This window comes from Pogoniulus pusillus, chromosome 24 (genome assembly GCF_015220805.1).
Source record: "Pogoniulus pusillus isolate bPogPus1 chromosome 24, bPogPus1.pri, whole genome shotgun sequence".
Taxonomy (NCBI): Eukaryota; Metazoa; Chordata; class Aves; order Piciformes; family Lybiidae; genus Pogoniulus; species Pogoniulus pusillus.
In genome coordinates this window covers 14,511,832-15,088,547 of record NC_087287.1, presented here as the reverse complement: position 1 = coordinate 15,088,547, position 576,716 = coordinate 14,511,832, and the positions used below count along the sequence as shown (strand labels likewise).

General features: G+C 39.0%; 8 protein-coding genes, 4 long non-coding RNA genes and 1 other non-coding gene across 35 annotated transcripts; 8 read left to right on the top strand and 5 right to left on the bottom strand.

Annotated features, from left to right (window-relative positions):
- The first annotated feature begins 22,090 nt into the window (after nt 1-22,090).
- On the top strand, nt 22,091-47,634 carry DKK3 (dickkopf WNT signaling pathway inhibitor 3). Its single transcript, XM_064163759.1, has 7 exons — nt 22,091-22,385; nt 24,334-24,471; nt 24,926-25,009; nt 39,403-39,495; nt 41,766-41,910; nt 43,307-43,463; nt 44,484-47,634. Exons 1-7 carry the CDS (start codon nt 22,197-22,199, stop codon nt 44,719-44,721), a joined length of 1,044 nt encoding a protein of 347 aa, XP_064019829.1. The 5' UTR covers nt 22,091-22,196; the 3' UTR covers nt 44,722-47,634.
- Nucleotides 47,624-95,247, bottom strand: USP47 (ubiquitin specific peptidase 47). Of its 7 annotated transcripts, none has more exons than XM_064163753.1 (30): nt 94,876-95,247; nt 82,072-82,131; nt 78,442-78,645; nt 76,474-76,590; nt 75,474-75,612; nt 75,004-75,114; nt 73,878-73,974; nt 73,241-73,386; nt 72,393-72,472; nt 71,412-71,561; nt 66,861-66,956; nt 66,618-66,770; nt 65,617-65,781; nt 63,646-63,777; nt 62,868-62,944; nt 62,488-62,543; nt 61,624-61,736; nt 60,931-61,035; nt 59,962-60,169; nt 59,438-59,553; nt 58,744-58,863; nt 56,782-57,559; nt 54,799-54,974; nt 54,540-54,620; nt 53,343-53,458; nt 51,968-52,086; nt 51,282-51,412; nt 50,161-50,208; nt 49,943-50,073; nt 47,624-49,015 (listed from the first exon to the last, which is right to left on the bottom strand). In XM_064163753.1, the coding sequence occupies exons 1-30, from the start codon at nt 94,912-94,914 to the stop codon at nt 48,841-48,843; spliced, it is 4,239 nt and encodes a 1,412-aa protein (XP_064019823.1). In that variant the 5' UTR covers nt 94,915-95,247; the 3' UTR covers nt 47,624-48,840. The 7 variants fall into 7 exon arrangements, with proteins under 7 accessions (XP_064019823.1, XP_064019821.1, XP_064019822.1 ...); XM_064163751.1 differs by having other exon boundaries at nt 65,617-65,784; nt 94,876-95,246; XM_064163752.1 differs by having other exon boundaries at nt 65,617-65,784; nt 76,474-76,587; nt 94,876-95,246.
- Nucleotides 95,248-164,186: 68,939 nt separating this feature from the next.
- On the top strand, nt 164,187-345,219 carry GALNT18 (polypeptide N-acetylgalactosaminyltransferase 18). 7 transcript variants are annotated; one of them, XM_064163745.1, is made up of 13 exons: nt 164,191-164,469; nt 164,623-164,888; nt 249,370-249,562; nt 259,257-259,423; nt 287,001-287,184; nt 288,089-288,286; nt 289,137-289,251; nt 305,739-305,924; nt 310,175-310,312; nt 315,223-315,318; nt 337,261-337,425; nt 341,544-341,589; nt 344,741-344,823. In XM_064163745.1, exons 2-12 carry the CDS (start codon nt 164,654-164,656, stop codon nt 341,550-341,552), a joined length of 1,686 nt encoding a protein of 561 aa, XP_064019815.1. In that variant the 5' UTR covers nt 164,191-164,469; nt 164,623-164,653; the 3' UTR covers nt 341,553-341,589; nt 344,741-344,823. The 7 variants fall into 7 exon arrangements, with proteins under 7 accessions (XP_064019817.1, XP_064019819.1, XP_064019818.1 ...); XM_064163747.1 differs by lacking the exons at nt 341,544-341,589; nt 344,741-344,823 and adding an exon at nt 315,903-315,992 and having other exon boundaries at nt 164,187-164,469; nt 337,261-337,344; XM_064163743.1 differs by lacking the exon at nt 341,544-341,589 and having other exon boundaries at nt 164,196-164,469; nt 344,741-345,219.
- Nucleotides 345,220-361,810: 16,591 nt separating this feature from the next.
- LOC135186208 (uncharacterized) lies at nt 361,811-368,820 on the bottom strand. Its single transcript, XR_010306766.1, has 3 exons — nt 368,731-368,820; nt 366,604-366,669; nt 361,811-362,856 (listed from the first exon to the last, which is right to left on the bottom strand). It is a non-coding gene; the product is annotated as an uncharacterized LOC135186208 (long non-coding RNA).
- A 36-nt stretch (nt 368,821-368,856) lies between these two features.
- LOC135186206 (uncharacterized) lies at nt 368,857-380,553 on the top strand. Of its 3 annotated transcripts, none has more exons than XR_010306760.1 (7): nt 368,857-368,912; nt 369,225-369,285; nt 369,536-369,640; nt 369,770-369,834; nt 370,228-370,675; nt 379,228-379,320; nt 379,911-380,553. It is a non-coding gene; the product is annotated as an uncharacterized LOC135186206 (long non-coding RNA). The 3 variants fall into 3 exon arrangements; XR_010306761.1 differs by lacking the exons at nt 379,228-379,320; nt 379,911-380,553 and adding exons at nt 373,730-373,778; nt 374,242-376,240; XR_010306762.1 differs by lacking the exons at nt 379,228-379,320; nt 379,911-380,553 and adding an exon at nt 374,242-376,240.
- On the bottom strand, nt 373,273-384,170 carry LOC135186207 (uncharacterized). Of its 3 annotated transcripts, XR_010306765.1 has the most exons (6): nt 384,050-384,170; nt 380,376-380,519; nt 377,775-377,847; nt 376,470-376,561; nt 375,346-375,412; nt 373,273-374,262 (listed from the first exon to the last, which is right to left on the bottom strand). It is a non-coding gene; the product is annotated as an uncharacterized LOC135186207 (long non-coding RNA). The 3 variants fall into 3 exon arrangements; XR_010306764.1 differs by lacking the exon at nt 377,775-377,847 and having other exon boundaries at nt 376,467-376,561; XR_010306763.1 differs by lacking the exon at nt 377,775-377,847.
- A 698-nt stretch (nt 384,171-384,868) lies between these two features.
- LOC135186203 (uncharacterized) lies at nt 384,869-421,946 on the bottom strand. Its single transcript, XR_010306758.1, has 6 exons — nt 421,813-421,946; nt 402,119-402,257; nt 400,117-400,338; nt 399,213-399,357; nt 396,307-396,409; nt 384,869-385,411 (listed from the first exon to the last, which is right to left on the bottom strand). It is a non-coding gene; the product is annotated as an uncharacterized LOC135186203 (long non-coding RNA).
- Nucleotides 421,947-441,591: 19,645 nt separating this feature from the next.
- Nucleotides 441,592-455,129, top strand: EIF4G2 (eukaryotic translation initiation factor 4 gamma 2). The gene is made up of 23 exons (XM_064163926.1): nt 441,592-441,861; nt 442,210-442,302; nt 443,718-443,782; nt 443,940-444,005; nt 444,406-444,531; nt 444,883-444,985; nt 445,651-445,782; nt 445,872-445,938; nt 446,022-446,173; nt 446,516-446,626; nt 447,199-447,282; nt 447,362-447,460; nt 447,700-447,841; nt 447,931-448,091; nt 448,515-448,628; nt 449,374-449,499; nt 449,616-449,720; nt 449,803-450,018; nt 450,325-450,583; nt 450,781-450,985; nt 451,412-451,623; nt 451,768-451,889; nt 452,127-455,129. The coding sequence occupies exons 1-23, from the start codon at nt 441,592-441,594 to the stop codon at nt 452,190-452,192; spliced, it is 3,096 nt and encodes a 1,031-aa protein (XP_064019996.1). The 3' UTR covers nt 452,193-455,129.
- On the top strand, nt 448,670-448,817 carry LOC135186390 (small nucleolar RNA SNORD97). The gene has a single exon (XR_010306835.1). It is a non-coding gene; the product is annotated as a small nucleolar RNA SNORD97 (small nucleolar RNA).
- Nucleotides 455,130-461,936: 6,807 nt separating the features above from the next.
- Nucleotides 461,937-480,331, bottom strand: CTR9 (CTR9 homolog, Paf1/RNA polymerase II complex component). The gene is made up of 25 exons (XM_064163741.1): nt 480,209-480,331; nt 478,423-478,521; nt 477,587-477,826; nt 477,066-477,183; nt 476,398-476,487; nt 475,526-475,674; nt 474,762-474,869; nt 474,181-474,288; nt 473,824-474,060; nt 472,977-473,066; nt 472,743-472,871; nt 472,465-472,648; nt 471,424-471,512; nt 471,004-471,189; nt 470,739-470,826; nt 470,346-470,494; nt 468,261-468,377; nt 467,962-468,107; nt 466,402-466,473; nt 465,279-465,414; nt 464,616-464,759; nt 464,044-464,201; nt 463,687-463,783; nt 463,272-463,384; nt 461,937-463,015 (listed from the first exon to the last, which is right to left on the bottom strand). The coding sequence occupies exons 1-25, from the start codon at nt 480,251-480,253 to the stop codon at nt 462,607-462,609; spliced, it is 3,501 nt and encodes a 1,166-aa protein (XP_064019811.1). The 5' UTR covers nt 480,254-480,331; the 3' UTR covers nt 461,937-462,606.
- Nucleotides 480,332-496,934: 16,603 nt separating this feature from the next.
- Nucleotides 496,935-553,913, top strand: IRAG1 (inositol 1,4,5-triphosphate receptor associated 1). Of its 5 annotated transcripts, none has more exons than XM_064163728.1 (24): nt 496,935-497,093; nt 525,041-525,138; nt 525,542-525,598; nt 528,312-528,365; nt 529,061-529,249; nt 532,710-532,810; nt 533,611-533,681; nt 534,333-534,506; nt 535,122-535,199; nt 535,514-535,563; nt 535,994-536,035; nt 537,147-537,740; nt 538,780-538,858; nt 541,780-541,900; nt 543,150-543,180; nt 544,183-544,323; nt 545,895-546,026; nt 546,773-546,914; nt 547,471-547,520; nt 548,747-548,854; nt 549,346-549,413; nt 549,564-549,683; nt 549,850-549,981; nt 550,588-553,913. In XM_064163728.1, the coding sequence occupies exons 5-24, from the start codon at nt 529,181-529,183 to the stop codon at nt 550,826-550,828; spliced, it is 2,544 nt and encodes an 847-aa protein (XP_064019798.1). In that variant the 5' UTR covers nt 496,935-497,093; nt 525,041-525,138; nt 525,542-525,598; nt 528,312-528,365; nt 529,061-529,180; the 3' UTR covers nt 550,829-553,913. The 5 variants fall into 5 exon arrangements, with proteins under 5 accessions (XP_064019798.1, XP_064019799.1, XP_064019800.1 ...); XM_064163729.1 differs by lacking the exon at nt 496,935-497,093 and adding an exon at nt 502,901-503,336 and having other exon boundaries at nt 535,125-535,199; XM_064163730.1 differs by lacking the exon at nt 496,935-497,093 and adding an exon at nt 502,901-503,336 and having other exon boundaries at nt 550,591-553,913.
- Nucleotides 553,914-554,003: 90 nt separating this feature from the next.
- LYVE1 (lymphatic vessel endothelial hyaluronan receptor 1) lies at nt 554,004-562,986 on the top strand. 2 transcript variants are annotated; one of them, XM_064163737.1, is made up of 7 exons: nt 554,004-554,264; nt 556,144-556,274; nt 558,616-558,775; nt 558,882-559,021; nt 560,463-560,762; nt 561,519-561,597; nt 562,014-562,986. In XM_064163737.1, the coding sequence occupies exons 2-7, from the start codon at nt 556,193-556,195 to the stop codon at nt 562,198-562,200; spliced, it is 948 nt and encodes a 315-aa protein (XP_064019807.1). In that variant the 5' UTR covers nt 554,004-554,264; nt 556,144-556,192; the 3' UTR covers nt 562,201-562,986. The 2 variants fall into 2 exon arrangements, with proteins under 2 accessions (XP_064019807.1, XP_064019808.1); XM_064163738.1 differs by lacking the exons at nt 554,004-554,264; nt 556,144-556,274 and adding an exon at nt 557,545-557,977.
- Nucleotides 562,987-565,353: 2,367 nt separating this feature from the next.
- On the top strand, nt 565,354-576,315 carry RNF141 (ring finger protein 141). 2 transcript variants are annotated; one of them, XM_064163740.1, is made up of 6 exons: nt 565,354-565,702; nt 567,391-567,590; nt 568,886-568,994; nt 569,877-570,058; nt 571,379-571,486; nt 573,554-576,315. In XM_064163740.1, exons 2-6 carry the CDS (start codon nt 567,406-567,408, stop codon nt 573,702-573,704), a joined length of 735 nt encoding a protein of 244 aa, XP_064019810.1. In that variant the 5' UTR covers nt 565,354-565,702; nt 567,391-567,405; the 3' UTR covers nt 573,705-576,315. The 2 variants fall into 2 exon arrangements, with proteins under 2 accessions (XP_064019810.1, XP_064019809.1); XM_064163739.1 differs by having other exon boundaries at nt 565,355-565,702; nt 567,388-567,590.
- Nucleotides 576,316-576,716: the final 401 nt, after the last annotated feature.

The window sequence follows — 576,716 nt, the reverse complement described above, 5'->3', positions numbered from 1 at the left end:
CCCATTCACCCTAGAACAAACAAACACAACCCTAAAACAAAATAAGGGCAAAACTGGAACACAAAGCATGACAAATAATATTTGATTTTGAAAAGACACAGCAATATTTCATCTTCCTGTAACTTCATTTAATATTCCAAAAGCTTTTTCTGATTTATGTTCCTGTCCCATAGAAAGATTTTCTTTCTATACTTTCTCTACACAGAGTGATGGAGTGGATTAGAAGTCACTACAGTTATTCACGTGGGAGAAGAATATTTATCTGGGTAAGCATTCATCTTGTCCCTTACACTGATGAGCAATATGCCAGAATTGGTAATAGGTATTGAACAAAATCCAGCTTGTAAAGGAAGCCATTAGTAAAGCAAGCAAACAAAACAGCTGCCATTACATGCATGACATGACAGAACTTTTTCTTATGCAAAGCAACAAACAGACCTGTGCCAGCTGGAGATCCTAAAATTAAACCAAGCAGCATCAGGTTTCAGATCTGCACCAAAACCACCTATATCTCAATATTTATTGGGACTTTAGGATCTGTAGATGTATTTGAAAGAAAGAAAGATGCTTATGGAAAGCAGATGTGCTGAGTTTTAATCCTAGTTCCTGTCTGGGTAAACTTGGCTCCTTCTCTCATCTTCAACAGGATGTGAAAGTATTTAGAGCTGTTTCTTCTGTGTGAGGAAGACCTTACTCATGTGATTACTGGGTTAAGAGGTACAGATTAATAATTGTAAAGTGCTTTGAAATCCTGAGATGAAAGGCATTATGCAAGAATAATGATTTTATATCATTTAATATCAGTTTGTTCATGATGATGTCACATAATGAGAAAAGTATTCTGAAGTTAGACACTCAGATCTGGCAAAGGAACTCATATTCTGGCTACAGCAAATTTTTCATGTTCATGTGGTGTAACTAACTCACAGGCCTTCAGCTACTTCACCACAAAATAGATTCTTTTTTGCCCTAGCATTCTTAAGCAAAACTAGAGTGCGTTTGTGATGGATGCAAAGCTACTTGGATGGAATAGCCATAAAATATATGATAACATGACCATCATCACATAGAGCAAGACGACATAATTTCTGTAGCCCTGAGATACATTGCAAACCATGTGGGGAACATTTTCAGTTTTCAATTTTTAATTTTTTTTTACATGAAGGCATTCAGTCTAGTGTGATGTCTTCTTTCATGGCCTTTCTGGTTCATTAGAAGATTTTTTCACTAAGAAAAAAGACCACCTTTTTTTTTTTTTTTTTTTTTTTTGTGTTGGTTGGTTCAGTTTTCAGTCACCTGGTTCACACTTCTGCAATATTTCACAGGCACTCATTGACTATCCCTTTGCCATTTTAGGCCATCCTGTATCTCCTGCCAGCTGGTAAAAGAAAAAAAAAAAAGGTGCCCTATCCCTCCCTTATAATTTCCCCACTCCTGCTCGCACTCCTGTGAAAAAAGGGAAGTTTCTCCTGATACATGGAAGGCAGAGAAGTAAAATGAAATTATACAAATGGATGGAGGAAAAGAGAAGACCTCAAAATATTTTGGTACCAGCTATGGGAAAAGGATTTTCTAACATCTTCCTTTTTTTTTTACAAAAAAGCTAACATATACAATCTGCTGAAGTGCTATAAAGTGTAATTTTACTTCTGCAATGCTGCAAAGCCTTAGTCTCCTGGAGAGCACGGGGCATGGCAGTCACTGGGACAGGGCCATGGCAGCTGGCTTAATGCCTGCATGTCACTGCAGCAGGTAACTCACTCCTCTCACACAGGAACCAGCAAAAGCTTTACATTTCTCCATGACATAGCCCCACACATTACATGTGTAAATACATTTCTCTGTGTATAGCCCCACAGAGGAAATATTTACAGTGCTAAGCATTTGGATTATGAAAGCATAAATAAAGTGAAGGCTACTGGAGCCACTGTAAACCATTGGAGTTATGCTAGCCTAAGTATAGTGAGATACATGATGTAATGTGCACCCTTCTATCACATGCTCTGCTCTGTCAATGCTGGAATACTGACTTGTGCTTTTAGGAAAACTCTATCTTCAGTTAGCACTGGCAGTACCTTAATCCCTTTACTATGGCTCTGATACACTGATCACCAAAATCTAGGGCAGGCCTCTGAAGTAGTTGGATCAGACTCTAATACTGCTTTAGATCATAATCCTGCGAAGATTTAACATTTACAAATACCTTTATCATGTGAGTAGTTAAATGGGATGTCAGAGGATCAAGGTCATAATGGGAACATTCAACAAATTCCATCTTTGGTTATATCTATCAAAGATTCAACAGAAACAAGAGGGGGGAAAAAAAAGATAAGGTGGCTTCTGATAGAACCTGAATCTTAGCAATATGCAGCATTTGACAACTCACATATCAGTTTAACTTCACCCACAACTATTCAGCCCCATCAGCTTCAAAGGATTTTAATCAACATGCAAAGCTAAGTACATCTACAAAAGATAGAAGCCTGGGCTGTAGCAGTCTTTCTTCTGACACAGATGTTCTCCTGCTGTGACACAATTCCTATTTTAGTGTTTCTCCTATCTGTTTCTAAGCCTCCTTTTTAAAAAGATTTTTAACCTTCATCCTCCAAACTATCAAATAAGATACCTATCTGGATACCTCAGAGTGCAATTGCTGGGAGGCTTCTACCTGTAACAACAACCAAGATAAGGTTAGAAATAGGAGAGCTGAAAGAGAGAAGCTATTCTTTAATTTAAAAGCTCAGCAATGAGTGTTTATAGCCCTCAGTTAGTCTTAACCAGCCTGGCCTTGCTACATCAAAAATTCTGGCTCTGAATTTGGCCTCTTACATTCTGTGTTAAGCACTGGAATTTTAATCTGAGGGGAAATAGTTGCATTTCTTGAACAAGTTTTGTATGATTTTGAAGGGGAGGGGAAGAAACTGATCAGAAAAAGAGGTGTCCACACAAAATATATTCTAAAGTATCAGGCAGCCTATAGATTTGTGAGGTGAGAAATATTTGCTCAGACATTCTAGATTTGTTATTGGAAAATTAAAAAATATTATCTAATTCTCCACAAATATTTCTACCTGGGGTTTTGCTACAGTTCTGGGTTTTGTTTGGTGTTTGTTACTAGAAAGCCTCTGCTATATTACTTACACATCTCTCACAGAGATAAAATAATATAATATTTCAGGAATAAACAATCTCAGAAAAAACACAAAGTATTCTGGAAATAAAAGAGGATGGAAACAACTACTTGGACCTAGAATCTGGTTTACCCAACTTATACATGAAGAATAAATGTCAATTATTGCATATATTTTTTAAAAAATCTTCATTATGAAGAAAATAAGACCAGGGGGGAAAAAGCTAACAGGGATTAGTAATGGTTTTACAGAATAGTTTAAAATTAATATTCATATACTGTTGGAAGAAGAAAACCTGGGCAAGACCATAGTACAAATAGCAAATTCAGGACCTATCTGAAGATTACATATAAGTGATCAAAAAATGAAACAATGCAAGTATTGTGTGTATAAAGGAACAACCTTTAGCATGCTACCAAGAATCTAATTTTGTGGGGGATCTATCCTTTATTTATAAAAATAAATCTACCTATTTTATAAATCACCTGTAAAAATATTTTTTCTGGCAATAGGAATATTTGGAATGAATGCTTCTTTAGAAGCTCTCACTTCCTATCATCCTATACAGTTCATTTTTGACAGTTACATAAGGAGTCAGATCAATTTTTTACAGGCTGCAGTGATACGATGCCTGTAAAACTGAGGTTATGAAATGCAAACTATTTTACTACAGCATGTCTCTGCTATCACAGAGTAGCTTTCACAGCAGATTCACAGCTAAATATGTCTTCTGTGCTGGTGTATTGATTTCACCCTTGATAAACAAATGTAAGTCTCTCTGAATCATTACAGGATATCTACTGCAAAATTCAAGGGTTTGAATGAGCCTTGACTTGAAAGTAATTTAATAAAAACATTAATCTTAAGGTCATGAAGACCTACACATATTAGATATACAGTAGCAGTGGCTAAAAGCATAAAATGTCATAAAATAACAAAAGGTTTGTCACTTCCAAACAACATTGTTAGATTTCACATGTGCTTATGTCCTTACAGAATTAAGGCCTAGAGTAGTATTTTTCCAATATTTAAAACATGTTTCTAAAATTTAGTTTAGACCCCCAAAACTCAAGGTACTAATTAAAGTATCTTTCTGAATGAAGTCGCAAAGGAGATGCTACCATTATTTACAACAGAAAGCACTGTGCTGATTAGATTAAGACAAGAAATTTGAATGTTAATTTATTGGTTGAAAATAGAAGTGACAGGGTACTAAAACAGGTTGCTGCTTCAAAGCCACACAACAGCCTGGCAAAAAGAACAAGCATCCAAACAAGGCCCTGAAAGGTAGAGTATCTATTCTGTATCTAACAACAAATTTTACCATAGAAAAGTTTTACAAATCCTACTTTTTTCTAGTCATCCCTTAAAATAAAATGTTCAGTGTAGAAGTTTACCAATAATTAAAGGTCACACTCCTTAAGTAGCTCAGATATTCCTGGTTTAGAAAAACTCATAAGGAGGAGCCCATCTGACCAGCTCATAAAAATAGATTTTATTTTTATAGTAATTGGCTAAATTATTGGTCACATTTACAGATGTGTTGAAAACTACCACGTGCCCAGTGTGACTAAATAGTCATTAAGTTCCTAATCCAAAATTCTCCAGTACAGAAATCCTGTCCTGCTGCTTATCTGCTAACAAACAATGAACAGCTCTATACTAAATACCACCAAGCCCAAGCGTTCTAAAATCATGGGCCCAGACTTCCCAGTCAGAGTTTTTTCACAATAAATGCGGGTTTAATTTGCTTTTTGCATAGAACTGAGCAGGTTACTAAGTGCTTTTCTGCAACCACAAGAGCTTGATGTGCAAGCTATTTATGGAAAAAGAATCCAAAAGGTGGAACTCAACAAAACTCACCAAAATTCAAGACACTCTTGATATTGTGAAATCTAGTGATGAGACGTAAGGAAAAATGACATTTAAAAAGCTGATTATTTAGGTTTGTCATGGCATGTCAAACAGACCTATCCAAGACTGTTAACATGCATGTTAAAAGGGTTCTTTTATCGAAAGGAATTAAGGTAAGACAGTTGGCTAAAACCCAGACTCCTGAGAGATCAAAAGGGGAAAAAAAAACCTATTTGCTTGCCTGCAGGAAAGGAGAAACCTCGTTTAACTGAACACTCAGGAGAAAAGGCAGCATGTAAGTAGCTTGAGAAACCCCATCACTGGTACAATTTACCTCCTTTTCATCAAATGGTAAATGACTCTACATACACACATGGACAATCAGCTAGTCTGTTCTTGGCTCTAGTCATGCAACCTGGACATGAGCAATTAGACATTAACCAGTGATTTTTTTTTATCTCTCTGCATTCAAACATGTTCTCTGTTTCCATAGAGGTAAAGGATGGCAGTATTTGTCTCCTTTTCTTCCATTGCTCCCTCTCAAGGCATTCTCCTAAGAGAGACACAAGGTACTGTGGAGGCAAGAACAACTAACACTGTGGAAGTTTTAAACGGGCTCCCACTTCCCTGAAGAGATGCTGTAACTGTAAACTGTAGCTGCTCAGTCAGTATGAACAGGCTGCAGTCCAGCATCCCTTCACTACAGCAAGATTTCACAAGAGTAACTGGGGGCAGAGTGCAGCCGTTGTCTTTCAAAACATTTGCAGAATGTTTGGATATAATTCTTTGAGGAGGATTTAATTTTCTTAATGTTTGAGTAAATCATTGGCCTCCACAGTTGTACAAGGAATACTTCAGGAGAGTTTTTGAGGTATATTTTAGCAGAGCAAAACAACACAGTCATACTTGATAGACACATGATCTCAGTACAGAGTGAGCTGTTACTCTAATATTTCTACTGCACAGTGTGGTTTTGAAATACTGAACAAACTAATCACACTGAGTGATTTTTACTGTACCAGAAACTATATTTTGTTTTGTTTTACTGACAATATGAGTAATATTTCTTCATATATCATAATTTTACCATAAACATGTATATTGGAGTGTCTTCATCCCTGAAACCAAAGTAAGGAATTAATTTGGTAAGTGGAAATGTGAAAAAGTGGAAATCTTCAGTAAATGTCTTTGGAGCCAGGTCCTTCTCAGCATTCATTAGGCATATAATATTTACCTGCTTTCTTTCAGTGACCAAAGATCTGAATTTTATGCTCTGGAAAAAGACTGACATGGTGTCTGGATGAATTGCGCTGGCCACAAGTCCACCAGCTCCGGAGTTCAAGCCAAAGAAGCATGATGTAGTTGTGCCTTTCTCCACGTGTCTCTCTGCCTGACTCACCTTCCTGACACTTTCCCCGCCCCAGCTGGTCGTACTTGCAGCCTGCCTTCTGTTCAGCCTATCTCAGCAACAGCCACGTCTTGCGCAAGGAGCAGTCTGTTGCAATCTCTCAGTGGGAAGCAAGGGGCTGATGGGAACAGTGGGCACCCTCCAGAACAGAGCAAAACACTTCCTCAAATAACCGTAACTATGACCCTCTTGTAGAAACTGGCTTCCTTCGGGTTTATTCCTCATTGCCTCCCACCTGCCAGCAAAGAACCTGACCCTGTGAAATCAGCACGTGGCAGGGAGCCATAGGAAAGCTAGCACTTCAGGTTAGCACTCCCTTTCCTCTTTATAATCAAATACCAAGAAGAACGAAAACAAACTATGTCTGCAGTCATTGGTGTGTTACACTTTGTGTTCTCACCAGCACATTTAATAGGTCATGGCCCCTGTCCCCTCCCTGTCGCTCACCTCCCGACCTTTAAAAAATTGAAAACAGGTATCTTCTTCCAAACTAAATACTTTTAACTACCGAACTTCACAGAAAAAGAAAGTCACAAGCTGACTCATCCACAGCCACAATAAATGTGCTACAGATCCTGAACGGACCGTCAGATCAGAGAAGTTATATAAATGCCAAGTACAGAGATACTCACCACCCCAGAAAACAGGTGTATGTGTTCTTAAGGCTTACTATGATTTATAAAATAGTAAACATACTCCTACAGGTCAAAGTGTTCCAGGCCTGATCTTCCAGCATTTATCGTCCATGTACATCTATACACAACTTCTACGCCCTGTGCACAGAGTGAGCCTTCAAATAAAGCAGAGCAGAAGAAGGCTGTATCTCTTTGTGTGAGGCAAACACAACAGCTGACCTTTAGAAGCTGACCTGCTAAGTCCAGTGAGAGAGAAGAGGCCAGTTGCTAAAAATAGTCCAAGCAAGAGCAAGCATTCAAAATACAGAAAAACCTGTCCTTTACAGTTACTATTTGGCACCACCAGCTGGATGCTCTAAGGAACTAAGACTGATTTCCGTTGCTTAAGACTGGAAATACCAGCAGCGTGACCTTGTGTCTTACCGACCTGCACACTGCCGTGCTATATGGGTGAAGTGTCAGTTGTAAATATCTGGTACCTTCTGCACAAGAGAGTGTCTCTCCTGAATTTTACTCCTTTTGCTGAGCGGCAGTCGAGTGAAATCTTGGAAATACTGAAGGATGCCCATCTGTACATTCTGTGCCTTTGGTGACATCTCATACAATATATAGCAGGGTCCTACATGGAAAGGGGTTGTCCATCTCACCTGCTTCCTAACTCCTAGGGATACCAGTGCTAGCGCAGAAGAAGCTCAGTCTCATTGCTCCCAGCCGTACCAGCAGTGTATTCTGGGCAATCAGATGAACACTGTGTGTCAGGGCAGATGCCCTAGCGTTGAGAACATTTCACTTGCACAGGCTGTGGTAGCACATTATTGTTTCCTGCAGGACTGTTTTTTGGTCTAAGGTACAAGAGGGTGCTAATAATGACAGTGAGAAAGTAAGGAAAAGGTTTCTAGAAATCTAGATATCATCTTACAAGACTTTTTGGCAAAGCCCATCCTAGTCCAGTTGGAGTCTATGACAAACTTGAGCTTTGTTACTGTCATAATTACTCATATATTGCTCTTTAGGAGGAGTACACAGTGTGAGCAAAACATATCCTTCTATTTTGCAAGCTGGTGGAAAAATCCAGAAAGGATAAAGCTGTGGGTAACATAATATACTAGAAGTGTGTAACCTAAGTGATTCAAAAACATTACTTCTTAATACAGAGCAGCACAAACATTATCAGTTGCTCAGCAGGGTTCTGCTGTCTTCATCGCTTTACAAGTGGTGATGAATAGTACAAAAGGAAATAAAAATGACCTCCTGCAGATTCTGAATAGGTGTGGTGGTGACAGGAGATTGTATCTCTACTCCCAGTCATGGAGGCAGAACTCCTGCATACAGACGTTCAATTTGTCTGAAACTGGATACTCCACTTTACTTAAAAGACAAAGTCAGTCTGTTGCAAGCACAGGAAGGGAAGGGTAAGTAACTGCCTGAGATCTGAAATTTTATGTCCAGTAAGTTCAAGGGCATCATCTCTTCCCCCAGCAACTTTTATTCTGAATAGAGCTGGTCCCTAAAGCTTTACAAGGATCATTTCCTTTTCCCAGACTGGAATCATGCACAGTGCCTGGTGGAGGTACATAGTCCAGCCCTGAGGAAGCAGGTCAAGTTCCACAGTGACAATCATTCAGGATGAAAAAGAGAGCAGATTAGAGAGGCTGAGTCAGTTCTAGCAAGCAATGATTAACTTTGGAGTTCTTTGCTTTTGGCATTCAGATTATGTATAATCATGGTATTACTTCAGTGCCAGTCAGCTCCATGTCTGAGTCTTTCCTTTCAGAACAGGCACCATGGACAAGACAGGTCATACCAGCAGAATAAAAAGCAAAAGTTGAAAATTAATAGAAGGTATTCACAATAACTTCTGCTTCAGTGAAAACATTGCTATGCCTATAAACAAATAAACTAGAAAGTTTGGCACAATAGGGCCCAGGACTGGAATAGCAGGAATGTTGCAGATCAAGATTAATGTGCACTGGCAGAGCTGCATGGAGAAACATGCATGGCACCTGTCTCCGCCGTGCCTGTCTTGAGCTAATGATGTTAGTCTCCTGGTTTCACAACCTCAGTAGTCAAGCCCACATTTTAACACAGTACCTTGTAGACTGTAACGTGAGCTATTTTGAGAATACTTCTGAGAATTAAAAAACATGCATAAATGTGAAGGGCTAGCTGAATAAGAAGGTAAAAGTATTCACAGAGAAAGGATATTAACTGTTCTTAAGAATATGTATACTTGTGTGTTTGTATGTAAAACTATGTGTTCATAATAGGAGAAGCATTAAAAAGAGTCTCAAAAGAGATTTTTAGAATGCCAGTCACCCGAGGTACTGACTATTTCCTCTCAGAAATCCATCCTATCTTCTACCTAAAAACCCAGAATGCGCTGTGGCCTGGATTTAAGACAGAAATTCCCAGCCTGGATGGGATGCTGGAGAATCTGAAGCCCTGCTTACAAATATCATCAATGGGCATCTGATTAAGTTAGATGCCATTTCATTATTCAACCATCCCTAAATAACTATTACACTATTTCAGACACTAATCCTTTCTGAGAAAGACAAGTAAGAAAGCATTAATTGGATGACCATTAGATGAGCACTGTACTTTCTTTAGGACTGAATGTACTGCAGGTTTTGCTACTCTGTATTCCTTCCTGAAATATTCCTCACTAAGCCCTAACTCTACCACTCTCAAAACTCCTACTAATTTTAGTGAGTCTAGGATCAAACTTGGTTTTTTTTTTCCTACCTAAGAACAACTCCCTCAAAAAGACAGAGGACAGAGTAGGATTTTCTAGTCATGTCTCACATCAGGATACTCCTGTATTTTCACATTGCTCTCTCATGTTGCTCTCTCATTGAACTCCTTATACAAACTACTCTGAGGAGTACCTTTAACTGTGGGAAGAATTATGTCATGCCTGAAAACCTTTCAGTATTTTTAATTTCTTTTAAAACTCACTCATTTCTGGACAAACCATCAGAGATTGTTTAGTTTATTTAGGCATAATGTACTCAAAATATCCTGTAGTGAGATAAGCAGAACAGTCTGTCCTTGAAAGACCATATTAATTATTTTAAATTGTTTTCGAATACCTATGTGAAATCTGAAATGACATTACAGCTAGTATGAGCTCCCTAGTTGTGCTGTTTAGCCTCAAGAAAGTAACAGATGGACGTCAGCTACGAAAACATCGGACAAGCAGCGTCCTGGCACACTAAAGGAGTGTCCTCAGCCCAGTAACACCCACTAGGTGGAGATATTTCTATAGGACTCTCCTGGATGGTGCTGGCCTCCCTCAGCAGTACCAACATCAACTCGTACACACAGATCAGATGCTCAAGTTTGGTGTAAGAGCAGAGTTAATTTGTTATAAATACTAATTCAGAGCAGCAATCTGCAGTTTAGGAGATTTCTTTTTTAAAGTGCAGCAGATCCAATCTGCAGTTTAGGAGATTTCCTTTTTAAAGTGCAGCAGATCCAAATATTTATTTATTTACATTAGATAGAGACATGATCATGTGCCTGTGTGAACAGACTCACACATACATTCTTACATGCACAGATGTAATTCAAGACCCTAAATGGATCATAGATCTACTGCTTCTTAGCTGGAGTAAGGGCTTCTACATTTAGGCAACTCAAGCAAGGCTGTGGGCATAGACTAATTTTTCAGTGGCCCTGGTGCATTTGGAATTAAATTCAGTTACAATCATAAAAAAATACTCCAGGTTTGCTTGAAAATCAGAGACTTTGATTTCATTTATATGTGCACTTATGTGTCTGTGGTGCACAAAAGGCTGCACGATGAGTGAGACACCTGGTGTATTAAACAGTCATCAGCTACAGTGAAAAAGGCACCAGAATGCATTAATGCTGTTTGCTTTTGGTAATTTCAATTGCTCTGATTTTCCAGGACTTATTAGTACAAGCTGCAGAAATCAGCTAACCTGGTGATTAACCAGCCACAGGAAACATGGCTTTTCCTATCTGGTACTTCTAGTTCTTTGAAAAGCAATGTTCATTTCCAGATTAAATATTCCATGGTCCACTTTTTCCTGTATGTGTTCAGCCAAGGCTGACTGACTATGTGCAACATCCTTTTCTGCAGTCCAGTACTTTTTCACTGTAAAAATCTGGACAGTAATGGAGTCCATGAAGAACAAGAAGCTGCAGAAATTCTGACCTTTGTGAAGTCTGGAAATATCCCTTATTTTCACCCTGTCTTGCACAGGTTTGAGGAGTGTTCATGATCTGCTAGATCCACCTACTTTATATTTGCAAGAATCATTTGTGTTGGAAAAGACCTTTAAGATCATCACGTCCAATTGTAAACCTAATGCTGCCAAGGCGCCTGTTAAACCATGTCCCTAAGTGCGACATCTACACACACCTTTTGAGTACCTCCAGGGATGGGGACTCAACCACTTCCCTGGGCAGCCAGTTCCAATGCTTGACGACTTTTTGGTGAAGAATTTTTTCCTAGTATCCAGTTCTAAACCTCCCCTGGAACAACCTGAGGCCACTTTCTCTCAGCCTATGACCAACAGAGCAGAAAGAGACCAACCCTCACCTTATTACAACCTCCTTTTCGGTAACCGTAGAGAGCAATAAGATCTCCCCGCAGGCCCTTTTTCACCATGTAGTTGTGATTTTGAAAGCTCTGTGTTCCAAATTTGTCATACTCTAAATAATTGAAGAATTAGTTCCTTGGTAATTTTTTAAAATCACTTACAATTAAAATGGTCTTTCCAGGAACCTCAGGGAAACCATATTGTATGTGAACTTCACAGGTCCTGTATAAACTTTATATATTCCACAGCACAAAAAAATATTCCAGGGACCTAGGAAATCACACATACCACTGAGCTGAATCACTATACAAATGTTATCTATGTTATTCTCTTACCAATATCAAACTGGATAGGAGCACAGGAACCCACACCTCACTATCAACAAGGCCACACTGCTCTTTTTTTTTTTTTTTTTATCTCACCCTTTTCCATTGCACTGATAACTGTGGATCTTTGCCAGCCACAAGTAGTTCTTGGCTGGCATTTGAGAAACAACTCGGCTGGTGGCTGGGAGAAGTATGTAGAGATGATCCTCCAGAACAAATTAACTCCTGGCCTCTGCTGTAGCCTTCCTTTAAGTACTAGTCTCTATTCAAATTCTCTGAAGTGCCTTATTTTGTCCCACTCCTAACTTGTTCATTCAGTTGACCTTGTTTATTCATGTATTAAACTAGAGTGTATAATACATGGAAAAAACAACTTAAGGCCCTATCTCATTACTTCTATACACCATGAATAAGAAAATTGACAATTTATCCACAGCCTGCAGTACTCCTGAAATAAACCACCAGTCAGTAGCCAATGCAATTTTAATTCTGGATTACTTTTCATCATCAGTGATATAATCCAGTGGAATTGCCAGAAAAAGCTGTCCAGGACAAGCTAAACTTAATTCTTATTATAAGGTAAGGTGCTCTTCCTAATTTTTTTTTCCAGAGAAGTATTTGCCCAATCATTCTCTTTATCAGCAAACGGACACTTCTTTACACTGTAACATCCCATTAACTAGTGTGTTCAAACTGTTGTTTGAACAATAAGATGTTCAAACGTCTTATAACTCATTTTGAATACACATTTTTGCAAGAAAACAATTGAAAATCCCAACTAAAACGTTGTTCTTGATACTTAGTGCCACATATGTTTTAAAATATGTCTTAGTCAACTTTATGCATGTGCAATGTTGAGGCCCTTTCTCAGATCTTTAAACTGAAGAACTTCCAAAGACTGAACTACCATTGGTAAAAGCTTGCTATGAAGTAGGTAGACTATTAGATATAAACTACAAGATGGGAGTTTTAAATCACAGTCTAGTAGCTGTGACCAAAAGAAAATCGATTAGTACTTTGGGAAAGGCAGGATGGTGGTACCAGGGACGCAGTTCAGCGGTCTTTACATTAAAGCAATGATGAGTTTGTGCATGCTGCAGACTCCTAGGTGCCATTCAGGCATCAGACACCCTCAGGCATTAAGGAGTTCAGCCTTGCAGTTCGACAGAGGTCACAGATGCCCTTAGATGAAACACTTTTATTTTCCAGTCCTATAGAGCTGACAAGAGTGATGCACAGGCAGTTGAGAATCTAGCCCAAACCAGTATATTAAATTATTAAGAGACAACAGTAAAGACAGTAATTTCTAATGATTAATTTTTTAATCCTCACTGCCACTTACCACAAAATCTTAGTCACTAGAAAATGCTTTTCTTACAGCTTTGTGGTTTTCCACACTGCAAGTGTGACTTTCTCTTATCTTTTATATGAAAGTGCCAGCAGTATCCTGGTTTGTTTTGCTCAACAGCAATTTTCATTTTCACAGTTCCTTATCACACAAACACATCTTCATGCTTCCACATCATTCCCAGCACAGGGTGGGAAATAGTTTTAATCAAACAAGGACAGAGCCTACAACAACTGTTTTGACTGTCATTTAAAAGCCAACCCAAATCAGCAGAATAGCAGTAGAGATACCGATCAGATCAGCCAGACCTAGTTTTGACCCAGGCTTAACTCCAGGAATGAGCTCAATGTGCACCACTGCTCAGTCTTCAGCCCACCCCTCCAACCCTAATTTCAGTGATGTCTGTCCATGCCAGCCAAAGCCTTGCAAAGGAGTTTTAAAAGAAAAAAGAGGGAGGTCATAACTGAAATCAGCAACAAGAGTTTGCACATTTCTTAGTTTTCATGCCAACTTCTTTTGCACTAAATGAGGGCAATGCTCAGCCTTCTGGGAAATAAGACAAAAGATGTGGCTGTATCTGTATCACGCACGTATCATAGAAGGGATGAAGAATACAGCACGATCAGAAACTGTGCTTTGCATTTGCAAAATTTGACAGCTCAATAACACTGTGAAAGTATTTACCTGTCTGGAGGCTTGGGAGCAGTCCATTGGAAATATAAGGAAGGATGTAGTCCTGTGAACAGCGGAAATGGAAGTATAAATTTTTTTATTCCAGCTAAGTAACAGTGACATATTCCTAGTCAGCTCCTGGCAACAGGGCTGCCTGCCTTAGGCTATGAGAGTCGAGAAAAAAAAAACCCAGAAAACTCAACTCACAAACCACAAGGCAGTTGCCTTGAACTATGTAAGGGTATAAACATTGCTGTAAACTGGAGCAAGATTCTTTGCATGCTCAGTGGACTCCTTGTTCTGAAAAGAAGAAAACCAAAACCTTTTCTGGGGCATTTGCTTTTTTACTTGTTTTGTTTCACTGAGTACCTACAGCAAGATGTGTTTTCATGACACAAATTAAACAGATTTATCAGGTCATACAGTCCACTTTATAGGTTACAAAAACCCAAACAAACCAAAGATCCTCAGCAAATCGTATTCTCCATAAAGGACAATGATCGAGCCTGTAGCCTATTTGCAGAAAGACATTCAAAGGTGCTAAAATGAAAAGTATGTTCCTGGAAGACTAACACACCTCCAAAAGCCAGAGAAGTCACATTATGAAATACTGAAGGGCTTCATAGGTGAAAAAAACGTGATTTGAGTCACTAACCCAGTAAACGTTTTGCTCACCCTGGGCAAACCCACAATGCAGATGAGTTCTTCACTGCACTGTCTCTGCATCTGCTCTGCACTCATTATCTCATCAGAGCATGATCTAGAAGGCTACTGTGACTTATTTTGCTGCAGGCTGACAGTTATGTGGATTAATTATTTTATTTCAAAGTATGACTGTTATTTGTATGTCTGTTCAAAACAGTCATCAATTGCCTGGCTCTGTTGGACACATCATTGGTGTTCCTTCAGTTCCTCCAGATTCTGTCTTTGTTACTTTGCATAAATAGTAATTTCTTTTATCCTGTCTCTCATAAGACTATATTGAAGTGGCCACTGTTAAAGCTTTTGAGGAGTTCTTGATGAATTTTAGTTGAAAACTGTACATTCTTTTCTTTCAACAATTGTTGTCTTTCCACAGTTAGTACTTTTATTTCCAGTTGTTCCCTATGGCTAGTGAACATATTGCTTTTCTGCAAACAGTGTGATTTTATTGTTTTTTCTTTGTTTAAATCTGAGTCACATCATTCTTTCTGACAGCCTGTTTCAAAATTATAAACATGGTGACATGATGCAAACTTCTTCCAACTATTCTTTCTTCTCCTACCCTTGCACAGTAGATCACCAACAGGATGATATCTTCAGGGCTTGCAGCTTCTTGATAAGTCATAATTTCATAACTTTCAAACTAAGTGCAAAAGCTAAATGCTTGTCAGTAATGCTTTTTAACAGTCTGTGATCACAAACTCAAAGAAAGCAAGATGGGGGGAGGACCTATTTTCATCTTTGCTCTGAAGCATTCCATGTTTTTTTTCTTGTGTGTTTTAATAAGGACCATATGCAAGATAAATATCAATGTATCAACAACTTTGTGCTTGTACTAGCAACTCTGAACAGAGTCAGCTGAGAACAGAGGCTAGTCCTAGTTTGAGCAAATGGATTAGAGCATCTTTAATTCATTAATTATGAAAGTCAGATATCTCCAGAGGAAGGATTCATGTGGTTTTCTGTAGCCTTAGAGAAGCAGCCAGATTTGAATGGCTAACCTTTATCGTGGGATTTTTGTTCTCTGCTACTTAACACACCAACTTACTCACCATAACAACCATTAAAAACTGTATGGCATGAAACAGTAAAAAAACCCCAAAACAACAAAGGATGCAATAACCATCCTTGAAGGAATATTAATTCAAGTAAATTTCAGTTCCATCATGGAAAGATGTATAAAATACCATAATTCAGAATGGCAGGCAACTTAAAACTGGAAATATTTGAGCTGTTCTTCTTATGTGGATATAAATAATGGTAACACTGCTAAAATCTGTGAAAGTAAAGCACAGAGCCCATTTTTAGCTTGAATTGTGTTCTGTCTTCTGTGAAGTAAATAAACCACAATGCCTGATGATGCTAGATACACAGGCACAGGGGAAATAGGTTAACAAGATATGTTTAGAATAGGAAGTGGAAAATCAGAACATAGGAATGACTGGATTTCTTGAAAAGTTTTATCACATTGTTTGCATTTTCCATTATTTTGAGATGACAATTACATCAAACTAAGTTTCAACTGTATCCTGACCCAGAAAAACTGAGTATTGATGCTCACTTGTGTTATTTAGATAGAATGGAAATCTGATAGAGAAAGGCTATACGCATTACAGAAGACAATTTAACTTGTTATATCTTGATCAATTATACCTGATTTAAAAAAAAAAGTTTCAGTATATGGCTCCTGGCTTAATAAATGTTGATATCCAACCCTATTTGGAGACAGAACAAGAGGGAATGACCTCAAGCTGCAGTCACAGTAGGTTTAGACTGGACATCAGAAAAAAAAAAATTCAGGGAAAGAGTGGTCAGAGATTGGAATGGGCTGCCCAGGGATGTGGTTGAGTCACCAACCCTAGATGTGCTTAAAAGACATCTGGATGCGGTGCTTGAGGATATGGCTTAGTGTGAACCTTTTAGAGTAGGGATATTGGTTGGACTTGGTGATCTTGAGGGTCTTTTCCAACTTGAATGTTTCTTTGACTCTTGCTTTTTGGAAATAGTATCAAGAAAGCTATCAGCTATCTATTTACAATCAACTGAGTGGAAACTGATTAATTTCATATGAATCACTAAAAAATTTAAGCCATTACGTACTGATCTGAAATACACTGTAGAAAACATCAGAAGATGAGGAGATAGAGGTTCTCTATTTCACTCCTGGTTTTCTTAACCACCATGTCTGAAAAATATGAAATACTTTTGACAGTCCTCATGAGAGTGTGTGTAGTTATGAACTATGAACTCCCTTCTCCAGCAAAAACATGTACACACTTGACATCTTAATTTACCAGATAACAGTGCACTTCCTGGATAGCTAAACCAATCTGGCATGCAGAAGTTTTAAGGGTAATTTGATTGCACAGAATCACAGAACCATTTGGGTTTGAAAAGACCTTTAAGATCATTGAGTCCAACACTAAACCACGTCCCTTAAGTGCCACATCTACACATCTGAATGCACACAGACACTACATTTAAGCAGCAAAAAGATTTGCATCCACTGCCATGGGCTTACACATTACAAATATAAATAATTACTTTCTTATAAATTTATAAATTTCAGAACTTTACTGCCACAGCTCATTATTTTTAAATGGAAGCAATGGCTTGGAGTGCCATTTAAGGTGTCTAGGACATGTACAAGAATGCATCCATTTACATAATTTGCACTTGTGATTGTAGACTAGTCCTTACCAGGCTTTGCAGTTTGCCTGTTAGTCAAAGTAAATCCAACATATCGTGTTTCTGTGGTTTGGAAAGCAGATATATTTTAGAGGCTTCATCTGGTTTCTTGTTGTCAACAGCTCTAATAAAGTCTGGTAGGTGACTCACTGCTCCATCCGCTCTGGTCATGAGTAACTGAGTCAATACAAGGCATACTGAAAAAGTAAGCATTGTCAATTAGCTAGGTCTTCAGTTAAAACCTGGAGCACTTTAAAAGAAAAATACAGTCCCCAAAGAGAAAAAAAAAAAAAGATAGAGATCAAAGCATGTTGATATTTCAGATGTATAGCTGCTATACATCTGCTACATACTATGTCATTAAAATGGATCAGTATTTGTATTTGCGTAATTCTGAAATCCTTGGCATATCATAACCTAACTTCTAGAAAACTTTATGATCATCCATGAGAAGGCCAAAAGCCTCTCTGCTAGAGCAGGATCACCTAGAGCATATCACACTAGAACACATTTAGATGGTTCTTGAATATCTCCAGAGAGGGAGACTCCTCAACCTCCCTGGGCAGCTGGTTCCAGTGCTCTGTCACCTTCACAGTGAAAAAATTCTTCCTCAGGTTCACATGGAACCTCCTATGCCTCAACTTCCATCCATTGCCCCTTGTCCTGTCACTGGGCATCATTGAGAAGAAGCTGGCTCCATCCTCCTGGCACTCTCTCCTTACCTATTTATAAACATTAATGAAGTCACCCCTTAGTCTCCTCCTCTCCAAGCTAAAAAGCCTCATCTCCCTCAGTCTTTCCTCATAAGGAAGATGTTCATAAAGAACATCTTACTGCTCTAATTGCCTTGAAGTCTCTATTTCTTTCCTAAACCTGTCCTAAAGCTCCTACATGTCAGATTGATCTTAAAACTCATAGATATGTTTCACCCATAAAAATGTTCATAAATACTGAGCTGACCCAGCAAAATAACTTATACTTAGAATTTCTCAGTCCTAACATTTATAAGTTTCCATACTATAAAACTTCATGTAAGTTAGAGAAATATTTTTACTACAACTCAAAGCTTCATAAGACCAAGAAATCTGATAAAATAAATATCCAGTAAAAAGAGTAAACAATCGATATTGTTATCAGATCTAAATCTGTCTGCATAGTGTCTGTCCCATGGGGACCCTCCAACTGATATTGTACTAATAAAGCAATCAGTTTCACAAGGGAATTAAACTAACTGCTGACAGGCTAAACAATATTTTTCAAGACTGTAGCACTGAAATAAAAATTCACTGTAGACCATAAGGTATGCACTTTGTCACTTGTTATTCTACTTTGTCAGACAGCTGCACTGGCTGCTGTCATACCTGGCCTTTCATGCTGCTGTTAGTGGGGACTCACTGGCACAACACAATCTCTCACAGGACATCAGCTATGGTATTCCACTGATCATATCCCCAAATCACTAAACACTACAAGTGTGGGCTAAACACTACAAGTGGATACTTTGGTGTAGGTGTCCTGCATACCCAGAGAAGCAGGGAAAAGAGAACTTCAAGGACTAAAGAGAGTAAAGGGAAAATTGCTCTGCAGGTGATAATGCCAGCCTGGCAGCAGGGTGAACTCTGGCCTCACCCCAGCATCTGCAGGGAAATTCACATGAATGGCCAAGACATATACAGCTTTAAAATGCTAGAAAGTGCAGCTCCACTAGTGTTAATTCCCTCTTTTAACTCTGTTCTTCCTCTCTCATGCTTGCCTTTCCCCTTCAACAGAGATTTAGAGTTTCAGTTTCGAGAATTTTTGCCTGCTGGTGATAGATTTTGTCTTTGTTGTACAGATGTTTGATGTTTCTACTTGCATACGTCAGAAGGCTGCTTTTTCTTTTCATATTAGAGATTCTACATTAGCCAGACATTTTGCTACTCTTTTTTTTTCCTGTAGCTAATTGATTGATTATTCACAGTACAATTGTTGGAAAGGGAAAAGAACTCTACTATAATTAGTTAGTAAATGAACATGCAAAATAACAGATGTTTGAAACACAGAAAACAGAACATAATATACTGCCTTTAAATGAATAAACAATGTGTGGGAAAAAAATAAATCAAACATGCACAAATCCCTACCCTGCTGCTTTCAGGAACACAGTCTTTTGTCTCAAAATGCATCCAACCAGAAGGTGGTTTCTATTCTCTAGAATCACTGATTCAGATGATGTCTGCCTTCCACAAGACTGCATTCACCATGACAGGGGGCCATTTTTGCCTCAAACCACCTTAAGGATCTTGTATTGAGGCTGAACTCTTACAAATCCATGCTATGTAATATCTCCAGGATATGTTTTGCCTGTGCTGCTAGCTAAAATTATTTCAGCTTATTATGTCCTAAAATAATAATTTAAAGTATAAGAATAAATTATATCTTGGCAAAAAGATCAGATTTGGGTCTGTGAAGTGTATTTTTTTTGTGTTATATATGTGTTCAAGAAAGGATGCTCTTTAGCTGCACAAGCTCTCTGGGCTGTACCTTAGCTGTGAAAATTTGTTAGAGTACAAAACATATTTTCTGACATCTTTTACCTACCATAATTTAAAACAAGACTTTACACCAGCCAAACACAAGAACATACTATTCATAGTTAATCCTAGGTCCTCAGAAGCAAGCTTTTAAACAGAAAAAAGCCCAGTATTTTCAATACAGATGTAGCTGTTTCCCTGCTGAAAGGATGCATTAGAGATAACCAGATTACAGGGTTCTGTTACATTAAATGCAGGATTTTTGTCTGTTTTTAAATGTTTTTTGGTGGTTGCCACTGTTGCTTTAATCATACAAGATAAAAATGACCAAAAGAGTGATCAAAACTACAAGCTCTTTCTGAACCTTGGTACTTCTCCCAGGCAACCAGCAATAGAACAAGGGGACACAGTCTCAAGTTGTGCCGGGGAAAGTATAGGCTGGATGTTAGGAGGAAGTTCTTCACAGAGAGAGTGATTGGCATTGGAATGGGCTGCCCAGGGAGGTGGTGGAGGCACCGTCCCTGGAGGTCTTCAAGAAAAGACTGGATGAGGCACTTAGTGCCATGGTCTAGTTGACTGGATAGGGCTGGGGGATAGGTTGGACTGGATGATCTTGGAGGTCTCTTCCAACCTGGTTGCTTCTGTGATTCTATGGTTCTATGATTCTGTTTAAAGACAAGAGTGTAAATCTCACTGATATGGGCATATTTCCACAGAACTTGGTGGGAAATAATCTAGGTTTAACATTTTCAGTACAATCAATGAAAACACTTCAGGTTGTACAACAGTATAGTTATGCAAATGTGGCTGTTTTCAAATGCTGTTGAAAGAAAAATCAATCAGTAACTGCTCTCATGTTTGCTGGGTGCTTTGCTATAACTTAACTGTAAACCAAAACGTACAGGGGTAGCAGAAGTACAGACTTAGGGGATTATAGCAGTACAACCATGTTGGAATAAATGTACACCCACCTAAAATTTTCCATGTTAACTAAACCTTTTGCACAGGCACTCAGAACTGAGACAAAATTAATCATTACAAATCCTAAGTTTTTAGATGCACTATCATCTACAACAATGTTTCCCTCTTCATCTATAACTTTTCTAGCACAACAAGTGATACTGAGGCAATGGGTGAACTGGATACCTAAGCATAAGACAAGAGGTGGAAATAAGGAGCATGTTGACTAAATATTTCTCTGCAAGTACAGGATTGCTTCATGTGCTGTACTTCCTGCAACATGATGGAACACAGTAAAACTACAAATTCATTCCAGATCATTCCTAATATTCTCTGTTACTTAAACTGTACAGTCCAAGTGGATTACTTTAAAAAAAAACAAACCAAACCAACCAACCAAAAAAAAACCCTATTGTATCAATAAACTAAGATTTACATTGTGTCCACAATAAAACCTTTCGTGGCACTGAACAGAAGTATTATTGCTGTGGCTGGGAGACTGAGGGAATGGTTTCTCTCTGGGGTCATAGGGGCCCTCTCATCTCCATGGCTGTCTACTGCATCTCTGCTGGAATTCAGAGCTGACTGAAGGCGCCACAGGCTGTCACTTACACTGCATTTGATATTGGTGATTATTGTAATTGTGCACTTCCAGGAATTTGTCAAGATTTAAATACTTTCTGCAGAAATATTTTACTCACTATTATTCTCACCCAGGCTCCGAAATTAAATGAGACTTACTTGTCAGTACTCTCAGCACAACAGTGTTGCCCTGCAGCTGAATGAGGCAAAAGCGTCCATGAAATTCTTGGGGTGCAGCATGTGGAAGTTGGGGAGAGCAGACACAGAACAATGCTGGTGTCTGACATTTTTAATGAAAATGTTGGAAGGCTACAATCAGGGAGAGCAGGCAGTGCTGGCCGGCCAGATGCAGGATATGTCACCTCTGATCCTCCAAGTTCAAAATATCTTTTGAAAATTGCCGCTCAAGGCTGGAAAGCAAAATACGTAAGGGAGATGTCAAGCAGTTCCCACCACCCTCTTTGTTCCCCAAGCCACCAGAAGAAAGGTGTCAGGTCTGAGCGGGAAACTTGCTGCTCCACTCCCTCAGCATCGCTCCCCTAAACTCCTCGGCCCCTCTCTCCTCGGTCGTTCCCGCTCCCCCCGGGCCTGGCTTTCCGGCCGGCCTTATGCCCCCTCCCTCACACCCCAGGCTGCCGACTGCAGCGGAGGCTGGGCCAGGCCAAGGTGGGCCGGCGCTGCGGAGCCGGTAGGAGCCTGCGAGGCCGGGCCGGCGCTGCGGAGCCGCCCGCTCCCGCCCTCCTGCTCCACCTCCAGGCTGCCAGCCCGCACCGCTGAGGGGCAGCGGCGGGAGCGGCACCACCAGGATGCGGCGGGAAGCGGTAGCAGGTCCGGGTCGGCGATGGCTGCTGCTGGCGGCCCTGCTGTGGGCTCTTGGCTGCTCAGCGGCGGGAAGCGGCGGCCGGCGGCGGGCGGCCAGCCTGGGCGAGATGCTGCGGGAGGTGGAGGCGCTTATGGAGGACACGCAGCACAAGCTGCGCAATGCGGTGCAAGAGGTGAGGGGACGGCGGGGGTTCGCCCGGGGGAACCCTACGGGATGGAGAGGTCCTTCTTTCCTCCCTCCCTCGCTCCCGCCCCGGGCCGGACAGCAGCGCACCTGCGGGCAGCGCCGGCTCTCAGCAGCCTTAGTCGATCCTGTCAGAGGCCGCCTCTCCGCCTCCACTGAGGCGTGCGGCAGGGAGCGCCGGCGACTGGCCCTGTCCGCGCCCCTCAGCGAGGAGCCGCTACCCCAGAGCGGAGAGCGGAAAGACCCTTCAGGTCGAGGTCCGCCGCTCTGAGTCGCCGGCGCGGCCGCCCTCAGGTGGGAAGGCAGCTGGCGGGAGTCAGGGCAGGGAAGGTCCCTCCGCCGCCCCCGGCGATGCTTCTGCTCACGGGAGGCTTTCCCGCCCTGCTGCTTGCGCGGGCTCCGCCACCCGGGTCCTGGGGCCGCCGGCGTCCCTGCGCGCGGGGTGCCCCTGTGTGTGTGCGGTGGAGGCTGCGCGGGAAAGCCGCCCTGGAAAGCCGCCCTGGAAGCCGCCCTAGCAGCAGGGCAGGCAGAAACGCGAGCGAACTGTCCTCTGGATCCTGAAGTGAGCAAATAACGGTACGTGGCGAGGGGAGGAGTGCAGCGCTGTTGCATTGTCTTCGTGCAGCAGGAAGGACAGGTTATTCCAAACAAGAATTCACAGGTGTAAGACAGTCCTGAAAACGTGTGTGCATAATCCGCTTACTTTTGATGTAATTCCTTATCATGATCTCAGATTGCATGCCCAGAATCACACAGGACCTGTTTCAAAGCCAGGAACTGTCTAGACGCCGAGCCATCGTCTCCTGCCGCTCTCAAAAGACCTTGTTCCTGCATTGCCCTTCTGCGCTGTTGCCTTCATGTTAACAATCTTCCTTCCAAGTTCTCTCATTAAAAATAAATTAATCTTTTACTGACAGCCCATTGGGGAAACACCTTTGTTTACTGTAGAGGATTTCTAAACTCTTACTGACAGCTGGGCAGTTGCTGAAGCCTGCTTTTGTCATCCATTTAAATTAAACTGCAAACACATTGAGACAAAGCATCTTTTTAAGGCATTCTTTACAATGCTGGAAATATGCTGACGTGTAAATGAGGATGTAGTGGAGATTTCTGCCTTTTCTAAGAGCAAGGTCTAGATTGAGGAATGGTCTGCATACAGCCCAAAATCTGGACTGCCCAAGCTGCATCATAGCAGATGAATGCTTTACACTTGAAAAGGTTTGCAGCTGTTGCTTAAAATAAACAGACACACCAGAAAGAGAAATTTTGTCTTGGGAAAAATTCTGTTGTTCAGCTTGGCTGAACCTGGGGCCTCCTTGCTCCGTTACAGCAGTTGCACATAACAAAGGGACACAATTTACTCCAAGATTATGTGGTTTCCAGGACTCATGCCCTTTTTGCTGGGCTTACTCTGTTTTGCATTTCCAGGAGTTCACCTTTTCTCTCTTGAGTCTTCATCTGGCAAACAAAGACAGTAGGAACTGAAACAGAGAATGAAAACCTGGATGTATGCGCTCTGATGGGCCTGCTTCAAGAGGCACTGGCTATGCAGCTCTGTCCTGCCAGAATATTTTCTCTGTCGTGGGGTGAAGTCTGTCTGAAGTGCTTGGTGTTTTTTGAGAGAAGGTGAAGGCTGCGCTCTTAACTGGCATCAACCTGTGCAGATACCACATTGTCACTAGTCTTTGCACACTTTTTCCTCACAGGGACTTAAACACTCCAGAGCTCAACGGTTTAGCTTTTCACTGCTTTTCCAGTCCATTAAAGGATCTGCTGTGGTCTGAAACAGCTGAGTAAGCATTGCCGTACAGGAGGATCTGTGCTAACAGGCACCACATAATGAAACAGGGTGCTGCTGAGGGCTGCACAAGAAGTGTTGCTTTTTCTCTTTTGTGTAATTGGTGCTAATTTTCAGTTTGTTTATTTAAATTTGACAGATGGAAGCTGAAGAAGAAGGGGCAAAAAAACTCTCAGAAGTAAATTTTGAAAACTTGCCTCCCAACTACCATAATGAGTCCAACATGGAAACCAGAATTGGTAACAAAACTGTTCAGACTCATCAAGAAATTGATAAGGTATGAGAAAGCATATAGCAAGCTGCTGGTTCTTACTTAACCTTTTCTTCAAAAACAAACCAAATTTGCATGTTTAGAGTTTGGGGTTTTATTGTGTCCTATTTGCTTGCCTAATCACTTTGTAGGGGCATATATCATAGAAGATTAATGTGAAATAATAATTATTTTGAAGAAAGTGCCTGATGAAAATAGAACTCATACACAGCTATTACGCAGGTCATGAAAGAATGAGCATCTCCTGCTCAATTAGCTCCATTATAGTGACATTTTAAATAGATAAGAAGGTAGCCTTGTCATCTACTTTGTTTCCCTAAATTAGGATTTGGTAAGAGACAGCAAAATGGGAAAAAAAGGAGTGGGGGTAGGTTAATTACTGCAGAATGTAGGAGTGAGAGTTAACCGAGGACTAATTAAAAATGTAGATTGATGTTTTGTTCTTCTTTTATCATATCAGGTTACAGATAACAAAACTGGATCAACAGTTTTTTCTGAGACAGTTATTACATCTATAAAAGATGGAGAAAACAAAAGAAATCATGTAAGTGGACACATTTTTTCCTTCTGAAAACGAAACAAATCCTTTGGGTTTGTCCTTCAGAAGAAGGTGATACAGTTCACCAATTGAAATTTCTGAATGCTTTAACATACAAAATGAAACCATTAGAGATCAGCATTCAAAATTAGTTTTGCTTTTTAATTAACTTGATAATATTGTATTATGAATTTGAAGGAGAGTTTTAGTGTTGTGGTTAACTGATGTGCTTCATCTGTATATTCAGTTTGTCAAGTGTGAATGTTGCACTTGAATAGTAAAGATAGTTGCACAGCCCTTTCCAGTGAGTGTGAGGTGTTTCCTGTAGGTCTTCTCAGTACTCTTGGGTTTCCTTGGAAAATTGCTTCATAGACTTTTAATGCTAGAAAATAAACCCCCAAATTGTGTGAGGAGTCTGGAACAGTTTGTGGCACTATTTGCTTTTCAACCTAACCTAGCGATGGACAACTGGTTGTGAAATATCACTTTGTGGAGGAGAGAGGTGGGACAATAAATCCCCTCTCTAGAAATCCACTTGGTTAAGGGTTCTCAAAACATTGTAAAAGATCAAGAATATTCTTTACCTGAATCTTGCAAACATATATACCTGTGCTAAACATCAGCAGTCTGTGAGAATTTTGGCACAAACCCTTGCTTAGAACAACTCTTAGGTTTTCTCCTACCGAAATAGACTTTCTTCATGCACTTATTGAGACAGGACTTGCCAGTGTTTCCTCTGGTAGCTGGATGATAAGCAATCCAGATGTTTTCTTACAAGCAAATATGGTCATCATCTTCCAACCTAGTATGCAAAGGCAAACTTTTCAACCTTTTTAGCACTGGGACACAACATGGGTGTTGTTTCATAATGTATTTGGCTTGCTTGTGATGTCTAATTGTTCTTCACATCTGTACAAAATATTTCTAAGTAAGGTTTCTCCAGTGAGCAAAGTTCCTCATAAGCTTCATTTATCAAGCAACATTATCTGTATTTTCCTTACAGGAAGGTTGCCTCACTTGTATTTGTACAATTCTTGTCAGCTTCATGGTGGCAGTCTTTATTCAGTTACAAAGCAAGAATAATCAGAACCAAGCACATTAACTCCTAATTGTTTAAATCCTGGGACACTTTATTCATCAATATCTTTACTACAGCAGCTGCTGAAACAAAACTGCATTTGTTAATGTTTATTTCCCCTCTTTCACTTTCTACTTTCAGTATGCCCATGGTACAAACACCTTATTCAGAGGTTGCCAAGATAGAGAAAAAGCTACATGTGAAAAGCAGCTAACAGGCTATTTGGTTGTTATCTAAGGAGAGTGGGCAAACATGCATAGATTATTTTGACTAAGAGTTGCCTAACAGAAGACTTGAAAACTTTTAACATTAAAGAAGAATATGAATTACTTAGAGTACTACATAGCAGAAGAACTGTTGTTGGGGTAACAGTGTGAGATTGAGAACTGGTAAATTTGAGTTACATGCTGCCAAGAAGAGGTCTATCAAATGGAATTAACATTTTGTCCAAATTGAAAAGCAGTGTTGCTTACATCTGTAAACTTAAGACAAAAGTATTGGGAAAATGAGTGGTGGAGAACTTTGCACCAGCCCCTTAGGTTAGTTGTAGATAGATATATTTTCATACTTGGTGTTATGTGACCATGTGGGATGTCCCAGTCACTTTTCAGGCTCCAGAGCACTGGATGGTGGAAGGGTATTCCTGCTTCTCTGCTGTTTATTATAAATGTTAGCAACAAAGTAATCCATGTATAGGTTTTGTATTCTCCAGGCAGTTAAAAATAGAAGCCTTTTGAAATCTGTTTAGAGATTATCTCGGTGGATCTCTAAATACAGCTGGTATGTGCTGTTCTCTAACATACATTCCTAATACCCATCAGTGATTCATCCTGATGTACAGTACAGTGCAACAAGAGATTTTAGCTTTATCTTTTGACAGTCAGTTGAGACAAGTGATACTGACATCTTGTTCTGGGGATGGAGGATTTGGTAGCTGAGGTTGTAGGGAGCTGGTCACTTAGAACAGGACCTCTGTTCTAATGCTACTGTTGTGGCCTTCATACTGGTGCCTCTTTAGAACAGCACTTCTGTTTTGATTTTCAGTCTGCCAAGTAAAACAAATACGCTCATGCTATCGCACAAGCTCAACATTTATGCCTGTTGGGAAACTTAATGCTGAAAACTAAACTGGTTTCATAGATTTAGTTTATAGGCTTAGCTTATAAAAGTTAAAGATTCCCACAGCTCCTGCACTTTAGGTGCAAATTTGGGTGGTAAATAGAAGAATTCATCAGACACCTCAGTTAAACACCTGCTCTGAAATGTAAACTCTATATAATTTATTACTGCAGTAACTGGTAGTAGCTGAAACCTTACAGCCCTCAGTTCACATTTATTCTCTGAGCCCATTTGAAAGCCACTGAATTCAGGTGGAAGTTTTTCCAGTGATGTTTCTGGGCTTTGAGATATGGCATTAAAGTCCCACAAAAAGGCAAAGATGTGTCTTGCAATAGGTCTGTGTTGTAATAATAAATCCATGTACTGGTTGGAATGAACTTCAGCCCTGGAGAAGCAGCTTCATGGAAAATGGGTTGTGTCTGGTTTTTGCATCACAGTGCTGTGCCACTGCTATGTCCTCCTGCACGCAGGTACAAATACACACACACACATATATATATATAGTACATCAAAATACACACAAGAGTATGCACATGCTTACAGTGCATATGTGCTACTACAGAAACATAAGGCATAATCTTCCTCACACACATGCTTTTCCCTTTCAGTATTTTTTCTTGGCTTTGCATCACAGAAGTGTTCATTTTAGACTGTGTTCTTTATTGCTGAATGGCTCACTTGAAAGTATTTTGATGGCCAGGAGACTATTAGTGTTTTAAGTTTCCAGAAGAAGAATTGGGCTGGTTGCCATTTCTGGCAATGCAATCCAGGTTCTTCAGAGGTGCTGCATTATTTGGAGGCGCCATTTACATTCCCAGACTAACTCCCATTGCTTTCTCAGATGTCAGTGAGGGCTGACAGTCACCAGCATAGATGTCAGGCTTTGATCCAACATTTTTGTTTCTTTAAGCAGGCCAAATAAAGGCAAGAGGCAGCTGGAAGTGGCTTCACGTCTGTGTAGGGTTTTATATCCACTTGCTACTGGGTTTAAGGCTCAAATATTCTAGAATTTACTTCTCTGGGGAATATCAGTTAGCTTGCAAGTTAAGAGTGCTTCCAGTAGTAAGCTCAAGTATAGAACACAGATAAAGTAACAGCACTCTTTATCACCATGTAAAAATCAAAATGTTTTCTGGCTTGTTGACTAGTCTTATTTAAATACTGATGCATGAGTCTAACCAGTGAAAAATAAAAGGAAAGCAGTGCAAATGAAAGGAAACAAAATTGGTACTGGCAGGATTTGCTGCACAAAGATTAGTTGCATTTTCTTCCTGGTTGCATTCAGAGTGGTATTTTCCGTAAGTTCTCTCTGCTAATGCAAAACCTAAGATTTGTATTTTTCTGTATTAATTGGATAAATAAAAATAGTAACAGCTTCTTTTTAGCAAGCAGGGGCATTGTTTTCCCCTCAGATTTTAATGGAAGTATATCAAACTGTTCAATTCTCCTTCTTAAAAGAGATTTTTAAAGAAGTTAGCATTTAGGGAGGGCATACCAGGGAACTGGATGAGTGTCATGAATTTCTGGTTTGGCTTTGGCACTATTAAAAACATTCCTTTCTTTTGCCTGACTGTGATGGTAGAGGTTTGTGGTGAGTAGGTGGCTTCAGTGTGACTCCGTGCAAGGTGCTTGCTCTTTCTTTGCAGAAGCAGTTGTGTGCCTGTATGCACACAGGTATTAGGCACCACCTTCTGCAAATACAGCATCCGGTTAGTCTGCAGTACAGACTGGGGAGAGAGGCCGCATGATGCCAGGCCTTTATTTCCGTGGTTAGAGGCTGCTGTTTAAATGCCTCAGGCTCTTTGCAGGGAAGAATATATCACTATAGAAGTGATTTTGCTGACTTGTCAGGTTCTGGAAGTGACAGTCAAGTCACACCAATTCATAGATTCATAGAATGCTTTGGGTTGGAAGGAACCTTAAAGATCATCTAGTTCTAACCCCTCTGCCATAATCAGGGACATCTCCTACTAGACCAGGTGGCTCAAGGCTTCATCCAGCCTGGCCTTCAACACCTCCATGGTGGGGGCATCCACAACCTCTTTGGGCAATGTATGCCAATCTCTCACTACCCTCATTGTAAAGAATTTCTTTCCAGTTTAAGTCTACCCTCCTCAACCTTCAGTCCATTCTCTCTCATGCTATCACTACAAGCCCCTTTGAACCACGCAAATCCAACCAGTGGCTCATTTTAGGGAGGCAGGGCTCTTCAGCCAGGCAGGGTTCAGACATTCTGAACATTTTACCAAATTCCTTTTTTTTCCCCCTTTTGTTTTCAGTTTCAGTCCTAGCAATGTAGCATATGAAGTCGAGGGGAAGGTATAAATAGCTTAGGAGGACAAGTGGCTTGAGTTTAGTGTTAGAGTAGAAAACAGTGTGAAGAAGGGTACAAAGGAAATAGGATTCAGCCTAGGAAATAGGAATGGAAAAACTTTGCAATTAGTATTTAGAATTGCTCTTACTCGTATTTAGACTATGAATGTTGTTGAGCAAGGGAAATATCCTTCTTATGTGAAAGGTGTGATGGCATGGAGTGTGTACACACCCCTGTTTATTCATAACTAACTCCATATGCAACAAATGCTTCTTAGTGATGCAGAAGCTACTAAGGCATTTCACTTAGCTCATGGATGATAGGATGCTCTTATTTCTTTAAGATCAAAAATTTTTACTGGTCATTTGATGTTCCCTGGACTATAGCCTCAACAAACAGAAAGACCTGACTTAAGGAGTTTGAAAAACATGTGTCATCTCTGATCCCTCACGAAGAAGCTTCTCCAAGGCAAATGGGAGTGCTCTAATTGCTAGCTGAGGTGTGTCTCATACAGCTCAGTGTCTACATCTTTATTTCCTCAACTTAGTCCACTCTGAGTTGGCTTGTTTTCTCAGGGAGAATGCTGTGCAGAAAGTTGTGGATCCACACAGAGAATCAGCAGTGGAGAGTGTGTACAAACATAGGGTGGTTTTGTAATACCGTGGTGCTGCAATGGCCATGAGGTAGAGAAAAGTGAGACTGCAGTTGCCATGGACTCAGCTATCATGCTTGGTGACCCTGAACAAACAAGCAGGTGTAAACAGCTGCTACATCTAATCATAGTGAAGAGAAGCAAGGTGCCTTTTGCTGAGATGTGGGGTAAACTAGGCAGGTGTTTTGGCTAGAAACACATCAACCAGAGGTCGGAGAACACAGATTATTATCATATTTTTTTAGTCCTAAACACTAGCTTGGATTTACAGACAAAGAACTGATGCAACAGTAAAGGGCTTACACCTAACTGAAGGTGCCACAACCTGCTTTCATTTGTGTCATGTGGAGTGTGAAGTAATTTGGAAAACTTTAGTAAATTTACTTTGCTAGTAACACACAAAAAAATCATATTTCCATTCATATTTCCTATTGGTCTAGCTTGGTGTAAACTTTTTTTCTGTCGAGTTAGGCAAACAAAACTGTCTAGTACTAATTGATACTCTGAAGTAACATTATTCATTAGTAAGTCAGGTCTGTGCCTGTGGTTAGAATTAATGTAAAGTTTGCCAGATCCTCATGTGCTATGTTGGATTTTTATTCCAGTTAAACTGAAAAAAAAAAGGTATTATTTTTATGCAAAATCAATTTGACTGAAGTATTGTCTCACCATGTTTATCTGTCTGGACAGTTAGCCTTTGTGTAGCTAGACATTAAAGGGAGAAAGATCTCTCCTTACCAAAAACAAGCTAGATCTGTAATAGAGTCACAGTGTCTAGAGTTGATTCAGTGTTCTAGGTGACTGAGTTAGTAAAACACAAGAGTGAAGCAGTTTAACTCCAGAAGGCTACAAACCAGACTTTCTCTCATACTCAGTGCCCACCCATTGCTTCATTAATGTCCATCTAAGAGCCATGCACCACTTCTAAAGCTTTCAGTATTCTCATTAGTTGTGGAAACAAATTCTAAAGATTTTCACGTGTGGGGAGGTATGGATGACATTCAGTAACCTGCTGCTTTTTTGTTTACACATTGGCTAGTACAACCCCTCTGCAAAGAAGCTCTGGAAAAGAGTAGTGTAAATCACAGAGCAGTTGTTTACCTTTTCCCTGTGTTTAGTCCAGTCTTCTCACACATAACATGCTGAATTTAGGCAACCAGGGCTGTCCAGATGTCCTTTGCATATCTAAGTTGTAGGGAGAGAAAAATCATCGTGAATGCTTTTACTTTCTACCTCACCTATTTATCCTAAGAGAAATTAAGCATTTGGAGTTTTTTTTAATCATCTCTGTAAGGTAAAAGATACAGTCAGCAGAATGAATCTTGTGTGTGGGTTGGTGACAATTCTGTGATCTCCTGACAGCTCTTAAGACAGCACAGTATGGACTGTCTTTAAACAGTGGTGAGAGTGCATCAGTAATGTCTACTCCAGTCAGACCCATGTAGCAAAATCAGTCAGGACAGGAAAAGCTTTAAGGCAGAAGAGACATTTTTTTGATGACATGGCTTAATCCATTTGCTCTGGCAGATACTTACTTGAGATTGTAGCTGAAACCATGTTATTTAGTTAAGCAGTAAACTTCAGCTGGTAGGGTAACAACATGCAGCAGAAGCTTTAGGAAATACAGACCGCAGTACTGGATGCAAAGCATGAATGTTTCATCTTTTTAACAACACCAGCAGCATTTTTAAAAGCAGGCAAGACTTGGCAAATGTGAGAAAAGAAGCACTGTAGAACGCTAGCTTTAAACCTAACAACTCCACTTCTCCCTTCCAATTAGTAGTATATCATAGTACAGCATAATTGGTAAAAAGCTACACAGGGTGGAATGGAAACTGTAAACTACCAAAGAAAGGTATGAAATAAGAATAAAGCACATAAGATTAAGGGTTTGAAACAAGTTCTTTGCAGGACTGGGCACAGGTTGATGTCTTACTCTGAGTGTATTACTGTTAGTTTGATGATTAAGATTAGCAAGCAGCTATTAACTACAAAAATCTTCTTGTGCACTGTTTTCCTTTTTGCACAGCTGTTTCACATCCTTGCTGTGTACAACTTCTCTGAATAGCTTTGCTTTTATAAATTTTCAAAATTTACATACTTTGGTAGTGAATCATGGAACCTTTGTAGCTCTGTAACTTCCTAGGAACAAGAGATGCCTGCAGTAAAATTGAGGACTGAGCATAGAGGATAACACCAACTTTCCACAAAGCCGAAGGGAAGATTTTGCTGACAGAATTTCTACCACCCTGTTCTACTTGTGGTACACCCGAGAAACAGGAGAGAGCAGAAATTTGTATTATAGTCTGTCCTGCCTGCAAATGTGTGGGACAAGGAGAGACTTCTGCTATTACAGCCACTGCAGTATGTAGCCTCATGTATATATGGAGATAGATATATATATATGCATATACAGATCTTTGTTCATTTCTTAGTTGAGTAACTTTTAAGTTTCCAGACTAACCTTCCAGATTATCATTTGTGGGGGTTCTTTCCCAAATTTTCACAGTTCTCCTAGTGTGTCTCCTCTGATCCATTGCAACATAGATTGAAGTAAGTACTTGCACTGTTTCCTACTCAGGAGCATGACCAGAAGCTGTAGTCTTGCCAGGAACAGATTATTACTTTGCTTCCTGCAAAAAAGGAGGTGGAGGGGAGGGAAGTGACTCCTTCTGCAGAGTGACCTGTCATGAAATTATTACATGACATACAGGGATTTTGAGCATGCGTGAATAGAACATCATCTGATAGAGCATCTAGGCATCATTTTTCTCATTATCCTAAGGCATTTATCAAGATTATGTAACTTGGTTTTGCTTTTGTGTGTACTTTCTCAGTGTCTTGAAGCTGTAGATAATATGACATTTTATTTCCTTTCCTTTCTGACCTGGACCATTAACTGTGTGGGAACCTAATCAGTGACAGGATTGCTGCATTTATGGTGAACATAAGCAGATGCTGTAGAAAGGGGTGGTGGACTTCTTATGCTAGCATCGGTGGTGGGCAGTTTACTGTGTGTCTACAACTGCCTCAATTCCCTAGGCTTTCTGACAGCATGTTAAGGCTAACATAGAGATGTTGTTTTTGTACCTGAAGCCAAGCTCAGGTGCCTTTGGGCCACGTTTAGTTATGCTGTGGAGACACATTTTGCATTCATTCATCTTGCAGCATGTGGAGAGCCGGAGATGAAGTTTTCCAATTAAAATGGTTCTGTTTTCTTGACAGGAGAAAAGGAAATGGATGAGATTGGTTCTATGGAGTAGCTCAAGATTAAACTGAAGTGAATCACTTGTATTTTCTTCTTTGTTATTTTTGAGCTCAGAAGTCACATTCCTGTTGAATAGCCACACAAATAGCTGACTTTTTGACATAGCTCTGGGATGTGACTAATACCATATTTAGCAAGTTACATGTCTGCTCTTGTTAGTACATATTTTCTTAACAGTAGTTGTTTTTATGAGTGTTGTGCACTTAGAAGAATAGCAATAAGAGGTTTGCTCTGCTGGAAAGTTTTATAGAGGTTTTGAGGTATTTCAAGGCAAATTAATTCCTATCTCATTAAAGACAAATGCATGATGTGCCCTATCTAGACGACTGAGAGATTAGGAACTGGAAGGCTATTGCAATTCAAACTGTGGTAGTAGTTTCCATCAAACAATATTCTGTGTAATTCTGCCATTTTTCTAATACATGTAGGACATGCAGGATATAAAATACTTTTAATGCTTTTTTTTTTCTCCTTACTACTCAGCAGTTTTTGCCATCTGCTGCAGTAACAGAGATCAGCCCTACATGAAATAAAAACAAAACCTAGAAAGGTTCACAGAAGCAAGTATTAACTCTTCGAAGTGCTAATTACTAAGAAATGTCAGTTTCAGTGTGAACAAGTGGTTTCACTACAGCACTTCAGCTGTGGCTGAAATTATCAATGTCTCACAGATGCAGCTAAGTGAGCTACCATTTTTGAAAGGGCAGTTTCTGCACATCAGGAGCTTTTAGGAAAAGGGGCTTTTGTTCAGAGAAGCTGTTGAAGCATAGTTGACTCAGCAGACTGCAAGAGATGCCCCCAAGCATTTCCAAGGTTGTTATTAAAAATAATTCTCTAATTGTTGCACTATTTTCAGAGAGGTAAGGAAGTTTTGCCAGCAGCAGTTCTTGCCTCTGAAATTGGTAATTATTGTCTCTACACTATAGCTTGTCAACTTGAAAGCCACGGAGGGTTAGGAACAAATATTTTGGAATGGCAGTTTTAGTTTACTGTGCAATACAGGCAGTGCAAAGACAAAGTGCAACTGGATCAGAATAAGCTAGCAAACTGGGATATATGGATTACACAAGGAGTGGTTCTCTCATTTGAATCCTGCTTAGTGTTCTCATGTCAGAGCAGTCAGTGACTTTGGCAAGTAACTGCTATGGAAATTCTCCACTACAGCTGTCCCTTACCCATTTTCTTCTCCATATAGCCACTAAACCCTGCCTTAGTGTTCAGTGTCTGGCTTTGCTAAAGCTAATTTTTAAGCTGAAGTGTAAAGAGCCCAACAGGAAAGGAAAGCTCATTCCCTGAGAAATACTGGTTCAGGATATGAATAGCAAAGAGAGGGTATTGTTTAAAATGATCTCTGAAAGAGTTTTTTTAAGAATGTGAAAGGCAGGCTGAGTGTGAGTGGGGAGAGAGAATAAGTAAATGTCAATTTTTAATTTAAAAAATCAGTTATTCAGTTTTGAAAGTCAGACAGCATCAGGACAGAATGAGAATATTTTCTAGCCTACAGTTAGGGTGTTTAAGGAAAAGAAAAAAAAGAGTAAAGCAAACCAAGCATGATTTCAGTACGTAATACAGCACCAGCAAAGCAGAGCATTTGAAATCTTGCCATGGTGAGGTATAGAACTCAGATAAACACTCCTAATGAATGTGAGTTTCTATGTGAAAGTTGATTAATTCAGGCCCTGTGGTTCTGCTTTCATAATGAATCAAGAAATTCTTTACCTCTCTATATCCTTAGTGTGTGACACAGGCAGAGGATAATGTAGTCTACAGCACAGTTGGCTACACTCCACCAGTCAGGTAGAGTCTGCCAAAAAAGCCCATAGCACCTTCTAGGGCAACAAAAGTTGACCACAGCTCTGTGCTGTTGGGTAGAGTGTGAAGATTGTTTCATCACATCAAAAGAAAGCTTCTTTACTTTCTGTGCCTCTCCATGTCTCTGTAAACATTCAGCCAGAAGGAAAGCACTCTTGTCAAGACCTGTTACACCAGTTCTGACCTGTACACTCTTGCCCCATGTTGTGCACATTTCCCTGTAGTGGTTGTACTGCTGGACTTCACTGGCACTCACTTCAGTCAGTCACTTGGTAATTTTTTTGTTCTCAAATGCAGAGAGTAGGCATTCTTCAGGAGAGCAAATGATGGCTTGGTAGAGTCTGCCAGAAGCAAGAAAATGGAAGTGTCTTTCAGCAGCAGTTGTTCTAGGGTCTTGAAATACAGGGAAACTTTTTCATTAGTTTCAGCATTTTGTTGGGTTTTTTTCCCCTGTTGATTTTGGAATAGATCCTAACCCCCAAATTGCTTTCAGGTGTTGCAGCATATTCACTGTGGAGTACAATATTATAATAAGAGCCCACAGAATGCTGAGTGTGTACTTACAGGTACCTAGCATGATTTTCTCCATCCTGGCTTCTATTGTTTATGGGTCCTGGTATACTCATTAATAAACAGACAATCCTACTTTCACACTGCATTATTCTTTGCCCTTCTCGAACAGCATATTGCTATGCAGCTACATTACATCACTTGCTATAACGTGATGATGGAGTTCAGAGATGTACAACCATTGCAAGCATAGCTCTAAGCTGTCTGCTCAACTTGTATGCTCTGCTGCATGTCGGAAGGCAACACTTCTCACACTTCTCCTCAGTTTACACACTGTTGCTCTTGAAAAGACGAAATATTCTGAGAAATAACTTAGTTGCAGAATTCCAGAAGAAAATGAGTCGTTCAGAATGCATTGCAGCTCATGAAGATGTTTAGGTTTGTTCCTTGTCCAACAACACTTGTGTCTCAAGGCAGCCTCATTAGAAAAGGTTTGTAGCCTGATAAAGGAAAAAAAAGGTAAAGAGTTACACATCTGCATGTATAAGCATTATTAAGTTCTGAACTGACTGGATTATACACCTGGGTGAAAGAATTTGGTTTGGAGTGTGGCACAAAATTTCACAGAAAGGATATGAAATCAAATTTTTCTATGTCAGGAAAAAAAAACATGAAATGATTTTTTTTTCCCCAACTGAAAACCCTCATAAAACTGGAAGTCTGAACTGGTGGGATGTAATTCAGTAAGAGGGAAAAGAAAGTTTTTTGGCAGGGGACTTAAGAGAAGGCAGTGACCAAGTATTGCAGCTTTAGTGTTAGGTGGGTTTGGAGCTAGTGAGTTACTCCATGAACTTAAAAACAATTATGGCAAGATTTCTCTTCTGTGGAAAAGGACAACTGGAAAAACTGACTACACTGAAACCTGGCTGTTTGCCTGAAAGTGAATGGAACAGAAATGAAATAGTGTAATTTTTTTCTGAGTATGGTTTATACAGAGGGATTAATGAGAAGAAGCTGACAAAGCCACAGACAGAAAATTGTCCAGAAAAGAGCATGGCTGCTGAAGAGAAGTGGCTACCTGCTAACTTGGAACCACAAACCCTCAAACATACTACAGAACATTTGGACTTTGACTCATCTGATTGTGCAGCAAACATGCAGAACACACACTGTTCTGGGGTAAAGGAGCTGCAAAGACACTGTGATAGTTTGTAACTGCCTAAACCAGACAGTACTAATGTCTGCATTTCTTAATTCTAAACATAGAACCAGAATATCAAGTCACTGACATGAAAAGAATCAGCCCTAGACTGTGTTAAGCTTCTGTTCTATGTTTTGGGTAACTCAGCTATTTGAAAATACCTCAGATGGCCAAAGTAAGTAACTTAGGTGAGGCACTGCTCTTCATGCAGAGCAGCCTTGTCTCACTAAGGGCAAGAAGCTTCCATAAGATGTAAACTAGAGAAGATTTGAAGACAGTTTAGCTGTTTCACTGTAATCTTTTCCTCTTTCAGTAATTACAGCAATTTAAGAGCTTCATTTAAACGTCTTGCTGAGTTTTATTTCCAGCCCGTGTGAAACACAAACCCCAGCTTGAAGGAGTGGAAGAAGTCAGTAGCTTGTGGAGAAATGATCTAAAAAGGCAGGAATAGAAAATTCATGGAATCATAAAATAGTTTGGGTTGGAAGGGACCTTAAAACCCTAGTGGAAAATTTCAATAAATGCTACTCAGATGACAGTTGATCTGCTCCAGCAAATGAGATTAGTGTCTGCCAAGGAGCAGTCAACTACGTTCTCCCAAAAAACTGGAGGGGTTTCTTGTGAGGGTTGTTGTTTTGTTCCCCTTTTGAATTTTTTTTTCTGGCTAGCAGAAAAAGATAGCAGCAACCTTAGGATGGTACAAACCAGTGATGGAGTTAGCTGGTGCAGAATGATGTTATGACTTATTCTTTTGTTGGTTTCATTGTTTGCAGCCTGCAGAAAACACATTGTAGAGAGTTAAGCACTGGATTTTTCAGAGGTAACCATTAGCTGGGAAGAGACAACATCCTTCCTTGTGAACCAGACACTTGAGGGGTACACACAGACGCTTTACATTGTATTAAGACTTTCTTTCTCACTGCCACACCTGTGCTGGTTATTCTGGGGAGGATTTCTGACCAGTTTATATGTTCACCACTGTGCAGCATGAACAAAAGCTGAGCCATCTCTACCAGGTAGAGTGCTTGTGCAGCCTCTGGATGAAGGAACTGGCTGAGTTTGTGATTCAGGTGAAAACTCCAGTGTCCCTTTCACATGAACATTTTTATTATGGCTGTGAAATGATTCCAGGCTTGGAAAGCTAAAGGTACTCAAGCCTGAGGCCTACTCTAGCTGGGTGACATGAGGAACTTAACAAGACTTTTCTTTTTCACTCTAGGATGTGTGCAGCTCTTCAGTTCTTATCAAACTTAACAGCATTCAAACGCGTCTGCTGAACACTCGTGCAGCAAACAAGAGGAGAGGAAACATTGTTAAGCATATTTCAAAAGCATCCAGTGTGGAAATCATGTTCTTCAACAGGCTAGAATATTAGTAAATGCAAATTAACTCCAGGGACAGCAGGGAGATGCCAAAAGGAATGTTGTCAGCTAAGAATCTGCTTCTGCATATTTTGCAATATTCAAATTACAGATTGAAAATTTATATATCTAGGTACTTAGATGTTTGCAGCTATGAGATTAAGGTGGTGGTGATAGGGACACGAGAGGCAGGACATCAACCAGGAAAAGGAAATTGAATGGTGTAGGACATCTACTGCTTCCAAGCAGTACTGGCTGTAAGGTTGGTGTTACCATAAAGTCCCAAAACATGTACTGTTACCAGTCCTGTGGAAAGAAGCATTTTACAGTGTAGAAGCTGCTGCCAATAAAAATGTTCAGGAACTGCAAAGATGCTTACATTTGCCTTAGAAAAATTTGTCTGCCCCTTGCAAAGAGAAGCAAAGGAGAAGTTAAAAAGAAAAGGAAACACATTTCCTTTTCTCCTTCTCCCTCAGGGCTGTTCTTGCTGGTTTAGGGAAGCTGACTGTGCTGTAGAGTTTCTGTGATCAGCACTAATGCTGCTGGGGAAGAGGAGGGAGGACAGTATAAAGCTACCTGGCCTGGCATCAAGAAAGCTGTTGCAGAATGGTCTGCCACAAAACAAAGATATTCTTGGCCACTCTAGCTGCTGTAGCATAGTCTTTCTCCTTTAGTCTTGACCCTCATCTGTAAAACAGACAAGTAGTAATGAATCACACTTGTACTCTAATACAAGTAGAACAGATTTAATACAAACATCTTCAGGTCTCCTCCACTCCCTAAAAACACCTCACCACAACAGAAAAAACAAACCCTAACCTGCAGAACAAGAACACTTATTTTCTTAATGTTGCTGATATTAATACTTATCCAAGAAGTGGAGCCATGTAACACTCTGAGGCCACAGTATTTATCATGCCAGGGAGATAGCACTGTTCTGTTACAGAACCAGGGTTGTATGAAGAAAGGAAGCAAACTTTGTTCACAAATAAGCGATACAATCAATCACAACTGTCTGCTGTTTCATGAGAGATATGGATTTCTGTCACAGAGGGGCTAGTTACACTTTAAACCTTTTCTTCAGGAGTGCATTATTGATGAAGACTGTGAAACAGGGAAATATTGCCAGTTTTCCACCTTTGAATACACATGCCAGCTCTGTAAGACCCAGCGTATGGTAAGTCCTGAACCAGAAACAATTTTCTGCGCTCTTTAGAAACTCAGTGTATAAATTATTGTTGGTAATGTCTGCAAGTTAAAACTGACAGAAAAGAAGATGCAGAGTTTTCTGTGTGAGGTTCAAAACTATACATTTAGAGTGCCTCAAAGGCTTGTTGGGTTTTCCGGCCTGTTAACACACCTGAGTTTCAAGCTTTCTGTTCACATATGCTTTGAAACCTGCCCTCTGCTGACAAGGTGTTCATTTTCAGCTCTTGACTCAGAACTGCTGTGGCCTGAAGCCCAAGTTCCTGCCTTTGCTGATAGCTTGGACAGTGCTGTAGCAACATTGTTACTGTGGGTGATCCTCCCCTTATGTGAAGCTCTTTCATTATTTGATTCTGTGGATCTCAGGAAGCAGTAAATTCCTGTCCTTTGAGCTAAAAGATGTTCTTGCCAGTATCCATGGTTAGATTACCTTCTGTAGGTGACAGGTACCCAAGAAGTTCAGTTTTTTTCTGTAGTGGAAGACTAGTTTATGAGCAGTCTGTCAAAAAAGGCCTTTTATCTGACTGTCCATTTTCACCTACATTTTGCTTATGGCCTCTTGTGAAACAAATACATTCCTCAAAGCTTTTGCAGACATTAAAGTCTACAAGCAAGCAAACCTTGCTGAAAGTCTTGTAACCAATAGGACTATTATCACAAACTGTTCCTGAAATTACTTAAATACTCCTGATAACTACAAGGAGCTCCATTGACTTCAGTGGATGGAATGCTTGCTTAAAGACAAGTCCTGAATATATGCTTAAGTGTCATTAAGAAAGCTTATTCTTCTATTTTACAAAATGTCCAACTGAGCATTTTTCATGTTCACGTGGAATAATTAAAAAATCAGGATTATAATGACCTAACATCCCCCTGGCCCCCTTCTTTGTAGTCCTCAGCAGAGCATTTGTAGGATAAAGTAAAAATTTGGTCCTAGCTAAACTCCTCTTGCAAAGTGAGCTCAGACTGAAGATGGGAGGATCAGTTCCCTGACTTAGAACCCCAATTACAAACCATTTTTCTTTTAATTAGTAGGTCTTAATAGTGCTGGCATGGTCCCACTTCTGACCCTGTGTTAAGCACTTCCTTTGGGATCCACTGGAAAAGAAATTCTGATTTTGCATGAGTGCCCAGAGAGGACTTTACAGGGACAGAAAAAACCTGTTACAATACTGACCTAGTAGCAGTCTTCTGAGTAGTTTATCAGACTACCTTAAAATCCCAACAAAGTGACACAGCACATTTGTTAGGTTGATTTATTAGGTGTATAGTTGAAAAACTGGGACAGTGGTCATACAAAGCTGCCTTCAGCTGGAGATTTGCATTTTTGATTTGCAAAGAGCACATTCTTCCCCAAAGAGTTTTTTTCCCTGAAAGATTCTTAGTTACAGATGAGGTCTGGTTCTGATTACAACTGGAAATTGGATTTTACTGAGAATATTTTTGCTCTGCTCTTTGAAAGCAATCTTTGTGAACAAACTGTAAATTCCTGAATGAATTTAACAGTAGGAAACAATCAGGAATGTTTTCCACTGATAATGTTCTAATTTCCCCCCCCCCGCCCTTAATTGCTAAAGGCTGCCCTGAAAACCATATTACACTGGAAGATGTCTGCCTGCTGTTAAGTTTTATGTAAGGGCCAACATAAGAGTTCAGGTTTGGTAAGACTGCCAGTGTGATGGCATAGAATAAAACAGAATAGAATCATAGAATGGTTTAGGTTGGAAGGGACCTCGAAGATCATCCAGTTCCAACCCCCCACCATAGGCAGGGACACCTCCCACTAGAACAGGTCACTCAAGGCTTCATCTAACCTAGCTTTGAACACTTCCAAGGAAGGAGCATCCACAACCTCCCTGTGCAGCCTGTTTCAGTGTTTCACCACCCTCACTGTAAAAAGCTTCTTCCTAACGTTGAGTTTACATCTCCCATCTACCATTTTAAACCCATTACTACTCATGCTGTCATTACAAGACTTTGTAAATAGTCCCTCCCCATCCCTCCTGTAGGCCCCCTTCAGATACTGGAAGGCATAGGAGTGCTGTTACTGACAAGCAGTTTATGTGTGCTTGAAGCTGAGGAGCTAAGCAGGTCTGTCCAGACAGCGGCAATATGACAGGCATGTATTTAAAGTGCACATGTGCAGCTGTCTTCAGCACTAGGGTCTGATTCTATGTTTGGCTGTCTGTTGACATGCAGTTAGTGTTTGAGTGACAGTTCTGTGCTTTTTCCATGTGCAAGCCCTGCTCACGAGATGTTGAATGCTGTGGAGACCAACTTTGCGTCTGGGGCGAGTGCAGGAAGTCCACTTCAAAAGGAGAGAACGGCACCATTTGTGAGAGCCAGCACGACTGCAACCCTGGAATGTGCTGTGCTTTTCAGAAAGGTACAGACGTCTTGCTTTTTATCCTATGCATTTTATAGCACAGGAGTGTTAAGATTTAGCTCTTTTGCCCAGGTGAATTGGTTAAATCTCTGCAGAATCAACAGGTCCTCCTCCCTTGACCTGGGGAGTGCACTGTGTTAACATCATAAAATTTTAGTAGAACTAGGAGTGAGGAGCAGCCTAATAGATGTGCACAATGGTGAAAGAAAAACTTATTGCTTACTAGATGAGACCAGCATGAGTAGCATGAAAATCTACTGTGTCTAAAGGACAGCCTCTGGCATTGAAAAGCCACAGAGCTCTGTGTCAGATTTTCACCAAATAGAGCAAAACCAAGAGATTTTTAAAAGTATAAAACGAATCAGTGAGATCCTGAAGGTGGCTTTCCCTTCGTATCAGCAAGCAGACGTCAGAATCAGATTACAAATGCATTTCATGCTCTGAGTTTTATATAAGCCTTCCAAGCACCATGCTATGCAATACTGACTAGACGCAGAGGAATGATGTTCCAGATTATGTTGTCAGTCCACACTGTTGTGTGAAAATTGATTTAGAGAAGGGAGGAGAAGGTATCAGGCCTGAAATCAATTGTAAATGCTGCCTGGTCAGAGTCCAGCTTCTACTGTTTCCTACCCCCTGGTTCCTCACTGCTTTGATCATAGTTCACCAAAACACCCCCACCCCACCCCCCCAAAAAAAAACCCAACAAACAAAACACCCAGAAAGCAAGAGGTGGGTAAAGAGAAGATGAGGAAGGTTCGTTTGACAGGAACATCTGGAAGAGCTGAATCAAGACTTACACTAACTTACCAGATGACATCTCCTTCTAAATAATTTCTTAGGAAGGTTGAAGTTCACCCCTGTCCAGGAGCAAGGGGGTCAAGCCCCAAAAGTCATCAGACAGCTTTGCCTAGTGTAGAATTCCTGTAAGAAATTAAATGGCTGAATAGTTCTTGTAACCTCATTATTTAGCCTCTGAACAATTCAGCTGTATTTACAACTTCTGCAAAAAAAACAGGAGAAACAGGAAAAATGACAAAGAGTTCTAAAACAAACATTTACTCCTCTATTCATATTTTAAACCATTATTGTTGTGCATTGCAAAGGATTCACTGTAGTGTTAGTTTCCTGGGGTTTAGAACTGCCTTACAAAGCTCCAAGGGAAGGAGTAGTGCAATACTATTGTACAGGCAGTAGCTGCTTTGTGAGCAAGCCTGAACATCAGATGTCTTACTCCCACCTAGTGGAAATAACATTAAGTTATGTATCCCTAATGCATAAGGGGTCTTAAAAATAGGTCCAGTCTGTCTTTTTATATCTTTGTAGACTTACAAGATTAGGTTACCTCAGTCCTAGTTAATGATTTCTTGTAACATTCATTTACTCTGGCATGCAGAATTACTGTTTCCTGTGTGCACTCCATTACCTGAAGAAGGTGAACCCTGCCATGATCCTTCAAACAGACTTCTCAACCTGATCACCTGGGAACTAGAACCTGATGGAGTACTTGAACGATGTCCTTGTGCAAGTGGCTTGACCTGCCAGGCTCAAAGGTAAAGATCAAACCTTCAGCTGTGTAGGGTTATCAGTAATACAGTGCATACCCCCTGCCATGCTGTCACACAGACAGTAAGATAAAGCCATTCCATGAACTTGTGTGGTGAATTTGAAGACTCAAGTAACCTCTTTTACTAAAGATCTATTGGATCAATGTATTACAAGTGAGTGAGAAATACTGAAATGATCAGATTAAATCCTACAGAATAATGGGAATATTCTGCCCATGAATGGAAGCCTTAGAACTTCTAGAAATCAAAACATACAATTTGAAATGTCCACAAAAGCTTCAGGAACAACATTAGTTCATTTACCCTTTGTTTCCAATGAAAGAGGATGTGACTTTAAGCAGGGCACAGCACAGGTGATGGTCACCTTGCAGTCACAGGGACCAGTAGCCTTTTCTGTCCCATGCAGTGCAGAGAGAGAGCAAATGCACTCTACTCAAGTTCTGTTCCCGTGCCATCTGTCAGCAAATATAAATCATCCTTGTTCCCTTTGAAAGTTCCTACCACACCTTGGATGCTTGTCTGCAAGCAGCTGAAGCTACTTTTCAAAACAGACAGCAGCAAATACAGCTGATGACATGTTCCTGTTTAGAATCAAATATATAGTGCTCAGTTTTCTCAGCTTTACAGCTTGATGACAACATTTTCTGCAGTCCTTTCACACTGAAACATTATATGCTTCTTAACTTGCTGCTAGGACCTGAACAGAAGGGACTAGGTCATTACCATTTCTGGGAGTTAGACGGCCCAGACTGAGCTGAGATCCACTGCCATCTTGTGTCCAGTACAAAACCTTTTTTGTATTAGTTTGTTCTAGCCCTGTATGTGGAAAGCTCATCTTTCACTCCTCAGCCGTCAAGCATGTAAAAATTATGAAGTCAGCTCTGGTAGATGTGGCAGCATTGTGCACTGAACATGCTTTCATGTGAGAAGGGAATAAATAAAAGTTTTACTAGCAAAAGGACCATGGAAAGTTCTGCTGTGTGACCAGATGTCTTTTCCCAACAGCCACAGCACTACGTCTGTGTGTGAACTGTCTGCCAGTGACACTGGGAATAGTGAAAAAGAAGATCCCTTAATCATGGAAGAAATGCCATTTCTCAGCCTGATGCCCAGAGATACTCTTTCCGATTATGAAGAAAGCAGCATCATCCAGGAAGTGCGCAAAGAGTTAGAGAGCCTGGAGCACCAAGCAGGCTTGAAGCCTGAGCCAGCTCATGAGCTGGTTTTGGGAGATGAAATTTAAAGTCCAACCACCAGACAATTGAGTTATTTCTAGAAATTGTGTCTTGCTTATAAAAGCCCAAAACACATACTGCTGGATAGAAGTGCAATAAACAGTCTGCAATGCGCATCCTTTACTGTGCAGCAAACCTGCATGTTCTGATTATTGAATTAATTTAATCCTTGGACCAAACCTGTCAAACACAAGTGAGAAATATATCAGTGTTTCTTCTGGATTAGTATTTTCCCCTTGTACTTTAGAAATAAACTTACTGGTACGCATTAAAGAATGCACATAAGCATAAGTAATCTTAAGTTATTAGTGACTGTAGGAGTGAGTTTTGAGCTTCTTAGTTTAACTAGGATAAGAATGGTCTGCTTTGGGCTGGTTTAGTCATTGATTTTAAGCAACTAAGGTTTTTTTGTTTAGAAAATATAATCAGTGAAGCCAATTCTGGATGTCCTGTGCCCCCACACACATGCTATGGCAGGGTAGAAAAGTTAAAGCATGCTTTTAGTTGAATATACCCCAAGCTTCTTTTCAGCTGTGCACAATGGATGCTATTTGTACTGCCACAGCATGCAGTGCAACTTCAGAACGGGATGGCCTTATCGAGGCGATCCCTTGAGTGTTACACTTTGACATACAGTGGTTATTTGCCTCCCATAAGGGGCATACTAAAAATGCCATCTACAATCTTTTCCATGCCATTAACAAATATCATGTACATTCTTACATCCATGTAACATACTGGGTTTGCAATGGGAACTTTTGACTTGACTGTTCAGGGCTCTCTCTCAATGGCAAAAAAAAAACCCTTTAAAATTGCAGAAGAGACAGGTAACTAAGCTGGATGCAGAGAATACAGATTCTCCAGTGTGTATTGATACTTCACACTTTTAGTGTACAATAGTACAGCTGCAGTTACAAGGTTGTGCCTGAGCTAGAGCTAAACACACAAGTATGGCAGCATTCTGCACTGCAGGGACACACCTGCCTGGGTAATGGCAGTTAAAGGGACTGCTGACTACTCCATTATCACCTATCCATTCTGAGAGGGGCAGTCAACATAAATCTCTCACTTCAGTTCAGCAGTAACAACCTAAAGAGCTTCTTGCATTTAGAGACTCGTGCATCCCCAACTTGATTCTATTACGTTCAAAGAAAATTCTTCTGAGAAATGGTTTGTGCTTTTAATATCCTTCACAGGCATAAATCTCTGCATGCTACCAAATGTGGTTACTGTTACATCTTCAGAGGTTGGCAATAGCAAGCTGAGAGAAAAATCCAATCTAGTGGATTTTTCCCAGCTCCCAGCTGTCTCAACAGTTTGCTACAATGGCTCTTTTATTACTAATGTTCGAGTTTTTTTGGAGGGGTGTAGATTGTGCCATCTGGTACCGCACATGGTATGAGATTACAAGAGGTTCCTGCAAAGTAACTGTAGAGCTTCTTCCCAAATAATCCCTATTATGTCTAATTTGGAACAATAGAGCACTAGAGTAACTTAACAAGAACAGCTAACAAGACACTGCTACTAACCTGCAAATTTTCTACCACTAAGAGTCTATGAAAGTTTCTCAACAAATTCCTTGGGCACTGGACTTACTAGCAACAATTATCATCATGAACAGGAAGGGCTTTTCTTCAGAAGTATCTTTTGGTTTTGTTTCTATGACCAATTCTCAAACCAGCACATACACATACTGAGAGTTCCTGAATCTACCTTTCTATCCCTAACAAAATTACTGTGCTTTAGAGACAGCTCATCCACGCAAGGAGAGTTAAATGCAACTGCAATTGTTCTGTAAAAAAATTCTTGAGCAAAAACTTCATAAATTACCCCTACTTCAGGATAGCATTATTCTCTCTTCAAGTTTACTGATGCTTCAATCAATCCCTGAGACATAAGTATTAATCAGCAGTTCAGTAAGATTTCTGCTGAACTAAGCAAATTAGAAATTCAAGGCTTTTTGCTTGTTTAAAATGCCCATGATCAAACTCAAATATGTTTGAAATTACCAGAATATAAAGCAGATGCTGAAAAAATATCTCCCAGAACACCACAGCGTGTATTCCAGTGTAATTCTGTAGAGAAAATGCATCTCTAGACAGGAAATCATTAAAAAGATGCCACTCAGACCTCTCCAGATTTCTGCCAAGACTCACAGGTTTAAAAGAAACCTCCCTCAAAGAAGTGTTCCAAAAAACAAGTGTCCCAAATACAGCCAAATAAAGCAAGTCAGTTTGGGAATTATTTTCTTACATTTTATTCCTTCTCTACAGTTCTGCCTCTGCAAATGTCTGAGTTTGAAGAAAATTCATTACTCATTTGATAGGTTTTCTCTTTCAAAGCCTGTAAGGATCCTCCAGACAACTATATACATACATAGTTATTTGTTGAAATACTCTACCTACTGGATGGTACTCCATCTTTGCTCCTGCTCCCACCTCCTCTGTGTTGGAAAGAGGTGGCTCAAGTGAAGCAGAAGAGGAAGAAGGAAGGATTCCTCTGTGCAGTACCTGGGTTCTCAAGCTGCCAGATTCCATGGGATTTTTAGGTTGCAGTGGGTCAGCATGCAAGGAAGAACTGAATGCTGTTATTGAAAAGCCTTCTTCCTCTCTGGGGCAGAACTTAGCTGCCAGTCCTGTTTAGTGCTTAAAAGTTTCACAGCTGAGGAATTAAATTCTGGAAAAGGAAACTTGAAGATTTGGTATGAACATAAGCAGAAGAGCAACAGACAGGCTATAAACCACTTCCTGTAATACTGTGTAGAGACAGGGGTGTGGGTATATCCACACATACATACTCACAGCTTTATAGTCCTCACACTGCCTTGGGGAGGTCTGTATTGCCATGAAACAGTTCTGTCATTTTTAAAATAAAAAAACCACAGCATTTAACAATAAAAGTAACACAACAGAATGAACAAATGTTTTATTGGCGTGTTCATTGTTGTAAACAGCATCTGGCATGAAAAAGTTTACCAAAAATCTTTTTGATTGTTATAAATTAGGTCTTTTTTTTTTCAAAAACTGCAGAGAATTGTTCTCTATTGATCTTTATGGACCAAAGCTAAAAACTGCTGTTCCTAGGCTTTGCAATGAAATCATGTTGACTGCATCAGTCTCTGCACCACAACCTGAACTACCAAGTTTGTAAGTTGAGGTGTTAGAGGTTGCCCCAGTACTTGACTACATATAGCTACAGAATCAACTCTGGGAAAAATAAAATGACTTTCAGTGGGTGGAGAAGACACAAACTTCTAAGAGCCTCAAAGACAAAATGTACAAAAAGTAACTGAACAAAAACCAAAAAGTTCATTAACAAGGAGAAATACAACCCTAAAGTACCCAGCATCATCAAACAAAATGAATACAAATTTAAATAGGCAACTCTACTTCCAAATGTACACAATGAATGTTGATATGTGAAAAGAAATACCACGGTAAATAGCTGAACTGCAGTTCTGTTAAATGGATAGGGCAAATTGTATTTACACATCGAGCTTCTGTAACCTACTAAAAACCAGTTTACCTTACAACGGGACTTCTGCAAAACGAACCAAACCCTGCTGGCAGCTTTCTGCAGACACCTCTCAGACTACCTGTTTCATGGAAGAATATTGTAAAACCTCACTCTTGCAGCACTTCCATTTTATGCTCACCCTTTACTGCTGCTTTTCTAGAACCCACGTGTTAACAATTACTTCAGACTCTCTGATGAGGTAATGCGTGTATCAGTGAAACAAACAGAAAAAAGGATTCTTTCATGGCCTTTGCACAGCTTTTATTATTAAGCTATGAGTATCCTGTTTGAGGCTAGTTTCACTAGCTACTATGTGCACACTGTCCTCAAAAATTTCCACTCATTTCCCTCCCCGCCCACTTTTTAGTTCTAATCTTTTATTTGCACATCCCTTTTAGCTTTACAGTACATTTGACTATAGTGCACAACATGATTCCAAGTCAAACAGTGACCCAGCGGGGCACTGCGCTTCTGATTGGTAACGGCCCAACCAGTGCTGGTGTCAGCGCTTTACACCTAATGAGTGTCCTGCCGTAACGGCACTACACAGTAGTAGTGAACCTTTTTATTCGAAACAAAAAAATTCCCCAGGGAAAATGCTATAGTAAGAATCAGTCTTGAGTCAAATCTTTATTTGGTGCTCCATCCAGATAAATTTTTAGTGCTTTTTCTTTACGAGGAGAGTAGGTTACCCGGTGTCCAGTTTTCTGGAGCCTGCTGCTTTCTTTTTTCATCAGTTCATTTCTCTGCTCATCTGTTAATTCCATTAATTCTTCAGTTTTATCCCTACAATCAAGATGTATGCCAAAATTCAGATTAATACAGTCACCACAACTGGTTTTATGTAATTTTTTTTCATTTGGAGCAACTTAGTGGAAAAAACCACAGCTAAGCACAATACTCCTTACAGATTGTTTTCTTCCCCAGAATGTAAAACTCTGTCTAAACCGTCTTTTTTTAACAGACAGTGCCTTTTTAACTAACAGCAGAAAGCAGCAAGAAACAAGTCTGCCCTCTTCCACCTACCTGTAACTCCACCATGAAGAGCAGCGTGATAGCTATTTGGTCAGGGCCACAGCTGGAAGCAGAATGTTAGCCCCTAATTAGAAGCCACCAGCTCTTCACCTAAATAATTTTCTGCAAGGCCAGCACATTATCACCATCTGTTTCCCCCAAATCCCCATGTAACTATAAAAAGTACTGCAAGAGCAACATGTTCCTGAGGGTGGCCCACGCATTGAATCCAGCAGAAATTACAATAGTCAAGGTCTTAGTCCTCAAATTCTGCCTCTGGGCTACAGCTGCCAGCTGATGAATATTTTTCATATTGAGGATTTTTATCACAACATCCTTCTTTTCCTGAAGCAGCCATGCTAATTTCTTGAACAAATAAACACAGAAACTAACATCCTTGCTCTCTAAAGCTTATGGCAACACTTCTGGAGCCACCACACACAGTAGTTTTGCATTTGGGATTATTTTCAATAGTTTGGGAAGAAGGACTGAGTAAAAGAGTGCAGTTTGCTTTCTTAAACAATAAACTTCATTAATATCCAATTTTTTAGGAAGCTGAAGAGCACAAACTTTTCAATTTACTGTATTAAACCCTTTAAAAGACAGGAGTATTTCTATGTTTCTACTGATTACTTCATACTGCAAATCTTATACACAGATTTTTTTGCATAGTTTATTATAATGCAGTAACATACATACCTATAAAATATTACTGCACCATCATCACAAATATATAGAGGCCAGACATTCAATGTAGACACTTTAGGATTCCAGTCCAAGTCCTGGTGAATCTCTAGTATGGAAATGTCGCATGGAAATGTTCCTCTGCCCTGAGAAGAAGTCATTACTTAGCAAATAAACTCATAAACAGGCATCCATGCCATTAAAATGTAAAAAAAGACAAAAATCTTACTTACCTTTGCAAATTCTATGTTTTCTACAGGTATTCCACTTACTTCACTCAGCTGTAAAGTGAAGAAAAATGGCAGATTTAGTATTATTCCATAACCTCACACAGTATCTATATAAAGTGACTAGACCTGCCAAATGTAGAAGTCAGTTAAAAGTCCTCCAACAATCCAAAGTATTAGTACAAAAGGACGGTGACAAGATACAAAGTTTTGACTTTTCTGAAGTTATTAATGTGTCAAAAGTGATATTAAAACCCATCTCTACAACACCGCACTTCCCACTGTAACAACCCCAACATTTCCTGCCAGGCACCACCGCCTGCTCTTCCCCCTTGCAACTGCCTCCTCTGCACCTGTCAGAGGATCTCCAGCAACATGGAGCTATTTCCTTTGCTGAGTAGTCTCAGGGTGCACACAGGCTCATCATTGCATTGCTCTTAACTCAAGCACAGGCTGCAGTCTTGTCTCCATGGCAATACAGACACTAACTTCAGTTTGTGTTTATCTCTATCTGCTTATTTTCCCTAAATCTGAAGAGGTTTCCTCTTTAGAAGGGCTTGCTGAACACATCTGGTACTACAGATGTGTCATATTCAAATGTATTACTGGTAGAGGTACAAAGATTAAGGTCTCTCAAAGAGAATGCTGATGAACTTGGTCCTTGCACATCCATATTTAAGAAAAGAAAACAAGAGGCAACTTTTTCTCCAAATACAAGCAAACAGGAAATCTTGAAGACTGCATTCAAGAACCTGTAGCCAAATTCAAGCAGGAAGAGGCTGAAAACTTTGGTATTTTGGAGCATCAAAATAGTGGCTGGAGAAGAACCAAAGCCAAAATAGTTCAGCTTTTCCTTTTTTTTTAAAGGGTAGGAGACAATTTTACACTTCTATAAACTTTAAGATAACACTTTTTTTGGGGTATGTATTCACATGAACGTTTTGATACCACACCACTACATGAAACTGAGAAGCAAATCTGTAATCCATATGGCTTTGATAATGACATGGAACAAGTTCTCAGTTTCTGGTGATAAAAAGTCACCATGCAGCTATTACAGCTCTGTGCTTCCCACAGAGGATATCAATAAAGCTCTGAGATACCACAGGAAACTTGCATTATTTTACCTTTTCTTTTAATTCTTCAACGCTGCTGCTTTCTAGTACTACTTCCTGGAAAGAATCTAGTTTCATCTCTGATGGCCTCCATCGCCTTGATAAAACAGCAAGCTGTGACATTGATTTCATCTTTTCTGCTCCTAGGAAAGAAAAGAAAAATGTATTACATTGTCTCTCTGATGTTAATCTGCTCTCTAACATTTTATTCCAATTTTTTTTGATCAATAAAGTTTCTTACAAAATTTAGCACTTCATGACAAAAAAAGGAGGGTTTTTTCCACTCCTGTCTGAAACCTACTAAATGGCTGAACAGCTGCACTGGTTGTAAAACCAAGTTATCTATGTAGTATTTGTATACACACAGATTTCAGCTAACTACCAACACCAGCAATACTAGTCCAAAAGTTAAATACAAAGAAAAGCCTAACATACAGGTATTCCTGCAGTTTTTTATGTACAATGAAAACAAACATGCCAAAAAATCCCCTACCTATGGTACTACCGTATGTCCTAAAGCTCCCAATAAACCTACAAAACAATCTCCCCCCCAGCTTCATGAAGAGGTTTTATTAACTTGTTTTGCTTCTATTTTTAATACAATGTCATTAAAATGTTAGAAATGCTAAGGAAAAAAAATGAAGAGAAAATCCATTTTCTGACACTATCTTTACTTTGCCTTGCACTACTATCATTACCATCAAGTATTTCTAAGAAGACCTCCCAGTTGCTGGAAATATTGATATCTTCTTCATAGATATGATAATCCAGAAACACAGTGCCTGGGTTCTTCCAAGTTTTCTTTCGCAGGCGAAACCTGTAAATACACCATGAAGAGATTAACCTGGAGTATTTTCTGACAAAATTGAGATACCACTCAAAATTGAGATACCTTTATGCAAAAGTGGATTGGATTTAATGTGAACAACTAACATTTTGACATAATCCTGACAGCAAGGTATGACTCTGGCTCTTAGTGCCAAGTCATTTATGGGTGCAAGGAAACCAAGCCAGTGTTGTGCTTGTTCAGTACAAGAAATATGTAGGGATTGAAGAAGAAAAAAGTTTCCTATTTAGCAAAAGAAAACAGGTAGTCCCAAACACTGCTGACAATTTTGCTGATTTGGATTTTTTTGATGGAAGTGAGGAAGAAGGGAGCAATAGAACTGGTGTCCAATATAAATACTTGGTTCTGATGATCAATCCAGTCACTGTAACAGCATGAGCTTTAGTTTAGGTATGGAGGTATATTAAGGTATAAACAACTGAGATTAAACACAAGTACAAAACTAGTTGTAAGGCTTTCTCCACGCAAAAGCAGGTGTAAATTCTGTGATATGGCTGATAATTATAGGGCACTAGGGAACAAGCACAGCAGCCAAAAAAGTCTTTTGATCTAGTCATTGTAAGGAAGAGAGAGAAACCTGGTCCAGATTGAAGTTTCTACTACTTTTCTCAGGGCTAGCACTTGATTTTCAGTGTTTTGCTCCAGCACAGGTTTAAGCATATGTGAAAAGCATCCTGAGTCTGCTTACCACGCAACTCCAGCAAGCAGAGTGTCAGCTATAAGCACACATCTCATGTAACCAACCATGGACAGAACATGCATTCAAGGCGCCAAAGCAACTTCAGCCTTGATAAGTGATAGTGGGTAAAGGGAAGCCGGAATGGGATCATTGCTGTATGCACACCCTAGGACAATGCACCAGGCAGTTTGCTGCTGTGATATACACTGGGTCTGGACCTAGAGAGAAGGTAGCTCTTTTGTGAGCCGATTTACTTAATGCTCTGTCTTCTGAAGAAAATTACCCCTGGAGAGACCAAATCTGCTCAGACCTGAACTGGCAAACATTTTGCACTCTGGCAATTCTATGAAAATATTATTCCCTATGTCATTTTATGCAAGACAAAAGCCAAGAATTACTAAATCACTGTTTGCATTAGCAATGTGGTCCAAAACCCACAATAACTTATTTCTGCTCCTTTCATAACTTGCTTTCTCCACAAGAGAAAATCCACCATATTCTCAAGTAGTATTTACTCAGGTAACTTCAATGGATTCAGTCTTTCTACCTGTCAATTGTCAAGTCCAGGCCGCACTGCTCTCGAAGCTGAGGAAGCAGTTCCTCTTTGGACTGCCGGACAGTCATTCCTTTAGCAAAAACCGCGTCTAGAAGAAACTTGCATGGCTGTGAACAGAAGTACAAGCTGATTAAGAGAAGGTTTTGAATAGTCTCGCTGTCATGTTCTGTGACCAGTCCCATCCACACAGCCAAATGACCATCAGAACTCTTTTCATAAGCAAGGCAAGCAACAAAGTAATTAAAATTAGGTTTAACTAATTTCTGTAGCAGTAACCCTTTGACCAGCCAAACATTCTGAATTTATGTCACTACAAAAATACTCTTGTGTCTGTGTTATTAGTTGCCCCTAATATTTTAATGCTCAAAACAATTGAAAGGAGAGTTTCAATTAAAATAAATCAGATGATAATAAAAATGCCACTTTTTTTGCTTAAGTGTTATCTTAAAGTTTACGACATTTAAAATTGTCTCCTACCCTTTAAAAAAAAAATGGAAAAGAAAAAGAGCAGGACTTAATGACTGGAAGTTATTGTTAAATTTATCTTACTCCCAGCTCTAGAAGTTCAGTTTCAGTCTCTTATGCTTATCTGTTATTAATATGTATTCTGCAGTTTGGTCTGGAAAAAATAAAATCAGAAATTAAGGTGTGTACAAAGCCAATTTCTAAAGACTACACTCTATGTAGTGAAATCACTTTCATATATTTTGTGTCATACAAGGTACAACAAGCACGTCAGATACAAGGAAGACAATTTTGTTTTCATCTTCTCTTATGCTGAGAGGACTATCACCCAGCTAGCCATTCTAATAAGCACTGTCAGCAGAGCATGAATGTGATAAATGGTATCAGTATGGTACTACTGAAACTGCAAACATGAGCAAACCTGGCTTCTTGTTCAGGAAGAATTCTACATGACTTACCTATGTTTAAGGAAAACAAAACAATTTTCATTTGTCTTCCATTTAAATTGCAAAAAGAGAGACATAAAAGATACTGTAGATGACATTACGATTGCATACTTGGAACAGAATAACCAGAAATAATCTCAAGTTCCCTTTCTAAATCCTGGAAAGCTTGCAGGAAAATGCAGAGACAAGAGGGACCTTCCCCACCACCACCCCAGATCTCAAAGAAAAAACAAGGCACATAAACATATTTTCAGTCTTGAAGTGCTGAACATCTTACCTCTGGCTCATTTACCAGAAGCTGATAAACTTTGACTCTGTATTCACCCTTTTTAAGGGCTCTTCCAAGTCTAATAGTTATCTAGAAAGCAAAAGCAGTATCTATCAGAACTGAAAAGCAGAATTACATTTTGTAACATTATCAAGACCAATGTCGACAATTTCACCTGGCAAGTTAACAAAAGGTTGTAAATTAAGTTCTTAAGTTTGTGTATATTGTAGTAATATATTTTAACGATTTAAAACAACTTCTGAATAACCTTATTGTCATCAGAAAATGATGAAAGTGTCTCATTCAGCCGGACACTCTCAAACTCTTGATTGCTGGCATAGACTCTAAAGACTTTGAAGTGAGAAGATGGAACTCCGACAAAAGGCTCCAATTGTTGCTTGAAGGCAGACAGTGTAATTCTTTTATCAACATGCACCATGAGCCCTAAACAAAAGCAGAGATTAAAAGTGGCATGAAATACCATGCTTTCAAAAAATAAGAAAAAAGAAGTCACTCTAGTATATTACCTCCATACACTGGCAAGTTATAATTTGCAGCAATCTGACAGTACTGCAAAGTCAGAGTTCTAGTTAATGATCACACTGACATTTGAGCTGAGGGTGTTACTGCAACCTTTAAGAACTTTGCTGAATTGTCTTCATGGGTAGATATTGCAAGAAGACAAAGCAGCTGCAAACAGTTTGATTTTGCATTCAGTGAAGTAGTGATGCAGTCAAGCAAAATATCTTCTCCACTCAGTAAGACAACATTTAGGAGAGAATCAGAAGGAATGTTTGCAGACAATCCATGTTTCCTCTGCCTCAAGCAAGAGAGAGAAGTGCTTCTGAGTTATGGTGGCCAGGCACATGCCACCCAAACTTTTTTTTCATCGTGGCTATCAGGATTAAAAAAATTTAGTTAACTCTGTGTTCTTGAAGGCCACAGAACATCACAAAGCAAACTCAAGTCAAATTAAAAGGACTTTTCCAGGAAATAAATTATTAGTTGAGGAAAAGCCTCTGGAAAGTGAATAGTTTCTTTACAAGTCATGTTTCTTAATAAACATAATTTGAACTACACAACAAGCTATGATGATATTGTTTTCTGACTCATTAGAATAAAAAAAACCCTTGCTACTTACAATTTAACTGAGCAAATTGAGTAATTTTAATTATAAACAACCTCATGTTGTCATAATAAAATCCATAAAAGCCTTCCCCTCAGGATAACCATTTATACAGCATACTATGAAAGCCTCAGAAGTACTGTAAACAAATAATTCTTGCATGCAACTAGTCCTACCAAAAAAAAAAAAAAAAATCAAAAAACAAACCCAACAAAGAAAGTGAAAAAGAAAATTAGTTCAATACTAGCTCCAAAGAAAGATTCTTTCAGGCTAAAGTATTTTTTAAAAAAACTCTAGCAGCTGCAATTACATTTCTGTGGTTTTTAACTGAAAATATTTGTTCAAAAAAGAGTCAGAAAAACAGACTTTTACTCTCTATCAATTATTACTATACCAGAATTTCTGGACTGGACTATTTATTTTATGTTCTGTTATTGTTTAATTACTCCTCTGTTAGTCACAAAACACATGCAGGTACTGAGCATTGTTTAAATGATTTCTGATAATATACCACTTACACTGAACTTGTTTGGACATTTTCACATCAGCCACACTCTTGATTGTACTCACTGTAGTTCAGCCAATGAAAAGCAACAGTCTACTGAATTAAATGCTCACTATCAAGTACAGTCCAAATATCTGTATCAAGTACAGTGAAATGACCAGGAGTTTCCTGGTTTGTTAATGCAAATGATAACAGCTACTGCTGTGAACCACAGTAAATAACTGCATTCTGAAACAGGTGAACCGTCCTCATGATCAGATGCAACTCTTTCCCTTTCACTAGAAGACAATTCAGCTTGCTCTTCAGAAAATACTTTCAGTACTAGGAAATAAAAGTATCACAGACATAGTAGTTTCTCATTGAAAGAAACAAAAACCCCACAAAACCCCCAAGCAAAACAAACTAAAGAGCAAGACACTGTTCAGATATACAGTCATACATTACAAGAGCAAAATTAGGCTAGATCCTTGCTGACTGCGACACCACATGCCATCTTTGTACTTTCACTGGGTTTGACAGGCCACCAAGTTTTTGATCCTGGCCTTAGCCTCCTTAAGACAGTGTAGGAATTAAATAGTAACAAAGTGTGCATTATTTTAAGGCACTTAAAGCATACATACATTTTTGCCCTTCTCCTGAACCTTCATCTGCCGCATAGGGTTCTGCCTTAAAATACATATATTGTGCTTCTCCTCTACTCTTTCCACTTTCGTCATATTCACTGTCTGTTCCAGAATCTTCTTCTGCTGTGTCCCACGTTTCTTTTTTCCCTTGATTTGCTTTTGAGCGCCTACTACTTGTGATACTGTGAGAATCAAGTCCATTGGCCAAAGGAAGTGGGGCATTGTCCACATTGCATAAAGTATCACTGCTATGACTGGAGCTGAGGATATCGCTGTCTACTGAACTTGTACTCCTGTCGTTATTTACATCTGAATCTGACCGTTCCTCAGACTGGAGATTTTCTGGATCAGAAATCTGAATTTGGTTTTCAAGTTCTCTGTTTTCTGCTGATGCTGAAGAGTCTATTTCATTTAAAGGCGATTCAATATTTTCAAAATCACTGGCTTCGGTGCTTTTGCTGCTGTCTCCGTTATCCCCCTCTTGCTGCTGCTGAAGGGACAAGCTTTTAAGCTTTTCAGTGCTTTCTTCCAGAATTGCCTCTACAGATTTCATATTACCTACAGGTCCTTTTATTCTTTCACAGGCTTCATCCAAGTTGCCTGTATCTCCACTAGACTTCTGATAAACTGTTCGTCTGAATTGAGGTCCAGGTGACTGCTCTGGTAATGAAACATACAGTCTGATTGTATTTGCATGGCGATCCAAAAGCTTCCATAAATGAGAATCTGTGTATGCCACATGACGATCTAAAGACTCTGAGCTTTCAATAAACACCTGAACAGAAAAGAACAATGGTTATTTTAGATAAAAGTAAAAGCAACAGGAGCAAACAGAGAGGACTGAGCACATATCAAAAATTATGTCACTATGAAGTATCTTTTATATAACAAAAAATTAAATACATGATTAGCAAAAGACAGACTAAAGAGTGTGTATTTCAGTAATTACATCATTTTCCCTTCATTTTATAAAGAAGTTAAGATTGGAGCAAACTGTAACCAGACTGACCAACTGCAGTAAACACTGAACTACATCACTTCATGTGCACCTTTCCCCTGTACACCAGCAGAGGGAGTACTGAGCCTCTTAGCTACAGCTTGTAAACTTTCCCATATAGCATCATAAATAAGAAATCTATAAATGCATATATGAATAAGCAATAGTACAAATTGGAACATAATTTCTCCTTTTCCTCTTCTCAAAGGCCACCGTGTTGTAGTGATGAAGTGAATGCAAAAGAACTCCAAGTGACCAAATAACAAAGCAATGCCATTGTTTTGCTTAGCTGTAAGCCAAAGCTTTCACTAATCTTTCTTCATCAAGCACAGGGTGTTCTTGAGGTTAAATTTCAGAGACGAGAATGTGCAAGATGTCCTAAATGATGAATAATGTATAAAGGGCAATGCTACAGATGTTATTTAATTACTCAGCTACTCTTTTTTTGTATTTTCCCTACACAACTATTATTTGAGACACTTATTAGAAGTCTTTTGGGAAAAAAATAATATTCATTTGGTTGAGGGCAATGTGGAAAGTAAAAATTACCGAGTTTAAGAAAAACCCACCAAAAGTTACTTTTAGTTTTGAGATACATTAATGCTGAGAGCAAGCACAGCTGTTCAGAAGCTTTAGAAAACAATTTAGTCAGGTTTCATACTAATAAGCCAACCTCTGTTCCCTAGAAAAGGTTGAATTTTAAAGATCTCTATCATGACATTGTTAACTTCACCATCGTTTGAACAACTGAGTATCACTCAGATGTCTAATTCTGAATCTGCTCTACCACATTATATACCCTTTGCTTCATATAGAGTTTACAGTATCAGCATCACAGTATTTGCTAGTTAAAAAACCACAAAGTGTGACTGTGATATGTTATGAACACTATATAGCTATCCATGCCTTTTACAACACAGTGCACAAATACATGAAATTAGCACATAAACACAAGCATGTACCTTGTTGCTTCTAAAAAAGCCTTCAGCTTTCAGCGTTTTGCTGGAGACGTTGAGAAGACGCAAGTCATTGTAGCAACGTTCTAATACTACTCGCATAGTTTCAGCAGGAAGGTTTGTAGCCTAAAATAAGACATTGGCAGGAACTAACATGCACATCACAGCTCATTTCAAACACTGGAATTGCATTTTTGAAGAGAGCAAAATGATTTATAAATTGCATAAGACATCACGGGAGAAAACCTCTTTTAACTTTTCAGTCCCAGTTCCTTTCTTCCATCCTTTATTATGTACCAATGTTAGGTCAGCAGACTAAAATGGTTTGGGTTTGCAGAGAACTGGTAAATGGTTAATGACTGGTAATAATAAAGAATTGGTTTGGCACTGATTGGCTATTCAGTGGGGAGGGTTCAGGTTACTAACTGAAAAGAACATGAACCTGACTTTTCAGCTTTCCAAAAGAAATGATCATTTCCTAAGTCAGCAAGCAATACGAACACAATGGCTAAAAGATTGTGCAGATCACTGCTTTTACCAGCAGTGAGCAGACAGACAGTCTAAGAGCTAACTCAGCCTTACTGGACATGACACAGTACAGATTTCAAAAGGTGCAGGCTCTCATTTTAAATTGTTACATATTTTCACAGTTTGAATAAATTAGAATTCCAATCCAAAATCCTTTATGACTGTAAATTACCTTTGAAATTAGATGTTTAAATTCTAAAACTGTTTGATTCAAGTAAGCTCGTACACTTATTGGAGGAGCAACAGACTCGGTCTTCAGATCAACTACATGAACTTTTACCATGACTTCTGCAGGGAAAAGAAAACAAAATTACATCTAGATAACAGAGAATTCAACAGGGAAAGAAAATACAAGATATGCTTGTCTGATGTACTGAACAAAGGACTGAAATACACACAAACAGTACTGAATTTAAAAAAGCAGACCAATTTCAGCATCTCATTTTCATATCAATTTTAATGCCAAAAAGGCAAAACCATTCCAAATTTTAGTGTATCTTAGAAGTGTTTCAATTAAAAACAAGATGGCAACACAGCACAGCACGTAGTTCTTAATACTGGGTTTGCAAAATTCACTACAAAGTTTTACTTTCAAAGATCATAATAAAGTTCAGTATTTTACAAGTTTTGTTTTCAAGCCATCACACAAAGTATTTTTTTAATCTGTCCTTTTCCATATGTAAATACATGTCTTACCACCAGGTTTATAGCACTGGAAAATTTGGTCAGGTCTCCTTGTTTCCAACAGCAAGTCAAACATGTAGGTTGATTTGACACCTCCAAGTAATAAACCCATTGGTGTATCCTCTTCTCCTTCATAAGATCGCTCCAAGTAGTCATGAAACTCATCGTATTTGACAAGACGACAACAGTCCAAAGGAACGGCCTCTTCTAAATCCATTAGCTAAATCATACACACAACATTCCCCCCCCAAAAAACACCCCAAAATTTAATAATGGCTTATTTCTGAATTTAGTTTTTCACTTGTTAAACTAGCAATCTCTCAGTATGTGCATCCAGCAATCCTTAGAATTAACAAATTTCAAAACCACATCCATGTACCATAGATATTATATACACATGCAGGCATCAAGCATTATGTCTTCAAAATCAAAAGAGAAGCTTATACCAAAACACAGAGAAAAGCAAAGTGTGAGAAGTATGTAGCACACAAAGACAGGTCCTGGAAATATGCTCAGAGGAATACATTGCCTATCAACTACACCAAATAGCACCTTAGAGGCCTAAGGAAGTCCACTAATTATCTCCTGTGCATCTTACTTTTTACTACAATTCAGATACAAGCATCCAGAACTCTTCCAATTTACTAACTCTATGAGTAGTCTAACAGCAGCTCTCACTGTTTGAATTTAAAATAAGGGTATTTAAAATCATGCCACCTTTTAAAAAGGCAGGCTATATCATTCCAGAAGTCATCCTACAGTTACCAACAGAAAATGCAGTCTGTAACACCCAACTCTAATATCTCTTAAGAAAAGCCACGTAACTGCTAAACAAACCTCTAAAAACCAACAACAAATAAACTCCAAATAGCTGCCAATCCCCCACAAACACTCCCACAGCATTAGAAATTTAAAAACTGAAGACTGACAACAGCAAAGATGACACCTAACAATTAAACAATTCTGTTATAAATAGCATACCTTGTAAGCTATTTCCACAGCTTCCTTCAGTGTCCTGTCTTTATGAACTTCTAATTTGTTCTCCATCATTATTTGTTTTGTAGGATGCATGCAGAACAATTTAATCTGCAAAATAGCAAAGGAAGAAAGATGATTCTGAAAGTATTTACAAACACAATGCTATAATGAAACAACTTAATACAGAATGCATGTTTAGCACTACTCTAGCTATACGACAGGTTCTTTTCAGCTGGTGAGGATGGAAAACCAAGGCACAACAGACAGGACTGGCATGCATACACCTGTAGCTGTATCTTTTTTTCAAGTGAGGGTACAACATCTACAACTAGAACATCTTTAAATAGTAGAAAGCGTGAAAATCCTCCAACCCAAAATGCTCACAGGAACAATGAACGTGGATGTCTTTTTCCACACAAAGAGCTAGGTATTTTGCAACTACAGAGAACCTTCTGGTTTTAATATCAAGTTCCCATAGAAGACATGAACTCAGCAAAAATCTCTGGTGAGTACATCCAACCAACGCCTCTGCTGCATACAGGCTTCCAATAGTTGTACAACTAATTTAAAAAAAGGTATTAATACAAATACATTTATCACAAAAGAGTCCTTGTACTGGAATAAAAAATTACTATTTATTGTAGAAACACTTCTCACTGGAAATGCATCATTACTTTATTCAGAAGAAATTCTAACCTTACAAGTGTTGCGTTCAATTTCACGTTGCCTTTTCTCTTGTTCTTCCAATTCTCTCTCTTTCTGTACCAATTGTTTGATATGCTCTGGATACTCATTTGCTTCAAGGAATTCTGCCAGCAAAAACAAAGGTATAGTTTAAAATAATTGATTTTTCCACTGAAAAAATATTGACACAATATTGGTTTTTATTGCTCTTAAGACTCATTATGTACTGTTAAAACAGCCTTTTATCCACAAATGGATAAAGTATCTACTTTGGATTCTTTTAGTTTAAAAACAAAGAATGTATTTTTGTAACTGTACTGTCCCCTGTAGCATTAATTCTAAGAAACAAAAAGAAGCTGACTTTGTGAGATAGGGAGGGGGAAAATGTAAGTGTTTCCTCAAAGAAAATGCCATTGTTCAACTAGTTTCTTTATGAAGAAAACCGCAGAGAAGTAGAGCAACAGAAAAGAGCATGTCTGAAAGTACTCTCTGTATAATGAAATATCTTGCTGCTAAAAAAATGAGGGAATGAAGTTCTTTTCACTTGCTTTTGAAAGCTTATTTGGCTTCTCACCTGCTCAAGCTATTAAAGAAACCGTGTACTTTAGTTCATTGCAAGTTCTGACAACTGAATACACATCCTCAACTCTATCTTAGAACAATCTATACTCTCTAACTTCAACCAGGCTACAAACTGTTTATTATTCAAATTAGTAAGAGAGAAAACTTTTGTGAGGACTTTCTAATGAACAATAGTTGCTTTAGCTTACCCTAAAAACACCAATACCACCATCCTGACAAAAATTTTGTATTCCTATCTAAACCATTCCACTTTGCAATAGAATCTGGCTAGTTAGAACTGCAAAACATACTTACTTGCATTTCTTGTTGGATCCTTCAGTCTATAAATCAGCATGTATGCATTCGTGGAGCTGGTGAAGAAAAGAACAGTTACCTGAATTTGTCAGACAGAATAACAACACCGACTTCAAAAGCTGGTTTTGTTTATTTTTGTTGATGTTTTGGTGGGGTTTGTGTTTGTTTGCTTTGTGTTTTGTTGCTGTTTGCTTTTCAGTAGAGACCTATGTCATATATCTTAGCAATACACTAACCAGGAAGGATGTAAAAAAAAAACCCTGCATTTTTTTAATGGCTAATAATTTTAAACCAACACTTTAACACATGCATCTTGGCTATTTATTTGATTGCACTAAACACCACAAGAAAGAAAAAAATAGTATTACAGTACTACTAACCTAGCAAAAGCACTGGAGTAATAGCCTCTGCTTCCAGAAGATCCACCATATGTTTTCTTAATATCTTCCTGAGTTATCTAACAGAAAATCAATTTAAGGATTATTTGAGAAACTTGTACTGATTAAGATACATTTATTCTCATCAGAAAAAATGGCTTCACACAATTAACACACAATATTAGTAATTCAAATTTTATTATGAATCTATGTGATGACTGCAAAAATCCCCATCTGTTTCGAAGTGATCTGCTTCTTGATTTTAGTGAAAGTAAGCAGAATTTGTTGGGTTTTTTTTTGTTTGTTTGCTTTTTAAGTAGGAACTTCTTAGAAAAACAAAATGAGGGTTTTTGATTGCAGTAATACTTATGGCTACACGTAACACCTGAAATGGGTCAGGACACGTTTAACAGCACAATATGAATTGCACTTCTCTAAGCAAGTATAGAAAGCAAAATACTAAATCCAAACTGGTCAGCACATGAATGAAGAATTCTTCATGAACCATCCCCATTCACCACTGAGAAGAAACACTTCTCCCCCTTGAGGCACAAAATCTCATACAAAAATAAATACACACCCCTCCCAGAAATCAGTTAAACTAATGACCAACAGATATGTGTATCGCAGGACATTAGGATGAAGAGATGAAATTAAACAAAAGCTTGAAATGCCTGTGCTTTACCATTGCAGGTATAAGTGCACCAGTGCAGCTTTATATGAATTAGAACTTACTGATTCATCTATGAGGACACAAGATAACTAAAAATACTATTTTTACCTTGCTAACATGTTGGTCGTTAAAGCTGTACCACTGGTCATCACTAAAAGATTTTATACAGGCATAATAATGGCCACCAGCAGCACTTCCAGAATGAACCATAACAGAAAAGAGCTCATACAATAAAGAACTCTGAAGAGAGAGAGAAAAAAAAAAAAAGCATGGCATATGTTAAGAAAAGGTAAAATGTACAAAGTTTTAAAACAGTGACCTAAACCATTCTATGATTCTAATTACACAAACCCAAATGCATGAAATTAGTATGTTTGAAAACAGATATGTATAACAGAAATGCAATAACTGCGATAACCAAAAAAATCAGAGCTCTGATATGCTACGTATGAAGTGAAGAGAAATTTCATCTTCCACTGCTGGGAAGAAAGAAAGAGAAGACCAAACAATTTTAAAAAAAGTTTCTGGGATTTCTTTCAGCTGGCTTAATTCATCACTGTTGCCTCTTGTATAATCTCTCAACTGGTGCAAACTCAGTCTGAATAGTGGGGCCAGCAGGAGAAGGCAAGCGATCCTGTCCCTGTACTTGGCACCTTGAGGCTGCACCTTGAATACTTTCTGCCTCTCAGGATGACTGCTGTCCCAGATCAACTTGCTGCTTGATTCCTTTGTATTAACTGAAGATAACTGAATGCATATTTAATGCTCAGGCCTATGGCCTTACCTATTATTTTATAAAGACAAGAAATTGATCGATTAGACCATTCCAATCTTCCACTAAGCTTCAAGATATTTTTGTAGCTGAAGCTGGTGGGCCTTTGACAGCTGGCCTCATTGCAAAACCACTGCTCACAACAGAAAACTGTCTTCAATTTGAGGGTCTAATGTCACAAAGTTATCTGGGAATTCCCAGTTTGACAAGCTAGGAAGAGCTTTATTCTCAGGTGATCCCTAAATCAAGTTGCATGCTTCTCTTTGCTAGAGTATCAACTTTTGGAATTTGAAAAAAATAAACAAATAACATCACAAACCAACTTGCCTCCCCCACCAAAAAAAGCCCCAGCCACCACAGATATAGCCCTATTCCAGCTTCTTGCACACTGTCCTGGAGTCCTGTACCCCTAAATTCCTCTCCTGCCGTGACTTCGGGGGAGAGGGAAAGCCGCCTGGTTCCCCCCCACCTCGCCTGCCCTACGGGCGTGAAAGGGGTGAGCAAAAGGGTCCTGCCCGCAGGAGGAGTGCCCCGTGCAGTGCCCGCGCTGGGTTCAGACTGGGGTTGGCTGTGCGCTTTCGCGCCTAAGGTGTGGGAATTCTGCCCTTTGTCTAGCGAGGGCATAAACTGGGGGGCTTCCCGCCTTTGGGGGTCCCCGCCTTGGATTTCGTCCTTGCCTGGACGTTCGTGTCTGCCTGAGACTTCTCCCCCCACTCGCCTGGTGCTCTGCTTCAAAGGATTGCCTCACCCATAGAGACCTTTTGTAAGAGCTGAATACCTCTTAATGATCCACCTGCGACTGCTGAAAAAGGGAACGACAGAGGCGGACCGCAGGAGGAAGCCTGACCGTGAGTTATTTTGGCTCAGCTTTATTAGTAAGAAAAACGCTATAATTTAATAGCTAAAGCCTTTTCCAACTTCTGACTTCCACAATAGTCAGATTATTGATGGTATCCCTGTAGATAATTCTCAAGCAACTCAATCTGCTAATTAAACTAAATTAATCTTTGTATATATAGTTTTGGGGGCAGGTTTTTGGGAAAATAAAATAACTATTTTTGTATAAAAATTCCCGACTTGGCCACACATTAATTCCTGCCTCCACAACACACACCCGGGCCCTACTCACTACAGGGACAGAATAAGCAGAAAGCCTTGCTGTTGTGCGATAGTGTTCAGCAAGACTGAACACACTGGTGTGAGCTGTAAACACTATTTTCAATCACAAAACCAAAACAGGCACCATACATTCATGAAGAAAGTCCATCCCAACTAGACCCAGTGTAACTTTTTTTTCCTAAACATACCTTTTCACTGCCAGCTTTAGAAAGCCTTTCTGCTGCACTATTGCTTTCAAGGCAGATTCCTTCATCAACGCCATCATCATTAGAAAAATCATTGCTCATTTGATCACTGTGACAACTGCCTTCATTTTCAGCTCCGCTATCAGTGCAACTCTCAGTCTGAGGAGACTTCTTAAAAACAAGACATACATACTAATATTATACAGTACTTACAAGTTACACAGCACAAGAAGTAACAATGTTTGTGAAATAAAAATTCTCATCTACAAAACAAGGAAGTTCCTCAAGAACATAGAGACCTCTGCAACTCACCATCAAGTCTAGACTTGTTTCTGTTAGAAACTCTTCAGTCCATCTGTTATATCAGTATTTTCTGGTCTAGTATGCAACTGAATGGCAATTACGTGGTTTCATACTTGACAAGGTTATATCTGTTACTAGCTTATTGCATTTACTAGTCAACTTGAAGTCCAATTTCCGGTAACATCTTCTACTGTAACATTGTCTTGTTATTCAGAGCTGATTTGACTTGAAATACTTTAATCCCCTGTCAAACATTTTTTCCATTTCCTTTCAACTCTGGATAGAGGCCAGACAGTAAGACTGGGGAGTGCTCTATTAGCTTAAAAACACGATGTCAACAGCAGGAACGTGATTCATTTAGCAAAAAGTCAGTATATCCACCACTTACCTGATACTCTTTCCTGTGGATCATTCTTTTGATTTTCTGATAGCTTAACTTTGTCTCATGTTCTCTCAGATCAATCTTCACTCTCCTTTTGCCCCACCCCAGTAACACTTTGAGAAATAGCAAACATGCTTCCTCATCAATGTCATAAAAACTCACACAGACAGAATTCAAAACTTCCATCTAAAACACTGCCATGGCTAAAGAACTTTTTATGCAGATGAAAAATGTTAAAAATGGGTTTCTTTGACCAATAAACTTTCCTAGTAAGAAACTTCTGGAAAGTTAGAGTTTTCTCTGAAACCAAACACTTTACCTCATCTTCAACATCAATGAAGACACTCATGTCTAACTCCTCAGGAAAGGTCATACGATCATTGAGTTTAATTCTGTGCATAGTGGTATAATCGAAGTCAAATCTCTTCAGCTGTAATGTCAGCAGATATGGAAAATGCAGGAACCGCAGACCCTAAAGGAAGTAAAGACAAGATTACAGCACAGTTGTCAGAATTGGTGTTGCACAAAAGTAATTTTCATAAATCATTTGGACAGTCTTTACCTTCCTTGCATCACATTTCTTCTTACATCGTTCACAAAAGTACTGATTGGGGCCATCAAGTATCTCAGGCTGAATAAAAGCATGCAGTGCTTCTTCCTAATAATAAAAAGATGTTACCTGATTTTTAAAGAATGTTCACTATGGGGACATAAGTCAGAACAATATGCTTACAAGGAGACTAAACACACAGAAGTTACTTCAATTAGTTGTACAACCAGAAGTTGACGGATCTAAACTTTAATAGTCACAGACTCAGGAAAATGTGAAGAGGAACCAGCCTTTCTACCCAGCCCACAGTAAATATAGTCAATCCACAATTACCACTACCTAAATTTCATTCAGTATTTGATGGATCCAAATTATCTTTGTTTTGATAACCATAGAATATAAAGTTATGAGAATATAAAATTCCTGTTGTCTTGCACTTCACATGTAGTCATGCGTATTCAGTCAGCTGTTGCAAAAATGCCAGCTAAGACAATAAAACACTATTTCAGGGGCAAGAAAAAAGTTGCAATTCATGCATAAAGGGGAACATGAATAAGTAGGAATATGCAAATGACATGACATAAGTGATTACATAATGCTTATGTAAACTCATGTGATGTGCAATTTAACAAGAAAATATAGCATAAATTTTAAATGTGGAAAAGAGGTGATCCTTTAGACTCCCCAGAACTGAATTAAGTATTATTACATTAGTCTTGTGGTTTCACTGCTTACCACAAATATCAAGCTTTGCTTTGAAAAACCCAACTAAAACTCCCGAGAACTCTGTTATTTTTGAGCTACATGAATACCCATGTACTTTTCAATAGGGAATATTACTGCTTCTCCAGCTTACTCATTTCTGTATCCTCTGTTTTTCCTCCACATAATCATTATATTAAAGTTCTGCTGATTACAGTGTTTCTTAATACAATTCCTACTCTAATGCAGTTCATAATTTTCTTCTCTGCCAGTTTACCTGGCACAGTGATGGTTTCTACACTGCACAACCTATCACATGACGTCTCCCATTTTTGTGCAACTCTAGTACTTCTGAAGTTGTCTTCTAAAAAGGTAACTGTTATGCAGCCTCAGAGCTACTAAGCATTTCCAACATTACCAACATACAAAAGCTTCAAAACATACCATAAATGATGAAGCAATAGATTAGTATGACAGACTGTTTAAGCTTGGGTTTTATGTTTGGTTTTTTTTTGGGGGGGTGTTGTTTGTCTGGGTTTTGTGGCTTGTTTTTGTGTGGGGTTTTTTGTTTGTTTGTTTTCAATAGCTCACAGAATTGAAAAGATAAATAGAGGCTGAAAAGTAGTTCTAGAGATCATCTGATCCTAAATTCCTGTTCAAAGCAAGTCCAAATTAAAGCACACTGCTCAGAGGCTTGTCCTATCAAGTTCTGAGTATAATCAGTCTTTAAAAATATGATTGTAAGTTTTATAACACAGCACATCAAATGCCATGACAAACACTGCAAACTAATTATTATGTGGCAAAAGATAGGCACTTCAGACACAAACTTCTCCAAAAAAAAAAAAAGGGGCAAAAAACCACTATGATATTGTCAGTATCTTTGACAGGTATCTTACTGCCAGTATTCGTACATGTGTAAATTTATAAAACCTCTGAACAGGAGCAGCAAAACCTTTATGAAAAGTTACACCATAAACAACAATTAAGCAAAACTGTTCTTGGAAGGAACTAGAAGCTTGTTGTTACCTATCCAGCTTAAGTAAATAGCACACCATCCATACTCTTAACTGCCTTCAACAGTGTTAGTGAGAACTAGCACTTAAGGGACCAGAACTGGACTTGCTACATCTCTGGCATACTAGCAGTATTGCTAGTCTGCTGGTATTATAAAGTGATTTCCTCTGTTTTCTAGTAACAGTTTCAGTATGCCAGCTAGTTCCCTATGGCATGCACTCTTCTCTCAGATGTTCTTCATCTTGCAAATTTTTTATGTTTTGCAATTAAAAAAAGGGTATTTTCAGCTTATGTCTAATTCAGGCATTTATACAAAAGATACCAGTACCTACAAAAATCAAGATGTGAACCAGTGTTCCTATTTGCCTCTTTGAAAGAAGCTATCTATTTTTATGCCTACACTTGCAGAAATTCTTATGAAAATTCTCATTCAAGTGTATTTAAACCACACCCATCAACAATGCAGATAGCTTAAGTACTTTTTCAGAAACTACATTGGGGTAGGTACTGACAAGACCTCAGAGATGGCCTAACATGTTCGTAGCTATGTAGCGTTATTACATGACCTTGGGGGATGCAGTGGGGAATCAGGGAAACATTTCAAAATACAAACCTTAAACAAACTGAAGAATTTCAGAATTATATTAGGCAATACAGAAAATACAATATTACCCTTCCCAGTTCCTCCACATTTCCATGTATATAGAAGTAATACATATGTATTTACAGATAAATGCAACACATCAGGTATCTACACTTTTTTGGTAGTACACAATGTCGAACAGTGGGATAATACATTTTGTGGCAGTCTATGAATTAACCTTACTTAAAGCTCATACATCCATTCTCTCTTATCAGAAAGTAATGGAAAATCACTTACCTCTAACTAGAGTTCTTTGAAGGTAGTATCCTCCTTAGATCCCCTATCTTGGGTTGTGTCGCCTGCTGCAAGTTCCCTCAGAGGCTGACTAGCAAGGTCTAAAAAGTTTTATATTCCCTTCTATAAGCCCTATTAGCGCATGTGTGTGAAATTTTTGATCTTTCTTATACCCTTTTACCTACACCTACCAAATCACCATCATCTATGGATCAATGGAGGATACTACCTTCAGAGAATTCCATTTAGAAACAGGCGATTTTTCCCTTCTCCAAAAGCAAGTATCCTCCATATCTCCCCACTGCTGAAGACTATAAAACTAAAAATTACATCTGCTATAGATAATACAAATGCAGGGAGGAGAATCAACTGAATATAATCAGAATATGAATTAAAAAAGTTCAAAAATTGAAGCATCAATAACAAATTGCAACCATGTAACAAAAAAAATCCTAAAACCCTCTTTTCCTTAGTGTAAATGCAGTAAATGCTGAGAAATATCAAATACCAATAAAAGTAATTCAATGTTTAAGTTCTTAATTGTTCAAGCTTTCTGTGGTTTTGTAAATATACAGTCTTTTTTTTTTTCCCAGCATTCCAGTATAGACTTCTCTACTAAAGTAAAAACTTTCAATTCGACACAAGTGTACGATGCATTGTTAAATGCAGAACGCAACTTCTTGAACTGAACAGTTTTTGTTACTTGAAAGCAACTGACTGGACAACATTGATCAGAAAAATCTCATTATTGAACTAAAAAAAAAGCAACAAATATTTTTAGTTTAGAAAAAAAATCTAGAAATTATTTTTTAAAGATTAAAAGAGAAGCCAACTATATGAAATATCTGTATCTGTACAGCCTGAATTAGTTGTAGAGTTAAAAAATTATCACAATCTTAAACAAATCCAAGGATTTTACTAAGTTGAATCTCTTTTATGGGATCAATGCCCTTCATCCTTACCACTACTCAATACTGATATTCAAAGTATTAAGTACTCTGAACTTAGGGCACAGTTTAACCTAATTTCAGAACCTTTTTTCTTAACAAAATTACTGTTAAGAATGATGGACTATTTTATTAGTGCTTAAAAAAACACTGCCAGCATACTAAATATAAAAGAGAAAAGACTCTCTATATAATAAACCATTCTGGTAAGCCAATTACACAAGTGTTTGTTTAAAACAATCTTTACTGAAAGATTTGTCTGATTTATTCTTTCTTCCAACTTCATCCAAAGTACAGGTATTTTAAACCACAACAGTGGAACCTCACAGCTGTAATCACTTCTCTAAGGGAAGGAGGGGGTTGAAAAAAAAATCCAAACCAAACCAAAAAAACTTCCACAGATTCACTAAGCAATATATAAGCTTGCCAACATCAGTAATGCTGGAGTAAAAGTGACCAAGAACACTGAAAAATTATAGATTTCTGTAATTATCATTAAATTGCTTGTTAAAAGCATATATTTGATAAATTAACTTCATAAAGCACAGCAACAGCATGGCAATTAAACTAAAAAAATTTAAATCAACGTTCTGTTCTTTCACTAGGATTTTCAACAATGCTATGAAAATTTAGCAGATGTGCCAATAAAGAGAATAATTCAAATAAAACTTAGTGATCTTATAGAAATATCTTAATTAAAGGTTGAAGATTTTATCAGAAAGAAAACAACTGATTACTGCAGCCCTAATGCAATAAAGTTCTAATTCCCCTCCCCTTATACATGCACCAGTAGGACTCATTGAAGGGCAAAAGAAAAAAAAAACCAAAACCAAACGAAAAAATAAACCAAAAAGCCAAAAAAAATCCTCTAGAACTTGCTAGCTGGTTGACTGCACAAAGACGAACACCCCAAGATGGAGTATCTAGGATGATACTTACCATGTAACCAATTATACCACTGTCGCATTATGTATTCTATGTGTGTATGGATGCACTATCAGTCAGCATAATAGTACACACCACGCTAGCAAACGCCTGGCTGGAGCCATACGGCCGGATGACCAAAGGGATATCCAGGTAGGTGTCGATTCTCCAGCCTTCGTAGCCACATTCTAGACATCTCACATAGTCCTTCAGCTTGCCTTGATACAGCTGATTTATAAGATCGGCCTGAAAAACAGATATTCAACAGATCTTCAAACAAATGAAACTGGAGGCCCTTCCCTTGAGTTGTACAAGGAAATGCAGTTTTAAAATCAAGCCTTAACTGCACAGCTATACATCTACAATACCATTCTACAGCAGGATATCTATTTCTTGATTTCTTGTTTTCCCCTGCTCCATTACAGTATGAGATACCTATCAAACGAGCTTCTAGAACCAGAGTATGTAAGCTTCACAGTGTACTTAAGTCTTGCCTTAAGACTGACCACAAAACTAGCAAAACTTAACTTTTAAAAACAAGTCCAACCTTGCAGACATTGTTAATAGATTCACAATGCAGGTCTTCCCTGTGCCTGCAGAGGTAGGTGCAGAATGATAAAGGAACTGTTTGCCAATCTACACTCTGAGAACTGTCCTACAAGAAGTTGGCCTTTTCTCAGAATGTAACATGCCTTACGAATATACACCTAATTGTCTTCTACATCAGAAGAGTGGCTTAGAAATTAGCTTTGCACCTCTCAGAATTTGTTAGGCTACATTGTGCGCTCTATGACAGCAGTTACATAGCCACTTCCATGCCTCAAATAAAGATTAAGTATCCAGAGTTCAAAATATTCCACTTTCAAGCAGCAACACACTTGTCATGTATTACGGTAGTATTTGCATCAAGCAAGAAAAACTGGCAACTACTGCAGGCTTTCAATAACCTGGTATTTAAAATTCAGTTGGTATTTTTCACAATCATTCTGACACTAAAAACACAACAACCAAAACACACAACATAACACCACAATACCACATTATTGAACTAACAGTAGAAAGTTTCCGAAAGTTTACCTGTTCCGTTTGCTTCCACTTCTGTTCCAAAGCATCAAACATGACTCTACAAAGCTCCTGTACATCATGCTGCTGCCATGCTGTTACAAACAAAAATTAATGTTAATTAAAACAAGAGATGCTATTAGCCCCAATACTAAATACAGCCCAAGCATACTTCCTAAGAAGCTACCTAATTAAGTCTGTATGTGTTATTTCCTACATTATTCTGGGCCAGTGTTCATGAGCAGCTACCTCTGAAATTAGAAAAATCAGCAGCAAGCTTATTTATGCATAAACAAGAAGCATATATGTAAGAATATATAAAACCATACAGAAAAGCTAATCTGCACTAAAGTAAACTAGGTCTGACTGATTTCCCACTTCATGCTTATTCACTAAAACCCAATTTTCAATACCTTATCACACAATTACTACATGGGAAAATCAGCAGGTTATGGAACACAGTAACACTACACAAACATGAAAAAGACAAATACAGTGTTTGATTTTATGGGATTATCCGCATTATTTTCTACTTAAGAGGAATGTGTGTTACAATCTGTCATTTGTAGTTCAAGATAGATGCAAGTTTTCATGAAGTTACTTTGCAAGCAATTAACAATTGCAATGATAGCTTAATTACAAAAATAAAATGCTTTTTACTGTGACAGCCTAAAATCCATGGACAACTTTTTTTTAAAGAATATAATCCAAACACACCCTCCTCTCCAAGTAACCATTTAGAATATTTTGTGTCCACTGAATAAAGTAGATTCTACTATATATTTTTTTTTATTATTCTGGTGGTTTTCCACAGCAGCTTAGGCTTCCAGGCAAATCACACAAGCTTAATAGCTGCTTATTACCCTCGCTACTATCCCATCCAAAACTGCGTGTAACGTCTGTTGTTTCAATTGCTCTTTTTCTGCTGGTCTGCAGTAAAACAAACAGTCTTTGAAGTTGGTAGGGAATACTCGTCACAGGATCCTCTTCAGATTCTTCAAATTCCCATCTATTCACAATATCAGATGTGTGACAATTAAAAATTGCTTTGAAAACATTACTTAAAAAGGCATTTAAATGAACATTTCAAGCAGCCTGCCAGATTAAAGAAGTTAACTAAAGCTGTTTCTTAGGAAAAGTGAAATGAAATTGTTTTCCGTTCTGCAGTAAATGACAACACTGTTCTTAAAATATACAAATCTAATGCAAACAAAACACTTTTCAAGCCATACACTGTACAAAAACATGAACTGCACTTAGATCAAACTTAATTTCAAGTTTGATGTTTTCAAGATGGGACAAATTCTTTAAAAGGCTTGTCCATGACAAAACCATTAACATCTCAGTATTTTATTAAAAATCTGAAACTTGAAAGCAGATGTAATTTATAATGGTGTCTCCAGCTTGACCTCAAGTATGCTTTTCAGTATTTAAACAGAGAAATTTTGACAGGAGGTCTTCAAACAGCTCTACTACCAAGTTTCAATTATATATACTCACTTATACAATGCATTTCTAAACTCAGGAGTCATGAAGAGCGTTTGTAGAAGACTGTTCAAGTAGCAAGTCATTGCTTGATTTACTAGCCCCACATAACCTAAAAATACAAGAAAAACAAGATGAAAACAATGCAAAAAGCTGGGAAATCACTTTAAGAGTTAAAAATGTTGTCAAGAAAAAAAAATTGGTGATGACATCTAAGAAATTCATCTACCTCTTGTCATTTATTATTTACACTATAAAAATTGAGAAAATATTACTACTGCTAATTTCTGAGATCAACACAGCGTAATAGGTCACACAACAGAAAGTAACTTCCCTGAATGACACAAAGCTATTTTAGTGAACAATTCTTGGTTATCATTGTGAAACATATTTAATATTGAATACTGCCCCAATGAGGACACAGGCAATGATAAATATTTTAATAGTAGATTTCAATACTTTACAGGAGGAAAAAAAAAATTACAAAACAATTGTGTAATAGCTTACTTAGTACCTGATGTGAACTGTAAGTACTGTAGTTATAATGTAAATACAATTTTCATCTGCAGTGGTTTGCACTATTGTTTCAGATGTACAAATAATAAAACATACATCTCTTAAATGCCCAAAACCTAAAACCTTCTCCTATAATAATAAAAAGAGCCCTAAAAATCAATGCCATTTTTACTAGGTAAAAAGACAATTATTTTCATCTTACTGTAATTAAAAAATTTACTGTAAAATATACAGTAATCCAAAACAGTTGATAAGTAAAGCAGCATACACTGAAGCATGAAGAAATTCAATATGCCTTGCAAACACTAAAAAAAAAAAAATCAATTCTGTTCTAGTAATGAAAAGCCTGCTCCACACAAAATCTGAGAAGAGACAGAATGCGTACTTTATGTATTACTCTACACAGATCATCTTTTCAGTTCTACTAACTGAAAAAAGCTACATGGTAGATAAACTTTCTTAACTCTCGAAACCATCTTGAACACACACACACAAACACACACATGTAATATGAATGTCATCTTCCTGTCTACTCAACAAGTTTAGTACCAGGAGTTTGCACCCTCCTGCTCCCTGCACAGCATAGGTGCCCAGCCAGTTTCCTGGGATCTGCCCTGGCACTTGCCTGCGAGGCAGAGCTGCGCTTCCCTTCCACAGGAGTCTCCACTTGCTGGTGGGGAGCCAGGTAGGGGAGGATGAACCTCTTGGGCACAGGCAGAGAAACTGCAACCAGGGGCTACAGTAGGAAGACTTCAGTTAACGGAAGGAGTGCAGAGATTTGAACAGCCCCTCTACAACTGAGTATCAAATACTCATTAAAATGTGAGCAAACACACAGCTTGAGGTGACTGCTCTTTGGTAATACAATCCTGACTACTCAGATAGGGACACAACAGCAGATTAATACTGAAAACAATGGGACACAGCTCTTCTGTTCCCAAAGTAACATGAGAACATTGGAGAAAACATGATGGAAAAATGCAGTAGCAACATGGGCTTTAACAAAAATTAATTGCAAAAATCTTTAAATGCTATTTGAAAACATGACAAAATAATTACAAACTAGCATTGCCCGTAAGAGAGAGAGCACTATACCTGTCTCTGACTTGCTCAGGACTGAAGAATAGGAATAGCTTTGATTGACATAATCATTGCCACAGCCAACAGAGCCTTCTCTTGGAAGAGGGCCTATAAATCTGTCTTGTGCATTGTCATCTGTTGCACTCGACTCCTCCTGAAAACAGAAATAGACCAATTTCATGCAAAAAATTAGACAAATTTCTACTGAAGCACTGGTAAGTTTTGTGTCTTTCTCTTGTGGTTGCAAAATCAACTTTACTGAGAGGATCATACGAAGTTTACAAAATTGCAAATATACAGTTGTTTGCATAACATTAATTCTGCCCTCCAAATTTTCAACTCCTTGAGAATCATTCTTCATGCTGATACCTTTAGACTACAGTATAATCAAAAAAAGGACTACAACACAAAGACCAAGCCTGCAGGTTAGCATCTTCTATGTCCTGCATTGAAACAGAATGATTTTTTTTTCCAGTTATAAAAATTGCAGTTTGCAGAATCACCCTCAAATTCTCATCTAATGAGCAATTACTTAAACAGTTTTTTCACCTTTACAGATAATTAAGTCCACAGCAAAGGCTAAGTAGGGCAGCATTACACTGACAAGAGAGCAGAGTAATAAATCTTAATATACCACTAGACTACCTCAACTTAAATAACTGCAGCTGTGTTTATCTTTCTCCACATAGATTTAACAGAAGTAAATTTCAAAGATTTTGCTTTAGTAAACAGGTACTTCCAGCAACACTGACAACCCTTCTTTAAAATACATAATTTTTCAATTTTGTTCTTTCTCTTAGAGGCACACTTGGAAGCAAGTAACTGCTGTTGTTAAAAACTGTCACTTGCGAGAACGTTGTTCGACTGGCCTAATACTGCTTTCAGAGACCCAGAGGAAAAGGGTTAAACCTGCATTATTAAGAATTATCTCTAAGTGTGTTGAAGCAACATTCAGAATGTGCATTGCTCTACCCCCAAAACACTATAGCTTATGCTTTGTGAGTATTTTACTTACCGGCACTAGATGAGGCTGTTCACCATCTCTGTCTGTCAAATGCAGAAAGTTCTTCTTCCCTGGCTCAAAACCAGCATCCAGAATAGTTTTGTCACTGTTTTGATCTATGGGAGTCTGCTAAAAAATACACCAACCAAACACAACAACAATAACAAACCACACTTTAAGAAACACCAACCAAACAACACAGATCTATATGCAATTAATAGTTTCTGTCCAAGTACAGAGCTTGAACTTGCTTCTGACACACTAAGATGAAATGAAAATAAATTATGATCGAATATAAACATCACTAATAGAACTTGGAAACAGTTGAAGAATCAGTGTAAATTATTACAGTACAGTCTAATCCTTAGAAGTTACAGAATGTTAGGTGCTGGAAGGGACCTTGAAAGATCATCCAGTCCAGCTCCCCTGCACAGCAGGATCACCTATATCAGATCACAGGAACACATCCAGGCAGCTCTTGAACATCTCCACAGAGGAAGATTGCACAACTCCCCAGGCAGCCTGTTCCAGTGTTCTGTCACCTTCACACATATTTTAACTTGTGTTTACATGAACTTCCAGGAAGAAAGGGACCTGGGGGTACCGGCAGATCGTAGGCTGAACATGAGGCAGCAGTGTGCTCAGGTGGCCAAGAGAGCCAATGGCATCCTGGCCTGCATCAGGAACAGTGTGGCCAGCAGGACAAGGGAGGTTATTCTGCCCCTGTACTCAGCACTGCTCAGGCCACACCTTGAGTACTGTGTCCAGCTCTGGTCTCCTCAATTCAAGACACATGTTGAGATACTGGAACATGTCCAGAAAAGGGCAACAAAGCTGGTGAAAGGCCTGGAACACAGCCCTATGAGGAGAGGTTGAGGGAGTTGGGTTTGTTTAGCCTAGAAAAGAGCAAACTCAGGCGTGATCTCATTGCTGTCTACAACTACTTGAAGGGAGGTTGTAGACAGGTTGGGTTTATCTCTTCTGCCAGGCAACCAGCAACAGAAGAAGGGGACACAGTCTCAAGTTGTGCCAGGGGAGGTATAAGCTAGATACTGGGAGGTATAAGCTGGATATTGGGAAGAAGTTCTTCACCGAAAGACTGTTTTGCCATTGGAACGCGCTGCCCAGGGAGGTGGTGGAGTCACCATCCCTTGAGGTGTTGAAGAAGAGCCTGGATGAGGCACTTAGTGCCATGGTCAAGTTAATTGGACAGAGCTGGGTGATAGGTTGGACTGGATGATCTTGGAGGTCTCTTCCAACTTGGTTGATTCTATGATTCTTATGTCTCAACTTCCACCCATTGCCCCTTGTCCTGTCATTGGACATCACTGAGCAGAGACTGACTCCACTCTCTTGGCTCTCACCCTTTACATATTTATTATGAGATCACTTCTCAGTCCCCTTTCCTCCAAGCTAAAGAGACACAGTTTCCTAAGTCTCTCCTCACAAGGAAGATGTTCCTTATGGCTGGTGAGTCTATTCAGGAGTCAAGATACTGGTCTACAGATTCTTGCAGTATATCAAACCATCACATCCTGTATCACTTGCCTACGCTTTTATTAGAAGGAAAAAAAAATCCATTTTTTTAACAAGCATAAGTAATTTCTTAAGGAATCTTACTAAGTTTTGTGGATGTATCTATGGAAATCATGTCAACTAAACCCACCAAGTTCAAGTCATGCAGCAGTACCAATAATTTTTTCAAATATATGTAATACATTCAAATAAGTTTAAGATGCATGGAAAGTCAGCCATAATGTGCTTCTGCTGGGAGCAAAACACTTCTCCAACAAGACCACAGGAAACAAGGAAGATTAATTATTGTGGGTGTTATTAAAAATACATACTGTATTACAGCTGAATTATAGCAATTTCTATTGTTTAAGTGATTAAAAACATGAAATCTATGAATAACAGCACTCTTATGTGAAGACATCAATGTCTGCTATTGAAAGGATATAAAAAGCACTTTTGCCATACCGTATCAATTACATTATCTCCATTCCCCCACATTAAATCAAAAGTTCCATTCACGTAGCCCACTTTCGAAGCCACATCTTCAAACAGTCTTTTAAGTGGTGTGGAAGCTGGCAGGTTTAAGGTAACACGCTCATTCACTGTCTTGGAATTTGTAGTATCCTGTATGATACACAACACCCTGGGTTCCTCAGCAGCACTTTCTACCTGGAATGAGAGCAGGCAAAAATTCATGAGTAAAGTTAAGAGCATTCTGGAGTTAAATAGAAAAACGCAAGACTTCACCAGCAAAATGCAGTGCACTTTTACAACCAAAGGATCCTAAACTTGGTCTTTGTTTTTGAAGGCAGGCAGAATAATATAATTATCTTCCTGTTTTGGAAAGCATGTGTGAAAACAAGCTCCATTTTTATAGAGTAAGATGGAATTAGTAGAGGTGACCACTATAGAGATAAACAGCTCAAGCCCTGCAAGATTTTCAGTCGAATCAGGAACAGATTTTCAAATCATTACTTCAAGCTCGTATTTTTATCTGACATGATTACAAATCCTGCTGAGGTAGTCTACTTTTTGTGAGTTTTAGAAATGCAACCCAGATGATCTGCAAGTTCCCAAACAAACTTAGAAGATGACCATGAAACAAGAAGTTTCATAAGCAAGCCACTACATTTCTTTTCCTAAATCCACTGCTGCATGAGTGACATAAAAATTCATAGAATCATAGAATCAACCAGGTTGGAAGAGACCTCCAAGATCATCCAGTCCAACCTATCACCCAGCCCCAGCCAATCAACTAGACCGTGGCACTGAGTGCCTCATCCAGTCTTTTCTTGAACACCTCCAGGGACAGTGACTCCACCACCTCCCCGGGCAGCCCATTCCAATGGGAAATCACTCTCTCTGTGAAGAACTTCCTCCTAACATCCAGCCTATACTTTCCCCGGCACAACTTGAGACTGTGTCCCCTTGTTCTGTTGCTGGTTTCTTCTGTTTAAACAGAACTGACAAATGGCTGCTAGACCAAGTGATTTTAAACAACAACTTCAATGTATCTCAGTCTTCAAAAGAAGTGTGAGTAGCAGAACAAAGGAGGCAATTCTGCCCATCTTCTCTCATGAGACCCTGCCTGCAGTACTGCATCCCCCTGCATAAGACAAACTTGGAGCTGCCAGAGCAGGTCCAGAGGAGAGCCATGAAGATGAGCAGAGGGCTGATGTATCTCTACAAAGGCAAGCAGTGAGAGTTGTGGCTGTTCCACCTGAGAAATGAAGGCTCTGGTAAGACCTTAGAGCAGCATCTGAAAGGGGCCTGCAAGAAAGCTGGGAAAGGACTTTTTACAAAGGCTTGTAATGATAGGAAAAGAGGAAGCAGCTTTAAGTTTGAGGAGGGTAGATTTTTCACTAGATAGATTTGGAAGAAATTCTTTCCAGTGAGGGTAGTAAGACACTGGAACAGGTTGCCTAGCAAGGCTGTGGGTGCCCCCTCCCTGGGAGTGTTCAAGGCCAGGTTGGATGAGGCCTTCAGCAACCTGATCTAGTGGAAGGTGTTCCTGCCTATGGCATAGGGGTCAGACTAGATGATCTTCAAGATCCCTTCCAACCTAAACCTTTCTATGAATCTATGAAAAGTAACAACCTTAACTGAAGGTGGGAATGGAAAAGTAATAAAATGTTACAGACCCACGTAAGCCAAGAAAATGGCATTTTCCCAAAATTTTGCAATAATGCAAACCCAGCAAACTTTAGTGCGATCAATTAATTCTCTAAATTATTGGGAGCTGTAGAACAGTAGGGAATAATCAACATCTAAACACAGGTCACGCAAGAAAGCATCAGGTCAGTAAAAGGAATAATTAGTCCCTAAGGACTCAACCTTTTCAACTTGTAACACACAGAAATCATTAATAAGGCATGTCAGAGCATCCCAATCTCAGTTCATGGCCAAAGGGTACAGCTAAAACGGCCGACACATGCAGTGCTATTATGATTTTCAATGGCTAAAAGTGTTATGTTGTTGTTATTGTGGTTATATTAAAAAGTGTCAGCCATGTCTAAACAACTTCAGCATGCCTTTTATTTCTACACATCCAGCCTCATAACACAGAATACCACCATCATGGTGGTATAGTCCCTTAGGAGAGCTTCTTATATCACCAATCCCCTTACTAAGGATTAGAAACATTTTAACTGATATCACATCCCTTCGCTTCACAAAATTTCAGTATCAGCTGTCTTCAAACAACCACAAACTAAATTCTTGACTGCAGCACCTACTCATTTCATCATCAGAAAAAAAGAATTATTGAAGGAGAACAAATAAAAACACGTGCTCCCCACTCTGTACCATGTTAGACAAGTTGAACTTCTCCTAGTTTAGCAGATACAATGTATAGACTCATTAGCTGCATGCTCCACAAGATTCAAGGCACCATTTCCAGCAAACTTGCACCAATTAATCTATTTAATCTTTACTGAAGAATTCTAGGTTTATGAACTACTTTCCATGAAGAGAAACAAAATTATTCCTGAAATACTAACCATACATTAAAAAGAAAATACAATTCTGAAGTCCAACTAAGTTTGACATTCTGTATCCACACTGTCATCCATAGCACTCTGACACATAGGAGAGTACCTGAGTAGGCTAAAATTAATTTTCAACCAGTGATTTACTTCTCCTGGGTTCTCTCCTTTAAATTTCCCATCACAGCTTAATTCTTCAGGTTTTTGAAGAGTTTTATTGCTACAGAATAAGCATACAGTTTTTCACTTTGTGGTTCTCCATTGGATACTCAATTCCTTATTACCCTACCGCTTTTACATAACCAATCCCTTAATTCACCCTCCTGTCTGCAGAAGATACCTATGAATTTTAACTCCTACTCACAGGTCTCTAGTACCTTTCATAGTGAATCAGTTGTGACTTCAATTGGAGCTGCTACTGAAAATAATTAGACACAGTGTATCTGATGGATGGAAATAACATCAAGTGAACAAATTACAGAAGATTACAGAAGATTTGCTGGATGTTTCATGTCAGATCCTGTCTTCCTTGATCATAAATGTAACTGACAGACTGAACAAGTTTACTTGGAGCTAGTAAACAAAGGGTATTAAGCCATCGCTGACGCTGCTACTGCTTCTTCAATAGTAAATAAAGCAAAAACAACCTCAGTCCAACTCTATTAGTGGTGGTAAGCATTCACATATACTAGCTGAACTATCAGACAACAATGTACACATCATGTTTATGCCTACTTCACTATTTAAATAGTGTAAAAGGCAGGGACAGACTGAACTATTTTGACAGGCTGTTATCAGAGTTCATAAAGTAAATACAAAACTTAATTGCAATAATTACATAATCTGATGTATTATGACAGCTATACAATTCAATTTTTAAAAGAAAAGCTACAGAGGGCTAAACCCCCATAAACCGGTGAAAAAGCACACAAGCATACACTCAGTTTGAAGCTTCTGCTGTTAAGACTCTTTAATACATAACCTTTCTATTCAAGAACATGCACCAAAAAATCAATAGCACATGCTCATGTTAAGAAATATACAAGAACTACAGCATCATGCTTTTACAAATTTCGGTTATCATTTTACAAAGTCGATTTTGTCTGTCTACCTGTGAAAATTTCTTCTTCATTTCAGCAAAGATACTTTGTCTGCAACTCCAAAACATATCCTATAGTATATAAAAACAAAATTAACAAGTCACAATCTTATCAAACAGTAAATTGACTTTTTTATTGCATAGTCAGTTTTGCAGTAAAACCAAATTGTTCAACATTCAAAGAATAAAAAGAATACCCTCCTAACACTGTAACAAGTAACATAAATTTCAATGCACACTAGTTTAACTTTTAAATGATAAATAATTAAAAATAAAAATTCATAGTAACAAGTTCCTTCATTAAAAAAAGCCTTTCAGACACAATAGTTTACCTCAAAGGCTCAAGTGTCAGCAAAAGCCTGTAATTCAGTTTATTACTGCATTTATAAATTATGTGGCTACCCCGTTTCATATGAAACTCTTCCTTAATGCCTTAAGTACTTCCTGTAGGAATTTTTTATTCCTATGAACTCATTTTGAAGTAAACATCTGAAGGCAATAAAGAGATGAAGTTACTGATTTTCTTACTCTTAACATACTACAGCAGACTTCCTCCAAGAATCTTTTATACCATCAAAAATGCAACAAATATTACCTGTAAAAAACTGTTCTCTGATTAAGGACAAACACCAAATCCACTACTTTCTATTATCTGAAGCACTGCACTTTGTATTTTTCCAGAACGAAGAAACAGGAAGTGAGACTGAAAGATGCTAACTACATAGTTGCTCTTTTCCAAGTTTATTTAACTGCACTCTCAGGCAAGACCATCAAAACACAAAACACTGACATCATCTTTAGTGAGGCACTCTATCTGCCCCACCAAACAACCTATAAAACCAAGCCAAATTAGACCACTGCATGTAACAGCAGGATGACATAGAAAGATAGATTTCTTTCTTCACATGCAAAAACTGGAGTTCCAGTTTTGAAGTTTTAATAATCCAAGATTAGTAACTGTATCTACCAACTGTTTTGTAATTTCAGACACCACAGAAGATTTAAATACTAAAGTCAATCCCCAAAAACCACCAACAAACAAGCTTGGAAAATACACACCACCATAATTTAAATGTCTTTTTTTCAATTACTAGTTTTATCTGGTCTCACAATTGGAAGTGACACGCATTTGCTGAAGTGACTTAAATGTTACTATTGTCCCAGAAGCATAATTTTGAAGGTGTTGATTTATAACATTAGGATAGTCATCAAGGATATTGCCCAGTGCTGAAAAGCAAACTCTTCATTTTTCCTCCTAATTCATGTCCCTCTAAAGAGCCCTTACTTTAGCCTGAACCCCTTCCTTCCAGAGACGGGCAAGTCCAATATACACAGGGATGTGTAATTTCCTAGTATGCTACTTCACTTGCAGTAGAGAGTAGAAGGGGAAGACAGGCCCCAGGCATCACCTGAACTGGACAGAAATATCTATGGTTTGCTTCTTTTGTAAAAAGGCCCTTATGCTGGGTTCTCAGCTCTTGAATGCTCAGTAAAGGACTACTAGAAGATTTTCCAGTTATTTCACTCTATAAATTCTAACTGACAAAAGTTGGTTTTCAACATGCCACATACAAAATTTACAAATTACACTGTTCCTGTTTAGGAATTTCAGAACTAATTAAGAGCCTTAAGCTGCTCTAAGACAAATCACATCACACAGATGTGCCAGTCTTTCAAAAGCAGCATTTCCCATTTTTCAGTTAAAGCATTCACAAGTATTCACAAGTACATACAGAAATATCCTACTGCCTTTTCCTCAGAAGAAAAAACATCTATTCAGGTAGCAAGCACATCTACTCCATACTTGTTATAAGTCCTCAAAGCTACATGTTGCTACTTTGCCATACCGCAACACTGTCATTAACTTAGTAAAATATGTTGCAGACCCTCAACACAATAAACATCTACGAAGGCACCTGCAGACTGCTACGTAAAACTGCAATTTAAGAGATAATCCTGTTATTTTGCCACAACAGTCTTCTCATGCTAATATTTTGTTCAGTTACCATTACAAATTAAATTTTCTAATGTTAACCGTTTAAGTTTATTGAAACATGGACTCTTTCATCCCATCACTCCATCTTTTACACTTTCCCATTTTTAGAAAGGCGGCAGCATTTTCAAACCTATGTGTACATTTCTGACCCTGTATTACATCAGATTTGAGGAAGATTTAATAATACAAACATGCAATCAGCACACAGGCCTGACACAGGTGGACATTCTAGAGCTCCAGCCTACAGAGGCATTCATCACATGTACCTTTCTAAAAAATATTTCATCCCTTTTACATGAAATATCTGCACGTGTAAGTTGCAGAGCATAAAGCATATTGTAGCAGTAAAGTAATTCAAGCTGTGATTCTGCATATACTGACAAAGAAAGCACTGTTACTAGTGCCATCTGCAAGATTAAGACATTAGCTTTGACCACATAAGTTCTGCATTCAATGCAAATAGAGGCACCAAAAAAAAAGTGTTACTAGATCAGTCAAAACAATACTCATAAGCAAAACTGCAAGACTTTAATTTTATAAAAACTGAACTAGGAGTTATTTTCAGAGACCAAAGGTCAGATCTAAAGCTAAGCTTAAACTTCACATAGATTCTAGCCAACATTTCCCAATTCAGTATTTCCAACATGCAAAAACACTGACAGCATGAATTAGTAAGTAAAATCACAAGTTTAAGGTCAAGAGTTTAAACAACAGATGTGTGAAGTTCGACTGCCAAGGAAAGCTAATGGCCTGTTGAGACTTAAAATGACCACCAATAGAAAAAGCCCTATGTGTCCACACCCTATAAATTCTTCTCACAAATCACTGCAACAGAGAGTAAAGACAAAGAGATCAGTAGCAAGTAGAAAGGGCAGACATGATGCTTACACTCACAATGACTTGGATAACTAAGCATAAGACAGCAATTCTCAAACTTCCTGCAGTTTCAGCAACTTAGGACTATCATACAAAACACACACAAGTGACTATCACATTACTGCTGGTCAAACTTTGGGATGTACATTATGAAGTTTTTGTAACTGATGGGGTGCACATTTTTAGAAATTACAAGTATGAAGAGAAACCTGGTAAGTACAATCACAAAAATGTAGTCTGCACTTGGTACTTTTTAATTCTGAATTATCACTGCATTGAAATGTTCAGCCTGAAATTTCTTTCAACTGTCCCTCTCAATGACGACAAATTGTTACAAATTCAGCTGCTTCAGAAATCATAACCATATTTCAGGAATTCCTTCACCTGTTTGAAGAGGTCTAACCTATTAAACATCACAGCAGATACATGCTGACAGCACTACACTCTGCACAAAACATGAAGGCCAAAGACCTTTCGAACATACAGCAAGGAGTGGGGGGACACTTTCAACCTCTCCTTTCTACCATCTCACTCAAATGGGATATCAAGGACTTACAAGACTTGCGGAAGCCTATCAGTCTTACTGACAAGAAACAATATTGAAAAATAGAAAGGAAAACTACCAGAAAGGTATGCACTGAACCAGGCTGAGGTAGAGGTAATTTTCTTCTTGGAAGCCCCTAAGGTGTTTTACATTTGTGTCTGAAAAAATGCTGGTAACACTTTATCAGCATTTAGCTGACAGGTTTAGCTCTCACTGAACAGTGTGCACCACATCAAGGCCATTCCTGATTCTGAATCTGCCCTCTCAACTGATCAGAATGAGGTATATGGAGGAGGCTGGGAAAGCACATGATCAGATGAGCCAAACTAACTAAAGAGTTTTTCCATCCCATGTAACACCGTGTTCAGTAAAAAAAGGGATAAGAGAAGGTTTAGTTTGGTTGAGTATTTGGGCATTGGTTTGCCCACACGACACGATGACTGCCTGCTTTTGCATTGTTTGGGTTCGGTTGGGGTTCCCCCCCTGCCTTCTTCCACTTGTCCTTTGCTTGCTAAGTAATTTTGTCTTCACTCACTTACTTTCTTGCTTTTACTCTGCCTTTCTTTTACGTCTGTCCCACCAGGGCTGTGGAGTGAGCAAAAGGCTGCATGTTGCTTAGATGTCTACTAGGACTAACACCCGACAGGGTGATTAAAAAAAAAACCCACATCTCCAAAGCATTATGAGTTATTTCAAATTAAAACAATATGTGGCTTTTATTTTGGTGGGCTTTATTTTATTGCTTATTAATACCCATTCACCTCTGCTGGATCACAAAGATTTCAAGTAACTTCCCCATTCCAGCAGAGTTAGAGAGACTTCAGACTGTGCAAGGAAAGGAGTAAATAAAAATTTACAACATATTTTTCAAATTTGTCAATAAATATCTGAGAGACTTAAAGGAACACATACAAGCTAGCCCAATTATATTTCCCATTACAAAGCCTGAACTCCAATTTCAATCTTGTGAATCCTCATCTATTTCTTTAACACATTTGTAGCAGTATGTCCTTGGTTATACCGCTTCAATCTATAGCATTTAGCTATGCTTTCCTCTCAGGATTTGATACATTTTAAAAGAACAAAACTCACACCTCGATGAGATACCTCATGAAGACTAATGCAGCTGAAAAATACTTATATTATTGCATAAGGCTATGAACATATCCATCTACTTTGGAAACTCAACATGTAAAACTTTGATGAATTTACAGTGCACTAACAATACTCCACATATACAAAACACCCTAAAAACTTTTTAAACAGCAGTGTTTCCATTATACAAGCAGCTATGACCTGAATAGCTGCCAGAAGCAGCAGTTTTGCTCCCACCTACTTAATTCCGCCCCCACACTGTCCCCTTTCTTGTGCTAGTACAAATGGTCACGCAGCTATATGCTGAACAGTCTCAGATAGCTAATCCTTCTTAAATTTAATCATTTATGTTGTTTTGTTTTTTTTTCAGTGGGTTAGCTTTATCTTGAGTCATCCATTTAGCTTCTCAACAGAATCCTTAATTCTCTTGGAAAAGGTCTGAGTGATACAATGGCACCAGCACAGGAAAAGGAGCAATATTACTTTAAATGCATGTATTATACATGGAAGCACTTAAATTACTAGATACCAATGCTATCTGAACATAACTGCAACTTTCAGTTATCCTGAAAGAATGAAATTACACCCTCCATCCTTGGGTACAAGCCCCTGTAAATGCCAATGCTGCTCACAGCACAAGAGGAGCAACTCTCTATCTTGGATGGTCTAGAAGATCAGAAAGTGTCACTGTGGCAATCCTATTGCTTATGCCCTCACATCACACTCGGTGTTTCCCAGTGTGCTGTAGACACAGGATAACCACAGAAGGCAGCTGAGGTCATACTAACAGTCCTGCTGAAGGGAAACATAAGAATGCATTCCTGTGGTGGATGATTGGATGCAAAAGGGGGGAGTACAAAATGAAATTCTGTAGCCAGGCCTCTGTGACCTTGCTCCTTTAGGAAAGAGGGGTACATGTTTTACTCTCCTCTCTGCCTCACAAAGATCATGGATTTGTGATTTTCAAAAAACACCTCCTCAAGAAATGTCTCCAGCCACAAAACTTCAATTAACAAAAATTGACAGAAGTGTTTGTCACCTCACTGAAATAGAGTTGCATGACAACTGTTTAAGTGTCACACCTGCAGAATAACAGATAACATTGTTTTTGTAATACATACACATTTCAAAATCTAATGCTTTCTACACGTCCCAAAACAACACTATCATAGAATGAACCAGGTTGGAAGATACCTCCAATCTCATCCAGTCCAACCTAACACCCAGCCCTAGCCAATCAACTAGACCATGGCATTAGGTGCCTCATCCAGGCTTTTCTTGAACACCTCCAGGGACAGCAACTCCATCACCTCCCCGGGCAGCCCATTCCAATGGCAAATCACACTCTCTGTGAAGAACTTCCTCCTAATATCCAGCCTATACCTCCCCTGGCACAGCTTGAGACTGTCCTCCCTTCTTCTGTTGCTGGTTGCCTGGCAGAAGAGACTGACCCCCATCTGGCTACAACCTCCTCTTGCAGGTGGTTGTAGACAGCAATGAGGTCTCCCCTGAGCCTACTCTTCTCCAGGCTAGACAACCCCAGCTCCCTCAGCTTCTCCTCACAGGGCTTATACTCCAGGCCCCCTCACCAGCTTCATCACCCTTCTCTGGACATATTCCAGTACCTCACCACCTCTCTTGAGCTGAGGGCTCCAGAACTGGACACAGTACTCAAGGTGTGGCCTGACCAGTGCTGAGTACAGGGGAAGAATAACCTCCTTTGTCCTACTGGCCACACTGTTCCTGATACAGATCAGGAAATCAAGAGTATGTCATAAGGCTAGCATTTACATTTGAGATTTCATTCCTGTTGCCGTGGATTACTGAGTCATTTGGAAAAAAGCATTTCTAAAATAACAGAAATGACAGCCAGAAAGTTGGTATGGGACCAGAGATAGCTAAACATATCCAGGAGGTTTAGAAACCTATTCAAAGAAGATACGGCAAACAAGTGTGTGTCTGGGGACAGTTAAACTAGAGATCAAGACTCCTACTTTCCAGTTTTACATAAGTTATTTTCCATCCAAGTTCTGTATTTTAAGAAACTTCAGATATATCCTACTTAACATCTTGAAGAATCAGTCCTCTTATGCTTATCTCCCAATATTCTGTTAAGGTGACTCAAAATTACTTTCATTAAAAATCAAATGTAGCAACTGTCAAGAATGTAAGAGTACAGATTATTTCCAAATCATATCTACAGGTCACAGAAGAACTCTAACAAAGTTTCCTGTTATTAAGGAGTATCAATGAATACAGCAGTAACCAGTCCAAAACAGTTATGAGAATTGTAAATTAAGTTGTCTATATTTGCAAACTATCTGTCAGTCTCCGTAGTAATTTTTTTTACAGTAATTCAGACATAAAATAACATTGTCTTTATATGGCTTACTTAGTTTAGATCTTCTTTCCACCTTCTTAATTGGTGAGCTCCTTGTTTGTTGTTTTCTTCTTCATATTGGAAAACAAAGGGATGTAAGAACATCACAGAGTACTTACTACACTTATCTGTTAACCTATAATAACATCATTTGTTTCCTGAGTACAGTCACAGAAGCAGGGGATGTGCTTTTGCACTTGCCCTCCATTCCTTCAAGTATGGAAACCCTATGAGCTTCATGAAGTATTTTCCTATGCTGCTAATATCCTAAAGGATTTTCTGCTGGATTGAGTTACAAAGGCCATGTTGGCAAAAAAAAAAAAAGTCCAAGCAAAAAAAAACAAGAGTCTTTTTTTGGACAACTCTGAAATGAAGGATTACTTCACTACAAAATCACCAACATGCATGCTAAGAAACTGAATTATCATTTAGAAATGCCGAGAAAGTAAAAACATTAATACAGGTATATTTAATAACTCTCTAATTTAACTGTCCAGCTGCTGCCAGGGAAAGATAAAAGCTGAAGCAAGGTGAGTCAGCAGGGATTTCTCTGTGTTGTTCTCTAGTGATACTGTACAGGAGGAAGGTTAAGAGTTTATATTCTTAACTTTATGCTCAGACGTCATGGGTGCTTATCTGATATCACTGCCACAAAGGCCTCTAGGGAGAGCATGGCATTTAGAAGCACAGTGTCTCCACAGAAGGCATAGATACAACAATGTCTATGAGAAAGGACCTAGATGATTTTTCTATATAGTAACTGAAGAACACATTTAGAAAAAAGCAGGTAGTACTTCGTTATATCTGCTGGTTTTGATACTCCTTCAGTCACTTTTAGCAATCTCAGTGCAACACCTACACAAATTGGTAAGCATAACTGCCTTCCATTCCTTCAGCTCCAGCAGCATGCTGCCAGGCTTCTTTAAAAAATGCTATTTACATCTTGTCAGACATTACTTACACTGAAAACTTCTCTAGTATATCAAGTATCTTTCTCACAGTTACAAAATTAGAGCATTCACCAGTTCTACGGAACTCAGGCATGCTTTCTGATGTTACTTACAAGGCTTTCCTCACGTGAATATTGAGAGGTCATACCTGAATTGCAGCACCATAACCTCTTCTATGTTATTCACAGGGCTGCCTATATAAAATAATTTGTTATCATTTTTCAGAAGCACCTAAAGTAGCCTTGTATGCACAATCTTCTAGATCAAATTGAATAAAGTTATTTTTACCAGTTTTACCCCTTAAATAACTTCTAAAAAAGTTAATCTGCCAACGGTGCACAAGACCATTTGCTGAGTGCAAGCCAATTACATGCCAAACACTGCAAAATACAAAGAAAATCGTACACACTTCACAGTGGCTGAAAGCTGATCAAGTTGATTATGATATCAAAAGTTTACAAAGACTTGTAAAGATTTAATAGCATTTTCAATTATCAGTTCTTTAGTAACTAATTGTAATGGTTTGGGAACACTTAATTCAAGAAAAATAACAAAATGCTAATAGGCAGCCCACCTGAAGGTATGGTATATAAATTCTTAAAGGGATAAAGTGTAAAATATAATCTTTAAATGCTCACAAAACGAATAAAAAAACCTAACTAAACTGTGACTGAGAACTACAGTGGCTGAACTAAGGAGGAAAAGCTCTTTCATTCTACTCCCATGCCTTATTCACCAAACTAAATTACCACCAGAGTATGACTCAGAAAGCATTTGTTTGCAAGGAGCAAACCTGGAATTCTGTGTGGATTTTGTGTTTGTTTCTTGAATCTGATTTCCAGAATACCTGCTCAGTCAATGAAGTAGTTAGTCCATTTGTCACAATCATCTTTATGCTTTACAAGGAAGCAGAGAAGGTAAAGCAGGAAAAACTGATGAATTACACAAGCTGTAACCAATTGTAGAACCTCTTAATACATGAGTGAAAGAACAAGGATGTCATCAGCATTGAAAAGAACAGCATCCCTTTACTAAACAGAACTGCAAGACACCTTAATCAGATCCTTGCTGTTCTAAAGAAGTTAGAGCCATATCCACCACGAAACATTGTATTTGTTCACTGTAGATGATAAAATGGACTCATTACTATGGGGATGAAAAGACTCACATTAGTTAGATAAAAGAGAACTCACACTACCTTCCTTGCTTTGCTGGCAGCAAGTACAAAGCATATATATATTTATTTTTTCTGACAGGTGTACTTTGGATAGTTCGTGTTGGAACACGTTGAGAAAGTATCTGCACATTTAATTAGTAGCATGGACACTTCAAAAACCTCAGAGCAGAACATACTTTTTATATTCTGACCACATGTGGACAATATTCACTAAGTTCTAATATATATCTTGATTTTCAGGAAGTCTTGGTAAAGTTCACTTACACTACCAGTAAACAAACATACACATCCAACTTCCTTATCAACTGTATTGATTAGAATATTTTATTATTTTCTATTTAAGGTAGATTTACTCCCCCCATACAAAAAATTAAGTTTACTTTTTCTCTAAGAATGACTGAAAGCCATAGGAGTATTTCCCTTTCCAACAGCACCATTTTCTTCCTATTTCCATTATCCTTGTGACACTAGACCCTCACCAGGGTTACTCAAGTAATAAGGGGAAAACTGGTGCCTAATATAAAAGTAATTTTTTAAAGAACATGCTCAGCATTTACAGCCAGGGTGTAGCAATGTCCTGTATGTTACTCAGTACCTTCTGTTTTACTGGACACTAAAGAAGGCTAAGACGAATTACCTATCTTTCAGATGAAGAGGGAAAAGGAACTGACGACTCAAAGTAAAAGAAACACAGACCAGTTTGCATTTAACTCCAGATCTAGTGAGCAGCGATTTTCATTGCCCCCACCAATAGGAATTATTTGTTACACAATTACAAGAACAGTTGGGAAAATGCTACGCAGTGGTAAGGATGCAAGAACAAATTTACCAAATGCCTGCATAACTTGGGAAAAAATATTAATATAAAAAAAAATCTCAACACTGGGTTATTAGAAACTGTTTTAACGCATGTCTCAAATGGAAGAGAACTTGATACCAAAGTTATGAACAACAGAAAATAACACGGCACCAATTACCTGCAGAGACGCATCTGAACTTAAGCATTGTTGAAAAGAATTTTTTTAAAACAGACAAAAAAAACCTGACTGCTGCAGTGAAACTGCTAGCATTTTGTCTCCATAAAAGCATGCCATTACTTCTTACAAAAGCTAATGAAAAACTCCATGCAATATACTTTAAAGCTAGCAATATGAGCTCCTTGGTAGCATACAGAGGTATACACACATACAAAGGCATCACACAAGATGATGCTTTGTAGACAAGAACCTACACACTTCTCCTCCATCCGCTCCTTTATATTAGCCATTCCCTAGATTAGCCTAAAGCAAACATTACACTTCTTGCTCTTTTATACTGCAATGCAAATTATAAATATGGCTGCATACTCATCTTTAACAGACACTATCTCACATCTCAGTTTAAACTTTGAAACAGCACAAGGCAGTGAGCTACAGAAGAATCATCTCTTAGCAACTTGGGTAGGGAAAAAACATCAACTGCAACCTTTTGTCCTAAAGGGCAGAACTGAAACTCCAAAGTATCTGCTTTGCCTCCAGCTGCTGATAATGGCATAATAGGAATATTTAGGAGAAGGCTGTTGAGAACTCAGAGACTGGGAGAATTCTGTTTATTTGTAACTCACAGTGTTCCCTGCAATGAGGTTATTAACGAACCTCAGAACAACTTAATATGAATGCTGCAGCATAACACTGATTAAACTCATCACTGTAATAAAAATGAGGATATACTGAAAAACACTGGAAAAAATGTCCATTTCAAAGTGTCTATATATATAAACCAAATAAGATTAGTGGTAACAGCTAATCTGTTTTCCTCAATTAATTTTTCTTATATTCTGTTCAGTTCTGTCTACTGATAAAATGCAGGAGACATGCTAAGGAACTCAAGAAAACTTGCTGAAAAAACACAATTCACACTAGCATTATTCATACACAGGGTTTATAGATTTCATACTGTGTGCTTAAGATATCTACATCTATAATAACATGAATTCATCTTCCTTTATCCATACTTCCTCTTCTTACAGATAAAAGTGCATTCAAAATTCTAGTCCAATGAGTCAGTTAAAAATACACATCTGAATCATACCTATACTCTGAATACAACTTTAAAGCCAACAGGGATACTATTAATACATAAAGAAACAGCCTCAGCTAGCTGCTTTTATTAATCACTTTGTCTGTTCCAGTTAACTACAACTAATGCCACAAGGTTTCTCCTGCCAGTCTCTTTTATCTCTTATGTTTGTTTCTTTTTAAAATTAAATGTTTAAGCATATTAGCTACTACCTTCTATCCTTAGTCTTACATTTTTAGAAATTACTTATAAAGCAAATATTTAAGCATACTAGCTACTGTACTCCATACCCTGTCTGAAGTTTCTGGACACTTCACATTCCTGTAAGGACTTAACACAGCCCTTTAAACCTTAGGATTTTTAAGAAAGTAAACAATTGGTAAAGCCACCTTTGTCTTACATACATCCTGTATTTAACCAGTAGGAAAATTTGTTTCTAAAATACTGTATTGGTATTTGTTTCACAGCTCTTCTCAAGCATTTCATTAAAACATCAGCAAATCATGTTGCCAAACTCTACAAAACTGAAGTTCTTGCCACACAGAGCTTTCCGAAATGGAACAGGTAGATGTAACAACCCACTGACATGTGAACACAAAAAAAAAAAAACAACACAAAAAAACAAGGGTTTAAGTCATTTATCAGAACAGTAAAAGCATCGGAAGAGCTGATGAATATTTCAGACGTACCTGTTCAAGAAACAAAGTTTCTACTAACACACCTTTACGAATAGCTGTTTCCAAACACTTCCCGTCAGTGCTCGAAGACTTCTTCCCCCGAGTAGTATCCCTCTTACTTGACACGTGTCATTTGCCTATCGCTGCAGGACAGAGGCTTAGCCTTCCTCTTTCACCCAGGCTCTTATCTCTAGCCTATAGCCAAAAACAAGACTTTTGCCTTCCTCTTGCCGCAGAAAAAAGATAAGAGGCCCACAGAAAAGAAAATTCAATCCACTGCTGAGCCGGGCCATATTTTCTCCGACACCCACCGCAGTCACTATCGGCTGTTCTCTGTAGCGCTTCATAGCTGCGTTCGGGGAGACGCGGAGTCGCCCCATAAAGCCAGCAGCGGTCCTCCGTGCTGCCATTTCGTACACTGGGCCTTTTTTCTCAACCAAAGACGCCCTCAGGCACCCAGAGAACCGTCTTGCCGCCGGGGCCTGCACCCTCCTCTGCCCGTTCAGCTCAGGGCCCTCACCCGGAGCCTTCACTCCTCTCCCCCAGCCCAGAGACGAGCTTCCCTCCCGCAGAGCAGCGCACAAGACCTCTGACACGGAGAGCGGCCCAGCCTGTGGCCGAGCGCTGGCATTGCCGTCCCGGCCCCAGCCCCGCTGCCTCGCAGGCCGGCCTCTCCGCATGCCCTAACACAGACAGGTGCAGCTCCTCGACCGCGTCCGGGGACTTGCGCAGCCTGGGCTCGGCCCCGGCCTCCTCCTCCCCACACCAGCTCACACGGGAAAGTGTCCCCTTTCCTCCCCGCGCATCACTATTCACCCCCTGCCAGGTCCCCCCGGAAGGCAAGGGCTGCTTGGCCACCACACAAAGACAGGCCCTCCCTCCAGCCGCGCCTCACAGGGAGACAGCGAAGCCAAGCCGAGCCAGGCCGGGCCAGGCCTCCTCCGACCTCTATCCTCGGTCGGTTCCCGAACCCCAGGCCTCCCTCACGCCGCAGGGGCCGCCGCCAACGCCCGATGCGGTGCCTGACATAATAGCCCACCGCCCCAAGCCCGTTCCGCTTCACCTCTTTGGGGACAAGCTGGTTCTCCTCGCTGGGCACCATGGCCGGTGGCGCGGCGGTGAGCCCGCAGCAGGCTAAGCTGAACTGAGCTGTGCGTCGTCGTCAGCAGCGGGAGGCGGGGGCACAGCAGCGGCTCATCCTCCGCCACCGCCCAGCCGCCCAGGGCAGGGTCACAGTCCCGCCCCGCCGCCAATCAACCGCAGAAATGGCGGCCGGCGCTGCTCTCGCGAGAGTCGGCCTGACCCCGCTCTGCCGGGCGCTGCGCCCGTCTGCGCTCCGGCTGCTGCTGCTGTCAGTGCGCTCAGCTGGTGCCAGAGCTGCCCGGCGGAGGTGGGCAGATATCAGCCGGGTGCGAGCAGTACAGAAGGTGTGGCACGTTCGCCCGTCAGGCGGCCAGGGCAGAGCCACGCTGCGCCATCCCGTTCCCCTCCAGTAGCCGTAAAGGGTGCTCAGCTGTCGCCACCCCCTTCACGCCGCCCTGTCCTCGGGAGAGCAGCGGCGGGAAGTGGCATCCGCCCGGAAGCCGGCGGGGGCTTGGAACGGAGGCGTGGGCTCTCCGCTGCTCTGTGTCTCCTCGACATGTCCGCTCCCGAGCTGACCGCGGGCGTGAGGCAAAGTAGCAAACGACTAAATCTGAGGTGCAGTAGGTGAGCAATAGGGGGTAGCGTGTCCAAAGGCCGTGACCAGCAAGTGAAGGAGAGCTTTTAAGGGCTTTTCCGTGGACATGGGGGCTTCAGCCGCTTCGCAGAGCGAGACTTGCAGTTAGGCCGCCACTGTGCTCCATGCTGGGCCTCTCTCTGAGGGAATGGAAAGCGCAGGAGCTGGCCAGCCCGCCACACCATAAAGGCCTCTCCTTCACACGGCTTCCCTGCCCCGCCAGCTGTTAGATGTCCTTGCCAGAACCAAGGGTGCCGAGCACACGAGATGCAGTGTCAGTATGTGTCGTTTGCTTTTCCTCACACCTGGATGTGACAGCCGTGGTTGGCTGAGGGAGACTAGCAGGAGAGGATGAGTAATCAGAGTCCGGTCCCACTAATGCGTGCCCTGATATTGTCCAGAAGTTGTTACTTGAAGACATAACTGTGGCGTTAGGCATGTGCTCGCTTCTCTGTAAATGTAGGGTTAATAATTAATTTTCAAATTAAATGCAAGGCTGTTTCTGTGGCATGACTTAATTGTTGTGTTATGTCTACACGCTTAAATAGTTCTGGTTTTCAGGCTACCTGAGGCACACTAAAAGCCATCACTGCAGTGACTCAGATGCATATTAATGGAGAAGTAAATCTCCATTAACAGTAATTCTGCATTATTTTTTTCCTGCGAAATAAGGTGAAAAATGCTCTACTTAGCTAATGAGGAAGAATGGTACGTGGTAGCTGTGCATCTTCCTACGACTATTTTTTCTCATTATTTTAGTGTCCTCTGGTGGAAAAATGCAGAATTGGTGATAACTTTTTGGTTTTGTGTCCAAGGAACTTGGTGTTTTGAAACCTGATGAGTTTTGCTGGAAATCTTGTGCATATTTAGTAGAATTATCTCTGAAGTTCACAGCCTTCGGCAAGTTTCTGGTGAATTACCAAAATTACATAACCAGTCTGTATTTGCCAGCGGTAGGAGTGTAGCCACTGCTGATGTGTCCTTTTAGAGCTCTTTTGCATTGTCAGCACTTCAAGGAAAACCAGCTGAAGGTCTCTCCCCTTTTCAATCTTTGGCAAGTCGACAGCTACTGACAGAGGAAGAGATGTGTGAAAGTTCAGGATCTCACAATCCAGCAGTTCATTGCCCTACTGGTTACTTTGCTTTTGAGCCCCAAGTGACTGTTCCAGAATTACACAAGAAGTTTTGAAGCATTTCTCTGAACACCTGCAGCCTACTGTCTACACCATCCAGTACTTTCAAAAGGCAAAATAAGTCGCTGAATTTGGCCCTTGTATGGATAGAGTGAAGGTAGGGTGAGGGGAAAATTATTAGGGAGAACATGTAGAATTACTGCAACATCAAGAGGAGAAAATTACAGATTTCTGCTTCTTTAAAGGATGCAGATTTCCACTTATTCATCTTAGCTCCCTAAAAATGAAGCAGGCTAGTAAAAGGTTTAAAAGTAAATTAAGATCATCAAAAAGGGAACACTCATTCTTTTTAATTCTCCTGTAACTGTTGTTAGAAGTGGGCTTTTATATTTTAGTGTTTTGGACTTTTGAATGTGTTAAGCATTGGGATCAAGTGATACACCTAAAATAAGGAATCATTAAATCATTTTCTATGATCTCTGTCTTTAAAAAATAGATATTATAATTATCTATAACTAAAAAAATGTATGCAGAGTTTTAGGAAATTAAAAAATCAGTTTATTAACAGTTCAGAATGCTATGGGAAAGTAAAGCTTTAAAAGCCCTCTGAGGTTAAACCTTATGAGATTAGGTAAAGCCCCTCTGATTTAAATTCAGTGGTAAACATTGTGTTCTGCTGTTGTTAAGTAGTGTTTTTTCCCCACAATCTTTATGAGCGTTCAAGTAGGTTTTTTTTTCCTGTCCTCTGACATAGTAATTCATGCCAAGACCTTTTTAATCAAAACCAGTAGATTCTTGTAATTAATTATACATTAGCAACTATGATTCATTTGCCTTTTGTTAAAGATTATACTTTTATTGTGGTTCCAGGACACAAAATGTTCAGAAATTACCTGAGAAAGTTAGTTTTCATTTTCATCATGGCATTAATCTAATGTGTGAATTCCCAAAGGAGTTTGAGGCTGAAATTACAGTTGTAAAGACAAATTGAAACCTGGCAGAGAGTTGTGGGACCATGGATTATTAACACTGAGTTCTTTCAGCAGCTTGACTCATGAATTTCAACACTGTATACTACAGAGAAGTTGCTAGCATGAAACACAGTTCTGAGGCTATTTGGTCTCTCGATGCACTTGAAACCTTCCCATTGTCACTTAGAGTAAAGCACATGCACTAGCAAGCCAACTTCCACTTTGTATGGTGAGAGTTTGGTATCACGTAGAGTTTGTGAGCTCCAAACAAATCTTACACAGAATTTTGCTGTCTTAGGCTCATGGCCAGATTAACTAGTCTTATCTAAAACATGTGCTGGGAAATCTGCTGTCCTTTTAAATGTGCAGACTGGTAGAGTACTGCATGCATCCTTTCTGGAATGTGGGCTAGTATGTTATTTGACTCTCTCCTCTAAGGCTGGGGGTTGGCAGGAGGAAAGACATTGTTATGCACAGCAATACAGCAAAGGCTTACCTATAGGAAAGTAAAAAGAGAATATGGTGATAAAAATATCAGTCACAAAAATTATTCCATTATTTCAGAGGTTCAAAAAAAGCTCACCATGATGTGGCCAGTATATTTAAAAACACTGAATTAACACCTGTCACACACGAGGAATTGCTGCTGGGGAGTCACCATAAGTGCAAAGGCAGCACTAAATAAGACTCTGTAATGTGCAAAAAATAACAGAGTAGCTTAGCTTCACATGAAGCTCTACTCAGTATTGACACTGGAACATATTTATAGCTGCCCTTAGGTCCAGGGTACTTAAATAGTTCAGGTATGCATTAGGGGTTTCCACTGACCCTTCAGATTAAATATAATGACATTTAATATTATGAGCAAACACCGGTTACACTGCAGTTCATTGGGCAAGCAGGAAGTAGTTTCCTATCCTCAGAAAGCCTTAGTGCATAGGGAACATTCCTTCATCCCAAATTTAAGTTCCTAGGTGGCCTAGCCCTGGATAAAATATGCTTTCTTCACTTTTTCTTTGTAAAGTGTAATGATTATCAGCGTAAAATGGTAGCTCACAGGTGCCTGAACTTCACCCCATCCTCTCACAATGGGGATGGAAGGAAGTTGGCAGCAGTGGGCATCTTTTGAACGTGGTGTCTCATGGCTTTGAGTTCAAGGGCAGTACCTGCAGCAGGATCCGTGCCCTTACCTGATCGTGGTGTGGTCTGGCTTTGGCCTCTGTGCACTGACAGCCTTCTCTACTGGGCCAGGGATGGAAAGCTGGAGGGGGCTGTTACTTCTCTTCCAATTTCTTCAGAGTGCTGCTTACTGGCAGAGATTTACACTACTCTTTCTGCTTTGCTCTGTGCCCGTACTAATAATTTTCTTCCACTGGTGACAGGGGAAACTTTGTTATTTGAGGAGCATTGAGGTGGGCTGGGTTATTGTGTAACTGCTTTAGGCTTCTGGGGTGGAAGGGAGTAACACAATCTGTGGTCATTCCTTGTGCCAGGGCCCACTCCTGTCCATCACAGGAGACTCGTGTCTGCAGCCCTGTAACTTACTGCTTGTGCAAACAACGTATCCCCACAATGGTAGGAGCTCAGAGTCTCCTGCAGTGAGATACTGGTAAAGAGGCTTTTAGGTAGTGTTGGGAGGTGTGGTCTAAAACCAGCCACTGGCTCTGTGGTTCTCTGTGCTCAACTTTGTCCTTGTTTTGCAATAGCCTGTCCCCTGAACATCTGCAGTGCTCTTGTGCTTTAAGGACTGGTCTGCTGTGGGGGTTGCAATGTTCTTTCTTGCAAGAATTAATGTGGCTTTACCTTTGGCAGCAGCAATGGGAGCTGCCAGAGGTCTTGCATTGCGTTCAAAATGTCAGCTGCTGGTCCAGAGCAACTGCCAGCACTGGAGTTCTGGCAGGGGGAGTGCTGTCACTGGGCAAATGCAGGGAATGTCAGTGTGGACACAGCATGAGTCAGGCTGGGCAGGGACTTGTGTACAGAGTATCCTGATGTTGGTAAAATGCCCTTTGAAATCTCCCGACAAGTTTTCTCCTGTGTTGCTTAGGTCATGTATAAGGAAATGCTACTGGCTCTTGACTGCTGTGTTGTGTATTCAGACCTGATTGTAAGTAGGCTGTCAGAGTGTGGGGTCTTGTAATGGTTTGGGAGTTACCCGCCCCTCCTAGTGAAATCACCCAGACTAGACTCAGCTGTCTGGAAGTTAAGGAATGAAGCCTTATATTCACAGCTTAGCACAAGATACAAGCAGATATTTACAGTATATTACAAATATTTCCAGCTATATACAGAAATATACAAGTTAAAGGCAATACAGAAACCAGAAACCAGAGTCCCCAGGAGGGGCTCCCAACCACATTTCCACCTTATTTCCACCCCTCTACCTCATCCCAGAGTTTGCCTTATGTGCAAGAAGAGTTGGGAGGATCAGCAAGGGGGGTTAGAAGCAGAATGATTAGTTGGGTTGCACAGATCCAAGCAGAATGGCAGAAGCCCAGGGATAAAAACACAGACACTGACAGACTGACAGACAGAACTGTCTTACCTGTGTTTATGTCCTTGCTTTTATACACATCAGCAAGCCTATGAGTAAAGTAGACATCACCATTGTTTTACTTTTCACAGCCTATAATCTAACTTCTCTCATTAAAATATTCCAATTAGCCTCAAATCAGCACAGGTCAACATTGATAATGTATCACAGTATCAACAAGGTTGGAAGAGACCTCATAGATCATCAAGTCCAAAGTAGTTCTGTGGAGCAGGTAGTCTCCTCTGGGTGAAAGATTAAGGCAATCCAGCACGTTGTGAGAGTCTTAAGAAAGAATGTAGTTTCTGAAAACAATAATGTTGTTCACATGTATCTCAACTTTAATTTTTTTTGTGTTTGACTTTTTCTTCTAAATGTTTGAGATTCATCTGTTGGTTGTACTGAATAGACATGGGGAAAATAATAATTAAAAAACCCAGAGTCATGTCCTTGCTTGTTATCATTGGCTTTGTGAGAAGATGCCTCTAGAGAGCAGGTGTGTTTTCTCAGCATTTTGATGAGAAGGCTTGGCTGCAGAATTTTGAAATCCATGCACATTTAAGCTAATTTGAATCTCCCATTTGCTGTGAGTGCTGGAATTAAGTTCTGTTTATATTGTTACTCCATTGCAATGAATTGTGCCAGCCATTGTAACTTAGATGCATACCCATTTGCCCATCACCTGTGATGTACTCCAGACCTATTAATTGGGCCTGTTAGATGTAAGTATGTCTACAAGAGAGGTAGAGACAAATTCCAGGTCATTTGAATTGGATCCAGATTCATTCATGAGACTTGACTCTTCAGCAGAGGGTTCTTTTATAAGGTCATGTTAAAAAGAGAAGAGTCATTGGAGTTTTCTCTTTGACTTGTTAGTAATGTAGGGTTCATTGATGGAATGCAGGGGTGATTGAATTACTCAGGTCTCAATACAGGCTCATGGATATAATAATGGGGTGGGTATTGCAGTATTTACCGCAATGGTTTATGTATGGAATTAATCTATGGCCTTCTTGTGCTGGAAATGTGCACCTTTCATGCTCTGTACATTTGCATATGTGCTGTTTTGTGTTCCTTATGGTAACAAAAGGTTGCCATTAAGAAGCCCAAACCAAATCTAAATACTAACAGGGAGACAGAACTTTGCTTTTGATACTATTGGTACTGGAAAGACTTAATGGAACTCAAATTCCAGGCATGCTGGTGGGAATGCCATCTACCAGAATGAGTGAGCCAAAAGCTTCCATGAAGTTATTGATATTCTGGGTTTACTCATATGTACAGTAAACTTGTGTATATGATAAAACCCCCATCCTGTTCTGCATCCAAGGATCTTGGTTGTGTTGCATATTGTTTTAAGTCTATGAGGGTTTCTGAAATGGGGAAAATGCAAGCCTTAGATCATCAGAGGGTTAGCATCAAAACAGGCTATGAAGTTACAAAGAAAGATAACAAAGTCAGTCATGTCTTTTAGTATTTTTGTCCTTTCTGTCCACTGAATTCTAGGAAAACCAAAATCCTGGCTATAACACACTTTCGTAACTGCAAAATTTATGCTAACATCCTGACCATCCTTCAGTCTGATCTTCCCCATTCTAGTGTTACACCTTCAGTCTCTTCCTGTTCTTGCTGGTTCCAGATGTTTTAAAAGGCAAGCTGAACCTATAGTGGCCTGTCTTTTGTTAATCTGCTTTTTGTCTTCTTAGGTTATTGTCCTGGGTTAACACAGTCTGCTCTCACAAGCTCCCCTCTCACCCCACACAGACAGGAGGCAAAGTAACACAAAAACCCGCTTTGGGCTGAGATAAAGAGTTGAGATAAAGAGTTTTACTGGAAATGATCCAATGCACAATTACCTCAGTCTATCTGCAGAAAAGCACAGCAAAGTGCAGACGCAGCAGCAGGAGCCAGTAACTCCACCCCTGCAACACTCTGCCCTGCAGCCAGCCCAGCGGAAAGCACCAGCATCTCAAAAACCCAGCACCCGGAACAGGAAGCCTCTCGTGTTGCAGTCTGAACTTCAAGCTCCATGATTCTTTGCTCCAGCCAGCGCCTCTGGGTTTTGAGCTGGCTGACAGCAGCATGGTGTTGAATATCAGCAGCAGATTCAAGTCAGCCCGTGTCAGTTACTTAATTTCATATCTTTGACTTTATTGGGTTGGCACTGAAGTAGTGTATGTGTTTCAGGCATCTTTACCTCATGAAAACACTCATGTTCTTGGCAACCTTGGGGTGGTAGTTGCTGCCTGCAGTCACATACAAGGGCTGTTATCCTTTTGGATTGACACATTTCTATAATAGATTTAACAGAATCTTTAGGGTCCTTTTATGCAGTAATAGCAATCTTACCAGTGCCTCTTTCGAAAATGAAAAAGGCAACTTTTAATAAACAATCAATTCAAGAATTCCTATGTTAAAAGGAATAAAACAATGGCCATGAAAGGGTATTTTGAAGATGTTTTGGTGATTTCATTGTTGGTAATGAGGAATTCATGGCATAAACAGTTCTCAGAGCTTCACTGCTGGGTGTGGTTTTTTTTTTTAGTTCCTTCGCTGCTTAAACCATGGTTTTACCTTTAGAATGAAGTAATTAGTTAACTGTTTCTATTTTTTAAGGAAGGGGGGAAAGTGAAAGCAGTAGGAGATAAAGTGGACAGGCTATTAAAAAAAAAAAAATTCAAGGGAAGTGAACATTGCTCTGGAGAGCAGATGACATCAACAAATGCCCCCACAATCTCTTCTTTCACTTAGCTTTTATATCTGAGCTGACATGGAATACCCCTTTGGTCAATTTGGGTTAGCTGGCCTGTATGTGCCCTCTCCCAAAATTCTGCCCATCTGCATATTATCTACATCCAGCTACCACTACAAAGCACAGCACTATGAAAGATGCTCTGGGGACAATTGACTCCATCTCAGCCAAATCAAATACAGGCCTTTATAGGGAAGGAAGCAAAAGCAAAAAAACTATTCCCTGGTACTACTGTATTATAAAAATGCTAAAACATTAAGTTGAGCAAAGCCATCTCTGCCACCTTTCTTTGTCACTGAACCTAATCTGCCGAATCTCAGAGGTAGCTCTTGGTGTCACGCAGACACCTTTCAAACAGGAGGTTTGTGATGCTGCTGAGAGCTGTTTAGGTGATGGAATCTGAGAATGACGTTTGTGAACAGGAAATTGCATAAGGATGTCTCTGATGGTTGTTTACTAGTAGCCAGTGCTGCTGGAATAAACAGCTGTAGAGGCAGTACAATGTCTCTTTTGTCGTCTAGTCTAGCAGCAGTGGAGATGAGAGGTTACAGCTCGTGCCTTGAATTCAGGGAAGGAAGCTTGAAGGAGAAGGGAGCTTATCATATGACTGAAAACTGAAGCAATATGCAATAATTTTGATTGTTAGACAAGAGCTGAAGTTGTCTTTGCTCTGTAAACAAAACTTCAATAGGCAAACAGAAGCTGAAACCTGTGCCACATCCTACCTCCTCCCAAAACCCACCACTCTTCCTTTATGCTTTACACTTTCTCTAGGGGTGTTGGACGAAGAAACCTGTGATGAAAGATTAAATTTCTCGTTGTAGTATGACAGCAAGACGGGGAAGAAATTCCTCAAGAGTGTGTGCAGTGGAGAGACCTTAGTTCTACAGATTTAGCCAACTCTTCATTAAGCAGGGAAATATCTGCAGACTGAGTCAGTGGCTAGAACTCAATTGTAGAATTAGAACAAGTGATGATACCACAGGAGAGTTTTCCACATTAGGAGCTATTGATGGTGGCTTCACATCTTTTTCTAAGCTTATGTAAACATTTGGATCCACTAAACATCCTCCCACAGGTGTGGTGTTTTCAGAGGAGAGGGTCAATCATGATTTCAACAAGTCACAGCTATTTAATGAAATAAACTTTGTACAGATACTGCTTAATTAATCTGGTTTCTTTACAGTGAAAGGTGATTCAGATGCTGAGTTTTCTAGAACACTGCATGAGTCCAGTGCCAGGAAAACAGGGGGGAAAAAACCACAGCAGGAATTTAATACGACTAAAACATCCTTGTTGTTCAACTGCTGCGTAAACTGAAAGGAATGTATTTACATGGGTTCACTGGAGGTTGTTAAGGCTGACATATTATTTCAGTATAGTACAATGCAGTAAAGAAATATGCTCTTGTATTGAAATTGTAAAGAAATATGCTCTTATATTGAAATTACTACATTTCTGTCAGAGATAAAGAATACTTGATTAATCTTACTGAGGTGTGTATTCTCCTGAAGCCTTCTGCACAGTAATGTCCAGAGACCCTCTGTGCTCTATTCTACATCATCAGCAAGTTAAGATGTGTTATAAGAATATACATTTGTGTAATTTTTGAGATGGGGAGATGCAGCAATGGCAGAAACTCATAGTCTTCTGTCTGCTAGCCAGTAGCTTCCACTGGAAAGTTACAGTTTCATTTCAGTAAAACATGTAAGGAATTGTTTCAGTACCTCATAATATCATACAACAAATTTACATATTGGGAGAGTGCAGAGGTTACAGTCTGTAGCTGCAGCTGCCAGTCCAATTAGTATGAAGCTGTTTGTGATGTGAGGGGCTTGCAGGAAGACGTGGGTCTCATAACCAGGGAGAGCAGGTGATAGTTTTCTAGCAACACAGAAAATCTTTAAGCATGCTAATAAAATTCATTTGAGGATGTTTTCAATATTTCCAGGTGGAAGTTGAAGATGCCTGCAGACTCTATGGCATGTAGTAATTGTAAGAGTAGAAATTTTCTTCTTTCACTTTGATGAAATGAAACATTAAAAAAAAATTCTTTATTTTCTGCATCACATATTTAAAAAATGAAAACAGAAGATCAAAATAGTCCCTTTACAAAGGTGGAGTCAGAATATTTTGACCTTATTAGAGCTACTTTGTTTTCAAAACAGATTCTTGCTGAGAGTGCGTAACACTTGTTGAAGTGACACTTTTATCTGTATACAATGATCTGCTATTTGGTCAGTGACTGAGAATAAGACTTTGGTCCTTTGAACTGTGCTCTGTCCTTCATCCCTAGTGTCAAGGATGGATGGATGTAACTTTGAGAATAGAGTTAAATATCTGACCTTGCAAAATCAATTTAAAAAAATTTGGTTTGAAGTTGGTTTGAGACCAACTGCACAGTTAAAACTAAAAGAAAGGAAGTGGAATTCTCTAGCTTATAGCACACATTGGTTGTTCTTTTGCACTCATTTTCACTTGAAATACAAGTTCTCTTAGTTCTGAATTTGCCCCTGCAACATTAAATGTCCTGCTTGCTGCTGAAGACAGCGCTTATTCTAAGCAATTCTTAGTTCTCGGACAGCATTGCTTCTCGTCTCTATTGTGCTTCCAGACAGACCTGGGTATGCCTTGGTAATCAACGCCCCTGTTGATTCCTTACCTCTGTGCCTCGAGCCTCTATTCACTTAGGGTAATCCAGCAGCCCAAACCGTTGGTTTCAGCATTTCCCCCACAAGATGGCAGCATTGCTTCAGGGAACCAACTTGCGGCACCGTTCAGCGCGGCGCCGAGTTAGCATTTGCGGCTTGTCAGAGAAAGCCTGGCAGGTGCCTTCCTTTGTGTCCTCTGAGTGTACAGAGCAACTTCACCCACACGACTGAGAGAGTTCCAGTCGCGACACCAAGCTGGGAGCAGGTGTCGATCCGTTGGAGGGTAGGAGAGCCCTGCAGAGGGACCTTGCCAGGCTCCATGGGTGGCCTGAGGCCAATGGGATGAGATTTAACAAGGCCAAGGGCAGGATTCTGCACTTTGGCCACAACAACCCCAGGCAGCGCTACAGGGTGGGGACAAAGTGGCTGAGAGCAGCCAGGCAGATATGGACCTGAAGGTACTGGTAGAGAGTAGCTGAAGATGATCCAGCAGTGTGCCCAGGTGGCCAAGAGAGCCAATGGCATCCTGGCCTGCATCAGGGACAGTGTGGCCAGTAGGACAAGGGAGGTTATTCTGCCCCTGTACTCAGCACTGCTCAGGCCACACCTTGAGTACTGTGTCCAGCTCTGGGCCCCTCAATTCAAGAGAGATGTTGAGGTGCTGGAAGGTGTCCAGAGAATGGCAATGAAGCTGGTGAGGGGCCTGGAACACAAATCCTATGAGGAGAGTCTGAGGGAGCTGGGGGTGTGCAACCTGGAGAAGAAGAGGTTCAGGGGAGACCTCATTGCTGTCTACAACTACCTGAAGGGAGGCTGTAGCCAGGTGGGGTTGGTCTCTTCTGCCAGGCAAACAGCAGCAGAACAAGGGGACACAGTCTCAAGTTGTGCCAGGGGAGGTATAAGCTGGAAACTGGGAGGAAGTTCTTCACAGAAAGAGTGATTTGCTATTGGAATGGGCTGCCCAGGGAGGTGGTGGAGTCACCATCCCTGGAGGTATCACAGTATCACAGTATCACAGTATCATCAGGGTTGGAAGAGACCTCACAGATCATCAAGTCCAACCCTTTACCACAGAGCTCAAGGCTAGACCATGGCACCAAGTGCCATGTCCAATCCTGCCTTGAACAGCCCCAGGGATGGCGACTCCACCACCTCCCTGGGCAGCCCATTCCAGTGTCCAATGACTCTCTCAGTGAAGAACTTTCTCCTCACCTCGAGCCTAAATTTCCCCTGATGAAGCCTGAGGCTGTGTCCTCTCGTTCTGGTGCTGGCCACCTGAGAGAAGAGAGCAACCTCCCCCTGTCCACAACCACCCCTCAGGTAGTTGTAGACAGCAATAAGGTCACCCCTGAGCCTCCTCTTCTCCAGGCTAACCAATCCCAGCTCCCTCAGCCTCTCCTCTTAGGGCTGTGCTCCAGGCCTCTCACCAGCCTCGTTGCCCTTCTCCGGACATGCTCAAGCATCTCAATGTCCTTCCTAAACTGGGGGGCCCAGAACTGAACACATTCTTTCACTTGTCTGACCTGCTCTTACTAGTCATGTTTTCTGATTGGGACTTTCTTGTAAAAAGGCAAATTTAATTCACAGGAATCAACTGTTGTGAATATGACACCAGACAAAGAATGTGAAAAAGATGTCCTAGCTTATTATGGGTCCATGCAATACTTGCCCTCTGTTTAGATTGCCAGTTTTATAGGGGCAAGAATTGCCTCTGCTTTCATGACCATGGTACAACTCAAGCATTATTTCAACATAGACAACGATAGTGACATCACACAAGTAATGATAATGATGATGATGCCAAAATACAGGTGTTTGAGGTTTTAAATTAAGATCTGGGTGCAATATTAAGGAGTTCGGAGTTGAAATACTGATCCTATTTTGTTAATTTACCTGATGCCACAAACTTTCCAACTGACAACTCCAACTGGTTTAAAAAAATCATGCCTTGAGTCCCTCTGAGCAGAATGCAAGTCAAAAACAAATGAAAAATTAAGAGGAAGATAACCTTCCAAATACCGCAGCATAAAGTACAGCAGAGCATCTGTCTCTGTCAACTAGCCACAAATTATTTAACTAGTAACTCCAAGTTTATCTGATTCTTCTATGTAGAGCCAGGCACAGCCTGCCTGAATTAGTTCTGCTATTACACCTTTCTCCTTTTTGGAATGGGAATTGTAAAGAAGATCCTTACCACCCCATAGGCAATGGTATCTGAATACATTCTCATTTCTGGATACACGCTGACAAGATACCACCTAAAGGTCTTGCACTGGAGCTTTTTCCTCAAGGCCTTCCTCTCAGATATATCACCAATATCAATTCCGGAGTCCTGCACATATAACAAAGGAGAGAAAAGGTGTTGAAGAAAAGCCTGAATGGGTCACTTAGTGCCATGATCTGGTTGATTGGCTAGGGCTGGGTGTTAGGTTGGACTGCATGATCTTGGAGGTCTCTTCCAGCTTGGTTCATTCTATGATTCTATGATTCATTTGCAGGTTTATTAACAAAAATAAGTTACCAGGACTGTAATTAGTTCTGTTGAAGTTGTACAACTGTTTCGATTCTTTGTCATTATTATAGTGACTGGGTAATACTGTAGTTGCATTTCTGAGACTGCAGCTGCAAACCTGGAATGCAATTGTTTCAGTTCCATTAAGCAGAAATATCTGACAGGAATTTTCATTTCAGACTCATATATATTTCTCTTCCTGTCCATTGAGTGCTTGTGTTCTTTCAGGGCTTGATCCTACTCTTTGTTAGGACAATGGCTGGGTAGAAATGTTAGGGTACCTTCTGTTGTGAGATAGGAACAACAAATAAGAAATATTAATAAAGTAGTGGCTTGGGTTTTTTTTTACTTTGTGGCCTATGTTAATAATTGGGAATGATGAAAGAGCTGCTTTTTGAACCATTGGAAGCACCAACCTTCAGTTACCTCCAGGCAATGCCTTTGTTTGATTTTAGGGCAGAACTAGTTAACTTCTGCAGGAGTTAGATGAGGTTTATTTCTGAATCTAAAACTAAGTCTACCAATTTGGCCTTACCCATAAGGAATAAAAAGTCCAGACATACAGGAATTCTCACTGTGCTGTCTTTGATGCCACTGAGCTTCCTCTAGATGGACAGGTTGAGTATTTTAAAATTATAGTTTTGCCTGGGAATGTGATTTTACAGCATGAGCAGTGAGCTGTAGGATAATATTTTCTAATCCATACAGCCATTTCATTACTCTGTTCAGATATTCCACTTGGCAAAAATGCTAATAAGACCATTTTCATTCTTAAAGCAGGAAAGCATTTTCCATTATTGCCTGGAGAAATGTCTCTTTCATACTTAAGGTACTGAAAGAAAGGTACTTTGCTATCCTGAGCAGCAGTGGTTATTATTTCAAGGAAGTATTGGCTAGTATGCTGTAACACTGATATAAAGTCTTGTATTCTCCTTTTTCAGGGGATTTTATGCTGAGCATGAAAAAAAAAAAACCAACCAAACCAACCAACCAAACAAACAAAAAACCGCAATTACAGAACCCCCCAGAGACCTTACCTTCTAATTAGTTTGCACTTCTAGGACTAAGGTTGGTTTAGTCTACAAGTATAGCATTCTGCTAACAGCTGAAATCAGTTTGGCTTCATGTTTATCTAGGAAAACAGAATGGTAAGGGGTTGAAAGGGACCTTTGAAGATCATCTAGTCCAACCACCCTGTTAGAGCAGGATCACCTGGACTAAATCATCCAGGAGCACAACCAGGTGGGTTTTGAATACTTCCAAAGGTGACTCCCTAGCCTCTCTGAGCAGCCTGGTCCAATGTTCCATCACCCTCAAAGTAAAGAATTTTTTCCTTAAATTTACACAGAGATTCCTGTGTTCCATTTTGCGTCCATTGCCTCTCATCCTGTCACCGGACACCGCTGAGAAGTGTCTGGCTCCATCATCCTGACAGTCATGCTTTAGAGAGGTTAACATTCCTGTAATAGGCCAGGTTGGTTGAGGCCTTGAGTGACCTGTTCTAGTGGGAGGTATCCCTGCCTATGGCGGGAGGTTGGAACTGGATGATCTTTGAGGTCCCTTCCAACCTAAACCATTCTATGATTCTGTGATTTTTATTGGTGCGGTTCTGATTGTCTTCAGCAATTGATGTTACAGCCTCCCAAACACTGGCTTACCATTAGCATCATTTGCATTTGTAAAAATGCTGAAGGAAGAAAGCCATGGATACAAGTGATGCTGTGAGAAGGAAGTCAAGCCCCTCCTAGTGTGCTAGAGAATGTATTCTGCTCTTTCCTTCCTATACCAGCATAGAGCCTAAATAAATAGAAGAAATGTATTTGATGGTATCTTCATTTGTAGAGGCTGGTGTCTCCACATTAGCAGATCTTCTGGGAGGTTTTAAAAACACAATGTGTGAGAGCTTCAGAAAAGCAGGTTCAAACACTGGAAGTTGTTTTGGCTCCTGCAGGTCAGCACACCTCCGTCATTCTGACTCTCTTTGCTTAAAAAAAGAGAGGGAACATGAATCTAACCTCCTGGTCACAGAAATCCTGTGATTTCTCTCTGAGTTTTCTGCTGCTTGCTTCCTCACTCATCCTGGCAGTAGAAAAAGCCTGGCCTTATTTGCTTTCAAAGGAAATTGAAAGACATTCAGCTTTACTTCAAGGGCTAGCCTGTAGCTGAAAATTGAGACACTGTTTAAGAAAACTAAGTAATTGAGGTTATCGATGATGAAATGCAGTATTGATCACATTCAAATCTAACTCACATCATTAGAAGTTAGAAGCTGGGGTTTTCTTTAGTAGATTGTATGAAATTAATCTCTCCTCTTCCTTGTTATAATTGAGTCTCACTGGTTTAATCAGCAGTAACCATGTGTGTGATTCTTTATTCTAGAATTATTTTTGTATGTGTATAAGTCAGGGTTTTCTACAAGGTATTTTGCTTTGTGTTTTTCAGGGCTATGTGGAAGTAGTCTTGAAAGATACTGGCGAATGAGCTACTCAACCTTTATAGTGGCCTTGCAAGACAAACTGTAAGCTTTTATGATACAGTTTTTATCACGTGTGTTAATTTCACAAGCATTTGTGTCTACCTGACTCACAAACAAACAGATTTCATTTTTAAGGACTCGAAAATTAGCACTTACCACACGTGCTTAATACAAAAGCACAAAAAGAGCAAAGACAATGTTATTCCTTCCAAGTATTCAGAGAACATAATAGGAAACATGTAATAAAGGCATTATACATCTCAAATGGTTTGATGAAATGCTTATTCTCATTTTTAGTATGGTCTGTTGAATTGCAGCCCTAGAATATTATTAACTCAAGTTTATAGTATGAACTGTATGTGTTTGCCACTCTTGAAAGCCATTTTTGATTGTCTAAAAGTTAGCAGAAGTAACCTAGAGGAAGTAGGAGCACCTCCTTTTTTAATACCTCTCTCAGTCTTGAAAGAATTTGCAAAGAGAGTATGACTGCATTAGATGGATTTGCTTCTCAGAGAGAGACACTGAAATGTTCTGCTTCAAATTCTCATCCTATTTTACTTCTCCACATTTTAAGAATTTATGTTGGCATTACAAAGGTAGGCAAAGAGCATTTATGTTTCAGTTGGTTTGTATCAGGATATGAAAGGTGGACCATTAGCAAATAGATTCTCAAGAAGCACATGTTACACTTTACTGTTTCTAAAAACATCTCTTACTGGTAGGATTATAAGAGTTTAGGTTTCTTACTGTGGAGGCAGTAGCTTAACAAAGATCCTGTGAATACTTCTGTTTTGATTCAGACCAGCTGCAGATGGGACACCATCATATATATTGTTTAAATAGGCTATAAAAACAGAGCTTTGCTAAATCTGAGCATTGTGATGATTCCATTGAGCTCACTGAAACAAGTTATTTTTGGCAGGAGGGGAGATAGGACTTGAATCTGCAATGAGAACCTAATTTTCTGTTTATTTAGGGAACAGGAAATGAGAAGCAACATGACAACACAGGCTAAAACTAGCATAAAAAGATGAAGACGGAAACTTAGATAAAACTGGCCTCTTTTCAGGGAAAGAAATCAAACTGATGGATGTGTCTGGTTGGCTTGGCAGAGAAGAGATGATAGTACAGTGTTTTTTATTTTGGGTTGGATTGTTGTCTGAGAAAGACAGTGAGTCCTTGAGGGGAAGTTTTGTTTAGCTCTCTTACCCAAATTCTCTGTCTTGAGCTTTAGGAGGTCCCTTTCTAAAGAATTGTTCTAGTAGCATGGAAGCTACATGTGAAATTCTGATAGAATTTAAATGCTTCTTGCTAATTTAAAATACAATGATAATTAAGCTTATAGATTTCCAATATTCTGTGATATTGACTGTTCTTAAACTAATTCATTAGTAAGGATGAAAGAACTGTGATTCTGTGATCTATGCAAGCACCAGGACTGCATTTGTAACCAGGAGAAACTGAAGTTATGAAATGATATTTGAAGTAGAGCAAAAAGCTAAGGAACATAGAATTTGAAAATTAGTCTTGATGAACTCAGGGAAGGAGTTATATGACTGGCTAGGGTGCTCCTGAATATTTTTAATGGGTGAGGAAGAGTTGTTCAACTGAGTATCTTGTTTCTAATCAATTATCTATTAGCTGAGGATTTCCACTAATTATTTGAAGGGTTGAAGAATGATTCTTTCCCTTGTCTCGTGCATTGTTGGGGTTTTCTTTCAAAATTACATTGGTTGTTTGTTTTGTCTTTGCTGGGAACTGAGATGCGAGTCTGAACATGCTCTGCTGTCATTCTTATGGGAATCTTTTTCAGGATCCTGTTTATCTTTTCTACCCATGGTTGTCAATGCCATCTACTCTGCAGTTGCAAGATTTGAGAGGAGTAAGGAATTCCTTACTCCCCAGTGCTATTCATGTTTACACTGGCAGAGGCTGTTTGGGTTGGGTTAAGTTTTTTTTCTGTGCTCTTATGTTTTATGAATCACAGAATATATCTGGTTGGAAGAGACCTCAATGATCTCCCAGTCCAACCCTCATTAAAGTTCACTTCCTGGGCTTAGTTCAACTGTTCCACTGTAACTCCCTGACAGTGCAAGACCCATGGTGCTGCTAAATACACTTGCACTTCTTTGTGATGTTTGCAATGTGTTTTTTTAATCATCTGTACTGATGCCACACATTATAGGTGAGTGTTGTTCAAGTGCTGTGTATGTATATATGAGCAGAATGAGTGCTGATGTTAAGTTTTCATTTGACATCCACCTATGTTGAGGACTGCAGCAAAAATCAGCTTGATGGTCAAGGTGGTCCCTCATATCATCAACACCCCTTTTCTGCTAGGGCATGTCTTTGCTGCAGTCATACAAGCAGCCAAATCAACATTGCACTATAATCTTGCATGTATTTAAATCTTTGCTTTGAAAAGTCAAAAGTATTTATAAGAAAACTCTGAAAGATAAGTATGGACTAAGCGCAAGAAGACTGACTCTGCAGAGAAAATGTGTAGCAGATGTTTAATGCACACTGTAATGTGACAGACATTTTCCTTCCTATTTCAAAATACATTAGTAAAATAACATATGCCAAATCAGGTAAAAATCTGCTAGTGCTATGCAGCTGTCCTTGCTAAAGGATAGCCTTTGTCTCACATAATTACATTTACAGTTGTATTACAATAGAGCTGTATACTAATGGGGTGATTTGCTCATAAATCCAAAAGCCATATTGAGGCTATTCTAATGTTGAGGGTGTCCTGCGTAAGTCTCCCTTCTACACTTTCTAGTCACCATCTGGAAGGAAGCCAACTAGATGGAAATCAGCTTTTATGGGAATGAGAGCCTAATTTGTGTAGGGGTCACACTCCAATGTAAAATGTGTGTGGATTTGTCAATGGGAGTCATTACCAACGTACCTTACTGCTGCTTTTTGCCTCATTGTGTATACTAGCTCAAGTGGAAAATCAAATAGCAGATTAATGCTATGCATTTTTCAAAACCCCTTTGAGAGGAGCAGACACTGTCACCCTTGAATTTAAACCTTTGAAGACAAAAGTGATGAATGGATGGAGGTGAAACAATTATTGTGGTTATCAACATACTACTGCACTCTACGGGGTTTGATTCTCTTCCCTCTTGAAGTCAATTGCAAGTTTTTTGTTACCATGAATGGAAGCAAGCTTGCCTTCTTGCTGACCTAAAGAAGGGCAGCTCAGAGCTCAGTGTTACAGTTTACAGAAAGAGAAATTAAACAAACAAACAAACAAAAATACTACAGACAACCTACATGTTATTCCCAAAGTGCAGTACTGAAATCTTTTATAGTTCTTAAAAGGGACTGGGAAGAGAGTTGTTGATAATAAATAGAACTTTATTCATGCAATATAAATCGTCTAGTGGAGAGGGGAGAGTTTAGAGCTGGCTTTGGTGTACTGTTACCATGGTGAGTTGCAAACAATTCCTGTCTAGATTCTGATGCTTTTGTGTGCCTGCTGAAGTCAATACTGTTACTGAGTGAAATATTTTGTTCTGATAACTAAATATAACTGTAACTTGGTTGCAGAATTCTGACACTAATGTTTCAGTCTCTGAATGGTTGGCTCTTGATAAAGCAGTTTGAGGTAGTATTCTATCCTTAAGTAAGCATCCTTTGGAAGGTGTGAAATGTACCAACTACAGGAAAAGGAAAAAAGCCTCTGGCATTCTCTGAGATTTTTGAGTGTTCCTGAATGAGTATTTGCCAAAAGCCATTCAAAAATTCCTTCTTTAATGGTTTGTGGGCAGTGACCCATGTAAGGAAAACTTAAGAAACCATCACATTTGGTTTTAAATTTAACTTCTTCACTTTCGTTATTTATCTTTAAGATTTTTGTGAAAGGGACCTGTCACAAACAGATTATTAAGCACATTATAAATTCCTATTTGCTGCCTTCTGCTATCAGTTTTCTGTTTTGAGTGGGACAGACCAACCTGATAAGGTTCTGTTTTTGGAGAGAAGAACCAGGTTATGAGCTGAAGGGCATCAATCCAAAATGTCTGGTCACATCTCAGATCCTGGGTTAATGTAAAGACATTGATCACTACAAAATCTAGAATTCAGCCCTAAAGCCAGCTATGCAGGCTGTCTGAATGGCCAACCTGTATACACAGTGGAGTTGCAAGTAGTAATGAACTTCATGGAACTGTTCAATTTTGGTTTATTGTTAGTGGATTTTTCTACTTTCCTTACAGATAAAAGAACAGTAAATATGTCATCCTATTTGTTATGCAGGATGTTATGTGTCACTTAGACTTGGAAAAGTGCTGGATTTGAGATCCTTGAAAGGATGTACTTTGTTTCACTCTGCTCCATCTGGTATCACCTGCTCCCATGGCAGTGTGGTAAAAACGAGTTCTGATTCTGGTGTTTATGTAGCTCAGGCTGGAAATGGACAGACTGCAGTAACTGGCTGTTGAGCACTTCCCACTCAAAAGCAGGAAGAAAACAAAACCTCGGTTTGTCACCAAGGTCCATGGCTACAAAAGCTCTTGATATGATGAGGAAGCAGATATTTAAGTGGAATAGTATATCCTGGTTGTATAGAGCATTGTCTGGATAGATGGCTCTTTAATTTTGTGTCCTGCATTACTCTAAGAAGGAATCCTGAAGTCAGATTTTTGTGTCTTTAGATAATACAGAATGCTGTAGGGTTTTTTCTTACTTTTTTGTAGTCAAAAGTGCACATTGTTCCCCCAGAGTAAAATATTTAGAGTATTATAAATAACTGCTCAACAACGCATTAAAATGGAACTATGTGAGTCATGAATGTTGACTTGGAACTGCAGCCAGTATGGTAGTGAAATAAAGTCCCATTAGATGTAAGTTATTTGCAGATTGAGGTTGTTATCGCTTAAATAATGATTTCTCTGAGGGAGGGGTCATGTCAGTCAGTCAGATAGGAAGAAGGACCTATAAACAAATGTGAACTGAACAGAAATGTTAAATAATGGATTCATTCCATACATACATGCAAGCTCATTAACTCTGTGAAAATGAGTGGGTTTGGAGTACTTGTTTAAATCAGTATCTGAACAGCAAAGCAGAGGGGCTAGTATGTCATGTGTCACTTCAGTTTAAAGCATACTGAATATGGCATAAATTGAGGTTATAGCTGAACTCTGGAGAATTGAGGAAAATTTCATTTACACTTCAAATACTTTTTTTTTCTCCACATGTGAACATATCTATTCTTTAAATATTAACTAGCTGTTCCATATTGTAATAGTCAAGGATGACTGTTGCTAATCATTCATCTTTTGCTTCCTTTCACAATAGGATAAAACATTACTAAAACTACATTTTAAATTATTAATTTGAGACTAGATGGCTGAACATTTTTTCCTCTCTTGTTTCTGAACTTCATACCCTGAGAGAAAGACAGGTGACCTAAAGCTACTGTGATGAAGGAAGCATAATGGGGGCGAGGGGTCAGTTACAGTAAAATTAGATAGACAAATAACCACAGGTTGTAGGATATGCTTAAATGAGCAGCACTATCTGTTGGCAGTTATTTTAGGATGCATAAAACACTGACTTCACAATGTCCTAATTTTGCAAGGATAGGCTGTATAGACCATAAATCCTCTGCATGCTATTGAAAGGGGTCAGAATCTAATTCACAGGTCTGATTCAAAGCTTGCTAAGGTCAGTGAAAATCTCTCTCAAGTTTACTAGGGTTTGGATCATACATTAAAAAAAAAAAAAAAGTGCTGAGAGAGTGCTAAGCTTAAAATTCTGTTAAGATACACCCACTTTTTATATATCTGTCACTGTAACAGGAAAAAGCTTTGTAAGACTGACAGACTATATCTTGATGTTCCAACTTTAGTTTATTTCAAACTAAAGAGAACCTAATGAGTGAAGATGTGAGATTATTAATTACCTGCCACTGTACAATGAATTGGAGCTGCAGGTTTGCCCCAGGGATCTGCATGAATAGTAGATTTGGGAAGATGTCACCTCCAAGAGCGTGCCTTGCAGTACAGAATGAACCAAAAGCACTGATGGAATTATTTAGCCCATTGGATATAAAATTCTGTAGCTATCCTCTGGCTAAAAACAAGGGATTACATTTTCTGCTGAGGGAAAGTTATGCTACTCCACTGACACTAGTGAGCCATATCATCATAGTCTGCAAAGAACTTGATCTGGTTTTATTTGCTGCTGTTGTTTAGTTGTAAAGGTCGCACTTGGGACTTGGGCTTATTCGTCACACTTGCTGAAGACAACAAACAATAAGATGAGGGCAATGAAAGGCACTGTACCAAACAGTTGATGATGCTAGTCTGCATCAATTTGTTTTACAAAGGAAAAGTGGTCCTTAAATCAAGCCCCAGATACTGAGATCCTTTTAAAGAATGGAAAAATAGTAAATTTTGAGTTTGCTCTTTTGCAGCAAAACAGAAATGTTAATGCTTCTGTAATCTCAGGCCAAGATAGACTTTGTTAATTATAATGGGACATAAGTGCATGTAGTTCTGCTGTTAGAGTAAATTGTATAACTGTCAAGTTGTGGCACGTCTATGAAGTGCTGAGTAAAACCATTGCTGGGAGCAATGAAATTAGTGTGGCAAAGGAGAAGGAAGAATGAAGATCCATCAAGTGAACCTGTTAAAATTTTGAAGCAAGTTTAAAACAGTACAGATGCTTTGACCATCTGCTGAGGGGTATGTGCATACGTAACTGCACAGAACAACTGTCATTTCAGTTTTAAAGAGCACCCTAATTTTACAGGAAGTATGCAGCTGAAGGAAACAGCTTCTCCCTCCACAGCCCATGTCCTCGAAGTATCTGTAGGTACTTCGTTTAACACTCGCTTCCAAATGATCTGATTTATTCTTGGTTCTTCTGTGGCGCGTAAGGATTTATGTCTAGCCTGTCCTTTAGAAGAAGCAGGAGCCTTTTGCAATTTAGAATGCCTGAACTGTACATCAGAGCATCACAAAAGTACTGAGCTGCTCTTAACTGTAATGATGCTCCCAGGGCTTTGTTCTTGTGGTTTATATCACTCTGAACCTTTGGCAGAATTATTTCTGCATTATGTGGCTGCTTGTCCATTACTTTTATTACAGAAGGAGTGTGAGCTTAGATCATGGGAGTATTGCTATACTTTGCATGTCAGAGCTGTAGAAGCCACAGAGACATATTTGTAAATAAGATTTAACAGAACCAAATGAAGGCAGTGGACATTTTCTTACACTCAAGGATACCTGAATGAACAGTTTAAAGTATTTAAATGCACAAGTGGCCACAGTAAATTTCCACCACCATTTTAAAGTGGAGGTTTTTATTTCACTCCAGCTTCCTAGCACAGACACAGTTTAGGTAGAAGCTTAGTTTGATGTGATAGGAATTAAAACTAGATATCCTGTGACTGGCCTCTGTCAAGTGAATAAAAGCTTCTGAGCACAGAGCATTTGTTGTGAATTCCCAGGTGCTGGGTTTGTCATGGTGCCTTTGTGTGTTTGTGATTTGTGTAATGAAAAAAAATGGAGAGGTATGAGTAAGTAAGAAAAATAGTTTTGCTTACCTCACACAGACAGTTTTGCATCTACATTTTCCATTACTTGGATGATGACTTTTGGTTTCATCTTTTTCTTTCTTGCTTTTGGAATACAACATGTATTTGCAGAGACTGGTGTTTTCCACAAGTATGCTATTATCTCATAATACTGGTGACACAGGTCTTTGTAACATGAGGCTAGTTCCAATATTTGAACTTTCTGTTCAGAGATTCTTTTAATGACAGTGCCCTTCTAGGAAGGAAAGGAATAATGTTTGCTTCCTTTGCATCTTATTTGTGGCTGTACTGCCAATGTAAGCTAGCAATGACTCTTGGTGGGAACTGAACCATGTGGGAGTTTGTTTCTGACTCCCAGACTGCATCTTGGTTTTGAAATAGTTAGGCTGTCACTTCATATTTTATAGCTGCCTTATTTTTTTTCCCATTTACTTTCTTCCTGGAAACCTTTTCCAATGCCAAAATGAGCTCACTTATGCTTTCAGTCCTCATTCTTTAGATATTCCTAGAACACCACTTTTATTAAAAAGCAAAAAAATATATAATGCTCTGATTCTTAGCAGTAGAGATCTCCTACACAGACTGGATGTCATCTGCTCCATAAGGGCTTTTTGCACCATCTCCAGAAGATTACTTGCTGGTCACCATTGGAGAAACTGCACCAACTGGATTATAATTCAAATATCATGCATTGTGTTTCTGGTTCTGAGATACATCTCGTTAATTCTTCCACTCCCAATATAGAAGCTGGGAGGAAGCCATTGAGTCTGATCCAACATCATCCAAAAAAACCCAAATCTTTCATTAGTCACTATGTAGTGGTTTCAGTTTTCTTTGTATTTCTGATGGTGACCAAAATCTGTGCAAAGACTTGCCTCTTATTTCCTCTTCTGGATAAGATTGTAAAGACCACATTTAATATGTCAGTGTGTTCTGTATTTATAGCTGTTAGCTATGGCATCATTCCAAGTCCTATTTTAGGACAATTTTTGTTCAGTTTCTATGCGGGACTTTATTTCCCCACCTTCCCCTCCGCCTCAGTGCAATGGGGGTGTATCTTCCTGTGCTGTTATTGCAAGTCTTATTTTAAGCTTTCTGTAAAAGCTCTGAAGGTGTATCTTTGTCATTATGGTGATCATCTGCCATTGTTGAATAACTGCATCTTTTAATGTTTAGAAGCTAAAGCTGCTCATCAGGCTTTTTGGTTTAAACCTTCCTCTCCCTCTCTCTTTTGAGAGCTGATACCTTGCTTCTCCAATTGTTTCTAGTAATTGGTGTTTCACTGGGATGTTTGTGTTTTAATTTTAATCTTAGATTTCCCAGGAGGTAAAGATGGCATTTTTATCTAAAATATACACTCGGAACTTGCTGATGAGGTTGCAGTGTTTGTGTTTGTGCCTTCCCACAGGGATTATTTTTGAGCTAGAGGTTTCCAAATCAAGTTACAGAATAGGCTCCAGATGGTCTGGAATACTTCTTTAACAATCTATATCTAATTAAATATTCAGCAAAAACTACTGTTTTTACAACTGAGCATGGTCTTTCAGAAAAGCAGCATATTGATTTTTAGCTTTACTTTCCATAATTTATATATTTTGTTTCATTAGTTAGTGTTTTTCATTGCTAGTCTTTGCCACTGTTTTAGTAGTCTCTTTTCTCCCGTGGTGCAGGGGCTGCTACCCACCTTTCTCCTTACTCTTCAGTCAATTAAATTAATGATATCTTCATGGGCTATAGCTTTTTGTTTTTCTAAGTTACTGTAAAGGAGAAAAGAGTAAGATTGAACTGTGGCCAGCACTTGCAGCAATCTCAACTTGTTTGTATTTGTACTATGTTTATGTGCAACTGAAGAGACCTCAGTATTAGCTATGCAATGTGCAGTGCTAATGCATCCTACAAGAAAAAAGTTATACATTTACATCATGTTGGTTAACATGATTTTGAAGGTGGAAAGGTCTCAGGAATTACTGGTAAAAACTGCAGGCAGGGATGTTTGTCAGTGAGGCTTCCCTTCCTGTGGGTGTTGAAATATTGCTCTATGGGCTGGGGTATTCCAGTAAATCTTAGTGAGTCTGAAAGTCAGAAGCTTTCTGTTGTGCAATGCACTTGCAATGAATCCTGTCATCTGTAAATCCAAGTGCTTTTTTTTAAAGGTCAAAACTGCCAGGAAGCATCGGTGCACCTGGTATTAACTTTCATTATTTCCATTGGCAGTGAAAGAGGAGGTACAAATCATCAAGTGTTTCCAAAATTAGACACAGTCCTACGATTTCTCCTGGGTCCTTCAGACTCTCCTGTGAGTCGTTTCTTTTTGTATGCATTTCTGTTCATGTTAGTACAAGTAAGGCCTGTACTTGTATCCCTCTCCCGAGGAGATGTAGAAATTGAATTAAGCAGAAGTCTGGCCACCTTCCTCATTTTTGCCCTCTTGTTAGGGGATTGGTGGTTTTGCTGACCTCCCTCTAACAGATCATCAGAGAAATGCATGTCACCCATAGCAGGGCTGTGCAATTTTAACTTAAATGTAACTTTGTCCTGGTGATTACAATTATGTCCTCCTCACTGAGCACAGAAGGACTTAATAATAGAATGGTTTAAAATGTTGAATCAGGTTGGAAGAGACCTCCAAGATCATGCAGTCCAACCTAACACCCAGCCCTAGCCAATCAACTAGACCATGGCACTAAGTGCCTCATCCAGGCTTGTCTAGAACCTCTCCAGGGACAGCGACTCCACCACCTCCCTGGGCAGCCCATTCCAATGCCAATCACTCTCTCTGTGAAGAACTTCCTCCTAACATCCAGCCTGTACCTCCCCAGCACAACTTGAGACTGTGTTGCTGGTTGCCTGGGGGAAGAAATCAACCCCCACCTGGTTACAGCCTCCCTTCAGATAGTTGTAGACAGCAATGAGGTCTGCCCTGAGCCTCCAGGCTGCACACCCCCAGCTCCCTCAGCCTCTCCTCACAGAGCTGTGCTCCAAGCCCCTCACCAGCTTTGTTGCCCTTCTCTGGACATGTTCCAATATCCCTCTTGAATTGAGGGGCCCAGAACTGGACACAGTACTCAAGGTGTGGGCTGACCAGTGCTGAGTACAGGGGCAGAATAACCTCCCTTGTCCTGCTGGCCACACTGTTCCTGATGCAGGCCAGGATGCCATTGGCTCTCCTGACCACCTAGATCAGGCCCAGCCAGCATGGGTTTAGGAAGGGCAGGTCCTGCCTGACCAACCTGATCTCCTTTTATGATCAGGTTACCTGTCTGGTGAATGCAGGGAAGGCTGTGGATGTAGTCTACCTGAACTTCCCCAAAGCCTTTGACACTGTCTGCCACAACAAGCTCCTGGCAAAGCTGGCAGCTTGTGGCTTGGACAAATTCACTCTGAAATGGGTCAAGAACTGGCTGGAGGGCTGGGCCCAGAGAGTGGTGGTGAATGGTGCCACATCCAGTTGGCTGCTGTCACTAGTGGTGTGCCCCAGGGATCAGTGCTGGGCCTGGTCCAAGAACAATGGGAATGATAAATAAAATGAATGAGGACTATTTACTACTCCTTTCTTTTTGGTTAACCTTCTCTAGTCATGTTGAGGAAGACTCTGCCCAGTGTCCTCCTGCACTACAGTGTAATGAGACAGTCTCACAAACACCTGTGAAACTGGTGTGATCAGTGTTTGTGCTGAGGAGGCTGAAGCCAGCACTCTAAGTGTGCTTAGCCTTGTCTCTGAGCCTACCTCTTGGTACTCGGCATACCTCTTTAAACTAGATTCTTGGGCTTGGTCTACTAACCCTGTGTATGTGTTTGTATACTTAAATAACCTCTAAAATTTGCATTGGCTGACACAACCCAAACAACTTTATCTGGCTGTTCACTGGGCCTTGAATAGCTCCAAACTGTCAGTATGGAGAGGTGCACTGAAGGACCACTCTGGCACGGGTGTCCCAGAATGTAACAGGAGTACATGGATTATATTACATCCTTTGTATTGTCTGAAGTGCACTTTAAGCTACAGCTCTTTTAAAAATGTTTTCTAATAAATTATCTTTAAAAAACTAAAACTTTGACCATGTAAAACCCATAGTGACAGCATTGGTGGGGGGTTGTTGTTTTTAAATCTGGATTACCTTTCTGTTCTCTGCAATTTAAAGTGTAAATCAAGCCCTGCTATTGTTAATAATCCTACAGTGAAAGGATAATTTGTATGACACCTGTAATCTTAAATAGCTAATCAAGGTGAACAAAAAAAGTTGTCATGAAAACAAAAATGACTCTTTACCTGAGATCTTTTTATACTGAGCTTTAGCCTGGAGCAGATTTTTCAAGGTGAGTTACAAACCTGTAAAACAATGAGTCTTGTAAAACACAGCTAATAACCTACAATAGATGAAAGCAGATCTTATGGTCTAAGCAAAGCTAGAATGGGTTTGAAATAGTTTATGCATATTGTAAGCACACACATTCTAGACCTATGTAAGGGTTTTCTGGTTTTCTCTTTGATTTTTCTGGGGGACATCGTTTGGGTGACTGACATTTATTTAAGTCAGCAAAAATTACTGCAGCTCATAAGTACATTTCTGATGAGTGACTCTGGAATCATCTTGAAAAGGCATTATTCTTTAAAACATAAAGAGACTCCCATTTTAAAATACATGCTAGTCACAAGTCATCATCTTGATATCACATCACAGAATTTTTGGGCAGATCATATTCTTCCTTCTTCAGCAGTTTTCTGTACTATTAGTGCTTCGCTAATATGCCTGTATATTTTAATTTGAAAGCTTCTGATACTTTCATCCCTGTTAGTTAAAAGTTAGCTTCAAATAAACAGGACATGTAAACCAAATGCTATTCAACTTTAGTTTAGACATCATTCTTCACTTGGGCAGAACTTCCACCAAAATTAGCTCAGCTCAAAACCAGGTTAGCTTGAGTAGTGAGTGCAAAATCACGTCCTGCCCTAGGAAACTGCTATTCTGATTTATACTAATGACATTGACTGGCAAAGATTAGGGAAACAAAATCCCCTTCTGCATTTTAGCCTGGAAAAAAAAAAAAAAAAGAAAGAAAAGAAAAAAGAAGTAGGAACAGGAAACCTTTCCTCTTACTTGTTTTCCCGAAACAGGAATATCAATTTTCCACCGAATGTCTTAGCCTTTATTCAGTTTTGTGACCCAAGCCAACAAAGAAGGAAGGAGATAGGTCAGCCCCACACCAAAATCTATGTGGACAATTGCCAGGGAGCCCAGGCTGCATGCTGCCAGCCAATCCTGTGGCTACTCTGCTCCCACTGCATAAGAGGAACAATCCCTGCCTGGAGCTGGACAGATGCAAGCCTGTGCTTAACCCCTGTGCTGTAGACCCTCCCTGGAGCTTATTCAAACAAGGGATGAACACTCCTTAAATAATACATTTTGGCTTAATATTGTTTTTCTTATGAATGGTCAGGTGAGCCAGGAGGAGGAGAGGTTAGGGCAGCATTTTTTTCCCCTCAGAAAATGCTATCCCAAGTAAGATTATTTCAGTATATCCATAACAGAGAGGGATTCAGGCTACGGCAGTGACGTGGAAGGGAATGATATTGTCGGTTACTTTTAATAAAACTTTTCTTCAGTGATAGATTAGAGGTATGGAACCATAAACGAGACTGTCGACTGACAAGGCTTTGCCTGCAAATGCAGCATTATGAAGGCAAGCTCTCAGTAGCACTCCCTACCTCAGGCTGCCAGCAGATTAAGAAAGCAATTTCTATTGCTGTTGACACTGCTGCATTATTGTTTCTTTCTCATATCTTTTATATGCCTTGTCAGTAAAAGAATATGATAATTCCCTTTGCAGTCACAAGAGATGGTTCTACAAGGCACAGAGAATGGTGAGTCACTTTGCTTGCTTGCAGCAGTGGGCACTTGTGGCTAAATGAGCCTGTGCCCAGGATATTGCTGATGTTCTGCACTGTTGGTGTGCAAGGCTTGTGCAGTCTTCTGCTTGGGATGTACTTAGCAAGATATAGAGGATGGCAGACAAAAATCGATTTTCCCATCCATATTCCTTACATTCAATATATTAAATAGACATAAGCTTGTGAATTTTGTTTTTAAAATGCTCTTTTTTTTATCCCTTCCTGATATATGAAGGGAAGCTTAGGTTGGAAGGGATTTTAAGCTGTTAGGGTTTTAGCAAATACTAGTGTGAAAATGGGATTTTGACATAATCAATGCCAAGAAACATTCTCTAGAAATTAAGTAGAAAGGACTTGTGTGCAAAGTTCTCAGCTCTGGTGATATAAAAGAGAATTTAGAGAGAGGAAATAGCTTAATAAATATCCTTGCCTTGGCTTTTTTTCAAACTGAAGAGGGGAATTTGTGTGATGGCTCACACACCAGCTACTGCTAGCCCTGACATGAGGAACATATGGCAGAGTAAGAAAAATAATGGCCCGAGGGTGAGATGTGGATGTAGCTGAGGTATGTTGTGCTACAACTGTTTCCCAGCGCCTGGAAAACAGGGTTTGGAGCCGGGAGGGGGAGGAGGATGAATGTATATGCTAGGTCTAACTAAGCCTGTAGCCAGGTCTAGGAGCAAACACAGTCTCACTCACAGCCTGAGGAACACAAAGGGGTTTCAGAATAGCTTTTCTCTTGCTCCATTTCTGTCCTGCACACTTCATTTAGAACAGAAACAATTTCACTGCAACACCGGTTGCTTGGAGGCTGTGAAGGACTCAAAAGCTTTAATTGACAAATGAAAACCAACTTTGCACATTTCTATGGGAAATGCAGTAGCACAAAAGGTTTTGAAGATGGACAATATGTATGGAGAATACCTTATTTTTCTAAGTGTAAGGATTTCTAGCTTTCTCCATGTCCCAATCTGCTGCAGTCGCTTTGGACAAAACTTGGGAAATTGAACCTATCATAACATGCCATGACAGGCTCAAGACATCTGTGTTTGAACACCATTCTCCAGCAGAGAGAAACAGTGTGGTAAAGAAGCCTTGTTCATGTGGTACACCAATCACTGCCTGACAGCCTCCCTTTTAATTCATAAAGAGACTATTAGGGATGGTGATGAACCATGCTAGTCCATTTACTAGCATAACAGCAATTATTAGCTCTAATAAATGTATTATTATGTAACCATTATGTATCAGTTACAAAACTGCTTAATGTCTGCATGACTACTTGTGAATGGATTTGGAAAGGAGCTAAATTGGTTATTTATTGACCATGCTGAACAGCATTATTTATTGGCTTGGCTCAGTACGTTTGATTTTTCAAGCCAAAATGGAATGTTAAGTTTGTAATGGTCAAGGCAGTGTGTAAGTTCATTTAGGAAAATGACAGTTTTCTGAAAAACTGATAAACTTGTATTAAATAGGATTCTAGAATGAATTTGGTTTCTCTTTCCCTTCCAGTTCATTAACTAATTACTTTGAAATGTGCTTAAGACAAATAAAGATCTGAGAATATAGAGAATTTTGTAGTAGCTACATTGAGATACTGATTCCAGGTGGCATGTGGTCCTATGAGTCAGCAGCAAAGGCTATCAGGTGTACACAGACTGTCTTGCTGTAGAGCTGGAGCAAACATTGTTTTTGTCTGGGCTCTCTGCTTGGTAGATCATTTGCTGCATTAATACTTCAAAATTTGCTGCTACAATACTTTAAAAAGACTGAAGCAAGTAAACAAATTTAGTTTCATGAGAAGGAGTCTTCTCATTGAAGTTGAACATATTTATCTCCACTATATAGAAACTAATTGTAGTCTATTATTTTCTAGACAAGAAAGGCCAAGGATACAGCCTATTGATTTAATTCTAACAAAGAAGTGCACGGCAAGAACAAAACCAGAGATTAATTCATCAAGTGCTAGAGCTCAGTGTTTGCTTCTTCGGTAATATTTAATGCATGTTAAACATTTAGTGCATTTAATCCACTAGACAGACATTGCACAAGCAAGTGCTCTTGGACTGTCAGAAGAAGCAAGCATTTTAGAACTCTTCAAATATGTTGAATTGCTTTTAAATGCAGAAGACAGCTGACCTCCATGGAGACTTTGGAAGCTCTAGTATTTTGTGAAGTTGAAGTCTTATTCAGTAGTCAAAACAGACTCTTTTTGTGAAGCAGATCAGTATTGTTTGACTTCTTTTTCTGGCAAGTACATAGCTCAGATGTCTAATTAAATATTGTGTCCAAAATTTCTACAAATGGTGTCTAGAGTTAGGTATTACTTAGGAACTCATTGCTGCATTATAAAGATATGACTAATCATGAGAAGAGAATTTGAAAGCCCTTCCTATCTTTCAGATGTTTACAGGTTCAAGCCTGGGTGCAGCTGGCACCTGCCCTTTCCCAATGCAGCATGCTTTTTCTATTTCACATTATTGGAGAGTTTAATTATCAAACATCCCGTTAAATTTGGAAGGATGAAAAGAAGAAAGGAGAAACTCCAGACAGAAATGTCATGATATGCCAGGAACAGAGTATTTTGCAAAGAATAAAGGAAATGTAGCATGACAATGGTGTGTATAGATGGAAGGAGAAAAGTGTTTTAGGAATCTTTTGGGAGCTATAGAGGAATTAGACATCACCAGCACTTCCTATCTTGTACAAACAATTATAAACACTGGTAGCTTTCTGAATTCTGTATAGATAGAAGCACCAGGTGATAGCAAAGAATTTGGATTTTGCTATGTGGCTGGAATTTCTTTCCTTTGTTTAGTGTGCTGTAGCACTGTTCATAGCTCCCCTGTTCATAGCTCCCTTGTACTGCCTTTTTTCTATTTTAAATTGGACAAAATGTGATAAAACCCACGTGGGTGCTCCCTACAGATGAAAGCAAGGGCACCCAGCATTAATGTTATAAGGCTTTGTCGCCAGAATTCAAGGACTGTGTCATGTAGCTAGAAGTCATAGCGGTCAGATTTTCTGTGGGCTGCTGACAGGAAAATGTAACATATGCTGTATTTCACCAGCACTTACATTTTCAATTCTGCATCAGAGCTTGTGTCTATTACTTGCTTGTAGTTCACTGTTGAGACTTGAGAAGCATTTTTCTCGATTTACAGCTCTATTAAACTGATAAATTAATTACTCGTGTGAGGAGAGGCAGTTTGCTGGCATTTGGTTTGCCAGCACACTGCCACCCACAACAGTATTCACAGGTTCTCAAGGATACTGTAAGAGGGAGGAAGCTTTCCTGTAACTTAATTTTTAAATCATAAAACATCTCTGATGATCTGAACAACTTAAACGAGTCTATTTTTGAAGAGCTGTCATCTGCTAATCTAATACTTACTGTGCTTTGTTTTTACATGGCTAATAAAATAGCTGTACTATAATTTTAGAAGCAAATGATTTTTTTTAAAGGTCCATGTTAGGCTTTTTAAATTCTAATTCCCAAAAGGAGAGGAATCAAAGCAAATATCCTTGAGAGTTGAGAGTTACACAGAATATTTTTGCCATTAAGTTGTCTTGCCACTGAACTCTGGGATTTGACTGTCTTTCCTAGAATGTATGCTTTCTTCTGGAATAAAAGTGGCATTGTGATTCATTTCAGAAGTGTCTTGAGACTTTTGTCTGTGGGCTTAAGTTGCTCTACTGTATGACCATTGGTTTTAGTACAGGTAGATATTTTTTTCTTGAGCCACACAGGAGTGAGATTACCTGAATCAAGTAGGTAGAGTTCATCATAATGTGCAGGAGACTTCCAAGCTCTACTTGTGAGCTGAAGAACAACCATGCTGGAATCTGAAGTAGGTTAGGGAGATGTCTGTGGAAAGCAAAGTTCTTGTTGGACCTTTTATTCTAACAGTGGACAGTATAGGTAGAGCAAAGGAAAAGGCCATTCTTGTTAGCTTCAGCTGAACAAACACAGACAGATTCTTTCTGATATCACAAGTAGTTTTGCATAGACAAGTAGAAAGGATCATATATATTGTGCTATTTGTTCCCAAACTAGTATTTTTCTTAGACAGTATAGATAACTTTGGGTTTAAATTTTATTATGTTGATCTACTAGTTTTGTCAAAATCAGCTTACTGTTACATATTGCCTCTTAGTTGGAATGATGAATTTCTATAAGCTTTATTAAAGCTATTCTTCTTTTGCAGGGGTGTAATTGATGAGACCCAGGCTGACTGTCTTGGAAGGAAGGAGTGTAAGAACATAAAATGAAGAAGCATGTACTCTGTCAGCAGAGTTTCTCATATAAGTAAGTTTATGTTAATGTTGTTTCATCATCTATCATAATGTCAGGATGAATCCTTTCATGCCTACAAAGAATTTAAATAAAATTAGTGAGAAGTTTTGTATAACTTCTGCAGTAGCACTGAAGGGAACAAATGAACCTAATGTGCATAATTTTTTTCCCGTGATTGCAGTGAGAGGCTTAGTTGTTGGTTTGGTTCTTTATTTGCATTTGACACATAATTCACTTCTCTGGTAATTTTCCCATGGCATTCCCTCAATATTCTGCATTACACAAATTTGCATCTTCAGGTAACTGCTGTTTTCAGCACTGCAATTAAGCTATTGCAGAGAGCAAGCAGGAATGTCTCCCTTGGTCTCCAGATAGGTTGCATTGTCTAAGTACTGTAGGTGATAAAGCACATGAGGCTGCTTGGAGTAATAGGCTTAGCAACTGCCATTCCCTTATCTAGGCAGCTGTTCAAACACTGGGACTGAGTCTGTTATTTGTATTATGAGGGTAGATTTTCACAAAAATTTAGGTTATTCAAAATGTGTTCTGCCTGTACAGCAATGAATGAGGCAGGATGGAAGAAAAACATCTCAGAAAGGAAAACACAAGTCCAGGTGCAATAAGGACTGCTACGCTTGTTAACAAGCTTTGTATGACTTCCATATTCAATTCAGTTTTGTAGTCTTCATGCAGAGAAAAACTTCCAGACAGAGTAGTGAGATTTTCAGCACTTTGAAAATGAGAATAAATAAAAGTTTGTCTAACTTTCAGTAGTCACTATGAACAATCTGTGCTCTCTGATAACATTCTGAAGTATTTAAACTTTGTGAAGAGCTACTCATGTCATCTATATGGACTTCTCTAAGGCCTTTGACAGAGTTCACCCCAATATCATTCTCTCTAAATGGGAGAGATTAATTTGATGGTTAGGCTGTTTGATGGATGAGGAATTGGTTTGCATGGTTGCATTCAGAGAGCAGTGATCCAAATGAGCATCAGTGAAAAGTGGCATACCTCAGGAGTTCATACTGGGACCAGTACTGTTTAATGCTTTCATCAATGACTTGGCCTAGTTGAAGATGTCTTTTCTTAATGGAGAGGGTGGGGGGATGGGGTGGGATAGACTAAGTGACCTTTAAAGGTCTCTTCCAACTCAAACTATTCTGTAATTCAATGAATACCGAATGTGTCTCGTATCACTACATCAAAATGCACCTTCAGAGAGAGCTGGTTTTAAACATTTTTCTGTTCTGTCTCTTCACTCAGATGTTCTGTTATTGTCTGTCCTAAACTGACTCGGTACACTGTGCAATGAGTTATATATAATCATTGCTTTTCACTGAAGATCAAACACAAGAACCCCTTTTCTACTGATTGTTAAAGACCTGCCAGGTTCTGGTATGCCCCTTTGCAACCACTGAAATTGTCAGAAGACAATGGTGTGTGAAGAACTGCATGAGCTGCATCTTTTGCCATTTGTTCTGCTACTAAAACAATTTTTTGCTTTCCTAACATTACTGTAGATACAATTTCCACAGGTGGGAACTCAAACTGAGGTTTTGCTATTGGGCAATATGTTACTTGCTCTGATGAAATATTTAGGCAGTGACCCATCCCTTTAACATAATTGCTTTGGGCTTTTGCTTGAAAGGAGAATTTGGCCTTGTCTTAATTCTGCTGTTTTCTTTGTGCTGGTGTGAGTTTATGTGCTATTTATAACAGCTGTGCAGAGAAATCCACAATCTAAAAAATAAGATGAGAAAGTGAGATATTTAATTGGCTTGAGCTCACCTCCCAGCTGTGCGAATACTGAATCTTACACAGACAGTGTAAGACTAAGCAGCTATACTCAAGGTAAAGGGCAGGTGATAGGATCTTCCTTCTGGAAGTTGCATCATTTTGAGAGGTAAAATACAGTGTTCAGCTGGGAAAAGAAAGGCCTTGGGAGGAAATACATGAAAATGGCCTTTGTTTCTTTATGTCACTAACAGCCTTAGGCCAGACAGCATGCCAAACCACACTTGGATTTTGAGGGATGTGCAAGAACTCTGAATCTGGATAGAAAGACTTGATTTTGAAAGAGTAAGAGTTGGTTATTGAGGATAAAATGGATATTGCAGAGGGACTGTAAACTTCACTGAAACTTTTTCAGCTTACTAAGCTCTGAGACATTAGTTTCATTCTTTGAACTAATATCTATATATCCAAGAAAATCCTTCCTTTATGATGTGTGAGTATGATGCTGAAGTCAAAATACACATGCTGTCTGCAGGTTGTACAGAGGTGAGAGATAACAGGCTCACCAAGCTACTTTTTAAATTAAATATATGGTCCATGAAGAAAGGGGGCACAGATTACTGTTATTATTATTTTAATTTTATAGATCAGTATGTTTTCCTGTCACACAACAACTACTTCAAATCTGATCAGTCTTCCTGCACTGTAGGACTGAGATTGGCCATTGCTTAAAGCACATGGTACTGCTGACAGTTACCACCCTGCAAAATGTCACTTTTCAAACACATTGTCAAATTGCAGGTGATACATGAATCAAAACACATGGAACTCCTTAAAGAGCTGAGGTATTTTCTTGCAAAACTTCTTGAAATTATCCTTGGCCCATCAATGCAAACTGTGGCATTAAGACACAGACTTATTTTCAAAGTTATAAATTTCTTAGTTCTTATTCATGTCAAGGAATCTGTGACATACTCCTTCCAAAAGTAATGTAGGTGTCACTCCAGACAGTACAATCAATGGTTTCTTTTTTACCCTTTCCCTTTCTGATCCCTAGTTTATAGCAATGCCTCTATTTGATGGAGGCTTTATGACATTTCTGACATGAAGATGGGGCCATTAACTCTCACCTGTCTTTCAGAATGCTTTCTGCAGCTCTGGCTTGCCTTACCTATTTTCACTGATCTGATCTGACTGCTGTGGAAATTCTTTTGTTATTGTAACAGCTACTACAAACCACAAACTGTACAGATCTGGAACATTAATTTGTTAATTCCTAGGTTTCATCTAGCCCATGACAGTTACCATATCACTGAGCAGCTCTGGGAAATGGTTTGACATTTTCAAATGGTGTATTTTCTGTTGAATAAGATGAGTGTTACCATATACTTTTCACACTGTAAATCAAATATGCCATTGTGTATGTTATGATGAAACTCCACAAGTCAAACTAAAGTGACAAATTGAAGAATGGCAAAATAACTTAGCTATTCTAGTCATAGGAGCGGTAAATTCTTTCAAGAAGTGCAGAGGTAGGATTTTGTTCTGAAGCTAAATTGCAGTTGGCTATAAGTCATTATTGTTTGCAGTGTGTCTTTTTAGAGATGCTACACCTTTAACAGTCCTCTCTCTGCTGAAAGGGCCTGTGATAACAAGCTAAAGTCCCAGTGAGACTACAGATGTGCAGCGGGTTAAAATGTTTCTGCTCTGCTCCCATTTCTGTCATGGGATGCTTCCTCCAACCCCATTATTAACCAACTATCTGAACTTCCCATTCTACAAACATGGTAGAGTGTAGATGTTCCCCTGTAAGGTGAAGCTGAAGGACCAGTGGATATGATTCTTTTTCCTGGTATTTAGCTCAACTTTGCAGATAGGTGCTGGCTGTTTACTACCCAGCTTCTGCATGTTGCCCCATGTCTGTTTCTCCCTCTCTAAATCATCATCTGTAGCAACTTGGTGTGAACGAGGCTTCATGGATTCATTACAATCCATTTTCCCTATTGGAATTCCTCTTGGGCATGATGGAGATAAATTGATCGAGTAGTATGGGAAAAGCAACACCACAGTGTTGATACTGCTACTGTCTGGATAAATTGGATACATGACCTGCCTGCTCATATATTATCTGGCAACTACTTGTTAGTAACTTTTCATAAAATTCCAACATGTTAGAAATTCTGTGCTCTGGTAGCAGTCTGAACTATAACAGATTGAGAATTTTAAGATTGTGATGGATGATCAGTTGTTGCTCACGAGCAGACATAATATTCAGTTAGAAATTATTTAGTTTAGCTATTAGGATAAGGGATTTACATACATTCAGAACTGGGGTACATCTTAGAAGAGCAGGAACAGGAACTTCGGTTAGAAATGAGCCAGGCTTATGGCCGTAAAAATCTAGAGAAGTGCTAAAAACTGGAAGGAATACAGAAGAGCACAGATGTCAGATGGTTGTGATCCCCCAAAATGGCTGTGGTTAATGTCCAGTGTGTATCTGAAAATGCTGGGAAGAAAGCAGCACAACAGCAACAAGTAAAGAAATCAAATCAGAATCCTTCCTATGTCAGTTGACAACATGTCCAGCAAAAGACCAAGGGCAAAACTTGCCAGTGCCAAAGACCTTGAAAATTAAATAGGAGAGCAAGGGTGCTTGGTTTCATATCATGAGCTGATAGAGAGGCAACTCAGAGATCATGCAGAAAGAGGGTAATCAGTGGATGTGGTGTTCCCAGGGTATCAACTTTACACAAATTGACTAAGTAAGATGTGCATGTGGAGGGGTTGCAGTGAAATCATTGTTGCAAAAGAGAAGCTCTATTAAATTCTTGTGGTAGGAAGTATCATACTGTAATAAATGAAATGTATCATTGCTCCCACCCTCAATCAGGATATAGACTGGAATGTTTCAGCTACCAATAAAATTAATGCCTCATCATTTATGGCAGGTCATGGAAATAATTTTTTTTTGAGGTAGTAAATAGTTGCTTTCCAGAACAACTGATTTTCAGTCCCAGAAAAGATCTATTCTTTCTTTGGTCCTGAACAGTGCACAGGACCAGGTCAGGAAGTATCTGAGAGAACTGATCTGTAACAGCAATTACAATACAATTAAGATTAACACGGCAGCAGGAGAAACTAACCAAAATAAATCAAGAACACAAGTGTTCAATTTTGAAAAAGGGAACTGCATACTAATAAGGGAAATGGTCAAAAGGAAGAGAAAGCATTAAGGGATGAGAAAGCCAAAACTCAAGAGACTTAGAGGCAGCTTAGACACTTTTTTAAAATGCTGTATTAGAATTCAAGACAAACTGTGCTGAAATCTGAAAAGAGAGTGATCTAGTACAATCTCTACATGGCTCAGTAGAAAATTAAGGTGCTTAACATATAGAGAAGAATGGAATTTATAAAGGAAAATTTGTCCTTTAGAATAGAGCATGAAAATCCATAGGTCGTGGCAGACCCAAAGATACCAGGGAATTAAGAAAGCTAAGAAATAATTTGAGAAGCACCAATTGCAGAAGTCTGTTTTGGCCACAAAAATGAAAGAATCATGGACCATGAGTCTCACTTTCATCTTGTAAAAGATGGTAAATTTTGATAATAAAGATTAAGATTACTGAGGTTGTAGATAAACTGTTGAGGGAAAAAAAAAATCTCTCTCAGAACTGGCTAAACATGAGAAGTAAGAGAAATCCGAGTATCCCAGCCACTCCCTCAGTTACCTGAATTGGCTTAAGGTGACTGTGGTTGCTATAGCCAGTACTTGCACCTAGTATATAGTCTCATCCACAATGATTTTTGTCTCTCTTGATTTCATTAGTCTAAGCAGGACAAATATCTGCATTTTCATGTATCACAAAGGAAACATTATTTATGTTGCTTTGGGAAGAAGATCAAACAAGAAAGGAGTGAACAGCAGGGAATCTGTAATGACATAATGTGTGTGTGGTGGTGGTGAGGAAAGACTGGTGGTATCTAAACTAGATGACAAATAAATTTTGGACAATATGTCCCATAAGTAGGAGGCGGCAAAGAAGGTGGAAGGATGGAAAGAGAGAAAATCATGTGTGTATGAAATGTCTGTAGCATATGCAGGATTAAGGGTGTATGTTTAATGTATGAAGGAGAACAATGCCTTAGATGGGGATTTTCTTGTGTGGGGCTGTCATGGCTGGCCTACCTATGTGCAGTTCACCACCTGGCCTCCTAGGCTTTTATGCGTAGACCCCCATCTCTGCTTCTTTCCCAAGTGGCCCAACTCTAGATCTCTGCCTGTCCTTTTGCATGCATACAAGAGGCATTGATGAGAGGCACAAGACATGGTGAACATAAAACAAAGATTGAAGGTGTCTTCAAATGTATGGACAGTAAGGATTCTCTGTTCTTGAATCTTGGGGTTTGTCTGCTTTGGACTCATTAATAACATTTGACAACACTGAGCAACTCCTTAAGAGAGAACATTTTTACATTTGTAACTGCAGAGACTGCTGTGATAACTAAATCTACAATGAAGTCATAAGGTCTAAACAGAGCTCAGGAGCACAGCAAAGTTGATAAATTTAAGGGAAGCATATTTGTGAGATGTTTGGACAAATAATCAAAATACTACACTGCAGTTATTATGAAATCATCAACGGTAGCAGCTCTGGTATTCTAAAAGGTGCTCTTCAGATAGCACATTTATTACTCAGGGGAGGGTAAAACAGTGAATTCATTTGCTCCTAATACTGCAGACCCATCAAGGAAGCATAAATGTTTTTCACTTGTCTGAATTATCATTCTTATCTAAACAGATCTATTGATCATTAATGATTAGAAACCCTTAGGGCATGACAGGCAAGTGAGAAAAACCCAATAAGCTCTCCACCACTGCAGAATACCAAGAAGGGGAAATGCTCCTATTGTGTCCTTATAGCATGCCTGTCGAACACTGAATGAATTAGTAAGCAGGCTCTTCTGGATGCTACAGGCTGACCTTCAGTTCTCTCACCATATACAGACATCTACTGAGTGCAGTCTTTCCTTCAAATGGTACCTACTTGCAAACAATGTATTATACATTAAAATTATGTTTATGAAGCTAATGGAGTGTGTAACACATACAAACATAGTAACTGTTATCGAGGGCCTTAGGAATATCTTATACATGAGCAGAAATTCCTGGCACTACTTTTTTGTTTCATTGTTTAAAGTGAACCCAGGTATTTTTAACAAATGGCTTTGTTCACATAAGCCAAATTGCCGATGAGAAATGATTGAATGTCATGGTTATCTTCCATGCCTTATGGAATTAAAAATCCCACTATGTGACAGTGAATGGGGTTTCAGACACTTCAACATGTTTATCTGTTTATTAAGAAGCAGGAAGTTCCTCTTTTAAGGAATTGCATTAATAAGGGGACATCTTAGATTTACAGTTAAAAACCCTACTATTAGACCCTAGGTTGCAATACCAAGATGGATTGCTAACTGAGAGTGTCTGAGGGCTAGCCATTCAAGGTCTGATTCAGACACTTTGTCTTATCTATTGCCATGTATCTATCCTGTGATTTTCAAATGTGGTTTAGACCAATAAATGAGTCTTTCTTATTCTAGAGTTCTACTGCCAAGACCTCACTACTTCCACCAGAAAGGCCATTTGCATTAAATAATTTGAATTAAAGCATACTAATTTTATACTTCTTTAACACCTTTTTCCTTAAACATTTTGCTGTGTATGAACATCAACAGTATGAAAGTTGATGTGTGGTCATAGAGTTTAAGGGATAAAACTTTATGTAGATTTCATCCTCCCTATAATAACCAGGCTTGAGGCCAAGGGCCCGTCAGCTCTCTTCATATCAGCACAGTACAGAAGACATTTCTCAGCCACAGTTGGCACTGCAAGCAGGACAGCTTGTCAGCTCGGATTAGCTGTACTAGGAGTCAAGTGTTTTAGTATGGGCTTGGTGCTGTGTTAACCTGCCTTTGGTAACCCAGTTAATTTATCCTCTGATCTAGGCAGTGAGAGCTGTGTTTGTGGTGGAGTTACTGGAATAGTTGAATTAACTCTGCATTATGCTCCATTGCATGGTACAGACATGCCCTCTCTCTGCTGTGAAATCATTTGTGTGTAAGAGGAGAGGGAGGAACATTCATGCTCACAGGAGTCCAATACTGCTCCTTCAAAGCACTAATGGAATGGTGTGTGTGCTGAATACAGTACCAGCTTTTACCCAGTGAAGAAATAAGAACAAAATCAAATAGTGAATAGCAGTTCAATAAGACAGCAATCAAGCTGGTTTAACTCTGAAAAACGTATGGATTATATAGAAGAAACAGTAGGTGTGTGTGTAGTAAAGATATATGTCATAATGAATATGCCCCATCTTAATACTGGTGTTTGCTAATTCATTAATTATTGGCTACACTTTTCATATCCTCCTATTTTTTTCTAACAAATAACATATAAATGTATTAAAGACAGCTCAGCTTAATAGTATTGTATTCTTCATAAGAGTACAATTATTTCCCCCCGATTTTGAATGGTGAGCTGCATATTTTTTCTTGTACTCAAGTGCACATGTGTGCTTACAGTATACACAACAGCAAATGAAATAAAGCTTCTGATGTACATTTTGCATGTAGCTTTGTCTGTCTTGGGTCACTTACTTTTAGTCTCTAACAAAAAGAGATATGCTCTTCAGAATGATATGCCCCAAATAAAATTACCAGAAACTTTTTAGACAATAGGCTAGAAATAAGACCTAACCCTGTGAATACAAATCAACCATGTTTTATTGAGTTAGCCTAATATTAAATGTAGTGTAGAATAAAGCTGTTTAAAAATCTTCCAGGAGTGAAACAAAAAGAACAGAAAAAAAAAAAACAAGAAGCAAGAAATAAGTCTTGATGCCAAAATAGATAAAGGAGTTGTTGACTCAAGAGGAAAGGGGAACTTTGAAGCAGTGTACTTTTGATAATTGTCACAGAGTAAACAACTTGATACCTTACTCATTTAAGGGGGTCCAGGTAAGCCAAGTAAGTGATTCACCCTGCTTATGAGAACTTTGCATACCTCCAAGAACCAGCTGGTGACTGGACCAGAAACATTCCCTCCATTTGTAGGTATTCCTTTCTTCAGCTGGCCAACTTGGTGGGTGGTTGTGCTAATTACTTGGCACGTACCACAAGTCTAAAGAGGCCTCTTGTTTAATTTGGGATAATAGGAAAGCGTTTTCTTTAATTAATGTAGATGACTAATTAATTAATTCATACCCAGTGTTGTATTTTAATACAAGCGTGTGACACAAAGATTCTGCCTTCTTGAAAAAACAAGGCTTTTCTTCATTATTTCCTGATAAATTAGTAATGGGTATTTTGCTACCTCTTTGCTATTGCTCAAATCAGATTCTATGTATGACTTTTGCTTGGACCACTCTACTTCATGTCAGTTCATCTTGTTTTATCTGAATCTGGTATAACTCAAATGTTTTCCTTTTCAGTTCTCTGGTAAATTGCTGTGGTCTCAGGCCATCATCTTTTTCTTGCTTGCATGCAAGCATTGGGACAGACATTCTGCATTTGAATAAATGTACACCTTTTTATTAAGCATGGCTTACTACAGCGTTATAATGCATTATTAACTCTGTATTTAGCAGATTAAGATAAATCACACACCGGATATTATAAAGAATCTTTGGGATTTAAGGATGTAAGGTGAGGTTGGCACTTCCTTAAGAAGAGTTATAAGGCTGGAGAGATTTTGCTACTAGAGATTTTCAAGGCATTTTCTTGCAGCCAAACATGAGATGCTTTCATTAATGACCTTTGTGCAGTAATGAAGAGTTTGCTAATGAAACCTGCTGTTGGCATGCAGCTGGGAAACACTGTTACTGTGCGAGAGAATTACAGTATGATAAAGAGGAACTGAATAACCTTGAGGACAGGCAAAAGATAAAAGAGAAAAATTTTAGTAGCTGGGAGAGCAGGTTCATGCACTCAGAGATCATTCAAAAGAGCTTGCTTCTATGGGACAGTAGCTGTCACCTAACGCAGTCAAGGTCAGGATCCACTAAGTCACTATGCATGTGAGAAACTCTGTATAGCTTGAACATCATAGCACTTCTACCAAATCAAAGCTGATGCCAGTTTTACAAGGTGTATGTTTTCCTGTCTTTCCTACTTGCCCAGCCCTCCTGGAGGGAGGTGGCAACATCCAGTAGACACTGAACAGCACAAGCATGTTTCCCCTGCTTAGTGCAAGAGGAAAAGAGAGGCTTCATTTCACTTGCCCATCCAATTTAGAGAAAGAAGAATCTGCATCTCTCAGTAGAGTATGTTAGCAAATATGATCAAGAATATTCTGTTGCAACTTTTCTATATTCTCCAGTTGAAATATAACTTCATATGAACTGCAACAGGAACTGCATTTGGTTTACAAACAAATCACCCAGTTACAAAGTTGTAGAGTCATTTTCACTTTCTGGCCTGAAGACTTACCAAAGTGTTTGGCTGGTGGATTCTGCCATTTAGCTGCCTTTCTCAGTGTTAAGCTGGCTGGCAAATCCATTCTTCACCAGGTAAGTTTATTGAAGAACCGCTTAAGTGTTTGAAATTGCTAGTTTTGTCCCCAGCTGCATTAGCTTATCTAATAAACTGTATTATGTGCTTTGACAAATGTTGCTTCCTATCTTCTAGGCATGTGAAAGTGCAGTTTCACAACTGGCTTCTGTGCTACTGTTAAAAGCTGGTGCATGGTTCCCACTTGACTCCTGTGTGCTGATTCTGTAATTTATATTATATTGTTCTGAAACTTGAACAAAATAGCAACCAAAAAAAAAGTTACTGCTAAATCAGTTGACAAATCTTGATACAACCAGAGAAGGGTTGGGCCAGCACAGGCTTTGTGGGTGTGATAAAATTGTGCCCAAAGGATCCTTGTTTATTGTTAATGTATTGGAAATGCAGAGCGCTGTGCTGCTTATGTTCCTGCTGAATTCAGACCACAATCTGCACACCGGTTTTAATTTAGGAGGGAAGATCGATGAAAATGCATTTGAGATGTCCATTGTAACAGCAACAGCAGTAACGCATAATCTTTGCCAACAGTAAGTACTGTATTGATCCACAAGGATGGGACCCTGGGAACAAAATGCTGCCCAAATGCTGGGTACTTGCCTTTTCTGATTCTCTCTTAAATATCTTCAGGCAGTGGTCCTGCAGTGGCATATATCTTACTTTTTTTCCTACAATTGAAAGACTTTCTCCTCTTCTCAAGAGATCTTTTGTGCTATACAATAGGTCTCAGGTTTACTGCTGTTTCAAGTTCCCTTGTGGATTTTTTCCCTTTTCAAAGAGTCTCAAAGTAATTCTTCTTTACTGATTTTTCACAATCACTACAACATTGGAAGAGCATAGACTGTGACAGAAAACAAAGTAAAGGCAGTTCCCAGATGAAGGTGATATGGCACTGTATGTCCATCACATAGATCTAGGCATCAGAGAGAAAATTAAGCAGCTTGTTAAGGTCATGGCATTGTGCCTGGTGTTGGAAGGTCTTACAACACTTCTCATCATTAAGTGAGGATTTAATGTTTGAGATGCTCAAATGACTCTCGTTTTTCTAAGACAAACCTTCATTAGCATGTTTGTTTAAACTGTACAAAGGGTCATGTGCTGGCTGCACAGCTGGTGGCTGTGAGGGTTTGGTTGCAGCTGCCAGTCCATTATGATAGGTGCTCAGATGTCATCAGTACATGTCTGCTCTGCTTTGCACTGAGAAAATACGATTTTTAAAGGGTCACATTATTGACTTGTGAAAAGTGGAAATAGCTTCATAGAACCTGAGGTACTAGGTGCAAAACTGTGCCTCTGATTTAGTTCTTCAATTGCTTTCTGCAGTTTTATTTCTGTTTGCAGGATGCTTTTATTCAATTGTAGTAAGATTCTGGAAACCAGTGTTTGTAATAGAAATTGTGACCTGACTTTAATGTTAGTCTTGCTGACTATCTGCTGAAAAAGCTGTACCTTAAGCAATTCTATGACAAGTGTCTCTCCACAGTGACACAAAACAAAACCAAAACCAAACAAAAAGGCAATCACGTGTCTAAAGAATTATTTTATAAGTCTGATATGGGATCAGAACAGCAACAAACTCAAAGAGGAAAGCCTTGAAACTCTCCTTTGCCAGCCCCTGGCTAATACTGCCTTTGAGGTCAGGACATCTCTGTAAGGCAAAGGGCAAGGGGACCTGAATGAGGGCATTGCTGATGACACTAAGCTGGGTGGAGTGGCTGACACTCTGGAGAGTTGTGCTGCCATTCAGAGAGACTTAGATGGGTTGGAGAGTTGGGCAGGGAGAAATGTAATGAAGTTCAACAGGAGGAAGTATAGAGTTGTGCACCTGAGAGAGAACAATCCCATGGATCATTATAGGCTGGGGACTCACCTGCTGGAGAGCAGTGAAGGGGAGAGGGACTTGGGAGTCTTGGTGGATGGAAGGATAGCCATCAGCCAGCAGTGTGCTCTTGTGGCCAGTTGGACCAGTGCCATTCTGGGGTGTATTAGATGGGGTGAGGTTAGCAGATCGAAGGAGGTTCTCCTTCCCCTCTGCTCTGCCCTGGTGAGGCTTCCTCTGGAGTATTGTGTCTAGTTCTGGGCCCCTCAGCTCAAGAAGCACAGAGAGCTGCTTAAGAAGGTCTAGCACAGAGCCACAAAAATAATTAAGGAAGTTAAACATCTTTCTTACGAGGAGAGCCTGAGGGAGCTGAGGCTTTTTAGCTTGGAGACGAGGAGACTGTTTATAAATAGGTAAGGAGTGAGTGCCAGGAGGCTGGAGCCAGCCTCTTCTCAGTGATGCCAGTGACAGGACAAGGGGCAGTGGGTGGAAGTTGAGGCACAGGAGGTTACATGTGAACCTGAGGAAGAATTTTTTTCCCTGTGAGGGTAACAGAGCACTGGAACCAGCTGTCCAGGGAGATTGTGGAGTCTCCTTCTCTGGAGATATCCAAGAACCATCTGGATGCGTTCCAGTGTGATCTGCTCCAGGCGATCTTGCTCTGGCAGGGGAGTTGGACCAGATGAGCTTTCAAGGTCCCTTCCAGCCCTTCACATTCTGTGGTTGTGTGACAGGCTTTCCCCTGTGCAGTGGAGCAGGCAGCTCCAGCCCTGGTGCTGCGCTGCTGGGGAGTGAGGTGGTGTGCGTGAGGCGTTAGAGGGAGGTGGGCGCAGGCAGCCACCCTGACTGTTGCCACCTCCCCATGCGCCGTGCCTGCTCGGCCTGCTGTCGGAGGGGGCCGGCAGCCTCCTGAGGCGCCAGGGCACACCCAGGCGTCCGTTTGTGGGAAGGCTGCCGCTAGGTAACGGCCCGTCCTACCGGAGCCTGTAATCCCGGGTGAGAGCCATTAGATGGCGCTGGCGGGCGGCCGCCCCATCGCCTCAATAACCGCCCCGCCGGCTTGGCTGGGGGCGGGAAAGCGCCTAGCGCCTGCGGTAGCTCGGGTCTGCGCTCGGCGGGAGAGGCCAGCGCCGCCTTCAGAGCTTCGAAAGCCTCCGAGCCCTTGGAACTGCCTTGCACCGTGTATGAGCACGGCCCGCTTTAAACGCCAAGTGCTGCTTATCGTTTCCAATCTGGGATTCTGGAGTCAGCTTCCCTTTTACAGCAGTTTCTTCTGAAGAGACTGACAATGTAAGTGCCTCAGATTCTAGGAGTAAGGAGAAGTGCAGTTCTGAAGTAAGACTTCTCTGACTTGTTTGTCCTTACACGAACACATGGTCATATCAGTGTGCCCTGGGAGGTTTTTAGGAGTGTCTTGAAATTTGTCTAGTGCTAGTATATGGGCACAAAATTTTCCTGTGGGGAAAAGTGCTTCTCTCCTGTTCACTTTTAACAGGCTGGGGTGTTAATGGTTTGGGAGATACCTGCCCCCATACTCTTATGAAATCTCCCAGACTAGACTCAGCTGGCAGGAATTTAAGCTGGCATGGTGCTGCACTTTGGCCACAACAACCCCATGCAGAGATACAGGCTGGGGTCGGAGTGGCTGGAGAGCAGCCAGACAGAGAGGGATCTGGGGGTGCTGATTGATACCCGCCTGAACATGAACCAGCAGTGTGCCCAGGTGGCCAAGAGAGCCAGTGGCATCCTGGCCTGCATCAGGAATGGTGTGGCCAGCAGGAGCAGGGAGGTCATTCTGCCCCTGTACTCTGCACTGGTTAGACCACACCTTGAGTGCTGTGTTCAGTTCTGGGCCCCCCAGTTTAGGAGGGACATTGAGATGCTTGAGCGTGTCCAGAGAAGGGCGACGAGGCTGGGGAGAGGCCTTGAGCACAGCCCTATGAGGAGAGGCTGAGGGAGCTGGGATTGGTTAGCCTGGAGAAGAGGAGGCTCAGGAGTGACCTTATTGCTGTCTACAACTACCTGAGGGGTGGTTGTGGCCAGGAGGAGGTTGCTCTCTTCTCTCAGGTGGCCAGCACCAGAACAAGAGGACACAGCCTCAGGCTGCGCCAGGGGAGATTTAGGCTGGAGGTGAGGAGAAAGTTCTTCACTGAGAGAGTCATTGGACACTGGAATGGGCTGCCCGGGGAGGTGGTGGAGTCGCTGTCCCTGGAGCTGTTCAAGGCAGGATTGGACGTGGCACTTGGTGCCATGGTCTAGCCTTGAGCTCTGTGATAAAGGGTTGGACTTGATGATCTGTGAGGTCTCTTCCAACCCTGATGATACTGTGATACTGTGAATGAAGCTTTATATTCACACCTAAAGTTGACCATCGAGCAGATATTTACAATATATTACAAATATTTACTGTCATTTACGGAAATATACAGAAACACAATACCCCTCTGAGAAATCAGAGTCCCCAGGAGGGGCTCCCAACCCTGTTTCCACCTTATTTCCACCCCTCTACCTCATCCCAGAGTTTGTCTTATGTGCAAGAAGAGCTGGGAGGATCAGCAAGGGAGGTTAGAAGCAGAATGATTAGTTGGGTTACACAGATCCAAGCAGAATGGCAGAAGCCCAGGGATAAAAACACAGACACCGACAGACTCCGGCAGACAGAACTGTCTTACCTGTGTTTGTGTCCTTGCTTTTATACATCTCAGCAAACCTATGAATGAAGTAGACATCACTGTTGTTTTATTTTCATAGCCTGTAATCTAATTCCTCTCATTAAAATATGCCAATTAGCACAGTAGAGAAAGCTAGGTATGGAAGGTTAAGTTCTTCGCTCTGCTCTCCCCCCCCCCCCCCCAAAAATCTCTGTCTTTAGGCTCTTTGTTAATGTATGTGGCCTAGTCTCAGTCTTTATGAGGGATCTTGCTACCAAATGTAGGTGCTCACAGCAGAGTGGCAATGAGTTTATGAAATAATTACATATGAAGTAAAGCCACTTTCAGAGCTAGATGATAGGATTGTGGAGGGTGATGTGATGAATCTCCATTCCTCGAGATGTTTAAAAACCAAAACCAAACCAAAAAAGCCATGTGGTGCTAAAGGACGTGGTTTAACACCAGACTTGGTATTAGACAATGGTTGGACTTGGTGATCTCAAAGGTCTTTTCCAACCAAAACAATCATCTGATGTGAGGTATCTCTTCTAACTCTAAAACCTTATTTTAAGAATTAACATTTGAAACAAGCCATTGGAATTTCAGTGGTGCTAAAGTTGACCATCTGTTGCTTTTCTAATTCTAGCTTATGTTCAAATCTGGCTCATTTTCACAAAAAGTAAAAGATTTACATGTTCTGTCACTGTGTGATTCTCTTTATTTTATCCATAGATTACGTGGCTGCCTGGGGATGGGGTCTTGGAACTGAAAAAGTTTCAGAGTTCTGTTCTTACCCAATTAACCTCCAACCAAATCACCTTTCTCTTTTTCAAAATTAAAGAAGTCATTCTAAGTAACTGAATTTTCTATTCTGAAAGGGAACTGTGAGGAGGATCAGTCATGGTAATCTCTGCTTGATTCTCTGCAGCTTTGGTTGATTTGACTAACAGAAAAAGTACTCTTCTGTCATAAATGGACTGCTCTAAGTAGAAGGATATTCTCAGGATTTTCTCTCTCCTTTTAAGACGTGGTTGCTGTTATGCAAGTATGAACTGCATTCTAAAATGTAATGCTTAGGAAGGTTAACATTCCAGAGGAATAACAATATGCATGAATTGCCAAGGTTTGAGTCTTCTCTACATTCCAGGCTACTGTAATAATTTTCTGCATTTCTGGGAGATTTGCATATATCATCTTTTAAGTGGTTTTCCTGTTGCTGTATCAAACTAGACAAGAGTTTGTGTTCTAGTAGTCCCAGTGACAAAAGATATGGATGTTTGCATCTGATTGCATCCCTGGAGTGTTATGCCCCATCCTTTGGATTCTAGGTTCAGGTGACTTCTGTCCCTGTCTTTTGAAACACCTCTCTTAGTGTAACTGAAGTCTGTCATAATATTACTTACACTTTACCAGAGGGATAGCTTCCTGAAATGCTGTAGGAAGGACATGCTTTTACTCTTTTCTGGGCAGAACGCCTAATCCTGTTTCCAGTCACACATTTAATGTACTTTGGTCTGCCTGAAAACAGAATTGGAGCCGTAAGAGAGCCAGAGAAGCATCTATGTTAAATGCTGCACTGTTAAACACTAGGTGCATTATGTGTTAACACTATTAATAGTTAAAAAGCAATTTAATAGTAAACTTTGATGTACAATGAAGCAAAATAAATGTATTTTCTTCCTACACAGAACCAAGGCTGGCTGGCTGGAGGCTTATAAAATGAGTTGGTATTAGGGAGCTTCTTGAAGAAAAATTAAATGTGGGGTAACTAATGGAGTTTATTTAAACTTGGGAAATCATATTTCCAGTATCCAGGCACACTGAGCTGCAGTACTTATGCCATAAAAGAGCACTGAAATCAGGGCTCTGAAATCCCTTGGCTGTTGCAGACCTATATGATACATGTACATCATGAGGGCGTTTCTTCTTTTGCTGTAAACCTGTAGCAAATGCAAGAAGCCCAAATACTTGTAACCAGCAGAAGGTTTACAATGTCAGGCTACCAGTCAGAGGGGCAAACAATTCAGTACCATTTATATTCCTTTTCATTTGTGAATTTTCAGGTGCTTTGCATCCTTTAAGTCCAAGTATTGCCAGATGTCGAGCATTTTGAACTACTAATGAAGTCATTAGAATGTGAGGTCAATTAGGACATGATGAGATGTTGGACTCATAAGGTCAGCCCTATTTTGACTCTTAGGAAATTTTACTGAAATGCAGTTGTTGCTTTAGTCCTCATCTTCTGTATTTGTTAATAAAGGCTACTTACCTAAGCAGACAGAATCTGTACTGGTGAGTATTAGGTAAAGGAGAATAGTTATTAAAGAGCAGTTTTTGTTAGCATTGTCTTGGACACATGTAGGCTGGATTAGCATAGTCATGTTGTGATTAATGGCCTTATCAAAACTCAGAAAAATTACACAACTTGCTCAAAGGAATGCAATATCTGCTGCCACCTCAGAACTTAATAACAAGGCAAAGCATGAAACTGTGTTTGATGTCGTTAATAAAAATCTATCATGGGATGGAGAACAGTATTTGCAACTGCATCAGTCCTTGAGGAAAAAGCAGATAAGACAACTGTGGTGATAGAAAAGATAATACATAAAAGAAAAATTAGCATATCTTTGGTGATCTTTTTAGTGAGACATGAAGTGAAGCTTTTCATCATGAGGGGAAACTGAAGTTAAGAGCTTGGAGAACATCATGGTTAGAAAACTTCACTCTTAAAACTAGAATTCTTAAAATAGGCTCTTTTACACATGTCTGTGTGTTTTCCATAACCAGTGCTAACTATTCAAATAGCAGTTTCTTCTGCAGTTGTTTTGCTTTTGTCAGCTAATGACAGTTTATATAGAATTATCTCTCAGATAATAATATCCTATAGTAATGAAAATATGGTGAATATTCAGGTCCTTAGTTCTTGGTTCTAGCTAAACCATCCCATAAAACTTAATAAAATTTCAAAATGGAGTCTTACTCTTGCCTAGTTGTCTCATTTTGGTTTTCCTTGGACACTAAAATCTCCAAGTTTTGTGGCCTTTTTGTTCTGTGTTGGCTTCATCCCCTTTAAAGATGGGTATGCTTTTATGATTACATGATGGCACATACCTGTGAAATAGATGACAAGAGGCATACTGATAAAGCAAGTCATGAAGCGTGAATGTTGAACATTGTCTCTAAGAGTAGCCCGACATTATCTCTGTAAGGAGGCTGGTTTGGGGATCCTGCTGCTACTCTTACCAGATGAAAGAAAGAAGTCCATGTTGCCACTAGCATCAAATGAATATATATGCCATTGAGCTAGAAGCACACCTTTCAGTCACTTGAAATCTAGTACAAAATAGAGAGGCAGTGATTGTAGGAAGGGTACAGTGGTTGTCTTGCAAAGGTAGATAGAGTAAATTTGAGAGAAGCAGGAAAGTCTGCAGTGTGCTGGATGTCTACTTTTTTTAAAATTATTTTTTAACCCTCTAATGCTAGTACAAATACTGAGCATGAAAAAAATCCAGGATTCCCTGGGAGAGGTTCCTGCTGTGGACCAAGTTCTTAGTAATCTGGCCACCATGTGTGAGGACTTCTGGTGGTCACTGCACATATAGTGCGCTTGCCTCGAAGAAAGGAATCCACTCACTTCAGTTTGGCTAATAGTACAGGTAAGACGAGTCCTCAGCTTGTTCAGGAATTGAATACTTTTGAGCCTGTATATTCTTGCAAGACTGCAGTCTGCTTAGTCTCACAGCTCTGGGTATCGATGTGATCATCTTGATTGTGTTCAGAGGAGGGGTTATTTCTTCTGTCAGCAAATTGGTGATGTTCTGTCCTTCCTAATACTGCAAACTGGCACTTAAGCATCTAGCTCTTATCTTATTAATGAGGAAATATTTTTTTCATTCCTATAACTGGATGACTGAAATAATTGAGAGCTCATTGGGCACATGGTCAAAGCTCTGAGATAGAAAAATCAAGTATTTTATGGATTTTTCTCTTTATTCAGTCTACTTGAACCATCTACTGATCCAAAGCCTGCAGGTCACAGGATGTCATAAAGCTGAATGTGAGATTATTTGAAATGAATCTCATCAAGCTGACTTAGATTTGTATAAATCTATGGTATATTCCTTACCTCAGCTAAGCTCATATCTCTGCAGGGCTTTCTAAGCTTGTGGGTTTCTTTTTTTCAGTCCGAACCATCCAATTGCAGAGGCCTTGCAGAAGGACTGCACACTGAGTTATATTTTAAACAAGAAGCCTCATGATTAATTGGCATGTCAAACATGCTCGGTATATTGGTTGGTTGTTTCTTGACATTTCTTCGTCTGGGATCTGTTCACTGACATCTGAGAGGTTTGACAGAAGAAAAACCACCAAATGCTTCTAAGATCCTGAGAATGCATGTTAGCTGCTTGTGATAGGATCCATTTCACTGTGTGTAGGAACATCTGCCTGATAGTTACCATGCTTCTCTGAGGCAGTGAAGACATGCACTTCCATTACTCTGGCTTAAAGAAATCTCTGCAACCAGAATTTAGGTTCTAGCTGGAATAGTGAATGATGCAAAGGTTGCTTCAACTCTTAGACTATTACCATCATCACAAGAAGGAGCAGAGTCTGGGACCTGTGAAAATGAAATGCATACATGTTCTCACTTGATTTGCTTACTCTGCCGTAAGTGTGGGTTTAATGCTTTTATTTTAGTATGGCACTGTTCTTGGGCACTGCTAAATGTAATTTATATGCCCATCAGCATAATTCTAGTTTGTTCTCTTCCAATTCTCTCGATTATTTTTCAGGAGGCTATTAAAAAAAAAAAACTGAAAGGAAAACACACCTGCTAGGTAAAGACATATTCAAATGTCAGGAGAAAATCTTCTCCATATGTACTGTAATAAAAGCTTAGAGTCTTAAAATAGACTCCTGTGACTTGCATAATAATTGAAATACAGTTTACTAGGGAGGAAGTGTCAATGAAACTGAGGAACCTTCCTTGTCTCATGGCCCTGGATGAAGAAATAATATATCAAAGTGCTTCAGTTACTTCTTGAAGAGTGTTAGCTGTGTCAGTGGGATCAAGAACACATTATGTACTCTCTTTCTCACCATCTGCCCAACAATCAGTTGAACTTAACCTGCAAGTCTTCAGTAACCGCATCACATTTTTCACATTTAAAATGTATTGAAGAAAGCATCTGTTAATAAAGGGATGCTGAGTCTAGCACTAAAGTAATAATGGAGAAGTTCTTTGTGTTTCTGTCTCCCTTTTTGTAAAAAACATCAATGAAATGCTATCATCTTGCTTGTTAATGTGTAATTGTCTTTTAATTATTGTCTGCTAAGTAGTAATTTTTTCCACATTTAATTGTTTCAAAGGCAGAATCTTTCCATCTTTTCATAGGTTTTCTTGGCCTGGAGGAAGTGGAACAATTTCCTTTAAACTACCACAGAGTGTAAAACTGTAGATGTACCTTAGGTGCATTGTGTTTACAGTGAATTTGTTATGTGTTGCCTGATGATGAATGAAGGTACTTGATATGGCAATGACTGAAGTCTGCATGATGCATAATACCTAGGCATAATGTGTAATACCTGGGTATTCCATGAGGTATAATAGCTAAGTATTCCAGGTGATTAATTTGGAGTGAGAGGGAAGGATAAGGGAAGAGCCAATGTTGATTTTATGATTGTCAGCTCTAGATATCTCACCTGAAACTTTGTGAAGCAAAAGCACAACACTGCAGGGATGATTCTTGGAGGTAAAAATCTTTTGGGAGCAGAGGCATATTCTGCCTCTTGCCTTTCTAAAGACTGGTGACGTAATATCTTCTTTATGAGGAAAGACAGGCATGCACAATGATCTGGCCTCTGAAGGGAATAACTAAAAGCACTGGCATGAGAGATATGTTGACAGGGCAATGCTTAAAGATTCGATTCATCAAGCATTGGAAGTGGGATGAGGCATCTGTTCTGCTCCCAAGATGCTGGCCTCCTCGCACAAAAATCCAAATGTGCTGCCACGGTTCTGTGATTGAGCAGATGTATAACACAGGTCTGCACTCAGCAGAGCATAATGTCGTAATGGCAAGCAGATGGGAACTGATGGTAAGTGTAGTCATCAGCCTAAGTGGTGAGCACACACTTCTGCTTTACAAGCGTCCTATGCTACCTGTAGTTTATTTATATGGCTAATGTCATCCTCAGCTTAACAATTTTGTTTACTTTAGTGTCACAAAAGAAATATAGTGTGTAAAAGGGTAAGAGAGTCATGGTTTCCATATGTGACACTGTAGATTTGATCTGAAAGGGCAGTCCATTAAAATACATTCTTAGTGTTTCTGTGCAATCTCAGATTCAACAATTTTGCAGTTCTCAAACAGTTAGACACTCTTATGAGTCTGAAACAAAATTACTTTCTCTTTCCAGCTGCAACTAGGAGAAAAAAAGCAGCAATGTTTACAACCAGTGCACATGGATTTCATGTTTACATGTGGGTAGTGGAAATTGCCCTCTGGGAAAGAGATAGTGCTATAATATGAAGACTTCTTGTAACCAGTAAGGGACAAATATGTAACCTAAGATTCCTGAACAGCATTTTTTTCAGCTTAGTGATTACAGAGTCCCTTTCTTCATACTTGAACAGTCAGCTAAATGTTTGGAATTTTTTTCTTTAATAGATGCATTTACATTTACTGTCCATTAAGCTTCTTTATGAGTGAATTCTGCTTCACTCAGAAAACTGTATAAATATACACCCTCTAATTTACAATCTTGCCAAATGTTTCATGTTCCAACCCAACCAGCTTCAAACAGTTAATTAAATTATGGGTCTCTGATGCAGATTCCTTGTGTTAGCCTACTGGAAAGGAAGCAGTCTTGTGAAATGCTCAGCAAAGTCCAACGGCACTGATGCATGAATTAGTGGTGTTAAGCCTCCTTTAGCCTCAGTCTGTATTTTCCTTCAGCTTTGCTAGCTATCTACCTAGCAGAAGGAGGAAAAAATGCATCTTTTGGCAGTGGCATCTGGCAAAACTTCAGTAGAGGTTCTAGCTTTCTACTGCACTGACACAAGTTAGAAGGGAGTATTTCATAGCAGCTTCAATGTTTCATATATTTGATGACAGAAAGTAGATAATTAGAGTTGCAGAGTTTGAGAGGTTTTCTTTTTGTCTTCTGCCTCTCCTTTAATTTGTCTTCACTTGGCATGGTAATTGCTATTAGAGTTACCATGGTGGTAATTAAAAAAAATTAAAATCTATTTATTCTTTAGCTAAAATTTCTTTACCCATTAAAAGAAATTCTTTATGTGGAAAATCTTGAAGAGAAAAAAAACCCCTCAACCTATTTTTAGGCAAAGGCTTTAAAATCAGATTTGAGACTAATGGTTTTCCTCTTTTGTTGAAATTGTCCTACAGAAGAAATAAGTATTTCTTAATGACCTATTAAATGTATTTGTGCTGCCTGTTGCCTAAAGTTAATGGATTTAAAGAAATAAGGTAGTTCTTTAAGCTAGGCTTTGGTCTCATCCTCTTAAAACCAGAATTATTTACACTAGATATGAATTAGTTTGAAATATTTTCTGTTCCCTGTTGTCCAAAGTAGTAATGTTCTCTAGCTGTTGATCACCAAAGTGATATTTTTTCTGCCTGTGGCAGTACTAATGATAAAATGTTGATCCATTAGGCAAAACGTAAGCTATGTCACTGCATATACTTGCATATCAGATGAGAAAGATGATTCTTTCTTGATGATGGATTGATGTTTGTTGCCTCATTTAAACAAAACAAAAATTATGAAGCAGTGTTGGCATTGTAGAGATATTTCTGTGCTTTTTGACCAGACACAGAGAACGGGAAAACAATCTTGTAATGAAGGCACCTTGTGACAACTTCACTTTTACTTCTCCTTTTTATATTTGTTGAAGCTATTAAGTTGTTTTCCTTTAAGGAAATGTGCTAGTTTGAAGCTAACTAGAATGTTTTGGTGAGAAAGATTAGATCACAGGAAAATAACTAAAAATAACAAGGAAAGGAGGGAAAAAAAATAAAGGTGAGTCCTGGGTGACTGGCTCACTGGTTTTCAGTTTTCTGTGGGGCTTTGCATTTATGTTGTCCTTGAAGATTTAAACACATTTAAATTCTAAATGTTCAAACCCTGTAAACAGCACCTTGCAATTGAACTTTCAAGATGGTAGAGGCTTGATTTTTCTGGGCAAATGATAGAAATCTAAGTTGATATCACCATAGGTTAAGTCTTGCATGTCTCGTGAGTTCTTTTCTTTGCCACAAACTGGCAACAGATTACTAGCAGATACCATATTACCAAACACCAGTCACCTTGTTGCTGTATGCTGAGTCTTTAAAATGCCATTTGGTTATCAGAATTGATCAAAATGCACTTAAATATGTGAAAGCAGATCTACTGAGAGAATTGGATAATGATGAAATTGTGTAACAAACAGAAGGTCCCGCTGAACAAAAATCCCAAGGCTAACTCCCCAGTTATGCCTACCTGTTTATCCTATCATCAGAAATGACAATTAGAATTATTACTGCTCTTAGAGCTAGCAGTGTATTCTACAGCCTGGCATTGCCAAGTTCTGTAGATATTTTGCAGAAATATGATTTGACTGATGAGTCATCCTCAGAACACAGCATTTTAATGAAATAATGCTTGGCATGCAATAGATAAATCTAAGCTAAGACTGGTGGAAAATGCCTGAGCTGGGGGAAAAATTACATTGAAACATGGTTGGGTTGTTTTTTTTTTCCAACCTTTTTGCAGCAGGAGGCAAATGAATGTCACTAGAAAACAAACACCAAGCTAGGTGCTTCTATTTAGCTCTTCCAGTGGGGCTTCCTTGAGAGAAAAAAACAAGTATAGAGTTGTACCTTGGGTCACTGGTGAACAATTAATACTAGATGTAACATTTTTATTTCATCTTGGTTGTTCCCTTTGCTTATAGGTTGAGTTGGTTTCTTATCTTTTCTCCACCTCCTGTCTACCATTTGGTCTTCACTTTCCACTGCAAGAGCTTAAAATGTTCTTTGTATAGTTTGTTCACCAAGCAGGTCAGTACATGAATCTTGATTCTGTATCATCTTCTTTCTAAGGTACTTCAGTTGAGAAGTCCAGATGCAGGAAGAGGAAGGGCTGTTGTCACTTAGAAAGTTACTAGCAGTGCCACTTTAAACAACTTCTTTGTTTGTACTAGTAACATTAATTCTCAAAGTCAAAAACTTTATTTCTGAAGAATTCACAGTGGAAACTTTCTAACATCCTAGTGGAAGAAAAAGTTTGAGGCAGGACTTGTTGGGGAATATGAGCCTTAAGCAGAATGTCTGTGGCTAAAATACCAGGATTGTTTATAAGCTACAGAGAAGCTGTGTCTGCTGCAGTTTCCACATTTTACAAATCAGGATCTAGGATCCATAGTGCACTTCTTTATCAACACCTAGCTAGAAACATCATCCAAATTGTCTATTGCATTGTCCTTATCAGGTTTGCTAGTCTGTTTAGCAGTTACTACTAAATAAAAGGTTGATGGCAGGATTCAATTTTGTCTTGTTTTCTTTAGTAGCAGACAGAACATTCTTGGCTTTAAACTGGGAATTGTTTTCTACATTTCTCATACAACTGACTTTGGAGTACCTTACAGCTACCATGTCAGTTGGAAACACAGCCAGCTGGGGCACCTTTTGCATTCCCTAGAGACTTGCCTAAATTGTAAAGCAATAAATTGCACTCTATAACACCAAATTAGATCTTTTAATGAACAGGACATTAAATACAAGATCTCAGACAGCTGATAGAGACTCACATTCTCTTATGGTTTCAACGAGATCTATGCTGATTTATCTCAGCTGAAGTATTTTGCACTTCTCCCACTATGTTGAAAAAGGCTGTTGTGGTTAGCACTATTTTATGTTTGAGGTTACCCTGAGTCCCTGATGTGAATATGGCATTAAATGAACAGTTCTGACCTATGTTCATTGTTGGTATAGTCATATCTAAGTCTCAACATGATGTGATGTTTAAGATCAGTGAAATTTGTGTTTTAGCACAGTGCTTTATGTTGATGTCACAGTGCAGTTGCCTGAAGAAATGTCAGCTACATTGTTCTAGTTGATGGCTGAAGATTTCAGCACTTCTAGTCTTAATGTTTTTGGTGAGAAGCCAATAGAATGTTTTCCTATACAGGAAATTGTCTAACAAAACCAACATCATAAAACGGGGTAGTTGAAAATGGACAACTAAGACGTGTGAAGGAGGAAGAGATGTGCTATAAATTCAAAACATTGCACCTTACTCTTAAGCCCATATATCTTTGTAGCCTTATAAAACTATATAGGTTGGCAAACACAAGCAATATCATCCTTCAAAATGTCTGGATGCCATCTCAGTGGCTGAGAAGTAATTGCTTAGATACCCTCCAAGATTTCATAATAAGTGGTCAGGCTGCTGGATTTCCAAAATTGCCATTTCATTTCATAAAGCCATGGCAACCTAAAGAACTGAATCAGTGTCTCCTGTGTGGACTATTTTGAGGTAACAAAAAAAACCAAACCCAAATAAAACCAACCTCTAAACCTCTGAAATGGGTTAAGAACTGGCTGGAAGGCTGGGCCCAGGGAGTGGTGGTGAATGGTGCCACATCCAATTGGTGGCCAGTCACTAGTGGTGTCCCCCGGGGATCAGTGTTCAATATCTTTATTGATGACCTGGACAAGCATCAGTAAATTTGCAGATGACACTAAGTTAGGAGCAGGTGTGGATATGTTGGAGGATAGGAAGGCCCTGCAGAGAGACCTTGACAGACTCCATGGGTGGGCAGAGGCCAACAGGATAAGATTTAACAAGGCCAAGTGCAGGGTTCTACATTTTGGCCACAACAACCCCAAGCAGCACTACAGGCTGGGGACAGAGTGGCTGGAGAGCAGACAGGCAGAGAGGGACCTTGGGGTACTGGTAGATAGTAGCTGAACATGAGCCAGGAGGGTGCCCAAGTGGCCAGGAGAGCCAATGGCATCCTGGCCTGCATCAGGAACAGTGTGGCCAGCAGGACAAGGGAGGTTATTCTTCCCCTGTACTCAGCACTGGTCAGCCCAAACCTTGAGTACTGTGTCCAGTTCTGGAACATATCCAGCAAAGGGCAGCAAAGCTGGTGAGGGGCCTGGAGCACAGTCCTGTGAGGAGAGGCTGAGGGAGCTAGGGTTGTCTAGCCTGGAGAAGAGGAGGCTCAGTGTGACCTCATTGTTGTCTACAACTATCTGAAGGGAGGCTGTAGCCAGGTAGGGGTCAGTCTCTTCTCCCAGGCAACCAGCAACAGAACAAGGGGACACAGTCTCAAGATGTGCCGGGGAGGAGGTATAGGCTGGATGTTAGGAGGAAGTTCTTCCTAGAGAGAGTTATTTGCCATTGGAGTGGGCTGCCCGGGGAGGTGGTGGAGTTGCTGTCCCTGGAGGTGTTCAAGAAAAGCCTGGATGAGGCACTTAGTGCCATGGTCTAGTTGATTGGACAGGGCTGGGTGCTAGGTTGGGCTGGATGAGCTTGGAGGTCTCTTCCAACCTGGTTAATTCTATGATTCTTGTTATGGACTGAAGCTTTCCAATCCTGTCTCCTGATTAGTGCTGCCAATCTAGTGCATACATTTATACATAGAAATATCTTTTTCTCATGACATTTCCATAGTAAAATCATTCTGCAGTTGACTTTACACATGTGATGTTTGCTATTTCAATAACACAAAGGATTCCAATAGTCCTTTGAGCTCTCACTTTCTCATCTAGACGTCAGGAGCCAGTAAGGTTTTCATTGAAGTTCTCTGTAGAGCAGAAGGAAATTTAGAAGAGTTTTTTCCCAGCATATGCAAAGCAAATAATGTAATGATCAGGAAGGTAATTTGAAATACCTACACAAGGAAATCCATCACTTGTTTCTTTTGGTCTTGTGGTATTACTAATTGGTGAGGACTTGTGGCTGGATAGACATATTGTGAGCTAGCATTAGCAGCGACAAATAGAAATTCATGCCTTTTCTTCTCTTGAGCTCTGTAAAAGTAAGTGATTTTAGAAAACAAAATTATTTTTCCTAGTGTGCAGACTCTGTAGGACCAACAGAGGAATAAATAGTTTGATTTTTTTTTTTAACATCTGGTATGAATTTGGCAATGAACAAAGAGGTAGCCATAATCACAATGTGAGTCCTGTTTAGTTCAGACAATGCAAGGAAGGGTGAAACCACTTGAGCACATTAGAAAAGAAAGTTCTCACTTGCAGTCCTTCAGTCAAAAAAACCCTGAGCATTTCTGTAATCCTCTCATGTGACCATCACAGTAAAAGCTGTGGCTTAGTGAACTGCTGGGTGCCTGCTACAAAATATATTTTATAGCTTTTCTTTGGCCTAAAGAAGCTGTGGATTCTCTGTGTGTGTTGTGCTGATAAAAATTCAAGCTGTAAATTAAGCATTAAATAATGTTAGAACTGGGGCCTAGAATTATATCTGAAGTTAGATTTCTAGACTGGAAATCTTCCAGATTATGTGTTTTATTCCTACCTATTGTACCATTAACTCACAGAAGTACAATGAAACAACATTCTTCCTGCTTCAGACAACTCACAATCACCTCAAGTTGTCATCCACATTTTTTGCACAGTTATGGCATTATTTCCAGCTGCATGTTTCCCTCTAACATCCTAATGTTAGTTTTCACTCCAGCTTTTGATGGTAACACATTTAGTGGCCCAGTGCTTTTCATCTAAGCAGAATCTCAGTGAAACTGATATTCCATGTCCTCATTATTACAAGTACCAAAGTATTTTCCTTGGCTTTTTCTTTTTGACCATTTTTTAAATTCTTTAGGCTCAAAGTGATACAGTAAGTCTATAAAAGTTAACATTACTTTATGCTCTAAACTTGCTTTGATTTGTTAAATCCCTTTGCTAGTGCCCAACTGGATTTGCTTGTATCAGTAAGTGAGAATTAATTTGTATGAACCATTCAGAGTCAATTCTAGGTCCCTCAGGCCTTTCCTCATTTATACAAATAACTCTCACTTATGCTGTGTTTGTGTTGATAGCAATGTCTGATAGGGTAATGGTTGTTTTTTTTTATGTAAGAGCTCCAAATTTCATTGGAGATGAAACTCCAGGAAGCTTTTCCATAGGTGTTTACTTTCTCTTTAGCCAGTGTTCAAAACCTACTGATCCTTTGGTGTACTGTGGCTCTCTGCTGCCTACTGTGCTAGGTATGGTGTCGAAGGGAAAAGCTGTTTTTTCATGAAGACAAAGACACTTAGTATCTAGATGTAAGTGCCAAGATTTTGGTGGTCTAGGTCTCATGCAAATGACAAGTTGGATCTGTTGAATCTGAATAGTTCACATTCATGAACTATTCAAGTTTCACACTTGAAACTTGAACTTGTTTTGCTTCATCTCAACATGTTGAAAGATGTTTGTGAACTGCGTTGAACATCTTAATGCTTGCCTGTGTCAAACACTGAGATTTTTGATTTGTGTCTTTGATTTTGATTGATTTGTGGCTTAATGAAAGTGTGTCAAGAGACATATTTGTTGTCTGTTCCCAGAGAAATGCACGTTTTAATTAACAATATTTTTAATTTGCTTTTTAGAGCCATAGATTCTGAGAATGTAAACTAGGAACTTTTCTCTTTAGCTGATGAAAGCACATTAAAGCAAATGTGCATATGGAAGGCTACCATGCTTATAATCTAATCATAAATCCTTTTCTGATCTTCTTCTGGAAGATGCAAAGGGTAGAAGACTACCCCCTGGTTGATGGGTTGAGATAAGGGCCTGCATTTTAAATTAACTTTACTGCCACATTGTAACTCTGTACTTCTGCACTTTTGACCAGTTTTAAGATGGAAAGTGTTGAACTTGATTTGTTGTGCTGTCAACTTTAAAGTATATGTATTCCACTGAACAAAATGCAAGGAATGTGGCTGCTACACATCAAAAGAGTATGCACGTGTGACTCAAATGCATACCATCTGGAATTTGGGTGGAACTGCATGTGAGAGTATTAATTTTTTTTATGACTACCAACTTGCATTAGGAAAAAAATAAAAAGTCTTAAGTGTGATCTTTGAAATACTAGTTATATCAGTTCTAAGACCAGGAGTGCTCCATGAAGGACCAAAGACTTATATATACATTTCTGAATCTCATACTGGCTGAGCTGTACTGGCTGTTGTAACAACTCTTGTCTCTAATCCAATACTTCTGCATCTGTGGGCTTTCTTTTGCATTACTTAGATAACTTTTCTAAGTGTCTCTCTTTTTGTAAACTAAAAGAAAAGTCTTTAGGAAGTATTAATAATGTTGCTTACTATTGTTAGACATTCTTGCAACACAGATCAGTGTGATATTCCAGGCCCAACTAAATAAAACCAAACAAACAAAAACCACACTCAAACCTAAAGACTTTTTCAGCTACCTAAAAACAAAAGAATTAATTACTAATGTAATCCTGGTGTTTTAATGTAAGTAAGTTGTTGCCTTGCCTAAGCTGTGGCTGCAGTGCCTGGTTAAAGAAGGTATTTTCTGGAAAATTGCTTCAGTGGTTTGAATTTGTAGAATCCATGTTTCAGATTAATGACATGTTTGCATGTTAATCTGGCAGAAGAATATCCAGAGTTTTGTGTGTTTACTCTACCAACTGGCTGCAGGACAGCTGGCCAAGTCTCATCTTTAAAAAGACTGGGATAATGTTGATTGGGAAATGGAATAATTACAGAAAGTGATATGACCAGTGTTTTCCTTCAAGAATGTCTGTCTTACTTAGCATTAAATCAGAAATGCAGAATCCTCTAGATTCTTTAGAATTTCTGGTTGAACAATAAACTGAGCCTACAGAAGTCATCCATTTTTTTTCCTAACCATCAACTCAGATTGAAAAGGACAATTACTTTAATGTCTCATTCTCTCTGATTTGTCTTGAGTTTACAGTCACTTCTGAGGTTCTATTCCTTAGCTCAATAGTGGTTTTTATTGCTTGTTTTTACTCTGACATAATGCTCTTGGATGCCACACTGTCCATTCCTCTGAAAGAAAATGAAGTCTCAACCCTCCAAAAAGAATATTCCTTTTCAGAAGCCTAAAAATCTGCAATATTTTTTCTCCTATTTCTACAAGACAGAGGGGGATTATTCTTTCTGAATTCTATCTAGGTGACTAGTTCTCTAATGAGCTGTTGGAGGAAGTCACTTTCCACCTATTTACTAACTTTTTCTGAGACATCAGAGAATGGACAGGTAACACAGGTGATACAATTGAAGCTGGATTTAATTGGCACTTGGGCTGCAAAGTCAGTCTATCAATTTGCTCTCCAAAGGCTCTTGAGAAGCTCCATTCAGGTAACTGATTAAGACAGAAAGGACAAAGAATAGGAAATCATTAGTTTCCAAAAAGAAGACAGTCATGAGTAGAGGAGGCTGTGATCTGCGTTGCTCAGCATGTGTAGACATGATCAGACAAGCATATAAATAGTGAAGATACCATATTCACTACAGTAATTTCTAAAGCTAACTGCAAAAGGTTGGAGAAGCTGTGAACTGAGCATGACAAGTTAATGAAACAACAAAACATGAGGTAGCCTACACCTAGAAGAACCTACAAAACTACACCTACTTTACATTTATCTAGCTGGGGGAATATTTGTGACTTTTTCCTGAGGTTAACTTGAGTCTTGGTGACAATTGAGAAAGTTAATAGCACTAGGACTTACAAAGGAAGGATCTGAGAACAAGATAGCATATAAAACATTGCATCAGCCATCCCATCTCAAAAAAGAAAGAAAGAAAAAAAAAAAAAGAAGTAGCAAAGGACAAGAAGTAATTGAAGTACAGAGTTCCTGTCATGTGAGGAGAGGCTGCGTGTCTGAGACTTAGGCTGGGTATGATAGGCCTAAACAATCACAGATGAAAAGGTGGCTGCAAAATGATTGTTCACACTTCTTTGGAATATGAAGAACAGGCTCAAAGAGGGATTAATTTATGAATTTGTAAGTGCTTACAAAGCTAGTGTAAGCAATCACTTCGTTGCAACCTCCCATGCAGAAAGTCTGTGTCATTAAATGTGTTGAAACTTTGCCAGGTAAAGCCTGGGGGGCAAAAAAAATAAAACTATTCTTGTCCCTAAATATTCAGAGCTAGACAATATTGTAAATAGGATATAGAGAGTATTCTTATACATCAGTTTTTGGTTGATGTAGTGCAATGATTTGTACTGTTAAAAACAGGAACAATGGCACTGAGAAATGGGTTGAGAAACCCAAGATTTTTAGGTATCGCAAATTATTTCAGATTTACTGTTTTTTTTTTTCCTTTGACTATAAAAAGATTCAGAGACTGAGTGGGCTGCAGTCTCTGGAAATCTGTTTCAAATGTATCTGATGTTTAACACCCAGAGATGAAGATACTTGAAGTTGCTTAGGGACAGGGTTGTCACTGAGTGGTGGACGCATGACAGCTTTGAAAAGAGCAGAACAAAACGCTTGCCTCAGAGTAACTGCAGACATGCCACTTGCAAATATATTGCATCTTATACTGGTGAATTGCTGGTCACATGTGATTCACCTGAGAGAGATAAACAGAAATTTTTGCAGCAAATAAATAGTGCAGTGGAATGCTGCCGGAACGAAATAAATCAAGCCAGTGCATCAAAGTAACTAATAAAGCAGCGTAGCAGAGATCAATTAAAATATAAGTGATTTTTGATGTTTTGAATAGAAAAACATTTTGGAGGGACAACTAGACAAAATAAGCCTGGCAAACACTGGAAAATGCCATCTGGAAACAAAAAATACGAACATAAATTTTGTAGTAGTTCTGTAAGGGGAAAGGCAAATGTCTTACAATGCATGAATCTGGTGATGAAGAAGACAACATGCGCCATTTGCTCCTGCTTCTTGCATATTGCTTTTGTACATCACTTTCCATTACATATTTTAATATTCCTGCTAGCTCAGTTCTGCTGCCTTTGCATGAAGTGTTTTCTCATTGCTTTATGCACAGTAAGATCTCCATCCAGAAGACAAGATCCAGTTCTGTTTTCGGCTTGAAATAGTACACACGCTGTCTCATTTCTGTATCTCCTGTACTGTCTCATTTCTTCCTTTCAGTGCTAGATGAAACATTCTGAAAAAAATGTTTCACAGGTGTTAGTTCTCCCAGTGCCATGGAGTGTCTGTGAATTGGGCACCACAGTACCCCTCATCTGGAGACTGCAGTATGGCGATATGGGCTGAATTTCACTGTAGCTGATGCTTTGAGCAGTCTCTGCCAAGCAGTGAAAAATGAGGCCTCCTACGTAACCTAAATGAACTGATGATTCATAAAAATATCACATAGGGTGATGTGTAACAGAACTAGTGTAAACTTAACAGTGGTTATTTTTAACTGAGGGATGGGAAAGATGACAGAGAATAAAAGGAGAGCAGATATGGACCCAAAGAAGGCAAGGAACAGAGGAAGAATAGCAGAGAAGAGAGAAAATGCCAGAATAAGGATTCTGTTAATGTAACCCATCATAACAATGAAAAAGCAGTTTTTAGTTTTCTGTTGTCTTCCTCCACCCCATTTTTCATTCATTCAGTCTTGTTTCCTATTGTCCTCTCCTCCCATCTTTTTTTTCCTCCCATTCTACATCATCCATATAAGACATCCCTTACTTCAAAACCCAGGTCCAGAATATGCGAAGGCATCTCTACAATACTACTGTATGTCTCTTTATGAGTTATTAACAAGTTTTATGATTGGTTTGAATTTAGTGAGAGGGATGATTAGAGACAGATACTGAAGATCCATGACCTTTATCTTTAAAATACAGAAAGCTACTTCTTTAATGCCTTTGGAATTTTCTATCATATCTCCAAGCAAAAGATGTGTGTGTGCTAATATAAAATGGGATGTAAATACTGTTGATGATTAGCTACTGCTTTCTTCAAGTATACTCTCACAACTAAAAAATATTTTAGCCCATATCAAAATTCACCAATAAAAATGTTCTTAAATGCACCTTTCTTTCTACCACTTTCCTTCCCTGAACTGTAATGATAGGTGAGAAATACTAATTGAATTACTTCCTCACAGAACACTTTAATGCAAGATAAGTGGCACCCATATGTACTAGGTTGTGAGGTTAATATTTCCTTAGCACTGCTTGAAATGGTGTCTTATTACAAGAGTAGTTTAGGGCAATCCTTATGGAATCCTGTGATATATTGAAATTTTTATTAAGAAATTGTTGTTTCCATTATCTGCAGTGATACAGGAGTGGAATAATTTGCATAGCATGACATAGCAGATCAGCATCAAGACAAGGACAAAATCAGACACCTAGTTTAATGACCTGTGCAGTAGATTGTGCTGCCTCAAGCTTAAACACCTGAAGTAGAACTTCCAAAAACACCACTGTGATTTAAGAGAACAAATTTCATAGACCTTATTCTCCCCTATCATTTAAATGTTAAAAAAAGAGAAACATTTAGAATTTTTATCACCTAAGTTTCTCCCTGGCTATAATATGAAATTGGCAGCATTTCTTTTCTTCTATCGCTCCTTTTCTTGTTTTTGTTACAATTAAATTATAAAAGTGGACTGCTTATGTATTTGAATGATACACTGCACAAAGGGGCTTGTCTGGATCGTAATAATATGCAATAAATCAAAATGACAAAACCCACCAAGCCCTAAAGGGCATACACTTGGTACCTCCAACTTCACATAAACTCATAAAAGAAGATCTCTAAAACGACCATTCCAGAATATTATTGCCAGAGCCAGGAAAGCAAGTGTGTTTTTAATGTACAAAACCATCTAGACGTTTTGCTGTGAAGTCAGAATTTCAGCATTACCTTCAGTAAAATCAAGGCTCAGATGAGAGCACAGAGAGTTACTGTTCTGCTATTGAAGAACAGCTTTGGTAGTGGGAGAATGTAGTTCTAAATGAAATTATATTTTAAACATGATTGCTGGGGGGAAATGGGCTAATGAATTGCTAATAGTTACTGTAATAAAAGGTTAATCAATTATGTGCTGTTATAGCCAACCCATTAGGCCTGTGAGACACATTAGCTATCTTTTTTCAAACCTTTATGTCACTTACGGGTGTGCTGACAGTTGTGAGTAACACGTTCTGTTGATGTTTGTTTAGAAAAGCAGTTGTTTATCAGTATTATATAAGCTTATTAATCGTTGTTACTTGTCCCTTATCTGGATTCATTTCAGATATGTTTTGCTGTAACCTGAGAAGTCTTGGATTCTGCCTAAGCTTGGAGGGCTGAAGAATTTGTACTTTGTGGCTGCAGGCAGAGTTTATGAAGATGAAGGTAAGTCTAGATAACACTATTATTAAAGTATTCAGCAGTATGCACTTACTGCTGGCAGTTGCTACCAGGTGTGAGGCTGTAACAATGAAGTACGAACATAGGAAATTGGGAAATAAATGGTGCTGTAGACAAATGTTCATTGCAGACCAAGTGGGATGATTGACAAATGTGAGGGAGCTGCACCAGTATATTCTGTTGATATTTTGTGTTCTATAAAGCTTGAGATTATTCATTGACAGGTTTGTTTAGCAAACATTCCTGTATTATTAACAATACTTTTGTTTCCTTAAAATGTAAATGTCTGCTCCCTTTCCCATTCAAATGCCTTGTGTTTTGTTTTCTAATTTCCAAACAGGATCTGCTGGGCCACCCTCTTTCAGTACCATCACTGGGATAATATTGGCCACAATGTCAGCTAGTTTTTAGAGAGGCTCAGTAGACTGAAGCAGCATTTTTTTGAGCTTCAATGGCAGGGTCTACTGCAGCTTCTGCTGAAGATGAGTTCATATGTGTTTGAGCGTCCATAGTTTCTCCTGTTTCTATGGGACTACCAACTGATAGGAAGAAGTCATTCTTCTTTTTGGTAGGACAGTTGCCTTTCTCTTGAGTAGTAGATCTTGCTTATAATTGCTTTAAAAATAGCAACACCAAGCCCTAAGACAAATGACTTTTACTTCTGTTAGGATATTGAAATGTACATTCAAGGTATTGCAGGTTTGAACACTCACATGTGTGTGCTTCAGAGTAGTAAGCCCTGCTATCTGCTGTATTTTCTGACACAAGATAACTCTAGTGTGATCGCCAGTCGTGGAGGGTGGCTGCGTGCTGCAGTATGATCCACAGCGTTTGTTACTTCTTGCTTTCACTGGATAGTGAGTACTTAAAATCATTGTAGTGTGATAATTAACAGATGTCCTGTTGTGCCTACTACTGGTCATGCTAATATCACATTTCTGCTTTGAGACTGTCGAAAGAAAATGATCTCGTTTAGTATGAAAGTCCCTAGCTAATAGGAGTGGAAGAGATTCGTTGGTTGTGTGCCTTCTCTCGGATCAGTGTTATTTCATATAGAGAGGAATTTGTCTTTTTGGTGTTTCCAGAAGTGTATGTGAAAGATGAGGCAAGAAGAGGAAAGCGGCATGGATGCCCTGAACTGAATTCTGCTCCTGATACTAATTCTAGACAGGGTTTGCTCTGATAGAGGATATTCCTGTGGAAGTGGGGGACGCGGTGAATGAGTACTGGGGCTTGCTGGCAACTGGCTGTTGCTGGCAATAATGAGCGGTTAATAATATAACCTTCTCGGGGAGGAGGCATGAAAACAGGCTAAAAGTCAAACATACTGTATCAGTGGGTGGTCGCTGGCTATCTGGAGCATTGGAGCCGACCGCTCCGAGGAGTCAAAGGCACGTCTCTGGTTTCACCCCTTCAGGCAAACGGCTGTGTGTGAGCGTGTGCCCTAATGATACCGGCTGCGCGCCACGGCCGAGCAGCAGAGCGCGCACCTAGCAGCAAACGTCAACCGGCTGATGTTTCTTCCTAGCTGGGCTGCGAATCCTAAGCAGCAAGCTTCAGGAAGAGCAGGGGGGCCGCCGTCCCCGCCTCCCGCCGGCGGGAGCACGGAGGGGCCCAGTGCCGTGTGTGTGTGCGAGGAGCAGGTGGGCCTCGCGGTAACCCCGCCCCGCGCGGGTCCCCCTCGGCCATACGGTGATGGCAGCAACCTCCGCGCCGGAGCAAGCTCTTCATTGGAGCAGACGGCTGTCAATCCGCGGTCGAGCGAGTCCCACTCTCCGGCGAGCTGCTCCCAAGGTCTGACTCGGGAGCTGTGGCCGGTAGCGATGGGAAGCGGCGGCGGAGGGAACAAAGTTTGCCACTCGTGGGCACTTGGCTGCTCGCGTCCTTGATACCCCTGGCGGGAGCCGGTGCCTGAGAGCGGCGAGCTGGCAGGCGGCACGTTGCTGGCGGCTCTGCTACAGCAAAGTTTCAGCAATTTTAATGTACTACAATCCAGGATTCTAATTATCAGCCCTCCCCACCCCCACCTCTCGGTCTAGGTAGGCGACAATTATATTTTTAAGAATTATTCTGTGGATTAGAGAACTTTTTGCATGGAAATTTACTGATTTATGAGTGGTGTCTCCGGTTCGGGGAAAGGGGGGAAAGGATTAATTTTCATCGCAAGTTTATTTTTGTTTTCTGGATCACAGGATTTTTGAAGCTATATGGAGGGATCTCAGGATGGTGTGCACGAGGAAAACCAAAACTTTAGTGTCCACTTGCGTGATTTTGAGTGGAATGACTAACATCGTCTGTCTGCTGTACGTGGGCTGGGTCACCAACTACATTGCCAGTGTTTATGTGAAAGTGCAGGAGCCGATCTCAGAAAAAAAGTTAGAGGAAGACAAAGGGGACACTTTAAGGATTATAGAAAGACTGGACCATTTGGAAAATGTCATCAAGCAGCACATCCAAGGTACCACCCTAACTCCCCGCTTGCTTTCCCTCCCCTCCCCACCCCGCTTGCCGTGTGCAGCCTCCATCCCCTCCTGCCGCGTTTGTTTTGCTGTGCGTGTGACATTCTTGTCGGGATCGGGGAGAGCCGTTGCTCGGCGTCAAAGAGCTGGGGGGTTGCGCGGAGGCTGCGGTGCGTGTGGGAGTCCCCGGCGGTCCCCGCCCGGTGCCTGGCGAGAGGAGCGGCGGAGGCGGGCGACGCGAGGGGAGACCTGCCCCGCTCCCCACCCTCCTCCCGGGGCCGCCGGCGGCGGGAAGTCGCCTCTAGCCCGCGGAGGGAGTGCTGTGGGCGGCGGTGCGTGGCAGCGCGGCGGGGACTCGGTGCCTGGGCGAGCCGGGCGGCGGGTAGCTCTGAAGAGGCTCGTCTCGGGCGCTGGGCAGCGGCGGAAGCTCCGGCGGGTTGGGCTCGGCCTGGTGCTATAATAAACCTGAGCTCCGCTCCGTGCCTGCCCGTGCGTTGCTGAAGTGGGGGTTCCGCGAGGAGGGCTGTGTGCGGAGGGCACGGGGGTCTCTTCCTATCTTGCTGGTGTCGTCATTGTGTTGTGTTTGTTATTTTTATTGTCCGAAATGGGTTGCTGCGAGGGGGGATGTTTGTTCGCTCCCTATAAACCAGACCCTTCTAATCCATGCCGAATCTGTGCGTGCCTGGGTGTTCTTAAGCCTTTCCCTTAGTGCTGCTGTAGTGTTGGGAGCCTCTTGGGGTTATAACTGGGGCAGTTTCTCATTTGTGTAATGTCTTTCTAATTTGATCTCCTTTTAATGCGAGCTCTGGGAGAAGCGTTGAATTGGGCAAGCAGTGGGGAAATATGATTATTTCCTGGGAGTTTTAGATTTTGCACCACTTGACTTTGCTGGTTCATCTTTTGTGTCTTCCTTTATATTTGCATCTTCTGCATGGCATCATGCAATCTTTCCCTTAGTCTGTTTAAGGGTTGCATGGTGAGGAGGCTGAAGGTAGGAGTAGGTGGAGAGCTCTTACAAAATCGAGAGGGACCATTTTTCTCTGCCTCTGCATAGCCTCTGCTGAATTTTCATATCTCAATTCTCATCTATCCTAAATCTGAAAAGGAAGAGCAAACCATCTGGTAAAGCTTACCTATCACTAGTGTAAAGAATCTTTCTCACTTCCAGGCAGGTTTGGCCAACTGATCTGGGAATATGAAGAAAGGTGGAACAAGCAGGGTGGCCCATCCTGTATGAATTGGGCTTCCCCTGCTTATCAATACTTTTCAGTTTGCAGCACTACTAAAGCTCAGCCTCTTTGCTGTGATTGTTTTCAAATGTGACACATCACCATTCAATGTGTACGTGCCTTCATTTCTCAGATAGTCTTGTCATCTTGGGTAAATTAACGAAATACTACTTTTTGGAGGAGCAGGATGAGCTCAAGCAGCTCCTGCAAGTGTTAAATTTTCTCAAGCAGTCCTTAAGTTTTTCTTGATCTCTGAAATAGACTTTTAAAAGCAAATATATTCTTGTCTGTGTGCCAGTGGAATGCACTGTGGAAGCTTGTATGAAGCTTTCAAAAGCTGCTGTTAAGAGTAAGATACATAAAATTAGTTGACTTTCCATATGAGGTTGGAGCATAACTCCTTCAGCTTTGGTGGTTTGAAGCTCAAATACTCATTTCTTCTAAAGGAAAATAATACTGTCCTTATCAGCCTGTTCCTTTGATTGGCAGCTCTCCACAGATTAATAGAGAAGGGTAGACCTAAATCAGGGGATAGTATGGTGTGGATTAGAACGTAGACTTTTTTGTGACTATGCATAAATGAAATGAAAATACTTTTTTCTTAACATTTGTATGAAAGTTGAAGACAGTCTAAAAATAATTAAGTGAACAGCTTGGTAATAAGTACTAAAATGGGTTTAGGGGGGGAAACTCCAAAGTTTACGAAGTTCTCGTACCTTATTGAAACCACTTACTCTTTAAAATAAATAAAAATCATTATCCCTAAGTAAACTTTCTCTGCTTTTTCTTGCCAAGTCATAGTAGCTGAGGTTCGCAAGGAATTCCTGTGGCAGAGACTGCAGAATAATATGTTATTTTAATTAGATTTTGCATAGCACTGTGAGATGCTGTGAATCCTGGGTCATGGCACAAAACTCAGTGAAATCATTGGAAAGAATATTCCAACTTTGACAGAGTTTGGGATGAGCTGATAAGTTAGCTTCAAGAACTTTTGCAATTCATTGCCATAAATTGGGTAAAACCGCTTCCATAATGGTTCTGGATGAGGTTAAAAGGGTTATTTCTGGTTCAATATTGAACTTTTCCTTGAACAACTTATGTTCTTTTACATTGGAGAGAGGTGTCAATAGCTCAGATGTTCTGCCATGCTGAACAGGCATGAAAATAGCCTGGGTAATAGAGTTGCATTCCATAGGATGCCCTGCAAATCCCGGAGAGCTTTAACTGCTGCATTTTACACATGGGACTAGGCTAATATTTCATTTTATTTTTTTTTCTGATGGAATTGTTTAATTAGATGCCATCTGGGAATTCCTTTAGCATGTAAATTACAGTATATTTTATCGAGTGTCCTGGAAATGAGAAGGAATAAGAGGTGCCTTCATGTAAAATGCTTTTTTAGAGTATATATATTTTTAAAAGACATTTCAATGGCAAAAAAAAGTATCAGACTGAAAAGAGCTTTCCAGATAAGAGAAGTTCAGAGATGATGAAAGCATGAGTGCTTCATGTTCAGAAAGAATGGTATGAAAAGGGGAATATTGATGCTGCTATTAGCCAAGCATGGAAATGTTTGAATGCAGGAGTATACACCTGCCGTATCGCACACCTTACACCGCTGTGTATTCACACTTGTGCAAATATTGAAGTATAATAATTTCTTTGCACACTTTTTAAGGGTACTGGAAATGGAATACGAGCATGTGTGTCTGCTCTACCTGTATGGTACTTTTCTGTTTCCTTCTTTTCTCGCTGTGTTCATTTATGTCATGTACCCTATGCAAGAGTTGTGTATCTGTATGCTAACTTCTCTGGTGGGCAGCGTGGGGCAGGACTGGCAGCATTCCATGCTGGTTGGACAGTAGGGACCACAGAGAAGTATTTTGTGGAGTGGAAGTATGACATTGAACCTCGAGTTTGAGCATGGGAATCATGAATTCTTGCCTAGTTTACAAGATGAGTTTGGTCAAATCACATGGCCTTTTTACAATGACGATGATCTGTGTGCTTCTCTATGGCAGTATGCCACTGTGACTGTTAATGGCACCTGAATGCTGCCTGGCTAGTACTAAAGTACTGTTTTTTTGTGTGTAAAAGAAACTGAGGAGAAAGACCGTATGGCTAGTTTTATGCAAAATGCAGTCCTTTTTCATGTCTAGCAAGGATGTACATGTATAATCTAGTACTATTGAGCTTTGCTGCCAGAAGTTAGTGAATGGGGCATTAAATTAAGTATCTGTGGTTCCAACCTAGGATTTGAAATCAGTGTTTCTCATTTTTATTTGAAAACAGTGTGTTCTCTTGAGTTCACAAGGAACATACTGGTTCAAAAGAACTCAAACCCAAACCCTCTGGTGTTATTCAATACAAGACTGCTTCAAACAAATCACTACACATTGTTCAGCTTAATAATGCATCTTGGCATTTGCACTGTCACTAAATAGCTGTCCAAAGTTGCTTGTGCAGTTGGAAGATCACGTCAGCAAGCAGACTGCTTTCATCAGATACTTAATTTGTAACAATGATAAGAGGAAACACTAGCAAGAAGAGAACGGTTTATTGCTTTCTTCAGATGGCTTTAGACTGCCATTGGTGGTGAGTTGAACCTTTTTTTTGAAAAGCTATGCTGTGGTAATCTGATAAATTTAAAGCACCTCGTATGCTGTCCTGCATGTCTCATTATGCAATATCATTTTAATATTTTTTTCAATTGTCCCGGTTCTAATCAGATGATATTCATGTTCCAGCATTATTTACAAAAAAAAAAAAAGGCTGTGAAGTCTTGTGAAAGGATCTCACTTCCTAACCCTCCCTGCCTACTGGGAAATTTTGTAAGAGAGATGTATGTGTTATCTTTCAACCTGCTGCTTAGAGTATTTCTCTCTGTGTATTTATTTCAGCTATGTTTCCTAACCCATAAATGGATATCTAATCACTCTTTGAGATCACTTGAGGGAGGGAGACATCTCCGCTGTATGATTCATTCCCTGTGTTTTGGGCAGGTTCTAGGGTGGAGTAATTTGCTTTCAGAAATTAGATAGTTTGAGTTTGGGAACCAAGTCATCCCAGATTCTTCATTTTAGCCATCCAAAAGTTTGGATAGGTAAGTTCCATATTGAATATCTACCTTTTAGGTATTTCTTTCTCTCAAACATGAGGAGGAATGCAGTATATAAATCTCTAGTTTGTGACAGATATCCTTTTCAGCCTGGCTAGCTAGCTGGGTTCCACAAAATCAGACTCACTAGGATTCACATGGCCATTCTACCATGTCTGTTACTCTCATGGTGCTTTGCCTTGGGGAATAATTAATTGTTGAATCTCTCCAGGCTTATTTCCTTCCCTCAACTTCAAAAGCAATTAGACATGTTTATCACTCACTGCAGTGTATTTATTCTATTGAGAAGCAAATTGGCAGTAGACAATAGCCTTGGGAATGCAACTCTTGCTCCACTGCAGAGGGCCCTATATTCACAGTCTGTAAAAGCAGAGATACTTGATGTCCCAATGTAACTAACTTCTAGACAAGGAACTACTTGGATGTGTAAGACATGCAGGATTAATCCCATTATTTTTTCTCTTTAGGCTCTGACTTCTCAAGTAATTCTAGATTCCTGCATGTCAGTGCAGATAATTTAACTTTCATGTCCTTCCATGCTTAGGAATGGTGCACTAATGAAAACCTTAATAGAGTGGTTTCAGAGAGAAGACTTAAATTGCTGTAATTTCAAGCATTGCTGTAGATGCAGGTATTTCAAGGACCATCTACCAAAGGCTTAATGATGTTGGTTGACTACATCTTCTATAGTTTTGAAAACACAAAATAGTTAACTTTAATTAATAATAATAGTTCTCTTCTAATTTTATTCTTCCTTAGTAATTCTTCCACTGAGGATTTATTTCACTATGGTTAGGATGCAGTGACCAAAACTGAGGAGTGGTTGTTCTAGGAAGGGAGTTGACCTGAATTTTATTTCCTTCCATCTAAACAATTTCTGTAGTTCACGTGACAGTCTTCAACAAAAGGTTAAAGTGTGATTCAGGAGCAGAGGCTGAAAAACGTGAACTTTTGTGCCCTCTACAAGTTCTCTTATTGCTAAGCCAAACTAGCACACCTTTTTTGTCTGAAGAAGTTCATTTTTGTTGGCATTTGTTATCTCTGCGTAATGACATAGCTTCAGTGGAAAATGAGGATTGTGTACTATAATCTTTGAGCAGATAGATGATTTATGGGCTGTGTAGATATGAAGAAAGCTGTTCTGCTTCAGGTTCTGGACTCAGCTCAGTGCTTTATTCATCCTGGCTAGGTGTCACTTTGGAAAATGTTGCTCAGGTTGACACAAGCACCCTGCAGCTGGTGTTCAAACTTCTGTCTTTAAACTTTCTGCAAGGCTGTTTAGTACTAATGCATGACTTCAGCTACATGTCCAAAGTACAGATAAATGCATGTGAAAAGAAACATAAAGTAAGATCTCTGCATAGCTGCTGGGAATTTGGTATCATCTGAGATCATCTTGGGCCCAGTGTCACATTCTCTCATGGCAGTATGTGCCTTAGCAGTTCAAAATATCTCTCTTGCATGAACTGAGTGTTTATGAAAGCCCAGTAATGTGTATTGAGTAGTATAGGATCTGGGCCTACGTGTCTGCAAAATATGGGACCTTCCATTACATTATAAAAGAACCTACAAACACCTGTTTGTCAGTGTGCCTAGCATGGGCCATGTGGTTTTTCCATTGTCTCTAGGGATAAAAGGTTGAAATAGTTGCCTGCCTCTACTTAATGTTGTGCCTGCACATGTGATGAGCCACAGAAACAGTTTAATTCTGCATGCAGCAGAAAGGTCTCATCATGAACATTTTACTGTGAAAACACAGAAGCTGCAGTATGCTGGGATAAGCTAGCGTTATCCATCTGAATATTAGAGAAGTGATAGGTGAAGAAAATCTGTGGTGATTTGAAAACCTGTCTGATTCAGACCTTAAGATGGCATTAGCAGTTGTGAAGATGTCTTAGCTGTCTTCCTGAGGATGTTGGGGAATCTTTGATTGCTGTTAGAGCAGCCAGGAAACTTCATCTTCAGCTGTTTATGTATGGAGTATGGCAAGGGACATAACGGGACCTGAATCATCTTTTGCTGGTTAGTAGCTGTCCCCATTTATTGCAGCCATAAGATTATGCTGTTAGCTATGCTTGGCCTACAGATTGAAGACTGGCCTTAGGAGAGTGTGCTGTGGTGTCTTGCGATTGTCCCTGAGCGCACAGCAGACTGTGTGGTGTGACTGCTGATAATAAGTAATTCACTGGTCCACAACTAGCAAAACTTATTCTTTAATTACATAAAACTTCTGTCAAATGCAAAAGTAAAAGCTAACTTCATATCTTGTCATGTCTCCTCTGAGATTTCGTTTCATGTCTGCTGTATTATTTTCTCTTTGTAAAAAAAATGCATATAAGAATGTCTTCTAATCTCCTTTGCTTTGTTCACTGAGCAGTATTATGATCACAGTCCAGTAGCACTTTCATCATCTGTGCTGCCCTTGGCTTTCAAATGCTATCTCTGTAACCTCTTTAGAAACTCATGGGCTCCCTTATTTTAGGAACTTGAGAAATAGCTTGGTAACAGGCTGTTTGATGGGACAGTGTGGACAGATACACTGAAATTGCCAAGTACTTGAAAGTTAGTGCACCATCTTTGTGCTGCTGTTACCATTAAGTCTACTCTGACCACAGTTGTGCAGTGTAATTGAGTTCTCTGTGTGACAACCTTATTTCTGTTTTCTTCATCAATTTTCTCTGCAAAACTAGTGTTTTGTAACCAAGGTGCTATTTTTAATAGGATATTCTGAGTTTCCTAAGGCAAAGGCAGACATCTTCAGGAGCCAAAACCGTGCCTGTAATTACTGCAGCTCTCCAGCAGTTCCTCTATTTGTCTTTGAAAATTAACAAATGACAGTATTCTGATTTATTTTTTGTAATATGGAAACAGAAGATCCAACTTTCCAAACTGACATTCTCTGCCTTTAAAATGCCAGAATCTGTCTTATCTACTTAAATTATGTAGTCTGTAATTATTTTTTTTCTATGGCAATAACAATTTTGGCAGCTATCTGAAATCCCAGCGTGTTTGTAGTCAGTGCTGTAGTAATGTGCAGCAGAACCCTTGCCTCAAAGGTCTTTGTCCCCATGGATAAGATCTGCAGGAGCTGGGCAGAGGAAAGGGATATAGAGAATTGATACAGGCTAAATTTCTGTAGACTGTTGGTGGCAAGTTTGACTCACTGCCAGCATTGCTTAGATGAATCACATGGAAGGTCTTATCCTCTTCCACTAGGAGCAGCCCAGAGCAGGTGTGAGAATCCTCCAGCAGGCCAATGTCATGGTGTTGTGTAGAGCTTGGCCTTTTTGCAGTAGCCATGTCTGTTCTCCCACTGTAGATCTCAGTCTTGCTAATACAAATTCGTGGCTGACATGGGCTCTGAAGTATGAGATCAGAAATCTCTCCCAACATCTGTATTATAATTAGCACACCTTAAAGACCACATAATTGTCTAATTCTTTGCTTGTACCTTGAAAATTTGTGATCTCAGTGATCTTGTATCAGTAATGTTGGTGGGGATGTGGAAATCCTATTGTAGTTTTGTTTGAATGTTAGTCTTCTATTAGAGCTGTCACAGGTAATCTCTGAGAAAAGAGGATTTCTATAAGCAGCTTTCTGAATAATCTAAGAAAAAGAGATATTATTTCTGGATTTTTTTTTGGGTTGGTTTTTTTTTACTTCATAGATAAATAGTCATTTTAGTCTTCATTTTAGGGAGAAAATACAGACTTTTGAACTGTGTTAGATGCCCATGCCGATTCTAGAGATCTAAATAGTATTTAATGAGTCATAATACTAATGCAGTGTATTACCTGTCCCTGCTTTCGTGGTGGATTCAAATTCCTTTGAAGCCTTTCTTTCTGCAACGAGTCATGACTTGTCAAAGGCTCAGCATGAAGGTTTGGCATGCTGTAGCTGGAAAGAAAAATTGTCAGATAAAGTTTTCCAGCACAGCAGACTCAGTGAGGCTGTACCCATCCGTTACGGGATTATCATTGCAGTGAAGTTACAGCTGGAGAAAACACCTTTTGGGATTTCTCTCTGCACAGACTAGGGCTTGCAGAAGAGAGCACAGAATCGTTTTAAAAATAACTTTGTTCTCTTTGTTTGTTTTTTTTTCTCTGAGGTGTTTGTAATTTTACCAGCTCTGTATTGCATGATCGCATGATGACAGCATTTCCCTCTTCTACTTGTGCTAACAGGAATGTTTTAAGTTGTTCAAGTGAAGAGTAGGGGAGTGGTACGTTGTAAGTTCTTTGGTGTTTCTGATTAGAAGACAAGTTTATTTCATGGATAATAATTTGGAGGATGAGGAGGGTCAGGGGAGAGAGAAGTACAGAAAAAGCTAAGGACTGCATAAGAGTACACAAATGTTTTGTCCCTTTTTATATAATATAAACCTAAAGTTACGGACTGGAAACTATTGAGTTTCTGCTAGTGTTAACACTGGTGAAACTAGTGCTGTTGAGTTTCCATGGAGCAGAAAGAAGTGACACACCATTTCCCGTTCTATTCTGAAAGCCTTCTGCTGAAAACCAGTCTCACAAGTAGTAGATTATTATAAGTATCTGCTTGTTAATTAAACCCAAATCTAGGATTCAAAAATGCAAGACTCAGATTTATTTGATTCCATTCATGTAGACTTTTTAAGACATAGTAGTATGTTCGGTGGTGTAAGAAGTGTTTGGCATGCATATATAGTCAGATAAGATGCATTAAAAAAATCCTGATCCTGGAAACAGAGTTGTATCCCTGTAGTCTCCAATATTACAATCACATATTGTTGTTTTGGTCCTGATTTTTCAAGAGGTGGTAGAGTGAGTACTCTGTGACTCTATGAGGTGATGTCAGCCCTAAAGGATATGACATTATTAAACTTAGATGTAATTAGATGAGATATTTTAAGCTTGTGTTTAGCTAATATTTTGACATGATTGTAAAGCTGTATGTATTTGAAATTAATTTTAAACTGTTATATATAAACCAAGCAAAACAACTATAAAGAAACATTACATGTTCCAAAGGGATATATAAAGCCATATATAACGCAAGGAAGACCAGTGAATTTATGCACTAAAAGCATCAAGGCCAGAAATAACAGTAGCAAAAGGGTGACAGAAGAGCTGTGTTTAGATAGATCATTCCCACTTTCATTTCTCTAAACACAGCCATTGTAACAGGTATAGAAACATCTTAATTTCATTGATTTATTGTCATTCTTCATATAAGTCCAATTCTATCAACATACATGAGGTTTTCAGACTAGTTGTCTCTCTTACATGAAAATGGTTTAAAAGCACTTTGATAGTGGCAATTCTACTATGTTTTCATGTCAGTGCTTAGAGACATTTTACATACAAATGGTTATGGAAATATGCATACAAACATTTATTTTTATATATATAAGATAGTCTCTCTATAATAATACAACCTCTCTCTACAAATGTATGTGTTTTCAGTGGTTACACTAAGCATCTGTATGTCTTGTCTGGAAGACAGGAAAAGTCTTCACCTTTGTTGGATGCAGGCTGACATGGAGTTTGTAAATAGTAATACAAGCAAGGAAGCAAGAACTTGAGAGCAAATGGGAACATGGTTGCGTGATATTTCATTATGGTGACAACAGGAACAGACTTCTGATGTGTGGAGATGCAGACAGAAGTATTGTCCAAAGTATATTAGAATCAGGTTTTCAGACAGTGCTCTCTGCAGTAGTTGGGTAATAGCTGATGGCTGGAGTGAAGCCTGCACATTTAATCACTTATTAGTGGAGGCAACTTCAGGTTGACTTCTGTAGAATCAGGTGGAATACTGGGTCATAGAGTGAAAGAGGAGCCACACTATTGATTTCTCATTTGGAGAAGCAAGCAAAGGTAATTTTTTTTGTGTTGTAACCTCTGGCTCTTGAGGATATATTTTTAATTGTTCAGCAATGCTTCCTTGTTGTGTATTTGGTTTTTTTTCCTCCCATAATTAAGAAATAAGCTACTCTTGAAGAACTTTTATGGAAGATTAGAAGGAAATTTAATGTCATAATGTGTGAAACATTCCTTGGCTCTTTGCAGTAACAGCATGTCAGTATGTTTTTGTCTGGGTGACAGTATGTAGGAAATGCCTTTGAATTTTATAAAACTGCACGTAGCTTCTCAACATTTCTTTAGATTCTATCAATTAAAGCTTTTCTGCCTTGCCTAGAGACATTAAATAGCAAGCCATCTGCTAAAAATGGAGTGGCAACATTCCTGAAAATAAACATTTAAAAAAAAGAAAAAAGTTCAGCCTGAGTGTATTTCAAAGAATATTCCTATTTGTTTTCTGAGCAAGAGAGAAACAAAAGCTGCTGGAGCGGTCTGGCAAAAGGTTGCAGTATTGGGTCGAATACTGGGGTTGTCTTCTTACTGTGTTAACTATGGCAAGTTGTGCCAGGGTAGGTATAGGCTGGATATTAGGAAGAAGTTCTTCACAGAGGGAGTGATTTCCCATTGGAATGGGCTGCCCAGGGAGGTGGTGGAGGCACCGTCCCTGGAGGTGTTCAAGAAAAGCCTGGATGAGGCACTTAGTGCCGTGGTCTAGTTGATTGGATAGGGCAGGGTGCTAGGTTGGACTGGATGATCTTGGAGGTCTCTTCCAACCTGGTTGATTCTATGATTCTATGAAAGCACACAGGTACCAGATGAAGTGATGTAAAACTGTCATTTTAAACACTGTCACATGTATGTTTACCACCTGTATGGGTTACAGAGGAATTTATGGGTAATCAGCCACTCATCTCAAATTGCTGTTTATGTGGCTACCAGCAGTGAAAGATGCTGATTACCTCTGCTACCTCTGTGGACATAGGTGTAGGTTATAGAGTGATCCCCATTCCCTTGAGTTTTGTTAGTATAATGTGGTGGTAAATGTAAAACCGCCATGATGGAGGAAGTGATTTATCTTATTTTTAATTATGCTTTGTTATACTCACCAATGCTTTTCTGATTACGCTTTGTTAGTATCTTTGTGTGAACATCTTTTAGGCTGTGAGTGGCTATGCTGAAGGTGAGAAGATGCTTATATGACTAAGAGAACTTTCAGTATGTTTGCAGTGTTGGCACAACAATAAGGAATAAATTTCTTGGCAGGTTAAGGCAAAAAGATTGTGCATTTGACCTAGCTTTCATGGCTGGTTTTGCCAAGTAAGAACACCATCCAACTTCCTTAAAAAGTCAATTAGCTGCTGTAGGGAAAGAAGGTACAGGGAGGAAGGATTTCTCAGTATGGTGTGTGTCAGCACAGATTCAGTGGAAAAGAGTTCTGGATATTTGCTTGTCTAGCAATTAGATTATCATTTTAGCTATCCAGTTAAGACAAACTTTAAATAGTAAAGCCATTTATACAGGTACTGTGTGTTTGCAGCCTTTCTTCTTTAATCTTGAAAGACAGAAAATCTTTATGTGAAAGAACAAAGAAGTCCTAGCAGGAGGGGCTATGCTGCCTTGAGATTTTTTCCTTTACATTTGAAATTTTAAGACATTCATAGATTTTTTTTTTTTTTAATTACATGTTTTCCACGTAAGAGGGAGTCCCTGGGTTGAGTTCTCAGTCAGTGTGAATGTACTCAAAGTTCTTGTTCTAAATTCTTTCCTGTGTTGGACTTGCATAAGTTGCTGCCATTGACATGCTACAGAAATTCATACATGAGAGACTGTGGGGCTTGGAAGTGAGAGGAATGATCTGTGCAGAACAGTATAAAAAGTAGTAGCTCATTTCCTTTGTCCCCTTTGTAGTCTCAGAATTCTGTGCTGGATATTCACAGGCAAGGTTGGGATGAAGAAGGGTGGCTCTTAGATGCTTCACATATATGGAGTTACTTTCTTCATATCACGGTGTAAGCCACTGAGTTTGAAGCATAGAGAGGGTAATGAGAAAAAGAACCAAAGTATCTGCAAGTATAAAAGATAACATAATTATTGAAAAGGTTGTAACACCATAGGGTGTATCTACCCAGCTCTGCTACATTGAGCTATTCAAGAGAAGCTTATTTTTAGTTTGAAGAAAAATTGTGTTTCTTGCTTACTTGCTATTTAATGTTTGTGATACAAATTTATTAAGAGTGACTTTAAATTTGTCTTTCTGCTATTTGATGAGAACAGCTGTTACTTTCTCCCAGCTTCTTGACACCTGAGATGGGCAAAATTCCCCAAGCTCATTCGATTATCATCCAACAAGCACGGTTTATTTAAGCAATTTACCTACAAGGACCAATTCAGCACAGGTGGGAAAAAAAACTTTAGTCTTTTCACATAATTTAGAACAAAGTCCTGCTCATTTAATCTGAATTGAATAGCTGTATCTTTTAGATTAAAACAAAAGCAAGCAAAACATTATGAAGTCACACTCATGCCCTTATTAAGTACATGAATTGTCTGAAGCTCAATAATTTTCTCAGCACTCACATTTTAACATGATAAACCATAACCTGAAATACCTGAAGGGGGCCTAGAAGAAAGCTGGGAAGGGACTTTTCACAAGAATGTTACAGGGTGAGAGGGAATGGATTGAATTCTTCTCACTGAGCTGCACACCTGTATGACTACAGTACTTGAGTCTTTCCCAGTTTATACCAGAGAACAGAACCTGGAGACCCCTCAAATGGTGTGAGTGGAAGGCCCTGGCTGAAGAAATGTACACATTTGAATGTCACACCCTTCAGTTGAAACTTAATAGGGGAAGTCATATATTCATCTTAAGTAGACAAATGGAAGTATCAGTCGTGAGAGCTACCTTCAGGAAAACTGAGACCTAAGCATGGTCTTTTGGCCACTTCTCCCAGCACTGTGCAAGATACCTGTTTGTAGACATTGTATGTCCAACACTGTTTATGTTACAACTTGCTTTAGCAGCTCCAAACCCAAAATATAACCTGATAACTGATGATACAAACACAGTTGCAGACAAGCAATTAGACTTGGGATAAAAATTTATGTAGTTTAAAACACTGCACCAGTGCCACATGGCAGGATGTGTTTATGGCCCAGTGAAAATCAGGGAGACCTTTTGTTGTTGTTGTTGTTGTTGTTTTTGTTTTTGTTTCCAGACTCTGATAGTGTCTTTCCTTGGTATTAAACCTACTCTTTAAAAACGCTGTAGACCTATATTTTAATGAGCCAATTTTCAGCTCCTGGACTTTAGAAACCTATGGATAAAACTGCTTAGGAAAAGGTCAGTGAGTCATGGGACTGTGTCTTACAGATATGTAGAAGTTCCCATGGCCAGGCTATACCTTGAGTACTGTGTCCAGTTCTGGGCTCTTCAATTCAAGAGAGATGTTGAGGTACTGGAACGTGTCCAGAGAAGGGTGACAAAACTGATGAAAGGCCTGGAACACAGCCCTATGAAGAAAGCTGGAGTTGTTTAGCCTGGAGGGGTGACCATTGCTGTCTACAACTATCTGAAACAGGAGATTGTAGCCAGGTGGGGGTCAGTCTATTCTTCCAGGCAACCAGCAACAGAACAAGGGGACACAGTCTCAAGCTGTGCCAGGGGAGGAAGTTCTTCCCGGAGAGAGTTATTTGCCTTTGGAATGGGCTGCTCAGGGAGGTGGTGGAGTTGCCGTGCCTGCAGGTGTTCAAGAAAAGCCTGGCTGAGGCACTTAGTACCATGGTCTAGTTGATTCGACAGGGCTGGGTGCTCGGTTGGACTGGATGATCTTGGAGGTCTCTTCCAACCCAGACCATTCTATGCTTCTATGATGAAGGCTTCTGCTGAGGAATCTCATCAGAGGGAAAATGGTCTTGCTGTAGTGTTGGCTTCTAATAGAATGTATTTCTGTGAAAATTCGACTTCTGCAACATAATTTCTTTCTTTAGGAGTATCTTCAAATTCATTAAGTGTGCCAGTTCCTTGCACTTGCACCTCTGCCCTGCATACCTTTGCAGAGGAAGAACTCACACCTGTGTCAGCGCGACACTTTATTGCCATTCTGTCGTGTGTGTGTATGGCTCTTCCAAGTGGTGCAAATGAATCTCATAATTTACATTGTTCTTGGTTTTAATTAAAAGTGTGAACACCCATTTCACGTGTGCCTGAAGATAAGGTTAGTTTCCTTACATTCTTATAACTCATTTTCCAGAAGTCTGGAAGCCGTTTGTTTTGTCCAGCATGCTTCCTTCCTGCTTCCTGAAGAATGCCATTCTTTGAATGCCTCAGTCTTGAAGCTCAATATAAGCTTCTTGTGACAAATATTCCAAGCACTGAATGTGAAAGGTTTTCCTGATTGTTCAGTGTATACAACTTCTTGAGTGATTTTCTTTGTTTATAGTTATATTTTAAATTGTCTCTCGATTGCCTTGACCTGTTTTAGTGCTGCCTTTTACACAAAAACGTGCAGTTAAATCAGTAGATAGGGTGAGTAAAATCCTTAGAAATGCTGGCAAAAGGCATAGCTGTCAGAGACATAGACTTTCAATACAGTGTTTTTTAAAAACTTGTAAATCCCATTTCTATAATTTTCTTAGATATGTTTTGGATTTTTTTCCATAAGTGACTTTGAAACCTCAGCAACTTAACCTCCTTCAATGCATATTGCATTTCCAAGGGAAAAAAACCGCGAATCTCCTACTTCACAATTTTCCTACATGTGTTACTGATGTTACAATTCAGATGAGAGAGACCCCGGTGGTAACACCATTTGCAGTGCTTTCCTTCCAGCATTAGCGTAGCACTCCCTGCCTTCTCATGTTCTTCATTAATCACATGTAAAATGAAGCCACACTCCTTCCATCAACTCTTTTCTGAGAGACCATTATCTGCTTAAAAATGTATGTGGGGCTATTAAATTCTGCAGTGATAAAAGAGTTAGAGTGCAGAAGAGAAGTCAACTACAAAACTCTTTGGGGAAAAGTTCACATATTTCAATTACTAACAAAATAAGCTGAATACACAAAGAAATGTTGTGTATCTTCTAAAACAAATGAAGCCTTTAAATCAGATACAGCCTTTTCTGTTCCTTCTTTATTCTTCTATATCATAGGAGCATTTAGGTTGGAAAAGACATAGAAGAGTTCAGCTGTAAACCTATCACTGTCAAGTCCACCACTATACCATGTCTCTCACAGTAAAAAGAGATGTAAAACCAGTCAGAGCAGTGATATTGCATCTGGGATATTGAGAAGAAGTGAAAAACAGGAAATGAAGGATTGGGTGGTACAGTAACAAGCAAGAGACAATACTGAGCAGATACATACAGAATTTCTCAGAAAAGATGTTTTAAAATACCAAAAAAATCCTTAGGTTCCTCCATGACACAGACATTGAAATACAGACAACTAAATGTTAATGGCAATATAATTTGGTAGCAAAAAATAATAAGGAAAGAGGCTGAATGGCATGGGACTGAAGACCCACTAGGCTAATATGAAATGTCTCATTTTGTAGTAGGAAACCTAAGAACAGGGTCATGAACAAGAAGCTGCACAAGAACAGCATTGTTTTGTTACTCTGCTTATGTAGCCAAATGCGATGCTTTGGGAGAGCAGAGTAGCTCATCCAGCTGTTTGAACGTGCCTATATGCTGGTTAATATCCTTTTGTTTTACTGTTTTCTCCTCTGCATGTTTGATGATTCTGGTCTGTCAGGGCTCAAAAGCAGTGTCTGGTACATAGCTATTTTAAAACATAATGTTTTAGAAGGCTGAGTTGACTTCATTAATAGCTGTTTGCATTCACTTACAAAAGCATACATGCAGTGCCAACTCCTAATTAAACAAACTAATGTTACTGTGCTATCAGTAGATATTTTTTATGGCTCAGTTACAGCAGTCAAAAGTCTGCCCATGTAAGGATGTAACAATAACAACAAAACACCTATGTAGCAGAAACATTCTGAGCTTTTAAAAGGTTGCTATGGAAATATTTTTCTGTAATATCAAAGAAGCTTCACACACCCAAGCAGAAGATTGGTTGCTCAGTCATTAATCTGATTCACTTTCAGAAGCTTTCTCTGTTTACAGAATGGTAACAACCTAAGACTCTCATTAAGCAACAAACAAAATCTCTGTTACTATAAATAAATTGTAAAAAATCTGAGCTGACACTGGGGAAGATAAAGTGGGTGAAGATATAGATTACACCCCAGAAGAATGGGCTTTCATCAGTCAGAGGAGTTCTGCAGAGAATAAGAAGAGGAAGTAATACTTTTGAAAAGTCATGCATTTCTTTTTCAAAGTGCTGTGGACAGGTACAAAATTTAAATAGGCATTTCAGTTCTTGCCAGATGCAATGTATTGATGATTGCCTATTATTTAACACTCTTCAAAACACTAGGAATATATAGACACCTGATGTTCTAATTACAGAGAGCACTAACCACTGAAACCTAAGCACCTTGGTAAATGAAAATACAAGTGCATGCAGAGGGACAGAAGGGAGATCACATAGCATCTTGGGTTTAATGTGCTCACATAGTGTCTCACAATCCCCTAATAGAGCTTATCTTTGGAAGTCCCAGAACTCAGATCTGCTCCATATTTTACCTTCTTGTGAGCATTTAGTTCAGGTAACTGCTTGCGAAACTCTGAATGCAACTATCAGAGGCATTGTACTTGAGTTTGAACAGCAGTGCAGCAGCCAAACAACTCCAAAAGCCAGAACCTCAGTTTGCCTTAAAATAATCCACACCAATCTGAAAGATCTGCTCCACCACAGGAATAAATGCAGATGGTTTTATAGATTGGATTGATAAACTGAAACAAAAGAGTATTTAAAAAAATATAATTTTCTACCAAAGTACTTGAACATTTTCTTGCTAATAATTAGCAAAGCCAGAGGTCATGGCAGTCTAAGATCTGGCTCAACACTCACTGAACTACACAGGAGTTGTTGTATTCTTTCAGTACACTTTGAATTGTATGATGGATGTGAGATGAGACAACTGCTAGAACCGAACTCGCTACTAGTAATACAAGAAACATTGGTTTTTCTAGATAGGCATTCCATGGAAGAAAAGAAAGAAAAAAAAAAAGACATCCATAATCACATTACAAGTCTTGTGCCAGACTCCTAAACCAACACTTTCATAAGGGCCTGGATCACATCTAACTGCCTATCCAGCCATCCCGTGTTAACTAAACCAAAGGGAATAACCTCTCTACTTTTTCATGCACAGCAAAGCAGTGGATACAGTTTAAGTGATTTTTCTCACTAGAGATAGGCAAATTGCAAGAGAAGTCCAAATGACTGTAGCTAATAATCCTACCTCTGTCCACACTGACAGCAGAAACGTGCAGAGCGCGCTGTATGTTTCATAGTCATCTGCTAAGCCTCTCGTATTCATCAAACTGTGCTTGCATACATTTCATTGAGTCACTTCTGTGCAAACTACTGATCAACTATTTCAAAGCAAGAGTGTTTTAATATACTCTTGTAGCCAGGTGGGGATTGATCTCTTCTCCCAGGCAACCAACAACAGAACAAGGGGACACAGTCTCAAGTTGTGGCAGGGCAGGTCTAGGCTCGATGTTAGGAGGAAGTTGTTGCCAGAGAGAGTGATTGGCATTGGAATGGGCTGCCCAGGGAGGTAGTGGTGTTGCCATCCCTGCAGGTGTTCAAGAAAAGCCTGGCTGGGGCACTTAGTGCCATGGTCTAGTTGATTGGACAGGGCTGGGTGCTAGGTTGGCCTGCATGATCTTGGAGGTCTCCTCCAAACTGATTTATGCTATGATTCTATGATAATATTGCTATTTCTATCTTCAGCTTGCTTAAGTGGAGTTTTTCTTTGCCATCAGCTGCTTAAGTTCTGCACAAATGGTGTAACTACTGTTTTGTCAAATGTTCATCCTCTAGATTCCATCATTTCTACATAGCATTTAGTGCTTAGTTTCAAGTGTATGTATTTGTGGGTTTAATACAGAAGATCTTCAGTTCCTCAAAACCGCCCCTTAGGAAATAAACAGTTTTACTGGTCTTGAAAAAAAAAATCTTAATGATTGAAATTCAATGCTAGTGGGAAAATTTTAAAGGAAATTTGAACAGACTACAGAGATCATGCAGCAGAAAAAAAAATTGTATATAGATAGTATTCAGCAGTTCTGAACGGCAGTACCCTTTTTAAAGCCCAAATGTCTTCATTTCCAAGGAGCAGAAATCTCAATGATTTAACAGGTACTATTTTAAGTCACATTGCCCTGCAATGTACATCTCTACCAGAGCTGGTTCTGCAAATGAAGAGCCTGAAATGAATTCTAATTACATAAAACGAACCGCACAGTCTTCTCAACCTCATTTGTCATTTGCCTTCAAGATGTGTGTTTAATATCTCAGTAAATTCAAAGACAGGTCAGAAAAAATGGTATAATGTACGTTTTGGGTGAATAACACTGAGTTAACACTTTCTTTAGCCATCTGAATATGTGAAATTGATTGCTGGCTGAATACAAACTGAATAAGTCTTCCTAGTAATGGCAAACTCTAAATACAAACCCTCTTATATTGAATACCAGACAAGGGTATCACCTTTCATCTGAGCCCCCATTGTTTTAAAATCTTCTTCCAGGCCTGTGTGTTTACTGCCTACAAAAGATTTTTTTCATTAAACCATTCTGTATTTGTTGCAGGCAGTCTCCACCGTTTGTTAGCATGATGCCTGCTCTATGTTCAAGCATCTTTTGCTGAAATTCAGAGCTTACTTTTGGTAAAGTAAGATTTGAAGCTAGACTACAGCTGAGAAAAATCTCCCATTGAGAGCTGAATTACTCTTGAAGGTTTCTATCATGACAATCCACAGCCCTAAGCAGGAAACACAGCCTTCATGCTCTCTACTCAAGGGCTGCATCAAAGAGAGGCTGTTACATCACAGACTCATTTTCCTCCCAGCCTGCGCCTCTTCCAGAAGGGTCCCACTTGATGCCAAAAAAGAGCTGTGTTGAAGAAGCCACTCCCCACTCCTTGTCCTATGCTCCTACTCAGCAATGTCAGTCAAGCTGAAGTTCATACACTCGTCACTCTGGGTGTTGTAATATCTTTCCAATAATACAATTATGCACATACACAGTACCCTTTGAGTAACGAGCTTCGGCACCAGACATTGACATTACAACAGTTCCATGGGCTAATGTTGTACAACAGACAAGTTTGTGTTTTCATTTTCCCCTTTAGTGTACTCTGTGGTTCCCAGTTGAAACAAAATTATTTCCTAAGCATTTAATAGAATGTCATTGTACTGGCTTTAGAGTAGGGTTGGGTGGAAATACTGATTTTATGTGGTGATGACCAGAAGTAAGAGGATTTTTTAGGAGCCTGAGATTAAGCTGAATGTACAGTGATGAATTCAGAAGTAGAGATTTAAATTTAGGGAACGCCAAACATAAGCTCCATTGTACAGTTCTCTCTTTTCTCCCCCATTAATTATTCAGACATGCCAGATAGGATAATATAATGTCAGCATTAATTTACATGTGAGTGAATACGAACTTATGCTCCTGAATTCAATGTATGTGTGTCAGAGGAAGGGATTCTCAACTCAAAATGATACAAATGAACAGACATCACTTAAACCCTGATCTGTCAATGGAGCACTGAAATAACTCTGTTGACCAGTTTTGGAATACCACCCCGTCCCCCCTTCACAGCTGTTAAACACAATGCAAACTTCTCTACACTTGTGCACAGAAAATAGGCACAAAAAGGTCAAGTACTTGCTTTTCAGAGTAAAAATGTTGCAACTGTGCAGATGACTGCATAGCCAGTTTAGGCAATGGAAGACCAAATAGATCAAATACTTACTATAAAACATGAACAGAGTGAGCCAGGGTCATGACAGCAAAGGAGCTCTTCCACAGAAGAAAACATTCCAGAACTCAACTCCAGACAGTCATAAACTGAGCTTGGTTGACTTTGCTGATATCTGAGACTCACACAAGATAATTTGGTCTCATAGAACATGCAACAGGTGTAGACATGTAGCTATGTATTCAAGACTGAACCTCTAACACATCTAAATATGGCATACCAAGCTCAGACAGTGTCTTTTTAATATTCAAACAACCTCTACCTGCATTAGAAATCATTTCTTCTGGATTGCCATCAGATATTTACCCGCTTTTGCACATTCATGAGTAGAATGCTTTTTGTAGAGTTAAATTCACACAAACTCACCTAATTCCTGAGCTGCCCTTGTTATTAGTCACTTTGAACTTCTTCACAAAACTGAATTCTGGAAGTGTTCAAATTGATATGTCTCACTCCTGAGATAAAACAAAAATTGCATGTTTTAATAAAAATTTGGTTCCCTTTCAAATTTCCTGTTTATTCTTTAGCATTCCATTTCCAGACAAAGCAGATCCTTTAAAAACAGCCATAAACTAAGTTGCAAAAGCTCTGTCTCAAGCAGATCAGTATTAAAAGACTCTATTTAACCATAAGATCATTTTACACCAAACAAAGGTTACATTAGTAAACCAGTTTTCTTATGCAGGAATATTAATAGAACATAATTGTAGTTAAATATTTACATGACAATAATGTATGTCTTAAATACTTGCAGAAGAAAGAGTATTACTAGGTTATTTGTTCTGACAAAGCCATTTCATTATGCATTCAGCAAAAGATGTTACTGTTAATTCTGTTTCTATCCATAATGTTGTGGGAGGCCCATACAAAGAGCTTAAGAAATCTAGCATAACAATAAGAAAATTTCTAAAGGGAAATTCTGACTGACAGGATAGATGCTAACAAAAATATTCTCCCTGGTTTTAGTTTGGCTTATAATCAATTTTCCAGTCAATTCTTACTGGCACTGTCTTGTAAGACAACTGTTCTGTCATTAATGGCTAGTGTGCAAGAAGAGTTTCCTTGATCGTCTCAGGAAGAATTGCTGAAAGTTTCTTGACATCATAATAAGAGGTCACCAATAATCTCACACTACCTTCAATTTCTTCTGTTTTACAATTAAAACGACTTCACCTACAAATCTTAATCTGGAATTCCACTTTTTAAAATTGACTTTTCAATTCAAGAGGAAGCTTTTGCTTCAATTCAGTTGATTAGTAGCCCAGCTATCCAGAAAGATCTTCATATGTATATGCAATTTTCTTTTACTTTGTAGAAGGAGATTCAGATTGCTTTAAAACCACAAAGATCAGCCTGTGATTTGCTCTGTGTACAGCTTTTATTGTGGTTGACAGTGATGCTTTAATTTCAAGAACAGGGAAATGCAGGGTTTGAAACACCATCTTTGCTATGTCCTCAACATTATTAAACTAAGAGCCTGAGATTTTAGGTACTAAGTTAAATGCTTCAGGATGTAGAGATTTAACTGATTTGCACTCCAGAAGTACCAAAAACTGGCAGGCACCAACTGGGAACATTTTGTTTTATTAGAAGCATGATTAGAAGCCAGGGTTTATTTCTGCATGGACAGTGCCAATTCTCTTAATAAGAATTATGACCACATTTTGCAAACAGCCTCAGCTTCCTTTAAAAAACAAATATGTAGCCACACTTTCCCCCCTGCCCTTGACTTTATTGATAATCAATACAATAAAAATACAAACATATCTCAGGCTTTGAATTATTTCCTTAGAGAGCCTACTTCCTTTCCAAGCCCACTCTGCAATGAGAAGGATTTGTTTTTTCAGTTTGCCAAAACTGTAGCATCAAAATAAAATGAATTGGCTTTGAGCATTCATACATTCTTGCAAGAGAATGCAGGTTGCTTGTCTAATTACTTTAGGGGTCTGGAAATGGCAGGTACTTCAAGTTAGCACTGCCCAATTAGCCAAACTAAGACTGCAGCAGTGAAGTATCAGCACACAGCGGTCAGAAGGAAAGCAAACAAAACGAAACTACATCAAACAGGGTTGTTTTTTTTTTGCTTTGTCAACAGGGGGATTCATTATATTTTACACCAATTGGAAACTCGGGATTTATACTTCTGTTTTGGGTGTTGCTGGGGTAAAAATCTCAAGGCCTTATCATCCATGAATATCTCTATGCAGTGACAGTTATCTAGCAGGACTTGCAGGAGGAGAGGAGGACAAAAGGAGAAAAAGTGGAGAAGACATTAATCCACAGAAAATCCCATGAGGCAAGGTCAGCACATCGGTCATTGTCTGTCTGAGGTGAAAAATTCAATAAAGTCAGAGGACAGCAAATCTCCTGATGAATCTTTGTAACATCTTTCATTTCAGTAACAACTTTTATGTCTGGCACAAGGTAAAACACTTTGTGATAAGCAGCTCTTGGAAATTCTCAGACAACTGCAGTTGCCAGCCTCAAAATAACCAGAGATAGCTTGCTGCCTTAAAACAGCTACCAAAAGTTGGTAATAAATTCTGGTGGCCTGATAATACAAATGCACAGTTAGTGCACAGACATCCTTTTCTTCCTCTCCTGTTTCAGAATGATGGGGAAGGAAGCCTCAATCAGTTAACAAGTAAAAGGGACAGAATTTAATAATCTGACCTAATGAACAAAGCTTTTGAAAGTAAGTGAAGTCATGAGGTCATTTCTACCCCAGGAAAAACACTGTTTTCTGAGGGACTAATAACCAATTTCTTGGATGGCCTTAGTTTCACAATGGCAAAAATAATCACATATATTTTCCATGGATGCATTTAATGCTGTTAAGAATTTTGATACCATGAACAGAACTAATTCTGTACTGAAGAAGTCCTGAATAAGGAAACCAAAATGTCAAAGGCTGTATGCTCACAGACCTTTTAGAAGTTTGACAGCAACCTCCAGACAATCACCTATGCTCTGGCCACATATAAAAAGCTCATGGATAAGTCTTCAAATTAATTTGAATTAATTCATTTTGCGATGGCCATAAATTAAATATTAAATTAATCATCTGACCAGAAAAAAACCTGCTTTTGAGTTAACATACCATATTTTGTTTCCCTCATAGTTTAAGCAGTGACTGTTTAATTGTTTGTGTTCAACCACAGTTAGGTGGATGTAACCAATTAGCTTTAATTTGCCCAATACCTCGAATTATGTGTCCATTTAACTTGAAAGTGTACAGTGATCTTGTTTGCTTTTTTTCTCCCATCGAATCCTCCCATTTTCTACAGAACCATTCTAGAACTGAATAAACATTCTGAATAAAATTAATCTACATAGGAAAATATTATAATGAATCTTCAGGTAAAAAAAATAATATATGTGGAAGGTGAACATTTAATTAAAAAGCATTGAGGTGAGACTGGCATGACCTTTAGATTCTCAACTGTCATAAACAGATCAACATCTGTAATCTAACATTGCCCAGGAAGGTAATAAGTTGTGACAATCAGTTGGCAACTTTTTAGTTTTCAAAGGATGATCTTGTCCCTGAAGTTCACGTTTATATATAAATCTCATGCCAAATAGCACGAAAACAGCTTTGGGATTCAAAGGAAGAAAATAAACAGAACAAAAAAACCACACATGACAGATCAACTCTGGGATATTGTGCTGCAATCTGCAAAAAAATAAATGAACCCAATTTAATATTCCCAGTATGCATTGGAAGCAGCAGCCTAAAGGAAAAGCTGGAATTGAAGCATTACTACAAATTGGTTTTTAGCATTCATAACAGCTTGTCGCTCAAAATTCCCAAATGTCACCAGAAATCATTTCCTGTAGTTCTTATATGATATAAATTAATATCTGCAATCTGCACAGAAATGTTTTGTTTGCTTACTAGCCTCCTGTCGTCTATTATTTTCTGGTCCAGATTCTGCAGCATTATTATAACTGTGCATAACATATCACAAGTCTTAATATTTAAGAGAGTTCTATTTAATGAGCCTTAGTATCCCCAGTAAAAGGCTCAAAACAAAGATGACAGTTAACTGGCAGTGGAACAGGGCATTGTTATAGATGCAGTTCGAACACAAAGTCCTTATGGCGATGCATTTATATATACTTTCACATCTACAAGAGTAAACAATATTCATGCTAAAATACTGACATAAACATCTTGAGAATGTATTTATTTCAACAATACAGCTTATATATGGCTGATAAAGCCAGCCTAAGAAGGCTGGAGCACCTAATAGGAAAGGCTAATGTCTGACATAATATTAGTTAGGTTGTACAGAGAAATAAAATGTAAGCTTGTTTTTCCTGCTATAAGACATAGATTAAAACTGGCCAACCTCACTGGATGTAGTTAGCTGTCTGGGTTTCAAGAGATTTGCTGGCGTTGCACCTGGGATAAAACGACCCTTGAGTCACCAATATGGTTAAATGATTGTTCTCCCCTTTATTTCCATGTTACAGTGATTTACATGCTTACTTGGAAGAGGTGTGCACAACTAACTTAGTTTAAGATTGGTACATGTGGAAACTACAGGTTGGTCCAGGGTTACATGCATGGTACAGATAGGCTTATCTTATGTCAACAATCCTGGCAGAATCAGGCCCCTGTGGCTGGCTGACCCTGCCCTCTTGCAGCTGGCACTCTACCTCCTGCAGCTGCATGTGGGGGGGTGCCACCCACCGCCTGGTATCTTAAGTCCAAGATGGACTCAAGGACACTTCCCAGCACGGGTGCTCATGTTTATCAATTCATGTCCTGTTAGCAAAAATCTCTCCACAGGGTTTTCACTTAGGATGTGATCAAACTTTGAAACCTTGTGGACAATTCTCAAAGATAGCATAGTAAAACTGTTAATTGATTCAGTAGACATAGTAGGAAAAAAAGCAAGCTCCTAGCATACATTTCTGTCCATTCTGTAGTACAGATACATTTGAGTGGGAGTATTTTTCTTCCCTTTTTCCTCTCAGCTGCACAAGTAAATAAAGATGTAGAAATGCTGTGCTAGAATTCTCTCTCAAGACGGTTATTTCATAAAAAATGTTTTTCACAGTTTACCTTGGACTTTTTTGCAAGAGAATAAATGCATTTTTCCCAAGGTGAATGACTAACATTTGCCCTCTCCATCACAACTGGCACAGAGGGATAAGCTGAACTTAAAATCTGTTTCAACAGTGGAATTGATAACTATGTTCTGCACACACATTAATTTTCTTATTCTGAAATGACTGAGAGAGGAAGGAAAATACTACATGTTTGTGAGTATCTGGAGTATAGAGAGTACAACACCCCTTTTTTTCTGTATAAACTCAACAGTGACTGCTCCAGCTGTAGCTTTCAAAAAAATTGCTCAAGGAACAGGCTACTGATTGGTCTGGAAAAACAGGGTCAGAGTAGAATTAATCTCTATTAAAATGCAAAGTGAAGGAGATTATACTAGTCTCACTCATGCTGACTACTACTTTATTGAGCAAGTCATTAGGATTGCAGGAGTCATTAGAACTAAAGAGCAGAGTACTATGCAATTCAGGAAATAAAATATTTTATCTGGAATACTTCCAGGTTCAATACAAGGCAAATAAAGGGAAATAAGTAACTTTCAGTAGGGAACTGTGGATGACCGGGGGTTAATCTAGTGCAGCATGCATTCTCTAGATCAGGAAAATCAAACGTGTATCTTGGATGCTTAGATTCTGGAGAGTCATGGGAAACTACATATGGAAGAAGAAATGGATATACAGAATGAGTATTTCTATTCATTAAATTCTCTTCTCAGTGAAGTTCATTTATGAAACTCAATGAGCAGCTAAAATTCAGTGAGACTTCACCTTTGACTTGGAATACTTTGAACTGTGCAGAAGAATTTTTGGAGTAAATCTGCAGACAAAGAACTGACACACCCCTAACTTTGTAGCTTAAGGCATACAACAAAGTCAGCTGAAGAATCAATAGCTTCAATCATTCCATTAGAAGGAAAGTGTTCAAGGAAATGAGGCCATCAGCACAAGCTTAATGGAATTAAGATATTAACAGACTAAATGGCAAGCCATCTCTTCTGTAAGTTGTACTGCAGTTCTCAGTAAACACCATCTTAGATGAAAGCATAAGGCTCAGTATTTCAGGGATTTCAGAGGAAGCTGCAGAAAGGAAACAGTTTTTGGACTTAAGCACACATTAGTAATTGGTGGTTTCTGGAAAGATATTGTATTAATAATTAAAGAGGGCTTCTGGGTTGAAAAAACAGTCATATAAATTAGGATTAGACATTCCTTGAAACATTGGCAAATGTGAGTTTGAGAGGTTATGTATGCACAGATAAGAATTTCTATTTATATCCCTCATATCAATAATTAGCATATCAAATTAGTGCTAACCTCAAGACTTTTTGAACTCCTTAGTGCTGTGCTTAAAGCTGGCAGTGTCATTTAGAAAATACTCCTAGTTACCTACCAGGATTTTCTTTATTGTTCCTCTAGTTAAAAATTTAAGGGTTTCTTTTGGTTTGGGGTTTGGGATTTATATTTTCAATTCATTTTTTTTTTTGTCTACATGTAAAGAATTTAATGAAAGTGACATTTTGAAACAATTGCCTTTTGCTAGTAAGTAGCAAAGCAGTTCTTACTAAGGCATGAATTAAATACCCTAAAGAACAGGAATTCTTATGCACGTATAGTACTACTACAATTTTTAATAGCTTTGTTGCCTTCAGGAGTTTTTAGGATGTTGTTTGAGGAAGTTCTTCTAACAAGATATAAAACCTTTGCTAGAGGACTAAGTTAAATTACAGGAACTCATCAAAGAAATATACTTCACAAAGCAACCATGCTGTTGTCAGCAATAGAAGATTCATTGTCAAGACAATTCATAACTTTACAAAAACTTGCTAACTGAAATTTTGCCAATGCAATACAAAGTAGCAGAATTGACAGTGGTAGAAACTAAGGGACTATCAGAGTTTCCCTTGCTCTGCCAGACTTCACAATTTTATTTCTGTTTTCTGAGCAGGACATGGTAGCACTACCCTGCAAATCTGCCTGCTTAGCCAACCTGAAATAGCACAGTTTCAAAAAGGTGGAGTAAAGTTACCTCTGGACCATAAAAAGCTGCTCTCAAAAAGAAACAGCACCTCTCTTGCAAATCTGTATTTCATATTCACCAGTCTAAAAACAGAAGATGGTATTCCTTGTACAATGCAACGTAACGTATAAGATTTATCCAGCCCAGTGAGAGAAAAGAGCAGAAGGGCCTCAGTCTCTGCAGTCATTCTCAGTGCCTATATACAACCTGTCACAAGGACAACTGACATGTCATGGAAGTAGTGAGCATATAATTTGACTCTAAGCAGGAGAAGATATGTTCTCTGACAAGAATTCCTATCAAAAATTGGGTAAACATTTCTCTTATAGAACAACGACAACCAAAAAGTACTTGTTAAAAATGTATCTTTCTGCTGCTAACATTCTTTTAGTGATCCTATTCATTGCAGAGTGCACCAAAGAGTGTCAAGTTTCTGTGCTTTGTTTCATAAAAATATTCATGCACGGTGGTGATGATGTATCCCAAACAAAATTTGCCACAGAAATGTAATGACTGATTGGATTTGACAAGCCTCCTTCTAGAAGAGTAAACACTGAAGCTCTTGTTTAGGGATATTAATCAGCTCAGTATGCCAAATGTGTCACCTGTGCCAGAATGAAAGAAAAATAACCCCCACCTGCTGGTAGAACAACCACAGATAACATCGAAAGGAGGCAAGGCCATTAATTGAAAGAATGAATCCAGATCCCAGCTATTCAGAGTGGCAGGATTTCACCAGACAATTGTCTTTCCTGTAACTGATCACTCTATTAGCAATAATGATCCTGCTCTAATGGCTGTGGGAATCCAAGCTGAAATCTGGAATAGCTTTCTGCAAATGAAGAACTGCAAATCCAGACAGATGGAGTCTCCCTCCAGGCTGGTCCAGGAGCCTGCATTTACACCTTAAGACAGAGTGAAGACAGTGTTGACTACACTGAAAATATCTTCATGTCCAATAAAGCTGTTCTTAATTTAAGAATAACTGGGAAACATAGATGTTATGGAGTAGTACATCAAGCTTTTTAACTGTAGCTAGGCCATCAGCAAGTCTTATTGACATTATTACCTTCCTGTGCCTGATACCAAAAAGCATCACTGAAGATCTGTTCTCAAGGTCAGGTTCCTGTAGAACAGCAAATGATCATGGAAAAATCAACTGGCTAATATAAGTGGTGAAGTAGTGCTCTGAAGTGTACCAGAAATGTCATCCTCAGCTGTAAAATGTTGATTTATTATGGGAGGATGTCATACATCCTAAGCAAGCAGAGAAAATATTCAGATGGTGAAGGAAATCACTCTCCATGAATTCAGAAGTTGAAACTTTCATCTATCATACTCACCTAGTCTCACAATGTGAGGCTTTGCAAGCCACAAAGTAATGAATTTTGATATTAGCTCTTCTACCTTCTCGAGTGATTCACTTACATGTTCCTGCAACAAAGCAAATCCCTTATAAAGTATTCTGCAGATTACTGAACAACATATCTGAAGGCTTTTTTCCAAACTATGTCTTCTGACAGATTTTATTGTGTGAATTCCTCGTCAGAATTCATATTAGTTGATCTTTTACCTCTAGTTCTCTTAACAGTAATAGCTGCAGAGCGTGGCAATACACTACATTTACATCTTCCAAATCTGAGATAGAGAGATTCTATCTGAAGTCAGCAAATAAGGAAATGCTGAATGTGAACTGGCCATGGGCAGACACACCTCCACTGACACGATGGGATTGTAACATACTGCTGACACAAACTCTCAGTTTGTCTGGAAAGCAACGGTATTTAGTACAACTGTCAGCCTTTGTGCTCTGCAGAAGCACGACCATGTAGATCTAATTACTACTGAGTCACGGTTCAGGCAGCTGCTGAGGCAGAAGGAGGACACAGTCCTGCTGTGTGCTAGCTGGACTACTGATAGCCACTAACTTCACAGGCAGAAATTCCACCTTATGTGACAGGGAAATCATTCCTCTCCTACTGGAGTGATACCTGAAGGATAACAAAAAGTTCATGGTTGTGTTGATAGTAGGACAGCAGTGGAATCTAATATTCCATATTCCACTTCTCAAGGGAAGCATCAACATCCTTACAACAATCTTGACATTTGCTGTTTGGGTTTTTTTTTTATGTATTATGGACTGCACACAGATATATTTATAGACAGCACTTGCAGGGCTTTAGTTGATGTCACTGCCTAATTAAAAATGCTCAGGGAAAGATGAGAACAGTTGAGTTCACCGAGTGGGAGTGACGATTTTGCATCAAGCTATTCTGTGGAACTAGAAGGAATTGTTAATTCTGGTTTTCTCTCTGTAGATTGATGGGCTGCTGTATTTTGAGATTTGAGATGCTTGTCACTGCTCAGCTTGGCCAGCATGTCACACCTCTGGTACCAACCAAATGACACCATGTTACATTTGTGTCTGTTTAGCTTAGGAAAGTCATGGTGGTTGATGAGGTTGCTTCTGTATTACTGTTATGTATATGCTTGACTGATGTTTGTATGCTGACATGACTGACCAGTCAAGATGAATGCCTTAATTAAATTAAGACATAATTTGCAGATTCTTACCGAGTAATTAGCTTGTATGAAAAGTCACTTGCAAACTGCAGGAATTGATGATTTTTTATTTAGCTTTCTGAATGTTGTTGACAGTGAAACTTAAGGCTGAGAGGTAGCTGTCTGTATGCATTGGGCTCTTCATGTGGCTCATTTGTGAACCTCCAACTCAACTCAGCTGCTGGGATTGGTGTGCAGAGACATCTTGGAAGAGCTGTCAGTTCAGCTGGCAGCTGTTTATACTGCAGTGGCATTATCTCTGTGCTGTGCTGATCCCTATTTTAAACTAGTTGGACCACCAGTGAGCAATCAGGCTAAGAGTTCTGAGAGTAAATTCAAAGAGCTTGGTCTTAGAGGCTGTAGTATACTAAGGGAAAACTTGGCTCCTGGAGATCAACTGCTATCTTAATACATAGATAAGATGTTCCAGATAGATGTCTCCTGGAACTGACACTCCACCCATTGTTCAGTGATCATCTCATGCTTATTTATAGAACTTCTTCCATGGGGATCCTGGTACTCTAATACATCCATTCATATTCTGGGGTTCTGAGAAACATATTTTTCTTGTTTCTGAAAGAAGAATTTACTCTCTTCTCTTTTTTAAGCTGATTGTTTTCTTTTTCCTACCAAATCTTCTCTAATGGTTATTTGCTATTATTGATTTCTTTTATTTTCCTTTTTAGCATTGCAGTAGTATTCTACTAATTTACTTGCATCTTATAGCTGGAATACATCTATATGGCTGAAACAACAGAGTATAGGAAGCTAGACTACAGGGATATAACTGGATTTGTGAGAACAAATATAAGCACATTTAAACTAAAACTGCAGTCACAGCTTTGTTCTTCTTGGGAGGTAGTTTTACTCATAGTGTTCTGACTACATGAGTTTTTCCAAATTGATACTCTCCTTTCTGCTAGCTTTCAAGGTGGTGAAAGTGTGTTAAAATGAAGTGGATAATGGTTTTGGCAGAGCATACATAATGCAAAAAAAAAAACAAAACCAAAAAACCCACATTGCTTTGTGGGTTAAGCAACTGAACTTCATCCCATGGTGAAATACATGTTTAGTGTGATGTGGTGTGAATAGAAACCAAGTTTCATGACTTTGTAGTTCACTTAGCATGTCATTTCATACAGTGATTAGGAACCCTCAGCTTGCTTTCCTTTTAAGTTAAATCTGGAGTGTTCCAGGGCTCAAATAAATGTGTACATTTTCTTCATGTACCTTTACTCTCAGGATCTGTTAATGCTCCCATAGTTGCCTTACATGACCTCCTTTTTTTTCCAGAAGTATCCTGGCAATTCCACTTTTTCTTTCTTTCCTCTGAAAATTGTAAAGATCCCAAGCCAGAAACCCTGAGGTTGGTTCAAGTGGTGACAGAAAGTCTGTGTTCGCATTTGCATTGGGTCTGTGTTCTGCCATAGGTTTTTAAGGTCCTTGATCTCTATTTCTCTGCATCCCAGATGTAAATTTTCTGCTTGTTTCTATGAGAGAGTGCTAACTACTTATGTCATAATGGGTCTCACTGGTGTGCCTTTACTGTGGATAGGTACTCTTCTCTCAGTTCTGTTTGTACTTTGTCATCCAGACCCCTCAAGACCTCTGACTAGTCAGAGGTCGGTTAAGTGCAATTCTAATTGGGAAAGAATAGTCATGATATAGGAACATAATGACTTAACAGGAGACAGGTTTTGCTGCATGCCACTGGTGAATCTCTTTGTGGTCACCAAGAGCTGTGCTATGACCATTACTGGATAGCAAGAACGTTAATCAGTTTATAATTATAAAAACATCACATGTGGAAATTGAAAAGTGCTTTTTGCATTCTAGGAAAAAAATAATTGGGAGACCATGATGAATGTGCTAAACTATTTTATAAATGTAACTGTGTTCCTGCAGCACATTATGGCCCCCAAATATGAGGTATGCCAGGCACTTTTGCATGTGTGACAATTGCTTGAATGTAGCAGATGTGAAACTTCAAGGCAAACTGCTGGGAAGTAATTTCTCTGTTCTGACTAGTGTGCCATGTCAGTTAATGATACCTGTGTTTTCCATATGTCTGTAAAGCTGTAGACCAGAAGTGGCACTTGGAAGTAGCACTAGAAATAGCAATGTTATCTGTTCCAAATATGTCAAAGTTTGGAGACAGATGAACTCAGCCCCATGATTTTTCAGGTATAATTTTATTTTTGTTGTGCACCAGAAGTGTCTTACTCAAGCAGAGCTTGCATGTATGGATCAATTCTATGTGTCCATAAAACAGTTCAACTGCTCTGCTCCTGGTCAAAATAACTTTTCAGCAATATATGTGAGAGTGAATGGCATTATGGATTTCAATATTAACATATATTCAGTACCAGTTCTTTGGCTTGATATTACATCTTACCTAATTCTGAGAGTTTTAACCAAAGCTCTTCCCTGTTATCTTGTCAGCAAAATGAAAAGCAACTTTAACTATAAACTTTGCAGTTGTATTTCTTAACTCCTGCATTTCAGTCAACACAGTAAATGCTGAGAGCTCTTGAGAGAAAAAAAGTGTTTGTTTTTTCTCCTTTTTTTCCCCTAAATTTATCTGGGTTAACTGCCTCATTGTCATGATGTGTCAGCATGAACCCAAACTCCTCTGCATCTCTGCATCTTCTTTGGAAACTTCACCTACACATTGTACATCGTTTCTGCCTGTCCCAATTTCCTTCTGACTCTCAATGCAACAGTAACATTTGCAAAGGATAAATCTTTTCAGAGTATTGACAAAGCTTCTTCTGTAATTGTGTTAGCTAAACCAGACAATGAGGATGAAATCCTTTTTGAATTAGGGTTTATATAACTCTAACCTAATTCCTGGCTAAGCATTGCAGACTGATCCAGAACAGTGAACACTAACTACTCGTTTGTTTTGCTGCAGTCTGAATGTGTGGCCTGATGGACTAAGTCTGGGATTGTTCAGCCAGCTTATGCCAGCTAGGTTTTGTCCTGCTTTACAGTCGTGTCCCTGTGGCAACGTTACCTGGCAGAGAAGGAGAAAAAGACTGAATTGTATCTGCCTGTGTAGTCATTTCCCTGTATAACAGCTCAGGATGCAGAAAGGGGGCTAGAGAAGCTTGACTGAGTCCTAGAGCAGGTTGGTTCTTGCTCTGCTTTCAAAAACTCTATGTGGGTAGAGCTAAGCTGACATGGGAGAGTAGTCATCCTTCTTCCTTGCTGAAAAGCTGACTTGCTCAAATTCTAAGTTCCTAAAAGAGGTGCTGTAAGCATATTTCCCAAAGATTTGCAGTGGTGTTAGGTAAAACACAGCCAGTCTTTGACAGTGCTGAGGAAAACAAGTCAGTCCTTGTTTTCAGTGTCACTGGACACTGACAGCAGCATGTCTGAATTAATATACAGAACTGCAGCTGTATTCTATAAGCCTGAGAGTCTCTCCTTATTGTTTCGACTGAGAATATTGATTGCTGCATTCAACCTTCTCTCTATTTGCAGTTGTTCACACTACTAATCTAATATGATGGTGTGAAAAACCGCACTGTGGATTTTCTTTAAGATTCCTTGAGTGGCTTAATGTCTTCCACTTGCTGGACTTCTGCCTGGAAAATGACTGCTTGTTGCAGTGCAATTTGTGTTGCTGTTGTTTGTTAAACTCAGACTTAATACATATTTAATATATATGATTTAACATAGAGAATGTATATAAAAATAGATACATATATAGCTATCATATGTATAATATATTGCATGTGTATTATAACATGCCCATAGTAATGTAATATTCATATTGACATTTTTCTATCTAATGTTAGATTTTATAATGTATTTGCTCAAGTTTCTTTTAATCTCTGACTACATATACAACATTTTTAAGAGTAATGGTATTTTTTATGTTTCTTTGCACTGAGTTGTTCTGTAGGGTATTACCCTCTATATGGTGTATTTTCCTGTAGTAATTGTATTGAGTAACCTGCTGGGACTTTATTATGCAAATGCTGAATTTGCTAGCTCAACCTTTTATTTTTCTGAAATAATGTTTTGATCATTTCTTTCCAAAAAGAGTTCTGTCAGGGTCAGTATTCACTTCTTTCCTCACCTATTATCCCTCTCCTTCCATCATGAAAAGTGAAAGCAAAATGCCATTCCTTGGTAGGATAAATATGTCTTAATTACTGCATTGCATCATCTTGGTTGTGGTACTGAATGCCCACTGAGTGCAGATAAAATAAAAAACTTGCTCTGGGGATGCAAAAGACCCCTGCAGGGGTAGCCCTGTATTTGAAAATATCTTTCAGGTTCTCATTATTACTCATCATATTTCATTCCTTAGCAGCAGTCAGACGGAGACAAAAACCACTAGTAGCTGAGATACACTTAGGTCCATATCCAAAATGGAATACTTTGGCCATATCCCTTTTTTTACTTTGGAGAAGTATCTGGACTAATAGGAGTTGGTGACAATGAAATGGGAGACTAAGGAAAGTTACTATCTTCTAGTATTTTGGAATTACAAAATCTGTTGAATAACATTGCTTAAGAATATGCTTTAGGCTTCAAACATGCCTTGAAATGTCCCCGTTTTATAATAAATATTTTCCTTTGTGAGTTTTGTAGTAGTTCACAGAATCTCAGAACTTTAGAGGCTGAAAGGGACCTCCAGAGATCATCGAGTCCAACCTCCCTGCCAAGGCAGAATCCCCTAGGGTAGTTCTCACAGGAATGCATCCAGATAGGTTTTGAAAGACTCTGGAGATGGAGACTCCGCAACCTCTCTGGGCAGCCTATTCCAGTGCTCCATCACCCTCACTGTACAGAATTTTCTCCTCATGTTGAGGTGAAACCTTCTATATTCCAATTTGTAGCTGTTGCTCATTGTCTTATTGCTGCTGACCAGTGAAAAGAGATTGGCCCTATCCACTTGATCCCCACCCCTCAGATATTTGTATACATAGATCAGATCCCTTCTCAGTCTTCTCCAGACTAAACAGCCCGAGGTTTCTCAGTCTCTCTTTGTAGGGGAGATGCTCAAGTTCACCTGTCATCCTTGTGGCTCTCTGCTGGACTCTTTCCAGCAGGTCCCTGTCACTCTTGAACTGGGGAGCCCAAAACTGGACACAGTATTCCAGATGTGGTCTCACCAGGGCAGAGTAGAGGGAGAGAAGAACCTCCCGAGACCTGCTGGCCACGCTTCCTGATGCATCCTAGGATGCCATTGGCTCTCTTGGCCACAAGGGCACATTGCTGGCCCTTGCAGAACTTGCTGCTCTTTTTTTTCAACTTGTAATTTTAAGCTGAGGAGCTTGAGAGCAGCTGTAACAAGTAAATGCAGTTAGTGTGCTCTTTGCATTGTCTAGAACATGGCTATATTAGACTCCAAATTAATTTTTGACTTCTGTGTTATCATAAGGACTATGTGAAATACACTCATTTCTCAGTGTATCCACCCATAGGACAGATGGATTCTGTTTGTTAATCTGCCATAAAATGGGTACAATTGCTGTATATGTGTGCTTTGTGTTACTTAAATGATCTATATATACATGTTTTTAAAAAATCATTTATTTCTCCTTATATACTTTTGTCAAGAGTATGGATTGCAATCAGCTCATTGTATTGTGACAGGTGACAGACCATCTGTAGAGCATTGGACAGGCAGACCATCAAAGTTATTAGACTTTGCATTATATATCCTTAGTGCAAAGCCTACTGTGTGGTGTTAGGACAGCAGAAATCACTGATTTGGAATAGAAGCTCTCTCTCAGTTCAGGCCCATAGTAAATATCTACATGAGGTGAACTGTAATACTATGCTAATCAGTATGGATTCAGTTCTTCGCTACAGTAATTTTCTGGTGCTCTCACTGGATCTTTCATCTCAGATGCTTGCACTTCTGAATGAGACAGGACAGATGGTACCTATTGTTCCCACCTCCTCTGTCAGACAAGGCAAGCTGTATTGTCAGTTAAGCTTCCCCAGCCTGGTGGTGAAATAGAGGTGCAAATTTCATGGCTGTTCACTGGTCTGGCAGTCTGTGCTCACTTAGGGCATCCATCCCAGGTTTCTGCCACCATAAGGAAACAAATCCATGTGAGTGTTTTGCCTGAGGCTTCAGAAATCAATTTCAGCTACCACTTTAGCAAGCTTGGCAAAGAAGTCAGAGCTCTGCATTTATAAAAAGGATGGGTGAGAGAGGAAGAATGAAAGCTTAGTGCAGACTTTGGTTTATTTATTTACTACTCTTGGCCATAAGTGTCACTAAATTGAGTGAAATTATGTGTTTTATTTTGGAAATATTGGTAGCATTCAAGTTGTCTTTTGTTTTTAAGTTCCTCCTTGCTGTCATTTTCTCTCTGATGGCATGACATATTCTAGAGCTTGAGTAAGAGAGCTTTGAAAGCTTTGTCATTCTGTTCACATGGAAACCAAGTCACCTCATTTTATTAGCCAGTTAGTTCATAAACTAGGGTTGCTTAGTTTAACTGTGCGGCTGCTGCTTCTTGCTATCTGCTTTCCAATGGGCAAACAATATCTCCATTTAGTTTTCAAATAGAAGCATTTACTTCTTTAAAGTGTTACCAAAAAGTCAGTAGAGCAGAGAGTAAAGACCTGAGACCTGAGGAGGGTCACATTTTTCACTTTTGTGGTTACTTGCACTTGTTTCAGAGAGGGTATACAGATGATCTTCAAAGTACAAACAGACAAAAATGACTAGAAACTAACATAGAATCATAGAATCAACCAGGTTGGAAGATACCTCCAAGATCATCCAGTCCAACCTAGCACCCATGACATAGTATTCCCCGTTCTGCTCATCATCTAAAAGCAGGCAAAAAATGTGTGTATGACACATCTATGCCACTGGAAAGAAAAAGCTTTGTATGGAGCTAGAGTAGGAGTGATGAAAAATAACAGTACATTGTGTTTGGGAGCCAAATCGGACAAGTTCTCTTTAGCCATGTTGTTTTCAGACCAGAGGACCTGTGAATGGTTTTCCAAGGGATCCTCTCCAAAACATTACTTGTACACAAATCTCAGAGTTTAGAAATCTGGAGGAAGATGATTTGGTCTTTGCTGAACTGAGATTGAGAGCTTAATTCCCTTCTGCTGGGCAACTGTTACTTGATTTTACCTAAAGAATACAATCAGTAACACCAACATTTTGGGCAACTGCATTAATTTAAAGTTGTTGGAATCTATTTATATTTGATAGCATGCAAAGGGGTATTGCACAGATGGGATTTGAAGAATAATAAGGACCAGAAACTTAATGAAATTTTGAAAATGTTCATAAGAGAAACCATTCAGAAATCTGAGAGTTATGTGAGAGCAGTGTTCAGTTGTAAGCCAGATTTAGAGCTAATATGAATTGGCGTAACTTCACAAAGATAGATGAAATTACACGAGTCCTTAATTTCTGCACTGGTATATGAGAATTTAAACAAATTACTGTCATCTCTGACTGTCAGAGACTATCTGTAGAACAAGAAGAGGTGTTGCACCAACAGTATTGTCAAGACAGCTAAGTTAAGGAGTGTGCTGTTTTGACTGTTTAGTATGTTATGATGGAAAGCAAGATGTGCATCAAGAAGATTATTTTCTTTCCTTAAATGCTGGAAATTCAACTTTCCTGCCATGTGCTTTAGAGAGTGATCATAGTGTTTCATCTCTAAGTTGTCTTTGAATGTTCTGATCAGAGACAACACAGCATTCCCTGGCTAATTTTTGTACTTGCTCCTTGAGATGTAAGAATGCTAAACCAAAGTGAGATCTGGGAAAACAACAAACCTGGACTCTTTTATGAGTGGTAAATAAAACTGGGATATTGAAGTAAGAAATGCTATGAACACAGTGGCAGAGTAATACTCTTGTAATACTCTGATGCCCTATTACTGTTCAGAGTTACAGCCTTCTGTGCATTAACCTGAATTAAAGTGAATTTATCCTGGGTCAGATCTTACATTTACCTTAAAGGTGCAAATAGAAGAGTTTTTCTGGTGGATTTACTGTATTTGGTTAGGCTGAAGACAAAAAGGAGCAACACGAGATATGGGAAAGAGAAGTGATAAGGAGAGAGATTGGGATATTGCTGGAGATGATGAGCACTCATTTAAAATTAAAAACTAAACTTAGTCTTATGCAGCTGTTTTTGGTAATATAGAATAAATGAAGCTGTGGAGCACGAACAAATTACCTTTCAGAAAAAGTGAGTTTTAAGAAAGGGCTAAAATGTGAGTCATGCAGCCATCTGTCAGAGGCAAAATGCCTTCTGCGTTATTAGTCTTTCTTCTGCTCATTTTAAGTGTAATACTGCTTTCAGAGAATTCAGAATACCAACATCCAATCATTCTGAATTATACCAATGTGCTACCACTCCTGTTTCCATAGAGGCCAGAGGCTTCCACTGAATGCTGCCTACTGTGTGAAGCCCTCTAAACATCAATGACAGTTCCTGCCTTTACAGTACAACAAACAAATCATAGTATGCAAATGAAACAAGCAACTGGATGGGTAAGAGAACAGAATGCAGACCAGATTACAGGGTACTTTATTATTGACCTCACCTTGTGCACAGTTCCTTGCAACAATTGTTCTTCCACAGAAGGCTACCTTTTCTGTCTCTTCAGATGGCAATAGGCTGAAGCTAGTTAAGTTTCTCAGATTGCTACCAGCTTTTGTTAGATTCAAAAGCAGTTTCAAATCAGATGTTGTTTGGTGATGGATTCTGGGAAATTTTAGAGGCTTCCGTCTGTGCTGTGTCTTTTGTAGGCAGTGGTCTGGAGCTCTTTCCTTTATACATGACTATTACTACCTAAAAACATAAGAAACACTGCTACTGTGTCAGATAAAATATGCCGTGTCTTGAGCAGCATCTATGAAGAAGGAAGAAGGAAGAACAAGAGCAGAACAAGTATGCACAATAATGTCTTCCATTTCCCTCTGAGACTTCAGCTCATGACTTTAACTCATGGATTTACCGAGATAAGTATGGTTTCAGTGTTTAATCACTGCCTGTGATTTCCATGTCCTGAACTTGTCTAGCCTCTGCTTCAGTCTGTGTAAACTCCTGCTCCTTACCACACTGGACAATCCACCTCCAAAGCCAAGCTACAGCATAACAGTGATATTCTGTACAAATCTAATAGTCTGGCTAACAGACAGTAAAAGAATGCTTCACTGATCTGGTTCACATTACCTTCTGAAAATAACATAGTCATAATTTTGTTTGAGGGTTTTTTTTGGTCACATCCCTGTGTGCTCTGTCCTATTCCTATTCACGTATTGCTCAAAGAAACTCTAATTTAAATGATTTTTTTTAATGTGGCATCTTTCTTTTTATAGCTAATGGTAACATTGACAGCTAAGGATGGCATGCAAAAGAGAGTGACATAAAAGTGGTATTACTGTCTCAGTGACTTTTGAATATACATCACTAGTTATGCTGAGTTTTTCTCAGTCAAAAATGTGTGTCTCAGCTCTAAAGTTTTGGAATGAGGAGTAAATTAAGTTAAGCTGCACTCTCTCCTAGATGTTGTTACACTTTTATTTCAAATGTCTTTTTTATGGCTTTGATATCTAGTATTCTTTGTTTCTCAAAATTGCATTTCTTCACATACTCTTTTCATATACCTGCTCTCTGACACAAAGAATGAAAGTATATTTGCTAAAAAGATCACCCAAAAAACTAAAAAAGTGCTTTGCTTTTTGTCAGTGAGATTTCACTAAAGATGAGAAGATAGGTCTGTATATACCTAAAAGGTTTCCTGTAGAGAAGATGAATGCTTGCAAACAGCCTGCTTGAGATTTTTCTGTGTAATGCCCTCCTCGTACATATTTCATCTAAATGCATACCAGTGATGTCTGCAGGAGAATGCTGATGATATCATTCCATTTGCCTTAGGTTGTTACTAATAATGCGCTGCCTTTCATTCTTGGGAGAAATGTAGAAGTCTTAATGCAGTGCATGTGTAATTCTGGGGCTGATAGGCTGCAGTGCAGGCTCTGCATTCAGAGGCACGGTCTCACTGCTGTTGTTGCAATGCCATTTTTTTCTCACATCCTACTTATTTGCGATCCATTCAGGTTTAAACTGGCAGAGGGGAGATTTAAACTAGATGTTAGGAGGAAGTTCTTTACAATGAGAGTGGTGAAGCACTGGCACAGGTTGCCCAGGGGGGTTGTGGATGCTCCCTCCCCGGAGGTGTTCAAGGCCGGGTTTGTTGAGGCCTTAAGTGACCTGTTCTAATGGGAGATGTCCCTGCCTATGGCAGGGGGTTCAAACTGGATGATCTTTGAGGTCTCTTCCAACCTAAACCATTCTGTGATTCTGTGATTTAGTGGCACAGAACCTACAAAATGTTAAAATGTTTCTGTAAACAGAACTCTAACTCTTCTCCCTGGATGATCTAAGTAACAGTAGCAACAGTGCAGAAAGTAACTTATGATGGAAGTAAAGGTGTTTGTATAATTATTTGTTGATGTATGCCTGCCTTGATCTAGTAAAATGTTTAATGATGAGTGTTTTGAGATAGCTGATTGCTTTTGCTGACTTTAAGTGTATGAATAGCTATGAAGATAGTCTGCTTTTGAAAGGATTTTTGGGTTATGACCTAGAATACAACAGGAGGTTGTAGCCAGGTGGGGGTTGGTCTCTTCTGCCAGGCAACCAGCAACAGAAGAAGGGGACACAGTCTCAAGTTGTGCTGGGGGAGGTATAGGCTAGATGTTAGGAGGAAATTCTTCACGGACATTGGATTTGACATTGGAATGGGCTGCCCAGGGAGGTGGTGGAGTCACCGTCCCTGGAGGTGTTCAAGAAAAGCCTGGATGAGACACTCAGTGCCATGGTCTAGATGACTGGATAGGGCTGGGTGATAGGTTGGACTGGATGATCTTGGAGGCCTCTTCCAACCTGATTGATTCTGATTCTATGAAATAAAGAATATACAGCTGGGTAACTGCAGCTATTTGGTATTGCTAATGTACCCTTTCACAATATCTAGTTGTCTTTGTGCCTTTCTCCCACATTTTAAAGAGATGCAGCATTATGAACAAGTGTCCTGAGTGGTGCATCAGTGATGTGTTAATTTAAAACTAGCTTGTTTTAGTAATGCAGAATTATTAGAACAATTCTGCTTGTTGAAGTCTGTCTTGAATCTTTGAAACCAAAAGAAATAAAATAAGGTCCAACGTGATTCGAAGATACATCTTTCTTCTTTCCTTTTGTAGCTTGAATGTACATGTTTTCTTCTTGTAAGGTATGTTAAGGCCAAGTTAAATTGGGAACAGTATGCTAGGCAGACTGAAACCAGACCAGTAGAAGCTGCCAGCACCCTAAGATGGATTGATAGGAAAATAGTGCTAGGGAGATGGAGGGAAGAAGGATGATTTCTGTGTAAGTGATAAGTACCTGCTCTGAATATAGAAGACATCATGAAAAGAGGCAAAAGAAGATATTTATGGAAGTACTAAAGAATGGATTTGGAGGTGTTTAAAAGCATTTGTTAATCAGGTTTTCTACTCACATCCAACATCTCCTACAAGTATAGAAAATTCAGTCACTGCTAAGAATGCACCTTGGTTACCTCAGGTGACCAACCACTAATAATTTGAAAGCTTTTAAGTAGATAACATTTGATAGAAAACGTTGATTGCAGCTATCTGTGTTCTTCTCAGCATCTCCAATCTCAGTGAGGTGGCTCCAATAAGTTGAAGGAGATGTGGGCAGTGGGTGATGTGGTATCAGCAGTACACAGTGCTGCTGCCTCAGGCTGGGCCCCAAGCCTGGCTGTGTCTCTTACCCTCCTTGGTAAGTTTCAAACCGTTTGGTGGCACCAGGCCTGGGGAGACCAGCTGGGCTGCTGAACAGAGCGTGGGGCTGCTGGAGAGCCAGTGGGTTCTCCCAGCACACACCATTCCATGTCCTTGACACTCCTTAGGGAGCTGTCCCAGCTTAGGGCCATGAGCAGCCCAGGGCCAGAGGACAGAAACGATATCTGCTCCTTTGGGGAGTAAAAATGAAATGCTGCACACTGCTGGAAGCTTAAAGGGAGAGTCTCTTTACAAGTACTCATGTACAGAAGGCATTCAGGCAGAATGAATACATTCCCGAACTAGGCCCAGTCTATGGGGCTAAAACCTTCTAGAACCCTCCGCCCCATCCAACCTCAGCAGGCCTGAGCGTAGGCCGAAACTGCCCTCCCCGGCTCAGGCCTGCAAGGCCTCAGCAGGCCTCATGACGCAGCTCAAATTGGCTGCCGGCTGGAAGCTGCTGCCCCACACAGAGCAGGAGCTGAGCAGAGACGCTGCTCTTGCTGAGCAGAGAGTGAAGGGAGGAGAAGAGAGACACCAGCTAGGTACTGCTTTATCGACTGTGCTACTGGGCAGTGGATTAAAATAACAGTGTTAGAGTATCCTGGGATGTCGAGGTCCATCCCTTGGGACTCTATAATCTCTTATTTTTGAAGGACTGTCTGTGGTCTTCTTAAAGGCACCTGGGCCATACCACCACAATGGCGTTTGTCCTTCTTGGAAGAATGTGAGCATAATGCAGCATTAGTGCTGTTGCAATACTTCGGTTGTTCATTTAGAAAGATCAGAAGGTGTTTCCCGTCCCTTCTGTGTACAGAATGGATGGCTGACTTGGAGCACAACAGCATGAGAAATACCAGAAAGCATATTGTGAGATGCTTCTTAAAGTCTATGATTGGTGCAGCTGAACATGTTGCCTGTCTTCAGTTACAGAAACTTGATGTCTTTGTCTTCTGCATTTGCTTTTATTTGCTTTTTCTTTGGAGAAAGCTAATGTGTTCTGCATTTCTGCCTGCAAATCGTCATTTCTTTAGAGTCTGTTTTCTGTTCCTTTGACAGAATATAGCCTGAGGGATGCTAAGATGTGTGGGCTACATCCTTTCAGACAGGAAGGCTAAGTGTTCAAGAGTTTGCAGTGTTTTTGCAGTGTCTGCTGTGTTTGCAGTTGACAGTTTAAGGTTTCCAACAGTTGTTTTTGCAATGCTCAATGCATGTGTTGCCAGTAGCGAGAAGCCTGGAAACGAGAGTCAGCAACACACGGATGACTTGTTACTAGCAACACTTAAGATGTCTGAACATGAATTTGAGCTCCCTGCACAATGGCTCATTATTTTCTTCAGGTTTAACTGTAAATGACAGGCTTGTGGGCTTTTTTTTTTCTCTTCAAGTTTGACTTGTTCTCACCTTTATCTTAACACCTTTTCATCCCTTTTTTAACCGGTTCTATGCATTAGGGAAATGGCAAATGTTATTGGTCTAGCTGGTAAGGGATGTGGGAGAGAAGACAAGACATTTACTTAACCTTCAGCTCTTCTTCACTTCTTCAAATTCAGTTACCAAGTATATTAAGGTTTTCCATTTCAGTAGCATCTATTTAATATGTAAGCAGAGGACGGAGATTCATACTTCAGAGCAGAGGAGGTGCAGACAATCTTTCACAGAGTTGGTCTGTAAGGATGATATTCTGTAATTGCAAAACCCATGATATAATGGGAATGAGGAACTTCACAAAAAAAAAAAAAAAAAAGCTGGAGAGTTTTCTATTTTTCACCATTATGGAAAAGTAGATAAAGTGCACTAAGGTTGCCTGTGGATATAAGACCATGCGTTTGTATACAGGAGCATTTGAACCTGGCATTTTGGCCTAAAGTTTACAAAGAGTGGATCTCCATGGTGTGATATTACTACTTTTTGGAAAACAATTGTTCGGGTAGAATGTGGCCTCCTGATGTTGCGCTGTTGCAGAAGGTATTGAAGTGTGGGTGTGCAGTGAAAGCAGGAGTCTGAGCACCCATCAGCTCTATCAGAGCCTTAACTGACCGGCAGATTTAACAATGCCTTGTATCTCTACTGCTCTTGTACAGACTGTCAGCTTTAGATTTAAGATAGTATCAAATGGCCTTTAAAAAGTCAATATAGACTACCCTCACTGGCGGGTGTATAACTCTCTTGTTCCTCTGGTTATTTGTACCTTGTCTTCAGCAAATCGTTTTGCTTCTTTTTATACTTTATAGAGAGGAAGAAATAGACTTTCTGATTTTATGACATTGTTTTATGTTCTTGATAGACTTATTGTCAGCTTAGTGGTATGTGGTTCAGTTTGGTATGTGGGGTTACAAGTGTAGTCTCACCAGTGCTACCTGACTGAGGACTCTTAACTGAAAACTTTTTGTTACAATACAGCCAGGCATGTGCAGGGGAAGGTGCATCATAATCATTATGTCAGTGATATGCTATTGATCTTTAAAGTTACAGTCACAATGCTAGAGGGTTTTTTAAAACTTTTATCCTTTTCATTTTGCTTTCCAAAAGATGTGCTGCTAATGAGTGCTCCTTTCAGCAGCTTAGACATGTGCTCCTCTTTGAGGTTTCTGATGTCAGTGGGGTTACCCACATGATGAGCATTCTGCACATATTCTCCAGTGAGCTACAGTCTGGAAAGATATCTGTCTAGATTGGAATGAGGAAAAAAAAACATTATTCCCATTAAAGCATGCTATCAAAATAGTTCTTTGAAATTAGCTTCCTTTGAAGGCTGAAAATGAAAAAGATTGAGATGAAAATGAGAAAGATTGAGATTCCTGTGCACTGAATCAAGTTGTGGTGTTTTTGTTCCCATGTGATACTGTTGAAGGAAATAATGACTGCACAGATAAAACTTAAAACCAAAATTTCCTTCCAGTTTTTGGTCCAGAACTGAGGAAAATAAGTTGACCAAAAAAGAGTTTACACACAGTCTGAATCTGGTTTGTAGTGCTTATTGTATTTCCTATAACAGAACAGTTCTGAAAACAAATTCATTTACAGCAGCAACTAATGAGCGGACTGGAATTCTTAAGGTTTGCTGATGAGAGCCCCTAGGACTGTTGTTTATTCTGCCACCTCCATGCTCAGTAAGTACAATAGTAAGATGAAGGCAGTGGGTGAGCTGGGCAGCCTTTCAAAATGCAGATGCATCAGATTTTAAATACTGATAACTGTGGCTCCTTTTAAAGGAGTGACTACCTACCACATCTCATACTGCCAAACGATCTTGGGCATGTGAAGGGGTGGCTACAGAAAACAATGACTGAATTGTTTTTCTGCTTTGAAGGCATCCATGATAGTTAAAATAAAGGAGTTTGTGCAGTATTTCATGAAGTATAGTTATTGGTTCACAGACAACATCTTCCTCCTTCCAAGAGAAACATGTGCACATAGATATAGAATGGACCTGATCTACAACCTGGGTCATTTCTGACTATTTGTCATGTGTAACCACCATGGATTTGTGCATAGTTTACTGTACTTTTCTCATTTGTACTTATGCATGCTGCCTGTAGAGAAGATAGACATAAAAAAATGTGGGTATTTCTATTTTTAAAGAATATTTGGCAGCAAATCTGAAACAAAGATCTCTAAGCTGTTCCCACTGAGAACAATTAGTAAAGCTTCCACCACGGGGGTTTTATGTTGGTTGTTGGTGAGAGCTAAATGGGAGCAGGGGCATTGCTGGATCACTTTTAAATTCATGCCTTCAGTAGGTCAATAGAGTACAAGCCTGGGTTGCTGTCCACAGACATCCTGCAGAGGAAACATAATGTCCTTCTATGTTCTTAGGATTGTTTGCGTTTTAAATATGGGAAAGAAATGTCACTTCTCAATTAGTCTGAGTGCTGTCTCACCTTGTATGCCTCTGCTACAATGAAATTCTCTTTGCTTTTAAGATGCACAAACTGGTAAAAGGTTATGGCTCTTAATATGACTAATTTTATAGAGGTTCCTGAGACACTTTTTATAGGAAAAAAATGCTGCAGAAAGGAAAGTATTTATGGAGGAGTTTCATGGGGCTCATTAATTTCCAGAACAGGGATGAATGTCAGGTAAAACAAACATTTAAAGGGCAGCATTGCATTTTAAGAGACAGGTGACAAGAGTAATTTGTATCTACAGTTACATTTATAAACATGGCATTTAAGAAACATCAGAATCTGTAGAAAAATTTGTTGTCACTGGTTGCTTAGTAAACAGGAAGAAAAGTTGCTAGTAAGGAGATTATGTGAAAACAAGAGATGCAACGTCAAGCCTAAGGAACAGAAACAGGTATTTTGTTTCCAAGGTTGCATTAAAAACAAAATAACAGCAGATCAATATTTTTACTTCATTCTGACTTTAATTTTCTCATAATGGAATGAGCAAAGTGAAAGATTTCTGTGTTACCTTTACATTGAAAATACTCATATTTATGTAGAGTGAAGATCAAGCTAATGATATTGGAGGTGTGTGTTTATTTTTGCTCCAAATGTTTCTGCATCATTACATTTGTGTCTTGAAAACAAGTATTACATTGATACCTTTGCACATGTTGTAAATTGCTTCATGTAGGAAGTAAAGGCATCAGATGTTCATACTGATGTTCTAAGCTAAAATTAGCAAGTGGCTATTGGAAAAGGCCAACAATCTGATTTGCCAAGTGAGGTGGTTCTTTATTTTTCTGGCTTGTGTGTGTGTGTCCCAGCAGTGTAAACGCTCAGTGATCAAAATATAGTTGACTATTGACTTCAACAGTCAACATTGTTGAAGAAATATTGCTCAGTAGAGACTGCATTTTGTTTTTAGTTTCCAACACTGGCATTGGCTTTGGAATGCTAGCAGGGAAAAATAAATCAAAGTCAGCCTTTGATCAATTCTTGTTTTCTCTTAATATGCACTGTCAGGCTTGTGGCATAAGAATAGCCAGGTCTTTGCTATGCAAGGTATTGTTTGTGAAGGTTTTTTCTTCAAATGCAGCTCTGAAGGGTGAAGCTATGATATCAAAGACGAGTTTTATCAGATGGGTTTTTTGGCTGTGTTGGTGTTAGATTGTCAAAGGCCTGGGCACCATGACTAGCAATGCCTCTTAAAGTCAGACTTGGAAGTCAAGCCTATTTTTTAACTGAAAACACAGACTGTTGTTCTTTACCAGAGTGTTTAAATGAGTGAGGGGTACTTGTTTGCTCATTGGATTAGAAGTATAGTAATATGTTAAGGTTTGAACTTTAGACTAATTAAATTCAGATTAGAGGCTAATTTTTAATGACCAAAGTAAATGACAGTAATAATTTTACATTTAATTATTTTTGTCATTAAGTGAAGACTGCCATAAATGAAACATTGACTTCAATGCAGAATTCACAGGGTAAAACCTGATCTGTTTTAAATTTTTGAAAGATTTTTCAAGATACTCTGCAAGTTTCTGGTGTCAGTGCAAACCCTGGTGATCTGAAGAGCTGTTGTGTGGAAGGTGGAACCTAATGAACAGTGAGGCTTCCTGGCCTTAGCCTGTAAACATAAGGAACTCTTATAAAATTCCTTTGTCCATGAAATTGAAGTATAATGTTTTGCAGGTATAGGGGTTCTTGGGTCAGTGTAAGGACATCAATTACATTGTTCCAAATGACTTAAGTGTTAAGACAATGTCATGAATTAAAGGCACTGCTTTTATTGTCCTTGCCATGAAGAAGTCAAATGAGTTGTTACTTGCGATGAATTTAATGCCCACCTAACTATCAGAATGGCACTGGGGCTGTTACTTTTGTATATTATGATAGCCTGGGAAAGTAAAGAGTTCATGCAAACAAAAACCTTGACGAAAATTACAGGTTTAATGGCTTTTTGAAATGCATGCCTTTGCATCCAGCTGTGCTTATTCTTAATTTAATTTTTTTTTTTACTTAATCCAACAAAATTAAACTGGTCTGTTGTTATTTCTGCAATGTCTTTTCTATTTTCTACTCGTAATCCAACAAAGTAAAAATGAGTGTTTGTCCAGCCAGAGCAGCAGCATCTTTTGCTAACAAATCCAGAGCACTGTTTTGTTACCTAAAACCAGATGAATTAATGTCTTTGGTGGTGTATAGATGAAAGAAAAATTCTAAAATATAAAAGAAAGCTGATGACATAGAGACAAACTTTTCTGACTCCTAGGGTAGAGAAATAGGATTCAGACATATTTTGTTTTCCTGCATCATCATCATGTACAAGCCACTGCCCATTTCTGTCCTACCCCCTTCCCTAGTTTCTCTTAATTTGTAAAGTGCAGGAAAACCTCAGTATTACACAAAGGTAAGAGAGGTTTCTGATAATAAAACACACAAGTGCTGGCTGTGTAAAAAGTTCTCTCATATCATAGAGAGTAGAAGTTCAGACCCTCACCCCACAGAACATTGCTGTAAATATTGAAGGGGGCAATGTTTCTTGTGTTACTGTTGCCCAGCATAGGGAAGGAGAGTTTCCTCGAAGATTTTTTTTCCCTTCTGCTCCTCGTTGTTTCTGAACAACAAAAACCCAAAGCAATCAAAAAAGAAACAACCAACCAAAACCACCCCAAGCCAAACTAAACAAACAAAAAAGGTAGGAGGGGAGGATAAATAAGAGCCATTCTCTACTACAAGTTGAATTTGAATTATAATTAAAGTTCATAATGAAATGAAGATCTGTGGCTAAATAAGACAGTGACCTGCTGTATTAGCTGAAGGGCCCCATACTTGTCGTTCTTGAGAGCATCAGACTTGTTGCTGGCTTTTATCCCCACAACAGGACAGTGACATGAGGCAAAGGCAGCACATATTATTTTGTAAAATGGGATGCAGTGAGCTATAGTTGCAAAAGATATTCATCATGCCAGTGCCCGAGGTCTTCTCCAAATTCTTTTTCTCCTGGGTGCCCCCTTTTTCCTTTTTGCAATATGATTTATGTTTCATTGCTCTTAACTGCCTTTTTGTGTTTTCCCTTTCTTGTTCTATGCCACTTTTTCTTTTCCCTGTATGCTCGAGGTTCTCTCTGCTTTCTTATCCACTGCATCTCACTTGTTGAAGTAGAATAATTTTCTTCCTCTCCTATTTGGAAGAAGATTACCCAGTAGACTGACATGTTAAGTGCTTTTGGAAGATGGAATGCCCAGAACATTCACCAGCTACCGTATTCAAAAGTTATCCTGTCATCTTAGCTGACAAAGAAAATGCTGTTTGATCATGGGTCCTAAATTCTGTTGGATAACAGCATAAGTGAGCAGGATCTGCCTGGGTACTGCTTCTACACTTACCTGTCAATCTTAAATGACTCTGATGATGTCCAGAGTCCCAGATATCCTTCGTTTTTTTCACAGAGCTACTGTTTTAATGTAAGAAGTTGGAGAGACAGAGGGGATGAATAAATAAGCTATCTCTAAGCAAACAGATATGTTGATCTTAGAGGAGTTTCAGGGTATGATTTTTAGGGATTGATTGTTCCTTGCTGCCATGTAAGATATTCCAGAGGAATCAGATGGTGGAGATAGCAATTTATAATACACTGTACCCTCAAAAATGACTGATTGTGGAACATAAAACCAAAAAGAGGTTGTACATTATGAGTTTTTCCAGCTTTTGCTTTCTTGTGACCTGCATCTTACTTTACTCTTTGTTCTATTAGCACGTGCTTTGTATTCTTTATAGAAGCAAATCCAGAGTATGCTATAGGAAAATATGGATATTATAAGAACAGACTGTAGATAGTACTTAGTGGGGAGAATTTGCCTCACTCCACACATCACCCAACCATCAATGTGTTTACTGTTGTAATATTTATATGAATGTGCTTTATGAATGTATATGAAAATTTATAAGTATCTTCCTAAGCCATATTTAAGTGTACATGGGACAGAGGGCTTAACGTTTGGAGATGAAATCCAAGGAAAGACTTAGTGTATTAGTTTCATGCACATATGTGAATTGTAGTGTAAGGATTGTTGAGTATGTATCTGATCATCTTAAACTTTTGTTTTTTATACATTTCCATTCTCTGTAAATGCTTTTTTCCTGTATAAAATCTGATCACTTGGGGAATTGTAGAAAGATGTATGCAATTCTGTTGCTGAAGTAACATTTACACAGCAGCTATAGGAGTGCCTTATGAGACACCAGCTTCCTGGGAGATGCACAAGAAGAAATTAACAGTCCCCAAGCTGTAATATGTGTAGTAAAGTTCTTCAGCTGTTCTCTGTTTCTTGGCCTCTTCTGTTTTTCAGGATACTAATAGACTTTAAGTAGGTTTTCTTGCTCAGGCCACTGGTGTTGGCAAACAAACTGAAAACAGTTCTCTCTAGCATCTTGATATGGTTATTTTCATTATTGTGTATATTAATGTTGTGATTCCCATATATATCATGGGCAAACCTGAATTTTGCTATGCTAACTTTTCTGCAGGTTTACCTCAGGTTTGTGTAGCAGGAAAAACGTGGGACTAAATGCAGGAAGCTTGCGTACCACCTTTCCTTCTGATCTGCAGTTAGTACCTTCTGAATAGTGAGTGTGGTGCATCTAGCAGTGCTAGGCTAAGGGCATTTCCTGATCTGATAGTATCTGAGATGAATGCAAGACTTCTAAATTACTGCAGATAGTTCTTTGATCTGTTCTTCCTCTTGTTTGAACATTAAGTACTTAATGAGTTTAATGGCTTTTGATGTAAAGGAAAGCTACATAAAAACATAGTGTACATCCGGAAGTGGGGGGAAAAAAGAGATGACTGAACTAGGATGTCCAGGTCATAGGCTCAGAAAGTGACTAAACATCCTGCCTCCTCCTGCTGCTACTGTGAGAGTCTCCTTAGTTTGGGGACACTTATCATTTGGCAGATTTACCAGGGATGTGCAGTGGACAAGATAAGGTCCCTGCCCCTGCTGTCCAATTGCTTTTCCACTTCTTTTGGTTCTGTTGTTTTCACTTCCAAGACAGAGTGACTCCCATTAGCAGAGGCAGGAATTCATTTAGTGTAGGACTTACTTACAGTACAGCTGTGCTGCTTTGATGATGCCATCTGCCATCCATGGGTAAAAGCCAGCTTCCCGCAGCCAGCACACTGCAAGGGAAACTTTTCTTAAGACACCCAAGCATTTGTGCACAGAGCATGCATACCTCATAAAACATAAGATCTGTATCTTCAAACTGTGGTGTTAGGATCTGGAATAATTACATCTAATTGAGGTGGAATCATCAGAAACAGCCCTGCTGGCCAATTTTAATTTCCTCTCTTTTAGATTAACTACCTAATTCAGCTTTGTAAGGTAAAGCCAGCCACGTCTGTCTGGACATAGCTAGAAGAATGAAATTACAACCTGCTGTCTAAATATGTCATTCTCTTAATTGCAGCAGGCTGTAATTTATATTTGATGGGTGTACTTTTGTGTTATTGCTTAATCAAAAAGCTACTGGAACAAAATATTTTTGTGAATATATCTGTGTCCCAGATCTCTCACCGAGTTTGCTATATTGGCTGTGTCAAATAAGGGTTCCCAATTTGGTTAAATGGATGCATTGCTGCCAGGGCCAGTATTTGTGAAACTGGCTTTGTGCAGCACAGGCAAAGCAGTGGTGTTATTTGCCATTTCCTGGGCCAGGGGATGCTGATGAAGGGGAAGCACCTGCAGATTAGTTCAGCTACTCAGGTTGTGCTGCCCTGTGCACTGCGTGGTGAAAATCTCATTAGGACCAAAGGGCAATGCCAGTCAGAAGCATACATTACATTAGTCACAGGGTAAAGCTGTCAATTTCTACATGCTTATTTCACAGTACTGTAGAAGATTGTATTCCAGGCAGTAGACCTCGAAGACTTCTTGAGCTATACAAGTTGAGAGAGGAGATTAAACATAATCCAATGCATGCAAGAAGTACTTAAAACTTGATTAATCTAAAATAATGGGTAAATAAGTTTTAACCAAATCTGTGTTTCAGAAAAAAAACTAGTGAATACTTCTAATCAGGCTATAATGTCTTGCTTCAATTTTATTTATAAAAAAATTAGAAAGCTGTTCTGCAGTTAATGAGTACTGATTCTTTGCCTCTTAATTTGACAATACTTACTGTCTTTTCATGTCAGCCACTGCTTGCAGAGCTGGACTGAAATAGATCTGAAAGTTTTGTCTGAGAAGAGCTGATCAATGAGCTTTGCTCTAAGTGCTGTTTATGTGAATGTACTTTAGCTTCTTAGCCACTTTCCTCTTGTTTGGAATTAGTCTGCGCCATCCACAGTGTGCAGAAAGACCACAGTCACTGGACTGAGGAAAGACTCTTATGTTCCTGAACTATAGTCTTCTTCTAAAATACTGCCATTATGGAGGGTTTCTGGTGGAATCAGTCTATCTGTAGAGAAAAGTCATCACAGGGAGTAATGGATGAGAGTTCAACTGGAGACTGATTAGATACATTGCAGACAAAAGTGGATTTTCTTCTGAAGTGTAACATTCTTTGCTGTTGCTGTAGAAACATGCTGGAGCTGACTGATCAAAAATCTTATCTGATATGGAAACTCCTTTGGATTTTGTTTATAGTATCAAATAATAGTCTCTACACTTAGGTGACAGCAGTGTCAGTTTACAGTGATGATTTATGTCATTAACAAATGACAGGTATTTCCCATCTGCCCATTTACAGCTTAGATCTGGTTGAGGGGACTAACTTTCTCTCAATTTTTTTTGCTTTAACAACCAACTGTTTGTCCTATTTCAGCTTCAGGCTTTTTTCTCCAAATATGGTTCTCGTCATTTTCATGAGGAAAAATGGAGGAAAAAACCCCACAAAAAAGGTAGATAGCAAGCACGTGAACTGTGTCGATGACTGCTATGGATTGTTCAGCTTCCAAAGCAAGCATCGCCTGTATTTCTCCAAGGGGGTGAAGACAGGGGCAAGTGAAGCTCCTATTCCTAGCAGCCAGGCAGTTGCAGAGCCTTTCTGTCTCATTTGTCAACAAGATTTGAGTTTCTACAACATTTCTGTAGGATGGGGACTATTGAGGTCACTTGCCAACTGAGTGATTCCAGGATGGCAATTCAGCTGTTACAGAACAGCTGTTGTGAATCTGAAAACAGCTTAAGGGTGTCAGACCATTAATTTCCATAGTCCTGAGTTCCTTAGTTTCCATTTCCTGAGTTCCTTAGCTCAGTGAGCTTGACAATACTCAGAAAATACCTATTTCAGATGAACTCTGTCTTGGTCATTACAAGCTAACTGACTCTTCCTGGACCTCTGTACCATTTCCAGAACTAATTAGGCACTGCATCTCAGTAATGCGATTACACTGGCTCAGGATTAAGGGAAGGAGCATAGCTGAATCCCTTTCAGAAAGTCAGCCATTGACAGACAACACCTTGAAATAACTGGGAGGTGTTCTCAGCTGGCTTTGAAGTTGAGGCTCAAATGCCTTACCCTCTGTGATCATTTCAAAGAAAACTGATCTCTGATGGTCACCCAGTAACACTCTTCAAATATGAACAGCAGTCCAGCTTACTTGAACTATATTTTGATGGCACTCTGGAAGTACTGAGTACTTAAAGACTGGTTTTATTTCAGCAAGCACAAATGCATGCAAGAAGCACTTAGAGAAATAATTTGGAGCTATATTTAACTAGAGCAGAGATAATTAAGGTGTGGCTGTATTTATTCATATAGAGTTTTTGAAAATCAAGTTTTTAAAAGCAATTCAATCTACAAGGCATTCAGCCTTCATTGCTTGTGTTAGCTGTTATTCCACAGCCCAGAGCCTGGCATTGCTAAGTCTGGCAATCTCTATTTGAGTAGCATCGACTGAAATAGAATTGCTGTGCTGGGTAACTTTTATAATAGATTTGTGTGAGAAGTAGGAAGGAACAGAAACTCTGTTTAACAAAAAAACTTGCTTAATTGCATAAACACAAGGGACAAAGTACTGTTTTTCACGCAAAAAAAACTGTGGTATGTCAGCATGTTGGCACTGATAGTGAATAAGTTATTTAAAGTATATATCTCAGAAACAGAAGATAAGCTACGATGTGGTATTTAAGACTGGGAACCTATCTTAGATGGTTAAAAAGGGCACAGAATGATACCATGTAGTTAAAATGCGGGACTTTAATGAGAAGTAAATAAAAAGTGATTGTGGACTCTTTCTGTAGGCAGCTGTTAGGCAAGTGAGTTTTTAAACACAAAAGGTTTTGACAAGCAGCACAGCACACTGTAGTAGCAAGAGTTGCAGTGTTGACTTTATGCATGAATAAATGTATAAATATGCTTTAATGGTGTTTCCAAGGGTGATGTTTCACTAATGGTCTTCATTAGCAGTCTTTCGAAGCTAAGTGAAGACATTATTACAGAGATTATATCATTCTCTAAACAGTTCAAGTATAAGAAGAGATATTCAGTATAAGGAGTTTTATATTGGTGATGCATTTGAAAGGCTGCTTTGTCAAGTGAGCACCACACTGTGTGAGTTCTTGGATATGGTCATGAAATCTCTGTAGAGTTAAAAGTCCATTTCTTCTGTGTCTGCCAACTCTTTCAGCAAGCATAAATATGTTTTCGTAATGAACTTTGCTGGAAGCAGAAGGGTTAAAGTTATTACTGGAAATAATTCTGTAAGATTTGTATAGTGTATTATTACTCCTGAGAAAGAAAATAATAACTGGAGAAAGTGGCCCAAAGCTGTCTCCTGTGAAAACTTCATTTTCCAAAATAAATGCTGAGAGCAGCTTTTGATTCCTCTGAGGTTTTATTCTTTGCTTTGGTTTTTAAAAAATCCCTTATGTAAAGTGAGTGACCTCCACATCCTCCACTGCCTTTGGCTGAAGTATAGCCCCAGCAATTGATGTGGCTGGCCTTTGGCCTGCCCTTAGTCTGTTGAAACACAAAGTATTTTAAGTGGAATTAACTTATGACATGTCCGGTAAACCATCCATGCAGTTCTGCAGTGGGGAAATGTTGCCTGCTCACCTTGAAGAGCAGCTGCAGTGTATAACTGGGCTGGGACAAGGCAGAGAGGGCCCAAAGCTGATCATTGCTCATGATGCCCCCACAAATCTGTAACTCCTAATGCCTGTCTCTCTCTAACACTAAATGTACACAGAGATTCTGAAACGGGAAATATGCTGTTGATGCTATGCTAGCTGACATTGCCACTAATAGCATCAATCTACTAGAGAGATGACTGTTTTTCCTTGGATCTTAGCTATTGTATTTAGCTGTGATTTAGGAGACAGATCAGGATAGGATCTGACATCCTGTAAGTGCACATGAATTTAGTCAGGGAACATGCTTCTTGGGGAATAGAATTAATTGTCCTATGGATAACAACATCTCTGAGTTTGCGAAGCAATTTAGCACTCCTCTTTGACTGTGATTTATCAATGAGACTTAACCCACACGTTAGACATTGCTGTCTTTTTAAAAACATACTCTTCAGGCAGTGTTTGAGAGAGAGAGAGGAGTGAGAAATAGGGAGGTCTGCAAGTATGGTAATGTAGGCTATTATTAAGCTGTTCTAAAGTTTATATTGAAATGAATAGAAGTGAGGTCATTGATTCAAGAACATGCTCCATTTGGATGAGTACAGGTACTCTGTTATTTATTTTTTTCAGATGGTGTAGAAATGTATTGGTGTTTAATAGTAAATGCTAAGCTGCTGAAACATTTATGCTACAACTCAAATCCCCTGCGTTTCCAATGAATGAAACCTGGGCAAATTTCCTGAACAATTTCAAGAGGGACATTAAGCCTTGTTGAAGGAAATTATGTTTGTAAATGTTGAAATTGTGAAATGCCCTAGGAGTGGATGTCTGCAATTTGTTTGTTTTCTTTCAAGTAAAAAATTGCTATTGAAGTGCAATAATTGCACATTTTAAATTCTTGAATTAGTCTTGTATTTTAGCTAATACTGCAAATACTTTCTAATTGGCTTAGTGCATATAATTCAGTCTCCTTGGGCAGAGTTAAATGACAACAAATGGCGCTGAGGACTTACAGCAAGGTATAAAAATTCCTGGGATGTATCTTCAGTGTTTGTGCATCCAAAGCATTTAAAGCTGATCATGAATGTTATACCCGTGATAGTGTATCTAGATACTGTTAATGACAATGTAAGACTGAGCCCTTAATCTGTCAGTGTAGTGACTGTCGTACCACGAGAGCTTTATTTTGATGTGAGTTTTCAGGACATATTAATTATTTTGAAGCTTTTAATTCCATTAATTTTGAGTCTTTAAAATGAGGTCTAGGAAAAGCTACTGGAAGAGTGGCCTTTCAATGTTGTAGACTATCTTGCTGTGTTACCTCCCATTCCACAGTGCCTTTGGTGGTTTAGAGAAGTTTAGTTACCACTTGCCTGCATCTCCAAGAGGTCACAAACTACTACAGTAATAAGAAAGTGTGTGGTTTTATAAATATCTGTGGTCAGAGTAGTCCTAGTTTTAACACTGTCTCTGAAGTGTGGATTCCCTCTGGTTCTTCAGTATTTGTGCCAGAACCAGGAAATGTCGTGAGATGCTGCAATATGAATTGAATTGCCAGTCCTGCTCTTATTGGAGTTTTCTTGGTTTGGTTTGCTTTCCTTTTCTGAAACAAAGGTACCTCCAGCTTTATTTTTTGTGCTGGTTCTCATTTCCACCATCAAACAAACATGTGATTGTGAAAACATTCTACATGTCTCATGCGTCCAAGAATAAACGAAAATATATTTGTCTCTATACTCTACCCCTACGCCATCCCTACCGCACCCAGTAGTTGAGTTTTCATCCTAAAGGTAATCAGTAAACTCAAGAATAGCTGGAATGGAAATTAATGTTGAGAGAAAGACATAAGTGAAGTTTACAGAGTAACAGATTCAGAGATGTAGTGGTTTTACAAATACTGCTATGAAGTGAGTATGAGCAAATACCATGAGGATTTTTTTCCTGTGTTATAGTGACACACATTCTCAGTAAACACCAGGAAGGAGAGCACTGCCAGATGAAATTACTATGCTGAACTTCACAATAGGCATTTACTTAGGTTATGTTTAATTATGGAGAGACCTTCAGATGTATTGTAATTTAATCCTAGCCAGAAACTAATCCCCCCACAGCCACTTGCTTACAGGATGGGGAAGAGAACTGAAGAATGAGAAAACTCGTGGGTTGAGATAAAGACAGTTTAATAGGTAAAGTTACACATGCAAGCAAAGCGAAACAATGAATTCATTCACTACTTCCATCACCAAGCAGGTGCTCAGACATCTCTAGGGGAGCCTAGCTCTGTCACATATTAATGGTGACTTGGGAAGACAAACATCATCATGTCAGTGTCCTCTCCTTCCTTCTTTCCCCAGGTTTATATGTCATGTCATACATTATGGAATATCCCTTTGGTTAGTTGGAGTCAACGATCCCAAGTGTGTCCCCTCCCAGCTTCTTGTGCACACTGCAGCCTGCTTAATGCAGTCATGGGGTCATGTGAGAAGCAGAAAAGACCTTGGCTGTATGAGGACTGTTCAGCCATTATCAAAACAATCCTGAATTACCAACACTGTTTTTAGCACAAATCCAAAACATAGCCTGATACTAGATGCTATGAAAAAAAAAAAATTCTACTCCAGCCAAAACCAGTACAACTTGTAAAGTTGCTTTTCAATTCTTATTGGGCACATTTTATATAGATGGAATTATCCTGTCTACTTCAGGTAGGATTATTAAAAAGACTACTGTGTTCATAATGCAAATTTATCATGGTTTTAAACTGAAGAATCTTGAAGTGCAATGTTTCTAATTAAAAGAAGATCAAGTTCCATGTAGAGCTCTTAGTTTGCAAAGAATTCCACATCAGAATGTAGTCTTGCTCTTGAGTGCAGTTATCTGAGATTGAAGTGTGTGAAAATTATGCAATACAAATACAACACATTTTGATGGGTAAGTCAGACATTTTAAGAAAACTGAAAATCTTTTAATGATTTTTTTTTTTACAAAGCCATTCATTAAAATTTGTATGTGCTTAACTAAACAAAACTTTAATTGAAAGTGTCAGAAGTCATCCATGACTGCATTACAGTCTTCTTGTTCATGCATCGTTTCCTTTATCATTTAGATAAGTAACAAACACTACTTATTCGACCTACTGGGCTTGAACATAAAATGCTCACCCTGGTTTCTCTGTGCTTCTCAAAGAGCATAAAGCATAAGCTTTTCTCAAGAGAAACGTTGGACATACTGTTGATAAGTGTGCTGCTCACTTTTTGAATTTATGACAATCAGTTATAAAGCTCACCTTGAATAAATAGGTCTAAACCCCTTATGCCGTACTACGCCCTTAGTTATTTGCTACCTGTTTAGACAGAGTGGGTTCTCATCAGATTCCCTAGGTAGTTTAACCAGATTAGGTGGAATGATTCTGCTTTATGCAAGCTAAGAATCTGGACACATAGCAGTGTAGCAGCTGTACAGTTCAAAGAAGGGTTTTCTCCTGAGGAATCCGGGAGGGCACTAATGGAAACTGACCTTCGTCTTGCACTATGCTTGTGAAGAAGCAGTGTCTTGAAATATAAGGAGACGTTAAATAATCCGGTTTGCTGAATACTTCCTGGGCCTTTTCAGCCCTTGATATATTCCTTTGAATTATATCTTATAAATGCCTTACAGCCTTTGTGGCAGCACCAGGACAAACTGCTTTTAGCAATTTTGAATGGAGTGAAAGTATTTGTGTCAAGCAAGTTTGCCTATGCTCACCTTGAGCTATTAAGTTCTGTAATGGTTAAAACTGGGGCTGAAAAGTTTTTCTTTGAAAACAAGAAGCAAAATTGGGGCAAGAGAACCCCTCACAACCCAGGAGAGGAAATTTCTCTGGTTTATGCTTGTCTTGCTCTCCTTATCAAAATGTTTTCAAAGACTCATTCAGACACAAGATTATTTTAAAAGGAAAATCGCTTGAGTCTTGGCCCCAGTAGCCTTCCTAAGGGCAATACAGGATTCATCTTTCTTTTGAGGTTGGCAGTTCTATCAATTTGCATCTTCTATTTTATTCTTGCTTTATATATTAAAGGACAAAATTCATGATCATCTTTCATGCAAACCCCCCTCAACTTTCTGGTTGCCTGTGCAGTGAGAGGAAAAAAAAAAAGAGTTCTGAAAAATTATAATCATGGGATTATAGCAGGAAATTTCCAAAAAATGACACTGTTGGAAAGTGTGGAAACTGAAGAGCTGAACCCAATGAGTTAACCTTTTAACTGTAGTGGTTCTTCAAGTGTCTCTTTTCACTAATTAATATAGTTTTTTCAGTATGTAGTTTCTTAAAAATATTGAAGTTTAATATACTGAAGAAACTCGTGGGCTTGGGTGTATGGCTGACAAATGGCATGGCATACCTTTCCTTCTGAAGCAATCCTACCTTGTCCACAGAAACGGTCCTGTACCGAGCATATGCCTTAAGCTTTACTGCAACGTGCATGCAGCACTACAGGTCTTTTTGCATGATGTGACTCTTAGAACAAATGTCATCTGGTCTAAAAATAATTCCCAGCTGGAACGTGGAATCAAAGGAACTTTTGGAATCTATTAAAAAATGAATATGAAAAAAATATATAGTTGGATCTGTTTCAGATGGAGGTTTGTGTGTACATAAAAAAACCCCTTGGATCAGTAATATCACATTCTGGCATGAAGATGCATGTAATAAAGTCCCCAGGTTATAAAGTGTTTGGTGTGTGGAGTTCCATGAAAAAAAAAAAAGTTATCTTTCAACCTAAGAGCAAAATATCTTTTATGTGTAAACCATTCTTAAACTGGGAATTGAATCACATTGTGGCAATATAAACTTTTTTTCAGGAGTGTTTTTAATGGCACTTAGCACAAAGCTCTTTATACAAACCAAATAGCATGCTTCTGTGTGCAGCTGCCCTCCTTGCCACTTTTGGCTCTTAGTGTTTCTTTAAAGGTTCATGGAGGCAAGGAAAGGTTTATGGACATACTACCTCTGAAAAGTGCTTGCTGGTCATTGTCATTCAACAATGGTCTTGGAATTTCCACAATGAAATTTATGCATGAGAGTCCTTTGGTGGGCTTCTGTTCAAGGAGGTGAGTTCCCTTTGAAAACAAGAGGTGGTTTACATTTGCATCCTTGAGAGGCTCTTACTAAACTTGTCTTTAGAACCAGGAATGTGGTAGTCAAAAAGGCATAAAAGCAAGTCACAGTTAGCTTGTGTTTGAATGCAAGCATACCCGAGTGACATATAAATTCAGTAAGATGTACTTTGCTTGGAAATCTATCTTATTTATGCTGTCACTTCCACTTCTTATGGGGTGATGACTTGTGCTGAGTGCCTCTCCCTCGCCTCCTGTGAAAGCATTAATCTGCAGGAACTTGGAGATGTCTTCTCAAGACTCCTAGTGCTATTTTCTGTGTCACATGATTTGAGTCATTGCAGACAGCTCATACAGATTAATGTAATCTGTGTTGATCTGAAACACCACAGTGCATACTGCAGATTAGTTCCTCACTCACTGATTACAGCTGACCTCTTTTTCTAATGTGCTTTATGTTTTACCTTAAAAAGAATGTAAGCTACAACCAAGCATTGTATTAATTACCTTCTTTAATACCTGTCACGCTTTGACCTTTTGGCACAGCCTCACTAAGAAGGTGCAGTACAGAGATTCAAAAGGATGTGTTGTCCAAAACCGGAAAGAGATCTTTGGGTACTCTACTTATTTTACTTTGTTACTAGGGCTTTAATCGAGGAATATCTCTCTATTGTGAACAGTTACTGCCTTCTCTCTCACTAAAACGCAGAGTGACAGAAATACAACTAAATTATAACTCACTACTGTAGCAAAACATAGTAATGGCTCTCCTATTTAAGATAAAGTGAAAGCATATGCATTTTTATTTTAGTTTCTTTTAGACTAGTACACAAGAGCAGAATGTTATTTTTGTGAATTAAGTTTCTGTAAATGCCTACAACTGATGTGTTACATGCATTGAGTTTGTGCAACACCAGTGCTGCATGAAAAAGAAATCTTGCTTTTCTCTGACCTGACAAAAACACAGTTTGGGGACTTCAGCTACACGTTTTGCATGCCTGACTTTTGGTGTCAAAAAAAAGTGGAATTTATTCTATTATTGTTTCTCTTTTATATGTGAGAAAGTGCCGAATGACCTTTTTTTTGTTGGTTGTTTGGTTGTTGGTTGTTTGGTTGTTGGTTGTTTGGTTTCGTGGTTTTGTTTGTTTTGTTTTGTTTTGGGGGGTTTGTTTATTTGTTTTGAAGGCTCTGGTCTAGAAATTTTGGGAGAAGAAGAGAGAAAAAAGGTGTAATATGAGAAAAGGAGAAACACTAGGGGAAAAAAGCGGCTTTACAGAGAAACAAACGCTATAGTAAAAAAAAAAAGGAAAATACCTGTCTCTCTGGAGATAGCTACTTTATCACAGTGCTCTGAAAATCTCTTACTCTCCTCTTGTTTTATACATACTTTCATCTCAATCCATATGTATGTATCTGTATTGTTCCTATTCTGATTTCCTGAGGTTACAGATCCCTTTGAAACAGTCAAATATCAGAACTGAATGCAGACTTAATTTAACTTGGATATTCACTGCAAGTTTCTTTCTTCCTCCCATCTTGCTAGCCAGGATTTAAGATTCACCTAGCTCCTGAGATATGGCACAATCTCTATAAGTCTCTGGCTCAAGACTGAAATTCCATTCGTTCTTTCCCAACTGCTGTTCTCTAGAAGATTGATTTTGGCTCTGCCTGGAGATATTCGAGCAGTCTACAGAGTATAAGTTTGGTTTATAACCCTGTGCTTTGGTAAATCAGTGTATCATGGTTGTGGCTGCAGGATTGAAATGTTGCCCTACCGTTCAGAAGGCTGTAGTCATTGTGGCTCTGAATAATGGCAGTGTAGTTCGTTGATGGTGCAACTGTGAAGCTGCTGGAAGAAAAAGAGTGTGTACGTTCAAGGAACAGAGGAAGAGCTCTTGTAGTAAGCCAGGCAGTGAAGGCAGCAGTAGGGCAGCCTGAATGGTAATGTTTCTCTAGGCAGAAATAAAACTGGCATTGAATGCAATCTTGTATTTCAGTGTGCTAGTTTTCAGTTGGTGTGGTGAATAGTCCTAAAGGGCATAAAATGGGCTTGAGCATGTCCTGTCTTATTTACCTGCCTGTCCGCATTGCAGCCAGAGGCGGGAAAACAGGACAAAGGAACCCAGGCAGCCCAGTCCGGTTCAATCCGGTTGCCTGAGGGGGGTTTCATGAGGCCCACGCCCCTGTCGCGCACAAGGCGAATGCGCCCCCATTTTTGGAAGGCAACACCTGTGAGTTCTGCCATTTTTGGGTCTCCTTGGGTGATTGCCAGAGGTGGTTGGGTGATTGTGTGGCCAATGAGACCATCAGCCTCGGCCATTACCCTGTAACTGGGGTGAACAGGTGCGTAAGGAGCTTGCCTGCTCGTTCGCTCCTCGCTCACCTGCCGCTCGCCCGCCCCTCGCCTCAGCCGCCTCAAACCGCCTCCAGCCGCCTCAGCCAGCAGCTGATCGCACTTTGCAGCCCAGGGGGAACTCGCCACAGGACGTCTGTTGAATATTTTCCTGCCTGTGTTTTGGGCCACAGCCGTTAGGACCGGTGAGTATTTTTAACTCTTTATTCAAATTGCTAAAGGATTTTAATCAACCTCACAAGCGGTGAATTTAAGCCCCCAGAGTCTCTATCAAAGACATCTCTAAAACCTTTCAGAATTCCATTGTACAGAGACATTCTGTAACATAGTTCTGCTAGCCGCATCCAAGAACTTGTGTGGAGAGTCGTAAATAAGTTTGGGGGAATCATCTTTGTATATTAATGAATTATTTAATAACTTTTTAATCGGCCTCATTGCGTTTTACCCCAAACTCAGATTTCAACTAGTCCCCTTCATAACAGTTGGATTGCAAGCTGCAACTCCAGATTTTCCTGAGAAGCTTAGCTTTCAAGGGCATGACCTTGATAATAAGTTCAGTTCCTTCTTCCTTGAAGTCAGAAAGATGTTAGCTGGTAATTCAGAGCGTCCAGAGGTGCTGCATAGCTTTGGTCACTGTGCCACATGGTGGGGTTCTGTTTTCAGACCGCTTAAGGGTTCACATCGTTCATTGCTCTCAGTACTCGAATGAGGGACTTTCTGATGTCTGCAGCTTTTACTAAGAGAGTACATATCCAACACACAAATTTTGAACAAACTCCTCCATGGGAACACATTATTGTCAGAGTTGTATTACAGAGAAAGAGTAAACCTGTGGTAGTATGGCTGGATAAATGTTTGCATACCATTCAAGGAGGAGTATGCATTTCGAGTTATATAATTAATACATTCTATATTGCGTTTGATACTAACACTAATTGGCAGGTACTGGTCTGCCACCCAGTAGTAAGCTGCAAATTTGCAAATTGCTTTTCCATTACTGTTCTTGTGTGAGAGTTCATGACTTAACGTGGCATCAGTGTTATCTCAGTAACTGGGAAATATGACATCCACGTCTCAGGAATCATATCCTGTTTTGCATATCTTGTTCTGCTTATTTCTTTAGCAGTTGACTGCATTTATAAAAAGCAGGTATGTCTGGTTAATATAAGGATAATTTTCTTTGAGCTTCATAAAATAAATCTGTAAGACAAGTAAGCTAGGTCTTGAAAATAACATACAAAGAAGTACAGAGCATTGCAGCTTCTTGGATAACAGAAAAGATGCTGTTAACACCCTTCCTAAATGAATTGGTGCCACTCATGCATACCTTGTAGCAGTGTTTTCAATGCTATGGAAACATAATTAAGCCATTCTGTTTCATCTGATCTGGTGGGATCACAATTTGTCTGTTGTCCTAAAACTGACACAGATTCTGCTTTATGTCCTCAGAAATATTGAGATACGAAGCACACTCTGAATGAGAATTTTGTGAAACTGCTGTGATTTGCCTTTTGTAGCTATCTCATAAAGTTAGATAGTTCCCTCTCCTCAAGCAATTATAACTTAATTTCTTTATATTAATTTTGATTCTGATTTGGAGAGTTTTATCTCTTCATTATGTACTCTAGCTGTAATCTGGCTCTTAAGGTGGTGGAGGCACCGTCCCTGGGGGTCTTCAAGAAAAGACTGGATGAGGCACTCAGTGACATGGTCTAGTTGACTGGCTAGGGCTGGGTGATAGGTTGGACTCGATGATCTTGGAGGTCTCTTCCAACCTGGTTGATTCTATGATTCTATGATTCTAAGGCATTGTTGATTAAGAGGAGATATGTAAAGAGTACTGGGTGCTTGCTGTGGAAGAGGGTAAGCTCAGGTAGCAGGCTTCATATCAAGCAAGTAATCAGATCTTTTGAACACCGTCTGACAATGATTGCTACATAGGCTAGGTTATGAGCCCTTTCCCAGGGAACATTTCAAAATCTCTGCAGCTGTGTATGAAGAAGAGCTTATCCCACTGCTCCATAAATGACAACCAGAAAGAAAAGCAGTGTGTTCTTGTCAAATGTTTTGTGAACTGCAGAGGTATATACTGAGGAAACCTCGATGAGTACTGGTGGAGAGAATAAAAAGAATGCAATAGTCTTGGTCTCCAGCATTTGTCCTGAAGTAAAAGATGTTGCATAAGCAATGAGACTGGTGAGGGGGCTGGAGGGGGAAGTCTTAGGAGAAGAGGCTGAGTGAGCTAGGGTTGTTCAGCCTAGAGAAGAGACTTAGAGGGCACCTTATCAATCTCTACAACTATCTAAAAGGAAGTTGTAGTGGGGTGGGGGTTAGGCTCTTCTCCCAAGCAATTAGTGACAAGACAAGAGGGCATGGTCTGAAGCTGCGCCAGGGAAGGTTTAGGTTAGAGATAGCACTTCATATTATGAAGCAATTTCTCATGGAAAGGGTGATTAGACACTGGAATGAACTGCTCAGGGAGATGGTGAAATCGCCATGCCTGAAGGTCTTTAAGAAAAGACTGGATGTGACACTTGGTGGCATGGGTTAGCTGATGTCGTAGTGTTAGGTTATAGGCTGGACTCTGATCTCAGAGGTCCTTTCCAGCCACAAAAATTCCATGATTCTGTTAAAGATTCTGGGTGAGAGCAGAAACAAGAAGATACTGATGCAGTGGAGCATGTTCCATCATTGTTCTCTAAACGAATAAGAATCTTTCTGCTTTGTGGTCTGTGAGGTACGCTAGACAGCTTCCACCACCACTGTCTGATGACCTGTTGTATACCTGTCTTAATAGAGGGCATCTGTTGAGATGAGATAGTTTAGCAGCTCTCTGAACAAGCTAGATCCTCTGTTTAAAGCACCTTATGCTCTTTGGCTTCTTCTAAAATCCACTGTAGATCAAATCAACTGGCTGTAACTAACTTTTGGCATGTAAGAGAATATGAAGAAAACATTAAAGGAAATTGCCTTTGTGGCTTAATTCAGTTGACAGCTATCAGTAACTTAATTAGGTGTTGCTCAATTTGAGATAACTAAATTCTCCTCTTTTTGATATCTCAGTAAATTCAAAGTGCTTAGCACTGAGTCCTTCTACAAACCCCTGTGTAGTGCTCTTCTTGTGGGAGTTTTGCTGCAAGTTGAAAATCATCTTAACATTTTCCCTGGGGTAAAAGAATTTTGAGTTGAAGTGTAGACGTCTCTCTCAAACCTTTTGATCCATTATGCGTTGGTATTCTGCCTTCAGGCAGTTGTTTCTGTGGAGGAATTCTTTTCTGAAAAGTTCCTATATCACCCATTTTGAGAGGTGGCTGCCAATCAGCATCACCCTTGACCCTTCCCCATCAAGGGGATGAACTTGAACGAGAATATCTAGTTGGAAGAACTTCCAGTCTTCATTCAGGTTTGCAATGCGTTTTGTTGGGGAGATGAGAAACAGTGCTGCATGGAATGGGACACAGTTTGATGTTGTGTGCTCACAGTACATCTGGGAAAGTTTGTGAAAGATGCTTAGGACAATTTTTTTTCCTCTCCACTCTTTCTTCTTGATTTTTCTCATTAGGGGGAGGGAGTGTTTACAAGTGGCTTCCATGAGAGCTACATTCCAGTTATGAAAAAAAATCCTGGTACCTGAAAACCTCAAGTATCAAAGGGAAAATCTGAGTTTAACTATAAGGCAGAACTCCACAGAAGGGCTGCAGGATGCAATAGAGATAAGTAATCATCAGTAACTGATGAGCACTTTTCTCAAGAAAAAGCTTTTTCAGTAAGTCATCAACCTCTCTGGAATTTGTAATTGTTATTAAAAAACCCAAAAAGAACCAAAAGACAGGTCAGGGAGAAAATGGAAGCACCTTCTGAGCTGCTCAGCATTCAGAGGCATTTCTTCAAGCTTAGTTCTGTTTGTTACTATGGTCTCTTGATCTGGTTGGTAGCTACTGGCCTGGGAAGGGATGTATCTTAAATCTGTCGTGTTTCACAGATGTTTCTTTTCTTGATCAAAGAGGCGTAAGTAAAGCACAGCTGGAGCATAATACAAGGCTATCTGTATTGTGTGGTCTTTATTAGGCAAAACTGCCTAGTGCCATGATGTAGTCTAAAAAGAGCACAGCAGAATATTGTGCACTCCTGCAGATGGGAAGCTTTGCTATTTTCAAAGATTGTGCTTTAGATACTGAAAAGGGTTTTTTAAAAAATGTATACAGTAAGTAGAAAGATATGTTAAGAAATGAGAATGGGGAGTGCTCTGAGTAGGATTGAAATCCCACTCCAGTCTGTCAAACACCACTGGTACTGTGAAACTGACCAAGTGTAGATTTCCGGTGATCTAGGACCTAGGTCAGAGGTAGAGGAATTTGGGACAGGATGAATCTGGCAGATGCTGTGTCTGGGTCATTGTCAATATTAGAGGAATCCTTTTTGTAGAAAGACTTGCTGGGATGAGGCTGTCCACTACCATCTGTGGCTGTCAAGAAGCAGAGCCAGAGTTTCTGTTCCTGGCAGGCAAGGAATCTAATTGAATTTATTCTTCGGTGTGTGAAATCAAAACAGTGCTGTATAATTTATACCCTACTCTACTCAAATCTCACTTGCCATTTTGTAAACTCCCTGGGTTGATAGTAATCTTTCCTGAGTTTTTCTCTTATTCCATTTGATCTTCTGAAAACTGCAGATGACAATGCTTTAAACAAACTTAGGACTTACAGAAAAATGGATAAATATGCATATTGGCTCAACTAAAAATTTGCTTTGCAAGTAGGGAGGGAATTCTTGGATTTTTCATAAAAGATGTTACATTTTGGTTTGACAGCCTTGCAGAGTCCAACAGATTGAGAAGAGAGCTGTTAGGTAGGTACAGCTGCATTATGCTTGAGGCTCTTTTCTCTCTTTTACTCTTTCAACATTTGTTCTCTGTTTAAAAAAAATGCCATTTCCAGACCATATTAAATACATGATTTATTAAATGAGTTGAAATGTATTGCCTTATCAACAGCAGTACCATGTGTTAATTATTAGTCAGTTCATCAGCAACTACAGGCTTCATTATTGGAAGGCTTTGTTTAGTGCTTGAGGCTGAAGATATTTCTTGGTTTTGATCACTTGCAGTATATGAATCACATGTCAAATGTACCTATAGCATTAGAAAATAGATCTTGAACAGAAGAATTCTTTTTTTTATATGAGCACCTGATACATGGTATTTTACCACTACAGAACAACAAGCTAAGTATTAAAGAACTACAGAACTTTCTATTAAATAGGAAAAGGAAAGCAGCATTTAATGTTATGGAATGATGAGGTTAATAGCTGTGAAGATGGAAGCGTTTTGCTGAAGATGAAACTGGGCAGGAAACTGAGGCAACCTGCTGCTATTGCTTGAACTGGAAAATCAATGTGTTTGTCTGTTTTGCTGCAGGGAATATTGGATGAGGCTGTGCTTTTCTAGCTCCCGGTGGGTGTCATTAGGAACACAATACAGCTGAGCTGTGTAGAAGTAGCTAGCATGTGTCTTTGATGAGGAGAAACTAAGAATATCTGTTCGGAAGCTTGAGACTATAAGAGAGCATTGGAATACATTGTTCCTTAGAGCATTTGCCAAAATATATTTCTAATGGAGTCACTGAACAGTGAAGTTTTAATAATGCTACAGTTAGTGCGTGCAGTCAGCTTTGTGTGTGGAGCTGGAAATGTTTTGGTATAGCACTTGTATTTATTATTACGGATGGATTATGAATTGGAGGGACCAAAATCAAATCAAACACAGGAAATCTGACTTGCAGAAGTCATACTCTTGTCACAAATTGCTGTTCTCTGAAGCCAAGGTTGTGTGTTAAATACTTGTGTCAAGACCTGATGCTACTGTGGTTACTGCTGTTACTCCCTGTAGGAGAGTTACCTAGCTATCAAAACACTTTAAAATCACCGTGGCTATTTGGTTGACCTTCAAGATGCTATGGAAGAGTTAATAAGTTGTCTGCCTGCACCAGCTGCTTCTTCCACCCCCCCTGCCAAATGGGTGTGTATTTATGGCACAGCCAGGTGTATCTTCTGAAAGATAACTTCAGTCAGCTGTCACTTTTTCTCAGGTGGTCAGGCATTTTTAGTTGGCCCGTATGTGATGGAAAGCTATTTGTTATATGGGCTTTTAAAATTTTTACTAAGAGTGATGGTTATGCAAAAATTTAAACAGATAATAAAACATTAATAAATTCTCATCTTCTTAACAGGCAGAAGCAATAAATTAAACTTTTTACAAGTAAGCACAATTGATAGCTAGTCCTATGAAGAGCATCCTAGTGCTCTTAACACTGTTTTTTGTTCCTGTCTGGGTCTTGTTCGGCACATCTTGTGGAATTTGGCAGAGTATTTTAACAAGCTGAGTTTTCAGAATGCTACCCTGAAAGTTCTGTCCCGTGCATGAAGACAAGGTGTTCTGGCAAGTTGTACAGAATTGTTATCCTGGTATCACATTGTACTTGTCCTGGTCCATGTGGTACAGTGGAATTCAAGGCATGTTGTTCATGGAGGGAGGAATGGCAGATGGCCAGAATCTGCACAAAAGCTGAAAAAAAAAACAGAGCTGTTTTCTCTGGTGGTCACTCCAGGGCATACAACATTTGCAGAAGACAGAATCTGAAGTGAAAGAGAATCCAATGTGTGTGTTTCCCTTAATTTACATGCTGTCTGGATTTCTCTCTAACCTAAAGTGATTTCTTTAAGCTAGAAGCAAGGATTTATCACCTTCCTGTATTGTTATTGTGCCACTAGAAACCTCCTCCAGCCCTTTTCACATATATTATAGTGACCGTGTTTTCGAATTGTATACAAAGCAAGTACAGGTACCATACTAAGTTCTTGATGTCTTCAGGGGACAACAGTCATCATTTCAAAGAAGACTAGAAACTTGACAAGCTAATCAAATGAAACAACCCTGAGAAAGCCAACAGTGATGTGTGAGCCGACAGAGACTATTGCAAAGAGCAGTATTTGTGAAGAAGTGAGCTTCAAATGGAGAAGTTCAAGTGGCAGGATAAGAAAGTTTATAAACAAATACTGTGAATTTAAAATATATTTGTAAACTGAAGAACAGCTGGGAGAACAGTGGGATGATGTTTCTGTAGTGCATGTAGAAAAGTAGGCATACTAGTAAGGTATTCAGAATGAGGTAGTATCACAGTATCACCAAGGTTGGAAGAGACCTCACAGATCATCAAGTCCAACCCTTTGACAATGTAGGGACAGTGTTTCACTGAAATGTCTGAAGGACAAAAAAAGCAATTTTTTTCTTTTTAGGAGGGACATTTCAAATTCTACAGGAAAGTACCGACTTACTCCGTTGTTTAGTGGCGCTTTGCTTACCTATTTCATACCGCTTTAAAGGTTTGACATTGTAATGCTTCCCCAACAGGTATCAATTTTCCAAATTTAATGTTCATCAAGTAAAATTTTCAAGTCAGAGTTGGGCTTCAGTGTAACAGTAACACTCTTTGGAAAGGCTTGTCAATTGTCCATTGTACAAAGACATTTAAAAAGAGGCAAAACATAATTGCAGCAGCAGAGTATGTGCTAATTAGTAAGCTGACGCGTCAGCATCATCACCAAGTTGCTCAGTGTGGGGGACCATAGTTTCACAAGTTGCTTTATGGGCTCTTAAAAAGAGGTATAAATAGCATCATCAAACTCACAGAAAATGCTTTGAATACTTTTTTTTTATAGAGATAATTTTAATTTTTGCAAGGTACAGAATAGATAATTGCTAGATAACTACTAAAATCAAGTAATTTTCTCTGTTGTGTTCTGGGGAGTACTCGGTACATCTGATAGTCCAACCTTGCAGATAAAATCTGGCTTTTGCATGTTTTGCATCTCTTTTAACCATTGACATAAAAATCATCATCAGTAGTGTGTCACTAGAGAGCATTCTTGACTTAAAAGCTATTTTGTCTGAGCTGCCAGTTGGTTTTACTGGCTAGATTGCCCTCGTTAAGTAATGCGCTTGATAGTGCTGGTGGCTGTTAGGAATGCAAATGGATTTCCTAACTTGAAGATAGAATTCTCAAACCTAATCTAAATTCTCATTCAATAGTTTCTCATTGGCTTTTCATGAAGGCTTATATTTATTAAGCAAACCATCTGATACTTAATTTCACAGAGAGAGTAATGATCTTTCTAAAAGTTTTTGAATTCTCATCCAAATAATTAATCCCATCTATCCATAAGCTAAGCTCTTTCATTAATATATTTGCTTCAGTGCATTTTAAATTATTAGAATTTTTTTTTGTTTGTAGAACTGTTCTGGAGGTTTTACCCTTTACTATTTCAAATTTTTTTTTTCAAATGGAGGTAACAGAAGGTTCTTATATCATAATGGATTATGATATACCTGTTCAGCCATCTTTCAGTTAATATATATTTAAATTAGTATACATTAGGCCTCCAATATATGTAGCTTTAGAAATGGAGAATGTTTTTAGCTGCAAAAGTCAGTATTTTCTTGTGGCACTCATCCAGATTTTTCTGCCCTGCATTTCAGCGTTGATAGAAACATACATCACCAAGACTATATTCAGCAAAGTTGTAGGTTGTGGCAGCCTATAAGGTGCAGTAAAGACAACCTGATAGTTGCATTTCTCTACATATTACAAATATGTAAAGGATTCAAAACAATATTTTTGCAAAGTCACTTTCTGTAAGGCAAGTATAGATATGGTCAGTCATTGGAACAGGCTCCCCAGAGAACTGATCAATGCACCAAGCCTGTGAGTAGTCTGGGTGACTCTCTTAGTTTTATGGTTTAGTTTTAGGTAGTTCTGTGAGGAGAACAGATGATGATGATGATGCATATATGGGTTCCTTCCAACTTCATTTCTGCTGGTAAGATAAGGACTGGGGGCTCAGATTGGTATTTGTCATAATAGGAATTGCAGACAGTTGTGGGGGGATTATCAGCTACAGGGTGGTTACCTTACTTAATGTGAGGGAATTAATTCCTATATATGACTTTAATGTCTATTTACACAATCTTTAGTAATCATGCAGATTGGCTTCCCTAAATTTGGAAGGAATCCTGAGTTTGCTTGGATTTATCATGGGGAATCATCAGCAATTGCAATGAAATTGCAGACATCCTTGTAGGGCCTTCAGTCCTCTGGAGCTAGCTTTTCACAAATCAGTACAGGAGAAGAGGAGAAAAAATGAGATGGAAGACAGAAAATCTGGCTTTGTTGCCTGGTTGGAGAATCCATACATGTTTTCATGCTCAATTAACTGACTTGACTTTGGATAAAGATTGGTTTTGTTTAATAGATAGAGTACAATTTGGACAGCATCTGAGATAAAAGAAATACTAATGATTTCGGATGTAAATATGAAGCTAATTCTCTTACAGGGAGAGACACTCTTTCAAATATTTGTAAAGCTGAAAAGAAATAAGCCCAAACAATTTAACCTAGATGGCTGGGGCTTAGTAATGCACGTAGAGTATAATACAAAGTATTACTGAAAGCTGCATGGAAACCTAAATAGGGTGATTGGAAATACCCACCTGAACATTTGGGATGTTGATGATATAGCACAAGTTTTCTGCCCTGCCTTTTTAATACTGTTTAATACTTTCCCCTTCCACTGACCAGCTGGTAGTGAATCAGAAGGTGAGAAGAACCAGACTGTAGCATGTGGATGCTAACAGGTTCAGAATATGATTGTTACCAGCTATTTGAGATTCGGTGGCTGTAACATGATAATGAGCTATTAAATTATGCAGAGAAATCATTGAAAGAGGAATGGCATCAAACAGAATTATATGACAAATGCAACAAAACCTCATTCCTTATTCTGTTATTTTCTAATGGGGAAATATTAAATAAGACATTTCAGTTCTGTGTTTATAAATGGAAATTCTGTGAGGAAGCTAATGTAGATCTAACCTACTTAATTTTATTTGTCAAGTATGGCTAGAAGACAAACAGCTGATCATATTAAAAGATAGACCTTGGAAATGCAATTAAGCATCAGTAAGGCATGATCACACATCAGGCAGTCACAAGTGAAACAAAGTTGTGGGTTATACTCTAGTTTTGAGCACTGTTTTCTCCTGTCAATATTTCTTGCTGCCTTTTGGATAGATATATTCAGAGTAAAAGGCTTACAGTGAGATATACTATATATAAAAGCTGCTCATTTAGCTGATATTCATTAAAGGATAATTCCTTTTCCTCAAGTGTAAAATAGTGTAAAAATTACTGTTTCAATATCCCTTTATGTTTTATCTTTTCCATTATCTGTTAACCTCAAAATTAGTGCTTACTTAAATTAAAAATCAGCAAGAGTGAGCTGAACTGGTTCCAGCAGAAAGACCTGAGCAGTCATTGCCCAAAACTCAGAAAGGAACAACGCTATGGCACTCCAAAAGAAGACAGATTTACATTGACTTTCTTTTCCCTGCATAATTCACTGCTTTCCATTCAGTAGCTCTGCTTTGCTCGTTAGGATATTGGAGGGAATGTAGTGCAAGTGCTTTCTCTTCTCACTCTCACCTGTCCTCGGCTTCTATCATTCCCTACACTAGCAGAGAGATATATTAAAAGACATCCAAATAGTTCAGGTGAAGCCAAGATTAAGGTTATTAATAGGAAATGCAAGTTCAGAAGAAGTCATTATGTTTTATAGAACATGGCTTTTCTTGATCATTGGAAGCTGTATTAATGTGTGCGTGCTGACAGAAGAATATGCCTTTAATAAGATGCTTCTCTGAGTCTGTTGAGTATATTTAAATTAGATTCCACAAAATCCCCTTTCCCAAAACATGGAAAAAAAGCCTTTTTGATGAGACAAGTTTTAGCTTTGGCCAAAAGTATTTCTTTGCTCAAGCTGCAGTATTTGTACTTTGTTGTAAGGCTGTTAGCCTTCATTACACCAGTAGTATTCAAAGTAAGATCATGCCAGTGCTTATCCTGTAGTGAGAATATAATCTTGTTTACTGAAGAAATATTCTGGCTGATGGTATGACAGTTTAACATTTTACTTCAGGTATATAATTTGTACATTTACTAATTTAATGTTAAAAGTAGCATGAAGTTTTTTTCAGAACATCTCTAAACTAGATTCCTAAAATATAATTTTAGAGAAGCCACTTTCAGAGGCTGTATAAACGTGCTTTGGTTTTTGTAGGTCAAGGATGTATTTTTTTGACTCTGGAATCTTCAGAGATGGAGAATGTAAATCTGTGGAGTTTCTTAATTGTCCCAAACACTTAAATCTTGTAAAACTCCTGATAAAAATAAGCATATGTTTCTATATGATACCAGTGTCACGAGAGTAAAATTTTAGTATCTTTTCAATAATAGCTCAGAAAATTTTAAGTAGTCTAGCATTGTAAGAACAAATTGAAATGCTTTTTCTTAGCCTTTCTGAGATGAAGTTTATTTTTCACTTTGTTAATAAAGAATAACAGTTTAAAAAAAAATAACAGTGATTAGCAAAGTGCAGAATGGATGGAGAATATGTGTGCTGGGCACTATGTTGAGAGTAAGTGTCAATATTTCTATTTAAAATAGATTTTATTGAAGTCAGTGGAAAAAAATGTTTGTGGGTCAGATGTCCCACTGGACATTGTTTCTCAAAGAAATGAGAGATGTGGAACTCAGTTACTGGCATTTCAATTCAATGCTGTGTTCTAAGTATTATAAAATTGAAACTTGTGCAGGTGTGTTTGACCCAAGCAGAAGTATGGCAGCTGTGGAGTTTAAGATATTGTCATGTATTGTCTATGTAGAAGGACAAGGAAAAAGGCAATCAAAGATACCTTGTGATGTGCAAGCCTGCACTCTTGTAAGCAGCTGGTACTGTTTGGCCTTCCAGCTTTGGTATGTGACTTTCAGGGAAACAGATTTGCAGATAGTTATTAGACCATGTTAGTGGCACAAATGGTTTGCATACCTCTGAGCAAGAAAAAACACAAAAGGAGGAATGAGAAAAGAGAGTGTTAAAGCAGTAGGCTGTATAACTGAGCAAAGAAGTGCACACTTTGTTGGGGCTAAAAGGTGTAATTTAAAGGTAAGATTTTGCCTGAACAGAATTATTTGTTTAATATATTCTAACTTGAACATTAGCCCTTTTTCTTACTTACACGCTGTGTGATTAGGTCCATTGGGATTGGATACTCTCATGGTAACAATTTATCATTTGTTGTTCATAGAGCCAAATTTTAATGAGGCTGTAAGACAATGAATACCTGAGAACACGTGGCTGTTGACAAGGAAGATAGTTCTACTGAAATATTAAATATTCCTTGCAATCCAAACTCCACAGAGGTTTGAGAATCTAGTTAATCTCCTTATGCACAAAACAAATCCAGTTACTGGTTAAGGAAAGGGAATTGTAGTAAGCATCTGCTCCTTGTTAATAGCATATTAGGTGCAGGTGGCTTAGAAACAGTGAAACCAGAATCTTCAGTATTAACTTCCTGTGGGACAGGGACAAGTAATTGAGGACCACTGGTGGTGCAAGCTGTCTGCTGATGCAGAGGAATTTTTGTGAAAAACGGCTGCTCTTAACATCTTTGCTAATGAGAGGAAAGAGGGGGTTTATTGTTTTTATAGACATTTCAGTGATGACTGGTACTGAGACGCTCAGAAGTGTAGCTTTATTTTAATGCTCCTGCAAGGCAAGGGAAGCAGTGCTATTCCTGTTTCACAATGACAAGATGAGATCCATGGGGAGAACATTCAAGCTTTTCTGCAAGAGCTCAGTTATGCAGAGATAATTAAGGAATTATTTTATGCAGAAAATTAAATCCTCTTTTTCCTTTAGCACTGTTGAAGAGTACTATGAGTAGCAACAGAAGAAAATTATGTGTAGTTTAAGTTCCCAGTACAACCATCATCCTCCACAGGAGGCCAAAGGATGCTCTCGTGGTTGTGAACGGTTTGGCACTTCAGATTCAACATTTTCTCCATTTATTTGTGGTCTGAGGCAACAGGCTACCTTGGGAATAGCTTTTGCATTGAAGGCTAGGCACTTTTCTCAAGGCAGAGATGTCTTGGTATCTAAGTAGCTTACCTAGTGTTACACAGCTTTGCACACTCCATCTCTTCATAGGTTATTATTCTTCACAGCAGTTCTCTGCCAGAGAAACAACAGATCAGATAAAACAAAGTGCTGGATTAAAATACCCCAGATGCCATTTTCCAGGTAAGAAATTTATTTCTCTGGCATTGCCTCAAGCTAGGATTTCTTTACAAAATTCTTGGAGCCTTTTCTAATATTGTCAATCTATGCCAACTATGTTTAAGCCTCAGAGTATTAATGGGCAGCTTTTCCCCAGGACTGATGATTAATTGGAACAAAATTTTAAATTCAGAAAATCTTTAGTTTCATTGATTCCTTAGTAGCATTAGCTCAAATCTTCTCTTCAGAGCTGGCCACTTCCAGAATGTCTTCCTTCACTACTACTCTGCATCTAATATCCTAACTCTTCTAGTAAAATGATTCCTTTCTTTTTCAAATGGACTTTAATTAGCCTATCCCACCCTAGTGGGTGCAAGCCCTGCACAATTCAAACACCTGCTGGGCAGGTGGAGCAAAGAAGAAATCACTGTGTTTCCTTTTGGAGGTAAATCCAGGATTAATGAAATCTGTTATCATGCATAACAATTCCTAAAAGCATTATGTAAATTCAAAACGTAATGTCTCATAGTTTTCTGATGATTTATCAGATTATATTCTATTATCTAGCCTAATAGTCTCTTCTAAATATAACAAAAAGAAACAATAATATAGTGAAATCTCTGGTCTTTTGTTGCTACAGCTACTCCACAAAATTGGTGAAAGTTTGTTTTCAGTACAGAATTCTTTAGGCATTTTACTGGTGAGTGCTAACACTCCCGGATAGTTCTGTTTCTATTTAAAACAGCTAGGATTAGTGACCATGTGTCTGGGATTACATCTATATGAAATATCTGCTAAATGCACTCCTTTCTTTACTGCGCAGTCTGTAGGGTCCAGGTGAAATTCTGCTCTCTTTTGCAGTGGAACAGAAGAAAGTATTTCTGTGGAATTACATGAAATGTGACCATGGTATTCTTCAGCAACTTTGTGAATTTAAGCAAATTCTACTCCTGTCCATTTTAATATAGCTGAGAAAAGAATCTGTCCTGTAATAGACTGTTTAATATGTTCTTCTAGATCTTTTTCTGCTATCAGTAGCAGCACTTGTGCTGCCATTCATTTAAGCAGCTTTATCACGGGTTCAGTACACTCTTGATGTACATTCAGATTTCTTCATACAGGAGAGAGAAATAAATGTGAATGGATTGTGTTCTGCACAGATGCTCTTACCACATTGTGTTGTGTGACGTGTAAGACCTTTTTCAAAATTGTTTAAGGAGGAATGTCAGGCCTAGGGGACCGTTTTAAAAAGAACACATGGATATGTACATCCAGGAGAATTTTTTGAGCTGTGAGTCACAAATGAAAAGAAGATGCTTGCAGCAGAAAGTATGTGAGTCATTGTAGAAGGTAGAATTTAGGGCAAAGCTCTCTGCCCTTTATTTTTTTCCTTGCCTTCCTGAGTGGCTTTGTAATAGGCATGCTGGTATCTGAGTGGGTCTCACCTGGAGGGTATGAGTGTGGTAAGATCATTAAGTGCCTAGAAGTTAAGCTGTCTCACAGTCATTACTAGAAATGCCTTTCCAGGCTATTTTCTGTTGTATGGGCTGTTTTTTTTGTGGGTTGTTTGGTTGGTTTTTTTTCTGGAAAACAGTAGTGCATATAAAACATAATGATGGTTGTTAAAGCACTCAAGAGGCTTTCCAGAGGAACAACAATGTGAGGGTAAAAGTACATTTGCTGTTGGATGCAGTCATCTCTTTAGTGTATACTGCAAACATGATTAATTTAAGTTGCAGTAATAAAAAAAATGCATTTCTTCAAAAACATGTCCAGCTGTGATTTTTATCAGTGTTTCTACAGTAAGTAGGTTTTAAGAGTTTTAAACTGTGTTTCTAGGTATGGGTTTGACTCATTCTCTAATGTAGCTGTAATTTAAGAAGTTCAGGTTTTTGTTAGAATTCATACCCCAACCCAACCAACCACTTCTATGTGTCTTGAGTTTCTAATGTAATTTATGTTGTCTGTCACTTTATAGCAATCAGTGCCTGTTTAAGAAGCTCCCCCTATATTCTGGGCTCTTAGATCTCTTTCAAGAAAAATGATTATGTCACCACACATTTTTTACGCCTGTAATGATCATCCGTGGCTTTATAACTCTGTTGTTCACGTCTTCTGAGAAGTCAACATGATATGTTGTAAAGACCAGTACTAAATAATGCAGGTTTGCTGTTCTGTAAGTTTTATTAGGTTTAGTGTCTTGTTTTCTAGAGAGAGACTCCACTGTGGGTACAAAAATAGGGCTTTTAAAAATTATTTATTTCATCTGAAGATCATACTCTTTGATGTGGAGTGTCACTCAATGTCCAGTTGTTGCTCCATATAATTGTCATCAAAGTGCATGAGAAATTGTGTTCTTTGGTGAGACCTGAGTGCATCTTTTGTTCATCTTGAAGAATACCTGCTTATGAATCCTCCCACTCTTGTTCTTTCTTCATTACAGCCCAGTCTGTAGAGGAGTCTTGTGACCTTGACAGTGGAGAACACTGGGGAGATAACCTCTTCCACAGTGGGGTTTTTGATGTTCTGATCAAATTTTGGAAATACTTGTGTAAACCCAGCAAAAAAATAGGATCTTCCTAATGGAGCAGAACTCCACAGATGTTTCCATTCTTCATAGAATTGAAACAGAGGAAGAGCAGCGCTAATGGAGCTTTAAATGAAAAAAAAATTAAGTTATTCTGGTTTTGAAGTTGCAGAGGAAATGCAGAATCATTTTATCTGCCGTTCTTAAAATAACAGAAACCTTAGGTAGCAGTTATTTCGCAAAGTTCTTGGTTATAGGACGGACAGTGCATATATCAGCAAACAGTAAACAAATCAAAGTGTTTGCTGGGTACAACCTAGAAAATTTTCTTGGTCTGCTGTTTATGCAGGCTGGTGGTTGTCATCTTTTAGCCCGTTTTTGACTTGTTACCCTGTTTCCAAAATGAAGTTAAAGATTAAATGTAGTCCTTTCTTACTATTTAAAGAAGCATTTATGAGATCTTGACAGTCTCAGTTTGTTATTGCTATTAACATTCGCACAAATCATCTACTTGGTATGAAAGGTGGGAAAGTGCTTTTAATTTGTCATTCATACTTTTCTGCAAAGAGGAGAAGCTCTAATATCCCTAGTTTTCTTTTATTGCAGTGTAGTTTGCAAATCTTTAAGTGCTACTGCACTTGTGCACATGCAGTACTTCAGACAGGCAAAGAGCATTTGCAAATGGAGATGGAAGATGCCTTTACAAACATGCATGTGGGTTCTTCTTCCAGGCTGCTCTCCTTCAGATTTCTTCAGGTTTCATTTAAAATTGAATCTCATCTCCCTCTCTCAGGGTAGTTTAGAAAAAAATCCTGAAAGTGTGAACTAGCTCCAAGCATGTACAATTACAATGTTTGAAAAGGACTTTCGAAATAAATGCCCTGTCAAGCTTATCAAAATGGCTGTTTACTGAGATACCATGATATACTCTGGTGAAAGTGATGAAACAACTTACAACATTAATCATAATTTTGAAAGTATTTATGAAAGTGAAAAGGTTGTCTTGAGTGGGGGAGCTGCTGCTCTCTTCTGAATGTTTATGTGTATGAAGAAGGGGGTCAAGACAAAATTCCTCAGAGGACAGAATGAAAATGAATGAAGGAGAATGAATCTGAGGAAGCTCAAAACAGCCCAGTAAGCAGAGAAAAATCTCATTTTATGTGATTACTACAAGAGGAGGTGCTTTGAATTGAGTGAATGTAGATTAGAGCTGGTTTCTGCTTCCTCATTTAGACTTCATTTTGGTGTGACTACTCAGTTTGTATAAAAGTAAAAGCTGTACAAATTACTAAGTAGCGTCATGCCTGACAGCTCTTGACAAAATAAAGTTGTCAAAATAGTTAAGTGCTTTCCTGTTTACTTCAGGTGACATAGATTTGAGTTTATGATATAAAATACACTGAGCCTGTAAATCCTCTCAGCTGCAGAGATGCAAACTCCACTAATCCCAAAGAAAAACGTGGCTTGCAATTCATTAAATGCAGATGAGATTCCTTTTTTAGTAAGCAAATAAGCAGATGCCTAAATTTAGGAACATGTGCAGTTACAATCAGTGGAATATTCTGAACCTTTTTATCTCCCTGCCTGATCTGGAATTCACTGTCTTTGAGAGGCTTCAGACCTTAAGCCTTACTGTGGAACTTGGTTTAATCTACTGCCTTTTCAGTGTGCTCTTTATGTGTAGATTTTATTGACTGTACTTCTGTACCCTTCAAGCTCACTTTGCAACGTTTCCATACTTGTTAAGAACTGAGGACCGCTCATGCCTTGTATTTTCAAGTATTTATTCAGTGATGATAAGAGGATATAATGAACAGATATTTGCACTACTACTTTAACTGTATTTTTAGGAATTGGTTGGGTGCTAGTTAGGGAGAGGTGACTGGAGGAGGCTGGAAGTGAAACTAGAATGGCCACTTCTTTCCCTTGTTCCTATGGTCTAGCCAGAGGGCCTATGGGCTTGCTATTGCTTTTCTCCTTTTCAGAATCCACTGTTCTTTTTTCTCTCGGAGATCCTCTGGTCATCCTTTTGACTTGCTGGGAAGAGGAATGGAAAAGAAAGAAAGGGCCAAGGTCCCCTCAGAGTAGGAGTAGTTATTGTGGTAGCCTATCATCACAGAAGATGACAGGAGAAAGTCATCCTCTTTGTTTTGAATAGGTGAAGTAGGTGATCTGCTTTCTAGGCAATTATCCACACTATGATTTAAGATGTCCTTAAATAATCATAATTAAACAAACAACAAAAGAACCAAACCCAGAAGTTATCATAGAATCAACCAAGTGGAACAGATCTCCAAGATCCAACCTATCACCCATCCCTGTCCAGTCAACTAGACCACGCAGTCTTTCTCGTGAGCACTCATGCAGTCTTTTCTTGAGCACCTCGAGGGACATCAACTCCACCACCTCCCTGGGCAGCCCATTCCAATGCCAATCACTCTCTCTGTCAAGAACTTCCTCCTAACATCCAGCCTATACCTACCCTGGCACAACTTGAGACTGCATCCCCTTGTTCTCTTGCTGGTTGCCTGGTAGAAGAGACCAACTCCCACTTGGCTAAAACCTCCCTTCAGGTAGTTGTAGACAGCAATGGCGTCACCCCTGAGCTTCCTCCAGGCTGCACACCCCCATCTCCCTCAGCCTCTCCTCACAGGGCTATGCTCCAGGCACCTCACCAGCTTCATCACCCTTCTCTGGACATGTTCCAGTACCTCAACATCTCTCTTGAATTGAGGAGCCCAAAGCTGGACACAGTACTCAAGGTGTGGCCTGACCAGTGCTGAGTACAGGGGAAGAATAACCTCTCTTGTCCTGCTGGCCACACTGTTCCTGATGCAGGCCAGGATGCCACTGACTGCTGGGCACACTGCTGGCTCATATTTAGCCTGCTATCTATCAGCTGAGGTTGCGCAAGAGAATCAGTTCCTTCAGTTTCTTCAGACTATGGAACTTTTTCATGAAAGCATTTACTAGAGTGTCTTGACTTCCCGAGAATCTAGCTGCTGAACATCAAAGAGAGCCAAAGTTTATTTTGTCTTTAATGATAGTCTATTTGGATTCATGTTGTGAGTCCACTTTGTAAGGTAAGCATGGTTACTGCATTCCCTCTCTATTCATTCCATGATCCTACCTTTCTAGGCTGGTGAATCAAAGTGTCAAGCACTGGAGAGCTCCAAAGAGCGCAAGGTCAAGCCTTTGTGCCTATTATTACTAGGAGAGAATTGGTTTAACGTCATGTGCAACCTGTATTCAGTGGTGCCTACTACATTGGTATCTCAGACTTTTTCTATATAATAAGCAATAGAAAGAGGAGAGAATTTCTGCATTGTAGTCTGGTCATTGAGAGCAGATAAAGGAACAGATTTTATATTAAGATTAATTGCATAATTAGTAAACTTGACCCCAAAAGTATGAACTAAAGATACACAGATGCTTTTTGAAAAGAAGCTGTTAGTTTTTGTGACTCTCATAAGCAGTGTGTGACCAACCCCAGGCTGACTGCAGAACAGTCAAGCTTTTGGAAGGAGAGTTCCTCATCTCAGGTGCATGGCTGGCTGACATTTGTGTGATTTATCTCTGGTACCAGTTGATTGAATGGCAAAGTGGCAGTCTGCCAGTAGTTAATACCAGGCTTGTATGTGTACAGTCCTGCTCTTCACTTAATCTGGAAAGTTAATGTAGAGAAGATGCCATGTTAACATTTGCAGTAATGTGGTGTGCATGGTGAGCTTTCTTCCCACAGAAAAAAAGGAACTAATTTTGCCTTTATAGTAATAACTGAGCGAGTAAGTGTACCTACCTTTGTATTGCTTCAGGCAGTACTACTTGACTACTTCACCTTTGAGCCTTAGCTTCCTATGATCATGTTGCAATTGCAGAATCAAGTGGTAAGAAGAAGAATTCACTGTGATACTTCGGGCTGAGACCATTTACAGACACTGAGACGTCAAATCACATGGTGACTAGTCAAAAGGCAGCTGATGGTCTTGTAATAATTGTTTTTATTTCTTGTGAGAGACTGTCTGAATAAATTTGCTTCCCCCAGGGGTTTTCAGCCAAATAAAGGGAAGAAAGACTTTGTCATCAGAGATGCATGATTAATTTTATTGATTGGAATTGTAATTGGAAGTTCTTGCTAATGCTTTTCTCCTGTAGAGTAATGTCTTGAAAGAACACGTTTGTTTAGTATACAAAAACTATCTACATTTGGCAAGCGGTTTATTAGAGCTTGTAAATGAAATTCACATATACTTATTTCTGCAAAATCTTCATCTTCCAGATACAGCCTGAATTGCTGAGCACTTTTTTGGTCAGAAAAGAGCAATAGATTCATAGATCATTTCAGGAAGTACTCTTGCCCACAAAACAATGAATAAAATGGTATAGATGCCTGTGTGATAAAAAGACAGTTTGTTATATTCTTTGTGTAAATTCAAGTTGGTTTTGTGGAGTTAACATAGCTGTCAAACAACAGATACCTGTGATGTTCCCCATTGCTGTGCTTTTTGGACTGGTATTTAAGAACTATTTTGCTTTTCTCAAGTTAGGACCTTCTAAAGTGATCTGAATTTACCACTCCTAATTTCCATTGCAGAGTTGTATGTGAGCTCACAAGCTCCACTCTATCACATTTACCTGTGTAGTAGCAGGACCTGTTGGAATAGTTTACTCACTTAACTAAGAGTTTAGGATATCTTTCATCTTGGAAGAACAGGAGGTGATTACAGGATTCAGGCTGAGAGGTAGTACTTTGACAAGTAAAGAGACATCACATACTTTCAGGGGTTGGAATGTAATGCAGGGAAGCAAGTGTCATTAGTTTCCTGTCAGTACTGTCAGAGGAAATATGAAAACATCTCAAACAAATCAAACAACTTAATCATCTCAATTTATGTTTATACATGTTGGGTTCTTCTTAGTAAAAAAAATGTGATTCCCAGCATTTTTGGTAGCTAGGATTTTGATGGTATATACTATGAGTACATAAACTGTGGTCTTTAGGTGCTAGCTTCAGCCATCTGTCAGGTGTATAGTTGATGTGTGGTTGCTAAAGAAGGCTTTGGACACAGTTGAAGTTTTTGCCTATTAGACACATTTGAAGACTTTCCAAAGATTTGCTTTTATTTTACTAAGTCTCTCTATGGCCAAACAGCTACAGGTTTTGAGTAAAGTTCTTAAGAAATGGGAGTTACTTAACTGGTTAGTTATTAATAGAACTTGCAGAAAATTAAGACATATTTTCTTTGTGAGCTTTAGTTTATGATGACAAACCTTGGTCAAGTAATGCATTTGACATTTCTTTATTAGTGTACTCTATATCATAAAATCTTCAGAGAGACAAGGAGCTTTCTGGGTTAAATTGTGTGATCGACTGTGTAAAAACCAAAGGGCTGGCTGGAGGGTGAGACAATGCTGTTATAGAGAGCCTTACAAGTCACCTTGAACAGTCTTTTTGAGCAACTAAATACTGAGAATAAATTCTGTCATTTCATTGTACTGGAGCTCTTAACTTACATTCTGGGCATGTCAGTTCCCATCTTCTCTGTTTGTTATGTGGCCTTGTGGAACAAAAAACGTTTTACAATGACACTAATATTACAAGATGACAATCCTGGGAGCATCACTGCACACACCTAAATACGGACTCAAAATCCGAATAGGACTGAGTAGGATTGGTAAACTGGACCATAACATTGTGTGACTGAAACTGGTTTGCTGCTTACAAGTGATTGCCAAGTCCTGTGAATTTTTGCTGTCTCTTGAATCTGTAGTTTCAAAGAACTTACTTCGTGCACAGACTTTGGCAGCCATGCTGTGTGTTCTGTTGGGTAGTGATAGGACTGGGGGGAATGGATCCAAGCTAGAGAAGGGTAGATTTAGAGTAGATGTTAGGAAAAAGCTCTTCACCATGAGGGCAGTGAGACACTGAAACAGGTTGTCCAGAGAGATGATGGAAGCCCCATCCCTGGACGTCATAGAATCAGAATCAGTCGGTGTTGGAAGGGACCATAAGGATCATATAGTTCCAACCCCCCTGCCATGGGCAGGGTCACCCTCCCCGATCAGGCTGGCCAGAGCCCCATCCAGCTTGGCCTTAAAACACTTCCAGGGATAGGGCCTCAACCACCTCCCTGGGCAACCCATTCGAGGCTCTCACCACTCTCATGCTGAAGAACTTCCTCCTCGCATCCTGCCTGAATCTACCCATCTCCAGCTCCACTCCATTCCTCCTCGTCCTTTCACTCCCTGATATGCTGAAAAGTCTTGTTTTTAAGGCCAGGCTGGGTGGGGGTCTGAGCAGCCTGGTCTAGTGGAAGGTGCCCACGCTCATAGCTGGGGGGTTGGAACTAGATGATCCTTGACGTCCCTTCCAACCTTGACAATTCTGTTGATTCTGTACCGTCTCTTTTTTGTCGTTTTTGTTTTCCCACTTCTTAAGTCTTTTTCTAGCAATATAGTTCAGGCTGAAATGAAATAGTCATCTTGTGTATAAAAACAAAATACCCTCCCTGTTGTTTGAAAAGAATCTTTTGAATTTAAGTTAATTTAGATTTGTCAGTCATGACCTTTAGTCTGATTGTGATGATAAAAGAATTGTTTGTAACCGTATTTTGAATATTAAATTCAGAGGCTGAAGTGCTAACAAATGCACTGCCACAAGAGGTATGTGAGGACATGCGTGAAGAGTTACAGGCTGCTGTAAGCTGGCAGCATGTGCTGTTGTGTCGTGTTCTCCCTGAAGTTAGGCTTTTGAAAGTAGAGTACTCTGTTGGAATCCAAGTCTTTAAAATAGTTTCTTTTTCTCTTTGTCTTTTATAGAAGCTCCACCAAAGCCGGAAGAAAATCCTGCTGAAGCATTCACTGACTCCTCTCTCTTTGCTCACTGGGGCCAAGATCTTAGTCCTGAGAACAGACGAGTCGCGCTGAAGCAATTCCAGTATTACGGCTACAACGCTTACCTGAGTGATCGCCTGCCACTGGACAGGCCCCTGCCTGACCTCAGGCCTAACGGGTGAGTGTTGTGCTTAGTCATAGAGTCTGCTAGCTGTTTTCCTCTTGGAAGTGTTACACTGTGTGATCATGTGGAAGGCGGATTACGTACAGTGGCTGGAATGAATAGTTCCTATCAAATACCTGAAGGGTGTTGGTTTCAAATGTCTCCTGTAACACCGGAGTGCCCACATTAACTCCTGTTAAAATCCTACTAACTATCCATTAAAAGTTCCCCGAGATCACTTGGAAATTGCCTACAATTTATATTAGATAGCAAGTGTTTTATTTCTAGAAGGTTAAACATTTGATGTTGAATTTCAGTTTTATCCCAAGATCGGACTAAGATAGGAAGAAAATAAGAACTTGAAAGCCTAGAGCTGTCTGATAACAATCAAGAAGCAGATAAAGCTGTTCAGCTCTTGTGGTGAAATACGCTTTCAAGTCAGGTACCCTATACCAGCTGAAGGTCCATGGATTCTCCTGTAAACTGGGATGTTTTCTGCTGGGAAGCATGAGTGTCAGGCAGGGGAAATGCAACTACTGTTATTTCAGTGTCCTGGTGAGACGGATGGGACCAGGGGACTGAAAAACTATCAGTGCATTTGAGGCCTGTTCTGGTGGGAACATTCACAAAGACAGCTGATAACTTTCTTTCAGCCTTGGTGATACATCCAGTCCTTTGAAAAAAGAGCAGCCCTGGGGATGAGGAAATGGGTGGAGGGAGAACAGCTTTTCTTCAGTTAATTAAAAAAAACAACAATAACAAAAAACCAACCAACCAAACAAAAAAACCCAACAAACAACATGATGGGTCCTTACTGAATTTAACATACGATCTTATTCACCTGTTTTCACCAAATGTTTCCATAACTAAAGCAGTAAACTGTGCATTTTGTTATATATTAAGTGGTTTGGTATTAATGAAAACATATGAATGCCATCCCAGGAAGCAACTTTAAATATATCTATGCTGTATATTATTGTATAGTACATTTAAAAAATATTTAAGTTGTTGCTTTTGCTGAAATAACAACTTTAAGGAAATCAAAATCAATGTAATTTTATTTGTATTTTGGTTAAATAATTTTAACACTGCTGGTAGCAACAATCTCTTTTTTTTAATCAAAAACTAATTTAGAGGGAAAATACATTTTCTTTAACTAATAAGACATCAATGACAGAATGTTTCTGTTCTTGTATTTCTTTTGAAATGACTCCTGAATGATTTCAATCTAATTTTTTTATAACTATAGGTTTTAAAAATCAAAAAGACAGAGAAAGTGAATGTTATGGTAGCTGAAAGAAATATATCAATACTGGGATTCTGAAAGAAACTCCAGTTGGAAATTAATCATAATAATAATAATTTCTATCTCATTATTGATCCTTAATTAACTTCCCTGTCAGAAGCATGTTAGACATTACAATATGGAAGTGTGAATATAAAAGCATGGCTTAGTAATGGTAGCTCCTAAACAGTAGTAAGAGGGGAAGGGGGGAAGTCTTCCTGAGAATCATAGAAGCATAGTATTTGAGTATTCAGGAGCAAGCAGGTAATCTGACACCAAAATGCAGTAAATTCTGATACTGAGAGAAATGAAGTGTGTTGTCAGGTAGTATGTCAACTGTTTGCTGTATCTGTGGCACCCTGTGGAGAAGTGCTGCAGGATATTCTGAAAGTCACATTGCTGAATACAGAATTCCTCCTCCTGATATACAAATTCTCATTTGTGTGAGAGCAAACATGTGGATATCGTGGGAAAATAACCTACTCTGTGAAAGTGTGCTTTCCATTATAATAATCAATTTTATGATTTCTAGCACCTATTTTTAAAGCTCATTGCATTAGTCCTTTCCAGAGTCTGCATAAATGTATTTAAATTATCTGTAGGCAGATACTGGGCTCAAGCAGCATAACATGAGAGCCAAGGACAGCTTGGTCTGAGAAGAGCACACAGCAAGTGGCATGGAGACTGAGTTAATCAAATTTGCTGGTCCTCAGTTGTGGTATTCCTGTTCTGACTAGAAAAGCATGAAAGTGTATGTATGTCAGAGGTATGACAATAGGTCTGGACAGAGTTAGCCTAACCAAGCTCATTTACCTGGATTTGGCAGTGGTTCTGACAGAGTCATTGTGACACTGGAATCCCAGCAAAGGCTTGTGGGCAGGTAGTTAAAGGAATGAAATTGATATAGATGTGTCTAGGCTTGGTTATGGTCTATCATCTGCATTCATAACCTGTCCTATGGAGTATAGGAAGTAAGGAAAGACAACAGATAGACATAAAACTGAAATCTAATGTAACTCACATATGAATTCATATATGATTTGAGACTGAGAGAATTAAGTGATCTGCCAAAAATGTATGGTGTTAGTCCCTTTTAAGTCATACTGGTATGACTCAGCTTTGGCCTTCTTTCTGACTGCAGTGCTCCAAGAATTCATATCAAAATAACTTAGCAGAGAAGCTAAGCATTTCTTTGCAAGGTTCTGCAGTGAGAAGGATCACTCCATATATGTAGTAACCCTGTGTTACAGCCCCTGAACTCCAGCTTCTCTGGAAGAAAAAGACTATCAGTCAGATGGAAACATCTAGTAGATTGCAGCTGGACTTAGGCTGTGGCATTCGTCACATTTTGTAGTGGCACCGTCTGTCACGTTTTTGGCACCGCAGTATGGTTTCTGACTCTCTATACAGACATGAGCCTCATGTTGTGTGCTAAAATATTTGGAATTTGATTCTCTTTCACTGTGAATATTTGGACTGCATAGTGAATTCCCCAGAACAGTCCAAAATCATCTGTTACAATCCAGAGTGTAGTAAGTACCTCCCCTCGATATCCCAGCATGCTGAAGTAATTGTCACATCCTGATGTAGGCTCTGGTTCTGCAGTGTCTCTTAGACTGTACAAGCACTATTGTGGAGTATTACTCTATTTATTTCCTACTCCTGAAATCAGGTGCTCTGCTGTTTACTGGCCTTATCTATATCTGTTAGCTTGTAACATATCTGCATCACAAAGTAACAAATAGCCAGTTGTTTTAATGATCTTAGAAGCAGGAATGGTATAATACTTCCAGGTTTGCTGTAATTCTCCTGTGCTCATATAGGCAGATAGCTATGTAGAATTCTTGTCATGTTCACCCAAAAATGAATTTTATTGAGATCATCAACTCCCAACTTATTCTTCTTACTGCTGTACTCAGAGAAAGATCTTGGGGTTAAGTGTCAAGAAAAAAATGTACTTTTATCGTTTAATTTTATGCACCTGAATAGCTATTATTGAAAGGAATGCAGAATCAATCTGTTACAATTAAATCTATGCTGTAAGATGCTTAGCAGACCAAAAACTGCTCACTCTTGTGCTACAGTCTTGGAATCTATCTATTTATCAAGTTCCCTTAGTACAATTTTTTTCTTGCTTTTTAAAAGTCAGTGCTGGGAGAAAAAAGTTAGCCATGTTTGCTTATAGGTGCATGATATACCTCTGCATTCAGATTCCTCACACAACTATACACCTGCCTTTGTTTCCTTGAATTAGATGACCACAAAGAAAGATTTTTAGATTTGCTGCAGAAGTAATATCTTACCAACTGTTGTTCTGTAAAATAGATTGTAATCCTCAGAGATTAGGCAAAAAAAACACTTTTAATATGTTACTCAGTGCTAGACCATTAGTGTAATTCAGTTAACACTTAAAATACTGACAATAGTAAAGGAAAAAAGTGGTCACAAAGTGAAATTATAAGTGTAAATAATTGAGTAGCACTCTATTCCTTTGCCAGAGTTTCAGTGCTCTTTATTTCAGTTATGTGAGAATGGGGTTGGGTTTTCTCCTCCCATACATCTTAAACTTCCATGTGCCATTTTCTCTGATGAAATGTCAACAGATCTTGAAGAAAGTACAGTTCTATTTCTGCTTCTGCTTCTGAGAAATTTTTAGTCTGCTGGAGCTAAAACTCCCTCCCACATATGTTCTTAAAACAATAATTTTACCTCAAATATTTTAGTAATATGCTTTCTTGCATCCTGTGTCTAAAAAACCCCCATGGAACAGATGACATAATTTAGAGATTAAAACAGAATACATGTTCTCTTCCCATTTTTGGCTGCAGTATTCATGTAACTCTTGATGAAAGGCTCTCAAAAATTGCAGATTTTTTTTTTCATTATTCCATAAAAGAATTTTTGTTATTTTAAACTTAAAATAATTTCCATTATTTTTGCATATTTGTGGAAGGTGTCAGAGATAAGTCATTAGTATAGGAAATCATTCTTGTGCTCTTCTTAAGACATAGTTTTGCTGGACTAATTTTAATGTGACTAAATTGTCTTCTTGCAATGCATGTATTCTAGAGGAATATAGTTTTCTCGTGGGCAAATATTTGAAAGAAGATTCATAATGTATGCTGTCCTCCATTTACCAGAGTTGTGCCTGAAATAGAACACTGGGAGTTTCTCTAAATTTCTTGTAACCATGACAACTGTTACTTTAGTGTTATTAGCTCAGTGTAATTTAGTGGAGTAGTTTGCTAGAGGTAATTTTTTTATCTAGATGGGACTGATACTTGTTATTGTAATTCTAAATATTATTTAGAATTTATATTTTAAAATCACTTAGTCGCAAGGCAGAAATATGCTCTATACTTTGTGGGTTTGATTTTTAGGGAGAGCCTTACTTTGCAGAGGGCAGGTTAGGGGTCTTATCTGAGGCAGAGCTGTCATCCGAAGTTGTACACTGCTGGTTGCCATGCAACTGTTAAATTCGTAGGGTTTAGTGGATCTAAGATTTTGATCCATACAATTCCCTTCCTTTTCCCCCCATCAGCATGTTTAAACATATATACATGCGCTTTTTCTCTCTAGTTATTTCTTGTTCATCCTTGGAACTATGGAATTTTATTTCTTATAAAACTTGGCATAAAGAAGATGATGGATATACTTGTGAAACTCCACAAGTGCTTTGTATTCTGTGCAGAATCTGAGGTGTGTGGGTTTAAGTCTGATTCGTTTAAATAGAAGAAGTAGGTAGTTTTTACTGTCATCATCTGATATGAAATACAATGTAAGGAAGGTTAAAATAAAAATAAAAAAAAAAACCACAAAAATAAGTGAAAGTAAAGGTGTTAAATGAGTCTGGATTTAAGAAAGTAAACAGAAACTCAATTTAGGAATGTGCCCTCCCTGAAAATGAAACCATTTGAAAAGATTAAAGAAACTAGACACAACAGAAACTTTAATTCAGGAACTTTAATCAATTCTCTTGTATCCTATGTAGTTATCTTTGAGTGTATGGTGAAGCAAAGAGGGAGTCAAATGACGTTCTGTGGTAAAGGGTTGGACTTGATGATCTGTGAGGTCTCTTCCAACCCTGATGATACTGTGATTAAACACATTACTCATCTGCACAAGGTGCTAGACAATGGAAAAATCTTGTCCAGTGTGCTCTAATTTGAAAAGATGTAAATGAATGCAGGTAGGAAAAACAATGCAAACTACTTCCTTTTTATGGATGGAAGACATGTCAGAAGAAGAAATTCCACTTGGCTGTTTTCACTCTATGTGTGGATTTATGGTAGGGCTGCAATGCTTTAGGGGCTGATTTTATAATCTGGAAAGTTTTTTTATTGTAGTTTGTCACTATAATTTGCAATTGCTTACAAAAGTGTATTTTACATATATCTCAATCTTCGTTTAATTGACAGAGGAGGAAAAAACCAGTTTTTAAGGAAGCAACTTTGAACTATTTTCAGTGCATTTTTGCTGCCATCTAAAATAGTTCCCCAAATCATTGTGTTGCTACGTGACATACCTTATGTTTTTGCTAGAGTTTCATTTTTGTCTCATTTGTACCTTGGTATGGCTGAAGATAACAAATAATACTGTGCCTAAGCTAGACAGCTGAAAGATTGGCTGCAGCTTTGTTTACTGGACCATTTTATTTCTCTATGCATTTTGACTGCAAGTGAAACAGTAAAATAACAGTCTTTGTAGATTCTTTACAGGCTCATACTAAAAACTGATTCACAGTTCATTTGAAGCCCAATTTTCAAAACTTGGATAAGATTTCAATTATTCCATCAAAGAGAAATGTGCTGTCTTTATAAAGGTGTACAGGAGACTAGCGTTTTGTTAGTAATTTCTCATTGTGCCTGTACAGATGTGTACATCTAATTAGCATACAAGAGATTACATCCACAAAATGATAGTATCCAGACTGCATATGAAACTTGATTTTTTTTTTTTTAACCATTGCAGAGTGACATGCACATGCACACACCACATGCAGTAAACAGGTCTGTTCTGCAAGAAGCATGCTCTGTAATGGTCTTACCATCTGTTGGAAAACTGTGCGGGTTAGTATTTTAAAACTAGTGTGATCATAAGTACAGGAGCCTTCCAGACACTTTGAGCCTGAAATATACCTATTGAAAATCCACTTAACCCTGGGAGAACCTAAATCCACATTTACCAAAGAATCACCTCAAGTTTGACACTGTTGAGCTCAAGTCAGTTTGTGCCTGCTTCACCTGCTCAGTCATCTAGGCAGTGTTTTTAAGCAGTGCTCTTAGAGATTGTTCACCACAGAAGATGACCTTTCTTTAATCACAGAAAGTTAAGAGTTGGAAGGGATCTCTAGAAATCACTGTCTAACTCCCCTGCCAGAGCAGGGTCACCTTAGGGCAGGCCACACAGGAATGCATCCGGGCGGAGACTGCACAACTCCAGTGCTCCAGTGCTCGGTCACCCTCACAATGAAGTGTCTCCTTGCGTTGAGGTGGAACCTCCTGTGTTCCAGCTTGTACCCACTGTTCCTTGTCCTATCACTAAAAAGGGACTGATACCTTCATCTTGACAGCTACCCCTCAGGTATTTATAGGTGCTGATAAGATCCTCTCTCAGCCTTTTCAAGACTAAACATCCTCAGATCAGTCTTTCTTCACAGGAGGAATGTGTAAGTTCTGCAATCATCCTTCTAGCTGTCCATTGGACTCTCCAGAAGATGAATGATTTCAGAGGTTAAAATGCTTACTCTAAGGTACAGGAGGCACGTGTGGAGAATTCTCTTTTCTCCTTAATATTCAAAGCTTTATGTGTGTCTATAGAGTTGCAACTGTTTACCCTAGAGAAGAAAAAGCTCTAGGAGTATGTGATCAATGTATATAAATATCTGAAAGAAGGATGCGAAAAGGATGGAGCCAGGCATTTTCACTAGTGTTTAGTGACAGTACCAGAGGCAATGGGGACAAGCTGAAATGCAGAAGACTCTATCAGAATATCTGCAAACACTTTTTTAAGCACAAGTTGCATAAAGAGGTTGTAGAGTCTCAGTCCGTGGAGACACCCAAAAACTGTCTGGCTAGGATCCTGGGCAGCTGTTTCTAGCTGACTGTGCTTGAACAGGGGTTTGGACAGGATGACTTCCAGACATCAATTCCAGCCTCAGTCGTTCAGTGATTATGTATTGCTTCCCAGTAAGGTGCCCTGATTTGCAGGCTTTGTGAAGGTGCCCTTTTTCCTTCAGGCAAAGCAGCACTTCTTAAATGAGAACAATAAATAGTAGTTTGCAAAAGAAAGAGGAAAGTGATCACAAGAGTTACTGTGGCAGTATAGCTCTGGTAAGACTAAAACTGTTAGCATTTCTTTTTCTGCTTTACATGTCTGTATAATTCCTTCACATGGTGACAGAGAAGAGTACTTGAAGTATTTAATAACGTGTATAGTGTGATTTCCCTCAGTTTTAAACAAAGGAATGAAATGGGAACATTGATTGAGCAGCTGAATTTTGGTCATTATATGTGTCTCAGTGGTTTTGAAAGTCCTGTGTCCTGCACACTAACTCTTCAGAAGCTTTAAAAACATACATGGAAATTCATCATCTGAATTGAATTTAAACTGTGTGCAACATCCAGCATATAGAGAGGAATGCTCTTGCAGTGCTTCTCTGTATTTACTGACTACCTTATAAGCATTAAATAGTAGGGGTTGGAAGGGACTACAGAGGTTAAAATACACAATAACTAAACAAACAACAACAATAAACCTGTTTTTCTCTAAACTGCAGAACAAACTTAGTAAAGGAGTGTAGCTGTTTAGGACTGAGGACCAGAAGACAGAAAAGATATTTACTCCTTTTGGGGAGTAAAAATGAAAATACTGCACACTGGTGGGAAGTCTAAAGGGAGAATCTGTTTACAAGTACACATATACGGAAGGCATTCAGGCTGAATGAATACGTTCCCGAACTAGGCCCAGTCTATGGGGCTAAAACCTTCTAGAACCCTCCACCCTATCCAACCTCAGCAGGCCTGAGCGTAGGCCGAAACTGCCCTCCCCGGCTCAGGCCTGCAAGGCCTCGGCAGGCCTCATGACGCAGCTCAAATTGGCTGCCGGCTGGAAGCTGCTGCCCCACACAGAGCAGGAGCTGAGCAGAGACGCTGCTCTTGCTGAGCAGAGAGTGAAGGGAGGAGAAGAGAGACACCAGCTAGGTACTGCTTTATCGACTGTGCTACTGGGCAGTGGATTAAAATAACAGTGTTAGAGTATCCTGGGATGTCGAGGTCCCTCCCTTGGGACTCTATAATCTCTTATTTTTGAAGGACTGTCTGTGGTCTTCTTAAAGGCACCTGGGCCATACCACCACAGGTAGTAATATTCGAGACTCATTTAAAAATTCTGAATCCATCCATACCTTTTTATGCTGAATATTGGCTGTAAGTAATACTTTCCACAGCTTTCAGGAGTTCCTGGGTGTAGTAAATCAAGGCATCTTGAGAGAGGATAGCCACTGCAGTGTTCTCAGGATGCAGAGAAGTTAACATCAAGCATTTCCATATACAGACCTTATCTAGAAATGATGCCTGGGTCAACCTGTAGCTTTGAATTTAGTCTAGTAAATAGTTTCATATCTGAGGAAAAAATAGTTAATTGTTCAGAAAGGTTGCATTAAAATATTAAAAGTTTCAGAGAAAAGTAGTTAATTACTTTTACTTAATTAACTTGTGGCCTTATTAAAAAGACAAGCATTTTGCTTACAGTTTAAAACAGATAAATCGATAAACAGGCTTTCTACTCCTCATAACATTGCTAAATTTGAATACATTTTGAAATGAAGGAGGGGAAAATACAGTAAAACACTAAGGAACTTTGAAGTTGTGGGCAATACTTCTACACTGCTTTTTGCATAAGCAAATTGCAATGTGTTTCGGTTTTTATTTTCAATAAAAGCAAAGGAAAATCCATCAGGTTATTCCTCACTTTGACTGAACCTCTTGACCGAGCCCATTTTTCTGGCTGTACTTTCTGTTTTAACTTTTATAGCACGGTGTTTTTGAAGCCGGCTCTTTCATTGTGTCATTGTTCATCAGAGAGGGTAGCCTCTAATTTTGTATGAGACAGATGATAGGTTCTGTAGTAAAAATAATTCATGTGAATATTAAGAATATGCTTTTTAAAGGAAGAAGCTGACTTGTTTGCACAGACAGATTCAGGAGACTGTTTTGAATAATCCATTTTTTTTTAGATAGCAATTCATCAGGCTCTTGCCTGTATGTGCTCTGAGCAGCTATGAGGACTTTCTGTCCTGTGTCTGCACATGTTCTCTTATGATTCTTAAATCCAGAAATAGATTTCTCTTAAACAGCTTGTGCTGGCATTGTGACTCCTAAGAATTAAAATTCTTATTTATATGTTTAACCCTATTTTTTTCAGGTGCAGAAACCTCACATTTCCTGACAGCCTTCCTGAGGTCAGCATTGTATTCATATTTGTTAATGAAGCGCTCTCAGTGATTCTGCGCTCCGTTCATTCAGCCATTGACCGGACTCCTGCTCACCTTCTCAAAGAGATTATTTTAGTTGACGATAACAGTAATAATGGTAAGAGGGTTTGGTTATTTTTTTTTCTCTTTTTCTTCCTCCTACTTCTGAGGTGGGATCATACATGAGAACCCTTGAACTCAGGCTCTCACTCATCCCACTGGCGTTTCTGATGTTGTCAGTGTACTTTCTCCCTTCATCTCGCAGTCTGGCTGGGCTGTCTTCAAATACGCACAAGCAGGGCATGTTAAAAAGATGTACAAAGATAGGATGCTGCTTGTATATGTTTAAAGTGTCTTGTAAGGCAAATTTCAAGAGTAATGATAGATTAGAGGTTGAAGAGGTTTTACTCCTGGTACTTCAGAGTGCTTTCAAGATTATATGCTTTCTGAGCTCTTCCTGTTTCAGTTGTGTGATTGCATGTGCATGCTTACTTTCTATTTTGTGTAATACAGCTTTCTGTGTTTCTTAGACATCTGCTTTATATTTCCAGTCCTCCTCCCTTCATTGACACATTTACCTTGCTGTTTTTTTGCTGGATGTACTCAAATTTTGCTGTCCATGGCTCAGAAGACTTGAGGATTTTAATAAGCACAGAATGCTGAACTTGAAAAAAGATTGTGCTCTACTGAGGGGTAAATTCTGAACTCCTAAAATACAAGGAGAATATGAGTTTATCCCATTGAAGGAGAATGCTGAACAAAGAGTTTCTCTTCTCCTTGCCATCATTACAGCTGTTTGTGATCCTTGTAGCTAGACTTGTGACTTGCTGCTAATCGTAAATATATCTCAAATCTATAGAGAAAAATGAGTAAATTCCACATCCCAGGCAGTGCGCTTCCATCATCTCCTCTTGTGCTGACTATCAATGAAGGAAAAGTAAAATCCTGAGTCTTTGTGTGGAAAACAGAACAATTTGATGTAGGCTTACGTCAAGTCTAATTCCATTCCCAATGAATAATACTATGTTTAGAGTTACCTGAGGCTGACCAAGCTTTTTTTTTTTAATAATGTGGGTAAATTGGTATGTAGTACTTACCAGTTGCAGTTCTTAGTTGCTGGCACAATTTGCATTGTAGCAATACAATGAAGTAAATGAACAATCACACAAAATAGTAAACAATTAACACACATGATTCAGAAACATCTTGTGGTCTGAGGTAGGCTTTTGGTTTGCTTCAGTGTGTACTTCAGTCATTTCACATGTCGTTTTACTTATGTACTCTGAGTGGCCTTAATATTTGCCCATTCTCATGCAATATGTGGCAGTTGGATAGGAAAAAAAAATTGAAATACAGCTTTGACTCAGCAGTCAAAGAGCCCAAAGACTTGGGCTCTGAAATGTCTTTGTAGAAATTAGCATCTGCATCCTTCAAACAGGCACAGTTAATGTGATACTGGAAGCTCAATGAATCTGAATGGCTGTTGGTACTGCAAGGCCTGAGGCCTCTGGACACAGATGAAATGGTCACAAAACAGCCACAGAAGAATAAAAATCATGTGGCTGAAAGAAGTGGTTTCTAGAGTTTGAGTCTGATTTCCTGTAATTTACAGGCAATTATTCCAGTGGGCACATTGCAGAGGAATGTCAGAAGCATCAGCACTTCTGAGAGCCTGTCATCACTGTGACGAGCTCACTAACAAATACGCTTTGCACTGTGCTCTGTGGGCTTGTCAAAAGCATTCTTTTTCATTACTACTTAACTGGAATAGATAAGAAATCACAGGAACCACTTAATCTTTCAGGAAGATGTGTTCAGCCACATTTTTTCTAAGTACCAATATTGGTACTGTACAGTATCATTTTTTTATGGCTGTCCATGCCTGTTATTCAGGCTTGCCTTTCTCCCTCCAATGCCTTCCTGGCCCTAAACAGAGGACACAAATTGAGAGGAAGGTAACCTTTGGTTTGGCTATCTTGGCTTGATGTTACCTGTCACTCTATACAAAATCACACTGTTCAGTGTAATACTTACTCTCTTAGAAAAATTCAACTCTCTCTATGATTTTCTCCTCCTCCTCTAAGCTATTCTCTGGCATCTCTTCCCTGCAGTTGTAAACCAGATTCCTACAGACCTCTTTATGACATAATGTATGCCGAAGATGTGGTAACAGGCATTCATTTGAAGAGGATGGATGTTTGGTAGGAAAGGGAGCGACTGTAAAAATGATTTATGAGCTTTTCTATTATTAGTTTAAGTCCTGAAATATTTACTTTACAATTTACTTTTGCTTTTACAATATTCTATTTTCATTTTTCCCTCCCTTCTAGCACTGCTGAAACAAATCCTTTATATTTAGTGTCATTCTGTGTTTTTCCTTAGCAGCTCTTTAGCTTGCAAGTGTTGCTGCTTGTAAGATAAGTGGGTTACTCTGGGTTTCCCTGTAATGTTACCTAGGGGGACAAAAGCTTGCTTTGTGATCCCATCAGGCTTCAGACTCCGCTTTTTGCAGGACCTGTCAGAATCCTAATTATAGGCAGTGTGTTTACTCTCAGGCTTTTACCAGAGATGGCAACTTTTTAAACTCAGTGTAAGACTTTTTTTTTCTGCCATGGATTTCACAGGCAAGAAACAGCTCCATGGGAAGTGACTAGAAAGAAAATGTGCAAAAAGAGATCAGGCAGAGTGCAAATGAGCACAGTTTTTATTTGGAGTCTCTGGCACTATATGACCAGATTCATTTAGTATAACGTTTCAAAATAAAAGCAGATGCAATGTTTGTCATTAAAGCAGGGCATCAAAATTTCTTTATTCTGAGGAGAAATAAAATGCTAACAGTTACTGCAGTGGGCTAAACTCTGAAGCTGGATTCATCCCTAATTTCATTAGGTGTTTCAGAAAGGAGTAGTGGAAGAATTACTTGCTTTTTTAAATTCCAGGAGGCTGCTTTCAGAAACTATCTATTCAATTATATGGAGGAAGTTTGTACATTTGTCTGGAACAATACAAGCTATAGTATTTTATTTCATGCACTTCAGGGTATGTCAAGCAAATTATTTATGACTTTCTTTAAACATCAGTGCAGTTTTTCAAGTTCCCAGTTACATTTCAGGAGACTTCAATTAATCTTTGTGAAGTTTTCCTGTTTTAAATAAGCGTTTCAAGTTAGGAAACTGTGAAAATGCCAGTGTGTGCCATTTAAAAACAGAAAATAGATTTAACAGGTCTCAGAATTTTGAGCCTTTATTTAAATAAAAGCATTTGCATGTCTTGATGTGTGTGTTTCACTATACTGTCTTCTTCAGGGGAATTCTCATAAGCATGACATTGAAATGGTTCATATATGTTGTTAGGTATGTTAGTATTACCATTTAATTTAACTACAGATTTTTTAAAAGGCCATTTCAGTGATGGCCTGCATACCGTATAATGAGAACAAAAGATGTATTAGAAAAAACAACTATCAGTGTTAGTCATTTGAGTCTCAGTCACATTGGTGTGAATTAGAGCAACTGCTCTCATTTCAGCTGTTCTGCAGTTCTAACTGCTGTCGAATCAGAATCTTGCTTTTTCTCTTCAGGAGTTCTCTGTGCTTTTTGGAGATAATATACTCATTAGTTTATAACTTGGCAATAAAATAATTTATCCAGAGTTTATTCAGAATTTTCAGCACTGCCTGAGCTGCAGGCTACTGGAGTAGAGTTTTACTCACAATCTGGCTTGTTGCATCCTGCCCTCTGGGACAGGGTAGTGACCTTCAGTGCCACTGGAGTACTGTCTTGGCTTTTGAGTCTCCCTGCTGACATTGAGCCCTGCTGTATTACAGAGCCCCTTTTAAAGATACTTTGAGATAATTTGAAGTCTGTCTAGAAAACCTCATGGTAAGCCATGATGTGTTCAACTTCACAAGAAGGTAGTGTGTGTTAATTTGTCCAGAGTATACCTTACATAATTTTATATTACAGCAATTATTATAATACTCTATGATTTTTTAAAAGTTATTAACAAGTGTTGCAATAGAGGCTCAGATTTCAGAAAGTTTTTTTTTTTATTTAAATCATTACTTATTAATGAAGTGCTCTAACATGTTCATCTTAACAACTCTCACTTTGTCCTGAGGTTTCCATGAACACAGCTGTTGAATTGCAGTATTAATGCTGGATATCACAGGATGCTAATTTTATCACTTGCAGAGTTGAAGGGAATTAATACAGTTTTAGAAAATGAGTCACATGCAACTGTATCTCCTTTGAGAGATTTGCAACATTGTCCTCAAAACACTGAATAAAAAGCCTACTTTTGAAAAGCATCCAGAACTTTTCATTAGAAAGGTATAGTTCTTCTTTGGCTATTTTTAAGAGATATGCAGGAATAAAAAAAGAGTTTGTGTTTTGTTTTTTTGTTTCTTTACAAAAGCAATGACGAATATACCTCAAAAGTATTGTTCACACGTATGCTAGGTTTCATATTACAGTGTAATTTGAAGATGACTTACACATAGACCAGTGTGCTAGTTTGAAGCAAGCCGCAGAGTTTAGCAGGAGCCTCAGGAGCACAGGCAGGTACCTGGTTGGTGCATTGCTCTGGTCTGGTTTTGTTTTCTTGGCATTTAGTTGGTTAAAAGGTCAAATTGTTGCTTATTTTATTGATGTAGTTTTTAAGAAGGCTAAAGTTAAGCTTTCAAACATGTTCTGGTTACTGAACCTCTACTATTTACCATCCAGGTAGCTTGTGCTAAATGTTTGTCCCAGTTTTTCAGAGTTCCACCCCCCATGGCTTTTAGGGTGGTTTTCAACAAACCATTGTAGCGTTCAATCTTCCCTGAAGCTGGTGCATAGTAGGGTATGTGATAGATCCATTCAATACCATGCTCTTTGGCCCAGTTTTTCACAAGATTGTTCTTGAAATGAGTACCATTGTCTGACTCAATTCTCTCTGGAGTTCCATGTCTCCACAAGATCTGTCCCTCCAAACCAACAATAGTGTTACGTGCAGTAGCATGTGGAACTGGATAGGTTTCCAACCATCCAGTGCTGGCTTCTACCATCGTTAGCACATACTGCTTGCCAGATCGAGATCTAGGTAAAGTGATGTAGTCAATCTGCCAGGCTTCACCATACTTGTACTTTGACCATCTCTCACCATACCATAAGGGTTTGATTCGCTTAGCCTGCTTAATAGCAGCACAAATGTCACAGTCATAGATGACTTGGGTGATAGCGTCCATGGACAAGTCAATTGACCTATCGCGAGCCCATCGGTATGTTCCATCTCTGCCTTGATGTCCAGATGAGTCATGGGCCCACCGAGCTAAGAACAGCTCACCTCGGTGTTTCCAATCAAGGTCAATGTCAAGTTCAGAGTTGGTATCAACTTGAGCAATCTTAGCAGCTTGGTCTGCCTTCTGGTTATGTTGATGTTCCTCAGTTGCTCTGCTCTTAGGCATGTGTGCATCTACGTGCCGCACCTTCACAGGAGTTCTCTCCAGCCGTGCATCAATGTCCTGCCATAGATCAGCACACCAAATAGGCTTTCCTTTCCTCTGCCAACCATTCTTCTTCCAGTCCTTCAGCCAACCCCATAGAGCATTGGCTACCATCCACGAGTCGGTGTAGACCAGACAGCTCCAAATGTTGATTTTGATTAAGTTTCCTAGGAAAAACAATAGGCCTTTCTGTCCTTCTGTTTGACTTCTTGTTCTTCTTTGAATGTCAGCAAAATTCAAAGACAACTATGAACATTTGAAATCAAGGGGAAAAAATATTTTATTTAAACCTGCATTCACCTCTGGGCCATGGTTTCTGCATTGTGAAGACCTTGTTTTATCTGCCTAGGTTCCTTAACCTCAGAAGAGGAGGCTGAGGGGAGACCTTGTTGTCCAGTACCTGAAAGGAGGCTGTAGCTTAGTGGACATTGGTCTTTTCTCCATAAGAACAAGTGTTAAGATGAGAGAAAATGGCCTGAAGTTGCACCATGGAAGGTTTAGATTGGATTTTAGAAGAAAAAAATTCACTGAAAGGGTTCTCAAACACTGGAACAGGCTCCCCAGGGAGGTTAGGACTAGACTTGGTAGAGTTAGGTAATGTTTTTTTCCAATCACAGTGATTCTATGTTTAGTTGAATGCTGAAATCATTATTGCATAGTATTTACACAAGCAAGCTGTCAGCAGTGTTGGCAGGAATTGACATGAAAGAAGTGTGTAATGGTCTTGAGGAATCAGACGCTGAAAACGTGTATGCATAGACTGGGAAATCTGTATAGTATAGATCTAAAACAATATTAACTGCTCTTGCAAACTGTGTGTTTTACTTCCATGGTAACATTTAGCACTGAAACTTGGATAAATGAAAACAGTCTTTGAGTATATGTTTTTACTGTTACATGTTCTGTGCTGACACTGGGACTGCGATGAGGTGTATCTTGGCTTGTGCGTCAGCTACTGTGGATGCATCTGAAAATATGTAAGGAGAAAATAACCAGAAGTGAAACATAGTCCACTGGCCATCTGTTTCAGCAGTCAGCAGAACTTAGCAGAATGAGGAATATTGTGCTTATTGTGTGCGTGAGAGTAGAGCATATGAATGCTTTGGTTCATGTCCCAGCAGTGCCTGGCCATGCAGCTTGAACCTCTTGTGGAAAGAATTAATAATCACTAATGTGAAAGGGCTATGAGATTTTTTTGTAAGACAGCAGATCCCTAAGATGATGTCCTAGAAAGAACATAGACTGTTCTCTCCTCTTGCTAGCATTTAAAAATAATTGTATTCCTTGAAATCAGTGTTTCTAACTCACCCAAATCTCAGCTTCATGCTTTGACAGACTCAAATGTTGACTTGCCTTCAGTCAGACATGGGGCAGGGATAGCATCCCTTGCTGGAGGCAAGACTGAATCTTGTAGCATTGTAATTATAGTTGTGTGAAAGCTGTTTGATAACCATTGTGCAGTTTGCCTTGTTTTGCAATGGGAACTGTCACATTGTTTTTTATAATTGATATGGAAGGTCCTTAGTCAGAGTTTTCTGAAAGGTTAAGAAAGCTGCAGTGCTGTGAGAGTGAGGTGGAGCTGTGCAGCTGAGCATAGCTCTTCCAGTGAATCCCAGAGAACTTGCACTTCTGTTGGACCTTTGTGGAAGTGTTTGCTCAGCAAGTGTTAGTACTGATAGAGGTTCCTTGCAAAAAGGACAGTTATTTTCATCGTCTGCACTGTGTTGTAGTTCAGTCTGCATGTATAGTTGGAAAAGCAAAATTTCAGTGTGTATGCAAGCTGATAGCATAACTTCTGTCCACGTCAAGGGTCAGCAATGGGAAGCAGAGCTTTTATTGCAGTCTCCTGACATCAGAGTTTTTGATTCAAACGTTCATCTGCTATGAACTGAATCTTCCTTAGCCAGCAGCTGTTGAACGTTAATGTATATGGTCATCTTTCATTCCATCCACAAGGTAGTTTAACTCTTTCAGTCCTAATATGCTCACAGTGTTGCAGTCTGATGAATATCTTATGTCATATTCAGTACAGCAAGTCCAAGAGGACAGAGCTGCCACTTCTAAAACCAGTATTTGCTGTACTGGCAGTTCAATGTAAGCAGCAGGATATAGAAAGATTTTTTATATGCAACTCCAAACCTTATCACTAGATAATTCCTCCCCCCCCCCAATACAACAAGCACATTGCCATTAAACTAAGCTTTAGAATTGGAATAATGATGTGTCTGATTTCAGTGTGGGAGGAACTAATTTAAGTGTCATCTCAGTGGCGACTACATGCCATATTTAATCCTAATGGAAAGTAGAAAAGTGGAATATCTTAACTACAATATAGGAAATGCTGGAAACTGGAGGAGCTAGGGAATAAAATCTAGAGATAATTTTAGCTGCAGTTTTATAGCATTTTTGCTTTTTTTTTTCTTATAACAAATAAAACCAAAAGCAATAAAGAATTCACCCATGTTCATGTGAATGCTGGTGGCATCCTGAGAATGTCAGCATATTTATGTACATTCTGTATTCATCCACTTAGTACCATCACTGTGATTTTAGACGTAAAAAATTATTGAAAAAAAATCTTCTCCCCCCCCAATGTTTTTCCCTCTCCTACACTTGTGGGGTTATTTTGCCTTCAAGAATGCTTGAACTGTTTCAGTGGATAATGTTCTCTAACACCTCTCACTACATTTAAGTAGCAGCTGTATGTGTAAATCTGGTGCAGTGACAAAAAGTCGTGTAGAACTTGTGAAAGAAGTGCCAATATCTGTTGTGAGTAAAGTGACTCTGGTTTGGTCAGATTATTTCCTTTTGATGTCTTTTCCTGTGAAGTATCCAGAGATCTTTTGCATCCAGTAGAATATGTTTGAGATAGTCTAGTAATGTAAGCTGTTAAGAGCCTGAATGATTTTTTAAAGGCTTTACTTCTCCATCCTTATCAAGGGAGTGGTACTTAAAACTGCAAAAGTTTGACAGGGAGTGAAGAAAATACTTTGTAGTATTAGGCAAAGGACTTAAAAGATTGTGTCCTACATAAACTAAGAAATAACGAATTGGCTTTTAAATGACCTTTATTAAAATTTACCTTTTTTTCCCTCACCCAAGCATACTTTTCTTTAAAAGATTAATTAATAAAAAGGTGATTTTCATAATAAATGTGTTTTGCTTAAACTGGTGGTAAAACTTACTTCAAGGTGGATCATTTCAAATAATTCTGCTTCTTTGTGATAGAACCTGGAAATTTTTAAGATGCTGAAAGATCCAAGACATAAGAGATTTGACTAAGGCAGCATTTAACAATGCCTGAATGCATCACCAAATGACAGAAATCAGGCCTGTGCATAGGCATTCCTGGATGTTTAAAGATATTTGTGGAACACACTCTAAAGTTCAAGTACAGAACCTTTTATCAGAGGATATTCTCATTGTGAAAAAGTAAATAATTACTGCTGACCTTTCTTTGGAATGCTTTCTCTGTAGATCTGCTTGGCATTTAATTTTTGAAATTGTTCTCCCAGTGTATGGGATGACCAAATTCGAAGTTACTTGACTTAACTTTCTCACTGTTTGTTATTCGTGAGGACCTTATTCAAATGGTGTTCTTTCTTTTTGCACTGGAAAAGTAATGTATTGGAAGTATTATGCTTCAGTGAGGCTTTGGGGAAGATTTATTTAAAACTTTATGGAAAGTATTCTTAAAATAGACATAAGAGCTGAAATTTCTGTTTGTGATGATGGAATTAACATGGGAAAAGTGAAGACTTAGAGGTTAAGGCTGTGAGCAAGTGAACATTGCTGCTTGCTTTTCTTACACAGTTAATTTGGAGAAGTTGTTCTGTTTTTCTTGGGTCTCCATAACCATAACCAGAGTTTTTGTTAGCACCACTTACTGGAAGTCTGGTTTGAGAGTCCAAGTAGAGAGAAATATAGATGCATATAGAAAGAAACAGACTTTATATACTTAAAACTCACCCTTCATGTTCTGTATGGTTTTCACAAATGTCTAGATGGCTGCTGTTTTTTTCAGTAAGTTCTGCAATCTTGCTCATCTGGCAGGTAAAGACCTCTGACTGGGGAACCTGCATGGATCTGTATTCTCCATTAGCCTCCTGTCACATCTCTGTGGCATTTTGCTGTGGAATTTGCAAATCAATGAATGTTGTTGTTTGGGTTTTTTTTAATATCTACTATTATTTTCCACTCAAGTGTAATCTGAGAGGAATGGTAGATGCTCCAGAGCTTTCTCAGATATTTTTGATGCAAACTCAAAGGACATTTTGCCTTTCATTAAATTTAACAGAGTCTGTCTCCACTGCAGTGTAAACTTTCCAATAGATGATTTAGAGTCATGATGAATGCTAAATAATAAGGCAGCATGAGTCATTGTTTTTGTTTGGCGGCATATAAAGTCTTGATGGAATTGCTAAGTGTTCAGCTCTCTCAAGATAGTTGGCTGTCTGCATTGTTCCATTGCTTCTGACACACTCCTTTTGCCCAGTGCCCAGCTAATCATTGTTAATGTTTCAAAAGCTGCCATCTCCTGTTTGACGAAGTCTTTTCAAGCAGTACACATACCAGCAGCTTTTTATACAGTAGAAATTATTGGGAAAAAATAAAGTTAAAAATAAAAGACATTTATATGGCTAAATACATTCTCTATCAGTTTTAGATGCTATGGAATGATTGTTCCTCCTGACCTTAGAGATGTTAGGTCAGTATTGAAGTTCATTATTAAAGGAAACAGTTTTTCCAAAATGGATGTAACTGGAACCTCTGTGATCCTCAGAAGTTTCAACTCCTTGGAGCACCCATCTGAGGGTCTGGCTTACAGAGACTACCAGAGAATGAATAGAAAACTAAGTCTTAGTCACTTGCAGAGCTATATAATTCTAACTACATGCTCAGCGTAGATTAGCCATGTACAATATTTGTTCTTCTTAGCACTCTTGTAATAAGGCTCAAAAATTAGGAAGTCAGAGGTCTTTTAAAATACCTGAAAAGAAAAACCTTAGGGGATGTGAGTTAATAAAGTGGCCTATTAAACTAACCTTCATTTTATGGCCCTGAACTAGGAACACTGAAAGAAATGACTTAGTTACAGCAAAATGGGAAAAAAAGGGTCTAATCAGTTTTCTTTATAAAGGAAAGTGCCCTGGAAAAATATGCCTGTTGTGTCAGAATATATCAGACTGAGTTTAATCAACCATGGATTACTGTGCAATAGCTCAATCAACTTTAGGTCAGGCCGAAAGGAAGTAGAGGAATTATTTAGTAGGACTGTAAGAGAAAGATATATGTTCAGAAGTTCATTTGGCTTCCTGAGACTGGATTATCAAAGTTTTTGAAGTAACATGAGAAACAGCAGTGTGTGATTTATCTTTCTCACACAGGATCTTATGCAGGGACTTATCCCTGATATATGGCAAAACATATTCCACAAATAGCATTAATTTGTGTGGTCCTGCACTTTACAGTTCATAGAGGGTATTTTCTTGACAAATGCAAAGCTTTTTCAAATGGACTAACTTTGCTACACTGCTGACTTCCCTTGGTGCAGTAGTGGGATGATTCATCTGGTGCAGAACAATGGTCACTTAGTTTATACCAGATACAGCCTGAGTGAGCAAATTTGTATGCCGGAGATGGATTTTGTTTCAAATAGGTTTCAGTCTACAGACTGAAGCTTCAAGCACAGCAGGTTGCTTTGGCTATCGGAGCCAAGTTTTCTGCTGGCTTAACTTGCCCTAGCTACCTATTTCCAGTTGAACTAAATGGATTTCTGATTCTGGATTTTTTTTAAGGTTCCTATCAGTGTAAAAACTGTGTTTCTGTCTGTGCTATGTGTACCCATTACAGTAGAAATTCTTGTGATTTATATAACTGGCTGTGATAGAGGAAAGGTGTTTTCTCTGGTTTTATATTATGTATTTGAACTTTGATACTGCTTTCAGTGTCATGTAGTTACCTGTGTAATCAGTTGTCTGTTCAGTAATTCCCTGACTAAAAAAAGCCCATAAAAACATCAGTAAGTATAAAATAAATATGTTCCTGTTTTTTAAGTGATTTCCTTCAGAAATGGAAGGACGTTTTTTGTGAGTTTTGGATGATTAGCTTCAAGATATAGTTGAAACTGAAGAACACCATTATCCTGTTAACCACATCATCCTATTAACAGCAGAACTTCTGTTGACATAAGCTTCAGCTCAAGGGCTCAGTAGCATCCCAAAAGGGGCTTGACTAGTGCCAGCTGTGAAATACACAAATTATATCAAATAAATAGCCATTTTTGAAGGAGAGTACTGAGCAGATTTATGGTCTGGCACTTCATTTCTAAAAATTGCAGTATAGGTACTGTATTTTAATCCTAAGATTACTTGCATAGCTGCCTAATGGCTCGTCTCCCCCAAGAAACAAAAATTTGTGTTGTTTCTATGGTGAATTGCCTGCAGAGTGAATTAAGTGCAGAGAGGTGTGCAAGACTTGCCTCCAGAGCAAGAGAAAAAGGAATGCTATACTGTGCACACTACTTGTAAGAGGTAAGCCTTCCCAGGGCAGGGAGGAGTGAGGACAGGTAGTTGTTGTGGTCACACAGGATATTTCTTCCTTTCTTCCTAGAAAATTACCTCTCCAATATGTGCCAGAAAGTTTGAGGAATTTATAGTGCTTGCTCAGGTCTGTCCCTGGAGTTGAGTTCCAGGCCCCTCAATGTGTTTATTTGACATTTCTGCCAATAAACTCATTTGCTATTGCTCTGTTCCTGGCATGATGCAAAACAGGGAGCAAGTCTGCTCAAGAAAATCTCACTTGAAGTTTATTCCTCTTTATCTAGCCCTTTTAACTGTCCTGTTTTGTTCATTAGGGACTGAACACTATCCCTAATCATACAGCTTAAATGCTCAGAGCTAATTGTGTATATTTGTAATAGATTGTAAGCCTGATTTATTTGCAAGAATTGCATTGTTCTGTGAGATATTACATGAAAACAGTAAGGTACTCCTTAGCTAAGGTACTATTTAGCAGTATGTTTCACATCCTCCTTAATGCCATTACATTAGATGAAAATATGTACCATAAATTAACAGGGACATCAGTGTCTTGGCTGCAATAAAAACAGTGTTAGTTTACCAGCAGGTTTGGTATGAACTTGGAAAAAACTAATTAAAAAAAAATCCAAGGGACTGTAAGTGCTGTGACAACTGTCTGGAGTATTCGTTAGACAAATTACAGATTCTTGTCACTTTTAACATAATTGAAATAGCTAATTTTTTTTTTATCTGAAAGGGAAATCAATACAAGTCACAAAACAGCTGTAGACTTCTTGTCTGAGACAAATCTGTTTAGTTCTTAGTCAGCTGGTTTTAGTAGATTTTGGAGTTTTTATGGGCTGTGAAATACTTCTGCCTGAATCAGCTTGATTTGATGTTTCGATGTATTTGATTTTTTTTTTTCTCTAACTATTAAATCTTAAATTATTATGTTTTCCTTTTATTAAAATTTGTATCTGAACACCTGCCCTGTGTTTGTCCTGCAGTATTCTGTTTGAAGTGTTTTTTCTCAAACTAGTTCTCTGCTTATTTTGATTGTGTTCCAGTGATTTGGCAGTGAGCAAATCTGGACAGTTTTTCTGTGTTCTGTTTGAAAGCTGTTTTTTTAAATGCTGCCTATGACTATGTGGTGTTCAGAGCCAGCTATCCCTCTTGCCAAATTGTTAAAGCTATCGTCCCCCCACAGGCTGCTGGTGTGACTATTTAGTATTACTTGAGGGAGAATGCTGCATTTTCCTGTGAACTTCTGTTCAAAAATAGATCTACCAGTTTGATGATGTGAGATAATGCTCTCTGTCATTCCATTTCCCCCACCAAGGGGTGATCCTTAAATACCAACTCTAAATGCAAAGTTGCTACAATGAATTTTCCATCTGAAATATGTTATTATTTATGAACAGTCAAAAAGGGCTTGTTACACAAGAGTTCCTCTCAATCTTCAAATGTATGAGGAAAAATACTCCTGTCAGTAGAAATGTTGTGAGTTTTAGATGGTTTATTGCAGTTCTTTTGTTTTATGGCTCCTGATTCTATAAGTAGTATAAGCAAGTTACCTGTATGGTTTTAACTGGAAATACCTAGTTTTGATTACCCTAGGTTTGGGATGTTGTGACTTTTACTTGAATCAGGCAACAAACTTCTATTAATATGTTTTCTCTTCACTGCATGGCTCATTTGATCCATTCATCTGTAAAGGGTGTGGAACAATATTTGCTGATAAATCTAAAAAGAGACAAGACAGGCTTCTGTGGGAACTGAAACAATTCTCTTAGTGCTGGGGCAAGAAGAGGGACCAGACAATGTTGCAGTATTTGGTTCTCTGTCAAACTACTTTTGGACTTTAAACAGAAGAGCTCTAAGGCTCAGGTTATAAACAGTGATTAATCAGTGTGTGGATTTTTAGGGCAGGGATTTCATATTCTAAGAAACCTCATAGTTTCTGATCACCATAAAAATATCTTGGGAGCTATTCTTCATGTCAAAGAGGAGGTAGAAAAGCTGCAACTAGTAGTAGAATGTTCTGTCTGTATTTGGCAGATTTATTTTTATTCTACTATAAATAATTTCTGACCTCAGCATTTTGTGAGTCTTAGACAAATATGGAAAAATTAAATCCTCTGAAAGCCCTTAACAGTGCTGTGAATGTTCCTGTACCAACAGGCAGAACTAGAGTTATCTTTAGTTAATCTCTCATGTGGTAATATTCAAAGTAATTGGTAAACATGTCTATGTCTATGCTATTTTTCTGAGGCATGCTTTTAAACAGAGATCACTTTATGTGAAAGGAAGGTAATCAGTCAAGCTCTGTAATCCATTTGAATTGGATATGAAGAACATATGTAAAAAGGTTCATGGCTTGTTCTTTGCATACAGCCTGTGGTGCATAGTATCTCCAAGTTCCTTTGCATTAATGTTTCCTCATTTACCATCTACAAACAAGTAATTGCAAAGCTCAATTTGTTTAGCAGACTGCTAGTGTTGAAAGACTGATGCACATAGTTTCAAGGTCAGAGTTTTATAATTTTACTTAGTCACTGACACTCTGAGTTTCATAAAGAGTGAAATAGATTTGCTCCCATTATCTTTCTACTGGTGAACCTGTTCAGTCATCTGAATACTGTAGTGTTTAGTCTCTGTACAGACCTATATCAGTAAGCTTCTATTCAATCACCTAAACATAGGCTTTAGGAGCCAAGCTTCAGATAGCCATTTCTAAAACCTTGATACTACAGTTTTAGAAAGGTACACCTTTTTTTTTTTTTTGCTTTGTCTATGATGTTGAAAAAAATATAGTTATTAAAGTCAGAGTTGGTGACACTATAAGTGGACACTGCAAGCTCACAGAAGTGTTCCTGATTCGTATGCATCCAAATTCCTGTATTCTACTCAGTGCTGTCATTTGTTCTGTGGCTGCTTGTTTATTTAATCAGAATGCATCAAAAGAAATTAGACCATTCTTTCCAAAACAGACATTAACTTTGTCAGTTACAGGATGGCTGAGATTGGAATCAACTTCTGAAGATCATCGAGTTCCACTCCTCTGTTCAGCTAGAGAAAGTTGTCCAAGACCATGTCCAGTTAGATTTTCAGCATCTTCAAGATCAGTAATACGTTTGTAACACTAGTGAAAAATATATTAAGTGACTGAAAGTTTTAGGCAGAAATACAAAGTTAAAAAAGAAGTCTGACTGCATTTTTCATGTGGACATAACCTCTTTTGATCTGTGAGTCCAGCTGAGGCTCACTGACTGTATTTGCTTAATTTAGACACTGGGTAGTTCTCATCAAAGCTGCTCTTGTCATCTTAATTCACTGAAGTATTTCTGATGGCCAGATGCTAGGGAGTTGTAAAAGTGCCTTCTCTTCAGCAATTAAAAGGGTAGAGATTCAGACCAATGCCTCATGACTAAAATGTTGTTAGTAAAAATACAGATTCAAAGAGAATGGTTAGTAGCATTTTAAGAATAGCATATTGGCCTGAAAAAAAAATACTGATTATATTGCACCCATCAAAGAAATGGACCTGAGATAGCTGTGCATGAACCTAGCTCAGGTAGTTTTGTACCATACTTCAGGGTCTGGGTGAGTAAAGTCAGCTAGTAATGTGTACCCAGCCACAGGTATGAATGCAGATAGTCATTTCTTGTCTGGACAGCTGAAGTGTCAGATACGTAGAAGTAGTGTCTAAGGGAATCACTAATCCAGAAACACTATAATGTGTTTTGTCAGCCACAGAGCTCTTATGCTGTACATAGCAGCCCCTTCCATGCTCTGCCTGAGCTTCTTTTAATGATCTGAAGTGGAGCTGAGGTCTCAGCCTTTGATTGTCTGTAATGTGTGCTGCATGCTGAAGACCATAGCTGACAGGTTCTTTCCTCTGGCATTACAGAGCTGTCTGCCAGAGCTCTTAACATGTCTGGCTGGAGTACAGTCTTCCAAGGGAAATGCAGTCAGAACCTGTAGAGTGGACTTCCCTATGAACTATTGCTATTACAAATGTTGCTGTACTCTCATGCTGGAAAGACCATTTCCTTGTCATTGCCACCTTAAACATCTACAAACTTCCCTCCCAATCCTATATTGTAGGCTGTCTAGGCAGTAAATCAAACAATCTGCTCCCAGGCCTGGAGGCAATACATCTGCACAGCGCTCCATATGCAGTCAGAGCAGTTCATTAGTACTAGCTCAGGTAGCTGTGTGCACTGGAACACACAGCACAGCCGTGTCCTTGGGTGCCGTGGTGCCCCGTCCTCACAGGACAATCTCTACTTGCTGGGTGGTAGTGCCCAATCAGGAATACTTGATAATACTGTCTTTTAGGTTTTCAGACAGGTTTTAGTGGTGACTGGTGATGCAGTAATGAAATGCAGAGTTTTTGTGAAAAGAAAGAAATTACTGGATTTAGTGGAGAGAATAGTGAAGAACTTTGAAGAGTTATGCCCTGGTACTGCTGCTGATTTTATTCAGTACAGTGTAAATTAAACCAAAGGGATCCATAAGTTCCAAAACCCAAGTAGCTGAAATGTGAAGAAAAATAAGTAATTTGATAACTATGTTATGAATGGATGCAAAGAAAAGGAGATAGAGACATTCTGATAAGTTTTACAAGCTAATTTCAGAGGGATCTGTGAGTGCAGGTATTTGTCAGTTATCAGATCTCTTTCACAGCATTAGGGAAGGATAGGACTAGGAAGACTAAGGTCATTAGGAAATGGTCACATGAAAGGAGTGGTGGCATGAGTTAGTATTGGAAGGATACATAAAAGAGTTTTGTTTTGAGATGAAGAGCAGAAGTTTATGTCAGTGGAGTGTTTCAGCCATGCCAGTTATGTTCAAGGTAACAACAACGTGTTTCCAAACTGCAGCCAGCCTTCTTGTGGAGTTTCTTACATGCAGTGCTAACTTTCCAAAAGTGATGTTGCATCACTGTCTTCTCCAGGAATATGCTTTCCCAGAGTGTATCATGGCATCACTTTGGTGATAAATTGTATGTATCTGGGGATAACCTGTACCAAGTTCCCTAATTAATGGCTTTAGATTTATTTGTAAAGGAAATCCTTTGGTTAGAAGAGAATTGCCATTCCCTTTCTTTGTTAAGATACAACTACTATGTTCTTTGTTTATCTGCCTGAAGGGGTTAAACAAAGCATGTACAAGGCAAATCTTTATTAGAATTTGATACAAAAATATTTTTTGAAGTGCAATTGCAATGCAGCAATTTTAATTGTTTTTTACAAATGCTTCTAATTAACACCTACAGTGTTTACCATTTAGTTACAGAGGAGATTCACTTGTACAACAAATCTAAAAAAAAGAGCTCTGACATCAGTTTTCATGTGCAGCTTAGCAAAAAAAGTCTGAGAGTAACTTCTCATGAGTTGATAGTCATTTTGAGGTTGCATATGTTTGGATTTTCTGTTTGGTGCTTTATAGATTGAAGTAGCAGCTGGCCAGCACTAGTAGGGCGGAGAACATTAGGTCTTTGGGTTTGATCAAATGAAAAGTAACTTGTTGTATCATGTCTTGAATGAAGTGACAGTCTTGGGATCAAGGTGGAATCTAAAATGCCCATGTTATTTTGATCTATCTTGAATTCTCCTGCTGTGTCATGGTGGCTATAATTGTAATTTCCAGTGTTGGTGACAGGGAGTGAGACCATCTGGCTGGCTGGCTCGCTGTGTGATGTTCATATACATCAGTCAAACTCTTTCAGAAAACATCACAGGAGTTTTGTGTTAACTTGCAGTTTGTTCAGGTTGCTTAACGCTTTCCAACATAGCCTTCTTTGTCATATAGAGTACCACTGACACACTTGTAACTTCTATCACAGCAGATTTTGAAAGGAGGGTGTTGTGAGATCATTGAAGATGAAAGAGTCAAATACCTTGGGGAGCTTTTTGCCATTCTGCTTTCTGAGACACCCATGTCAAGATTTTTGAGCTTAGGAAACATCATTGACATTTCTGTGTAATAAATGCTGCTCAGGATTTTAAATATTTGGGTTTGCTCCTCCTCCTGCTACATAATAGTAAGACTGTGACTGTGTAATAGCCCTCTAAGGTTAACTAAGGTGAATGCCTTATAGGAAAGTGAGATCATTACCTAGTCTGAATTTGTCGTGTGGTCTTTAATACAAAATACTGTAATATGCAGACCAGGTAGAAATTTAATGCTCATAGTTGGAGAGAATATAATCATGGAATTCACTACAAAATTTAGCTGTGAAAGAAGCGTTCTTTTGAGGGTGCTAAAAGGTTTAGATCTGAGAAGCCAGTAAGTATTCTTTTTAAAAAATGATATATTGCAAATTAAATTGCAAAGCATGGCAAATCAAAATCCAGCCCAAGGAAATTAGCCTGTATCTGTGCAAACTCATTATTCACAATGAAAGGTCAAATGGTATTCTGGAGGAATTGAATAGGAGGTGATAGTTTCATGCCTTTAAATCTCTATGATAGATGGAGTCAGGTTTACAGTGCTGAAGCCTACCTCACAGCTAGCTATGTGAGATACAGACAGTACTTAAAGCTAACAGTTCTTCATTAAAAGATTTCCTGGAAAAAGAATCCCAAGCAATATTTCATATAAGTGTAAGGATTCAGAAGTATAACATGGATAAGAAATTATAATATCAGTGAAAACTATTCTGAAAGGTCTTCATGAAGTCATTTAAATATGCTGCATTTATTGAGAAAATAAAACTACCTGAAAAATATGCAGGAGGAGAGCCTGGTCTCACACATGTCTCTGTGCATGGTTTTCTATATGAATGATAGGTTTGATGGATCAAGTTTGTACCTATTTGGCTCAAAAAGGTCTCAAAAGTCTCTCTGCTTTGACCACAGGTTTTTAAGCATTGGAAGGTTAATTTTGAAGTAAAGAGATAAAATTAAATGACAAAAAATAATGAGGGAGGAAGCAAACTAAAATTAATAATTTGTTTGCCAGAAGACAAATGTTGAAGAAACTTGTAATATATCTAGATATTAATATGAGATACTGTAATTCAAGAGCATTCTTCTGGACTATTATTTGCTTAATAATTAAAAAAACATGCCAGTTAGAAGCTCTTTAAATATTTTTGTTTAATTTAGGCATTGTCTTTTTCACACATGGATCCAAGTCATTCAATGCCCAGTTTATGCTTTTGATTTCAGTCCATTTTGTGTGGCAACTGCCAGCAACCTCGTGAGTTGCTGTGTTGGCAGTGTTGAGTGTTGATGTGTGACCTACTCAGAGAGAGGACTGCTGCCTGCTGAATCCCAGGCGTCAGGTCCAGAAGTTCTGTGCAGTTCTTTGTGAGCTTCTCAGCTAGCACCAGCTAGCTCTGCTTTTGCTGACAAGAACTTGAACTGATAGCCCAGCCTGCTGCTTGTAGTCTGGAGCAGGTACTGTCTTTCCCTGCTACTCTCAGCCATCTGCAGTGCAAAGCAGAAACCTGGATCAGCCAAGTCACCTTAGTCACATAGCTGCTCGCTCACTCAGGTGTAATTCCAGGAAGGAGTTATGAAGTTGGTGGAATTCTGTCCTATCTCAGCACAGCAGATATAACTTTTACTGCTTATAATGTCAAAGAATATTGACACTACTGCTGGTTGTTTCTGGGGAGTAGCAAAGGCAAGGCTGGTGTGTGTGCTTCTTTGTGCATGTTTTATGCAAGCAAGGCTTCCATCCTGTTGGGAGGCATACTAATAGTCAGATTAACATGCTTTGGTTTGCTCCCAATTAAGCAGGACTTAACCAAATCTTTCCCAGACTGCAGCAGTGTCTTCAGCAATGCTACTCCTGTTCTGTGAGCTGAAAAGGTATGAATTTTAGTTTCAAGTTAATGCCTGGGTTATTTTTAATGCCTCATCTTTTTTTTCAGAGGGCATAAAGGTTGCTGTTACTGTCCATCACACAAACAACAGTTGTAATATAGAAGTTAACTCACAAGCATTTCTTTAAAGCTAATGGTTGGATTGTGATTAGGTGCCCACAGATAATTTTTCTGTAAATGCTTATGAAAGACTTGGAGTAATTTTCTGCATGCTGATAGAGTTCATCTAAAGATACAAATTGTATGCTGTTGTGTTCTGTTAAAACTTGGATTTGGGGATTTTTAAGGAGCAGTGGATGACGCATTGTTGTAATAATCATGCATGCTGGATTTAGAGGTATTCCGCAGCTACCAAATGGCACAGTCCCAGCACTGTCTTACTCCTAAGGAGTAATCAAATACACCAGGAAAGAAGCAGGCCAGAATTTGTTGCTTTAATTTGAAAATGTACATAGTTGGTTCTCCCAGAAAACCAGTTTCTATTTTTAGATAGAAACAAATCCTGCAAATTGTTTCTGATACTTTATAGGAGTATGAACCATTTGGAAGTTGTCCCTAGCTTTAGGAAGTTTCAAATAGAAGAAGCTGTGACTTCCAACTTACTCAAATTATGTGAATTAAAACCTATGCCTTAAATAGCACAGTAGACACCACGTTGTCCCAGATTAACCCAGCAGTGGTGATAACTCCTCCTAAGATAGTAGTGGATGTGCACACTGAAAGCTCCTTTCTTTTTCTTCTTCTTTTATAGTCATGTTCTGAGGTTCCTCGCTGTTAAGAAGAGGTTTGATCCAGAGGAATATAACTAGCTTTATTCCATGCATTTCTAACTGTATCTTTGCATGTTACATTTTTAATATATCTTATGTGATTGCTTTTCACTGAATCCACTCTAGAAATAAAGTAGTTGCCCTTGAACTATTGTGTTTTAATTGGCAGTTTCTTTTTCCTTGTGAAGCTGTTATCATAACATGAAGTGCCATGCTGATTTTTGGAGTCACGATTATTTATCAAGTGTGCAATGCAGCAAGTAGCTTGCTGTGTCTCATGTTTATGGAAAGGCAGAGTATTTCTAAAATGCTCTGATACTGTGATACTTTTCTAGATTTATACAGTCTGTGCTGACTCTGTTCAGACATTTAGTTTCTTCTTCTGAATAGTGATTTTTCTGTTCCATACATGTCCCAGAAACAGGTTAGAATTAAATACTGTATATTGAAAAAAATAAGCCACTTGGATTACTGGAAACAGCCACTATCCTGCTGGGACTAGAATGCATTTCTCAGGCACTTCTCTTTAACATTTAAAGGTCATTTTACAAATGAGTTCAGGAACATAAGAAGTGAAATTATGAACTCAGGACTGGCAGTGGCCATTTCAACGATGTATTTATTTACTGTGTCAGGTCTAATGTGTGGTCTTGCTGCTTGTGTACTTCTCACTTTGTGTCCCCTTTCTAAAACTGTTGCATTCAAATAAACATCATAAGTCATTCTTGCATCAGATGTGATATAAGTGTCTGGTTTCAGTGATAGTGCTTGTTCCTGACCAGGTTTAACCATTGTGATCATGTGATTGTATCCATAACAAATTCAGAAATAGTCCTTAAATGGGAGTAGTCCTAGTTGACCCATTACTGTTTTGAAGTTGAATTGTTTGCTGGAACATGATTTTTGAACATGATTCCCAAGATCTTACAGACAGCAAGAGGATTCAGTGGAGTGTGCACCTCCAAGTTTTTTTCACGCGTAGACATGCTGTTTGTGAGAGGATCTGAGAATGGATAAAGGCAGTCCCCACCACACCCTCTGAAAGCAATGTATGCTTTTCCACCCCTCTGTGCTAGATTCTCTAGGGCAGTTGAAAGAGCATGTGGTTGTGTGCAGGGGATGAGAGGGCAACTGTGGGGTTTTTTTTCTACTGTTATTATGGGAGAGTTGTGCTGTTCATGTGCCAGATGAAAGAAATCCTTGGCTTGTACTCTGAAGTGTGAGCTGCAGTGAATTGTTGTAGGCCTCATTTATCTTAATAGACTTGGGGGGGGTTGACAGCAGCTGAAACATTGGATTGCTGAATGCAGAGACTGTGGCTGTGGAAGTTCATTACGCTATCAGGCTCTATATGTGGATACCTTGAACTTCTCAGATTAGATTATGCATCTCTGTCAACAATACACGTTAAGTATAGTAATGGAGGAAAATTACTATACTGCTTTTTTGGTTTTGAGGTCTGTCCAGATCAATTCCCTGCATCATGTTGGTAATTTCCCTTGGGTGGTTTATCTATTAGCAGATAACATGAGGTTATTAAATACGTGAGCACAGCAGGCCCTAGTTATCTGGTTGTACATTGTTGCCCTCTGTTGCAGACATTCTAAATACACATGTGCATTACAAATGACATACCTCTATCTGGTTATAAATATTTTTCATTTGAAATTATCAGCTTCTGCTATAGAGATGAGAGGTGATCACTTGAGTATGAAAGATAAGGGACCAGAGGAGAGGAAAATAAAAATAATGAAGCACTGAGCTGCATACAAATAAGTGGCATAATCCAGTATACAAGCCTGTTAGAGTACAGCAAGCAGTTTTTCTTACATGCCTAAGTGCTGCTGTGAATTGAAGTTGTTACGTGAAGTTACATTGTATGCCTGTCGAGTGACTGAGAGGGAAGGGAGGGTTTTTTTCTGCAGCAAACTTGGTAAAACAGGCTTTCTTTCTTTGCCAGAAAGAAAGTTAACAGTGTTAATGCATTCTGTTTTTCAGAAGGCTGTAAAATTGTTATTGGAAGAGTGGAAAAGCAGCTCTTCCTCTTCTCAAGGTCTTGGACCACAAATAAGCAGATAAAGAAGCTGGGGAAATGTTGGACTAGAATTAATTGTTTTGTGTGAATTCTCTCTTTTTACCAATCTTCTTGCCTTTTATGCAGAAGCAAAGATGTACCTGAGGAGATGCTCCTTGTGTGGCAGCAGCTCTCATGGTGTACTAGCTTCTTGTGATCTGCCAGTTTTGCCTTGATGCAAGGCAGTGCATCCCAGTCTGTCCTGCTGCACAACATGTTCAGGAAGGCCCTGGGATCCTTGCCCGGAGCAAACCAAGCTGTGGTCTATTGGCTCCAATACAGGTAGTAACTCTGCTGTATTCCTGCAGCTGCTCTAATGATTTGCCTTTAAAAGCGTCCTTTATGATCCAAGAAAATATCCCACACGGTTCTTTACCTAGGGACTGGAGCATGCCTTCCAGGCAGCTGAATGAACACACAAAGCTAGAGCATAAAAATAATGAATCAGGAGGATTTCACCCCTTTCATATTAGGTATCTATCCACAATTTCTGGCACAGGGAGGGCAATTATTATGTTAAACCCCATTCTGTACTGAAGAACTTCTTTCCCCTCATGGTAAAAACAAGCCATGTTTGTGCCAAGTGCTGAGGTTAAAGAGGGACATGGTAATTCGTGGGCCTTTGATATGGAGATAAATTTTTCCCTAAAAGTCAAAGCACAAGGCTTGCCAAAATGGCTGTGACTTCCAATGTGCATTCTGCTGCACTGAAGTCAGCAGGGACTTGTAGGATGTAGTAAATTGTTCTGAGATGTATGAAGACTCATTTAAGCACTCAGAATGGAGCACATTAAAGCATGAAAGTTCTTGTAAGTGAGGTTTAATTGCCTGTTCTTTAAGCTGCTTCTCTATGAGTGCAAGGCCATAATTTATTATTTTTCCAACACTGTTTGTATCAATAACTTCAAAATTTGAAGTCTGGGGCAGATTCAGAGCTGTTGTAGGGCACTGAAGTGAGGAGCTAAGGCACCTTATATCATTCAGCATCTAGCTTATTAACTTCCCGATTTAGAGAGGGTAGAGACATACAAACCATAGGCCACTTGTTGTGACTGGAAAAAGGACATGATATGTAGATGGTTTTACTTCTGAGATACTCCCTGGGGCACACATGAGAAATCTTTCCCATACTGTATGGTCTGCCACACCCCCCCAACATTCAAAGAGGAAGTAGGACTGTGGTCCAGATGGTCCCTCTGAGTTAGGAGTGGCCGCTCACACAAGCCAAGAAGTTGCAGTATTGCAAGGAGAATACCAGCACTGCCAGGGCCTCTGTCAAGCCATCTTTCTCTCAGGCCATATCCTGAAAGGAAGATGGCTTGTGGAGAGATTTTTGTGAACTACATGATCCCTTCACATACAGCCTCCACAGCTGTGGGATGGCTGATGTCTTCTGAATCCTCATGCAACCTGCCTTCATCCTACCCTGCTTCCACCCTTTCCTGAGAAGGAAAAGTTGCATAAATTCGTCCATGCTATTTGACACAGCTGAATAGGGAAACTTGACAAAGTCTTCCAGAACCTATTACAAACAAAACCCCCAAACTCTTAGAAGTGTCAGCAATTAATTCTCTTAATATTAAGCATAATTATGGCAGATGGATTATATTCTCTATATTTGAGGAGATCTGTGTTATGCCCTCCAGACATTTGTATCATATAGAGAAAGGTGGTAGAGTGCCCCATTGCCAAGTGCCAGGCCAGCACCATTTCCCTGTTCTATATATGGCTGCTCTTTCTCCCCAGCTGCAGATACTCATTCAGCTTACTCAAAACGAGTCTTTATTTGAGAGATTCTGCGCTAAGGCAAACTCATCTATCTTTTGTATCTGTTTGTTTCCATAATTAGAAATTGAATCAACAGTGTACTGAAGATGACACATTTGCTCATTCCCTTTCTTCTCCCTATGGTGGCACAAAGCAGTGATGCACAATAATTAATGAAAAAGAATGTTTATTATTCAAGTGACAAATCTGAAGTGGAAAGAAACAGAGCATGCATAAGAAATATATTGCTGAAGACCATCAGTGCCATCACAAAGTGTATGATCAATTCTACAGGGAGAGTCCCATCATTCAGTCCAGTTGGGCAGGGTTCTCTAAAACTGTCAAAGACAGGTGAACTCAGATTTCTCATGCAGAACTCAGGAAAATGTGGAATCAATGGCAAAAATCTGACCTAAGTATCCTGCTAGGGCATCTTTAATGTTCTTCCCCAAATATTGCCTTTTTAAACTTCATTTACATGTCTGCTGTGTCCAGAGGCTGAGTGAAAATGCTACATTTTTTTAGTAGACTTTTCTTCTGGAAGAGTCTGCCCAATAAGTTTTGTAAGACAAAGTGCACATAATGCTCTGCTCAGCACTCTGCCTTTGCAAAGCAAGGCTAATGTGTTTTAAATAACGAAGGCCAGAAAATGCCTCGACTGCAAAATATTGTATTGTCTCCTGTGGGCTTGCTACAAATTCAGTGAGCCAGCGTTAAAGAGTTGGTAAAATGCAGCACTGTCCTCTGCCTCTTGAGATTGATAGTGAAGTCCAGGGAAGGATTCCACTATACTGACGACCATGGATAAGCCTCCAGGGTTCCCCTGAGTCTTGGTTCATTTGCAAAAAAGCTGCAGCGTAACCAGAAAATGGGAAGTGTGTACTGCCTATTAAATGTCACTGCTATAACGTGCAGCCGAAGTCACGCTGATAGCAAGCCAAGGTGTGGGTTCTGTTCTGTTTCCACCTATTTCTGTACTACACCTAACTATGAAAAAGATTCTGTTTACTCAAGCTTGTAAAGTCAGCCCACATTAGGAAAAGTATTTGACCGAGGTAAGAATGGCTCACTTGCTAAAAATGAAGGTGATTGAGAGAACAGTGGCTCTATCAGGAGTACTGATTTTCAAGTCCTTGATTAGCGCCTGCTTTCCTTTTGTGTGTTTTATACTCAGTGGTGATGCTGCATTGTTGTAGCAAACAAAGCTTCCTGGTATTGCTAAGCTGTGAACAGCCACTTATATTGAGAAGAAAGCTTTGATCTTCATGTTTTGATATTCACCTTCCACAATGTTAGATTTTGGGAATAGAAGACTGTTTTGCACTGGTTTTAAGCAGGCACAATTTCAGTAATGTAAATGTCTTCTTTTGAATTTAAAGTGCGTTTAGCTAGTGGGTGGTGTGATATAGTATTGTGCTTTATAAATCTCTGTGTTAGCAGATGAACAAAAGAGCATGTGACTTTACACATGTATGATAGAAAACCTGAATATCTTTTTTTTCTCTCTCTAAAGGACAATATATTGCTTAATATGCAGCAAATCTAATACAAGCAGAATAGTGCTGTAAGTGACGTGTGCAGGTGCCTTGTATTCAAGGTGATGCAGTCACAGATAAATAATTAGAATGGATACTGGCGATAAAATATGGAAAATTCTAGGCATATAGTTGCGGTTTAAGCACTGTGGTGGACATGGTCATCAGATTATTTCTTTTTAATTACTGTCCTTTGTGAGGAACTGTAACCATCAGCACGTTTCTTCAGTATTCTCTCACTCCATGCAGAGAGTTCATTTACACAAAGGTGTGTGGCATGCACAGTCTTGCAGTGCCAGTGGAACCAGATGCAAGAGTATCACACCTGGTGACAGAATTTTTCAAAGAAGGATGAATTGAAGGAGCCTTTGTAGTTGATCATTTTGTCCTTTTCTTCATAGCCTCGGAGTGGTTTTAACAGTCTTTAACCTAGAGGACACCTTGTGAAACACCTCTGTTCCTCTTTGTCAGCCTAAGAGAGGACACGTCCACCTCCTTTCCAAGAACAAACTTTTAATGGAGCTAATTAACATGTGTTTGCTTTTAATTTTCTATTGCATTCATGACTCCAGTGTGCGTATTGTCCAGATCTGTTTGCTAAGCCAACCACCGTGGGAACTGGTCACCTTTTTGTTTGTTGCCACAGCAACATAATATGCATTTATGTAGCTATTTTGTGGCATGTTAAAGTGTCAGGGTCCTGATGTCAGTTTCATAAGCTAAAGAGTTACACCTGGATTTTTTCTTACTATATACTTTTCTTTACTATATACTATATACTTTGGGTGCTGCACTTTGGCCACAACAACCCCATGCAGAAATACAAGCTGGGGTCGGAGTGGCTGAGAGCAGCCAAACAGAGAGGGATCTGGGGGTGCTGATTGATACCCGCCTGAACATGAGCCAGCAGTGTGCCCAGGTGGCCAAGAGAGCCAATGGCATCCTGGCCTGCGTCAGGAATGGTGTGGTCAGCAGGAGTAGGGAGGTCATTCTGCCCCTGTACTCTGCACTGGTTAGACCACACCTTGAGTACTGTGTTCAGTTCTGGGCCCCCCAGTTTAGGAAGGACACTGAGATGCTTGAGCGTGTCCAGAGAAGGGCGACGAGGCTGGGGAGAGGCCTTGAGCACAGCCCGACGAGAAGAGGCTGAGGGAGCTGCGATTGTTTAGCCTGGAGAAGAGGAGGCTCAGAGGTGACCTTATTGCTGTCTACAACTACCTGAAGGGTGGTTGTGGCCAGGAGGAGGTTGCTCTCTTCTCTCAGGTGGCCAGCACCAGAACGAGAGGACACAGCCTCAGGCTGCGCCAGGGGAGATTTAGGCTGGAGGTAAGGAGAAAGTTCTTCACTGAGAGAGTCATTGGACACTGGAATGGGCTGCCCGGGGAGGTGGTGGAGTCGTCGTCCCTGGGGCTGTTCAAGGCAGGATTGGACGTGGCACTTGGTACCATGGTCTGGCCTTGAGCTGTGTGGTAAAGGGTTGGACTTGATGATCTGTGAGGTCTCTTCCAACCCTGATGATACTGTGATACTGTGATATAAATGATAATCCTACTTTTTATTTCTCTCCTTTCAGACTTGACTGTTTGAGAATTCTTCCTAGCAGTTAAAACAAAAGGGAGTATTTCCATGTGTGAAGACTCCTGTTTTGCTGGAAGAACAGACTTTTACATCTGATGTAACATCTAATTCTTTTTTTCTCACAGAAGAGCTCAAGGAGAAATTAAATAAGTACGTTGATGAAGTGAATGCCCGTAAGCCTGGTTTCATCAAGGTCGTTCGACACAGCAAACAAGAGGGACTGATTCGATCTCGAGTTAGTGGGTGGAGGGTAGCCACAGCACCAGTAGTCGCTCTCTTTGATGCCCATGTGGAATTCAACGTGGGATGGTATGTGTCTCCTTGAATTTCTCTGACCAAAGGAACTTTTCCAAGCAGTGTTTCTAAAGTACTGAATTCATTTATCTTGTATATAGAGGGTGAGTTAGGACTCTGCTGTTTTTAATGAAGAGTCAGACATGGACACAGGCATGAAAAACATATATGTGCTGTGTAACGTAATCCAGATCCATTTTTATAATGTGAATTATCCACTGGTCTAATTGCAGTGTGTTTAAGCTCTACTGGAAAAACTGCATGTTAAAAACCTCCTCTAATAATGTAGCCCTTTGCCTGTAGGGACAAATTTATATTCTTTTAATTAAAAATATTATGTTTCTTTTGTGTTCTATAGTGTAAACAAAGAAGTATCATTTTGGCACTGATGTTGCTGCTCTGTGCAAAAGCAGCACATAACTAAAACTATGTATTTTAATTTGTTCAGCCTGGATTTAGTATCTCCTTCCGTTCTTGAGAAAGAAAGATAGTAAAAAGGCAGGCATCTCTGTCCCTAGGATAGTTCTATTAATACCTTTGATCCTGATGTCCTTGATACTGAGACCCTGAAGTTCTTGGTATTTGGTAGCAAGGGTATGATATGCAGATATTTATTTCTCTATTCACCAGCTAACATCAAGGTTAATAATAGGGCATCCTAGATAAAATACTGCAGTGTGTTATTTTGGGGCAGAGCCTGCTCTGTCAAAAATCCATCTCAAAGCAAAGAGGGCTCTGAATTTGGTAACAGCTGTAGAATTTCCCCTCTGAAAGCATAAGCTGTTATTTATGTGGGGGTTTGGACTAGATGACCTTAAGAGGTCCCTTTGGACCCAGACTATTCTATGATTTCATGATTTCTTTCAGGTGCTATGCTTCTATTGACATAAGCTTAATACTTTTTTCTTTTTTTTTTTAGGGCTGAACCAGTGCTCACCAGGATAAAAGAAAACAGGAAAAGAGTCATTTCTCCTTCATTTGATAACATTAAATATGATAACTTTGAAATAGAGGAGTATCCTCTCTCAGCACAGGGGTTTGACTGGGAGCTGTGGTGCCGATACCTGAACCCTCCTAAGTCATGGTGGAAATTGGAGAACACGACTGCTCCAATAAGGTAACATGCAACTGTGATCTAGATTAGTATGTCGCTGACAGTGCTCATCTAGACAGAACAGATGCTCAGTGGTCTCAGATGTGTAATACTATTTTACTGCCTGTAATCTTAAGTTAGTTAAATGTCCTTGAGCTGTTCTCTTCAGCTTTTGTCTTACAGTCGTCAAGAAAACTGTTGTTTTCAGATCTTTGAAAATAGGTGTCCTTGTTATTAGCATATAGCTGAACTGACAACGGCAGACTTGAATGCTCAGCAGCACTGCTTTCTCCAAATATCTTGTCTGCTGCTTTAGTGGTAACAGACCAGAAACAGACTTTTCTTTACAAATGTGGTACACAAACAGAACTGATCTGACAGTTGTATTCTTTCTAATACTGTCACACAGCTTTACTGCTGTGTTACACCCCAAGTGTTAATGATGGTCCACTGATAGTGTGTGAGCAAATAGTGTATTAGATCCATGCTTTGGTACAATCTGGCTCTGTACTTTCTTACCATCTTTAGAATATTGTTAGGCTGGTACAGAACTATACCCTTATCTCAGAGAAGGGAGTAGGTGCCTCCAGATCTCCTCAGCAACTTGCTGCATCTGGTTTTGTTATCACTGAAATCCTGCCTCTTTTGGTGAATATGTATGTCCAACAATTTTGAGTCTATTTTCCTTCAGTGGTGCTTATTTCACCATAGAATCAAGAAAATTAGAAGGAAAAATGAATAAATGTGTTTCAGAAACACCTCCCTAGGAATCCATCTTGCTGCATCAACAATTGTATATATAATCTGATTTTGAATAATCAAATTGTTCATATTCTGTCTGCTAATTTTGGTTGCTACTGGTTTATTCTTTCAGAAGTCCTGCATTGATTGGATGCTTCATAGTAGACAGAGAGTATTTCCAAGAGATTGGCTTATTGGATGAAGGCATGGAAGTATACGGAGGAGAGAATGTGGAGCTTGGAATCAGGGTAAGGATCATAACCAGCCAGTATTGATGGCTTACATTTAAAATGCAGCTTGTTTCTTATTGCGAGGGAGAATACGAGTCAAAAATGTATGGGTGATGGCATGCCAAGGGAGATCCACATCTGCAGGAGTATAAGTTATTGTATTTGATGAGAGAGGGAGGGAAAAGAGCCCAAGTCCCTATATGTTTTTAAGAACTTATCTGAGGCAAGAACAGAATTACAGGGTTTGTTCAAGTAGCAATGAAAAAGTTCTGCAGAGATGATACCTAAAACTCTGCTTATCTGTGATCCCATACTTGACAAGAAGGATAGTTTCTCACAGGTGTAATGGGAGAAGCCTTTCTAAATTACTTGGTTTATTTAAATTAGGAAAAATCACTATGGAATGCACAGGAATATAAAAGCATTTATGCTGCTTTTCCTCTGGAGCCGAATTAAGATAGTCATAAAGTGCATAAGTGCACATATTTTCTTCCATCATACACTATTCATCCATTTACTGTATGCAGTATTGTCTGTGATTTGTGTACTCTACATCTCTTCAGCTAAATTCCATTTTGAAAGTACAGTGCTGTTCTGTTTGGGGATCTTTCAGGTTTTTGATACAAGAGAAATTCTTAGAGAATTGACAATGAAAAATAGTGTGATGTATGTTACGAAACTGCATTCTGAACTCTGATATGAAATGTTAGTGGAAGGTTATATCTTGTGCTTTTTAGTTGACAGAATAAAAGCATACTGTTATACAGTAGGAGAAAAAAAGGAATTTATTTTAAAAATACAGAATTCTCTGCTGAGACTGAGATACACCAAAAGTTGCTCACTTCTGGGTTCCTGCATTTTTTTCCTTGAACTTGTCAATGTTAAAGTGCTATTGCAGCAAGACTGAAACACAGATCTCCCCTCGGCTACAGTAGAACACAGTTTTAAGGAAAGGGAGAGAGAAATGCAAGACTGCTTCTTTTTAATAACACCATTCTCCTCCCTGCGAGGGCCAGAGCCACTTTCTGTTCCCAAAACCTGATTTTGCAGCTCAGTATTGCAGTGAGTTGAATATTTGTGTCACTCTGATTTTTGTTTTCTTTTTTCAGCTGACAAAACTATTGTCTCCTTGTGAACATAAGAAGCTTTATGTAGGTTTGCATCATCAGATATGTTCTGTCCAGTCTACTATGCTTAGACTTAAAAAGTTGATGAGAAGTGTACTTTGATCAGCAAGACCAGAGAGATGCAAATCTCTGCATAATTGAAACTTTGGAGTAGACTGGATCATTGGAATAAGTCCCAACACTGCTCTGATTTCCTTATGGCTTTTGTCTGTCTCCAGGGGAGTAGTGCCTGACCTACATAAAATACTTTCATCTGTAACAGATTGTAGTGTGCAAGGTATTATAATGTATGCTGCCTCATCTAACTTCACCCTGACTTGGCTGCATCAAAACAAATTACTGAGCTGTAATGAACAGATTTTTCAGCAGTTTATTACCAGTGCTTCTCACAATGCTCAGCATATCCCAGATAATACTAGGATGAATATAAATGTACAGTGCAATATTACAGTTTCTGGGAAGCACAGTGTTATTTTCACAGATGTTCCACCTGAAAAACAAGCTCCTTCCCTCTGCCACCTGCTGCTGGTGCACATCTGGGGCCATACTCTGCATCCTGACAAAATACAGGTAGCTGCTTCAGAAGTGCTCTCATGTTGTGGAGGGCAGTCCTGCCATTCAGGTGCAACTCAAGCACTTGTCCCTAGAAGTGCAGTTCCCAGGGGCTGCCTTTCTTTTCCTTTAGATGGGGCTGTGTGGAATACTGCAATCAGCAGATGATTTCAGGTCAGATGGTCTGTCTTTGCTGCTGAAGGTCATCTCTGCAGCACCAGTCATCTCTTGGTTACTTGTGTTGCATTCAGCTGCGAGGTCTATGATTAATCATTCACTAAAGACAATAATTGTTCTACAAAAACTACATTATAATTACAGTATTAATGCAGTATATAATCTTTCCATTTTAAAATAGTGCTCTGCAATCCACGACTGCAGGTTGCTCAGTGTGCTTCACCTTTCATTGCCTTTCCCCTTTTGTTAGCAGTATCTAGCTCCACCTAGTATTCTGCTTTATGATACGTATTTTCATGTAGGGGTAAAGAGGCAGACACCATGTGCCCTAACTGGCCTGGGATCCACCCAAGCCAACACAAAGATGTTGAGTGTTGCATTCTCTGATGTGATAGTGTTGATACCTAGTGAAATTCCCTTTTTTTTTTGTGGCTTGATTTTCTAAGGAAATTTTGCAGAGTCTGTTCTCATTCTTTACAGTATTTAGGCATTAAAAGTCAGTTCTTTCATTGGGAAATTTTCTGCATAGGCGTGTAAGAGCAAACATCTACAGGAAGAGGAGAGGTTTCTCTCAACTACAGAAATAGCAGCAAGGGTTAGATTATTTGAGCTACCTGTTTTCCTTAAAACATGGTCCCATATTACTCATTTTGTTACAGAGAATGTAAAACTGCTGTGAGCTGGACTTATATTCATACAGCTGCAGCATCATGTCATGGTGGGACTGAGTAAATCACTGTCTCTGCCTAGGCCCAGAGTCAAAGCCTTATTCTCCATTTGCTTTGTTAGCAGCTCCATCTTCAGTGGTGTAAGATAAGATTTAATCTCCCAGCTGAGATGCTACTGGGAAGCACAGTCTACCTATTTAGGATTTCCCTTTGTCATAAAGGGTAAACTATTACTCTGTCTTGGTTTGTTTTCAGCCGAAGTAATGTGTTTTTTACTGTGCAGGTACAGGAATTAGACCCTGAGGAAAGGGAAACTTATTCCAGTATCCTCACCCAGGAGACACTTCTGTCACCTCATCATCTGCACAAATACTTAGTTATTTGTGTTACGTGAGTGTAGGAGGAACTCCAACTATTGGAAACTGTATCTGAAGCAGCTGTTGTTAGTAAATGGCAACAAACCACAAAAACTAGGTCTTTGATTGGATAATTGTTCACTTGACTGATAAATTAGTTTCTCTGCCCAGCTCTATTCATGTCTAATTTGGTGTATTATTTTAACTTCTAATATTTTCACCCTGGCCTGTAGCTCTGTAATAACATTTGTAAAATATTAAATATCAATTATTAAATATTAATGGAGGTCTGTTGCCTTGAGCTAGAAGCTGAGACATGAGTTCAAAATATGAATGCATCTTGAATCTTAGAAGCAATGCTATATTTTTTTCTCAAGCAAGTTTTCTTACAAGGCTGTTTATTTGCCCCATAAGAAAGCAAAGGCAAACTGGATGGTGAAAGATTTGGCAGCACCCTTTTTGAGCAGCTCGGTCACTTTATCTGGCATTTTTTAAATACTCATCTCTTGTGCTACAGGATAATATTCTTAAAATCATATTAGAATGAGTAATGCTTCTTTTTGGTTTATGTTCAGTTGTTCCCAACTGAATGGACTTAAATGTGCTTTTAAGGGACCAGATGGCATTTGGAGTGCAAACTGGAATCACATTGCTATGCAGGAGACTAGAAAGGAAGCGTGTAGGTAACTGCCTTACAGCAGAAACAAAGTGTGAGTATGTGACTGGTGTTTCTCAATGTTATTTGGGCTCAGCTTGCACAGCTCCTGTGGTTATGGAAGCCCCTGCAAATGCATTGTTAGTAGTTAGCAGTTAGATCTTACCTTATATGGTTCAAGTCTAGTAGGCTTCTTAAAGGCCGATTCCAATTCCTGATCTTCTATCAAGAGCAAGTCTATAGAAATAATTTTGTCTTTTAAAGCATCCAGCATTCTTGGTAAAGCTTCTAAATATCTGTTACTACAAAGTTCTTTGCACCACTTTTAGAGATGCCTGATCAAATTTTCACTGATTTGCCTCAGGTCACAAACTAAATAATCATCAGAATCAAGGGAATATTAAACCCAGTCTCTGACTTAGAGTAATTATGTATGTCACAAAGACTTTGTGCTTGCAGATGAATTTATATTCACAGGAATCTAAATGTTAATGGGTAAGAGGAAATTTTGTTAGAAGGTAATAGCTCTTTAAGGGAGAAGGCACAAATGACTATAAGATGCATCAGGACTTCACATCAGCTGACCCAGGAAGAAAACTTATAGTTCAGAGTATGTCTGAGTATGACTCATGACTTTCATACAGTATGTCGCCACAAGGAAATTAGTTCTATTTGCAACCAAATAACATTATAATAAATATATCTGCTTCAGTTCTTGTTAGCCTGGCAGTTTGCCTGTAGAACTTAGGTAAAGCTGATGTTTTTATTCTCTGAGTGGAGAACTAGAGGAATGCAGCTTATGAACAGAGATGCCAAAATGAGTTATTTGACCAGGAAAGAGTCTCAGTGCTCTTTGAAGGTATTGCCCATATGATAGTGTTCCTCTGTTGCAGAGCAAGCTGATGTAAAAGTCTGTCATGCCTTTCCCTGATTGTTTTTTTTCCCCTCTAATTCTAGAAGTGATTTCCTTTTTTGTTTTCTTTTGGAGTGGTTGGGAGGATTTGATTTTTTTGGAACATGCTTTTAATTTTCTATATTTCTCTCCTTCTCACTATCTACCTATCTGGTCATCTTTTAACCACCCCTCACTCCAGCTTCTGGGATCATGATTCTTCATTGCTGACTAGTCAACCCAGTCTCCTTCATACACTGCCTGGAAGCCTATTGCTGGCTTACATGCCCAGTCATTTCAATCCAAATTGTTGGTATACCTTAATTGTTTCTCATCTGAGATCTCTTTCTTCTAATATGGCCTTGCAAGAGCGCTCATTTTGATAAACACAAGTGAGTAGAGATACTTGCGTTTGCCCTCAAATCTCTTTATTTATCTGAAAACATTTTGAACCTCTTCCAGCAATTTTATCTGTCAGTGTTTTTAATACAGACCATGAATTATGTGAACTCACTAATATGTTACATGTAAATAGATGTCTGTTTCTATTAAGGAAAGCTTTTGCACGTTGTACAGGTCAGGCAGGGTGTAGTGCAGTTTCATAGCACTTGTTTATGTTTTCTCTCCCTTCTCCTTGCTGCCCTCTTGTTTTCATTATTGCAGCACACCAGTGCTTTGGCTCTGCCAGCATCGTTGTCTGAATGGCCATCCCCCACTCACTGTCTCTGAACACCTCCACTTCAGAAGTAAAGCTCTACAGTGTTAACTCTTTTTAAACTTCAGAGTGAATGTTAATGTTAATCAGTTTGTGATTTACCAGGGTGCTTCACAAACTGCTGTGTTAGGAAAAATGAGAGGCTACTGTGCCAAGAGGTAGAAATGGGAGAGGACTGGGAAAGGACAGAGAGCAAGGATTTTTTTGCTCAGCTGCTGTACTGTGGAACTGTTCACAAGGCAAGTAAACAGTAGGATGTGTCATGTGTCCGTAGCATCCCTTTTTTGTCTTTGCTGCTGGGTCCTCTTTCATAGCATTCTACTGAGCAGTGTAGATCTTCTCTAAATTCCCTTCAGGAAAATTGATCTAGATGTTCCCCATTGTTGCACTTAACCAGTGCCATCAGTTGCTGTGGTCTTGGAGCCATGTTTTCAACTCGGTGTAGTAAGTAGGCTATAGCCTTTCCCAGTGGGGAATAATTTGCTGTACAGAAAAAAAACTCCTTAGGGTATGATCACAGGTGCTGTTGAGCAGCATTAGGTTGATGATGAGCAAAGGGTAAAGGCTGAGAAATATGGGAATAGGAATAGTCTTTCAAAGTACTTTCAAGGTAGTGATTCCTTTTTAGCTTTACATTAAGCCTTAAATCAAAAGATATATCTTTTATTTTAATCCATTTTGTGAATTAAGAGCTCATTTTTAGATTGAGGTCTGCAAGAAAAGTTTGTGAAGACTGACCAAATGCTGTTTCCTACAAGATGTAGCCAATACATGTCAAAGCCCACACTTTCCCCAAGATAGAAACATTTCCTAGGCATTGTGAGCATGGTGTAAGTACTTGACCAGCATCCTGTGTAAACAGTGGCTTCTCAGTGTGACCAGAAATACCACTAAGGTTAATTTTCTTTCGGCGAGTGTTAACAACCTGGATCCCAAGGTGACACAGACTAAAACTCTCTACTTACAGGGCTGTAATTGCAACAGGAGAAAAACACCATTGTCATGCTTCCAAGCGGGTCTCAGTTGTGACATCATCAGAAACCAGCTTTCTCTGGCTCGTTCTGGTTTTCTGTTAAACCTACAGTGGAGATACTGATTTTTTTCCCCTTGCATTATTGCCCACAAGTGCCTCAGCAGGTAACCTACACCTACAGCATGTGTAATTATACATACAGACCACATTACCACTGAATCATTTTAGTGGATTTGCTCTTTCTGGGGAGAGGACATTTGATAAGCTGCTCCCACAGGAAAGCAATTAGTGATCCAGCACCAGCACGTGGTATCACTATACCCTTGCAAGGAAGGAGAACAAGACACTTGAAAGTTTTTCACTGGTTGTGCCTGTGTGGTTGCACACTCCCAGGTGGGTAGTAATACAGATATCTTGATGTGTTATGAAATCAGAAAGAAATGGAGAAAATTTAAGTTAATATACACTTACAAATCAGTGGCTTCTGGTGAGATGTGAATTAATTACTGTACTTTTATAAGATAGCCTCATATTTAATATCTTTTTGCACTTTAAGTCACAGCTTGGTGCCAATGTCATTGTAGCTTCTGGTATTACAGTTCTTTATGGCCTAGTCTGTGGAGATTCCATATTTTTTTAACACGATGAGATGAGATTTCTCTAGAATTTAATGTTATGGAGAGTTTTAAATACTGCAGACCTAATTTGGCAATCTAACAAAGATTAGAGGAAGACCAGTGTGGGAGAGCACTGGATTGTTGTGGTGTAAGAGAGATGAGTAGAAGACTGAAATGGATTCACCAGGATGGATCCAGCAAGTTTGGGTCAAAGCTGCAAAATCCAGATACCTTAACTTGTGTCATAAGTCAAGCAAGCAGGGCAGAAGACCAGGTTGGTTGAAAAGGGAACTTCTCATGTTGCTTCAGAGGATACAGAAGTTGTGTGTTTCTGGAAGAAAGGTCAGGCTTCACAGGAAGAGTATAGAACTATGGCTCATATATGCAGGGAGAAGACATGACAGGCCAGAGCTCAGTTAGAGTTGGAAGTGGCTGATGTGTTAGATATTAAAAGTTTTTTAAGATCTACAGAGAATGCTGAGCTGATACTTGCTGGAGATGGTAATGTGACTAACTGGGATGAAGAGAAAGCGTAGGTTTTCTGTGTTTTCTTTGATAGATTTTGAGCTGCCTAGTCTCCTCAGTCACAAGACCACATTTCTGGCTGTGGGATGAGCAGGTTGATGGAGTGCTGGATGAAGAACTGACAGAAGGGTAAAGCTCAAAGGGTTTTAGTGAATGGGGCTACATCTGGCTGGTGACCAGTCCACAGCAACGTTCCTCAGGACTATTGCAGTTTTCTTCATTATCAGTGATCTGGATCCAGGAGCTGAATGCACTGTTAGCATGTTTGCTGATGATACCAAACTAGGAAGTGCTGTTGGCACTCTCTGCCTTAAAGAGGGGTGTAGATAGACGGAGCATTTAGCTTTGATTGATGGAATTAAATGTAACAGATCCAAATGTTGTATCCTGCAGCTGGGACAGAGTGACATGGGGAACTGGGAGAGAAGTGGCTGGAAAGCAGCCCTGCAGAAAGGAATCTGGAGCTGCTGTTTGAGAGCAGCTCAAAAGAAGCCAGCGGTCTGCCCTGGCAGCCAACTTCTGGTCAGCCCTGAACTGGTCAGGCAGTTGGACTATATATTTATCATAGGTCACTTCTGGTATTGCTGAAGTCTTTTGAGTTAACGCAAGTTTAACCAGATTGATGAGGCTAAGTACAGCTGTGGTAGGAAGAGAAAGGAAACCTATAAAAGATGAGCAGGGCAGCAAGGTGCTTCGTGAACACAATTCAGTAGTTATATGGTTATTCAGTTTGCTGGGGTTTTGCCTTTTCAAAGAAAAAATACTTAGTTTACTTCCTATTCATGACTTAAACTTGGCAATGTAGTGATTTATGTGTCAGTTATTTGCTGTGCCTAGCAATGAGGTAGACACATTTGAAAGGGAACAGAATGAAGCCATATGCCCTCAGGGACCTCTGAAGCATATTCCCTCCTAGTAACACATGGCACAGAGCAGTTCTGCAATTGTAAACCAGCAACATAACATACGTAGCTTAACAATGCGTTGTAAAAGTTTCGCAGCTCATGAAGATACGCGCAGAATTAATCCCTGCAGAGCAAAACACTTTAAAAAGTACATAATAAAGCAATTAGCTAAGAGAGATGAAACTACTAACCATTTAATATGGGAGCAATCTTTACATGTATTACTTTTTCAATGAGAGTGTTTTATAAAGGCACAATTAATGTAAAATGAGACCTATGAGGCAATTAGTGATGACTTCAGAAGTAAGATTCAAGGGATAATTTACATTTTAAACATTGAGAGCCATTCTATTTGTGTTAAAGCCTTTTATTTCCTTTTGAAAAGTCTTCTAGATTGTGGGAGTGTGGTTTTGTAGATTGCTTACAGTTTCATATTAAGATTACTAGCTTGGTTATGGAAACAAACTATTGCATACAAATAGATAAGTTCACCTGAAGGTATGACAGGCTTGTGTGATGATGACAGTCTACAAAAACTTCACCAGGGCTTCACTAAAATAGATGAGGTAATTTAAAAACACCCTCTCTCCACTGTCTGATTTCTCTTTGTGCATACTGTTCTGAGCTGGGACTAGGCAGTCACCTCTTGAAATTTACACCCTAATTTCCCACTCCGCAGGGGTACATGCCAAAGACATGACTCTCTTTTCTAGCCCATTTAGCATCGGGGAGCAAGGAGTAAACCAGAACCACAGCTATCTTAAGCAGGGTCACCTATATTCTTATTTTTCTAATGCTGAGTTTCTGTGTCTCAGACCAGGACTCGGTGTTTAATTGCACCATGTGGGCAGTCCGCTTCAATGAGAGGAAGCCACTTGAGTCCAGTGGAATAATTGTGCATGGTTGATTGTACTTATTGTGACCACTGCAGTTATCTGGTTAAGGTTATCTGACTTCAGTGGAGATGTGACATAAATAAAGGTTTACCAGTGACTATGGCCTCTAAGTTAGCAGAGACAGATGCCCAAATGTCCATGACAATCCAAAAATCTACAGGATGTGATCCAAACCCCACTGATTGCTACTGGAAACAGAAACATCGATTTCAGTTATCTTTGTATCTCACCTTTCTCTCTGTCCTTTCTGCAGTTACTTGTCAAGATACTAAAATAAAAATGCAGACCCAAAATGCTGGCAGACTTAGCTGATGCTATTGAATAACAATAGCTCATTCATACTTGCCTATAACCCATCAGGCCCATTACTGGTTATCAGGAAATGATTAATGGTAATGACAAAAGTTAACAGGATTCACAAACAGTTTTTGCATGAAATTATATTTTATAGATATTGTCGACTGTTTGTTTGTATCCACAGTAGTCATTAATTCACATTTTTTTTTTATCTTCAGGATATCTTTAATGAGTTCTTCTAATTTTGTCATTTGCAGACTTCACAGAAGCTAGAAATTGCCTCAACTTTTTAAGAAATCACTTAATCATTAAAAAGTGTAAAAAGTTTTGTTGGCAGTCCAAAAGAAATGGTGGTTTCAAACAAGGTCACAGCAGTTCCTGGGGAAACTGCGTGATCTGTGTAAATTTAATGAATACAGTACATGCTAATAAACTGCTCAGCTTCACATAGTTTGGGTTTTTTTATTAGATTAAGCTTCTTCAACATGAAAAGAACACTCAGTGATTAAAGAGATAAAAAGAAACACTTTTAATGAAGAAGTGTTATATAATTTTATAATGAAGTATAAATTAAATATTCAAGAGAGGGATCAGCTTCAGAGCTGTAATTGTTTTGATTAGATATGCAAAGTCAAATATGTTTAAATGCATTTGAAAGTGATTTACTAAAAGATGTGGATTTAAATGTAAAACTAAATATAAATGGAAACCCTTTTTTAGTGAATCAGATTGTCCAGATGTGAATGGAATTTCCTCTAAAAAAAATCACAACTGCAATGATTTAGCCATTTCTAATAATGTGACTCACCCATCTCTTCTGCACATTGTAGGCTGTGCAAATGCTATCATTACTGCACTTGGTTTGGTGGGAATGGGTGAGAGACGATAGCATGGTAGTATTACACTTTGCAGAATGCTGCAGGAAGCCATTTGCTGTGGTACTGCTTCTGCAGCAGCCTCACTTGTGTCATCTTACTGAACTGCCCAGTACTTGGGTCTTGTAATAGGGTGGAAGTTACAGCTGAGCTGTTGTGCCGCCACCAGTGTTGTCTCTGCAGCTTTACGTGTCCTCTGCTTTCCTGCTCCTTCCAATACTAAAAACATGTTTTCTGTTTGCTCTGTGGGGCCACTTTAACTTTGAGCAGAAATTCACACAGGGCCACAATTATAGTTTACATGTAAATGTACCTTCAGTAAATTACAGGACAAAGTGCTTGCAGCTTGGGCAAATTCTGCACATAACTCATAGCAACTGAAGATTTTAAAGGGAGATTCCCTCCCTCTTTTCTTTCCAAATCAGTTATTTGTAGTCATTTAGTGTTCCTAGCATCTCCCAGTTGCTTTACTTAGTTTAGGTTATAGGCTTTGCTGAATTTAGTCTTTCAGCTTTGTAAATATTAGCCTTGGCATTGCTGCTGTCCCTTTACACCTCAGATGTTTTATGGAATTTTACTACCTTTTGCTAAAGATGAAGGAACCTATTCAGGAAGATGAAACCCTCTAAGCCCTTCTTGAGGCTCTACCAGATCTATGAACCTCCTCAGAAAATTCAAGAATAAAGAGCCTTTTCTAAGGCCTTCTTAGAAAGGAGCATTGAACACACTGAAGTGGATTTTGACAGGTCTTTGGAAGAGAAACACCAGTTGGTGTTCTTTTTCTGAAAGACTATTTTTGCAAAGTGAACCAACAGGACTCAAACCTCAGGAATCTCATCCAAAGAAAAGCAAATCTTCTACATTGATGAGGCTCCAGCAATCATGCTAAGTACTCCCAAAGATACTTGGAAACTCTCTAAGGTCTTTACCTTAAGGCAAAACCTAAGACTCATTGCTACAGTTTTGCAGTTGATGCTTTTACAGAATGAAATGTGAATTGCTATTTACTGTATCACAGCAATAGACTCATGGTATTTTTGACAAGGTGTTTAGTGATTTGACAGGAAATGGATCACTGGATCACAGAATGTTAGGGGTTGGAAGTGATCCAAAAAGATCTTTGAGTCCAACCCCCCTGCCAGAGTCTAGCTCAGGTCGCAGAAGAACGCATCCAGACAGGCCTTGAAAGTCTGCAGAGAAGGAGACCCTGCAGCCTCTCCGGGGAGCCTGTGCCAGTGTACTGTTACCCTTACAGTAAAAAAGTTCCCCCTTGTGTTACGGTGGAACCTCTTGTGCTGCAACTTATATCCATTGTTCCTTGTCCTATCACAGGGAGCAAGTAAGCAGAGCCTGCCCCCCTGTTCCAGACCCCCAGCCTTCAGATATTTATAAACATTCTGTGGTAAAGGGTTGGACTTCTGTGGTAAAGGGTTGGACTTGATGATCTGTGAGGTCTCTTCCAACCCTGATGATACTACTATGATACTAAATCTCCTTTCACTCTTCCTCTTCTCCAGACTAAAAAGCCCCAGGTCCCTCAGCCTCTCCTCATCAGGCAGTGCTCCAGTCCCCTAATCATCCTTGTAGCCCTCTGCTGGACCCTTTCCAGCAGATCTCTGTCCCTCTTAAACTGGGGAGCCCAAAACTGAATGCAGTATTCAAGATGGGGTTTCACCAGGGCAGAGTAGAGAGGGAGGAGAACTTCCCTTGATCTGCTGGACACACTCTTCTTAATACACCCCAGGATCTCATTGACCTTCTTGGCCACAAGGGCACATGGATAACTTGTTATCCATGAGGACTCTCAGGTCCCTCTCCACAGGGCTGCTTTCCAGCAGATCACCTCCCAACCTCTACTGGTGCAGTTTATTATTCCTCCCCAGATGCAGGACTCCACACATGTCCTTGTTGAACTTCATTTGGTTCCTTTTTGCCCATCTCTCCAGTCTGTCCAAGTCTCAATGGAGACAATGGCTAACAAGTTCCACCTCTTGCTACCACAGATAAAACATTCTTGAGCCACAGGAAAAGGTACTGTCTTTTCTTTTAACCATAGTTTGGGAAATTCATCAGGTTTCTTCCTTGCAATTTGTACAGGTTTGTCATCAAGTATTACCAATTGCAGTGACAGTATGCTCAGAGATAATAACATTTTACTTCAAACCATTCTATGTGGTTAAAAAAAAGTCTTTGAAATTCTTTTATCATTAGACTTCCTGCCAAAGTCATGGATCATAATTTAGAAAGCTTCCCTGATTTTAAACTTTTGTATTTATTTATAGCCATCACATAAAATAACAGTGCTGGAGAACTAGCAAGCTGCTTTTCAGTACTACTAATGAGGGCACAAAAACACCTGTGGGATCCACAGGGGAAGTGTGTGAAGCTGAGGAGCTAACCTTTCAATCGCTATTGTTATTTCTTAGTGACAAAGGTCTACAGGAATTTTATTAGATTAAGAACAAGCCTCTCTAAAAGGTAGTATTAAAATATTACTTTTTTTAAAAATGTAAAAATTGTCTTTGACAAAAAAATACATGTTTGCTCAGAGTAATTAATGAGTCTCTTCTCTGCACTTTTGGTGTGAAATTTGTACCCTTTCAGGATGTCTTTAAAAAACATCAACAGTGGCTCCAATACAAAAACTGGAGCACCATGGACTTGTTTACATGAGTAAAGGAGATAGGGGGGAATAGGAGTGGTCAGATTCAAGGGGACAGTTAGTCTAAGAAAGAAAGAGAGAATGGATAGACATTCTTGACCTAGCTGAAAGAAATTTCCTTATTTCAAATAGAATCAGGAAAGAATGAAAAAAACATTTTCTGTAGCTGTCAGTTAATTAGATCATATTGTTTAGTATTCAATTATCATGTTCAGTGCAGTATTTAATATTTAGTGTAGGACTATCAAAGTCTCTTCATTCTTTGGCTGGAGGTTTTTCCACATTTGGAAGAGTTTGGAATCCAGAATTGCTGGAGGTTCCAGGAGAGTTTCATGCTGTTTGAGAGTCCCACTTTAATGCCTACCTCTATTTTTTTTTCTTTGCAATTGACCTTTCCCTAAATGCAGTTAAATATTTGGAGAAAGCTTTCTCATTGTATCGTAAACCCACTGGCAAAGAATCTTAGAATAATAGAATTAGTCAGTGTTGGAAAGGACCACAAGGATCATCTAGTTCCAACCCCCCCTACCATGGGCAAGGACACCCTACCCTAGATCAGGCTGGCCAGAGCCTCATCCAGCCTGGCCTTAAACACCTCCAGGGATAGGGCCTCAACCACCTCCCCGGAAACACATTCCAAGGTCTCACCATTCTCATGGTGAAGAACTTTCTCCTCACATCCAGCCTGAACCTACCCATGTCCAGCTTTGCTCCATTCACCCTAGTCCTGTCACTCCCTGATATCTTGAGAGGTGCCTCCCCAGCGTTTTTGTAGGCCCTCTTCAGATACTTGAAGGCCACAATAAGGTCACCTCAGAGCCTCCTCCATGGTTGGGAGAATGGTTGTGGCAGAGAAAGGTTCTATGGCTTGGCCTAGATGTGAACGACTTGAATAAGTCAAGATTGTAAAGTACTGTATTTGCATTCACCCTGAGTGCTCTGCAAGGCTTTGGAGCCTACACCTAAGGTAGCACTACTTGTTTGGTGCTGTAGCTGCAAGATCTGCATAGACTGTAAATTATGATTCACATATCTTCAGATCACCTGTTTCTTACATCTTCCTCTTTAAAAAGTAATTAATTAAAGAACTTCTTATCTTGATAAATGGAAACAATTACCATCTATCTCTAGCCCAGTTTCAGTGCATGCTCATCACATTTTCATGGATTGCATGAAATAAGAGGACAGGCTCTGAAGCTGCTTAGTACAACCTGCCTATTCTGTATTGACAGCTCCCTCTTAGCATTAAGATTTCAAGTGAAACTATGAATCTTGCAGAGTAATTAATTAACCTCTGGCAGCAGAAGAAAGCCTGGCAGTGTCTGAGGGAAAGAAGTGGTCACCAGATTTGATTAACTGGTGTTTATTCAGGTAGAGAGTAATTGTTATGTACAAACTACATTAAAGACTTTGCCATCTCAGGATGTTTTTTGAAAACATAGGACCTCATTATGAAGTCAAATGAGATTTTACTGATTACTGAATCACTACTAAAATTATAGACAAGCCCACTTCCCAGATTTTCAGATCCTGGAATTTTACTTGGAAATCCAGCTTATTACAGGCCATGTATTATTGGCTCGGCTTGTTATCAAGATGGCATTCAGACCTAACTCTAAAAATCCCACAAAGGATTTGGTGTTCACATGCTGGACTTGGATCAAGGCCATCCCAAGCTAAACTGAGCAAAGGCTAGGCAGAGCAGGCTGTGCGTGCGGCATGGAAATTGTCTTGTCCTAGGCTAAGTTATGATCCTCTCTACCTCTTCCTTGTCTTTTATGATACTAATTTAAACATGTACAGTGAGTAAGTCTGAAAAAATTTATAGCTGAATGTTAGCACCATATTGAGAAATGGCTGGGACTGAAAGCAGGTTTTGTTTGAGCAAAGCCTGATGATACTTCACATTTCATCTTTATTGGGAAACATAGCTGAAACGTTTAGAATTAATGTTTGACAAACTATTATTTTTGTTAGATCATTAAACTGGATTGCCCTTTTAGATGATGTTTAGGAAGACAAGACACAAGTGTTGTTTCCAGATTATTTATTCTTGTCCCAGACAAATTGCCCATTTATTTTTAAATATTTATGATCCCCTGAATTTTGCCCTGATGTTGGTAACAATTATGTTTATTTAGTCTTAAGATTTCCTAGGTTCTGGACATGGAGACCTGCTAATGTTTTTCAGCCCCCTTCTTGACTGTACAGTGCTTTCATGGGATAGCTCATGTTCCAGAGGGCTCCGAAAACCAAGGCTCTATCTCTTCTCCCAGCATATGCTGAATGCAATTAGGCACCAGTTCAGAAAAGGCTTTGTAAACATTCTGAATCCATGCCACATTTTCTGGTCTCAGGAGCTGCCAAATGCCTCAATGCTGTATTCAAGCCAGATGTCTAAATATATAAAATGAATGGCTGAACAAAATGCCTCCTTAGTAAAGCATATGCATATAGGATGGACAGACCTAAGGAGTCTGAGGTCAGCTCCAGAACATTATGTTCTGCCAATGCACATTCCTGGCCTCTAGGAGCGAGACTAGAATGTTCTCTCTCTTGGGTGAGCTGTACAAGGAAGGAGAACCTTAAACCTCATTGTTTGCCCTTTTGGTATGGGATACCAAGCCTCAGGAATCTCTGCTAGTAGTATCATAAAGCAAACTCTGTCACTTAGAGAGTACACCTGCCTCAGGGACACTGAGGACTTGTTCAGCAGCATCAAACAGTTTGAGTACATCTGCTTTTTCACCTGAGCAGCATCCACTCAACCATTATGAATGGCTGCCTTGATCTTGTTAGGAAGTTTACATAATGCAAGATACAAAGGAAAAAACCGTCTGTGTAAAGGAATTGAAGTACTTCACGGACTATTAAGGCTGCCAAAGTGGTTATTTCTGATAGAAAATCAGAAATAAATGCAGTCTGTATAATTAGCATTATGGACATGATTAGCTTTCAGCTGCAGTAGTTGTCAAAAGGAAAACACACTTGAGCAGACATAGTGGCCTATGTTATAAATAGATTATAATTTCTAGGAGTATTGCGTGTCAAAGTCTTTCACAGAACATTTTCACTGGGCAGTCTTAGTCTTTGTCACTGCTTCTCAAAAGAAATAAAACTTGATCCTTTCTGAGCTATGTTTAAAGCAAAACATAAGATGCATTTATGTGCCCAGTCTTTCTAGAATCTGAAACTTCAGTGATCTTAAGAATATGATTGAATTAATTTCCCTTGGACATAAGATTGTGTAATTCCAAATTCTAAATAGTTCTTGTGTGCACAACCTTTGAGGAACTTGAACCTTGATGCAGGTGTGTTTTGGGTGCCCTGTAAAAAGGCTTAATTGGTTCAGGAACACTCTGAGAGATACTACTGTTAATGTATTAATATGGTAGTAAAGTTAATTAGTAGTAATGATTCATGGTAAGGCAAGGTAATAACTTTCTTCTATCATTTCTTTCTAGAAAAACCCTCTGTATATTCAAGTATTGAGTGATTGTTCTCATTTGTAACAATAACAAATATAGAAATAAAACAATTGCTATGTGTTTACTGAAGGACAGTGTTGGTGTAGGGAAGCTCTTACTAGCAGAATGTCTTTTTTCCCTCCTAGGTATGGCAGTGTGGAGGCAGTGTTGAGGTTCTGCCTTGCTCCAGGATCGCCCACATCGAAAGAGCACATAAACCCTACACAGAAGATCTCACTGCTCATGTCCGAAGAAATGCACTAAGGGTGGCTGAAGTCTGGATGGATGAATTTAAAAGCCATGTCTATATGGCGTGGAACATACCCCAGGAGGTGGGTCACAAATACCAGTGTTTACAAGCTCTGGCATTAGATACTTTTGGAGGTGACTTCTACTCTGAATTCGTGTTTTTCTGCTAGGATTTTGTTGTTTACATCCACGTAGGTGTGTGTTTATGGCATACACACACATATAAAAATATGCATGTATTTGTGTCGTATCCTAGAAAATTATCTTCGTGTTTCTTAAAAATCACTTTTAAGTTTCTCATCCTCACTGATGACTTTTCATGGAGATTTTCATCTAGTAGCTGTATAAAAATGGGAAAAAACTCTTTATTGCACATCTTATTTTGAACTTGATTCTGTTATTTACCATCACAGAGCTGTAATTTCACCAAGTTTGTGAGGGGAGTTCTGCCAAGGAGCATAGGAGTGTTAACATCTATTGATTCAATTATGGGTGTCTTATGGTTGAGTAATTTCACATCAGAGTAAGGGTGACTGGTGGATGTCATGACATATTGCAGAATAGAGCTGAACCCTTGGGCTTCTCATCTAGGTTTTTTACATAGGTGAGCAAGAGTGGGTCTGTTGCATTGAAAAGATAGTATTGAGTTCTTGAACTGAGAGTTCAGTTTGACATCAGAATTTAGGTGCTCCTCATTTCTCTACTCAGTGGTATTTAATCGATGAACTGTTAAGTGCTAAAGAACTCTGAGAAAGGTGACTGTACCTATTCTGGAAAATATCCAGGGTCCATGTAGAATAGACTGTTTCTTCCTGAAGGCTGGAAACCATGACTGTAGTTGAATTTGAGGTTTACCTTAAGAGCCTGATTTTCTTGTTATAGCAAAAGCAAAAGACTTTCAAAAAGGACTTGGGCAATTTGGTTTTTCTTTAATAAAATCTCTGTAAAATATCTCTGAGTGATTTTGCCAACTGTTCAGAGAAAGTGGTTTTGCTAAGATTTCTGTTTCAAGAAATAAAGTGCTGGACTTCTTTAACAAGGCAAAAGGTTAGAAATCAAAAAACCGCTAGTTATATGAATGCTGATGTCGATTCAGCAGCTTGAAATAGCCAAAACTAGATCATTTAAGCAAAGTGAGGAAGACTCTGCCCTATTTTCCAGGTGCAGAATGAGCCACATAATGTACCATGAAAGCACCAGAAAAAAAATCCTCCATGATCTGCTCTAGAGAAAGGATCTTTCTGGAAGTTAGTCCCATGTTCAGAGAATCCAAGCTACTCTTTAAGTGGCCCTGTTTTGAGTACTGACACAGCAGTGTATACAGGACCAAAGGCTAGGGTAACTCATTTTACATGAAAACAATTAACAATTCCTTTTATTTGTGATTAACCTGATAGATTTAAATTTCAGTTTCTATTTTTGGATTTTAGAGATTTTCCTGAAGATTGGTTGATCTGCACTGATCAAGTTTCAATTCTTTGACTTGCAAACATAACATTAATGTAAGACTTAGAAGCTCTTTTTGCTAACCAGGGTATGCAGTATTATACATGTGTTTGCACAATGTTCATCCAGATATGGTGATGGTGTTGCTTGATCTTGTGCAAAGTTGAGATCTGAATGCAGTTGGGAAATCAAATTCATAAAGACTTCAAAGATAAGTTGTTGTTACTATTACTTGCAAAGCGGAAATTTAACAAGGAGTAATAACACAGTCTTGACTGTGACAGTAGGTCAGAAAAATATACACCTGTTATAATAAATGTTAAAGCTCCTCTATTAAACAAAGGAACCAAATATACATTATGAAACAAAGGAGAAATACACAGTGTGTAGATTTTACTGTGATTTCTGCAGGTCACAAAGTCCATCAAGATCTTTGCATGGTAGTTCTTGCACTGCCAAAGCAGATTTTGTCCATTTTGAAAAGGAGTGAGGTGCTTTCTTGCTACTTCAGTCTCCAGTCATTTGCCACCACACATATACAAATCATTGCACTGAGATGCTTGAATAATTGTAATGCAGATTCTTTTCATCTTCACGAAGGCTACTGCTGTCAAACCATAGTACAGACTTAAAGGCTGGAAATGCGAGCACTACAGCAGCGCTTAATGGTGCTGGCTTCTACTGCAGTGTAATGAGATGCCTCTGTTGTAGCAAGTGATTCACTACTGTCTATATGTATGAAACAAAGAACCTTCATTTGTATTTCTCACTGCTGCAGAAACCCGAGTAAACATACACATGCTCACATACTTAATTCAAACGTACTGGGAAAGAGCTTCATCTTCACAGCCATAGCAGGCCTATAAAGCCTGAGTCTATTCACTACCTAGTAATTGCCACAGGATGTTCAGGAACAGGCTATCTTTCTGACCACCAGAAGGCTTTTCTGTCAGATGGGATCTTTAACTTGGAACTGGGTACATTCAAATGTTGTTCACTCAACTGCCTTCTTTTGCCATGTGGAAAGTAGAGAAGGACTTAAAAGAGCAATTGAGATTCTGCTTTGTTCTGACAGCCTGAGCCATGTGCTCAAGTATCCCCAAACAGTTGTGCATTCTGAAGTTGTTCTGAGCATTTTTATGTTCGTTGTGCAAGGTCTGCCAAGAATCAGGGAAGAGCTCTGAAGACCTGGAATTTCTTTTTACTTTCCCATGTTAAACTTTGTGAGTACTGGACTGGTTCTGGAGCAGCAGGAAACTGCTGCCTTTTAAGGGAAAGAGGAAAACACAGAACAAAATTACACTCCCAATTACTGTAATTGAATCAGTTAGTATAAAGAAAGCCTACATCATTACTGGGAGTCCTTTTCTATGCATTAGAAGCTTATGTGGAATGCAGTATAGAAACATCAGTAGAAAGAGGAAGCATTAAAAGCAAAGAAGCAAAATAGTGGTAACAGCTTGTGGGACACTTGTGATAGACTTCCAGGCAGGGTGCAAAGAACTAGCAGATGAGAAAGGCTGAGGATAGATTAGTTCAATTTTAGATAGCAGGCTGGATGGCAACATTGTTGTTTCATCTTTGCTTACTTCAAGATTACTTTAAAGGTGAAATACCAGAGGGACAGTTTTCAAATCTAACCTGGCTTCAGCTTAGGCAAAACGATGCTGGGATGTCATTGTGAGACACACCAGAGAGGACAGACAGATAACATGGCCAGAAACTGTTAGACTAGTGGTTAACTACAGGAGTCATTCTCTCACTGGAAGCTGATGAAATGGTATCCTGGTAATGGATCATATAAATAATAGAAATGTGTTCAGTTATAACAGTTGGGACTTTCCATGAAATATGTTACTCCAAAATGTTAACCACAGGACCTGAGATTTTTTTCTGTGGAAGAATTCCCAGGTCTCTGAGAAGCCCTAGCTCAGAGACCTAGATACTAAAAAAGATACCTTTTTGATGTGTAACTAGGAAAATTTAGTACTTACTAGTGTTATTTTTAAATCATATCTGCTGGCTGGTAAAATCTTTAGGGTGTTTATGGCCAATAAAGGACACTGTTTAATAAGATTCCTTATGAAAATTTATTTATCCTGTGTTTTGTTCTGAGGCAAAAGTGGTAGAGCACAGAGTGGAGCAAAATTTCTCATTTGACTTTCTGTCAAATAGCAGCTATGGATTTACACTTAGATCCCTCTCTAAAAATTTCCACTGCATGATTTTAATGTGATAAATTATTGATTTTTCTATACAGGGACTTTATGAAACTCACACTTTATGATCTGCTCTTATGATAAGTAGAAATTAGGTTAGCTAGAAATGTAAAAGAGAATAAAAATTAGAGAATATTCTGAAATTGCTTTAAACAAAAATAGCAACTTGTCTTTTTACACTACAAGAGATATTTAATAAGTGATATTTCAGAAAGATGAGCAGAGCTTCTGCTCTTTGCAGTGAAGCAGTAAACCCAGGCTTCAGAACTGGCCAGAAAGTGTCATGTACTAATGATTAGGCCACAGTAGGACTCCAGCAATGAGGTTGTTTCTAGGGCAACTTGCTACTTCCTGCCAATTACTTTTGGATTTGGAAAGTGCCAGGAAATTGGAGAACAACAGTGATATTCATTGGAAGCTATATCTAAACCCCACTTAAGTCAGTAGGGGTGGTTCCATTGACCAAAGGAGACTCTGAAAGAGACTGTGCCGTAGTGACCTGTATCACATTGAATTGAAGCACTCATGGAGTGTGGGTGGGTAACAGACACACTTTGCAACCAGAAACTGACAGGTAAATGTCTTCAGTCATACTCATCTTTGCAGTGAGGAAGATGGTGAGTTCACTGATGTCTTTCCTGCTTTTCTCTCCTTTGTTATATGTGCAGGACTCCGGAATTGATATTGGTGATATATCTGAGAGGAAGGCCTTGAGGAAAAAGCTCCAGTGCAAGACCTTTAGGTGGTATCTTGTCAGCGTGTATCCAGAAATGAGAATGTATTCAGATACCATTGCCTATGGGGTGGTAAGGATCTTCTTTACAATTCCCATTCCAAAAAGGAGAAAGGTGTAATAGCAGAACTAATTCAGGCAGGCTGTGCCTGGCTCTACATAGAAGAATCAGATAAACTTGGAGTTACTAGTTAAATAATTTGTGGCTAGTTGACAGAGACAGATGCTCTGCTGTACTTTATGCTGCGGTATTTGGAAGGTTATCTTCCTCTTAATTTTTCATTTGTTTTTGACTTGCATTCTGCTCAGAGGGACTCAAGGCATGATTTTTTTAAACCAGTTGGAGTTGTCAGTTGGAAAGTTTGTGGCATCAGGTAAATTAACAAAATAGGATCAGTATTTCAACTCCGAACTCCTTAATATTGCACCCAGATCTTAATTTAAAACCTCAAACACCTGTATTTTGGCATCATCATCATTATCATTACTTGTGTGATGTCACTATCGTTGTCTATGTTGAAATAATGCTTGAGTTGTACCATGGTCATGAAAGCAGAGGCAATTCTTGCCCCTATAAAACTGGCAATCTAAACAGAGGGCAAGTATTGCATGGACCCATAATAAGCTAGGACATCTTTTTCACATTCTTTGTCTGGTGTCATATTCACAACAGTTGATTCCTGTGAATTAAATTTGCCTTTTTACAAGAAAGTCCCAATCAGAAAACATGACTAGTAAGAGCAGGTCAGACAAGTGAAAGAATGTGTTCAGTTCTGGGCCCCCCAGTTTAGGAAGGACATTGAGATGCTTGAGCATGTCCGGAGAAGGGCAACGAGGCTGGTGAGAGGCCTGGAGCACAGCCCTAAGAGGAGAGGCTGAGGGAGCTGGGATTGGTTAGCCTGGAGAAGAGGAGGCTCAGGGGTGACCTTATTGCTGTCTACAACTACCTGAGGGGTGGTTGTGGACAGGGGGAGGTTGCTCTCTTCTCTCAGGTGGCCAGCACCAGAACGAGAGGACACAGCCTCAGGCTTCATCAGGGGAAATTTAGGCTCGAGGTGAGGAGAAAGTTCTTCACTGAGAGAGTCATTGGACACTGGAATGGGCTGCCCAGGGAGGTGGTGGAGTCGCCATCCCTGGGGCTGTTCAAGGCAGGATTGGACATGGCACTTGGTGCCATGGTCTAGCCTTGAGCTCTGTGGTAAAGGGTTGGACTTGATGATCTGTGAGGTCTCTTCCAACCCTGATGATACTGTGATACTGTGATTGTTTGAGACACTCCTCAAAAAGAAGTCTCAGTTGTGCAGTTTGCCATTATGGCTCTAAGAAGACCCTTGAGGGTGCCATAGAGCAGCTGTTCTGTGTTGGCAAGTGAAGTGGCTATGTGCCCCACTAAGTTCCATGAGTGCTTTGACAATCAATTAAAATTATCATGCTGGTTCTTCATGTAATTAAAAAGAGAAGAAAAACACTTCCAGCAAAGGTTTAGGTCATTGTTAAATACATGAGATGAAGGTTGCCTTCCAAAATAGTTTGGAACAATGCCCAAATCACACCTGTGTGCAAGGAGTCTCCTCCATGGGCTGTGTGGAATTGCTCTCAGAGATGCCACAATCTAATAGGGTGTGGAGTTTCCTGAGGAGACTGCATAGTAGAAAAAACTGCACGGTGTTCTGCACAGTACTTCTGGCTAAAAAAATATTTGACTGCAGATGAAGAAGTGATATTAGATTGAAAAAGGAAGACCAGTGGAGTAGCTAAGGTTATTTGTGTAGTCTCAGAGTGAACTCTGTATCATGTAAGCCAAAGTGAAAATCAGTGACCAGACACGTTATGATTTTATATTCTGCTGAGACGTTTTCATCAGCCTTGGGAGATTTCTTGCTGACAATATACAAACAAACAAGAACCAGAAGAGTTTGTTATAGCAGTACTGACCTCACTAGCCAGAACACACATAATAATGCACATGATGCAGTCTTTTGTCTGCAGAGAATAGCCTCATCAGCTATGAATGATCAGGCCTTATGCCATTATTTTGCTATGACAGGAGGAGCAGTGGGCAGCTCTGGCAGTGTGCCTGTACAGGTGAAGGGGGAGTCGATTATGAAATCCAAAGCTCAGTGTTTTATCAAATGCTCTTACATGAAACATAAAGTGCCTAGTCTTTTTAGTAAAAGAATTGTTTAGATCCATAATCTTCATCCATGTCTGCTTTCCTGTTTGCTTGATTGTCTTACACCAGAGGAAGAAGTGATATTTCAAAGGACATCAGCCTCTTGCTGATTCTCTTAAGTGCTTCCATTCATCATCTTCATTTTTTGTAGAGCATACTGATACTACAGCATTATCATTAATTCTAAAAAATACTGAGTAATAACAAAAGTTACCTGAACAGGGACGAGGGTTAGGATATAGGCATCTACAGTGTCACCACTCATATTTATTCCCTGAATCCTTAATTTCCTCCTGCACTGTGAGAGTTAGGAAAATAGCTGTATCATTTATGTCGACTTCATGCCGTGGCATATAGCTAGAGTTAGGGTTGGTGACAGAGTAAGAGTTCAGGTACCAAATTTCTTTCTGAATTTGGAGTTAGGAGAAAGCGTATTTGGCTCTGTGATTTCAGCTTGAGGTTTGAGATAATTTTGCAAGTTCCCAATTTCAGTAGTCTAGTTTAACTCTGTATTCTGTAAGGCTTCAGATTTGAAAGGCAGCAAATGGCAGTATTATCTCACTGTATCTGGTTTTCAGCATGGGCATTGGCAGCCTGGCTGGCCTCTGGATTATAATTAAGATTATATCCTCTGCATTATAATTATATATAAGTCTTGGTAGTCCTAAACTGCATTATCCAGGTTAATTGTTGCTACCAAGCCACTAGATGTTGGAAAGGGATAATTCCAAAGAGTCTGGGCCTCAGATTTGGGAACAGTGTTATTAGTTAACAGGCCAGTGGCTTGGGTTTTTCTGTTTCCTGTAGGGATCAGTTCTCTACAAATACTCAAAGTTAATTGTAGAGTTGTGATTGGGATAAGAGGTTGATTAATTAAATCTGGAGAGGTAGTTTTATTTTTCAGTTCTCGAGGCTTACAAGAGGAGGATTGGTGTCAAAAGGAATTGTAGTGTTTTGTCTTTTTCTCTGTAGGCCCTCATCACCAAACAGGTGCTGTTAGGTGTCATGCATCTTTTTATAGCTTGGGACTCTGAAGTCTCTAGGTCCATTTTACTGGTGGGTCAGACCTCCCAGCTGAGTTACAGGCGGATGCTGCCCAAGGCAGATGTTTTAGCATCTTTTATCATGTGGATTGTTGTAGAAAGGTTATATAACAGCAGAGCTAGGACAGACATTAGAATTTGGGTTTGTGGAAGAAGTGCTGGATCCAGGCACTTTGGTTTAGATAGAGAGTGGGGCCTGACATCTGATTATGAGTACAGTCATGGCTGTGGTTACTGTTGTGGGTCAGACAAAGCTTTGAGAGAGGAAACTTCATTTGGTTCTTGAGGGCTGCAGCTAAGAACAAGGCCAGCATTAATACCTACTGTGTGTTCTCTCTTTCAGAGACAGATCATGTCTGGTACTGAATTTAGAGTTTGATTTGGAGTTGGAAATCTTGTAGAAAGGAATTAATGATTATTCTCCTGTCAGCTGGAATAGGGTTTATTTTCACAAGGGTCTGGGAGGGGATGCAGCCAGGACAGGTGACCCAAACTAGGCAAGAGGATACAATGTGGCATTATGGTCATGTTCGGTGTGTAACTTGGAAGTCGAGGCTACAGAATGAGCTGAGCATGAAGTTCTGGGCAGTGATCATTTCATTCTGCATCACTTGTTTTATGTCCTCTTCTATCAGTGTTGTTGTTTCTTCTTTCCTGTGATGTCCTATTAAACTGTCCTTATCTCAAACCACTCAGTTTTACCTTTTCTCTCTTCTGGTTCTCCTCCCCATCCTACTGGGAACAGGTAGAAATGAACAAGAAGCCCTGTGATGCTTGGTTGCCAGCTAGGCAACAACCACGACACAGTTTGGATTTTATTCACTGCCTGGCTTCAGCCTGAGCCTTGTCCACACTTCTTAATGGACTAGTGCACTTACAGGCTTCCTCTCTAAGCATAACAATTTGTTTACCTCAAAGGAGGCCCCTGTACACAGCTGACAGGACAGCTCAGTAAGTCACAGGGGTTTGCAAACCACATCACCTCTTCACTCCCTCAATCAGAGAAGTCTCTCATGTTCTCTGAACTGATCTTATACCACTGAACACCTTTATACTTGCCCATGGTTATGCAGTCCACATCCTTGGCCTCACACTACAAAGACCTTCCAGCTATCTGTGCTCATTAATTTCACACTTTGCTTTCAGAGGATTCTGTGTCAGCGCTGCATAGGTAATGCTGAGGGTTTGTGAGAACAGGGCCGGGAACTTTGCAGTCTGTTCATAGCTAGATTTCTGTGTGTGGGTTAGCTTGGAATGGGGCAAGGAAGAGCTAATGCATACCAATTGGCCAGAAGTCTCCAAGTGTCAGCAGAAAGAACTTTTTTGAATTATTTCCAGGAATTGCAAGACTCACTTGAGTGATTCCGAAAAGCTGTTTAATTACAGGGCTTTCTTCTCTCTTTAAAACTCCATCCATACTGCTCAGCTAGCTGCACTGGGAAAACAGTTGTCTTTTGCATAGTGTGTACCAGGGACTGATTAGACAATATTTGTTAAACCTACATCACAAATTGTTACTATCTCTGAAGGCTTTTTGAAATATGCTTCCCTGAAACCTCACACAACATTACTGGAATCGGTAGTGCTAGATTACAGACAAGGAGGAATTTAGCCTAGGCGCCTTCTCTTCAGTAGCTTCATTGCAACAAGCATTTGAAGTTTCCTTGCTTGCCAACACATGGGATTTTTGCAAAGAAAAGAAAGTAGTCGTGCTATTTATTTTTTTATAAGACTTGCTTAATTTCATTTTCTTTCTGTTTATATTAGCTGCAGAATTCCCTGAAAAGTGATTTGTGCCTTGATCAAGGGCCAGACACGGAGAATATCCCAATCATGTATATCTGCCATGGAATGACACCACAGGTCAGTTTGTCTAATGGTCTCTGATATTGCTGCTGCTCTTAGTAAAGTGTGTAGGAGGAACCATCCAGTACCTGTCACTGTTTTCCTGCAACAATGCCTCCATAAGCTGTTTAGTATCTCTTTTATATAAAGCTAGAACATTCTTTCTGCCATTAACTGCAAATGAGTGCTATATTTCTGCTCTGACAGTGAGTTTGTGCATTTTGAAAGACTTTAAGGAATACAAGAGTCAGCACTGGCCCAGTTTTGTGGATAAAAGCTTTCAGTCCTGATCTTTAACTGTGCATGTCGTACGAGTGAAAGGATGCGTTTACAGACATACATATGTATACTCACCATTTATTTATATAGTATCAGAAGCAACCTCTTTTTTACTTGATATTTATGGTCTCATTTTCATAAAAATCTGAAATGTACACCAATACAGCTTCACACCAATACAGCTCTGTCAAATTCCAAACCCTCTTCTTGTGAAAGCCTTTCTTCTAAAGCTCCATTTTTTTCTTTCTCTGCTGTTGTCCTCTTACTTTAGTATATGCCAAAGACTCTGATTACTAAAACCTTTCACTTTTCTTTCATGGCAGCTGGATTTATTAACCTGGCAAACAGGAAGGTTAAGATATTGCATTTCCCCAAGTGATCAAGTATAAGCAGATAAGTGAAAGTGTTTTAAGGTAAATCTTGACAGTAAATAGATTACATGGTCTAGGATGTCAAAGACATGGCAGATTATATCTACCTGAAAAGTAACAGAAGTAAGAATGATGTAGAGGAAAAGGGTGTATATGTGGGAGTGACTGGAGAAACTGAACAATCTCTCCAAGTTTGAGTTTTTTTTTTCTCTGACAATCCTTCATATTTGCTTTCTCTAACGACCCCCTGTGCACCCCTTAGATTACAGAATGTGGGTTTTCCCATGGAATTGTCAGTTATGAGATTTGGTTACACAGGAAATTAATCTGTGATATCTCAGAAACAAACACAGAGCACCAAGGTCTTCTACCCTATACCTGGGTCTCATAGAGAGCTGGAAATACGAGTTTGGTGAAATGCAGATACAGCTTTGTGCTTCCTTGTTAAGTTACACATGCTGCAACTGTGTCCTGTGCTGACCTCCTTTGCCAAGAGCCTTTAATAGTGATCACTAGTGGTGTCATGCTTGAGTAAATTATGAATGATGAAGACAAAAATGTCTGAAAATCCCATCCATCAGACTTGCTCACTGCATGGGCTGTGGCTTATTTGTCACATAATTAGTGGTAACTGCTGTTCGCCTCCAGGAGGTTTTTGAGCTAGTCCTCAATGTTTGCTCAGGAACTGTGTCATTCACCTGAGAGACAGAGACATTACTCTTCATCTTCTGGGAGGACAGCATAGCTGTCTTCTGGCACATCATCTATGATAATAACACACTACAGGCATGGTTGGAAATTCCAATTAGAAATTTTAATTATAGCTAAGAGAAAAACAACAACAGCAACAACAACAAAACTTCAGTTAGCACAGTTTAGTATTCACCAGATCAAAAACTACTCTTGAATGCTAGCTGAAGTTCTGTTTAAACGAGATAGCAGGAAATAAATGACAGAGGGAAAAGTGGCAAGGGAAACTTCTCTTGACAAGACTCTGCTCTTTTCATAATTACAATGTTGTGTCCCCTTCCCATTACCTGTGTATTTAATTTTGTAACTAATAATGTTAAAAACGGCCACCCAAAAAGCCTGTGTATGGGCAAGATCCCAGTAATGAGCAAAAATCTCTTTGAAAACAGGAGCAGACTTCCTGTACGTTGGAGATTATGACGGTAACAGGGAAAGCAGCAACAGACATTATTTGGCTTGCTCCCACAAGATTTCCATTGCACATATTATATCTCTTGCTTAAGCAGAGCTGCAGTCATTTACATTTCCTGTACCACATAGGAAACTTGGGAATAAATATTCCTTCTCATCTTAGCGAACTCTCCAGTAAGCACAAAAGATAATGGTGAGATGCTAATTTTATGCTAGCAGTGGTGAAATGAGGGTAACTTAGTAATGGGGTTATTTTGCCCACCTGGCAGTCTTTATCAAAATAGACAAAAAGATTAGTCCCCTGATGGTTCGCTTGTATATCTGAGGGGTTTGATGGTGCCATTCTTAGCTCTGGTGCAGAATGTTACTGTTGCAGCCTTACCATTTACAGTTTTAGAGCTGGCACTGTGTAAGGCTTTGCACAATTGCATCTAGATGTGCATTAATATATCTGGTTGCCAGGAACCATTCCCTTATATGCAGTTTAAGTTGCTGTTCTTAGTTACTGCTGTAGCTTCTTTTCTGAATGAGGTAACTTCCTTCCCCCCCAGCCCCACCCGCTTTCATACATGTTGGGATTTTCATCTTTTTGCATGGAAAATGGCTTAGATGAGGTGTTTGCCATCAAGTCATAGTTTCAGAATTATATGTACAGCTACTATTTCCTTTTAGCACATTCTGTAGAAGAAGGAAATCACTAAAGTCAACAGAAAGAGGACTGTGTAGCTGACATCAAAAATTCACACTTTGTTCTTTTGCAGACAATATTAACAATATTGTGTAGCTTCGTAATTAGAAGCAGTAGAGAGTGGCAAGGAGATGTCTTCAAATATTGCCATGAAAAGATTAGAAATAATTTTCCCTGTGAAGCTCCAGTTTAATTTTGACCAGCCATCAGGATCTGTGACTCCTCAACCTCTCGGCAATCCATTCCATACATCTGCTAGAACTAGCATTAGCATGTCCATAGTTCATTCCTGCACATATCTTAGAACACTTTGTAGCTGTGTTCATTTTGTAGTACTGGTCTGCAAATAAAGAAACTGATACAAATCTTACCTGTAATTAAATAGTAGGATGAAATGGAAAATCCCAATGTAGTCCTCTTAATACTGCTGAGAAGCAATTTCTCACAGCAGGGTATTTGACTTGGCAAGAAAAGACAGAGGCACTTGAAATCTGGAGTCCATCATTAGGTATGTTTTGTACCCTTCTTCTGTCTTCAGAGAGTGCATCCCAGGGTAGCTGTGTTTTGTTCTTGTCCCTAGGAGCCTGGACATTTAAGGAATTACAATACCATCCACTGAGTAGAGAATTTGCATCTTGAAGCAGTGGAAAATACAGTGGTAGTGGTCCTGCAATGTGTTCTCATTCATTTAAGGGCAGAATTGCTATTACTTTATGAAGATATTATTTCAGTACAAAATATTGCCAAGTAATTATATATTCTGTTAAGTACTTCTTTGACTTTCTAAGTGGCAGCATAAGTGGCTTATCTTCCTCCAATTCTCTGCTCGAGTATACTGCTTTCTAAGTATCACATCCTTCCATTTCTGCCTTTGGTCACTATCTGTCCAAAATCAACACTGCTGTTACCACTCCCATCTGTACAGAAACAGGCAGTGTGTTTGCCTAATGCCCCAGACTCATCAAGGACATCACTGTCACACCTGAACATCTGCTGCTATTTGTAGTAGTCACCATGGGTACTGGACAGCTATTAGATGTGCATCATACGTGGCCATAAGATACTTTTGATACCTTTGGTGTGCTGTTTGGAAGGGGCTTTCCACATGTCTTATCCTGTCATAACAAACCTCATCTGCTGTGCAGCACTGCTGCTTCTTAGAGCAGCTGAACAAACTGACTTCTGCAACTATTAAAATAGCTAAATAGCTAACAAAGCAAACACAAGATGGTAAAACAGTTAACAGCAGTAGTTACAATAGGTTCCTGCTATGCTGTTCAGTGGTGGTAGAAATCATGTTGCTTTTACTGCATAAGAACAGCTCAGCGGCAAGGCACAGCAGCCCGCAGTTGGTTTGGGCCAAAGAAAAATAGAGGCAACAGCTGGAGATGGTGGGGGAAGCCATCCCCCTTCAGTATGATGGCACAGGGAAATAGGAAAATTGGCAGATGAAGTGGACTGGCAGTAACCGAGAAAGTGAAAGGAAATAAATGTAAAGGAAAGAAGGGAAGAAAGAGTAATAGTAGTGGCAAAGCTGTACAAAATACAAAGTACATGTGAAGTTCTGAGGGTTTGCTGTGGTTTTTTGTGTGTGTGGTTCATGCAGAAAAGGATAAAGGTACCATTTTAATTCTTGAACTTGCTGAAGCAAAGCTACAATTCAGTCATAAATTTAGGCCTTAAAAGAACTACTTCCAGCACTGCCTCCATTTGCATGGAAAAGATGGTTGCTTGTAGCTGCAGTGAGTACATGCCTGAGGCCTGACTGCATTCTCTTCCTAATTCTGGGAACTTGAGCCTAGGTGTTTGTTGTTGTTGAAGGCTGCTGTTTCACTAGATGTTTGTTGTTGTTGAAGGCTGCTGTAATCTTGAAGGCAGACTGATGACAGTCTGCATTAAAACTACTCCCGAGTGATAATTTGGAAGGTTCTTTGCTGAGAATGAAGCATCACACTATTAGAGACTTTATAACTATTTCAGTAAACAAGTGCCATTAGTCACTGAAGTGATATTTTAAGTGCAGATCTACCTTGAAAATGCTTGTGATTGAGGGGATAATGGGCACTTCTGTGTTTCCTTGTTCAGTAGCTTCTAGCTCATATATTCCTCAGTTTATAAACAGTTAAACCATGAAGCTCATCCAGAATGTGAAAGTCAATACAAACCAGTTAGATTTTGAGAAATTCAGGTTGAGAGCAGGGTCAGAAAACTAGATGAGGAGAACTGCTACAAAAGAAATGCAGGTGAGAAGGGACATCCATTCATATCCTTTCATATTGTCGCAAGAGACTGCAGAACTGACCCTCAGAAACGGATGACTGCAGCCCAACCTAGTATGAATTATTGCATCTCTGCAGAAGGCAATGAAAGGAAGTCATGCCAACAAGTAGGGCTGTGCCAGTGCATGCTGTGAGACTGACCCGAACGCTTAATGTTGTATTCGAAGCACAGTGTGTGAAGTACTGCAAACTGCAGCTACCAAAAATCCTATGAACTTCTAAACACTCTTTGTAGGATTCATGAGTGCTCCTTTTAAAATATTATTCATCTCTATTTTTGTAAAAAACTGTTATTCTTCAGTGAAACTTCTTAGCACAGTGGCTGTTCCTACACAGGTATTTGCTGATTTATAACCAATATATATGATCTAAAATGGCTGTCACTGAAGGCATTCTATTCTAGCAACAAAGCAGAGAGTTGATCACAAACACTGTTATTAGTCCAGTCTGTAAAACCCAGGAGGGGGAAGAATTCAGGATGTTCAGCAAACAATTATAAAAAATAAATAATTGCTTTGGAAATGCTTTGGGGAGAGGGGGAAATGTCAGTTTATTTTAAATTAATAATGTAGACATCTCTAGAGTAAAGTTAGTGTGATCTTCAGGTTAGCGAGGCATGGCAAATATAAACATCTCAAAATTGATCCTTAAATTTAATAGGCCCATTACAGTGTTAAAATTTTCTTTAGACTTCTGTGCCTCATGAAATTCATATTGTACTGGAAAATCGTCAATACCAGGAAAGCCAGCAGAAGAACATGTGCTTTGTCAGAATGAATGCAAAGGGACTTTGCATGCAGAAACTCCTAGGAGTGGCTTTCTGTGTATGCAAAGTATGCATACTCTTCTGTAAGGAGAAACTGACAGACAAAAAGTGATTGTATCATTTACTACTGGTCAGGCTTTTCGTGACATCTCTCCATTTGCTCTAAAAGAAAGAACTGTGGAAGTACTGAATACTGCCACTGCTTTTCCTAATGCTGCTGCCAAATGAGCTCCACTGTACTGCTGTCCTGAAAAGTTGTAGCTAAAGGAGTGCCTGAAGTTTCAGGACAGTGTATAGCTGTGATGACTCAGATCCTGAGCTGGTGGTGTTCTTTTTCTCCTACTGCCAAAAATTAAACTTGAGTGAAATTGCAATTATTGTAGGCCAACAATGCAGCAGTAAGGAAGTACAATGAAATATGAACGTTTCAGAAAACCAGAGATTAACAGAAGGATCGTGTTCTTGGAGGAGGGATGTAAAAGACATAAGCATCACAAATTGAGACTGTGCAGGAAAATAGTTAAACAGAAGAGTCCACATCTAATAGATGCTGATACAAGCACGTTTCAGTGACTGTTAGGCAATAAGGAAGAACAGAACAAAATCTGCTGACATGTATTGATGACTGACCCTTCAAACTTGAAAAATCACTGCCCTGAAGATGAGGTGTCTACAATAAGCACTTTCAGAGAGTCTTTCTTAAGCAATAGAAAGCCACACAGCAGCTGTTTTAACAGCTGTCAGTCACACACAAGCTCAGGGACTGTGCTCATGTTTGTCTTCAAGGTAAATGTTAGACACATGCAATGTCTGTGCACAAGGCTGGTCTGACATCTGCTCTGCACAGTGCCATTCCTGTCTAAGGTTCTGCTAAAGCACTGGTCTGAAGTTAGTAGTTACCTGGTTTATGGTGACTATTTTCTGTGTGCAGACACACGCAGAGTGCCAAAGAGAAACTGAACATCCAATCACACCTTGGTGCAGATAGTTTGCAGTGAGATGTCACACCATGATGCAGAGAGAGCAGTCACTCTTCTCTTTGTACAGCCAAAGTGAGTATGGCGCTATTCATGCAAAATGGAGCAGCTGCATCAAGAGAGTGGCAGCTCAGCTGGTCAGCCTGATTCCTAGTGTCCCTGCCTTGGGCTCTGTGCGTCACTGGATGTTCTTCCAGTGGCTACATCTGACCAAGCACAGCCCAGGCATTGTTTTCCACTGACTTTTTCACTAGGTCTTGTGGAATAATCTAAGCACAGGGCCTAACACCAGCTTTATGTATGCTTTCTTTTTTCTTTCTTTTTTTTTTTAATCAGGGTTACTCAGTTGAGTAAAGGTCCAAGTAATAGATAAAGTTACAGACTTAGTGAAACTGCCTAGAAAGGTTGGTTATAAGCATTAATGAACTCTAATTTTTAACATGTGCAGTAAAGGGCCTACTTGCTATGGCAATTAATGTGTTACATAAAACATTCCTGTTGAGTAGTTCATTGAGGCTATTTATATTTCTGTTCATTCCTTTCAGTGGATAAATCCTGGGGTTTGATCATAGTAAAGTTAATAGAAACTGTGACCTTGTTTACAATGGAAGTAAGTCTGGTGTTAATTTTTTGCAATCCCTTTCAAAGTGGAGAGTTTTTCTGATGTATGCCTGAGAAACTACACCTAGTAAACACATTTTCAAAGCTGCAGCCTCTTCAGAGTCTGTGCATCAGAGATGCATTTATAGTAGGCGCACCAAGAAGCTACAGGGGTGTTTCAAAGGTTTCCAAAACCAACTAGTCCTTCCTTGGCCTAGCTTCTTACTGGAGATGTGCTGTGGAGGAAGGCTGTAATGCATCATTTCACACTGTATATTTTCCTTTTTTCAATCTTTTCTCTTAACTTTGATTCTGAGTAAATTATCTTTTTTTTACTTCCAAAGAAAGAATCCATTAATCTGATTTCTAGTTTTGGAGTAAATTTTGTACTGAACCATTTTCCATGAGTAAATTATTTCTGTACTTGCTGTGGTTTGATTCAAGAGGCTTTCTGTTGATAGAGGTAATACCACCGTTACCCAGTCTTCTGTATTGCTTAGCTCATCCAAAATCAGTACCTATTGCCTGGTAGGAGAGATTCTCTGAAATCAAAGAGTTGTTCATTCACAAGTGAAAATTGGAGGTGTTGTTTTATGTACAAGTATGTGTCTGATCATTCTGAATTCAAGAGTGAGCACAAGAGGTCCATCTTCAGGCTTCAGACCTAGGATAGGGCTTTTGTGCACCACACTGCACTGATTAAAAATAAAAGCAAAGAAAACAAGCTGGAGAACTGCATTTTTCTGGATGAGAGGAAATATCTTTCACATCCCTCATTTTGCAAATAATAGAATGGCCATTGATGCTTATTTTTGTGCTTGAAACTATGGAGTGCAAAAACATTGTGTATGCCCGTGAGAACTGAGAGAACTGAAACTCCAACCATAGTGAAATTAAACAGTTTAAAAGCAGTTATTTTTTTTCCTAAGACCAACACTGATTTTTCTTGTTTGGGAGCATAGAGTATTTAGGTACTTCTGGAGAAATGGTTTTCTTTTGGAGGAATTTATTCTATGTTTTGATAGGTTGACCTAGAATTAAAAGACTTAGAAATGTCTTACATGCTTTTGAAATCTATCTTCTTGTGGAGTGTGCAGGATTACTGCTGAATGTGAATATGAATAATGACAAAGAAAAATACTACTATAAGCTGTGAAAGCAGAGAGCTGGCTAAAGTATAATCTTGACATTCAGGTTCCAAGACCTGAGCTTAAGTTGAAAAGCAAGAATTCCAGAAGTAGTTCAGTTCTTTTGAGTGCCATGAATATTTAGGACCAGAAGAAAGAACATCAAGAACTTAAAGGCAAGAAGGCACTAAGAAAAAAAACATCTTTTTCAATTAATATTAGCTAATAAATAAGCATATTTCTCACTGAGAAATGATGGCTTGTTTTATGCAGGTAGCTGCAGCAAAAGAGTCAGAGGTAACTTGGCCAGTGCCACAGGTGATGTGTGTTTGAAAAAGCACTTGAAAACCCAAGCCTCAACATATAAGAGGAATAAAGGGAGTTGCCTATTCTGTGCCATGTCTGTTCCATCATCCACTCTCCTAAATAAAGGGGCAATGCCCATCTTGGAATGGATAAGAGTTCTTTTAAGATAGCTGTGTCATTGAATATTCCACAGCAGCACTTTTACGTCCATGAAAAGTTGTGCTGGAAAGATTAGAGAGGCATAAGATGACCTTTAATGGGAGGGAAGATTGCAAATGCTGATCAGAAGTAATGTCAGAAGCATACTCAGGAAGTGCTATCAAAGATGTTCAGTTAGAAAGCCTACTAAAGCCTAATAAAGCAGGCCTTCTACAGAGACACTAGATACTTCAACTGGCAAAAATTCTGATGTAATTTACCTAGATTTGATAAACTTAGCTTTCATCACATTACGGCAGAAGAGAGTAATGGATCACATCAGCAAAAAACAGCAGTAAGCAAACTTGTAGAGTGCACAAAGTACACAGAGGACCACAGAGAACACTTGTGCACAAAAAAAGTAGGACTAAACTACCACCTCTGTTCTCTCCTGTGCCATACAGCTCACAGACCTGGGGCTTTTTCAGTTGGGTGGTTTTTACAGCAGGCTCTTCCTAGATTATTTTTTTCAATAATAATTTATAAAGTGTTTCCACTTCATACTTCGTGTATCATGTTACCAGTATCTCACATGTTTTCTGCATTGCTGTGATTGTTGTACTTTGCTCTGAGTTGCGGTGGCCGGTGTCATCTTGCTTCTTGATATGACTAAATCCTGCTTTAGCATCATTTTCCTCTTTGGTTATCTTGTCCACTGTTATTATGCTTGTTACTGATACAGAAGGAGAGCAGCAAATATCTACTGTCTCTGTAGTGGGACTAGAAACTGTTCATTCAGCATTTTGTTAAATAGGTGAGGCCGATGCAGGAAAAGAGGGTAAGTGGAATATCAAAGGAGTTGGTTTTCAGGCTATGTAAAGTTGTCATCCTTTGATTTCTTGCATTTTCTAAGACTCAGATTGTGGTTTCTAAGCTTGTGATGGTCACTGTAAGAACTACCCTCCTTAGTTCACTTTTTTAAGGCAATTTTCCCAGAATATCTGTAATGAAAAAAAAGACAAAAGGCATTGAAAATGTAATTGAAACAAACTGTTGTGAGCAAGTGCAATGCCTAAGAATTTTAAATTATCAGAGCATTTCAAGTTCTCATGTAGTGTTTTAATTTAGAAGAGGTTAGAGTTGTTATCCGGAATATTATGCAATAATTCAAAACTATTCTCATCTGGGAAATAAAAATGCACATATATTTTCAGGAGTTTGGGCTTTTTCTTGTGTCAAAGTATGTAATTTTTTGTATGGGTAGTTTTGCTGAGTTTCTGGATCATAGGATCATAGGATGTTAGGGGTTGAAATTTTGGATTCAAGCTCTGTGCTTTTTGTGTTGAACACTAAGCCGTCTAAAGATGGCTTAACAGAACAAGGGGACACAGTCTCAAGTTGTGCTGGTGGAGGTATAGGCTGGATGTTTGGAGGAAGTTCTTCACAGATAGAGTGATTTGCCATTGGAATGGGCTGCCCAGGGAGGTGGTGGAGTTGCCATCCCTGGAGGTGTTAAAAAAAAGGCTGGATAAGGCACTTAGTGCCATGGTCTAGTTGATTGGACAGGGCTAGGTGATAGGTTGGCCTGGATGAGCTTGGAGGTCTCTTCCAACCTGGTTGATTCTATGATTAAATGTGACACTGCCTTTTATACGTGGTTCAGGCTTACAGCTAGTCTGTTACACACATGCAGTGAGCTGGCACCAAGAGGCTTTGGAGTTAACGCCCCCAAAACCACACTGGCTGCTGTGGTTTTGAGGCTGCTGCTGACTTCTGCAGTGGATGGTTAACACACTGCTCTAGGAGCATGAAGTTGGATCACTCAGAGATCTCACTCAGGTCCTTTGCAAATGAGTACTTCTAGTATGGAATGCTGAGTGGTATTCCTTACTGTGGGTACTAGACCTGCTGAAAGTCATAAAGACTGCTGCAGAGGAACCAAGTATCTTCAGAAAGGAGTATGGCTTGTAGCTCAGCATCAGTGAAGTTGTATTCACTGGCTTGTGACCAATAGCACAGCAGCTGAGAACTTGCTAGAAGCTATAATTTCTGTCCACAACCTGGCAATAACAATGGAATTAGCTTCCCATTTTCAATGAACAGTCTTTCTCTGAAAGGTGGAACAGGTGTGAAAATGTCCATACTTACCTGATTTTTATCTCAGAAATCTATAGCACAATCAAAAAAGGACAGGGCTTTCTTTTGCTACCTTGAAAATATTTTTAATGAATGCCTTTGCAGAAATAAAGCAGCTGTGTTGGGTACCTGCAAGTGTCTCATAATCTAGTACTATTTCATATTTTATGAGCACATTAATTTGAAATAGATGAAAATTGCACATTATGTAGCAATCATTAGTTATCTATATTTTAAGGATGTCTTTTCTCATTGCAAATTGTCATTTCAATCAACAGTTTTTAAAACCAATTGTCACTTAAAATATAAATTCAGCATAAGCCCAAGATAGTTACTGGAACACATGTATGGCACTTGGAGATTGATGTTGTAGTAATTGTTGGACGGTTGTCAATTGAAACATTCTTTTGATTGATGTGACACTGTCTCATCTGTTACTTCATCAGAGCTGAAGTTCTGAAGGTCAGGGTTTTGTTTCTCAGGTTCCTGACCGAATGTGAATAACTGTTAGAGAAGGTAGTTATTACCATAGATGGAAGATTCACTTCGTAATTTTTTATGTTTTATTGATAATTTTATTATGTCATTCCAGTAATTGAAGTCATCCATTGGCTCATTTAGAATTCATGGACCAAATTCAGTCCCCATGAAAGCATATTTAACTCCCTCTGCAATTACACGAGCCATATTACTTCCACAGCATTCATTCAAATTCCGATCAGTTCAGCTTAGTTTCTCTCTGTCATTGTTCACCATTTGCAGAGTAGGGCTTTGCAGAAATGTTTATGGAATGATTGTATCTGCAGTGTGTTTCTGCGAACATTGTGTTGATTTTTTTCTTCTCCTGCTCATTAGCCATCATTTTTCCAATCAGGAAGCACAGAGAATATCAGAAATTATTTGTTCGCATAAAATCATCATTGAATATTTATGAGTAGCTGAAAAAAGTCTGCATTGATTTGTAGGCCAAGAAGAGAGCCATGTTTGTCTTATTGTTTACTTGAACTCCTCACTCTAACTAGCTTTTAGCAAGAGTTGTATTTCCAGATTGAAAAGTTCTCCCCAAAAAGAAAACATGGGATACTAGAGACTTTAATTTAGCTTTTTTCCCCAAGAACCAGTGACTAGAAACTGAATGCAACTGGATACAGATAAGGAGTAAGGTGCACGTTCACGTTAGAGCAGATGACTAGATATTACAAGGAGAAGTGACAATAACTGCTGAAGTCATCCAAGCCAACACGATTCTGGAAACTATAATTAAATAGGATACAAGTAAGAGGCAAGCAGATGGAAGTATATAGTCCATAGCATATGGAAGCCCAAAAAAAAACAAATGGCCCTCTTTGGCTCTTAAAGCTATTAACTTGTCAGCTGAGTGGCAATCACAGCCAGCACTCTTTGAATTTTGATTCAATTCAGAATGCACAGAAGTAACACTGATTGTTACAGTAGAAGAAGAGTGGTGTGCCTTTAAAGAAATCAGGGATTTATCACACTTTTATAGGGTGAAGGACCTCACAGCTTTAAAAATAGCTGCGGGTTTGGGGTTTTTTTCATACTTGTCTTTTGAATTGTGATTAACCAAATGATACGGCGCTAGCTCTGCTATGCCAGACTGGGTCTCCATAAAGGCTTAGAGCAATCAAGTGGAAAAGCTGATGGATGCATTTTTCAGATGTTACTAGAGTATTAACTTTGTGTTTGTTTAGCAGGGAACTGCACTGATGGTGAACACCGGAGCTTTGCTGTTCTTGCTGCATTAAAGATGCAGTGATGTATTCAGCATGCATCTTCCATTCTCTGTTTACTTTTAGTACTTTCAGACTCTGAAATTAGCCTTAAAATTGTGAGGTCTGCACTGACTGACTCACTAATGAGTTTGCAGCAGTTTGGGAGGATAAAAATAGCAGTACAGCATATGAAATCACAGGGTTTGTTGAAACAACAGGAAGTTTAAATCAAACAGCTGGAGAACACTGAGATGGTTACCACAATAAACCCAGAATTTTTATGGATCATTCTGATTTGCATCAAGTGTGGAGGTCTGTGACCAAAGGGCAAGCACAGAAAGAACATGGTATGTAAGAAGGAGATGATGACAATGATGGTGAATCAGAGCTGTGAATTTCAGATTGAGTGTTGGTCTCATCTATTTTATGCTAACACTCAACATATTTCCATTGTTGCAGCAAAAATCATCTAATACCATTGCATTGGTGTAGCAGCACAAGGTGATAGAAGTTGTCCATGCTGTAGTGTGCCTGCAGTGTTTTCAGCATATCAGAACACAGCAGGTGACTTCAGAAGTATGTGTGATGTCAGTGTTACGTAAGCACCAGGGAATCAGTGCTGCAGAAATATGGCAGTGGCTGCCTCAGCATGGTTGTATGTATCTATTTATGTCTAACCATGATACTAGGTCTGATGTAAACATCATATTTAACCTGTTCCTTGTTAGTAGCTATGACTTTGGTGCCTTTAGACCATCTGGAGCAATCAAGTTGGTTTTTTTATCACAGATTATATTTTTTTTAATTTCAATATGATGGGTCACAGGAATAACTGTGTTTGCAAATAGGGACTGTGAGAATTGGGACCTTCTTCAGTGCTTAAGGCAAATTTAAATATTAACTGTCAAGTAAGCTATTCTGCCAGATCTGTGACATACTTGATTAGTACTCTGCAGGATACCTAATTTCCTTAATTTTTGTTGGTTTAGATGAAAACAACATTGTAAAATGAACTTACTTGAAAGAACTGTATTATTTATATTGCAAATACTCAGTGACTCTTAGTAACGAGTGACTGATGTGCTTAGTTTTAGTATTAATTCTAAACAGAGGGCTCTTTTCTTTAGGTCTGTGTCCTACAGATACCATTATAGGCTAAATCTACTGCAGATAATAAAATAAAGGCTCTTAAGAGATGCAGAAAATGCAGGAGAAAATCAGTGAAATAATCTGCCTTTCATGATGAAGGCAGCTTAGCCTCACAGCCTAGTGATAGCTCAGCAGCCTGAAGCTTAGCATAGCTTTAGCTACTCCCTGTTGTACTCGAAGGTCATTTAGACAGCCTAGGTTCAGAACTGTTTGTTTTACTTTGCTGCCTCATCTACCTCATAAGCTGTTACTCATAAACATTGAGCCTCTCCCGCTTGGCCTGTGGGTACCTGTAAGGCCTCTGTTTCTATGAAGCCTTCACAGGATGAGCAAAGGCCCCAGAAATCAAGTACTAGTGAATGAAAATACGAGGGAGGTATTGTGCTATTTGCACGATTAACCAGTGTACCTTTGCATATTACAGCACTGACTCTTTCTTTTGTTTGCCAAGGTTTACAACCTGATTTGTGCAAGGGGCATGGTATGAAGTTATCAGTGTTTTTCATCACAGGAGAAATGAAGCTCACTTGGCCAAGCATAGTAAGACTTCCTACACAGCTAGCACAGTTGAATTGGCTGAGTGTCCTACTTGATATGAAAGCAATTTTCTGCTTTTTAAAGAGCTTTATTTATTTATTCATTCCTAGTCTAGAAAGTCTTTTTGAAAGCTAAGTACTTGCGGTAAGAAGTCTTGATGTGTCTTTACTTCTAGTGTACTTCCTCATTTCCATCTTCCCTTTAAAACGTATCATTAGCACTAGAGATTCAGTCATGAAAATGTATCAGGGGATGCTTTTCTTTGCCCTTTTCTTGGGGACCAGAAAAGCAGAAGAGAGCAGGAATCTCTGGGATGTGAGCACAGTGTTACAGCCTGAGACATTTCAATTTTATTTGCACAGCTTTGTGAACTTTGCAACTTATTCATGAACACAGGCAGGATCGAAGCTACAGTCTTTCCATGAGGCCACAGCATACAGGATCTTCTTTTAAGTGCTAGATGCTGGCTTCTTTCTCTGTGTCACTTGCTGTCACCCTGCAAACAGTGAAGCCACCACTTCAAGGCATTTAGGGGGCAGGAAAAGTGCCATTTCTATTACAGCACATATATTTCCCATTTACCTTGGAAGGCTTAAAAATGTTTCAGGAAAGAAATTCTCTTTTTGGATACAGTTGAGTTGGATACTTCTTCTGTTGGTCTCCCCAGAGAAACCAACAATAAAGACTGAAACAAATAGTTGAAATAGACTTTGTTGCTTGAAATGCATCCTCTACAACTAAGGAATAATGGTTTTGGGGTTTGTAGACAACTGTAATTAAGGGTTTGCCTTGATTTTGATGCTGTCCATTTAATATATCAGAAATTATTTTCTTCAGCTTAATGGACTTAAGTTTATGTGAGAGGTGAAATACTACTGAATGTGCCAGGGTGGGAACACTGAATAACTTTGCTTTGCTCTCCATGGGATTGAGAGCTGCAGCAGCCTGCCACTCTCACTCCTATCCATTGAATAACCATACCACAGGCCCTCTTTCGTTAAAGCAATTAGCACAAACTTAAAACTGCAATGTAAAGGACCCTTCAACCTTTTACAAAAAGAGAAAAGTTTAACTGATGATGACAGAAAATACAGCAAAGAATGGTACAGGTGTTCTTTCTTTTCCTGGTTATCAGTCATGTAGGCATCATCAGTATTCAAACTCATCCTAAATGAATAAACTGTTGTGAGTTGACTCTGCAGTCAAAGTAAGGGAAACCACTGCATAGACATCAGATGTTTGAGATTCTATTCATATCATGACAAAGTGCCACTGGTGCTTTGAAATACTAAATGTGTGGCAACTAAACCTGGCAGAGATTTCATTTGTTATAGGTTATTAAAAATAATGCTACTGAGCATGAAAGTGAGCCATAGGTAGTATTTGCCTGTTGTGTAGTTATAAACTGTGGATGACGTGGAAACTTGAGGGAACATCTCTGCAAACTTCCAACAGTGTCAGGGATTTATTCTGACAAATAACTATTTCTAACATGGGAAAGGCCTACAGAAGTGTCCAGTGAGCAGCTCAAGTGGCAGAGCTTGGTAAGAAAACTGCAGTTTCAGTGGTAAAGACATTGCAGTCACACAATACACCCACAAACATAAATCTTTAAGTAGGAGTTCCCAGATGGTGATAGGTCACAGCCATACAATTCCTAAAGCCATGCAAGAGTCTAAAAACTGAAGAATGTTGTCTGTGCAAGTGCTTCTCTCATGCTTCTGCCTTTAAACAACTATAATTCTTTTCCTTGTTTTGGTGTTTGAGATTCTCTGCTGCACTGCAGAGGTTTTTGTAAGTAGTCATTGACAGACTAGAACATTACTAGTGCTCCACACAGCTAGTGCTGCGCATCTCACGGGTTGCCATATTGCATTCCAGACTAATTTATGAGTTAATAACACTTATAAGACTTTTAGAGTATAATTATTTAACACATGGCACTGAGAGGTTAGGAATTCAAGCGGGAGGTTAAAACTGCTGCTGAAGGCAACTGAGTAGGTGAAACTCTCCCTGTGCAGAGATAAGAGCAAAACTAAGAGAAGCTTTATGAAGTGAAGCAAGTAAAATTTAAACGTATCCAAGCCTTGTTAATTCTGTAGTTACCAGCATTAGGTGAAATATGAATGTAAGTACTGAAACGATATATAAAACAACAACTGGCCATTCTATTTCATTTAAAAAGTGGAGCTTAAGGAAGAGTACTTTTCTTTGCTTGTCTTAAAGAAAACCAAAGCAGAATACCAAAGTAGGCAACACCAGAATTAAGTATTCTGCTGCAATGTAAGTTCATGAATCTAAATGAAAAAGTCTGGCATGGAGTTCTTGTTGTTTTTCTGTTAAAATTTTGGGATTTCTCAGCACATTGGCTTTGTTGCTATCAAATACTGTTGCTCTGAATTTGAAAGTTCATTAGTGCATGGGCATGAAGAAGAGCAATAGGTCAATAACTGGTATGCTGGTAAGTTAATTCAGGAGATGAATCTGAAGACCAAAGGGAAGGAGTGAAAAGTGAGTAGTTTCCTTCTTGCACACTTTACCATTTAGGTCTAAATTATGATGTTGCTGCACTTAGTACAGCTGTTTGTCAGCTCGTCACTAAGACAAGGTTCATATTTCATAGCTCATCAACGTGGACAAAATGTTATCACAATTGTTTTAAAGTTGTATCATCAGGCTGAGAACCTACCTCAGAAAATCACATGACTCTTCTGGGAGTTGACCTACAGTTCTGAGGTAACTTTCTGTAATTCTCAGTCCGTGTTCTTGTGCTTTACTTAGCAGTAATTCTTTTTAGGGTAGCACAAAATGCAGCGAGACTGATGATTGTGGCTACAGGATAGCACAACCTTTATCTCCTGTCACTTCTTACATGAATAGTAAATGGGAAAACACTCGATTTTTATCTTAGTGTTGTATTTTTTGTGTTATTCACAATGAACTTGGATTCTCTCAAGAGGTTTCTTATCAGAGCTGGAAAGTTCTTTCATTCACATGTGTTTACTGCAACAAAGAATGCTGGAATAGAAGTCAGGAGCATGCACTGATGAGGGGTAATGGTTTTAAACTAGAGTAGGGTAGATTAAGGTTGGATGTTAGGAGTAAGCTCTTCACAGTGAGGGGTAGTGAAATATTGGAAAAGGTTGCTCATAGAAGTGGTTGAGACATTCCAGGCCAAACTTGATGGGGCCCTGAGCAGTCTGATCTAGTTTAAAATATCTCAGCTCACTTTAGGGGAGTTGGACAAGATAACTTTCATGGGTCCCTTCCAACCCAATGCATTCTGTGATTCTCTGAACATAAACTGTCAAGTAACAGTAATGTTAGTTAAGTTTGGATTTACTGCAATCCACCAGACTGCTCTTTAGCTGGAGCTGTAGTCAAGTATGAGTCAGTTGTGAGACTTTGGACCTAATATGGTAATATATTACCTCTGACAATAAATGGCTTCATGGATTCATTTGAAGGAAAACATGGGTCACAGATGGAACAAAGCAGTGGCTGAATCTGATCCCTTGTAGCTCTTACGCTGAAAGGAGGGCAGCAAATAAATACTGCTGGTGGTGAGCATTAGGCTTGCTCATTATAAATGCAGAGTCATGTCCCAGTCTCCAGCGTGATTTCATCTGGGAACATTGCCATCAGGATTACAAATGGCTTTTAGGCTGAAAATTGGTGTGTATTGCTTTAAACTTCCAGTGGGGAGCTGGCAATTCATCCTTCAGATAATAATCTTGTGTTAAGTTGAACATCTTACCGCAACTTTTTGCTACATGATAAACTGGCTCCTATGAATAATTCACTGCAAATGGTAACCCACTTCAGCTCTAAGTCTTTATCAACTCTGGTGGCTTTTCAAACTTTAATAATAGACTTGCAGCCAAAAATCTCATTACAGTTAAAGTCAGTGGAATTTCCACGTTAATTGCAATAGGGATTGACCTCTCAGGGCAATCTTCTTGTGACCAGAACCTCTTCATCACATGGCTGTGAGGACAAAGCTGTGTATTTGTGTTCTAGGAAACAGAGCCCGTTTACCTTTCCTGCTGCTCTACAGCATCGTGGGCTTTTCTGCAGATTTTATTCCTGTAGGTGTAAGAAATATTTTCACTGGGAAAAAGTTTGGCGGAATTTTCTGGGCCTTCACTGCTCTCCTGGTAGAGGTAGGATGTATTCTGGATTGCACCATTGCAACACAGCACATAAGATCTGAGTATCCCACCAAAATTATTGTTCCAGCCCTACAGGAGACAGCAATCAAGCTGGTAATTTTCTAGGAAACACAGCAATACCCTTCAGTTTGCCAGGCCCTGACTGCCTGGCTGATCTTTTCTCCTCGGGCTGGGCTAAGGGAGTCAGGGACTGTCCACAGGTTTTAAGAAAACTCTTCTGGGCAATTTAACAGGATGCTCAAGTAGGGTCTGCAGGTCCTATGTGCTTTTGCTGCCATCTCTCCATTACAGCAGTCAAATTACCAAGTTGTGCAAAGCTTTCCATCCTGAACACCATTCGGTGTTATGAGATATGACACTAACGCATGTGTCATTAATATACAGGATAAGTGACATCGACACTGCTGGGTAAGCAAAGCAGCTTCCTGAAAGGACCTGGTTAGAGAGACTTAACAGCCACCATACCGCAGTCTGGTTTTTACATGCCATTTCAGAGCTGAAAGGTGCCTTTCCCAGCACTAGGTGAGAAGACAGGTTTTTCACACCTCTTCTAATTTCAACAACAGAAGTCACATTAGCAGGTAGGGTGAATTGTCTAAAGATAAGCAACAACCTGCTAATTATCCCTATTAAGCATAATTGCATTTGATTGTTCTATTTCTGTACAGTTTTGCCAACAGGCAGAATTGTGTTAATTCTCCCCTACGGAGTCATCACTCTCCTTCTGCCCAGAAAGGTGCTCAGACTGAACCTTTGCTGATCGGATATCAAAAAAACAAGCTGGTGGAGTTGCACTATGAATTGAGCATAGGAAGATGAAGTGCTTACCTTCAGCCCACTCTGACAAAGGCTGAGAAGACTAAGCTAATAAAAGCAGCTCAGCCCTAAGGGTTTACAGGTGCATCACTTTTTTCGCACAAGGAAACCTGAGCTATAGTGTGGACTTGTCAGAATCACAGTGAAGCCTGATCATTTGTTGTCAGTGACTGATGACTACCTTGCATTCCTTCTACCTTGTTTACTTTGCTGACAGTGTGCTAAAAAATGGGATTAACAATCACTTCCCGTTAGTACAGAACACAAATAGCTGACTCTCCCACTGTGCTCAGCACTGAGGAGGCTGTGCCTTGAGCACTGTGTTCAGTTTTGGGTGCCGCAGTGTAAGAGGCATTCAGGTGCTGGAGTGGGACCAGTGGAAGAAGTGGCTGAGTGAGCTCGAATTGTTTAGTCTGAAGAAAAGGAAGTTGAGGGGAGACCTTAATGCTCTATAACTACCTGAAGGGTAGGTGACTTCTCACAAGTCACAACTGATAGGACAAGAGGAAATGGCATTGAATTATGCTGAGGGAGATGTAGGTTAGGCATGAGGAAAAAAATCAATACTGAAAGGGTTATCAAAGACTGGAATAGGCTGCCCAGGAAAGTGGTTGAAGTGCCATCCCTGGAGGTGTTTAAAAGCCATCTAGATATGGTACTCAAGGATATGTGTAGTAGTGGCCCTTGTAGTTAGATAATGGTTGGACTTGATCTTAAAGGTCTTTTCAAACCATAGTTGATTCTGTGTGATTCTGTGACAATTTCCCTCTTGTTTTTCTAGCAGTAATTTTAGGTAAGAGGCAAAAGAGCTGCAAAAGATCATCTTGATCCCACTGCCCTGCTGTGTCACTACTTCAGTCTCTTTCCATGAAAAAGCATCTGGATAGATCTTAAATACACCTAAAATAGTTTCTGTTGGTTTGTCTAGAACATGCATTCTCTTTTTTAAAGCTCTCACTTCATTTGCAGGAATGTTAATTATCTAATCTATGAATGGACTCTCGGGCTGTGGTCTTGGTTTGTCCTTCCATAGTTCTTAGAATTTAAGTTTTCCAGTCAGCAATAATCAGCCATTTTGGAAACATGCTCTAATAGGTCCCTTTCCCCACCCTTCTCTCCTCCTGTAAGCCATGACTCAACTATTCAACATTTCTCTCTATGCAGATTCTGAGAACCTAGACTTCACCTAACTCAGATTTCTCTTATTTCTGTGAGCTGAAGAGAGGTCAAACCTTTGATTAGTATAAATCATTAATAGCAACTTCATTAACTTCTATGCAAATATGTCAGTTTACATTTGCTGCAGAAGTCTTCCAGAGGGGTAAACAGATGACAATGTCTTGCATAGAACCCTTTGTTCTGATCTGTGATTAATCCCTGCATTGACTGATTTCAGCACTCGAAACTGAGTTTTTACATTTAACTCCTCAGTCTATCATCAGCCCTCACTTGTTCTGTTTCTCTGCTTTCTCTTCTGCTTGCACTTAATATTTTACCAGAGCTTTCACAAATAAGAGTGCACACATATAAAACCAGCTACATCAACAATGAACAGAGAAGATTCCCACATACACACAGCAGCATTTCCATCTCCCTTTTGTTACAGACACACAGAATGGATACAGTATAATGATGGATACATAAATCCAATTCTTCTGTCCAGCTCTTGGCTGTTGTAACTCTGATGCTACTACAGTTGTCAAAGCCTTATACCTACTTTCAGTGGGTCAGGCTTCTAAAGCATCATGTTGTCATTTCATCTTTCTCTTGGTCCCCTCAAGAAAAGAATCTAATTGTGGCAAAATAAATTCTCTTTGTGATTAGCAAACACAATTCCAGTGTGAAATCTTTCTGAGCTTACATGTAACCTGTTATCTTCAAGGGAATACATTTTCAACTCTGTCTGGCAAGTTCATTTTCCTTCCCCTACTTTTCTTCTAGAGAAACCTCCCACATACCTGTTTGTAGTCAGAGTGAAAAGATGTAATACCTTGTCTTGTGCCTTCAGTCACAGGTGTAATCACTGAGGGCATGAGAGCCAGTGTCTGATCCCATTTTCCAGGCTCTTCTGTCTATGTGTATTGACATACACAAAATCAAATGAGAACAGCATGAAACATGGCCATTCTGTTCTTTCCTACCATGTGTCTGTCACCAACTGCTTTATTGTGTATGCACAACTTCTTATTGTGTAGACTGGATTCTGGTTAGCCACTTTAAACTATTTGAGCATTTGCTTGTAGGAAACCTTCATTTATCTGTCTGTATTATAAAAGACACAGATCCTTCCCACCAAACTGCTGTGCTGCTGTTCTCTCTTCTTACCTCTCCAGTTAGGTACTAACTATCCTCAGATAAACAGTATGATCAGAACTAGCAATACTCAACCCAACTCCACTCCTGCTAGAGGCCATACATCTTGCTCTTTGAAGACCCACAGTACACGACCATGTGAAACAGAAGTAAAAAGGCACATGATGAGACATTAATTTTTTGTTTTGTATTTCTCATTAAGTAGCAAACCAACTTTTATGTGTTGGTAATAATTAATTTAGAACAACTTTAAAAATGCTGTGTTACCTCCTGCATGAAAAGAAGCAATTCACGAGCCACTGTGGGGTCAGCCTACTGCAATTCAGAGAATTTATCTTTGCCATTAGCATTTTTAGTAGAAGTGCTGCTTCTGTCCAGAGGCCACAAATCTTGTTTGTGCTTCCTGTTGCAGAATGTTTATTACACAAGCAATCAGCAGCTCCATGTGGGTGTTCTGAGTCCCACTATCGACGATGATGACAACAGATGCCTGGTGGATGTGAACAGCAGGCCCAGGCTCATTGAATGCAATTATGCCAAAGCCAAGAGAATGAAGCTTTACTGGCAGTTTACTCAGGTAATTCTTACTCAGCAAACATTTCAGAAACTTCAACGCTCTGTTTCTGTATCCAAAGTGTGAGTAATCTGTTTGTTTACTAACAACAGAGCCACATTTATGCTTGCCCTCTTTGCATGGAGCCAGAAAGCTCTGTTTACATTTGATCCCAGCATCAGCTTCCTCCAGGGGTAATAAATCCTGTGTTTAATTTTCTGAGTTAACAACAAATTATTTGTTTCTAAAGTAGAGTGACTGCTACAGAATTGTCCCAACCAGAAGGAGAAAAGAAATTATTTTGATGGAGTCAAATGCCAAGTGACATATTTGGATAAAAAAAGCAGTTATTTTTTGGGTTTTCTTGAAGTAGCAACTTAGAAAAGGGGGTGGTGTGGCAGCGGTGATCATAGTCTCATCACGAGTTACTTTTGCAGTTCCCTGTTTACAAGCACTAATGTTTTTATGTGTGTGTGTGTGAAAGGAAAAGAAGCGCAAGGGAAGGCTGAGAAGTGGTTTCACAGTGATGAGAACGCTGACAGGACTCTCAGTCCAGGCCTGGTATCCATGCTTCATAAGTGATTGGGAAACGCAAGGGAGAACTAGGAAGAAGTCACTTAAGTTCTGAGGCTAGAAGACGTGCTCTGTGATCTAATGCTCATGGAGATGACTCCTCCAGCTAAGACTCAAAGCATAAAGCATATCAGGGTTTCCATAGATGTACAGAGGTTATCTGAAGATAAACCAGATTCCAATGGTTGGAAGCTAAAGATAGTCAGATTTGGTCTTTCAGAGAAAGGCAAGGTTTTACTAGGACACTGAAAGGTTACCATGTCAGGTGCTGACATGTCATTTGCTTCAGATAAATAAATGCACTTTCTAAAACAAGTACAGCTCAGCTAGCATCTGTGAAAAATGCAATAGCCACTGTGATTTGGAACTGGTCACAGCTGCTCCTCTGCAGTTTTGAGACTGCCAGTTTGGCTGTGTACTCCAGCCCATGGGCTGAGGCTCACCATTAAGGTAGTTTTATTCCTGCATTTTATCTGTACCATCTACATGAGTTTGCAAAGGTGTTTTCTGCCAATTCATTAGGTTTACTTTGACTTCAGCAGCTGTGACCAGTGTATTTTAGGGCACTGGTAATACAGTTTAGCATCTACCTTAGAGCAGAGAGCATTGGGACAGTAATCAGAAAAGCATACAATCAACATAATTGGCAGTCATACTTGAAAGTAATACAGCTCTTTTGTCTTTAAAGGCTGACGCTCAAGCAGACCTTGAATCCTTAAAGTAGAAAGATATCCCAGCTTTCACTTCCAGCCCTCCTGCTGGGCAGAATTTTAATTATACCTTCTCTCAAATTGAAACAATAGTCTCATCATGAGTGGGCTCACTGTGGCCATCTCTGCACTTCGATTCTGGTACCATGTGAAAAAGTATAATTAACATCTTTATTTAAGTAGCATTTCAGTGCTGTCCACCTATTCAGCAATTGCTCTGTGTAACCAACCTTTCGGTGACAATTAATGGTTTCTACTACAGAATACTAGGGCTGTTTTCTAATACTAATTATGTTAGAACTGAATTGAGGGGCAGCAGTAGAATGTATTTAACTATTGATAGCTTCAGAAGTAGTCTTTTAGCTACTTTAGGTTTGTCTTCTATCTGTATTTCCATTCCATGCTCCAAACGTAATCTCTCAGTGAAGCAACACTGCTGTTGAACTAGACTCTGTACTTAAATCTTCTACAAAGAAACTTCTGCCCATGAAAAGTAAAAGCTAATTAGTTGTTTCCTTATGATAAAGTAACAGACAAACAAAATAATTAAAAGCTTGCTGTTCAAAAAGGATTTTGCTAATACCCCTTGCAATTAAAATGCCATTATTTCACAACATACAGCATGGTACACAGCCCTTGTCTCTTCTGTAAGCTAGAAGAAAGCTAATGAGTAATCAAGGCTTGCCAAGATCAACTGATGAACTCCATCTGAAATACTTCCATTTATTCTGGTGAAACAATGTTTCTGCAAATACACTGGAAGCTATCTGAAAAGAGTAGTCTTTATTGCATTTTTAAAGCTCTGAAATTCATTTTCCACACTGTACAGTGAGCAAAACTGAAAATAAGCAAGACTGGAATTATTGGTGCTTATGTAGTCTTTAAGTTTGTGAAATAGTAATGAAAATGCAGACCCTGGCCAGAGTTATTTGTGGGTTTTGTAGCACCTTCCTGTGGCTGTGGGCACGCACTGACTTCTCTGGAATTACAAATATAGCAGTGCGAGTAGGTAATAGAAGCCTGTCCATCTTTTTGGAAAAGCCATTTGCCAGATAACATTCTCCTCCTTCTTTGCATCTCTGAAGTGTAATGATAAGACAAATCCTTATGACAGAGTAGAAAACAGTCATCATCAGCCAGTGGTCTTCCTCCTATAGGTCTGTTTCTATTCCTAAAGTGCAATCTTTGATTAGAGGTGTGTGTACACATACATGTATGTGTGTGTGTTTATATGTCTCAAACTGCTGGGTTTTTTTTAAACAGCTTTTACTTTGGGAGTTTTCAGTTGTGTGCCTGCCTTCAGTTGTAGGCAGGTGGAGTCAGATACACAGTTGGCCACTGCTCCCGTAAGGGCAGAATAACCATTCAATGGGCATTCACAAGGAGGGAAGCAGCACCACAAGCTGTTTTCATTATACATCATGCTGGCTGAACAGATAGAGGCCTGGGTAAATCATGTGGTATCAGCCTGTACAGGACAAACTTGTATTGAGCATTTGAAGCCTGTACTAATGTATTTGTGTAATCAGGACCCATCTAAGCAAATTTTCATGCTCCAGAGTTTTGTTCAGCTGCCAAATGCAACACCACCCAATAAAATATAGGCTTCAGTGGCATTCTTCCTTCCAAGGCTTCTTCGAGTGTTTATAACTGTAATTATGTCAAATTATGTAAATCAGGCTTGGAGAGACTTCCATCAACTGGGTAGTGTTCAAGAAAGTTATTGTTCAGGTTATTTGTCAAGTTTTCTCTTAGGGAAATGCTTATTTTGAGAATACCTTTCTGCTAAAAAGTCTTCTAGGTGTCTGACAGTTACTTAGCTCAGTCTGACTCACCACATTTTCATTTAATCAGAACAAAATTAGACCATATAGCAAAACAGTAAGTAATCACCAGAAATTACACGAGGCAGAGAAGACAGAAGCACAGGAATTACATGGCAGTAAAATGGTCACAATTTTACTAAAACATTGATTAATTTAAACATATCAAGGAAGCTGCTCTGGCATCATGACCTATTTACTTAGTACTCAATAATTAACCTGCTCACCTCCTGTGAGCTAGTCATGGCAAGGAGCAGGCACAGCCTGCTGGCCACAGCACTCTGCTCCCCAGAGTAACTGAGTGTTTGCAGAATACAGCAGGTCAGCAGCACACCTGCATGATGGTCACTGTCCAACAGCTCAGTAAAGCTGCTATCCTTGGCACTGCCTGGTGACTAGGTTACATGGTCTGCTTGAGTGAGAGAGAGGCTCTGAAATGGAGGCCAAGGTACCTGGATAGGCAACTTCCTAGGACATCTGGGAAGTTCCTAGGACATAAGCAGAAACTGCTTATGGCCAGCCATGCTCTTCTGAACTGACTATATGATACTGTTAGGTTTGCTCTGCATACTAAGACATAGTACATTCTAAATGCTGTAAACATGTTTTTGGAGAGAATATATTGGTTTGGGGTTTTAAGAAGATTCTCGGTCTCCAGTCTAATTGCTCAGGTTTATTGATGATAGATAGAAAGGCATCTGAGACATAATGCCTGCCCTGTAAGTGAAATTCATCTCTCTATCGATGACTTGGGTGATATCAGGGCATCTAGGAAATACACCTTCAGCAGCATAACAAAGGTCAATGGAAAAAGTTTTTCTGTAATTACTCTTTATCTTGAAATGTCTTAATATAAATATGTATTGTATAGGGATAAGGCTGTAACCAGAGTGGATACACTATCACTGTGGGCTCTTGTGAGAAATGTGGCAGGTGAGGGCTCTATGGGAAAAGAGGTGTAAGAAAGGGCATTCTGCAGATCTAAAAACCTAAGATATTAATCCTTTTCAGGCTGTTTCCTATTGATTGCTTTCAGGTGGAGTGAGCTGTGTTACAATAATTCAACTTCCAGACATAGCAAGGTGAGAAGAGTTTGCATCTATAGGAGTTAGCCACTCACAACAGACCTTGAAAGGGAAAGACTGTGCAGAGCCTGTGCTCAGTGCTGTTGTGTACCCATACCCACCAGCAGACATATCTGCCTGTGATGCTGATGTTGCTTTTACATGTCACAGAATTGTGATTCTAGTCAGTGCTGGAAGTTTCCAGAGGAAATGTTTCAGTTCAGAAGTGTTCAGAGGGGATGAACTATGCTGTTCTGAGAAGCTGTAAATACAATTTATTGCTGACAGCTGTCATTTTCATATGTGTAATTTCCCAAAAATCACAGCAGGATATGTGAAAAGAGAAAAGAAACTTACTCAGTTACAGTACTCTGCAGATTGAGCAAGCTGTATATCACCATGCTTACCAGGTATTACATGATAGATAGATGTTTCATGTAGCCATATAGACAAAGAACTTACTTTGTTCCTTTGCTAAAAGCATCATTCTGAATTATTCTTGCCTATGTTTATTTTAGGACTTTAAAAGATGTGCAGTACTACTGCTAGCTAGAACCATTACCCTCAGCCACATTCCAAAGCAGTAAGGCAACAAAAGGGTGCAGACTGTGTGACAAGATTAAACTAGAGGCCTATGAAACAGGCAGAGAATGTCTGTACCAGTTTCTTGTGACTTCTTACTGAGCACGCAGGGAACAGAAATGGAGGCTAACACTATTAAACAGCAGACAGTTATCTTCTAATGTCCACTCTGAGTTTTCAACCCATACATTAGCCAAGGACAGTGTGCAAGAGGGATTAATTTCTGTAGAGCCATGTATCTAAAGGAACAGTGTTCCCCATGAACTTCTTCCATTCCAAGAGCCACAGAGTAGAAAACCAGCATCATTAATTTATCAAGCATTTGAATTTATGCTGTACTTCTAACCCCAAAGGATGCAAATACTCTCAGTATGTATTTGCAGTATAAGACAGGCTGTGCTGCTGTACAGCTACATAATTATGTAGTGCAGTCTGCCTAGCAGCTTAGAACAGAGTGATTGTGATCCTGTCAAAAGAAATACAGATTTTGATCCTGCAGGAGAAATACAAAGAAAAAAGAACATAATTGTTCAGCTGATGGAGCCAGCAGACTAGGAGGTTAAGGCCCATATTTTCAGACAGCCTATCTCATTTTTACATAACTATGTTGCCAGCTGTTCAGTTTTAACCCTCAACCACAAAAGATCACTTCCATGGGCCCCAGCTGACCCAGTGTATGGGTGCTGGTGTACAGGTGCAGTACACCCGCCCTATTTTCTTCTGTATTCAGCTAGTCTTTGCCCATCTTTAGTCAAAGATTTCCCTAGCTTGCCTGTGCTTAATATTTTAACTAAGTTGATAACTGCACAAGCTCTTATAGCTGGAGGACAAGGAACCTAAGCTTGGACACCAGAAAGTGTCAGTTATTATTTTCCCTTTTGCTCCAGTAAATTTGTCCCCACATCACGTGCAACTTAACCAGTATTCCTGTCACATGAACTGCTTTTGAAAAACAGATGTACTATTTGAGTTTTATATTTCTTGAACTATGTCTGATAAGCCTACAAACTGTTTAGTCCCATTGTCTGCAGAAGGCACTTGTTTGGGAGTACAAAATCTGAAACCATGCAGTCTTTCATTTTGAATACTTGACTTCAACTTACACATGAAAATATACATGCAAAACATGCAGAAAAAGTATTCTGCAGAAATATTAGTGTACAATACTGTGCTTTAGCAACTGATGTCAAATTTGCTTGCAGTTACCAATGCATTTAGTTGTAACCAAAAGTGCCTTCTGTAAGTTTAGTCTTGGAGTAGTTTTCTGATAGCAAGTTTTAATCTTTGCAAATTAAGTGTAAACTTTGCCAGATAGAAAGTTTGTGTGCGAACACAGCAGTAAAATGAGCTCTCAGTGGGTGCATTTCAAGGCTTTTCCAGCATATCACATTATGCAGTATTTACTCTCCTGAGGACTACATTTAAGCTCCAAAGACACTTGTACTGAATTAATTTAGAAAGATGTTAGCACATAGCCATCTTTTTTCTTCAAAACAGATACCTTATTTGCATAGTTTAGCATAGACTTTTAAACACCAAATTTACTTACAAAGAAACTATTTGTTCTAGTTCCACCTGATTTTTCATGTCCAGATAGGCTGCATCCAAAAAAATCACAGATGACAGCTGCTGCTGACAAGGTACCACATGGCATTATAGTGACAGACATGCTAAAGAATGGCCCAATCCAGAATGCTTTCTACAGATTCACTGATAAACAACAGTTATCAGGTGAAGTGGAGATTTCAGGAGATCTGAGCTCTGTTCTTGGTCCCCTCCTTTGCACTAGCAGACAAGTAAGCTTTTGGGTCTTGCATTCTTCAACTGCAAGACGGAGGGAATTATTTTTACCTTTAGTATACATCTTTTACTATGTCTGACTTCCTGGACTGCCATGATTTTCATCCCAGATACCAATTAAGCCCCATGCAGCCCACCTCTTCCCCAGTGGGGCAGAGCGAAGAATCAAAAGCAAGTAAAACACGTGGGTTGAGATCAGAACAGTAACTGAAGTAAAAATTAAATCTAACAATAGTAATTAAAAGATAACAAAAAGACTGACATAAACCTCAAGAAGACAAGTGATGCACAAGACAATTGCTGACCACCTGCTGACCCATGGTTAACCAGTCTCCCAAGCAGCAATCCACCCCTCCTGGCCAACTCCTCACTGAATTCTATCCTACATACACCCCTGGTCAAGGCCCTGGTCCTTTTTGCCTTTGGTGTTTGAGAGGTACAGCAGGGCCACCAAGCTAGGTGACTAGAGCAAACAGAATTACTTTGGCTCATGGTTCAAAAGCACGGAAGGCTAGAAACACAGAAACCCCATTTCCCAAAAAGGTAAGCAGGCAATCGAGGCTACCCTAAACCATGTCAGAGACTGAACCAGCATGTGAAAAAGGGAACCTTCACCCCAACACAGTGCTTATCTTGTCTCAAACTGAAACGTTTGTCAGAGTAGCAGTGGACTTTGTTAGACAGACATTGCAGCATCGTTCTCTAATCAATACTATCACACAGTAGGAGGCAACAAATCCACAGCTTTTAATCCAAACGCTTCTCTTTTTTTCCCCCATCTTTAAAGGGAGGTCCAATCCAGAACCGGAAATCCAAGCGATGCCTGGAATTGCAGGAGAACAACGACAATGAATTTGGATTTCAGCTCGTCCTTCAGAAATGCACTGGACAGCGCTGGTCTATAACGAATGTCCTGAAGAGCTTGTCCTCATAGCAGACTACATTTTTTACCCATTTCTTTTGCTACTGTGTAGCAAATACTGCATCGTTGCCTGCTGTACTGTATTCCTCTTGCCTCCCACCCCCCCTTGATCCTCCTCTTTTTTTCTGTCCCTTTGATTTTATTTTTTGAGTGTGTGGAAACTGGGTTTGTGGGCTGGAAAGCAAATGGTTTTATTTCACAATGATGTTTTCATGGTATTCACAGAGATATTGAATGACAGGTGAGGTGTAGGCTATCCTAAAATATTTTACAACTGTAAATAGGAAACAAATGGAGAATATTTATAACTCAAACTTTTATTGAATAAAAAAGTCCAAACACTATTATTGTCTGCTTGTCACTGTGGATTCATTTGGAATCTAAGTGGTTGTTTCATTGTTTTTCATTAATCCGAGCCTGACCTTGGTGAGCATCAGTATTCTCCAGCCTTGTGATAAAAACCCCTACCTGCACACTGGTAGCTAGTATACTAGTAGTAAGGAGGATTTTCTCCTTTCTCCTTCTAGGGAGACCTGTCTAGGTCACTGTAGTGTGCAGATATGGGGAGGAGGTGTGGTATGATGGTGCTATAAGATATGCACCCACGCACTTTGCCTCACCACTACTATCAAACAAAGCTACAGAGAGACCCCCAGGGCTCTCCAGGGATAAGAATTAATTAAAAATAATGAAAAAAAACCCAAAACAAACCCTTGGGTAGAATAGCAGCAGTTACTGCAAGGAATAAAAAATGAAACACTTCTGACATTTGTCAGTGGGCTGGCCTCTGTTTCAGGGACTGCATTTTCCTTCCAATTATTCATAGCTCTTAAACTTCCTTCTTTTTAAATGTACTGTCCCCTGGCTACCACAGACTGGCTCAGTCCAAGAGCAACAGCAAGAAGTACAAATTCCCTCTGCCTTTCTCCCAGCCTGTAATGAGGTGTGAATCCAATATCACATCACTTCATCTCAGCTAAGACTGAGATGAGGAGAGAGGAAGATGAAATAAACCAGAACACTAGAATTACTGGCCTCTTTATTTCCAGCTGCTTTTATTTGCATGTAAATTCCCTGTTCTGTTACTTATTTGTTCTTTTTATTCTGTTGTTTGTTCCCTTAACTAACAGTCATAACCTCTTTTGGAGCTGGCTGTGTGCCAAACTGTCTTTTACAGACTGGCTTCACGTTCAAAGCCAGTTAGCAGTATTGTTCCCTATGACTGTTTAATAAGTCATGTGCACATAATTATATGTATTCAACATTCTGCTATATATAGTTACCATATGTCTGCTGCTCAGAGAAGAGAAGCTGGCCCAAGAGCAAGAAAACAGTAACAGCCAATAAAGATGGACTTAACACCTGCACTTTGACTGGCTTCGGAGGACCCTCAGGCCTGTTCAAATAAAAATAGAACCCTGAAAGAGCATCAGTAAACTGAGTGTCAGGGTACCACAGCTTAACAAGATAAAGCAGATTTATTTTCACCTTGTAGAGAAAAGAGGAGGTTGCCACACAAGCAGACCAAGTGCCCCCCACACAGGAGTGTCCCAATGGGAGAAGTCTCCATACACTGCCTGCAGAGCCATTTTGAATACTCCCAAGCTCTGCCACTGACCAACTTACTTTCTCACAGGCACTCCAGATGAATGAGGAGCAAGCTGTGTGTTCAACCAGAGAAAAAGAGCCCTCATTTTAATTCACAACAAACCCCCAAGGGCTACATTCCTATCTTTTGCCTCTGTTGATAACAGCTTTCTATGCATCATGTTTTTGTTATTTTCCATCATTTTATAACTGTCCTTCTACCCAGTGAAAAGCAAGTCTCCTATCACTTGAGTTCCAAATGCTCCAGCAATGCTTACAATTAACAAAGTGATGCTACACATACTTGCCAAACATCTGTGCCAACTCTACCCACAGATCATCCTGAACAACCAGTGACAAATGACAAACTGAAAGTTCCTGCCACTTCCCTCTGAAGATCACCAAGCAGTTCTTACTCAAATCCGGAGACAAACGTTAGCATGAAAATACTGAAATGCCACGCAACCTATGGTGCCAGTACTTGTTGATAACAGACACGAGTCCTCACATAAGTCAGCACACACACAGCAGCAGTTTCATATTTATGAGGACTTAGCCTGGATCTCCCAGGTACACTTCAAGCAAGACTCAGGCAAAATCCAGAAATAATTCCTCTTCATACATGCATGTCAGTGGTGTTCAGAACCGGCACTTGTACTGTAAACTTGTACAAAAAATTTGTCTCACCAGCCACACTGGGTGCTGCAAATATCTTCCTAAACAGTTGAAAAAAAGTACAAGACCAGAACTGCAATTACAAGAATTAGAAGTTCTCCTATGGAGAGCATCTTCCAAAACAGATCTTGTGCTCTAAGTATCATCAGTATCAATTGTAACTCCTGGCAAGCACCACTTTTCTCAGCTTCTTCGTTCCCTGTTGTAGAAACGTACAGTTCAAACTTACATTGTGTTACTTTAAAGCCACATTAGGTGGCTATGCATGAGCTACATAACCCTTGCACCCACAGCTGAATGAAGGTGAATTCCACACATGCCACCTCCATTTTTCCCATCTGTGTATATTGTGCCTAGGCCTCTTACTGATACGATTTCTTTGTATTTATCAGTTGGAGATCAAGCCTCTCTGCTCCCAGATCTGATAGCATTTACAGAAATATTCAAGATGATACTTCAGACTTGAAGCAGTTCATATGTAAACCACTGTCTGATTCCCTAGCACATCTTGCCTACTTGGTCTTGCAATCAATAACTACTGTCTAGGATGGAAATTTAAATAATTCTGCAGGTATTAAATCCTTGACTGAAGTTTCTTGGGAGAGATTAAATTATATGAAGCTTTCATCATCCTAAAAGATCTGAAAAAGCATTGTGTATCTAAGCTCACAGAAGTCAGAGTTTACTGATGCAGTTTCAGAAGCCTGTCTATTCACTTAGATTTCAGATTGTTTAAAGATATCATTTACTTCATGGAAAACATTCTCATGCCCTTTTGTGAAAGATTAATATTGTCAGATAATCAAATTAGCTTAAGAGTCATCATCTTTTCTTCTGTGTCAGTTTCTGTGGGAGCACAGGCTGTACAGCAGGAACATGGCTATTAAACCCCAACTTCCGATTATTAATTGAATCATGGCCTATTGATCCATACCTTTCTTTTACCTCAGTACAATGTCTGGCACTGTTATGAGACACTGTAGACTCAGCAGACTATTAAAGATTACTACATGAGTCAGAGGTATAGGAAAATCGCATTTTCCATCAGATTTGCTGACAAGTGACACCTCACTTCCCCACAGAACACTGTCTGGTACATATATAAGATTGAAGCTTTTTGAAGTGATCAGCTGTGCCAAGGTTCAATTGTCTCTTAAAATCATGGCTGCTCATTTGCCTTTTTGTTAGTGAGACTGATGGAAGGAAGCTGTAGGAGTGTAATCTGCCAGCAATTCTCTTTATATTTAGGCATGGCTGGCGCTGCACAGAAGGAACAGGACAGAGTATGGGGACACAAACTCAAGTTGCTCCATGGTGCAACTCCTAGGATTCCTCTGGATGCAACTACATTTTTTTGTGTGTTTGAATAATGCTGCACATTTTGCTCTTCAATTTCCTTCATCAGTTGATCTTTCCAGATTAAAGTAGAAGCATGCCAGCCTTCATTAATTGTGTCCTGCTTCTTGTGCTGAAGGAACATCAATTTGAGCTTAACAGTTCTTTGTATTTAAACACTGAAGAACAAGAGAATTGAAGCCTCCTCAAAATTATGGTTTACTCAAAGCCAAACTTTACAGCTCAGCATACTCTTTGTTTTTTCCTTCAGCTATGTACAAAGATCCATCGTGTACAGGATGTACAGGAGTGAGCATTTTCTATGTTCTCTAGCTTCTTCAGTACATCACTTAGTGGGTTCTGTATACTTGGCCACAACTTTTCTCCTTTGTACTACAGAGATGTTGTTACCATGGGATGAGCAAGAGCTCTGCTTGCAGTCCAGAGTTCACCTTTCCCTTCTAGAACTTTCAAGATAATGGGTACTGTGACTGCTCATTTGTGAAAAAGTTTGCATCCGGCTCCCAAACCAGTGTGTATCATCAGAGACCACTCTCTAGTTCTTCAATCCAATAGAAAAATTTGGACTGTGCACAGCATACAGTAGCAGACACACATAGTTGGCATTTTATCATCTGTATAAAAGTGGTACTGACAGGATGGGTGTGCCTTCAAAGTGATCTAGAACCTCTCATCTATGTAAAAACAGAATGTAAGAGTTGGAATTCAGAGAACCAACAAGATTACTTTATTGTGCTGTCACAAACGTCCCTTTGGAGCTAACAGGTTAAGAAGCAAAGCATAATTGTAGATATTGATGACTTAATAATTACCCTAGCAGAGATGCAGTTATAGAATGAAGGTGCAGAAAAACAACATGGAAGAGAAAAAGAAAAGACTGCTCAGACAGCTTGTGCTTGCCTAAAGCTAGTTTCTTTCCTGCAAAAAAAACCAGCACAAAGCCATGTACGGCAAGACAGCCTTGTGCTGCTATTTGTATAGCTGTTGAACCTCTGCAACTTACACATTTTCCACCCTTCCTCCAGTCACAACCCATCACAACATAGCTGCTGATGCTAGATGCTTTTCCACATTGCACCCACCACAGAATAGCACCTGTATTACCCTTGCTTGCAAAAACTGAGCTGAAATCCCTCTGGCTTGGTGTGTGCCAAGAGCTGCCAGTGAGATTGTAATGGTTTATGTGACACTTTTCTGACCTCTTCAGGTGCTCTGTTGTTACAATGATAATAAGCACAACAGAAGTACTGCAAAACAAACTCAAAAACTAAAAAAAGCAAGCAACCAATGGAAACAACTGAGGAAAGAAATCAGTCCAAGGCACACCCTGAAGCCAAACACACACACAGAGGTTTTACAGGTAAGCTGCAGACAAATGGCCAAATGCAAACCTAATTTCACAACTAGAAGGTATGGCACTTGAGGGAGTATCCACAGCGGTAATACAAACATTGCTGCAGAGTGTTCTTAAATTGCCCATTAAGCAAGCAGGCAACAGTTTCTGTCTGACTCTTGTCAGATATTTGGATAGGGCCTCTGGACACTTCGTAAATGACACATATCACACTACCCTGGGAGCAGCACCAAGATTGGCTACCAAGATTGACATGCAAAACCATCTGGCTGTACTTTCAGCCAGGCCTTCTGGGTGCCAAGGGGTTTGGAAATTGTCTTCTGATCCTATGTCTATCTGTGTGCAATCTGTCTGCATTTACGGGCAGCCTTTGCTTCCCTATCCCCTAAGGAAGGGGGAGGTTAACTTGAAAACACATTACTAGAATCTTTATCTCACTCTCAGTCTCCCAATCTATCAGTCACATTCACTTGAGCGAAAGAGCTTTCTTGCCCCTCCCAAACAGTACAGCAGAAATACCAATAGAGACACTGCCATAGTTGCCATAACGACTGTTTTCAACTGCAACTGTAATAGGGAATAGGTTTTTTTGTCCATAGACTAACAATATCTTTGTTATTGCTAAGCAGACCTTTGTAAAGAGATGAACTCTTTCAAAGCTGTACTCTTGAGCACATATTTTAGACCTGCAAACATAAAACAGGGGTGCCCTTTGCTGTTCAGCAAAACCAGCAATTGTCACCGATAACTTGAAGTCTTGCTGTATGGTTCTCCAACTTCCAGCCCATATATTTACATAGACCCCAAGAATTTTTTCAGTAAATGAAATTTGGCTCTATTGAAACAGACATAGCATCAATCGGTTGGTAGGAAAGCAGTGCTGTACTTCACGGCTCTCTTGAGTCCATTTTTGTCTTCTACATAAGTATCAGTGACCAGTGCTACCACAAAGCAACACCGACAATCACAGATCAAAGTGTTTATCTCATCATCCACTAGACAATAAAAAGGGGTCTGGGACTGAATTTTGCTTTATGTTGTAATTTTTAAAGACAACTTCCAGAGATTCAGTTGTCCCCAGTCCACTCTATACAAAGAGGGAATTCTATTGCAGCAGCTGTTTTGGCCTGAAACAGGAATATAGTGTATCTTATTTATATATATATTTACATATAGTAATTAGCAACTGCTGTATACAGGGCAGTATTTGCATATGCATTTGAAGAGGCAGCAATACAATGTGCATGAACCATTGCTTTCTACAAACTCTTTGAGTCAGTTGCCAGTCTAATGGAAACTGATAACCTAATGGAAGGATCCTTAGCTTGTCTGTCTTTAGTTTGTATGCTTTCCAGCATGCACTGACAGGCCAGCTTGCTTCTGCTACTGCCTTCTACATCAAGGGCACTTCATAAATGCTGTTCTGTGAGCTCTTTCTATTCATCATCCCCAGCTACTCGCATCTAAACACTCCTCTGTAGAAATGCATTCAGGTCAGATAGGTTACCACACCTAATTCCAGTTATTTACACCACATCTTTGTCAATAAACAATACACAAGTGGTTGTTCAGAGTTTTCTAAAGACAGCCTGGGCAAGAACCCAGGACAGACACAAGGATTCGGTCTCTTAACGGCGTTATATAATGATGCTGAGGGAGGTGGTGGAAGTCATCGTCCCTGGAGGTCACAGAATCAATAGAATCAACCAGGATGGAAGAGACCTCCAAGATCATCCAGTCCAACCCAGCACCCAGTCGTAGCCAACCAACCAGACCATGGCACTAAGTGCCTCATCCAGGCTTTCCCTGAACAACTCCAGGGATGGGGACTCCACCACCTCCCTGGGCAGCCCATTTCAATGGCAAATCACTCTCTCTATGAAGAACTTTCTCCTAACATCCGGCCTATACCTCCTCTGGCACAACTTGAGACTGTGTCCTCTTGTTCTGTTGCTGGTTGCCTGGGACAAAAGACCAACCCCCACCTGGCTACAATCTCCTGTTTCAGGTAGTTGTAGACAGCAATGAGGTCAGCCCTGAGCCTCTTCTTTTCCAGGCTAAACACCCCCATCTCCCTCAGCCTCTCTGCACAGGGCTGTGCTTCAGGCCCCTCACCACCTTCATCGCCCTTCTCTGGACACGTTCCAGTATCTCAACATCTCTCTTGAACTGGGGGGCCCAGAACTGGACACAGTACTCAAGGTGTTCAAAAAAAGACTGGATGAGGCACTTAGCGCCATGGTCTAGTTGATTGGACAGGGCTGGGTGATAGGTTGGACTGGATGATTTTGGAGGTCTCTTCCAACATGGCTGATTCTATGATTCTATGTTATCTAATTAGAAGACCAAGCACTATAGCTATTTGAACTTATAATCATTTGCCTTTTCTAGAATGGATACCTTGTAATTGCTGATCATTTGGTTAAAGCAGCAATTCCAGAGAAATATTGAACTTAATTTTATATTATTATAATGATGCATTTACACCTGCCAGAGATTAAACAATAGAAAGGACACATAGCAGTGCTTCAGTCAAGAGACTGGAAATAGAAGAAAAAAAGGAGGAAATAAAAAAGTGCTGTTAATCTTCTTCTCTAACTTTGAGACCATTGACTAAATAGCAGTTATTATATGACACATGTTTTAAAGTATTTACTGAGAGTTCAAAACAAATGAAAGTACATCTTAATGTCAAGTCATATTGTTCCAAATTCCTTCTAAGGCCTCAGCAAATACAGGTACTCAAGCCAGAGTGAAAACAAACTCAGAACTCCTGCAACTATTGGTATATAAAAATTATTAGCCTGCAAGGACTTAGAGGGAAGTTTGTAAAGAAAAAGTCAGAAAATTTATGTTAAATCATTAGCAAATGAAAATGTTGGACTAGTTCAAATGAGGTGTGTAATTTGATTAATTAGTTGATTAAACACTGAATCCTGCCCTGACACAGGTTTTGCTTAATAGATGCTCATCTTTCTGTAAAGAAAAATGTCTCTGCTGCACCTGGTTATTTTTTCAAGCTTCAGCTTCACCATAAATTTAGCAGGTAGAGAACTATAGACTGTAATTCCTGCAGATGTGACTGGGTATGTTCTCTGAAGCTTTATAAAGCTAGAGTCACTACTCAAATATAGCTGGAGGATAAGGTGTTTCCTCTTTTATCAGCTGTTAAGACTACTCACACTAAAGCAGCAGCAATTACATTAAATAGCCTTCTTTCTGCAGAAATAAAAGTCTATTTTCTCCACGCTTCAAGGGACTGACTTTCTTAACACCGTCTTAAAGTAGTCTTACAAGGGTTTTCTCCTCTTCAGTGTTTTGCCACACTGTTTCCAAGTTACTGCAATGGAACCATATTTCATGAAGAAAAATTAAAGCTACTGCTACCACCATCTCACTAACCCATAGATGTCTGGTGCAGCACTTTATCACAAGCCAAAGATATTTGGCTATGTTGCTATGCCAGAACATCTGTTCATCGACATTACTGGTATTCTGTAAATAACACTGCTAACTAACTGATACTGTGGAGTTAGCAAGTGGAGTGCTGTGCTACAGATGTGGAAAGTTCTCTGATCATCTGTTTTCAAAGTCTAATCTCGGCCAGAAACCCAAAACTCCACATTGAGGTGAATTCTCTGCATAGTTACACTGCTGCTAATTTGGCCCCTTTTGATTCTGATCATCTGGACATTCTATCATCATAGTATCATAGTATCATCAGGGTTGGAAGAGACCTCACAGATCATCAAGTCCAACCCTCTACCACAGAGCTCAAGGCTAGACCATGGCACCAAGTGCCACGTCCAACCTTGCCTTAAAGTGCCCCAGGGACGGCGACTCCACCACCTCCCCAGGCAGCCCATTCCAGTGTCCAATGACTCTCTCAGTGAAGAACTTTCTCCTCACCTCCAGCCTAAATCTCCCCTGGTGCAGCCTAAGGCTGTGTCCTCTCGTTCTGGTGCTGGCCACCTGAGAGAAGAGAGCAACCTCCTCCTGGCCACAACCACCCCTCAGGTAGTTGTAGACAACAATAAGGTCACCCCTGAGCCTCCTCTTCTCCAGGCTAAACAGTCCCAGCTCCCTCAGCCTCTCCTCATAGGGCTTGTGCTCAAGGCCTCTCACCAGCCTCGTCGCCCTTCTCTGGACACGCTCAAGCATCTCAACGTCCCTTTTAAACTGGGGAGCCCAGAACTGAACACAATACTCAAGGTGTGGTCTAACCAGTGCAGAGTACAGGGGCAGAATGACCTCCCTGCTCCTGCTGACCACACCATTCCTGATGCAGGCCAGGATGCCACTGGCTCTCTTGGCCACATGGGCACACTGCTGGCATCCTGAACAACTGACTTGCAGTATTTGTCAACTATTGTATTTAACTGTAATCACTGTTGGCAGCCAGTCAATGTTTGAGTGGCTGCTATGTTGTAAGATACATGTTAAAGGAGCAATTAATAAATTCTTTTACTCTCACATTCCAATAAGATCTTTGGTTTGGTTTTCCCATCTGAACATCCTGAAAAAGCAGTACCAGAGACTGTGAAGTCAAGTATTTTTTACCAGGCAGTCGGTAGCTGCCACTAAAGAACACGAAGCAGTGTCACTTCTAAGGTAAGTGACAGCACACTCAGCACACGTCCAGTTTTCTGCCAAGTAACTTCAGAAGACAGCACAGGATGTGTTAATCAATAAAATGGAAATAGAAAGGAATAGAAAGCATCTTTATCATGCATGACAGAGCGTAAGCTGAAACATTTTCCAAAAAAACTCAGATGACTTACGACAACTTTAATAAGCTCATTGATAGTGCCCTTCTCATCTGAGGATTTCAAAGCTCTTTGTAGATTAAATGCCTTTGAGGTCCATCCCATTTGGCAGAGAAGTTAAGTAGCTTTCCCCAGGTCACAAGCTATAGCAAATCAGTATCAGAAATAGCCAGGGGGAAGTTTTCAGAAGCAGAAATGGTTGTTAAGTGTCCAAGTGTCATTTGTGCATCTGAATATCTTCACCATTAATACTCATCACCTACTTCTGCCAGTGTTTTAAAGTGCTGTATAAATAATGTATTGCTCCTTGTAACATCCCTATAAAACAGGTAACTGATTTATCTCAACTGTATGAGTAGTGAAAATGAGGCACAGAGAAGTGAAGTATTTTGTCCAGACCATTCAGCAATCTATGAACTAACCCAGAATGAACAGACCATGAGGTCTGAAGTCTGTATTCAGTTTACATCATCATAAAGACCCTACTCTAATATTTCCTCCAAGCATATAGATGCCAAGTGACATCTACAAGCAGTGAACCAGAATCTTAAGTAAAAAACATGGTCAGATAATGCATCTGATTTCTAAAATATGTGCACACTGGTTTATGCAGATGGAAACATAAGTAAAGCTACACATTACTAGAGGTAAGAGACAGACAAGTTCATTCAAATGTATTTCATTGGAAAAAAAGCATCACAGAATGATTTTAGACTTCATTATCTATGGGAGTGAGACAGCGCTACTCACTAAAAGTTGGCAAATTCATAGAATCATAGAATCATAGAATCAACCAGGTTGGAAGAGACCTCCAAGATCATCCAGTCCAACCTAGCACCCAGCCCTAGCCAGTCAACTAGACCATGGCACTAAGTGCCTCATCCAGGCTTTGCTTGAACACCTCCAGGGACGGTGACTCCACCACCTCCCTGGGCAGCCCATTCCAATGCCAATCACTCTCTCTGTGAAGCGCTTCCTCTGAACATCCAGCCTAGAACATCCTCCCCTGGCAGAACTTGAGGCTGTGTCCCCTCATTCTGTTGCTGGGTTCTGGGCAGAAGAGATTGACCATGCATAAACGAACAGCATGTGCCTCTAGCTACCTTCTCTCACAGAAATTGTCTGTTTAAACTCTGACCCTAACAGAGCTTTCTTACCCACTGTGGTGTGTTAGGAGCTTCCCCCTCCCACTACTTAAATGTACCAGACTAGCTCAGGTGGCTTGGAAGTCAGATAAAGCTCTATTTGCAGCAAAGCAAAATTTACAGTCATATATACACCTTATATCTACAAGTATGTCCAATTCTTCATTGAGAACATAGAAATATGCAACCTGAACTTGTGACTGGAAGAAAAACCCAAAAGAAAAAAAAAGGCAATAGTTTCTCACCTCTGTCACATCAGGAGGCAATCACAATTTCACATGTTTGTGGGAATTTGAGGGTTTTGTTTGTGTTGAGGTTTTTGTTGTTGTTTTGTTTCGGTGGTGGAATTTTCTTTTTTTTGTTTGGCTTTTTTGAGGGGTTTTGGAGGGGGAAAGGGAAGGTGGAGACCTGGGAGTGAGGGATTAGAAATAAAGATTAAAAGTTAGTTATTTCTTATAGGGGCTTTTTGGTTTTCCTCTCCTGGAGCTAACACCATAGATTAAAGGTTTGTAGACTACCTAGACAGTACATGGAAATCTGCATGGGATTTTCATTGCAGGCAGCTCACATTCAGGGAAGGTTGTATACTCATTCAGGGCATTCATGTCACTGTAAGCCAGTGCCGCTTTGTCACAGAACAACTACATATAACCTCTTTGGAAGGGGCTGCCAGTGATAGTTCAGCAAGAAATCCATATCTGGGGAGTTCTGCTACCTTCTAGGGATAACAACAGTGCATTATTACCTCCTCTTTGGGCATTCAAACTGAGAAGAAAAGTTTCTAATTTATATTATTGCAATAGCACTTACAGGACGCCCAGTGCTTTACAAATCTCTAAGGTGCCATCCTTGCTTTGAAGAACTCACAGAATGAAATACAGATATAAGCAGAGTGAAAGCATATCACATGTACAAAGAATGAAGGACAATGGCTGGTCTCAGATGTCCTTAGCACAAGCACAAACTATCTCTGCACTTACATTGCTAAGCAACTGCTATCATTTGGGCAAAGAAATAAAAACAGAAGTAAAAAACAGCCAAGATGGTAACAAAGAACCTTTGGGGAAATGTTTCAGATTTTAAAGAAATGATGACCACAGTAGCCTGTAAAGATCCATGTCAAAGAGAAAAAACAGTAGTGGTTCTACTGAGTCCGAGCAGGACTAGCAGCACCAGCCTGACAGAGTCTAGAAGCACTTATGACACGAGTCTTTATTCTGAGGAACCTAGGCTCAAGTACAAAGACACAACCCAGTATTAACCCAAGATGAGCAATTCAGACACCTGTATGATCAAACAGAAATGCTATTATTGCTTAGAGCAAGTCCTTTGAAGAAAATTATATTGATATCTGCTGAAGTAGGATGTCAAGACAGAAGATGAAGCAAAAGAGAAACTTCTCTGGTGTCTAGGAGTACAGCAGAAAGACAGGCTGGGCTCATAAATCAGCTGAAGAACAGAACAGCTAATTTGAAAAATACTTGCCAAAAATACACAAAACAAAATGAAAAAATTATAAAGAGAGGGAAGCTTGAGGTGAATGAAGAGAAAGTAAAACAGTGGATCAACTACAGAAACACATGCATTGTCTGCTCTAAAGAATAAGCTAGGCAGAAGGACAAGGAGGGATCAGACACGGAGAGCAGTGCAAGAAGAAAGCTGAGAGTGTTGACCTGTGGCAAAAGAGCAGAGTTCTGAGAGTGACAGTGGCTTTCTTGGGTGCAGGAACATTGTAAACAAGACTTCAAAAGCTTATATAGTTAACAAAAAATATAGATCAAAATCTAGTTTATACCACTTTGTACAGTTCTGAGAGCTAGGATCAGTAACTTGGGCCTTCCCAAGCAAAATGAGATATCTGACTGAATTTTGGTAGGACTGATGGGGAAAATAAAACATGGAATATAAGTACAACCAGAATGCCACAGCCCACTCATCCCTAAGAAAAAAAAGAGCATACAGCATCTGAAAACCTACTGGTCTACAATCTTAAAAGCTCTGTTTCATTGTGTCATGAAGGCAGTTGCTTGGCAAGATCCTAAATAATGAAACACAGAGAGCAGTTCAGTACAAGGTAACATCTCTTTACTTAATGATACCATAAGCAGGAGTGGTGAACTTCCAGACATGCAAGACCCTCATCAGGTTTGCATGGGCATGTTTGAAAGAAAAGACAGTAAGGGAGAAACACAAGAAAATGAAGAGAGGAGTAATTGTAACAAGATCTAGCCCTTGTAGATGTGAAAAAAAAAAACCCTACAAACGTTATTAGCTGGCTGGCCTTATCACACATTAAGCTTGCTTCATGAACAGAGAAGAACTGGAGCCTGTATCAGGGACCAGTATAGTCTCCCTGTAATCTAAGAGGAAGAAGTAAGGGATATGCTGAGGCACTTGGATCCTCACAAGTCCATGGGACCAGATGGAATCCATCCTAGGGTGCTGAGAGAGCTGGCAGATGAGCTGGCCAAGCCACTCTCCACTATTTATCAGCAGTCCTGGCTCACTGGAGAGGTTCCCAAAGACTGGAAGCTGGCCAATGTGATGCCCATCCACAAGAAGGGCCAGAAGGAAGAACCAAAAAACTACAGACCTGTCAGCCTGACCTCAGTGCCAGGCAAGGTCATGGAACAGGTCGTCTTGAGTGCCATCACAAAGCACCTACAGGATGGCCAAGGGATCATGCTGAGCCAGCATGGGTTTAGGAAGGGCAGGTCCTGTCTCACTAACCTGATCTCCTTTTATGATCAGGTTACCTGCCTGGTGAATGGGGGGAAGGCTGTGGATGTAGTCTACCTGGACTTCAGCAAAGCCTTTGACACCATCTGCCATAACAAGCTCCTGGCAAAACTGGCAGCTTGTGGCTTGGACAGATTCACTCTGAGCTGGGTCAAGAACTGGCTGGAAGGCCGGGCCCAGAGAGTGGTGGTGAATGGTGCCACATCCAGTTGGCAGCTGTCACTAGTGGTGTTCCCCAAGGATCAGTGCTGGGCCCAGTCCTGTTCAATATCTTTATTGATGATCTGGACGAGGGGATTGAGTCCAGCATCAATAAGTTTGCAGATGACAAGAAGTTAGGAGCAGGTGTTGATCTGCTGAAGGGTAGGAGGCCCTGCAGAGGGATCCTGACAGGCTGGCTGGATAGGCAGAGGCCAATGGGATGAGATTTAACAAGGCCAAGTGCAGGGTTCTGCACTTTGGCCACAACAACCCCAAGCAGCGCTACAGACTGGGGACAGAGTGGCTGGAGAGCAGCCAGGAAGAAAGGGAACTGGGGGTACTGGTAGATAGTAGCTGAACATGAGCCAGCAGTGAGCCCAAGTGGCCAAGACAGCCAACGGTATCCTGGCCTGCATCAGGAACAGTGTGGCCAGTAAGACAAGGAAGGTTATTCTTCCCCTGTACTCAGCACTGGTCAGACCACACCTTGAGTACTGTGTCCAGTTCTGGGCCACTCAATTCAAGACAGATGTTGAGATACTGGAACATGTCCAGAGAAGGGCAACAAAGCTGGTGAAAGGCCTGGAACACAAACCCTATGAGGAGACGCTGAGGGAGCTGGGGTTGTTTAGCCTGGAGAAGAGGAGGCTCAGGGGTGACCTCACTGCTGTCTACAACTACCTGAAGGGAGGTTGTAGCCAGGTGGGGTTGGTCTCTTCTCCCAGGCAACCAGCAACAGAACAAGGGGGAGGTATAAGATGGATATTAGGAAGAAGTTCTTCACAAAGAGAGTGATTTGCCATTGGAATGGGCTGCCCAGGAAGGTGGTGGAGTCACCGTCCCTGGAGGTGTTCAAGAAAAGCCTGCATGAGGCACTTAGTGCCATGGTCTAGTTGATTGGCTAGGGCTGGGTGATAGGTTGGACTGGATGATCTTGGAGGTCTCTTCCATCCTGGATGATTCTATGATTCTGATCAGTGAAGAGCAGAGCAATTCTCACACCAGAAAGAGATGACTGGACTTGGGTGGAGAAAGAAAGAACAGCAGAGAAGTAAGCTCATTGTTGGAGCTGCTATCAGCAACTGATAGAAAATCAACCCATTTTTTGCTTTTCCAAAAAAGAATTCAGTGCATACACTTGCAGAGGGTAGTTTATGCCATATGTCCTACTTCAACTGTTTCCTTTCCTCTCAGTGATAAGAGACTATCAAAAGGTGAACATATTTCCCTTGCCATATAGCAGAACTTAAAGCAGAACTCCCCATCACAGGCTCCAAAGGTTATCTTTCCACCTCATTATCACTATTGTTTGCAAAATTCTCCTATGTCTTCTTTTTATCCAGCTCCATGATTCGCTCTTGATTCACCTAAAAATCAGATCTTAAAAACTGCCTTTCATCCCCAGCAAAATATGGCTCAACTGCAAAGCTGTTTGAAGCTGCAGAATACAAAGACCCTGAGACACACAGTGATGGTGCCCTCCGTACAGCAGCAGGCCTTGCCAACAGCAGCAGAATTTTCAGCTTGCTATTTTAACATGTTCACAGCTCTGCAGGTAGACTAATGACAGTAAGAAAAAAATCAATGGATTAATCATAGGAAGGTCTCCTACCTCTCTCTTGCTATATCATACCATCTTCTTAGCTCCTCAGTATAAACACAGCACCAATTAGCTACTTTCATCCCTGACTGGATTCACTAATTTCAAACACAGGGTAAAAATGATTATGCAGAGATACATTAAAAATCAGGTAATCAGCAGGTATAGTGTCACAGATTAATTTAACAGAATCCATCAATAGCAATGCTATTTCAGATAGAGCAGACATAGCTTTCTGGTAGTTTTTGCCCTAACAAATGAGCAGTTTAGGAGAACTAAATCAAGTAGGACAGACTCAGACTTCATCTAGATTCTGCTAGGGGAACCTTAAGGAATGTAATAGTTTCACAGCAGTGTTTGGGTAATGCTGCTCCACAAACACAGTGCAACTCCTCTCTTCATCTTTGATATTTCAAACCTTTCTGTCAGAGAATCTCTATCCAATAAAATAAAATAGCCTATTTAGATAGTGTTCATTCCCAATCAAGTAAAAAGTATGCATAAGGCTTAAATATACACTCTGGTGTACTGCACTGAAAGCTGCATGGTGAATTTAGGCATATATCCAAGGTGGACTGAGAACTACCTGCCCTTAAAACATTAGTTAATCGTTTAGGAGGATAAAAAGCAGGTTTAGGACTTCATCCATGAAGCTAGAAACAGCTTAAGAAGAAACAAATTATGTGGGTTGAGTGCACGATCAGCAAGTTTGCAGATGACAGCAAGCTGAGTGGTGCTGTCAATAAGCTAGAGGAATGGGATGTCATCCAGAAGGACCTTGATAAGCTGCAGAATTGGGAACAGGTGATCCTTATGAGGTTCAACAAGACCAACTGCAGGGTCCTGAACCTGGATCAGAACTATCAGAAAGCAACCTGGGGAAAAGGACTTGGCATGGAGTTTTAAAGAACCAGTGAGGTCCATCATCTTAATTGTCTTTGAGGCTAGAGAGGTGTGAGTACTTCTAGGCAGCATTTCTCATCTGATGGCTTGTGAGTCCCACACTGGGGTAAGGAAACGGCATAAGGTTCTGAAAAATGATACCATGTATGAAAAGATGCCCCTCTGTTTCTGGCAACTTTTGTGTCACAAAAGAAACATGCTATTAGAATGTTTGACCTGTATACAGGTAGTCAACCTGAAAGCTGTGCAAACCAGGCCTAAACTGTACAATGCATATGCTTTTTAGATTAAGTTTCCTTTTAAGTGAGCAAAAAGCTGGTAGCCATTTTTGGCTGCATTTTTGGCAGCTTTGCATGACTTACAGCTTGTGGTCTGGGCTGAGCTCTCCAGAAGAGACAGACTGAAGACAGAGTCATGGTTTGTGATTCATTTCATTTCATGATATCCTTTTGGCCACATAAAAATTTTCCTGATGCATGTTGTGCTTCAGTGTTTGTGAATTCTACAGCAAGAAGCATACCTAGTGCCCATATTAAGCATAGCATCTAAGTGGCTCACAAGCAATGGTTGAACAATTACTTTTGAGTCAGAAGTAGTTATGGTATGGAAGAGAAAGAATGTAATTTGCAGCAAAGGTTTCAGTGCAATCCTGAGAATATTAAGTAGAAGTTTTATTTGGCACTTTCAGAGGTCTCCCAAAGAAGACTAATGTTCACGATTCAGCAAGGTTGTTGATCACCAGAGAGAAGAGCCAGTAGAATAATTAAAGGACAGAGGGGAAAATGTATTAAAGAGGAAGAGTTCCAGGATCTACTTCATCTATTAAATTTAGGGTGAAAAGGTGGTAGTAGTAGTAATTACATGAGAAATATAATTTATAGATTCTCATAATACATGACAAATAAAATATTCCTACAGGGGGCTTTCTGAAATCTATCAGATAAAAATAAAGCAAATTCTCATGTTTGAAACTCACAAACTGAGAATCAGGGGATTACATTTTTTTTAAACAATTGGACCTCCATTTGCCAGGGAAGCCATGGATTATGCTTGCCTGGACACATCTTCAATCAAGAATACATATAGGTTCATAAAATATGAATTCCTGGAATGAGTTTTGCTTTTGCCTCTCAACTTTGTACCCCTGCTTTTTCCACTTAAATATTACAGGTTAGTTACAATGGTTTTGGATGTAGACTAATGGCCTTTAATGCATGTTTGTTTTTCTCTTAGGACCTACCAGGATTTTAGAAGTCTTTTTATAGAAACAAATAGCTAAAACATTCCCTTTTCCTCCTTGGGAGGCAAAACACAATTATCTGTATTCACTGAAGACTATGCTTGTTTGACGATTTTAATTTAAAGTGGGTTAAACTTTTGCATATTGTTTACAAATTAGGTTCTATAAAACATCCTGACTACATGGAAATGACAGTGATTGACGTGAAGTAACACACACACAATTAATACTGACTGAATTGGTAATTACAGGATTGACATCTCATTTGCAATGAGATGCTGCAGGTCTCCTGCAAAAAGAACTGGCAGTGTTGTCATGTAATTCTTCCATTTCCCTCAGCTTGTAGTTGATGCCCTGTAGTTACAGTTAGACTAAAGATTCATTCTCATCTTGTAAAAATCTTCTCAAGAAAAGCCTGAGGATGAAAAGCAAAATGGTCACCACTCCCCAAGAGTTATATCTCCTGAGACTTTCTCCCACCAAAGGAGATAAACTGTGCCACACTGCCATTGCTTACTTTATGAGTTAATTACCCTTTCTGCTTTATTTCTCTGGCATGCAGGAAAAAAAAGTTAATAGTGATGTTACAGAGGTAAGTTGCACAGGAATCTGGCTTCAAAGGAAAGTGCATTTGAAATGGTACATTTTATTACGGAAACTATCAAATCTAGAAAATGTAAAACACTACATTTTGTAAGCTCTGTTGTGGAGTGGCCCTCAAAACAGCAGTTACATAAACCAAATGCTTCACAGGAATGAACTGGCCAGGTGCAGTCACAGAGATTTAGCACAGATGAGCATATTCTGATTGAGATAATTCTGTCACCTTACCTAGCCACAACTATACAAGGAACAGTGAGGCTGCTCAGTGATCCAGAGCAGGATTATTTGTTACAAGGTGAAAGGTCTGAAAGACTTGGATTGCAACTAGATGATCTTTAAGGTTCCTTCCAATGCAAATGAGATTTGCATTCTGTGGTCTGGCACGTGATTGTTAGTGCTGTGGGTAGAGAAGGGGAACAGCAAAAAATCACAAAGACAGAATTACAGCACTAATGCTGACAATGGAACCAAAGCTGTAGGGCTAAAATAAAAGTGACTGTATAGGATGTTACCAACACTACAGTGCTGCCACTATTTCTTGACTGACTTTATAATGAAACCAATGGGATGTATCCCCAGCAGTCATGCAGGTTTTGCCTCAGGCCTTCTCAGAAACAGAGGCTCTATGTGTAAGGAAAGAGTCTTTTGGCTTAGGTGATTTCAGAGGTACATGCACACTTTTTTATAAGATTCCATACTTCATACATTAACGTAATTAATTTACAAGAGTGACCTGTACTCCCTGTGGCTTACAGAGAGGATCAAAAAGGAGCTCAATCAAACTGAGCAGAGGCCAGAAGTGTCTAGGAGTCTCAAATATGAGGAGACTCAAGTGGAAGCACAGAGGAGGCTGAGTTATGCATGGATATCCTAAGACAGAAACATTTCTTTACCTGCAGCAATAACACAGTGTGCAGAGAAGACCCTCAAGCATTTTGCACATCTGCCCTGCCTACAAGGAAGAAGCTTCAAGCATGGTTTTTATTCTCAAGACTTGCAAAATGAAAATAACTATTTTTTCAAGAAATTGAAAAGCCAGCAGCATTATTATTTTCATGTCTTATCTGACATAGTTTCAATGAGTGATGAGAGCATACACTATGCAGTGAGGCAGACCTAAAGATACGAGTCCAGCCACTACTCCAGCACTGACAAGTCCAGTAAACTATGCCCCTAAGTGCCAAGTCTTTTATATTCCTCCAGGGATGGTGACTCAACCACTTCCCTGAGCAGCCTGTTCCAATGCTTAACAACACTTTTGATGAAGAAATTTTTCCTTATACCCAACCTAAACCTCCTCTGGCACAACCTGAACCTGTTTGTTCATGTTAATTGGAGAAAGAAACCGACCCCCACCTTGCTACAGCTTCCCTTCAGGTAGTTCTAGAAAGCAGCCTCCTTTTTTCCCTCCAGGTAGTTCTAGAAAGCAGTCTCCTTTTTTCCCTCCAGGTAGTTCTAGAAAGCAGCCTCCCTTTCTCCAGTTTAAGCCATCCCAGTTCCTTCAGCTGCCCCTCATAGGACTTGCTCTCTAGACCCTTTGTGAGCTTCATTGCTATTCCTTGGATGCACTGCAGATGTTGTAAGTAAATTATTCAAAGAGTGGGTGACGTGGTAACAGCTTATCCCCTCGATTATGTTATTTGCTTATGAAATCAATCCAACATGGAACTGTGTTTCATACATGGTGTCAGCTTCCCATGTCATGTAGCCTTCCACCTTTCAGACTGAGTGATAACAGGAAGGGAAAAGAAAAACCTTGCCTTCTCAGAAGCTATTTCATTACTCTTTCTGATAGAATCTTAGTAACTCAAAAATCTTTTGAGACAGAAAATTAATTTTAAATATTTTTAACAACATAAGTTTTGAAATCAGAAGAGTGTCTAACAATTGTTACCCTTTACTGATCTTTCTAATAAGACATGATATGACAGGAGTTCCAAGTGCTTTTAGCTTAGCAAATGGACCTCTAATTCCTTCTTCAAAAGTACCTTGTTTGTTCATTGTGACAGCTAGAATGTGAAAATATTCAGTAGGACACATAATTTTTAAAAAGCCTCACTTTCCCTAATAGCAAGGATCCTCCAGAGCAATGTGCCCCATATACATCAGTTCTTTTACTGCCATTACTAATAGCATATGGACAAAATACCATGGTGTGAATTTTCTAGATTAAAATATGCTTACTCAGCTGACACAGACAAGGGCTTTGCTAACAGTAATGGAAGAAATACAACACACAGAGACGTAGAAGTTTCAGAGTAATTTTATGCTTACTCAGCTTTCTGTAAAATCTTTCCCCAGATGAGTCCAGTGCAATATGGCTTTAATATCAGAGGCAAGAGAATAAGGTACTTATGTTTGCTGACTGAATTCATGGATATTTTTAACATGATAGACTGACATGTTCTAGCCAAGCAAGGAATAGAAGCTGTTTTCCATATATTAGTGTTGCTGAAGTCACAAAAGCCATATAGGCCTGTCAAGGAAATCACCACTTTTCTTGTTCATACTTTCACAACAGCATCATGTCACTGTTTTAATCCCTGTAGGAGGATACATATTTTATGGCAGATTAGCTAACCTAATAAGTTACTAGAAAACTGGGTCTGTGGTTGGCAGTCTTCATGCTAAGCACAGTATGGGTTTACGATAATCAAAATGCCACTGGGTTAGGCTCACTGCACATTAGTTACTGTAAAGCTAGCAGTGACGGGTGAAGGTGGAAGGATGATGTTTAAGGAGTAGAACTCCTGCTTGACCTGAAAACAAACTTACCTCCATGCTGTAGAAGTGAAATGCTTTTCTGCTAGGGCAAACAAATATGGAATGATGTTTTCCTGATAGAGATGATTATTATGGTGATCAAAGGAACATCCTAACAGTAAATAGCAAAACCCAAAAAGCTTCACATGGAAAAATATAGATGATTTGCAAACACAAATGTGAGGTTCTTCATGTTACTTTTGCAAAGTACCTGTCTGTATTACATGTATGCATTAGATTATTAATGTATGCATTACACACAGTCTCTAAGGGCTTGATATTCCTAAGAGACAAGTGAAAACGCCTATAGTTTGAACTGAAATCATTAAGCAAACTTGATGAAGCTGAATTTGAGTCTGTGTTTGGAAGATGAGATAGAACAGTGAAGCAAGAGAGCTAATAGTTTTCTCTGTTCCTTTTGGAGAAGGCAATAGCCTATTTTCTGCTCCATAGCTCATATTTGAGAAGAGCAGAAGATACAAGTAGTTTTCACCTAAGGCTGTGCTTGTGAGTATGCGTTTGTGTGCAGGTACAGACAGAAAACTCACAAATTTGTTCAGTCTAGTTAAGAAAGCTGTGCCACTGCTGTCAGTCAAGAGTAGTGGTAGTAATGAGCTTGTTTCAAAATGAGGTTGGTGACTCCAGAAAACTTGATATTTTTTTTTGTATGCTAAGACTTGTAAGGATGCAGTAAATTGAATTTATATACACAACTTTTATGTACCAGTGAGTAAAGGTGGTATCCCAACAAAATATAAACTGCAGTCTTAAGAAATAAATAATAATTCAACTCTACCTTTAATCCTGACTCACTTGTTGGGGAAGCTGGCATTCCAAGTCATTCAGTTCAAACAAAGATATGCTGCAATTAAAGGAGTTCAGAACTTTCAGTGCTACCCTGTCTGTGCATTGTCTCCTAAACATTTATATACAAATGAAAAATGAACACACTGGTGAACAAATCTATTCCTGAACAGAAATTATTTCTATATACTGTGTAGAGTAGAAGACACAGAACACTTGTTCAAACAGTATTAAAATATGTATTCATCTAGCTGAGAGTTTTAGGGATGCATCTTTTGATAGCTATTTCAGTATTTTATCATCTTACCACTGGCTGGTTTGATTTGCCTAACAGGTTTATTCTTCATCTGGATGTCTTTAACGGGTTTTCACTGTATAGCTTTGATCTGGAGTAACTGGGACAGAGGAGAGTTTTTAGCAGTTCTTTTTTTACATTGTTAATGGCATTTCTTTACAGATATTACATTCATGGATATATTAAAGCACTACTTTTATTAGGTCTGGTACATAACAGACCTGGAAGTGCAAGTACTCAATCTCTATAAATTATGTAGATGCAAAGACCAACATTTCTTTTGGTTTCCTGAGAATGACTGCTTTGGATAGGCATGGCAAATAAGCCAGTGCAGCTTACAGGAAAATGTACTTAGCTACGTGCCATGAGTGGGTAAGTATATCCATACCTACAGTACTTCAGGTCTGTGCTTGATTCCCATTGTTCTCAATGATCCAGAAATACATTACTGTGTTTTGCTGAACTGGGCCCAGCGTCACTGAAGCACTTTGGCTCCAGATTTCTGCGTGGGTTATAACTTAGTCTTGAGCTCAAAAAGGAGTAGGAGCATAACTATTTTGTTGACTCTAAACTATAATGCACTTGATTACGAAAGCATTTTTGGGAGCTTTTCTTAGTAAAGCTTAAGTTGAAAAGAACACAATATATTGCCAGTAAAATGGAAGTACATCTTTAAGAATCAAGTACCATTTCTTGTTTATAAATGTAGGACTGAGAACATTTCAAAGTTTAAAAACTAATTCTAAGGCCAGAAAAGAAGTATTTCTACTTTCTGTTTCCTAAAATGATAGTCTGAATATAGAACAAAATTGCTGGGGGAGCAGAAACACTGCACATAAAAGCAAGTACCCTTGCAACCCTGTAAATGGGAGAAACAGCTAGAGCATACTTCCTCTAAAAAGTCCCAGTTTGATGCTTAGCTAGCCCATTGAAGTTTTTGTTTTGGTTTGGTTGGTTGGCTGGTTGTTTTCCAAATAGTAATGATTAAAATAATAACTAGAAAGGACTGAAAAGTAGAATCTTCCCTGAAGAAAATGCTATTTGAACATTTTTTCAGCCTGAACTAAGAAAAAAGTCCATCTATCAAAACTTGTTGTTAAATGAAAGGCACAGAAAAATCTCAGAGTGACAGTATAAGAATAAAACCCTCTAAACCGAAGTGTTTTAATCTTTAAGTTGTTGTTTGCATAGCACTGAATGGGAACTTGTTTTGAGCATTAAATCTCATTGCCTCAAGAGTTTATCCTTGCCTTGTAGATTAGCGAAACAGAGCCAGGTGAGGAGTGAGCACACCCTCAGAGCAGCTGGCAGGTGTGAGCGGTTACCAGAAACATGGTGCTGCACTGCAGGGGACAGGCTCGACATGGCTATCAGCTGGCTTAGGAGAGCAGGTATTCCATGTTAGTCAGTGGTGAAATTAAATAGTTCTGGGGGTCAGGAAATATTTTGGCCAATCCATGGCCAATGTATGGCTGAAAGCCCTCAGGCAGGCAAGCGACACAGCTTTGAATCCCAGCCTCCACGTCTGCAAAACTGAACTCTCAACAAAGCAAAACCAGTAGAACCAAACAAACTTTGCTCCATAGCTATTTTCTACGAAGGCATTACTAGAGATTTAAACGTTAATACAGACTGAAAATAAGACTTCCCAGTTGTTATTCTGAATAAAAACCTGCAGTTCATAAGGCAATTCCTACCACAAAACAAAACTAGTGACAACTGCGTGAGCTTTTACCACAGATCACTGGCACCACCATCACTGGTTTCAGAAGAAGTATTTTATAAGCAGCACGTTTAGAAGTAAGATAACCAAGTCACACTTACCTTTGTCACAGTCTGCTGAAGTGTAGACAAATCGATGAGGCCTTCCACTGCAGCTGCGTAGGGGATGCGGTATCCAAACCTCCACTGAGGGAGCTGCTGCCAGCACTAATCTTTGCGGGTTTGGGCTGGAGACAGGTCCAGAAACGCATCTTCGGCTGCCCTGAGGCCTCCCCTCATACCTGGTGCACGCAGCTTCCACAGTCTACCTCACTGATATGTGCTGGTAGCACCGAGTGCCCTCAGCTCTCCTGCTGCTCAGCCCACAGGTGCTGGTGTGAGAGAGAGGTGCAGCAGCAGCGGCTCTGCTACTGGGCGCGCAGGGCGGCTCGCGCCGGGCCCGTCCCGCGCAAACCGGCAGGTGCCGGCAGGTGCCGCCTGGAGCCAGCCGCCTGCGGGGCCCTCCCGCGCACGGCCGCAGCTGCCGCTCGTTTTCCCTGATTCTCAGGCTACCTTGATAGTACTGCTAAGAAATCGCTTCTCTTTCTCTTAAACAGCTTGGTTTAAATGTGTGCCCATGTAAAGACACCGGGGCCTCCATTTGCATCTGCACATCAGGTAACTGTGTCCGTTTATGTGCATTTATGGCCACTGATATCGAGGCACTTCGTATAGTCACTGGGATTTAGTCTGCATTTCTTTTCTTCGTGGTGCTGTAAGAGTTGTTTGGTTTGTTACCCTGAGCATTTAGCTGCAGAAGTGCACGAAGAGATCACTGCAGTGCTTGTGTTTTGCTAGCACAGCACAAAGAATGTGCACTGCTTTTTGGTCACAGTCTAATCTGTTGTTTGTACATCTCTTTCCTCAGAGGAGACATAGATTCGTTATGATAATGTCTTCATGCATCAAGAGCTACAACTATTTTTGAGAAGAAACTGGCTTTAATTAGGAGCTTTTTATTCCAAAATATGCAGTAAGTCATTAGCACAAGACTCAGGCCCCATGAGTAAAGTGCGGTCTGCTTTCTAGTGTGCCAGTGTTCTCTGGTAACTGCTATGTGTTTGAGTTCATCTCATGATGAATGTGACATCTCTTACCACAGGACTGCAGCATGTCTGTGAATAACTAGCTGAGGTGCTGTACATCCAGATCTTTGCTTGGCTCACGGTAACTTTTTCAGCTGACCATATTCTCACTGAGTCATACAATTGTAATTGTACTCAATCTAAATCTTTCATTACATTTTAATTTCCTTTCTATTCTAGTTCTCTTGTACTTGCACTTTGTAGTATTGAATGTGCATAAGAAAACAGGCATTTATCTTGATAGAATGAGAGCTGACATTTTCTGTCCTAAAAGACACTTCTGTAATTTCCTAAGGAAATGAGCCATTCTAGTTCTGGGTAATCTGTTTAGTTCTGTGGAAGTTTGTTGTTGTTGTTGTGTTTTTTTCCTTTTTTTCCCCCTATATTGCAGCACTTTCTGTAGAGTCTGCTCAGACATTGTTTTATTCATATGATTGCTTTCAACAAAAATGAACAATGACTGCACATTTTTCAGATGAAATGACTAATGAAGAACCTATGGAAAAGAAGCCATTTATAAAGACCAGCCATGGCAAGAATGTTTTGAAAGAAAATGTGGTAAAAAAAAACCCAAAACAAATAAGATACAGGTTTTTGAACACCGATGGGTCAAAAATTCTAGCATTAACCTGCAATTACACCAACAGCATACTATACTGGAGACACAGCCAAGAGTCCCAGGCAAAGCCCTGGCTGTGCAGAAGTACTGTACAGACATGTAAGGTGGTTTTAAACTAGGTAGTTCAACTACCATTAATGATTACTCTGTATCAGTGTGGTTCATTTGCCTTCCATTTCTACTGTGAAGGAGGTGGAAGCTGAAGGGAACTAATGGTTTTGCATCACTTACCTGTTTCTTCCTCTCAGAAGGGAACTCAACAGCAGATGCTGTGAAACTTCTCTGCCCAGCGTCACAGAACCTGGTAAGAGAGACAGGGCAGAGTAGATACTGATCTTGCTTGGTGCAAACATGCACCTTGTGGTTATCTTCTTGTCAGAGCCCAGAAAGTAGATTCGTAGATATTCCAAGTGCTGTCACAATTCTTGACTTGAATGAAAGCAGTTCTAGAGTGACAAGGTCACGGTTGTTCACAGAAGTAATCATGCAGTCTGTCAGGGTTAGCATCTACCTGTGCTGCTGACATAATTAGCAGCAAGTTTAAAAATGTGTTTGTGAAGTGGCATCACAAAATATGTCTGGAAACTTATTTTTCTTAAAACCTGGATGCACTAGAACACTATACAGTTAAGTTATACTAACCTCTCCATTTCTGTCCTCTCCAACTAACCAGATAGGTCTGTGCATGCATATTAATCCATACTGCATACTGCTCTACAGCAGAGAGACTTTTGCTGCCTGGGGAAAGAAATGTATGGTAAAAAGCATATTTTATACCTGCATAATTGTAGCCATTTTTGGATTTTGAGGTAGTGTATCAGTGAAACATCATGTTCATGACTAGAGAAGTCACACCAGTCCCAATTTGTGCCTCTGGACTGATATGTTTACAAAGGAACTGTCTCCAGTACGTGATTGAAAGTTTCATTTAATATTTCTCAGAAAGCACAAAACAGGAGAACCTCAGTTATGATGTCCCTGGTGCATCTTTTATTGATGTGTTGAAAGTAAAAGATTAGAGGTTGTCTTCAGAGAATTACAGGTCATTACTTTAGCTGAGGAAATGAGTTACACTGCTCAGCTCCCTTGCATTATGTATTTGTTACTTCAGGTAGGTTAGGCTTTATCATTGTATTGTTCTAACAGCTTTTAATGCTTTTTAAAAATCTTTTGGTTCAGCATTTCATTCTTCAGAGAAAATTTGCAATATCTTGCTCTTCAGAGGAAGAGGCTATGTGGACATGGCACTTGCCTTTTCTAGTATTTCAGTATTAATGTTCTGAATGCCTTAATGTTTGTGCTGTAGAGTGCTAGCTTCTGTTATCCATTACCTTAAAACTGAGAGTAATTTTTTTTGTATTTGTGGCAAACCTCTTAGGAGCTAATATAATACCATGTTTTTAATCAGCAGTGCTTCAGATGATCATCCAGCTCAGCAGTAAGAGCTTGCTTTGGCTCAACTGATGTTTTCCCAAAGCATATATTAATGCATTCACTTATTCAAAGTTGCAGTCACACTAAGCAGCATAATTACAGACTGCATGGAGGCTCTTGATAAGAAAATGGGGAAAAAATATATCAACAGGATCAAAGAAGCACCTGAAGTTAATTATAAGTTAACACTGAAGTGTAGCCATCAAAATGCATTAATTATTACTAGAGGTTAAAAAAACTCATTATGTTACTTGTTGGTTAAGTTTACACCAGAGTCCTTTCATTGTTTCATTTACACCTAACCTATCAAAAGATGATTGACTTCCAGTCTGAAAGAAGGACATTGGAGATGTCAGTTGTCAAAGGTTTCTACTGCACAGGAAGGTTGCACTTTTTCAGGTATTGTTCACATCATTGGTGCCTGCTACAATGAGGGTGATTTTAGAGACCTCATTAAAATCAAAGGTATGATTGATGAGTAAAACTGAATTACACTGCTAACCTATTTCTTCCCATGACAACATTGGGAAGGTACATAAAATCAAGTCTGTTTCAAAGCTGAAGCCTATCAGAGAGAACAAATGTCTCTGCCAGTCATTGTTCACTGTGTTCACTTGCAACCCAAGGTACATAGCAAAGACCAGACTCTACTGAAGGTCAGAGATAAAGATCATGAGACAGACTTGGGTCAAGCATTAGCATTTGCTATCTGATGCAAGGGTACCTTCTCTAATACAATTTGGGCAGCTCAGAGATTAGTAAGAATGGATGCTAATGGGGAAGAAAGTTATTACTTACAGTATGGGTTTATTTTTTTTAAGACATGAGTTCTTTGTCATATGTTATCAGAGCAGCTTTTCATGGGAGCCACCAATGTAGCCTCTCCCTGGCTACTAAACCTCCAGCACCTAAACTAAATACATCTTCTTAATGTGGCTCGTTACATTTCTCACAATCTTTGATATCCTGTAGCTGAATTTTGTTTCCGTGATGTCTCTGCAGTTTTAGTCTGCACTGATAAATGTCTTGTGATTATCTGAGTAATATAGCTGTGGTCATCAAAAATTACTAAAAAGATTTTGAAACCAGAGGTTTATGAGGCACGAGATGGGCTGCTTAAACAAGGCTACTGTCTCAAGCTCTAGCAAAAGCTGCTTACTGCAGTTGATTATGATGCACAATCACTGCATCCTCATTCTAAGCTAATGACACATACCTGCCAATACAAAGTCAATTAACCATCTTTCAGTATCCCAAGACAGTAATAATTCCTGTCACCACAGGAATTAGCTGTACTTCTGAATTTGAAGGTACCTGAATAAATACTCATATTTTAATGCATTCAAAATCAGTCTGTTACGTGGTCATGACACCACAATGTTGCAGCTGTACATTAATAGCAAGTAGTATGTTCAGTTCCCATGATGTCAGTGTAGATCCAGGAAAACTACATGAAAGTCATAAAAATCCATTGTTGACTGGTGTTTATTCTGGCTTGGTTTTGAAGCATTTAAATGAAAAGGTGGTACTAGGGTCACAGCTCAGGCAAGTGGGTGATACATCAATATTATCACAGAGGGATTACCAAAATAAGACAGTGAGAAAGGAAGAGAATTGTGGTGCAAGGAGCTGGAGACAGGACGCAGCTTCTGCATTTCCCCACTATGAAAAGAAAAATGGTAACTTGTTAAAGCAGGGCCAAGGAAAAGTATTTATAAGAGAATCTTGGAAGACTGTGGAGAGTCAACAGAATAGTCTCAAGGTCAGGTAAAGATGTCGCTGATAGGAAAGGAAAGTGACACCTGACTGAGCAAAGTGCCAAATACTCATTAATCCAGATGAAGGCTGTTCAAGTCCTGTGAATGGCCCTGACTTTAGCTAATTAAAGGAGCTTACAGAGTAGAACTTGTCTGCTTCTCTGCAGGAATGACTTGCTGAGGCAAAAACGGCTGCTTCAAAATAGATGTGCAAAGGTGAGAAACGAGAGTGAACATTTATTTAGAAACTACTGTGAGATCTTAATTCTCTTGCATGTGAATTTTAACTCTCTCACAAGATAGCAGCAGGATACAAAACAGTTAGAAGAGAATAGTTTGCACTGTCATGGGGATCAGTTGCAAGGAAACAATACCCTGGTAGTCTCTTCTGTTTTTCTCTCAGAATGCGTGAAGTATCCTTTCAGGCACCGCATGAATAAAGCATCGTATTCTCCTGGCGCTTGCTGTTCACTCAGAATCACATTAAGAAATTTCTGGCTAAGATGCAGCTAGTTTCATGTATGTAGTCAAAGTCTGGTGCAGCCTGTTTTCAGATGACACAGTATATTGCACATATATGTGTGTGAACAGAAGAACGCAGCACCTAACAACTTCTTGCTTGTTTCAAATGGCATGCATGTTCGCATTCATTAAACATTGACCTTTTTCTTTTTCTCAGGTGCCTCCTTTGCTTTGATTGCTAAGGACACAACAAATTAATCCTAATTAGAAGCCTAATTGGACAGTCCAAGATGTAATCAATATTAAACCAAATGCTCTTAATGGTGATCTGTCAGTTTTCTTTTTAGAAGTTGCTGAAGTCGTATCTTCAAATTGTTCTTTCAAGTTGCTTTTTACAAAGATATTTCAGGTAGACTTCAAATTAGCACCTACTGGAGTATCTGTGACCTTCACTAGAAATCAGTAGCCTTATTAGTCATCAGAAACCCAAAATTATTTGTGTGACATCTAGTAAGAGAAAACTACAAGGTTGAAAAATATTATTTAAATGTTTTTTAAACTCCCAAGCCTCTCATCTCAGCTAAATCCCAGACTTGGTGTACTATATGTGTGAACTGGGGTGAGTTTATACATCATTTGAGCACTTTAGCAACCTGACTGAAGTAGAACACTTAATGAATCAGGGGTCTGGACAGGTGTATCTGTAATCTGCCAGACCACAAAACATGAGCAGCAGAAGCTACAAGTGTCAGTCTTTCTCTCATCCTTCTGTCATCTTCACTGTATTTTTTCACTTGAATATCACATTACATATGGTCAGAATCTGATATTGTTTTCCATCTTTGAAACTTGATTTTTTTGTCAAGTGAAGAAGGAGGAAAGACAAGCATATTTGTCTGAGAAATAGGTGATGTCCTGTCCTAGGTTCAACTGTCATTCTCTCTTCTATATGCACTTCCAAATGAGGGAAAGCATTTCAAAGCACAAGAGTGCTAACTCAGCTGCTCAGTGTCAGTACAGCATAAAGTGGTGTTAACTGTTCTACATGCAAGAACATTCTTTAACTTCAGTGTTAACATTTTCCAAAGTGTGTGGTGCAGGAGGCAGGATGGCTGGCCTGAAAGACATAGAGGCCTTTAAAAATGTATAGCATTAGGACACAGAATGAGGAAGAACAGGAACCATAGCAGTGGTTCAAGAGGTTTGATTTGGTGGCAGATGCAAACTGCTCTAATACTGTGCTTCAGTGCTGCAGGCAACTATCCAATCTGTCTGCATTCCCCAGCACTGGGGCTGTTGTTTACCTGGCTTCACTACTTACCTCACAAATTCTGACTGAGACAGCTGGGCATCTGCTTCTGCATGTGTGCTGATCTGAAGAGTGGGACCTGTGTTACAGATAAACAACTTTGTTGTATTGCCTTTTTGAAGGACAGGTGGCATTAGAGGCTCATGGGGATAGTTCCTGGTGGACTATCAATTAACACTGATTTTCAGGGTTTTAGGCAGCTGATTTTGCACAAAAAAGAGCAGAGAGGTACCCAACACTGTGCCCAAAGATAGCAAGCTACATACACTGCTGAAAGCTCGCCTTGAGGAGTAATTTATTTTCTGAGAGGCACACACATTTGATAAACCTATGCCTTTGGTTATGCCTGACAGCTGAACATGTGAAATCATTTGGTATCACCTAACCATTTGCTTCTAGTCATACTCTGCATATCTTAGGATTTGTTTATTGCTTAAAGTTATGTTTCCCTAACTGTAAGTGTACCTCTTGATTTGTCAAGTAGCTTGGCAGTTAATACACTACTATACTTATGAGAGATATTGTCATAAACAAATATTTACAATAAATCCTATATGCTGGTATATCATGTTGCACAAATATTTATTTGTTTAAATTCTCTTCAAAATTGGGACAGCAATTGAAGAAATGCAGCTGGCTAAATAGCTAAAATTTACAAAGCTGACAATGGTACACACCAAATAGCTACTGCAGTTTTGATAGTGAATAGTAAAGTCACTAAGGAAGAGAAACTGTGTGTCCTTTGCTATTCAGCTATCTATTTGTCCAACTATTGTGTGTATAGCTATGAAATTAAGGAAACTTTATTTCCACTTGGGTTGTTAAAAGCCTGGTGTATGAAAGCCAGAGGTATTTATGGTAACAGTTACTGTAGCCTGTTATAATCCAGTAAAATTGTTACAAAGTAGTCTTTCTGTATCATTTTCTTTACGAAACAAAATGGTTTAGTATGTATTTATATACCTCACATAGGGAAGAAGAGCAGTGAGGTAGAATCAGGGAGTATATCAGTTAATGCCTAATCACCACCATAGCACTTCCCCTTTTTCAAGGCAGACCTAAGGTTATCCATAGAATTTCAAAACTCTCATGGACATGCCCATCCCTGCCCTGGTACTTATGAAGTTTCTCACCACCTTTGTCTCTTCTGAGCCAAGAAAGATTCCAGTAACGTGCTTGGTGTATCTTCAGTGCTGCAGTTTTCAGCCTTTACTGAAGATGCAAAATTCTAGAAATACATCATTAGGAGATACAATAAACTGGGTAAGGACATATGAAAGCACCTTATTTACATACACACCCTTCCTACCCCACTCCTCCTCCCCCAGTTTTTCCAGCAGTAGGTTGGTATCAAGCAGAGTTTGCATTTTGTATTTTTGTGGCATTCAAGCTCACTCACAACTAAAATCCTCTGAATAGCACTGTCTCAGCAGCAGCCTGCTCACTAAGGTGGTTAAGAAGCTGTTAAAGCCATCACAGTGGAAAAAATTAGTGTGGAGTGGGTCTGTGCAGCAGTTAGCAGTACAGTTTCCTTGGTGTGAATTGATTTCCCTTCAAACTGTTGCAATTAATTTTGTGACTAAATAGCTATCTCAGGCAATATTCCTCAGTCATCTCTACACCAACTCTGAGACACATACAACAATATCTACCCTTTTCAAATGACCTTTAAAGGGATTAATTTTATGCTAATCAACCATCTGGGGAACAGTATCCTAGAGGAGTTTTTTACCTTAGAAGTGGGCTGCAAAATGGTGTGGAGGCACTAATTTTAAAGAGCAGCAAGCTGAATTCAGGCCAGAGAGCACATATTCCTGCCTAAAGCCATGAAGTCTCAAGGGACAGCTAAAATGGGCCTTTCTTGCCAGCAGGTAGGAGAGGGGCCAGACGAACTGCAGTAGTGGTTTTTTTCCCTCCTTGTTATTTTAAGGTAATTTTTGTGTTTATTTATTCTCTGCATTAAAAAGAAAACAAAGCAGGTGGCTGGCTGTTGTTGTCTTGGGGTTTTGAAATATATTTCTTACATCTGTGTCAGCTTCAAGGAGATGATTTTGGAAAAAGCTTCATCTTATAAATCAAATCTCTTCAAGAGTAAATTGATGCCAGATACACTCAGATGAAACAGTCACAGATACTTCTGAGAAGATCCTTTCTTCAAGGGATCAAGGCAGCTTTTAACCACCAGTGAAGGGGGTGGAGTTTTTTAATGAATCTTGTAGTAGTGAAAACTAATGTTTCTCTAGAAACAGTGACAAATAGATTGCACTTCTGTAAGGTGACTTACAATTTTTCAGGGAGTTGCATGCAATGAGTATTAAGGGTTAACTGTCTTGTACAGTAGACTTTCTAGAGTTGCCTTGGACACCTTGGAGTAAAACTCAGATCTGCTACCTAGTTGAGTGCTTCTTTGAACTGTGAAATCATCCAGCTGTGAGGCGTACCTGCTGTCTGTAAAGCAAGGCACAGCATGGCATTGTTCAGGGCTCCAGTAGCATGAAACCAAGTAAAGAGTTACTGTGAGGAAGAGAATAGCTGATCAGCTTCAGAAGGGAAATGTCTCTGACTTTACAATAAAATGTTCACAGAAAGGTGAAGAGAAAGTCTTAGATTCTTCCAGAGGGTGAGAAAAAAAACTGGCCATGTTCAAATTTGGACTTTAAGTTGGAGGAAGTTAGAAGAAGAATGTAATGAAATATGTTGTTTCACACTTAAGAGGTCTTGAGAGCTTTTGGCATTTGGTATTTTTAATCGTTTTTCCAGAGACTTAACTGAACAAATAATAAGTTTAGTTCAGCAATAAACTGAACTAAAAGATAAGGTGGAATAATTTTTTAATTTGGCTGTGTGGTTAGCTATTGTCCCTTCTTCTCATGCACATCACTGATCTCCCTTAGGTCCTTTCTGTCTTGCATTGTGCCTTCCCTCGTACTGCAAAGTATTGTTGTCTGCCTCAAAGGCCCCCTAACGTGTGAGGCCCACAATTCTGAACTTGCTGCTAATGCAATAGGAATATTAATATTTTCTATGAACTGTCATCTGATCTCCTCAGTTATTGCTCCATAAGCTGCATTTTGGTTCCATCTTTCTTCCCTGTTCTCTTCCACTCCTCAGGAAAGAAAGGAAATAATAGAACGATGTTAGCAAGCAACTTGATTTTCAGCCTTCCAAGCAGCATCTTCTCTTTCATCAAATAAAATTATGTAAAGTTTCTCACAAGTACTGTAATTGGTTATAGAAGAATCTAACCTAGGCACTCCCTTGCTACAGTAAAGCAATTCCAACAGAGACTGCAAACTATATATAGAGACCTCCAAAGTAAATTACAAAGTGGAGAAGGAAGAGGAGATTCAGGAGTGCCCCAGGTGTAAGGAGTTAGATGTGAGGGCACTCAGCTAGGGTGAGGCCACAGGAGGCACAGCCATGGGAGTCAATGTTCTGTCAGGAGGGCTGGCCAACAGCATTCCTGTGGGAGAGACTTGAGAGAAATGGTGTAGTATGAGAGGGGGAAAATAAAGCACTGACCAATGTAAATGGCTCATTTGTCCTTGCCATTGCTGGGTATCCTCTGGTCTTGTATTACTGTAAATGCCTATCTTCTGGAAAGAAGAGACAAGGGACTGCCTGCAGTGGTGTTAGTGACTACAGGGAAAAGGTGCAGCAGTCCTCTCCAATTCAGCCTGGTCCTAGACTGAGACATATATGTGTGTCTATATAGGTATAAAGAAATAACTAACTGTTTATATCTGAAAAGTGTCATCCTATACCGAGACATTTCTCATGATTGCATGTAGTCTTCTATTTCTGTTTTAGTAATTGTCTTTCTCGCTGTCCTTGGTCTAGTCTTCAGAAGTGGCATTTTCATTAAGTACTAAATGATAACTATTTTGGTTTTAGGAGCTGTTGTTTGCATTAGATTTTTCCCATCTTGCAAGTTTCCACCCCTGCTAAGTTACTGAGAAGGCATCAGTTTGTGATGAGACTGGAAATGTTAGTGACTTAGATCAATATTTGGCTTTTGCCTATATCTGACTGTTTCAAGCATTGCCTTCATAATCCTGGGAGTATCAGAGTGCACAATTAATTTGTTTATTAATAGCACAAATTATCTTATCTAAAAATATACTGGGGTAATTTAGAAAGCCTTTAAGTACTGGATAAAGTAGCCATTATATCAAACTTTAAAGAACTTGTGCAAATAACTTTTGTTATATGCACAAAAAGGCAAAATATTATCACAAGTTTCCACTTTGCTTTGGTTTTCTCATGGCTTTACACTTGGTAAACTTTTGAAACTTTAATCTACTGAATTACTGCCCTGACAGCAAGCTGCACAGAGTTGTGCTGCTGATTTTAATAGGGTGATAACCTCCTTATTTCTGGTTCTAGTTGTCTTATATTGGGTAAGAGAAATAGTATCTATTGGCCCACAGCCATTCAGACTGTTTGCTAAGTTTCTGATGGATACAGAAGTACAAGACGAATGTAAGTATTTAAGTACTTTAAGATAAATAAGTACATCCAATGTGCTACCCTGTTGTGACAGAAAACCTTATCTTTTTATGTCTTTTTTTCCCCAGAAGGCTTTCTCAGCCTCTTTTTCAAAGCTCTCTGAAGTCATTGTATTTGTCTTCACAGTCTATGATTATGACTGTTTCCAAGGAAGAGGCTCAAGGAGGACAAAGATTCTTTAATCTTTGCAGATGCACAGCTGCTTGTCACTAGTGGGCTTGTACTGTCAATATTGTTATTTTGTACTTGTCATAAAAGCTTATTTTTGGATCTGTGACTTTGTGGCTGGACAGTAAATTTAAAAGTAATGAAATACTGTTGCAGTACAACGTAGAGTTTTAAGCTGTATAAAATTTAATACATCTATAAAACTGTGTCACAATTCTTACTGCAGCATCTGCATTTCTGCTTTTATGATATAATAAATTGTGAAATCAGAGATGTTATTCAGGTGAAACAAATAAGATAGGAACCTAATTTTGAAGATAGTCACTTAATGGCATTGCAACATGGTAAATTAACAATTTACTTACTTGGCCCAGGGTATCTGCTTCACATTTTCAAGTTACAAAGTGGAGATTATCTCAACCAGTGTTTTCTTGGCTATGTACATAGAATCATAGAATATCTTGAGTTAGAAAGGACTGTTGCCTCTTGTTTTGGTTATGTATTTTTGCCTGTAAAATTAATAAAATAATTTATGATTCTAAACACTGAGAACCAGAGGAAGTTTGGAAAACTACTTAGCCATGTTACGTATTTTTTCTCCCTTTCTCAGCCAGAACTGTATTATATTCTGACAGTGAATGTGTTTATTTCAAAACAATTCAATACTGACTATTTTAGAAGGTAATGCTTAAACTCTGAGCAAAATCGTTAACTGAATCAACCTAGGAACCATGAGCACTATTCTAAATTCACAAATACTTTAGGTTCATTTAAACCTCTCCACTCTTCCAATGTCAGATGACACTGGCATCCTTTTCAATTCATTCATTATCTCAGTAAAGTCTTTCAAAGTCTCACTGGGACACTGTAAGAGATCTCACTTCTAGTTTTCTGGACCAAAAATGTTATAATTTTCCCTGTGATTGCAAAAAAAATATACTAAATTTGGAATATATTTTCTAAAACAAAGAATATGACTAATCACTGCGGTGGCTCTCGCTGTTGGAACCATTACAGTTCATGCATTACTTAAAAGACATTGCAAAAATTACCTTATTGAATGTGAGTTATAGTTCTCTCTGTAATTGCAAGAGAGCTTAAACAGTTATATCTCACACAACTTCAATTCTCCTTCCCTCAATGATGATATCTTGGATATTCACAAGGGACTTCATTCAGGGGATTTCTCATTGTCTTTGCAAGTACTTAAATCTGCAGCCCAGAGTTCAAGCAGACTGCTTGGAAAATTGAATCATAGAATGGTTTAGGTTGGAAGGGACTTCACAGATCATCTAGTTCCAACCCCCCACCAAAGGCAGGGACACCTCCCACTAGAACAGGTCGCTCAAATATGCTGACAGTTTCTATCAAAAATCTTGATTTGTCTATTCATGTACCTGGAAAAATAATTCACATGCAGAACCTGTGTCCCCTGAGAGATGTAGATCTTGCTTGAGTTTCATGCAAAGTGGGTGAAATGGGAAGGCAGTAAGTGCCTTTGTGCACTCATGCAAGCCAGTAACTCATGGCAGACAGACAGTGTTTTTTCTTATGCATTATAAAAATGCAGATGTCTGGAAGACATGTTTTGATTTGCCTAGGAGATATGAGAATCATCTGGAGCAACTCAAGTTTACATCCTGTTTAGCAGAACAGCTAGGCCCTTTCTGACAGCAAAGTCTGAATTTGTGTTTCAGTGAAGAGGATTAAATCTTTCAATGGGGAAGGTAGAATCTCAACTATATATATATATATAAAGAGAGAGAGAGAGAGGTCAATTTAAAATAATTTCTAGGTATTTCTTTCAAAGTTCTGTAGAGCATAAAGGATGTCATTAGCCATGGTATGTATCTGCAAATGGAAATAGTTCTGCAGTAGCACAGTAACGGAGAAGTAATAGGAATTAATATGGATGAGGTAATTAAATCAGTCCTAGAGGAGTAAGGAAACATGGATCTATTCAAGAGCTATGAAGGGAATTCGGAGAAGTACTGTGTGTTTCACCTGATGTATCTGCAAAGGAGTATATTTCTGACATAATTTGTTAGGACTCCTTCTCACAGAGCTCAGGCACCCTCATTCGTGTATGGCTCCAGGTGCATACGCAGGTTTGAAGCCACAAAATAGTTGGATAAAATGTTGCTATTGGTAAGTGGCAATGGAAGTGTGTCCTGGTAGGGCCTAAATCCTGCCAGACCGGTTTCACCCTTGCTCTCCTCCTGCTGTGGTCAGGGAGTAGATGAGCAACCAATGGAGGGTCTGCCCCCAGAAAAGCCTGGACGGCTAGGGGCTTAGCACCAGCTGTCAGGTGTCTTGTGCTGCCCCTCACTGTGCCTGTATGATCACACCAGGCACAAAGTTGTGAATTCACTGGCCAGAACAATGGTGCTAGCGCCTATTGGCCAGTTTAATTTTCCATATTATGTATTTAATGGGGGGTGATTTAGAAACCTGGCCTTTCTGCACAGACCCTCCACCAGCAGCAGCCCATTCTCGGCTCGGTAACTGGGAATCACGGCAGCCAGGAGCAGCTTAGCAGCAACTCAGTTCTTCTCTCCTTCCCTCTGCCTGGAATATATTGTATTTTACCTTGGGATCATTATCGTGAGTGTTGGAAGGGTCTTTGAAATTTACTCAGAGACCAAGGCATTGTGAGTACATAGACTGGAGTTAATGCTAAGGCTCCACAAGCATAGTCAGAATGTTCCTGGGTTTGCGTTCCTATTTTTCCAAGTTCTGATTGCTTAAACTGTTTATAAATACCCTTTGTGCAATACTTCCAAAGAATCTCAGGGGATTTTCCTAGTTTAAAAAATATTATTAATAAAAATTAGTATCTTAATTAATATTCATAATTTATAACATGTTTTTAATTTCTACCACAGTGCCACCCAAAACCTCTAAAAAAAGTCTATTTTTCACTTCAAATAGGATTTGGATCTAAATTTGGAGAAGAGTTGATTTATTTGAATGGAGAAATGAGCATTCAGTGCCAAATCCCCTTGAACTTTAGGGGACTTCAGGTCCTTCCTTTAAGTCATGGAGTTGTAAAATTTTATGAGTAGCAGTGTAAGAAGGCTGATAATATACTGAGTATGAAGCTTACAAGAATGACAAAATATATATCCTGGAGTCTGTAATCCAAATTAAACTGATACAACTCATTGATAATACCCCCAGTCTAGATATGGGGACAAAATTGATTGTGTGCATTTATTGGTTTGAGGTTTTATTTGGTTTGGTTTTGTTCTTTTTGTTCATTAGCTGGGGTGAAAGTGAAGATGGTAAAGATTAGACAAGCTGTGTAGGTTGTCATGTTCCAGTAGAACACAGCCTCCTGCCAAGCTGGCTTTCAATTACAGCTTGTGAAAACAGTTTGGTGCCTGTTCTATTTTTACAGCTTTAAAACTCTGCCTTGGTTTACATGGCAGTGTATGCTTGGGGGGGGTGAGGGCAGGGTGTGTTTTGTATTGTGTTATTGTTGGAGTTTATTGAGTAATTATGAGAAGTTGGAAAATATTCTGGAAATACATTTAATTGGACTCTCTATATTAATGCAACCTCTAGTTTTAATATGACAAAGCACTGTTTAGATACCCTGTGGTGCTATCACAGAACTGCATATGGTCTAAATACTTCAAAAATGAAAAAGACCTAAACAACTATGGTAGAAAGTGTCAGAGGAGAAACAGGGTGTATGTATATGGCAAAAGGCTGTTGTTTTCTGAAGCAGAGGAGCTGCTTCAAGAAATACACTAAACCACCAGCTCCTGTGTAGCTGCTGGCTACACGTACATGATAAACCAGATATGGTACCACAAGACATCACAATTCAGACAAGGCCATGTGACAGGAAAACACAAGGTTCTTTTTCTCCTTTTTCTCATTTACATATAGACAGCTTTAATTCTAAATAAATGTTACCTTTCCTTAGATGGTTTGGTGTTCATATGCAAATATAGTGGGATTCAGAAAAATAAGTTACATGGATCTCTTACTGAATTATTTTGATTGAAAAAAAACTGAATACACTACTTACTGTGATGCATCTCAAAATCTAGAGAAATGGGCAGCATGGAAACCTTTCCATACAGAAATCTCTGTAAGAAAAGAACAGGTCATCAGGCTGATGTCCTGACTGTCACTACGTTACTCCAGTTTTATGCAGATTTCACAAAACTAATATGCTGACTCTACACCACAAATAAGCATTTCTAAAAGACCAAGTTCTCTTCAGCTCACAAACGATTTGTGAAAAAGAACTTCAGCACAGTATTAAAAATAGGCTCTTTGCTGATTAATCATGGAATTCATCAGCAAACAGAAACAAGGCTACGCTGATACCACAAAGATGGCTAAACAAGGCTACACTGATACCACAAAGATGGCTAAGCATGTACTCAAGGCTTTAACACTCCATCTGCCCTGCTTTTTTAAAAATACAGTCATACCAGCTCAGGGCCAAAACATGCTCATCTGAAAACTTGTGTTTGTTTTCCCCCCTCTTCAGAATTGGTTTTCTTGTAGTTCCACTTTTCTCACATTTGTTCCACTCAAGAAGCATTTAATGAGATGGTTGGGGGTTGTTTGTCAAAAAATACTGGATTGTGCTGATTTGTAAGTTTTGGGTTGTTTTTTTTTTTATTTACCAAGGCAAAAGTGAATGAAAGATCCATATGTGGTCACACAGACATACCTATCTGCAGGACTGGGGACAATGGCACCTGGTTGGTATAAATCAAGGCTGCTTCTAGAGGTAGACAAGGGAGTTGCTTGCCTAGCGCTATGTAGTCATGGGATCTATACAACATTCAGAGACTAAGGCTTAAGGCCCCTTCACCCACAGCCCTAACAGATTCCCTCCCTGCTCTTGCCTTGGCTGCCAGGGAGGGAAAAGCTACAATGAGTGAAGCAGGAGCTCATTGCTTCTTTAATTTAGCACAGCAAAACACATCTTACAGGTTGGAATACACCAGTCATTCCAAACAAACATTCAATTACATAAACTAAGGATTTTGTTCTCACAACTCTTCTATTAAGATTAAGCAGTTGCATGTTTATTTACTCAAAATTCATGTTCAACTTCAAATGTGCAAGTCTGTGGAGGAATTTTCAAGTTTTCTCCATTCTGATAAGGAACTGCTTTCTCCACTGATAATAAAGTCAATAGCAAAACCTCAATATTTTTTACACTATTACTCTGGTCTGTGTCTCAAATTCAGAGTAACTGTCAACAAATTATTTCACCACACATGAAATCCCACTTAAGATGCAGTAACCATCTTACATTATTGTACTGTTTATCTGCTTACCTGCTGCTAAAAGAAAGGTTTGTTTAACCTAATCCTCTCATCTTTGAATCATGACAGAGTATCAAGCCTCAAACCAGTCAGTTGAAAACCTGGAAAAAATTGTAATTGGAAATGCTTCTCTGCATACATCATTTTCTCCTCTGAGATCAAGGAAACACTGGCAAAAAAAACAGCCTTCTTTCTAACAAACTACACACAATGTGACAGAACTCAAATGATCTCTCTGCAGCACATAAGTGGCTGTGTTGGTTTCCTTATAAACATTTCTGGAGTGAAGTAGGCAGAAGTTGTGTAAAATATCGGCGCATGTTTCTGCAAAACAAAAACCAAATGGCTTAAAGATTTCAAAAGCAAGTTTTGCTAAAACAAGCTTATATTCAATTATTATGTCATTTTCGAAGAATGCAGGACAAAAACAGTTGCAAATGGTAGCAGACAACATTGTTAGGCAGTTATGAGAGATTTGGCCATAAACTTGAAATTTAAACAAAGAGCTTTGCTTTGAAGGGAAAACAAACAAATAAAAACCACAACAAAACTCCAAAATCAAACATATCACCTTTATAAAGCTATGACAACATATCTTATGGTCCAATTTATTAAAACGATGCTTTAACAGTTACCAAATATCTATTATCCCAGATAAGCATTCTCCTGGATTTGCTAAAATTCACAGAGGCTCCAGATACAAAGTTCCCAGTTTGTTCTAAGCACACAGTGAAAGACAGCCTTTCACTAAGGAGATTACTGTTTGTAGGAGAGAGGGCAGGGTACAGGTCAGGATCCTAACCTCACCCCATTTATATATTAAACATCTTTATAGCTTTAATGGAAGCAGAAGGGGAAGAAAAACTAGGAAGGGGAACTTCAAGCTGTGACTAGAAATGTTACCTATCTGAATTTTAACTGGACAATTTATAGTCAGAGTACTTCTGCATCTCAGATGTATTATAGTTCCCCTACTACCCTCTGCCTTGCTATAAAACAGAGGAGAGTAACTGTCACAACCCAGTGTCCCATGCCAACCCTGGGCAGTGGAGGAGGTCATGCTTAGATTCAAAAATTCCCTTGGAGTAAATTAAAGTGAACTGACACCAAACAGCTGAGCAGTTGGGATCTGTTCAGCAGATCTCTTAGAGCAGAGCTGAATATTACCCAGATGTTTTGGGTGTTGATCAAGATTAGCAAGCCCCAATGGAACTCTCAAATTGCAAAAGGAGAACAAAGGAAAAAAACGAATGTTCAGTGTCAGCAGTTATGTCACTGGGAAGGGAGAATTTTTACGTTCTTTGTCCAAAATTAATAAACTCAGGGGAAAAAAATCAACTGTTAGCAGACAAACAACTTGTTTAACTAAAATTCCAACTTCCAAGCCTCTAGTTCTAACATGGGGATGATTTCACAGCCTCCTGCTTCACCAGATTTAAGATTCCCTTAATTGTAAAGACTTCCCTAAACTGCATCCCTTCATGAGCAGTAGATTGCAGTGGAATAATCTCTCAACTGTATTTTCTTACTGGAAAGGTCTGGCAATTGATTTTTTTTTCCCAACTTTTCAAGACACAAGTTCAAAACAAGCAAGCCAAAATGTCACTGAATGTAGTACATCTTGTTCTTAAGTGGCTTTATAATTAACCAAAATACATAAAATATTAGACTTAATAAAATCTACATCAGGAGTTCACAAAAGCATTTTAGGATGTTTAATAAAATTTAAAACACAAAAAAATTAAAACTAATTGTTAAACCAGGAGACCTGAAATGATTGGAAGTATCTCATCCCTCTTAGGCTTAAGAAAGGAGTTAGATCTCTTATTGTATGGGAATCCCAACCAACAAAACATTTTGCTATGATACTCTTAACATTGTAATACTCTTACGAATCTTCTTGCACTGCATATGTTCCAAATGTAACACACCTCATCCTGCCACTATACCACAGGAAAGAGTATGATTCTAGGTGAAACCAGAACTCAAACTATTGAAACATTTCAATTTAAAGAAAGGTTTTAGCTGACACCTTGAACCCTTAGGTAGAAAATACTCCTTCAAGAAAAAGTGCCTGTAACTGTCACTTACATTCTGCTGAACTTCCTGACTGCACCCTGGAGAGTTGATAAAATCTGTTAATGAAATGCTTATTTTCAAGATAAACAGCTATGACAACAAAATGCTTGGAGGTATTTTCAATATACATGACATTTTTCTTCACAAATAGATATATTCATACTCAAAAGTGGAAAAAAACAGCTGCTACTGAATGACTTTGCATCAGATACTTTAAAGGAAATGCAAAATGCAAATTAAATTTTATGTTGTTATGCATAAGATTTTCACAGTGTAAAAGGCATCTCAATTTAACTTATCTCTAAGCATCTTCTTAGAGAAAGTGCACTGAAAACTGGCAAGTTCTGCTACTCTCCACTGACCAGGCTCTTGATGTGATTTTGGCCAGGTCATTCTTCATTTTTCTCACAGAGAGTGACTGAACCTTCCTACTTGCAAAACTGAGTTTACAATAAACAAATATTTAACATCACAGAACAGGTATGACTCAGTGTAGCATTTGGAAATCCATTTGTAGTTACAGAGCACTAGTAAATACTAAGTCCCATTCTTCTCTTGTACAGAATATAAAGTAGTGACCTGAAGTACTGGAGAAACATGTGAGGCCACAGATGTGGGTACTCACTGTTTCAAAAATACAGTACACCATAAATTACTGGCATTTTGTATCTTTATGACTCACTTTATTTCACCTGATAGTCAAATGATCTTTTCTCTCAAGAACTGCATTTGTGGTGTAACTTGTAGTTTGCTGAAATATCTACCAATTGCAACAGTCTGTAAACAGTCTGAACTGGACTATTTACTACACTGGAGTATGCCAGTTCTTTCAAACCAATATTCAATTGTATAAGGTAAAGACTAGATTGTTACAAGTTTCTATTAAGCATGCAAATGCCCAGTCTAAATTAATCTTAGACTAGAATTTAGACCTCTTTCTGAACACCAGGTTGTATATATTTGCTGCAGTTTCTACAGTATCATAGATACCACCAACTGCCCAGTTTATATTGTGAATGTTACTGGTGCCTACTTACATGAATTCAAATTTTACTGTTAAAAACATGAAAACATTTTTCCACTACTAATTTTCAATGTAGGTATTTCCTAAGGCCAGCAACTAAGGTGCTGATCTTTATTTTCCCTCCCCACTATCCACTCTCTAGGACATCAAAGGCTGCAACTGAGAGGCAAGGTGAGCATATGAAACACATGCAGAAAACCTGCTTTTAAAGCTTGTACTCAGAGCAGCACTCTTCATCCAAACATTACTGCAATCAGGTGACAAAACCTAGCAAAACAAATGGTTTCTCACCAACTAGAACTAGCCAACAGAGTTCAAACATTGAATGAGTAATAGTTTCTATGCATTGAAAAGTTTGCAAACCAGAGTTTGTTCCTAGACAGTGGCAGTTCTTGAAGCATTGCTAATTTCAAGGGAACACTGCTCTCCTACGCAAACCACCACAAAAGAAATGTTAGCTATAGGATAAAGTTTGAAATATTTATTAAGCTCAATTCATGTGCATAATTCTTCACAGTCAAGCATGCAAATCATATCAGGTAATTATACACAATCATATGATTACTAAGTTCACATGCAATTACTTCATCAATGCCTGTAGTTGCAATGTTTGGAAGTATAAATTTGATCTGTTCTTGTTTGCATATTTTACAAACACTAATCCATTTTAGAGGCTATGTAGATAGTTTAACATAGTCTTAATAGCCAATTTTTGTATTTCAGGTATTAAGATAAGGACACATGCTCATAAAAGTTTTCATCTAACTGTGGAAGAGTATTTGTAACTTCTCTCTCTTTGGTTTGTAAGGTATAATCAAATCAGGAGGAGTCTTGTTATTGTCAGGTAACATATTTCAATATTCATAGAGACTGTGGACAGCAAATGCAAAGAAGCCTCTTACTGAAGTTCTAACAATTGCTACTTAAGTAACACCCAAATTGCTGCTAATATACTTGATAGATTGCTTCTGCAACATTCTTTTAGCTTCCTGTGTAGGTTAGAATATCAGAAAGCTGTATTTAATATTTAGAATTTCTGCCAATGGTTATATTCAACAGTCTGTTCTTATTTGCAGTTTCTATGACTACTGGAGCAGCACTAATTTCTTCAAATTGAAAGAAAATAAAATCCAATTGTATGCTTAAGTAAGAACACAATTTTCTTTGAAAGCTATTCCACCAGGAAAAGCATCTATATATATACACATAGATCTTCATTTTAATGCAAAATCACAGGCACATATATTCAATTTCAAAGATTAAACAAAGCAGAAAAAAAGACCAATTTTACTCATTTTTTTTTTAATTTAGTATCACTACATTTTAATTGAATTGAAAGAATTCTACTTTGACCTTCTCCCAATGTTCACTACAAGCCATGTGAATTGTTTCAGTGGGACAAAGTCATACAATAAAAAGAACAGTATAAATACTGTTTCTTTCTCTCAGACTTTCCTACACATACTACATGCTTTCAGCTTACAAGGCTTGGGATATTTTTTTCCTGTATCACATACACTTGTTATTTAATTTGCATTCCCTGAATCTAACACAAGGAAGCACTAATATATATGCAGATGTTGTGAGATTATGACTCATCATATTGATTTCAGTAGTAAAAGATATTTTTTTCCTCTAATAATTCTCTCATCCCAGTTTTGTGTTACGTCAAATTGCTTCATTTTTTTGAGAAGCACTTCAGAGGGAGCAGAAAATACAAAAAAATATCTTCTAGGGCACAGTGGAGGAATGTTCTCTAGTTTTCTTTTTTATTTTTTCATGGAACACTCTATATTAAACACCATTCTACAACCCTGAGTCTGACCTTGTACATCCTTAAATATCTTAAGCCACACTAAGAGCTGTCCTGGCTAACAGTGAAAGATATTTTCCTTTAAACTATCCATTTTGTGTGTCAGCTGGGTAGCTATGTGGAGACAGCTTTTCCTGTCTTGGTTGTCCCAAGGACAAGAAATGTGAAGGTCAGTCCATTTCAAGAGAATACAGTCACACTACGTCTGGAATTGCTGCTTAACAGACTGGTTCAGGAAGTTATTCTGAAATCACTCCTAACACAGGCCTGGGGGAGCTAAAATACAACAGTATTTTAAATTTCAATTTTAAGAACAGCTAATAATCACCACATTGGGAAACAAACAGAGAGAAAAAAATCCCCATACTTTCCAAGCACTTATACATCCATTTGTGTTTGATCACTAGGCTTCTTTAACCTACAAAATGTAGTTAATAAGCTGACAGAGACTTCACATTCCTGGCTGAAGGCTGTGATATGCATCCAGTCCTATGCTTTCCTCTGCTCTGCCCTGATGAGAAGTCATCTGGAGTACTGCGTTCAGTTTTGGGCTCCCCAGTTTAACAGGGACAGAGATCTGCTGGAAAGGGTCCAGCAGAGGGCTACAAGGATGATTAGGGGACTGAAGCACTGCCTTATGAGGAGGGGGCTTTTTAGTCTGGAGAAGACTGAGAGGGGATTTAATAAATGTTTATAAATATCTGAGGGCTGGGTGTCAGGAGAGGAGGGGCAGGCTCTGCTCACTTGCTCCCTGTGATAGGACAAGGAGCACTGGATGCAAGTTGCAGCACAAGAGGTTCCACCTCAAGACAAGGAGGAACTTCTTTACTGTAAGGGTCACAGAACACGGGAACAGGCTGCCCAGAGAGGCTGTGGAGACTCCATCTCTGGAGACTTTCAAGGCCTGTCTGGATGCTTTCCTGTGTGACCTCAACTCTGGCAGAGGTTGGACTTGATGAACTCTTTGAGTCCCTTCCAACCCCTGCCATCCTGTGATCTACATTAATAGAAAACACTCTACATTTTATCTATTTTTAGTAAATTAAAATAAAATTCCTCTGCCTTCCATTTTTCTCCCTGTCACCTGAGCAGGCTTTGTGATTGTGCTCCATTTTCTCTCTCGTGTGCCACCTTTTATTACTTTGGGGATGGTGAGATAATATCATTCTCAAGTAATTTTTCCACTGTCTGCTCTGACGAACAGAAAATTTGGTGTCTACCGGTTTTATTCCAACTAAGATGAAAAAGCAGTATTTGGTAACAACTACTCATATACAGTCTGGCCATTTCTGTAAGTGCTCAAAGAAACTCCCTATAATTGACATTTGTACCAAAATGTAGTTCACTTCAACCTCTATAGACACTTAAGTATTTTTTCTTATCAAAAACAGAAATAAAAGCTTAAGCACTCAAATTTCCCTTGTTAAGTTATAAAGAATCACAATACATAGTTATAATACCTGCACAATGACAAAGTTAGTAGGGCCATTTAAATGTTATCTTTTTCCTCCTATAATTCATACAACTCAGTAAAATCCACATCTTTCAAAAATACCTAAATAAGCTTTCAAACCTCAATCCAGCAAACACGTCCACAACATAAGAATTGTCCCATTTATTTTAGTTATACATATTCAACATCTTACATTGGATTGGAAACTTGAACTTGTAACTTAGTTTTGTCACCAACATTCCTTTCACTGCTTATCAAATAACTTCTGAATCTGGCAATTATTTGGAGAATGAATCAGATAATCACTTGCTCCAGGGAAGGATAAGGCTGCTAGGTTTGCCTGTATCCCGTGTAATACACAAACCCAGTTAACACCATTCTGATAACATGTTTTCACGACACACAAACATTTTGCTAGCACAAGCTTTTATCTGGCTTAAGGCCTAAATGTAATTATGGCTCTAGGGCAGAAATAGAAGAGCTTTCTTTAAGCACTGCAGTGGTAACTCAGGCTGCTGGGTGAAAAGGAAACTAGGGATCTTGATAGATACAAAATACAAGAACTTGTCAGGCAACAATGGCATATCGTAAGCATCTTGTGTGGTTTGTTTGCATAACAGCTAATAGTTTTTTACACAGCAAAATCTCTCCCCCAGGAATCAAGAAGAATAAAACTTCTTACTGCTTAGTATTTGCAGACTTACTCAGAAAACTAAAGAAGCTAATGAGAAAGACAATAAAGTCTTTAAAAGCTACAGATTATAATAACTGCACAGTAAAATAACAAATTAATAGGGTCCATTCCTACATGACAGTGTATTTCCTATTTTCAGAGAGGTTGTTATCTTCTGTATCTGAACAATTCACTGTGCAAAACTACCTCATGAATGCTGACCTTAGAAGACTTTTCCAACCTTTACAATTCTATAGTGTGGGATTATGCCATTTTTAATTAGCAAGTGAGAGAATGAATTACATGAACTTACACAACTGCAATGGAGAAGAATATTGCGAGTCCATTTCAGACAAGCTCTAATTCAAAACCCAAAGTTGCAAGACTTTATAGCTGCTACATCTGACCTAATTTCAGTAATCACTTAAGTTTCACATTCTGATGGTGAAAGGCACAAGAAGGTTTCTTGCAAGTAACTATTAATATTTGAACAGTGAGGTTATGATTTGTTACAACCTTTTATGCTGTTTGTTTTTATGCTAGGATTATTCTTGCTGCTTGTACTATTATCTCCCTAGTGAACTCTGTGTCCTTTATGGGTTTTCAGAGATGAATGATTCAGTATTATTGACCTTCATGAGGTACAGAACAGAATGGTCACAATACTACTTACCTGTTTGAGGCCAGCAGGCTCACCTTTTAATGAATTATTCCAGCTACAGTGATATATCAAAACCAATCTGATTGCTATTTCTGTTTAAAATTACAACCTCATTCAGCTATCACAACTACTGAGTGATTAAAATGGAGCATATTTGAAGTTTTAATGATGAAGACTAAAAACTGCAGACAAGAAAACAGAAAAAAAAAAAAAGGGGGGGGGATTCATTTAAAATAATCATAATCAACATGGCTTCACCAAGGGCAAATCCTGCCTGACAAATCTGGTGGCCTTCTATGAACACGTCACAACATTAATAAATGAGAGGCGAGCAACTGATGTCATTTACCTGGACCTGAGCAAGGCCTTTGACACTGTCCCACACCACATCCTGGTCTCCAAGCTGGTGACACATGGGTTTGATGGGTGCACCACTAGATGGATAAAGAACTGGCTTGATGGCTGCACCCAAAGAGTGGCTGTCAATGGCTCCATGTCCAAGTGGAGGCCAGTGACAAGCAGAGTCCCTCAGCTGGGACCAGTCTTGTTCAGTATCTTTGTCGGTGACATGGACAGTGGCATTGAGTGCACCCTCAGCAAGTCTGCTGATGACACCAGGCTGTGTGGTGCAGCAGATACGCTGGAGGACAGGGATGCCATCCAGAGGGACCTGGACAGGATGGAGAGGTGGGCACAAGCCAGCCCCATGAAGTTCAACAAGACCAAGTGCAAGGTCCTGCATCTGGGTTGAGGCAATCCCAAGCACAAACACAGGATGAGCAATGACTAGCTGGAGAGCAGCCCTGAGGAGACGGACATGGAGGTGCTGGTGGATGAGAAGCTCAACATGAGCCAGCAGTGTGCACTTGCAGCCCAGAGGGCCAACCAGGAGAAGTGTGGCCAGCAGGCTGAGAGAGGTGATTCTCCCCCTCTACTCCACTCTGGTGAGACACCACCTGGAGTACTGCATCCAGTTCTGGAGCCCCCATTACAAGAGGGATTTGGAGATGCTGGAGTGTGTCCAGAGAAGGGTCATGAGGATGCTCAGAGGGCTGCAGCAGCTGTGCTATGAGGACAGACTGAAAGAGTTGGGGCTGTTCAGTCTGGAAAAGAGGAGGCTCTGAGATTACCTTATTGTGACCTTTCAGTATCTGAAAGGGGCCTACAAAAAAGCTGGGGAGGGACTTTCTAGGCTATCAGGTAGTGACAGGACTAAGGGGAATGGAGCAAAGTGGGAGGTGGGTAGATTCAGACAGGACGTGAGGAGGAAGTTCTTCAGCATGAGAGTGGTGAGAGGCTGGAATGGGTTGCCCAGGGAGGTGGTTGAGGCCCCATGGCTGGAGGTGTTTAAGGCCAGGCTGGATGAGGATCTGACCAGCCTGATCTAGGATAGTGTCACTGTCCATGGCAGGGGAGTTGGAACTAGATGATCCTTGTGGTCCCTTCTGATCCTGATTGATTCTATGATTCTATAACACACGCAGGGTGAGACAGAGACAAAATCTGAATGATCAATCTTTGAACTGAAGAAATCTCAAAACACTTTTTCAGTTTCCTTCCCTGTATACACTAAATCTATTTTTAAAAATAAACGACCATTACTTCTATTTTGTAAGTAACTCTCTTCATTAGGATGTGACTGAGGCATCTGTAAGGTTTTTAAAGGACTCCTTATTCTAAATCACAAAATATTTAATGAATCAAAATCTCATAGCCATAAGAATTCTGCTGTAAAATCCTAGGTGATAACTATGATGATTCAACTTTTTCATATTGAATCAGGTGAAAAAAACAGTTTAATGTTCCAAAGGCCCTCTGCCAGTGCTGAACACCAACTAAGGTTTCTGTTTTACTCCATTTTACTGATCTGATTACAGAGTAGAAATAGACCCATTTTAAAGAGCCTTGGGAAAGCATTTAAAGTATCAGAATTATTAGAGGAATCTCAGTTTGTGAAGAAACAGAGTGTCAGGACAGTGTATGGCTAAACTGTTTTCTTGAGTAAAACAGCAAAGCCATTTGTAGTATTTGCAAGGTTTAACCATAAACAATGATTCTTTGAATGATACACTTGAGCTGCAGCAAGCAGTTGCAAATAACTGAACTTACTCCTCCAAGAACTTTCCAGATGTGCACTTCACACACCTACACTTTCTTCCCTATGTTATCCTCAGTGTTCAGACGGGCTTATAGGCTGCATCCTAAGATGTTAGTAACATGCAGGTAACTGAGCTGCCACACCACATTTGAATATTTGCATTTCTTGGTACTGCCAGGAGCAAAATGAAAGGCTCCTGATTGGGGTAATACAGTAAAACTACACAAAGGGAAGGATGAGAGGAAGCTAAAAGGTGATCAGCAAGAAGGCATAATCAGTCTCAGAAGAGGACATGTTCCATCAAGTGTAACCAAAATCATGCATAACCAGATGAATCCTTTACATTTCCAAACTAATACTGAACAGCCTAGCAGAAGGCACCACGTAAATGACTTTCTGATGTCATGACAGAAGAAAATGCATGTTTTCCATGTCATATATCAACTTTGGAAAAGAAGCATTTCTTAAAACAATAGAAGGGTGAAGATATACACAGCTTTTAAACACAGTCCAGACTAGGAATGGCCAAGAACACAGAAACTAAATTCAGGGCTTTTGTGAAAGATTTTATAGCTTTTATAGTTACCTCATAAAAATTTACTGCACATAAGACAGTATTCCAGGCCTATTGCTTTGCTGTAATCTTTAGCCTTTAGCAAATAGGAAGAGATTTCCTATCTTGAAAATGCTGAGAAACGGTGCTCCATCTGACCAACTAGCTGTGATCAACTGTAACTAGTGCTGAAAGGCATTGTTTGTCTCATCAGTAAAATGTGTATTATAAAATCTTATCTGCTACCACAGACTGAATTCAACAATAATTGTATTTGATTCTCATCCAAATCTATAAGATTTGCCCAGAGGCATTTAAAAGAAGTGTAATTACAACTGTAGAACTAACATTAAATTGTAAGGAGAGGAAGGAAAAAGAATTCATACTACCATGAAATAAAATGGAAATGTTATACCAAGAAAATGAATGAGTCTGCAATAATGCAGATGGAAAAGGCACAGTGCTTTTCCATTTTTCTCTGATAATTCATTGGGAAGTTTCTTCACTTCTTTCATGCTAATTACTCTAAAAGTGTTGCTGTCATTACTTGCCATGAGTAGGGAGCTAGTGGAACTGTCAATAGTTCAGAGCATCAAGTTTCTAGAAAATTATTTCCCATTCTTGAGTTTGGCTATTACTTACTTCTTTGATATAGAAATCTTTCCACTTATCTTGTTCTTATTTCATGCTCTCTGAAAAGCTAGGCATATGTGAATCTTTCTGGGTCTTGTATCTTTTAAAACAGCTATGAGGGAAAGAAAAAAAAGGAATTAGACAGTGATAAGAAGAAACCCAAAGCTACTACAAATTTAAAATTCAGAATAAAAATCCCCCAGTCTGTATAATTTGAAAGTCAGCTCACCATTAGATCTGTACTATACAATGAAGCATAAACTCATTTTTATAAACCATGGAGTATTGAATCTTTTGCTCACAGATCACCAGAACTGAAAGGTGTCTGGTTCAATTATTTCTCGGAGATTTTCTGCAGATATTTCATAACCTATATATGTCATTTATCAAAGTGCAATTAAATCACCTATTTGCCAGCATCAGCATTTGTCCTTACCAGCACTCCATTTTCTGTCCTGTTCCAATCCTTTTTTATTTCCCTTCTCTACCCCCACCACTTTCTCTCATTCTTTTATTAACCCACAAGGCAGCAATAGTGAACACACAAGGAACACTATGGTATATAGTCAGCTGGATAAATACTTTGCAAAGAACACTCCAGCTAAGCAGCTAAGTACCATGTTCAAAAGACATTAGGTTCCCAGGTGTCTTAACCCTTTGCAGGAAATCACTGCCTCCCCATCTGAGCATAGCAGGGTACATGCATGCAGGTCTGCTCCCCAGGTTCACCACATATTAGTACCAATTTAATATCAGCTGAAATGCTGAGCTGTGAGTGAGAGTGGCAGAAGTGCTTGCACAAAGCTCACTGTTCTGGGGCAGGAACTTCTGGCAAGGACTGATGAAGGGCAGTAGTGGAGTTCCTAACTGCTTTGACTAAATCACCCAAGACCATCTGTCAAACTCCCCAGATTTTCCAGTATGTATCCAAAATACTAGTACAGATTTTGGAAACAGAAGAGCTAACAAACATGACAGCCAAAGGAAGCTCCTCTTTAAAGTAGTTACCTCAAATGCTGACACCATGACTGCTACTAGCACAAAAGACAGCTTTGAGCTAACTGGTAGTCTTACAACATAGTGGATTGAAAAGCCTGAATGCTACTGTCCACTGAGACCTCAATTCCTTGCTGCCTAGCTGAAAAATACACCAAGTTCCTAAAAATCACTGGGTGTTTTTGGAAAAAAATAAAATAGCCATAGCATTATTAGGAAAAACAACTTTAAGCAGTCGACATTTTTTCATGGTGAAGTGTCCTTATGTGCATTGTGGAGGCGGGGGAAGGGGAAAGAGAGGGGAACAAACAGATCTATGAGAATTGTTACCCTCTTTTTCCTCACCTCCAGTTTTAGACTGCCCTCACTGCCCTCTTCTTGCACACCCGTTGGGACAGGCTACATTAACTACACTACTTTAGAAACAAGTCATGTAAAGATCACATGCCTGCAGGCTGGTAGATGTGATGTGAAAGGGGAGAAAACTTCCATTTCTGTAGGACAGGAAAGGTAACAAGAATTTCAGGAGAAAGACTCATCCCAAAGTGACTGCTCTCTCTTGTATAAGCATCTTTGAACTTCTGCAGAGTAGAAAAAAGGTATTTCAAACAATAGGAATCTGCTTAGCTTCCAGTATAGACAGTTCCTTTATATCTCAGAAGAATGTGCTGATCTAGATAATCTTTTGAGGATTTTTAGATCTTGCCACAGACACATTAGGTACAAACCACACCATTAAGACATTTTTATTTTGCAGTAAAGCCTGCGTATTTAATAAGAATTAGAATATATTCTACAGCTGATTGACTATATTAAATCTTTTTAATGTTGCTCTAGTGCATATCTAATGCAAAGATACTTCTTAAAAATTCAATAGCAACATTAAACCATGTCAGTAACAAAAGCTTTCATAATAGACTCGGTTCCCAAGGGTTCAGCAAACAGACATTTGTACAAAAGTTCCACTCGTCAGGTGTGCCTCCTAGCAGTCTCATAAAAAAATGCATTTAAGCTACTCAAGTGTACTCAAATGCCCAGAAAAAGAAGCAGAAAAGATGGAGATCACTAACTGGATTTTAGAGATGTTGATGCTCTGTCAGTATGGGAAAAGCCACTTTGAAGAGAGGTAAAGAGCAAAAGGACAGCTTGCCTCTCAGAGTATCGTATACAGCCATAGCTATCTATCTGATAACCAAATCAGCACCACCAGAAACTTCCTCTTCTAACAGCTTGGACAGAAAGCATGATCAAAATAAAAGATTAGAAGCAGGCTAAGTCTTTCCTCCTCCTTCTGTTATTTGTTCACATAATAATCCACTATCTAGAAAGTACAGATTTATTTCTTTTTCTTGCATGTAGCTCAGCAGACAAGTAAAGCTTCAAGAGCTCTAAAATGCTACAGATTCTGTCTTCCTGGTGCACAAATACTTGTGGTTGGTTGGTTGTTGGGTTGGGTTTTTTTTTAAATAATTAAAGCCAAGTGCTTATCACATTGTTGCTTTGAGATCCTGGATCTCTGACACAAAGATAGAGTTTAAATCCTAAACAAATTCAATCAATCATCATTGAACACAGCAACTCCCAAATCATGTGGATTTGTATGAACCATCACTAGACAATCCTATATTTACTTTTGCTAACTAGCTCTGACTGGTAGCAAGGTATAAGGCGAATTTACCAGCAGTGAAGCCACTAGAAATACCCAGAAGAAAAATCCCATGAAGGTAGCATTGTCTAAGAATTAGGCCTATGAAGAGTGTCTCAGACATGATGCCTACAATGTCTGGCACCCAAAAATCTCCTTTCTCGCAGTAATCCTGGCTGACTACAGCAAAACCCACAGGCCTAGAGCAAAGGAAATGGATGCAATTCCTACTGTCCTAGGATTCAGTAGCCTTGTTTGCAGTCTAAACAGATACCTGGAAATACTGCCCTTCTCCACCCTCTTCTTTCACAGACAGAATTTATTCATGGGCAAACATGGGAAACAAGCTGTCTTCTTAAGCCCTGTGACAAGGAATACCAAAGACAAACAGAAAAGGGTTCTGTCATGATGCTTCCATCCTGTGGATAAACAAAGAAGGAGGATTAGGAAGTTCACTGAGCTGGTATGCTTCTATGGCTTTGTACTCACTGCAAGGATTTTAATTGTAGAGAAATCAATGATATCTTACCCTTTGTCTACATTATCATTACCTGCTTTCTTCATATCAAAAAGCACTGAAGCAGAATTTTGGTTTTTAATAATGCTATTAATTTCTTTCTTTTGGATCTTTGACTTACTGTGCACAGATTACTTGCCTGCATTACTTTTATTCTCATCACTCCTGAGATGGGATCCCCTTGGTGAGTTTTTTTTAATAGTGCTGCTGCTGTCAAATGCTAGAGTGTGAAGGAACTTTTCTAATAGATACAATGCAGTTTATGAACATACTTTTGATCATGCACATAATCTGAAATTAACACATTCTAGAAATCCCAGAACACTTGGTGCATTGACAGCATCAAGTAGTGAGGTGCAAGGAGAGGTGGGGGCTGATGTGCTGCACTCCTTTAGGGTTCCACGTGGACCACGTGCCCACACTATATCATTACACACGTGAACTTCATGCTACTTGCCAATCCTAGGCACACACTGTGCATGCAGAGAGTGCTTGCTGCTGGTGCACCTTCATTTACCCCACAGGGGGACCACTGTACATGACTTCAGACTTGGTTCCAGCAGGAAGGAAAACATGACACGCTCCAGTGTACACAGCAAGTCTTGCACAGGTACAATGCAATATTGCAACCAAAAGCCTCCCTCTAGCTCGTATCACTCACCTCTGGTGACCTGCAGTTGTCCCAGCTCTCATCATCATAGACAATGCCATGAAGGAGAGAGGCTGTGCCATTTTGACAGTGGATTCAGCACAACTCTCATTCTGATTTCTGTGAGGAGAGGTGGCACCTGTCAGTTTGAGTGACAAGTCATCCAAAATTTTAAGCATTGCTTTGACATCGATCCTTCTATGAGGTTTAACAAATAACTGCTTCAGCCTTCTCCTGGTAAAAAAGTGAAGCATTATCCCACAAGAAAGAACATAGCCAGCAAAAAGCACATGTCACAGCAATTATGTTACTTAACAGATCTTGAGAAAACAGCAACTCTCTTCTGAGTAGTTTTATAGTACCCCACACATTAAAAAATCCTTCCATACTGCAGGAGCACTCAGGAGCATCATTGCATGTAGTATTTTCTTAGAGTCAATTTGGACCCAAAGACACACAAGCCACTGAGAGTTAGAAGCTTCTGAGGGTCACACAAGTCTCAAAGTTGAGCGAAATACTGCCACAACTAAGTCTTGCTGTCACATGTTCTGAAGGTTTCTTAAGAAAAGTATTGGGCAGGTCTCCTGAGTCTCTGCTTTTCAGTGTACATTACAAGACACTAACCACATATCCAACTTAGACTGGCTACCTTGTTTGTATTCTCTTTCTCTTTGGCATTATTAAGGATGCGCCAGTCTCTACAAAATGTTGCTTACAGGACTTAAATTCCTGGCAAAATATTAAGCTTCATTCACTTTCTTTCTATGACCCTAAAGCAAAGGATGAATCTGGAAGAATCTTTTTGGGGGATAGAAAAGACCATGCAAGCAACAACAGAGCTGATAAATTATTTATGATGAAAAAGCAGAAGGAGAACATTCCCAGAAGCCAAAGCAAAAAGCATATCCACTAACATATGAAGCATAACATAAACACCCCATATTAAAACAATTCGATAACTGCCATAGTCAAGCATGCATTACCCTGGGAAGATGTGAATTACAATTGGTGAAAAGCTTGTCAGGCAGTTTCATTAGGAGGCAAACTTCTCAGTGAAAAAACAGTCTAGACATCTAATATGATAAAGGTCAGTGGATGAATTCAAGCTTCTTGAGAAATAGCCTCAAAATTAATTGACAAAAAATATTGTGTTCTATTAAATAATGAACTGTGCACTTGTCACTTTCATCAGACAGACTGATATTGGTCTAGTAATAGCGTCTGCTGATAGCACTCGAGACATCAAGTCTTATTTTTATTTTTGGAATCTCCTTTATCAATAAAGCATTTTTTCCACAATGTGCAGAGTAATGACCAGTGTTGGAATCTCATTCTCGCAAAGCTCAGATCTTGCACTCTCAGCTGCTATGCTGTAGCACACACACTCATTTCAACAGTCTTGCCATTTGATTCCTATGAAGGATTCAGTTACAAAGTCACGTTAATGCCAATAAAGTAACTGGGTTTAAACATTTTTGGCTGCTTTCAAATAGAAAATTAAGTTTTGAGGGTTAAAAAGTTACCACAGAAATTGAGTTGTGGTTGCCATCTTCAAAACTTCTTGTGCTCAGTGGATATGCAGGAATTAATTATTTGCAGCCTCAGCATCAATTGCTGTCACAACCAATGAAGGACTTCCTACTAATAACACTGTCAACATGCAGCAACAGCTACCCAATTTCTATGGCCAGTGTTACAGAAGTGGGACCATTTTGATATGTGCTAAATGATGATGTTTACTGCACATAAATTCTTTGTTGGATACACAGAGGTGTACTAGGCATTACTAAAAGTCACTGAACTTTACAGAATTAGTCATGTTTTTCCATTCTTATTTGCCCTTTGTCTTTTGTCAACCATTCTAGTTTTGCACATATTAAAACATTCAAGTAAATCACAAGTGTATACATAACTGTAAAGGGAAATTTAAACTAGAACCGAGACAATACCCCTAAAGCAACCAAAAGGATTTGTCTGACCTTCAATACTTTGTGAGTAAAACAATCTACCTTACCTAGGAAAACCACAGAATCAGCCGACAGCCTACAGCTGGGATTAGTATTTTGCTGAAGTGTTTGGATTCCAAGGCTTGGTAGTAGCAAGTGTTGATCCAAGGTCTGCTTAAGCCAATGAACAGACCAACTCTATATTCTCTGTGAATGAAAAGCAAGCCCATTTCTTACTTTAAAAAAAGCAAACATAATTTCTAAGCAGAACAAAACAGAGCAGTCCTCTACACTTAGCAGTGAGACTTGGCAGAAAGAGGGTGAGGATTTTATCAACAAAAATTTAAAAGAAAATAACTGTGATGCCAAGGTGCAACCAGTAGTAGGGCTAGAAAACCTTCTACTTGTTTTTCCTGTAACGTGCACATCTACACTGCAGAAGCAGTACCTCTGCCTGTAGACTGAATTAATCAAAATTGACTAAGCCTTCTTTCAGAAAGAACCTCCCAGGAACAGAATGGTGAATCAGGGATAGACTTCACCTCTTCTCTGCTTACAATTCATAATGGAGCTGCAGTGTGAAACAGCAAACCAGACTTAAATAATATTCTTATTATGAGGGTTAAACAAATGGGTAAGTATAATTAGTAGAACTACAATTATCCAGTGCAATGTTCCCACTACAGCAAGAAAGTGATTGTCAAACACACTCTAGTTTCCTTCCTTCCAGAACAGTCAACCACAGAAAGAACCGAGAAAAACCATGAATAATTCAGGATTTTTCTTGCTTTATGTAGAAAAGTGCCCTGCATGTAAATTTCAGATGAAGCTCACATTCACTGAAAAATCAACTCATTTACTTCAGAACAGTAAATAGAGAAAACAATTTCCTTTCAGACTACTGCACTGTATGCCTACTTTGCATCCTGTTAGACACTCAGTAAAGGATTAACTAGCATAAACATCTCAGCCCCTTTCTCTGAAGGTGTGAACAGGACTGCTAAGAGCCACCTTCATCATTAAATTAGCTTTTTATTAAGTAAGCATAATTGCATGGACAAGTTCGTCAAAAATCAGGCAGCAAAACATACTGAACAATAAAGGAGAATAATTAGACCACGTTTAAATACCACTTTCTGCAACTCTAGTGAGAGGAAAGGAAGAATGATGAAGTCTCCCATGCTTTTGTCCCCAAATCTAATTTTAGTAAGTAGTTTACTCATTTTCAAACAGCTACCAAGTTGTCTGGATTTCACACTAAAGTAAGGTCCATAATAAGGGCTTGGTGGTCACAACTGGATTTTTTTAGGCTATGGAACTCACACAAAAAGGTCTTACCTGTCCATTTTAAATACATAATTTTTTTTTCAAAGCATTACATTACCTCTCACTACCTCTACTTGCTTTTAAGCAAAACACTTGTGAAACCCCTGTTTCAGAAAACAACAGGACAGCGTTAAGAGAAACATAAGGAAAATAGGTACAGTTACTGAAAGACAAAATCATACATTTCAGGAAAAGAAAGGGCCTTCTGAGTCATATAGCTTATATCCCTAGGCAACAGGATGGTTGCTGGATGGCCTTTAAAGTGTTTTGATTGATTTTTTTATGTTTTTAATACTCCAGAGGGGCAGTGCTTCATCAAACAACCCATGATAAATTCCTCTTTGTCCACCTAATTTACTGCAGAGATGAAAATAATTTCTTAGTGTCTGAAAAGTTTCCCTCCATTTACCATGTTATCTTTAAAATAATTAAAATTAGTTCCTTTATTTTCAGATTGCAAAGCACATTCTGACTTCAATATTACAGTGCAAGTCACACCAAATAGCTTTCACATTTCTCACTTTAGAATATTTGTGATCTGGAGTGTGATACAATGAAAGGTACTTTGGCATGTACTTTTTGAAAGGATGAGCAAACACAAACTTACTTATCCAAACATAGCACCGAACAAATTCACCCCAAAGTTACTTACTTAACCATCCTCAAAATATTAGTCTGGAGCTTTCATTTTAAAATGTTTGCCTAAATAACCAAATGTTACAGACAGGTAAGAAGAATCTAAATGCAGTATCCACAGCCAGACATTTTCATGTTTGTCTGTTCTGAAAGATGGCCACAACAACCCCATGCAGAAATACAAGCTGGGGTCGGAGTGGCTGGAGAGCAGCCAGACTGAGAGGGATCTGGGGGTACTGATTGATACCCACCTGAACATGAGCCAGCAGTGTGCCCAGGTGGCCAAGAGAGCCAGTGGCATCCTGGCCTGCACCAGGAATGGTGTGGTCAGCAGGAGCAGGGAGGTCATTCTGCCCCTGTACTCTGCACTGGTTAGACCACACCTTGAGTACTGTGTTCAGTTCTGGGCCCCCCAGTTTAAGAGGGACATTGAGATGCTTGAGCGTGTCCAGAGAAGGGTGACGAGGCTGGGGAGAGGCCTTGAGCACAGCCCTAAGAGGAGAGGCTGAGGGAGCTGGGATTGGTTAGCCTGGAGAAGAGGAGGCTCAGGGGTGACCTTATTGCTGTCTACAGCAATAAGGGGGTGGTTGTGGCCAGGAGGAGGTTGCTCTCTTCTCTCAGGTGGCCAGCACGAGAACGAGAGGACACAGCCTCAGGCTGCACCAGGGGAAATTTAGGCTGGAGGTGAGGAGAAAGTTCTTCACCGAGAGAGTCATTGGACACTGGAATGGGCTGCCCGGGGAGGTGGTGGAGTCGCTGTCCCTGGGGCACTTTAAGGCAAGGTTGGACGTGGCACTTGGTGCCATGGTCTAGCCTTGAGCTCTGTGGTAAAGGGTTGGACTTGATGATCTGTGAGGTCTCTTCCAACCCTGATGATACTGTGTGTGATACTGTGTGATTTAGAAGCTGCACACTGGCAGTTTACTTCTCAAGCGATCACTGGCTCATAAACCGAAAACTACACTTTCACAGTCACCTACAGTCAGCGATGAATCCAGTACAATGATGACAACTATTACTAATAATGGTAGAAAAAGTGGTGAAAATAGAGGCAGTGTCATTAGCAGGTTAAAGTCATCTGTTTGAGCAGTAGAATACAGTTGAGCAAGCAGGTTTGAAATGCAGAGACTCAGTGTAACTTTTTGATGTCTATACATTACAATATTGTTGCATAAAGACAATAAGTCAAATTTTAGAATACCTCACAATTTCAAGTCAGCTGTTATTAATAAATAAAAAGTTGATAACATGCAGAAGGTCTAGAATAAAAAGGAAGGAGGAAAAAAAGTAAGAAAATCAAACTCTGAATTATCCAAACTATGCACAGTCACACTATAGGTTGGTCATATTAGACTAAACTTTCTTAATCTGCAATACAAAAATCTCCATCTCTGCCTATTAGATCAGAAGTCACTATCTCCAGGCTTTTGAGAAGTTTCCTGCCATCCCAGCAGCCACTATCAGTGAACAAGATGTTTCAAACAGCAGATTAAAGCACAAACATGGATAGAGTTAACAGTTCTGCTTCTGTGTTTGGAAAATTCCAGTGTGAGAGGGAGAGTTACTGAACACCAGCACAGGCCTTCTGCTTTGTTCTGTGATGTGCTTATAGCAGTGTCTGAACTAAGTAGTTTAATTACAGTTTCCTATTTTTGCTTATGAAGGACTTCATTCTTTGGCCACATACTTCAAGCATTACCATAAACTCAGCACCTGAAAAACACAAGTACTGCATACACAAATAATCTTAGAAACACTCTGAGAGAGGGAAAATCCCCAACTTGTAGGTGTGCATTTATTGCATTTCAGCATGCAAGCCATAATGGTTTCTTTAATTGTGTTTGCATGAGAAGCTTTCATCCAGTTTTGGAAACACAAACTAATTTTGTCTATGGAAAATCAGCATCTGAAGGTATGAAAATCATGCTGCCTGAAGTGTTTGCTGGGAAGCATTGTGTTCCATCATCTCAGCCTAAATCATGCTTGGCCAAGCCACACATCCCAAACCAACTCCTCCAACAATGCAAGAGGAAAGGATTATTTTCCCTGGCAAGCAAGGGAACACCCCAACAGACAGTGAAGCATGCTAGTATTACTGTGACAGTGCTTGTTCCAGCAACATTGCTAGTCACGACCTTGTAACAGTATCATTTCTTTAAGAGACTACTCAGTGCTTTATGAGTCCTGACACGCTCAAATAGAAACTATTGTGGCAATTATTCCAATGTTGCTGAATTCAACTAAAGCGCATAAACTAGCCAAAATACATTGCTGTGTATTTTGTGCCTGGGTTATCAGATGAACAGAGGTCTGAGAAAGATAATTACCCAAAATTAAGTAAGAGCAAAACCAATGAGGACAGTAGAATACATTCACCAAACAGACTAAGAGTCAAAACTCCTTTCAGAAGAAGTGATGCTGGGTTCATGTTTTCTTTGAAGCAGTACATGCCTGAAATGGAAGTTAAGACTTGCAAGCATACATCTCTATTTAAAACAAACAACAAAAAAGTGTCTGTACCATAAAGTACTGTGATCTGCACAGTAACTACAGAAAAGTTACACCATGACTTACTATCAATAGTATGCCATTTATATAAAGGCCTCATTAACTAAAACACTTGTAACGAGGATGAAGACTACTTCAGGTCCTAACAGCATGATTTCTAAAGCAGTCTGAAGCTGCAATTGAGATACTCAGAACTAATTCAGATTAATGATTAACATTTGGCCTCACTGATCAAAGCACATGACTTATGTTATACTCACTACAGCACTGAATTTAACTACTGCCTCAATTTAGAGTTCTGTCACCCAGTTATACCTGACCATATTGTTGGCTGTATATAAAGGTCAACTTTAACACTCCCTAACTTGGGACTTTTAATAAGAATATATTTCACTTCTCACTCTCAGAGACAGGAAGAACTTCCAGTAGCCATCTACACATGTTCATTTTCATCTCATTGTTTCGTCTACGTTTCTGAGCACTCTGGGGCCTTGAAGCTTGTATAAATACACGGGCAAGCATCTGCATCACAGGCTGGGTAACTACTGAACTGTTAGATGGTAACAGGGAAAATATTCAATTTGAAAGATATCATTCTTATACTTTGCTCAGAAAGGATAACGCAGACTCTACTGGCCAAGAGCCCCTTTTCAAACCATATGCAATTCAGCAGTAGAAGCAATAGGCACCTGTAATGCAGGCACACAGGGTTAACTGAAGAGACTAACTGATTTATTTAAAGGAGAATACAAATGACTGTGTCTGAGGCTTGTACGTACCCAACTATTTTAGGCTACCTAAGGCATGACTGCAAACAGGCTCTGACATGGGGCCAATTTTTAAAGGACCACCAGAAAAAAGGACACAAATGGCAGCTGTTTCTCCTCTAAATCACTGCACAGAGCTATCAAAGCAATCATAGTCGTCACCAAGGATCATCTAGTCATAAGTCACTGAGCAACTGGACCTGAGATGAACAGGAAAACATAAAAAGATTCAATCATGCTTCACCTTCAAGGTTGGCAGCAGAACCTTGAAGAAGGCTAGGGAGTGGGGAAGGAGGAAATCTGGAAATATCTGTGAAGGAAGAAAACATAATTAAACTCCTATATTAATGGAGGAATATACAGAGCAACTAATCAAAGAGTTGTATACTGAAGCAGTGTTTCTTTAAATTCATCTAAGAATGGTAACCACCTTCAGAGCTTCTGCAGTAACTTTTTCCACCAAACATAGCTGTCAATCTTTATTCTTTAAATGAAAAAACACAGGCCAAATTAATAAAGGCAATATAGTATTTCATGTTTGATGGGACAAGACTGGTTTTTGACAGTGCTTAATTGAAGCAGAATGGTCATTTTGCTGACAGCCTGCCAACTGCCTTTCCATTTACACAGGAAGGCAAGTTTGTCACACATCCCTGTTCACTGTACTTCTTTTCCAAGCCAAACAAAAACACATGAACAGTCTAATGAGACACCCTGAAGGCTTAGTCTTTTCAGACACTGCAGAATCAGCTACACCTACTTCAGTGCAGTTTTTAAAACAGCACTGGAATAGGAAAGCACTGAGGTATATCATTTCCACTGTGCTTGAGGAGTCATTCCAAACATGCTATAAAACAGATATTTATGCACCAGCATCAGGCATGATGGGGAAACAATCTTCTCACATAGCACAAAACCCTCAGCATTTCTGAAACCTACGGTGTACTGCAGGGCTTTGAAACATCAGTCTGGAAATACTGCACGCAGATTTAAGTAAGTAGTGCTGCACCCTCACTCAATCTTTTCTTAAACTCTTCCTGCAAGAACTGCTGCTTGGGAAAAAATTGTTTTCTCAATCTTGATCTACAGTGCCCTAGACGTTTTTCTTAAGTCCAGGAAATGCAAAGATTTCCAGATCCCTTTTCCATGCTGGAAAAAAACCCACACATATTCAACAATCCCCAGTTTTAGCCATCAAAAAGTACCCTCAGGCAAACTCCTCAGAGCTTCAGTGTTATTTTTAAAAAGTAGCATACTAGCGAAGCAGGAAACTGCTATGTTCTAGTTGCCAAGAGTATGGTATCAAGGAAAAAAGGAGTTATGTCCTTGAAATGTAATGAGAAGGATTACTGCAACATGAAGCCACCCTTGAAATAGATTATATCTGGAAAAGAATTTGAGTCCCATTAGTAACCAATGCAAGCAAGTTTCAAAGAGATTGCAAAGTAATTTTCTTTCACATTACTTTGTTAATTTAAATGTATTAAACCATTAAATTAACAGGACACATTTTTTATGTTACAGAATTTCCTTTAGAGTAACTTTGAAATCAGATCTCACTGGATTCAAGTACAGTCTAAAGGTTATTTAATTACCATAGTGAAAAAAAACAAACTTATGTGTTAGAGGCCATTCTCCCACTCTATGACATTGCCTTAATTTCTTAAGTCACCCCAAGACCACCTGACTGAATGAAATATGAGCTATCATACACTAACAGTTCAGGCTTCAATCTCCAGCAAAGTCAGTGCAGAGAAAACAGGACTAGAGACATTGTGAAGAACTAATAGCAGAACAAAAAATGACAATTAAATTCACGTGTATACAAGTATCAGAGAACAATTGAATTTGGGGTTCATTCCTTCAAACACACCTTAGGTGACACCAACTACTACTGTTTTTTTTTTTAAAAAAGGTATTTCATGTGGAAATATGTGGGAATGGACCATTCTAGGATTTATGTTCACATACACATCCACTGAAGTAGCATGAAAGTCTCCCATGTAAAGCACTATAAAAATAAGAATTTAGTTGACTTTTTCTAATACAAACTAGTAAAAGACTCTTTCCAACTGTGTAAGGAAGGATCTCCTACAAAAGGTAAATTAAGTGATCTGAGCAGTGTTATTGCTGTCAGTGGCACCATTAGCAAAAGCATTGAAGTTAATGAATCTCACAATTTAGCATTTGCCTGGCTATGGCCTCTCTTTCAACCTGATTAAACTTCACTGACATGGAATATAGTTAGCTCAGTGCAGCATTCTACACTTGCCTGTAACCCCTTCTGCGATCATTTGGGATAACAGAAGCCATTCTTGCCTCAAGCACTTTCTTGAGCATGCAATGTCCAAGTCAACATAGGCAAAATGGTTCTTTGGTTTCTAAATGCAGCCTTAGTGACATTTGAAACTGCACAGAGAATATGGTTTAAGCTAGCTGTTCCAGCTGCCTATGTTCACATCAATTGATTTAGGACCTTCTACATCGGAATTAGAATTACCTGAAACAGACTAAAGATAAAGCTTCAGTCTTGCTCCAACACCACAAGAATTTCAGAGCCCAGAACTGAAATAGGAAACAGACTTAAAATGTCTTATTGCTCTTGTTTGGGTTCATAGCCTTATTATGATTCACTTCTATTTCTTGTTTGCTGGACTTGATCTGCGGTTTGAGCAGCATCACAGTTGCTTAATTAATATAGTGCAAAGGAAACTGCAACACTGTTAAATCTTAACCAGAAAAATAAGCTTGTAATGCTATTGTCAACAGGCCAGGTTGGCTAATATCCTTTAATTCAACAAACTAGGAAAATTTAAGTTGAATCAGTTGTGCTTCTTACAGCATTAACAGTAATCCAGACATGCGTCAGTGCACACTAGAATAGCCACAAAACCTTCACGACAGCAAGTTTCTCTTGAAGCTCACTGCAAACTTCTGAGGCTATTGAATGCAAAAAATAATGCAACTTCAACAAGGTGCAGCTTTTGAGAGTTTGATTTTTGTTTTTAGTCGCAAATTTACATGTTAATTAGAGCAAGTGTGAGCTTTGCCTCATAAATGCAGGCCATTTCTCACTTTTTCTGCAGAGACACTGGTATATATCCTCCTCCCCATACATGAAGTGTACGGTGCTATTTTTAATCCAAAATGTCCTATCCTTTAATCTCTTCAGGAGCCTGAACATCTTTAAGATACTATGGCCTCAAATTATTTACAAGTAACATATATTTGGAATCTTACCCATATTTAATACTGCAGTTCCAACAAGGTCAGAAATACATTTCCTTCTACTGTTATAGTTACTGTTTCAATTCTAGAAAATGCAAAATTGATTCCTGTGACCTGTACTAGATACTCCAATTGTGGAGAGTGAAATTCTCCATTTCTTGATACAATTAACACCTGCTAGACAGAAGGAATTTAATTCATGTATCTTAATCCTGGCCCAGGGAGAGCATTTCTAAACTGACACACATACCAAATTTAATAGTTTAATCTGCGAAGTCATTAAAAGTGCTAGTCAAAATAGGATTACAGGTGCCTGCAAATAAATTCAGTGCCTAAATATCCTACAAATTTGTCTAACATACACACTTCTTGTGCCCTGCTGTTTTGCATTTCCTAGAGTCGCCACTGGCAGTACCACAAACACAACTTATTAATCTCTTCCTACCTATAAATCAGAAAGATGCTTCAGTTCCCACTGCATTAGCCTGGAGATGCAGAGAACACATACAGAGCACAGTTAGCAAGACTGTGCTGCATTTCCTCATATGAATATGTTCTTCTGAGATCAGGCAAATCACTTCTCTTAGACTGGTATCTTTTGTTCTTAAAATGATTCCCATGGTAACTTGGGACAGCATGTTGGATCAATGCTTTCCAGTCTGACTCTCAGCAACAAAATCCTGCACTAGCAGAAATTCACTGTGCTGCTGATCCATGTGTTTGGATCACTACTCATGGGTAGAAAATTTAGATGCTGTCAGCATGTAAAAACATCTAAATGCCACTCCAGTATTTGTTTATGAACTGTTGTGTGTTACCGTTGCTGTTCAGGGAGGTTCTAACCATTAACTTCCAGAATAAGAGATAAGATATAGTTCTTTATAAATACTGACTTCTCTTCCTTAAAGCATCTACTTGTGAACCTTTTAAAGCTTGTATTTAAGACTTCTTTCTCTTCCAGGCCTTTGTTCATCTAGTTATGTCATATGAAGCAGCTATTCTTCACAAGACACATTGGATAAATATTAATATCACCTTTTTCTTTTCCAATATCTCGACACAGTGTACTGTTATTGACACCACATCTGAATTTACACAATAAAATATTGCAAGACATATTCCCAGATATGAGAAAAAAGGGTGCAACTTCTTCCAGTTTAAAACAGTAACAAAAGAGTTACAGTCTAAACAAAACACTAAACACTCTGTTACCAAAGCATAACTGAACTCAACAGATTAGTATTTAATGGAACAAGTGATCTACACAATCACCCTGGAAAGCATCATTGTATCTCCAGTTAAGCTCCAGTCCTGCATGACTTCAGCAGCTCCTCAGTCTTCCCTCAGGCAAGGTTCAGATAATATTCAGGCATTAAGGGATGCTATTTCAGCACAGGAGCAAATACCAAGCACAGTCTTTGATGTTATCCTCAAATCACCATTCATCATCAGCTGTGCATTTTTATCTTCAATATTAGAAATGTAATGAAATAAATGCACAATTCTTTTTCAAATCTTAAGAATCGTACAGATGAACACAGCAAGTACTGTGAATACAAAAGAAGTAGCCCCTCAGAATCTTCCCTTTATAAAAACTGGCACAAAACCTGCTCTTCACAGCTACATTAAGCCATGCAGTTGAGTTCACCTCTGTTTTACCAGAGGGAAGGTGAGAAAAGGAAGGAAGATTGTGCTTACTGACTTCTGCCTTCCAACAGGATAATGATACGAGATAATCATACATTCAAATCCATTAACAACTTGCATTTTAGTGCCTCTCGGTGAGACAGAACAACCACATGTCCTGAAAATTAAGCAGTTATGGACAGAAAGAGAAGGGTTTCTGATTTACTGTTACACATATTAAATGTTAAGTGAAAAAAAAAACTGAGGGGATAATTTTCTCAGTTGCACATAAAGACCTCAATATTCAAAGTCTCCTTTCTCACCAGTAAATGCCTGTGTGTCACCTTCTTACAAACACATATTCTGGGCACAATTCCATGAGCTTAAACTGCCCAGAAGACAATTATTTCAACAGAAAACCTGAATTTAAAAATACAGATGCCAGTTAAAGAGTTAAAATTACCTTACAGATAATCTGTAGTTAGACCGTAAGATATGCCCAGATTTCAAACCACTGCAAGATTCAACTGGGAGCTCACTCATCCTCTAACTTCTAGGGAATGTGAGCTTTACAACATGAATGCAAAAGATTGAGATTTTTTTTTCCAAAGGGTAACACAACAGCTTACTGAAAACTAATGCATTCAAGACAGGAAATGAAAATAGTTTAAGTTGCCTTGTACTGACATACACCTCTAAACTGCTTTTAATATTACTGATGTAATATTTATCAGTAGCCCCCCAAAGATGGAGGTATGAGGAGTATTTGTAGATCATGAGTACTCAAATACTATCATCAATTAAATGAATCATTACCACTGCCAACATTTTTAACAGAAATATCAAGGAAAAAAAAAATATAAATACTAGAAGTATATTCTTCCTAACAGGAATAAAAATCTGTATAGGAGTAACATGAGATCAAAGTACTGTAGGACCAAACCACTTCACTTGGCATGAACAAAAAAACCCAGAATAATCCAAGTTGCTGCTTTCTGGGTGGGATGATTCTTGGTGTTCATGCAGATGTTCTACAAGCACAATTTATGCTTTCCATTGCTCTTTAATTATTCTTTCATTTGCTCCCCACTCCAGAGGCTGTATGTGGAGTCAGGTGATGATGCACAAACTGTCATCCACCTCTTAATCAGAGATTGACAACAATCAGCCTTGTCAGAGCCTAAAACATCAAAGCAATGAAAGCAGCCAAGGACCATGGTGAAGCTGCACTTATTTAGGCCTGCTTATTTTTGTACAATACACTGGCAACTGTGAAACTTTCTAAGTAAGTTAAAACAGATTGGCATAGCTAACCTCTGTGCTGATTCTAGCTGTTCATTAGGTGTTTAGCTCTGTGGAAGCCTTTGTGCCTCACTTTCAGCCCATTTAGGTGTTTACTGTAATATGCAGTCACAGGGAAGGCAGAGGAACTTCCTGCATCCATATAAATTTTGTCCCCTCTGCTCTTTGAATCAAAGTAATGTGACATTTATACATCAAAGACATGAACTTCACAAACCACCTTAAAGGAATGTTAATTTCAAAGCTCATTTGTGGCCACTATAGGCTGACACTGTTAGAGTCAAAGAGCCAAACATGAGAGTTGTGTCACTGAAATGTAATGACAGACAGCTGTGTGCTGTTTTGCATGACCCTCAGGACTAGCGCAAAATAAAATGCCACAGAACCAAAGCATCCTGTGACATCTTAGTGGAACACAAGCAAACAAAACCTATGCATGATATATTTTAAATTGTTGCTTTTAATGGAGCATTACAGAACAGCAGTTAATGAGTAGTTTAGCTTTCTTGGCATAAGCTAAAAAGACCTTCAGGAGTACATTTACTATGGTCAAACTCTCTGATACACTAAAGCTATGAAATGGGCAAGCGATGGAAAGAAATACAATCTTGTCCACTCCATGCCAGCCACTTCTGTCTCAGAACTGTAGAAAAGCTCTGTCTCCCACAAGTCACTTTACACCAGAGGCATTATTTGTACATGCTCCAAATGAAACAGATGAACACATGTACACAGAGGATTAGGAGATGGAAACACTGCACTGGCATCCTCTCAGTTCCACAATATCCTACTATGATCCACAGAGATTCTACTGTTGCATTGGCAGTAAGAATTAGAAACAGGATTGGCATACTGGAACATCCTTTAGTCTAGAGAAGGAACCCTTCTAGAGCCACAGAATAATGATCCCTGGAGTCACTGGAAGCCATAAACTGGGAAGTTCAATGTCAAGGGTTAGTGAATAGCAACATTCTTCCCATAGACAGTTGTTTTTTTTAAAAAAAAAAGCTTTTTTTGGATACCCAGTCAATTCCTGGATTTCCTCCCTAATTTCCTGGGAAGGAAATACAAAAGAAATAAACCAAATTCTTTAATTTCAGTGGATCTGGATTTTTCTTCTGAAAGCCATGTCAGATAAGTAACACTTTGCTCTTGTAGTACACATTAATTTTATCCACTGCTAAAAATAAAGATGAGCAAATACTAATGAATGCAGCACATAATCTATCTTTTGAGGCTAAAAGCACATAGAATTAATGAGAACAGAAATTAGTTTTAGAAAGCCTTAAGACAAAATTAAGTTTTCCAATGATAATCACATGTGTATACCTAAATGTAATATTTCAGCAGACATCTTTGTAATAGAACCTTCTTAATCACTAGCTCTATAAAAAACGAAACAAACACAATCTTAAGCAAGGAATTAAATAAATAAAGGCTAAATATCAAAGGAAAAATAAAATGTTTTGTTGAGTATCAAGTCTACCAATCACACGGGAATTGCTTGTAACAGATTCTCATTAATACATTCTCTTAATAATGGAGTATCTCACTCAAGTGCTTCTCTGTACTAAGCCTCACAAAATTCATCCCCTGTTCAGAAATACACTAGAATCATACAAGTAAAAGCTCCAGATGATCTCAAACATTTTAAGCACATTTTTTTCCCTTAAAAAAATCTTAAATCCATGAGGTTAAATAAACCTTTTAAACCCTTCAACTTAACAAAAAAACCAAAAAACAAAACAACAAGAAGCAAGCAAACAAAAGAAACGCCACAACCACCCACAAAAAAAGGTTTTATGTTGACAGTGCCTCAATATTAAGCTACCACAGCTCTGAGCTAAGGGTGACACCCAGTGGAAAGACAGTCCATATTCTCCTCTTCCACTACTGTGGAGACAGCGTTAGCTCAAATAAGTCCTATGGACACATTCATGTTATGAATATTCTAAATACAAGTCTATCTTGAATTACAGGTCACTGGAAATGTAGAGCTGCGTGAGAACAACAAACAGCACAAAAAGCTTCCCTCTGGTCCAAATTCTGCAATGAGTAAATTGAGAAAAAACTGCTCTGTCTGCACCAAATTTCCATCAGCCTGGCCTAAGCTTTTATATAGACAGTGGCTTGTCAGTAAAAGCTGACAAAAACTGACACAGTAACTACAAGGGAAGAGGGCAGTAAGTTTAGAGCGAAGAAAGTGTTATGTAACCAGATTTAAAGAATTTGATATTAAATGACAAAAGAAATTTAATTTCACAATGCAAACTACACCATCTAGGGACAAACCAAAAGAAGGAACTATTCATTAAATAAAACAACTGCACTGCAAAGTTGGGAAAAGAACAAAAGAAGCTTCCTGAAGGCAATTTCAAGAAGCTACCAGTTCACAGTCCATGTGAGAACGAAAAATTAGTACAAAGTTTCATTGCCTGCACAGAAAAACAGTCACAAAAATACAATCCTAATCTCAAATCAGGTTTATGTTATTAGTAAAACAAATTCTGGGTAAGTATGATCTCTATACTTATTCATGCTTCCAAAGCTTTGGTGGTCAAGCAGTCATTAAGTTCAGAGCTCCCTGTTCTCACAATACCTCATGTGGTACAAAACACAAACCTGAAGAGGGACTGTCACTACTCACCACAGTAAGAGGAAGGAGAACCTTCAACATAGTCTTTCTCTCATTTATTTTCTCTGTATCAGGAATGTGGTCTGAAACACTGAACAGCACTATGCAGGAAGTCATTGTATTTCACTTGTCAAAATAGCTTCAGAGGAAACACAAATCAGACTTCCACTGGAAGTATAATTAAATACAGAAGGAGCAAGATAAATCTGCCACTGGTATCAGGAAAAGCTCACAAACCATCACAAAAAATCACAAAACATGCAAGGGGAGACAAACCTTCCAACAATGGAGTAGTCCTTAAATGGAGTAGGAAATAAGTCAAATTTGCTGCAAATTATAGTGCTGACAGAATGCTGCACATTAAGTAACAACACTGAGCAGCTGCTGTAGCAGGCACAAATACTCCAGAAGAGCTCAGTACTACAGCACTGCCCATCAACATGAATGTCTCTGAGGCACTCTGGAAAATACCATTAGAAGAATAGCCACCATAGATTGCTTGTGCTGAAACAAACCCATCCGTATTCAAACAGCCATAACTGCCACGATGGCCTGTGTCTGCCTTAAAATTAACAGTCCAGGTTAACACTTTCCTCAAGAATCATAAAGTTGTCAAGAAATTCTGACACACTGAGGTGGTTTGGGTTGGTTTTGTTTGTTTGGGGGATTTTTGTTGCATTTGGTTGTTGTTTTAATTTGTTGGGGTTAACACAGGTAGTGTAGCAGCATCTAAAAGCATCATTAAAGTTTAAAGCTCCCTCAGACTTAGCAGAGCAAAACATTCAAAACAAAATAGTTCCATGCAGAGTTGATTTAAATGGGGTGTGGAAGGGTGGTGAACTCCTGTGAAAAGTGTCAGAAAGGTAGTTCCAAACAAATCGTCACAATTTGTGACTTCAAAAGATTTCAGATCTTCAGTTACAGGCTCTTTTTTTTTCCCTTTGGCCTAAACACATGACAGTACAGCCTTCTGCAAAGGATTTTAATTATACTGAGAATACTTTACTTTTTTATTGTTTTGTTAAAGTTCTGTGCTTAATCACTGCTCAGAAAATTAATAATCTCATTTAACACAAGATATAATTAGAGAATGGAATAAACACTAAGGAGGCACAAAGATATTAATGGCATAGCTATTCAAAGTGCCCATTAAGCTGGCATTTAGCCATCTTTTGAGGCATCTATACTTTACCATTTATCTTCTTAAATCCTAGGTTTCCCTTAAACTACCAGTTTACACTCTCAAGGACTAACCTGAATTTTCTAACCTGAAACCAAATTGCTAAATCTTTTACTCAAGCTAACCAATCACACATACTAATAATTGTGTATTTGTACAACAGGATAAAACACACTATCAAAAGAGAGGTTGAACATTAGACCCAGTCCTGAAGATTACAGACAAAGAAGCTAAAAGTTTTAATGTTAATCACGCTTTTCCTACAAGCTTTTGAGAAACTTATGTGATAAGGAACTGAAACACTCTGTATTGCATTAGATCATTGAAATGAGCAGACATAATGTTCTACATTTTTTAAAAAGAAACTCCATGCTACAATCAAAAGTTTTGTGATTCAAAATATCTGAGGCCAAAAGCAGAGATGAAAACTTCTCTGAGATGAAAACTGGTGTGTCTTTGCTGGCTATGGCAAGAATGGGGCATCATCAAGAGGGAGCACTGGCCTTGCTTGCACCCATCATGGCAGCATAGCAAAACTAATTAAATAAGAATAAAGTATCTAGGAAAAAAAGTAATGCTTCAATGATTTCATGACAAATGATAAGACTATTAGCTGAATTTGGTCCAAGTGTCAGGTAGAATGTTCCTTATCTGACGAGGACTCCCTGTGATTTCTTCAGACTGCCACTCTTAGAAACTTTAACAGACTATATAACTCTACTATTCTGTGTACATACCAATAAAAACATCTTCTTTTACAGGCCCACTTATACATAATGCTAGAGTAAAAAGCAGCAATATTTAGAGAATTTAAGTGTTTTAGTAAACAGAATTTGGAGACAAGAAAAGATTCTTCAAGTGTAATTTCTCCTTTCACATGCATTTTTGTAAAAAATGCAGTAGTCAATAGAATGAAACCTAATTCCTTGATAGCAACCTTTTAAATGCCCAGATTAACCTTAACGGCTTCAAATGGAATTTTAATGAGTTGTTCTGAGTATAACTAATTATTTGCCATTTATACACATAGACGTGGACAGAGTGGCTTTGATAAAATCAAGTTGTAGCCTACAATGTTATTCTAAGCTGCACTCTTTGCACAGAGTATACCACGGGAGAGACATACACATGTATGTATTCACATGCATTTATGCTTTGGCTTGATAAGAGTATAACAAGAGCACAGTTTGAAACAGCAGATCCATATTCAAGTCCATGGTCTGTCTGGCTCTGGCTAATGAAAGATAAGCTACTCAAAGAAGAATAGAGATTGAGATCTGGATCTCCCACATTTCAATGCTAGTGCTCTGTGCATGACACACGTATTGGTGATACACACATGCCTACTTCCCAAGATCAAGAACCTAAAATCCTGACTTGCACAGCAAAATTAACTAAAGTAAGTTTTTTTTAAGCCACATTTAGGAACATTAGTAAATAGCTAAGTTACTTCTTTATCAGGAAGATACAACATCAAACCACAAATAACAAACAAACCAACCAAATCCACAAAGGATTATGTTATAGGGTTTCAGAAAACCAAAAGTGGCAATCTAGGGGTAACCACCATGTTTTCTGGAAAAGAGGTCACTCAGACTTCAAAGGTAACTTTACCCTCAGAAGTTCACTGGACAAATGTGTACCGACTGGTTGGGTTTTTTTTTCTTTTCAAATAAGGCTGTAAAACACTCTTGCCTTTGCCTGACTGACAAGTTCATGATCTACATTTCTCACACAGCAGACAGGCTGAAGAGAACTGAAGCTGACAGAAGACTTGAAATATAAATCACCGCGATGAAGGAGTTTTGTCGAACAAATATAGAAACTGAAGTTGTGAGAAGTTTGGCAAAGACTGAAGCATTTGTCATTTAAGAACATTATAACTCTCTTGTGGGCGATGCTGTGTGACATACAACAATATGGCATGTCTGAAGGACAAAACTGAACTTACTGTCACCTTGGTAAGCTGCAATCACATTGCATTTCTATGACAAAAGGAAGCAGAAAATCGGAGTGGCATAAATAGAAAAAAAAAGTCCATGGGCATTATGTGCTTACAAGCAGAAAAATGGAAGTTAGCTGACCCTTGGAAACAGACCCAAACTGCTTTATTTCACCCTCATCTCCTGTCATATTGTTGTTTAATTTCCTACTTGGATTTCTTAGTATTAAGCTTTTAATTCTTTCCTCAAGAGGGAGATCAGCAATCACATTGCCCTGTTACTTGATGAGGTGGGTCACAGACAGAGCAGAGATGTTTCATTGCCATCAGTACATCCATTTCCTAACACAAGGAAAGCTTATTTTAGAACAAACTTCATGTGTCATGTGGACATAGCTAGCCAAAATCCTAACAGAACCTAGATTCAGGTTCTCAGTTACATAGAACATGTTTTTTCATTATCACTGATACACCCTGACATTCTTAGACTTCAGCAGGGCTGATTATGAGGCTGCAACTTTCAGAACTTATGCAGGCATAGCTAGCCAAAATCCTAACAGAACCCAGGTTCAGGTTCTCAGGTACATAGAACCTGTTTTTTCATTATCACTGATACACCCTGACATTCTTAGACTTCAGCAGGGCTGATTATGAAGCTGCAACTTTCAGAATTTTTTTTTTTTGGAAGTAGGGCTGCCCTTTAGACAAACATATTATTTGCCACCATCTTAGAATACAGCAGAACGTGTCCAGATAGTAATAACAATATGAATAGCTGAATAGATCTTCATTTCCTCCTCAGTAAAAGGGACCAAAACAATTCCATTCACGGTTCTTCCAAACACAGGATATAGTATACTATAGCCTGAAAAAGTCAGATACTTCAAGCAGTCAGCAAAAGTTGCAATTCTTCTTCACTAACATTTGCAGAGCTGTAACTCTGCTGCTTACCACAGAATTCCCATACATCAAACAGCAAGAGTGCCATTCGTAACACTTCCAATTTCATGCTTAATTTACGAAATCTTCATTTAAATCTCCTTGTCATTAGAGAGTTAGAAATTCAATTGTGCCCTTTTTTAAAATATCAACTTAAATTAAGCATATATTTGGTAAGTGGATCAGAAAAATCTGTGAGTTTTTAATGAGTTCTGGCTTAGTGTTCAAGGGTTTTTTTAAGAAACACTCATTACTATCTTCTCACGATTTCAACAGATCAGTCTGTGAGGAAGGGAATATAAAAATCATGACATGGCAAAGATAAAAGCAACTCAACAGTAGTTGGAGAGCTTTCATACTAAATAAGAATAATTGAAGTCTAAGTAGGATAAAGTGATAAAGAATAAAAACCTTACTGACAGCTGCTGAAATAGGTATATGTTCATGCTTAAGGTCTCCATGACCTTAAGAGAAGTTGCCTTGTGAGGGACTTAAGGAGAGATAGAACAAGTCAACAGGAAAAGAGTAGCAAGGCCAAAAACTCACATAGACAAAACTTTTTACAGAAAACATGATCTCTCTAAATGTATTTTTCAGGTTTGATGGAAAGCATTTTCAGTCACTAGAGATCCATCACCTAGATCTCCCTTCTATGAGAAAAGTACAGATTCCTTAAGGAGCTGACTGGCACCTGTTCTACTCCTGTAAAACACAACTTGAGGAAAAACAAGATTTTGCTGTTCATGAGTGACCCTAGCAGTCATCTATGAAATAAAACCCTTGACCTTGATTTTCTCCACAGAATGAGGGAGCACAAATTCATGTCCTCCATTTTCCCAGAAAACTTATTAACAAGCAAGCTGGCAACTACTCTTCATCATTCAGCTGAAGCTGCATTACTGTAAGGAAAGTAATTCAGGTATTCTTGGGTCAGGTAGAAGGATCTCACAAGAGAGTGCAACTCCACGTCCCATTAATGATTCTTACATTCTTTATTACTGATAGAAACTTTACTGAAGCAAGAACAACAACTCAAGACACTCCTCAGACAGTGGAATACAAAAATAGCTCACATTTTCTGGATGACAAAAATATAACTGTATGTATCTTGAAATCCAGTCACTACATACTTAAACAAAAGGATAACAATCCCATTAGTCTCTAATGTTTAGCTGGTCAAACCCAAGAAAACTTTAGTCACATTAGGGAACTTTCAATTACCAAAGCAAACCAAAAATTGACTCTACATGCCACCAGAAAGCACTAGGAAGCATTTTCAGAACCACAGTTTAAATGTGTATTTGACAAAAATGGGTGCCTTTAAAGGCCTAATCTTCTGGGAGAAGGAATAAGATTCAGACTTAGACTCTAAGACACTGAACATATAAAAATGTAAGACAGACATGGAAGGATAAATAAAGCACAAAATCCAGAATATTTCAATATGCTACAGGTTTGCACTCAACATTCTGACAGAAGTTCAATGTTTTAAGGAATTAAAGATCAAGTAAGTCCTACAATGCTTAGTAAGAAAGACAAGTCAGTAAGGTAAAATGCAAGTTACAGTTCTGCCTTCTGTAGTCTCATTTTCAGCACGTAATACTAGAAGGAAACAAGCACAGCATCTTCCCATGTCTACCATTAAACACAATCCTTCTCCACTATAAACTTACCAGGGAGAAAGACAGCAGCAAAATGACATCCTCAAGCACTAAAATGTCTCATTTCTGCTTCCTTACTACAGCTCCAGGCTTGAAATCATTCCACAGTATTTGCTATCATCTGCTGGGTAACAGTATTCTTTCTCTGCTATAACAATGAAAAGTATTTTGAGGATAGCTTCTTGAACATACAAAATTACCCAACACATGACAACTGCAGCAATACCTCCACATGGAGTCTGAACTATTGTCTGCCTCACAGAGCTGACAACTCAAAAACATAATAACCTCACTTGTGGAATATCTACCATTCTGACTGCACACCAGAGAATTCTATACCCCGTGAAAGTAACAGTGTAAGATCACTGACATTAGATCAGACACAGCTCTCCTAGAGAGGCAATGTGATAGGGAGTCCATTTAAAAAAAATCTTCCCCAATTAAGTGTTCTTACTTGAGGTGATTAGATAACTATTCAAGTTATAAAGATGTCCAGGAGAGTAATCAATCAGACTAACAAGAAGATAAATAATACCATTGTTTAATGGGAAGTTAATTTAAACCCAGGTGTTATTTCAACAAAATCCGTAAGAAAAGAAAAATATTTGGCATCAAACATGCTCAAACCATTCACATTGCTTGTCACAATAACGTTCTTGACAAATAACTGAATAAATCTGAGTCAAGCTCAGTCTACTGCCTCTGAGGAACGACAGGCTCATTACCAATATCATTATCTAAAAGTAATTAGTTGTTGGTGATTGTAGCCTGCTGGCACTAGGAAGCTGATTAACATTCCTTAGAAACAAACAGGGCTGGGCTGGGGGAGGAGAGGGTATTTGCTTTTTGCTGCAGCCTCAAACAGCAGAAAGGGAATGAAATAATTAACTATTTATACCTCTGCACACCACAGCTCAGTTTCTTACATTAATCTATATAATATGGTGATATGAAATGTGCTGGAGGCATTTTTGTTGCTTGACATACATTAAACTCTGAATTTTTTGTTTGGTTGAAAAAGAAATCTTAAAGTGCAATTAAATATTTTATGATCATTGTTTAATTAAATAAATACTGGATTAAATTGTCAAAACAGATTTCATTGGCATGCTAGAAGAGCATTTTCATGAGCACAATCTGTGCCTAAATACTGTGATGATTAGTATAATTATTTTAAAGAGCACTGGGTGCATTTAGGGAAGAGGGATGGACCAATTACTGAGTATTCCATGGAAAACAGCTATTCCCATTTCCCTAACAATACTCCTTGTAACTATTTTCCTCCTTTTTTAACTGAAGAATGGATTCTTCTAAAAATCCTACACTGAAGTTAGGTCAAACTTAAGTTCTGTTATCAGAAGGCAGCCTTGCAGTGTGACATTAGTCTTAGCATCTTATTTAATGGACACAGTAAGAGTCAGATGTGCAAGTACATTTTCAAAAATGTAGACACCTGCATTGCAAATGTTTCCTTTTGCTATTATCCCTGTAAAAAGTGTGTTACTATAAACAGTTTATGCTCAGTCTAAATCCCTACCCTAGTAAAAGATCAGAAAGAGGTAAAGCTTTACTTGTAAAACTGCTGGTTTCTATATGATGAGAAATCTGTATTTAAGCATATACATTAATATGCACCAATTCCCATGGCTAAAATATGGAGAGAAAACAGATCTGTCAACTCTGCTGCAGACAAAACAGGGCTTTTCTAAACCCCCTTTTTTGGTCAGTAATCTGAAGCACTACATGTAATCACTGTAACATAGCTGGAAGGAGTCAATGCTCAATAACGCACTGCATCAGATGCATAAGTGACCTCCAGCGCTGCGGGTGTTCAGCAGAGTCACAAGAAATTTTAAGGCTGCTGAGATTCTTCCATAGTTTAAATACTTTCCTTCATTTAGAAAAGGAGGATGTGAGAGTATCCCTCTAATTCTGTGAACCAGGATAAAATTAGTATTCATGAGTCCCAAGTACACAAAAATATGGCACAAAATACACTCTTTAAAAAAAAAGAAAAAGAAACCCATACCTTAAAAGCAGGAAATAACACCACAAAGGACAAACAGTATGCTGTATTTCAACTGAAAGATTATTCCTGCCATACTTAAGATACAAGAAATGTTGTTCAAAGTTATTTATTCATAACAAGATTAATGACAACTGTGTGCAATATCAGAACAATGCCTTGGGGCAAAAAAATGCACTAGCACAAATTAGTTGTACAAAGTAGTGAGCAGTGCCCATAAGCAATAAACTGGACTATCTTCATTACACTCAAACAAAATGAAAACACTGACATTTCTTAAGCTTGTTATTTTAATGTAGGTATTTATAATGCCTAGACTCAGAACAATGTTCACAATTCATATACAGCAACTGAAAAAAGCCACTACATAAATCCTCCTGCCTAAAACAATAGTCTGTAGTAAGATTGATACCTTTTGCATAAATGTATGTCTGAATGTCACAGAACTTTACAGCTGAAGCTGGAGTGCATGAATTTGATAATTCTAACCTAGGTTAGGAGGACATCATGTGGCAGAATAACATATGAACAGAACCCATAACTCCCACCAAAAAACTCCTCTGCCTACAGCTGCCACCCTTCGCAGCCAAAAATATTAAATACTATTGGAAGACTATGAATGTACATGGAATGTCCAATATTTGATATTAGGATAAAAGAGGATTATGAGGATGATCTGCAATTCTGTTAGAAAGGTATGTATGAACAATTAGGCTCAGAGCAGTTTCCTCAGTTATTAAGCCCTAAGCAGCCATTAAAAAATTTCAGAAGCACACAGTACCATTTATAGGACCTAGTTTCATCATTCTATGCACTTAGGTCAAACTGCCTTTACCAGAACCCTACCAAAAAAAAAAATCTGATGTGAAAGCATCAATAAGCAACTCTGATGAATATATGAGAGCCCCAGCCTACTTAATCAGTAAAATCTCCCCTGAATGACCCCATGATTACATTAACTAAAATGTACAACTAACTAACAAAACCCCAAAAACTTCTATTCTTACCTGCTTTCAGCAAACCTGCCGTTGAGGAGTCAACAGCATGAAGTTTTTCTTCTCTCATACTCACCTATCTCTTCTACTTTGTCCGCTCTTGCTCTTTCATGGGTAAACACAGGAGCAGGCACACTACAAGAAAGGAAAAAAATCAGTAACAATGAAAGCACATTTGTGTTGCAGAAGAGGCTTCTATTTGAGCTATAGATCCCTACAGGTTTATTCAAGTGAAGCCACAGAAGGATTACAGAGGTACCACCAGATTGTTACTTTATTTCAGTGAATGGTGGAAGGGGAAAAGACGTGTATTTACAAAACATACAAGTTTTAGAACCCTGGAGGAATGTTTCCTATGGTCTACCTACTGAATACTACTTCTAAGCGACAGGGCAATCTCTGCACGCCATTGAGGGAGCTTACACAATAGGGTTTCTTTCTTATCTGCTCTCATCAATCTCATCTGATAAAGCCAGTAGATTAAAATGCAAAAATTAGGAATGCAAATTTCTTCAGCCACAGCGCTCAGACAGCAAGGAAAAGGCTTCTATCAGCCAGCATTCAAAATAACCCTAGGTCAGATTTCCTGGAACACAGTTGCAGTAGGGCATGAACTTGAGCTTACAACCCTCTGCCATTCTCATATCTCCTAATTCTCTCCAGGCTACTGATTTACATCTCCCACCTGCTGGGCAATCATGTGCTATTTATCAGTAAGATTTGTTCACACTGTCGCATGGATTGCTGTTTTTAATCTCTGGATTGCTGGAGTGCAAAATCTGGAGGAGCTTCCAGTTGCCCAAGACAGAATTGTACAGTCTTGTTTGCCAGGTGTTCTGAAAGGATTTCCACCTTGTTGCATTTCAGTGGTCAGATGAAAAAATTCTTGAGCACCTGGAAAGATATGTATTTGGGCTTTATATTTAGCCAAAAATTATTTATCCAACAGATGGAAACATTATAAACTAGTCTCTAAAGTAAGCATGCCTTCTGAAAATCTCATGCCTGAGTCAATATCCTTATCTGGCAGTAAACTGTTACAAATTCAGAAGTGTCATCACATACAAATGTCGAGATCAATCCTCCCTCTCCTTTACCTAAAAAAACGTGTTTATAACATAAGAAACATATGGGTAATCTGAGTAATTAAGAAAAATCTTACAGCAGCTATTTATTCATAGGATGAGTCAAAATTACAATTGCCTTATGAACTGTAACAATCTACTCTATGCTGAAATCCTCAATAAAGCCTGATCTACAATTAAAAATTTTTGTCATCCCAGGCAGGTGAGCTTAAAGTATGACAAAAAGTTCACAACCCCAACCAGTACTTTTATGCAGCAATGTACTCCATCAAAAAATAACCATCTTTGAGAAATTTATTTTGTTTTACTAAAATCTAGAGGCAAAACAATCACCTAACTTGTTTTTATGCAAGTGGAGACTGCCAAAGGAAACAGGGAAAACTATAGTAGGAAACAAACTAAACGCTGGACCTAAACTAAACAACAAATTTAACACTGGTCATCTTTGATGTTTACAGTTTCAGATCTGAACTTTGCAGACAGAATTTTTATCTAACTAGTAAGAGGTGGCAGACTTTTATTTAGATTAGTAGGTGCAAATACTACCTCCATTTCTTTTGCTTTCATCATATAATGTGACCTCAGATTTCCATTTCCCTAACAATATTCCTTATAACTATTTTCCTCCTTCTTTAACTGAAAAACGAGTTCTTTTAAAAATCCTAACTGAAGTTAGGTCAAACTTAAGTTCTGTATCAGAATGCAGCCTTGCAGTGTGACATTAGTCTTGATGTTTTATTTAGTGGACACAGTAAGAGTCAGATTTGCAAGTACATTTTCAAAAATGTGGATATCTGCATTGCAAATTTTTCCTTTTGCTATTATCCAGAAAACTGAAAAACCTTCTGGGTATGTAGACATAACAAATTCTTCACTAACAAAATATTAGTCACTCTAGCATACAACTTGCCACAAGTCACACAAAAAATCCAACCGGATGTGACATTTCATCCTGAAGAGCTTTTTGTCAACAATTATTCATGGAGGTAAAGTTCAAGAAAAATTACCTTCTACTTTCTCACTTATAACATTTATGAACATCATAATATCATAGATTAGATTGTAAGAGTATCTTTAAAGATTTTGTTCTACTCCAAGAGAGTTTACAGATCTGTACATAACATATTAACCAAAGTAGTCAGTATAATCTGTATATATTTCCAGAATATATCTGTCTTCTATTCTTCACACTTCTTTCTTTTTAACTTAAATATGTACCACTGAATAAAATAAATTAATTAAAATGGACTTCTTGATACTTCATAAACATGGCCATGCACGTGGAAATCAATTGTTTCTGTAGCATCCAATTTGTTGCAAAATAACTTCCACTCTTGTGCAGGACCTTGAGCTTGACAGATGGCAAATATCACCTTGAAGGAAAAAAAAACCAAACAAACCACAAAGTATTTTCTACATGAGTTGTTTAACCATTGTAATGTATTGAGATTACATGTTATGGTCATTTTGTTAATCTTAGGGCAAAAAATCTCAGAGGTGAAAAAAATAGGACTTAAAGTATAGAATCATAGTATCATGGAATCAACCAGGTTGGAAGAGACCTCCGAGATCATCCAGCCCTGTCCAGTCAACTAGACCACGGCACTAAGTGCCTCATCCAGGTTTCTACTGAACACCTCCAGGGATGGTGACTCCACCACCTCCCTGGGCAGCCCATTCCAATGTCAAGCACTCTCTCTGTGAAGAACTTCCTTCTAACATCCAGCCTATACCTCCCTCGTCACAGCTTGAGACCATGTCCCCTTGTTCTGTTGCTGGTTACCTGGCAGAACAGACCAACCCCCACCTGGCTACAGCCTCTCTTCAGGTACTTGTAGACAGCATTGAGGTCAGCTCTGAGCCTCCTCTTCTCCAGGCTAAACAACCCCAGCTCCCTCAGCCTCTCCTCATAGGGTTTGTGTTCCAGGCCTCTCACCAGCTTCGTCACCCTTCTCTGGACACATTCCAGTATCTTGACATCTGTCTTGAATTAAGGAGCACACAGTAAGTAAAGTACACTAGGTTCATACAGAAGAGTCAATTTGCATAATTCATAGAATGGTTTAGGTTGGAAGGGACCTTATAGATCATCTACTCCAACCTCCCTGCCACGTAGGTAGGGATACCTCCCAGCTAGAATTGGCTGCCTAAGACTCATCCAATCTGGCCTTAAACACCTCCACAGTGGGCATTTTGAGTCAGTTTCCTTAAGTACTCAAATTCTCAACTTTCAGTGACTTGACTGTTGAGTACTTCTGAAAACTTCATGACGCTTGCCTTAGACCCCCTCAGATATTTGGGGTGTTGTTGTGGTTGTGGGTTTTTTTGGTTGGTTGTTTATTTTTCCATGTACGTATGGGAAAAAAAACCTAGCAAATGTGTTCTGGTTTGCAAGAACTTTCCTTTGCCTTTACTTGTATGTATCTGTCACATCAATCATAAGACTTCTCCTGTCCAAGATACAGTCATTCATCTACATGAAGTAGCACAGATCTCTGCACATCAACTGAACACATTGCATCACATATACCTGCATGCCTCTATCCGTATCTGAGAGTTACACACATTTCCACAAGCAGAAATCTTCTGGGTCGACATTCTTTTTCTGGGTCTCATTCACTGCTATTGTCTACTTCTCAGACCAACAATTCAGCCCAGAAAATTTAAATTCTGAGACATTTTCTATTTATAAAATGCTTTTGTTTGCAGACTTGTGTTTTGTTTTTTTTCCCTCTAGCATATAAATATACCTTTTGTTATGTTTTCTGCATTTACTTGTAATCATCCAATTCCAATTGGAACTACATCTGAAGTTAAAGTAAATTTCATGGAACTAAATAATCAGGTAACAACCACAGAGAACCAGAGAAGCAACACTCAATTTTTCCCCCCATGAAAATCTTTGAGTTCTACAGACTGCTCAGTAAATAGTTCCTGGGAAGGTGAGTATCTGTGGAGTCAGACCTTACTATATAATGTTACACCTTTTTCTTTGCTGCTTTCTTAAAAAAGGTGGTTTTAATCTGCATATTACACTTATTATTGTGCATAAACCATCACATCAGAGAGAAACAATTCTTCTCTTCCTCCACCTGTATTCAGAATTTGAAAGTAACCTCTGATTTCACCATCGCACACACTGAGTTCTCACAGGTGACGCACATACTTCAACAGAACTAATTCTTCACAGCACTGCTGATAGCTGCCTCAGCCTCCAATGTGTACTGAGAGAAGCCATTGCTCAAACGGCTTCAAAAGAAGCATACTTTCAAGCTTTATTTCAATGAACAAAGGCTACATGGGAAAAAATGTTATCATAGAATCACAGAATGGTTTAGGTTGGAAGGAACCTCAAAGATCATCTATTTCCAAGCCCCTGCCACAGGCAAGGACACCTCCCACTATAACAGGTCACTCGAGGTCTCATCCAGCCTACCCTTGAACACCTCCAGGGAGAGTATCCACAACCTCCCTGGGCAACCTGTTAATGGAGTTATTTGTTCTCCAAGGGTAGCAGTAAGTTTCCTGACTCCCTTTGTTGCAGGTCTGAGGAGGGAAATATAATTTTGTTAATTTACAGTGACCTTTTTTTAGATTTATAGTTGCTTAGCTGTTGAATACATATGGACATGCAGAAAGATCCAGAAATTCAGAATTGGAGTTGAAGAGAATACAAAGACCTGCAGGGAATTAATTAATTCTTACATATGCCATAGCCTTTTTCAAAAAACAACCCTGAGGGACTAAGCAGCACTTAATAATCAAGCAATTGTTAGAACTACTCAGGGTCTAAATGTGATTAAAAAGTAAGATATCAAAGCTGAAATGCTCACAGGTCAGAAACTTTCCAAGTGTGATGAACTAGACTATACTCTTCCCAAATGAAAGGCTGCGAATGCTGACAGAAGCCTAACAAGATTTAACATTCCCTTCAATTCAAACAAATGAACCTCTGCTCGCCAGATGATCTTAAAATCAGCAGTATGACGAAGGGACTTCCCAACTCTGGGATTTCTGCTGAGTTCTGAAGAAGATGTTGGTTTTCCTAGCCAACTTCTTCAGTATGTTATGGCTCCAAACCACATGTTAGCTCTGCTGCCAGCCCTTCATAATCTGCAGTCATGGGCTGCCAAAACCTGCTTTAGACTGTTCTCTGGCAAAACTTCCACTGACCAGCAGACATGCTGATGTACTGGTGCAGAAACTACCACATCAATATATAGCAGTTCAGAAAAAAATGAAAGTTTAAAGAACACTTGGTTTACATGTATTTATATATATATATGTATTTTTTAAATTATTATTTATTTATATTTAGTTATGGATTGATTTCCTTTAGATAAAACAAGAGACACTAATGTTCAAAGATACATAAATGCTGCAGCTATCACGCTAAGGCTTGACAAACCTCTGGTAACAAACTTTTATATGGCTCATTACCTCTGTTCACCTGATCAATTATCTGGTTTTAGCAGTCTGCAGAAAAAATAAATAGGCCTCTTTTTTATTTTTTTACCTATGTAGTGTATACTATGTTAGCAGTTTCCACTGAGTATCATACCAAACAACTGAAATACAAGCATTGTGCTTTCGGTTATAACAGTCGAAACACTAAGACATAGGGTTCAATTCCATCATGCTTTAGTATTCCACTACTAGGCTAACTCATTAAAATGAATCCACTCATTGTTCAGAGCAAGTCCTGCTTCATCTGAATAAGACTGCAGAACCAGCCTCCTCATATCATCTTTCCTCATGGGCCTCCACGCTAGAGCTCTTGTAGACAACCGCAGTCTCAAAAGACAAGCCTTGGCAAGAAATCTGTAATTCTGCTAATTTCACAAGTGTCTGAATTACATAACCTTCTTCAGTTCCATCATCATTACAGAACTATCCTATTTCTCTCTGTTCACTGCTTTAGTATTTTGCAGTAACAATTCTGAACAAGAAAGGAGGCAACAGTTTCACCGTATTGTCTGCAACTAATGATACAGAATTCAACAGCGTATTAGATTTCATGCAAGGTCTTAAGTCTGCTTTCAGATTATGTAGAATAAAAAATAAATCAGGGCAAGTTCTCTTAGTTGAAGCTTCATAAAAAGGTAAAGAGTGAAGGTTTTCAAATAGTAAAATCACATATATAAAGTTGTATCCATGTACTATCCATTTTATTTTTGAAACAGAATGTCGCCACACCTAAGTTAGTCCTTTGCTATTAACCTGAGAAGTAGCTTCCACTGTGAATACACTTCCTTCTATCATGTTTCCCTCTTTTTCATCAAAGTACACACAATAATACAATGTATTCTCTATAGTCTGACCTAATACGTCAGCCTTTCAAACCATCCAATCTATGGGTGCATCTACATAAGTTTTTAAGTGCCGATCAGAAGCATGCTTTTGATTTGAATCTCATGTTCACTGCCCCTTACCTCAGCTGGCTTCATACAGGACACACTCAGAGAGTACACACAGAATAGAATAGAAATAGAAATGGAATATGATACAATACTACACAGTTGGAAGGGATCTGTAAAGAACATCTAGTCCAACTGCATGATTAATTCAGGGCTGACCAAAAGTTAAAGCATATTACTATGTCCTGTAAGAAACAAAAAACAACAAGACTTTTTCAGTGAAACCAAGCTAAACTCACAAAAACACAGGACTTTTAAACAACATAAAAATAGGATTTACATTGCAGGTGCTATTTGTAATTATGTAACAATTTACATGCTTTCAACAGAAATCTATTTTAAAAATTGCCAGTGTATAATATAACATTACATTAAGAATAATAGTTACAGTAGATACAGTTTGGTTGAATGTAGTAACTCGGGGTTTCTGTTGAAGTTTATAACTGAACAATATGAAATACACTAACATCATTCTGTGAATATTGGACAGCCTAGTGGATTCCTAATACAAGGATGCAAGCATCTCTTTAACTTGAAGCTGTTTGGTGACTTATATGGGATATATTCATATTGTTTGGTTTACATCACAGAGGTACAGCACCACAACCAGACTATCTATCACCTGTTTTTGCAGTTCAAGGAGGAGATAACTGCTGCACAGGTATGTTAGAGTGAGATACTATTTCCTTTTTAGGAGTGCTTTCTTTACTTTAAATTGGCAGCAAGGAAAGGAGAAGCTTATGCTATTTCCATGTTCTGTGTCCTCTGCCACATAGTCTGTCTTTGCACATCCAATGAAAACACGATGACCACAAACTGCCATGGAGGCTAGCCTGAGCAGTAGTGTGCTATCACTGCCATCAGTACACTGTGAGCACCCACTCAGTCCTACCAGCCTGTCTTTCTTTCCGCTCAAGTCACCATGTCTCTCACAGTACAGTGTATAGTGCAGACCTAGAGCTTTTCTTCATCTCCTCAACTGTCCTTGCCAGATTGTCTTAGCTTCTAAATACAGCAAGTGAGATTGAAGAAGTGAGAAAAGCAGTGGTGCTGCGTGGGAAACGCAAATAACAGCACAAAAAAAGTTGTTTACACCCCATCTCCACCTGAAGCTCCATTCAATGGGATCACCCACAGCATGCCATCATTTCTATTTTTAAATGCTGTATTTTCTAACATGAGTCAGTTACCAATCTATTTCTGATCTGAACAGGAAGGACAGCAGAACAAGTTTAATCACAGCTGAACCAAAATTAGAACGGAAAATGGATCAGTTCAGTTTTTAATTTATAGTAACCAACTTTGGGTGTACCTATATGAGCCAGTCAGAATTAAAGAGAGTATCTATAGGCTCCTTCTGTAGATAGGGAGGATTGGAATCTTGTTTAAAGTGGAATTGAAACCACAGAATTGGGCATAGGAAGCAGCCTTTTCCCTCCAAAGCTTTTAGTAGAAAATGGGCTAATTCAGCCAACTAAATTAAGTGATCATCTAAAGGACAGTGACAGAATCATGCCTAAGCAATGCCTGTAAGATCCACCCTCCATCAACCTGGCTTCATTACAGTTTTTGTGCAGACCCCAGCATACTGAGGCCCTGACAGAGATGGGAGTTTCTGAACACCACTACGGAATAGAGCAGAAAGTGGAACATGAGTCAGCAATACACTTCTGATGAAGGCAAACCACATTCCCAACTGCATTAGCATAGCTAGTATATTGGGGTAAGCTGTTATTGCCTTTGCTCAGCACATCCAGAATACCTTTACTGGAATACTGCACCCAGTTTTGGTACTCAGTATAGGAAAGAAAACCACTAAGGAGTCCAGGAGCAGTCTCTACCCCAGTGACTGGAGCACATTACATAAGAGAAGAGACTAAGAGAAATGGGTCTCTTTAGCAAGTGAATAAAAGGTCTATAAGGAGCCCACATGCAGTTTTCTACTGCCTAGTGGGAAGCTCAGAGAAGACAAAAGCACACTCCTTCCAGCAGTGTGCAGGCAAAGGACCAACACCAATTATGTCTGTGCATAAAAAAAAAATCTTCACCATGAGAGTGGTTAAGTGCTGCAACAAGACCCTGGAGGGGCTGCACAAACTCCAGTTGTGGAGATTTTGAAACCCAAACAAGACAAAGCCCTTAATCATGCCTTGAGCAGGACTGTGAACCAGGTGACTTTCACATATCCCTTCTGACCTTAATTCTGTGATTCTAAAACTGAGACTTGGACATCATGCATACAAATACACATGGGAAGAGCACAACATGAACTTGGTAAAGTCAATATATAACGTTGTCATGAGTTGAGTTGAATCTGCTACTAATAGCAAATACCATGCTGCTATCATGCCGGCTTCAAAAGGAAAATGCTGTCTGGAGCAAAGTATCATGGGGCTTCAGGTTCAGATTGTAACGACAGGCTTCCTGCTCTGGATGCAGCGTCCAGGTTCCAGCTTTGGGGTGTCTGGTCTTCTCTGCTTGGGGGGTGGTGGTGGTGGTGGTGGTGCAGGGGGGTGTCGCTGGCTTCGGCTGCTGCTTCTGTGCTTCTCCACAAATAGGCTGAGGTAATCATGCATTGGATTATCTCAGTTCCACTAAATTCCTCATCTCAGCCTGGGCGGGGGGGGGTGTAATTTTTCCTCTCATCTCTGTGTGGGGAAAGGGGCTTGCAAGAGTGGCTTGTGTTAACCCAGAATGAACCTTTTATTTTAAAAAGTTACACAAATGTGTGACAAAAGAGGTCTTTTTCTTCTGGCAGAACAGTGATACTCTAGCTACAAATACAACACTGAAGAAAATAATAAATTCTTAGTAATAAGCCTATTGTGCTATCGAGGATATCTTTTTATTAGCAGATCAACAAAATAAGCTGGATGGCAGTGGAAATGCAATCAAGCACCAAGATGGCAGATATAACCTCATTTGAAAATACTAAATGTACAAGGCTCATTAAAATTGCAGAAAGGCTGATGTCCATACAATCTGCTGAAGCCCTGCTGTTAGTTTTTCAAACTAACTCATCTGCCTCCTAATTCCTTTGGAACACTTGTAAAGAGAGAATCACATAATCAAAATCTTACAGTGATGATTAATAAAAATACAGAAGTACCTTGGTTTTAGAAAGATAGATTGTAGTGGTTAATATATAAATAGCTCTTCCATTAACAGCCTAACAGACAAAAGTAATTTTCACCACCAAGGCTGCCCTTCACACTAGTTGTATGTGAGGGAAATACAACTGAAAAGGAGGAGGGAAAAATCTATGTTTTTTTTCAAGTCAGTTATTAATACTGACAACTCAGTTTCAAGATAAATTCAATACACATAATATATGCAGCATGCTTACACTTGGTCTTTACAGCTGCACTTATGTTACAGATGTATATATAGGTAAGCATAGGGTCAGACATGGATACAGCAAACTGCTTAATACAAAGATGGAGAACTCTTGTTTAGTTGCCTAGCAATAAGATCTGACTCCTGGAAGCTAACAAATAGTGATTAGAGAATGGAATAGCATTATTTAAAGTACCTAATGTATGATACAAAAAGGAACAGAAGTCTATTGAAGGAAGGGAAATGCTAGTCCAGAAAATAACCATTTTATCCAGTGACATCTGCTCATGAAATATGTGACACAAAGAAACTACAATATCTACATTAATGTTTTTCATTGTTCTTTCACCAGAAAGACTAATTCCATCATGGCTAATGGATCTGGCTTTCAAATTGCTGTGTTTAACTTTGTCCAAACCCCTCAACAGTGTTTGGAAACTGAAGAGAAAGAAATTCAAAATTTTAACTGGATGAACACGATGGTATTTCTCTTCCTGGAAAACACAGCATGACTCTAATGGAAAGTCTGAAGACATTTACTGCACTGGTGGTGAGACAGAAGTCCACACTTCTGTTTTGTTTTTTATGGAGAGTTGTTTTAATTGCACTGATGCTTTTTAACACATTTATAAGGTTTCTTCTCTCAACTGTTTCAATATTAAAAGTGTTTTTGTCTCGGTACATCAGAAGCAGAACAGGAAGATCACAAGTCAAGGATAGGTAGCACGTCCAGCATGACGGTAGCAGTCCAGCACATTGGAAGTACTTCTTGGAGTAATACTGACATTGATCTTTTCCCCTTATAATCTAAATTTAAATAATTAGTCTGTGTTACAATTGGGAAAACAGAAGCCACCATGTAGTATTCCAGCATCACAAGCTGTGTGGACTTGTAATTCACTATTGATGCATTTTTCAACGTGGCTCCTCTTTCTGCTATTTCCAACCTTTCTTTAAAACATTCTTCTGCAACAAAGCCTTTAAGACAGTACTTTTCAAGACATGCTCCTGTTGGAGCTGTCACTTCACAGTATTCTGTCTGCTTGGGACAGAAACAACCGTAACATTTCTCTGATCATTTATGTGGCACTCCTGTGGACCTACTTAAGTTTTACTGTATGATATAAAATCATGCCACATGAATCCAGAATTACCTACTGGTTAATAAAAACTAGATTCCAAGACAGATTTAGCTTTTTTTTTTTTTAAAGAACATCTCAGAGTGTTTAGATGTTTGGTCTGACTTAGGTCACATTCTGATAGTGGTTTCAGTTCTGTTCCCAAGGTAGGTACAAACAACAATTTGGGTACGAATGGGAAAAAAACCTCCTTTATGCAATTTCTTTAGACACCTAACTCATTTCACAAAACTAGGAACAAAATTAGATAATTTCAATTAGTATCTGCACTTGCTCCAAATGGATTAGAGACTAAAGAATGCCAATACAAATATACTCTACAGAAATGCAAAACTCACTGTTAAGTAGATGGGATTTAATAAAGGGAACCATAGGTCAAATAGTGGAAATGCTGTTTATTGTAACATAATGGTTTAACATTCTTGAATCTATTTTAAAATACAGGTTTGTAATAACATGCTTATATATATGAAGTAATCATCTTTTCATATCTAGGAAACAGTTTGAACTTTTCTGATAGTTAACAAGGGAAAACACAAGGGCTTCACTGACTTCCAAAAGGTTGACCTGAATTTAAAACAATTTGCTTCATTTCCCTGTATTTTTGTTTCTATTTGATGACTGGAAATGCTAAGCAGCGTTTCCTCTCCCTTTCAGCTCAAGAGGATCTTTGATCCCTAAATAACAGAACATCCAGCTCTTAAAGAAACCTAACAGAGTATTAATGCTGTCCTTCGTCATTAACAGAAATTATATTAACATCAACCATTGATAATTACGTGAATATTACCTTAAACTGCCCACGGAAAATCAAGGCAAACAGCAATGAGTAACTCTCTACATTCAACAAAAGACCTTTTCTACAAGCAACTGAAAGTATATACATGTTCTATGGTATATCCCTAGTGTTTCCTACAGACACAAACTCTGACACCAGCATTTTCTGAAATTAAAAAGACAATTAAAAATAACTTGATATGTACTAAGTGTAGCATTTTAATAGCAGTATTTTCCTATCCATCATTCTGAGTGCATCACTAACACATTTTTATAAAGATAAGAGTAATGCAATGCAGCTACAGGACACTCTGATGATGCTTTTCCAACTCAATCAACTATAATTCATGTTCAGCTCCAGTAGATGTTTATGAATACAGTAAGTATTTCATATAGAAGATGACTGCCACGAAAACACTTAAGCAGGCAGACTACAATGGAATCACGCCAATACATTTTAGAACTGATACAAAGATTATTACTTCTTAAACACCATGCAATTTAATCACAGAGCTCATCAAGATATGATATTGGAGAGGCCTAAAAGGTGTCAAAATTAGACATTATGCAGAAAACTGAAATACTAACAACTATAAAAAATAAGAATCATAGACATGGATTAAGGTAATTCAAACAGGTACTGGCAGTTAGGAGAAAGAAAAGCTCTTCTCAGGTAATGAAAATGGTACATTTTAAAGCTGCCTTACTTTATTATAGAGCTGGCACTAATCAATGTCAGAAACCAAACACTGTAACACAGCACATTTGTTCTGCTAATGCTAAAGAACATGAAAAAACATCTCATTTTAGAAGACTTGAGAATGTAAAAATGTTGCACCTTACATGTTCCAGAACCAGATCTACTGAGAAGCCAGTCACTGCTGGGTTTGGGTTTGTTGTTTTCTTCTAAACCAATCTGGGAATGCATATGCAATCTTCCTCTTTGAAAGTTATGATGATTATGCATTAGTATAATTACATCAGCTAAAAATATTCACTGTTCCAAATAGGACTCTGAAAGCAAAGCAAGCTGTACTCTTTTGGGTATTGCCTCATTTTCCTTAGTTGCCTGTATAAACATTCACTGATGGAATACCAGGGTCTCTGATACTTGAGCATTATAGGCAATCTTCTACTGGCTAACTATAAAGTCACACCCCAAATACATTTCCAAATTTCAGACCAAAAGAGAAAAAAACCCACCCTAAGAGTCCTGTACAATTGTGACTAACAAACTAATAGTTATTCTTAGGAAATCTAGCAAGTCTTTGTGGCCTTACAGAATAAGGAGAGGTTTTTTAATATATTTTAAATGATATCTGAAAAATATAAAAGACTAGATATGAGCAGCCAGGTGCTGAGTTAAAATACAGGCCACAGCATTCCAAAGAAAGGGAATAAAGAAAAGTGACTTCCCAGCTGGTTAGAAGTGCACCAATCCAGAAGAGCTGGATTACTCTCACCTCTGAGTATTGTTAAATCAGCCTCACTAGAAGCCATCTTCACAGATATTCGTAAGTTTAAAACCAACATTCAAAATCCTGTAGAGTACAACCACAGAGCCTTCTGCAACACTTCCACACCACCTATGCTACATTGTACAGGCCAGACAAAACCAATGCATTAGTGCATTTTTCAAATGATAACACAATCAATCCTTACCATAGTGCATCTTCACAGAATAAAGGAGTTTGCCATTAAAAGCAATCTGCTTCAGCACAAGTGCCAAAAATTTGTTTAAATTAAAAACAGGTGTTTTTTTCAGTTTGAATTTGTTTTTTTATAAAAGGTTGCTTTTTTTTCCCCCTAGGCCTTTTTTTTTTTCTACAGCACAACTCTCCTTAAGACAGACTTCTGTGTCATGGGAAAAAGTATGTGAGAACATTTGCCTAATTTTTTGTGCCAGATGCTTCATTAACGGGGTGAGTCAGGAACTATGTACACATAACTTTGGAGAAAAAAAGCAGCTCACTTGAAAAAGCAGACAGAATACTGTTTGGAAAGTAAGAAGGTATACAGAAGGTGATTATGTTGGAGAAATTAGCACAGAGTGAACTTAGGTGTACATTTTCCATGAATTACTTTGCAGCAATTCTCTACATGGATGCTCTGATTCATATTACATGCATGCCTATACAACATTAATGGGGCACTCTGTATAAACCCAACCTAGGGAGATCCACAACAAGTACAGTGATGAGATGCACTATTTGCAGGAGATGGTACAGTAGCACACTGCTACAGCTACCCTATCATCAGTACCCTGTCTGGAATCTCCACCCAGCAGGGCTCAGCTTTGAAATCACCGCAATGCAACCTACTACAGGGGGTAAGTCACAGTGATTCCAGCTTGGCAATAGTCAGGAAAACCTCCCAGTTTTGTAAAGCTCCTTTCCACCATTTTGTGGGTAGTTTCGGTAGACAACAGCAGCCAGTCCAGGTTCTCAGCTATGACATATGCATAGCAAAAAGCACTCATCTCTCTCTCAGACAGATGTCCATCTGTGGCAGCAGCTTCCTGGTCCTGTACCATGCAGATGGTAACACGGGAAGTTCCTCATGACACTTCATAGACAAACCTTTTCCTCCAAATAAACAGTGGCAGTGCACTCAAGTTGGAATTACGAATACAGTCTACAAGTTCAAACTTGAAGAAACAAATCCAGAACTACCACTATGCCAACTGTACAACAGCTTACTTGAATTGAAGCATCACTAGTGTTCAGGGCAAGTGGAAGAGACAGAAAGAGAGAAAATAGACAGCTCAGTGGCATGGAATTTACACAGCACACCAAGGTGAGTTTTCATCAGTAAAGTCAAGGGGACAAATTGAGGAAACAATTGGGCTGCTACATCCTCAGACATGAATAATGGTGTCTGCCACATTATGGCATTTAATTAGTAAGTGAGATGTATAAAATAGCACGCATTTCACAATCCTATTTTGTCCTCTGTACTTCAGCTCATTGCCTTCATCAACTGAATGGTGCAGCTGGTCTACGAGGCTTACAAAGTGTGGCACAGATGTGAAGAAAAGCTATGACCAGCAAGCACAGAAGCTGCTTAGGTTCCCACCTGCCAAAGCCATTGTGAGCTATGGAACAATATGTATTCTGCTGGTCTTAATATAATCCAGAAACAAGTCCTAAAAATCCCATCACAGTTTTAAGAAAACAGTGACCATTTGCTGCTACTCTCTTATCAACCAAATACTGTTTGTTTTTTTTCCCGTTGTTTGACAATAACTATTTTATAGTATGCTTGAAAATAAACATAAAAGGTGATACTTTTATCTATCAATATGTACCTACCTTGTTTTGCAGGTTTTCCATTCTCTTTTCCTCTCCCCTCCCCCCCCCCCCCAAAAATATTCTCTTTAATTTTAGTTTGCGTCATCTCTGCCCTGAACAGTGTTGTAATGCTGATACTGGAAACACTGCTATCCAGTGCAAAATAAAATACTTGATTTCACTCCCATTTTTAAAATGTGCAAACATTTCTATTATTTTCTTTGAGAACTTTTATTGCAGTAGTGTTAAGACAACTTCATATTGATTCATCTCTTGTTCAGTTTGCTGTTGCCTTCATGGCCGCTGGCCTCTTCTTTCACACCGGATTCCACTGATTAAAGTGGTGTTCTGTGCCATTGTGTTCTTGCAGATACAAATGTAAAGACCAAGCTCTTGCAGTAATAGGACTCTTGTTAAATGCAGGAAAGTGTCATTATATAAAAAATCTGGTATGACAAGTACCTGTCACAGTTATGTTCACTCCTGCGCAACACTTACATCTCAAAAGTTACTTTCAGGTCATTCATTCACAATTTTCTGTAACATAATCTGATAAGCAAACTATCCTCAATGCTCATGAGATGGTAAAACTATCTTGAACAAAGTTCATCCCAGATAAGATGAGACATAAGAACTCCTGTATGCCTGTATGACAGCATCCTTTAGGCCTTACATAACCCTTGGGACATTGTGGTACATTGTGTTGAAAGCATCGAGAATGAGGCTGGATTTGGGAAGTCGGAAGTTCTGCAATATCCTTCGTTTGGACTTGCCATCTATGTGGTTCAGGAGTCATTACATGTACTACTTTCTCCCAGTCATCCGAACTATGAGTCATACAAACCGAAAGTGGAAGGCGTGTGAACAAAGCAGATGTGCATGTTTGTGGAATCTGTAGTCAGGTTTGCATAGCTCTTGTTTTCTGTCCTGCCTCATTTGGGGCAATTAAGTTTGAATCTCTGAGAAGCAGCTGCTACCTCAGCAACAATCTGGGGCTGAGACTGGACTGTTAAAAGACAAAACCTCACACTGGCAAGTCTCTTAAAAGTCTCCCGTGACGACAACTTCCACCTACAGCTAAAAGCCTGGCCATCTTTGTTTTGTTTAACCAAGCAGCAGCAAGAAACCTTACCAGCAGTGTGCTTAGTGTGACAAATACACAGAGATGTCTCTCAAGAATCCTGGTTGTCCATGGGCTGCTTGCAAGATGGCCCTACCACGGACAGGTCAGTTAATTGCTAAAAGCACATGCAGAGATAGAAATAGTTTCCAAACCCAGAAAGCAAACCTGAAACTGAATCCGTACAGGCAGGCTCTTGGAGCTCAAATGGCCAGCCTCCTCCTTCGGATCTGATTGCAAGCTCAGGACTACAGTCAAGAATCATCTGATTTTTACCTCAATCAAATTTGAAACGTAGTCTGACCAAAGGGAAACTTAGGCTTAAAGCGATGTAGCAAACAAAGTGAAAACCCCACAAACCAATAAAACCTTATGAGAATACCTATATATTAAACTACCTTTCTATGAACACGACAGAATCAACTGTAACTCACACTCTAGGCCGCTAGACCTGTGGCTCTGTGGTGGCTGAAGCACAGGAGCGAATAGCGAAGTAAAGAGGCAGACAAGCCGCCGCCATTAGCCGGGTACGCCACCTGCGCAGGCTTCCTTTCCCTCCCAAGCTCTACCGCCAAACACGTAGCGTAACAGCTTTCACGAATACGGATGCTGCACTGCGGCGATGGCACAGTTCAACCAAACTTCCTCCCTCCTCCGCCTGCTCGGACGTTAAGGCCACCTCCTTTCTCAATTGCGATTGGCAAGACGGGCGGAGCCCTTGGCAGCGATTGGCGGCTGCCGGAGGGAGGTGGGGTAGGTTGCGTGAAGGGTAATAAAGTTAGTGGGGCTGCCTCAGTGCGGGTTAGACGCGGCGGCGAGTCGGCTCTCTATGGAGGCGGTGGGGAGAAGCCTTGGGCCGTTGCTGCTCCTGCTGTGGTGATTCGGAGACTCGCCCTGTCCCGCGCGCTCCCCCCTTCCCCTCCCCAGCCCCGGTCCCCGGCTCCCTTCCCCTCCCCCTCCCCTTTTCTTGCCTTTTCCCCTGCCCTTGGTAGCCGCCGGGACCCGGGGAAGCTGACAAGGCCTTAGAGAAGGTGAGAAATGTGAGCGTGATCGGAGCGCGATGTGGGGCCGGGAGGGAACGGTTACTGTTGCAGCTGCCGCTTAAAATGGCGGCTGCCTGAAGTGGCCGCCATTTTCTCGTCGGCTTCTCGCTTTCTTCCGCACAAAATGGCGGCAGGGGTTGGTCCTGCTGTTCGCATTCGGATTACTGTGGGTGTTAAGTAGAGAGATAGAGAAGATCAGCAATCCCCGTCAGGCGCGAAAGAGGAGCCGAGCAGAAGCGTTTGGGATTACCGGTGCTTACGTCCATCGATAAAGGTGTAGACGAGTAGTTCTGGTTCGTGTCGCTGTGTGTTAGGGGATCGGATCGATTACGAGATTCTCTAGTTAAGGTCTCTAGGGGCCCCAGAGGCTTGTCCTCGGAGGCGATGAGTAGGCTTGGTGCACGTAACGGCCTGCGGTCCTGAGATCTTTTAGGATCCGCATAGCTGCGGAGGGGCGGGCAAGTTGGTTAGGCTGGAGACTGACGAAGGGAATGGTTTCTTAGCTCGTTCTCCTTTTTGTGCGTCGTAGAAGGGAGAGCCGACTACCAGACTGCCTCGCCCATGTTTCCTGTTCAGGCTTGGGCGGCGAAGGAGCGGAGGCTGCTCACCTCCCTCGCAGAGAACAAAGAGCCGGTCGGGCTCCTGGCGGCGCCTGAGCCTGGAAACGGGCGGCGCCCGGTGGGGGAAGGGGAGGCGGCTCGGTGCGCCTGGAGTCGCCAGCTCCATGCGGCAGGGTAGCGCCTGCCTCCTGCGGGGGGCGCCCCTCCGGGTCCCGTAGCCCTTTTGTTCGGTGACGGCCATGATGGGAGCCGCTCCTCGTGTCCGCGCCGGCTGCTAGGCCGGACAAGCGGCCGCTGTTGGGGCGCACTGGTAACCGCCGCGCCGCGGGCTGAGCTGCCTTCCGCGGAGCGAGTCTCGGCTGGCTCTCGGAGGAGAGGACTCTGTGCAGTACTGTAGTGTTTCGGAGCAGATCTGAGGTGGAACCACAAAACTGGTTTCGGTTGGGTTTGTTGCGGTTTGTTGTATTTTTCACGTGAGTTCCCTGGCGTTTCTGCCCTGTGATTAGTGAACAGTGCATTGAATTTTTTCGGCTGCTAGTGTCTAGAAGGCAAAAAAACTTGAGGAGTGGCAGTACTGTTTATTTTCGCGATTTGGTAGCTTAATTTTCCATTTGGGCTTAAATGTAGAGTACGTAAATTTTTAGCATATTCGTAGTTCCTTTTGTGATCTGATACTTAACACTTGGAAACGTAACTAGTTTGTCTTCCCATAATAAATCGTAATTTGCATCAATAAAGGGTTCATTGAATTACGCTGATACTAGCAGGAGAAAAAGTTCTGGGTTGGTTTTTCTCCGTTGCGAGTGCTTTTTCAGGGTTGGCAGGGTACATTAGAGGCTCCTCTCAGTCCACGATTTTCTTATCTCTCCTCCCTCACTCTTCCCCCCCTCTTGGAAAGCATGGCTGCAGTGAAACAGCCATTCTGTGAGTATCCTTAAAGCTGCCGAAATGAGAGCTTTCCTACGTTCTGAGCGTAGTACTTGATCCACTTCTCTAATAAATGTTTGTTACTTTTGTTGTGAATTGGATACTACGGCTTCTAGTGGAACACGTGTAATATGAATGCTTGATTTGTCTTTCTAGGTTTTGTTTTTCCCCACCCCGTCAATTTAATTTTATTCTTTTGAAGATTCTTCGTTGTCAAGCCGCCAAAGTGGAGAGTGCGATTGCAGAAGGGGGTGCTTCTCGTTTCAGGTATTACTGCTTTATATTTTGTTCCGTGAACGTTTGGCAGTGGAAATAGTCCCTTGAGGACAGTTTGAATTTGTCGTACGTTTATACCGAAATTGACATGTCATTGAAAGAGTTGGTATTTTGAACTTACACAGGGATATATGGTTGTTTTTAACAGTGCTTCTTCAGGCGGAGGAGGTGGTAGGGGTGCACCTCAGCACTATCCCAAGACTGCCAGCAACAGGTATGTATTATCTTGCACTTTGACTTGGCACAGTGTTCAAGACTGAGAATAATGGATGGTGAGCACTGGGTTGAAAGTGGCGTGGCGTATCTTTAAAACGGTACAAGGAATAACCACTGAGCTTGTTCTGTGTTGATATCCTCCAGTCTGTGGCAGGGTAGCATATAATCTGGTGAAGCTGTGTCATGAGCGATGTGAGGTGCACAGACTATCACATGCACTGCACTTCAGAAGTTTTAGAGAGCTGGTTTTGTGTGAATTATTACTATGGATAGAGTAGAATACTAAGTTGGTAGGAGTAGGTGCTTGCTCTTAAAGCTAGTAACAGTCTAAGGCAAGGATGGAAAGCCAAGTTCTTGACATTGTTTCTGTTGAACAAATGTATTTGTAACTTTTACAGCGAGTTCCTGGGGAAAACCCCAGGGCAAAACGCTCAGAAATGGATTCCTTCACGAAGCACTAGACGAGATGACGACTCCGCAAACGACAAAGAACGACATGATGCAATCTTCAGGAAAGTAAGAGGGTAAGTTTAGTTTTGTGTTTCTTTATAAAGCATATCATATCTCTAATGAATGGGCTGGAGATAGGGAAAATGGGTGGGTCTTGAGTCCAGTTAACAGGTGTGTGTTGTCCTTAGGATGAAAGGAGACAGAAACTGATAGGCCAGCAGCAGCAAACACTTCAAGTAATTCTTGTGGAATTAGTCTTTGCAATATTATTTTGTGTTCTAAAGATAATTGAGCTAGTTGAATGGAAAGTAGTGGTTTTATATTTTGTTTAATAGACTTCAGAAGCAAAGGTGAATGAGTCTAAAATTACTCATAGCATGTTTGTACTTAAAGCTTGACTATTGTTTTACTTTGTTTCTTTTTAGCATACTAAATAAGCTTACTCCTGAAAAGTTTGACAAGCTATGCCTTGAGCTCCTCAATGTGGGTGTAGAATCTAAGCTTATCCTAAAAGGGGTCATACTGCTGGTAAGATTGCTGCACTTCTTTTTAACTACAGTTTTGTTGAATGTTAAAGAGGTTGCTTGGTTTTGGTGGGATGCAAAAGTAAGACTGCATATAGAAATATTCCTGCTTTGCCTAAAAATGATACATTGGGAAAGAAGCAGACCTGATGCTTGGAAGTCTCAATGTGATTTAAGATTTGTTGTCTGTGGTGGTGGTGTTCTGTGTTTGTTTCAATAGTGTTTCATAATCTGTGATGCTAGTTGGCAGCCTCACTTCCCTGGCCTTCTGCTTTTTGTGTTCTTGACTAATGTCCCTTAGTGATCTTGGAAAATCTACCACAGGTGCCTCTTGGTGTAGAGATTTTTTTTGGTTTTTATAACTGTCATGTTACTTAGTATGACTTATCTCAGATGAAACAAACTTGGATGTTCTGATGATAAACTTCAAATTTGTACAATTGGTTGGCTAGTGATTACAGAAACTTTGGTAGAATAGAGTACATTTTTTCCTTCGTTTAAGCATTAAGACTGGCATTGAAATCCAAGATTTCCCTATGGTTGATGAAATGGCAAAAAATAGTTACATTTTGTAGATTACATAGTGGTAATATTCTACTGTCTTTTAACTCACTTCCCTAGTAGTGTTTGCATCCTACAATGCTGCTTACTGAAAATGCATTTACTTAGATCGTAGACAAAGCCCTTGAAGAGCCGAAGTATAGCTCACTTTATGCTCAACTATGTCTGCGACTGGCGGAAGATGCACCCAACTTTGATGGCCCATCAGCAGAGAGTCATCCAGGACAGAAGCAAAGCACAGTGAGTATATCCTTCAGTCTGGCATAAGTTTTGCTACCATGTGTAGTTGCACTGATTAACTTAACTGGCTTTTTTGTTCTCTTTTGTAGACATTCAGACGCCTCTTAATATCTAAACTTCAAGATGAATTTGAAAACCGAACCAGAAATGTTGATAGTAAGTTTCAAATGCACTTCAATGCAGAATTTATTTACTTCCTCTTTGTACAGCCTTGTCAAACTGACTTCTTTGTTTTCCAGTCTATGATAAGCACGATGGTCCCCTCCTCCCTGAGGAGGAGGAACAGAGAGCCATTGCCAAGATCAAGATGCTGGGGAACATCAAATTCATTGGAGAACTTGGCAAGCTTGATCTTATTCATGAATCTATCCTTCATAAGTGCATCAAAACAGTGAGTATTCAGATTGGGTGTAAGCTAAGAACAAAACAGGCTTAGAAAGTAAAAAATACATATTTGTGCTGCTTGGGGATTCTCAGATCATAAAACATCACCAAAATATTTCCTGTCAATTATCCCCTGCTGTTGGGGAAAAAACAATGTTTTGGTGTGATTAAAGCACATTTTGTTCAAAGCCATGGCAGTATTTTCCCAGGTACTTCAGTTAGCAGTTCCTAAAGTAAATTTCAAGTCTTGTTTACCTTTAGAACAAATGAAACGTTTTCTGCATGTGCCTGTGTACAAGGTTGTCACTTACTGGGTGTTAAAATACCTAAATCCTCTTCAATATTTTAGCTTTTGGAAAAGAAGAAGAGAGTCCAACTCAAAGATATGGGGGAGGATTTGGAGTGCCTCTGTCAGATAATGAGGACAGTGGGACCTAGATTAGACCATGCAAAAGCCAAGGTATGTGCATGTCTGCTGCAGTCACTAAACACATTAAGTTTTATGGTGAAGCCTTTAGTTGCCTGAAACTTGTCTTCAGTGTTCTCTTCAGGAGTACCACTTTCTCACATGTACCTTAGCAGAGAGCAAGAATGCCAGCTCCTGCTCATACCAAGTGTCTTGATGTCAGAAGGAATCTATCTTTAAAGTAAATTTAAATGTCGTTTAGAACGCAGTTAGGGTCACCAGGATTTCATAAGACAAGAACATTGTTTGTTTTAATGTTGCTTTAAAAGCAATGTTCTGAGCAGAACTCGGTGATCTGATGTGCACTTTGGAGACAGACAAGAGAATTCTGTGGCACTTTTTCAAATTGCCATTCAGTAATGAGAGATGGTAGGTATTCAACTCTGTTTTGATGTATTAACTTCCCTTGAGGCTTGTTGCTATCAAGGAGATTGAGACTGCAGGAAAAGTCAATTCGTTCTGTTACTTGGTTGTTAGGAGGGTTGAATGTGATCAGCTTTCTTGATAAATATTGAAGACATTGGAATTAGCCCTCACTTGAAATATTTCAACTTTTGTCCCTCCAGTCCTTAATGGATCAGTACTTTGCCCGTATGCGCTCCTTGATGTCAAGTAAGGAATTGCCAGCAAGGATTCGTTTCCTGCTGCAGGTATGATGAAGGGGTTTCCTGTTCCCTTTTATTGCCAAGCTGTCCTGAACCCTTTCCTAATAACTCATTGTCTTCCAAGGATACTGTGGAGTTGAGAGAACACAACTGGGTTCCTCGCAAAGCTTTTCTTGACAATGGACCAAAGACTATCAATCAAATCCGTCAAGATGCAGTAAAAGTAAGTGGTGCATCTGAAGTCCTGTGCCTGGCTTTTTCCCAGGTGTTAAAAGGGAACCCTTAAGCTGTTTAATTCCATGCTGCAGAATTTTGGGCTGTGGATTTATAAGTAACTGCCACTTGAAAGTATGATAGTAAGAGAGTAAAGGTTTAAATGAGATGGATAGTTCAGGGCTAAAAATGTGGGTTTTGAGGACTGTTGCTCCAAGCTGACTGAAACTCTTAATTCCTATTCTAAAGGATCTGGGAGTTTTTATTCCTGCTCCTATGTCTCAAGGGATGAGAAGCGACTTCTTTCTGGAGGGACCCTTTATGCCACCCAGGATGAAACTTGACAGGGACCCACTTGGAGGGCTTGCTGATATGTTTGGACAAATGCCAGGTATGCTGAGGTTACTAGGCTGAAGTGATGATTTCTGCACTGTATCAAACAAGAACTACAATCGTGTTGTCGTCTCCTTAATAATACAGGTAGTGGAATTGGTACTGGTCCAGGGGTTATTCAGGATAGATTTTCACCCACCATGGGACGCCATCGTTCAAACCAACTTTTCAATGGCCATGGGGGTCACCTCATACCTTCTGCTCAATCCCAGTTTGGAGAACTAGGCAAATCTTTTCTGAAAAGTCAGGTAAGGAAGATGTTCACAGGGTGACTTTGTCTTGTCTAGAAGCTCTTCTACAGATGCATATGTTATGGATTACATAGTCTGCATAGGATGAAAGACTTCCTCAGATTTGATTCTCATAAGAACTGATGCTCAGCTGATACAAAAACTCTAAACAATTTAAAATTGTACAAGAGATGCAAGGAATACACTTCTACTGCAAGGAAAGGTGCATGTGGCTTTGGTGGGTCAGAATGGTGTGTTTTATTTAAAAGATAGCCCTGTTTTTAGGGATAGATGCTACTCTACCACCACCCCTGCTCCTCCTTTCTCCCTTCCTGGCAAATAGAATCTTTGTTCCTGTGGTCCCTCTGGTACTACTTACCATATGATGTACGCCACTCCATCATCTGCACTTCTTTCTCTATATCTCCCTTTCTGAAATAGGGGCAAAGCCAGCTCTACCATAACCAGAATCAGGGACTCTTATCCCAGCAACAAGGACAGTCGAAGGATATGCCACCTCGGTTTTCTAAGAAAGGACAGCTTAATGCAGATGAGGTACATTACATGCCTACATTACTTAAAGCCTACTTTAAATATTGCCCAATGATTATAGCAAGACGCGTTATTATGAGGACTAATGCTGGAACTCCTTCTCCTCTTTTGTCCCTTTCTCTTTCACCTTACCCCTTTCATTTTCCCTAGGGTATCCAGCGTCCTATGAGCAAGACTGAGATATGAGGGCAATTCTGGGGGTGTTCTTCCTTCCCTCACACTTTCCCAGGAACACTAATCTGACATCAGTTCCCATGCATCATTGATAACAGTACAGAAAATCCTGAATGCTTGAAACTTTAGAAACTCTGAAGTGCTAGCCCAGGCAAAACTTTAATTGGTTAATGTGCAAAATACCAAATGCAAAGTAAACTTGCATTGTTATTTTGAGTGTTAACCAGACTTGGATCCTGACTTCTGAGCAACAGGTAGTTTTATCTTAGCTGTAAAACACATCAGTAAATATACTAAATACCTTCTTGGGTCTCTAACATACTGCATCTAAAAGGAGCAATTTTTTAGATCTTGATACTAGTGGAGCTAAACACCAGTGACTTGTAGGTAGTTGTGATTCATGTGCTTTTGGGGAATTGCAGTACCCATGTGATATGATTTGTATTTGAGTGTTAACATTGTAGAAACATCAAAGTAATGCTTCAGTGGGATCAGTTGATGTAAGTCCATGGCTGTGTAGTCCTGGTCAGAATACTTGAAAGAGTTTGAGTCTTTCTGACTTATCTGTTCACAGATTAGCCTGAGACCTGCTCAGTCTTTTCTGATGAACAAAAACCAAGTGCCAAAGCTTCAGCCCCAGATAACTATGATTCCTCCCAGTGCTCAACCACCACGCACTCAAACTCCACCTTTGGGACAGGTAAACAAAAATTCCTGTACGTTGTTTGTTGTTTGCTGCTCTTAGTTTAGGTATAGAACAATTACTTAAACGTGGGTGCCTGTGGTGGAAGTAAACATTCTGGTACATTTTTTTAGCCACCTCAACTTGGTCTTAAAACAAATCCACCACTTATACAAGAAAAGCCTGCAAAAACCATCAAGAAACCACCTCCTTCTAAAGAAGAGCTACTTAAACAAACTGTAAGTTCCATATGTAACTGTTTCTTGAAGCCTCATATGCTTTTCAAAAGTGCCTTTAACTATATGTTTTTTTCCCCTCTAGGAAGCAGTTGTGACTGAGTATCTGAACAATGGAAATGCAAACGATGCTGTCAATACTGTGAGAGAAATGAGGGCACCAAAACACTTCATTCCTGAAATGTTGAGCAAAGTAATAATTCAATCTCTAGATAGATCAGATGAAGACAAAGAGAAAGCAAGTACTTTGATCAGCTTGCTCAAGCAGGAGGGAATAGCCACAAGTGACAACTTCATGCAGGTACCAATATTAGCTTGGCTATTTTTAGTGTTTAGCTTATGTAAAGGAACTGTGCAAATGTGTTTGGGTTCTTTTTAATCCTGTTGATCATAGAAGGTAAAAATGTGTAGACCTGTGAGGACACATAAGAGATTGAGGGGAAAAAAACAACAGAAAAACCCTACAGGATTTAAGGAGTAGGAAATGAGGAGCATTGGGGCAAGTGATTGAGTTGAGAAAAGAAGTGGGGCTCCCACGTAGTCAAATATTGCTGTGCAGAAGCACAAAATGGCATCAGAATTTCAACTCTGAATGTTTGTGTCTTAGGCATTCCTGAATGTATTGGACCAGTGCCCCAAACTGGAGGTGGACATACCGTTGGTGAAATCCTACTTAGCGCAGTTTGCAGCCCGTGCCATTATTTCAGAACTGGTGAGCATTTCCGAACTGGCTCAACCACTGGAAAGCGGCACCCATTTCCCTCTCTTCCTGCTTTGCCTTCAGCAGTTAGCTAAATTACAAGATCGGGAATGGCTAACAGAACTGTTCCAACAAAGCAAAGTGAACATGCAGAAAATGTTACCAGGTAAGAGATGTAACATAGCTCCTAAGACTCCTCAGACTGCTGTAGACAAAAAGTTTTTTACACCAGACTAAAATAACGTGATTCTTTTGATGCAGTCAGCTGTCATGATCCTTGAGAGCTGGTTAGACCTAAGAAACGTTGATTGCAGTTTTTGATAAAGTGTGGCCCTCTAAGTGTCTGTCTTATTTACTTGTCAGAAATTGACCAGAACAAGGACCGCATGCTGGAGATCTTGGAAGGGAAGGGGCTTAGCTTCTTGTTCCCCCTTCTGAAACTGGAGAAGGAACTGCTAAAGCAAATAAAATCGGATCCATCCCCTCAAGCCATCTATAAGTGGATTAAAGATAACATTTCACCCAAACTTCATGTAGATAAGGGATTTGTGAATATATTGATGACCAGGTGAGACACTTTTGATCTAGTCAAGACACGTGATATGATGCCAGTAAGCAATTAACTCTGTAAAGGCTGTTGTGTAGCTCTGTACAGAGGAAGTTTCTGAGTGAATCTCCCTTGTGTTTAACACCCTTTGTGTTTGAGAGAAAAAGCAAGTCTCTGGTCTTGCATCAGTGTGAAGCACTGCTTTTCCTTGGGCAGTAGTCCAGTCCTGTGTGTGCAGATTTTTTTTAATGTTTCAGTTGTAATGTAAACCTGGTGTTTTTGTGGTGCACAGTGGACCACAATACTAACTCACTGTGCTTTTATCTCACTAATAGGAGTGTTTTAGCAAACTGAACTTAGTGTACCTGTCTTATATTCTGGAACGTGAACTCTAGCCGCTATATATTAAGTTTCCAGAACTTAGTCTTTGTTGTTTCTTTTGTCTAGTTTCTTGCAGTATATTTCTAGTGAAGTAAACCCTCCCACTGACGAATCGGATTCTTCATCTGCTCCCTCCAAAGAGCAGCTAGAGCAGGAAAAACAACTGCTTCTTTCCTTCAAGCCAGTAATGCAGAAATTCCTCCATGACCATGTTGATCTGCAAGTGAGTGCTTTATATGCACTCCAGGTGCACTGCTACAACAACAACTTTCCAAAAGGTAGGTGCATCAGGATCTTGCCCAAAACTTGTGTTTGTGTATTTGTATCTGTATGGATCTGAAGTTTGTCAACTACATTTCTCAGAGTCAGATAAACTGTTTAGAAGATTGTGAAGCTAACCATGTTTAAATTTGCCTCTGTAGGCATGTTACTGCGCTTCTTTGTTCATTTCTATGACATGGAAATCATTGAAGAAGAAGCTTTCTTGGCATGGAAAGAAGATATTACTCAAGAGTTTCCAGGGAAAGGCAAAGCCTTATTCCAGGTAAATTGCTAACATTGGAGATTTGCCTTCTGTGATTTCTGCTGCAGGTGATTCAGAACCATTCCAAACAGTGTTAAAAGATTTGTTACTTTCTATAAAGTTCATGGAGTACTGCTAGTGCAGAGTGTGGCTGAAATAAGTGCAGTGTGTTGGAGGGAAAAAGCTCCCAGTGGTCTGCAGAGGAACCCAGTGGGCAAGTAGTTTCTCCTTTCTTAAACCAGTTTTATGTTACTGCAGGTAAACCAATGGCTAACCTGGCTGGAAACTGCTGAAGAAGAAGAATCTGAAGAAGAAGCTGACTAAAGAACCAGCCAAAGCCTTAAATTGTGCAAACATACTGTTGCTATGATGTAACTGCATTTGACCTAACCACTGCGAAAATTCATTCCGCTGTAATGTTTCACAATATTTAAAGCAGAAGTGTGTCAATAGGATATCCTCTGCAAAAGGTTTTTGTAGTATGTCTTAATAGTCTACAATAAAAATATTTTAGAGTATCTTTAATGTTTAGGTAACAGTGTATTAGCAGCATGCAATAATACATCATAAGTTCTCGAGCAGAAGCAGTCTGTTGCAAGGGTCTTCTTTGCCACCAGTTATCATAGGCTGTTTTTAAGTTAGAAAACTGAATAGCAACACTGAATACTGTAGAAATGCACTTTGCTCAGTGTAATACTTGAGTTGTTGCAATATTGATTATCCATTTGGTTGTTACAGAGAATCCTTAACTGTAATCGATGGTTGTTGCCGTAATAGTATATTGCCTGTATTTCTACCTCTAGTAATGGGCTTTATGTGCTAGGTTTTAATATCCTTGAGCCTGGGCAAGTGCACAAGTCTTTTTAAAAGAAACAGTTTACTTGCACAAAAACTGATCAGCTGAAGAGATGGTTTAATGCCCTTTGGAAGAGGTCTTTGTGGGTGTGAAACATGACATGGTGAGACATTTGAATTGGTCCCTCTATTATAGTACTGAAATTAAGTCTACTTAATTTATCAAGACATGTTCATGCCCTGATTTTATATACTTGTATCTATCAATAAACATTGTGATACTTGACTGGTTTCTGAATGTTTCCCAGTAGAAGAGCTTTGACTGACAACTAGTTTACTGTTAAGGAAGGAAACATCAGTGGGAATTTTTTCTGAGACTGGGACCATCTCTGATATTTTATGTAAGTTGTACTTAATGTGCAAATGAATTCTAAATAAGGTCACAGAAAAGATTAGACACTACATATTGGCTGTGACAGGAGGAAAATGAAATTTTGCTGAAGAAATGGTAGGCATTTACCTGTGGTCTAATGTATGCTTTATCAGCACATATGTGTGTTTTAACTTTGTAATTCTTTGAACTTGGCACAGGTCACATGCATGTTTTTAATCAAGTGGCTCTGAACTTGCTAGCTGCCTGCTTCTCAAACCAAATTGGCAAAAAAGGCAGGAGTATAATGTTGCATTGTACAGGCTTGAAATGTCATCTATTAAATACTCAAAATACTTTACTTCCTAGAATCTCATCCCCAGTGAAATTTGTTTTCGTCATTGAGACACTTAGACTTGTAACTTTTGAAAGGTGATGTGTTTGTAATGGCAAAACAGTCAACTAAAACTTGAGTTTGCCAGTAATGGAAGTGCTTTACCCTATATACTGTCTTCTGCAACATGGGAGACAAGAAAGCAGATCATGTGAAAAATGAAGATCACAAAAGGGCTTGCTTTGCAGGGCAGAAATAGTTAACACTAATGCACCTTAATGTGTTGACTGAGACTGACTGGTCTCTCATTTCAGTATACTTTGCTGTGAAAGGCAAGGCAGGATTCCTGACCAGTTGAGAAGTATATTCTTGTATAATAGGCAAGTTTGGTGCCTTCAGATGCCCCAGTAACTTCCTGTACAATATGTAGTCCAGTAAAGGAAGGTCTCTGGTTCTGTAAACTAAATGTATTGCTAACAGACTCGTAGGCACTTGAATGCTGTCTCTGCATTTCTGAAATGCGGCTTATCTAGCAGTACACAGGAGAGCAGGATAGTCCTGTTGACACTAATGGAGAGGGGAAGGAAAGCATGAACTCTTTGAGTGTTTTGAGGGCAGGAGCTGGTAGCTTTTGATGTAGCCGCAACTTGGGTGTAACAGGTGAGCAGTGATATCATGAGGTCTCCAGAACATTCCCATGATATGGTGTTCTTCCCTAGTCATGCACAGTAACCTTCACAAGAACGTGTGCATCTCTAATGTAGTCAATGCTAGATCTGTAGAGGCTGTGGTGCTTAGTCCTCAATTGGTGTTGGTTCTTCAGTAACAATGCTACTGCTAAGGCTCTGCAGTTAAGTACTACTTATTGGGCTAAAAGAACACAAGTATAGCTTGAAAAATTACACAGCTTGAGAATTGTAGTGTCACTTGAGTACAGCAAGACAGACGGTAGTGGAATTGAGCATTGTTGCAATAATAGGGTTGTGGTTCTGTCTGGTTTAATTTGTTTTAAATCTCCCTGTTCCAGCTGATGAGCTCAGCAGTGCAGGCCACTATAACACTACTTTTGTGTACTTAAGTTACAGGTTACTATCTAAACAATGCACTTCCTTCTGCTGTGCTGCAGTCAGATGAACCACAAGTCATGAACAGTCCTACCTAGTGGTTTCCAGCAAAATAGCACGGTAGAGGTGAGACTAAAAGGTAGTAGTATAAGAGGTGCAAATAATTCCTAACCAAAACATTTTCCAGTTTTGGGGAAGGCTAAGCTAGAGGCAGTCGACTAGATTAATCCTTGTATTCATGCTCAGTCTTGTTTTTAACTAGTTACTAAGTTAGGAGAAGACACTCTGTGAGATAGAACTGTGACCCAGAAGTGTGGAATAGAACATGAGTGTAGAAAATACCACTAACTCTAGAATTACTCTTTCATGTGAGACATTTGCAAAAAAACATGGTGCAAACAGACCTGGTTTCTTGAAACTGATGTAAAAAAACCTCTTTACCTGCAGAGGCTACTTCAGAATGGTATTTCTGTAGATGATGGAAGGGAGCATATTCCTCCCCAACTGGCTGTTTCTAGTGCTTGACTGCAGCGCTGGTAGCTTCAGTCAGTCTGGAAAAGTGGATGGGTGTTCAGTTGGTCTGACTTCTGTGTGGCTGTTAACTCCAGGTTTCATTGTACTTCAAATGTAAAAGAGTGTGTTCAATTTCACAGTGAAGTCACAGTCAAAATTAAACCAATGTAACTGATCAATGGTAATGGCTTTTAGTATTAATTTTGTTGTCAAATAATTAGGTTTAACACTGCTACACTCAGGACTGGAAAAAGTGGTATGTTAAACACGTGCCTATTGCAGTTGTGAAGTTAACAGTCAACTTCTGGAGGAGATTGCTGTTCTGGACACTGCACCTGCCTCTCAGAGCTGCCTGCTGTACTTCAGCAAAGTTTTGAAAAGTGCCAGTGTCTTGAGAGAAACAATTTTGCTGGACATGCTCCAATTCTCAGCATCTGTCCAGAAAAGCACAGCAAATTGCAGAAAACGGGTGCTAAAATGATTCCCCCTGCCCCAAGCATGCAGAAGCCAGCCCCGAAGAGAAGACCAGAAAAGGTATTGTTACAAACTGAACTTAAAGCCCCTGTAGTTATCTTCAAAACGAAAGTGCTAGCTGGAGCTGACAGCCTGATCCTGAGTATCAGCAGTGGATTCAGCTCAACCCTTATTCTGTACTACTGTCATGCCCAGCAGCAATCAACATACATCATGCACTATCAGTATCACTCGAGCTCACCTTTTTTCTAAACATTTCACCAGCTTGTTATTCTAAATGACCAAGAACTCTCTGGAACAAAATCAGGCCTTTAACTCTGGAGTGGTCAGAGACTCGGTAAGTTTCTTTAGGTAGGAGTTCCTTGGTATGGCCTTTAACAGGGTGGTTGGTAGTACAGGTTTAGCTGAATCCATTTCATAGAGCCCATATCCTTTGCCTCCAACAGCTTGTATACAGATGGTAGTTGGAGGCTAGTGAAGTATTATTTTTAATAAGTTGGAGCAGCCATGACAACAGCCTCACACTTGACATAAATACATTCCTGGAGTAAGGAAAGCATCTATTTGAGAATTTTATCTTCAAATATTTTGAAGTTTGTAACAACTTTTAGTCTATGTTAGCAGTGAAAGTGCCTGAAGGATCTGATGTGTGAACTATTTCCAGAATTTTATTACCTAAAAAGCTATGCAAAAACTACATTGTGGAAGGAAAAAGAGATCTGAAACTGGTAGAGGATAAAACGGTTATAGAACGTGTTCTGCTATAAAACAGAGTTTTGGTAGGGTAAGGTGAATTTTGAGGCATGAAGGGTAAGTTAGCAAGAATGTGAGAGTTAAATACAGGTGAAGTCTTAATTTCTGTGGTGATTTTGTGTTAACTCATTAAGTTCACAGTGGTAGAAGCTTGCCTTGTTCCTGCTGTCAGGGTAAGCACTGTCATCTCCCCAAGAACTTGTCTCTTAAGATTATTTTTCCTATATATTAGGAAAGGCGTTGGGAACTTAATTTCCTCAGAACTTAGAGATTCCTGATATGGCAGCATAGTAAGATGAGAGCATGCAAATCCTAGTCTGGAGAGTCAGTTCACAGCTTCTCTTCATAAAATAGTTCCTCTCTACTGCACAGTAATAAAGCATCAAGCATGCACATCAGGCCACCTCTGTTTCTCCTCATCCAGGTGCATAAAGGCATTGTTTTTTTCCTGTACACACACATAAATCTGTATGTTGAATATGTACATTATATCTGTGTTAATATATATCCCCCCTTATTTGTATTCCTTATGTTTCTCTTAGATAAAGGGCCTCTGGTTACTTATTTTAAGCTTATATTGATTGGTGAGTTAAAGTTCAGATTCTGAATAATAGAAAAAAGCACTAATTCCCCTTCCCAATATTCACACATCAAAGCAACAGGACCTGTACTTAGGTACACCTGCCTTTCCAACCCAAAATATTCTCAAAACATGTAGTGAATTGAGCCAATCTGAGAAGTACAGGACTGTCTCAATTTCTGAAATAAAGGCACAGTCAGACTTCTGGCAGAAGTACCAAGCATAAGAAAGGGCCAAGAGCTGGGGTAGCTGTACTGTGCTTCTATAAGGAGGATGTAGATTATTGTGATTACTCACTACGTCAATCCATCAGCTTCATTTCCATGGTGACCTGCAACTTCCCCATAGTTCTCCACCTACAGAATTGATGCAATGACAGTACTTGCTCTATTAACTTTCAATACTATGAATTATTCAGATACAATGAAAAGGCATTCATAAATTCAATCAGATAAACAGCTTGCTAGATTTCAGTGGTGGTAGGGACCATAACACACTAAAGCAAAAAATCCCCACCCATCTCTATCTTGACTCCTAGTTTCGATAGCAATCAGCAGGACATATACTGACTATAGCAATCCAGTGGCTGGAGTATCTCTGATAAAACACAGTAGTATCTTAGATGCATTGAAGAATCTGTTATTCTACTAGCTATTCTTATTGAAGTCCTGACACTGCCAATCTCCATAGTAATCATCATGAAGGACTCAATTTGGGAAGAAGGCTAACATGCCAATAATTTACTATTTCACATGTTCTCCGTCAATTCTCCGCACACTTGATCTCCTTGATTTTATAAACAGACTGCTCCTCAGCCAAACAAGATAAACACTGTAATTTCTGACATTGTATGAGCTTTGGATTTCATCCTCAAATACAGATCATTCAAGATGTTAAAAAAGATTGAATTGAATCCTGGTAATCTATCTATTGTCCATGTAGTAAAATACATAACCATCCACTGAGAAATTTGCCAGAACACCCTGGAAACACTGGAATTCAAGTACAGGCTTTCCACAGCACCTAGTGCATACATCAAACAGCAACATCTTACACATACGTCAGCCTGAGATCTCTGCGGTAGAGAGTACACCCACAGAGGAAGTCACCCACTCACTGCAACACTATCTGGGTAAGTTACAGACTGTACTGTCATTGTGTACTTCACTCAAAACTTCAGGGAGCTCCACCTTGGTTTGTCACACTCATTTTTCTCAGATACTTTGACAGATGCACACAAAGTCATTCTTAAGTTTAGCTGAGACAAGAAAAAGGTTGGCACTGACATTTGCTGAAAGGACAGATGTAAAATACAAGTTGGAAAAAACCCAACGTGTTAAAAGGAAGGTATCATAAAAGCCAAATATATGAGGGGAACTGGTATATGGATACCAACTGCATACAAGCCTCTGCTTGGAAACCTCCGGTTAAGTCTTAAAGTATGATCAAGGCTCACATAAGCTTGATCCCACTTCATTGTTCTTGGGGGGAATTGGAAAGTAATTCAAATTAACAACAAAGATAACATCCGAGTCTCTGTTTTTGCTGGGTAGGAATCCTCTTAGTTGCACCAAACTATCTGAACGTTGAGTGTCTAGACATCTATACACTCCTTAGGCAACAGAGAGAGACTAGTTTCTCAGAAAGTGATTCACTCCACCTACCTTAGATGATTATCTTATGATAGTGTAATTTGCCCTGTGAGGATGCCAGTACAAGGGCCTGCACAAGGTGTCTCAACTGCTAATTTTTAGATGTCTGAGGATAATTCATCTAAATCACCTGGTCATATCACAAAAACAATAACGTTGGCCATAATGTAACACGCAATTGTGCTGTACACAAACTGTGCTGTCCCACTGCCTTGCCATGAGGAGGCATATCCACAGTTCCACGTCTGCTGAAGGCACAGCACTACTGTCCCCAGAAAGAATCAGCATTAACAGGTGCCTGTTGCTTTGTCAAGACTGTTTATAAAAATACATTTATTGGGATTTGGGGTTTTGTTTGTTTGTTTCCTTTGGTTTTGTTTTCTTTAAATCACCACAGGAAGTTTCCACAAACACACACGTGTGATTATTTGGCACCCTCCATGACTGTCCAACTAGAACCACAGCCTATGCTGATGCTTTACAGAAGGCATTAATTGCCTACAGAAAATACTCTGTAAAAGCTAACCAGCTTTGTACCAGCTTGCTTCAGACGGCACAAGGTGCAAAACCTAGCTCTTCAATGCAGAGACCAACAACGAAGATTAGCCTTCAGAAAAGAGATTTAATTCTTTAAGACAATTTCAGTCCTAATTTGTTTGCAAGTCATAACTGTGGCTAGGACTTCACCCTTTCTAATAGCAAGATTACATGCTTACAGTCTTCTCTTTTTAATTAAACCATTCAAAACCAAACCCAGATCATTCTCACTAGCCTTTTTACTATGGAGGAGAAAGGCCGTTGTACAGGCCGGACACTGTATGCTATTATTAATCAAACAACAGTACTTACCATTTTATAATCAAGTAAGAAACAATTTGTGCTCATAATTCCTCTTTCCTTTTTAGTACTAGAAAACAGCTGCTGACAATAATTCTTCCTCTCCAGCTGGTCCAGGGCAGCTTCCCATAAGGAAAAAACCCAGCATTACCTTTTGTTTAGACAGAATGCCATGAGAATGAAGTATGTGCTAGACAGTGCACAGCAGAGAGAGGAGTCAGTTCAGCACAGTTCCAACTCTACTGAAAGTAGGAACAAAACAGAGTTAGCTATCCTCAAAGAGGAGAGATGGCCAAATGTGGCATTTCATATTCTCTGATGCATCTTCAAAATTGGTAGTAAACCATCATCAGTGCAAGGGAAATCAAGACTGGTATTTATTAGTATCTTGCTTCTGAAAGAGTTTTCCTTAAAGCAATCTGTTGACTTAGCAGTGCCTGTATAGCCAGAACCTTCAGATGCAAAGGTGAGAAGACTCTCAAAACTATTTTCTCCCAACTGATTTGTGAAAAAAGCCAGGAGGAATACAGCATTGCAAGAGATTCTGCACTGGAAAACAGGTCTTAAGTCAGAATGTTCTAGGCTGTATCTGTCACTGAAGTTATTGTATGACCAGCAAACTGCACCCTGGACTGGAGGCCAGTGGTCTGAGATCTGTAAACCAGAAAGGACCCATGATAGTCCTCAACATATGCAAGAATGCTTTGGCTGTTGCAATTAGTGTATGGTATTTGCACAGCCTTAAAGAGAAGCAAGAAAGTAGATTCATCTGCTATTAACTCTGAAGGGTTTGAAAGCATTTAAAGAGCCAGAAAGCCCATATTTCTAAGGAATAGGCTATTTTTTTTAAATCAACTCCTTTTTAACAGCAAACTCTGTACCACCATTTTCTACTGTATCCCAGAGAAGACACAGTGATATGTGAGGAGATCAAAGTGTTAAGCTGCAGCAGAACTCAACAGGAAACGCACTTTTCACAGAACCATGCAACTTGCTAGTGGATGTGTAACAAAAATTAGAAATGAAACATCTCTATAGCAATGCAATATTGCACTTCTAACTCCTTGTATTCTATTCTGGAATAGATTACTGCTATAAATAATGAAATTTAATAGCTGCAAGCCAACCACCTACTTCAAAAAGCAAGGAATGCTGCCAAGAGAGAATGACGACAACATTATTCCACCACCACACTTTCAAAATCAACTGTTAGAAAACATGAATTAAGCTAAAGCACAGCAACATGTCACTTTTTATATAACCTTAATCCTCCCATTAACCCTCCTAATTAAAGAGAAAAGAAAAAAGTTGTCTTGAGTTTTTGTTTCCTTTTTGCTTAGTAAAAGCAGGAGAGAGAAGCAAAAAGCATCCTGCCCCTGTCCTTCCCTGCTGATTGGCCTTTTGCACATCATACATGTCAGGCCTCCTGACTACAGAAAGCTCAAAAAATGCACTTACTACTCATCTAACAGATGTTTGGAAACCTTTTATTCTACACTTACTGAAAATATTTCTCTCAACCAGATGTTAGAACTGAAAACCCATTCATCACTTTATGTTGAGGTAACATTTACCTGTAGAAAATAGATTGTGCTACACACAGCGCCACACCAAGACCTTCAGATATTTCATAAGCAAGATATAGCTAATAATATGATGGAGAGGGTTATGAAAGTGGAGATGTATTTGAGACAGAAGAAGTTTCTAGCTAGTGCTATGCATTCCATTTTTCTTGCCTATTGTTAAAAGCTTGTTACTCTCACACTTGCCAGTGCTGCCAGCGCTCCATTTGTTTCACCTTGCATCAGTTCTCTACTTGTATTTATTTTCATAGCAGTGTGAAATTAAGTGTAAATACCTCATCTATCCACTGCCTCCCTGTGATTCTGAAAGGTGAGCACCTGGATCATGATTCTCTTGATAAAAGATTAATTTCCTCCAAGAGCCACAAGTTTTCCTGAAGTGCATGTTTTCAAAGCTATCTAGCTTCCATTCGTGGACTGTCACAATTCTTCCACCTACGTGACTATATTAACAAGAAGAATGAGTTAAGATTCAGTTTTGCTCTAACCCAATGAACATAACAGCTGTTCTTCCACACTGAATGCTACCAAACATTTTAAGTTTTAGGTACATACAGAATCTCACTACCAAATTGAGTTACAAGAGAGAGACTTCTCAACTGTTCTACATTCTGCTTTGTCTGCTATGGTTACCAACAGCCCATAAACACATGAGAAAAAAACATACACAGTGAGAACAGCTAATGCTCCCAGCAAACCATAAATAGCAGCATGGGAAACTTAACTTCAGCTAGCAGTTGTAAGTGAACTATCAGTAGTGACAACCCAGATCTTCTAAAAACAAAGTTTAGGCTATAAAACCTATTAAAAAAACAGCAGTGATAATGCAATCTTCTCTTAACAAGTGCTTAATATAGGACTCAATGACCAGTCAAAAAATTACTACAAAAATTGGTTTTGGACTGGAGCAAAATACTAATTGTTCCAGAACTGCAGGGAGAAACAAAGCAGATTCACTTTAGCCTACTTTCCATTACTGTTCCTGAACACACTATATGCTTAGGATAAATAATGTTCACTACTTCTTCAAAACAGATTCCTTCATCAAATTTTACATTTTCAGGGTTTTCTGCTTATACTTTTTAAGGGGCAAAATAAATCACTCAAAGCAAATAAGCAGGAATAGTTTATTGTGACACTGGCACCTTTATCTTTATCAAGTAATATGGAGTTCTCTAAATTACTTTTTTATCAATTTAAGTATTTCATCTACATCTCTGCGTCATTACTTTATGAAACGTCTTTAATATTTGCATCTTTTCACCCAATTTAGCACAACAAAAACCAAACTTTTGGAAATACAAGGATTTGCATCACAGCAAATGTATTCTTGAATAGAAAGTAAGAAAAACCTCCCTACTAACCTTTATCCAGAACGAGGACAAATAAATATCCACAGCTCTTTGCTCCATTTGGCAGGATTTTAAGATCTGTCTATACATGTCTAAGCACAGATCACACAGTTTTAGCCGCAGTGGAACAACCTAAACAGAGATTTTATGCTCCACAGTTTCTACATGCATTCCATCCTTGATGTGCTGATTATAGTACAGGGATTCTGTTCTTCATCTACAGAAGTTTCAATATAAGAATACACTGTAAGCCAACTTAGAGAACATCCATTAATTGCTAATAGAATCACAGGAAAGTCTCACAACAGTCTAATAAAATGTTAAGGGCTGTTTTTTAAATTGCTTTTCAAATATAAAAAACAAAATGGATTTTCCCTATAACTGAAATCTATTTACATGAACATTTTAAAAAGGTGGTCTGTAATTCAGATCTAATCACTGTCATCCGAGCCACCTTCAGACCCCTCATCGTTGGATCCTTCTGGTTCAGATTCATTACCAGATCCTCTTCCAGAACCCTCATTGTCAGATCCTCTCTCAGAATCTCTGTCTGAGTCAGCACTGCGAGAAGCTGGGTGGGATTCATTTTCTGAACCACCAGAACGACTTCTCCCCGACTGTACAGACTCATTGTCAGACTGCTCCGACTCTGACCGCCTTCTCTTCCTAGCTGACCTGTCACTGTCAGAATCCTCCTCAGACTGGTGGACACTGGCCCTCCTTGGGCTACCAGCCTCGCTACCAGATTTGTTTCTGTTGTCAGAATCACTATCAGAAACAATGCGTTTACTGTGCTGCTGTTCTCCTTCATCTGAATCACTGTTGCTGTTCCTCCCATGTCTGTAAGGGAAAAGAAAAAACGCTGGGTATTAGAAGATGCTATCCTTAGCTTAAAAATGAGACACCAGGATCTGAGTAATGCTATCATCATCTGAATGGGGAGAATGAGTGGAATTAATTTGCACTGAAAAGCAATGTTCTGAGTACAACAACAGGCTTCTCACCATCTTCAGATTATCTCACTATTAACACTGCAGTTTCTCTAAAAAGCATATGCCAAAACTTTAGTACAAACCAAGCTAATTGAGGTTCTTACCCATCATCAGCAATTTTGAGTTTATCCTCATCAGAAGAATCATCACTTGATGAAATGATGGCTTTTGATTTGATCTTTCCTTTCATTGAAGGAGGCAGACGTTCTGGTTTGGGCTGTAAAGAGGAAAAACAAAGGGTTGTTTGTTAGTATGACTGGTTAAAGCATAGTGCCCAAATGCAGAGACATTCAGAAAACCAGATGTGCTTCAGAAAACTTTTCCATTTCCCATTATTTAATCCTAGATGGCTTCAGAAATATCTTTCATCCTTGAAGCAGCAATAGGGGAGGAGGGTAAAAATAAGCTCAAAGGCAGTTTGCTACAGGAGAAATACTAATATATCTTTTTTGACTAGAGTAACACTGAACTCCAACTACATATTTAGAAAGTGATGCTGTTATTCAGAGTTTAACTTACAGCCTTCTTTTTCTCTGCTTTGGGTGGACGTCGTTTCTTAGGCCTTGGACCATTTTCATGCTCTTCATCATCAGTCCCCTCCTCTGCCTTCTGGGGTCTTCAACAGAAACATATTTTATATGATGTACAGTGTAACACCAGAAAACGTTTGCAAAATTACCAGTATCAAGAAATGTGCAGTTTACCACATTTTACTCATACTTTGCCTGTAGAGTGGCTGTCTTATAATGTGGATGTCTAAATCAAAAGTAATCATTTGACCTCTTGACTGATTCAGTTTTTAAACTGTTATACTTCAGAATATACTTAAAAGTCATACTATCCCTCAGAGAAGCCTAACACTAAAGTACCAGTTACCTCCTCCTCTTCTTCTTCTTCCTTTCACCCTCCTCTTCTTCCCCATCTTGTTCGCTGCCACTGCCCTTCCTCTTCTTCTTCTTTCTAGACACAGGCAGATCTTCATCACTGTCATCATTGACAAACTCATCAAATTCCCCTGCTCCTTTTTTGGACCGCTGCAATAAATAAAAGCCCCACAACACAGCCTTTTACTCATACTTCAGTTGAAAAGCTAACAGAAAACAATTCAAAATACAACATTATCTGAAAATTGTTTTGAAGACATAAAAATATAGATCTTCTTGTGCTTTCTCATAATCTGTATAGTGATTTAATTTAGAAACTGACTCCAAATTTACATATAACTAAATAGTCTTCTGTTTTTTAAACAACTGATTAGAACAGATTTTGGTGATGCTACTGTGCTTGTATTAGTTTCCAATTATTACATTTGAGTATTAAAACCTCTGCAATTTCACTCAATGAAGGCCAGTAGAATTGAAGAAAAAAACCTTTGCTGCTGCAGACCATATATTAAAAGAGGGAAAACAAAAGTGATCAAAAAGAAGTATTAAAAAATTCTGTTGTACCCTGCCTCCACCACCACGTTTTTTCTCCTTTGATCCTTCTACTTCACCAGTGAACATCAGAATATTCTTAGTTTTCTCCACATATTGAGCTCTTTGTTCAAGAAGTTTCTTCTGTTCTTCTTTTTCTCTTAGGCGTTTCTCTTCCTGCAACAGAGAGAAAACTAACCATTACTACTGTATTGGCAGCACTGCAGTGATTACAATAGCAGGAATATAAATTATTTGCTGACAATAAATAGTAAAGTTGACATTTAACAGTCTACTTCATAGAAGAAGGTCCATGTGACAGGAAAAAAAAAGTTTTCTACGAGCCTATGCTAGAGTAGCAAAAATCTGAAAGAACTGCTGCACCAAGAAATTCCTCATCTAGCTTGGCAGTACAGAAATTTCATGTCAGACCCTCCCAATGTTATTATAAAAATCTATTTCTGAGGCTATAGTGAAAAGTAAGTATCACCTGTTAGCTGTAAAATTTTCTGCTACCACTTACTGTAACTAAGAAAAATAGCTACATCAGTGTGTATATGTACTATAGATAGCTCCTAGACATCAGTAACACCAGGTACCACCACAGAACAACGGAAGCATATATACTGGTGATACGTACACTCCTCAAAAACAGTGTTCTGAAAATACAATACACAGAATATAACGAAATAAAACCTGTTCTTTAAGTAGTTTTTGGCGAAGCAACTCTTTTTCTTGCTCTTGCTTCGCACGCAGCTCCCTCTCTTCTTCATCCTGCTTGCGTGCCCGAGCCACATGATACTGGGCTTGACTCAGTAAGTCAGAGCATTGCCTGTAACATGTAATATTCTCAAGTAAAGGAAGGTGGCAGACACATACTACAAGAAGAAACAGCACTACAAAGGGCATGGATCACCATACTATGTTCTCATCACCAAAGTAAAAAGTGATACTCGAAATAGCATGACAGAAGAGTAGTATGCATTTTTGAGTAAATGAAAGCACCTCCTAGTAAGCAAATTTATCTTGCAATATACAATTTCAGAACGTATGGCTTCAGTCTTAAAATTTAGCCAACTCATTTAAAACAAAAAACTCCACAGAAACATAAAAGAAATCATCCCAATTGATTTGGACAGCTTCAGAAATATCGTTAGTAAGAGCTTGTATTTAATCACATGATAGTAGCAAAAATAAACAGAAAGGTAGGTAAAAAAGTGATTTTAAAAAAATACAGCTGTGGAAGAAGTGAGCTTGCACAAAGTGTTCAAGTCTCATGCAACATTAAAGGTGCTTTTAATACTCCTTTAGGCAACGTTAGTGACATTTTCTTTAATATTAAGATTAAAATTTTCTTCTCTGTAAAAAGTCCTTTAAGTGTTACCTACTTCAGATGTATCATGCACAATGGTCAACTGATGTCATTTCTATGTGACTATGAACATCTTACAATGTGCAACAAATGAAGTGCAGGGCACACTGAGTGATAACCTAAGAAATAAGCTTACAGGCTTTTGTGCAAGCTCATTACCCTGAGTAAAAGCTAAAGCAGACTAGACTCGGCAAAACAAATTTTCCAGTTTTTGATGACTAACCCATGGACTACCTCAGGAAACCTCCATGATAGGAAACCTGTTGTTAGATTATGTCTAAAGGTCAATACAATGAGAGCTAGAGATATTCAAATAAACATCACTACACTCTCACTGATGGAAAATTTGCCATTTAGAATCCAGTTGTATTGCAGAAAAAACAAGACAGAAATATTCCACTTGTTACGTGAATGAGTTTATGGATTAGATTTTCTCTTTTTTTTTACCTGGCTTCCGTAGCAGCAAGCGCCAAGTCAAATCTCATCTTATCACCTACTTTACTCAAGTAACTGAAGTACCTGGAGGAAAACAACAAAAAAAAACCCTTTGCTTTTAAACAAAACATTTGCTCCTGGAGTACAATCCTTTAAGACTCAACAGATTAGGAAACCTCACTATTTTAATCTCCGTGCAGCCCTTTATAATGCAACAGTATAAAAATACATTAAAAGTGCTCCAAATGTACAAGATTCTAAGACCATTCTGGCATGGAATAAAAAAATCTAGAGAAACCCTGAAGAGAGTTTTAAGATTTCATTTACTGGTTCCTACCACTAAGTATGCTGCTGAACCTAGTGGATTTATTCCTTATATACCACAGCTGAAGTGCCTGAAACCAGAGTAAGAAGAGGAAGAGAAACTTGTTTTTCCAGAATTCTTCCAGAGCAGCCTCCGTGAACCTAGCTGACAGGCCCTTGTGAATACAAGCAGCCTTCAAGTAGATTGGCAAACAATGCTGATTGGTGTTTTGAAAACCATTTCTCCAGTTTATTTTATGAAATTCTAGCTATCAAGGTTCCACGGTTTCTTCCCACGTTCCACCAGAGATGTTTTAAATGAAATGTTTTTTTTTTTGCTAGGTTGAACTCAGATCCCTGTACATATGAGGAAAATCCTTGCTCAATTTTTTGATGACAGGAGATATTTTCCAAAATGTGAGAGACACATGAATTTTTAGTTTATGGGTACAAATCCAGGCTTTCATGCAACTACCAAGATAATAAATAACAACCTTCTATCTGAATTCAAGTTAGAATATGTGTTTGAACATTTAGCTTACGTTATGTAAAACACTAGAATTGTGAAATGCTTGCTTGTATGACAAGCTTGCTTTAATTGACAGAATTACTGAAAGGCAACATCTATCCTCAACACACGAGCAGAAGGATGAATGCATGAAGCCAGCACTAGCTATACTAGCAATACTCAGGAGTACAATACCCGGCTGAAATCTTTCTGTTCAAAGATAGTGATGACTTGATTAATCACACTGTTTTCTGCTCAGAATTGTTTTCCCTTTTTTTAAAAAAAGAGAACTAAAGGACCTCGAACACTTAAGAAATTGCCTTTGTTCTTATGCTACAAGAGTTCTTTGGCTTTATTTGCCAACAGGAAGGCAAAATGAGTTGATAAGAACTATCACTCATTGAGTAGGCTTATATAATACAAATACATTTGCTTGTGTGCCTTACAGGTTGTTATGAAACACAGAGCTTAAAAAAAAATTAATTACATAATTTTCAACTTTTGAGTTTTTTTCAACTATGCTCTTTCAGAAAGAAGAGCATCTTGGCCTTTGAGAAATACATATTGGCCAGCTGGCCAAACAAATTTGTCTGTGGAGCAAAGTGTGAATACACGTTTTTGTTGGGCACAAGCTTTGAAACTCCAGAATTACATACAGTGTTTCATAGGAGACGATTGCTCTTCTAACCAGGTTTGTGACTTTATACTGCAAATTTTCTGTAAGGAAATAACAAAATAGATTAGAATTAAATCACCAGTACCTGTGAGCTAGCTCCAGTTCTTTCACAGCATTAAGTACCTCCTTAAGATTGCTTTTTTCATCTTTCAGGACAGAGGTAGCTAGTCTTTGGAGCACTAAAGCTACGTTAAACATAAGGACTGTATCACTTGGTGCTACGTGTCTGGCCTGTAAGGAAAAAGCATTTTTGTAAGATTTGCTACAACATGATACAGAAGTATACTGACATGACATACAGGAAATAAGCACTGTTACTTCAGTCCAAAATGTGCATCAAGTTACAACAATTTTCTTGTGCGATATGACATCTCAAATTCATACCTTTAACAAAGTTTGCTTGCATTCCTGCAATTTGCCACACTTGAAGAGTGCCCGGGCCAGATATAACAATACTTCAGTATTCTGATGCTTATAGAACTTTCTGAGGCAGTTTTCATACTGAAATGAAGAAGAAAAAAAAGAAAATTAAGGAGGTGACCATGGTTAGTTTTGTTGGTTAGACAACTCTAGCAAATGCTTCTATTGTTAAAAATCATTATTAGTAATATGCCTTCTGATTTTTAAAGAAGTGTGTCGCACAACAGTGATGCCTCCTTTCACTGAGCAGAAAATGACTTCTGCTCCATAGCAAGTACCTGATTTTTTGGGAAACTGACAGTGGTCCAGGAGACTCTGTGGGTCTTAGAACACAATAGAACACTATACAAGTACCATGCCTTGTAAGAACAAACACGACTAAAAAAACATGACTTGAGGCATAAGAAGTTCCATGTAAACATGAGGATTTTTTTCACTGTGAGGGTGACTGAACACTTGAACAGGCTGCCCAGGGGAGTTGTGGTGTCTCTGTTTCTGAAGATACTGAAAACCCACCTGGACACATTCCTGTGTGATCTAGTATAGGTGATCCTGCTCTGCAGGGGGGTTGGACTGAATGATCTTTCGAGGTCATTTCCATTCCTTGACACTCTGTGATTCTGTGACTAATTTTAAGGGTCATTTTAATTTCTATCCACAGTTATTGGGAGAGAGAATCTACTTTATTAATTCAACACATTGTACAAATTAAAATACATTTAATGTAGTAATCCCATATATCTGATGCCATTTAAAAAAATTCCACACTTTTGAGATAACTCGATGTCAAATTCACTTTGACCAACTAGCTAACTTGGCATGCAAGGAGTCTCTAGTTGTACTGAAGTGTATCAGAACACTTATTACTATAGATTTTGAGTCTAGAATTAGAGCTTCAAACATTTAGGAAATTTATCCTTTTCAGTGCCGAGTGTCTTTTGTTTGGCATACTCTTTCCTCAAGCAATACTACAAAATAATCTTTATTCCCAGCTCAAATACAGAAGCTGTCTTGAACCACAGTGCCTGAATGCCAAATTTTCCTTCAGCTTTAGAATAAAAGACTTTATATTTAACTTAACTTTGCCTTGGATTTATACGCTTTATGGTAGAGAACTCACTAGAGCAGTTGTTGTAGGCGCAGTCAGCTAGGCTATTAAATTCAATTTGTCCTCCTTTAAGTGTAATATTATGTATTTCAACAATGTGGCTCGCACTGAATGCATAGCAGAATCCAGGGAACAAGAAGACATTCAACCCCATTCAAACACAACAGAATGAATGTCATCATGCAACCAGAGCTTTTTAACAACCCTTCACTGGAGGATAACTACTACTGAGGTCCTGAACAGGTAGGAAAGGCCCAGGATCTCATTCTTACAACCATCACAAAAAAACTTCAGGATAACTTTAAGCACTTTTCTGCCTCAATGTGGACTCAACGAAGCAAGTTTGCTCCAAGTTTCTGTCCTATCAAACATACACCTATTCTTTTTTATTTTGAAGCTTATTCACATGCTCTTGATCAACTAATTGAGTAAGTTACTTCAAACAGACTGACACTTGGAAGTTAACTTGTTTGATTTAGGTTGACTAACTAGATAACCCTACAGATTTAATCCAATACCAACTATCTTGTGCTGTTAACTGTGGTGAACAAAATCACAGCAGCCAGCTTTTCAGACAGTTGTGACTTATTTATGTAATCATTTGAAAGAGTTGCTGTTAAAAAAAATCCCATCAGCAAACTGCATTTACTGACTTCAGTAACATCTGAATGTGAATCACCTAACCTCCCTGACTAAAAATGAAATCCAAGACCAACATTATGTTAACTCTGCTATCAAAAAATTAAGCATAAAAGGTGGTGCTCTGTTGCCCATATGGCAGTTCGTTCTGAAATGTAGACTTGAAGCCAACAGTATGCCACAAACAGACCTTTAACTTCTTAAAATATTACTCAGAAACTTTCACAGCTGCTATGACAGCAGAGAAACATCCAGAAATCATCTAACCCAACACATTACGAGATTAAATTTAGAGATGTTACCATCTGCACAGCACTGATGTACTGTTTCTGTTCTACGTAGATATGTGCCAAATTCAGCCACACATCACTGATATCTGCTGTTGCCTCTCTCACTTGGGCAAAAACATCACGAGCTTCACGGAAATATCCTTTATGCGCCAAGACAGCTCCTAAGGGGAAAGTCACATGTGCAGTGTAAGCTTCCCAGTTCATGTGCTACGTACTCTTCCCAAACAAAACAGAGTATTGCCTGAATAAAGCTCCTCACTAAAAGTGACACAGCTGACATGTGAAAACTATTTTTCCTGTGCTCCACTACATAGTGTTCAGGCCATACAAAAACAATTCTATACTAAAGCATAAAACACTAAGAGTATCATCAGCTCTGAAGGAAAATGAGCATCCAATACTCACCTATGCCATTAGCAGCATACAAGTTCTTTGGATCATTTCTAAGTACTTGCTTGTAGATTGCTAATGCACGGTCTTGATGACGCTTCTCCTGCAAAAAGAAGTACCCAGTTAATTACTCATTTCTATAACTGGGCATTAAAACACCTACCTACAAGTTTTACAGACTATAAGATTACAGACATCAAGAAAAGGCTCCAAGTAGCTAAGACCATACAGAAAAAGAACCAACAAATAAACACACATAGGACAGACAGACACCCATTACCTTTTCCCTGTCTCTTGTGGGTTGATGTAGAGTCTGCAACCAGACATTGCCAAGAGCCAGCATGGAGTAAGTGTCATTTTGTGTGGAGGGCTGTTTCAGTATTCTTTCAAATTTCTTCTGTCCTGGACCCCACTCTTGTTTAGCCAAATGAAGGTTGCCAATCAGAGACCAAGCATCTGGATGGTCCTGAACAGAAATTCACCATAAGTTTCACAAGCATAATTTTTCATTGTAAAGTTGCCTTTTCAGATATAAAATGTTATCTTTCTGAAATGGTATCCTGTATTCTATAAAATCACCAAACGGAGAGAATAGTAGTTCCCTCTTCTTCCCCTAGTAAACCAAGTGAAAACATAAGAAAAGGAAAATCAAACTAAAGTTAGCATTTCAAATAGTTTAAGTATTTGAAGAGTTGCAAACCTGATTTATTTGAAGTGCTTCTTTAAACCAATCAGAAGCCTCATAAAAATTTCCTTTATCTCTAGCCATAGCTCCCAAGCGCAAGTAGCCTAAAAATAAAAACAGAAAATAAAAATCAGGAAATAGGTTAAAGACATCTCAAAGTAAATATTGGCCATGCATAAATTTCAAAAGCAATCTCTTGATCTGCTAGGGACAGCAAACCTTAAGACACCTTTCATATTCTAGTCACAGTAAGACACCACATGAAGAGGAACATCAATCCACAACAGTGGTACAGAAATTGCAGATTTCTAACAGTTAGTATGGAAATGATCTTAATAAGATTCATAAATTAAAGATGACTGAAAAACCTCTAAGAAAGAAGGATGTGTCAGTCATATAATTTTCCTCCCTCTACTCTTAACAGCTCTTCTGTCTCCACAAGCTTTAGGAAGAATTATCAGTTAGCAGACCACAACAGAAAACAGGGGAAAGGCTATAGATTAGGCTGGGGCATTCTGTGTACTGCAGCTTGCTGAGCAAGGGCTACCACCTTGCAAATACCACAGCTTAGCTACTTGGGGCAAGAGGAAGAGCAGTGTGATTAAAAAAAAAACCAAAACAAAAAACCTCAGTACGTGCAGCAGAAGCCATGCTGACACTCTTATCAGCTCTTCTCTGGAGGAAGGCCAAGGTCCAAGACAAAGTGATTCTCCTAAAGGGTCTCTACTTCTACCCATATAGGCAGAGTTGCAGAGTCTGGGCATATGGAGTGGATGGCCTTTACTGCACCCGAGTGCTGAGGTGCTACGGCTTTGGTGTGGGCGGAGAGCAAGTGAGAAAAGTCAGGCAAGTCTAGATATTTTTGCTAGATTTTTTGAGTACAGTATGGTTTACAAATAATTAGATAGCTTAAAGCCGGAGATTGGACTATAAGGAAACGAAAATAGAAGGTTGGTAAGCACTACTACAAAAGAAGTGAAGACAGATACAGACTAGAAGACACTGCAAACGAGTAGACTTTTGGACTATTGAACCAAAATACCAAATGTTTCTTACAATCAACGTAATTAGGATGCTCTCTTAAAATGTTTTTATACAGCTTTTCTGCTTCATGAAATTCACACATCGCCTCATATAGTCTGGCAAGGTTATAGGACGTTGTTACAGAGATAGCATTGTAATAATGCTCATCGTGTTCAGCTTCTGCTTTCGCACGATCCAGTGATGCCAAAAAATATTTCTGAAGTAGAAAAAGAAAAAAAGAATAAAGAATTCCAGAATATACTTAAAAGAAAGCTTCTGGGATCAAGAAATTCAGCTGACTAATGACATACCTTGGCTTCTCCTAGGTTTCCCAGCCTGAAGTGCAGAGCACCCACATTATTCAAAATCTCTGGGGGGACGTCAGCCTGTACTTTCTCTTGCAGAATGCGTGTGGCTGTACCATAGGCTGACAGTGCACCCTTTACAAAGGAAGAGGAAGTGGATGAAGGAAGCCAGAGAATGAGCTTCATGTGCTCTTACAAAAAGCACAGATACATAATTTGCCAGGTGTATATAAATAATACCTGAATATCAGTCTGTTCTAGAATTTGGGCTAGCTCAATCCATGCCTCTACATCATCAGGGTATTGTTCTGTGACTTTCTTTAGATGTCCCTGAAAAACAGCAGAAAATAATTAAGCCTCTTTGTGGACACACTAACTGTTTTAAAAATAAATATAAATACAGAGCAAAGGCATTAACCTTAACACTAGAAAGATATACCATACTGCAAAAGAAAACATCCTAAAAACACCTGTGCAATTTGATTACCAAGGAACTGCATTTATTTCCTTTTTTATTTAAGCAAATATTACATTATGCAAAAATACAATGAAGTCTTAGAGAAGCAGAAACTATTACTCCAATGGGAAAAGCTAGAAAGTGAAGTCTTAACATTTTTGGCATTTATTTACCCAGGATTCAATTTAAAAACCCTTTCATCTAGGAAAAAAAAGAAAAGAAAAAAACTAACACTGTTCTTCCAGACAGGCAAAGCCAAGTATTTTCTGGAAATCACTACCTTATTTGCTCTCTTATGCAAATCACTAGCTAACAGCATGTCCAGAGAATTTTAATGTATATGGGAAGAATTCTGCCCTTTTCATAGTACCAAACACATACACAAGGCTCAGGCTACTCTAAATTCCGGGACTGTTTTAGGCAGAGTCCTGTAGGGGGCTCCTAGAGTAAAAGTCTCAGTCCTATCTAGAAGTTCTGACTCTCCACAGTTAAGATCTCATGATAGGCAATGCTAAGCACTCCATAGCTACAGCCAACTAACCCTGCGTTTTATGCAACTTAACATACAGTCTGATTTTCAAGTCCTGCTCTCTCTTGTAAAAGTATGATACTGGCAGAAGTAAAACTCACCTTTGCAATATCCCGTTTCTCCTGGTCTTCTGAAGCAGCATAAAGAGATCCAAGGATTTTCATAGTCTCGTAATTGTTAGGATAAGCTTTCAAAACTTTTTCAAAGCATTGTGATGCATTCTCTTTGTCCCCTCGATAAATGTACATTTGACCCAATCCAAAAAACGGAAGTACAAAAGAAGATGAGGCAAACTGAGTGGCCTGGTAATAATACTGGAAAGCCTGATCATAATCTTCCTAATGAAAAAGAAGTAAATAAACAACAGGTAGCGTTTTTTACAAGTTAACCTTGTGTGAATGTTTATAACATAGATTTTTAACTATAGTCTCAAAAGAGGCATTTGAAAAATACCCTACCTGTACATGAAAAGATCTAGCCAGCTGATAACAACTTTCTGCCTGCATTGCTTCAACTTCTGTATTATGGAAAGCATGAAGAGCCAAGTGTTGCACTTTACCATAGTCCTAGGGGAAAAGAAAAAGTTAAGTGGCATTTGAAAGCCTTCACTTTATCATTTAAATAAGGACAGAAGGAAAACAAAAGGCAGCTTTAGTCATAGCACTGACTAAATTAATAACAACATAATTTTAGTAGTTATTATTTTTTTTTTCTACTTCATAATTTAGAGCATGGAGGGAGGTTAATTTTTTTTTTAATCAAACAATCACAAACAAACAAACAGAACTCCAAAAACCTTTCAGGACACAAAGGTGACCTTGACTTCATAAATAAGCATACCTCTTTTTCCTTGGCTTTCTTGAGAAAAGTTTATACAAAATTGAAGTCAAAAAACTATTCTTGTCCATCTAGATTAACAGCTCCCTGTTAGGGACCACTTAACCTGACAAAATGAGATTTAATCTAACACTACAGACTTAGAGCCTCACTGTTCAGAGGTTGTCAAGTATTTAGCTGTAAAATTCTACTGAGATCTTACCTTTTTGAAGAAGAAATGATTAGCCAAGTGATTCAACACCATAGGATTACTGGGGTCAATTGTGTAAGCTCTAGAGAGGAGCTGAACACCATTCTTGATGGAATCAGCCTAAATAAAACATTGATATGTATCAATAGCTGTATGTTATTAACATATTTAAAAATATTCTTCCTTCTAGGCCACTGTTGCATTCACAGCAAAAAAAGTACACTAGCTTTTCTGCCTGCAGCACATGGATGGAAAATGGGAAATGAAGCCACCACAGAGATGTAAAAAAAGCAGAGCAGGACTTTCTAGAAAGAAGCTCACAGAAGTTAGTCAGTCTTCCTGTCCTGACATTTCATACACACTGATGGCCATTCCCCCACTGATAACTTCTACAGCTAGGATTAATCATCTCAGATGTTGTGAATCCAATGAGTAAATGTATTTTTATAGTGATACAACATCTAAAGAGGCAGGATCACCACTTGATTATAGTTTCATCAGCCTCTTTGGTTTACCATGTGGTATACATGAAAAGACAGCTTGGATACAACTTTAACATTTATGTTCCCTAAAGCCCAGGAGTACTCAGCCAGGACTATGCCTTTTACCTTACAGGTAAGGACCTGCAACATCATTCAGTAAGCCACAGACTTAAAACGATTAAACAAAAGTTACAACTCCTTTTAAAAACTGGACTACCTTTCAAAGGATGAAGTTTCCTTTTTCAGTTAAGAGGAAAGTAAACTTAATATGCATTCTTCTTAAGTGAGACTCACCTCTTTATTATTGAGTTCCAGAACAGCAAGTCCAACCAAAGCCCCTACGCATTTTGAATTTAGCTCCAGAGCCCTGCTGAACGCTAAGCGAGCTTTTTCCAGCTTGTTCAGTTTCACGAAGCAGTGGCCCATACCTAATCGAACCTCAGCTAGAGAACAAGATGACACCATTCAGAATCCCAAAATTTCAACTTCATGACTTTTTCACATTCTGCACATCAACTAAAGCAAGAGCAGAATTTTTATTATTTCTTTTAAACCCGTAGAGCTACCTAATTATTTCCCATTTTTAAAGGCAGTCTCTCACATATGGCAGCAAAACTAGCTTCAACAGGTTAGTAAGATTTTATTTCTTCATACACCACAGAATGTGGGCCTGTATCTCCAAAAGTAAATAAGTAAAAAATTACTTCCATGAAAACGTATTAAAAATAACAAAGAAAGACATTAAAAATTTGCCACATGAAAGGCTGGAAATTTCTTTGGGAAGGTACATTCATCTGAGACTAGCAGGCCTTCACAAAACATAGATGACTAAATTGACTTCTCATCGTTTCATTGTGAACAGTAATACACCATTTACACTCCAAGAGCTCACAGGTTCTGCAACAGTCTTGAAGAGCTCCCCTCCTCCCAATACAATTTTCAACTCTTACATGCAACTTCTCTTAAGAAGGTAATAATTAGAAAAAATGGAAAGTATTTTCCTACACACTGCTTCCTTCTCTAGCTATTAAGGAACACTTGAAGTCAACAAACACCTGAAGTGCTCTATAATGAAGACAAAAACGTCCTTAAATGTTTGAATTCAGAAGACTTTACTTAGTTTGCAAGCAGAGAAAATACCTCCACTAGCAAATTCTTTGTCTTACCTGGGCAACCTGGATTGGTACGTAATGCTTTCTTGTAGTAGGCAAGGGCTCCTCTATAATCTTTCTTGTTGAAAGAAATGCATGCTTTACCTGTTTCAGACATATCAGGAATAGAAGAAGCTCTTAAGCCTTATTTTGAAACCTTGTGCTGTGCCAATGACAGTTTAAAACTAACAGAAAAATTCAGACACCCACAACTTACTATCCTTAATTATGTCAAATATATTTTTTAAAAATCAAAGGTGAGAACACATTACATTTACTTCCATGGTTTTCTGCAGAAACTTAGTTCTTTCTTGGTCCAGTTGTTACCAAACAATTAAAATTACAAGTGTTACAGCTTGCTGACCTCTCACAGCTGGTATCTTCACCTCTGAGAGAGCATACAACTTCACTGCCATGATAAGGAATTAAAAGCAGCCAGGCTGAATATATCCCCATAAAACTCAGAAGAACCTAGCTAGCATTATATTTTCCCAAGTTCTTCCACTTAAGTATACTTCTCAGGTTTCAAGTAATTTCTGTCCCATGTTTCTGGTGAAAAGTGCATGCTTCTTTCACAATTACTTTCTCTTTACTCACATATGCATCTCTTCTTAAGCATGTATTTCATTCTAAAACACAGTTGAAGAGACCAGGTTTTTATACAAATAGCCATAAACTCATACCAAGAAGAGCAGGAATATTATTTGGAGACTGGTTGAGCACAAAGTGGAATTGTGCATCAGCTTGATCCATCTTATCACCTTCAAGCAGACAAAAGCAGGCTCTTCCCAACAAGTGATTCTGGATAAGGAAAAAAAAATGCAATGCATATCCAGATGTACAAAGCATTATGGCATATCCAGTTCAATTAGTTTATTTCTCTAACATCAGGAAAAAACAAATCAAACAAAAAGGGTATTCATCACCCTTTTCTAAAGTTTACATATCACCAAGCATGAAAGTAACAACCAATCCTTTCTTCCCAATCCCCAAAAGTTTACATAGTTCTACCATGTGCAACAAGTTAGAGATAACCATTCCTGGTGGCACCGCAAAGATTTCAAATTCAAGTTTTGCTTAAATGTACTACACTAAAACTTGAAAGCCTGAGTAGTTTCTCTCTTGCCTTTATGGAAAGAATACTTGTTTTCTTTACAAGAAATAATTCACAAATACAGATTTTTAAACTGATTTTTGGATTTACCTGATCATACATGATAATTTTGTCAGCCATAGTATACAACAAAGTAGCTTGAGTAATGAGCTCCTTCTTGTTATCTTTGTTCTTCTCCTTTCGAGCCTGCTGTACATAGTATGCTGCCAAAGTATCCAGACATGTCATCTGATCTTTTTCATGGTCTCTGTAGTCCAAGTTACCATCGATGCGTGCAGCTTCCAATAGCTTCACAAAGTCTTCTGTTTTTCCTTGTTTGTAGTATTCCAGCTATAAAACACACAGTTTTAACTGACAATTCTACCCCGGGAAGTAACAAAGTTTGATGATTTGGGTGTTACAGAGATTCTTTGCCCAGAATGTGGGGATAAATTGGACACAAATGTAGGGATAATCAGACAAAGGCATTCTGAGATCACCAAATATTTGTCTGTCCTCATCCCAGCTTAGTATTTTTACATTAGAACATGAGTCTTACAGCCATTTTTAAGTGAACAAAATCAACTCTTTTCCCTCTGAACTTCAACTTCTCACACATTTCATTGTACTTTCTATAATAGAGACACTGACCCCTATCTTTTATGATGTACATAATCATTAAATTACAGATGGAGAAAAACCTCAAAATCAAGTCTCAGGCGGAACTGGTTCATGAAAAAAAGACTAAATTAAAGTATTGATATGCATATGTCAAAAAATATTTGGCCTTGGATTGGTGATTGAATAACCCCATTAAGTGCCTGTTAGGAATTCAGTTATCCCTGGTCATAAAAGTAGGGAAGTGGAAATTACTATTTAATTACCTGAATATTGTATTTAATTATCCAAATATAATATTTAAATACAAAACTTGTATATATACTAACCGCTAAGGCAATCCATATGTGCAGTTGAGTGTGTTCCTGTTTCAGTATACTTATAACTTCATCACCCTCAGGTAACTGATCAAAGTCAAGCTCAATAACCTAGAACCAAACAACACATTTAATTTTCACAAAGCATCAACTACATTGTCTATCATTGAGCTCAAAGGAAGCTAGACATTTTGTAGCATGAAACATAAACCTTCAACAAGTTTGTGGATAAAGAAAAGAGTAATAATGTATTGTGGTCTATATAGTGATGGTCTCATGAATATCTGAGAAAAGTTTTGAGATGCTAGTCAGGGAGAATAAACAGATGCTAACTCAGCTTCTGAGCTTCTGCTAACTCGGCACAAGAGATGATTGAGGTGGCAAACACTATAAAGAATGGACTACATCTCTCAGTATTAACAACTATATTCATCATGAGCAAATAACATCAACAACATTTTGTCATACAAGTATTATTTTGAAGTTCTATTCTCACAAGTTGGTACATTCTTCTGATATGGAAAATGAACAGTTATTCCCAAGGTGAGATGTCTGCAACACAATTTAAACTGCAGTTTACCTGCTACTCGGATAACACTGCCTTTAGAATTAGTCATCTGCATTACAATTCAATTTTACAGCAAGAAAGAAGTACAATTATTGGTACCCAGTCTTGTATCATGACAGATCTAAGCCTGTCTTCAGAGAGTGCCTGTTAGTAATCTGGTTTATATGGGTTTATAGTTTTGGCTATGCAAAATTTCAGGATACCAAAACAAACACTGCTGCTGTTATTATTATTTTTAGTTTGAGTTTGTCTCACACAAGAGCTTCTGTATGACAGACAATGACGCTTTTAAGTTGGGCAACCCTCAAACTGAAAGAGTTATTAATAAGAAATAGACATTGCCAACACAGCAAACAAATATGTAAGTAAAAAGGGGCAGTAAAAAAAAAACCAGCATCCTTAGCAATTCAGAATTTCAGAATCCAAGTAGTTTTAACCACAACTTAAACTGCAGCATCAAGATCAACTATTCACGTTGACACCTCGCACAGAAAACTTTATCAGAGGGAGAAAAGCACCCCACCACATAACGTACAGAGAGCACTGTAAATTTCCAAGTACTGCTCTTAAATCACTTTAACCTTGACTTGTGACAGTCAATTTTAAATTAAGGAAAGCTAAATACACTTCTAAACTCACTCTGCAGTAACGTTTCAGAGTGAACCACCTGTCCTGCCTGTAATATGCCGAGTTAGGAACGTGCCTGCTGTTCACAAATCTGTGCAGTCAGAAAAAGCACTGCCTAACGAACTACAGCGAGAATTTAGCTGGCCGAGGCCACCGTACATAAGCACAAACTGAAGATTAGATTAAGTTCCTAGCAAAGCCTTCACTCGTGAGGGTTGCATATGCCTGAAGCACATACTGTGAGAGAAGAGGCTTCACAAACGTGTGATACCGATGGCACACACCGCCTGACCTTTGCCTGAGGCTCTCCTTCACCAGCCAGCCACTAAGCAAGGATAGGGCCCTTACGGCTAGCAAAGTAGACACCGTTCACCAAGAGGCACCTGTTAAGGCACACTTGGGTAGCTTCCCGCAAAGCGATACATCTGTAACCCCAGCAACCTATTGCACTCAGTGAAGGGGGAGACACTGCCCTCGAAACCGGGACCGAATTACCAGAGGAAGAGACAAACGCCCGCGCCCCGGTGCGCATCACACAGCGCACCCATTTCTCCCCCCTCCCCAGGGTCAGGCCGCGTCGCCATCTCCCAGCCCCCGACTCGCCTCATCGGTGTCGCGGAGAGGGATCTCAATAGACCCCCGCGACATGATGGCGACAACGCTGTCCGGAGAGCAGCCAAACAGCACGCCAAAGCCGGAGCCGCAGCCACACTTCCCCTCACAAACAGCGCCTGACCCGGACGTGCTCGGGCAGAGGGCGGGGGCGGGCTGGCTCCGCACCGGGCAGGAGCCAGCCAATCCCAGGGGCGCGCCAGCCTCCCGCCCGTGCGTGGTGAGGGCGGAGCGAAACACGGGGCTGGGGTGCGCGCGCGCGTGGCGGGGCGGTGTGGCTGAGGCTGGTGCGGCCTCGCGGGCGTCTCTCGGCGCGCAGCGAGCGGCGGGAAGCGGCAGCCTCGTAGCCGCCGCAGCCCTCTAGCCGCCCCAGCCCCTGGCAGGGCCGCTGCGTGTTGTGCTGTGTGACTGCGCGGCTGCTCACAGCAGCCTTGCAGAGGGTGAGCAGTCGCTTCAGGACAGTTTGAGGGCTTACTGGGGACTTGCAGGCAGGTATTCGTCCCTCTAAATTATGCGTATGTGTGTCATTAATAAAAGGCATAAACTTAGGTTTTAATAGAGTCGCAGGAATCAGGCAATGTACCAGCCTGGGTGCGCGGGGAGGCTCTGCTCTACCTAACGTCCACCCTTTGTTTTCGGTCTTTTTACATCCTAGTCTATTACATATTCATTATTAATTCTAAGAAAAGGTTAGGTTTTCCTTATCAGTTCCAAGACGGGGAGGCGTCTCTTCCACGCATGTCTCTTTTTATCCGGTGGTCTCTCTGGTGGTCTTCAGTGATGAAGTAAGGCGTCTTCCTCAAGTGTCCTTTCCATGAAATCCGAACTAGTAGTGTCCCTTGTATGACTCTTCCTCTGTGTCACATACTTACCTATAGAATTTTGGACAGATAATACCCAGAGGTAATGCTCCGTACTTGTGTGTGCACTCACTGATTGATAGATGAGCTCCTGGTGGTTCTGTTCTTGAGGCCATGACTCCCTCTGGCTGTGACATTTAGGTCATTTAAAAGCCGTACACTTTTCCGGTCAAATGCATTAAAATGTGTAGATTTTCTCTGTTTTGTGAGGGGGAAAAGACGTGCAAATTCCAAGTACATGCTACCTGACTAGCTTGTGTAGCGTTATAAAATTTTATTCGTGTATTTATGACTTCTTTCGCCTCAGCTTGGCCTATTTTCAAGTTGCCCAAGCTTTTTTGATTGTAAACACTGAAAAGAAATCCTGAATCCCGAGCCTAGGGCCTGGACTGGAGCTTGTATGAGGCATTCGGCCCCACAGGAATGCAGAAGTAAAGAAGGTATTATAAAATGGGGATTCTAGTTTCTTCCCCCCCCCCCAGTTACAGTGGCAGAAGCACACTGTGTTTAGGTAAAGCACAGCATGCATAGTAGCATATGACCAATCTTTGTTATTTTTGCAGCAGTACCAAGGGGAAAAAAAAAAGTAGTAAGGCTGAAAGATCCTCTAGCACATTTCCACTAAGAAGATTAAAAATAGAACTAAAAAAATCTCTGAATTCTGTGACATATTACTTACGTAGTCTATTAAATCCTAAAGCAAACAATTTTGTCCTTTAGCTAACCATCCACAGAATACAGATTTTTGACCTACTGCTATAAATCATTAAATTACCATATTTGATTTTAAAACTTAATTGTAAACTACTATAGTAACATACAGTAGTAATGACTACCTTACTTGTACTGTTCCCTAAAGCCAAAGCAAGTAGTATTTAATTAACATTTTTCATCTCAACTTTAGTTTATTTGTGCACTAATTATTCTAGATTGAGTTGCCTGGTCCAGTTAAGTGTAACTAGTATCCCTCCTACTCATACAGGTCTTTGAGTAGGTACATCCAATACATACCTTTTGTAGAGAATCTTTTGTATGTGGTGGGGAAACAAAAGTGAGATGGAAAAGAATGGGAATGAAAGAGCATGTGTGTGGGGTTTTTTTTTTATTAAAAACGTGCCCAAACCAAAGTTATGTAGAGCAAGATGTTGATAGAGTTTCTAAGCCTACTTTTCTAATCCATAGGCTGATTTATCCCAAATAAACTACTTTTTAGTTTATTAATGTGGAAGTGGTTTGGACTGAAATCTGTTGCTGTGTTTGTTCACCAGTTAGTATCTATAGTAAACTAGCTTTCCTCATGGAGAAAAAGTGTAGTTTACATGAAATATTTCACAGGGTCAGGCCTTGTGAATATTAAATTGAAGAGAAAACTATGCCAAGCATTCCAGCTTTGTATAGGTCTACTCTGTTTACTATGCCATTGGTTGTAGATTGCCTAGGTTACTTAAAATGCACTATCTTTGTCTTCAGGAATATCGTGGAGCTGAGGCTATACTGTTGTCTTAATTTTGCTTTACTTTGTAGAGAAACAGCTGTAGGATGCAGGAATTTTTCTTTCTGTCCTCTGTGCCGTAAAAAGGTAGCTGTGTAATTTCTTGAAGTTAATTTTTTAGTGCTTAGAAGCCCACAAAATTCCTAATTAAATGCTTTGCAATTGTGCTATTGCTATCGCCACTTTCAGAGTACAACAAAAATATAATGCATTTTCAGGGTCATTATCCAGCACTCTGCTTTCAGAGGATTTGGGATTTTACCATTGAGTTTAGTATTTTTTCTGGGCACAGCCTCACTTTTTCGTGTAGGAGTAATTTTTTTCAGTGCCTTAGGAATGTTCCAACATGTCAAAAATATGCTTACTTGTGCCAGGAAGCTGTGGCTGATAAAAACCTAGTTGTTCAATGTTTAAATTTGTTTGTGTGATAAACACCTCCTATACAAAGGCAGTTGTTTTATTTCCTCTTCTCTTCCAGATGAAGGCTTTTTCAGGGATTATGCAAGAGCATTACAGATCTAAAATGCATAGCAGCAGTTAATAGGACAAACAAGGATTATACGAAAGACTGCAGAGGTATCAACTGAAATTGCAGTGCTGCAATGTAAAGAATTGAAGTATCACTGATTTCTAGTATAGACTGTTTGCTAGGAAACAATAGTGTCTTTAATATTTTAGCAAGATTTATACTTAGAGAGAGATGGTGTTTGGCTGCCAGCCAGATTCATATCACAACATTAGCTTGTGTTGAATTTCCAGTATTTTGCCATTTTTCATTCTGTCACATTTTTAAATAATTGGTTTTACAAAAACTTGCACTTAAACAGAACCAAAGTTTTTAAAAGAAAAAATGAAGTTTGGGATGAAGACTACAGTGATTATTCTTTGTCAAAGCTTTCTTCCAGCACTTCTGAGTTCTGATACTGTGCCCATTGAAATGAAATTGCTTAATACTTAGATCAAAATTACCTAATGTTTTAACAGAGAGATTAGCAGCTAACTCAGGAATATGATAGATCTATTATCTCCATCGTCCTCTAATCTTATGGATAATTTTTTTCCTTATTTTTTTACACATACCATGATATAAATAATATAATTTAATACTGACAGCTATTTTTCAGTAAATGTTTACAATAAAATATGCTTTTCTTAACAATAGTTTTGTATGAAAATGCGAAGTAAGAAAAGACTACAGAAGAGGTACAGAAATCAATGTCTTCTGCTCCTATAATTGCCCTTTTCAAAATGTTCTCAAAGTAATGGAGGAACTACATCTTATTTAAAATACTTCCTCTTTGCTTAGCATCACTGTTAAAACAATTCATTCTGAAAACTGCTCACACTTTCTAGAAAGCCAAGATTTTACAGAAAGTGTAAGGAAAGGAAAGCACATTATACAAGCAAGTACATGAGTGTAGAAGTCAGTTCCAAAAATAACAATGAACACTTGTGCTGAAATTCTCAGGAAGGATGAAGCTTGAGAATCAGCCTGAAGATAAAGAAGGCTTTTGGGAATATATCAACAAATCTTTCTCTGTTTCCTGGGGGTGGCTGGTTGTTTTCAGTGTTCTTTAGTTAATGTGATTTATAATATAAACTATATACACTGACTTCTATACATAGAAATTAAATAGAAAAAACAATTAATTTTCATGTCTTTAACATCCATGGTCTCTTCTTGGACAATTTTCTTTGGTCTCCCTTCTTTTTTTTCTTCTACGGATCCTTTTCCACAGTTGTTTAGGCACTTAAAGTGACAATGTCTAAACAGATACATACACCCTTACTTTCTGTGGGCAGAGCTCTCTCCTGCCAGGTGAGATCTGAAAGATCTTTTCAGTATCACAGTATCACCAAGGTTGGAAGAGACCTCATAGATCATCAAGTCCAACCCTTTACCACAGAGCTCAAGGCTAGACCATGGCACCAAGTGCCATGTCCAATCTTGCCTTGAACAGCTCCAGGGATGGCAACTCCACCACCTCCCCAGGCAGCCCATTCCAGTATCCAATCATTCTCTCAGTGAAGAACTTTCTCCTCACCTCGAGCCTAAATTATTCCTGGCACAGCCTGAGGCTGTGTCCTCTCGTTCTGGTGCTGGCCACCTGAGAGAAGAGAGCAACCTCCCCCTGTCCACAACCACCCCTCAGGTAGTTGTAGACAGCAATAAGGTCACCCCTGAGCCTCCTCTTCTCCAGGCTAAACAATCCCAGCTCCCTGTGACTGCCCCTGATGTACATACATATATATTAAAAAAAAAAAAAAATCTCTGTTGCAACACACAGAATTCTTCTTAAAGCCTATTTCTAATGTACTTGAAAGCATGGAAAGCAAAATCCCAAGCCTGCCTGGAGACAAGTTTGAATGTCATGGATGTTGCTGAAACTTGGTATGATTCATATTTCAGTTCATAAACGCTTTGGTGTTCCTGCCTCAATATGTAGAGTCTGTGATGTAAACAGGAGACCCAAGTTTGGAAGTTTAAGTCCTTTGTTGACTTTTGAAACCTGTCTTTTAATTTTTTTTTCTGAGTAAATATTTAAAGCTATTAAAAACATACTCCACAACCTTTTAAGATCAAAGATTTTAAGGAATGTCTTAAAAAAATTAAGTGTATGTACACACACAGAGATAACTATTTTCTTCCTTACACATATACATAAATTACATTTTGTGTCCAACATACTTTATAATACACTGTAGAATACATTGTACATGTAATATAAAAAACTCTTAAGTAGCCTAGCTCTTCTGTCTGTCTACATGTCCATTAACTTAGATTTCATTGTTATTCCCTTTGACATTAACAGAAATACTGCTAGAATACATAGATTCAGGTTGAACAGTATTTACTCCTGACCACAGTGTTAGTTGTCAGAAATGTTGGGACTTTATTAAAGTTTATTTCATATTTTTTACTAATGTATTTTCATATAACTTTATACAGTACTAACCCCATCTCCCATCTCTAATGTTTCATTAACATCTCTTTTTTACATTTTAAATGAAATAATTTATTTTTGTTTGCCACACTAATAACCTTAGGTCCTGAGGTGAGGGGGGGGAGGAAATAATCTTTGTATGGGCAAAAAGCCCCAGTAATTTTATTTTTTTTCCTTCTCAAGATGGAAACTGTTATTCTACTGGATCTAACTACTAGTTGCAAATTAAGTATCTTTTCTGCAGCTGATTTAATCCCAAGAGGAAAAACTGAACTTTTAAAACTTGACCTTTATATCAGTGATTCTGTAGAATGTCTTAACGTGCATCTTACTATTGGCAATGGAAAACATTTTATTTTTTATCATGTTGCATTGTCGGATTTAAACCATAAATCAGATTGCTTTAAAACTCCAGTAGGAACAAATGTGTATCTAGCCACTAATTTATGTAAGAAATGTCTGTTCTGTTGCAGTCTAGCACTTGCTGTGTTTATTTTCAGGTCTTTCTTAGTCCAGGAACATTTTGTTTGGTTATTTGAGAAGAAATGTGAATGAATGCCCTACCCCTATCAGCATGTAACTTAAATTTGCAATTAACTTGATCCATGCAATTACAGCCATTGATTCCTAACTTGATTAGGGGTATGCCTAGCTATCTTCTCGAATTAAGGCCTCAGTTGGAAGAGGAGCAGTTACTGTTATCAGCCAGCAGCAAATGTTATTTTAAGATGCTCGGAAGTATTCTAGGTACTGGTTCACTAGATAGTTTGGACCCTCTTTCCACATACTGCTTTTACTGTCTTGCTCAACTTCTAAAGCCAAACGACAAGTGGATAATGCTGGTGTGGGGGTGGTAGTGAATGTCCGTGTAAAAGTAGTTAAGCCGAACAAGTACTTTTCAACTGTAACTACCCAGAAGCAGGTGACAGCATTTAGAAAGAAAAATAATGTGCAGTCATCGACTTTGAGGCATCACTTTCCCCTTCTCAAGGCATCTTTTAAAATCAATGTTATCTGATGTTTCAGGATAGTTATACTGGTAGATAGTGGACTTTGTATTCTAAATTCTTTAAGGTCCCTTCCAACCTAAACTGTTCTATGAATCTATGAATTCACATTGTTCATGCAGTTTAGTCTGCAGTTCACAGCAGTAGCAAGCACCAGGGTACTGTATTGCAAACTGCCTGGAAATTCTTGAGTTTGTGTGTTAAGCAATATCAGTCATCATCAAAGTGAATAAAATGGAGTAGTGTGAAGAATAAAATTGGCCTCTCTCAGTAAGCTGCATGTGGATGTCTGCCTGTAGTTCAGAACTGATTTCATTTGCCAAAGAACAGTACTGGTACTGTTAGCGTCTTGTGGTCCTCTGCTGCTGGAATTGCCATCCATGATGCAGTATGTTTATAAATAAAACTGTTTCTATCTGCAATCTCAGCCTGGGATGCAGAGTCAAGTCATGTTCTTTCCGGCTTCCACATCACCACTAATAAAGCTGCTGCTGGAACTTGGTCAAGAATTCTGTTGATTCAAAGGCCAGTAAAGAAACTCCCAGAACTATGTTGCCTGTGCAAGTATGAGTACAAGTTTATTTATATCAGTCAAGTGACTATGCTTGCATACAGATCAGATCATTTTAAATGAAGAAAGTTGCTACTTTGACAAGTTACTCCTGGTTATTATCTCATGGAGTAAAGAGGGGTTCCATTTGCACCTCAGCAGATTTTGCAATTTCAAGGTGTATGCATGGTAGTTCATAATGTGCTGGGAACACAAAATTTCTAAGATAAGCGCTTTTAAGTAGTGAATAACTGAATATTGTTCAGGCATAAATCCTTATTTGCCATTGAGATGGTAGGAATATAAAATAAAAACCAAACTCGTGCACTAATTTAACAATAACATGTCTACAATGAGGCAAAACACTTCTGCAGAACCCCTCAGTGGCTGGGCATTACTGAAAGCATTGGAGAAAAGAATATTTTTTCTTAGAAATTGAAATTAAGTAGACTGACAATATTGAAGGGAAAATGTCAATATCTTTTTGCAGAGCTTTAGAGCAGGTTGAATAAAATTTCATTCTCTTGCAACTGGGAAACTAAAATAGCCAGTCACAACCCTGACAAGTGCTTAGGCAAGGTTGCTGTTTTTTCACATATGTCCATTTCATTTGTGCCTTTAAAGCATTTTCATTGCCCTCCTAAGTAGAACCTGCCAAGAGTTAATGGCTATGAATTACACCAAAATCCTTTTTTCATTAGAAGTTCTAAGTTTACTATGTTCTCTTCTCCTTATAGGTCACTATGAAGTTTTCTAATCTTTTATGGCATGAGGGTGAAAAGACCTTACTTTGATCCTGAATATATGTACACTTTTCAAACTGACCTGCTAAAGGTATCAGTCACTTATGTTCTCTGCCATAAACCTAGAGATTCAGTCTGGTGTACCGATTTGAATGTTAGAGACAAAGAACATTCTTCAGTTGTTTCCTTCTTCCTTCCTTTATCTGCAGGACAAATTTTGAAACATTCATATGACATCCTTACATTCGTCCATGCAAATAATCGAGCCGTACAATCATCAGCACAGAATCACAGAATCACTGAGGCTGGAAAAAGACCTCTGAGATCGTCAAGTCCAGCCTATAACCTAACACCACATCAGCTAAACCATGTCACCCAGTGCCACATCCAAACATTTTTTGAAGACCTCTGGAGATGTCACAAGTTGTGCTGGGGGAAGTATAGCCTGGATGTAGGAGGAAGTTCTTGCCAGAGAGAGTGATTGGCATTGGAATGGGCTGCCCAGGGAGGTGGTGGAGTCACTGTCCCTGGAGGTGTTCAAGAAAAGACTGGATGAGGCACCCAGTGCCATGGTCCAGCCGACTGGATAGGGCAGTGGGGGATAGGTTGGACTGGATGATCCCCGAGGTCTCCTCCAACCTGGTTGATTCCATGATTCTATGATGACTCCACCACCTCCCTGAGCCTCCATTCCAGCAGAGGGCAGCATTGAGGTATAAATACAATAATAATGAACTAACTTAAAAAAATAAGTGTTACCTTATGTTTTCAGTTTTCCTCAGAGAAATCACAGAATAATTTGTGATGAAAATGGTCTCTGAAGGTCACTGAGGTCAGTTCCCATCTCAGAGCATCAAATTCAGTAAGATACACTCAAAATGGGCATGATAATGTCTGTGTTGTTGGGTCTTCTTTAAGAAACTGCAATCTGGTGTTTCTCTCAAATCGTTTTTATATCCAGTTGTGACACTGGATGCAAAGCACATCCAATGCTGAAGTGCACTCATTTTGTCTAAATAATACTTAAGAACAAAACAAAACAAACAACAAAACCCAAACATTTTTGTTGGCAATATGAAGAAATATCAGGGTTCTTTTTAATTGCTGCTATGCATTCTGAGCAACTTGAATGGGAAAGCATCTTAAAAAAATCAGTCCCATGAGTATCTTGTCTGCTAATTCTGTGAGGCAAGGTTGACTAAAATGGTTACCTCTATGGAGCTTCTGTTGAAACAATGTCTTACTGTTGGTTGGTTGTTTATTTAAGGATAGTTTCTGTGGCATTTTCTACTCAAGATTTTTTTTTCCCTACACCTATGTTGGAGAGCTGAGATAGATAGTGACAGGAAGAATTTGGAATAGTGAATATTGCTTTAATGTTTAAAAAGTTGTTTTTTTTCAGGATGTGTGATATTGACTTTGTGGACAGATGTATAGAAATCAGAGGCTTCTCCATATCAGTGAGTTTTCTTACACATTTTTTTATTTTTGTGATATAAACATAGTCCTTGCTTGTCATCGTACTTGAATTAATTCCAATTCTCCTTCCAGTCTTCTTGCTTAGGTAATATTTTATTGGCTATAATGGTAAACTGTTGAATTCTGTAGGATACAGCATTTTCCTTTAGTTTATCCAGTTCTGCAGTGCTTTTCAAGAGTATATTTAAGAGAAAACTTCAGACTTCTGAGCTATTTGTATTATAATTTGTATTGTGAAATACTAAACATAATGCCATGTTAGGGAGTTCACTCACACCCATCTCTCATAACAGCACTAATAGTTTGTGTAATTGACTTTAAGACAGATGTTTTAGTACTGCCTTCAGTCTGAGAGGTAATGCTGGCACATTTCAGTGTCTAATCTTCAATCTTTTTTTGACCAATTATTAGTTACACTGTTTATTCAGACAAAATATTTCTGATTCTACATATTAAATCAAACTGCTAAAAAGGAGAACAACTGTTTTCTAAATTCTGTTTGCTTCTAGAAAGTGAATATTAAGAATATTGTTAAGTCTCTCTTATGAGTAAAACAAATGTTTGCCTGTTATTGATGGCAAACTGGAGCAACTCATAAGGTGATTGTTGGCATCTTGAAAGCACTTTCAACCAGATTTGAATGCCATTTAGCTAAAGTTCTGGCTCTTGTCAGATGGCAAGCTGCTGCTTTAACATAAGCAGTGGGGTTTAGTTAATCGGCAGTTTGGATTCCTGGCAGCTATCCAAACAAATTAGTTTAATCTAGCTGAGGCAAAAGGCCACGTGCATTTTTAGTGTTGCACTGTGGCTGTTCTTGCAAGAGAAAATACCAGTTGATGTAGATTTGGTCAAGTGCTGCAGGGACCTTAGATGGATGCAGACTAGAGCTGAACTGTTCTGTTCTTAGTGTCCAGCAGAGCATGAGTATAGTGTGTATTTTCATTGTGATCAGAACTTTGGTAGGAACTGTATGAGGCTTTATAAGTTATTCTGTGTCAAGGCTTGTCCAGCTTGAGTAGGCCCAGCTTGCATGTCAGCATTGTGCTCTGGTTCCTGCAGCAGTGTGAGACTGCTCCTTCTGCCACTGTTAAAATATTTAACGAGTGTGAAAGTTGGAGCCAAGTCCAAATGAGTAGACAATGTATTTTTGGTCACTGATAAGAAGCTTTTGTCTTTGATGTGTGAGAATGTTTATCTTGCAGGAATAATATAAATGCAGAAAAGGTACTCACAGTTAGTATGTTATTTTTTAAAATTGTGAAGTATTCTGTGTTTCAAAATGCTGAAGATCACTTTATTTTTTTGTCTAAGTAATACCAGAGGGTTTTTCCTTTTATTTCAACAATAAAGATTTTATATTAAACATGCAGGTGAGTAACATTAACTGCAGAATGGAGGTAGACATAAACATCTGTGAAGGTAATGTGGCAGTCGAGTGTGATGGAAGATGAAGACATGGAGGTGAGAAAGTAGTTCTGTACTTTCAATTTATGACAGCTGCTGATAACAATACTGTCAGAATTTCTGAGTACTGACTAAGACTGTGTAATGGCTGGGCTTTAAGGAGGACAGCATTTAGAACTTGGCTGTCCCTGCAGTAATATGGGAAGGGCCTCTAATGTAAGCTTTTACCTCAAAAGGGATATTGAGAACAGTGATGAATGACCGACCAAACCTTACCAACATGAAAGTTTTGAATGGCCTTGGTTTAAATTACTGCTCTTAACTCTCAGGGCACAGTGATGAACACCATTGTAACAATAGCACATTTAGCACTGCTGACAGTCCTTGCAGTGAATGTTTGTAGTGTTCTTGGTGAAAAGCAATACAAGGTCACACATTGTATCATCTGGTACCTGTAAAGAGTTGAGATATGTGAAGTTACATGGGGAGGCAGCTGAATTACACATTGTAGACTGCAAAGGGTATGTATTCCTTGTGCTTTCAGAAGTAGGTACTGAGTCTACCAAAAAGAGAAAAAAAAAAAGTATTTTAGTCATGAGCTTGTGAGATCAAAGTTTTCTGGGTGATGAGACTCCAGCATGTAGCACTATAGATGCTTCATAAAACTTTCTGTGTTTGCTGTTTCTCTTCCTTTCCGCTGCCCAGACCCTACCACACTGTCCGCAAATGGCTGGCAAGCAGTTCTGTGCTTGCACTAAGATATTCTATTGTAGATACCCCAGTTTTACATGACAAACTGTACTTCAGCTTTGTGGCAAATTATGGGGAGAGTTTTGAGATCTTTTATCTGAATATTGTAAAGTTTAGTTGTGACTCTTTCGATGACTTCTTCATGCGAATGGCCAATTGCTCTCTTGTTAGTTTAGATTCTGTGACTCTTCTAATGGGATGAGTGAAGAGAAGAGGATATTGTTTATTTTAACCTTCCTCTGCAGGGCTTTGGTTTGTGACACTTCTCTGTGAAATTACCCATATATTTCCTTAGTGTACTGTTTTCAAGGAAGATTTAAGTTCATTATTACATAGAAAAGGATGACCTATATCCAAGGTGCTGCTCTTGTTTTGGGAACTTGAATTTTGTGCCAAAATTTTTGTTTGCAATAAAATCAGTGTGTTTAAATACTTTTTGTATTGAGGAGCAAGTTACAGTGAATCTAAAATTCTTCTTTTCCCAAAACTTTTGAACTTTTTTTGAAAAGGTGTGGGGGAGGGGAATTTCTTGTAAACATATGCAGGGGCACTTGTAAACATATCTTTCTTGAATTCCAGGAATTGGAAGCAACTGTAAGTTGTGCATCTTTTAAAGTCCATGTAGGTAATTATCTACAAGAAACTTGCTAAAAGCAAGCAGATTAGATCAGTATATATCATAAGAAAAGCCCTCTACCTCTGATTTAGAAACAAAATTGTTAGAGTTTTCTGTTTGTTTTGGAAGGATTGACACTGATAAAGGTGGATTATCTGTGGGTTCCTTTACTAGTGAAATGTTGGTAGAGCATCATGGAAAGGAAGGAAGCAAGCTTTTTGTCATTCGTTCCTTCATTATTTTTCTTTGTAAGATGTGGTAGGACTTTAATAGACCTATTTCTAAAAGTGAGAAGATATGTCTGTGCTTGGTTATGCATAATGCCTGTCCTAATGGCCTTCTGAGCTTGCTGAGGGTTTATAGTTGCCACAATATTCTTTGAGTGAAACTCAGCTCGCAGATATCCAATGGCATTTTTTACAACATTCCTTTTGCAAAGTACGAATGGATGTTTAGTACTGAGCAGATGGTAACTCATAAAATAATGAAGATGCAATTTGATCCTCTGACTGTTGTATTGATTACTGCCTTCCTTTCTTCCTTTTGCTGTAATTTGAATAAGATTAAGCTCAGATTTTTTTGCCTAATGTTTGTCAAGACACTTCTGGTAGCTTTCATGTGAAATTCACTGGCTTAGAGTTATAGTTATGTTTCAGTAGACAGTATTTGTAAATGGAGTCTATCATGGTGGTGTAAGTAAGCATTTTACTAATTTAATATTTAGCTATCGTGCCTGCCACTGCTACTCCCCCACCCCTGCCCTGTGTATAATAGTCTTCCTTACATTACCACTTAGCAGGATACTAGTAAATGAGCCAAAATAGCTTTGCCTTGGCATACTTTCACTGACTTCATTTGGGTTTCAGTGATGAAACCCAGACACAGAACCATAAGAGTTCAACAGTCTGCTAATAGCACAGCACTGTGAAGCATCAGATGTATGAGGAAGCCCGCTACAGTAAAGCACTTTTTTCCTGAGATGTCCTTTTCTGAGGAGTTGGGGTTTTTTTGGGGACGGGACGGGACACAAGTTTGTGTGATTGGCCATTTTGGTTTGACTTTCAAGCCTGAGGTTGAACTGCATAATCTGTAGCATATTCAAGCAATGTAAGGATTAGGCTGTGTATCAAACCAGTAGAGAAAGTTAGAAATTGTAATTAGGTAGGATTTTGGAAATCAGAAATTGTTAGTTTGTAGAAAAGAGAAGTGTTTGCTTAGTTGGGTTTTGCTGTGGCATTTATATTTTTGTTGATCTTGTTTTCACAGGAGAAAATTCTAACTCTGTTTTCTTGCAGTTTCACAGACTAATGCTTCTCCTGCTCATAAATGTAATGGGATTAATTTTTTATAACAATAGAATTACATTACAGCAAGTGAAACAAAATCCCATAGTGATGACAATGCTAACCATGTTACAGCCATTTTATTTGTAGGTGATAAACCACACTTTCATGCTTACATTTTACCTGTCCTATCACACACTAATTAATATGACATATATGCTTGTATTTTTCTAAAGGAGGCTTTTTGGTAGATAGTAACCATCTTAAACAGCAAAGGGAAAAATGCATCCACTGTTTAACTACTACTTTTTTTTTTTTTTTTTTTTTTTTAATGAGAGGAGAGAATGAGTCATAGCTAAAGCAGGGGAAGAATAAGATAAATAAAAGCTGCTCACAATAGCTAATAATTATAGAAAGTACCATGCTGGCTGTAGGACCAGGTTGTTGAGAATAATACATTTAATAGCAGCATTCCTTGGTACATTTGTGAGAATTAGATCTTTAACTGGAAATGCTGACATTGCTTCGTGTAACAAGTATCTTGAAAGGCCTTCTTTTTTTTAACTGAACAGGACAGAAATTTTCATGTAGCCAGTCACTTCAAGTCTGTCCAGCTCTTGCTATGATCATTGGCAAATTTCCTGCTGATTTCACTGACATGGTTGGGACCTCAGATGTATACATTTGAACTGTAAAGGAGGATAATGCTTGCTTTATTTTTTTCCTGTGTGGACTGAGTACTGACCATAAATTATGACATTTCCAACTTGTAAGCACCATTACTTTTTTCTTCCACTTCAGCTGCAGTTGGTATATTGCTAACATGAATTTGCATTGACTTAATTTAAGTGTAAGATTAACACCATAAATATGTCAGCATAGAGTACATGATTTGAAGTTCTTTTCATATAGATTTCATGTTAACTTAATTTTGTAGAGTTTGTAAATTAGTGTTTTGTAGTGAAAACTGCTTATTTAATTCAAGGGTAGTGACAAAAGGAGCAATTAATATATAGTTGCTCTCTTCTACCTTTATTGCTTTGGCATAGAATACAATCATAACAATGCTAACAATGCTTTTGATTAGACTCTTGTTAGGACAGCTACACATTAGTGATGAATTATATGGTCTAAATTTTAATAGAAATGGCTTTTTGTTCTCGTCAGCTTTGATTCTATTTAATGCAAAAGGAAGCTATGCAAGCTTGTTCTTCAGTCAGTTTCAGGGGAAAAAATATTTAGAACTTCACTGTTACTGCTTTTTTGAAAAGAAATTGAAACTACTTCAATAAATAATGGTGGGAGAAGGAGTGTCAGGCAGAGTGCTAACTTTTGGTCATACTTGCCCGTCTGTCTCCTGCAAAAGAGTTACTTAATTGCCAGTAAGACACAAAGATCCTAACCTTGTTGTTCCTGACATTGTAAAATAATACTGTTCTGTCGTGAATAGCTTGCAGCCTAAGCAAGTCACTAAGAATAAGTTGAAAAAGATTGACCTAAATAATTTTACTCAGCAGACAGTTTTGCCAAGTAAAGCTATTTTAAATAGTTAAAAGTAGGAAGATGCATTATCCAAGTGACATAGATGGCAACCATTTGCTTCAGTCTCTAGCAGATTCTTTATGCATGGAAATTGCACAAATACCTAGAGTGCATAAAAGCAAGGAGTTCAGTATCGTTCGGTTAAAGCCTAAAGAACTACAGTGTAACAATAAGCCGTCAGAAAAGTACTGAAAGTTAGCAAATGTGTCATTCTAGATGTAAAATAAGCATCTATGCTCACAGGGCCTAGTTTTATATTTTAAGGAGAAAGTGTTTTAATAAAATACTTTTAATGAAAGTAAATATTGATAAATAATGTGTTACTTGCTTATTAATTTAGACCATTTCACTGCTTTCTTCTAAAAATCACATTAATTTATCTGTTGCTGCCTTTTACAGTCTAAAAAGAATGCCAGACTTGCTGTGATAAACACGAATATTACAAGGAAGTGGTGAAGCATTGGCTTCTCTCCTAAAAACTGCCGTATGTTCAATTCTTTCTCAGGCTTGCCTTTAGAAGTGCTCACTACAGAACAACAGGTGGTAACAGCAGGCAAATGCACTTCTGTTTCAGATATACACAGAGGCAATAGCTACTTACTGCTGCTTGTAGCTGTGCAGGATTTGCATTTGAATTTATTGTTCAAGTCAAATTTATTGGATACACATTCAACTCTAACAATAGAAACTGACCTTAGAAGCAGGGATACTACTTGTAGTTTCTTCACTGCTTTTTTTCTATCCATTGCTCTCTTCTGAGCAACACCACCAGTACACTTTGTATTACATCACTTGTTTGAGAGCACTTTGACAAAAGTTAGCTTTCAGCAAGTTTAAAATGTGTTCACTGATCATTGCAACTTTGATCGCTGAGTCTAACAGCGGAGATAATTTTCACTGGTCTTTTCATGGTCTTTGAAAATGTTAAAGAAACATAGTAATTCCCAGAGTGGAAATTTCTGCTCCACTCTTTTTCTAAGTTCAACAGCAGATGAAAAGTCTTGTATGATGCAGGGGGTGCTGTGTAGGATCAATTAAATGTAGTTAAAGAATTGTAATACTTAGTGCATAATCAGGACAGTGAGCTCATAGCATGCTATCTAACATTGAGAATTTAATCCTATAGGTAATGAGATTGAATGTAGAAAAAACATATCCCTGCAGCTAAATGGATGCATCCAAAAGTCAAAACATAAGACTTTTTTGCACTTTGTGCAACACTGTCAGTTTGAGGTCTGTTTTAAATGAGTGAGCATGAGTGGTATGAACTCAACAGTCATCTGTTTGTTTTTCTGCTGCAGAGTTGCTGCTCACCTCATTTTCCTTTTCAGAGGAAATGTTGTAACTCGGTCCAAATGGCAACACACAAACCATAGTAGTTTGCATGGAAAAAAAGTGAATTCAAAAGCTCTGTTATTGAACTCCTGTTCCATAATTTGATTTAGTAGAAGTTTGGCTTCTAAAGAGATTAAGCTGTGCAACTGCAGATCTATGTAAGCCAACATTTTGACTAATGATATTAGAAATCTGGTAAAATACTTAAGAGAGTGAACCTGATGTGGGACGTTAATGTAGCAAGTGGTTTATTGGTGCAGTGAATTTAATCCATTTAGCCTTCATACTTCAAATATAAAGCTTGACAGGATTATTCATAAAGTATTAATGAAATCCACCAAAATATGCATACATCTAAAAAGTATAACATGTGAATGAGTAAAGATTTGTTTTTAAGCTCTCAGAAAGAGAGTGCTGTGAAGTAGCTAAATGGTCAATTGCTACAGAAAATCTGTAGCTTTGAAACAGATAATGTCTTTTTTAACTGCATGTAGCAGATTTTCGACTGTCACTTCCCGAATGAGTAAATCTGGGCTATCAAGTGGGATGATAAAAGAGATGGGTGCTAGATCTAGTCATTTTAATTACCTGGATTTGTTCCACTGGAATGTGGTTGCCAGGATATTGTTGCCTGAGCTATAGAGAAGACAAATGCAGATGCTATATTCTTGCTTGTACAGAGTATAAGGATAACATTTCTGCAAAGTTTTCTATCTGAGCACTTTTCATGCAGTTCAAAAATACTGTGTAATAGTCATCTCTGTTTACTTGGAAGTGTTGCAATATCTCTACTTCTTAACCTGAACAGAGAAGTTACTCTGTATCTGAAGATACATCTTCCATCAAAGAATCAAGGGAGACCTCAGCAAGGTAAGAAATTAAATTTGAGATGGATATTTTAATTTAATTACTGATTTTATATTTGTATAAGCCAACAGGTCCATATCATTAACTGAGTATGCTACCCCAATGAATCTCATATTTTTATAGTTTAATACAGGGTTATCCTACTGAAGTAGGATGATTCAGGCTGCTTCTTCAGATGACTTGCCTTGCAAGAGTTTATCAAAATCAAACTGGCTTCTGTGAACTGTAGGCTGGAAGACAACATACTGGTACTGAAGCAGTACAAACAAAGTACTTAAGTGCTAGTCCAGCAATTGCAGCACAAAAGTAATAAGACTATTGCACTGTCCAGACTGCATTCAGTATCTCAGTTCAACTTGCCTTAACTGTATTTGGCCTGTATTAGCACTGTACAAGTCCAAAAGGTGAGTGTTTTTTTTTAAAGTCAATTTATAACATTGAGTTTGTAGGGGAAAGAATAAAGTTACTCCTGGAGGACAGCCTTGCAGTTAACCCATTGTGGCTAAGACAGTACATGTGTTCAAAAGCTAATAGGCTTTAAAAAGAATGTCTTTAGCATATTTCCTCCTTCCCTTTCTTACATTCGCATATACAGATTATTTTAATGTAGAGGATGTGGATTTCTTTAATCATCTAAGCATGATTAAGAAGAGCATAAAAATAAATCTTCAAGATAGAAAACGTTGAGCTAGTTTTCAGCAGTTTGTTTTTAGAGACTACACACTTGGATCTGATTTCAGCAATTTTAGATATTTTTTCTTCTGGCTAATAACCTGTTCTCATGTAAATGAAGGCTTTTTGAATATTCATTTTATTTCTCTTTCTTTCCTTCAATGTTTCATCAGTAAAACTCTCCATAATCCTGTATTTTAAAATATGTTAACTTGTGGTCAGGATTTCTAAGAACTTTAGGTCCTTTCCTGGGAGCAATGTCTGCTTAACATTCCTTCTTTGCAATACTGTATCTTTATTCTACCGTGCATAGGCAAACAATCTTTCTTTCTTATTCCTGTCCTTTGCAAGAGTTGTTCTTCTAACAGTAGTGCAAGTGTTTGGTTTTAATCATGCTGCAACTTGGGTCTTTTTCATTCTTGGAAAACCTGAGAAATAAACTGCAATTCACTGTATGCTTTAGCAAGCAATAGATACTTGAATGAGGTGCCTCATGACTTACTGTTTATAAGGCTTTAAACATACAATCTGCTCTCAAATTCTGCCACAAGTGTGGTCATACTGTTCTTGTCCAGGCTTTTGTTAGACTTCTGTGCTGAGCTCACAGGGCTTGTGCGCAGTAAGCTTCCAAGGATTTTGGTATGCACTGACATGCTTTCCTCCTTTGGCTCTGGCATTTTTCCTCTGCTGCTGCTTCACAGTAGTAGGAGTCTAAATCCCAACTGTTTTGGAAACATCCTGAATGTTTGGATTTCTGTCTTGTTTGAGGGCAAGTAACTGACTCATGGATTCCTCACATTTCTCCATAGCTATATGATCCAAGTGCTATAGTTCAACTCTTCCAAAAAAGATAGAAGCAGTACAAGAAACAATAATTTTGAGGAAATCCCAAAACAATATGAAGCTTTATTTAATGTCAGGGAAAATACACTATTTCAACATGAGCAAAAAATCTTCCTTCGTCTTCTCTCATCTGCCTGAAACAGTCTGAGGGATGATGAAAGGTATTCAGGATATCTGTTATCATTATTGTCTTCTAAACCACGAAGCTTGTCCGTCTTAGTACATTTTATCCTAACTAGGATTTTGCTACTTACCTTGCCTTTTTTAAACCATCTTTCATTTTCCTAGCTTTGCAAAGATTAAGCTAGTCTGTTTGTTTCTGGGGACTTAGTGCATAACTCCTTCCTAAGTTACTCCTCCTTTTTCTTTTTTTTTTTTCCTTTTTATATTTTTTTTCCTGTTTAAGGAAGGGCAACTCTCAAACCCTATTCCTGAGAAGGGTGAAAACAGTAGCTCTGTCTAACTCTAGTGAATATCCTTAACAGTCAAAGCAGTGGAGAAATTTCAGCCTTTTTCATTGTTCGTAGTTTTGTATATAACAGAAATAAATCTGCTCTATGTGCACATTAATTTTCATAGTGATAATACAGTATAATCTTATTTCTCATTGATACATATAATAGTTCCCTAAAGCATTGCATATGTTCTGTTGAATTCCACCTAATCTGCGTATGTATACATGGTCTGTGGTAAAAAATGCAGCAGAAAAGCTTTAAAAGTCTTCCTCAGTATGTCAGTAGCCTTTTCAGTTTGCCATTTCTTATCTCTTTTTCAGTCAGGGCTGCAAAACAATTACATATCACTCCAGCTAGATTCCTATTGACAAGAAGGCATATTGCCACAGATCAGAGGAATTTTAGAATTTTATATGTAAAATTCAAATCACTAAGGTGACTTCTGCACACCTTTTTTTTGCCCTTTCCTGATCTCTGGTGGTTTAACAATTTAATCTCCAAACAAGTTGTGTAAACATGTTTGTTGCCTCTTCTATTTTATGGTATTTTCTTTCTCCTTAGAAGTAGTGACAAGCTTTGTATATACAATTTAAAATAAAAACTAGTTTGGTTATCCAGTGATAAAATGTATTATAATTGGTGTAGATTATTGGTTATTATCATTCAGTTTAAACTAGCTGTCAAATTTTGATTTGAGAGAAGTTTTTTTTTGTCTATTGTATGCAAATAAGAACTGGAGTGATCAGGCTTTGAAGACTTGATAAGAACATACCAGAATCTAGCCCAGGCTCAAGATTTCAAGCAGCCTTCCTACTTGTTAGAGACTAAAACCAGAAAAGAAGCAAATAATTCTAAGAAATCTAAAGCACATATAAATAGGACAGAATGAGACAGAATGAGCATAGTTGTTTGGGGGTTTGGGTTTTGCTTTGTTTTTTTCAAGAGGCATTAAAGCAGGACAAAAAGCACATTTTTAAGGTTTATCAGAAGGTTTTAGCCAACTGTTCATTTCGTAGAATCATAGAATCAACCAAGTTGGAAGAGACCTAATGAATACCCTTAACATCTAGTTTAAAAGGATTCTAGGATCAATGTGAATTCTCATCTGTCCCCAGTTATTTGTATGTTCTCATTCTTTGTGTATGGGATAGATGGTGAAAGAGAGGTCTGAAGGAAGTGTGGCTGGAGATTGTAAATAGAGATGTTGAGGTACTGGAATGTAGAAAATGGTGACGAAGCTGGTGAGGGGCCTGGAACACAAACCCTGTGAGAAGAGACTGAGGGAGCTGGGGTTGTTTAGCCTGGAGAAGAGGAGGCTCAGGGGTGACCTCACTGCTGTCTACAGCTACCTGAAGGGAGGTTGTAGCCAGGTGGGGTTGGTCTCTTCTCCCAGGCAACCAGCAACAGAACAAGGGGGAGGTATAAGATGGATATTAGGAAGAAGTTCTTCACAAAGAGAGTGATTTGCCATTGGAATGGGCTGCCCAGGAAGGTGGTGGAGTCACCGTCCCTGGAGGTGTTCAAGAAAAGCCTGGCTGAGGCACTTAGTGCTGTGATCTAGTTGACTGGATAGGGCTGTGTATTACGTTTGACTGGATGATCTTGGAGGTCTCTTCCAACCTGGTTGATTCTATGGTCATAAAGTGACAATGATTTTTATTTAAATATATGTCTTTTTACATATGGATTAGGTTACCTGCATTTCAGATCTTTTGGTGTTAACTTGCGTCATGCAAGCCTGCTGATAGAGGCTTAACATTTCTTTTAAAATTATGTATAAATACTTAATATTGCTCCATGAAAAATAGAATAATTAACTGTTCACAGTCAAAAGCCAAAAAAACTTGATTTTTTTGGTGCTTTTGAGTAAAACCACTCATATCTTTTTTAACTAGGACATACTCTTGAAGAGAATCTAAGGAAGAGATTGTAGAGAAAAATAGGTCACCTGGTTTCCCATTAAGAGACACCCACCAGGAAACAATAATCAGACTGAAGTAGGAGAAGAAATGTAGGGAGGAGGTACTAAAGTTTAGATTTTTGGTGAAAAAAAAATGCAGTCTAGATCAGAGGGAAGGCTGAAAAAAGGAGTGTCAAAAGGAGCATGCAGGGAAAGATATTTTGGAGTCTCATGTTGATACTGGTATATTTTTGCAACAAGTCATAAACCTGTGATTTAGGCAGTTCTGGAGGCATGACAGAAATGCAGTGTGCTTTAAGGGTGAGCTAGTAAAAATTCACTGGAAATGCATCCTTTTAGACAACGAGTCAGGCACTAGCCCTGTGCCCAACTTCTATGCAGATCTAGGAAAAAGTAGGACAAATTATTCTGTTAACCCCAGCTTTTGCCTTGCTGTGCTTCTTTGAGGCAAACAAACATTTAACTATATACATATACATCCGCTGATATTGACAATATTATAAATGTCTTAAGATGGTACTTTTATTGGAACTTCAGTTTTAAAACCACTTTCTTAAAGAGAGGAGAAAAATTAAGACATGAGTATGGGAAATGAATATATAATGGTTTCTGTAAATGCTTTGTATAATATGTCTGGAAAGAGTTGGCTATTTAAACTGTGTCAGTTTGGATCATTTTATTGATTATTTGGCAGTGAGTGCTAGTAAAACATTGGCATTTGGCTTCTTGGATTCTGTCTGTTTCTTGTACAGAGAGTATTAACTGGTTATTTGGAGACAGAGAAAAAAATGTTAGCTTTATAAATAAAAAAGACTTGTCATAGCTTAATTAGTAGGATTTTTACAAGTACTTTGAGTACTCTCTACTCTCTAAGGTCTCAAGTCTTTCCACTTAACAGGGACTAGTTTATGGGATTATCTGTGTGATCTCAAAGCAAACATTATTTACATTGTTGTCAACAGAAATGTTTTCATTAAGATGTCTAGGATCTAGCATACATCCCCTTATCTTGTTCAGCAGGCTCTTATTTTATTCTGCAATTACACTTAACATTTCTAATTCATGTGAATAACTTTTTGCTGTAGAAATCTAGAAGCTAAACTCCTGCCTTTCAGGAGACATTTTGCTGCATAGTTATTATTGAAAGTACCCTAAAGTTTTGCTATTTTTTACATTAAATATCTGGCCTAGCTGCTCAGCTGACTGTCAGGATAAATATTGACTAATATCATCCTATTGAGCCAGTATATGTCTTATTTTAAGTATTCTGGACTCTAGCTGGGATTTAGTATTCAGCAGAATGAGTGAGTCCCACATGTTGGGAATTTTATTGCATATTTTGCCTTTATTAGCTGTTATCAAAAGCAAGTTAATTTAGTATCGCCGTCTGTTCTATTCTCTTCAAGCAGCCTTAATATGTCTCCTCCAAACTTACTATCTAATCATCTCCTGCACATTCTCATGTGATTTTTTTTTTACATTTCCAACTCTCAGCTCTCTCATATCTACTTGAATTGTGAAAGGCTTTTTGGGCAGAGTTTAGCTTGCTTATATTTAATAACTTTACAGCACCTGGCATAAGCAAAAGTCTTAGGATTGTGGAAATAATTGTCATATTTATAAGTAAATAATCTGAACTGGCTAATGGGCTGGTCTGTTTCAGATCTAAGATCTGTGAATCACATGCATGTGATTCTCTTGCAGGTACATGAGTAAAGTTTTGGGTTCCTTTTCCCTTTTCATGATTCATTTGTGGCTACATTCTCTCATGGGATACAAGCAACTTCTGTGGAGTTCAATGGGAATTATTCATTCTCTGCAAGTGGAGAGCAGAGCCTGCAACTGGACTGAAGCCAGCGTTCTTTTAAAGGTCACATGCCTTGTATTGGCTCTCTAATTTAGACTCCTTCTAAGCAAACTGGAGGGAAGAATGAAAAATAGTAGCAGCTGCTTTAGTAAAAAAATCTAAGGGTTAACATAACATGATGTAAACTATTTCATCTCGTCTTCCTACTTGCCCATTTTAATTAGAAAGGAGTAAGTAGAGCCTTATATGCAGTGAACTTGAAGAATGCTAATGGGATGTCTGCATCGTGTTGTACTCAGAGTATTCCTGCCAGAGTAGGAAACCTTTATTCTGTAATTCTCTGGGGCAAGAAAGAGGCTTTCTGAAGAGTTACTTTAAATTTAAACTCACATTCTAATGTTAGACAGCCTGTTGGATCTCTGAGTTAAAAATTGCTTCAGCTTTAGTTACTAGAGCCAGATGTAACATTGACCTTAAATGGTAAAAGCTCCCAAGAGTGAAAGAGAGGCTGGCCTGAGGGGGAAAAAGAGGAATAACTGAAGTTTTAGGTGAGTAATCTCTATAACTGAGAATAAGCTCTTTTTCAGCCGAGAACCAGAACGGAACCGTATTTCCTCCTTAAAGGTACAGTATCTTGTTGTTATGATAGTAGGTAGCTGGTTCTTTCCACCTCTTCCCTCCCTCCCCCTTCAAATTCTACCTCTTCTTCAGAATTTAGCTGCTTTAAAAGTGGGTGTAGTTATCAAAGCCTATTTCTTCTTACTGTTTGGGAGGGAATATACAAGAATGAAAAGGAAAAGCTGTGTTAATTATACTGAGACTTGATTAATAAAGGTATGTAGTCAGTAATTCAAGGCAACCTGATTCACAGATACTGTTACCGATATTGTGTTAACTATTACAGAATCTTTATTAGCAACAATACATGTTATAGGGAAACAGATTTTTAACTGGGTTTTGGTTGTTTGGTTTTGGGTTTTTTTTAATTGTATAACTTCTCTTCCCACATGCTTGCTTTTAACAGTGCCAAAGTTGTTCAGTTTGATGGATCACCTACTTACGTCTGGAACCTGTCTTTTTAAAAGGCATTTCCAGAGCCATTTCTATATACAGTATGTGTTTGGTTTTAATCCTATTAGATGTAAAGTAATACCATGAACTTGTGTCTAATTGGAATGATCTACAGAAAACAGAAAAAAAGAAAAAAGCCAAAAACCAGAAACAACCCACTTCAAATGTTAAAGCATATGTGCTTTAGAATTAAAAATCACAGTATTTAAGTCTCCTGAAATTTCAGTCTTCAGTTTTTTTATCTGCACTGTTTGGTAGATACTCTGCATTAAAATCTATTTTATTTTCTTGACAACTCACTTTTTTGTCCTAGTATGTATGTTAAGTTCTTGTTTATATATTGCTTCCTAAACAAACAAACAAACATGAAAGAATGAGCTCAATACAAGGAAATGATAACTGAAATTAAAGACTCAGGTTTCTGTTACTAACTTGTTTTACTGAGGTGATTTTTCACATCGTATATAGCATGGTTCCATCTGATGAAGAAAATCTTGACAACCAGCAGCAAATTGCTATCTTTGCAAAGTGATTAGACATAGTTTTTAGTTTAGACTCTGCAAAGATTGGATTAATTTAGAGTTTTGAGCATAGACTGTGTTCCTGAAAGTGCTAACAGTTTCTGCATTTATATTTGACGCAGAAGGTGTTGTGCATACTTCAAGGGAAGTTCACTTCATCCAGCTTCAAGAGAATGTCATAAATGGATCTTACTGGTTAAAATATTTCAGATCCGGTAGCAAAACTTGTAATTAATTGTCCTTTTATTTTTCTCTGGACTATCATTAGTGAGCAGGTTAACCTCCTAGCTGACCTTTGTGTTTTAAATTAAAAATTACATCCCTAATCAACAGTCAAACCAAACTTGGAAGTTTGCAGTCTAAATATACAAATCTAGGTTTATTAGAATGAACAGCTTTAAGAAACAGTCCAGTATATGAAATGCTGAATACTGGAGAGTTCTTGCTTTTTAAATATTCTTGTCTTTTCTAGCCTCCAAAGGCTCTCATGATTTGCTGGTCTTCAATGTGTTACTTGTGACATTTTAAGCCCCCCTTCAACTTGTGCAAGGAAGTGCAACTTCAGATGGTATTTAGAAGGCATTTCAGCGTTATTGAGTTTTTTTTAACTTTGTGTATGGTCTGGAATAACTAATCTGTGTCTAACTCCTCCATGTCTGAACTAAGTATATGTTTCTAATGTATTTTTAGTATTTAAGCAACTATCTATTTATTTCTGCAACATCTTATTTATTTGTGCATCGTGAAATTGATGTGTTAACATCAGCACTCTGGTAGAGTACCTAGCATTATTAATGTATTTAACTTCCATCTCTTTACATCCCTCTAGATTGAGCTTAATTGGCTGCAGACATTAAATCTGTACACCTCCCTACCTCCTATCTTTTTGTATTTTTGATTATTTTTTAGTAACTATAATCCTATTTATCTGGGACAAAAGCAGTGCAAGTTAAGAATCACCTATAAGTCAGGTTCATAGTTTTCATTTTAGCAGCAACTTATTCTGTTCTTTCAATCAGTCTGATTTCTGACAGTTTATACTGATAGTAGGGTGTCAAATCACATTTTGAAAAGCTGGGAAAAGTATAAGGAGTTGGTACTCAGAAGAGACAGATATGAAAGATTCTTATTTCAAGGATCATATATGTATGTTCCTTCTATGTCATGGGATTCTATTGCCTCATGTATTTGCTGTTCTTAGACAAGTGTGTAATTCCCAGAAAAAGTAGCATCAAATGCCTTGTGAGTGGAAGGGGGAAGAAAACCCTTGCTGTTTCAGTGTTTATGGGATGTTTAAAAATCTGGGAGACTTGTGGACAGAAAGTGATTTCTTTTCTGTCCTGACTTTCAGCCTTCCTGTAAACTAAGCAGAAGAATTTCCTTGTGGTGTGTTCTCCACTTCCTTTGAAAAGTGGGTGAAAGAGATGTTTTGGATCTCAGTATCACTGACAAAGAAAATCTGAGTGGGTGATGGATTTTTGTAAGCTAGTAAACTAGTGACTCAAGACATGAATTATTGCTTATGTGCACATGTAGTTGTATGTTATAGAGAACTAAAGCTTTGGGTGTTGTGGTAGCACTTTGAAATAATAATTCAGTTTTCCTCTCTGGAAAGTAGGTCATAAGAATTCTGAAAAGTAGAGAAGGATTTGATACTTAGATCAAGTAGACATGCAGACTCAGGTTTTGTTGGAGACTTGGACTCTGACTGCATCCTAATCCTGTTCAGTAAGTAGGTGCAACAGGACATTTTGTTTATTTTTCCTTAATTTTGTTTATTTCAACGTGTCTGTCATTAATTTATAATTAATTACCAGTAATTTGGAAAATCCAGTTTTAGTTTGGCATTACCAGATGTATTAGGTATGTGAGAGATTGAAACAACAAAACCAGCAATGATTACCCCTCCACATCTCACCACCTCCCCTCTTTACCAGCTAGAATTTGCTCTTAAAATGTACAAACCTCAAAGTCTTTAGATATCACAAGTCAGCAGGGACCAGTAATATTTTAGATATGATCACCTGTCAGTTTGCACAGTAAGGACTGTGGAAGGTTGTTGTTATTGTATTGATAGCTTGGAGAGGGGAGGATGAAGGGGGCAGGGAGGGAAGTATGCAAACTTGGCAGCTAATGTAAACTTGAAAGTTCTTTTCTTCAACTAATGCCAAAGCATATACATATGGCGTGTTGTGTCATGATGCTTCAGAATTGCTGTACTGTCCCCAGATTGATGTGCAGATACACTTACCTTGGTGATTGCCAAACAGAGCCACTATAAAATGGATCCACTGGGCTAGTTACTGCAATTCCTGCAAAGGACAATGGACTCAGAATGTTCATATAACAAACAATGCAGGGGAGGGAGAAACATTTATGTAGGAGTAGCACACTTTTTTCTTACAAATTGTAACGTTTTACATCCTGGAAGTGGATGCATGGTATAAATCCTGTGCTGTTGGATCAAGTAAAGTTATTTCTTTAGGCTAGAGGCTTGCCTTCAGAGTAAAATTATTGCTGTTTGTATAGTTCTGCAGAATGTTTTGTAATGCTTAAGTTTTATGTGGGGAATTTGTCCTTGAGCCTTTGTTCTTGAAATCATCAGCAAAGTTTCCACTAACTTCTGTTGTGTCACGTAAGGCCTTTAGCAAGTGCCACGAAGGTAAAGGCTGTATTAGCAGGAGGTAAGCATCTGAAATCTAGGACAATCTGAGTAGGAGCAATGGGTCTATTTTTGCCCTTCTTATTTTGGACTTAGAGGAATGCACTAACAAATGTTAGGATCTCTAGAATAAGATCTGTGTGTGGGGGAATCCACTGTTTAATTTTCAAGTGTTTCCCTAGTTTTGCTGAAATGTCTCTGAAAAGGCCTTTTTAGAAGGGGCTGCATGTGTGTGAGTAGAAGAATGCTTGACAGTTCCAGCCACTGAATTTCTCATACTTTTCTTTTTAAACAATGAACGAATGTGACTGACCTCTGGGCTCATGAAACAAGCAAGATATAATGAGGAGCCTAGTTGCAGTGAAGAGTGGAGTTTGCCCCAGGAGGAGAGGCTAAGTCCAGCTGATGTTCTGCACATCATCTGAGACTGGAAAAATCTTGAAAGCAAGTATAAATATTGTGCCTATCATCTTGAGGGCTGTTGCAGTTAATAAACTTATCATTCCTATTCTTTGAGGTAGCATAATCAGCATTGCTCTAAAAGGTGAATTTAGTAAGTGCAGTAGTCAGTGCAACAGGCTGTAGAAAACCAAGTGGATGTATCAGAATTCCTGAGTAAAGCATGAAAATTGTGTTTGCTCACTGAATTAAGTGAAAATATCTGTGAAGTAGAGGGAGAAAGAATTGGTGTGATATATTCTAAAACCTCAAAGTATAAGAATCAGTTTTTATCTGTGTATTGAGTTTTTGGGACCTGTTTTGAAAACTCTCCTTCATAAATAGAGCATTAAATTATCCCTTCCATAGTTTATATAATGTGCTAATGGACTTGACTCACTGGAATATTAACAACCTTGTAACCTTATAAGAAGCTCTTGACATTTCCTGTTGGATTTGGTTTTTTCAAGTCTTTGACATTTCCTGTTTAAAAGATTTTAAATGTTTTTTGTTGCTAAAACGGCAAACATCAATCATCCCACACTATACAAAGCTGACATACAACCATAACAGAAAGGTGAATAATACCTAAAGAACCCTCAGGAAGTCTGTCCTATTGCTGTTTGGTATTTCCATGCCTAGGAATGGGTTCAGAAATTACATTGAACATTAAGTGATGTTTTTCACTGATCAGCTGTAGAAATTATGCAGAACTTAAACAAGCCAGGGAAAAATACTGTGCCAGAGAAAATTAGTCTTTCTTATTATGAAAAGGGTAAACTGTACTTCCTTAAACTGCAGACCTGCTCAAACTTATGCTTTTTGCAAATCACCACTGCTGTGTTTGAAAGGTGTGAAGCCTTGCCTATGTGCATAAACTAAAGATCTATCTCAGTGGCTTTTGATCTCTCCTTGGAATCTGTCTCCACTTAATATGGAGACGTATTTCCCTTTTTCTGTTCCTGGAAAGTTTTTACATTTTGTCTGTCTTTTCATAAAATGGGCACAAATCATAGAATCACAAAAGGGCAGGGTTTGGAAGGGAGCTCTGGAGATTGTTTAGTCCAATCCCCCTGACAGAGCAGGTTTACCTAGAGCAGGTTGCACAGGGCAGCATCCAGCCAGGTTTTGAATGGAGATGGAAAACACACCACCTCTCTGGGCAGCCTGTTCCAGTGCTCCACCACCCTCAAAGTAAAGCAATTCCTCCTCATGTTTAGAGGTAACCTCTTATGATCAGGTTTGTGCCCATTACCTCTTGTCCTCTCACTGGGCACCACTGCAAATAGACTGGCCTCATCCTTCTGAGACCCACCCTTTAAGTATTTGTAAGCATTGATAAGTTCATTCCTCAGTCTTCTCTCCAGGCTAAAAGTCCCAAACCCCTCAGTCTTTCTTCATAAGAGAAATCTTTTCACTGATCATATTCTCAGGTAGTAGTTAATGATAGGCTTTCAAAGAATAAAATCCTTTAAATTCACAATAAACCTTAATCTTGTCTGTCTGCTTATATGATTCAGAGGTTGTGAAGCTGGGAGGGTTTTTCTTCCTTTTGAGGTGGGTACTGTACAATCATCTTGTATACTTATCTTTCGAGCATCTGCTTAGAAAATAAAACAACATGCCATTTTGAAATCCAAGAAAGTGCTATAAAAAGTCTGTTGCTATGTTTAAATGCCTACACTTGGTTGCTATAGCAATAAAAATATCAAAAATTATGTGCAAATTGCCATAGTGCATTACCAGCCCTTTCTGGGACGGGGGGATTGTGGGACTGACTGTGACAAAGATGCTCAGGATGTTAGAGGGCCATATTGCCACATAGTTCCAGGTGCCCCATGCTGTTATCTGTGAGCAACATATGGCCTAATTCCCAAGGTGCCTCTGTCAAAAGCAACAGTTGGTTCCCCACTGTATTCAGTTGCTTCTTCATGACTCATGGACAGGGTTGAATACTTTGAGTAATTTCCTATTTCTCCACAAAACAAGTTGTCAGAAATGTTGACCTTTCTCTAAATTCCTCCAGTACTATGACATGAAGTGTGAAAATTGACATACAGAGTGCATTGGGCTGTGTAGATTTCCTCTCTGTAACGTTAGTCAGTCTGAAATACCCTTTCTCCTGAGGCAGCTATGGGAACCCTGCTATCAAAAAGAAAAGAAATGAAATAGCAACTAATGGAATCCTTAGCATGTCTCTGGGGCTCAAAACCTTGAACATTCAGTTGCTTCTTGAAGAGAGCAGGAAATTCAACTTCCTTCGTAAAACCTAACAAGTAAAGGAAGGCATGTTATTTAGGCAACTATGAATTCTGTTATGGCATTGAATTGTTAATTTAGGCATTTCTGTTCTCTACTGAGGAAAAAGTTACGGAAAAAGAGACTTGTAAAAATTGAAAGTGTTCTATTCGCTTCATTTCCAATTGCTAGTAGTGATTAATGTTCTTGATTAAGGGTCATTATGCTGGTGAACATACAGGCGATGTGACTCTTAGAGGCACTGTAGTTCGTTCATTTAGGGCACCGAGATCCTCTAATACTTCTAAGTGTATTTGGGTCTTTTCTTTTTTTCTTTTTTTTTTTTTCCCCAAGAAGTCTGAATAAACTGCTGTGATGTACATGGGTTATAGTTCTCAAAATAGGGGTTGCAATGTTACTTAGGTAGTAGCACCCCTCTCATTTTGGCTACAGAATAGCTGGTATTTGTAACCTCATTACAATATTCTTCAGTAATGGATTTTGAGCATCTTTGGGATTGCTTTTTAGTATTTGTGGTTTGTTTTTAGCTGTTGAGAAATTAGATGTTTTGTAGCTTTATAACTGTACAAATTTCCATGCACAAGGAAGTATGTGTCTTTCTCAACTTCTAGATGAATTCTTTGTTTGCTTTGCTTAGGATTCTACATAGGGTACTGGACAGTCACCTTCCAAATGGGTTTATTTTTAAACAAAAATGTCAGCAGTACTGATGGTGGGTTTGGTTTGGGGTTTTTGCTTTGGTTTTGGTTTGGGTTTTTCGTTTGTTGGTTGTTTTTGTTTTTTGTTTTAACAGATCTCATAGAGAAGTCCAAATGTTAGATATATAAATATTTATTAGTACTTGTTTATTACATTTTTCTTAGAATTCCAGGGATTGTGTCAAGCTTTGGTGGCTGTTTCCATGGTTACACACAATGTGCCTGTAAAATCAGCACATCTGTGCTTCATATACAACATTGTCACTCTTAGTGATGACAATACATAGTTATATGAACAACAGAATGGGGGATGGGAAGAAGATAACAGGAAGAGGAAATGTGAAAAACTTATAAACCATAGCTTTTATCTGTTATGAAACTGTCAAATGTTTGAAATACAGAAACCCAGTTTAATTCAGAACTGTGCTCTCTACATGTCCATCTTCAGCGCAATTGTTATGACATCAGGTTATTCTGTGTTTCAAAGCTATTCTGTATTGTCTATCTCAGATGCTGTATCTCTGACCTTGCATTGCCACAGAAATGCAAACTGTCTGATACCTGATATTCCCTGAGTCCACTTTGTCTGAAACTGATTACCCACTTCAAAAGTTATTGCAGCACAGAGGAAAGAGGGAGAGCTGAATAGACAATGAGGCTACATAAAGTTTTTTTTCAAGGAAAAACATATTTCTCGTTATATATTGCTACTATCCTTCTTTAAGTGTTAGCTATGTATTTATTCTTTCCAAAATCTATTTTTGGTCTTGTTTTCCTTGGAATAAAAATTATGCTGTTATTTTGGTTGCCAGCCAACTGTCCTTCCCCCCCTTCATTCCCTTCCAGAAGCCTTTGAACTTTTCTAACTTGTTGAATTTGGCAAGAGAGGATCTTAAAAGTATTGCATTCTTACACATGAAAATCAGTGGTGTGGTAAGAGAGCAGAGACCCAGCTTAGTGATGCTAAGGGGAAAAGGCTCCACTGTGAGCTGAAATTATCCCTGGCTGTTTGATTTGCCAGCTGGCAACCTGGCATGTGCGAAGCTTAAAACTAGGAACAGCAAATGCTGTCTCGTGTCCCTCCAGATTGTCAGGAGACAAGTGAGCTTGTTATGAGGAAGATAAAATACAAAATAATTAAAATAAAATATTGAAAGACCAAGTTTTGTTCACTCAGATGCTTAGAGACAACTTCTTTCTTAGAGTAGAGTGACATAGGTTACAAAACTGTCTGTGCATCGATATCTTAACATCATTTTGGAAAAGTTTAGCACATATGTGTGAAATATCATAAAAGCTACACACTGATAACTCTCCTGTGATTTCACACTCAGTTCTATTAGTTGGTGTCAGTCCATATGCTTCTCTTCTTTCCAAAGCAGTGTTAGATTGTAAAACAGACTCTCATCCATTTTGCAGATTTTTCCATCAAGGCCATAATGCCTAAAGAAAAAGATTGGAGGTTTCTGCAGTTAATGGGAACAGGCTATAGACTCAACTCAGACTGTTCTTCATATATGCCAGTCAGGCTCATGGGAAGCTTGTTAGTGGACAGGTTCTTCCCATGGCAGATAAATGTCAGCCATCCGGGTGGAGGCAGCCATTCCAATTAGACCTCCGTTATGCAATGGATGTTTTGAAGCTCAGCCAGGGAGAATAAAGTAATATCCAGAGACAGCAACTCTTCAGCTGCTTTCTGGTCATTTGAGGAAGGCAGCTGAGCATCAAAAATTCCCTAAAAGTTTTCTTATATCTAAACTTGTTTCTCCACTAGTGATGTCCATTTGCTTGTGCATATGAGGTCACTATGCAAGCTCCAGGAGTTCCAGATCACAGACACTGCTCACTTTTGCCTGCTCCTTTAGGTGCCCGTTTAATCACCTGTAGTAGACTTAGATTTTGCTTTAAAATTCAAAGAAAAATATTGAAAGATTGTTTAAACTACTCAAGTACTGAGTTTATGGATGTTCACAACCACAGAAAGGTGGTGATACTGTTAAAAAACTCCCCCTCTGGCTTCTTTCAGCTCACTTTCATTTCTAGAGACCTTCTTATCAAAGGTAAATTCAGTAAAAATTGACAGAATAAGCTCTCACTTGTTCTTAAGCAAAGTGGTGACATGCTTTATTTTTGTGAGTCTTTATTGTACTTTACTTTTGTGATGAGTTTTATTGTGATTATTTGAAAAAAATTAACCTGCCGTGACATCCTGTTTTCTTTCTTTGCTTGAGCATACATTTGCAAAGAGCTATTTGTTTTGCTTACACAAACAAAAAAATCCTTTCTGTCTAGATAACATTGCATTTGTTCCTTTTGGTGTTTAAAACAGGAAGTTCCTGCCTACAGCATTCCAACCCATTAGCCTGCTGTATTTTCAATATCCTTTCTTCACCTGTGCTACAGGGCACCATGCTGACCAGGACAAAGTATACAAATCGTAGATTAAAAGATACATAACAGTAAGAAAACATCTAACAGGTTTCTGTGCTCATACCCTCCTCTGTTGAGGTCAACAGTGTTAGCTTACTGTTTGTGGAAATGTTGGGTTTCACAGTTCAGGTCAGAAACTGCAGTTAATGAACTAGAAGATAAAAGTCATTGTTGGATTGGCTAACTAAGATCTCAAAGCTATATTTGTATCCATAACTATCAAACATATTTCTCATTGTGTTCAGCGCTGCACCTAGATGGATGTTCATGGGTGGAAGTTATGTCATAGAGCACAGTATGTAACTCTGCGTTCTTCCTAACTGAAAGTGCAGCATGGTTTGAGTGTGACAAAAATTCATTACTCCACTCTGCTACAAAAACTGATGAAGAAAATGTAATCCTGTAATAATTACACTAGTAGTGTGTAATTGGTTGCTCTGTCATTGAATATTCATGAAGCACGACTGTGCAGATAAGGTGCTGGTTGTAGTTAACATACACTTAGAACTGAAGTGATTTTTCTTTCGTGTGTGTGACTGGAAAGTATGGTACCATTCATTCTGGCTGGCAAAGTAATTGTTATAGAAAGTAGTGTAGTTGCCTTGTTTTCTTATCTTCTGTATTCTGCTATTTCTTCGGAAAATAATTTCTGAATTCACAGGATAATAAGAATTTTGGAAAAAAATTAAATGTTTCATTTAAAAAGAGCTACAAGAGTGGTGTGTTCCATTGGTAACTTTATCCTTTTCATTTTGTAAAAATCTACTCCTTTTTTATTCAGGAGGATTAAAAACTAAACACTTGGAGGGAGCACTTAGAAAATTAATTTGTGGGTTACTATAAAATGCCATGGAAATGAAAATAAACATTGTTCTGACTAAGAAACATGAACAACAACAAAAAGAAGTTTGTGTTGGAAAAAATCTTTACACGCCTTAGAAACATGTTCAACACAATTTGGCATCATCTTGTTTACACAGGTCAAACAGCATCATTGGCATTATTTTTTATTTACTTTTCATAGACACAGACCTGTGTCTTATTTGCTGAGCTTCCTTGATAAGTGTTACTTACTCCTGGTCACATGCTGCATATTGTAAACAAAGGAAGAATCTGAAAAAAGTATTATTGAAACATGCATTAAGTGTTTATAGGAAACCCAGTAACTGGAGTTCTAGCCTCTGTACTTCCTTCAGTTTGTGAAGCAAAACAATTGGCAAGATGGTTTATGTATATTATCTGTTCATTGTTAAAGCAACCTGATTGTGGGTTTTCAGCTTACTTGGTATGTGAAGGAAATAATGTTTACAGCATCAAACAACTTGTAGTGTCCTTCTCAGAAAGTTTTGTTAATTCCTTTGCAATCTACTGGTACAGATTCAGTGGGAGAAAAACAGTGGGATTTGCAAGAGTGTCTTAAAACATTCTCCCAGTTTCTACCACTGATTTGAGAACAGATTGTTTTCATGTTTTTTCCTGACTCAGCCACATGTGAGGCATTGCTAGAAGGAGTGTAGGCAGCACTGTACAGCTGAGTATATCTGATAGGTAAGGGGATGGCAAAGGAAGAAACTGGTAGGCTAAGGTTGGAAAAAAGAAAAAGTGTGGAGAACAGCAATAATCCTTTGTAACTGAGGAGTTTGTAGACCTTCTTACCAGTCTCATTTTCTTGATCTTCTGGGGAAGGTAGGACAGGAATAAGATTCTATACTGGTTTGTACCTGTGTCTTCTATTAAATATTGCAGTTAAATGGCATTTTCTTCATACAGCTATGAAATTGTAACTGTGATTTTGTGTATGTATATGTAACACTGAAGTGGCTCACTGTCTTTCTGTGTCTTTTCCAGTGAAATCCAGCACTTCTTGTATGATGAATCCTTAAAAACTCGAAATACTTTCAGTGGCCTGCCACCCATTAGCTTCTTAAAAGCATTTGAAGTTTATTCATTTGCAAGGATCTAAAACATGACAAATCAGGATCTTAGTCTTGGCTGTGATCTTAGCATGTACTGTCTTGTATTGAACTAGAAAAATATAAGAAAAAAGTCTGTTTTTCTCAATGTTCTCTTCTCTCTGTTCTATCCATTCCTTCCTTCAGCACTGCTAATTACTCATGATGGGCATGAAGGCAGCTTCCTTTTGTTCACTTTGTCAAAATCTGTTTCTTTTAGAAACTGAATTTCTTCTACCAGTGAATGACAGAACTGCATATCCAGATCATGCAGACCATTCACCTAATACCACGAGGGTCGTTGTTTCTATTACACCAAACCAAAAACGTTCTTTAACCCTCAGTATTTTCAACCAGAGCTTTCCAGATCCAGAGGCTGTGTAGCTACAAATGTACATCTCCTCTGAAGGCATCTAATCCCATTTGTTCTAATTCTTTTACAGCTTTCTGTCATCACCAATTCAATTATGTGCTGTCATGGTGGAGCTTCTTTTGTGCTTAAACCATTGCCTAATAACTGCTTTTGGCACCCTCATCCTTGTCATACCCCGAGGAATCTTGAACAAATAATCAATAGGCTATCCTCTCCAGTCTGTTCATGATTTTAGAAAGAAGTTTCTAATGTGTTTCTGTTCAGAAGTGTCCCTTTTCAAAGCTGAGGTGCTCTAGTGTTTTTCACAGGGAACCCACTTCAATTTCCAATCATCATTTCTTCTATGTACCCTTTGTATTTAATATTGCATTTTCTTTGATAGGTGACTTAGAACTGTTTTGAAGATTTGGGCATGATATGCTGATAAACTATGTTGTTCTTAGGGTTTTTTTCTTCCTAATTCTTAATATTTGTGCCTTTTTGCTTTCTGCCAAGTGCTCTTTTCAGAGAATTATCCAAAGTTACTCAGATGCTTTCCTGACTGGTAAAACATAATGATAGGCATCCAGCCAACATGGATTTAGGAAGGGCAGATCCTGCCTCTCCAACCTGATCTCCTTCTAGGATCAGGTGATCCACTTGGTGGATGTGGGGAGACCTGTGGATGTGGTCTATGTGGACTTCAGCAAGGCCTTTGACACTGTCCCCCACAGCAAACTGCTGGCTAAGCTGTCAGCCCACGGCTTGGATGGCAACACTCTGTGCTGGGTTAGGAACTGGTTGGAGGGCCGGACCCAGAGAGTGGTGGTGAATGGAGCCACATCCAGCTGGCGGCCAGTCACTAGTGGTGTCCCTCAGGGATCTGTGCTGGGCCCCATCCTCTTTAACATCTTCATAGATGATCTGGATTAGGACATCGAGTCAGTCATCAGCAAGTTTGCAGATGACACCAAGCTGGGGGCAGATGTGACTGAGTTGGAAGGCAGAAGGGCTCTGCAGCGGGACCTTGACCGCCTGGACAGATGGGCAGAGTCCAAGGGGATGGCATTCAATAGCTCCAAGTGCAGGGTGCTGCACTTTGGCCACAACAACCCCAAGCAGCACTACAGGCTGGGGACTGAGTGGCTGGAGAGCAGCCAGACAGAGAGGGATCTGGGGGTGCTGATTGATACCCGCCTGAACATGAGCCAGCAGTGTGCCCAGGTGGCCAAGAGAGCCAATGGCATCCTGGCCTGCATCAGGAATGGTGTTGTCAGCAGGAGCAGGGAGGTCATTCTGCCCCTGTACTCTGCACTGGTTAGACCACACCTTGAGTACTGTGTTCAATTCTGGGCCCCCCAGTTTAGGAGGGACATTGAGATGCTTGAGTGTGTCCAGAGAAGGGCAGCGAGGCTGGGGAGAGGCCTTGAGCACAGCCCTACGAGGAGAGGCTGAGGGAGCTGGGATTGGTTAGCCTGGAGAAGAGGAGGCTCAGGGGTGACCTTATTGCTGTCTACAACTACCTGAGGGGTGGTTGTGGCCAGGAGGAGGTTGCTCTCTTCTCTCAGGTGGCCAGCACCAGAACAAGAGGACACAGCCTCAAGCTACATCAGGGGAGACTTAGGCTGGAGGTGAGGAGAAAGTTCTTCACTGAGAGAGTCATTGGACACTGGAATGGGCTGCCCGGGGAGGTGGTGGAGTCGCCGTCCCTGGGGCTGTTCAAGGCAGGATTGGATGTGGCACTTGGTGCCATGGTCTAGCCTTGAGCTCTGTGGTAAAGGGTTGGACTTGATGATCTGTGAGGTCTCTTCCAACCTTGGTGATACTGTGATAGATTTAGATAAATATATTTTGTGGGTATTTTTTCTCTGTTTGCATTTATTTCCATTTTTCAGGAGTGTATTTCGTACGTTATTTTGTTGTTCAGGTGCTCAGTATTCCTTAGAATGCTTTGGCTGGTTTTTGATCTGATAATCCCATCTCATGTTCCCTCAGTTGTACACACCCTCCTTTCCAGGTGCTTCATCAGTATGTTGAGGACCACAGTCCCCATGGACAGTAGTCTCTGCAGCAGAAAGGCAGACCTGTAACTCCTACTTCATTAAATGACTGGTCTTTCCTTCTGGTCCTGTAAGAGCAGGGTTTCCTTGAGATGTCTGATAGAGAACTTTGTGTTGATTTCTGTAAAGAAATTTAATGGAGAAGCAAAAGTTGGAAGCTGTACAGCCCTGTATTCACCATTCTTGTATCTGCATCTATTAAGTAATAAAATACTGCATTAATTTATTATGTAGGACAGTTATCTTAAAATTAGGAACTAGGATGAAAGCCTTAAGTGATAATAAAATTATAAAGCAGTTTGATGCCCTTGGGGTATTTTGGCAGAATAGCAAAGCACTTCAAGGTCAACACAAAGTTACTGAAGGAACTGTTTGGAAAGAATGACCATCATTCATTATTTACACTGTTTGCCTTTATTTCAGTCTCCGTAAGTTGTCTGTTTGTTCTGTTCGGGGCTTTTATTATTTGCTCTCCACTACCTTAGGTAGCCAATGTCTTGATTTCAACTTGAAAATTAAAATTTAAAATTTAGTATCCACATTCCATTCGTTGATTATTACTTTGGTTAGTTTATTTGACATAAGGAAACAGTAAAGAATGGTAGGACAATCAGTCTCAGTGTACACAGATGATATGCTTGTTGTATACAAATAGTTTATAAGTCTTTTCTCTGCTTTATAGATAAAGCTTTAATGCCAAAATTTAAAACCCTAATACATAAGATGTAACCCACAAAATCTATAATTGACATTCCTTGCAGAAGAAAATCTCACCACTTTGCTAGAGGCTCCCTAGAACTGATAAACCCATAATAAATGAGTGTGGGTTTTTTTTAGACGTTGATGAGATGCGATTGTGCATAAAGCTGGTGCATTGTTTTTGGATCAGCTCCTGGATATAATCAGTGATGGAACGGTCTTGGCTAAATAATTTTATCAGGGAACTTTTTTGACAGCTTGGACGTGAGGAACGTTTTGCTACACTTGGGCTCATGCTATTCCAGAAGACCAGAGCTCTTGTTTGCCTCAAATCTTTGTTCTGAACTCTGTAACTACTCAGAAAAATGTGCTTTTTGGATACAGTACATGCCAGGAGATCTTTGGTTTTTATTACTAACTTTCCTAGTTCTGGTGTTTGGAGAACAATTGTTGAAACCCACAAAAATTAGTTTAGCAAAGCATCTCTTCTTAAAGAGTTAAAATTTAGTGTTTGATAGCTTTCTAAAGAAAGTGAAAACTTGGTTTTCTTACTATGCTTTTTAGCAGATGCAAGCCAGTGATGATAGTTTCCAAACTGAGGTACAAACTATAAAGCTCCTGAGTGTAGAACTGTAGCCAGTAACCTATATGGGCCTCATTTTCCTCTGTATGAATACCCATAAATCCTGCTGATAAGGGTTTAAAAGTAAGAGGACTTCATTCACTTGAATCTGGTTTTAGGAGCTTAGCTTTGATGTTGCACATATGAAAATGCTGACCTCTAATGTAGTCCGTGTTCCAGTATATATCAGTGTCAGAAGTCAGCTGCTGTTAATTTCAAAGACTTGCTTGCATTGAGAGTTTGGAACATGCACAGATTCAGACTTCCAGTCTCATGAAATATAGAAAGCCATAATGTGGGCTGCTCACAAAGCTCCACAGTTGTATTTATGACTGACTTTTAAATCAGCGTTGTGGCTTCATTATCAAAGACCCTTCTAAGGAATGGAAATTAATATTTTATTTTATAAGAACAACAGTTCTTATTTCTGCATGATGTGTAGAGTTAGGAGTATTATTGTTGCTGTTTCTGTTGGCATATATACCTCACTGGAGAGTCATCCAAGCCATTGCTAACTTGGCCAGTAGACTGCACATTGAATTTCTTTGCTAAACTCAGTGATAATAGGGTGTGTTTTTCTCTCTCTTTCTTTATAAATCCCAGTACCAACAAAACCCTTTCCTCCAAACTACTGAAAGGCTGACTTGAACTGTCCAGTAAATACACTGCCTCTGCCCATTACACTTTTTAAAAATTAAATTTACATTAAAACCAAATCAGTTGGGGAATGCTTACTGCAAGAACTTCGGACTGTGGAAACTGTACTGTGTGGCTACTTCTGAAAGGTACTCCTCAGTGTATGTTTAATATGGTCCCAGCAGCACACTTTTCATAGCAGGAAACAGCAGTGATTCAGCAATACAGGCAAAAGACCTTCCACAAAGTATGTCTGCAGAATCTGGTATTACTGTAATAGATCCTTTGAACAAGAATGAGGCTTTTAGGCTCAATTCCGTGCTGAAATCATACCTGAGTGGGACACTCAGACACTCCTGCTTTAGTTAATACTGAAAATGAACAATCATCCTTTGTATGATTAATTTTTTTTCTTTTTTTTTTAAATTAGTGTGACCACTTTCTGAAGCTAGATATTGATAAGAGAAATTAGCACAGCTGCTGTCTTTCAAGGTGTTTCTGCTTCCAGCAAAAGAACCTAAATGATGGCATTACAAGATGTTACTGCTTACTCACAGCTCTATATCATATGCTAGCAGGAAGGAATATTGGGATGTGATTCTTCATAGACAGGGGAGCCTGTAGAATCATTAAGTAATCTAGGGATGAAATTGGACTGTTTCTGCAAAAGCAACAATTTTTGTGAGCTAATATGGAGCATCCCTGTATCCAAGTTGGGACATTACAGTCTAGATGAGTGAACTACCAGATCAGTGGAAAAAGCAGCTGATTAGATTAAAATGTCATTAGTTTCATACTACTGCCATTGCATGCCACCTGGCATTATAAGTGAGGTTCCTTGTTAGATGTGGGTGAAGAACAGGAATACATTCTCATCAGATATGTCTTACCATGCCTGGTTTTGGACCTCTAGGAAGTTGATAAACTTGAGCAAATCCAGGGATAGTCGCTGTGGAAGTTAGGAGGCACACATCCTGTGAGGGGATGGTGAGGGTATGAACTAGTACTGCTTAGCTTGGAGAAGAAGCTAATTGCAGTCTTGCAACACTAAAGAGGTTGTTACTAAAAAGATGGACTTGGGCACTTTATAGTGGTGCATGGCAGGAAAATGAGAGACAGTGATCATGCGGTACAAGAAGAGATGCTCTGACTGGATGCAAACAGGTTGGGAGGTGACTGCTGTGGGGATTACTTATTTTCCCAAAGAAAGCTATTTATTGTCAGTTTGTTCAGCAAAGCATGCCCTCTGGGCTTACTCTTTGTAATTGGGAAAGAAAGAATTTTGTTTAATTTCTTCATTTTGGAAATCTTGTGCTTGCCTGGCAACGGTAGCCCTGGGTCACTAGCAATAGTGTTTTGCCCTAATTTTCTTCCACTTATCTATGTTTCTAAGTTAGGCCTTTGGTAGTAATTTTTCTCCTAATTGTATAAAGTTGATATCCAGCATTCCTGAAAAACAAAATACTTTATGTGTGCGTAATAGAATATATATATATTTAAATTGCATATGAAGATGTTACTTTGTGTGACAATCTTAAGGACACAGATTTTTTTCCCTCTCTGATCTTAATCTGTCTCCCCCCCCCACCCTGAGCAAATTTGTTCTCTTTTGACATTAAGAATATAGCCGAGTGGCAGTCTGAGAAAATACTGTCCCAAGGTCCCACCTCTGCCTACATCATGAACAAAAATAAATGTGTGAGTAGAATGTGATGCGTGTGTGATACATGCAATCCAGGCAGAAGAAACATATCTAGCTTTCTCCATATCTGTTAGGAGTATAAGAACAAGAAACCTAAAAGACTCTGTGTTACCAAGTACATGATGCTCATTTAGGAAAGCGCATGTTTGCTGGTGATATTTTCTCTACTATCATTAGTGATTTCTTTTGGGCAGTTTATCAGTGCACAGGTCCTGCATCAGAGGGGGCTTTTGGCACCACGGAACAAAGGTTGATGCTGTCTCAGACAAATGTGCATGTTTCTTTCAAATAGTAAGTTGTTTAGGAGTAGGAAGACAGCAACATTCTTTACTTGCATATAATTTTCGCCTATTTTAAGGTCACTCTGTTTCTATTGTAAGACAATAGGTTTTTCTCCAGATACCTACTAGCTCTAGATTCCTTTTGAACTTCCCTCCTGAATAACACTTAATGTGCTGTTCTCCCACTCATGTTCACACTTTCTTATGTGCTGTTCCTTAGGCTTAAAAATCCTTATTATCCATGCCAAATATCCACCCACTCCACGTTCACATGCTTCCTTTAAAATGCGTTTTCTTGAAACCTATAAAAAATAATCTGCAAGTTAAGAAATGTTATCAACTCTGCCTTGAGATTTAAGTCTTCTCATCATCAGTTTTGCTACGACAGGCTGAATACTTTAACTTGTGCATAATGTCAAATAAATCAGGACCTAACTTTTCTTTAATATCATATATATTTTTCACTATGTGAAAAAATGTATATGCATATATATAAATAAATGTGTATATATAAAAATAAAGATATATCTTAAAAGTACCTCAAGTTCAGGCCAGCTGATTCCCTATAGGCCATCTGGCTAAACTGTACTGCTTGATGTCATGTTCTTGCCACTGTAATCGAAATTGGGTTGAATTGGTTTAGGTTTTTTACACAAGGGAAAGAATTGTTGAAATGATAAAAGCAAATTTGTTTAGGAATGATTAGTTAAAATTTAAAAGGCAAAAAGCACATCTAAAAAATTTTAGATGGTATGATCAGTTAGGCAGTTATGACTGTTAGATGATCTAGTGCTTGTGCACTTTTCTTCCTGTGTAGCAAATGTTTGTTATGCAGCTTTGGAAGATAATTTCCTGTGAGGTAAATGATCTACCATAATTAAAATTTAAATCATTGATTTTTCTCTAAAGATTTAAGTGTAAGCCTTTAGGAAACTGCATGAAGTATATAGGTGGCTTTCACTATTGTATTTTAAAGATTGAACATATGGCTTCATATTCACTTCATTTTCCTCTATTTTCTGAAGAAGCTTGCTTGCTTTTGGCTAAGAACTATATACATAAGTAATTGAAGAGCAATACAAGAACAAAACAGACTGTGCAGATAACAAAACAAAAAGAATGGAGAGAAATTCACACATAGGTTTCTCTTCTTCTACAGAGTCCTTGGCCATATTCATTCTGTACTCTGGAGAGACTATCTTAAAAGTGACCCTGGAAGCAGCTGTCAGTTAAATTAATGTAGCCATAGTTCGTGGTGGACACAAGGCTTTAAATGAGGGGGAACAGATGGGTAAAAGCTTTCAAGGATGGAATCCCTGAGGAAGTACCACGTCACTTGGTTCTACTGCCCCAGCCATCCTGCTCTCTCCAGCATGGGATGTGGGGAGGTGCAAGATACTCATAATGGTATGACTGGGGGACTTGACTCTAAGAACCTTGCAAATTCTTTTGCCACAACTGCCTTTGACTGTCCTTTCCATACAAGAGCTGAGTTCAGTATGTTAGGCACATGCCTCACCAGATAAAATTATGTTATTGGAGTTTTCTTGTAAGCCACTTTGTTTAAAAAAAAACCACCAAAACAAACCCACAACACTAAACAGAATGAATAAAATCTACAAATTAATCAGAACACATTTTTTGTGAACTTGTATACAATTCTCAAAATCGTGGGGAGGTAACTCTACTAATACCCTTAAAAGTGTGTTAGTGTGGGGGGAAAAAAGAAAACTGCTAAGAAAACTTTACATCCAAACCAGAGTAACTTATAAAAGGTTGTTTCGTGCAATGTTATCTCCTAAAATGCTCCTAAAAATCTTTCAGACTGCCTGAAATACACTTACCTTAAAAGAAAAAACTCTCTGGTTGGTTGGTTGGTTGGTTGATTGGTTGTCTGCATCATGAAGTTCAACCTAAAATTCTTGCCAAAATAGTTATTGTAAGCCACTCTGATTGCTTTGCTGCAAGAGAGGTAAACCAAAACACTGACTAGTAAGAAAACAAAAATTCTGAGTATTGCTTAAACAATAGAATGCTAGTATTTAACAGCAAAAAATGCTATTTTTGATATACATGTGATCTTTTAGTAAGTCTTATATTTCATTTAACTATGTTAAATTATTTGTTTGTGAGTGAATTCAGGTGCAATTGTTTTTTCTATTACTGTATCTGGAAAAAGCCTAAAGCTGGCAACAGAATGTATCCCATCCAAGTTAAGTACATCACTCCCAGAAAACATTATTCATTAAATTCTGTGGAAGTTAGTTATAAAATTCATTTGAATTCTGTTATTAAATTTTAGATACATAGTCAAATAAAATACTTGGAGGAGCTGGTCTTGTGGGTAGTGCGCTAGCATCACTTCTTTTTCTCAACCTTCCTGTTTTTCTATTTCAGCAGAGTCACAACTAACCATTACTAGAGATACTTTCTGGAGTCCTCCCAGTCAGATCAGGCTGGACATGCGTCAAAATAACATTTTACTTTCTGGCTGACCTAACTTTTCCTTTCATTCAAGCAGATTAGTGAAAACTATCAGGTTTTAAGTGTTCCTGAGCTATGAGGAAAACAGGAAGCAGAAAGGGAACTTCGTTCCTGTCATGCTGCTCTGTAAAGCAACTCCTGTGTGGGTAGCTTGTGGTCCTGAGGAAAAGTGTATCCACTGAGTTTGAGAGACAGAAGCTTTTTGGAAGCTGGGGAATATGTGCTATATTCATTTTATGTTTTCATTCATTTCTTCATTAAAAATATTTTTTGTGACAGAATTATTCACATTTTTTCCTTCTTTCTGAGTTTGCAACCTGCAAGTGTTAGGATTGTTAAGAAGTATTATTTAAGTAGCTCAGGAATTAACAAAACCAGATTGCTCTTACTTTGCATACTAGTTACACACACTTTGCATGCCCCAGTGGTGTTGTTCTATATCTTATAAATCAAAACACCAATTTGTCTTCCAGGTTTCACTTTGTGCAGTTGTAGGGATATTGATGTGGGCAGAACTCATGTCATTACAGTCATCACAGAGGTGCTTTATATTAGTCCTGGGTCTGTGACTATGTGTGTTAGTAAACTGATTGAAGAAGTGTCTTAGTATCTTGCAAACTTAAGTATTTAATCTGAGAAATTTCTCATTGTAAAAATTAGGTGCAATAGGGAACAGTAATTTTTTTCTAGTGTTGCACTTAAGAATTTACTTCCAATTTCCACATAGTAGCTCTTGTCACATAGGGCAAGAATGCAAATGAATCAGCTTTGGTTGTGGTTTTGAGCTGGTTTGTTTTGTTTTGTTTTTTCTTTTCCAATGAATAGTTCTATTATTTAAAACAAATAATAAACTCCTAGTGAAAAATATTACAGATTTACTATTTAGGTATTATGGATCTGTTTTTATGGGTTTTGTTTCCTTTGTTTTGTTTCATTGTGTTCTTGTTTTCTGATTTTTTTTAATAACTTTGTATCCTAAGTATTGTAACCATGCTTTGTGTTTACAAACGTGCTCTGTGGTACAGACATATGAAAACACCCTGTTTTGCTCATGCTGAGCTGCAAAACTGAATTCAAAATGCTACATGAAATCCATGTTTTTTCAGCTATGCAATAGGAACACAAAATGATACCTCTGTAATACAGTAATATTTTGCAACCACTTTGCAGGCCAACAAAGAAAAAAGTTGTGAAAAGCAGAACTGTGCAGTTCAGCTGTGTTGATGAGAATGCAGCTTCCATTGTTGACCACTGAGAGCTGCTTGATTTGACTGCAGGCAGTACGAGGTCAGAAAATGTTAATAAAATGCTTTCTTAACTGTTTATTTCTGCCTCTTTTTGTTTGTTTGTTTATTTGTTTTTGTATCTGCATTGTGATGTGACAGAGCATTTGAAGTGACTTGTCAGTCTACCAGCGGAGATGGAGTAAAGCACCTTTATCTAAGCCTTCACCAACAGGGTACTCAGCTGTGATCCAGGGAGGGTAAGTTAAGTGATTATACTTAACTTTCTCTGCTATGGTAAAATGAGTTGCAGAAAGAACATGCTGAAAGCCAAGGGCCTCTAAATACTTTTCCCTTTTATGGAATAGTGCTCCCAGATCGCCATTTCCTGGAGATTGTATTCTAAGCCTACTCAGTGTAAAAGAAAGTTCTCTGCATTCACTGATCTATATCTGACTACAAATTTGAGCTCAAGGGATCATTTTTTTCCTAACTATTTTAAGCAGTAAGTTTACAATAACAGACCAAAATGTCAAAAACCACTCCATCCTCTCTTCTTTCTTTTTCTTACATTTTTTCTCTTTGTATTGTCTCATCCTACTGTGGGAATAAGCAAACTCTGGTGAATAGGACAGGTAATTTTTTTTATAACTCATTTTGTAGGTGCCACGGGCCTGTGCAGACTAAGATCCTCGCCCACATCCACTCTTCCTGTGACATGTGAGTTAATCTCTACAAGTATTTAATTCTTAAATGTAATTTTGAAGCTCTTCTGATTTTTTAAAGAATTAATTTGGGAGAGAGGGGATCATTTGCTCTGGTAAGATGCTGCAATCGCCCCATGACATCCTGTGATAGGGTAGAGCAGACAGTGTTTCAACAACACATAACAAAAGAAATAACAGGATCTTGAAATTGTCTTAGTGACTAGGACATTAATGTGCTTATGTGCCTTGGCTGTTGTTTTTCAAGTGTAGATATATTTTTATCTATCCTTTCAGGGACAGTAATTACAGTTGTTTCAGTTGGTATCTCACTCTATTTCATGTATTGTTAACATATCATTTCCTTCTTTGACTGAAACATGTTTGTGCTTGTAGAAAGGAGATAAAGCTGGCAAAGCTAATGGCAGGATGATTCCAAAGGCCTGTTCAGCTGGCAGATGAGGCAGGCTGAGAACCAGGATAGTCATACTCTCAGCGCTTCGGTTCAGTAAGACTCTAAGCTGTTTTTTGTAGATAGAGGTGTGAATTTCCATAGGTTCCAAGACTGCACTCCCCCTTAATGCTCTACTGAAGTACCTTCCAGGAAAACAAATTTTCCAATGACATTTCTTTCTTTTCTTCCCACATTTATAAGGTGCAGACAAAGCTCCTCTAATTCTTATTAGAGTGTTCTCACTGAGTCCCCTTTTTCTGTTTTCAACTCATTGACATTTACTGGGACTGTTTTTATTGCCCAAGTAAGTAGGAGTGAAATCACTTCAGCAGTGATGGAAGAACATTTGTTCAATAGTATCTTAAGTTTCCATAATTTCTAAACCTTTCCTACTAGTTTCAGAAGACAGCAACTGATACAGAAAATGGCCTCTTGCATAGCAAGAGCTTTCACTGCTCCAATATAGTCCTCAGCACTAGGGTTTTCTGGAGAAGTATTAGGAAAAACTGGAGTGTCAGAAGAAGAAGCTTTCCTACTGATGACACACCACAAAGATTTGGAGCTTTTTCCTATTTGCAAGGCATCTCTGTAACAAAGTTGGAGTAAAGTTCTGATTGTGTCAGAGACAGACTGAACTCGGTCCACTCCAAATCTGGGAGTTGCTAAGGTGGCATATATTCGTCTTTCTATCCTCCGTTCTCCTTGGCTGTACTTTCTGTGCTGCATCTCTAAGACAACACAGCTTAAGATTTGTCCTTTTCTATTCTTAGACAAGCTTGCTGATTATTTTTTTTCCTTTCTTTTAAAGTATTTTTGCTTTTTAGATCTGAAAAATTAACTGAAGCTTGATGTGCTTAATAGTTTTTTCTTGTTTCGGTATGACTTGCATTACTTTTTAAACTTGAGTATCTACTAGGAACTTAAGCTATGACCAGGACTGAACCACTTTGATGAGTTTATACGACTCCATGTAAGACTGCAGATATACTTTAGCCACAACTTGAAACATTCCTAGTTTTTCAGGCACAGCATTCTGTTGCATTGAGCCTATCAGAATCATTATAAATTCATAAGGCAAACACTAATAGGGATTGGATAAAGAGCCACATTTACATCTTCTCTTAGGTTTTGTTTGAATTTGAGTTCTTGCAAACTCAGAAATTGCATAGGTTTTTTTAAGAGATGAAAAGCAAGTCCATGTCAGCTTTTTAGTTACCTCATTTCTGCCTCATCTTCTTGTGTTATTAATAATTGGTGACTGTTGTTTGGTACAAAAATACTGAACTGTTGAAACACACAGATGATTAATGGTATTGCTATCTACTTAATCTCTGTGTGCTCATAAATGTGTTTTCCAACATATCAGGGACTTTAAAGCTGTTTTGCCTTAATAAACATTTTAAAGTCTTCTCTTTAATATAGAAAGCTTCCTGTACTCTAGTTTGAAGTGGGTAAAGTCATGGTATAAACATGAGATTCTACTTAATGTAGTAGAGCTAGACAGTCACCCGTGACAGTTTCAAATGAGAACAAAGGCTTGAAACATGCTGTTCCTACAACATATTCTGCTGTGAAACAATTGTGCTCAAAAAACCTGTGTTCAGAAATAGCCTTTATCTTGGTCTTCATAATGATGTCATATATGCTGCATCCTTTCCACAGTCTTCCTCAGTCTTCCAACAAACTTTAGTGAAATAATTAGCACTTGAGTCGAGATATTTTTTACAAATAATTAGTTCTGCACTACATTTCATTTGAAGTGACCTTTTCTTTCTCATCTAGTAAAAGAGAGAATTCAGTTTCCAGTATGATGTGAAATAAATCTAATAAAAACATGGGTCCTAGTCACTTCTGTAGTCCAAAGTTTTCACACATTCTATAGGTTTTACAGCACAGAATTTTTTCTATGAAAGCTGAGGTGAGGAATTTGTCAATAGTGAAGCTGCTCCAATACTTCCTGCAAATGGTTTTGTCTTTTTAAATTGTTATTATTTTAATCAGCACAAGTATTTTGACAGTTTTGACTATGAACATGTTCCTGAATACATTTCTCTGCCTTTCTCTGAAATGGAAGAAAAAAATCTGTTATTTTACAGCACTGCTGTTAAGTGTATTTATCTGCTGTTGAAGTCGTTATATTAATGTTTGAATATATAGCTCCATTCTGTACACAGGTCTGAATTAATTATAAAGGAAATACCGTTAAGTCTTATTAGTCCAGAGAGAAACTGTGTACCAGATTGTCTCTGATAACTACCTTGTCTGTCACCTGCAGGCACCACCAAGGAATTGAATGACTTATTTATGAGGACTGTTCCTTAACTATCCAGTAGGTGTCACAGTAAGTCTTGTAATACATGAACCGTGGCTAGAAGGATTAGAGCTTAACTTTTCTCAACTTCAGACTACTGTGCAGGCTTTAATGCTAGAATTATCCCTATGAAGGCAGTAACTCCTATTGACATTAATAAGAATTTTCTAAGCTGTGTGATATTCTTTTCTTTCCATTTGGGCATTACTGCTTGTTTTGCTTCTTAAATGTCTTTCCCGGTGTTGCCTTGTGAAGATGTACACCAAGCCTTTGCACAACTCACCTAGGCCTTGCTCTTGCTCAAGGAAAAGTGCCATCATCTGAAGTTTCAGCTTTATTCCTTTCTTTGAGATCTGACATCACGCTCAGTAGCACTAGGGCTTTTTCTAGTTGTTGGAAGGCATACTACAGATATCCAGGATGCTGTTTCCTTCTTAAAGGATTTTTAGAGTTTGTTCACAGCCAAAACAGTCATAATAAAGAAAAAGCCTATAAAATGGAGGAAAGAGATGTAAATGGCAACAAGAACAGAAAGTTGTCCATTTTAAATGCATTTACCAAGTTATACTTGACCTTGAAAGCTTTAGCTAACAAAACACAAGACAGCATTTTTAATTTTAAACCTTAATACTGTTTGTTATTGTAAAGTGATCTCAGTGTTAGAGCATAAAGTTTTAAACAGATTTGATTTGTATTTTTGGCATCTAACACAGCCTGCAGATCACAGGGCCTCTCAGCGCTTATGCCTTCAGTCTAACTTGAAACAGATATTCTCAGCAGTGCATGATCCTGTTAGTCCACACTGCAGTTCCACGTGCTTCACACTGTCCACCATGCCAACCTTACCTGAAGACAAGGGACAATCAAAAGAGGCACAACACAACAGTTCTCCTCCAGCCAAAGTAAGCACTCTTACATAGGTGTTTTCTGACACTTGTTGGAAACCTGAGGCTGAAACCTGTTTGTGTATATTTAGGAGTTTATAAGATAAAACCTAGGAATTGTGATGTATTAGTGTGTTTTAATTGATGCAGCTATGAATGATCTTTCAGTTGATGGAATTCTTCAAATATTTTCCTAGGCTGAAGTATGAGAACTGAACTTAATCAAGCCCTTGTTTACCAATTTGATCTGGAGGCTTATATGTCTGTCTGTTCTGAATCGTTTATATCAAAGCTGTCCAAAAATATTCTTTGTGATGTTAGTGCAAAAAACTTCAAACTTTGAGAAAGAACTTCATTTTGTACTTCACAGTAGACTTGAAACATCTAGTGCTGCCTTTACAGGTATAGAAGATTCATGCAATTCACATGTTAGAAAGATGGAAATCTTTTTTGGTTTGTAATCTTTCTCAGTGCATTATTTGCCACAGCAGCAGCTGAACATATATGGGAACTATATAGAGAGCAGGTGGGTGCTCCCGAGACATACTCTTCATATTGCTACTCAGATTTGTGGCATCTACACATGGTTTTATGTGTTTTATTTGCAGATTTTTTTTTTAATCAAAAAGAGGTGATATTTCATCCTTTTGAATAATTTGTATGACCAGTGAAAAGTGATTTCATTTTCTAATAGAGTGGGGTATTTTTCAATTGCTAGCTTGGCTGAAATAAAGCACCTTAACTGTAACTACAAAATAACAGGTTATCCATATTATCCTGTTTCATGCAAACTGGTGTAAAGAAAGAGAGGATATATAATCTGGCACATCCTCGTTTGCAAATGTATCACTGTCATTGCATTTGAGGACACTGTATTCTACACTTTAGGTGGAAACATCCGCTACTTTAACATTGCTGGAAAACATTGTCAGCAGTGAGCCCTGCTCTGTCATGCATTCCATCTAAATTGTGCTGAGTGTTAGTTTCCTGGCTTAAGATAAACACCCCAGATGGATGTGAGTTCATCAGACTATTAGCTGAGAATATACCTTAGGTCAAAAAGATTTTATTCTTTAACTCACATAAACTATTTAGTATTCATGAGAGTATTTTAGTACAAAAGACTTGCTGAGTAAAACATAACAAACATGATAAGTAAAAAAATATGAAAAGCTGGTGGATATCAATTAATCCAATCCTAAACATGTCTGTCAAATGGGAGAAAGGAAGAATTTCAACCATCAGTCTATTAAAAAAATCTTTTTAATACATTATACAGACTGCTCTCTGAAATTTACAACTTTTCCAAGGCTTTTCACCTAAGTGTCTGTTTCAGGCCAAATTTATTCTGGATTTCAGTCCAGGCCTTTCATTTCTATGAATATGACCAGGTGGCAGAGGATTTGATGTTTTCTTTTCCTAATGCTTTAAAGAATTTAGGAGGTATACAGTAAAGCTTTATCATCTGACTTATCTGGTGGGGTCTGCAGATTCTGTCCACCCTGAGTATCCCTAAGCCTCTTATCGTGGATCAAACTGTATGTGCCACCCTCTACGACCTGCATAAGTGTCCCTGCACATGATCATCACCCTCATAGAGCATGTGGTTCAGTTCCCACCTGAGCATAGAGGTGGAGTTAGTTTTACCCTAGATTTTATGGGAGGAGGGCTTGGGTGGAAAAGGAAGCAAAGATTTGGTAGCAGGGAGTACTACAGTCAATAGGCAGCTGTTTGGAACAGCTGAAGAACAGACTTGTTCTTCACGGAACACGGAAAGGGCAGTTATAGGCAGACAATAGCAGGGTGATGGAAAAGTTCTGTATCATCTTTGTGCAGATGTACAACTGTGAGACAGCTTAAGCTTCCTGTTCAAGCTTCTCTTCCAAGATGTGCATGTAGCAGTCTGAGTACTTTCGGAGTAAAAAGTTTCCTTTTGATTCAAGCCAGCTGTCCCTGTAAGGAGCTTCATACTGGCTCCTCCTGCCTTTGTCCCGTACAAATGCACAATAGGTTTGAGCAGTAGGAGGCATGAGTTCTCACCTGCGTAGAATTCAAACTGCTAAGCTGCTGACTGAGATCTGACCTGAACTGCCCTTGGCTGCAGCCCTGCAGCCCTTTTATTTATTTTTTTTTTAATTTTCTTGAGCTGTTTTTTAGAGTCCTAAAATGGACTTCAGTGACTTTAAGTCAGATGTTACATCATTCAAAAGATTTTGCTCCTGGCAGTCACAAGCTCAATATAAACAATGTGTATGTGTACTCAGCTGCTTTGCCCGACAGAGCAGGGCAGTCACCTAAGTATTTGTCATTGACTGGTATGCAAAATACGCTGCTACTTAGTAACATTTTCAGGAATACTACTAAAAGCTGCTTTCACACAGTTACCATACAGTGCTAGTTGTGCTCTTGAATCATGTAATAGATTATACTTCTACATTCTGGCACTTCTAGTATTACAAAAATATTTTTCCTACACCTAAATCTTTATGTTATTTCTTGGCATGTTTCTCATTCTGCTCTCCTGTGGCTGACAATGTGAACTTAACAAGGAAGGTCATGTGAGAGTTATGATTATAGAAGTGTGGAGCTGCATGGAGTATATTAATTTTGGTTTTTAAGCAAATGCATTTCACAACAGAGTGAAGAATCCCGAATCAGATGTCCAAACTTCCTTTGAGAGGAAGAAGGGCTATGAGATAGCCCTGAATATTACAGTTTTCAAAATGCTTCTAGAGTTCTTTGAATTGATGAGAAAATAACACTATTTCAACTTAGCTTTCTGGATGCATGAAATTTATACTCTTGGCTACTTATTTGTTGTAACAAACCTTATGACTACAGTATTTTCTCCACATGACAATGGAAGACTGAAATAATTTATTTGCTGGTGGGCTTTTTTTCAAATAATTGAAATGATTTAATTTTCTGCTCTCTAAAGTGTTGACTTGTTAAGCTGTAAGCTATTACATGCTTCATTATGTAAATGCCTGAATTAGTCCTTTTATAACAGCTTTTTATCATCTGCCTATTTAGTGAATATTACTGCTATAAATGTTATTCTGAATTCATTACACTCATGTCAGCCTCTAGTAGGTAAACATTCTTAAGGGAGCAAAGCAAAAGTCACAGCAGATGTTATTTCAGTAAAAGCAAAATGATGTTGGTAACAGTTGAATGTAACTGACTTTGTGACATGGATAGCACACATGCTCTTTGGAAAATCCATAAGCATAATTTCCTAGAGAGGTGTTAGATGCCCCAGGCCTGTCAGTGTTTAAGAGGTGTTTGGACAATGACCTTAATAACATGCTTTAACTTTAAATTTAACCTCCAAATAACTAAATATAATAAAATACTTGTACCTATCAGTGCCTATCAGAAGCAGACAGGATTTGCAAATTTACAGATTAGAGTACCAATATTTAGTGTTTCAAACTGATGTTTAATTAGATTTTTACATTTGTCACAAACCATTCAGGACACTACTGTTGGAGGGACAACGTGCAGCACACCTTCTATTGTTCTTCCAGAGAATGCTGTTACACCAGATGTGGAAATCAGTAAAAATCTGGTTAACAGGTACATTACCAATCTATGCAGAATTGTACAGTAATTCCAGGAGCTGTGCTTCTAAAATACTGCTTTGAATGTATATTGTACTTAAACATTATTGCTGTACCTCATATTTGTAATTTGATCATACTGTCTTCATATGTTGATGGTGATTTTTGAATGCAGGGAAGAAATGGGACAGGAATATAATTGGTACTAAAAGCATAGGGTTTCATATAATACTAAGCTTGCCAACCTGACTTAGTATATTTTAAATTTACATCAACTTTCCTACCTTTCAGAATAGTGTACTTTGAAGCTAAAACAAAAATGTGAAGTTTTGCCTAATTTGGACTAAAAGCTCCATTCTTTTGCTTTGTGGGATAGGATCACATTCCTGACCATGCAAAATAAAATAGGTGGCTGTTGAAAATCCAAGTAGATAATTTTTGTGAGCTAGATAATTGGACAACTTAAATTAATAATACAGTAGAGTGAGTTTTGAAGGAGATTTTTAGGCCCTTTCAAGCAGACAAGGCAAGAATACCACTTTAGGGTTAAGAATAAGTGAAAATAAGCTATTGAATGGAAATAATCGTATTTAAAGTTGAAAACTTCAGTTTTGAGTTGAATTAAGATTATTTTCAGTTGTCTGATAAAGCATATTCTTAGACTTAGAATTTTTTAATTTATCAACCTGCCATTAGACTTCAAATATGGGAGAAAAACTAATCAGAAAGTATTGATCACAAATCTATACTATAATTTGCTTGCATTTTTAGAGTGTACTTCTCCCTTATCTCTTGTTTGTTAATTTTTCTCTCTAGGCCTCGTAGTCCTCATAGAAGACATTCTAACCGTACCACCAGGAGTCCAACAAGGTCATTGACTTCTGTTGGTAAGAAGTGCTTATATATAAGCTGGGATGTCTTCTCAGAAAATGTGACATGCAATGAAGACCTAAGTATAGGGTCTGACTGTACTGACTGCTGCTTTTTTTCCCTGTGTGTGCTGTCTATAAGGCATGCACAGAGAATACTTCTAGCATGCTGAATTGTGACCATGAGTTTATGATCACAGCTGGATTGCATGCAGACAGATTTAGGGAAATATTGTTTGTTGTTAGGTGAGTATTAGTTGTTAGATTTTTAGAAGGCTGGAGATCTACATGCTTAAAATTCTTGTTACATGCAAAATACCATTCAGTAATACTATTTTTGTTGCTTTTGAACAGCAGTTGTTCTTAGCAAAGACCTTAATAGACTCTTGAGTGATTTAGTTGGCTATCATATCTTGGCTGCATTTCTTCAGGTTTTCACACTTACTACATAATTAGTTCAGTTAGTTTTTCTGATAGCTACCTATGGAGTAAATGGTTGTTCAATGGAACTAATACTGTGGACATGAATTTCTGTGTACCACAACCTGAGATAAGAGTGACATCCTATCAAGTGAGTGGCAAAGTGCACATCAGTACTTGTTACTCTGAAATGTCGCAACGTATTTAGAGAATGGAGGTACAGCCCTAATTCTGACACTTTCTATGCAGACAGCAGCGGTCATGTGATTGATCTGGTAAATGATCAGCTACCAGATGTCAAAATATCAGAGGAAGACAAGAAGAAGAACCTCGAGTTACTAGAAGAAGCAAAGAAAGTGAGTGAGAGATTTCTAACGCGCAGAGGAAGAAAGTCAAGAAGCAGCCTTCCAGAGTCACCCACAGGTAGTGCACATTCTGAAAGTGAGATTTTTTTATTCTACTTCAAAGATCCTCCAAGTCACAAACAAGTATCTGCTGTACTGTATATGTTACTACTGTATGTATATGTTCTGTTAATCTGAAAGGCAGAATCCTTTTGCCTCTCCTTACAATTCCATATAAACCAGAAATTACTTTTATTTACCTTTGAAATGCCATTTCCAAACCAAGTTCTGTCTTAAAAACAGTTTGACACTTTCTGGGGAAAACAAAACAAAAAAAAACCCCAAAACTTAACTATACCTTGAAATATTTTTTTTCACCCTAAATTGCTTGTGAATTTGTTTCTTGTGTGTATTTCTCTGCAGTGCTTAAAGTATCAGAAAACTGAGGAAAATAAGTATTTTGAGTATAAGTAGAACTGTGTTAGTTTATGGCAGGTATATGAGATAATACCTTCTTTAGGTCCCTTATTGGCCAGCACAACTGGGCAATCAAAATGACTTGTCAGGTTCTGGGACAAGCACATGACTGCTGATTCATGCTTTAATAGTATCTGAATTTTTAAAATTCAGAAACTACAAGCCTAGAAAGTAAAGTGACCCTTTTTTGTGTGTTTTTGTCTTTGTTTTAATGAAGCAGTTTCCCCTACACTTAGCCCTAAAGTTTCACCAGTAGCATCTCGGAGCAACTCTCTCACTCTTCCAATCCCATCAGGTAAAATTATCTAAATTGGCTCAAAGATTAACTTATAAAATCTCATTTTAAATTTTTTTTAGGAGATGTCAAAATTTGTAGATTCAGGCATGTTTTAGTTTGTTATTCTTCTCAGTAATGGAGTTTTGAGAAGTTTTAATGGTTTTTTTTTCAGTCACTACATATTTTTTTCTGTTAAGCAGCATTCTCCACATTTCAGTTTTATCATTAATATGTTATGTAGAAGTGTGCTTGGATATATTTGCTAATTCTGGTAGTAGTAGTGAACAGAGTGAAACATCAGAATGTGCTCTGATTATGTGTGTGTGTTCTAGGGTCTGAGACATGCACAACTACTAATATTGAGTCAGTATCTCCAAGGCAGGTAAGAAAAAGCTGAAAAGTCTGCCCAGTAGCCTGTTAATTACAGTACTATATTACACTATGCTGCTTTGTTAGCCCCTGTGGAAAATGGGATGTTTTGAATACAATTTTATATATCATATTGGACTATTGATGGGTTTTTGTGCTGCATGAGTGATTAATAAATGTTTCCTCTGAAAACAAAAATCCATGAGGTAACAAAAGCTGAAGGATCATATAGATCTGTTAAGTGCACAAAATGGAAAAAACATCCAGTGTAATCTTAATCTATGGAAAAAATAATCTCTAAAATTGTATCATAAATAAATGTGACAAGCAGTGTAAAAATGAAGAGATTCGAAGTTTATCCCTCAATATCTATGTTTAATGCTTGTAGCATAGTTGTAGAAGAACCTTGTGAGGCAACTTTTTTTTTTCTTTTTTTATGCTAGAGTGACAGAACTGTGAAAGAAGATGAGAGGCAAACTGCAGAGGTAAGTCTTTCACATTGTGTTCAACAAAATCTGCCTGTTTGTCTTAGCACACAGGATGGGGTTTTTTTGTGAGTAAAAAGGGTAAAAGAGTGTTCACTCAAAGAGAATTAAAGTGAAGCACCTGCAGACGTAATGGAGGACAATCCCTTACAATTAGCCTTTACATCTTACCATGCACCCTGCACCAGCTCAGTTAACATCAATATACCAAATACCTTTAGAAGCAAAAATATCTACTGTAGGCAGTTTGGTGTATGCAAGTGTTATAGATGGATATTGTCTTTCAAAGCCCTTTGCTTCAGCAGAAGAGGTTACTCTACCTCATGTTCCTCATCACTGATGTGACGTTACTGCATCGGTGGAAGAGTTTATAAGAATGCTTTGTAATTTGTTTCAGGTAATATCAGATACCCCTTTGAGGAGACTTTTCTGTGACTGGATTAGGTGATACTTAAAAAAACAGCATGACAGCAGAATTTTGGAGCAGTATCTACAAAGTAGAGGAATAGCAACATACTTAAGGCAGAATTCAAAGTTGTGTGTTGTTTGCTTTAAATTGCTGTCACACATGCCTACAGATCACATGGTTTCAGTACCAAAGTAGCCAAGGTATATGCAAATATTCTTTCATCAGTTTTCCTGGGGTGGTTGTAGCCAGATTATAACCTATGGTATTGCATACAAAGAAAGAAGAGACAAATTACAGTATATACTTCAAACTAGTTTACAAGCCTATGTTTTTCTCCCTTGGCAGGTGAGGAACTAACCAAAAACAATCAAAGAAAAATAATAATGCTATAAAATACAGGGTTAAAGCCATGTACTCAGACAAGCCTTGCATTAAGGTAATGAGAAACTTGGCTATATGAGGACTGCTGTAATGAACTCTGAAATGAGAGGAGGTGAACTCAAAAGTTCAGATAAGAGATTCCCAATTCAGTGTTCTCTCAAGTGCCTTACAAAAATTATATTTCTCATCAAAAGAACATGTTTAAAAGCAAGTGCCACTGAAAAGGAAATGGCTTTTTTACAGTGAGAATGTGTCCTTGGGCAGGGGAAAAGAGAAATATGCACTTGTTTCTTTGGTTTATATCCGTCCCTCTGCTTTCAGAATGCTGCAAAAGGTTTAACTGATCGGAGACAGAACGATCAAAGAAAAGTTTCTCAAGGAAGGTTGCTTCCTCGTTCTGCTGGTTTTGAAAACTCCAAAGAGAAGCTATCAGAACAGAAAGAAAATTTTGATCCTCGTAAATATATGGATACATTACCTAAATGCTCCTCTTCAGGTGGTGATGGTGGTAGAATGTCTCTCAACACTTGCATGAATGCTTGTGAAAATGAACTTGGAAAATCATTCCTCAAGAAAGTAAAGGAAAATGATGTTCCTTTAAGAGCCCATCTACCAGGACCTGGCATAGGAAGTATAGACTCAAAGTTAAAAATACCTGTTCCAGAAGTGAGGGACCATAAGGTTTCAGGTAAACCAGAATTTAAACTGTGTGGATTGCGACCTCCTCTGCTACGGGCTGTATCATGGGATAGCTTGGAGCCTGGACAGAAAGATAAGACACCCTTAAAATTGCCATCTGAGGAAGATAAAAGCTTTGTTGTTGGTAATAAATCCAGCAATCAATTAAAAGCATTCAAAGACCTTCAGATCCAAGTTCAACCAGTTCGAATGCAGAAACTGGCAAAACTCAGAGAGGTGAGTCCTAGTCATCAGCTGCATCCTGGTTTAGAAATTTTCATTTCTTACTAAACTTTCCACTAGTTTAGCATTAATTTTATCATTGCAAGAATCATAATTTTATAATGGGAAACAGGTTCAGTAAAATCAACACAGAATTGCGTTGTGTTTTAGCTTTGCAACTGTAGTAAATTGCTGCCTGTAACTAAGCTCCTTGGAATTCTCTTTCTTAGTTCTTTTCAAACACGCATCAGCTGCATTCTGCTATCTTCACTATGATACACACATACCCATTTGCCCATGCCCTTGTACAACCATGTACAGCCCCCAGAAAAAAAAATGTAATACTGGTGTCAAGAAAGTGCTAATTACTTTTGTTGTGACAAAAAGGTGAACTAAACCACAATATCTCTTTTTTCCTTCATTTGCATAACCCATAAAGAGGAAGCAATTGATTAACGATCACATCATTTGTAGAATGTACTTGAGATGGAAGTGGTCTATTTTGATTTCTAAAGAGAATTTTAGATCTGAAGACTTTTCCTTCCTCGGGATGTAACAGCATTCTCCTTAAAAGGATCACTTATGCTTTTTTACTTCCTCTGCTTCCCTGTGATATGCTTTTACTGCTCCTTTGGAACTGTCTTCAGATCCATAGGCTCTTACAAGTTGACTGATCCTGTATGAGTGTGCTGAGACCTGTGTATAAACAGACATCTTTGAAGCTTCAGATGGTTACTGTACTTTTGCTCTCATTTACTAAAAGTCTTATTTACTGAAACTCAATTCTTCTGTGTGAGGGGCACACTTTGCAAATCTCAGTTTGCATGACAGAGAATTTTTCTTAATAATGTGTGTATGAAATCTGAAATATTTAAGAGTGTATATGTGAATGTACATGCATCCATGTAATGTAGCATCTGACTGTAACTTAGTATAAATATCTCCATGATTATTACCTAAAGTAAACATTATATTTAGTGTTCATGTGGCAAGAATATTTAAATTAAGATTTCTAGTTAAGTTACTTAAAAATGTCACTCTTTTTTCTTAACAGGAGAATATTTTGATGAGAAATCAAAACTTAGTTGGACTCAAACTTCCTGAACTTAGTGAAGCAGCTGAACAGGAAAAAGGTGCAGTGACATAAAAACTGGAAGGAACATTTGTTTCTTATACACTGATTTTTCTATCTGACCATTACAAAAGGGGAAAAATGTTTTTCTTTAATTGCAGTAGTAGCTGTAATGAAGCACTCATGGAGGAGGGTAAAAAATTACAAATAAGAGAGATCAATAATAGCTGTTTTTTTGTATGGTGTGAGCTAAGAAGATACTGTAGGCATTATTACAACCAAATGCAAGGATGCATGCCTGGAACAGAGTCTGGCTTCTCAAGTTGTGCTGGGGGAAGTATAGGCTGGATGTTAGGAGGAAGTTCTTCACAGAGAGAGTGATTTGCCATTGGAATGGGCTGCCCAGGGAGGTGGTGGAGGCACCATCCATGGAGGTCTTCAAGAAAAGACTGGATGAGGCACTTAGTGCCATGGTCTGGTTGACTGGCTAGGGCTGGGTGATAGGTTGGACTGGATGATCTTGGAGGTCTCTTGCAACCTGGTTGACTCTATGATTCTCTGCAGCACTGATTGAATGGGACCCAGCAGGTTGGGGGAGGGAGGAAATGGGAAGTACCTATATAATTTTGTGGATCTAACAGTAGACTTAGAGCCTTCAGCAGACACTTTCCAAAGGCAAAAACAAAGTGGGTCCTGGGTGAAAGATGAGATGAGAGGGTTGACAGGGGAACTGGGTACCAGCAGGGACTCCCATTCCTGAGACACCAGGATCTGCCTTTGACTGGAAAAACAAACCAAACAATAATAGATGGGAAACTCTCAAGTTTCAGTGACATTCTGAAAAAAAGTTTGAGCAGTGGTGGACTGAATGGAAGTGACCTCTGCAAGACATTGTGGCCATAAGGGTGAATTTGGACCTTGGAGGTACAAATAAGAGATAGTTTGCTCAATTTCTGCTTTTTTTATTTTAGTCTTTGTATGGTAAATACTGAAATGGCACATTCACTTCTGTTCCACAGCTCTAGTGGTCAGTGTGAAGGTCAGAGACATACATGTTATCAAAGGATTGGAAAAATATGCCTTGCAATAACTGGAGGGGTGTTTTAGATGAGTTTATTATGATTTTAATGAGGAAAAGGCTTAAAACTCTACAGAAGTGAGGAAACAGAAATATGGCACCAAGTGTTTTCCTTTTTTTCCAGCCTAGCCAGTAAATGACATTTGATACCTGTAAGCCCCATCTATTTAGAATAGAGATAATGAGCTAAGATACAAGCCTTCAACAAGTAAAAGAACTAAATAGCAGTAGCACTGAGCTAGCAAATGAAAATATTTAAACATGAACTTCATATTTTTTTGGAAGTACTTAAATCAGAGTTTGTTCAGACTGTTTTTAAGGCCATATTAACTGAATTGGAGATGGTTAACATGAAAGGAAGTGAAACTGATTAAGATTTGATCCAAAGACAATTTCCATTTTCCCTACTACTGTTCATTTTGCTAAGTCATATACTTGCTTGGGGACTGTGTCTTAAGGCCTTAAAGATTCTGTTACACAGAGAGATGCCTGAGGTATTGCATTTCATGTTATGTCTGGAAACAGACTAATTTTCATCCTGAATGTAACAAGATTAAAAGAGACTTCTCCCCTTTCTGTATTTAGTGATTATATATTTGGATTCTTATATATGGTAATATTATTCCTGTTATTCTGCTCATGTGGCATTTCCCAGAAGCTATTTAGCAGGCTCTGTTTGAAAGTGTAAAATGTTTCCCATTTTACCAGATTCTTCCATAATTTTGGCAGATTATAATCTTTCAAGAAAAAGATTATGAAAGCCTAAGCATTATTTTCCCCAGCTTTTCAAACAACATCTCATGAGCATGACATTTTAAAGTCTAGTAGCTTATCTAAATGATAGCCAGAACGTGAAGGGTCAACTCCTTGTCCTTAGTGTGGAAAACAAGTGAGGAGTCAAACCTTTAGTCAGGGAGACTTCCTTACATTGTCATAAAAGCCACATTTAAATGGAATAGTAATTCTACTGAAACAATAGGGAATAGCCAAATACTTCATTATTACTCTTATGAATGAAATATACTTGCTCCATCATGGTTTACTCTCACTGCCAAGTTATTGTGATCATCAGAGTAAACACATCTTAGAATCTACAGAAGCCTAGGTAAGTGGGATATATTCAACCTGGAGATATTGCAGTGTCAGACCAGCTTTTTATGGGGACACATATCACTGTTCTTAACTAAATACAGGAGTATTTAAACATAAAGAAAACAAACAGAACTGAAGGTAGCTTGAAAGAATCTCCCATTCCTTTCTGTCTTTCAGCTTAACACTCTCCACATTTATGAAATTTAATTTTTCTCACATTATTTGTCTTGCAAGTCTAAAAATCTTTCTGTTACCAAATGAACATGAGAGATGTACAAAGATATCTCCCTAAGTCTCAGATTCAGACTGGGAAACCTGACTTTCCTGTAGGAGAGTCCTTTGTTAAATTCTGGTGAGACAGAAGCAATGAGGAGGTTATTATAAATACTGTTTTTTTTTATTAAGATGAAACAGTTAAGAAATATGAATTTTTAAAAAAAGTTTGAGCCATGTCCTTGTCTTTATGAAAGTTATGGAAGAAGAGAACATAATGGTGACCTCCATGTCTTGTTTCAATGAACATGCAGTGTAAACAGGCATTGTACTGATTATTTCTGTTGCCACTGCTCAAAAGGAAGATGGAAGATCTTCACTTCAGCAGTAAAGGAGAGATGAGCAATAAAGGAAGTAACATTCTGCACCATAGGATGGACCTCCCTTGTTCACCTTTGCTCCCAGTAAAGCTGAGGTGCAAGCCTCACTGGCTTTAAAAAGTGCACAGTTCAGATGCAGGTGCTATTTGAGTCTGAGATGCTGACTATTAGTAGTTAATGCAGGACTTTTCAAATCATTTCATACGAGTATTTCTTTAGGCCTTTCACCGCTCCCTTCCCCCACTGAAGAGGAAGAGTCAAGGAACAGCTCTGACGTCATGCCCAGCATTCCTGATGTACTGCTGCGAAAACTGCGAGTGCACAAATCACTTCCAGGAAGGTAAAAGCTCATTATAAGTATGAAGACATCATCTGAGGGAAGACACACTAATGCCTTCCAATGAAGTCCTTTTATGGGATTCCATTCATAGAGGAACCATACAAATAGTGAAACTTCTGCATCTTAAAAAGTACAACATGGATTTCTGCATAACTCTTTTATTTGAGAGAAATAAAAAATAAGGTTGTATAAAAAATACTTACTAGATATTAAAACAATTACCTGTTTTCCAAAACTACTCCTAAATTCAGCCAGGTGGTTTTATGCTATAAATAACAGATGCCTTCAATCCTTTGAAGCAGTCAAAAAGTATGCTCTTTGCAGATAAAACAAACAAATATTAATCATTTATTGTAAAGGAAATGTTATATACAACATTTTAGAAGAAGTTCTAAGACACCTTTTGCTTGGTTGTAATCAAATACTGAAAGGAAGTTTCATAGCAAAGTACAAAATAGGTACTGAACTGGCATTGAAGATCAAAGAATATACAGATCTGCTTTTCAGATAATATTCTTTAATCTGTTGGCTTAATCTTTTGAATAAATATACACATAACCTTTCACTTTTAGCATAGCTTTCTCCAATATTCCCCATCAAAAGAAAGGCATAAGTTTCATCATTTTGTGCTGTGTTATATGTCAAATACAGAGGTTCAAACTTGCTTCTGGAAGGACTACTCCTTCTAGCAGCTTCCTCCTGGAATAACAAGTAATATGTGTACTAATACTCTAGGAACAAAGTGGTTTTCCAACACAATGGACATACTGGCCTCCTTGCTTCTAGCCAGTACTCTAAGTATCAATGTCATTTTACCTAACAAGAGTAATTTGCTGCTCATTGATGCCAGTTGATTTCTGTATTTCTGCCCATCTGTGATTATCTGTGATCATCATCATGAAGCTTCAATGGTTAATAGAAGAAAAATGTGTAAAGATAATAATCCAAAGCACAGCTTATTAAGTCACATGCAACTTAAATTCTTAAATTCACAGATTAACCCAATGAGCAGATAGTTATATTTATTCATAATTGCTAGAAACTTTGGGTATGTTTTTGCCAGTGTTCATGTCATACTGTGCTGTTGCTTTTGAAAAGAACATGGACTACTATCAAATTTATTAGCTATGGATTTCACCAAAAGAAATCATAAAATATTTAAGGAATAATGTCCTTTGTTGTGCTTTTCAATTAAATATTATACTTGAGACAAAACTATTCAATGTGAACATTTTGATTTTATTTCTAGCTCACCTCCACTTACTGAAAAAGAAGTTGAGGTAAGTATGTTCTTAAACTCTTATTTTAGGCATGTGCCTCAATTTCAAGTCATTACTGTAAGACTAAGAAGAGTTATTAGAACCAGGTAATAGGATTTATTCTTAAAATAATATTTGTCAGGGAAAAAGCATACTGAGCTCAATCAAAAGAACAGTTTCATGAAATATAAACCATTGTGTCAGATAATATAAATTCTAAAGACTTATAGAAGGAATAAGTAAAACAATTCTTTGTGCATTCTTCATAGTAAAATATGCATTGATTTCAGAAAACAGGAGCCCCACTAGGAGCTTTGGAGCACTTCTTGATGTTATCTTGCAGTTTTTATTTATTCAGTCCAAGTCTTGATAGGTTGCTCTTTACCATGCTGCCTTTGTGTCTTCTTTTTTTCACATACCAGTCAGGAAGATGTTATTTACTTAGTTCCAGTCTAACAGTACCATTGGTGCCTTGTGCTTTACACAGTATTAATCTGAAGAATCAATTCATGGAGTATTAATCCTAAGAAATAACGCATCTGGGAAGAGAAAATAAAAGTCTTTAAAAGCAGGGTGCAAGAGAATAAAAATGTTAGCACTTAATCTTTCGCTGGCTTCAGTGGTAGGTGTTTATCCCCTAGGTAAAACAATGCTAATGGTGAGCTCATCCCTGAACTTCCTCTGCACAGACTATCTGTTTAAAAACCCTGGGGACCCTTGGAGGAAGTCCAGCTAGAAAACAGATCCATTGTGATTCTGATGCTTCTGGTAGGCTACTTCCTTCATTGTGTCTCTGCTCTACTGATCTCCCAGAAAAGCATTCAGGAAAAGAGGCAGCAGCAAATTTATTTGTAAGAGAAGTGGGTTCTGAAACAATCTCATTTAAAAATATTTCCAGTTTTCTGTTTCAATACATATTAAAATACTGAAGCTTGTTAAAAACCTACCTTATTCATAAGTTACTATTGGAAATTAATTACTGTGACACTTAGATAAAAATGCTTTTTTTTTAAATCCAAACAGAATGTATTTGTACAACTTTCCTTGGCCTTTAGAAATGACAGTTATACCTTGGAATCTAGAATTAAACAAGCAGAGAGAGAGAGAAATCTTACTGAAGAAAACGCTGAGAAGGAACTGGAAAACTTTAAAGCAGCCATTACAGTAAGAAAACAACAATAATTCTTTTTCTGAGATAGAGTGTATATGAAAGTAAACACACATTTGAAATATATATGGCTATGCTTTCTTACTACCTATTGTAAGTTCAGCTCCAAGCCCTCATTTTCTGCTACTCAAACTCCTTAATGTAAGCTGCCTACCACTCCACGCAAGAGCAGAGTGGGCCACCGTTGCTGGAAATCCCTAAAGGATGTTGCACTACCTCTAGCAGATTTCAGGAATTTGCTGTTCAGCCATTGGAATGAGCTTGTGGCAAAGCTGAGAGCATTCAGAATTGCAATTTTGCTTTTCCAGGAAAGAGCTTCTTTAGCAGTAAATGTGAAGTGTCCAGTTAGATGAGAAACCAAAATTAGCTGAAGCCTGAGTCCTCTGATAGGTGTGGCTTGAAAGACTTGTTAACTGTAGAAAATAGAGGGTGGTATAGCAAAGGAACCAGCAAGGATTACTTAAGGAATAGATGCTATCTCAGGACCAGGTTATAGACACAAATACACTTTAATTCCAGCTGTGCCTGATGTTCTTTTATCAGCAGTAGCATTCAGTCCTTCTTGACAGTTTTTTCTGGATTTTCTGAGAGAAAAAAAAAATCTCTGAGATCTGTCAATTTCTGTGCTGTGCTTGTCTTTGTGCAAGAAAGGAAGGGATGCTTAGATGCAGTGCTGCTAAATGAAATACCTGCAGACTCAATTTATATATTGTAAGGAAGTGCTGCCATGCTTCTGAGCAGTATTTAGAAGAACATATTATTCTCCCATTTATTAAGAAAATCATCAGGTGAGAAAGGATACAACTCCAAAAAAGATTGTGATATTTGCACCTTTTCATCTGAAATATCAAATCTACATTTCCACATTAATTGTTCATGGGAAAAAATAGGTTTTCAATGCTTTGCTGCTCTTTCCTCTGTTCTCTGTTTAAAGAGCAAGAAGAAATAACCTGATAAATCTCAGAGTTTTATTTACTGTAACATTTTGTGTACATATACATTTTTATAACTAGCATATAAAGGGTCTTAAAACCTATGGATTTGACATATATTTCAGTTAACTATCTGTAATTTTACACCAAAGACCATGTTGCCAGCATGGGACAGCTGTGATTAGCTTTTTCTTCCATCATGCAGTTCACACACTACAGTCTGGCTTTTACAAGATTTCTCATGTACTTTATAACAAAGTGGAAACTGACATTTATATGAAAGCTTTTAGTCTATACCATGGAATAAACTAACAAGCATAATCTGTATCACATTAGACCTAGACTAGTTTCAGTCTCAGTGGGACATTATCATCATGTCTGTAGGCTCAATAACAGTTTTACCAGTCATTATGTTGTTTTCTTATCAATATTGTGGTAATTGATGTTTATTCTGAAACAGAGCAAGAGCACTCTCTGTGTTATCTATGATAGTAGCAATGATGCTCCTCTTGGGCTATTTCTGTCTATGTGTAGTTCTGCCTAGATGTTTCTACCCCACTTTTATGACTAAGGCTACTTCATCTGAACTAAAAGTGGCAAGCAATGACCATAAAGCTTATGTATTTTCACTTCAGTCTTCAGCTCATTTGTGGCATCACTATGAGCACAGAGAAGCTTACCAGAAGCTATTGGAGGATATTACTGTCCTGCGGCGTTTAGCTGCTAGGCTATCTAGTCGTGCTGAGATGGTTGGAGCCGTTCGCCAGGTAAGAACATCCTGATGTCAAGCACATCCTGGCTGCACGCATTCACTCTTTCTCTTTTTCAGCTATAGCTAGAAGTTGTGTTAGCCCTCTGAATTATTTGCTATTTTGACAGATTAAAGACATTTTTATTAGTGTCAGAATAGACACCATTTCAGCCTGGAAATAGAATTCAGACAGAAGAAGATTACCCATGAAGCAATTCAACATCTGTACAGTAGGAGCATAAATATTATTCAGAACTATAGCTGCATCAGAAGAAAACTATTCAGAAGCAATGCAGCATGCATAAGAAAACTTTTCTAGGTCACAAAGCTCATCTAGTTCAGCCACCTGTCTTTGGCAGTAACTTGGTAAGAAAACTAGAAACAGTAGAAGAACAGAGCTGGTCTAAATGAGAACACAGCAATCATCTCCCAGATTCAAGATCATTGTCTTTGCCCACTAAAGTAAGTAGACCTATGACAGTGACTAAAGCCTTTGGAGGTTTGAAAATCAATGTTCATACACAATCTAAATAATAAGGTAGGCACACAGGTAGAATGTATAAATATATGACAAATTGTAATATTTTGTGGATATATATGAATGCATGTCTATTTGTGTTCCAGTTAGCTTAGAAATCACAGATACTACCATTGCTTCAAGAAAAACTGTTCCATATTTAGCCCTGACAGGAGGATACACATAGAGGCAAACAATTTGTTTGAGAAGTGTAGAGGTTACCTGAGTATTCCCCTCTTCCCTAGGAGAAGCGTATGTCAAAGGCAACAGAAGTAATGATGCAGTACGTGGAAAATCTGAAGAGAACATATGAAAAGGATCATGCTGAACTAATGGAGTTCAAGAAACTTGCCAATCAGAATTCTAGCAGAAGCTATGGTGCATCTGGTAAAAAAAAAAAGGGTTTTTCTCTCACCTCTATACAAAGTTTTGTCAGTGCTATTAATGATAAAGTATTGTGAAACCTGTTCATGAAGTTCTGATCTACAGGAGTAGCTTCCAAAAAGTAACAGATTTATCAGTTAAAATATTTCATACAAGCAAGTCATTGCTATAGTGCAATAATTTAAAATCACTGTCACTTACCTAATTCTGATGAGATCCAATGACATTTGCATTGGCCTCTTGCACAGTTTTAATGCAACTACCTCTTAGGTGACAGATGATGAAAGAATATCATTAAACTGGGGCATTTTCAACCCTTTCTGAAATTGATATATGAATATTTTCTTTTGTAAAAACTTGTATATGCAGGCAAATAGTAGCCTTTTGTCTAATGTCAGTAAAGATAGTAATGGTACCAGAACTGTATGACAGATAAATATGCAGTCACTACAGATATTGTATAAAGATACTCCATCTATGTTTGAAATAGAAGCAAGTGTTCTATTATGTATAGATACTCACATTCTAAGAGTGTTCTTTGTTTACTGTTTTCATGCAGAAGATGGAGTACCTCGTTCATCTAGATCCATGTCTCTTACTGTTGGAAAGGTATTTCTACATTATAAAGAAAATTAAGTGAATGGTTTATGTACTGAAATTTCGTTGCATACACTCACTTTTGTAGGCTGTGTTGAAACCAGAGTGTTGGTAAATTCTCAGTATTGTACATAGAATTTAGTGCAAATGCTTTGTAATTTTGGATATGTGATTAAATAAGATTTTGTGGAGTAATGATAGTGCTTACTGTGAAGCTGTAAATAATAAAAGGACCTGTGTATTGAAGAATAATTGTATACCAGGCCTCATACATTCAGTGGGGAAGCTGAACATTGGATCAAAACTTATGATATGATTTGGTATATCATTGTATCATTCTCGTTATCTAAAGAATTGTATCACGATGAGTGTGCTTTAGATGTTAACAGTGATTTTTAAGTGGGGCTCATTTTTTCACTTAGCATCACAATGTTTTCTATGGTTTGACAAACCATTCAGAGTGAGAGATGATCTCAGATTGTTTTTCTTTGAGCAATTAATAATTTCTGCATGACAAATGTTCCTTTTCTGAAAAAAATCTGAGTGTTTGGGATCAAGTTTATTACAAAACTTGTTAAAGCAAATTATTTGAGAGAGCCATGTCCCAGTGTGACCATTATGAAGTTTGGTGGTCAGGGCCTGCTATTTCTTTCCACATTTTTATTTACTTGGGTTGTAGTTATTTGTGTTTAGTTTATTCCTGCCACCTCTGAGTGCTGGATAGAAAGAATTAAAGCACAGAGCACACTGAGGGCAAGAGTGGATTTCAGAATGAGAACTAGATAAGTTGAAACAGAAGTACAAAGAAGTACAAGTCCAAACAATAAAGGTGGGGGAGGAAGACCCCCCAGAACACTAGAATGGACAGCTTAATATTGCTGCAGACTCCCCAGCACAGCTTTTCAGGAGCATGTTAGATAAGCCTCTGTCATTAATGAGTAGTTGTAGTTTTTAATCTAAAACCAAGATCATGTAGTAGGTGACACCTATATATTTACTAAATCTGTGTTTAACTCTTTTTTTATAAATGTATCTAGGGCAGAATCCCTCAAGTTTTTGGGTATGCACTAAGATGAAGCTGTCAGACAAAGCTCTAAGTGCTTGGATTTTGCTTCCAACTCTCTTTTCCCCCAAGCAACATTAACCTACATCTTTACCACACCTATTAACTTGTAGAGTTGTTTCTCAAGAGTCTATCTTACTGTATGATAGAAATAAACAAACATTGTTTCTCACAGAATATGCCTCGGAGGAGAGTCAGTGTTGCTGTTGTTCCTAAATTTAATTCCTTAAACATTCCTGGTCAGTCACCAACAGCTTCACCTATACCTTCAATGCCATCCCTGGTAAGTAAACCTCACATTTTAAAGATTCTACTTCCTGTAATTTTAAGAAGCCAACCTGTTTGTGCAATTCAGTTATTGCATACTCAGAGTCAGCTGTTTCACTAAGTGTGTGCTTGTTTACCATGCTTTATTACAATGTTTTGTTATTTAAATTTTCCTTTGGAAACTCAGCTAACAAATAAATGTTCCCAAGATAATATGGAGAGAAGCAGTAGAGTAATTTTACTGTTCAGTGGTCAATATATGAAGAAGAAAGGACATTTCTTGGAAGAAGTAAGCAGAGTAGAAGTGAATGCGATGGAAAATTCATCACAGTCTCCAAGTCCATTTTTTACCGTGGTTAGTGGGAATAGTTTGGAAACTCCATATTAAAGATACCTTGCTCCTGGGTGCAGGAAGAAAACCTAAGCAGCTCATGACTGTCTTTTTACTGAAGACTCATTTGAAATTAACTAATGGATGTAACATTTATTGCTCTTTTTCTCTTGCAGTCTGAATCACCTAGTAACGGAAGGAGCAATCTAACCTCTACTCCTGCTCTGCCAGCACTTTTAGAAAAGTGAGTTGTTGCTAGGTCATCTCATTACCTACTAAATCCTAATATGAAATTAAAATGTTCTCATTTCTATCTTTCCTTCTGCTTTTCCTCCAAATATAATACATTTCAATTGTGTTATTTTCTCTTCATCTGTTTCTTTTGTCTTGGCAGTGGAAAGACTAATGGAGAAACTGACTGTGAAAGCTCTACTTCTGTGTTAACACAAAGTGGATTGGAAGAGATAAATCCTGAAACTAAAGCCAAGATAGAAGAGGAAGCATATAACAAAGGGTGGGAATAATGAATGAATTTTAGCTAATTTTTACTCTTGTCCAAGTTCTGCAACACTGCTCTTTGTGTTTTATTGCATGTAACAAAATATAAGGCTAATTTTTTGTTATGTAAAAACAGGCTTACACAGCATGCTAGACTAAGAAAAATGTTTTGTGCATTAAAGCTATCAGGAAGGCTTGAAGAAAACCAAAGAACTTCAGGAACTGAAGGAAGAAGATGAAGAGACACCAAAGGAAAGTCATGATGAGCATGAAGGAAGTGATAATGAAGATGAAATAAAAACCCTGAAAAGCAGGTGAGACAGTATGCCCATACAAGAGGAACCACTATTTTCTATTTGTAGTAGCCAACCATGTGTGTTACACTATCATGTTGACATGTTTTCTTCCAGACTAGGGAAGCACATTTGAAATAACAGTATTTCCACAGGAAGGCCTATTTTGAGATAATATCATTGCAAAATGCAAAAGGGTTTTTTTGGTATTTCAACTAAAATTGCATGTTGACATTAAGATGCTTCATCTTGGTGGGTTTTGGGTGTGATTTGAGGTAAAAAATATTCCACAGGTGACAGAATATATCTCTCAGTAGGCAGGCACCATCTTATGAAGTGGTAGTTCAGGAATCTGATGCCCATATTTGTGCCATATGCCATTCCTGAAGGGTCTTCATGGGTGAGTCTTTCAGTGCATCTGCAAGGTGAACGAAGATTAAGACAAGCTCCTTAGCTACATTGGACTTGCTATGACTTGCATGGGCATCTAAAAGCTGTGTAGGTGCAGCAGAGCAGCACAATGCTGGAGATGGTGCACCATATATCTCTGACATTCTCAAACTGAAAAGCTTAATATATTAAACTTGCATATGATTAATATATAACATTTTTCTTTTAATTTTACAGCAGACTTGAAGTCATCATTAATTATTTACATATACTGTACCCCAAACTGTGTAAACACTGGAATGTGGTATGGCTTGTGGTGGCTGCAATAATCATTTTTGCTGTGGTGTTGGGAATCTACCATTCATACAACTCCTGTGATGAAAAATCAGAAGGACCTGAAGGGAAGGCCAGCTGTTCTGCTGCCCATCAAAATTCCTGGTGGAACTCAGGATTTCAACACGAGCAACGCACTGAATAATAAAGGAGCAACCATGTATTTATGGTACCTGAGCAAGTATGCATATTAGAACACTATTCCACAAGGTAGTGCTTAGTCATCCTTACGGCTGTTAAATGTGATCTGTTAGACACCCTACACATCAGGGCTAAGGATACATAGTGAACATGCCTTCCCAAAACAACAAACTGATAAATGATCCTGTCTGATCTCTTGTAAATTACTAATGCAAATAAGGTAATACTGAATCGGGGCAAGGTTGGGGCAGGAATCAGCAACCAGCAAGACTTTTAAAAGAATGACTTGCACAAGACATTGACATCTCTGCTATGGTTTGGAAGAAAATCATAACCCCTGCATTTGCAGTTAGTGCTTTATTTTGCATTTACCGAATCTATTGGTGATTGTTGAAGTACTAATGGCATTTAGGTCACATGGGCTTTAAGAGTCCAATTAATTTTTTTATTCATGATTATTGGGCAGAAATAGAAGTTCTTCTGTGGAAGGTTAGAATTAGATTATCAGACCAAATGCCTTGCTGATAATGTATTTTTTTAATGTAATTATCTGAAAGATTATTTAAATTGAATACTGACTATCTACATAAATAGCTTTTAAGGTACACTTTAAAAATGGGACCACCACTTTTTTTTTCAAATGGAATAAACAGCAAAACCTAAAATGAGGTCAAGGTGGCAGAGCTGATCTCATCAAATGAATCTGGGAACTTCTGCTGTATCAAAGGGACATGTTTTGCAACAGATTTGTGTATGCCACTTGGAGTCAGTATTGGTTCTAGCAAAGATTAGTTACTGTGTAGAAAAGAGATAAATTGCTCAAGCCCAGAATACAGCAGTCTTGGACTGGAGAAACAATCTTCAATTCTCTATTAAAACACTAAGCAGTCTGCCCTCCTGCTAACACAGGAAATAGTCATCCTTTGAGGACTGCACACAGTTCTGCATAGAGCCAAAACCCCCACCAGTGCCTAGATGAGTCAGGACATAAAGCAGTGTTGACTGTAAAGAGGTCACTGCACGTTTTTAGTAGTTCATTTTCAGAATCTGATGCCAAATATATAACTGTTCTGATGGACTTTCAATGTTAAACTATTGGGTCGTGACAGATGAGTCTTTTGCCCAGATTTTTCAACAAATGTGCCTGCGTGGGAGTTGGAGTTCGTAGGGAAGAATGTAAAAGCCTGAAATTTTCAGACAAGCAATTTCAAAATAGTGTAGCCATTATCTATAATAAAACCCACACCACCTGGGGCTGAGAACAAAATGCATGTCACTTAAGATATACCACATGTACCTACTGAATGTCACTTCTGATTGAAGATGAACTATGTTTGTCTTTCTATAGCTCTATGTTCAGTTCTTACCACAATGCCAACATCAGTGTGACACCTGATTGCACTCATGTTTTACATTCTTCTGGCACTTCTGACTGATTAACAGGTCTGTTTACCAACTGAGGGATAAGTATGTTATGAAGTACTGTAATTTCAGCTCAGATGCTGTTAATATTGTCTTCTTTTCTTTTGGTGTAAACACTGAACCTTAAGCTAACTGTCAAAGAAAACAGGTTTCCAACTCAGTCAGAAATTTTAATTCACCTTTCTGGCACTAGTAGCAAATATCCTTCTGGTGAATTTTGTTTACCTCTTTAGACACATGTTTCTTCAGAGATATTTATATAATGGGAAAATAAAATAAATAATTGAAAAAGAAATAAAAATTTAAAAGTTGGCCACTACCACTTAGTAGTAGGTCTGTAAGCACTTGTGAGGTTTGCTCTTAATTTAAAGTATATATTGTCGACGAATAGTGTGCTTAAGGAAGTTCAAAAAGGATAGTAGGAAAGTGTAATTTGGTCTAAAATTGTAATTGGTAAAGTATAAGATAGCAGAAGGTTTCTTGCAAATTACTTGGTATGTGTATGATTCAGTTGGAGTATCTGACTATGGAGAACTAAGGGGACATTTCATGTACTTTCAGGATTTGAAGAAGCTTGTCAGTTTTCTTTGAATACTTTATTAAAGCCAGCTTCTTTTATTTAATATTCTTTACAAATAGTGATGATAACTTAATAAGGCAATCATAGTTGAAAGTAAATAGTCTTGAAGATTCAGAATTCTCTATGCCAAAAATTATAGCATATGTTTGGTTATGTGATTGTGGAAATGTTGGGCTGCACTGAGAATAGTGATTACCAGTGCTTATAATCTAATTAATTTGCTCTTATTTACATCTGCATCAGTGTGAGTTCAACACTTTCAGTATATGTATAGCAGGTTATCAATATGAACAGAATTCATGTGCTAAGTTGTTTTTTGGTCAGTGGGTGAACAAGGTCTCCATCTTCTGTTGAAATTCAGCACACTGACTTTTTGTGATCTTGATGCACAAGAGTGAATTTCCACAAGTAGTACTGATTTGAACTGAAGTACTTGCACATCTGAGACAAGAAAAATTTAGCCATGATGTTATTAATTGTGAAGAATGGACTGAAACAGGTCAGGGATTTTAACAGGGGTGAAAAGATGAAGATAAGGTTTATTTTTTAAAGATTTGTTGTTCTTTTTATAACTACTTTGAGCAAACTGTTCACTAAAAATAATGAACCACAATGACTAACAGCACATTAAATATTTTTGCTTATATTTTTCAGTTAGTTGATGAAGACACCTTTTTTAATAGGAAACTAGACTGAGCTCAGAAACAACTCTAAATATAATTTTATCTGTTGAATGTTAGTTTGCTTTGTCTGGGGAAAAAAAAAACATCAAAAACCAAAAAAAACCCAGTCTCTTCTGTGTTGACAGATCACATCAGATAACCAGAAATAAATCTGTTATTTATGCTATTAACACTGAAATAGTTTTCTTGAGGTGCAATATTTATTTTTCTGCTTTAACAAGACACCCTTATTGTTTTTTCCTGCACAGCACAGATGTTTCTAGTAAAAGGAATTTTAAAAGGGCACTATTTTTGTGTATCATATTTAAATTTGTAATATTGTAAGATTTTGCACAAGTGTGCTGGTATTGTACTGTATAGTATCACATACTTGAGTTTTGAAATAAAAGTATAGTTTAAAAGTCCTTAACGTTGCAACCATAAGGGATTGGTTTTCACATGCGCTCTGTCTGCATACTCATGGCTATACTATGACATACATGCTCCTTAAGGTACTGTGTTACACATACCAAAGGTCTTGTTCTTAGTCTTTCACTTCTTCAGGAAAATTATGTAGAAGAAGCAAACAAACCTGTGCATCAAAAGGGAAAGTGTAAGCAGGGTCATCACAGTCATACCCTAGAAACAAGATGAGAGAGGAAAGAAATCCCGGTCAGAGTTTAACTCCCACTTCAGAGAGCGGCAGCCTGGCACTGAGGAGGTCAAACATGGAAAGCCACAAAGGAAATCTGTAACCAAAGGAGATCAAGTGAAAGGTTAGGATTCTTTATTTGCTTGTTCTTGTAGGCTTGGGAGGTGTGGGAAACCTGAGCTTTTTGAGAGGTGAACTGACAGACCAGCAGGATGGAGACAACCCTCTGTTTCCACAAAGAACAGAAATGCCACTTCTGAAATTTTGATAGTCTGTGCCAAGCATAAAATCTCTGGGACAGTGACAACCTTAAAGTGAATTACTGTTACCAGGGAAAGTGTTTTCCATAGGAAGTTGGTTTTTTTAAACTTGCTTCCTCTCCTCTTGTTCAGGTTTCAAGGTTTCTTTCCAAGTGGTTGTAGAGAACAGTTACATCTGTTCTCCCACAGCAAAAGTTTTCTGTTTAACAGCCCTAATCAACATTTTAGAGCATGCTGGTATGAGATGCTGTGGGTCAAATTATAATTAAACATTCAGTATAAGGCTGCTGGGTTTGTTCACTTTACATGTTGTGAGGAAGACTCATAAACAGGTTCAAGACCTTTTGTACTGTTATAGTTCAGGTAAGTGATCTCCCACAAAGTTTTGAACAGCTGAAATATGAAAATAAAGAAATTAACAAAAAGCAAATTTTATTTCAGTCTCACCTCATCATTCTAAAAGTCTTTTTCTCCTAATCTGTAGTTGGCTCTTACAAAACCATATGAAGTAGCTTATATTTTTGTTTGGTGATACAAAGGTGTTTAGCTAATTTTTCCAGCTAAAAACCCTAATAAACATCAATAGTATGGATGGAGTTTGACTCAAGAAACTTTGCTTAAGTGAAGATAATAGGCACAAAGTGTTAAAATTTGAAAGGAAAATTAGCATGCAATTAAAAAATGTCAGAAGCCCAGCTTTTGATTAATTTTCATGGTAGGAAATAGTTGCCAGTTCCATTTCATTATCTGTTTCCAACAGGAAAATAAGTGATAGGTTTACACCGCAGTACAGGTAAGCCAGTTTAGACTAGGGAATACCTTTTAACAGCATAGGACAGTGCAGCACTGGAACAGTGTATGAGGAAATGTTAGGAACTTTTTGCTGGAAGTCTTTAAGATCAGGTTAGACAAACATCTGTCAGGCATGACATAAACACAGCTGATCATACTGACAGCAAAGGGAACTAGCTGATCTCAGACTCCATTCCTGCTCTGCGTTTGTTGAAATCTCTGTAAAAACAATTGTTTCTTTACTAAGACTTCCGGAAGGTTTTCTAAGCTATAGCTGTGAGGATCATCTGTCTTTTGAATCAGTCTGTTGGAATCGCTGTTGGAACTTCACACAAAGCAGCAGTGATGGGACTGGCTCCCACCTCTGTCCCTCCAGTCTCAGAAGGAATCCCATTAGGATAGTGTATCTCCAGTTCTGTTGAAAACTAAACATTGTATTATCTCTGTGCTGTGGTACTTATTTTGCTTTGGAACTCTAAGGTGAAGGAATGTAAAAGTAGTACATCAAGACAAATTGGATAGTGGGGGATGGAAGTCTCTTTAATTCAAAAACAAAAATCCTTGCCTGGCATGCTGTGATACAGTAGAGGATTCATATTATTTACCAGATGAATAGACAACGTGAATAATGAGCTGTTAATCAGTAAAACAGAGAAAACCAGCAAAATAAAAACTTCTTTCAAAGTATTTACTGACTTACAAGTCTAACACTTATCTCCCTTCCTCAGCTGTGTTTTCTGAGTCAGCAGTAGTTAAATTTTCCAGCAAGCCCTACATGAAAGAGAGTGTAAAGGGTGATTAGGGATTTCCAGGCAGTGACCTCATCTTTGAATGGGACAGTCAGTGCATTTGCTCTGACATTCTTTCTATGAAGCAGTGCGGTGACAGCTGAAGTTGCGTTCAAGAAGTCATCTCAAAGGTGGCCTGACAGCATCCAATAACTTTTTTTAGCACAGGAGACAAATCACCTTGAATTTCTTAATTTTCCTAGTCGGTGACAATGGCATCTTATTTTGGAGTTACCTCAGCAGTGCTTTTCATCTGGGTTATGACATTCATGGCTCAAAATTACTATATAACAGGTATGTAAAGTCCCTTTTTAAAAAGTCTCTTAAATGAACCAAAAGAGAGTACTTGGAAATAATAGCTAGAGTTGCAAATAAAAATGGGGGGAAGGGAGTATGTGTAAATATGTCTCTAGCATAGGAAACTGCAGGATTTTGAGAATACATTGCAGTGAAAACTAGCATATAGAGGAATAGTAGTATTGTTTAAATGCTTGTGTAAAGCTTTGGGTTTGCACTTAGCATTAAGTTCAGATCTGTTGGAATGTGACTTTATTTTGTATTATTTAAAATACCACAGTGAACAGCTTTGTGCAATCTTCAGAGTGTAATACATATACGAAACCAGTTCTGTGTGTCTGTGATCAAATGCTGTCCTCAGTGTAAAGTGTTTTGCTCTGATTTGGCAATACCCTGACGCTGTCTTGATTTGCAACGTTGAAGGAAATGTGTGGCAGGGATCTCACAGTTCATCTTCAGGGCAGTTATGCTTGTCTCTGGTAAATACTGTACAAAAGTTCCTATTTTGTATAAACTATCTGAAAAAAATGACATAGGGAACTGCCAATGTCAGCCTTATCATGCAGTTCTTAACCCTCCTTCCTCAGTCATTGTTATAAGCACCTATTTTTAAATCAGGGTCATATAGTACCCCTTTCTTCTCTACCTTACTGAAATTCAAACATCTTCTGCTTCAAATTCCAGAACCAACACATGCTATTCCAATTGCAGTATCTGCTAGGATATCTGCAGATGCTCAGTGCATATCAGATGTTTCCAGATCTTTTGCTGTAATTGCAAGAAGTAGATACTTGTTCTATTTATGTAAAGGAACATACACCATTGTGGCAAACAGTTGATTTTCTTATCTACTGAAAGGTTTATGAAAGAAACCTGGACTGAGCAAATTGGTCAAGTCTATTGAAATTCCACAGGACTGGAGTACCTAACAACGGTAATTTCCTCCAGCTATCCCAGTCACTGAATGGTTTTCATTAGGGAAACAGAGAGCTTGAGTTTTAAGGACCTAGTTGTTAGGACCTCTTTTAGCTCCTCTCCAAGCTTCCATTTCCCACCACACCCAGTGAAGGCATGAGTGAAAATCCTACTTTTCTTTTAACACTCCACATAGGCTTAGTAACCTTTTCATCCCCTTGTCATCACAGGAGTCATTTGGCTGCTAGCTCTATCTTTTTATTCACAAAATTCAATTTAGCCTCTGTTGCTAAGAAGTCATGTGGTGGGTGTGCAGGGATCACTTAATCTTGCCTTGAAGGTTTGTGTATTCTCTTCATTTTGATGTATAATTTTTGTGTATAGTTTTGCATAGTTTTGTGTATAGTTCATTAGTGCACATACTTAGGGGGCACATGGTCTGAAAAGTGTACTGAGCAAGGAAATAATACCTGAGGCTGTTTGCTTTCTGAAATGTTTGCAGTGAAATGTTGAAATACTTTATTTAATATGGTAATTATTGTACATAACTCAAAAACAAAGGAATCTTTTTTCCCAGTCTATGCTTCCAGTGAAATATGGAGGCAAAAGAGTAAAATAATTTATCCTTGTCTGTGTCAGACCCTGAATTCTGTCCTACGTCCCTAATACAGATTAAGAAAATTGAACAAGTGTACTCAGGCTTAAGCTATTCTTTCCCTGGTGCAGGTGTCATGAACAGTGTGCCAGCTGTGGCTATCTAAAAGAGATGGATAAACTGCCTATGGGTGAGGAATGGGGAAGAGTGTCATAAATTAACCAAACCTAGCCTCTCCTATCCTTCTGCCCACCAATCACTCAGTAAATTGACCATCTGACAGTGGCTGCAGGGCTGGAAGCGTCATGCCAGTCAAAGAAAAAAAAGACTAATTTAAGACAAAAAAAGGACATTAGTAATGATAAAATCATTATTGGAATATGAATTCCATTAAAAAAATGCATGTAATACCTTTGACAGAACTCATTGGTACTGACAGAATCAGTGTCTCAGTAAAACTGTTAGTTTTGTCATTTAAATTTAAAACAAGGAATAAACCCCTGTCTGATTAGTCTTCCCATTTCATATGAGTAAGTATGACACGTAACAAGTGTCTTTAGTAAGAAACTGACTCCAGGTAATGACTCAAATGCCAACTGTATGTGCATTTAGTCTAAGCCAAACCTCTTTACATGCTACATTATTGTGTTAGGAAAGTAGGTTCTATTTTTAAAGTATGTCTTTTCTGCTACAAAATAGTTTTCCACTGTCCTCCAGCAAGAAATCTTTAACAATGTTCAGTTCAGTTGAATGTGATCTTAACTTCTTCATGAAGAATAAATGTTAATATTCAAACACTAACCTTGAATATTTATGTCTAAATTACAGGTTCCGTTCTTTCGCCTTGTAGGATCGCAGGTGTAGGGATTTATCTTGAGGAGAAAGTGAATTTCTCAGAAGCAAGCAATGCATGCAATCAACTGAATCTACAACTGGCAAGTAAAGACCAAGTTGACAAGGCTTTGAAACATGGTTTTGAAACATGCAGGTATATGACATCACTTAATGTTTGGTTATCTTTAGTGTACACCTTTACACACATCTGAGGTTGGTGATAGATCCAATATTTAAAAGACTGGTGCTTTTTATTGTAGCTATGGATGGGTGAAAGATGAATTTGTTGTCATTCCAAGGATAACATCCAATAAGAAATGCGGTAAGGGCAATGTTGGACTAGTGCAATGGAATGCTGAGCCCTTCAGAACATTTAAGGTTTACTGCTTCAATTCCTCAGGTATGTAAGCATGAGAACTACATTTTTTGTGTTTTGGTCTGTATGATTTTTTCTAATATCCACATGACAAACAAGTGGGTTCTTATAATTTGCTGGCCCTTTCTCCCCCAGTCTTGAATGTTGTCAAGCTGTACTTGACTTGTAGGGGGGAAAAAAGCTTCCATGAAATACAAGAAGTTAGTTCAGACAACCCAACTTAATTTTATGCTGCCATGAAAGCATTTGAAGAAGAGTTGTTTTTACTGTTCTGTAACATCTGCACAATGCTCTTTATATGTTTTGATTATTTAAGCATGTTAATTTGAAAGATGGTGCACTGACTCTTTAACCAGGGTGTCTGTGTCTGTGGGTGGTGTGTTTTCTTGCAAATAGTCCAAGAGTGGGGTACTTCAGGAAAATAGAATGGTTTTTTGATAATAGGAAATGTAGTGGGTGATGCTATGGACTTAGCAAGTAATTCAAATAGCTTGTTTTGTTTAACTCAAAAGAATCATACTGTTACAGTATGTGATGCAAGTTGAGCTTGCTGAATGGCTTAAAATATAACTTGAAGTAATGTATACTTAACACCAGAATGATTTTGTATTTTTTTATCTTCATTGCCAAACTGTTGCCTGTTCTAGGCATTTCTTACTCAAAATATGTGGCAGAAGCCCATTCTGTCAATTTTCTTTGTGCCAAAGAAATGCCAACATCTCTTGAGAACTGTAGTGGAAAAAGTAGAGCTCCTGTCACTTAGGTTTTTTATTCTGTAACTGCGTCATCAGACTTCCCATGGGCATTTGTTTGGAGAATGGTACATACGTCGTTTCCCTGTTAGTTAGGCTGTAACCTGCTTGTTATTTTAGTGACATTTTTATAGCTTTACAGAATATAGAATTGCACTGGAAAAGAAGAATTCTCACACTTTCACAGGAGCGTGATTCAGAACTTAACTGTTCCATTTGCATACAGAAGTTCACTTGCACTGATGGTTTTGTACAGATGACATTCATATAATTTAAATGACTTCATTTCTGAGTAGTCCTGACCCCCATTAGAATGTATCACTTCTTTATCTCACACCTGTGCCTGGTTTACCTTGAAGTTTTATGAGCTAAATTTCTTTCCAGGAGATCAAAGTGATGTTTCAAGTATCAGCAATATACATAATATAATAGAAATATTTTTGAATCTTGTATCTGCAGTTTAATCTCCTGCTCTGCAGGAGGCCATATTGCCTTCTATATGCATTGCAGAAGGAATCTTGTCATTGGCATGCACAGAGGTGTGTAATCTGGGTTGTCACCACATGTTTGAACTAGGCACGTCTGGTCTGGGTAAGGCCCTTGTGAATAACAATTTCCACAAGGGAATGTCTGAGGAACAATTTCAATAACTAGAGATGTATTGTAAGCACAAAACTAACAACAAACACAACTCTTACTTTTCCCTTCTGCAGATGTTCAGATTAATTCATGTAAACCAGATCCAACTACCACCATACCACCTTCATCAAGTGCATCAATGGACTTAACTACATCTTCAGGCTCGGATTTGACTGAGAACATCACGGCAGTGCCCAATGTGACTGAGTCAGAAGAGCCCAAGAGAAACAGGAAATTCCGTGTGATCTGTGTAACTGAAACTGTATTGCCAACGGAGGCGACCACTACAGAAAGGCCAGAGGAAGACTCAGCCACTGACTCTCCTAACCACACTTCCCGTGCTGCCTTTAAAAATGACTCTGTTGTCTTCGGAGGTAAAGGCCATGTATGGCAGCTATTGAATCAGAAAAGCTAGTTAGATAGTAGTAGTAAAACTCTTTACTGCTATTTTTGTTTGCTATTCCAGCATCCATTTTGATGCAGCTGAACCTGGGGGGCAGAAAAAGAGTGCTATATTTTGCAAAAGACAAACTTACAGGGCAGAGGATTTTCTAAAAATCAAATTCAGATCTATTTTACACTTTTGGATAGTATCTTAATATAAAATAATGGAAGTTTATCCTGGCTAATGTGATTGGGGTAATACATTACTGCAAAAATCTTAGCTAACACCATTAGCTCAGAGTAATGGAAGGTTCAGCAGGCTCTTCAAAACAAAAGCCAAGGAAGTTTGAAGGAGAATTGCCGTTCTCCAGATATGGAGGTGTTCTAAGATACAAGGTGTGAATAAAGAATCCTAACACATAGCAATGAAGAAATAGACTAAATATGAGGAAAAGCCTTTTTACTGTAAGGAAGTTAATCACAAAACGTGTTGTCCAGGTAGGCTGTAAAAACTACCCAATGAGCAGATCAGATCAGGGATTGTCCAAATATCAGGTTTAGTCTCTTTTAAAACAATGAGCAGAAGTAATTTGAGATTCCTAATGCCTCTGCTTTTGAATTGTTGTGTATGTACTTCTTATACTAGGCTGTTTCTAGAAGAATCTGGATTTATGCTTATGTGCCTCCAAGTAGTGAAAATTAAATACATACAAAAACTCCATGCTCACCTCGCCTTTTTTCTCTAGGTATCCCTACTACACTTCTTGTACTAGCAGTCATCTTCTTCATTATTTCAGTTGTTCTATCAGTCTGCTACATCAAAAAGTAAGTTTTTGTTTGTTTTGTTTTGTTTTTTTCTCTTGGACAGAGTACAACTACTGAATATTTAAATATATAGCTAAAGAGCAGAGAAGTATAACAGCTTAACAACATTAATGACTAAACTCAACCCTGTTGTTATGCAGATGAAGTTTGTTGTTGCTGTTACCATTGCCTGCTTTAGAAAAGGAACCAAAACCAAATATTGTCTATTTCTGATTAGTCAGCCATGCTTAGTGTGCCAAAATAGCAACACTGAAGTGTGCATCTATTTGTATATAAGCCTGTTTATGCCACAGCATGGCACTATTGAGTGTTTCAGAGAAAGTTAATTCTAGGTATTTTCACTTTATTTCTTGAGTGATACTACCAAATGATATCACAGTTTCAGTTTTACTATCTTATTTTTTTTCTGTTTAAAGGTACAAGAAAACTTTCCCATTTTCAAACAAGAACCAACAAAAAGAAATGGTTGAAACTACTGCTCTTAAAGAAGCTAATTCAAATGACAAAACATCTGAGAAGGAAACAAAGAATAATGGAAAAAATATAGAGGAGTCTAAAACCAAGCCTGAGGGCACAGTAAAATGTCTAGAAGCAGAAGTGTAAGGGGAAGAAAGGTTTCTTGACAGAAGTATAAAACAAAGCACACAGAACTTAGCAATGCTTTTAAACATGGGTGATTGTAAATACTCATGAATTAATACTTCCTCTATCTTAACTTCTTTTTTAATAATTTAATCTTTATGAATGCTCTTGCAGAAGAATGAGATATCTTATGTACTTGAAATAATGAAAAATCCATATTACTCTTTTTCCTCTTTAATAAAGAACTAGGAATATGCTATTAATGGTATGCAATGTGTTAACTATGTGCACAGAATTCAGATCAATACATAATGAAATGGAGGTATTTAACTGGCTGGAGGATATGTGCTAACTGAAGTTTATGACACTGCATCTCTTCCTCATGTAGATTAGCTTATTTCTGTTAAGTAATGGTATATTGTTTTTTAGAAGTCTGTTTACAAACAGAAGAAATGAATCTGTTTACAAATGAGTAAAAAATCAAAGGATCAACCCATTGTCATTCAGATACCCAAGGAAGGGCACACAGATGCTGATATTTGTATATATAGTAATTGATAACTTTCTTAAATATCTGCATCCTTTCATGATTGTTTTATTTATTACACCCTGTATCATTCTTCTGCATCAGATATTTGACAGGGAAAAAAAAACACCCTTGAACTGTATCTCAACGGTTATATTTAAGACCTTTTGTGTATATTTAAGTGTGGCTCTCATAATAAACATCTCCAGTAGTATGAGACATTTATACTACTTCATTAAAAAAATAAAGTATGCTAGATGCATTTGTTATTTTCATGAAAACTGTCTCACAGTAAAAAGACTTCATATAACCTTAAAGCTACAGAAGTAATTAGTTGTTTATAAAAGAAAAACACTAGCAATTTCTCAGACATTTTCTTTAATAAATGGTTTGGATAACTAATTTTTGTATGTGAAGTAGGTTGTTATGTCAAAGGAAGTTTTTTAAATCAAGCAGCTTGAAAACCATACTCTTAAATAAAATAGAAATAGAACTGCTCACCTATATCGTAGTTTTTACAGTGTAGGATACTGGGTTATGAACATTCATATTTTTGATTCACAGAAATCTAAAAATTGACCACTGTTTATGCATTCCACTAGATGGGGAGTTATAGTGTATTGCTAGTAGCATACTTAACAGGTTCTCTCTGTTGTTTTTTGTTTACTCTCTTTTTACTTTTTCCTTGATAGCAGAGAACTATTTCATGTCTCCAAGAGTCTGAACTGTGTTGATATGCAGTCCACAACTGCCCTTAAAGCTACAGTACTGCAGAAAGACTCTGATTTGCCACAGCTCTAAAATGCACTGATTTCAGATGTCCATCAACAGAATTTCAGCAGAAAAATGTGCAGGAGAGAAAAGTACTAGACACAGCCTTCTGTTCAGTTAAGTAATTCCTCTTATAAAATACTGCAGTAATGCCATGTGTCGCTCCTGGCACCCTGACTGAAAGCACTCTTTTCCATGTGAGCAGTGAGAGTAGACAGCAGAAATAAGGCCATCAGTAAGGGCAAGAGCCAGCACTTGTCATGGTGGTGACAGAGTAGCTTAAGCAGAATGGTTTAAGGAAGCAGGTGATGCTAGTGAATTTCAGGTAATTTGAAAACTTCTTTATGACATACTAAAATTTCACTTGCATCTGAGAGATTAGAAATTACCTGTTTCTCTATTCTTTCCCCCTCTACCAGGAGATAATTAGCTATCACTTCTCTTACTCTCCTGCAACTATGTCTCTATTTCACAGGCACCAACTTTCTTTTCCCTTAGATTGTCTCGTTCACATCTAAAGAAAGTGGGGAAATCGTTCTCTAGTTCCACTCCAGATGAAAGTTTGTTGCTTCTGGTTTAGATCTAAATAAGGGTGCTCTTTTTCCCCTTAAGTGTTTACTTTCTTAAAAAAATCTCTACAAGACAATATAAGAAGATATTACCTTAATGGATAAATGCCTTGTCATATACCTTAAAAACTCAGGTAGGTTTCATCCTGGCCTTCGCAGGGACACCTGGCCAATGCAGAGTTTGATCCGCTCATCCTCTCCACTATACAATTTATGCCTCCACAATAAAGGCTAAAAGGAGCCTGTGTAATAAAAGCAGCTGTAAGTACTAATCAACAAGTACTGTATTTGCTACTGTCTATATATAGTGAGTACTACTCACATTCAAACTGCAAAGTACAAAATGTTCTTGTCTAATAGAATTGCAAGGGATGTACCACTACAGAGCAGACAGGAAACATTTATTTCAGTTCTAGACATAAAGTGTCGAAAACTCAAACCAGTAACTGGGAGTAGCAGAGATAGCAGAGACCTAAGAGAAATTCATCATTATGTTTCTGACTTTTCTTAAGTGTTGTACTGTTTTTTTGTGAGACATTCTCAATAGCTGAAATGTTCCTTGATGTCTCAGAAATTGCATTATGCTCTTGAGCAAATAATTCATTCCACCTAACAGGGAATCACAGTTTGCATTAATCATTTGACAGTAACACTAGTCAGATTCCCACACTTAGGCTACAGATGTTTGCTGACCTTAAGCGAAAGGGGCGGCTGACCTGCAGGAAATACAGTGAAGTTCCCAGTCTATCCCAACCTCTGCCCGGAATACAGAGGTGCCTTTATCGTAGGAAGTACGTGTGTCTATGCGCAGCCGGAGCGGGCAGGAAGGGGAAGTACTACTCCTTTTCTCCCCTTTATTTTTTTTTTTTTAATCATCGACTCTAGAATTAAACCTTTAAGCTTCAGATTGTGGTTCACCTAGAGAACGTTTTGGGATTACTGCTTCTAAATGGCTTGCTGTCATTGATGGGTGTTGGTGGTTTATTTGTAAGGTCATTGACCTTTGCCACATCCTTTCAGCTCCCACATCCTCTGCGCAGACCCGGGTGCCCTCTTCTTCCCGCGGACGTTGTGGCAGAGTAAGGGGTGTTCTGCAGCGCCAGGTCCTGCCTGTGATGATCCCACCAAGGCAGGCTCTCAGACTGCGTTAGGTATCACTGAGATGGCTATTCATTGGAGCCAACAGAAAACTGTAACCGTAATTTTGTGTCCCTTTAGACGCTGGGAACCCTGAGCGGCGCAACATCGAGTGGGCACCTGCTTACGGTGCAGCAAGACGCACCTGCGGACACTCGAGCTATGACAGAGTTTCTTAGAGCCGCTCCACACAGCATCCCCACTGCAGAACAGGAAGGACCTCGGCCGAACCGACCGCCGGAAGCTGCTCGTGCGGAAGGCGGGCAGCGGCCCCAGCAACGCCACCTCTCCGCCCTGCCCCGCCCCGCCCGGCAGCGCTGGCGGGCTCCCTGCGGCCCTGCTCCGGCGTCCGCCGGGTCCCGGCAACACCGCGGCCCGCGCATGTCGTCACCGAGCCGCGCCGAGAGCCAGAGTCACCGCTCGTGCGCTTGCGCCGCTCGTCGACGGTCGGGGCGCGCCGGGGAGCGGCCTCGCTCCGGTCCCCACCGGGCGGCGAGGAGCAGGATGTTGGGGCGCTGGGGTGAGGTCGCTGGCGGGATCCCTTCGTCCGCGGCCTCGCGGAGGCTGGCGCGCTTCCCGGAGCGACGGCGCCCTGAGGGCAGCGCAAGGCCTAGGCCCAGGAAAGCCTCTGGGTGGGGCGCTCTGAGCCAAGCCCAGGAGCCCGGGCTCCTGCGCCGGGCGTCGCCGCAGCGTCCGTTGAGGCGAGAAGGGTCGAGCGGTGGCTGCCCGCGGGCCGTGCCCCGCCCCGGCAGGCGGTGCGGCTGTGACGCCCCGAGCAGCTGCGCGCGGCCTGGCGCGAGCGCGGCCGGTGGTGGCGGTGGGTGTGAGGGTGGAGGGACAGCAGCCGGCGGGATCTGGCCGTGAGGGGTTAGCAGGAGCGCCCTGCCGACTCTCTGTGGAGGGACCGGCGAGGGACGCAGCCGGTGGCAGGCCTCGTTTACCTGTCGGTAGTTTTGTGTGTGTGTGAGCCTGAAAAATAGGCGAAAGAAAGCGCTTCCGCAGGCGTCCTTGCAGGGTACTTCTTGTCCCCCAGATTTCTCTGGGACGCCGTGTGGCGTTGCTAGTTCAGCAGATTCATACGCGGCACGGCTTCCTCAGGGAGGTAATTCCAGCTAGAGAGAAGGCACAACAACTGCTAGCCCGGGGATGGGCTGTGTCTGAGGGGTGAAGGGTTATGCTGCTGGCACGGTGTGCTTCCAGTGTATCTCCTGAGCGTGTGCTCAGCAAACGCAGGGTCTAGAGAACCACAGAGGAGATGGTTGGAGGGTGATTCAGACGGACAAAAGCGACTAGAGTAGGACACATCTGACACTGGTAAAAATTCAAACACTAAAGTGGAAGTTTATGCTCTTGTGTGAAAGAGAATTGTGTGTTTGAAGAATACTCTACTGTGTATTTACATGAGTATCGATGCTCTGCAGTTGGCTTGCTGTTGCAGGCCTCTGTCTGCATTTGCATGGCTGTGCTTTTTCTAGACCAGAGCCCAGAGAAGTTTTGAGGGAATGTCAAAAAAGAGGGATCAGGGGGAGGAAGTTAAGAAAGGCTCAAAATCAGAAGGCAGAAAGTAGAGACCTTTATACACACTTTTTGGGGGAAACAGAAGTGTGAAGGAAGGGTGAGAAAGGTTGGAGAGGTTTGAGCAAGTCACTTCTGTAGTACATCCTAAAGTTGACTGGTTTATGCACATCAGGAGATTAGTCTGTTTATATTGATGTGGATTCCTTGGCTTACCAGTTTAAGAGTGCTGTGAGAGTTCCTTTGGTCTGACAATCTGATGTAAGAAAGCTAATTCCTACTGTAACGTCTGTGTACAGACATACGTCAGCATGCTTATTTGTAGAATTCTGACTTTCACATGCACAAATACCTAGGAAAAGCAAAGATTGTCATATAAATTGCCATTGTCATCTTTTTTTGTTTCCATTCCATTTGATGTATTTTTATGTCTGTTGCTGAAAATTCTGTGTGAAAAAATTATATCTACTATAAAGTTTTGCTGTAAGCAAAATGATACTTTTTTCATAAGTTGTTAATGCCACATTTCAGTCTCTTCTAAGTGTTCTGCTTTGTTTCTGATTTGGCTGTTCAAGTTGTGTTACTGTAGAATTAGACTGGTTAGTGGATAGCTAAGCTCTTATGCTACAAGAAAATTGAGAGAGTAGCCATTATAAGACACAAAAATGTAATTCTCTAAAATATTTTTAGCAGAGACTCTGCAAGTGAATGAGAACTTCTTTCTACGGAACTGAGGTGAAGAGCTTCACCATGGGTCAACAAATTTCAAATCACACACAGACTGTAATTAACAAGTTACCAGAAAAAGTAGCAAAGCATGCCGCTTTGGTTCAAGAAAGTGGTTTCCTAACGTATGAAGAGTTTCTGGGAAGAGTAGCTGAACTTAATGATGTGTAAGCCTTGCTTCGTTTCCTTCTTTTTCATGTTTTACAGAGACCTTAAATGCAATAATAGTCTCCTGTGCTGGCTAAGCCAGAACTGGCCATCTGGCTTTCAGATATTTCCTTCAGTTCTTAACATTTCTGTAAAGATGCAATGCTGCTTCCTCTCTGCCTGTTGCTTTTGGTAAGAAGCAGCAATACAAGCTCAATAAAGACAATACAGCTACACTAGGAAGGTATTGCCTGAAATTATTTGAGACTCTCTGTCTCACCTCTGTGGACATGCAGTGCTGTTCTGTATTAAAGATGAGATGTGTCTCATCCGAAACCATGTTATACCTGAAAACAGTGATTAAGATAATCCCAAACAAAAGGCTGCATAAGTAATATTTTTTTCTAGATGTAGTTTTATTTGGCTGATAGATTGATGGTAAAACAAAATTAACAAAATCAAAGCTTTAGTTGTCATTTTTATCCAGTATTTATCGTACAAAGCAATATGAAGTGGAAAAGTATGTGCTGAAAAAAAGGGTGTCTGTAGTATGTGGATTTTGCTAGTGTTTGATATTTTATGTGAATTTGTATTTGATTTAGAAATTGTCCTCTAGAGTGTCATACTTTTATGAATGACATTCAGGAACAGATAGCTGTATTCTGAGTAGACACATAAAAAGATTTTGCGGAACATTACTTTGTTTTCCCTGAGAATCTTAAGTATATTTCAGTGTAATTCCAAAAATACTGTTCGTTCTTTTAAGTTTCTAATTTCTTTAACAGTGTTGAAGCATAGCTTCTTATGATTCGTATGGGATAGACCTTTGTGTCTGTGCTACATTTAAAAAAATAAACACAAAATACCCTCAGTGCCACTTGAAGCTTTCATCTGACTGCTTCATTATCAATATATACTAACAAAAATTCACCTCATCTGCATACTTTTTTTTCATACATGGTAAGGAAATAACCTTTTTAGATTGGACCACAAGATTGTATGGTTACTGTCATAAACAGTGAAAGTATATATAAGTTGAAATGTCTATAAAGGACACTTGATGATGCTGGATCAAAAGACTTCCACATATTTTTCTGAAATATACTGTGCAATTTAAAGTGGAATGGACAGCAGATTTTGAATTGAATTACAAGAAGGTCATTACACTTTAATTTCATGTCTTTGGGCAGTATTGAGAATATCTCTTTAAGGGTAAAGATCATAGAGGTGAGCAATAAACAATACCACATTGGCTGAGGTTCCTGATCTTTGGATGTCTAGCAAATGATGTACAACTGATGTTCCTTTATTTCAGTACTGCAAAATTGGCTTCTGGACAAGACAAACATCTCTTATTTGAAGTACAGCCTGGTTCTGATTCTTCTGCTTTCTGGAAGGTGATCGTTCGGATAATATGTACTAAAGTAAGATTGTGGAGAATTTTAATTTGGTGAGGGGGTTGTGTGCAGCTATTTGGGGACTGTCACTGGTGAAATAAAACACCTGTTCGCTATATTTTGAATGTATTTTGCTTCACATGGTTGTTCGAGGATACCATTTGACATAAAGTCTATATTCCAAGTTTATGCAAAAAGCAGGTTAACAACGTTTTTATAGCTAAGTTTAAAGGACTAATATCTTCAAGTGGAGCACTTGCATATAATTTCTGAGGTCAAGTCATGACAGTCAAATAGTACAACAAACTGGGAACTACATGATTTGATAGCAGTAGAAGTGCTGTTAGTTGAGCTAGTGTAACTACTGTGATTCCTTAGAAAAACTATTTAAAAGTTAAATGTTTAACTAAATTTGAAGACTATGACAAACTAATTTCGTTTGGTCTTTTTAATGTGGAGATTTTTCACCCCTCTATCCTATCAGGTAACATCCTTAAGAGGTCACGCACAGTTTTAACCAAGCAAACTCAAGCTTTGTTTGAACCCAACAGTTTGTAATTTTCTCTTTGCTCTTAGTTTTCATTAAGGCAACCATCATTGTAGACTGTTACAAGTTCAAATACAAAACAACTGATTATTCTGTTCTTTGTCTTAAGTTTAGGCCAGTTTTTTAGACATTCGGTCCCTACCAGTAATATAAGTGGCGATGGTAACTGTCTTGCTGTGTGATACTTGTGGTAATGAAGCAACTGTGATTGCAGGTCTTAACTCTCACTGCAGCAGGTAGCAGTTTACTAACTTAGCAATGGACACTTGGGGAAGTGGCTATCGCCATAAGAATTGCAGTGAATTTGAGCAATGTCAAGTAAAAATCTGATATGTAATTGTAAACAATTCTTCTATCTTAAGATAAACAAAACAACTGGTATTGTGGAAGCTTCCAGAATCTTGAACCTGTATCAGTTCGTCCAACTATACAAAGACATTACAAGTCAAGCAGCAGGAGTTCTTGCGCAGAGTGGTACTTCTGAAGAAACTGCTGAGAGCTTGATGTCTGTGTCATCCTGTCAGGCCAGCTTCTGGATGGGAAGGTACTTTGGTATATTCTAGCTTCTGACCACAGTTAAAACATTAAAGTTTTGGATGCTGTGTGTAAAATGTGATCTACAAATGCTTAATGATCAAAACTGTATGCTCTTAGCAGATGCAGAAATTCTATCATCACAGAGATGAATAGCACACCACCTCTTGTACCAAGAGAGCTGTGGTGTACTTGGGTGAAACTCTTGGTGCTACCATACTTCAGCTTCAGAACACTAATTTTAATGATCAGTTCCAATATATACATGGTATGTGTTAATTCTGAATAAGGAAACAGAAGGAAATGGAATCAATTGCAGCTACAAATCTAGGGTGTTTGACAGTGTTTGTTTAAACAGATTTTGTTATTGTTCCACTTAAACTTTCTCTTCCTCTTTTACATTTTGGCATGTGAAAGTTCCCATCTGTTGCCACTAGGAACTCATCATTATAGCAGTAATTTAACTTGTAAGACTGTGAAAATATGAACTGTCTCACACATGTTGACATCCTGCTTTGTTAACTAGAGGAAAAGCACAAGGCTGAGGTCAACACCTGCAATAACTTCAGTGCAAACAATGTAACAGCAAGAAGCTTGTCACCGTTTCCCTGTGTGGAAAAGTTGCTACCAGTAATTCCTTAGTTTTAGCATTCTGAAGGAGTTCAGGGCCCTAATTCAGTTTTAAGTGAAGTAAAGATAGGTTTTACAAGAAAAAGTGGTAAATATATAGTTACTTCATATCAGCCAGTGAAGAGCTGGTAGCTAGATTAACTGTCTTCTAGTCCATCACACTCCAGCTGTTAAAATGAAAGAGATCCTCTCTCTCTTGTCATTCACTGGCCTTTTGATGGCACATGAGATTATTGATCTTACATTCTAGTAGCGATCCTCTTGATATGTGTGTTTTTACATAGGAGATAAACCAATATGCAGGAATTTGGCTATTGTGGAGTAGTTCAGCCTGACACTGGGTGAAAGGAGGGCAGATGTTTCTGTTCTTTCACCCAGTCATGTGAATTACAACTTCTAACACATTTTTGTTGGTATGAAAGAAAATTTTCATAACCCTTTGCAACACCAAAAGCAAAAATAAATGTGTATTCTAACTTTGCTTAGTTCATTTACTACTGTTTGTTGGTAGCTTGAGGCTTACCTAGGCTGGGATGATGTAACTAGTCCATTCACAATATTGCATATTCCTTGCAGATAGGTACAGGTGTTCTTTCTGACCATTGCTAATTATTAAAACATAGTATCTAGTGTAGTTACTAGGGCAGAAGTATAAAACTTACTAGTTATCCAGGAGAAAATACTCTCTTTTCTTCTGCAGGGTTAAACAGTTGACAGATGAAGAGGAGTGTTGCATCTGCATGGATGGACGTGCTGATTTAATCTTGCCATGTGCTCACAGTTTCTGTCAGAAATGCATTGATAAATGGTAATGTACATTAAATTATATTCTTTACTATATTTTATGTACTGGCTACCTGACATGTTTCAGTTTGGTCCAACAGATTCATTAGTTCCCATGTACTAATGTCTGAAGACATTAGCAAGCTAATGCACCTATGATGCATGAACAGGCTTGAGCAAAAACAGACTGCAGCTGAAGAAAAAATGTCTTCTGAAGAATTTCACTTCGGAGTATACAGTCATAGAATCATGAATCGGTCAGGGTTGGAAGGGACCACAGGGATCATCTAGTTCCAACCCCCCTGCCCTGGGCAGGGACACCTCACACTAGGTCAGCCTGTCTGGAGCCTCATCCAGCCTGGCCTTAAACACCTCTAGGAAAATGTCTGTGTTTAGCCCATATCTGGGGCAAATCTGTAGTAGTTGCTCTGTCCCTTGATGCTTCCTCCCCTGCTGTCTGCAAGAAAGGGGAACTGGGAAAGGGAGAGAAAATCCATGGGCTGAAGTGAAAACAGATTTCATGAAACAGCCAAACTAATCCCAATATAAAGTTTGCAAAGTCTTACTCAGCCCAGTGAATGTGTAGTGATCATAATAAACGAGGATGCAGTCATCAAGAACAGGAAAAGGAAAGAGCCCAAGCAGTAAACCTCCATCTCTTCCAGTAAACTTGCACTTTTATACTGAGCATGATGTTTATGGTCTGGGACACACCTGTGAACCAGCTTGGATCAGCTGACTCAAAACTGCAGATGTCCTGCAGCCAATGAATGGCCTAGGATTATGTCCCAGCAAATCCAGGACAATATTTAAATGTACCTTTTAGCCTTTATTTTGCCATTTCTTATCTCTCTTTTTGTAAAATGAGTTTGTAAGACTGTGGAAATAGGAAGTTAAGGTGGTCTGTCACATCATTTATTAGGGGAAAAAAGTCTCAGGGATTTTTTTCCTGTATGTCATGCTCTCACTTTAAATAGCATACATTTTACTAATGCAAATATTTGAGACTTTTGGAAAAGGATTTCTTCTCAACAGCAGTTATGTATAACATGTATCTTACAATAGCTTCATAGTAGACTGACCAGTTTTCAGCTCCTGACTGATACACCTGTTGTTGGGAAACTGAGAGAAAAACTGCTTTGTGGAGGAGCATAACTCTTCTCTGACCATTCAGAAGGTCTACAGAGATTCAACCATTGTTCTGGCAGTCTAGCAGGAGGTGATACAGATACTCCCAGTTAAAGGCTATTTTTACACTAGTTACTGAAAATGATTTTACATTTAAGTAATGTAAATCTGCAATTAAGAACTTGTCTTAGTGTCTTTGTCAAAGGCTTGCCAAGGAGCAAGCCTTCACAACACAATGCTTCTGCAAGGCAAAAACTTGGTAAAAAACACTGGATCTTTCATTTCTGGGGACACATATTAGCATCTATCAGCAGCACATGGGTTTACTGTGGCTAATCAATCAGCTGAACTCCTGAGTTCCAGCTACACCATTCTTATTTTGGTATTCAGTTTTTGCAGTTCATCTCTTCTTACCCTAGGCACATAATACAGGCTCCCAGCTCAGAAGCATAGTTGTCTGTGACCTCTGGGATGATCCTTCAGGACTCCATCCCCCTCTGCCAACTAATGGCAAACTTCAGTGGGCTGAATGACCCAGAAGGATTCCTTTTTCTCTCTGTATAAGAAGCTTACAAGGACTGGTTTCTAAAGTACCTCAGCTGTATGTCTAAAGATAGGAAAAATTAACTTAGCCCATGGATTTCTATTTAAAATTTCTGAACTGGTAGCTGGAAGCATTCTGTTTAACATGAGCAGACGTGATCATGAGGAACAGTACTCTAAATTTATCACTGGAAGAATAGAGCTACATTCAAAATCATTGGCCACTCTTTCTCACAAAGAAAGTGTTCAAGCAGACAAATAAATATTCAGATGGTCTAATCCAGTTAACCTGATCATTCTTGAAGTTCACACTGGATTGTTGATTGAGTGGACTTTTTTTTTTAATTATTTGAAGGCTTTTGGCTATTTTTTGGCCAGAGACCATCAATGAAAAATGCACATTTCTTTGACTTCCTAACAGGAGTGATCGTCACAGAAGCTGTCCTGTTTGCCGTCGGCAAGTGACTGGGGCAAGTGATTCTTGGGTGGTCTCAGATGCACCTACAGAAGATGATGTTGCTACTTACATACTTAACATGGTTGATGAGGCGGGCCAGCCTCACAGACCCTGACACTGGCCAACAAGCTGATGATAGCAGAAGCACTTGAAGCTTTCTTTTCCATGAACATCTCTTTTTACCTCTTGCTGCCATTTTCCAACAGTCTTTCTGTTCTTGGTTGCTGTGAATCTACACTGCTCTTTTGAAACAGGGGGTGTATGGGTTAGTGTATGTGTGTGTGGTCTTAATTATTCATCTACACTTCCAGTAAGATCTTTGATCATTAACAGTTTATTACAACAACGACTTTTGATATTAACATTTCAACTACTAGATGAAGCAATTTATAACAGCACAACTATGACTGCTGACTGCTGTTTGAACATCACAGTGTACTGCTACAGAAGATGAATCATGTCAGATGGCTTGACCTCACAGTTCTTATCCTTAAAAGCACTCCTTTTAGTTTCATAACAAGTATGAATAAAGATGATGAGTTAGCACTACTGATTATTAATTTTATTTTTTACTACTTAAACTTGAAGGTGTCTCACTGCCTGTACTTTGGTAGCTGGTTATTGCTGCTTTTAGTGTTTACAGATACTGATTTCAGTCCAATCTGAGTTTTAGTATTGTTTTAAATCTGTTTTGGAGAGTGTAGGCAGCTCTGTAAATGTACTTGTGCACTTCCTTTTATTCTAACACAATTGTTTCTTAGAATGGTTTTTAAAAATATGATATTTAGCATAGTTGTCTTACTCTAGACACATTAAACACTGTCATACACAGTTCTAAAAAAAGTAAATCAATTTCTTTGTAGTTTTTTTTGATCAAGAGCAGCCACAGTTATTTTTAAACATTAGGCATATCTGAAGAGAATTACTTTATTTGAATTAGCAGTTAAAGTGTGCATTAGTCTGATGCTATGGTTTTGTCTTCTTCTCTTGAGTTTTTGAAGTGATGAAATCAGTTGTAAGGTATATTAAGCATTACATACAGTGATAAGTAAGGGTGCTGTGCTTTATATCTGTAAGTGCAATATGTTTTCATGTAGCAGAGAAAAACTAATGCTGCTTGCAGTGAGATGTGCATGTGACAGCTTGGCAAAAAGGGGTCTCACGACAAGTGCAACAGTATATTTCTGTGTTAGCAGAGTAAAATCTTTAAAGAGCTGAGTTTAGACAGTCTAAAATAAATTGTTAGTATTCAGGAAACCCATTTTAAGCCTCTTTTGCATAAATAGTGTTATGGAAATTAAGTGCTATTGTAGAAAGTTTGGGGTTTTTTTTAGTCTATATTAAATACTGCTGTTTTAATTTGAGACTATTGATAAATACTCCTGTGTAGCATTTGAGGAATTATCAGCACACATTCTGATTAGTGTAAGACTGCATTTTAAATTGCCATGCTTGTTAAAATTCAAGGATGCCATAAGGTTATGGCCTTTTATCACAGAGAGGTTCAGAACTAAAAGGCATATGCATGCTTAGATTTAGCATAATGGGGTTGTTTTTATCGATTGGCTACAAGAAAAATTTAATTACATTGGAAAACAGATCTTGGGAATTTCTCTATTATACTTCTATTTCTTAAGGAACATGCATAGCATATGGCACTCATTGGAGCTTGGCTTTATGACACAGTTGTCAAATTTGTCATAGACATTAAAATAGATGAGCAAGGTGCTCTTCTTGTGTTTATCATCTAAAAGTCATTATGGCTTATTGTGTAAATCTGTATCCATTGAAAAAATCCACTTATGAATGTATATAACTTAGAACTATTTTTTCCCCTTTGTTTATCCTTTGATATCAACGAGATATTCTTCAGAAAATGTATGGACTGTTTGGTTGCATAAAGGCTGTCAGTATTCAGGTTGAAAACTAAGGAATTTTCCACTAAATCATTTGCAAGTATTTGTGATCACAAACTTGTTTGATTTCTTTTTGCTGTTTGAGCTTGCATTGGTCCATGTTCAGAACTTAAACCTCTGAATTTTTTAGACTTTTTTATATAACTGGAACAGAAATAGTGTCTAAATTAAAGCTGCAAGCTAACTTTATTTTTCAAGTATTTCAAGATTATACTTCTGAACTGAGATTTTATAAGTTGACTTTCTGCTGTGAACTTACATGAACTTCTTAAAGTCTAATTTTGTAATGATGCAAACAGGTTAATTGCAGCAATTACAATATAAACTAATGCAAAAAATATTCAAATAGTGAAAAGTAAACTTTGTATTCTGTACAGCTTTTTTAAATTAAGTTGCTGTAATTCACACTGCTGTGATGTAGGTACTGTAATGTGTGCCTTGTAAAATATATGTACTGTATGTTATATGGGATAATAGGTACAATAACACTGAAAAACTAATAATTTGCTTCTGGCTGGTATTGCCTAGTCTGAATTGCTACATTTGGCAAACAGTTTTGGGAAGGGAATCACATTGGCAGGGGCATAACAATGGATTCCAGAAGCTAGACATTGAAAATGTGAATTACAACAAATAGCTGTTGATGAGGGGCATTAGAAAACTTTCTTGTCTTAGGTGAAGATTTCTTACAGGTTTAATGTGAAATTGTAATTTAAACATCCTAGATTCATATTAATAGCAAAGGACATTTCAGTATATTAAATTTTATGTATAAATTGTGCAATAAAGTTACTTTGGAAGGAATGCAAACATTCTTTTAAGCTTTCAAAATCTCTTGCCGTTAATACCATGAAATCCAAATGAATTTTAATTTAGATACAATTCCACTGTGTTGGAAACACAAGTATTGAAAATAGGAAAGCATAACTTGCTGGTAAGCATCTCAGTCTGAACCAGACACTGCTACTGAATGAAGGCTCAGCTGGCCGTGTTTGGTGATGAGGTCAAAACAGAGATGTGGGCTGAGGCCAGATGTGGCACTGGAATGCCTTTATTGTGCTTATCACAGCAGTTAGCTGTTCCAGGCAGAAGATTACATTTTCCCGTGGCAGAAGACACTGACTTTGAAAGGCCACAAAGAGATGTCTGTACAGCCAAAAAGCCCACTTAATGATACAGCTACGGTCCTGCCCCCACATTTACACTGTAGG

What these genes read in the sequence shown, in the direction of transcription:
- DKK3 (XM_064163759.1), top strand. Translation starts at nt 22,197, where the DNA reads ATGCGGCGGGAAGCGGTAGCAGGTCCGGGTCGGCGATGGCTGCTGCTG. An exon ending in TCTGTAAGACCCAGCGTATG is followed by an intron (nt 39,496 to 41,765) that starts GTAAGTCCTGAA and finishes TCCATGTGCAAG; the next exon opens with CCCTGCTCACGAGATGTTGA. An exon ending in GTGCTGTGCTTTTCAGAAAG is followed by an intron (nt 41,911 to 43,306) that starts GTACAGACGTCT and finishes TCTGGCATGCAG; the next exon opens with AATTACTGTTTCCTGTGTGC.
- USP47 (XM_064163751.1), bottom strand. Translation starts at nt 94,914, where the DNA reads ATGGTGCCCAGCGAGGAGAACCAGCTTGTCCCCAAAGAG. An exon ending in GAGATAATGTAATTGATACG is followed by an intron (nt 76,591 to 78,441) that starts GTATGGCAAAAG and finishes TGTATTTTTTAG; the next exon opens with CAGACTCCCATAGATCAAAA. An exon ending in AGCGCAGCTCTGCCTCGCAG is followed by an intron (nt 73,975 to 75,003) that starts GCAAGTGCCAGG and finishes TTGTATTTTTAG; the next exon opens with GTTATGTGGGGCTAGTAAAT.
- GALNT18 (XM_064163743.1), top strand. Translation starts at nt 164,654, where the DNA reads ATGGTGTGCACGAGGAAAACCAAAACTTTAGTGTCCACTTGCGTGATT. An exon ending in CCTGACCTCAGGCCTAACGG is followed by an intron (nt 249,563 to 259,256) that starts GTGAGTGTTGTG and finishes TATTTTTTTCAG; the next exon opens with GTGCAGAAACCTCACATTTC. An exon ending in ATACCATTGCCTATGGGGTG is followed by an intron (nt 310,313 to 315,222) that starts GTAAGGATCTTC and finishes TGTTTATATTAG; the next exon opens with CTGCAGAATTCCCTGAAAAG.
- EIF4G2 (XM_064163926.1), top strand. Translation starts at nt 441,592, where the DNA reads ATGCTGCACTGCGGCGATGGCACAGTTCAACCAAACTTCCTCCCTCCT. An exon ending in TAGACCATGCAAAAGCCAAG is followed by an intron (nt 446,627 to 447,198) that starts GTATGTGCATGT and finishes TTGTCCCTCCAG; the next exon opens with TCCTTAATGGATCAGTACTT. An exon ending in CAAGTGACAACTTCATGCAG is followed by an intron (nt 450,019 to 450,324) that starts GTACCAATATTA and finishes TTTGTGTCTTAG; the next exon opens with GCATTCCTGAATGTATTGGA.
- CTR9 (XM_064163741.1), bottom strand. Translation starts at nt 480,253, where the DNA reads ATGTCGCGGGGGTCTATTGAGATCCCTCTCCGCGACACCGATGAG. An exon ending in TGGAACTCAATAATAAAGAG is followed by an intron (nt 474,870 to 475,525) that starts GTGAGTCTCACT and finishes TGTTTTATTTAG; the next exon opens with GCTGATTCCATCAAGAATGG. An exon ending in GAAACCTAGGAGAAGCCAAG is followed by an intron (nt 472,649 to 472,742) that starts GTATGTCATTAG and finishes TTTCTACTTCAG; the next exon opens with AAATATTTTTTGGCATCACT.
- IRAG1 (XM_064163728.1), top strand. Translation starts at nt 529,181, where the DNA reads ATGCCAACCTTACCTGAAGACAAGGGACAATCAAAAGAGGCACAACAC. An exon ending in ATGAGAGGCAAACTGCAGAG is followed by an intron (nt 536,036 to 537,146) that starts GTAAGTCTTTCA and finishes CTCTGCTTTCAG; the next exon opens with AATGCTGCAAAAGGTTTAAC. An exon ending in AGCAGCTGAACAGGAAAAAG is followed by an intron (nt 538,859 to 541,779) that starts GTGCAGTGACAT and finishes GTATTTCTTTAG; the next exon opens with GCCTTTCACCGCTCCCTTCC.
- LYVE1 (XM_064163737.1), top strand. Translation starts at nt 556,193, where the DNA reads ATGGCATCTTATTTTGGAGTTACCTCAGCAGTGCTTTTCATCTGGGTT. An exon ending in TCAAAATTACTATATAACAG is followed by an intron (nt 556,275 to 558,615) that starts GTATGTAAAGTC and finishes TCTAAATTACAG; the next exon opens with GTTCCGTTCTTTCGCCTTGT. An exon ending in TGACTCTGTTGTCTTCGGAG is followed by an intron (nt 560,763 to 561,518) that starts GTAAAGGCCATG and finishes TTTTTTCTCTAG; the next exon opens with GTATCCCTACTACACTTCTT.
- RNF141 (XM_064163740.1), top strand. Translation starts at nt 567,406, where the DNA reads ATGAGAACTTCTTTCTACGGAACTGAGGTGAAGAGCTTCACCATGGGT. An exon ending in TTCGGATAATATGTACTAAA is followed by an intron (nt 568,995 to 569,876) that starts GTAAGATTGTGG and finishes TTCTATCTTAAG; the next exon opens with ATAAACAAAACAACTGGTAT. An exon ending in CAGAAATGCATTGATAAATG is followed by an intron (nt 571,487 to 573,553) that starts GTAATGTACATT and finishes ACTTCCTAACAG; the next exon opens with GAGTGATCGTCACAGAAGCT.